Source organism: Bufo bufo, chromosome 5 (genome assembly GCF_905171765.1).
Source record: "Bufo bufo chromosome 5, aBufBuf1.1, whole genome shotgun sequence".
Lineage (NCBI taxonomy): Eukaryota > Metazoa > Chordata > Amphibia > Anura > Bufonidae > Bufo > Bufo bufo.
This window is the reverse complement of record NC_053393.1, coordinates 373,498,197-374,074,912: the sequence shown is the minus strand read 5'-3', so window position 1 is coordinate 374,074,912 and position 576,716 is coordinate 373,498,197. Positions and strand designations below refer to the sequence as shown.

Here is a 576,716-nt window from a genome sequence, read left to right as displayed (position 1 = left end):
CAGGTGAAGTCTTTTTGCACTGTGAACTTTGTGTGGTGTGAACAGGCACCAAAACTGAACACTTACTTTTGGCTTGTTTTCTTGCTATGTGTGAATAAACACTGAACTTTGATTTACAACCTTTTCACCTTGCCCAATGATGTCTAATAATGAATGCGCAAAAATTATATCTCCCCAAAAAAGGTAGCAAAAAAAACTCTACTCTTTCAGCAAAGAGACCCTGCAAAAACCAATTGGGGGTAAAACAAAAAAAGGTGTATAGAAAATTTAGACAAAAACAGTAATTTTTTTTATTTTTATTACAGCACTGTTGATAATCTGGAGGAACAAACTGGGTCGGTAGATTCGGATGAGACCCAAATAGAGAAATCACCAGATGACGCCACAACAAACCCACCAGAGATGTCACAGCAAATTCAGACATCAAGTGGTCCAGAGGATACACCAGCAGAGATCCGTCCAGCACCAAGACGTTGGGCCGGAATCCTCCTGTGCAAGCACCAACAGACAATCGTGCTGTCATAGATAGTCGAGTACTAGACTATCTAAATCAAAATCAATCAGAGAGCCCTGAGGAATTAATGCTCCGATCTCTGGCCCCATTCCTCTCTCGTGTGCCAGAAGTGGGTCGGCCCGTGTTCATGTCTACCCTGAACACGATCCTTGATATCTTCTCATGGCCCCAAGACCCTGCAGAATTGGTTCATATAATAGAGCAATACAAATGGAGAGTAATTGGAACACCATGGGTTCCAGTAAGCACCCCTGGGCCTCGTCCATCTCTGTCCAGATGCCCTGTTACTTCCCCACCACTGTACAGCCATGATTGGCCAGCAGCCAGCAGCTCTTATACTGGCCAGATACACCGACGTGAACATGAAGAGGGACGGGCCACCTCCACAAGGCCTGCAGGCCACTTTACTAGGGAATTATTTGACTTGTAAAATTTTATTTTTGTTTTATATATGCCTATCTTCAGACATAAAGTTTATTTTGGTTCTAACGTATTTGTGCAATGTATTTTTTTAAAAGGGATGTGAAACCTCTCATTTTTTTAGTACAGTTAGGAGCCTCTATTAAGGCTCTTTCGCACAAGTGGATGCCATGCGAGTAATCCGCTGTGTGAAAAAGTGCGATACCCCGTTCCCTGTGGTAAGCACGGTGATGTAACCGCAGGTCCTGCAGAATGAATATAGAGAAATCTATCTCTGTACATCCAAATGGTATATTTTAGCTTCCTAATACATCAACCTCATAGGTGACATAGTACCCGGATATGGTCCCAGTGTATGATAGGTATGTATCGACCGGGTGACACCAATACCTATCACATACTGGGACCATATCATGATGATATGCCCCCATCTCATACATGAGCTGAAGTACTGATTTTTATTATAATCATTTCATGGCAATGGTTGATAGTAATGAGGTATTAGAGGGTATCTAATGGCAAAATCAAATTTTAGAATTTAATATGCAGACAAAATAGTTTTTAAAATTTAGATTAGAAAAAAATAATTTCAGTAGAGAATTAAATTTGAATTTGGCATTGAAAGATACCCCAGCCCACAAGCCCACGTCAAGGGTCCTCATTCTCTTGCAAGTCCCTACTCTAACAATAACAACTTGGAAACGAACTAAACTAAACTAACTGATCAATATTGTTCTGAGTCAATATTCATTTAGTGCCTGCCATGAATTGCTTCTAACTGCCATGACAATGCGCCCTCTGGGCTGATAAAAGTCAGCATATAAATCACGAATATGCAGGCCAGATCATCCTGGTCTTCCATGCAGCGTCTGGTCCAGGCTAAACGATGAAGAGGTCATGTATTGATCCAGGTCTGCATTGAAGGAAGCATCGTACATCCTGATGAAATTGTGAAGAAGAACACATGCTTGAATCACCAGGGTAGCATTCTCAGGATCCATTTGTATAGCTGACATAAAGACCCTCCACTTATTGGAAAGTAGTCCAAAAGCGCACTCAACATAACGGCGTGCACGAGTCAGCCTGTAGTTGAAGACAGACCTCCTTTCATGTAAATCACGTCTTGGGAAGGGCCGCATCACATGTGGTGTCAGTGCAAAACCTTCGTCAGCCACAATGACAAAAGGAGCCGGACATCCAGCTGATCCAGACAGTCTTCTTGGCTGTGGCAGGTCGAGTTGGTTGGACTGAAGCCGTTCACCCATTCTGGAAGCACGAAATATTCGTGCATTAGAAGTGCTCCCATAGGCCCCGATGTCGACAATTATAAACTTGTAGTCACTGTCAACCAAGGCCAACAGGACCACAGAAAAATATTGCTTATAATTGAAGAATCGGGACCCTGAGTGCGCCGGCTTCTTCACACGTATGTGCTTGCCATCCAGCGCCCCAATACAGTTTGGAAACTGGGCACATTGTTCAAATCTCTGAGCAATACGTAGCCAATCTTGCACTCTGGGCTCCGGCATCACCATCTCTCGAAGTCGCTCCCAGATTACTTTACAAGTGTGTGGAACGATCGTAGAAATGGTAGAAATCCCCAGCAAGAACTCAAAGTGCAGTGAGGCAAAAGAGTTGCCTGTTGCCAGGAATCTGGTAAAAAAAAAAAGGTTTAAATTAACTCATACATATATGAGGAGGTGGAAAAAAATAAAAGTGTACATACTTTAGAATATTGGTATTTACCTCAAGGTGACGATTAGCCTTTCTTCAGGTGATATGCTGCGCCTCATATTAGTGTTCTGGAAGATGAGACCAGGGCGAAGAGACTCCAGCAGACGGTCAAAGGTGGACACCGACATCCGGCAAAATAGATGAAATTTCTCCGGGTGTTGCCTCAAGTCGGCGTACAAAGTATGAAAGTGGCCCTTCCTGCACCATTGTGAGACAATGGGGTGAACCCAAGGGCGCTTCCTACTCGGTTCCTCGTCCAACATTGGTGACTGCTGTCCGTATCGCCGAGAGAGAAGCCAGTACAGGAGAACTGTATCCACACGTGTTTTGGGCATGCTGAAGCAACAAAAATCATCAGAAAGCTATGCAATCAAAACTGAGTATTCTAACAAAGCACACTACGCTCTAAAAGCAGTAGAAAATGGTGCCTGAGCGATCATGTGACCTTGTTATGTCAGTTTGAAAGGGGTTGGACATTTAAATTTGTCAATTTTAACCCTTCTGTTTTTTTTTGCGGACCGTGAAAAACGGATGACACACGGAAGCACCACATCCGTATTATACGGACTTACGGAACGGAAACGGAAAGATAACTGAAGACATACGGAACAAACGGATTCGTGATTTGCGGACCGCAAAACCAACACGGTCGTGTGAATGCTCCCTTAGTAGTAGATTTTCTGTGGACTCTGGTATACTAGGTGGTTTATAGTAAACTCCTATTAGTAATTAATTATTGTTTTTAGCTCCATGTATTTCTACCCACAGTGACTCCACATGTTCATGTCCCTCACTTATATCTTCGCGGAGTATGGGCTTTAGACAAGACTGTACATAAAGGCAAACCCCTCCCCCTCTCCGGTTTTGACGATCCTTTCTAAACAGACTGTAACCTTGTACATTAACTGCCCAGTCATAGCTATCATCCAGCCATGTCTCAGTTATTCCCACTATGTCATAGTTCTCCTCACACATCACTAATTACAGTTCCCCAGTTTTATTAGTCAGGCTTCTGGCATTAGTATACATACATTTGAGAGATATGTTTGAGAAGGTCATTTTGTTAATGTGTGGCCTTTTATTAAACCTCGAAGTGGTAATGAAAAACAAATAGGGGATCCCTTCAAAGGAAAAAAAAACTCCCTTACTCTTGGTAGTGTGAATGGGGAGTCAAAGCAGGCATATTTGTGTCCTACCTGCAGTACCCGATTCCTCCTGCCAGCCAGGGTGGTGCTAGACTCTGAAAATTTTGAGTTAAAGGTATTTGTTAACAGTGGCGCAGGGGTTAATCTTATTGATTTTCAGTTTGTTCAGAGTCATGGCTTTAAAACTACCGCATTAAGCAAAGAGATACCTGTGTTTGCTATAGATTCCAACCTACTCTCGCAAAGATGTCTAGCTCATATTGTTCAGGATATTCATTTGAGGGTGGGTGATTCTTATGTTGAGTTCATTTCTTGTTTTGTTATAAAAGGTTTGCCTGCTCCGATGGTTCTGGGTTTACCATAATTGATAAAACATAACCCTACCATTGACTGGCAAACAAGACAAATCAGGAATCGGAGTGAATTTTGTATGGACAACTGTCTTAGTGCCTCTATTTCGGGGGTGGTCACTAATGTGTTGCCTCAGTTTGCTTCCGATTTTTCGGACGTATTCTCGGAGGGTGGAGTTCAGGAGTTTCCCCCTCACCGGGAGTGTGATTGTCCGGTCAATCTTATCCCCGGAGCAAAATTGCCAAAATCTCGGTTATATAATCTTTCTCAACCCGAAAGAGTACCTATGCGGGAGTACATTGCCGAGAGTTTGGCAAAGGGACATATTAGACCATCTAAGTCTCATATGGCTGCTGGCTTCTTTTTCGTAAAGAAGAAGGACGGATCTCTTAGACCGTGCCTAGATTTCCGGGAACTGAATCTCATTACAGTCCATGATCCTTATCCCCTTCCCTTGATTCCAGATCTTTTTGATCAGATTATTGGTGCTAAGGTGTTTTCTAAGTTGAATTTAAGAGGAGCTTATAATCTGATCAGAATCAGGGAAGGAGATGAGTGGAAAACGGCCTTCAATACCCCCGAGGGTCACTTCGAGAACTTAGTCATGCCCTTTAGTTTAACTAATGCTTCAGCAGTCTTTCAGCGCTTTATCAATTACATTTTTCATCATTTGGTGTGGAGGTTCATGGTTATTTACCTCGATGACATACTAATTTACTCTCCCGATATGAAGACTCATCAGGATCATTTGAGACAAGTGTTATTGATCCTTCGGGAGAATAAATTGTATGCTAAGTTGGAAAAATGTGTGTTTGCTGTTCAGGAGCTGCCGTTTTTGGGGTGTTTGCTTTCTGCCTCCGGTTTTCGTAAGGATCCCGAAAAGGTCCGTGCGGTACTTTAGGATCGGCCGGAGAATCAAAAAGCCCTGATGCGGTTTTTAGAATTTACTAATTACTACAGAAAATTCATCCTGAATTATTCCACCATTGTCAAACCTTTGACAGATATGACTAGGAAGGGCGCTGACTTCTCTATCTGGTCAGATGAGGCATTACAGGCTTTTTCTGCTATTAAGAAATGTATTGCTTCTGCGCATATTCTGATGCAACCTGATGTGTCTAAACCCTTCATTGTGGATGTTGACGCGTCAGAAGTGGGAGTCGGAGCAGTCATGTCGCAGGGTCCCTCTCCTAGCAAATGGCTTTTTTCTCCTAGAAACTCTCGGCCGCCGAGATAAATTATGATGTTGGGAATAGAGAGTTGTTGGCCATCAAATTGGCCTTTTAAGAGTGGCGCTATTGGTTGGAAGGGGCTACCCATCCGATTACGGTATTTACTGACCATAAGAATCTGGCATACCTGCAATCTGGGGAAAATCACAGAAATAAGATAATAATGCACTTAGTAAAGTAGATGCAAGCATTATATATGGACAAAGTCCTCACTCTGATATGATAATATCTGAGACACTTAGCCAATCAAAACACATCTGAGCCCACCTACCAAGCGCCAAGGTGGTCTCAGGTCAGACGGTCCTACGCAAACCTACCTAAGCCATTGGGCTTCTATGTTCAGGAGCGCAGACGCCGCACATATGGTGTGCTGCTCCTAGTCACCTCCATGTGCATCAAGCAACCAATGGGAGGAGGAGCAAGCACACCTATATGTACCACCTAATCAAGGCGCTCTATTGGATAGGAAAGGCAAAAGTGCAGAGGAATGCTACTCCCAAGATAAAATAGGTGCGCATTCACACTTGAAGGTGCCACTCCCTCAAATACTACATAGACAAAAAAATCACAGAAAAAAACTAAGATAAAAACATCCTGCACGGTATGATATATAAATGTGCGGATGTCCCTGGCCATATTATTGACGAAAATCACAGAAATAAGATAATAATGCACTTAGTAAAGTAGATGCAAGCATTATATATGGACAAAGTCCTCACTCTGATATGATAATATCTGAAACACTTAGCCAATATATTTTGATCAAAACACATCTGAGCCCGCCTACCAAGCGCCAAGGTGGTCTCAGGTCAGGTGGGTCCTACGCTAAACCTACCTAAGCCATTGGGCTTCTATGTTCAGGAGCGCAGACGTCGCACATATGGTGTGCTGCTCCTAGTCACCTCCATGTGCATCAAGCAACCAATGGGAGGATGAGCAAGCACACCTATATTTTGGAAAACCAAAATAGCTAGTTCTGCCAGGAGTACAGATATTCTAAATTCCCTACTGGGATTGGATTATCTCTACAGCAAGTAGTTGAGGAGCCAACCTGGAAGGAGGCCATTTTAGATTTAGTATTCACAAATGAGAATTTGGTATATGATATTACTGTAGGGGAAAGCTTGGGATCTAGTGATCACCAGTCAGTGTGGTTTGCTATAAGTACAGTGACTGAGTCACACCACAGAAAAACAAAAGTTTTAGATAAACTGACTATTCTAAAATTAGATTAGTGGTATACGAGTCCCTATCAGATTGGAACAGTTTCATTGGAGTCCAGGAGAAATGGGACTACTTAAAAGTGGCACTATTGAAGGCAACAGAAAATTGCATTAAGCTTGTCAGTAAAAGCAAAAAAAAGAAGAGACCACTGTGGTACTCAGCAGAAGTGGCCAAAATCATTAAAAACAAAAAGATAGCATTTAGGAATTATAAAAAAAAAAAAAAAAGAGGATGACAGGCAAATTTATAAGATTAGGCAGAGAGTGGCCAAACAAGTTATAAGAGCTTCTAAAGCACAGGCAGAAGAGAAATTAGCACAGTCAGGGAAAAAAGGTGATAAGGCATTCTTCAGATACATAAATGAAAAAAGGAAACTAAAACAAGGAATAACCAAGGAATAACTAGCTGACTGCCTCAATGAATACTTCTGTTCAGTTTATACAAAGGAAAATGAAGGAAAATGACCTCAGTTAGGAAAGAAGACTAATGAATCTTTTGATGCATGTGTCTTTACATAGGAAGAGGTTCTAAGTCAGCTGTCTAAAATTAATACAAATAAGTCACAGGGGCCTGATGGGATACACCCAAAGCTATTAAAAGAGCTCAGCGGTGAACTAGCAAAACCATTAACAGACTTATTTAACCAATCACTGGCAACAGGAGTCGTCCCAGAAGATTGGAAATTAGCAAATGTTGTGCCCATTCACAAGAAAGGTAGTAGGGAGGAATCGAGCAACTATAGGCCAGTAAGCCTGACATCAATAGTGGGGAAATTAATGGAAACCATACTTAAGGAGAGGATTGTGGAACATCTAAAATCCCATGGATTGAAAGATGAAAAACAGCATGGGTTTACTTGAGGGAGATCATGTCAAACTAATCTTATAGATTTTTTTGATTGGGTGACTAAAATAATAGATGGAGGAGGTGCAGTAGACATCGCTTATCTAGACTTTAGTAAGGCTTTTGATACTGTCCCACATAGAAGGCTTATCAATAAATTGCAGTCTTTGGGCTTGGACTCCCATATTGTTGAATGGATTAGGCAGTGGCTGAGGGATAGGCAACAGAGGGTTGTAGTCAAGGGAGTATATTCAGACCAAGGTCTTGTTACCAGTGGGGTACCTCAGGGATCTGTTCTAGGACCCATATTGTTTAATATCTTTATCAGCGAAATTGCAGAAGGCCTCGATGGTAAGGTGTGTCTTTTTGCTGATGACACAAAGATTTGTAACAGGGTTGATGTTCCTGGAGGGATACACCAAATGGAAAAGGACTTAGGAAAAGTAGAGGAATGGTCAAAAATCTGGCAACTAAAATTTAATGTTGATAAGTGCAAGATAATGCACCTGGGGCGTAAAAACCCAAGAGCAGAATATAAAATCAGTGATACAGTCCTAACCTCAGTATCTGAGGAAAGGGATTTAAGGGTCATTATTTCAGAAGACTTAAAGGTAGGCAGACAATGTCATAGAGCAACAGGAAATGCTAGCAGAATGCTTGGGTGTATAGGGAGAGGAATTACCAGTAGAAAGAGGGAGGTGCTCATGCCGCTCTACAGAGCACTAGTGAGACCTCATTTGGAGTATTGTGCGCAGTACTGGAGACCATATCTCCATAAGGATATTGATACTTTGGAGAGAGTTCAGAGAAGAGCTACTAAACTAGTTGTCACGGATGGTGTACAGGAAACAAGACAATAATATAAACAATGACTCACTGGATCCACAACTAAGGAACAAAAGGGGAGACCCCTGCAAGAGACCTGCCGCTCTCCCTTATTGCTCAGCCTATGCGACCACCCCAAAGGTGGATGGGCGCATATCCACGTACCTCGACTATCTTACACCTGAAGACCCTACAATAGTGAGGGGACACGACCACCGGCTCCCTACACAGACACGGAGGGAGTCAGGGTCACCTGGATCCAGAAAACAGAAAATCATAAATACATAAACAGAACTTATCTTGCAGACGACTGGGGACTGTGGACTGGGAACAAGGAACAGCATGCACACACACTCCAGGAAGTTGTATAAGCCGCACACTACTGCATTCTGGGGAGGAACTTAAAGGGCAGCAATCAGTCCAACAGCATGACAGCTGAGATAGACTAACGAGATGAGAAACTAAACCAAAACAAAGAAATTCAAGGAGGAGGATCTGAAAGGCTCCTGTCAGAGCTTCTCAACTGTCTGGCTGTGACAGTACCCCTCCCCCTACGAGTGGACTCCGGACACTCAGAGCCCACCTTCTCAGGATGGGACCTATGGAAAGCCCTGATGAGACGAGAGGCCTTAATGTCCGTCACTGGGACCCACATCCTCTCCTCAGGACCATAACCCTCCCAATGAACGAGGTACTGGAGGGAACCGTGGACAAGACGAGAATCCACAATCCTACAGACCTGAAATTCAAGATTTCCATCAACCACAATCGGAGGAGGAGGCAAAGGCGAGGGCACAATAGGTTGAACATAAGGTTTCAATAAGGACTTATGAAAAACATTATGGATCTTCCAAGACTGCGGGTGGAAAGCAGAAGAGAATGACAACCGAACCCCCAAGCGAGAACAGAAAGCCTTCCAGAATCTGGAAACAAACTGCGTGCCCCTATCAGAGACTATGTCTGAAGGAATACCATGCAATTTGACAATGTGGTCAATAAATGCCTGCGCCAGCGTCTTAGCATTGGGCAAACCAGGAAAAGGGATGAAATGCACCATTTTGCTAAAACGGTCCACCACCACCAGAATCACAGTCTTCCCCGAGGAACGAGGCAAGTCCGTTATGAAGTCCATGGACAGATGTGTCCAAGGATGGGAAGGAATGGGTAAGGGAAGGAGAGGACCTGATGGCCGTGAATGAGGGACTTTGGCACGAGCGCAAATCTTGCATGCTGCCACAAAACCCTCAACCGACTTACGAAGCGCAGGCCACCAGAATCTCCGAGCGATGAGATCCAGTGTGGCTCTTGCCCCCGGGTGCCCAGCAAGGACCGTATCGTGGTGTTCCTTAAAAATCTTGTGTCTCAAAGCGAGAGGCACAAACAACCTCCCAGGAGGACAAAGATCAGGAGCCTCTGACTGGGCTGCCTGCACCTCTGCCTCCAATTCAGGAAAAAGAGCAGAGACCACCACACCTTCAGCCAAAATGGGACCCGGGTCTTCAAAATTCCCACCTCCTGGAAAACAACGTGACAGGGCATCTGCCTTCACATTCTTAACCCCAGGGCGGAACGTGACAACAAAATTAAACCTTGAAAAGAACAAAGACCATCTGGCCTGTCTCGGGTTCAGACGCTTGGCTGACTCCAAGTAGGCCAGATTTTTATGGTCAGTAAACACAGTAATAGGGTGTCTGGCTCCCTCTAGCCAATGGCGCCATTCTTCAAAAGCCAACTTGATGGCCAACAATTCCCTATCTCCCACATCAGAATTTCTCTCTGCGGAGGAGAGTTTCTTTGAGAAAAAGGCACACGGTTGCCATTTGGCAGGAGAGGAACCCTGAGACAAGACCGCACCCACCCCTACCTCAGAAGCATCGACCTCAACTATGAAGGGTAACGAAATATCAGGTTGTACCAGGATGGGAGCGGAAGCAAAACTCTCCTTGATATTAGAAAAGGCCTTACGCGCCTCTACCCACCAGGAAGAAAAATCTACCCCCTTTCTGGTCATATCAGTGAGTGGTTTAACAACAGAGGAATAATTCAAAATAAATTTCCTGTAATAATTGGCAAAGCCCAAAAAACGCATCAGCGCCTTCTGATTCTCAGGAAGCTCCCACTCAAGCACAGCGCGGACCTTCTCGGGGTCCATGCGAAAACCAGAAGCGGAGAGAAGAAACCCCAGAAATTGAATTTCTGGAACCGCAAACACACATTTTTCCAGTTTCGCGTATAATTTATTCTCCCGCAGGATGAGCAAGACCTGACGTAAATGTTCCTTATGAGTCTTGAAATCAGGAGAAAAAATCAAAATGTCATCCAAATACACTAATACAAATTTTCACATTAAATGATAAAAAATGCTGTTCACGAAATGCTGAAAAACGGCTGGGGCATTCATCAAACCAAAAGGCATAACCAAATTCTCAAAATGGCCCTCAGGGGTATTGAAAGCCATCTTCCATTCGTCTCCTTCTCTGACCCTGACCAGGTTGTATGCCCCTCTTAGGTCTAATTTGGAAAAGACTTTAGCCCCAACAACCTGGTTAAACAGGTCCGGGATCAGAGGAAGCGGATAAGGGTCACGAATAGTGATACTGTTCAGCTCCCTGAAATCCAGACAAGGTCTTAAAGAACCATCTTTTTTCTTAACAAAGAAAAAAACAGCGGCAACAGGTGACTTCGAGGGTCGTATGTGTCCTTTTCTCAGACTCTCAGAGATATAAGCACGCATAGCAACCCTCTCAGGTTGGGAAAGATTGTATAAACGAGATTTAGGCAGCTTGGCGCCTGGGATGAGATTAATAGGGCAATCGTACTCCCTGTGCGGGGGCAAATCCTGAACTCCACTCTCAGAGAAGACATCCGAAAATTCAGAGAGGAAAGGTGGTACAGTCTTAGTAGAAACCTCAGAAACAGATGTCATGAGGCAATTCTCGCTGCAAAAGTCACTCCAACCATTTATTTGCCTCGCTTGCCAATCAATGGTGGGGTCATGTTTAGTGAGCCAGGGTAGCCCCAACACTAGAGGAGTAGGCAAACCGCTAAGGACGAAACATGACACATCCTCAACATGAGCATCACTGACAATTAAACGGATATTGTGAACTATGCCCTTTAATGATTTCTGAGAAAGTGGAGCGGAATCAATAGCAAAAACAGGAATATCCTTTCCCAAAGTGCATACCTGGAAACCATGAGTTATTGCAAATTGATTATCAATGAGATTGACAGCTGCTCCACTCTCCACAAAAATCTCACAAAAAATGCTTTTGCTCTCTAGCGCCACCCTAGCAGGCAGGACAAAACGGGAACTACAAGCAAACGGAAAACCTTCAATTTCCGCCTCAACCCTGCCAATAGTAACAGACGGAACATTTTTAAAAGATTTTTTCCTTTTAGTTTCTTTATTACTCCCAGAAAACTGCCTGAATCTCCTAGAGGGACAAACATTTGCCAAATGATTTATACCTCCACAACAAAAACAAACCCTCCCATGCGGGCTTAATCTTCTATTGTCAGAGGCAATCAACCCCAGCTGCATGGGCTCCTGCTCAGAAGGGGCTGACAGCGACTGAGACCCCTGCGCACAGAAAGAGACTGCTGCACTGTCCCGGGACTGAGTATGACAGGAAGGAGAGATCTCTCCTCTCTCTCTAAGACGCCTGTCAATACGAACGGCCTGAGACATAGCAGAATCCAAGGAGGTAGGTCTCTCATGAAAGGCAAATGCATCTTTCAATCTCTCTGAAAGACCATGGCAAAATTGACTTCGGAGTGCAGCATCATTCCAACCAGTATCAGCTGCCCATCTCCGAAATTCTGAGCAGTATATCTCTGCGGATTGTTTACCCTGGCATAACAGACGTAGTCTAGACTCAGCCAGAGCAATACGATCCGGATCATCATATATCTGACCCAGGGCTAAAAAGAATTCATCCACTGAACGGAGGGGCCATGCCCCCTCCGGCAGCGAAAAGGCCCAGGATTGAGCGTTACCCCTGAGCAGCGATATAATGATCCCCACCCTCCGTTTTTCATCACCAGAGGAATGGGGAAGAAGGCGAAAATGGAGTTTGCAAGCCTCTCTAAAACGCACAAAATACTCACTACCCCCGGAGAACGTATCCGGGAGCGAGATCTTAGGCTCAGAACAAACTCCATGAACGCAAGCTGAACCGGTCACTTGAAACTGAGAAAAAGTCTTACGGAGATCAGCTACCTCCAATGAAAGACCCTGGAAGCGCTCAGCCAAAAGTGAAACCGGATCCATGCTTGAGACGGTTTTGGCGGCTTATAATGTCACGGATGGTGTACAGGAAACAAGACAATAATATAAACAATGACTCACTGGATCCACAACTAAGGAACAAAAGGGGAGACCCCTGCAAGAGACCTGCCGCTCTCCCTTATTGCTCAGCCTATGCGACCACCCCAAAGGTGGATGGGCGCATATCCACGTACCTCGACTATCTTACACCTGAAGACCCTACAATAGTGAGGGGACACGACCACCGGCTCCCTACACAGACACGGAGGGAGTCAGGGTCACCTGGATCCAGAAAACAGAAAATCATAAATACATAAACAGAACTTATCTTGCAGACGACTGGGGACTGTGGACTGGGAACAAGGAACAGCATGCACACACACTCCAGGAAGTTGTATAAGCCGCACACTACTGGGGAGGAACTTAAAGGGCAGCAATCAGTCCAACAGCATGACAGCTGAGATAGACTAACGAGATGAGAAACTAAACCAAAACAAAGAAATTCAAGGAGGAGGATCTGAAAGGCTCCTGTCAGAGCTTCTCAACTGTCTGGCTGTGACACTAGTACATGGATTGCAGGATAAAACTTACCAGGAAGTATTAAAGGACCTTAACATGTATAGCTTGGAAAAAAGACGAGAGAGAGGGGATTTGATAGAAACTTTTAAATACATAAAGGGAATCAACACGGTAAAAGAGGAGAGAATATTTAATAGAAGAAAAACTGCTACAAGAGGACATAGTTTAAAATTAGAGGGGCAAAGGTTTAAAAGTAATATCAGGAAGTATTACTTTACTGAGAGAGTAGTGGCTGCATGGAATAGCCTTTCTGCAGAAGTGGTAGCTGCAAATACAGTGAAGAAGTTTAAGCATGCATGGGATAGGCATAAGGCCATCCTTCATATAAGATAGGGCCGGGGGCTATCCATAGTATTCAGTATATTGGGCAGACTAGATGGGCCAAATGGTTCTTATCTGCCGACACATTCTATGTTTCTATGTTTCTATATGTATCACCTAATCAAGGCGCTCTATTGGATAGGAAGGGCAAAAGTGCAGAGGAATGCTACTCCCAAGATAAAATAGGTGCACATTCACACTTGAAGGTGCCACTCCCTCAAGCAAATACTACATAGACAAAAAAATCACAGAAAAAACTAAGATAAAAACATCCTGCACAGTATGATATATAAATGTGCGGATGTCCTTGGCCATATTATTGAAGAAAATCACAGAATAAGATAATAATGCACTTCGTAAAGTAGATACACCTTCAAGTGTGAATGCGCACCTATTTTATCTTGGGAGTAGCATTCCTCTGCACTTTTGCCCTTCCTATCCAATAGAGCGCCTTGATTAGGTGGTACATATAGGTGTGCTTGCTCCTCCTCCCATTGGTTGCTTGATGCACATGGAGGTGACTAGGAGCTGCACACCATATGTGCGGCGTCTGTGCTCCTGAACATAGAAGCCCAATGGCTTAGGTAGGTTTAGCGTAGTACCCGCCTGACCTGAGACCACCTTGGCGCTTGGTAGGCGGGCTCAGATGTGTTTTGATCAAAATATATTGGCTAAGTGTCTCAGATATTATCATATCAGAGTGAGGACTTTGTCCATATATAATGTTTGCATCTACTTTACTAAGTGCATTATTATCTTATTTCTGTGATTTTCTTCAATAATATGGCCAGGGACATCCGCACATTTATATATCATACCTTGCAAGATGTTTTTATCTTAGTTTTTTCTGTGATTTTTTTTACCTGCAATCTGCAAAGCTTTTAAATCCTAAGCAGGTTAGATGGTCATTGTTTTTTACCAGGTTCAATTTTGTGGTCACCTATCGCCCTGGGATTAAAAACATCAAAGCGGATGCGTTGTCACGTAGCTTTCCGGGGGGGGAGGAGATTCGGAGGATCCCGCTCCGATTTTGGCTGATGGGGTGGTGGTTTCCGCTCTTTACCCTGAGCTGGAGACAAAAGTGTTGGGGGATCAAGAAGAGGCACCTGATTCTTGTCATCCAGGCAAGTTGTTTGTTCCTTCTGAACTGCGATACAAAGTGTTCAAGGAACATCATGATACTGTCCTTGTGGGACATCCTGGAAGTAGATCCACTGTAGATATTATTTCCCAGAGATTCTGGTGGCCTGGGTTGCGTAAAAGTGTTGAGAGTTATGTAGCAGCTTGTGAGACCTGTGCACACGCGAAGGTGGCGCACACTCGGCCATCAGGATCTCTTCTTCTTTTGTCCATCCCATCTCGTCCTTGGACGCATTTGTCCATGGACTTCATTACTGATTTGCCGAGTTCCTCTGGGAAAACTGTGATTTCGGTGGTAGTGGACGCTTCAGCAAGATGGCTCACTTTGTACCATTATCAGGTTTGCCCAATGCGAAAACTCTTGCTCAGGTTTTTATTGACAACATTGTGAAATTACATGGCATTCCCTCTGATGTGGTGTCTGACAGGGGGACGCAATTTGTTTCCAGGTTTTGGAGGGCGTTTTATTCTCGTCTGGGTATTCAGTTGTCTTTCTCTTCGGCTTTCAATCCTCAGTCGAATGGTCAAACTGAGCGCACTAACCAAAACCTGGAGACCTATTTGAGGTGTTTTGTCGCTAAGAATCAGGATGAGTGGTTCTTGTTCTTGTCTTTAGCTGAGTTTGCCTGGAATAACCGTAGGCAGGAGTCAACTGATAAGTCACCATTTTTTGGCGCATATGGTTTTCACCCTCAGTTTGGTACTTTTTCTGAAACCGAATCTTCTGGGATACCAGAAGAGGAGAGATTCTCTTCCTCTTTGTCATCTATCTGGTGGAAGATTCAAGTTAATTAGAAAAAAATGGGTGAAAGATATAAACGGATGGCTGACAAGAGACGTATGACTGGTCCGGACCTGTGTGTGGGTGATTTTGTGTGGCTGTCCACTAAAAACATTAAGCTGAAGGTACCCTCTTGGAAATTGGGTTCAAGATTTATTGGCCCTTACAAAACCTCGGCCATTGTCAATCCGGTGGCCTTTCATATGGAACTTCCGCAGGCCTGGAAGATCCATAATGTGTTTCACAGGTCCTTGTTGAAGAAATATGTGGAACCTGCGGAACCATCTCCTATGCCTCCTCCTCCTGTTTTGGTTGATGGTAATCTGGAGTTTCAGATCTCTACTCGTAGAGGGGGGGGGGGGGGAAGTACTGTCACACCCTGCCCTGTGGATGTTCTGAGATGATCTGTCAGAGTTGCTGCACGTGACTCGATCTGACAGTTTGTTTTGTTTTGGGTTTGAACAGAATCCCACCTCCTCTCAGGTGTGGTTCGTTTGGTCATTGGGGAGGCAATTTATTCCTCCCTCTCCCTATAGCCTTTGTGGGTTAGAGTTCTTCCTTGTTTGAGCGCTGGAAGTTTTGTTGGATCCTCTGCTCCAACTCATCTATAGATAAGTCATTTTCCCTTTTTCTTTTTGTGTCTGTTTTTACTAGGCCCCTAGAGTGACGCTAGCTCCTTCAGTGGTTGAAGGAGCTGGTAGTCTCTTTCCCTTTTCCCTACTGCTGGGGGTTTGGTCCAGTGTGTTTCAGCTTTAGGTACGTGGGCATGTGCACATCTACCATTGAGGAATGCACATGGGCATAGCAGCGTAGGGAAAGTATTTTAGGGATTGCTAGGAGGTGACCCCTTTGTTCCCTAGCTTTTGGGGCCTAGTCAATTGTTTTGTTTGCTTTGCCGTATCCTGTTTCCTTCCCTTATATTATTTACCGTGACAGCAGTGTTTCCTGTAGTTTTACAGTAGTTGTCTTAAAAACTTTTTTTTTCGCAGATCACAATGGCAGTAGTAGTGCGGCAAGTCCTCCATGGCTGTAATGTGGGAATGGTGTGCTTCTCCACCATGCCATTGCTAATTTGTGTGAGCATACCCTATGTGAAATATGTGAAGTACTGCAGATTTGTTGGTATAATAAATAGGGAATAAAAGATAAATGTCCAGCTTTAGTCTATATGACATTGTACATTTAAGGGAACCTATTTCTTTTGATTGTGTGAGAGGTACCTGAAGCTTGCTGTACTAAGTGGCTGCTGAATAAGTGGAGTTAAAGAACCAGAGTTCTGGTGCTGAGTGTGATTTCATGGGAATGATTGCAGGTGGCTGAGTGAGGTTTGAATCGGCGGTCCCTGAGAGTTAAGTGCTTGCATTTTGGGACTGCCATTTAAACCCTTTTTTTCTTCTTCTCTGCTGTTTACTGCCATTTAAACCCATTTTCTTTTTCTGCTTGGTTAATGGGAGTGGCTTGTGCTTCCAGGTGCTATTAGTTACACCACTGAACTCTTCCAGAGCTTGCTGTACTAAGTGGCTGCTGAGTAAGTGGAGTTAAAGAACCAGAGTTTAAGACAAGGAGAAAGATGCTAAGGTTTGATATATTTTCCTTGTGTGTTGTTGGCTTGATTCTAGCAAGTCCTCCAACTACAGCAGACAGGGCCTAAATCTTAACTCATATTTACTGTTTTCCTTCTTTACTGTTCATCCCCATTTAAATATGTGCTCCATGGACAATGCAACTAAGTGAGTGTCCTGTGCAATGTATGCGTGCCTTGAAGAGCCTTTCGAGGGTGAATACATTTGCACTAGATGAAATCATGTTGCATATTTGGAAGCCCAGATCTTGGATCCAAATAAGCAGCTTGAAACACTTAGGGGCATTGCAAAACTGGAGAGAGGCTTAGACCTCACTGTGCAGGCACTGACTAGGGTCAGTGAAATGGAGGTGAGAGGAGGAGGGCAAGATCAGGACTATCAGGTCAGCAGTTGGGTTAATGTAGGAAGAAGGAGTAGAGTGAAAAGTGCCAGGGATTCTAGTCTTGACCTGGAACACCCTAGTAAATATGCATGTTTGGCTGATATTAGGGATGAAAGCCCAGGGCCAGCAACACTGCAGCAGGGCGTTTCTCCTAGCAACCAGGAGGATGACCGCTGTAGGAAGGATGGGTGGCAAAGTTTAGACAGATGCTGGTGGTAGGGAACTCTATTATAAGGAGGACAAACAGGGTCATCTGTCGCCGAGACCGTGAATGCCGAACAGTGTGTTGTCTTCCGGATGCTCGGGTTCCGCATATTGTGGATCGGATTTACAGATTGCTGGGTGGGGCTGGGGAAGACCCAGTGGTCATGGTACACATTGGCACCAATTACAAAATCAAGGGGAGATGGAAGGTCCTTAAAAAAGATTTTAGGGAACTAGGAGAGAAGCTCAAGTCCAGGACCTCCAAGGTAGTGTTTACAGAAATACTACCAGTGTCAGGAGCATCACCAGAGAGACAACGGGAGCTTAGGGAGTTAAAAAAGTGGCTCAGAAGCTGGTGCAGGAAGGAAGGGTTTGGGTTAATGGAGAACTGGGCCAACTTGTCTGTCGGTTACAGGCTCTACAGTAGGGATGGGCTGCACCTTAATGGGGAGAGTGCAACTGCTCTGGGGGAAAAAATGGTTAGACGACTGGAGGAGCTTTTAAACTAGGATCTGGGGGAGGGTGGGGGGCTCATACTAATAATGGGGTAGATAGTGTAGATAGAGAGTGGGATATAGGAGGGGGCAGTGGGGATTTAGTGGGGGCTGGAGTTAGCGAGGAAAGTAGGGAGAAGACTGGGCATAACAATACACTTATGAAAAATAGAACTGCTGGTAACAAGAACCTGTTACATACAAACCAAACATCAACCAAGGTAACCCAAAAATCCCGGATATTCACTTTACAGGTAATAGTAATTTAAAATGTATTTTCACAAATGCCAGAAGTCTAGCTAGCAAAATTGGGGCGCTGGAGGCTATGGTACTAGAAGAACACATAGATGTAGTTGGTGTAGCTGAGACATGGTTGGATTCTTCGCATGGCTGGGTGTAAATATTAAGGGTTTTACATTATTTAGGAAAGATAGGGTCAATAGAAAATTAGGTGGTCTGTGCCTGTATGTGAGGAGGGATCTGAAGACAAGTGTGAAAGAGGCAATTGTGGGTGAGGATGGTGAGGATGTGGAATTATGGGTGGAAGTTTAAAGGGATAAAAACACTGACAAAATAATACTTGGTGTAATCTATAGATCCCCTAACATCACAGAGGAGATAGAAACGCAACTGTATAACCAAATAGAGTGGGCTGCACAGGCTGGTACAGTGGTCATAATGGGAGATTTTAACTTCCCAGACATTGGCTGGGGTCATGATTCTGCCTCAACCGCAAAGGGGAGAACATTCCTCAACTTGCTGCAGGACAACTTTATGGGCCAGTTTGTAGAAGCTCCCACTAGAGGCAATGCTCTGTTGGATCTGGTAATTTCTAATGATGCAGAGCTTGTTGGAAATGTTACTGTTTGAGAAACACTAGGAATTAGTGACCACAATATAATTATATTCCTCCTAAACTATAAGAAGCAAACTCTGTCAGGCAGAGCAAAGACACTGAATTTTAAAAAGGCCAATTTCCCTGGGTTGAGGGCAGCATTTCAGGGCATAGACTGGGTGCAGCTACTGTCACATAATAATACTGAGGATAAATGGGAGAGCTATAAATCCACATTGAGTAATTGCACAAAAATAATTATTCCTTTAGGTAACAAGTAAAAACTGCTAAAATTAAACCCCCCATGGCTTATAACTACTGTAAAAAGGGCAATAGACAAAAAAGGGCATTTAAAAAATACAAATCTGAGGTGTCAGCTGTATTATTTGAAGATTACAAAGGGCTTAATAAAATCTGTATAAAGGAGATAAAATTAGCAAAAATGCAAAACGAATAGCATGTAGCAAAAGAGAGCAAAACAAATCCCAAAAATTATTTAAATATATAAATGCTAAAAAAACCTAGGTCTGAGCAGGTAGGTCTACTAAATAATGGTAAAGGGGGGGGGGGGGCACTGAAGATAAGGAAAAGGCAGAGTTACTGAATGTTTTTTTTAGCTCTGTATATACAAAAGAAGAGAAAGGAGCTGATATCTGTGGTGCTGGGGCTCTTAGTACATCCAGTAATATACTCACTTGGCTAACTGTAGATATTGTCCAAGACAAGTTAAATAGGGTAAATGTGAACAAGGCTCCGGGTCCAGATGGATTAGACCAAGAGTGCTTAAAGAGCTCAGTTCAGTGATTGCTGTGCCCCTGTTTATAATTTTTTAAGATTCTCAAGGTACTGGTACAGTGCAAAGTGATTGGCGCAAGGCAAACGTGGTGCCCATATTCAAAAAAGTATCAAGGTCCTTCACAGGTAATTATAGACCAGTTAGTTTAACTTCTGTTGTGGGAAAAATGTTTGAATGTACTATATACAGGAGTATGTGACTGTAAATAATATTATAAGTGATAACCAACATGGGTTTACTGAGGACAGAAGTTGTCAGACTAACCTAATTTGTTTTTATGAGGAGGTGAGTAGTAGCCTGGACAGAGGGGCGGCTGTGGATGTAGTGTTTCTGGATTTTGCAAAGGCTTTTGATAATGTCCCTCATAGACGTTTAATAGGTAAAGTAAGGTCTATAGGCTTGGAAAGTATAGTCTGTAATTTGATTGAAAAATGGCTGAAGGACCATGTCCAGAGAGTTGTGGTCAATGATTCCTGTTCAGAATGGTCCCGGGTTATAAGTGGTGTACCCCATGGTTCAGTGCTGGGCCCCTTATTATTTAACCACTTCCTCACCGCCCATAGGATATAAACGTCCTATGGGCGGTTGTTTATCTCTAAATGGACGTTTGTTTTAAAGCGTCCATTCAGAGATGGCAGCTGCACACTAATCGTGCAGCTGCCAGGCGGGCGGCCCGCTGTCAGTGACAGCAGGGCAACCCAGAGAGAAGGCATTTTTATCACATGATCCACCCCGTCCGATAAACACCATAAAAAATAAAATAAAAACAGTGTAAAAAAAAGCCATTTTTTGTCACCTTACATCACAAAAAGTGCAACACCAAGTGATAAAAAAAGGCGTATGTCCCACAAAATGGTACTAATAAAACTGTCACCTAATCCTGCAAAATATGAGCCCCTACATAAGAAAATCACTCAAAAAATAAAAAAAAATATAGCTCTCAGAACATGGAGAACATAATTTTTTGTTTCAAAAATGCTATTATTGTCTTGAAGTGAAATAAATTTTAAAAAAATATACATGTTAGGTATTGCCGCATCCGTAACAATCAGCTCTATAAAAATATCACATGACATAACCACTCACATGAACACCATAATAAAAATAAAAACTTCATTTTTGTCACCTAACAACACATAAAGTGCAACACCAAGTGATAAAAAAGGCATTTACCCCCAAAATAATACCAATCAAACCATCACCTAATCCCACAAAAAATGAGATCCTAACTAAGACAATCGGTCAAAAAATAAAAAGCTATGGCTCTCAGACTATGGAGACACTAAGGGCTGTTTCACACGAGCGGATGCCGTGCGTGACATCCGCTCCGTGAATGACAGCCAAGACCCGATGCAGACTGCAGAAGCACGGAGCATTAACATCATTGATAATGCTCCGTGCCTCTCTGTGATCTCTTTACTACGAAATCACAGTGACAACTTTATCTCACTGTGATTTCGTAGTAAAGAGATCACAGAGAGGCACGGAGCATTATCAATGATGTTAATGCTCCGTGCTTCTGCAGTCTGCATCGGGTCTTGGCTGTCATTCACGGAGCGGATGTCACGCACGGCATCCGCTCGTGTGAAACAGCCCTAAAACTTCATTTTTTGGTTTCAAAAATGCTATTATTGTGTAAAACTTAACTAAATGAAAAAAAGTATACATATTAGGTATTGCTGTGTCCGTAACAACCTGCTCTATAAAAATATCACATGACTTAACTCCTCAGGTGAACACTGTAAAAATAAAAATAAATAAATAAAAATTGTTCTAAAACAACCAAGTTTTTGGTCACCTTGCCTCATAAAGTGTAATAATGAATGATAAAAAAAATCATATATACCCAAAAATGGTACCAATAAAAACATCAACTCTTCCTGCAAAAAACGAGCCCCTGCACAAAACGATTGGCAGAAAAATAAAAAAATATGTCGTTCAAAAATGCTTTATTATGTAAAACCGAAACAACCAAACAAAGAAGGTAGACATATTTGATATCATTGCGTCCGTAACAACCTGCTCTATAAAAATAGCACATGATCTAACCTGTCAGATGAATGTTGTAAAAAAAAAAAAACAGTGCCAAAACAGCCATTTTTTGGTTACCTTGCCTCACAAAAAAACTTAATATAGAGCAATTCAAAATCGTATGTACCCCAAAATAGTACCAATAAACTGGCACCTCATCCCCTAGTTTCCAAAATGGGGTAAACTTTTGGGAGTTTCTACTGTAAGGGTGCATTAGGGGGGCTTCAAATGGGACATGGTAACTAAAAACCATTTCAGCAAGATCTGCCTTCCAAAAACCATCCTTTTCTTCTGCGCCCTGCCGTGTGCCCTTACATCAGTTTACGACCGCATGTAGGGTGTTTATGTAAACCGCAGAATCTGGGTAATAAATAAAAAGTTTTGTTTGGCTGTTAACCCTTGATGTGTTAAAGAAAAAAATTAATTAAAATGGAAAATCTGCCAAAATAGTGAAATTTAGAAATTTCATCTCTATTTTCCTTTAATTCTTGTGGAACACCTAAAGGGTTAACAAAGTTTGAAAAATCAGTTTTGAGTAACTTGAGGGGTGCAGTTTCTACAATGGGATCAATTATGGGGGATATCCACTATGTAAGCCCCACAAAGTGACTTCAGACCTGAACTGGTCCTTAAAAAGTGGGTTTTGGAAATTTTCTTTGCTTCTAAAATTCTAAGCCTTCTAATGTCTTAAAAAAATTAAATGACATTTACAAAATGATGCCAACATAAAGTAGGCATATGGGGAATATTTTATGAGGTATCACTTTCTGTTTTAAAAGCAATGAAATAGAAATTTTGAAAATTGCAAATTTTTCAAAATTTTTGGTAAATTTGGGATTTTTTCATAAATAAAAGTGAAATACAGTACAGACCAAAAGTTTGGACACACCTTCCCATTCAAAGAGTTTTCTTTATTTTCATGACTATGAAGGCATCAAAACTCTGAATTAACACATGTGGAATTATATACATAACAAACAAGTGTGAAACAACTGAAAATATGTCATATTCTAGGTTCTTCAAAGTAGCCACCTTTTGCTTTGATTACTGCTTTGCACACTCTTGGCATTCTCTTGATGAGCTTCAAGAGGTAGTCACCTGAAATGGTCTTCCAACAGTCTTGAAGGAGTTCCCAGAGATGCTTAGCACTTGTTGGCCCTTTTGCCTTCACTTTGCGGTCCAGCTCACCCCAAACCATCTCGATTGGGTTCAGGTGCGGTGAATGTGGAGGCCAGGTCATCTGGCGCAGCACCCCATCACTCTCCTTCATGGTCAAATAGCCCTTACTTTCAAAGTTTTCCCAATTTTTCGGCTGACTGAGTGACCTTCATTTCTTAAAGTAATGATGGCCACTCGTTTTTCTTTACTTAGCTGCTTTTTTCTTGCCATAATACAAATTCTAACAGTCTATTCAGTAGGACTATCAGCTGTGTATCCACCTGACTTCTCCTCAACGCAACTGATGGTCCCAACCCCATTTATAAGGCAAGAAATCCCACTTATTAAACCTGACAGGGCACACCTGTGAAGTGAAAACCATTTCAGGGGACTACCTCTTGAAGCTCATCAAGAGAATGCCAAGAGTGTGCAAAACAGTAATCAAAGCAAAAGGTGGCTACTTTGAAGAACCTAGAATATGACATATTTTCAGTTGTTTCACACTTGTTTGTTATGTATATAATGCCACATGTGTTAATTCATAGTTTTGATGCCTTCAGTGTGAATCTACAATTTTCATATTCATGAAAATAAAGAAAACTCTTTGAATGAGAAGGTGTGTCCAAACTTTTGGTCTGTACTGTATATTGACTCAAATTTATGACTATCATGAAGTACAATGTGTCACGAGAAAACAATCTCAGAATGGCTTGGATAAATAAAAGTGTTCCAAAGCTATTAGTAAGGGGGCGTCTGGAAGTGGTTAATTTATTTATTAATGATATCGAGGACGGGATTAATAGCACCATTTCTATTTTTGCAGGTGACACCAAGCTATGTTGAACTGTACAGTCTATGGAAGATCTCTATGTACTACAAGCTGACTTGAACACTCTGAGTAATTGGGCATCAACTTGGCAAATGAGGATCAATATGGACAAATGTAAAGTTATGCATCTTGGTAGTAATCATCTCTGTGCTTCATATGTCCTAGGTAACACTGGGAGAGTCACTTATAGAGAAAGATTTGGGTGTCCTTGTGGATGGTAGATTAAATTACAGCATACAATGTCAATCAGCTGCTTCTAAGGCCATCAGGATATTGTTATGCATTAAACGAGGCATGGACTCGAGAGGCAGGGATGTAATATTACCACTTTACAAAGCGTTGGTGCGGCCTCATCTGGAATATGCAATTCACTTCTGGGCACCAGTCCATAGAAAGGACGCACTACAGCTGGAAAAAGTACAAAGGAGAGTGACTAAACTCATAAGGGGCATGGAGGGTCTTAGTTATAAAGAAAGATTAAAAGAATTGAATTTATTTAGTCTTGAGAAGAGACGTCTAAGGGGGGACATGATTAACCTATACAAATATATAAAACTGTTCCATGTAAAATGCGCTCAAAAGACAAGGGGGCACTGCCTCCGTTTGGAGAGGAAAAACTTCAGTCTCCGGAAGCGTCAAAGCTTCTTTACTGTAAGAACGGTGAAGCTGTGGAATAGACTTCCTCAGGACGTGGTCACAGCAGGAACAGTGGACAATTTTAAAAAGGGTTTAGATGAGTTCTTAAAAGTAAAAAAACATTAATGCTTATGAAAACGTGTAGAAATCTGAGTCTCAATTCCTTCTGGTATTCGCGTCACCACCTATCCCTTGGTTGAACTTGATGGACTTATGTCTTTTTTCAACCGTATTAACTATGTAACTATGTAACAATGGAATACACTTTAGTAAATACTGTACATACCTGCAATTAAACACCTATAAATTTCCAACCATTACGTAACAGTAGGAATATTATTTGGAACTGTACTTACAAAAAGCACATTGCAAAAAAAATAAACTGTAGATAAAGATTATAAATTGCATAGCTTGTAGTCACACAATTTATAGTTATTTACGGCTGTTTTACTAAAGCTGGCTCCATAAACTCTGGAGCTGCCAGGCAGCTTTATTAGTCAATGGGGACTTTCGACAAGTGCTCTGTAATATACCTATTCAGAAAATGGTTTCTACTGCAAAGAAAAGTTTCCTATATTGTGGGCAAAAAGAACTGGCAAAACATGTAAATTTTATTTTATTTCTACCACTCCTTCTACAAGCTCCAAAAGCGGTGGCAATAGAAATGATCCTTTCATTCTTGTCAAATACTACAAGCTCAAAGGCTATACAGAGGTTGGTTGAATATCTCAGTGTGTATACTGCACAAAATGTGAACCCAGCCTCATATGAATATTTAATTTTTTACCATTGCTTCTATAGCACTAACATATTCCTAAGTATTTTATAATGATAGTCACCATTCACATCTATCCCTGTTCTCAATGGGCCCCCAGATCTAATTTTCCTATCTCAGACTCTCTCACTAGGGTTAATTTCATATAAAACCATTCTATCCTATGTTTTTGGAGAGTGGGTGAAAACCCAGCGAATACCCAAGCAGATATGGGGAGAACATAAAAATTTCATGCAGATGTCTGTGGAGGTTCTCATTCTGCCAGGTCATGGTGATCAGTAGTAATAAGTCTGGGCAACTGGATTTCTTGTATTACCTCTTTCGCTAGTTGTATTTCGCTAGTCATTCAACTGCTAAACAATAAGCCACCATGCACAGTACAATATACATACAGTATCTGGAACAAAAAGTATTTGAACACTCACACAGGTGCATATATGACATCCCATTGTAAATACATGATTATGAAATTACCATAGTGCCCAATTAGCAAATATAACAACCTGAGAGTACTGAGGGATCTGAGGGACGTTTTTTTACTCATTCCTCCAGAAGAGCATTTGTGTGATTGCATACCGATTTTGGATGGAGAACCTGGCTATCAATCCCTGTTCTAGTTCATCCCAAAGATATTCAGTGGTGTTGAGGTCAGGGATCTGTGTAACCCATTCAAGTTTTTCCAAACTCGCCCAAACATGCCTTTATGGACCTTGCTTTATGTACTGGAGCACAGTCGTGCTGGAACAGAAAATGGCCTTTTTGAGACTTGTCCATCAGACTGCCAAATAGAGAGCCATAGTTGGTCACTCCAAAGAACACATTTTCACTGCTCCAGAGTCCAGTGGTGGTGTGTTTTATACCACTCCATCCAATGCTTAGCATTGTGCTTAGTGATGTAAGGCTTGCATGTGGCTGCTTGGCCATGGGAACCCATACCATGAAGTACCTGAAGTGCAGTTTTTGTGCTGATGTTAATGATGGAGGAGGTTTGGAACTTTGCAATTATTGAGCCAGCAGAGCTTTGGTGACTGTTATGCACAAGGTGTCCTTGCTCTGTAACTTTACAAGGTTTGCCAATTCATGGCTATGTTGTTGTGGTTCCTAAACACTTCCACTTTGCAATAATATCACTCACAGATGACGGTGGAATATCTAGGAGGAAAGAAACTTCACAATGTTGGTATCCTATAACAGTACCACACTGGAATTTAATGGGCTAGAATGACCCATTCTTTCACAAATGTTTGCAAAGGCAGGTGCTGGATTTTATACACCTGTGGCAATAGGTCTGAATGAGACACTTAAATTCAATGATTAAGTGCTGTGTCGCAATGCCTTTGTCTAATAGTGTCGATATATGACTTGGTTATAATAAATATCATCTTGTATAATCAGTCCAGCTTCCAATCTGCCTTCATTTACCTTGTTAGCAAGATGCAGACTTTTGATTTCTGAATCTAAATTGAATACAGTTTAAATAATTAACACGGAGACAGTAGTGGAAGCAGTGATTGCTTATTGGATACATGGAAGCCAATAATGAGAACTTAATCAGGTTCGGTCAGATTATGTTGGAGGTTTGACACCTTGGGAATATTAGGCTGCATTACTTCAACAAGGCTGCTGCAATTGCAATTGATTTATCCTGAAAATTCAAGCAGTATTAATTACTTGTGGCTTCCAGACATTGCTGGATAACTGTAACTCTTTTTGCGTTTGTAATTTTATCATTGGTATATTACTTATAACTGTACATTTTTGTATTAATTAGAAAAAAAATATTACTTGAAAAACTGCAAGCAAAAAACTGTTACTTTGATGGTTTAATGTTGAATCTGAGCTCCCTGGGGATGATTATTCACACTCCTGTTACAGCTGACACACCAGATCTGGACACCAGATATTGACAGAAGTGAAAAGTGATGCTGACATAAAATAATCCAGCACTTTTTTTCATTTTTCTATTAAAGCTTCTAACCTATGCTTCTATATACCGTATTTACCGTATTTTTTTAACACATTGTGGTGCATGTATCAATGTATTTTTTTATGTCACTTTTCTGGTATAAATACTTTTCAGGGCAAACACAATATGTATAAGTCTCCTGACACATGCATATTATGAATATAGGTTTAATCTGTGGAGGCATGCATACTATATTTTCTTATGGAGTATATAGCTTATGTCCACATGTCAGGCACAATTGGTGCTATGTATTGTGATATCAGTACTTATAGGTCGCCACCAAAAAAATCAAAAGATTCTCAATGGGGTTAAGGTCTAGACTCTGTGGTGGCCAATCCATGTGTGGAAATGATGTCTCATGCTCCCTGAACCCCTCTTTCACAATTTGAGCACGTTGAATCCTGGCATTGTCAAATTGGAATATGCCCGTGCCATCAGGAAAGAACAAATCTATTGATGGAATAACCTGGTCATTCAGTATGTTCAGGTAGTCAGCTGACCTCATTCTTGGAGAACATACTGTTGCTGAACCTAGACCTGACCAACTGCAGCAAGCCCAGATCATAGCACTGCCCCCACAGGCTTGTACAGTAGGCACTAGGCATGATGGGTGCATCATATCATCTGCCTCTCTTCTTACCCTGATGCGCCCATCACTCCGGAACAGGGTAAATATAGACTCATCAGACCACATGACCTTCTTCCATTGCTCCAGAGTCCAATCTTTATGCTCCCTAGCAAATTGAAGCCTTTTCTTCTGGTTTGCCTCACTTATTAGTGGTTTTCTTACGGCTACACAGCTGCTCAGTCCCAATCCCTTGAGTTGCCTTCCCATTGTGCGTGTGGAAATACTTTCACTATTAAACATAGCCCTGAGTTCTACTGTTGTTTTTCTTTGATTTGATTTCACCAAGCGTTTAAGTAATCACCGATCATGATCATTCAGGATTTTTTTCCCGCCACATTTCTTCCTCGAATACGATGGGTCCCCATTATCCTTCCAGTTTTTAATAATGCGTTGGACAGTTCTTAACCCAATTTTAGTAGTTTCTGCAATCTCCTTAGATGTTTTCTCTGCTTGATGCATGCCAATAATTTGACCCTTCTCAAACTGACTAACATCTTTTCCACGACCATGAGATGTGTCTTTCGACATGGTTGTTTAAGAAATGAGAAGCAACTATCCAATAGGAGGCTCATATCTATTTGCTTAGTTAAATCCAGGTGGCGACTTTTTCTTTGGCCAGGCAGTGTATTACAATATATAACACACAATACTCAACTATATTGACCGAAATATGGTGTGCAATATGGCTGAGCACATCACCCCAGTTTATAGTCTGTAATTAACATGCTTGTGTGAGGTTTTCATAAACTCTATATCCAACACATGGTTCCTGCTGTTTGTTTTGGATCATGGTGGGGTGGTTTACACATCTACTAATCTATGTGTGAATGGTATGGTGCCACATGGAGTCCCATCTTGTGGACTCATATGTTGCTTCATGCTTTGCAGTATAATGCTTCATGACTAAACTGAAAAAGTCCTCATGCACACAACCGTATTTTGGTCCACATCCGATCTGCATCTAGGGAATCATGTTACAGATGTACACAGTCAATGTAAGTATGTAAGTTATGTAGTGAAGCTGGTGGGATACAAGCCAACTTAATCTTAGTGCATTCCATCAGTTAGTTGTGGCAGGGTTGGTGCTCCAGAGCACTAAAAGAGGGGGTAAAGAAGGTCGCTGTGGTTCTGTGGGGGCAGGAGACAAAATGTGATGGTGGGGGCTCTGTAGGTGCAGTACGACAGAAAGTGGCAGAGGATCTTTGAGGAAGCGGGGGCAAAGAAGGTGAGGATTGATTGGATTGTGTAGCCAATCACACACACCACAGATTAATAGTGAGGGTTGAATTGTATATTGAATGTGGTTTCAAGTTAAAATGGCCCAGGAATTAAAATATTGTAACCTGAGTCCTCTCTACAGTACATTGTGGTATTACATGTTCTGCAGAGCTCTTTACCTGTGTCAGGATGAGCTGCTCCTTTGGACACCAGTTGAGGATGGCTCCATTCTATTGTTTAATTTACTGTTTGTATTAAACAGGACCCTGAACAGGACCCTCCTGTGATTTAATGCTTCAACCAGTTATTTCTGACTTTTATATTACTCAATTATATAGAGCTAAAATATTTCGCAGACATTATCATCTTCCCGCTGTCCCCAATGGGACTCACAATCTAAGGCTGCATTTACACAAACATGTGACGACCATGCCCGCGTTGCAGACTGCAAACCACGGATCCGCGAAACGTGGGCACCAGCTGTGTGCAGTCCGCATCGCTGACTCATTGACTTCAATGGGTCCACAAGATGCGACGAGAGATAGGACATGTCCTATCTTTTGTGGCATGGAGGCACTGACCTGGAAAAACAGGGAAGCCTTTCCATCTGTTTCCGGGTCTGTTTCTCTGCACTGCAAAAGATAGGAAATGTCCCATCTTTTCCACATCTTGCAGATTGCGGACCCATTAAAGTCAATGAGTCTGCACCACGGAGTGCACACAGCCGGTGTCTGTGTTTTGCGGTCCACAACATGAGCATGGCTGCCACACGTTTGTGTGAATGTAGCCTAAGTCTATCAGTATGTCTTTGGAGTGTGGGAGGAAACCCATGCAAGCAGGGAGAGAACATGCAAACTCCATGCAGACGTTGTCCTTGGTTGGATTTAAACCCAGGACCCCAGAGCTGCAAGGCACCAGTGCTAACCACTCACTGTACTGCTTTTATGCTATATATAAAGGATCTGCATTCATTTTTTGCGTATTTGTCTTTAATCCAAATTTTTGGTGACATTTTGTTGCTTCCAAATCAATTCCCAGTTTTCCATAGAGTTATGGACTCAACTGGATGTCCCTAAGCTAAGTAATCTGGTAACTTGAAGGACCACTGTGTATACAGTATATAGTTAAATGATTGTACCTATATTGAGCATGCTTTGTTTTTGTGTTTATTTTCTTGTGAGTAGTCCATATGGCATATTGCAATGCCCTGTGGCTCTACCAAGGCAAGCTGCGGCGGGTGATAGGCAGCCGAATACACAGTCTTCCGAGCTGTTAACAAGGTGGGAGGTACAGATAGTAAGTAGGCCCAGGAACATGCTAGTACAACAGAGGGAAGGAAGTGCAGTACACATAGATGCTGTAATACACCCTCATTGCGAGGGGAGGAGCAAAAAGGAATTGATTTAAAAGCAGAGGTTTGGAACCACTAGAGACCAGCAGAACCTATTGGAGCTGACTTTGCCTGCAATGCAGTTATACTGTTCAGTAGTGTAGCGTTCTGGAGCCTGAAAAGGACCAGGAGCCTGGAGTACTGACACAGAACGCTGAAAGAGAGCAGTAACATTTCTTTACTTAGCGAGACTGAGACACCACAAGAGCAGAGGGTGAGCTGATCTTGAAACTACTATTTCAGACTGGGGGCTAGGTAAGCTAACTGTGGAGGAGATAGGTTTCCTGCCTATTGTACAAACTGCCAATGAAATGGTGAAGTTGACAATCATTGCTGGCCTGGGTGGGGTTACTTTTGGTGAGAGAGTCTGCTGAGGCTGTTGGGGTTTATAACTGCCTGGCGGGACATGAGATGATTGACTTTTGGGCCTAGATTCAAACTAGGGCAGACTGCTAGTGGGCTGCAGGTGGGTTATGACAAGTTGCCAACTCTGTAATGTTGAGGTAGACCTGCAGTATTGGACTGGTTTCCTGTAGAACTGTGAGGAGACTGCCTAAGGCCTCCTGCACACGACCGTTTTTTTTTTCCTGTTTACGGGCCATTTTTTTGCGTTCTGTATACGGTCCGTATACGGAACCATTCATTTCAATGGTTCCACAAAAAAAAACGGAATGTACTCCGTATGCATTCAGTTTCCATATTTCCGTTTTTCCGTTGCATTGAAAGATAGAACATGTCCTATTATTGCACGCGAATCACGATCTGTGGCTCGATTCAAGTCAATGGGTCCGCAAAAAAATGCAACACATATGGAATGTACTCCGTATGTCTTCCGTATCCGTTCCGTTTTTGCGGAACCATCTATTGAAAATGTTATGCCCAGCCCAATTTTTTCTATGTAATTACTGTATACTGTATATGGAAAAGAAGACGGGTTACTGGTGGCTCACCTGACTAATACAATTTGTAGGTGCTCTAGGTTTGACTGATTCACCCAATCAGGAAAGGAGAGTAATAAAAATGTGGAAAACCGGCACTCTTCACCTGGTAGAACATTTAGAGAGCAATATAGATGAATTGTCTCCACTGAAGGTAGAGACAACTGCTAAATTTATTTTTATTTTTATTCTTATTTTTATTTTTCATTCTTTTACCCACTCATTTACAGAATACTATCAAGAAGTCCCTCTCTTCTGGACAAACTCAGTGCACAATCCCAATAGCACTGTACCATGTACTAACTCCATGTACTAGTTCTATACATTGTACAAACCGGATTCCAAAAAAGTTGGGCCACTAAACAAATTATGAATAAAAACTGAATGCAATGATGTGGAGATGGCAAATGTCAATATTTTATTTGTAATAGAACGTAGATGACAGATCAAACGTTTAATCCGAGTAAATGTATAATTTTAAAGGAAAAATACGTTGATTCAAAATTTCACGGCTTCAACAAATCCCAGAAAAGTTGGGACAAGTAGCAATAAGAGGCTGGAAAAAGTAAATTTGAGCATAACGAAGAGCTGGAAGACCAATTAACACTAATTAGGTCAATTGGCAACATGATTGGGTATAAAAAGAGCTTCTCAGAGTGGCAGTGTCTCTCAGAAGCCAAGATGGGTAGAGGATCACCAATTCCCACAATGTTGCACAGAAAGATAGTGGAGCAATATCAGAAAGGTATTACCCAGCGAAAAATTGCAAAGACTTTGCATCTATCATCATCAACTGTGCATAACATCATCCGAAGATTCTGAGAATCTGGAACAATCTCTGTGCGTAAGGGTCAAGGCCGTAAAACCATACTGGATGCCCGTGATCTCCGGGCCCTTAAACAACACTGCACCACAAACAGGAATGCTGCTGTAAAGGAAATCACAGAATGGGCTCAGGAATACTTCCAGAAACCATTGTCAGTGAACACAATCCACCATGCCATCCGCCGTTGCCAGCTGAAACTCTACAGTGCAAAGAAGAAGCCATTTCTAAGCAAGATCCACAAGCTCAGGCATTTTCACTGGGCCAGGGATCATTTAAAATGGAGTGTGGCAAAATGGAAGACTGTTCTGTGGTCAGACGAGTCACGATTCGAAGTTCTTTTTGGAAATCTGGGACGCCATGTCATCCAGACCAAAGAGGACAAGGACAACCCAAGTTGTTATCAACGCTCAGTTCAGAAGCCTGCATCTCTGATGGTATGGGGTTGCATGAGTGCGTGTGGCATGGGCATCTTGCATGTCTGGAAAGGCACCATCAATGCAGAAAAATATATTCAGGTTCTAGAACAACATATGCTCCCATCCAGACGTCATCTCTTTCAGGGAAGACCCTGCATTTTTCAACAAGTTAATGCCAGACCACATTCTGCATCAATCACAACATCATGGCTGCGTAGGAGAAGGATCCGGGTACTGAAATGGCCAGTCTGCAGTCCAGATCTTTCACCTATAGAGAACATTTGGTGCATCATAAAGAGGAAGGTGCAACGAAGAAGGCCCAAGACGATTGAACAGTTAGAGGCCTGTATTAGACAAGAATGGGAGAGCATTCCTATTTCTAAACTTGAGAAACTGGTCTCCTCGGTCCCCAGACGTCTGTTGAGTGTTGTAAGAAGAAGGGGAGATGCCACACAGTGGTGAAAATGGCCTTGTCCCAACTTTTTGTGGATTTGTTGACACCATGAAATTCTGATTCAACATATTTTTCCCTTAAAATTGTACATTTACTCAGTTTAAACTTTTGTTCCGTGATTTATGTTCTATTCTGAATAAAATATTAGAAGTTGGCACCTCCACATCATTGCATTCAGTTTTTATTCACGATTTGTATAGTGTCCCAACTTTTTTGGAATCCGGTTTGTATTTTACGATCCTCCCTCACCCCCTTCTTTTTATAGTATACTTTTTATGATCGATATTTATATGAAATAAATGCACATTTTACCTACCAATTCGTCTATATTGCTCTCTAAGTGTTCTACCAGGTGAAGAGTGCCGGTTTTCCACATTTTTATTGTATACTGTATATGCCATATGGAAAAACGGAACAGAAAAACAGAACGGAAACGGAAACAGAACAGAAAAAAAAAATGGAACAACGGATCTGTGAAAAACGGACCTCAAAACACTGAAAAAGCCATACGGTTGTGTGAAAGAGGCCTAATCGAGTTGCATGGAGTCATCAGTGAGCACACTTATTAAGTCAGGGTGTGGTGTATACAGCTTTTGGATTTGGTGGGAGAACTGAAGAAGTGGAGACTGGGCCTAGGTTAGGGGTGAGGTTGCTATTATAAAGTGATCTATTCCGCTATAATAAGATAGATAAACTGTAGATAGATAGATAGATAGATAGATAGATAGATAGATAGATAGATAGATAGTGATAAAAGTAGAGCAGATTTAGAAGTAGAGAGAAGGCAATTACAGTAGGATGCATTAATAATTTTTCCATTGTAAAAAGATTTGAACTATGGGCATATTGTATATCATTTGAGGTAACATAAATTTAGACCTATGTGTTACAGATAATGGCTTTAACTTTTCTCCCGAGAAGTTGATTTAGTATTTTGCTAGACGTACTGTAAAAATTAACTATAATAAAATGCCCAATATTTTACACGCTAGAAGGCTACTGAATAATAAGATGCTCTTAGGAAAAGTGAGAAGTTAGAGAATACCATGCACCAACATTAACATGTTTCTCAGCTAAAAAAGTTAGTGAGACTTCATGCACATTATATATATGGGACTGGAAGCATACAGAGAACACACAGTCAGAAAAATAGCCAGCCCTGATACTTCCTCAATCCTATCGAAATTTAGGCCTGTAAAAGAGGCTACAATTAGCAGCACTCTAGAAACTAACGTGGAAATAAATCTGTACTAGCACAACACTGATGTAAGCAGGGCAATATTTGTCACTAGGCACTGGAGGACGAGTGCCTAGGGCAGTTCCTTGCAGGGGGTGGTGCCAGCAAGCATTTTTTTTTTCAAACACGATCCCCTCAACCTACTGCAGTAATTGTTAAAAAATACTGTGTGTTATTGGATTCTAGTGGTGAGAGGATACACCTCAAGCTCCACACTAGTAGGGAGCAGTGAGCAGGCCTAAAACATCACTAATTGGAGGGGGGGGGGGAGTCAGCAGGGGCCACTCCACCAATCAGATAGTTGGCTATGCCCAGTCACAGAGTCACACAGAGAATGCACAGGCAGCACCACTGAGGAAGGAGGGATGGAGGAAGCAATGTCCACCCCAAATGATCCCCACTGCCTTCTTGTGCTAGAAACAGTAAGTGTAAGCAGTACTCTTACATCTAATGTTTTCTTCTGTGCCTATTTTTATTTTTTTTTATTTTGGGGGGGAAGGCAGGGGGAACAGGATTTACACTGCCAGTTTAGGTATTGGAGCTTAAACAACTATTCATTGGCTGCAAACGAGCAAGTGAAAATGCCTGTACTGCCAGATGTAAGCACTGTGGGGATCGGAACATGGGTACAGCGGAGGCTGTGGGGAAAACTGGAGCAGCGGGGAGCAGGGAAGTATGAATATTCTATTTAGAGAGGCAGGCTGCCTTAACTCGCTAAAAACTCATTATTCTCGGAGAATGGCATTAAGGGCTCGTGCACACGACCAATGGATGTTTTGCATTCCACAAATTGCGGATCTGGCAATACACAGATACCGGCAATGTGCATTATGTATTTTGCGGAACGGCCGGCCCCTAATAGAACACTCCTATCCTTATCCGACAATAATAGGACATGTTCTATTTTTTTTGCAGAACGGCCATGCGGACATACAGACATGGAATGCACACAGAGTCATTTCCGTTTTTTTAAGGCCCCATTGAAGTGAATGGTTCCACATACGGGCCGCAAAAAAAAAAAAACAGAATGGAGACCGGAAAATAAATACTTTTGTGTAATGAGCCCTAAGGTCCAGAAAATACAATAACACAATAACGGGAGGTATCTGCTGTTGTAGAAATTTGCTTGCGTCAGACGCACATATCCAAGCTGCGTTAAAAGTGCGCCGAAGTACGTCAACCACAATGAATTTCTCCCGTGCTTAAAAGCATCGGTATCAAGCTCTTTTGTGTAAGGAAAGGTAACACTCTCTTCAAGACTCAGACACAGTGCTTCATTGTAGACTTCTGAGAACTGCCTCCTCCTCCTGCCCAGTCTCTTCACTTTTATTTCTTAGCCACAAAAGGGTGTAACAATAGAAAGGGGCAGGCCCATCACCCGACCACTTCCTTCATGTAACAAACATACAGGAAGTGATGATATACAGGAAGTGATGACACAGGAAGATGAGAAACCACCATCATTTAGAATAACATAGCCAACTAACAAAACACTTGTATACAATAATCTCCCATTACCACTGGAGTGGACCTTATCTAGCCTTGATCAGTGATCAATGCTAGATAAAGTTCCTATGATCCTCATGCATGTTTATTTACAAGACAACGTCATTATCTCCAGCGGCTGATCAGGCGCACTAGAGACAACAAACGCACGTTCCTTTCAAATATTGTTCTCTTAACAAATGCATCCATGCCAAACCAATAAATCTGCATCTTGCGCGGGGGCCCTAGCCGGGGTCCAAACATTCGCTAAGAAAACACTGCTCCGCTGAACACATCAGCCTCCCCCGGCCCACAGTCCAGCGCATAGCACATGGACCATTCGCCAACGGAGACCTCTGCGGCCGGCAGCTGTGTCTCCACATAGACAGGAAGATATCCACTCCAATGGTTTACCCTGACACTGAGAGACATGATGACAATACACAATATATTAAAAACACATCCTAATAAAATTTCCACAACACAACACTCTACCATATATCCTGCCTCTGCTAAAATGACAGCAATTGTAGTGCATAACAGCATTTATCTGGTTGGAAGAATGGGTGATTGCAAGAGCCAAAATCATATACCTGGACAACACCACTTAACCCATTAGTGACCACCAATAAGCCTTCAGCTAGGTCGCCGCCTTTTTACTGTTTATGTGCTGTATGGCTGTAGCATTAGAGCACCAATCTAGACTGTTTAACCCCTTACATGCGGGCAATTGCGCCCATGGCATGTAAGTGGTTACAGAGGGATTGGACACGCTCTGTCTCCCATCGGCACCCTGCAAATGAGATTGAGGAGTGCCGATGTTGCTTTTCAATGGAAAAAATTGCAAAAATGAAATCTCCTCCACATATTTGGTATCACTCCATAGAAAGATAAATAAAAAAGTTATGGGTCTTGGGATGCAGTGATGCAAAAACATTTTCTTCTAAAAAAAAAAAGTAAAACATATCAGCTATCTAAAACGGCATCTGAAGGGTACAATGAAAGGGAGTGGCGCAATCACCGTTTCCTTTCATTGCACCCTCTACTTACAAAGAAATGATCTTAGTGACAAAGTAATTTGTCACAAAGCGATTTTTTTCGTAAAATTCGGTGAAGCAGCTGAATTTCTATTTCTATTTTTCTTGCAAATTTCTGTTAAGTACTAAGTCTTAGAACAGTATATTAATTTTAGCTAGAGTGCTACTTACACAAAGCAAGTTTTGAAATACTTACCGTAAAAAGTTTTAAGTGATCAAAGAAATTGTGAATATATGAATAACCCTATAGGTCTTCACTTATATCATCCTGCAGCACTGTCTGCTACCCTGCAGTTATATTCATGAGTTAGCAATGTTCCTTAATAATACAAGCAGGACAAAATTAGGAATGGCCTTAATAGTACTGTGAACACTGAACTTAGATTGCTTAAGGAACCTCCCTTTACAAATATATTGTTGTCTTATATTTTTTGCGATGCTTATAAAGGACTAAAACAAAGTAAAGAAAAAATTTTTTTTTACCCCATAGAACTGTTACTAGGGTGTTTAACGACCTTTGAGTTCACCAGCGCTATTCATGTTACATAACTATATCTGAAATCAATTTATTTTAACAAGAGCATGATTCATCCAAAATGCAGTTTAATGGATTCCTTCTGGACCACTTCAAGAACTTCAGATCTGCTGAGAAATTATGGGTACACACTAGGATCATTTCGTGTTTGTAAGACTTGCGCTCATGGTGACACAGAACGAAGACGCTCATCATGATGCTCAATCCAGATGCCTCTAGCGTGAAACAGTGAGCAGCATGGCACAGAAACAGAATGGCACACTGGAGGCGTAAGCATTTGTTAATACATTAATATGTAATGTTCCTCGCTACCTAAAATATCCTCTTCTATTGTCTCCCAGGAAAGTTTACCACATCCAAGAAAAAGGATTTGCATACATTACTGTAGCCTTTTTCTACTGACAAACCAGCCTCTCAGTTATCCCGTATTTCTCATATTTACAAGCAGGAAATTGAACAAACTACAACTAAATTGAGGATATCAATTACAGAAAAAGTCTGGTCATCCAGTGCTAGGGACAAGGCTGATGGCTAAATCAGCCAGATTGTAAAAAGGAAAGAGTAAATGCTAAAAAATATGAATAAAACATGAAGGTTGTGTTCACATTACAGTTAAGTTCGATTCTATCAAGATGCAATTGCACTAAATGAGTCTGCTGTTGTTTAAGGGCTTGTTCACTTCTGGGTTGGAGGCTCCATTCCAGGCCCTCGTCGCAGGTTCCATCAAAAAGACCGGATAAAAAAGTCCTGCATGCAGGACTTTGTTATCCATTAAGAAAACAGGTTTCCAAATGGAAATTGAACGGATATGAACTCACTCTAAGGGGTAATGCACACAAATGTATTTTCTTTCCGTGTCTGTTCCGTGCTTTTTTCGGACCGTATGCAGAACCATTTATTTCAATGGGTCAGCAAAAAAAACTGAAGTTACCTCATGTGTATTCCGTTTCCGTATGTCCATTCGGCAAAACAATAGAACATGTCATATTATTGTCCGCATTATGGACAAGGATAGTACTATTCTATTAGGGGCCATGTGTTCTGTTCCGCAAAATAGGAAATGCACACGGATGTCATCCGTATTTTCTGCGCATCGTTTTTTGCGGACCGCAAAGTACATACAGTTGCAAGAAAAAGTATGTGAACAGAAGAGAAATGTGACTCCATCTTGTCATCTCACCCACGCACTGTTTCAAGTCCTCCCGCTGTGAGTTAGGTTCGCTTATCTGTCCTAGGACAGATTCTGGGAATCTCCCAGAACTAGTACAAACGTTCTTGCCTTATTCAGGGTCATTCGGCACAACTGCGTACATTCTTATATGTGACTGATTAAAGCCTATTCTTTCTGCTTACTGCACGTACACATACCATATAAGGATGTTCCGGTAGTACGTGTATGAGCACCAATGTTTATCTCCTGCCTATATAAGGCCAAGCAATAGCATAATAAAGTTAGAGTATTTCTCAGTGATACCGGTGTGCGTGTTATGTTATTGCTAGCTGAGAAATATCTCTCCTGACGTCAGTGACATCAAACCAAGGTGGTCGTAGAGGTCCAGAAATGTCCAAATCCCTATGGATTTCTGCACAAATTGGTCATAAAATGTGATCTGATCTTCATCAATAGACAATAGTCAACAATAATAGACAATCACAGTCTGCTTAAACTAATAACACACAAAGAATTAAATGTTACCATGTTTTTATTGAACACACCATGTAAACATTCACAGTGCAGGTGGAAAAAGTATGTGAACCCTTGGATTTAATAACTGGTTGAACCTCCTTTAGCAGCAATAACTTCAACCAAACGTTTCCTGTAGTTGCATATCAGACGTGCACAACGGTCAGGAGTAATTCTTGACTATTCCTCTTTACAGAACTGTTTCAGTTCAGCAATATTCTTGGGATGTCTGGTGTGAATCGCTTTCTTGAGGTCATGCCACAGCATCTCAATCAGGTTGAGGTCAGGACTCTGACTGGGCAACTCCAGAAGGCGTATTTTCTTCTGTTTAGCCATTCTGACTAAACAAATCCGGAATCAAAGGAAGGGGGTAAGGATCATAGATGGTAATAAGATTGAGCTCACGGAAGTCCAGACATGGTCTCAGGCAGGCTCAGACTGGCCCACAGGGGTACAGGGGAATCCCCCGGTGGGCCCCTGAGCAAGGTGGGCCCCTAGTCTCCCACCCCCTGCACAAGTGGCACATAACACAGTGGATTTACTGCACTGCATACATATATTCAATGTACAGCACCTCAACCAGCCTATGTTCATATAAGAAACGTGTTAGATTATTTATTATATTTGAATGTATCTGTACGGTGGGCCCCCAAAATAAATTTTACTGGTGGGCCCTAGGTACCCCAGTCCAACACTGGTCTCAGGGTACCATCCTTTTTCTTTACAAAGAAAAATCTAGCAGCCACTGGGGACTTGGATGATCTAATATGTCCCTCTGCCAAACTCTCAGTGATATACTCTCGCATAGCCTTTCTTTCGGGTTCCGAAAGATTATACAACCAAGATTTGGGCAATTTAGCTCCGGGAATAAGATTGACGGGACAGTCAACTCCTGATTACCACTCTCAGAAAACACATCAGAAAATTCAGAAATGAACGAGGGTACAGTTTTAGTGGTAACCATAGAGAACGATGCATTAAGACAGTTGTCCATGCAAAAATCACTCCAATCGAGAATTTGTCTCGCTTGCCAATCGATGTTAGGGTTATGTTTGCTTAACCATGGTAAGCCCACCACCAACGGAGCAGGCAGACCCTCTAACACATAACAGGAGATAGATTCCTGATGCAAATCCCCCACTCTTAAATGAATGTCATTCACTACCTGCGACAGGCATTTTTGGGCGAGAGGTGCTGAGTCAATTGCAAAGACAGAAATACTATTCTCTAAAGCATTAGTAGTCAACCCGTGAATGCGTACAAACTGTCCATCAATCAAGTTAACTCCTGCCCCACTGTCAATAAATGCTTTGATTTTCACAGTTCTGGACTCTAGCCCCACCTCGGCAGACAGGAGAAAATGGGTACTACCAGTAAAAGACAAAAGTAGGTTTTCTTGCTCCTCACCCACACTACCAATAGTAATTTGGGGATTAAACTTTTTATTTCTTTTTGTTTACACCTTGATGCTGCAAGTACGGACAAATATTCACAAAATGTCCCTTCTTGCCACAACAAAAGCAGACTCGTTTCACATGACCCAAGCTTTTGCCAGTAGTTCCAGGAGTAGCTCCTTCTAACTGCATAGATCTTCACAAGGCACAACCACCCGTGTCTCTCCACCATAAGTGTCAAAGGAAGCAGTACCCTTATTGGACAGTACATCCTGAAGGTGAGGACCTCTAGATCTCTCCCTCAGGCGTCTATCAAGACGTACAGCAAGGGACATAGCTGCTTCCAATGACTCAGGATTTTCATGAAAAGCCAATGCGTCCTGCAGTCTCTCAGAGAGACCCTGGAAGAATTGGCTACGGAGAGCAAAATCATTCCACTCTGTATCCGTAGCCCATCTCCTAAATTCAGAGCAATAGGTCTCCGCAGAACGTTCTCCCTGCCGCAAACCCCGTAACTTGGTCTCGGCCTGAGAGATCCGATCCGGGTCATCATAGATAAGACCCAAGGCTCTAAAGAATTCATCTACCGACCAGAGGGACGGTGATCCGGTGGGCAGAGAAAAAGCCCAAGATTGGGCGTCCTCTTTAAGCAATGAAAAAATTATACCCACACGTTGACACTCATCACCAGAAGAGTATGGACGCAGCCTAAAGTATAATTTACATGACTCCCTGAACCTGATGAAATTGTCACTACCTTCGGAAAACCTGTCCGGGAGAGCTGCCTTCAGTTCAGGGCAGGCCTGGAACCCACCACTGGAACCAGCAGCCTGTGGACTCTGAATCGGCAAAACCATCGCACGGAGGTATGCTACCTCCAAAGTCAGATTCTGCAGCTGTTCGACCAGTGCAGTCATAGCATCCATAGCTGCACAGATCAGAACAAAAAATGGCGGTATTGGCTCTGGATAATGTCAAGGATGTAGTAGGGGAGAACACCAAAAGACAACAAGAAGGAAGGGAAAAGACACTAGGCCTCACCGCTAGGGAAGGAAAAGGGTCACCACCTATAAAATCCTGCTCCTGGCCCTAACTCCTATCCGTATGGGCACCTCTCGATGGTAGAGACTTCAACTAGAACCACACTCCAGCTCTTCCAAAAACCAAATGAAGCTATCCAGAGCAAGGAGTGATGGGTAAAGTCAGACCAAATAGGGGAGGTAAAGGTTACATGATCCACACCTGAACAGGAGGTGTGGACATACAAGCAACACACAGACAAAGTAAAACCAAAACCAAAAGAGGCTGTCAGATCACTAATGTGCAGATAATCTTTTAGACCTTCTAAAACCTGTCACCGGTGTGACACTCTAGGATTCTTCTTCACCTCATTGAGCAGTCTGCGCTGTGCTCTTGCAGTCATCTTTACAGGACGGCTACTCCTAGGAAGAGTAGCAGCAGTGCTGAATTTTCTCCATTTATAAACAATTTGTCTTATTGTGGACCGATGAACATCAAGGCTTTTGGAGATACTTTTATAACCCTTTCCAGCTTTATGCAAGTCAACAATTCTTAATCGTATGTCTTCTGAGAGCTCTTTTGTGCGAGGCATCATTCACATCAGGTAATGCTTCTTGTGAAAAGCAAACCCAGAACTGGTGTGTGTTTTTAATAGGGCAGGGCAGCTGTAACCAACACCTCCAATCTCATCTCATTGATTGGACTCCAGTTGGCTGACACCTCACTCCAATTAGCTCTTGGAGATGTCATTAGTCTAGAGGTTCACATACTTTTTCCACCTGCACTGTGAATGTTTACATGGTGTGTTCAATAAAAAACATGGTAACATTTAATTATTTGTGTTATTAGTTTAGGCAGACTATGATTGTCTATTGTTGTGACTTAGATGAAGATCAGATCACATTTTATGACCAATTTGTGCAGAAATCCATATCATTCCAATGGGTTCACATACTTTTTATTGCAACTGTTTGGTCGTGTGCATGATCCCTAACTGGTAAAAATGATTATAAATCTGATTAACTCATTATAAGTGATTGGGATTTGTTACAAAATAGATCCATCACGTGCATCATGATCTCTGGACACTGACAGCACTGATTGGATATTATCAAACTGTGCATGTCTGTTTTAGCAACTACTTGTATTCTCCATGTAATAGAGAATATTGAGCATCTATTCTTATGACTCTATGTTGTGCCATTCCTTTATTATTCCTGCTAGAAGATATGAGTGAATTGCAAGCAGTATGCAATGAAGGTCCAGATGAGTGTTACCAGTTTAGGGTGTGTCCCTGCACAATCTGATAGCATCCCATCAGTACTGCCAGTGCACCGATCTGGACCATCATTGCAAACTGCCAGCAATTCATTCATAATTTGTAGCAGGAATAATAGAGAAATGACACAATTTAGACTCATAAGAATAGATATTCCAGAATTGTTATTACTGGAGGAATGCAAGTAGTTGTTAAAACTGACATGTCAGGAAATCCTCTTTAACAGAAGCCATGATGCCATTGTGAACAGTATCTTAAAGTGTAACTGCCATTCTATTTTTATTTTTGTAATGTGTAGGGGCAGTGATACTGATCGTTTTTGTAATATACTTTAGTTACTGAAATCATACATTTCTATTAGAAAAATAGTTCTAAAGTGGCCCATTTTGAGTCTTAGCAACTCTCCTCTGTATTCTGTTCACATAACTGTGGAGACTTGCTAACACTAACCATGTTATGTAAACAGAAGACAGAGGAACGTTACTAAGGCTCAAAATGGGCCACTTTAGAGCAATTTTTTCTAATAGAAATGTATGATTTCAGTAATTAAAGTATATTACAAAAACGGTCATTATCACTGCCCCTACACATTACAAAAATAAAAATAGAATGGTAGTTACACTTTAAGGTATATTGAAATGTTAAGGAAAACATAGTGAAAGGATTCTACATAGAAATGTTGGCAGCTAATTAATCAGGTCTTCATCAGGCTTAGCACGAGGATCAACAGTTTTTTTTTGTAAAACAGCAAAATGTATGATTATAACTTTCACTGAGATCAGAATCTAAAAACAGCAAAATGTATGATTATAACTTTCACTGAGATCAGAATCTCAGCACATCTGCTTCTGGCTTTCTTCTCTCTCAGCTCTCTCTCTGTACATGTGCAGCAAGTCTCCGCCCCTTCCTGCTTTTTTTTTTTTTTAGCAGTACTTTATTAACAACATAATACTGTCTCTGGAAATAAGCAATCACACAATGTAGTTACAATACACAGAATAATAAGCATTATTCCAACAAGAAATAATTGAAATAAAAAAAAATCCCAGTCTTAAACAATGCAGGTTATTTGAGCTGCAGGATTCCAATACTCTGGCATTTTTGAAGCATTCTTCCCCATGACTTTAATGTAGCATACCATACACATATAGAAAACCACAATTTTCCATGTATGGTTAGGTTTAGGGACAATTCCCACAGGGCAATGCTCCACTGCCACGTAAGGCACCAACTGAATAAAGTGGGTATAGTACTTGGGGATTGGTTATAGATTTTGCACTGCAGCTTCAAGTCACATTTTTGCACAGCTACAAAATGCATAAATACAACCTAAAGCTGCCATTTGCTCAGGGGTGCACCTAGCCTTTCTGCTGCCTGAGGTGAAAACTGAAAGGACGCCCCCACTCTCCAACGCCAATTTCTTAACTTATCCCCTTCCCTTCAGCCCATGGCCCTTCGGCTGCCCCCCTCTTGCCCAGGGCCGGATTAAGAGCATCATGGGCCTGGTGCTGAGGATTTTGCTGGGCCTTTTTATGGAACTGCACTCAGTGTCTTAATTACATATATATTTTATCGATACCATTAAAGTATTTTGTTCCTGCAACTACCCCTTCATTTGGCGTCTATCTTGGCAACATGGAGGGGGACCCTGAGGGTGGGGCACCCTCAGGGCACTATAGTGTCAGGAAAACCGCTTTGTTTTCCTGACACTATAGTGATCATTTAACATGACTATGAAGATTACTGTTTTCTAGCTGCTGTGGACTGTGGACAACAGCAGCTAGAAACAGTAATTTTCATAGAGCTGTGTTATGATTTATGGACACAGCACTCAGCATGCTTAGCCAGTCAGATAGAAGGCTGGCTAAGTATGCTGAGAGCTGTGTCTAAATAACATAACACATTAAAGGGATTCTGTCACCAGGTTTCACCCCTGTCAGCTAACAATATGCTGATGTTCAGGGCGTCTTCACGATTCCTAATGTGGGCTTATAAATGTCATCTGTGGGCTTATTTAGCTAAAAAACAGCTTTTACTAACCTGTCAGTCAAACAAATAAGGTGCCCAAGGGGATGTTAATGAATGCAAGGTGTCGGCCTCACCCGCCGCCGTTTGTGCCCAGCGCCGCCTTTCCGGACTTCTGCGCCGCCTCCTAATCCTCTGTGCCGCCTCTCGCTCTCCCTCCCTCCCCCCTCCTCCTGCTGTAAGATCTCACGCATAAAGGGGTTGAGCGAAGTGCCGGCGCATGCGCACTTCGCTGTAAGAAGCCAAATGGAAAAGTCTGCACGGGCGCATCAGGCAGAGCCCTGTGCGCAAGCGCGAGATCTTACAGCAGAAGGAGGAGGGAGGGAGGGAGAGCGAGAGGCGGCACAGAGGATTAGGAGGCGGTGCAGAAGTCCGGAAAGGCGGCGCTGGGCACGAACGGCGGTGGGTGCGGCGGGCATCTTGCACCCATTAACATCCCCTTGGGCACCTTATTTGTTTGACTGACAGGTTAGTAATAGCTGTTTTTTAGCTAAATAAGCCCACAGATGACATTTATAAGCCCACATTAGGAATCGTGAAGACGCCCTGAACATCAGCATATTTTTAGCTGACAGGGGTCAAACCTGGTGACAGAATCCCTGTGGACTAGCAGCTAGAAACAGTAATTTCTTTAATGTGTTATGTTATTTAGACTGAGCTCTCAGCATGCTTAGCCAGTCAGTAATTTTCATAGTGCTGTTATGATTTATGGACACAGCTCTCAGCATGCTTAGCCAGCCTTCTATCTGGCTGTGCTTCTTGAGAGTCACGGTCCACAGGCTCAGAAACAGCCTGTGGACTGTGACTCTCAAGATGCAAAGCCAGATAGAAGGCTGCCTAAGCATGCTGAGAGCTGTGTCCATAAATCATAACAGCACTATGATTGCCCTCCCTTCCAGCTGGATGAGTTTATCTGATACCTGCCCTGCTCCAGAAGCTCCTGCTGTCTCACGGGCTGGTGTGGCTTAGCGCTGTGGGCCGTGTGCTGGTCGAAACTGCTGAGTAGGTTGTACACAGCGCAGCGTGCAGGAGGGATAACCGCGGGCGCACTGAGGTCATATCCGGCGGGCCGGCATTACAGGAACCGCACCAGCTGCTCTGACGTCCTGCCGCCGGATATCCTGTGACGTACACTGCGTGCAGAATTATTAGGCAAATGAGTATTTTGACCACATCATCCTCTTTATGCATGTTGTCTTACTCCAAGCTGTATAGGCTCGAAAGCCTACTACCAATTAAGCATATTAGGTGATGTGCATCTCTGTAATGAGAAGAGGTGTGGTCTAATGACATCAACACCCTATATTAGGTGTGCATAATTATTAGGCAACTTCCTTTCCTTTGGCAAAATGGGTCAAAAGAAGGACTTGACAGGCTCAGAAAAGTCAAAAATAGTGAGATATCTTGCAGAGGGATGCAGCACTCTTAAAATTGCAAAGCTTCTGAAGCGTGATCATCGAACAATCAAGCGTTTCATTCAAAATAGTCAACAGGGTCGCAAGAAGCGTGTGGAAAAACCAAGGCGCAAAATAACTGCCCATGAACTGAGAAAAGTCAAGCGTGCAGCTGCCAAGATGCCACTTGCCACCAGTTTGGCCATATTTCAGAGCTGCAACATCACTGGAGTGCCCAAAAGCACAAGGTGTGCAATACTCAGAGACATGGCCAAGGTAAGAAAGACTGAAAGACGACCACCACTGAACAAGACACACAAGCTGAAACGTCAAGACTGGGCCAAGAAATATCTCAAGACTGATTTTTCTAAGGTTTTATGGACTGATGAAATGAGAGTGAGTCTTGATGGGCCAGATGGATGGGCCCGTGGCTGGATTAGTAAAGAGCAGAGAGCTCCAGTCCGACTCAGACGCCAGCAAGGTGGAGGTGGAGTACTGGTTTGGGCTGGTATCAACAAAGATGAGCTTGTGGGGCCTTTTCGGGTTGAGGATGGAGTCAAGCTCAACTCCCAGTCCTACTGCCAGTTTCTGGAAGACACCTTCTTCAAGCAGTGGTACAGGAAGAAGTCTGCATCCTTCAAGAAAAACATGATTTTCATGCAGGACAATGCTCCATCACACGCGTCCAAGTACTCCACAGCGTGGCTGGCAAGAAAGGGTATAAAAGAAGAAAATCTAATGACATGGCCTCCTTGTTCACCTGATCTGAACTCCATTGAGAACCTGTGGTCCATCATCAAATGTGAGATTTACAAGGAGGGAAAACAGTACACCTCTCTGAACAGTGTCTGGGAGGCTGTGGTTGCTGCTGCACGCAATGTTGATGGTGAACAGATCAAAACACTGACAGAATCCATGGATGGCAGGCTTTTGAGTGTCCTTGCAAAGAAAGGTGGCTATATTGGTCACTGATTTGTATTTGTTTTGTTTTTGAATGTCAGAAATGTATATTTGTGAATGTTGAGATGTTATATTGGTTTCACTGGTAAAAATAAATAATTGAAATGGGTATATATTTGTTTTTTGTTAAGTTGCCTAATAATTATGCACAGTAATAGTCACCTGCACACACAGATATCCCCCTAAAATAGCTAAAACTAAAAACAAACTAAAAACTACTTCCAAAAATATTCAGCTTTGATATTAATGAGTTTTTTGGGTTCATTGAGAACATGGTTGTTGTTCAATAATAAAATTAATCCTCAAAAATACAACTTGCCTAATAATTCTGCACTCCCTGTATATCCGGCGGCAGGACGTCAGAGCAGCTAGTGCTGTTCTTGTAATGCCGCGGCCCGCCGGATATGACCTCAGTAGTGATAGGAAGTTCGGATCTTTCAGATGAATCGGTTCCTTTGAATCAGCTCATTTAAATGAACCGATTTCCTGAATCGGATCTTCGGTTCACTTGCTGAGTCACTGACTGCTGAGCTGACTCGCAAGTGAACCGAAGACTCTAGGTGCCGGTGCGCATGCGCAGATGCTATCCATTCGATTCACTTGCTGCTGCTGACTCAGTCGGCTCTTCAGCTCTCTAATGAGTGAGTCCGGATCAGGAAGAGTGATTGATTATAGTGATAGTGAAGGGAAGCTGAGGCTGACGCCGGACAGGAGGACTCAGGAGCTGTCACTGTGGTGTGCATTGTTGTCTGTTGTGCATTGTTACCCACAGTGACAACAGTCTGACACTGACAGTAGTACAACGAACCAAGTGAAGTGAAATGTGAATGCACGCACAGGGAAAACTATGTGCTGAACTGATAACAGTATTACAGTAACACTGTCACTGGCTGGTAATAAAATAGTCCCCACAGTCCCCACTTAACGGAATCCATAAAGGAGATGTGAACCCACCCTTAGTTATATAGCTACTGAATGAGATGCCTTTAACATATATATCTCCTGAGAAGCCAATTTGATCCTAAAGGGTTAATTCAACCTGTAATCTAAACTCTGTGTCATCTGTCACTTCTCTTATCTCTCTGCTCCTGTCAAAGGCGTACATAGAAATCACTGGGCCCCATAGCAAGAATCTAAATTGGGCCCCCATTCCCCTTTTATAGCCCCTCCCACTACCCATTCCAGGCCTCTCTCTTTGTTCCATGAACTATGTTCGCTGCTGTTTTATAATTTATGCCATCAGGGCTGGATTGGGATTACAAAACAGGCCTGGCACACAAAGAGGCATAATAGATACAGTGTGTACAGATATATAGTATATACAGCAGTGTACTGATATGTGAGGAATGTGGTATAATATATGCAGTGTGTTCAGGTATATAGTATATACAGCAGTGTACTGATATATGAGGTATAAATTACAGCTCGTACCTCACATATCAATCCAATACTGTATAAACAATATACCTGTACACACCATCTATTATACCTCGTACCTAACATATCAGTACACTGCTGTATATACAATATATCTATACACACTGCATATATTATACCTTGTACCTCACATATCAGTACACTGCAATATATATTATATATCTGTACATATTGCATCTATAATACTGTTTAATATATGCAGTGTGTGTGTATATATATATATATATATATATATATATATATATATAGATGTGAGGCATACAAGGTATAATACTGTAGATGCAGTGTTTATAGAAATATGTGGTCAGTTATACAATATAGTCACTGTGTGTGTTAAGTACATGAGGTTGTGGTCACTGTACCTGTCTGAAGTATTACACATGAGTGAGCAATGAGTAAAAACAGGGCATGGAGGGGGGGTAAATGATAAAAAGTGGAGGACCTCCTCTTACCACTCCATTCCAGTCTGTATGGATCAATGCAGAGCTGATTGTGAACTTCTAATACTTGCTGTTGGGGGTTGAAGGACCTGTGATGATGTCATCACAGGTCCTGACAGATATACCTTTGAAACCTAGGAACTACACCATTTTTGGTGCAGTTCCTTTGCTAGATTCTGCAGGACCTGTGATGCTGAAGATGATGTCATCACAGGTCCTGGCAGATGCACTGTTCTAACCTGGGAACTACACTTTACACTGTGCAGTTCCCTTACAGGACCTGTGAAGACTCCCTGTACTACTCAGACGACTCAGAGCTGCTAGTGCTTGCCTCAGCTCTGATTGGTTGGTGGGCGGGGAGGGGAGGGGCTGGCAGAAGCAGCTTCCACTCTAGGATCATATTACGCTCCTCCCGAGTCCCTCCCTCAGGCTCCCTGCTGCCAGCGTGAGGTGAGTGTCTCTGCATTGTCTGTGTGCTATGTGACGCTGCGCTGTGTACAACAGAGGACTTTTAACCCTCCCGACGGCCTTTTGGCTGGCAGATGGGCCTATTTTATGGTAGGGGCCTGGAGCTGCAGCTCCATCAGCCCCTACGTTAATCCGGCCCTGCTCTTGCCCCTACCTGGTGCTGCCTGAGGCGATTGCCTCACCGAGCCTCATTGGTGGTGCACCCCTGCATTTCCTTTAGGCCAAATGACAGAATAGCTCCCTAAAAACCATATCATAGCATAAGGTCTTTTCGTTGTTCTACATAAGACTACAGGGAGTGCAGAATTATTAGGCAAGTTGTATTTTTGAAGATTAATTTTATTATTGAACAACAACCATGTTCTCAATGAACCCAAAAAACTCATTAATATCAAAGCTGAATATTTTTGGAAGTAGTTTTTATTTTGTTTTTAGTTTTAGCTATTTTAGGGGGATATCTGTGTGTGCAGGTGACTATTACTGTGCATAATTATTAGGCAACTTAACAAAAAACAAATATATACCCATTTCAATTATTTATTTTTACCAGTGAAACCAATATAACATCTCAACATTCACAAATCTACATTTCTGACATTCAAAAACAAAACAAAAACAAATCAGTGACCAATATAGCCACCTTTCTTTGCAAGGACACTCAAAAGCCTGCCATCCATGGATTCTGTCAGTGTTTTGATCTGTTCACCATCAACATTGCGTGCAGCAGCAACCACAGCCTCCCAGACACTGTTCAGAGAGGTGTACTGTTTTCCCTCCTTGTAAATCTCACATTTGATGATGGACCACAGGTTCTCAATGGGGTTCAGATCAGGTGAACAAGGAGGCCATGTCATTAGATTTTCTTCTTTTATACCCTTTCTTGCCAGCCACGCTGTGGAGTACTTGGACGCGTTTGATGGAGCATTGTCCTGCATGAAAATCATGTTTTTCTTGAAGGATGCAGACTTCTTCCTGTACCACTGCTTGAAGAAGGTGTCTTCCAGAAACTGGCAGTAGGACTGGGAGTTGAGCTTGGTTCCATCCTCAACCCGAAAAGGCCCCACAAGCTCATCTTTGATGATACCAGCCCAAACCAGTACTCCACCTCCACCTTGCTGGCGTCTGAGTCGGACTGGAGCTCTCTGCCCTTTACCAATCCAGCCACGGGCCCATCCATCTGGCCCATCAAGACTCACTCTCATTTCATCAGTCCATAAAACCTTAGAAAAATCAGTCTTGAGATATTTCTTGGCCCAGTCTTGACGTTTCAGCTTGTGTGTCTTGTTCAGTGGTGGTCGTCTTTCAGCCTTTCTTACCTTGGCCATGTCTCTGAGTATTGCACACCTTGTGTTTTTGGGCACTCCAGTGATGTTGCAGCTCTGAAATATGGCCAAACTAATGGCAAGTGGCATCTTGGCAGCTGCACGCTTGACTTTTCTCAGTTCATGGGCAGTTATTTTGCGCCTTGGTTTTTCCACACGCTTCTTGCGACCCTGTTGACTATTTTGAATGAAACGCTTGATTGTTCGATGATCACGCTTCAGAAGCTTTGCAATTTTAAGAGTGCTGCATCCCTCTGCAAGATATCTCACTATTTTTGACTTTTCTGAGCCTGTCAAGTCCTTCTTTTGACCCATTTTGCCAAAGGAAAGGAAGTTGCCTAATAATTATGCACACCTGATATAGGGTGTTGATGTCATTAGACCACACCCCTTCTCATTACAGAGATGCACATCACCTAATATGCTTAATTGGTAGTAGGCTTTCGAGCCTATACAGCTTGGAGTAAGACAACATGCATAAAGAGGATGATGTGGTCAAAATACTCATTTGCCTAATAATTCTGCACGCAGTGTATATATGTGTTTTATTGATATTGAGGGAATCAATTGTAGAGCAATTGCTTTGTTCTAAAGTTGTAATTACTCTAAGAGCTATATAACATGAGTTACTTTAGCTGTCTAACAGGTACGTATATACCCTTTTTAGTAAGATGCTGTAACATCACAAGAGCCACCCCACTGTTAACTGCTCTACATAAGCACATTAGGTGTCAGTTGTGAAAATTTACAAAGAGAGATAAAAGACAAATGGGCATGGAAGAACATTGGGAGGGGGAAGCAAATTAAAAGATTGAAAAAAAGGAAATACTCTGGGAGCATGTCTTGGTTTAAACATTTTGTATGTGCTCTAGTATTTTATTTTCCCCATGGTCCCTATAATTTCATATTCAGGGGAGGACCAGGAGTGGTCCTGAAAAGAAACTAAAAGTGTCCGAATGTAGTAGGTGGGGCCAAATTGACAGAAAGAGGGTCAACAGACATAGGCAGGGCCAACACATGCAATACCATGATGCAGAACAAAATACCACCCCAGCAGAACCAAATACCATAGTGCAGCACAAAATACTGCCGCCCGTGCCACAGTATGAAACTGTACCATCATCCTGAGGACAGCAATACAGTTAAATTCAGGAGGGCACCTGTGGCTGCTGGCCAGGTGCATACAGTACAGTGCATGATGGTCCTGCATTAATCAATACTGAGAGCATCAGATATTTATGTACATAGCTGGTGGCCATGAGGAGGGCTTAGGCATCGGCCCACTGGGAAATTTCCCTGTAGGGTCTATGGCCAGTCCACCCCTGTTCATATGTATCACCATATTTTTCAGACTATAGGATGCACGTTTTTCCCCCTAAAGTGAGTAAAAAGTGGCAGTGCATTTTTATAGTCCGAATGCTTATGACCGCTTCCCTTATGTATGCGGTTATCAGTATGCGGGAGGCAAGCTGAGAGGTGAGGGAAGCGGTGCGCTGACTCTACTCACCATCTCTGGTCTATTTCTGGGCCCCACTCTGCATTGTATCCTGAAGGCATACAGTACGTAGTGCACATAGGCACGCACTATGACCTGACGCATTGTGATATCAGGACACGGTGCCGCGCTGGCCAGAAAAAGACCAGGGAGCAGTGATTGAGATACAGCTCCGTCTGGAGCAAGTGAGGTAAGTTTATTTGCTCTGAGTCTGATGGGGGTCTGATCTGAGGCTCATGGAGCTTGAAGGTATACATTTAAATGCTGTGGCATTCCATGGAAGAGATGTCTCCCTGCTCTGCCGTTCACTCTGATAGGCTTCAGGCCTACTGCCTGTAGCCTATCAGAGACGAGTGCAGGCGGCACAATGATGTCATCATAATTGCGGCACCTGAGCCAGGCAGCATACAGCTTAGGACACAGACCAGAAGAGCCCTTTGTCCTGCATTGTATCCAGACAGTGCCATGGGGGTAAGTATTTGAGTTTGCTATTTTTCATTGGCAGCACGCCATTGGGCAACAATGGGTGGGGGGGTCATTGTTTTAACTGGGGAGGGGGCAATGGGGGGGACATTGGTTCTACTGAGGGCACTAAAAGGAGGCATTTATGTACTGTCACACATTATTAGGGGCATTTTTTCTCCTGGGGGCACTATAAGTGAGCATTTGTACAGGCACACTTTATAAAAAGTATTTTTTGTACTGGCACACAATATATGGGGGCATTTTTGTCTACAGGCACAAATTATAAGGGGGAATTTTTTCTACTGACACACATTATACAGAGGCATTCTTTTCTACTGGCACTCACTATAAGGGGGCATTTTTTTTCTACTGGCACACATTATAAGGAAACATTTTTTGTGCTGGCATGCATTATAAAGGGGCATTTTTTCTACTGGCACACATCATAAAGGGGCATTCTTTTGTACTGGCACACATTATAAGGGAACATTTTTTGTACTGGCACAAACTATAAGGGGGCATTTTTGTAATGGCAAACATTATAAGGGGGTATTTTGTTTAATGGCACATATTATAAGGGCACATTTTTTGTACTAGCACACATTCTGAGAGGGCATTTTTTTTGTACTGTCACATATTATAAGGGACCATTTTTTTGTTCTGGCATGCATTACAAGGGAGTTTTTTTTTTGTACTGCATGCATTATAAGGGGACATTTTTTTCTGCTGGTATAAATTATAAGGGGACATTTTTTGTACTGGCACACATTATAAGGGGGCATTATTACTACTGGGTCATTATGGTGGGCTTTATTACTACAAGGAGACCATGAGGAACATTATTACTAATGGTAACACCGTAGGGACACTATTATCACTAAGTGCACTCTGCAGAATTATTACTATTGGTGGGACATTGGGAACTCTGTTACTGTGGGGGGCATACTGGCATAATATTAGTTTAGCACATTTATTTTTGGGGACACTAAGTTTACAGCATTATTCATGTCAGGGGCACTATATGCGAAGCATGATTATTTTTGAGAGCATTGTGTCAAAAAATAATTAAAGGAGGCACTATCTATGGGGTACTATTATTTTCAAAGTGACTGTCTGTTTCTGCAGTATAGTATTGGTGAGCACAATGGGCATAGTATTGGGGGTTCATAAGGTGGGAAGGATTATAGAATAATTGGAACCTAAGATGTCTGTGTGTCAAACACTACAGAGAAGAAACGTGGCTGAAAGAAGTCATCATGGTGGTCTGATCCAAATGGAGAAGACGAGGAAAGAGAACATCTATATAAGAGGAGCCATCACTGGATGTAAGTGGTATGTAGTGCTGTTTTCTCCTGTATGTCTGCTAGCGCAGAATGTAATTTAAATAGTAATAGTCGTCCATCATGAGTTCTAATATGGTATCTGTCTTTTTTAATAGGAAGAATGGTGCTACACGCTGCACTAATTTTACTGATAAATCTGAAGGAACTGGCAACAGAGGCTTAGAATAGAGCCTATGACAGAGACATGAGAATAGCCTTATTTGGTTAACATTTATCACTGTTCACTTCCTTGGGGGAAGTTGGTTTGAACAGCTTGTCATTACAGGGTACTTGGAGTGAAAAAGTTGAGAACCATTGGTTTATACTTGGGGGCTCATTTATTAAGACTGGCATTTTCTACGCCGGTCTTAAGTCTGTCTGTGCTGCTGAAGGAAGCGCCAAAGTTATTTGGAGGCGCAGGACTCTACATAACTTTGGCGCTTCCTCCAGCAGGCCACGCAACAGACTTAAATCTACACCAGCTCCCTTGCTGGCATAGATTTAAGTTATTTTCTACGCCAAAAACTAACTTAGAAAATGATGAATGAGATGGGTCTGCCGGCCCTCCCTCTATGACTTGGCCTGACAAACCCTGCCTGAAGGCAGCAGACAGCTCTCCTCCTCAGAGGCTCAAGAAGATGTTTTCCTGCTAGCAGGGCCGTATTTAATAATGATTGGACCCTGGGCAAGAATTTACTTGGGCCCCCTGGATCCCGCCTTCCCACATCCTAGCAACACCCCATAACAGTGTCCTGAAGCCTCCTCTGACCTGTAGATTGTTACATTGTATACTGCAGCCCGACCCACCCCCCCAGTCCTCTGTTACATTGCTGCTCCCCCCTCTGTATGGCAGATTTGGGCTCTGTGTGTTCCCCTCGTCCACGTTGGCCGACCTACCTGCCCCCTCCCTCTCCTCCTCCTCTGCCTGGGATGTCATATTTGGCAGGGCCTGTCTCTCCTGATTCCCCGACAGCCCCCCAGCATGCAGGCCCTTTTGCTGCTCCTCAGCCTGGTGCTGGTCCAATCCCTCACCCTGCAGCCCCCCGATGAGTGTTCTGGGATGGGGTCTCTCTCTTTTCCCAGGGACAGTGGTCGGAGGCCCGGGATAAACTTTGGAGGGCGCTGCAGAGCCTCCAGGAGGTGCGGGGAGTCCGGCTGAGATGCGGGGATCAATGTGGGCTCCAAAGGGCCCAACTGGAGGAGGCGGTGATGGAAAGGGCCGAGTGACTGCTGACCTGCGAGCATCTGCAGATGGGGGAGCCCTACCAGTATCGGGTCTGTACTAGTACTCACTATCAAAGTAGCGTAGAAGGCAGGCCGGCCAGACGCCAGCGTAATGTCACTCACTGTGTCACGCGCCTGCTCCTCCCACTTTATTAATGAAGCAGGCGGAGCAGGCGCGTGACAAAGTGAGTGACGTTACACTGCTGGCCGGCCGGCCGGCCTGCTGCGTTACTTTGATAGTGAGTAGTGTACAAGTACAGTCATTAAATTTGCAGGCAGTGGCCAGCGGGGCACAAGAGGCAGCTGCCTTGGGCCCCCCAGGAGCAACTGAGCCCGGGGCGGCTGCCCCTTTTGCCCTACGTTAAAGACGGCCCTGCCTGCCAGAGCCACCAAATCAAGGCTCCTCTCCTGTATCTGCACCGCGGCCGCCGCCATTACAGCAGTTTCCATCAGGCAGAAATGGCTCCATCTGAAGTGCATAAGGCCCTTAGGACCTGTCATTATTATTTCTTAGGCTACTTTCCCACTAGCGTTAATATTTTCGGGTATTGAGATCCGTCATTGGGTCTCAATACCGGAAAAAAACGCTTCTGTTTTGTCCCCATTCATTGTCAATGGGAACAAAACGTAACTGAACAGAACGGAATGCTCCAAAATGCATTCCATTCTCATACCGGAGAGCTACAGCGGTTTGCTTTCTGTCCTGGGATACGGAGCAAAACTGATCCGTCATGACCCACAATGCAAGTCAATGGGAATGGATCCATTTTCTCTGACACAATAGAAAATAGATCCGTCCCCCATTGACTTTCAATGGTGTTCATGACGGATCCATCTTGGCTATGTTAAAGATTGTACAACCGGATGCGTTCATAACGGATGCAGATGTTTTATATTATCAGTAACAGAATCGCATAGGCCACTCGGGACAGCAATACAGATGGCTTTGCTGCGGCGGGGCAGGGGAGGGAGAAGCGTGTCCCTTCCCTGTGTCTCTGATTGGCTGCCGGCACTAGGCCGGCAGCCTATCAAAGGCCGGTGCAGGCGGCGCTATGACGTCATCGCACCGCCTGAGCCGTACAGTGCGGGACACAGGCCAGAAGAGGCCTGCATAGCATCGCTGACATGGAGGTAAGTATAAGTGTTTTTTTTTTTTTTATATGTACAATTACAATACTTTTACTGGCACATGATGGGGGGCTCTTGTTACTGGCACATGATGTGGGGGGCTCTTGTTACTGGCACATGATGGGGATCCTCTTGTTACTGGCACATGATTGGGGGGCCTCTTGTTACTGGCACATGATGGGGGGCATCTTGTTACTGGCACATGATGGGGGGCCTCTTGTTACTGGCACATGATGGGGGGGCCTCTTGTTACTGGCACATGATGGGGGGCTCTTGTTACTGGCACATGATGGGGGGCTCTTGTTACTGGCACATGATGGGGGGCTCTTGTTACTGGCACATGATGGGGTGCCTCTTGTTACTGGGGGGGGCATCTATGGGGGCACATTTTACTGGCACATTATTGGGGGGCATCTATGGGGGAACTTATAATTTGCACATTATTGGGGGCACTTTTTACTGGCACATTATTGGGGGTACTTTTTACTGGCACATTATTGGTGGGCACTATAGGGGCATTGTAACGGACCGTTTCAGCAGACAAGGGGTTAAAATCCGTTCAGGCGATAAGCCCCTTTCTGAGAGACAGGCACAGCTACTGCAGGATACACCAAACTCCCGAACTGGATACAAAATAGCACTCCAAACTGGAACCTCACGAATAGCTGCTAGCAGACGAACAGGGATCTTACACTTCTGGCAATCGGTCCTCTAACAGCATACAGTGAATCCCCCCAATAACGAGACAAGGCTCCGTGTTGAGGGTCAAGCAGTGGTCTGACTGTACTTCACGTACAGCCTCTTTTATTCATAAACCTCAAACATAGTACTGCCCACAGGGGTTTGAAATACAACCAATCAGTAATTTACAACACATACAATGTAACTACAGCAACCAATCGTTCACACCCCCAGAGGACCAGAATGAAGACTATGACATAGGCCAGATACAACATATCCCCACAATGCATCATGGTCTCCTCCTCTCTGTCCCGGAGACAACCTGAGGAGCAATCCAATTATCTCTGAGGACAAAGGGAGATCGCCAATACACATGTGAGGACAACAGAACAGACATCACCATTTAAACACACAATGGGACAATGGCACAATAGAAACACACCCAGCATTTTCCTCCCAAGCTGACAAGTTACACTTATTATAAATTGTTACAACTTTGTGAGTTTACATTGGCCATACATATATCTAACATCAATTTAAACAGTATAACTTTGAGACAAACCTATCCAAAATTCACTTGAATAGGTTCAGGGGTTTAAAAGTTAGTATATGGCCCATAATCCAGGGGCAAGAGGCCAGCAGCCAGTCCTCTCCAAAACCCAGTGGCGAGGTTGGTTTTGCCACACATCTCCCCCCCCCCAGGGAAGACTAACCAGATACCTGACCTCACGCCGGTCGGTACCTGAGTTAGTCTGGCAGCCCACCCACAACCCAATACTGGACCTGTTGAATTTAGTAGCCTGTCTCTGTCCAGTGAGTCCACCAAGGTTATGTTGGAAGCTGGTACTCCCGGTCTCTGTGTTGCTCCCTGGCTTGGAGTGGAGGTTGCTTTGTGGGCAGGGATCAGCGGTACTCTGCCCTGGTGCCAGCGCTACCACGGAAGAAGCCTGGTTGGAGCCTGGTTGTTGGAGGGGGAGACCGACTGTCTCTACCCCCTGTGCTGTAGGTGCAGAGACCACGGTCCCATCTGCACTGTTGTGGGGGTTACTGTCTCCCCCTGGTGCGTTAAGCTGCCGCTGGGGAGAGGGGGTAACGAGCTCCTCTCCCATACATACTTCCAGCCGCTGGGGAGGGCGACCGACCGCCTCCGCTCCCAATACAGTGTCCTGCTGCTGGGGAAAGGAGACTGGGCTCTCTATTCCCTGCTGGACACTCTGCCGCTGGGGGACAGGACCGACTGTCTCTGCCCCCTGTAACTCCGCCTGCCGCTGGGGAATGGAGACTGGGATCCCAATTCCCGGCACATCACTCGACCGCTGGGGAATGGAGACTGGGCTCCCAATTCCCCAAAAATCATGCTGCTGCTGGGGGACAGGAACAACTACCTCTGCCCCCTGTAACTCAGCCTGCCGCTGGGGAGGGAGGACGCTGCTCTCCTCTCCCTGCATTTCACACTGCCTTCCCGGCATATCACTCTGCTGCTGGGGGGCAGGAACAACTACCTCTGCCCCCTGTAACTCAGCCTGCCGCTGGGGAGGGAGGACGCTGCTCTCCTCTCCCTGCACTTCTCACTGCCGCTGGGGAATGGAGACTAGACTCCCAATTCCCTGCAGGACCGGTGGAGAGACCTCGATCCCATCTCTACCGGCCACCTGGGGTCCTTCCCAGTAACACTCTACAATATCTGCCCAGCTGAATGGGTCTGGATCTGGGTCTGTCACCTTACCGTCCTGCTGAGCCTTCTTAATGGAGTGGAATAGATCTCGGTAGTCCTGCTCCAGTTCCCACTCCAGGGTTGCTAGGTGAGCCAGGTCTTGCTCTACCTCATGGGGGTCATCCCACTCATGCCTAGCCTCCCTCTCATAGAAAATGTCCTGAAGTCTGGACTGTGCAGCGCTCCCGAAGTCAGGCTCTGCAAAGGACTCCCATAACAAGCCAGGACCATCAAACGCCTCTCCCTCTGGCTTGTCATGTTCGGCTGTCCAGGGTATATACTGTGCCATATACCACCAAAGCGCCTGGTAGGCATCCTCCAGCCATAGCTCCTGCCATACCCGGTGCTCTAGATCCTTCACCCATTCCTCCAGGGGCTGCTCTCCCAGGAAGGGCATCCGCAGGGCCACTTGCTTCTGCAACCGCTGCTCTTCACTGGGGAGACTCTCACCCCGCTGGTATTGTACATTACCCAGGGCCTGGTACCAGATGCCTTTCCTTAATGCATCCCGGCCATCCAGGTCCTCCTCCTCGTATAACACTGCTGGTTCCATCCTGGTGCTTTTAGGGTCGCTGTACTGGGACATGCGTTGCCTTTAAATTGTAGAATCCACAGAAATGGTGTCTCCTGTAGCTGTCCTTCTGGCTGTAGGAACGATCCCACTGCTGCCACCAATGTAACGGACCGTTTCAGCAGACAAGGGGTTAAAATCCGTTCAGGCGATAAGCCCCTTTCTGAGAGACAGGCACAGCTACTGCAGGATACACCAAACTCCCGAACTGGATACAAAATAGCACTCCAAACTGGAACCTCACGAATAGCTGCTAGCAGACGAACAGGGATCTTACACTTCTGGCAATCGGTCCTCTAACAGCATACAGTGAATCCCCCCAATAACGAGACAAGGCTCCGTGTTGAGGGTCAAGCAGTGGTCTGACTGTACTTCACGTACAGCCTCTTTTATTCATAAACCTCAAACATAGTACTGCCCACAGGGGTTTGAAATACAACCAATCAGTAATTTACAACACATACAATGTAACTACAGCAACCAATCGTTCACACCCCCAGAGGACCAGAATGAAGACTATGACATAGGCCAGATACAACATATCCCCACAATGCATCATGGTCTCCTCCTCTCTGTCCCGGAGACAACCTGAGGAGCAATCCAATTATCTCTGAGGACAAAGGGAGATCGCCAATACACATGTGAGGACAACAGAACAGACATCACCATTTAAACACACAATGGGACAATGGCACAATAGAAACACACCCAGCATTTTCCTCCCAAGCTGACAAGTTACACTTATTATAAATTGTTACAACTTTGTGAGTTTACATTGGCCATACATATATCTAACATCAATTTAAACAGTATAACTTTGAGACAAACCTATCCAAAATTCACTTGAATAGGTTCAGGGGTTTAAAAGTTAGTATATGGCCCATAATCCAGGGGCAAGAGGCCAGCAGCCAGTCCTCTCCAAAACCCAGTGGCGAGGTTGGTTTTGCCACACATCTCCCCCCCCCAGGGAAGACTAACCAGATACCAGGGAAGACTAACCAGATACCAGGGAAGACTAACCAGACAAGGCTCCGTGTTGAGGGTCAAGCAGTGGTCTGACTGTACTTCACGTACAGCCTCTTTTATTCATAAACCACAAACATAGTACTGCCCACAGGGGTTTGAAATACAACCAATCAGTAATTTACAACACATACAATGTAACTACAGCAACCAATCGTTCACACCCCCAGAGGACCAGAATGAAGACTATGACATAGGCCAGATACAACATATCCCCACAATGCATAATGGTCTCCTCCTCTCTGTCCCGGAGACAACCTGAGGAGCAATCCAATTATCTCTGAGGACAAAGGGAGATCGCCAATACACATGTGAGGACAACAGAACAGACATCACCATTTAAACACACAATGGGACAATGGCACAATAGAAACACACCCAGCATTTTCCTCCCAAGCTGACAAGTTACACTTATTATAAATTGTTACAACTTTGTGAGTTTACATTGGCCATACATATATCTAACATCAATTTAAACAGTATAACTTTGGGACAAACCTATCCAAAATTCACTTGAATAGGTTCAGGGGTTTAAAAGTTAGTATATGGCCCATAATCCAGGGGCAAGAGGCCAGCAGCCAGTCCTCTCCAAAACCCAGTGGCGAGGTTGGTTTCGCCACAGGCATCTACTGGGGCTACAAAGAAGGGGTATTTTATATGGGGGGCTCTGTACAGTAGCATTTTATACTGGTGGATACTGTGGGGGAGAGGAGTACTATGGGGCCATCTACGGTGAGCACTAAGAAGGGGTATTTTATACTTTAAAATTATGGGGGGCACTAGGAGGAAGGGGGGAGAGGAGCACTATGGGGGCATTTACTAGGGGCACTACATAGGGGTATTTTATACTGGCACATTATGGGGGCACTATGGGGACATTAGCTCAACTGGGGGCATTACAAGGGGGTATTTTTTGCACTGTCACATTATAAGAAGAATTATTTCTACTGGGGGGGCATTATGGTGGGCTTTATTACTCCCCTATGGTATGAGCCCCCTAGTAGCAGCACCAGCCTCTCCCTGCTCTGAGACCCCACTGCCCCTTCTCCAAATCCTTATTATGAAATCTTTCTCATTAGGATAAAACACAACATCAGCTCCACCAAACCCCCAGCCAAAGTGTGGAAGTGGCGTCCGAGATCCCCAAGGGCCAAGCCAAATAATTGTAAGTTTTCATGTGAAATATGTTTGTTATACACATATAGCATACACTGTGCCACACAATATACAGTATACCTCTACACTGTGTAGTCTGTTTTATAAGCACCATTGTTTTTGGCCTGTGAGTTAATGCCTGCACCTTCTTTGGCACTCACACATCCTGTATACGCTGTGAATGGGGATTGCGGTGCATGCACAGTCTCAGGTTCCTACAGACTCCACATTTGTCAATCCCCATTCACCCATTCATGGCACATGCGCAGGATCTCAACACGTCGCTGTCAAGTGAGCCATTGGTGTCAACCAAAGGAGCGGGCGTGACTTCACATGGGGAAGGTGTTACGGTCTGGAGGGCACAGAGGACCCCCTACCACACCTCTTTTGACACTCTGGGCCCCCATAAGTGTTTTACTTCATTTTTTTTTTAAGCTAAGTAAAGGCTAAAGAACAGATTCTATAAAGGTATGCAAGGTATCGATACATCAGCATCTATTCAGCTATGCTGGTGATTTCATATGCATAAAACATATGACAGATGCATATGACAGATGCCCCTCAGAATCAGCCTCCTGTAGTGTACAATTGAAGACTATGCAGCTGTTCGTGCGGCCACAGTGCCCACAAATCTCGCCAAGAAAGGATGTATCCTATCTTTGCACGGTTGCGTCAGTAAAAAAAAATGGGACTGGGTATTCCCCATGTGGCCACTGGTGGAACTGCTGTGAGGTCTGGAGCCAGTGAAATGTTAAAATAACTTACCTTAATTTCTTCAGGGTTGCTGCCACTCCTTTCTCTTCCATGGATTACAGAGACGGTGATGTATATTTTTGCTGTTGAACCGGCAGGTGACTTACAGTAAGTTATTTCCCCAACAGCAGATTACTATAGTAAAATATTGCTATACAGTATAACTATTGCGTGGGGGCAAAAAGGGGACTCGGCAGTGTCGGTCGTGTATAAATATGTATTGAGCGAATTTAGAGGCATAACTTAGTGTTAAAATTTTTTGCCGCTGATGGTGTCTGTCCTTAGCCTCTTTAAAAGTTGGGAGGTATATTACTGCACATAACATAATAGCAGAACATATAGAGCACCTGACACTCTGCTAAGGATATCAGAATATTTAGGAAGGTGGGAGCCCACTCATGGAATATATGCACTGAGCCCACCTATGTGTTACAGAGATGCATGTAATGTATATCAAGTCGGAGAAACAATATTTACACACATAGTTATGTACATAGAATTGCTATGAAAATGTGTTCGCATTTTCATCCAAAAATATTGGACCCACAGTCTAAGGCCTCATGCACACGCCCGTTTCGTTTTTTGCGGTCCGCAAACCGCGGATCCGCAAAAAAACGGAAGCCACCCGTGTTGCCTTTCGCAATTTGCGGAACAAAACGGGCGCCGGCAATATAAATGCCTATTCTTGTCCGCAAAACGCGGACAAGTATAGGACATGTTATATTTTTTTAACGGAGCCACGGATGCGGACAGCACACGGAGTGCTGTCCGTATCTTTTGCGGCCCCATTAAAGTGAATGGGTCCGCATCCGAGCCGCCAAAACGGCGGCTCCGATGCGGACCCAAACAACGGCCGTGTGCATGAGGCCTTAGTATGGGCAACAGACTGTAAGACAGTTTTGATGAAAGAGGCTCGATGAGCCTTATCCTGTACAAACCATACAAGGGAAGCAGGGTTCTGTTTTTTTCGTGGCCCACCCGGTGTTATCTTGGGTGCTAATCAAATATAACAATATAACAAAACAATAACAACGACAGGTGCACTCTGCAGTCTCACTAAACCCTCAAACTGATTTTAAAATTGAGAGATTAGTCAACATGTCCTACGGTGTAGAACATGTCTAAGCCCGGGCACCACGCCAAGGTTTCTCAAGTAGCCCGGGACCTAACACTCCCCTACCTGAGCCGTATGGGCAATACCAGGAGCCAGTGGGCAAATTACAGGAGGATAAGGCCGACTCACAAACAGCTCACCAGTTACCTCCAGCATGTAGCCATGCTAGCAATGGGAGGAGGGAGGAGTCTGCGAGTCCCACTCAAGACTGGCTGATATGTCCCAGGCCTCACAGGTGCACCTAAATGTGGCCTGTAGATGGAAAACAGGCACATTTAAATTGGAGTTGAGAAACCTTGGCGTGGTGCCCGGGCTTAGACATGTTCTACACCGTAGGACATGTTGACTAATCTCTCAATTTTAAAATCAGTTTGAGGGTTTAGTGAGACTGCAGAGTGCACCTGTCGTTGTTATTGTTTTGTTATATTGTTATATTAATTATTACATCCGCACTTGTTACCTTGTGTAGGATGTCTATTGTGGTACTTGTGGTTCGCCGCGGGCATCCTCCACCGTATGCATTTTGCTGGGGATTGCCATTAGCAACGAGCCACAAGTGCAGGATTTGCTCCCCTATATATATGCACAACTACATGTGGGTTTGAGCACCTCCTGCTAATGCCAACCTGTCTTCTTAGTTTGCTAATCAAATATTTCAAGTATAATGTGCTTTTTTTCTCCACCATGTCTGAAGATGTGTTTGTGTGTCTTAGAATATAACTGTACTAAAGGGATAGGACATCTATTACCCAATTCACACTTCAGTGGCTTTAATGTAGAAAATAAAGAAGTAAAAGAAACTATGCTTTTTAGAGAAATACTTTTCCATACGTTTTTCTTAAATTGAAGTTCATGAAGTAGGCAACTGGTACAAAACACTGTTATACAGAAAATGTACAGGTTGACACAGAAAAACTACTGTATGTTGTAGACTGGTCCCTAAGTTAAAAAAAATTAATTAAAATGTGGAATTTGGAAAGACTTGGTAATATGTGTTTTAAGAAAGCCTTGTATTGTGCATAATTCTTCTTCCTTGCAGAGGCTGAGTGCCTAGTAAATAACTGCCTGAAATGATATACCTCATTGCGGATGTAATGGTGCCTGGTAATGAGCTGCAAACACGTAATATCATAATGTAGTCTTCTAAACAGGAGCTTGATTGTACCAATTACAAGGCAGTCATAGTGTAGTAGCAGTAATAGAAAAATATGAAGCATGAGCTTCAAATATAAATTTTGGGGGCGACTGTTACTTATGCGCTTGGTCATAGTGCTTCTATCCACACCTGACCTTTGGCTAAATGTAAGTACCCAAAAAAAGAATATTTGAGCTTTGGATGAAAACCTTTGTAAGGAATCATGAACTTGCCGTTATTACCATGCAGGATCCGTATATACGCTGTCAATGACAGAATAATATCTCTTCCTTTGAGATCAGAAAAATAATTCCTAACACTTTGCAAACCTATATTTAGTAAAAGTTTTCTGACCTAAAAATATTTGACTACTGCTCCCAATTGTCCAGTCTATCAATGACCTACTGTTCCCATCTCTCATTCCATATAAAAGTTACTCTTCACCCATTTTATGTATAAATGACCTTGTTTCCACACTTTCAACTTTATATATAATCAACTGTTTCCCCATTTCCCACTCTACATATAACCGATTGTTCCTCCATTTTCAATCTATTTATCACTGTTATGGCAGTGGGTGTGGAAGCACTGTGTCAACAAACAGATTTGACTGTGGGCTAATCCTAAAGGTGTTATCCTGCAGTCCTTGGTATTCACCCTTTTACCCTTATACAGGGATCTTGGCTTCACTGCAGGGGAGCCACCAGGAAACTACTGCTTGGAGTAGTCTCTGTGCGGTTGACAGCTGACCCACAGGGGCCGGAGACACCGGTGCGGTGCACCAAGGGGTCAGGCAAAACCGTAGTCAGGTACAGGCTGAGTTCAGAGGTGGCAGAGTATGTGCAATACAGTAAACAGTCCAATAGAAGGATCAATATGAAGGTCTGACACAGGTCAAGCAATGGAGGGTCAGAATCCAGTAAACGTGCAGAAGTCAGTACATGGGCAAACAAATACCGCATACCTTTGAAGGAACTGGTAAACTAGACAACCTATTCATCTGTCACTCTCCCACAGGGGAAGGTGCCTTAAGTACTCAAAGATGGCTAGCCATAGCCTGGTGGGAATTAGGGTGTGTATGCTTGCTGGCCCTCTGGAGAGAAGTGTGTCATATAGGGAGGAGAGGAAAGGCCTAACAAGCAAGAAGCAGGTTGTGGCTTACTGGGAAGAACATACAGACAACTCCGGTGGATGGGCCAGCTGCAAGGACGCAGAGGAAGGCTGAGTTATCCGGGCAGCTGGAGCACAGAGAGGAAGGTGAGCGGAGTGGTACCTGTGACCACCCAGAGGGGCAGGAGGGCAGTGGGCACTAGTCACTGATATAACAATTACCTATATTTTATATATTTAATTAATGGTTTAACTTCCTAATGCCACTTATGACCCCCAACTTGACCATTCATTTCTGAGTATAATGTACATATTAACACATGGCAATGACCTTCATATAAAATCTGACAATTTAAAACCATAAAAATTTACAGAAGGTTATTATAATGATAATATAATGATATTTAGAAGTTGATTTTTTATTTAGTTAACAAACCTATGAAGAATGAGTAAGGCTCTGTTTAGATTTGCATCGTAAGATCCTTCTCCATTGGCAATCCTACAAAGGAGAAAGAGTCTGGCACCTTGTGTAATACATACTTATTGGGGCACAATAACTGAGCTGCTCACCTTCTGTGGGTGATAATTAGTGTTGAGCGCAAATATTCGAATAGCGAATATTTATCGAGAATATCGCAACTTCGCTAATTTGCAAATAGTTTGAATATAGTGCTATATATTCGCTATATCGAATATTCGTCATTTTTTAGCATCTTAAAACATGATTCCACCCTGCTTCTTTCTTGTGGGTCAATGAGTTATTGACTAAATAAAAAAAACATACAGCCTACAGCTGTTCTACTTTACGGATCAATACAATCCAAGCAGACTACCGCAAAGTGCAAAACAAATTTATAAAAGGGCAGTAGTAAAATATAACCTTTAATATGATACCTTAAAAATAAGGGCCCACAATCCTGTTCATAGACACCACTACTAAATGGACCAGTACCACCAGCAATCCCTACCATAAAGGTGTGTTAATGCCTAAAAAGGGAATATATTAACATAGAGAGGTGTACACTTCTTACCAGATAGTCTACGCAGGTAGGGGCATGCTTGAAAGTCGCACCCATTCAGGTTGTTCTCATCCCCAAAGATGGGTAGCTGCTGTATTCCACCAACCAGAACCGCACTGATGTGTCGCAGTCTGGTCCGTGTATATATGTATACAATATAGCAGAAAAAAACAACCAACACCAGACACAGGGTAGATTCTACCACTAATGATGAAGGGTGCAATGAAACCTATATATAAAAGGTGCTCAAGTAGATAGATATGTAAAGATATATGTGTCCCTACTCGTTTCATCTATTTTATAGCCCTAGAATCATCAGGGGACACGGGGCTAACACTACCTAAAGAACACTAAACAAAAGAAATAATGCTTGATTACCTACAGTACAGACCAAAAGTTTGGACACACCTTCTCATTCAAAGAGTTTTCTTTATTTTCATGACTATGAAAATTGTAGATTCACACTGAAGGCATCAAAACTATGAATTAACACATGTGGAATTATATACATAACAAACAAGTGTGAAACAACTGAAAATATGTCATATTCTAGGTTCTTCAAAGTAGCCACCTTTTGCTTTGATTACTGCTTTGCACACTCTTGGCATTCTCTTGATGAGCTTTAAGAGGTAGTCCCCTGAAATGGTTTTCACTTCACAGGTGTGCCCTGTCAGGTTTAATAAGTGGGATTTCTTGCCTTATAAATGGGGTTGGGACCATCAGTTGCGTTGAGGAGAAGTCAGGTGGATACACAGCTGATAGTCCTACTGAATAGACTGTTAGAATTTGTTTTATGGCAAGAAAAAAGCAGCTAAGTAAAGAAAAACGAGTGGCCATCATTACTTTAAGAAATGAAGGTCAGTCAGTCAGCCGAAAAATTGGGAAAACTTTGAAAGTAAGGGCTATTTGACCATGAAGGAGAGTGATGGGGTGCTGCGCCAGTTGACCTGGCCTCCACAGTCACCGGACCTGAACCCAATCGAGATGGTTTGGGGTGAGCTGGACCGCAGAGTGAAGGCAAAAGGGCCAACAAGTGCTAAGCATCTCTGGGAACTCCTTCAAGACTGTTGGAAGACCATTTCAGGGGACTACCTGTTAAAGCTCATCAAGAGAATGCCAAGAGTGTGCAAAGCAGTAATCAAAGCAAAAGGTGGCTACTTTGAAGAACCTAGAATATGACATATTTTCAGTTGTTTCACACTTGTTTGTTATGTATATAATTCCACATGTGTTAATTCATAGTTGTGATGCCTTCATAGTCATGAAAATAAAGAAAACTCTTTGAATGAGAAGGTGTGTCCAAACTTTTGGTCTGTACTGTATATGTGTAATTAAAATTAGGGGTAATTGAATAGCCCATTATCACCATTCAGGGCATCCAATACACCACTCACTCACATCAATATGGACTGGTTTGTCCCCAATATGGCCGTCCAGGATGATGTATGGTCGCACCTCCGGATCTATTACCCCTTGTAGGATGGGGGTTACTGTGGCAAAGGTTCACACCAGAAAACGATGTCTGGCGTCCCCTATTGCATGTGGCGTCTTAGCAATTGTGTGCTTCAGCGGAAGTAATCATGTTTTCATATGGAAAAAAAATGACGAATATTTTAAAAAACTAAGTTATAGCAATATAGCGAATATATTCGTTATTTAGAATATTCGTGTTTTTTTTTTTTTTACAATGTGTACTGTTATTCCACAAGCGGCCCTGTCACCATGGGAACGCCTGTGGGTTAGAAAATACTATTGGATCTGAGTTTTCCCTGAGATCGTAAAAACTCAGATCCGATGGTATATTCTAAACCACAGGCGTTCCCATGGTGACGGGGACGCTTGATGGGGAGGAGTATGCCAAAGTGGATTAACAGTACACGTTAAAAAAAAAGACAAATATTCTAAATAATGAATATATTCGCTATATTGCTATGACTTAGTTTTTTAGAATATTCGTCATATTCTAAAACAAGAATATATAGCAATATAGCGAATATTTGTAATATACACATATAAACTTTTTTTCATAGTCGTAATTTTTTTCTCTCTTAGGAACTTCAGATTTGAAAAAAAAAAGGTTATAGCATTATATTAGCTAAATTGCAATCTATATGTGTATTTTACGAATATTCGCTATATTACTATATATTCGTTTTTTAGAATATAAAAAATATAGAGCAATTTAGCTAATATAGTGCTGTAATCTTTTTTTTTATAGTCCTATTTTTTTTTCCTCTTCTGAACTTCAGATTTAGAAAAAATTTACACTATTAAAAAAAAATATTATAGCACTATATTAGCTTAGCTAAATTGCTCTGTTTGTATTTTCTCGAATATTCGCTATATATTCTTGTTTTAGAATATGACAAAATATTCTTAAAACGAATATATAGCACTATATTTACTGCTATATATTCTTTTTTGATCAACTTCGCATTAAGCGATTTTTACAATTTAGATTAATCGCGAAAATTAATCTCAAAAACGAATATTGTAGCGAATATTCGCGAAATATTGCGAATTCGAATATGGGACCTGCCGCTCATCACTAGTGATAATAGCATTTAATATAGCACAAATCACCCAATTAGGGAATCTATGTGGAGACTACTGCTTAATCAGATGACTTTGCAGCGTTATTCATTACTGGTCAGAAGTCGGTGCAGAATCCACAAAGACAGAAATAATGGATATTTATAATACCGCTGTTTACTCTCTATAATAACAAACTTTTTGGCATACTCTGGATACATCATAAAAGAACACCAACAGACCCATACAGTATTGATATCCATACTGGGATGGATATCACAGGGTGACAGAGGACATAAAGCAGATGCGAACAAAGGGGGTCATTTATCATTCTGAAATACACATACAGTATATTAGGTGTAATTCAGGTGCAGATTGTGGCGCAACAGCGATTTGCACCGCAATCTGCGACTTCGCCCCACTCATGCCAGGTCTAAAATTGTGGGTGTGGCATGGGCTGTTTCAGGTGTAGAAAATGGTCTAAATGTAAGACAGCTCGGAAGCTGTCTTACATTTAGAACTGACGCTGGATGCGGCGAAGTTATGGAGAGGCCTGCGCCGGCCTAGGACTTTATTAAGACTGGCGTCTAAAACGTCGGTCTTAATAATGTTCCCCAAAGTCTAAGAAATGCTGTAACTTATTTTGTAATCATGGGTTCCTCATTCTTGGATTGCAACTGGTTGTTGGCCATATCCTTGAAAAAATTGTCGGACCAATTTGCTGAATATGATAAAACTTCACAGTCAGCATGTTTCAATACCCATAAGCCACAGACAAAGTTATTTTTGCAAGTGAATGCTAAAAAGGAATATGTGTTTTATAATGTAAGGAATATGCAACAGTGGTTGAGATCCAGTGAGAATTTAAAGGATTATGTGATAAATAAAGTATGCCCTTAGGCACTAACAAATAGCACAAAGACTTTCTGAAAATTGCCTGCTATCCAGGGATCACTTATTCTTTTATACAGGTACAAGCAATCATTTGTATTTATCTCAGAATAAATGTTCTGGAATGCACAATAATAAATGATTTCAAACTTACTACATTTGTCCATCTTAAACACATGACGTGAGTTGCAGAAGAGAGAAGAGATGATAGGAGTAGTTATAGCAATAACAGAGGTAGTGGTTACTGATGGCAGCAGTGATCTCACTGTGTTGCTCCCCTTGGGCCACGCAGTGATGGGAAGGACACACCTTTTCTTACCTTTGGGGAAAATTCTGGTTCCGGGGTTTCAACTTACAATGGTGGTCCTAGAAGCAATTAATATTGTAACTTGGGGGACCAATGTATACAGTAGAAATCACATTCAAGATGGCACATAAACTGCTGCATAGTAACTTCACAATGACCATGGTTAGAAATAGTGATGAGCGACATAGGCAATATATTCGAATTTGCGATATTTCGCACATTTTTGGCCGAGTATTCGCCATAAATTAGCAAATTCGAGAATTCGTGATCTCCAGTCATTATTTACTTGATTGTGAAAATCGGCAATGTAATATTTTCGCGATAAAAATTCGCAATTAGAAAATTCGCGATCAACACTAAGGGGTAGGCAACTTTCCTATTGTTTGCTAGGGATGTTGCTAAGTGCCGATATTCGCAATAAATTCGCAATAAATTTGCAATTCGAATTTTCGCGATCAACACTATTAGCGAATACGAATACAGTATATAGCACTATATTTTAAATATTCGCGAATTCTCAAAGTGGCGATATTCGCAATTAAAATTCGCGATTTGAATATTCGTGCTCAACACTAGTTTGAAAATAAATCTGTAGTAAATAAAAGAGGGTGGGTAATCGGGGATGAAATCTCAGGCAGTTGTAGTAACTATTATGGTTTTAGAGTACGTTGTCATCTGTAGATGTGTGTCAGTTTATCAGAACGATGTATACAAGCATGCAGACCTGTGCTTCGGTGCATAGTGGTGTAGATATATAGGGGCTACAGCAGCAACCAAGTTCCGAAGTCAAAGGTGTCAGGCAGAGAAGTAGATAGCTGGTGACTGCATAATCCACAGTCTGTGTTGGTAGACTACAGGAGGTTTTATTACTTTTGCAGAGGCATTACTTTTACTTGGTAGGAGCAAAAAGGTGAATTATTACTTTGTGGGCACAAAAGTGCTATCTACTTTTTTGGGTCATTATTGCCTTGTGGGGGAGGAAGTCACAAAAGGTACTATGGAGCATTATTATTTTAGGGGGTTGCAACTATTTGCGAAGTGCACAAATTGCGCAATGTTACTGTGCAGGGACACAAAGGAGGGCACTATTACAGTGGTGCACAAAGTAGGCATTATTACTTTATAGGGGCACAATGAAGGAATTTGTAACGTGTAGGTGTGCAAAGGGGACAACTATCAACTTGCAGGGACACAAAGGGGTAGTATTTCTGTGTGCGGCACAAAGGATGGCATGATTACTGTGGAGCACTGGGATTTTTTAAATGGTGTTCGCTATGCAGGATAAGTAACTTCATATATTAGTAGTTTGGGCATTTTCAGATGCAGCGCTACCAATTATGTTTATGTTTTGATTTTGAAAATGATAAATCGGCAAAGGGTGTTTTTACATTTTTCATTTTTGTGGTTTTTTATTTAAGCAAAGCTAAATCACTGAATAAAGTGGCCTAAAAGGGAGGAAGTGCTCAGAACCCCAAATACTGTAGCATATTTATAACCGGGAGAGCAAATCCTCCTCATTTGGTCCGTTGCTAACGGCAATCCCCAGCAAAGATGCATACAATGGAGGATGGCGGCAACGGACCACATGTGCCACAACATCCTACACAAAAATGGATACATGTGTGGATAAGACTATAAAAATAGATAAATCACTGCAAAATGTGCACTACAAAGAGATGCAAATTATAATATATAGCTAAACCCTCACGCTGATGTTAAAAATGAGATTTTAGCCAATATATTCCGATCAAAAACATATCGGAGCCCGTGCACACCGTCAAGGTATCTCAGTGTAGCACAGGACAGAAGGGTAACCTACCTGTCGTGTGTGAACTTTTGCAGTGATTTATCTATTATAGTCTCACCCACACATGTATCCATTTTTGTGTAGGATGTTGTTGTGGCATATGTGGTCCGTTGCTGGCATCCTCCATTGTATGCATTTTTGCTGGGGATTGCCATTAGTAACAGACCACATGAGGAGGATTTGCTCCCCCGGTTATAAATAGGCTACAGTTGGGGTTCTGAGCACTTCCTCCCATTTAGGCCACTTTATTCAGAAAATTGGTTTTGTTACATGTATGGAATGTGCCGGTTTTTATCTTTGGTAACATTCTGGTGCACCTGGCAGCCTGAGTCACATGAGCCTGTTATAGGTGGGGCTCACAGTCTCCTCCCTCCTCCCTAGAAATGGCCTTGCGGTTCGCCCGGTGTTCTTTTCACGGCAAACTATGCTCATTCGCTGTTCGCAAACAGGCGAACATATGGCGATGTCCGCCGGCGCCATATTCTTTGCATTGTGCAGAACTTTGACAAATGACACATCCATCAGGTGGGACAGGACAGCCAATTGAGACATTTCAGCACATGGACATACCCCCTACCCTATAAATAAACCTGATCTGGCAGCCATTTTACATTCAGTCTTTTGCCAGTGTAGGGAGAGGTTGCTGTGTGGAGCAGGGACAGACTGTTAGAGACACCAAACGCTAGCTAATAAGGCCACAAAAGTCCTTTTAGGACTGGTATAGGTGTGCTATTGATAGGTGTGACATACTGAGGGGTGTAATATACTTATAATATACTTTCTAACATAAAAAGTATATTATAGTGCATTTGTATTGTGCAGCAGTTGTGTGCGGTTCTGCTGCGATACTGCAGCTATATAGAGAGACAAACGCTATTGGAACAACTATGTGAAACTGGTGTGATATACCAGTTTCCCCCCAAAAAATCTGATTGAGGCAGGGGTGCGATATACCTATAATATCATTTCTATATAGTGCATTTGTATTGTGCAGCATTTGTGTGCGGTTCTGCTGAAATACCGCAGCTATACAGAGGGACAAACATCATTAGAACAACTAATTGCAACTGGTGTGATATAACAATTGCCCCCCCAAAAATCTGATTGAGGCAGGAGTGTGATATACCTATAATATAAAGGTGATGACGATGATGGCGTGTTGATGGACACGATGTGGGTGACCACAAGAGAAGAAGAGGAGGGGAGTTCAGAGGGAGAGGCGGAGCAGCAGATAGGGAGGAGAAGGAGAAGAAGCAGGCAGAACTCGCAGTGCACAGGAGGCAAAAAGAAGACTGCAAATGTATCTGGAGCGAGTGATCCATCATGCACGGTCACATCTTGCGCTCCCCGGCACATGGTTCCGCAGTGTGGGCTTTTTTTTTTTACTTGTCAGCTGCTAATAATAGTGTTGCCATCTGCAGCCTGTGCTTTCAATGCATAAGTCGCGGTAAGCCCAACACTGACCTATGGACGACCGCCTTAAGAAGGCACCTGGCCTCTCATCACTGAGCCCAGTGGGAGCAACGCCATCAGAACCAAGAAAGCCACACTCCTGGTGCTCCACGTCCTCCCTCCTCCTTCTCCTGTCTCCTCCAATTTGTCCTCCACTCCACCTTCCACCGTGCCGTCGTTGCGTTCATCTGGCACAAGGCAGGCTTCCGTGGCCCAAATGTTCGAGCATAAAAAAAAATGATGACTCAGGATAATCCTCTTGCCCAACGGCTGACCAATGGCTTTTTGGAATGCTAGCCCGCCAACTACTGCCATATAAATTGGTGGACTCTGAGGCCTTTAGAAAACTTGCGGTCATTGGTACATCACAATGGAAGGTCCCCGGAAGGAAATATTTCTCCCAGAAGGGCATCCCAGCGCTATATGGCCATGTTTAGCGGCAAGTGAATGTATCTCTGGCACACAGTGTCGGTGCCAAGATACATTTGACCACAGACACGTGGTCTAGCAAACACAGGCAGGGAAGGTGCATAACTTTTACTGCCCACTGGGTGAACCTTCTGACAGCCGTCAAGCATGTAACCCGTGGCACCCATGTGGATTTGGTAATAACGCCACGGATTGCCTGCAGGCCTGCCTCCTCCTCCTACTCCGTCCTCCGTCTCCTCCTCGGCTGACTCCTCATTTTCCACTGGTACCGCCTCATCTGCTGCACCACCCAAGCTCCCCAGAACCTATTTGATGTGCCAGGTGAGACGTTGCCATGCTGTGCTGCGGCTGTTGTGCCTTGAAGCCAAGAGCTACACCAGTCCTGCACTGCTTTCAGCTTTGCGGTCACAGGCCGATCAGTGGCTAACCCCGCTCAATTTGACAGTTGGTAAAGTGGTGTATGACAACGGTGCCAATCTGATGAGCGTGCTGAAAGAGGGCAAAATGATACACGTTCTGTGCATGGCACACATCCTGAACTTAGTCGTGCAGCGATTCGTTGCCAAATACCCCAGGGTCCAGGACATCTTGCGGCAGGCCAGAAAAATCTCAGCCCATTTTAGATCTTACACGGCCATGGCTCGCCTTGCTGACGTTCAGCAGCGACACCACTTGCCCGTCACACGTCTTATTTGTGACTGCCCAACGCGCTGGAACTCCACCTTGTATATGCTTGATAGGCTTCTCCAGCAGAAACGTGCCGTTAACGACTACCTGTACGAACTCTGCAGCAGGACAGGTTCTGGGGAGCTTGGTTTTTTTCACCGCGCCAGTGTCTGCTCATGCGCGGCGCATGCAGACTTCAGCAGCCATTTGATGAGATCACCAAACTGGTCAGTCTCAGCCAGGGCGCCATCAGTGAAATTGTACCTTACGCCTTCTTTCTGGAGCGTGCATTGCATCGTGTCATTGATCAAGCCGTCGAGGAGCAAGAGAAGGATCAGGAAGATGAGGAAGTTGCAATGCTGAATGAATTCCCAGGGGGGGGGCTACTCCATCTGAGACAAGTCAGAAGGAGTCTGAAGAGGAGTCAGAGGAGGATGGTGCCTAGGGGAGGAGAAGGAGGAGAAAGAAGAGCAGGCTTTAAACTTTTCTGGGATCCCTGGTGTTGTCCGTGGATGGGGGGAGGAGACCGAGGATGACATTCTCCTGGGCGATGAGCAGGAGCCAGGCCGCTCCACTGCTTCCAAATTAGTGCAAAGGAGGGCCTTCATGCTCCAGTGTTTGAAGAGGGACCCCTGTATAAAAAGCATAAAGGGCAAGGACCAGTACTGGGTGGCAATGTACTTAGACCCCCGGTACAAACCCAAAATGGCGGATACGTTACCAGCATCACAGAGGGCTGTCAGAATGCAGCATTTCCAGGCCTTGCTATGAGAGATGCTGCATTCTGCTGTTGCAGCCGCTGGCAGAGTAATTTCCACACACAGAGAAACAGTTGCGAGTACCAATCCTACAGCGCATGCAAGAAGAGGGCGATATGAAGATGTGTTGGTCACTTCAGGTATGAGATCATTCTTGCAAACAACCCATCGACAGCCACCCTCCGGATCCAGCCTCAGGGAATGCCTAGACTGACAGGTGTCCGACTACATCGGGTTAACGGCCGATGTGGATGTTCTGAGAAGCAAGGAACCCCTGGACTACTGCGTGTGCAGGCTTGACCTGTGGCCAGAGCTGGCACAAGTTGCCATGGAACTGTTGGCTTGCCCCTCGTCCAGTGTACTGCCCGAAAGGACTTTCAGCGCAGCAGGGGGATCGTGACCGATAAGCGAACTCGCCTAGCTCACGACAGTGTGGACTACCTCACATTTCTAAAAATGAATGAGGCATGGATCTCTGAGGAATTCAACACCTGTGACGACCACGTTTAATTGAATTTCCTCATGACAGCCAACAAATATCCGCCACCACCCAGAACAAATAATGGTCCCTGTCTTAGGTAAATACAGCGGCATAAAAGGCAATTTCTGTCCGGTGAATGCCTAATATTTGGGACCTCGGAGGAATTCAACACCTGTGACAACCATGTGTTATCGAATTTCAACTATTATCATTTGGGGGTTTTTCAAGAGGGGGGATTAGCCATGTTTTCAATCCAATTTTATATTTTTTGTTCTTTTAAACATATGTATTTGACATCTATTTGTACTGACCTGCAGTAAAATTTATATCTAATGACCGTCTAAAATACCTCCAGCCACATAATTACTTGTTCTTTTCAGTCCGGTGAATGCCTAATGTTTGGGGCCTGTACTACACTGGCCTGCAGTAAAATTTATATTGAATGGCCATCTAATATACCTCCAGCCACATAATCACTTGATCATTTATGTACGTTGAATGCATAATTTTTGGGGCCTGTAATCTAACTGGCCAACAGTAAAATTGTTATACGGTACCCGCCTAATGTACCTCCAGCCACATTATCAATTGTTCTTTTCTGTCCAGTGAATGCCTAATGTTTGGGGCTTGTACTACACTGGCCTGCACAAAATTTTATATTAAATGACCTTCTAATATACCTCCAGCCACATAATTACTTGTTCTTTTCTGTGCGGTGAATGCCTAATGTTTGGGACCTCAGAGGAATTCAACACCTGTTGATGACGACCACTAGAGTTGAGCGGACACCTTGATGTTTTGAGGTTCGAACCTGAACCCCATTGAAGTCAATTAGGACCCAAACTTTTGAGCACTAAAATGGCGGTAAAAATGCCATGGAAAGGGCTAGAGGGCTGCAAATGGCATCAAAATGTGGTTAAGAGCATGGCAAGTGCTCTGCAAACAAATGTGGATAGGGAAATGACTTTAAATAACATAAAACACGTAAAAATAATAATCTTGATCTAGGAGGACGAGGTCCATATGGAGTAGGAGGTTGAGGAGGCTGTGGATGTGGCCGGTGTAGGTGGAAGCGGCGGTGGAGGAAGAGGTAGCCTACACTGCTTTTTGGTTTTAAATTATTATTATTTTTTTTAATTAGGTACACCCCAAAACATTGGGAAATATAACCTGTGATAACCCCCTCCAGTCGTGCTAAACACACGTTCAGACAATACACTGGCTGCAGGGCAGGCCCGCACCTCCAATGCGTAAAGGGAAAGCTCAGGCCATGTGCCCAATTTGGAGACCCAGAAGTTGAAGGGGGCAGACCCATCATTCAGTACGTGTAGGCGTGTGCACACATACTGCTCCACCATGTTGTTTAAATGCTGCCTCCTGCTAAGACGTTCCATATCAGCTGGTGGTGCTGGTTGTTGTGGTGTGCTGACAAAGCTTTTCCACATTTTGACCATGCTAACCCTGCCTTCTGAGGTGCTGGTGGTGCCCCAGCTGCGTTGGTGACCTCTTCCTCCTCCTCTGCCTTCGCCTTGTGCTTCCACTGTGCCTTCGCTGTCAGGTGGGAATGCCACCAGCAGCGCGTCTACCAGCGTGCGCTTGTACTTGCGCATCTTACGATCACGCTCCAGTGAGGGAATTAAGGACGGTACGTTGTCCTTGTAACGGGGATCAAGCAGCGTGGCCACCCAGTAATCAGCACAAGTTAGAATGTGGGCAACTCGGCGGTCGTTGCGGAGACACTGCAGCATGTAATCGCTCATGTGTGCCAGGCTGCCCAGAGGCAATGAAAAGCTGTCCTCTGTGGGAGGTGTATCGTCTGTGTCCTCTGTATCCTCCCATCCACGCACCAGTGATGTCCATGAGCTGGTCTGGGTGCCACCCTGCTGTGAACATGGTTTCTCCTCCTCCATCTCCTCATCCTCCACCTCGTCATCCTCCAGAACTGTGCCCTGGCTGGACAATTGTGTACCTGGCGTTTGTGGGTGCAGGAACCTGGCCTAGCCGGAAACCCTATGAAATGATCCCTCTTCCTCCTCCTCCTCTTGTGCCACATCCTCTTCCATCATCGCCAGCAGCGTTTTTTCAAGGAGGCATAGAAGTGGGATAGTAATGCTGAGAACGGCACTGGCCATGTTGGTGGAGTACTTGAAACAGCACAACAAGGAACACAGGTCTCGCATGGAGGCCCAGTCATTGGTGGTGAAGTGGTGCTGTTCCGCAGAGCGACTCACCCGTGCGTGCTGCAGCTGAAACTCCACTATCGCAAGTGCAAGGTGGAGTTCCACCTTGTGGGCACGTCGCATATGAGCCGGTGAGCGGGAAGGCCGAAGTTATACTGCAGCGCTGACAGGCGAGCAGCAGCAGGGTGAGAACGCTGAAAGCGCGCAGATGGCCCACACTTTATGCAGCAGCTCTGACATATCAGGATAATTTTTAAGGAATCTCTGCACCACCAAATTCAGCACATGCGCCAGGCAAGGGATGTGCGTCAAACCGGCTAGTCCCAGAGCTGCTACAAGATTTTGCCCATTATCACACACCACCAGGCCAGGCTTGAGGCTCACTGGCACCAACCACTCATCGGTGTGTTGTTCAAGGCCCGTCCACAGCTCCTGCGCGGTGTGGGGTTTGTCCCCCAAACAGATAAGTTTTAAAACTGCCTGCTGTCGTTTACCCCTGACTGTGCTGAAGTTGGTGATGAAGGTGTTACTTTGACCAGATGAAGAGCTGGTAGAGGATGAGAAAGCAGAGTAGGAGGAGGAAGCAACGGGAGGCAAAAGAACATGCAGAAAACTGCTATCCGCCTCAGGCCCAGCCACCACTGCATTTACCCAGTGTGCTGTTATGGAGATATAACATCCCTGACCATGCTCACTGGTCCAAATATCCGTAGTGAGGTGCACCTTGCCACAGATGGCGTTGCGCAGTGCACACCTGATTTTATCCCCCACTTGGTTGTGCAGGGAAGGGATGGCACGCCTGGAAAAGTAGTGGCAGCTGGGCACAACGTACTGTGGGATCTTGCTTTTTTAATAGCTGAATAGAACAACAGTATCTAAATGGTGTATCTCCCACGTACAGATGTACACTAGGCCGCAATTTATGATTTTTGTCCAAAATGGGTGTTTTTTTAATAGCAGAATAGAACAACACTATCTAAAGGGTGTATCTCACAATGACATATGCAGCAAAGGGTGCAAAATTACGATTTTTGCCCTAAATGGGTGTTTTTTAATAACAGAATAGAACAACACTATCTAAAGGGTGTATCTCACACGTACAGATGCAGACTAGGCCTCAATTTAAAAAAAATCTCAAAATGGGTGTTTTTCTAATAGTAGAATAGAACAATAGTGTCTAAAGGGTGTATCTCACAATGACATATGCAGCAAAGGCTGCAAAATATATATTTTTGCCCTAAATAGGTGTTTTTTTAATAGCAGAATAGAACAACAGTATCTAAAGGGTGTATCTCACACGTACTGATGCAGTCTAGGCCGCAAATTAAGATTTTTGCCTAAAATGGGTGTTTTTTTAATAGCAGAATAGAACAACAGTATGTAAAGGGTGTATCTCACAATGACAGATGCAGCAAAGGCTGCAATATTTTTGCCCAAAAATTTTGTTTTTTTACTAACAGAATATGACAGCTGTATATAACGCTTGAATTTCACACGTGCAGATGCAGCAAGGGCTGTAAAATTGTGTATTTTGCCCAAAAAGGGTGTTTTTTAAAACCCAGAAAATTATAGCTGTAATTGTAGCTTAAAATGCACACTGACTAATGCTGCAAAGGCACCAGATGTAGGATATTGCCAAAAAGGGTGTTTTTTTAAAACCAGATTATTATTGCAGTATTTCAAGCTTGGATTTGAATGTCACAAAAGCACTGAGCTTGCATAAAATGGCCGCCGCCGCCCACCTAACTAACAGACGGATGAAAGTTATTTTTCTCTGTCACTGGGCTCAGGGCAGGGTAAAAAGATTGTGCACTGCACCCACACAATAAAATCTATGTAGATCACTGAGTTCAATTGGAGGTCTGATAACAGATTCTGTCCTATTGTCTTCCTCACAGCAGCAGCATCCTATCCCTAAACTAAGCACAGCAGAGTGACGTGCAGCTCTATGTGACTCCAGCTTATATAGAGGCTGGGTCACATGCTGCACTGGCCAATCACAGCCATGCCATTAGTATGCATGGCTGTGATGGCTTCTAAGGGCACACAGTTAAACGCTTGCTAATTGGCTGCTCTGCAGCCTTTCAAATTGCGCCAAGAAATCACCGAACCCGAACTTTTAAAGAAATGTTCGGGTTCGGGTACTAGGTTAAAAAATCCTAAAGTTCGGTACGAACCCGAACTTTACAGTTCGGGTTCGCTCAACCCTAACGAGCACGTGTTATCGAATTTCAACTATTATCATTTGTTTTTTTTTCAAGAGGGGGGATTTAGTTAGCCATGTTTTTAATCCAATTTTATATTTTTTGTTCTTTTAAACATATGTATTTGACATCTATTTGCAGCGTCCCACTACATGTGTGTTCACACTGCTTAAAAGCACTTTTTACCCTAAAAATTGTATTATGCTGTATTATGTGACTTTGTACTAACTTATCTGCAAAATCCCTGTTACCAGGCAGATTAGGTGTAATTTACCACTAGATGGGGATAAAACTTAGGTTCTATATATACCCAGGTCAGGCCTAGTGGGAAGAGAGAAGAGCAGATCAGAGTGGATCAGATTAGATTAGTGGGAGAGAATGCAGAGTGAAGACTCCACACCACAGATTAGTGAGTGGAGCCAACTTCTCTATGAGGTAGTACCAAGGTGTGAGGCGCAGAAGAGCGTTTTCCTTCTGTGCCCGGACTATACACTTGCATCCCTGACCAGTAGGAGAGAGTTTGCCTCCCTGGAATAGAAACAAGCATCAGAAAGATTCATCGGTGATAATAGCCATTATTTAGGGCCACAGACACCTTTGCGCATGGTGGAGGACTTATAGCTTCTGGCAGCCACACCATATTTCTGGGAAACAGAGTAGCTACCTGTCCCAATATTCAGCTTGGATAGAAAAGACAAGGTATAGGACTGAGCACATCAACAGGAATAAGGTACTCCCTAACCACAGCTCAAATCAAGCCTAAGAAAGCCTAGGAACAGTGGACTTGCAGATTAACTCTAATACCAACAAGAGACTGTATTCTGTACTGCTGCAACCAAAGTCAACATCAGTAAAAGTTGTGAGTTGTACCTTGTGGCGAAACCAACCTCGCCACTGGGTTTTGGAGGGGCCTGTTTGCCAGCCTCTTGCCCTAGGATTATGGGCCCTCTCATCTGCCCATGCTAAACTTTTGAACCCCTGATCTAATTCGTGCCATTTTGGGATATGTTAAATGTCTATGTGTACTGTAAAAGGGTGGGACATTGTATAACTGGGTAACTGATCGACACTGGGGATTGCTATATGCTGAAGATTTGCTATACTCCCCTGGCTATACTATTAGCTCTTGTAAGAGCTGTTTCTGCTCTCTGGATTTAGGAGAGGTTCACCCACTGGAGCCTGGAGCCTTGTCGTAGGTCCAGGGTGGGTAGGAGACGGTGAGACCTCAACCAAGCTTCTGCGGTTCGTGGGGTCTGTGGCAGTTAGGGTGTCGAGTGGAGTGCTTGGAGTCATCGGGAAGCACTAGGAGCATCTATCGACGAAGGTATCCGGTCGGGGTGCTAGGAGATCCGTTACATTGGTGGCAGCAGCGTCCTAGTGTGAGGAGAAGCAGCTCGGAGACACCGTTCATGGAGTATATTGAGGGCAACGCTAGTATCCATACAACGCCCCTGGCTACAGCAGCATGGAAAGAGAAGACGCAGAGAACAGTGAGTTGGAGAGGAAACTAAGATTATTCATCAGCCTGTTGGGGCCAAATCCTGCAGTGATTCAAATCATAAATGATACCAACAGGGCTCACTTGGCGCAGAGATCCAGAACAGGATCTTTACAAGGAGATGTTTTACATTCCCCTGGAGGTACAGAGAGCCGCTCACGGAAGGTAAATTATGCAGCCTGCAAATCCTTTGGGGATACAGATGAGGAAGACCTGGATGGCCGGGATGCATTAAGGAAAGGCATCTGGTACCAGGCCCTGGATAATGTACAATACCAGCAAGGCGAGAGTCTCCCCAGTGGAGAGCAGAGATTGAAGATGCAAGTGGCCCTGCGGATGCCCTTCCTGGGAGAGCAGCCCCTGGAGGAATGGGTGAAGGAACTAGAGCACTGGGTATGGCAGGAGCTATGGCTGGAGGATGCCTACCAGGCGCTCTGGTGGTATATGGCATAGTATATACCCTGGACAGCTGAGCATAACAAGCCAGAGGGAGCGGAGTTTGATGGTCCTGGCTTGTTATGGGAGTCCTTTGCAGAGCCTGACTTTGGGAGCCCTGCACAGTCCAGACTTCAGGACATTTTCTATGAGAGGGAGGCTAGGCAGGATTGGGATGACCTCCATGAGGTAGAGAAAGACCTGGCTCACCTAGCAACCCTGGAGTGGGAACTGGAGCAGGACTACCCAGATCTCTTCCACTCCATTGGGAAGGCTCAGCAGGACAGCAAGAAGTCAGACCCAGGTCCAGAGCCCTTCAGCCGGGAGGATATTGTGGATGTTTACTGGGAAGAACCCCAGGTGGCCGGTGGAGATGGGACCGAGGTCTCTCCACTGCTCCTGCAGGGAATTGGGAGCCCAGTCTCCATTCCCCAGCGGCAGGCTGAGTTACAGGGGGCAGAGACAGTCGGTCCTGTCCCCCAGCGGCAGAGTGTCCTACAGGGAATAGAGAGCCCAGTCTCCTTTCCCCAGCAACAGGACACTGTATTGGGAGCGGAGACAGTCGGTCTCCCTCCCCAGAGGCTGGAGGTATGTATGGGAGAGGAGCTTGTTACCCCCTCTCCCTATTGGCAGTGTGAATTGCAGGGAATTGGGAGCCCAGTCTCCATTCCCCAGCGGCCATGTGATTTACAGGGAATTGGGAGCACAGTCTCCATTCTCCAGTGGCTGTGTGATTTACAGGGAATTGGGAGCCCAGTCTCCATTCCCCAGCGGCAGCTTAACGTACCAGGGGGAGACAGTAAGCCCCACAACCGTGCAGATGGGACCATGGTCTCTGCACTCACAGCACAGTCGGTCCTGTCCCCCATCAACAGGGCTGTTTAGCCAAAGGGGAGACAGTAGGTCTCCTCCCACAGCAGCATGGTGGTTTATCTAATGGGGAGACAGTCGGTCTCTCCCTCCAACAACCAGGCTCCAACCAGGCTTCTTCCGTGGTAGTGCTGGCACCAGGGCAGAGTACGCTGATCCATGCCCACAAAGCAACCTCCACTCCAAGCCAGGGAGCAACACAGAGACCGGGAGTACCAGTTACCAACATAACCTTGGTGGACTCACTGGACAGAGACAGGCTACCAAATTCAACAGGTCCAGTATTTGGTTGTGGGTGGATGGCCAGATTAACTCAGATACCGACCGGCGTGAGGTCAGGTATTTGGTTAGTCTTCCCTGGGAGGGGGAGATGTGTGGCGAAACCAACCTCGCCACTGGGTTTTGGAGGGGCCTGTTTGCTAGCCTCTTGCCCCAGGATTATGGGCCCTCTCATCAGCCCATGCTAAACTTTTGAACCCCTGGTCTAATTCGTGCCATTTTGGGATATGTTAAATGTCTATGTGTACTGTAAAAGGATGGGACATTGTATATTTGAGTAGTGATGTCTGTCCTATTGTCTCCACGTGTGTATTGGCGATTTCCCTTTGTCCTGAGAGATAATTGAATTACTCCTCGGTTGTCTCCAGGACAGAAGACATTGTGTATTCTCCTGCCTGTGATGATTACATTAACCCATTGTGTAAGGTAATTGTATCACAGGCAGAGGGGAGGATTTTGTGTGGGAGTGTTTTACTGTATTGTACGTGTTTATTGGTTGTTTTCACAAAACCCTGTGGGTGGTAACCTTGTTGGAAAATGTGTATAAGTCAATGCTTGTGTGTTCAATAAAGAGTTCCTGTTTTACCCTTCATAATGTTGAGGCTGGTGTTTGGGTAACTGATCGACACTGGGGATTGCTATATGCTGAAGATTTGCTATACTCCCTTGGCTATACTGTTAGCTCTTGTAAGAGCTGTTCCTGCTCTCCGGATTTAGGAGAGGTTCACCCACTGGAGCCTGGAGCCTTGTCGTAGGTCCAGGGTGGGTAGGAGACGGCGAGACCTCAACCAAGCTTCGGCGGTTCGTGGGGTCTGTGGCTGTTAGGGTGTTGAGTGGAGTGCTTAGAGTCCTCGGGAAGCACTAGGAGCATCTATCGACGGAGGTACCCGGTCGGGGTGCTAGGAGATCTGTTACATACCTTACCACTGCCTACTTCATTACTACTACTATTGGTTGCACCACCATTAACGGTACTGGCATCACGACAAAATCCATCAAGGGACTCAGCCGCAACAAGCACCCTAAGCACCCCTAACATCAAGGGCACCTCAACCACCATCTTGGCTGATGCTTCCCTACCACAGAGCGTGCCCCGGAGGATTTCATGCTGTCCACCTCAACATTGTGCTGCCAGCCCAGGGAGGCTTTCTGCTAACCGTGAGTAAACTGATGAACTGTATTTTATTACTTGACCCCTCATCGGTCCACCGTGCACCTCACGTGTTGCCCCTGCGCTACTGGCTGGCTACATATTTGTACTGGCCTGCAGTGAAATTGATATCCAATGACCGTCTAATATACCTCCAGCCACATAATCACTTGATGTTTTCTGTCAGGTGAATGTCTAATTTTTGGGGTCTGTTCTCCCGTGGCCTAAAATAAAAATTTTCTAGGCTCCAGCGGGACACATTTTTGACAGTTTCCCTTTAAGACGCATGAAAATGGCCCCTGATTAAAATACATATTTTTTGTGGGAATTTTTGTCATTGACCCCCCTCTGGTATGTCACTGTCAATGTTGTGGGACGATTTGTGCATTTCTTGTAAGTATTTGGTGGCTGCAATAATGACCTGAAGGTTTTTTAGGTTCGCCTGCCATTAAAGTGAATGGGGCGCACCGCGAACTTGCGGTTCGCAAGCTTTTGATCGCGTTCGCGAATCATCCCGGCCGATGTTCGTCCATCCCTACTACTCCCATTGTATTTGTGATCCTACTTTGGCGGTTTTTGGGCGCTTTGGTTGTGAGTGGTACTTTTTCACCTATCAGACAGTGTTCACACACTACAGGTAGGTTAGCATTAGTTCCCGCGCTATACTGAGATACCTTGACTGGGTGTGCGGGCTCCGATATGTTCTTGACTGGAATATATTGGCTAAAATCTCATTTTTGACACCAGCGTGAGGGTTTAGCTATATGTTATCATTTGCATATTGTTGTAGTGCACCTTTTGCAGTGATTTATCTATGTGTTTAAGCAAAGTAAACTTTTGTTTATATTCTTTTGGCCCTTAGGGGAATTGTAGTCACTCGATCATTTGTACTATATACCACAGAAAGATACACTCACCTAAAGAATTATTAGGAACACCTGTTCTATTTCTCATTAATGCAATTATCTAGTCAACCAATCACATGGCAGTTGCTTCAATGCATTTAGGGGTGTGGTCCTGGTCAAGACAATCTCCTGAACTCCAAACTGAATGTCAGAAAGGGAAAGAAAGGAGATTTAAGCTATTTTGAGCGTGGCATGGTTGTTGGTGCCAGACGGGCCGGTCTGAGTATTTCACAATCTGCTCAGTTACTGGGATTTTCACACACAATCATTTCTAGGGTTTACAAAGAATGGTGTGAAAAGGGAAAAACATCCAGTATGCGGCAGTCCTGTGGGCAAAAATGCCTTGTGGATGCTAGAGGTCAGAGGAGAATGGGCCGACTGATTCAAGCTGATAGAAGAGCAACGTTGACTGAAATAACCACTCGTTACAACCGAGGTATGCAGCAAAGCATTTGTGAAGCCACAACACGCACAACCTTGAGGCGGATGGGCTACAACAGCAGAAGACCCCACCGGGTACCACTCATCTCCACTACAAATAGGAAAAAGAGGCTACAATTTTCACGAGCTCACCAAAATTGGACTGTTGAAGACTGGAAAAATGTTGCCTGGTCTGATGAGTCTCGATTTCTGTTGAGACAGTCCAAATTTGGCGTAAACAGAATGAGAACATGTATCCATCATGCCTTGTTACCACTGTGCAGGCTGGTGGTGGTGGTGTAATGGTGTGGGGGATGTTTTCTGGGCACACTTTAGGCCCCTTAGTGCCAATTGGGCATCGTTTAAATGCCACGGGCTACCTGAGCATTGTTTCTGACCATGTCCATCCCTTCATGACCACCATGTACCCATCCTCTGATGGCTACTTCCAGCAGGATAATGCACCATGTCACAAAGCTCAAATCATTTCAAATTGGTTTCTTGAACATGACAATGAGTTCACTGTACTTAAAATGGCCCCCACATGTGGTGGAACGGGAGCTTCGTGCCCTGGATGTGCATCCCTCAAATCTCCATCAACTGCAAGATGCTATCCTATCAATATGGGCCAACATTTCTAAAGAATGCTATCAGCACCTTGTGGAATCAATGCCACGTAGAATTAAGGCAGTTCTGAAGGCAAAAGGGGGTCCAACACCGTGTTCCTAATAATTCTTTAGGTGAGTGTATATTGCAGTGTATGATGATTTTACTTGAATTCTATTATGTAAAAGTCTTAATATAGCAGACCTTACTGGTATTCTATTACATTGGAGTCTTAACATTTTAAGGCCCCTGGCTGCCATGACAACCACACAGAACCGATGACCATTCAGATGCCATGGGCACTATTGAACACAGCATCTGAGGGAATAAACGGTCGGAATCAGAGTGATTTTAAAGCCTGGCCATAGCAGGCAGGTGTCAGCTCTATATACAAAGCAGGCAGCTGCCATACAGGGAGTGGATTCAGCTCCTGAGCCTACTTCATACACTGCTTGTGAACCTGTAACATAGAGTTACATCAATATCCTGGAAGGGGGTTAAAAGTACTGTCACAAATTAAAGAAGAACTAGTGATCATCTGACCCCTACAGGACTAGGTTCCTCAGCTGTTCCATATGCAGTACCCCAGACACCAGACCTGGGTTATCTGCAATTGTTTAATGTTTTATATGCAATGTAATGTAGTGGATGTAATGTTTGTCAATGGTTGGCTGGAACAGGTTCTGGGGTCTGGGGAGCTTGGTTTTTTTCACCGTGCCAGTGGCTGCTCATGCGCGACGCATGCAGACTTCTGCAGCCATTTGATGAGATCACCAAACTGGTCAGTCGCAGCCAGGGCACCATAAGTGACATCGTACCATACGCCTTCTTTCTGGAGCGTGCATTGCGTCATGTCATTGATCAAGCTGTCGAGGAGCAAGAGAAGGATCAGGAAGATGAGGAAGCAGGAGCCAGGCCGCTCCACCGCTTCCAAATTAGTACAAATGGGGGCCTTCATGCTCCAGTGTTTGAAGAGGGACCCCCGTATAAAAAGCATAAAGGGCAAGGACCAGTACTGGGTGGCAACGTACTTAGACCCCTTGTACAAACACAAAATGGCGGATACGTTACCAGCATCACAGAGGGCTGTCAGAATGCAGCATTTCCAGACCTTGCTGTGAGAAATGCTGCATTCTGCTGTTGCAGGCGCTGGCAGAGGAATTTCCACACACAGAGAAACAGTTGCGAGTACCAATCCTACAGCGCATGCAAGAAGAGGGCGGTTTGAAGATGTGTTAGTCACTTCAGATATGAGATCATTCTTGCAGCCAACCCATCGACAGCCTCCCTCCGGATCCAGCCTCAGGGAATGCCTAGACCGACAGGTGTCCGACTACATCGGGTTAACGGCCGATGTGGATGTTCTGAGAAGCGAGGAACCCCTGGACTACTGGGTGTGCAGGCTTGACCTGTGGCCAGAGCTGGCACAAGTTGCCATGGAACTTTTGGCTTGCCCCTCGTCCAGTGTCCTGCCCGAAAGGACGTTCAGCGCAGCAGGGGAAATTGTGACCGATAAGCGCACTTGCCTAGCTCAAGACAGTGTGGACTACCTCACATTTCTAAAAATGAATGAGGCATGGATCACGGAGGAATTCAACACCTGTGACGACCATGTTTAATTGAATTTCCTCATGACAGCCCTCAAATATCCGCCACCACCCAGAACAAATAATGGTCCCTGTCTTAGGTAAATATAGCGGCATAAAAGGCCTTTTCTGTCCGGTGAATGCCTAATGTTTGGGACCTCAGAGGAATTTAGCACCTGTGACAACCACAAGTTATCAAGTTTCAACTATTATCATTTGGGGGGTTTTCAAGAGGGGGGATTTCGTTAGCCATGTTTTTAATCCAATTTTATATTTTTTTATTCTTTTAAACATATGTATTTGACATCTATTTGTACTGGCCTGCAGTAAAATTTATATCTAATGACCGTCTAATATACCTCCAGCCACATAATTACTTGTTCTTTTCTGTCCGGTGAATGCCTAATGTGTGGGGCCTGCAGTAAAATTGATATTGAATGGCCGTCTAATATACCTCCAGCCACATAATCACTTGATCATTTATGTACGTTGAATGCCTAATTTTTTGGGCCTGTAATCTAACTGGCCAACAGTAATATTGTTATATGGTGCTCGCCTAATGTACCTCCAGCCACATTATCAATTGTTGTTTTCTGTCCGGTGAATGCCTAATGTTTGGGGCCTGTACTACACTGGCCTCCACTAAAATTGATATTGAATGACCTAATATACCTCCAGCCACATAATTACTTGTTCTTTTCTGTCCGGTGAATGCCTAATGTTTAGGACCTCGGAGGAATTCAACACCTGTTGATGACGACCACGTGTTATCGAATTTCAACTATTATCATTTTTTTTCCCCTAACCTATGTTATTTAACCCAACATGAAGATGTGAAAAGAAGATAGATATTTCTAGATAACGTTACTTAGTTGTGAGAAGTTGGCATCATATGGTGATATCCTTAGTGATAAAATTCCACACATTCTTCTAAATGGGTACATTATGAAATACATCTATATTACAAGGTAATTTAAAACTACAGTACAGGAGTTGTCCAGGATTTTGATACTGATGTCCTATCCTCAGCATAGGTCATCACTATCAGATTGACTTGAGTCTTACTCCCGACATCCCCGCCAATCTGCTGTTTGAAAAGGCTGCATCGCTCTCGTTCATTTGTCAAATTACCTAGATGCAGCTCAGTATCATTCACGTAAATGGGGCTGAGCTGCAATGCCAAGCACAGCTGCTATCCAATGGACAGCACTGTTCTTGGTAAGCTGAGAGCACCGTGGCCTCCTCAAACAGCTGATCGGGGGAGGCATTCCCAATAAAACATACATACTTACAGAATAAACTGAGGCAGCAATCTCATTGCATTTTAGCCTTCTACAGGACATTGCACCAGGGGTATAACTGAAAACGATATTCAGGGATATATACCCCAACTGGTAATGGGTTAAATGGAGTTCAAATGATTCATCTTTGGACTCTATTTGACCTGTTTTCTATTCCTTTCCAGCATTTTTGTCAAACAGAATAGCATGGTAGACTGTTCTATTCTGCATGGCAAAAAAGCTAGAAAGGAATGGAAAATAGGTCAAACAAAGTACAACGATGAATCCTTTGAACTTCGTCTAACCCATTAAAGTCAATGTACCTATTGTGGTATAATTCTGGAGACTGTTTTCAGATATTTAGATGCATACACTTGATGGAAAACCATGTGGAGGGCTAAAATGCAATGTGAATGCAGCCTAAGCCAGAGTTAAACACTCATTGTTCACGCCCCTATGCTACTGGGTTATTGTACTTTTAAGTATGACACACTGCAGTCAGAAGATGCATAAAATAATAAGGAAATATTGAGATGTTTAGTTAGAATAGATACAGAGAAAATACACACAATTAACCATACTGTAGATTGTTGCACAGTAGCGATATGGATAAATAACTCAGACACTAAGCGGACGCCTGTACAATTAACACCTTATATACAGTCACATGCTTTCTAAGCCATAGACTATATAGAGTTCAAGTTAAAAGGAATGTGTCATCAGAAAAGATCTGTTGTTAAAATGAAGTTTTTTTTTAATAGAATTTCGCTGATTTTTGTTTTGATATTTCTTGTTACTATCTATATTAAAAAATATCCAAAAACATGCAGTTTTTACACTGGCCACTAGGCCTAATAATATCTTGAGACTTTCTGTTCTGTACATGTAATTTTTCAGTAGCCATCGCATTATCACTGTAGGCAGAATTACATTGACAGCATGTATAGAAAAAACTGCCATACTGCAGAAGTCAATGAGGTCCCCTCTGTCCATTGTGTCTATAGCCCATTTGGCTGCTTTAAAAGAACAGGAAGTCTTAACATATTTTAGGTCTAGTGGCCAGTGTGAAAATTGCATGATTTTAGGTTTTCTTTTTGAAATTTTTTTTTACTAAAAATGAATTAAAAAAATAACTTAAAAAAATGTTGAACTCGAAAACTTGATTCAAACCAGTAAGTAATTTTCTGATGACACATTTCCATTTTAATGTCATTGTCACTGATCAAGCCCGCTAAAAATAAAGTTCTTATAAGTTTATTCATATCAGGGTTTTATATTGCTTTTGTAGGATTTTATGTCTGCAAACATTCTTTGTTATCTCTCTTTATAAAATGCACTTTTAACAAGATATGGTGCTTCTAAAAGACAGGGGATAGTAGAGTCATTCTCATTTTTCCAGTGATTTGGTGTAGATAATTGGATTCATGTTTCTGTCTTTTTCCCCTCATACAAAGTAATATAGCACGTGTTATTTTACCTATTTTTTGGTTCATTACTGCACTTCTAACTTAAAACTAAGAGCGGCATTTCATGTTCTCTACAATGTTCCAAACTACTAGAGGGCACAACCTTCCCGTTAAGTCTAGTTCCTTTTTACAGTTGTTGCTGACAGGTCTTCTGGATGCACTGTGTTTCTCTCAAAGCACTAAATGGTAAAGGTAGGTACCATGGGGGTCATTCACTATGCTGAAATACGCCTAAGTAAGGCCTCTTTCACACTTGCGTTGTCCGGATCCGGCGTGTACTCCACTTGCCGGAATTACACTCCGGATCCGGAAAAACGCAAGTGTACTGAAAGCATTTGAAGACGGAACCGTCTTCCAAATGCGTTCAGTGTTACTATGGCACCCAGGACGCTATTAAAGTCCTGGTTGCCATAGTAGTAGTGGGGAGCGGGGGAGCGGTATACTTACAGTCCGTGCGGCTCCCCGGGCGCTCCAGAATGACGTCAGAGCGCCCCATGCGCATGGATGACGTGATCCATGTGATCACATGATCCATGCGCTTGGGGCGCCCTGACGTCACTCTGGAGCGCCCGGGGAGCCGCACGGACGGTAAGTACACTGCTCCCCGCTCCCCACTACACTTTACCATGGCTGCCAGGACTTTAGCGTCCCGGCAGCCATGGTAACCACTCTGAAAAAGCTAAATGTCGGATGCGGCAATGCGCCGAAACGACGTTTAGCTTAAGGCCGGATCCGGATCAATGCCTTTCAATGGGCATTAATTCCGGATCCGGCCTTGCGGCAAGTGTTCCGGATTTTTGGCCGGAGCAAAAAGCGCAGCATGCTGCGGTATTTTCTCCGGCCAAAAAACGTTCCGTTCCGGAACTGAAGACATCCTGATGCATCCTGAACGGATTTCTCTCCATTCAGAATGCATTAGGATAATCCTGATCAGGATTCTTCCGGCATAGAGCCCCGACGACGGAACTCTATGCCGGAACACAACAACGCAGGTGTGAAAGAGCCCTTAGGCGTATTTCAGTCGCAGATAACGGCGCACTGGTTAGTTGCGCTGCTATCTGCGACTTTGCCCCTCTCATGCCAGGTCTAAAATTGTGGATGTGGCGTGGGCAGGGAAGGGGACGGCCCATTTTCTACACCTGTTTTAGGAGTCTAAAAAGGTCTAAATGTAAGACTGCTCAGAAGCTGTCTTACATTTAGAACCGGCATTGGATGTGCCGAAGTTAGAGAGGCCTGTGCCTCTTTATAACTTTGGCTGATCCACCGCCAGTTTACGGGTTTATTAAGACCGGTGTTATAGAATGTGCCCCCATATGCTCATCCACAAGTCCAGGTTTGCACCTCTTCATCTAGTTGCCTGGGTATCAGACCAGATCTTTCTCTAGTGTTCTTATAACTGCCTGTGATATTAGAAAAATCAGACTACATTCCTGTTCTCTAATGTTTAATCAAATTAAAGATGAGCAAATCAATTCTACTGAGTTGGAGTTCATCCCAAAGTTCTTGTGATTGGTTTTGACAGAGAGACACATGTGATAGTTCTCTGTGTGAGATGTGGAAGCCAGTTCTCCTTCCAAAAGCAGAAGAGTACTCTGAATGACTCCAGAGAAAAATTCCCTGGGGGTTCTCTTTTTTATTAGGAAACCACCATCATTAGGCATCAGATAGGCTTAGTGTTCTTTTCAAGGTATGCAAATTAGCTAAGGATTCGTTCACACTTCAGTGGTTGGTCCGTGATTTCCATCAGTGATTTGAGAGCCAAAACCAGAAGTGTAGCCTACACAGAGATAAGGTATGATGGAAAGATCTGCACCTGTTCTGTAGTTTGTGCTCACAAATCACTGATTGAAATCATTGACCAAACACTAAAGTGTGAACGAAGCCTAAAGGCCAATGAGCTAACCAGGGCAGTTTTCTCTTGAGTTTTCCCTTGGAAGTAGAACTTGCTCGCATGTCTCAGAGAAGCATTATACTGGGACAATTAGTACTCTTGTCCTTTTGGAAAGAAAACTTGCTTACATGCCTCACTCAGAGAAGTTTTACATGTGGGTTTCTCTCTTCTCTTCCAGAGATTTTTTTTGTTTGTTTCAGAAAAAATCTCCTACGAGACTGACGTTTAGAGCAAATTTGATTTGGGTAGAATTGATTCGGGTCTGAATTGAATTTGTAAAAAAAGTTTCCGAATCAGACAGGAAACAAATTTGAAGAAATTCCCTCATCTCTTCACAAACACGATGCCCACTTTGAATCGCACCATCTTAGATTCAACTTCAGTTTTTCAAATAGGAAAGTAGATGTGTTACACATCAAACTGAACATTTCAACAGAGAAACAATGGTTTGCTTCATGTTAATTTAACTTTATTTGTGCTCAATGACTTTAATTCTGTACAGGCAATATGAAGGATGGCGTTATCCCAAGCAGAACGTGTCATCACAGAAGATTTCTATCAATAGTACCCAAACAGACCTCCCATTATCCACAATGTAGTTGTCAAACTGATGCCAGATTCCAAGACACCTTGTATATCACAAGATAAACATACATCTGGGAAACTTTGTCATAAGTCATATATACAGCCAGAGGCGGCCTGGCCATATATCCTACCAGTGGGCTGATGCCCAGGGGGTCATCGGTGCCCTTCTCATGGCTGCTGGCCAGGTACATAATGATCGAATGTTCTCAGCCTTAATTAATGCTAGGAGCATCAGGTTCAACTATATCACCATGCTTAGTATGGTCACTTTCTGCTACATTGTGTTATTTGTTTTTTCTGGGGTGGTATTTTGTGGTACATACACTAAAGTATTGCTGCCCCCACCTACTTTTGTTGTCCCTGCCTACTTGTGTTTCTCCACCTTCTATCAATTTGGACTCACCTACAACTTGGGCGCAATTTTAGTTTTTTTTTTCCAGGGCCACTTTAAGTTCCCAATCTGCCCCTATATACAGATTATATTGTTATGTTGAAAATCTTCTAAAACCTGCTTATAGCTTGTCTTTAGTAACAGAATAACTGAATAACTCGCTACCTCAGCCTATATGGGGTATTCAAATTACGGAGGAAGAGAGAACCATGAGTTGCTGACTGGGTAACTGTTCTCAAGCTTTAGACCAGGAGGTTCTCACCCACTCAGCACAGTTTTAAGCTGGCCAGACACATTCAGCTCCAGACTCCCCCATACACATAAACATTCAATCTGGTGAGTGTATATGTGTTGTCACTAGGGAGATAGAGGTGTTGCCAGACACCTCTGGCAGCTTATCTTCTGACATCACCTGTCTGGGAGAAAGTTGGGAGCTCTCTAGTAGGTATGGCCACAAGGGCACAAGTCTTGATGTGGACATGATGCAGTTAGGAACCATAGCATCTGATTTTCTAAGAGAAGTCAGTGGGAAAATAGGTTTCTGAGATAGACCTGGCATCAAGTTGTGATGACTGCACCTGATTGACTGCACATAGACATGTCCTGTTGCTTGTGGCTGCTGACTGCATAAGATATACAGTTGAGTAGCTGCTTGCGGAATATTATAATGGGGAGAATAAAATAGCAGGCTATATCATTCTACAAAAGCAGAATAGAACCTATCCAACCAATGGTACCAATATCCCTTAGAAATCCAAATAAATATTAACAGAAATATTTCTCTATAATTTTCTGGAACAATGGTGTAACTTGATTTGTTATATAGATTTTACATCATAAAAACCACCAAAGAATTATAATATTCAAAGAAAAAATGTGGGGGATTCAGTCAGCACAACCCTGTATGCAGGTGCACATCGCTATGGCGAAATACACATACAAACGCTAAAACACAAATGCAATAGCACTCTGCAACCAGCACTCTGCCCTGCCTCTATGCTGGATGCTGAATGAGGCATTGGTGTACATTTTGGCCAAAGCGTAATTAGCCACTCACCACGTGAAGGTCGCCTCTATAAGTGGTCCCTAACACTAGTTCCTACCTGTTTATGGGCCATGATTGCCACACAAAGTCCAGGGAGCGCAGGTACAACATGCACGCCAGGCACACTCTGCTTTTAACCCCGTCCGGTGCCGTGACAGCTTTCATCGGATCCAGGGATGCAAGTACCAACATGCATGCTGAGCCCACTATATACTTCTCCTGGAGCCAAATGGCTACTGGTAGGCGCTGTAAAAGTAGACCCAGTTTTATACTGACTTTAAAACCAGCCTCCAGGGCAGATTGACTGGTCAGGTGTGCATGACTGCATGGAGATCGCCACGCCTCCAAAAATGTTGGGGATTCAGTCAGCACAACCCTGTATGTAGGTGCACATCGCTATGGCGAAATACACATACAAACGTGGTGACGTGGTGAGTGGCTTATTACGCTTTGGCCAAAATGTACACCAATGCCTCATTCAACATCCAGCATAGAGGCAGGGCAGAATGCTGGTTGCAGAGTGCTATTGCATTTGTGTTTTTGCATTATAATATTCAGTCTGTATAATTTATTATTAATGATGCACAACCCACTAGATTGTATTATAATAGATAGATGATATTAGCAGAGCTGTCCATCACCAGAAATAGTAATATACCAGCACACTTATAATTATTAGTGTGTTGGAATATTACTATTGCTGGTGATGGACAGCCCTGCTAATATCATCTAAATTGCATTTTCTGTACTTATACAGTGCAGAACGTTGGCCTTTGTCCAAACAATTATGCTAAATGTCTGCAATCTAAGCAGGCTAAAGGTAAGTATGCAAATTGACAGGAAAATAAGAATGAAACTTTATTATGTGTATGTTTAGCTTTTTGCACATAAAACAAGATATTCACTGTTTTCCTTTGGTTCTATTTGTATGAATTGTAATTCTTTCATGAATATTTCAAGACTTTTGCTTTTCTATATCAGTTTGTTAAAAGAAATTTACTTGACACAATAGCAATTATTTTTGTTTGGAAATGACTCTTTTTACATCTTTGCGTCTTTAGATAATGCATTATTGAAAAAGATGAAATCAAGATTAGTATCTCTGTATGCTTGTAAAAAGATAACAATAACCTTTTTGTGTGACTTCTTCTTTGTTACCCCCTTGTGGTTACTTAATTTCCCTTTTACTTAGGTGTTTTGTTCGATGGGCCACTGAGACTGAGGCTGGTGTTGGGCATTTACAGAATGGAGAAGGCTATTGTCAGCGTAGGCTCTATAGATAGGCCATACATTTTTTGCCCTTAAAGAAAATTTCTGTCAAAAATAAAATATTAGCTGTCAGATGGTGTTGAATGCGTTCCCCACTTTTACACTTTAAAGGCTCGTGCTTCTGGAACGGTCATTTGTCGTTACTAGAAATACTCAACTTTTTTGGGGGGCAAGTAATTGAAAGGCTGTATGTGAATGGGGTATTCCAGTTTCATGATACTGATGACCTATCCTCAGGATATGTCGTCAATGTTAGATTGGTGCGGGTCTGACTCTCAGCACCTTCATGATCATATGTTTGAAGGGGCCACAGTGCTTGTGCACTGCGTCCTCTTCAATGCCATCTACATTGTGGTGGTGGTGCAGTGTAATTACAGCTTTCTCTCCCATTCAATTGAATGTAGACGACATGCAGGTAAACAATGAAGTGGACCAGCGCTTACACAAGGGCCGTGGACTATTCAAGCATCTGACAGGCGAGGGTGCTGATGATCTGAAATTGATGTCCGATTCTGAGGATAGGCCACCATTAGTGTTGAGCAAATCAAAGTTAACTAAGTGGAATTCAATCCAAATGTCAGGAAAAACTTGATTTGTAGGGGCACTACAGGAGGGCAATTATAAATACTGGGGGCATTAAACATACTAGGGGCATTACTGGGGCATTACAAATACTGGGGGCACTACAGTGGACCATTATAAATACTGGGGGTAATACAGTGGGCAATTATAAATACTGTTATGGGGGAGGGGGCCAAATAATTTGGCAGGCGGGGTGGGGGACCATTTCAGTTTACACCTCCGGTGGCAGAAAAATGTGCTCTGGCCACAACTTTCAACTGTATCTTTATCCTAACTGCAGACATAACTTTGCTTGGGGCCTCAGAAATGCCAAGTCTGCCTATGCTCAGCTCCCATTCATTTGAATAGGAGTTTAAGCTACAATACCAAAGAATGGCCACTACTAGGTGTATGAAGCTGTGATGTTCCAGCTCCATACACTTCTTACTTTATGAAATTGCAACTGCAGTCTGCAGGTAACAGTTAATTGAAATTGCAACTGCAGGTAACAGTCAAGCATGAAAAAGGCTACCATGTAGCTGAAACATTGCATTCTTGGACCTTTTGTACTGTCTCATGCACCACTTGTGAATAAACCTCGTTGGATTGGAAATGCTACCATCGCCCTTTTTTTGGACTTTATCATACTTACCCCTATGGATCTGGGGCCTTAGGTTGGCTGATACATTCCTAGAGTTCCATACAAAGGTACTGTTGTGCTGCTCTACATATATCATTTTTCTACCCTATGGAGAAGTCATCAATATCTAAGTCCTGAAAAACACCCTGAATTGTTTTCCCCCTGCTCCTCATACTCACCTACCTTGCTACCATGACAATATAATGCTGGGTGGTGATATTATCTCTATCAAACCCCTTAAATGTCACATTTGCTATTGACTGTGGCATCTAGGAATTAAATAATCAGGATCTGGGTTATCTCTGATGTCAGCAAGGTGTCAGTCCACAATGTAAATTTACGACATGAATAAAAAACTTACATAACCCCAATAGGCAGGCCACAGATATAGGATAGAATAGCTGTTGGACAAACAGTTGAGATTTCAATAGGGACACACACCTTTGTGTAATGAATGGATTGTAACTAGTGATGAGCGAGCATGCTCGGCCGAATACCTGTTCGGCTCAAGGATCGCTATGCTCGGCGCACATGGCGATACTCGGCCGAGTACCACATGTGCTCGAGCTCCATGCTCGAGTCTTCTTCCTGCACGTTTCGCGGCTGCTAAGCAGCCAATAAACATGCAGGTAAGTACTGCCATCACTGTAATGCCAGTAGCCATGTTGGTTACTGGCATTACAGTGATTGGCTGGCCGGAACGCGTCATCGCAACCGATCATGAGGGTTCGGCTCATTGCGAGTCAGGGAGAGCTGCGTTTAGAAAGGGACAGATAGAGTTGGGAGATTGTGATCGCAATATATTCCAGTGAATAATGTTTCAAAGACCCTTTTAAGGACTATTGTGTGTAGTGGCAGCAATTTAATTGTGTGAAATAGCGATTCTTTTGCTATATAGAAGGTGTCTGCTAGACTTGTGACATCTGTGCAGCAATACCTTCTGTGTGTCAGGGGCAGAGATGGGTGGTTGTCAGGCCCAGATATAGGGAAAAAATTACAGTACAGAATTTTTTTCCCCCCATAATCTATCCCCATTTTTGCTGTCAATGGTGTAATCCGTAAATTGTGTTATCTGCACTTCAAGACCTTGTGTGGTTGTCAGGCCCAGATATAGGGAAAAAATGTAAAATACAGAAGAAAAAATTCTCCCATAATCTATCCACATTTTTGCTGTCAACGGTGTAATCCGTGAATTGTGTGATCTGCGCTTCAATACCTTGTGTGGTTGTCAGGCCCAGATATAGGGAAAAAATTTAAATACAGAAAACTATTTTTCTCCCATAATCTGTCCGCATTTTTGCTGTCAATGGTGTAATCCGTGAATTGTGTGATCTGCACTTCAACACCTTGTGTGGTTGTCAGGCCCAGATATAGGGAAAAAATTATAATACAGAAAACACTATTTTTTTTCCCATAATCTATCCACATTTTTGCTGTCAACGGTGTAAATCAAGAATTGTGTGATCTGCGCTTCAATACCTTGTGTTGTTGTCAGGCCAAGATATAGGGAAAAAAATTTAAATACAGAAAACACAATTTTTTTCCCATAATCTATCCACATTTTTGCTGTCAACAGTGTAATCTGTGAATTTTGTGATCTGCGCTTCAATACCTTGTGTGGTAGTCAGGCCCAGATATAGTGAAAAATATAAATATAAACTACATCAGAAAACAGTGTCTGTACCGCAGATTTTAAAAAATCTGGGCCTAAAATAGTGTCCATATTCTGTGGTGTTCTGTGACATATACAGTACGCCAATCCGAAAACTGTTTCTTTAGAGTAAATTTAAATAATCAGGGGCCAGTCCTCATCTACTGTATCTGTAGTATGTGCGTGTAATACACATCCATAACATATACAGTACTCCATTCGAAAACTGTTTCTTTAGCGTAAATTTTAATACTCTGGGCCTAATCTAGTGTCCATAGTGTGTGGCTTTCTGTGACATATACAGTACGCCATCCGAAAACTGTTTCTTTAGGGCAAATTTAACTAATCTGGGCCTAATATAGTGTCCATATTCTGAGTGTTTCTGTGACATATACTATCCTGCATCCGAAAACTGAGTTTGTATTGCAAATTCAAAAAATATGGGCCTAATCTACAGTCCATAGTGTGTGGCTTTCTGTTACATGTAGAGTACTCCATCCGAAAACTGTTTCTTTAGGGCAAATTCCAATAATCTGGGCCTAATATAGTGTCCATATTATGTGTGTTTCTGTGACATATACTGTCCTGCATCCGAAAACTGAGTTTGTATTGCAAATTCCAAAAATCTGGGCCTAATCTAGTGTCCATAGTGTGTGGCTTTCTGGGACATATACAGTACGCCATCCAAAAACTGTTTCTTTAGGGCAAATTCCAATAATCTGGGCCTAATATAGTGTCCATATTCTGTGTGCTTCTGTGACATTTACTGTCCTGCATCCGAAAACTAAGTTTGTATTGCAAATTCCAAAAATCTGGGCCTAATCTAGTGTTCATATTCTGTGTGTTTCTGTGACATATACTATCCTGCATCTGACAACTGTTTCTTTAGGGCGAATTCCAATAATCTGGGCCTAATCTAGTGTCCATATTCTGTGTGTTTCTGTGACATTTACTGTCCTGCATCAGAAAACGGTGTCTTTAGCGGACTGTAAAACAATCTGCACCACATCTAGTGACAAAACCATTAATATGAAGAAGGGACGGGGAAGTGGGCGTCATCCTGATGGTGCACGCAGAGGCCGTGGCCCTGGGCGCAATGAAACTGTGCCTGCTGCCAGTGCACCAGAAAAAAAAAAAACATCCACCGTACCACCCAGCTTCATGTCCAACTTAACTGGGCGCCGCATGACAACACTGTCCAAGTCGGACCAGTGCGAACAGTTGGTCGGTTGGATTGCTGAAGATAATGCTTCCATTCGGTTAAGTACCACCCTCTCTTCCACCAGGTCCAGTCTCTGTAGCCAAGAGTCTGCTCAACCGAATCCTCACTCTGATCATCCTTCCTCCCACCATGGAGAGGCTTGCCAAACGAGTGATCCCACACTTGGATAATCCGAGGAGCTTTTTCCAGCACGACTATTAGATTTGGCCCTCCTGCCCAGCACTCTTGAAGAGGGACCTGAGATATTGTGCCCTTATTCCCAACCTCTTGAGCCTTCACAGTCTCAAGTAGATGACGGTGGTGAACGGCAATCATTCGTTCACGAGGTGGATGATTATGAGAAACAGTTGTCAATCAATGAGGTTGTGGTTAGGTCAAGTCAGGAGGATGAGCAGAGTGAGGAAGTGGAAGAGGAGTGTTTGACGATAAGGTCACTGACCCAACATGGGAAGGTGAAAAGCCAAGCGAGGACAGCAGTACAGAGGGGGAGGGATCCGCAGCACCGCAACAGGCTGGAAGAGGCAGTGGTGTTGCAAAAGGGACACGTCGGGCCAACACCAAACAGGCTGGCAACCATTACACTGAGCACCCCTATGCGTAAATCTACCTTGCCAATGGGTAGGTGTTCCCCAGTATGGCGCTTTTTTAAGGAATGCGCAGACGACAAAAGAGTAGTAGTTTGCAACCTGTGCCTTACCAAAATGAGCCGGGGAGTGAACACTAGCAACCTCACCACCACCAGCATGATCCGCCACATGGCATCCAAGCACCCTACTAAGTGGGCCGAACGCCTGGGTCCACAATCTGGGTCTGCGGGTCACACTACTGCCTCCTCTTCCCCTGTGGTATGCACTGCTGGCCAATCCCCTGTCGAAGGAGCAGGCCCGGATGCCCCTCGCCCTGCACCTGGACCTTCGCATGAACTATCAGCAACAACATCCACTTCCCTATCCCAGCGCAGCGTCCAAATGTCCATAACACAGTCATTTGAACGCAAGCGCAAATACCCACCCACCCACAGGCCATAGCACTAAATGCGCAACTTTTAAAATGACTGGCCCTTGAAATGTTGCCATTTAGGCTTGTGGACACTGAGGCCTTCCGCAGCCTGATGTCGACTGCCGTCCCTCGGTACGCAGTCCCCAGCTGCCACTATTTTTCATGGTGTGCTGTGCCCGCCTTACACCAGCATGTGTCCCAGAACATCACCCGTGCCTTGACCAACGCAGTTACTGGGAAGGTCCACTTAAATATGGACACATGGACAAGTGCTGGTGGCCAGGGATGTTACATTTCCCTGACCACACACTGGATGAATGTTGTGGAGGCCGGGAGTGAGTCGTACCCTGGGATGGCATAGGTTCTTCCCACGCCCAGGATTGCGGGCCCTATGTCCATCAAGGTCTCCACCAGCAGCTATGCTACTGGCTCCAACCCTCACTTCTTCTCCTCCTCCGCCTCCTCCTCCACTTCCACCTCCAGCAGCAGTCAGCCATCAGTCGCTAGCTGGAAGCAGTGTAGCACTGCTGTGGGTAAGCCTCAACAGGCCGTGCTGAAGTTGATATGCTTAGGGGACAAACAGCACACCGCCGCAGAGCTGTGGAAGGCTATAAGGGACCAGGCCGAGCTGTGGCTCTCGCCACTCAACCTACAACCAGGCATGGTTATGTCTGACAATGGCCGTAACTTGGTTGCGGCTTTGGAGATCGGCAACCTGACACACATCCCATGCCTAGCCCACGTCTTAAACTTAGTAGTTCAGCGGTATATCAAAGCCTACCCCAATTTGCCAGAGCTACTAGTGAAGGCGCGCAGCATGTGAGCCCATTTCCGCAAGTCGTCCACAGCTTCAGCCGGTCTGTAAACGCTGTAGCAGCGCTTGCGGCTTCCAGCTCACGACTGATGTGCAACGTGAGCACGCACTGGAACTCTACGTTGCACATGTTGGCCAGGCTTTGTGAGCAGCAGAGGGCAGTTGTGGAATACCAGCTGCAACATGGTTGTCGCCTTTTGAGTCAACTGCCACTATTCACAAGCAAGGAGTGGGCATTGATGTCAGACCTCTGTGAGGTTTTAAAAAACTTTGATGAATCCACACAGATGGTTAGTGGTGATAATGCTATTATCAGCATAACCATCCCACTGCTGTGTCTACTCAAACGATCGCTGCTCACAATTAAGGACGACGCTCTGAATGTGGCAGACGAGGAAATGGGGGAGGACATTACACAGGGTGATAGCCAGCCCACCCTCAGTTTTTCTTCTCAGCGCAAATTGGACCATGAAGAGGAGGAGGAGGAGGAGCTGGAGACAGCTGTCTCTGCTACAGAGGATAGTACCCATGGAAGTTTAATTCCATCTGTTCAGCATGGATGGGCAGAAGAGGAGGAGGAGGATGAGGAGATGGAGAGTCATCCTGATGTCGACATCGATGTCTTGCCTGTTGGTACTCTGGCACACATGGCTGACTTCATGTTAGGCTGCCTTTCCAGCGACCCTCGCGTTATACGCATTTTAGATAACACGGATTACTAGGTGTTCACCCTTCTCGAACCCCGCTACAAAGAGAACTTCTCATCTCTCATTCCTCATGTGGAGAGGACGAGCAAAATTATGCAATATCAGAAGTTCCTTGTTGGAAAATTGCTCCAAAATTTTCCATCTGACAATGCTGGCGGCAGAATCCGTACTTCCTTGGCCAACCGTGGAGGGGAGAAAAGGGGAACACACAGCAGTTCCAACAGAGGCAGGGCAACACTCGCCAAGGCATGGGACACTTTCATGACACCCCGCCTGCAACCTCACCCTGAAGCGCGGCCTAGTGGTAAGAGGAGGGAAAAGTTTTGGAAGGTGGTAAAGGAATACATAGCAGACCGTGTCAGCGTCCTAAATGATCCCTCAGTGCCTTACAACTACTGGGTGTCCAAGCTTGACACGTGGCACAAACTTGCACTCTATGCCTTGAAGGTGCTGGCCTGCCCTGCCGCCAGCATTTTATCTGAGTGTGTATTTAGTACTGCTGGTGGCATTACAACAGATAAGCGTATCCACTTGTCCTCTGGCAATGCTGACAGGTTGACTCAGATAAAAACGAACAAGGCCTGGATTGCCTGGATTGCCCCTGACTTCTCAACTCCAACAGAGGAGAGCTGAGCTGAGGATGAACATAAAGGCAATTTCAATCTATCATTTATAATGTACTCAATCTCCTTTAGTGTATTCCCATGCACCTTTTCCACAACAAAAAAAGAGTATATGGTTGAATCTTGTTTTCTCCTCCTCCTCATCCAGATTGTATATATTTCCTCTACTCAAATTTTTTTATAAGGTCAGCTGAACAGCATGCACTCGCATATAATGTTTTAGAGTGTCAGCTCACCTGCAGGCACTCACAAAAATATTTGATTCGATCCAAATTTATTTGCGACGAATCGTGTTAAAAAACAGCTATTTTCTGGCTACTGAGAGTCTGCATAGTAATGTAGAACACTGTGCAGGGCCGTCTTTACCGCAGGGCAAAAGGGGCAGCTGCCCCGGGCCCAGTTGCTCCTGGGGGGCCCAAGCAGCATTTTACTTGGATTTTACTTGGGCCCCCTATATTTTGTTGCCGCCGCCGCCCGCCGGCCCTGTAACATAACAAAGTCATGGTCCGGACTATAGAAAGAGAGAGTAAGGAGGGGGCGGGGCCCGGGGCCGCTCTGCGCTCCGCTCTGCTGCCTGGCCTGCCTGTCTCTTTAACAGAGCAGACCAGTGGCTGCTGGAGCATGACGCAGCTGCCGCACAGGCAGAGAGAGGAAGGAGGCGGAGCCCCAGCCGGCAGCCACAACAGACACAGCCTGAGCCAGCCAAGCAACAACAGAACTTACAGGTATGTGGTAGCCAGGGGGGGGCTCATATAGGACAGGGGGGGGGGGGGGCTCATATAGGATGGGGGGGGGGCTCATATAGGACAGGGGGGGGCTCATATAGGACGGGGGGGGCTCATATAGGACAGGGGGGGCTCATATAGGACAGGGGGGGGCTCATATAGGACAGGGGGGGGCTCATATAGGACAGGGGGGGCTCATATAGGACAGGGGGGGGCTCATATAGGACAGGGGGGGCTCATATAGGATGGGGGGCTCATATAGGACAGGGGGGGCTCATATAGGACAGGGGGGGCTCATATAGGACAGGGGGGGGGCTCATATAGGACAGGGGGGGGCTCATATAGGACAGGGGGGGGCTCATATAGGACAGGGGGGGGCTCATATAGGACAGGGGGACAGTGTGTGCTTTCCTGCTACTACATCAACCCCCCCCCCCCCAGGGATCTTGGGGGCATTAAGGGTTGGACTTTAACTCCTTGCTGCTGATGTTGATTGTGCCAGTGTGTGTGTCCGTCCCTGTGTGTGTGTGTCCGGCCATGTGTGTGTGTGTGTGTCCATCCCTGTGTGTGTGTCCGTCCCTGTGTGTGTGTGTGTGTGTCTGTCCCTTTGTGTGTGTGTGTGTGTGTGTGTCTGTCCCTGTGTGTGTGTGTCCGTCCCTGTGTGTGTGTCTCTCCCTGTGTGTATCACCATGCCCACAGTGTTCCTATGTCTTGACGCAGCTGCATCAGAACGTTCTGTGTGGGACAAGAGGAAGAATATGGAAGAGGAGGCAGCGCCAGCATGGAGTCCGTGTGATAGACACAGGGAGGCACACTAAGGACGAAGGTAACACTTCCACATGATCTACACTAGTGTTATCTGTGGTTTTACATAGGACTGCAGGTAACACTACCACATAATCTGCACTAGTGTTATCTGTGGTTTTACATAGGACTGCAGGTAACACTACTACATTATTTAGCACTAGTGTTATCTGTGGTTTTACATAGGACTGCAGGTAACACTACCACATGATCTGCACTAGTGTTATCTGTGGTTTTACATAGGACTGCAGGTAACACTACTACATTATTTAGCACTAGTGTTATCTGTGGTTTTACATAGGACTGCAGGTAACACTACCACAAGGTTAGCTCACACAGGGCGCCTGAACACCTAAGGCCGGCCCTGGCTGCGCACCCCAGCGCCAAGGGATGACGTCACTGATGTAATATGCCTCTTATATGTGGAGAGCGGTGATGTCACAGATGTAATATATTACTTATAAGTGATATATTACATCAGTGACATCACCACTCTCCACACATAAGTAATATATTACATCAGTGACATCACTGCTGTCCACATATACCGGTAAGTAATATATTACATCAGTGACATCACCGCTCATCACATATATGTGGAGAGCGGTGATGTCACTGATGTAATATATCGCCTATATGTGGACAGCGGTAATGTCACTGATGTAATATATCACTTATATGTGGAGAGCGGTGATGTCACTGATGTAATATAACATTATATGTGGAGAGTGTTCATGTCACTGATGCAATACAACGCTCCAGATGGCGAGCAAAATGGTCGCCAATGTGCCTTAAAATTTGCAGATGGCGACAAGACTTGTCATAGACTACAGGCCTGAGGTCTATTTGGTAGTGAAATCATCACGCCCGCCTGTGCCAGGACGCGGTGAGGTGTGCGCGTCTGCGTTGCACCATCCCTCGCCGTACCAGCAGCTAGTGAGCGCCAGTGAAAGGAAACAGGTGAGTATAAGATTTTCGCTTTTTTTTAAGGTGTGGGAAGGCGGGATCCAGGGGGCCCAAGTAAATTCTTGCCCAGGGTCCAATCAATATTAAAGACGGCCCTGACACTGTGCATTGCATAAACATGCATAGGGAGCCCGCTGTGCTAGTGAAACAGTACTGTGAGTCAGTATGACACGTAGATGATAAGCGTTATTATTAGAATCACTTCACACTTCAATTATTTGGTCAGTTACGGGGCCAAAACTGACCAAATAACTCAAGTGTGAACTCAGCCTTACAGGTCAGTGTTATCGTCAAGAAGAAGTGCATTCCTTTTACACCGTCGTCAGCTGATTCCACATAGATTTTCACAGAAACTGTTCTGTTACATGCTGAAAAAAGTAGTGCCATCATGACTGAGTGGTGAGGTGGCAACACCATGAAGAGTCAACACAATTGGTCAGTCACAAAGTGGTGAGGTTGGGAATCGCATAAGGAATCGCATGAATTGTCAACAAAGTCACAGAGTGGTGAGGGTGGGAATCGCATGAGGAATTTCATGAGTTGTCAACAAAGTCACAGAGTGGTGAGGGTCGGAATTGCATGAGGATTCACATGTATCGTCAACACAGTGGCCCAGTCACAGAGTGGTAAGGGTGGGAATCGCATGAGTAATCACATGGGGAATCGCCTGAGGAATTGTGGCCCAGTCACAAAGTGGTGAGGGTGGGAATCACCTGAGGAATCGCATGTGTCATCAATACAGTGGCCCAGTCACAAAGTGGAGAGGGTGGGAATCGCATGGGGAATCGCCTGAGGAATCGCATAAGTCGTCAACACAGTGTCCCAGTCAGAGTGGTGAGGGTGAGAATCGCATGAGCAATCGCATGAGAAATTGCATGAGTCGTCAACACAGTGACCCAGTCACAGAATGGTGAGGGTGGGAATCGCATGAGGAATCGCATGAGGAATCGTATTACTCGTCAATAGAGTGGCCCAGTCAGAGAGTGGACCATTCTGATCGTCGTCTGGTGGCTTGATGAAAAATTCCCACACCGCCAAGTATGGAAACACAGTGGCCCAGTCACAGAGTGATGAGGGTGGGAATCGTATGAGGAATCGCATGAGAAATTGCATGTGTCGTCAACACAGTGGTCCAGTCACAAAGTGGTGAGGGTGGGAATCGCATGAGGAATGCATGAGAAATCGCATGAGTCGTCAACACACTAGCCCAGTGACAGAGTGGTGAGGGTGAGAATCGCATTAGTAATCACATGAGATATCGCATGAGTCGTCAACACAGTGGACCAGTGACAGAGTGGTGAGGTGGCATGAGGAGACCACAGAGTGGCCTAATTTCTGTTCAACATATGTGTGCAGGGCTGGTACTGCCTTTTTCGCAAAGAAATGATGGCTTGGGACTCTCCTCCTCGGCTCGGCACAAGCCATCAGTTCTCTGAAATGTGCAGTCCACCACTTGGAAAAGGAGGGACTACAGCACCAGCAACTTGGCCAGGAGCATGTTTAGCTTCTGCTCCGTTGGATGAGTGCACGCGTACTGCTGTGCTTTTGCAATCGCTTCGGTGATCGATTGCTGGCGAAATGACTGACGGGGAGTAGGAGGAGCAGGAGCATCAGGACCAGTAGATACTGTGAAGGAAAGACAGCTCCCTTCGGCTGAGGTGGTGGAGCCTTGACTGCAGGAAAAGGGGTGCTGCACCACTACATTGGAGCCACGGTTCTCCCAGGCCACTCTATGGTGACGCTGCTGTCCCAATGTAGGGGAGGAACACCAGAATGACAACAGAAGGAAAATGACCCGAAATTGGGCTTCACGGCTAGGGAAAGAAAAAGGTCACCACCTAGGAAAACAGGTGACACCTGTCAGTATGAAAAGACCATGAAGGTGGGAATATTCATACACCGTATACCTAGGCCCTAGATACCCTGAAAATCCCTAGGTGTAGTGACAGGGTCTGAGACCACTGGTTCCTTCCCAGATGAACGAACCAGCATCTCCCTGAGGCCTAGGAAACAATGAGCAAAAAGGGAAAACAAAATACAAAGGGGAGAACACTTATCTTCAATAGAAAATGGATGACCAGGAACTCAGAAGAGGACAACACACCAGTTCTTCCAACTCCAGGCAGATAATATCAACCGCATGGTAGGAAGTGTGAGTCCATACTAAATAGAGGAATAGTAAGGACCACAAGCTACACCTGAAACAAGAGGTGTGGTCATACCAACAACAACACTGCAAAGTGAAACTGAGAGGCTGTCAGATAACCTCAGGTGATGCAAGTCTCTCAGATCTTCTAATTTCTGTCATGGGAGGGATCGTGACAGCTGCATGTGTTGACGTAGGGTGGTGGTGCCAACATTGGCACCCTCCCCACTCTTCACCTTCTGCCCACAAATTCGGCAAATGGCCATGTCCACCTCCTCCAGCGGCTTAACAAAAAATTGCCACACCACTGAGTATGCCATTTTTTCCCCAACTGTACGCGCTGACTGCCTGCTATCGCTTCCTCCGTGAACCCCTGCACAGCTACTTTCAGGGCAGGTAGGCTAACGTGAAGTGTGTGGTCTTCCCCAGGCACGTTTGGGTCCCGATATCCCACTGCTGACAGAGGAACTGAAAATGACAGAGGAAGTTTCAGGACAATGTCAGAGGACAGAGGAAAATGACAGAGGAAGGGCCATGCCAACTAAGCATCATGTCAGAGGTACCCACCAACTCTTGGCTGGGTGTGTCTGATGTCACTTGCAACGAAGTCGAAGACTGAGTCAAATATTCAAGCACCACTGGGTTGCTGGTCAAAACACGACCGCTAGATGACACTGGGAGCTCAGGGTTCTTGCTGTGACTTCTGCTGCTACCCCCTCTTCTTCTTCTGCTTCTTCTGTCTGCACCACAAACACTTTGCCCACTGCTCATTCCTTTTGAAGGGCCTGCCACTTGTCTGTCTGACATACTATAAAATAAATGAATTAAATTAAATTAAAAGTATATTAATACACCCCAAAAATGGCTGTATAACAATGTAAGTTCGCCGCAGAACGGCTAATAGATGTACTTAGATTTCATATAAATACACCCCAAAACAGGCTGTATCCCAAAAAATTTCACCACAGAACGGCTAATAAACGATTCAGCAGTCCCTATGGAAGAAACTCAGCATTTACTGGGCAATTTGTGCAAAACAGGCTATATCCCAAAAAAATGGCGAATGGACATACTTATATTTCCTATAAATACACCCCAAAAATTGCTGTATAACAATGTAAGTTTACCGCAGAATGGCTAATAAGACGTGCTTATATTTCCTATAGATAACCTAACAAAATTGCTGTATAACAATGTAAATTCACTGCAGAACGGCTAATAAGACATACTTGTTTTTACTATAAATAAACCTATAAAATGGCTTTATAAAAATGTAAGTTCACCGCAGAACAGCTAATAAGACGTACCCGTATTTTTCGCCCCATAAGACGCACTTTTTCTCCCCCCAAAATGGGGGGAAAATGCCCCTGCGTCTTATGGGGCGAATGCTTGCAGTTTTACATCGCAAACTGCGATGTACGAGCGAGCGGGGACTCGGGGAGGGACTGGGAGGAGGAGCTGGTGGTCGGCAATAGCGGTGGGGCGGTGCAGTCAGTGTAGTATAGCCCCGCCCCGCCTCTCTGGTATACTAATATAAGATGTCTTATTCAATTAATAGTTATTAAACATGCCCCTCACTTCTAATAGTACCTTACATCCTAACAGCTTCTGTAGAATGCAGTCAGGCCGGGCGGGCGGCTGGCGTAACTCTCTGATGTCACGTGCCTGCGCCGCCTACTTTATGAATGAAGCAGGCAGCGCAGGCAAGTGACGTCAGAAGCTGTTAGGATGTAAGGTACTATTAGGAGTTGGGGGGCATGTTTAATAACTATTAATTTAATAAGACATCTTATATTAGTATACCGGAGCGGCGGGGGGGGGGGGGGATCTATGGATGACATTTTTATGGGGGGATCTGTGGATGACATTTTTATGGGGGACAGATCCCCCCTGTAACAGTGCCACCCACAGATCCCCCCTGTAACAGTGCCACCCACAGATCCCCCCTGTAACAGTGCCATCCACAGATCCCCCCTGTAACAGTGCCATACACAGATCCCCCCTGTAACAGTGCCATACACAGATCCCCCCTGTAACAGCACCATCCACAGATCCCCCTGTAACAGCGCCATCCACAGATCCCCCCTGTAACAGTGCCATCCACAGATCCCCCCTGTAACAGTGCCATCCACAGATCCCCCTGTAACAGTGCCATCCACAGATCCCCCCTGTAACAGTGCCATCCACAGATCCCCCTGTAACAATGCCATCCACAGATCCCCCCTGTAACAGTGCCATCCACAGATCCCCCTGTAACAATGCCATCCACAGATCCCCCCTGTAACAGTGCCATCCACAGATCCCCCCAATAACAGTGTCCGTCATCCACAGATCCCCCCATAATAGTGTCCGTCATCCACAGATCCCCCCCATAATAGTGTCCGTGATCCACAGATCCCCCCATAACAGTGTCCGTCATCCACAGATCCCCCCATAACAGTGTCCGTCATCCACAGATCCCCCCATAACAGTGTCAATCTTTAACAGATCCCCCCATAACAGTGTCCGTCATCCACAGATCCCCTCATAACAGTGTCCGTCATCCACAGATCCCCCCATAACAGTATAGGTAACAGCACTCTGCTAGTCAATTGCACAAAGATATAAGCAAACACTGAAAGAATAAATGCTTGGTGGTCATACTTACTGCAAATGCAGCTAGAAGCTCTTTGCGAATATAATTGATCAAAAATATTTCGGGCCCATCTACCAGTCGACAAGGTAGCTTCTAATCAGATGGGTCCTACTCTAACATGCCTCTCCTGGGCTTACAGCCTACAATCTGGGCAAAGTAGTACCAAGCTGTATCCTACACATGCCTCTCCCAGGCTGTGAGCATGCAGTATGGGCTGAGTAGAATACAGCTGTACAAGCTATCTAATTAAAAGCACATGGTAAATGGGCTGGTGGTGCACGGTTCAATCTCACCACCAGGGGGAGCCACCCCCCTAGTGGCAGTGACAATGGGGAAGAAAAATAAACGAACCAGCACCTCCATAATAAGTGAATATGAGAACGCAGGTGCACGCTACCTTGGCTGAAACACAATTGGATTAGTAGAACTACAGGTAACAGCACTCTGCTAGTCAATTGCACAAAGATATAAGCAAACACTGAAAGAATAAATGCTTGGTGGTCATACTTACTGCAAATGCAGCTAGAAGCTCTTTGCGAATATAATTGATCAAAAATATTTCGGGCCCATCTACCAGTCGACAAGGTAGCATCTAATCAGATGGGTCCTACTCTAACATGCCTCTCCTGGGCTTACAGCCTACAATCTGGGCAAAGTAGTACCAAGCTGTATCCTAGCTGTACCAAGCTGTATGGAGGTGCTGGTTCGTTTATTTTTCTTCCCCATTGTCACTGCCACTAGGGGGGTGGCTCCCCCTGGTGGTGAGATTGAACCGCATGGCCGCTCTGTGTGGCAATTCGTGATGAATTCATTCGTAACAAATCAAATTTCTTGGTCAACTTCGGCAAAGTTGCCAAATCAAATTTTTCAAAACTTCGCTCATCTCTAACAGCAATGCTTCCTAATGTCTACAGTTATCCTATTAACCCCTTAAGAACTTAGGGCATACCAGTACGCCCTATTTCCCGAGTCCTTAAGGACTCAGGGTGTATCGGTATGTCCTAACTTTAAATCGCAATTGCGGCGCGGCGGGGGTTAATCGCAACAGGATGTCCGCTGAAATCATTCAGCGGGCATCCTGTCACAACGCCGGGGGAGGGTCCCGTGACCCCCCGGTGTCGGCGATCGCCGCAAACCACAGGTCAATTCAGACCTGCGATTTGCGGCTTTTACCTTATCTGGCGGGCGGCGGTGCCATCGGGTCCCCATGTGGCTGTAGGGGGGACAAGATGTCATGGAAGGCAGCGCGATGTCTAAGGAAGGCATCGCGCTGCCTTCCGGTGACGAACCTGTGAGATCCAGCCCCCTGAATCTCACAGGCCGGAAGCTGTATGAGTAATACACACAGTATTACTCAAACAGCCAATGCATTCCAATACAGAAGTATTGGAATACATTGTAAAAGGGATTAGACCCCCAAAAGTTGAAGTCCCAAAGTGGGACAAAAAATAAAATAAAAAAAAGTTAAAAAAATAAAGTCCCCCCCAAAATTAAAAGTTTCAAGTAAAAATAAACAAAAACGTCATTTTCCCCAAATAAAGTAAAAAAAAAATAGGGAAAAAATAGGGGGAAAAAAAGTATACATATTAGGTATCGCCGCGTCTGTATCGGCCGGCTCTATAAACATATCACATGACCTAACCCCTTAGATGAACACCGTAAAAAAATAAAAAATAAAACTGTGCTAAATAAACCATTTTTTTGTCACCTTACATCACAAAAAGTACAACAGCAAGCGATCAAAAAGGTGTTTGCCCACCAAAATAGTACCAATCTAACCATCACCTCATCCCGCAAAAAATGAGCCCCTACCTGAGACAATCGCTCAAAAAATAAAAGAACTATGGCTTAGAATATGGAGACACTAAAACATAATTTTTTTTATTTCAAAAATGATATTATTGTGTAAAACTTACATAAATTTAAAAAAAGTATACATATTAGGTATCGCCGAGTCCGTATCGACCGTCTCTATAAAAATATCACATGGCCTAACCCCTCAGATAAACACCGTAAAAAAAAGAAACTGTGCTAAAGAAAACATTTTTTGTCAGAAAGACATATGCACCCCAAAACAGTGCCAATCAACCCGTCATCTCATCCCGCAAAAAATGAGACCCTACCTAAGATAATCGCCCAAAAACTGAAAAAAATATGGCTCTCAGAATATGGAGACACTAAAACATGATTTTTTTTGTTTCAAAAATTATATTATTGTGTAAAACTTACATAAATAAAAAAAGTATACATATTAGGTATCTCCGCGTCCGTATCGACCGTCTCTATAAAAATATCACATGACCTAACCCCTCAGATGAACACCGTAAAAAATAAAAACTGTGCTAAATAAACCATTTTTTGTCACCTTACATCACAAAAAGTGTAATACCAAGCGATCAAAAAGTCATATGCACCCCAAAATAGTGCCAATAAAACCGTCATCTCATCCCGCAAAAATCATACCCTACCCAAAGTAATCGCCCAAAAACTGAAAAAATTATGACTCCCAGACTATGGAAACACTAAAACATGATTTTTTTTGCTTCAAAAATGAAATCATTGTGTAAAACTTACATAAATAAATAAAAAGTATACATATTAGGTATCGCAGCGTCCGTAATAACTTTCTCTATTAAAATATCACATGACCTAACCCTTCAGATGAATACCGTAAAAAAAAAAAAGAAATTGGTGTAAAAAAAGCCATTTATTGTCACCTTACATCACAAAAAGTGTAATAGCAAGCGATCAAAAGGTCACACGCACCCTAAAATAGTGCCAATAAAACCATCATCTCATCCCACAAAAATCATACCCTACCCAAGGTAATCGCCCAAAAACTGAAAAAATTATGGCTCTCAGACTCTGGAAACACTGAAACATGATTTATTTTTGTTTCAAAAAAGAAATCATTGTGTAAAACTTACATAAATAAAATAAAAGTATACATATTAGGTATCACCGCATCCGTGACAACCTGGTCTATAAAAATATCACATGATCTAACCTGTCAGATAAATGTTGTAAATAACAAAAAATAAAAACGGTGCCAAAACAGCTATTTCTTGTTACCTTGCCTCACAAAAAGTATAATATAAAGCAACCAAAAATCATATGTACCCTAAACTAGTACCAACAAAACTGCCACCCTATCCCGTAGTTTCTAAAATGGGGTCACTTTTTTGGAGTTTCTACTCTAGTGGTGCATCAGGGGGGCTTCAAATGGGACATGGTGTCAAAAAAACCAGTACAGCAAAATCTGCCTTCCAAAAACCGTATGGCATTCCTTTCCTTCTGCGCCCTGCCGTGTGCCCGTACAGCGGTTTACGACCACATATGGGGTGTTTCTGTAAACTACAGAATCAGGGCCATAAATAATGAGTTTTGTTTGGCTGTTAACCCTTGCTTTGAAACTGGAAAAAAATTATTAAAATGGAAAATCTGCCAAAAAAGTGAAATTTTGAAATGATATCTTTATTTTCCATTAATTCTTGTGGAACACCTAAAGGGTTAACGACTAGTGTTGAGCGAACAGTTCGAGCATAGTTCGGGTCCGTACCGAATTTTGGGGTGTTCGTGACACGGACCCGAACCCGAACTTTTTCGTAAAAGTTCGGGTTCGGGTTCGTCGTTCGGCATGTATTTTGGCGCATTTTGAAAGGCTGCAAAGCAGCCAATCAACATGCATCATACTACTTGCCCTAAGATGCCATCGCAGCCATGCCTACTATTGGCAAGGCTGTGATTGGCCAAGTGCAGCATGTGACTCAGCCTCTTTATAAGCTTGTGCGCACGTCGGGACGTGCTCACTCCCGATGTGAATAGAACAGGGATAGACGCAGCTGATGCTAGGGCGAGAATAGGCAGGGATAATTGAATAACTGGAAGCAAATTTCTCTCCTCCACCTGTGATTCATCTGAACAACTGCAGCTGAGCTGCTTTTTTGATAGGGATTGGCTATTTTTAGAGTGGCCAGAGTGATTTTTCCATCCACATGTACCTGGGCTGACCGCCGGCCGCCATTTTGCGACTTGTAGTGCTGCAGCAGAAGCTGCCACAGTGTGCATTCCAAAGCTCCAAACAAGTCAGACATCTACACCTGGGATTCAGACCAATAGCGATTTAGCAGCACAGTCCAAGGCTATTTTTTTTAAAGGTTGTGCAGACCATTTTGTGGCACATGTTACTGGGCTGATAGGCGGCGGCCATCTTGGGACTAGTGCTGCAGCACAATCTCTCCCAACGTCCATTAATCACTTGTAATAGTGGTCTGTGCCATAGAAATCCTACATCAGGGACTTGGGTGTGCTTGTGTCACCCCTACTAATACCAGTCCACCTGTAATCCATACAGTGAAAAGCCATAAAGTATTCCAGTGAGGGAATTTTTTTTTTATTTAAAAAAGGCCAAGTTAGTTTATCTGGCGTTCAATATACTAGATACAGTTAGGCCTGCGTTTCATACATCTGGAATTAGCAAACTAATGTGCTGGGGTTGGGAAAACATATATGTACCCATACTAGAATCTGTCAAAGAAAGCGGTACTCACATATAACAGTCATTCCATCTGTAATCCATACAGTCAAAAGACTGAAAGTATTCCAGTGAGGGAATTTTTTTTATTTAAAAAAGGCCAAGTTAGTTTATCTGGCGTTCAATATACTAGATACAGTTAGGCCTGCGTTTCATACATCTGGAATTAGCAAACTAATGTGCTGGGGTTGGGAAAACATATATGTACCCATACTAGAATCTGTCAAAGAAAGCGGTACTCACATATAACAGTCATTCCATCTGTAATCCATACAGTCAAAAGACTGAAAGTATTCCAGTGAGGGAATTTTTTTTATTTAAAAAAGGCCAAGTTAGTTTATCTGGCGTTCAATATACTAGATACAGTTAGGCCTGCGTTTCATACATCTGGAATTAGCAAACTAATGTGCTGGGGTTGGGAAAACATATATGTACCCATACTAGAATCTGTCAAAGAAAGCGGTACTCACATATAACAGTCATTCCATCTGTAATCCATACAGTCAAAAGACTGAAAGTATTCCAGAGAGGGAATTTTTTTTATTTAAAAAAGGCCAAGTTAGTTTATCTGGCGTTCAATATACTAGATACAGTTAGGCCTGCGTTTCATACATCTGGAATTAGCAAACTAATGTGCTGGGGTTGGGAAAACATATATGTACCCATACTAGAATCTGTCAAAGAAAGCGGTACTCACATATAACAGTCATTCCATCTGTAATCCATACAGTCAAAAGACTGAAAGTATTCCAGTGAGGGAATTTTTTTTTTATTTAAAAAAGGCTAAGTTAGTTTATCTGGCGTTCAATATACTAGATACAGTTAGGCCTGCGTTTCATACATCTGGAATTAGCAAACTAATGTGCTGGGGTTGGGAAAACATATATGTACCCATACTAGAATCTGTCAAAGAAAGCGGTACTCACATATAACAGTCATTCCATCTGTAATCCATACAGTCAAAAGACTGAAAGTATTCCAGTGAGGGAATTTTTTTTATTTAAAAAAGGCCAAGTTAGTTTATCTGGCGTTCAATATACTAGATACAGTTAGGCCTGCGTTTCATACATCTGGAATTAGCAAACTAATGTGCTGGGGTTGGGAAAACATATATGTACCCATACTAGAATCTGTCAAAGAAAGCGGTACTCACATATAACAGTCATTCCATCTGTAATCCATACAGTCAAAAGACTGAAAGTATTCCAGTGAGGGAATTTTTTATTTATTTAAAAAAGGCCAAGTTAGTTTATCTGGCGTTCAATATACTAGATACAGTTAGGCCTGCGTTTCATACATCTGGAATTAGCAAACTAATGTGCTGGGGTTGGGAAAACATATATGTACCCATACTAGAATCTGTCAAAGAAAGCGGTACTCACATATAACAGTCATTCCATCTGTAATCCATACAGTCAAAAGACTGAAAGTATTCCAGTGAGGGAATTTTTTTTATTTAAAAAAGGCCAAGTTAGTTTATCTGGCGTTCAATATACTAGATACAGTTAGGCCTGCGTTTCATACATCTGGAATTAGCAAACTAATGTGCTGGGGTTGGGAAAACATATATGTACCCATACTAGAATCTGTCAAAGAAAGCGGTACTCACATATAACAGTCATTCCATCTGTAATCCATACAGTCAAAAGACTGAAAGTATTCCAGTGAGGGAATTTTTTTTATTTAAAAAAGGCCAAGTTAGTTTATCTGGCGTTCAATATACTAGATACAGTTAGGCCTGCGTTTCATACATCTGGAATTAGCAAACTAATGTGCTGGGGTTGGGAAAACATATATGTACCCATACTAGAATCTGTCAAAGAAAGCGGTACTCACATATAACAGTCATTCCATCTGTAATCCATACAGTCAAAAGACTGAAAGTATTCCAGTGAGGGAATTTTTTTTTTATTTAAAAAAGGCCAAGTTAGTTTATCTGGCGTTCAATATACTAGATACAGTTAGGCCTGCGTTTCATACATCTGGAATTAGCAAACTAATGTGCTGGGGTTGGGAAAACATATATGTACCCATACTAGAATCTGTCAAAGAAAGCGGTACTCACATATAACAGTCATTCCATCTGTAATCCATACAGTCAAAAGACTGAAAGTATTCCAGTGAGGGAATTTTTTTTATTTAAAAAAGGCCAAGTTAGTTTATCTGGCGTTCAATATACTAGATACAGTTAGGCCTGCGTTTCATACATCTGGAATTAGCAAACTAATGTGCTGGGGTTGGGAAAACATATATGTACCCATACTAGAATCTGTCAAAGAAAGCGGTACTCACATATAACAGTCATTCCATCTGTAATCCATACAGTCAAAAGACTGAAAGTATTCCAGTGAGGGGATTTTGCTTATAAAAAATAATATATTTCATTGTGGTGCGAGTTGAATCGCAACAATGAAGAAAAATACTATTAAGGGACGAGGACGCGGTCGTGGTGGTGTCCGTGGAGCCTCTGTTGCTGGTAGAGGACGTGGCCGTTCGGCCCCAGGCGCACACAGTAGGGAACGAACTCCCTCAACTAGCCGGCAGAATGTACCGCAATATCTCGTGGGGCCCAATGACGCTCTTAGGATGGTAAGGCCTGAGCAGGTACAGGCATTAATCGATTGGGTGGCCGACAGTGCTTCCAGCACGTTCACCACATGGTCTTCCACCCAGTCTTCTGCGGAAAGCGCACAGGTGGCACCTGAAAACCAAGCCCATCAGTCTGTCACATCACCCCCAAGCATATCAGGGAAACGGTCTGAGCCACAAGTTATGCAGCAGTCTCTTCTTCTGTTTGAAGACTCTGCTTCCAGGGTTTCCCAGGGGCGTCCACCTAGCCCTTCCCCAGTGGAGGAAGACATACCATGCACTGACGCACAACCACTTATGTCTCCAGATGAAGAGGACATGGGAATACCACCACAGCAGAGTCACCGACTCTCTGATGATGACGAAACACAGGTGCCCACTGCAGCGTCTTTTTGCAGTGTGCAGACTGAACAGGAGGAGGTCAGGGAGGGAGACTGGGTGGAAGACGATGCAGAGGACGATGAGGTCTTAGACCCCACATGGACTGAAGGTCGTGGCGATGACTTTCACAGTTCAGAGGAAGAGGTAGTGGTGAGACCGAGACAACAGCGAAGCCAAAGAGGGAGCAGGGGGCCAAAGCAGACGAGCCGCCGCCCCCAGAGTTCGCCTGCTACTGGACATCGCCAACAGGGACCCAGCCCCACAAAGGCAGCTTCAAAGAGTTCCCTGGCATGGCACTTCTTTAAACAATGTCCTACCGACAAGACCCGAGTGACTTGCACGCTCTGCCATCAGAGCCTGAGGCGAGGCATTAACGTTCTGAACCTCAGCACAACCTGCATGACCAGGCATCTACATGCAAAGCATGAACTGCAGTGGGGTACACACCTTAAAAACCAGGCACTCGCTGAGGCTCCCCCTGCTCCCTCTACCGCTGCTGCCTCGGCTTCCGCCTCGAGAGGAATGTTGCCACCTGCCGAGCAGCAAACAGAGGATGTGCCACCGACACCACCACCACCGCCACCGTCAACTAGCGTCTCCACTATATCACACAGCAGCGTTCAGCTCTCAATATCTCAAACCTTAGAGAGGAAGCGCAAATTCCCCCCGAGTCACCCTCGAGCCCTTGGCCTGAACGCCAGCATTTCTAAACTGCTGGCCTTTGAAATGCTGTCATTCCGGCTGGTGGACACAGGCAGCTTCAAACAGCTGATGGCCATGGCTGTCCCGCAGTATGTGGTTCCCAGCCGCCACTACTTCTCCAAGACAGCCGTGCCTTCCCTGCACATGCAAGTGTCCGATAAAATCAAGTGTGCACTGCGCAACGCCATTTGTGGCAAGGTCCACCTAACCACAGATACGTGGACCAGTAAGCACGGCCAGGGACGCTATATCTCACTAACTGCACACTGGATGAATGTAGTGGCGGCTGGGCCCCCGGCGGACAGTTCCTTGGCGCACGTCCTTCCGCCCCCTAGGATCGCAGGGCATCATTCTCTGCCTCCTGTAGCCTCCTCCTCCTACTCGGCTTCCTCCTCCACTGCTTCCACCAGCTCATCCGGTCAGCCACACACCTTCACCACCAACTTCAGCACAGCCCGGGGTAAACGTCAGCAGGCCATTCTGAAACTCATATGTTTGGGGGACAGGCCCCACACCGCACAGGAGTTGTGGCGGGGTATTGAACAACAGACCGACGAGTGGTTTCTGCCGGTGGGCCTCAAGCCAGGCCTGGTGGTATGCGATAATGGGCGAAATCTCGTGGCAGCTCTGGGACTAGCCGGTTTGACGCACATCCCTTGCCTGGCGCATGTGCTGAACTTGGTGGTGCAGAGGTTCATTCACCACTACCCCAACATGTCAGAGCTGCTGCATAAAGTGCGGGCCGTCTGTGCGCGCTTCCGCCGTTCACATCCTGCCGCTGCTCGCCTGTCTGCGCTACAGCGGAACTTCGGCCTTCCCGCTCACCGCCTCATATGCGACGTGCCCACCCGGTGGAACTCCACCTTGCACATGCTGGAGAGACTGTGCGAGCAGCAGCAGGCCATAGTGGAGTTTCAGCTGCAGCACGCTCGCGTCAGTCGTACTGCCGAACAGCACCACTTCACCACCAATGATTGGGCCTCCATGCGAGACCTGTGTGCCCTGCTGCGCTGTTTCGAGTACTCCACCAACATGGCCAGTGGCGATGACACTGTTATCAGCGGTACAATACCACTTCTATGTCTCCTTGAGAAAACACTTAGGGCAATGATGTTAGAGGAGGTGGCCCAGGTGGAGGAGGAGGAGGAGGATGAGGGCTCGTTTCTAATACTTTCGGGCCAGTCTGTTCGAAGTGGCTCAGAGGGAGGTTTGTTTAAGCAGCAGAGGACAGGTTCACAAGTCGCCAGCCAAGGCACTGTACTGGAGGACGAGGAGGAGGAGGAGGTGGAGGGGGACGAGGATGACGCAAGTTCACAGCGGGGTGGCAGCCCAGGCCCATCACTGGTGCGTGGCTGGGGGGATACGGTGGACGATGACGATACGCCTCCCACAGAGGACAGCTTGTCCTTACCCATGGGTAGCCTGGCCCACATGAGCGAATATATGCTCCAATGCCTGCGCAACGACAGCAGAGTTGCCCACGTTTTAACGTGTGCAGACTACTGGGTGGCCACCCTGCTGGATCCCCGGTATAAAGACAATGTGCCCACTTTAATTCCTGAACTGGAGCGCGACCGTAAGATGCGCGAGTACAAGCGCACGCTGATAGAGGCGCTCTTGAGAGCATTCCCACATGTCACAGGGGAACAGGTGGAAGGTGAAGGCAGAGGAGTGGCAAGAGGTCGCCAACGCAGCTGTGTCACGGCCAGCTCATCTGAGGGCAGGGTTAGCATGGCAGAAATGTGGAAAAGTTTTGTCTCCACGCCACAGCTATCTGCACCGACACCTGATACGGAACGTGTTAGCAGGAGGCAGCATTTCACTAACATGGTTGAACAGTATGTCTGCACACCCCTCCACATCCTGACGGATGGTTCGGCCCCATTCAACTACTGGGTTTCGAAATTGTCCACGTGGCCAGAGTTAGCATGTTATGCCTTGGAGGTGCTTTCCTGCCCGGCGGCCAGCGTTTTATCTGAACGCGTATTCAGCACGGCAGGGGGCGTCATTACTGACAAGCGCAGCCGCCTGTCCACAGCCAACGTGGACAAGCTGACCTTCATAAAGATGAACCAGGCATGGATCCCACAGGACCTGTCCCTCCCTTGTGCAGAGTAGTCCTTATTAACTGCCTAAAACATGTCTTGTTGTGCTACGGGCCACTTCTTTATTTGATACAAATTTTATGAAACCCACAGTTGAATGAAACTCTTCTCTGTCTGGGCGCCGGGGCCTAACCAGATGAAAGTGGCCGGTTAAACTAACGGGTGACATGAAGCCATAACCTCTGCCATGCTACCTCTGTCTTCTGTCTGGGTGCTGAGGCCTAAGTCAAATAAAGCGGTCTTCTGCTGTGCTGGGGGATATGAAGTTAATCTCTGACCTCTCTCCTCTGTCTGGGTCCAAAGGCCTAAATCACTGAAAGAGGCCTTCTCCTGTGGTGTGTGATATGATGCCAGAATATGTGCTGTGGGGCCTCTCTCCTCTTCCTGGGTGCAGGGGTCAAATAAACTAAATTGTGGCCTACTCCTGTGGTGGTTGATATGATGCCTGATTCTCTGATGTGGAACCTCTCTCCTCTGTTTGGGTGAAGGGGTCAAAGTAACTAAATGGTGGCTTCTCCTGTGGTGGCTGATATGATGCCAGAATATGTGCTGTGGTGCCTCTCTCCTCTTCCTGGGTGCAGGGGTCAAAGTAACTAAATGGTGGCTTCTCCTGTGGTGGCTGATATGATGCCAGAATATGTGCTGTGGGGCCTCTCTCCTCTTCCTGGGTGCAGGGGTCAAAGTAACTCAATGGTGGCTTCTCCTGTGGTGGCTGATATGATGCCAGAATATGTGCTGTGGTGCCTCTCTCCTCTGTCTGGGTCCAAAGGCCTAAATCACTGAAAGAGGCCTTCTCCTGTGGTGTGTGATATGATGCCTGAATATGTGCTGTGGTGCCTCTCTCCTCTTCCTGGGTGCGGGGGTCAAAGTAACTCAATGGTGGCTTCTCCTGTGGTGGCTGATATGATGCCAGAATATGTGCTGTGGTGCCTCTCTCCTCTTCCTGGGTGCGGGGGTCAAAGTAACTCAATGGTGGCTTCTCCTGTGGTGGCTGATATGATGCCAGAATATGTGCTGTGGGGCCTCTCTCCTCTTCCTGGGTGCAGGGGTCAAAGTAACTTAATGGTGGCTTCTCCTGTGGTGGTTAGTATGATGCCAGAATATGTGCTGTGGGGCCTCTCTCCTCTTCCTGGGTGCAGGGGTCAAAGTAACTCAATGGTGGCTTCTCCTGTGGTGGCTGATATGATGCCAGAATATGTGCTGTGGTGCCTCTCTCCTCTTCCTGGGTGCGGGGGTCAAAGTAACTCAATGGTGGCTTCTCCTGTGGTGGCTGATATGATGCCAGAATATGTGCTGTGGTGCCTCTCTCCTATTCCTGGGTGCAGGGGTCAAAGTAACTAAATGGTGGCTTCTCCTGTGGTGGTTGATATGATGCCTGATTCTCTGGTGTGAAACCTCTCTCCTCCATCTGGGTGTAGGGGTCAAAGTCTTTCAAAGTCGCCTTCTCCTGTGCTGATTGATATAAAGCTGATGGTTGTGCCATCTGACATGGTTGCCAGGGTCTGATTTAATGGGGGCCTACTCCTGTGGTGGGTGATCTAAATGCCTGATTCTCTGCTGTGAAACCTCTCTCCTCCGTCTGGGTGTAGGGGTCAAAGTCTTTTAAAGTCGCCTTCTCCTGTGCTGATTGATATGAAGCTGATGGTTGTGCCATCTGACATGGTTGCCGGGGTCCCATTAAATTGTGGCCTACTCCTGTGGTGGTTGATATGATGCCTGATTCTCTGATGTGGAACCTCTCTCCTCTGTTTGGGTGAAGGGGTCAAAGTAACTAAATGGTGGCTTCTCCTGTGGTGGCTGATATGATGCCAGAATATGTGCTGTGGGGCCTCTCTCCTCTTCCTGGGTGCAGGGGTCAAAGTAACTCAATGGTGGCTTCTCCTGTGGTGGCTGATATGATGCCAGAATATGTGCTGTGGTGCCTCTCTCCTCTTCCTGGGTGCGGGGGTCAAAGTAACTCAATGGTGGCTTCTCCTGTGGTGGCTGATATGATGCCAGAATATGTGCTGTGGTGCCTCTCTCCTCTTCCTGGGTGCGGGGGTCAAAGTAACTCAATGGTGGCTTCTCCTGTGGTGGCTGATATGATGCCAGAATATGTGCTGTGGTGCCTCTCTCCTCTTCCTGGGTGCAGGGGTCAAAGTAACTAAATGGTGGCTTCTCCTGTGGTGGTTGATATGATGCCTGATTCTCTGCTGTGAAACCTCTCTCCTCCATCTGGGTGTAGGGGTCAAAGTCTTTCAAAGTCGCCTTCTCCTGTGCTGATTGATATAAAGCTGATGGTTGTGCCATCTGACATGGTTGCCAGGGTCTGATTCAATGGGGGCCTACTCCTGTGGTGGGTGATCTAAATGCCTGATTCTCTGCTGTGAAACCTCTCTCCTCCGTCTGGGTGTAGGGGTCAAAGTCTTTCAAAGTCGCCTTCTCCTGTGCTGATTGATATGAAGCTGATGGTTGTGCCATCTGACATGGTTGCCGGGGTCCCATTAAATTGGGGCCTACTCCTGTGGTGGGTGATCTAAATGCCTGATTCTCTGCTTTGAAACCTCTCTCCTCCGTCCGGGTGTAGGGGTCAAAGTCTGTCAAAGTCGCCTTCTCCTGTGCTGATTGATATAAAGCTTATGCTTGTGCCATCTGACATGGTTGCCGGGGTCTGATTCAATGGTGGCCTACTCCTGTGGTGGGTGATCTAAATGCCTGATTCTCTGCTGTGTAACCTCTCTCCTCCGTCTGGGTGTAGGGGTCAAAGTAACTAAATGGTGGCCTACTCCTGTGGTGGGTGATATGATGCCTGGTTCTCTGCTGTGGGACCTCTCTCCTTTGTCTGGGTGCTGTGGTCAAAATAATAGTAAGTGACCTTCTCCATTGGTGGGTGACTTGAAGCCTGATTCTGTGCTATGGGACCTCACTCCAATTAATATTGTTTAATTTTTATTTATTTTATGTTAACTCATCATTTCCCTATCTACATTTGTTTGCAGGGGATTTAACTACATTTTGCTGCCTTTTGCAGCCCTCTAGCCCTTTCCGGGTGTGTTTTACAGCCTTTTTAGTGCCCAAAAGTTCGGGTCCCCATTGACTTCTATGGGGTTCGGGTTCGGGATGAAGTTCGGGTCGAGTTCGGATCCCGAACCCGAACATTTTTCGAAAGTTCGGCCGAACTCGTCGAACCCGAACATCCAGGTGTTCGCTCAACTCTATTAACGACGTTTGTAAAATCAGTTTTGAATACCTTGAGGGGTGTAGTTTCTTAGATGGGGTCACTTTTATGGAGTTTCTACTCTAGGGGTGCATCAGGGGGGCTTCAAATGGGACATGGTGTCAAAAAAAACAGTACAGCAAAACCTGCCTTCCAAAAACCGTATGGCATTCCTTTCCTTCTGCACTCTGCCTTTATGACCGTACAGCGGTTTACGACCACATATGGGGTGTTTCTGTAAACTAAAGAATCAGGGCCATAAATATTGAGTTCGGTTTGGCTGTTAACCCTTGCTCTGTAACTGGAAAAAAATTATTAAAATGGAAAATCTGCCAAAAAAGTGAAATTTTGAAATTGTATCTCTATTTTCCATTAATTCTTGTGGAACACCTAAAGGGTTAACGACGTTTGTAAAATCAGTTTTGAATACCTTGAGGGGTGTAGTTTCTAGAATGGGGTCATTTTTGGGTGGTTTCTATTATGTAAGCCTCGCAAAGTGACTTCAGACCTGAACTGGTCCCTAAAAATTGGGTTTTTGAAAATTTCTGAAAAATTTCAAGATTTGCTTCTAAACTTCTAAGCCTTGTAACATCCCCAAAAAATAAAGTATCATTCCCAAAATGATCCAAACATGAAGTAGACATATGGGGAATGTAAAGTAATAACTATTTTGGAGGTATTGCTATGTATTATAAAAGTAGAGAAATTGAAACTTGGAAATTTGCTATTTTTTACATATTTTTGGTAAATTTGGTATCTTTTTATAAATAAAAATTAATTTTTTTTACTTCATTTTACCAGTGTCATCAAGTACAATATGTGACGAAGAAACAATCTCAGAATGGCCTGTATAAGTCAAAGCGTTTTAAAGTTATCAGCACTTAAAGTGACACTGGTCAGATTTGCAAAAAATGGCCAAGTCCTTAAGGTGAAATAGGGCTGAGTCCTTAAGGGGTTAAACCTGCTATGTCCTGCATATGCAATGATAACAATTAGTTAAAAGTAGACTTGCTCATGTCTTGTATACACAGATCAAGGGCCTTCAGAATCATTTCCTCTTGTGCTCCAACACTGACAGCAGCTATGTATATAAGTTTCAGTAATTGTATTTGAAGCCAGAAGGAGACATAGTACAGTATTTAGGCCATTATGCTACGTCAGATAGACCTGCTCTGTTCACCAAGCTATCTTTCATGTGGACACGCAAATGAAGAATTAGACAACAGACTTCTTCAGAGTCAGACAGCCCTGCAGATAAGAGACTCTCATGGAGCTGTGTATTACGCTATCTGTTCTGCACACTGCAAATCACCGGCTAATAAACTACTCGAGGAGAGAAAGGCCTCTCAATTATGTAACTTCTTCTGCTGCTGATGCATATATCTCCACGACTGAATTAATTTCACATGGTTAAGTCTCTGTGGAACTAAGAAGATGAGAAATGATTCTACATTATAGCTATAACCACGGAATGATTATAAATTATAAAGAAACAATTAGAAGCATATTTTGTGATTCACCACCTAAGAATGCTTCCTGACAAATTGATGTAGATGGCCACATTAAAAATATTTTCATACTAAATGCCATAATAAGTCATTGGAAGAAATATATTTTTCAAAATATACTGTATATTAAGGTCTGCCTTAAAATTATACTTTGATGCCTCTGGCACATTTTCCGTAGCTTCTAATGCCTCTACACACTTCCTCCTTTCACTAGTTTTTTAAGTCAGGATTGAGTCACACTTGTTACATGGGATTGTTTTAAGCATTCATCAGGCAGCTCCTTGCAGGTTCTTATAAGAACTAAAGGTGTTGTCCTATGAACACAATTTATCCTTTATCCACATCCATGGGATGGTGAATAAGTGACCGGCAGTCTGATTGCTGGGGCCCCCTGCTGATCATGAGAATGGAGCCTGTGTTCCCCGTTTGAAAGGAGCAGCAGGCACAAGTGTGTCCACTGCAACATTAAACTTTATGGGACTGTCAGAGATAGCCGAGCACAAGTGCTTGGCTATCTCCAGCAGACCCATAGAGCCGAATTGAGGCGCAGGGTTCATGTGCTACTGCCACTCCATTCAAATGGGAGAGCATGGGCCTCTTTTTTCGTCATCAGTAGGGATTAGACTGCTGGGGTCCCTGATCCTGTGGACAAGGGAGAAATCGTCTTCAAGGGATAAGCCATTTAAGAAGATTAATTCCTAGCTGTTGGCTACTGACACACTCATATACTCATGCACTCATATGCTATCAGACTTGATTATCTTACTGCAATAAAAAAAGATAAAATGAGTCACTGGGTTTCAATGGTACTTGCGCTGCTGGTCTCCCGAAATGAAGTGGGTTCTTCACAAATACAGAATGTTAATATAATGGGACCGCGCTGCTCCTCATTCACACACAGAGCGTTTTTCCATGAATGCAGGTATTTACTTTATCTGGCCCAAGACAGACACCCTTCAGTTGGATCGCAATATGCTTCTACGCAGATTGAAACTCAGCATATCTATGCTGGATTGTCGTAGGCTCCTAGAAATAAAATTATTTTTCGGCATATCAATATAGCAATTTTCTTTCCGCACAGCCCGACCTGGGTTTCACATGTAGCTTCGTCAGGGGCGAGAATCCTGATGATTCAGGTTTCCTGAAAGGTCAGGTTTCCTGATGCGGTTTTAGAAGCCAAATTCAGGAGTGGATCTAAAAGGAAAGAAAGTATAAAGGACAGATGCAACTTCTCCTCTTATTTGAATTCATTCCTGTCTTTGGTTTCAGAAAACTTGAAAAAGTTACCAAATTATTGGAATGGATGGTTAAACCAAGCAGGAAATTATGGCTTGAACTAGAGAAGGAATCTCTTCCTCCTAATCCACAGATACTTTTGTGGAAGACCAGGGAAACTGCCAGGCCTCCTCTATCCAAAACTAAAGATCTTTTAACCACACAATCCCTGAAAGTTTGGCATAGGTTGAACAAACAAATTCGCTTTCTACCAACATACTGCGCAACCACCCCAATAGGCACACTAATCCCGGCTAAACTGAAATTAGTAAAAGAAAAAGTCCTAGACACTTCAGAACTGTATAATTCCCCAATTAGGAACTTATTTAGTGGAAATACATTTATTTCGAAAGACGATTTAAACTTATACTTTCAAGACCTAAATTTCACAAGTAAAGAATATACACAGTTTAAAAGATGCATTTTGGCTTCTGAGGCCTATAACTCCCTCTCTTTTCCTATGACCACTATCCAGAGGAGTATAGATATCGGCTCTCCAATCAAGAGACCGATCTCTACCATATACAATATAATAAATAATTCTGATTTACCTCCTTCCTACCTCTCCAAATGGGCTTCTGAGTTAGGGATCACTTTCAACTAAACCGAAACGAGAGATATCATCCTGAATGCCAGATCAAAGTCAGTATCACTCAAAATACAGGAGATAAATTTTAAACTGGTGTCACGATGGTACAGAACCCCGGTATTATTACACAGTATGTTCCCAAATGTGTCCCCCTTGTGTTGGAGATGTGAGGAGGAACGTGGTACACTATCACACATATGGTTGACCTGCAAATGCATGAAGGTGTTTTGGAGGAATATTTCTGCTATTCTGGGGCATATTTTCGATACCCGCGCTGAAATTCCACCAAGACTATTCTTCTTTAGTGAATTCGTTCCTCAAACGTCAAACATCCCCTCACACTACATATCCTTAATGCTGCCAAACTTCTAATTCCTAGGCTATGGGAAGAGAAATCACCTCCCTCAATTTCAGAATGGCTGAAAGAAATGCACACACTACACAATCTTGAGAAATCAAGACTACTGAGAGAGGACAAGTTACACCACTATCATACAACATGGGATCTTTGGAACTCATTTGTTAAAAGTGACTTTATCTTAAATCTTCTCTGATCAACTCTAGACATTAAAGCATAGATACTGATGAGTTAAGCTCACATTCTGAGCCCTGATACTCCCCCTAGCCCTAAGTTTTCTCCTACCCTCCCCCAGTTATCTTTGTTATATATATTATTGGGCACACGGCATACACATGTTTACAATATTTATATAGAATTTTATATTTCATATACCATGCATGAATATTAATGCTATGTATACTGTGACTTAATTTTTAGACGCTGAGTTTGTTAATAAAGACTACGGTCCTTGTTAGGTTGTTAATAAAGTGAATCTCAAGGTTTAATATTTTCCCAATTAAATCTTATAAGTGAGTGAATATTTAAGTATAATTATTACTGATACGTCTATTATAAGTCTAACTTTGAATCTCGAGATTGTTAATAAAGACTACGGTCCTTACTTATAAAGAGTCTTTCAAGATATAATATCATTGTAATATGCGTACACAATAGCATGTAAATATACTTACTGTATACTGTGCATGATTATTAATGATATGTACTTTATATTATGTCTATCGATTTATGTATGCATCTGTCACGGAACCATGAACCAGACGTACAACAAGAGATAAGTGAAAATAAGAAGGCTTTATTGAAAATAAAGCTGTAAAGCAAAAGTCCAAACGGATGGTGAAACCGAGCAGAGTCTTTGCGAAGCCAGAGGTCAGGAACCAGAAGGGTAGTCAGACGAAGCCAGGATCAGGAACCAGCAGGGTAGTCAGACGAAGCCAGGATCAGGAACCAGCAGGGTAGTCAGACGAAGCCAGGATCAGGAACCAGCAGGGTAGTCAGACGAAGCCAGGATCAGGAACCAGAAGCAGCAGCAGTCTTAGAAGCATGTGAACACAAGAGGACCAAGCAATGAACTGAAGCCACAGACCTCCTATATATATGAGCTAGGCATCCAGCTCCTCCCAGGGGAAGGAGGAGCCGCAGGGTGGAAGGCTACAAGAAACCCAGAAACCAAGATGGCCGCCAGCACATGTCAAACGAAGGAGAGCAGCAAGCAGGTAAGACCATGACAGTACCTCCCCCTCAAGGGCCCCTCCTCCGCGGAGCACAAAACGGTTTCTGAGGGAAGCGTGCGTGGAAGGCTCGGAGCAAGGCAGGAGCATGGACATCTGCGGAGGGAACCCAGGAACGCTCCTCTGGACCATAACCACGCCAATGGACCAAAAACTGCAACCGACCGCGGACCAGGCGTGAGTCCAGGATATTGCTCACCTCATATTCCTCACGATTGCCCACTTGGACCGGACGAGGCCGAGGAACCGAGGAAGTGAAACGATTACACACCAGTGGCTTCAACAGGGAGACATGAAACACGTTGGAGATCCGCATGCCAGGAGGAAGCGCAAGGGCATAGGCTACCGGGTTTACCCTGCGAAGCACTCGGAAGGGACCAACAAAGCGAGGCGCCAGCTTGGGAGTGGGCACTCGAAGGTTGAGGTTGCGGGTGGACAACCATACACGGTCTCCGACCTGGTAGGAAGGAGCAGGCGCTCGTCTGCGATCAGCCTGGAGTCTCTGGCGCTGCGCAGAGACCTCAAGGGACTTCTGGATCTGTACCCAAGAAGCACGTAGGACGGAAAGGTGATCCTCCACAGCCGGAATATCCTGGGGAGAGAATACCTCCGGTAACACGGCAGGTTGGAACCCATAATTGGCCATGAAGGGAGACGTCCCAGAGGAAGAGTTCACCGCCGTGTTCCTGGCAAACCAGCCCAAGGCAGGAGGTCAACCCAATTGTCTTGGTGATCGGAGACATAGCAACGAAGGAATTGCTCCAAGGCCTGATTGGATCGTTCTGCGGCCCCATTGGACTGAGGGTGGTAGGCCGAGGAGAAGGAGAGATGAATCCCCAACTGGGAGCAAAAGGCGCGCCTGGACACAAACTGACTCCCCCGATCCGACACAATCTCCTTAGGCAAACCGTGCAACCGGAAGACCTCCCTGGCAAAAATCGTGGCCAACTCTTGTGCAGAGGGTAACTTCTTGAGGGGAACACAGTGGCACATTTTGGAAAACCGATCCACAATCATGAGAATGACCGTATGGCCTCGGGATGCAGGGAGGTCCACAATGAAATCCATCCCCAGGTGTGACCATGGGCGCTCCCCGGTGGCTATGGGTTGCAGAAGGCCCAACGGAAGGTGCCGAGGGGACTTACTCTGGGCACAAACGGAGCATGCCGCTACATATGCGGCGATGTCGGAACGTAGGGAAGGCCACCAGAACAGACGTGAAACAGCCCGGGACAGCTGATTCTTTCCAGGATGCCCCGCGGTCTTGGAGTTATGGTAGGTTCGCAACAACCGAGTGCGCAACTCCTCAGGCACAAAACATCTGCCGTTGGGTCTCCCAGAGGGAGCACCAGATTGAGCCGCCAAAATCTGCTCACCCAGGGGAGAGGTCAGGCTGGTGCGAATGGCGGCCAGGATCTGATTCGGAGGAATGACCGAAGTCGGAATCGACTCCTACCTGGACAGCTCGGAGTACTGCCGTGATAAGGCATCCGCCCTGATGTTCTTGGAACCGGGTAGGTAGGAGACCACGTAATTAAAACGAGACAAGAACAGAGCCCATCTGGCCTGACGTGGTGTCAATCTCTTGGCCTCAGAAAGGTAGGTCAGATTCTTGTGGTCCGTCAGGATGAGAACCGGAACCACCGAACCCTCGAGCAAGTGCCTCCATTCTTTAAGGGCCTGCACGATGGCCAATAACTCCCTGTCACCAATCTGATAGTTGCACTCCGCGGAAGACAGTTTCCGGGAGTAAAACCCACAAGGAAGCAGAGGACCCTCTGGTGTTCTACGCTGAGACAGAAGGGCGCCTACTCCCGTCTCAGACGCGTCCACCTCGAGGACAAAGGGCAACCCAGGGTTGGGATGCGACAGAATCGGAGCCGACACAAAGGCGGACTTTAGGGCCTCAAAAGCTCGGATGGCCTCGAGCGGCCAGACCTGGGAATTACTGCCCCTCCTGGTCAGATCCGTGAGAGGCTTGGCCAGCATGGAAAAGTCCCTGATGAACTTCCGATAATAATTGGCGAAGCCCAAAAAGCGCTGCAGGGAACGAAGACCACTGGGCTGGGGCCACTGTAAGACAGCCGAAACCTTCTCAGGATCCATGGAGAACCCCTCAGCGGAAATGATGTAACCTAAGAAGGTTACCTGGGATCGGTGAAATTCGCATTTCTCAAGCTTACCGAACAGCTTGTTCTCTCGTAACCGTTGCAACACTCGTCTGACATCCAGAATGTGGGCCTCCATGGATTCAGAATATACCAAGATGTCATCCAAATAGACTACCACACACTGCTGCAACAGGTCACGGAAAACATCGTTGATGAATTCCTGAAAGACTGCGGGCGCATTGCACAACCCAAAGGGCATAACCAAGGATTCGTAATGACCGGTCCTGGTGTTAAACGCGGTCTTCCACTCATCGCCCGCCTTGATCCTTACCAGGTTATATGCCGCCCTCAGGTCGAGTTTGGTAAAGACCGTGGCCCCTTTAAGGCGATCGAACAGCTCGGAAATCAAGGGTATCGGGTAAGCGTTCTTGATCGTGATGCGATTGAGACCCCTGTAATCGATGCAAGGCCTCAACTCACCGCCCTTCTTTTTCACAAAGAAAAATCCAGCCCCTGCCGGGGACGAAGATTTGCGAATGTGTCCGCGTGAAAGCGCCTCCCTCATGTACTCCTCCATGGCCTCATTCTCCGCTACCGACAGTGGATAGACTTTGCCACGAGGAGGAACGGCACCAGATTGTAACTCTATGGCACAATCGTATGGGCGGTGCGGAGGTAGGGCAACCGCGCGCACCTTATCGAATACATCACGGTACTCCTCGTATTCAGGAGGCAACAGAGAGTCCGAGGAAGTACACAGCAACTTGACAGACCCATGGATGCAACTAGCCCCACACTGCGGTGACCACGAGAGGATCTCGACCGATCTCCAATCGAAAGTCGGATTATGCTTCTGGAGCCAGGGGTACCCCAAGACCACCGAGTAGTGTGGAGACGAAATAACCTGGAGGCAGACCGACTCTCTGTGAACGGCACCAATGGCTATCCCCACTGGAAGGGTCTCATGAGTCACGTGTGGCGGCAGAAGGGGTCTGCCGTCTATCGCCTCAAGAGCCAGTGGGGAACCTCGAGCCTGCAGAGGAATGGAATTGGCGGCAGCGAACACACTATCAATGAACAAACCACCAGCACCAGAGTCCACCAACGCCTGGGTCGTCACCGAGCCCCCGACCCAGGAGAGGACAACAGTGATCAGTGGTTTGTCAACACGGGAAACCGGGGACGAGGAGACTCCACCCAAGATCTGCCCCCGACAGGATCTCAGGGTACGAGCGTTTCCCGGACGGTTCGGACATGCCAACCGAAAATGCCCACCGAGACCACAGTACATGCATCGGCCCTCGCGTCTCCGGAGTGCCCTCTCCCCCTCGGACAGGCGAGCAAACCCCAGCTGCATGGGTTCACCCCCAGACAAGTCATCCCCAGGAGGCGTGGGAGGAGAGGGAGGCACGGGTGGGACAGCAAACGTAGGCACCAATCTGTTAGAAGGTCTCTCCCTGAGTCTGGTGTCAATCAAAATCAGGAAAGAAATAAGAGACTCGAGCTCAACTGGTAGGTCCTTAGCTGCAACCTCATCCTTCAAGGCATCCGAGAGACCATGAGAGAAAGCAGCGACCAGAGCCTCATTATTCCAGCCCACCTCTGCTGCCAGGGTACGAAACTCAATGGCGTATTCAGCTACGGATCGTGAACCCTGTCTGATGGACATAAGGAGCTTCGCAGCAGAGGCAGCACGAGCCGGCACATCGAATACCTTCCGAAGAGAAGCAACAAAACCGGAAAACTCGGCAACCACCGGATTGTTGTTCTCCCATAAAGGGCTGGCCCAGGCCAAGGCCTTGTCCGAGAGCAGCGAGATCAAGAAGCCCACCTTTGATCTCTCAGTAGGAAAGGCATGTGGCAGCAACTCAAAATAAATGCCCACCTGGTTAAGGAAACCTCGGCACTGAGTTGGCTCTCCCCCAAAGCGCTGTGGAAGAGGGGCAGAACCGGTCATACCCCGAAACACCGCAGGCGCAACAACAGGTGTCGGGGTAGACTCTGGCGCAACAACCGGAGCGGCAGTAGGAGCGAGCCCAGGAGCGACAACCGACCCATCGGCAACGGGAGCGAAATGAGCCGTGCGTTCAAGCAGGGTTTGCAACGCCACAGCGAACCGACCCAACAGGTGATCCTGCTGATCAAGTCTGGCAACCAGCGTGGGTAGCGAGGATGGCCCTGTACCGTCAGAATTCATGGCTTGGTCCTAATGTCACGGAACCATGAACCAGACGTACAACAAGAGATAAGTGAAAATAAGAAGGCTTTATTGAAAATAAAGCTGTAAAGCAAAAGTCCAAACGGATGGTGAAACCGAGCAGAGTCTTTGCGAAGCCAGAGGTCAGGAACCAGAAGGGTAGTCAGACGAAGCCAGGATCAGGAACCAGCAGGGTAGTCAGACGAAGCCAGGATCAGGAACCAGCAGGGTAGTCAGACGAAGCCAGGATCAGGAACCAGCAGGGTAGTCAGACGAAGCCAGGATCAGGAACCAGAAGCAGCAGCAGTCTTAGAAGCATGTGAACACAAGAGGACCAAGCAAGGAACTGAAGCCACAGACCTCCTATATATATGAGCTAGGCATCCAGCTCCTCCCAGGGGAAGGAGGAGCCGCAGGGTGGAAGGCTACAAGAAACCCAGAAACCAAGATGGCCGCCAGCACATGTCAAACGAAGGAGAGCAGCAAGCAGGTAAGACCATGACAGCATCGAAAAAGAAATGTATACTGACATAAATGATTTGTATGCCTGTTATATGTGAAAAATTTTCAATAAAAACAAAATGTTACAAGAAAACTTGAACCTGTCACTGTACCCTTATTGTGGCACTGATGAAAACAGTGAAATACATTTTTAAGTAAGCCGATATGCTGTAAAATCTGTTCTGAGACAGCAGTGTCATTGCTGTGTCATTACATTAGTTAGTTAGTTAGCTTATATATATATAATACAGATAGTTAGTGGGAGATAGTCAGTGTAGGTTAGATATTGATATAGTGTAGCTGATAGGTTCTGCTGTCCATACATACATGCTACAGATATAGTGCTCCGATGTCACAAGTTCACAACAATACTTAGTGCACCAATCAGTAATATGTAGTAATACCTGCTAAAATGTGAAGTTGCACGTATTGCGCCAAAATATGCGCATTATTGATTGCCGATTTGCGCAATCGCGAATATATTGGAGCACTCATTCTGCATAAAAAGCTATTGTAATGTTCTGCTGTGCCAACCATTTTCTCCAGTCACAGGAAACTTCAAGCAGCTTGAAAAATGTAGCAAAAGTGACCCACACCTGTATTGCGTGCACAATACGCGCATATTACATTGCCGAGAATTCTCGAATTTATGACGAATATCCGCCCAAATATTCGTGAAATATCGCGATTTCAAATATTGTCCCTGCCACTCATCACTACCTGGCAGCAGGTGTGTTGCATCAGGCGGGTGGCAGCATCCGAATAGTAGCTGAATAACCTACAAAGAGACACTGAGAACTATTAAGCTAAAAGATATAGTTTTATTGGACATATAGTTAAAAACATATACAAAGAGATGACGAACAAGTGCAGAATGGTGCAGTACAATCCTGGGAGAGTTGATCCAGTATAACAGAGTAATAGGGTAAGTGACCAAAGATATAAATGCCTGTATATAGAAGAAACTCCTATACAAAAAATACACTTGAGAAGAGTCCACAATGCAAATGAATGCATTCAATATGAAAGTGCAAGTGCGTATAATCAATTGTAAGTAGGGGGCAAAAGGTATAAATCCTCAGGTGTGGCTCTTTCCAAATGTATAGTTGTATCTATACAGCTACATGTAACGAACAGTAAAGTGCATGTACAAGCTGTAGGAGATAAAAGATAAATGACATGACCAAAAACGGTTCAAAAGAAGCAAAGAACCGCAACAATGATGGTAAAACATGCGGTCCAAACAAAACAAAGTCACATACCGTATATAGAAGTAACAGGTCCACAGGAAGACTGCACACTGAATAGTAGCTGAGGCTGGTAGCCAGAAGAAACAGGTCTCTTTTGACAAAGTTTAGATGCGGCACCCTGGATGATCTAGTCTAATGTATTAGGCACTGGTGTTTGGAAATCCTGGCTGATCCACGCCTGATTCATCTTCACAAAGGTCAGTTTCTCCACATTTTGAGTGGACAGAAGAGTTCTCCTTGGGGTAACTGTGGCCCCCGCCGCACTAAACACCCACTCTGATGCCACACTCCTGGCCGGGCAGAAAAGCTTGCCCAGGTCAAACTCAGCTAGTTGCGTCCACAAATCGAGTTTAGCTTCCCAGCAGTCCAGGGGATCTTTGATGTGGGGTGGCAGGATGCATTCCAAGTATGCCACAACCTGCTGGTTCAGGTTCTGATCTATGTCTACCTGCTGCTGCTGGTGAGTAGTTTCTTCAGTAGGGGGGTGAAGAAAGCTGCTCATCAGCGACTCTAGACTTAAGTTGCTGATGATGGAGCTGGTACTGCTCTTGCCACACCCCCCCAGCAGCCATGGCAGTAGAACATGAGCGCAGAGGGCCCCCACCAGTCAGACCAGCATGAGGATGGGCGATGGCGCACATAGGCAGCGGCCAACTGACTACATAGGATGTCTCGATAATAGTTCAGTTTGTCCTCCCTCTCATCGGGTGTAAAAAAAAGCCCCCATTTTGGACCAGTAGCGAGGGTCTAACATGGTGGAGAGCCAGTAGTCATCTCTCTGCCGAATGGTGGAAATTCAGCTGTCACTACGCAAGCAACTGAGCATGCATCAGGTCATTTGTGTAAGTGACTCGGAGGAACTCCCTGCCTTCACTGCATACTGCCACGGTGTGTCTGGGTCCTCTGACTCTTCCATCTTCCTTATCGCCCTGTAGCTCCTCTGGCTGCTCCTGCTCCTTCTCTCCTGTCACCTGTGGAGAAAACCACCCATTTCTCTATGCATTGCTTGTGCTCGAATGTCCTCCTCCTCCTCTAGTTCAGCCCTCACAGGGCTTATGTGGCCGTGAGATGTAGGTGCCACGTCTCCTGTCCCCTGGCCAGCCAGATTTACCAGCACCTGTTCCAGGACATGAATCAGTGGAATTACAATTGTTCATCCTGTAGTCCTGGTGACTGACAAATAAAGTGACCTCGTCAAAGGGCCCGAGCAACCGGCAGGTGTCACGCATGAGCTACCACTGGCTAGCATTGAAGTTACACAGGGGAGTACCTCTGTCTGCCTGTATCATCAAGAATGATTTATGGCCTATCTCTGTTCATATAATTGGTACAACATATGGAGGGTGGAATTCAAATGGGTGGAAACGTTGCATATCATCATATGTTGGAGGACGCCATTCTGCCTTTGCAGCTCAAGGAGGGTGTACTGCGGAGTACGAGTGGCTGAAGTGCATGCAAAGTTTCCTGGCCATTTTCAGGATGTATTGCAGATGGGTGGAAGACTTTACAACCAGCATAAACACATGTGCTATGCAGGGCACCTGGCTCAGCCCTCCTTGATGCAGCGCCGACACCATGTTCTTTTTGTAGTCGGTCACCATGGTTCCGATTTTGAGATGTTGAGGAGAAAGACAGGATTCAATTTCTTGATGAAGGACACGGAGCAGTTCCTCCCCTGTTTTACTCCGTTCTCCCAGGCAAACTAAGTGCAGAACAGCGTGACACCGCCATGCCCTGCACATGTGGTATGCTGGAGGAGCACTGTGAATTGTCCCTGCATTGGAGGCTGAGGTCACGATGGAGGATGAGGAGGCAGAGGCGGACATTCTTGCACTACCAACGCCATAAAAGCGTGGAGGCGAAAGCGGCATCACGTGGCCAAGTTGCTGGTGTGGCTGGGCAGGAACCACATTTACCCAGTGGGCCGTAAAGGACATATATTGTCCTTGACCGTAGCTACAGCTTAGAACTTTAGTGGTTACTGACAGGCTCAAGGACTGGCCCACTTTCTGTTCAACATATGTGTGCAGGGCTAGTACTGCCTTTTTCACAAAGAAATGATGGCTTGGGACTCAGCTCGGCACAAGCCATCAGTTCTCTGAAATGTGCAGTCCACCACTTGGAAAGGGAGGGACTGCAGCACCAGCAACTTGGCTAGGAGCATGTTCAGCTTCTGCGCCGTTGGATGAGTGCACGCGTAGTGCTGTCTTTTTGCAATTGCTTCGGTGATCGATTGCTGATAAAATGAGGAGGAGGAACAGGAGCATCAGGACCAGTAGATGATGGAAAGGAAAGACAGATCCCTTTGGCTGAGGTGGTGGAGCCTTGACTGCAGGAAAAGGGGCGCGGGCCACTTGGTGATGCAGCGGTTGCTTCGGCAGGCTGCGCCACTACATCAGAGCCACGGTTCTCCCAGGCCACTCTATGGTGATGCTGCATGTGTTGACACAGGGTGGTGGTGCCAACATTGACACCCTGGCCACGCTTCACCTTCTGCCCACAAATTCGGCAAATGGCCATGTTCACCTCCTTCGGCGGCACAACAAACAATTGCCACACCACTGAGTATGCCATTTTTCCCCAACACTATGTGCTGACTGCCTGCTACCGCTTTCTCCGTGAACCCTTGCACTGCTACTTTCCGGGCAGGAAGGCTCCTGTTAAGAGGGTAGTCTTCACTGGGCACGTTTGGCTCCCGACCACCCACTACTGCCACCCTGCTGACTCACAGCCACGCTACCACCTTGCTGGCTAAGCCACTGCCTCACACACAAGCTGCCACCCTATTTTTCTGATGATGATGATGATGATGAAGTCCCTTCTTCACCTAGCTCCCAAGTGTGATCGGCTACATCATCATCATCCGCTACTGTCTGCACATCACTGATATCCCCCTCAAAGGTATAAGGGTCAGGAGCATGATCGTTCGCAACACCGGCTACCATGAGACTCTCATCATCACTATTTTTCCTATTAATACACCCCAAAAAAGGCTGTAGTACAATGGAACTTCACCGCAGAACGGCAAATAAAACATACTTCCCCCACCCCCTATTAATACACCCAAAAATAGGCTGTAGTACAATGTAACTATACCGAAGAACGTCAAATAACACGTAGTTTTATTTCTCCTATTAATACACTCCCAAAAAAACTGTAGAACAACGTAAATTCACCGCAGAACGGCTAATAAGAAGTACCTATATTTCCTATTAAAACACCACGTAAATGTCTGTATAGCAATGCAACTTTACCGCAGAAGGGCAGATAGAACATACTTTTTTTCCCTTATTAATACACCCCAAAAAAGGTTGTAGTACAATGTAACTTCATCCTAGAAAGGCAAATAAAACGCCCCCCAAAAAATGCAGAACAATGTAAATTCACCGCAGAACGACTTATATGACGTACATATATTTCCAATTAATACACCCCATAAATGCCTGTATTGAAATGTAACTTCACCGCAGAACAGCAAATAAGACGTATTTTTTTCCTATTAATGCACCCAAAAAAAAGTAGAACAATGTAAATTGACTGCAGAACGGCTTATAGGACGTACGTATATTTCCTATTAATGCACCCCGTAAATGGCTGTATAGCAATGTAACTTCACAGCAGAATGACAAATAAGACGTATTTTTTTTCCTATTAATGCACCAAAAAATAACAACGTTAGAACAATGTAAATTCACGACAGAATGGCTAATAAGACATACGTATATTTCCTATTAATACACCCCATAAATGTCTGCATAGCAATATAACTCCACTGAAGAATTGCAAATAGGACTTACTTTTTTTTCCCTATTAACACACCTCAAAAAAGGCTGTAGTATAAATAAAACTTCACAGCAGAATGGCAAATAAGACATTTTTTTCCTATTAATACACCTCTAAAAAACTGTAGAACAATGTAAATTCACAGCAGAATGCTAATAGGATGTACGTATATTTCCTATTAATACACGCCGTAAATGGTTGTATAGCAATGTAACTTCACCGCAGAACGGCAAATAAGACGTATTTTTTCCCCCTATTAATACACCCCAAAAAAAGCTGTAGTATAATGTAAATTCACAGCAAAACGGCAAATAAGACATCTTTTTTTTCCTATTAATACACCCCCAAAAAACTGTAGAACAATGTAAATTTACCGCAGAACGACTAATAGGACGTACGTATATTTCCTATTAATCTACGTAAATGGCTGTATAGCAATGTAACTTCACCGCAGAACGGCAAATAAGATGTATTTTTTCCTATCAATGCACCCAAAAAAACCTGTAGAACAATGTAAATTCACCGCAGAATGGCTAATAGGATGTACGTATATTTCCTATTAATACACCCTGTAAATGGCTGTATAGCAATGTAACTTCACTGCAGAACAGCAAATAAGACATATTTTTCCCCCCTATTAATACACCCAAAAAAGGCTGTAGTACAATGTATCTACACCGCAGAACAACAAGTAAGATGTAGTTTTAGTTTCTCTATTAATACATACGAAAAAAAGCTGTAGAACAATGTAAATTCACCGCAGAACGGTTAATAGGACCTATGTATATTTCCTATTAATACACCGGGTAAATGGCTAAATAGTAATGTAAATTCAATGCAGAATGGTTAATAAGACATACGTATATTTCCTATTAATACATTAATACACACCGTAAATGGCTGTATAGCAATGTAAATTTACCGCAGAACGGTTAATAGGAAGTACGTATATATTTCCTATTAAGGAAAATGCCTAAAATAAAATAAAAACTATTGAAAAGTAAAAATGTCTACCCTTTTACACGATATCAATATGCACTGAAATGTGTGGTCCTGATAGGATAACTCTATTAAATATGGATACAAGTCAGTTTTATAAATACTGTAGATTACTGCTAATTTTGTTCAAAATCTTCTCAAGTAATTCTCATTAGAGATGGCCTTGCGGTTCGCCCGGCGGTCGTTTCGCGGTGAAATTTGCTCGTTCGCGATTCGCCGAACATGTGAACATATGGCGATATCCACTGGTGCCATATTCTTTTACATTGTGAAGAACTTTGACCCATGACACATCCATCAGGTGGTACAGGACAGCCAATTGAGACGTTTCAGCACATGGACATACCCCCTACCTTATAAATAAACCTGATCTGGGCGCCATTTTATATTCAGTCTTTTGCCAGTGTAGGGAGAGGTTGCTGTGTGGAGCAGGGACAGACTGTTAGGGACACAAAACACTAGATAATAGGGCCACAAAAGTCCTTTTAAGGACTGGCATAGGTGTGCTATCAATAGGGGTGACATACTGAGGGGTGTAATATACTTTTAATATACTTTCTAACATAAAAAGTACGGTATATTATAGTGCATTTGTATTGTTCAGCAGTGCCAAACACTATTGGAACAAATCATTTCTACTGGTGTGATTTACCAGTTGTCCCCCAAAAAAACTGATTGAAGCAGGGGTGTTATATACCAATAATATACTTTCTATATAGTGCATTTGGGTAGTGCAGCATTTGTGGTTTTGCTGCGTTACCTCAGCTACAGATAGTGACAAACGCTATTGGAACAAATAATTTCTACTGGTGTGAAATACCAGTTGCCCCCTAAAAAAACTGATTTAAGCAGGGGTGTGATATACCAATAATATACTTTCTATATAGTGCAGTTGGGTAGTCCGGCATTTGTTTGCGGTTTTGCTGCGTTACCTCAGCTACACAGAGTGACAAACGCCATTGGAACAAATAATTTCTACTGGTGTGATATACCAGTTGCCCCCCAAAAAAACTGATTGACCTTGGGGTGTTATATACCAATAATATACTTTCTATATAGTGCATTTGGGTAGTGCAGCATTTGTTTGCGGTTTAGCAGAGTTAGCTCAGCTACAGACAGTGACAAACGACATTGGAACAAATAATTTCTACTGGTGTGATATACCAGTTGCCCCCCCAAAAAAGTTTTAAAAAAGTGAGCTACAGTAAAATTGTTATTCAGTGAACGCATAATGTACCCCGAGCCACATAATCACAATTTCTTTTATGTCAGGCCTGTACTCCTGTGCCCTAAAATAAAAATTTTCTAGGCTCCAACAGGGCACATTTCAGAGAATTTAAGACGCATAACAACATCCCCTGATTAAGATACATATTTTTTGTTGGAATTTTTGTCATTGATCCCCCTCTAGTATGTTACTGTCCATGTCGTGGGACTATGTGTACACTTCTACTAAGTATTTGGTGGCTGCAAATATGACCTGAAGGTTTTTCAAGTTCGTCTGCCATTAAAGTGAATGGGGCCCGCCGTGAAATTGCGGTTCGCGAACATTTGATTGCGTTCGCGAATCGTCCCGGCCGATGTTCGTCCATCACTGATTCTCATGATATAGAATGTAGTCTTTCTAGAAGACATGCCTCCATAATTATAACTAGAGTTAGCTAAAATTGATTGTGGTTTATAATTAACAATTTAAATACTGAACCCTGAAAGATTATATTTCATATTACTATATACGTTCCTTTAAAATAAGTCCTACACCTGTATTTATTTTCTCTAGGGAAGTCACAGTTAGTTTTCCTTTCTCTTTTGTGTGGTTTATGCTCAATATTAGAGTTGAGCGGACACCTGGATGAACTTGACCCGAACTTGACCCCGAACCCGAACTTTTGGGCACTAAAATGGCTCTAAAATAGTCCTGGAAAGGGCTGGAAAGCTGCAAAAGGCATCAAAATGTGCTTAAGAGCATGGCAACTGTTCTGCAAAAAAATGTGGATAGGGAAATGACTTAAAATAACATAAAATACAGAAAAATAAAAAATAAGAATCTGGATCTAGGAGTAGAAGGTTGAGGAGGCGGTGGATGGGTGGATGTGGCGGTGTAGGTTGACGTGGCGGTGTAGGTGGAAGCGGCGGTGAAGGAGGAATGGGTAGCCAACACTGATTTGTGTTATTTTTTATTTTTAAATTGGGGTATCCCACAAAATATTGGGACATATAACAAAATAAAACAAAGAATAAGTGCACTTGAGTACAAGAATGGATAATTGAGGCTGGTATAAATGTCTATTCTGCACAACGTACGGACAAGTCCTGTGGGATCCATGCCTGGTTCATTTTAATAAACGTAAGCTTGTCCACATTAGCTGCGGCCTGTGATAATGCTCTCTGCCGTGCTAAACACCCGTTCACACTATACACTGGCTGCAGGGCAGGTCAGCACCTCCAAGGCTGACAAAGCTTTTCCACATTTTGGCATGCTAACCCTGCCTTCTCAGGTGCTGGCGGTGCCCCAACTGCGTTGGCGACCTCTTCCTCCTCCTCTGCCTTCGCCTTGTGCTTCCACTGTGCCCCCGCTGTCAGGTAGGAATGCTATCATCAGCGTGCGCTTGTAGTTGCGCATCTTCCGATCAGTAACAGATGTTTTCAATAAATTTAGTTCCCTGTCAGCAATGCAGAGCAGGGGTTCATTCACGGCAAAAGGGGGTTCATGTCACCCAGCAATAGAACAGAGGATTTTGAGAGATTTAGGCCCCTGTCACCCAGGCACAGCAGGGGTTCATTCACGGCAAAAGGGGGTTCATGTCACCCAGCAATACAACAGAGGATTTTGAGAGATTTAGGCCCCTGTCACCCAGGCACAGCAGGGGTTCATTCACGGCAAAAGGGGGTTCATATAACCCAGCAATACAACAGAGCATTTTGAGAGATTTAGGCCCCTGTCACCCAGGCACAGCAGGGGTTCATTCACGGCAAAAGGGGGTTCTTGTCACGCAGGAATACAACAGAGGATTTTGAGAGATTTAGGCCCCTGTCACCCAGGCACAGCAGGGGTTCATTCACGGCAAAACAGGGTTCTTGTCACCCAGCAATAGAACAGACGATTTTGAGAGATTTAGGCCCCTGTCACCCAGTCACAGCAGGGGTTCATTCACGGCAAAAGGGGCTTCTTGTCACCCAGCAATACAACAGAGGATTTTGAGAGATTTAGGCCCCTGTCACCCAGGCACAGCAGGGGTTCATTCACGGCAAAAGGGGGTTCATGTCACTCAGCAATAGAACAGAGGATTTTAAGAGATTTAGGCCCCTGTCACCCAGGCACATCAGGGGTTCATTCACGGCAAAAGGGGGTTCTTGTCACCCAGCAATACAACAGAGGATTTTGAGAGATTTAGGCCCCTGTCACCCAGGCACAGCAGGGGTTCATTCACTGCAAAAGGGGGTTCATGTCACCCAGCAATACAACAGAGGATTTTGAGAGATTTAGGCCCCTGTCACCCAGGCACAGCAGGGGTTCATTCACGGCAAAAGGGGGTTCATGTCACCCAGCAATACAATAGAGCATTTTGAGAGATTTAGGCCCCTGTCACCCAGGCACAGCAGGGGTTCATTCACGGCAAAAGGGGGATCATGTCACCCAGCAATACAACAGAGGATTTTGAGAGATTTAGGCCCCTGTCACCCAGGCACAGCAGGGGTTCATTCACGGCAAAAGGGGGTTCATGTGACTCAGCAATAGAACAGAGGATTTTGAGAGATTTAGGCCCCTGTCATCCAGGCACAGCAGGGGTTCATTCACGGCAAAAGGGGGTTCTTGTCACCCAGCAATACAACAGAGGATTTTGAGAGATTTAGTCCCCTGTCACCCAGGCACAGCAGGGGTTTGTATACGCCAAAAATGGTAAAATGTCACCAGACAATTGAAAATAAGATTTTTTTCAATTTAGGGCATTAAAATTGGCACTTTTTTGAATAAAAATGGCTCTAAAATAGTCTTTGAAAAGGCTAGAGGGATGTAAAAGGCAGTAAAATGTGCTTAAGAGCATGGCAACTGCTCTGCAAACAAATGTGCATAGGGAAATAACTTAAAATAAAATAAAATAACAAAAATTACAAATTATTAACCTGCAACTCAGAGAAGGAGGTGGATATGGAGTCGGAGGTTGAGGAGGCGGTGAATGTGGTGTTGTAGGTGGAGGCAGCAATGGAGGAGGAGGAGGTAGCCAACAATGTTTTTTTTTTTTTTTTTATTGGGGTAGGTAGCCCCCAAAATAGTGGGACAAATAAAAAACAAAGAATCATTGCACTTGACTTGAGTACAAGAATGTATGTTTGATGGTGGTATAAATGTCTATTCTGCACAAGGTCAGACAAGTCTTGTGGGATCCAAGCCTGGTTCATTTTAATGAACGTGAGCTTGTCCATGTTGGCTGTGGACAGGCGGCTGCGTCTGGCTGTAGTGACGCCTCCTGCCATGCTAAATACTTCAGAGAGTACACTGTCTGCAGGGCAGGCCAGCACCTCCAAGGCATACAGGGCAAGCTCTGGCCATGTGGACAATTTGGAGACCCAGAAGTTGAATGGGGCAGAACCATCAGTCAGTATGTGTAGGCGTGTGCACAGTTACTGTTCCACCATGTTGTTCAAATGCTGCCTCCTGCTAACACGCTCCATATCAGCAGTTGGGGCCGGTTGTTGCAGCGAGGTGACCAAAGCTTTTCCACGTCGGCCATGCTAACCCTGCCTTCTGAGGTGCTGGCGCTGACACAGCTGCGTTGGCGACCTCTTCCTCCTCCCCTGCCTTCGCCTTGTGCTTCCAGTTGTCCCTCGGCGTCAGTCGGGAATGCTCTCAGGAGCGCGTCTACCAGCGTGCGCCTGTAGTCGTGCATCTTCCGATCACGCTCCAGTGAGGGAATTAAGGACGGCACATTGTCTTTGTAACGGGGATCCAGCAGGGTGGCCACCCAGTAGTCAGCACACGTTAAAATGTGGGCAACTCTGCAGTCATTGCGCAGGCAATGCAGCATGTAGTCGCTCATGTGTGCCAGGCTGCCCAGAGGTACAGACAAGCTGTCCTCTGTGGGAGGCGTATCGTCTGCGTACTCCATATCCCCCCAGCCACGCACCAGTGATGGGCCCAAGGTGCGTTGGATGCCACCCCGCTGTGAACATGCTTCATTCCCATCCTCCTCCTCCTCTTCCTCCAGTAGTGGGCCCTGGCTGGCCAAATTTGTACCTGACCTCTGCTGTTGCAAAAATCCTCTTTCTGAGCCACTTCTAAAAGACTGGCCTGAAAGTGTTAGAGATGACCCCTCTTCCTCCTCCTCGTCCTGGGCCACATCCTCTTCCATCATCGCCCTAAGTGTTATCTCAAGGAGACATAGAAGTGGTATTGTAACGCTGATAAGGGCGTCATCACCTCTGGCCATGTTGGTGGAGTACTCGAAACAGCGCAACAGGGCACACAGGTCTTGCATGGAGGCCCAGTCATTGGTGGTGAAGTGGTGCTGTTCCGCAGTGCGACCCACCCGTGCGTGCTGCAGCTGAAACTCCACTATGGCTTGCTGCTGCTCGCACAGTCTCTCCAGCATGTTCAAGGTGGAGTTCCACCTGGTGGGCACGTCGCATATGAGGCGGCAGCAGGATGACAACGCCGGAAGCGAGCACAGACGGCCCACACTTTATGCAGCAGCTCTGACATGTTGGGGTAGTTGTGAATGAATTTCAGCACCACCAAATTCAGCACATGCGCCAGGCAAGGGATGTGCGTCAAATCGGCTAGTCCCAGAGCTGCAACAAGATTTGGCCCATTATCGCACACCACCAGGCCGGGCTTGAGGCTCACTGGCAGCAACCACTCGGTCGGTCTGTTGTTCTATACCCCGCCACAACTCCTGCGCGGTGTGGGGCTTGTCCCCCAAACACATCAGTTTCAGAACGGCCTGCTGACGTTTACCCTAGGCTGTGCTGAAGTTGGTGGTGAAGGTCTGTCGCTGACCGGATGAGGAGGTGGTAGAAGAGGAGGAGGAAGCCGAGTAGGAAGAGGAGGCAACAGGAGGCAACAGGAGGCAACAGGAGGCAAAGAATGATGCCCTGTGATCCTTGGCGGCGGAAGGACGTGCGCCAAACAGCTCTCCGCCAGGGGGCCCAGCCGCCACTACATTTACCCAGTGTGCAGTTAGGGAGATATAGCATCCCTGGCCGTGCTTACTGGTCCATGTATCTGTGGTTAGGTGGACCTTGCCACAGATGGCGTTGCGCAGTGCACACTTGATTTTATCCGATACTTGGTTGTGCAGGGAGGGCTGTTGTTCTATACCCCGCCACAACTCCTGCGCGGTGTGGGGCCTGTCCCCCAAACACATCAGTTTCAGAACGGCCTGCTGACGTTTACCCCTGGCTGTGCTGAAGTTGGTGGTGAAGGTCTGTCGCTGACCGGATGAGGAGGTGGTAGAAGAGGAGGAGGAAGTCGAGTAGGAAGAGGAGGCAACAGGAGGCAACAGGAGGCAAAGAATGATGCCCTGCGATCCTTGGCGGCGGAAGGACGCCAAGGATCAATACTTGCTTGTGCAGGGAGGGCACGGCTCTCCTGGAGAAGTAGTGGCGGCTGGGAACGACGTACTGTGGGACAGCAAGCGACATGAGCTGTTTGAAGCTGTCCATGTCCACCAGCCGAATGACAGCATTTCAAAGGCCAGCAGTTTAGAAATGTTGGCATTCAGGGCCAGGGATCGAGGGTGGCTAGGTGGGAATTTACGCTTTCTCTCAAAGGTTTGTGAGATGGAGAGCTGAACGCTTCTGTGTGACATGGTGGAGATGCTTGGTGACGGAGCTGGTGTTGTTGGTCTCACATCCTCTGTTTGCTGGGCGGCAGGTGCCAGCGTTCCTCCAGAGGCGAAGGAAGAGGCCGAGGCAGCAGCAGAAGGGAGCAGGAGGGGCCTGAGCCCTTTCTTGGTTTTGAAGGTGCTTACTCCACTGCAGCCCGTGTCTTGCATGTAGATGCCTGGTCATGCAGGTTGTGCTAAGGTTCAGAACGTTAATGCCTCGCTTCAGGCTCTGATGGCACAGCGTGCAAACCACTCGGGTCTTGTCGTCAGCACATTGTGTGAAGAAGTGCCATGCCAGGGAACTCCTTGAAGCTGCCTTTGGTGTGCTCGGTCCCTGGTGACGGTGGCCAGTAGCAGGCAAACTGTTTTGGCGACAGCTGCTCTGCTTTTGCACCCTGCTCCCACTTTTGCTACGCTGTTGGCTCGGTCTCACCACTGCCTCTTCCTCCGAACTCTGAAAGTCAGTGGCACGACCTTCATTCCATGTGGGGTCTAGGACCTCATCGTCCCCTGCATCGTCTTCCACCTAGTCTTCCTCCCTGACCTCCTTTTCGGTCTGCACACTGCAGAAAGACGCAGCAGTTGGCACCTGTGTTTCGTCATCATCAGAGACGTGCTTAGGTGGTATTCCCATGTCCTCATCAGGAAACATAAGTGGTTGTGCGTCAGTGCATTCTATGTCTTTCACCCCTGGGGAAGGGCTATGTGGATGCCCTTGGGAACCCTGCCAGCAGAGTCTTCAAACAGCATAAGAGACTGCTGCATGACTTGAGGCTCAGACAGGTTCCCCGATATGCACTGGGGTGATGTGACAGACTGATGGGCATGAGTTTCAGGGGCCACCTGTGCGCTTTCTGCAGAAGACGGGGTGGGAGATAATGTGAACGTGCTGGATCCACTGTCGGCCACCCAATTGACTAGCGCCTGTACTTGCTCAGGTCTTACCATCCTTAGAACGGCATTAGGCCGGACCAAATATCGCTGTAGATTCTGGAGGCTACTGGGACCTGAGGTAGTAGGTTAAGTAGGACGTGTAGCTGTGGCAGAACGGCCACGTCCTCTCCCTGCACCAGAAGCTCCACCAACACCAACACCACGACCATGACCGCGTCCCTTATTAGATGTTTGCCTCATAGTTAGCGTTCACAAAGCAAAGTAAAAAGTGGTTAAGTATGTTAACAATAATTAACCGCCAATATAAACCCTGATGTAGGGTATTGAACTCTATTTCTTTTTTTATTTTATATGACAGCGGTATTTGTGGCCTAAATGTGACACTCACTTATGCATCTCTTATCCTAGATGTGCAGTATATCAGAGGGTTTTTTCACACCAGTAACCAAAAAGCCGTATTTCTGGCCTAAATGTGACAGTCACTGATGCTTGTCTAATCCCAGATGTGCAGTATATTAGAGGCTTTTTTCACCCCAGTAACCAAAAAGCCGTATTTGTGGCCTAAATGTGACACTCACTTATGCACGTCTAATCCTAGATGTGCAGTATATCAGAAGCTTTTTTCACCCCAGTATGCCAAAGCCGTATTTATGGCCTAAATGGGACAGTTACTTATGCATGTGTAATCCCAGATGTGCAATATATTGGAGGCTTTTTCACCCCAGTAACCAAAAAGCCGTATTTATGGCCTAAATGTGACAGTCACTTATGCTTGTCTAATCCCAGATATGCAGTATATTAGAGGTTTTTTTTCACCCTAACCAAAAAGCTGTATTTCTGTCCTAAATGTGACAGTCACTTATGCTTGTTTAATCCCAGATGTGCAGCATATTAGAGGGTTTTTTCACCCTAACCAAAAAGCTGTATTTCTGTCCTAAATGTGACAGTCACTTATGCACGTGTAATCCCAGATGTGCAGTATATCAGAGGCTTTTTTTTTACCCCAGTATGCCAAAGCCGTATTTATGGCCTAAATGTGACAATCACTTATGCTTGTCTAATCCCAGATGTGCAGTATATTAGAGGTTTTTTTTCACCCTAACCAAAAAGCTGTATTTCTGTCCTAAATGTGACAGTCACTTATGCTTGTCTAATCCCAGATGTGCAGCATATTAGAGGGTTTTTTCACCCTAACCAAAAAGCTGTATTTCTGTCCTAAATGTGACAGTCACTTATGCTTGTCTAATTCCAGAGGTGCAGTATATTAGAGGCTTTTTTCACCCTAACCAAAAAGCTGTATTTCTGTCCTAAATGTGACAGTCACTTATGCTTGTCTAATCCCAGATGTGCAGTATATCAGAGGCTTTTTTCACCCCAGTATGCCAAAACCGTATTTATGGCCTAAATGTGACAGTCATATATGCACGTGTAATCCCAGATGTGCGATATATTAGAGGCTTTTTCACCCCAGTAACCAAAAAGCCATATTTATGGCCTAAATGTGACAGTCACTTATGCTTGTCTAATCCCAGATGTGCAGTATATTAGAGGGTTTTTTCACCCTAACCAAAAAGCTGTATTTCTGTCCTAAATGTGACAGTCACTTATGCTTGTCTAATCCCAGATGTGCAGTATATCAGAGGCTTTTTTCACCCCAGTATGCCAAAGCTGTATTTCTGGACTTGCAGATAGCCTGTGCTGGTGCACTATCGTTGCATAAAATGGCTGCCGATCATGTATTGATATTGACTAACTGAAGAAAAAAAAGTTCCTTTTCATCAGTAGTTGGCTCAGGGCAGGGTTAAAAAAATTGTGCACTGCACCCACAAAACACTTTTTCTGTAGATCGCTGAGTACATAAACCAGTTCTTGATAAGATTGCTCCCTGATCTCTCCCTCACAGCAGCTGCAGCCTCTCCCTACACTAATCCGAGCAGAGTGACGGGCGGCGCTACGTGACTCCAGCTTAAATAGAGGCTGGGTCACATGCTGCAGTTGGCCAATCACAGCCATGCCAATAGTAGGCATGGCTGTGATGGCTTTTTGGGGCAAGTAGTATGACGCTTGTTGATTGGCTGCTGTGCAGCCTTTCAAAAAGCGCCAAGAAAGCGCCGAACACCGAACCCGAACTTTTACGTAAATGTTCGGGTTCGGGTCCGGGTGCCCGAAAAACCTAAAGTTCGGTACGAACCCGAACTTTACAGTTCGGGTTCGCTCAACTCTACTCAATATCTGTGTTTGCACACAGCTTTCTTTTTGGTGAGGTGGCTGTTTGCTCTAGATTGGGAAACATTTGCTATCATTTCTTATCAACTTTCACTTGTCACTTCCTTTCTTCCTTCCTTTTTTTGCAGACCAATCCTCACAAATAAGAGAGCTCATATACATAGGATATAATAGAATTAAAAATACATCACATAATATCTGATGTAGATCATAATTCTATATGCCCCCCTTGTACTGCCAAACAGCTGTGGCCTGTAGAGGCATGGACTCCTTAAGACCATAAGATCCCTCCTGCTGTCCTGTTGTCTGGCACCAATATGTTAAGGCAAATATTTAACGTCTGTAAATTCTTCAGGGATCAGATTTGTTTTTCCAACAGATCTGTCAAATACTCAATCACATTGACTGGAATTTCAAGACCAAGTCAACATCTTGGGCTCTTTGTTATGTTCCTCAAACCATTCCTGAACATTTCAACAGTGTGGAAGGACACATTATACTGCTAGAAGAAGTCACTGCCATTAGGAATTACTGTTACCACAATGAGGTGTACTTGGTGTGCAGCAATGCTTAATTGTGTATAACATGACAGCCACGTGAATGGCAGGACCCAAGATTTCCCAGTAGAACATTGCTCAGGGTATTCATACTGCTTCCATTTCCCATAGTGCATCTGGCACCATCTCTTCCGAAAGTAAGCGATGCACAAGCACGCAGCCATCCATATGATTAGAGATGAGTGAAGTATTCAAAAATTTGATTTGGCTGCTTCGCCAAATTTTACAAAAAAAATTACTTTGTGACAAATTACATTGTCACGAAGTGCATTTCTTTGTAAGTAGTGGAACAGGGAACGGCGATTGCGCTGATCTCCGTCATTGTAGCCCTCAGATTCCGCAATCATACATCATATATGATATGATCACGGAATCTGATGATCAGTAATAATACAATTTAAAATTAAAAGAAAAAATAAATTAAATTATACTTACCTCATCCATTTTCTCGAGATGGGTCGGCTGCCGTTATCTTGCTTGAAGATCTGGTGCAAAATCTTGCGCAGCCATTGATGACGTCATCACACCAGCTACATGGGATTTCCTTCAAGATCTTCAATCAAGATGGCGGCGGCCGGCCTGTCGCCAGCAAATGGAGATGGTAAGTATGATGTTTTTTTTACACTGTTTCAAGTAAAATTGTAACAGCAACTTCTGTGCGACGCTGTTCCCCTGCTTACCGCCGCGGTCCCGGGTGCAGTGCTCTTCGGTGATCGGTGGCCAGTGCTTCCCAGTTACCACTGCAGTCTGGGACACTCTGTTTGTGTGAGTAATGTTGCTTCTGAGGATTACGCTCCACAGCTTCCATTCAGCCCTGGACACAGCATGAGTTTGGCTGCTTTCATGTGTCACTGCTCTAATGGCGGTACGCATCACTCCCTGGGCTTAGCTAGGTCAGGTGACCTCATTGACCAACTCTGGTTCTCCTACACATACTTAAGGGGCTCAGCCCTTTTCCCAGATGCCTGAGTGTCAAGGTCCTAGTCTGTTGCTAAAGAGCTTGATAACCACTTGTGTTCCTGACCTATACTTTGTCTCTGGACTCCGCTTATCGTTTGATCCCTGCTTGCTTGCTTTGTCTCTCACGTTTCTGAACCGGATTGCCTGACCTGTCCCTGTGCCGCCTGCCCTGACTGTCGGCCTGTCTGACTACGCCTCTGCCTCATCCTTCAGTTCCTGCTTTGTTTCTCCTGGTAACGACCCTGACTGCTACCATGCCTGTACTGCTGGTACCTATCTCAGGTATCTTCTGGTCTGCCTGGATTAGCTGCTACTGACTCTGGGACTGCTCTGGAGTGGCACCTGGCAACTACCCTAATGGCTCAAGTCTATCCTCACCATCAGGTGCTCTAGCGAAGACCAGGTAGTTGCTTAGTCACGTCCCTCCATGGTACAGCCAGTCAGTAGCACAGTGGGTTTACATCCGCTGATCCGTGACAAAAATGTATTTGCTACCACAAAGCACAAGGAAATTTGACTTTGCTGGGGATTGAATTTATCCTGAAATTCGGATCGAATTCCACTTCGTCGGGTTCGATTCGCTCAACACTACATATGATGTAAAAAACTAAAGAACAAACAGAACAGGACACCTTCTTCCATTTCTCCATAATCCAGTTCTGATGCTCATATACTCATTGTAGGTCCTTTCAGTGGTGGGCAGGGGTCAGTTTGGCACTGCCACTACACATCCCATATGCAGCAAGCTGTGATGCACTGTGTTTACTGACATAGCCAATATTAAAGGGGTTGACCACTTTTTGACAAGTTGAGACTGACATATATGTAAGATTTGAATGTATGACATTATATGGCTATCGCCTTCGATGGTATTCTGTGCCATTTGCTATATTTTATAAGCTATTCCATGCTTGTTAGGCAAATCTTCTGTGCTGTCTACACAGAGGTCCTGTCCACAAGATGGCTGATGATCAAGGATCTTGTGACCAGACAAACTACTTATATGTGATGTCTCCTCTATTCAAACGCACTGCACCTGCACAATACTCCCTACAGAACAAGTATTGATGGTAGGTGCAGTGTATTTGACTGGAGAAGGTTGAGTAAGATGTCTGGAGTTATTTTTGACCAGTCACATGATCCTCCATCAGCAGCCATTTTATGGACAACAGGATCTCTGTGTGGACAGCACAAAAGACTTGGTAAATAAGTAAGCATACTTTATGAAATATAGAAAATAGCGCAGAATAGCAACAACAACTATATTAGTAAGTGCCATATCATCTCATTACAAACATGATGATCAACACTAACTAGAAAGTGGCCAACACCTTTAACATTTTCAGCAATCTGTGCTACAGTAGCTCTAAGGGATCAAACCTGACAGGCTAGCTTTTATTCCCCATATATATCTATGAGTCTTGGGCACCCATAACCCTGTCACCAGTTCACCACTTTTGGTAACTACCACTGTATACTGGTAAACACTGCACAAGACCTACCATTTTGTAGATTTTCTGGCCAAGTCACAATTTGACCCCTGGTTTTAATTGTATGGCTGATTCTGTATCAATTGACATTGTCAATACAGTTTTAACTCAGAGTTGCGACATGTAGTTGCATTGGAAGTAAAAATATGTTTTAATAACCACAAGACTTATTGCTCAATGTTTCCTTCTTACATCATCCCTTAAATTGAAAAGCAACATTGAGAAAGGAGGAAATCGTGAGACATTTCTGGTTGCTTTTGAAAACCAGAAATTTGTCATTAATCTTTCACATTCAGGAAACAATTGTCACATTTTGTTGTTGACTTTTTTCCCATATTCCTCCGTAATATAAAACATAATTCCAAATGTAATTGTATTATGGTTTTACTTTCTTACCTACAATGAATACATTGGTGTGCACCGGCTAGCTAGAAATTCCGCAGGAGCAGACAGTAAGCTAATATTATTGCAAAAAGTAGCAGCCATGTGTTAAATTGTCCTGCCGCAGAATTTACGATTCCTCATTCCAGTTGTGAAAATGCCAAAACAGCTCTATCATTTATTCTGTAGAAAAAAGATTAGCAACACTAAAAATGTTCTCACTTTGGTTGTGAAACAGACCTGGGAAGGCGGTCGGCAATTTGGAATCTTAATTAAGGAGTGCCTAATTCAAGAAAAATGTTCAGTATGTAGAATTATGTTACAGTGTGTGTACCTTTTGACTAGAGCTGAGCGAATTTTTTAAAAATTTGATTCGCCGAATTTTCCTTTTTTTAAATTCGGTTTGATCCGAATATATTCGCGGTGAATTACGTTAAAAAATGGCTATTTCCTGGCTGCAGAGAGCCTTTATAGTGGTGTAGAACACTGTGCCTTGCAGTAACACGCATAGGGAGTCTGCTTTGGTGGTGAAATAATACTGTGAGTCCGTATGACATGCAGATGACGAATCACTGCACACTTCACTTATTTGGGCAGTCACGGGCAGTCATAACTGACCAAATAACTCAATTATGAACTCAGCCTTACAGGTCAATCTTAGCGCCAAGAAGAAGCGCACTCCTTTTACACCGTCGTCAGCTGATCCCACATAGATATCTACAGAACCTGTTCTATTAAACGCGTATACAAGTAGAGCCCCCCTGACAGAGTGCAGAGGGTGTCAGCAGTAAGTTTGTGTTGATTAATTTGCCCTTCCTCTGATCCATACGAAGAGAAATAAATATAAAATTGGCAAAAAAGGGAAACTGGACGAATATATTGGGGTAAGGAAATTTTGGAAAGAAAGGAGGGAGGGAAAGTAGATTAGGAGGCGCCAGGGGATGCACTAGATGGTGGTAGTTGGTGATGGAAGTAATAAAAGAGGTAGATACAAAAGCAAGCACTGATGCTGATAGTGAGGCAGCTCCCCAAGCCCCAAAAAAAGGAGAATCAGTACACAATTGTGGACTGTTAGGCAAGTATGAGTGAGAGAATCGTCTGCAGTGCTCTTTCAGGGGGATCCTGAGAGTACCGAGGGGGCTCCACAAGGACAGTTTAGGATGGAGATTAGAAAATTATAGTTGTCAACGATTATTGACAATAGAGGGTAAGGCGAGAATCTATAAACCAATCAGGATATTTGGGTATAAGTAAAAGGAGGTATATATGAAAAAAATTATAAAATATATATAAAAACATGCACGTAGTTCCTTCCGTATACACCACTATAAAGCGATCGATGATCGTTGGTGTGTAGAAGGATTTTCATAAAATGGTAAAGGACTTACTTTACTGGGGAGGCCACTGAGCATTACAGTACGTATCCTTGATGTGCCGTCATGGTGATACTTTTTTTTTTTGTGTTGTTTTTGTTTGTGGGAGTTTGTTATTTTATATGTGATCTATATTAAAGGCTACGTTTTATAACAGGTGCATCCTGTGACTATAACAATTATACATATACCACCTGTAGCTATTACTCCCTCTGACGGGATATTGTCTTAGCTGTGATTATTTTTTTACTGGGGAGGGAGGTATAAGATAAACTCAAGACACCTATACCTCAGCATCCCCCACCCAGGTCGCTTGTAGATGGTAGGTCAGGCTTCTTGGTCCCCAAAAGGATGGTACCGAGGCTCAAAAGGTAAATTAGAAGTCTTTTTAATGACAAATAAAAGCTCAACGCGTTTCGGGGTGAAATCCCTTTTTCAAGAGCAAAGCGACATAACAGAGATAGGTACAATAACATTTATATAGGTATGGAAAAAGCACATGGTCAGCAGTTATCTGATGAGGGGTGGGGGAGGAATTGACATAACTTCCTAGTCATCTTTTCTCCACTTGATGATGACTGTCTTTACTGTGTGCCATGGTATATCTAATGCCTTGGAAATTCTTTTGTACCCTTCTCCTGACTGATACCTTTTAACAATGAGATCCCTCTGATGCTTTGGAAGCTCTCTGTGGACCATAGCTTTTGCTGTGGGATGCGACTAACAAAATTTCAGGAAAGACCAACTAGAGCAGCAGAACTTTAGTTGGGGTTAATCAGAGGCACTTTAAATGATCGCAGGTGTATGCTGACTCCTATTTAAAGGGGTTGTCCGGGTTCAGAGATGAACCCGGACATCCCTCCATTTTCACCCCAGCAGCCCCCCTGACATGAGCATCGGAGCAGTTCATGCTCCGATGCTCTCCTTTGCCCTGCGCTAAATTGCGCAGAGCAAAGACATTTTTAGGAGTTCCGGTGATGTACCGGGGCTCTCCATGGGGCTGACAGGAACTCCGGTGACGTCACCGGAACTGATGGGCGCGATTTAGCTCTGCCCTAGCCAGTAAAACGGCTAGGGCAGAGCTAAAGCCCGCCCCTCAGAGCCGGTGACGTCACCGAACACACTGCCGGGCAGAAGTTACCGCCCGGCAGTGTGTTATTGAAAACAAAAGAGCCCGTGCCCTGCGCGATTTAGCGCAGGGCACGGGAGCGCATCGGAGCATGAGATGCTCCAACGCTAGCCTCAGGGGGGCTGTCTGGGTGAAAATAAGGGTATGTCCGGGTTCTGCTCTGAACCCGGACAAAACCTTTAACATGATTTTGAATGTGATTGCCTAATTCTGAACACAGCTACATCCCTAGTTATAAGAGGGTGTGCACACTTATGCAACCACATTATTTTAGTTTTTTTGTTTTCTTCCCTTCACCTAAAAGACTTCAGGTGGAAAAAGTTCTGAAATTATTTATCTTTGTCTCATGTTTTTACATCGAAGAAACCTGACATTTTAACAGGGGTGGGTAGACTTTTTATTTCCACTGTAAATATTGTTGTACCTATCTTTGTTATGTCACTTTGCTCTTGAAAAAGGGATTTCACCCCGAAACACGTTGAGCTTTTATTTGTCATTAAAAAGACTTCTAATTTACCTTGGAGCCTCGGTACCATCCTTTTGGGGACCAAGAAGCCTGACCTACCATCTACAAGCGACCTGGGTGGGGGAGGCTGAGGTATAGGTGTCTTGAGTTTATCTTATACCTCCCTTCCCGGTAAAGTAAGTCCTTTACCATTTTATGAAACTCCTTCTACACACCAACGATCATCGATCGCTTTATAGTGGTGTATACGGAAGGAACTACGTGCATATTTTTATATATATTTTATATATATTTTTTATATATACCTCCTTTTATTTATACCCAAATATCCTGATTGGTTTATAGATTCTCGCCTTACCCTCAATTGTAAATAATCGTTGACAACTATAATTTTCTAATCTCCATCCTAAACTGTTCTTGTGGCACCCCCTCGGTACTCTCAGGATCCCCCTGAAAGAGCACCGCAGACCATTCTCTCACTCATACTTCCTCTGATCCGTCAGAACAATAACCCACAGAAAACGTATCCAGTCTGTGGAGCATACGCCTTCACTCGATCAGCATTTGCTCAATAATCTATCAGTATTGCTAATGCCAAAAAAAACAGGAGTGGATGCAAAATAGAGATGACACGTGAATGGAATATTTGCATGTCTTCTGTGTTTTGTACCCACTCTTGCTTTTGGCTACCAAATCATAAGCCAATTTTGATGCGACCATAAGGCCTTACAGCTGCTACACAGACAGGATCCGTTGTGTGTCTCATTATTCCTTCCTTCTGACAGATCAGAAGAAAGGTGAAATAAATGATGATGTCAGCCAGGCCAAAATAGTGGCCCAGTCATGAAGTGGGGAGATGCGTTTTGTAGGACCGCACGTTCCCCATCCGATCAGGAGAAAAACTCTTTAAGCTGAAACCATCCACTTCAATGTATATAGGCAAAACATCAGGTCCCACAAGTATCCTTTTTCACCTGTATTATCACCTGCACTCGTGAGTATAATAATACGAGTGTTTGTGAGCATTGGTCGGATAGTGAACGCGTGGTCCTACAAAACGCATTGACTGAACTGTGAATTGTGCCCACTTCACCTTTGGTACCTGCAGCGGCAAATGTTTGAGGCAAAGTACTGGAGTTTTAAAGTTTTATTTTAGGCCTCATGCACACAACCGTTGTTTTTGTCCGCATCCGAGCCGCCGTTTTAGTGGCTCGGATGCGGACCCATTCACTTCAATGGGGCCGCAAAAGTTGTCCGCTCCTTGGCCCCGCTAAAAAAATATAACATGTCCTATTCTTGTCTGCGCTTTGCGGACAAGAATAGGCATTTATATTGAAGGCTGTCCATGCCGTTCCGCAAATTGCGGAACGCGCATTGACGCCATCCGCGTTTTGCGGATCCACGATTTGCGGACCTTATTTTGAGGCCTTATTTAATCAAGTCCACAGAGTGGCCCTATGATATAGTGGTGGAAGCAGCATGAGGAGACCACAGAGTGGCACAATGACAGGGTCTGGAGGTGGAAGCAGTATGAGGAGGCCACCGAGTGGCACAATGACAGAGTCTTGAGGTGCAGCAGTATGAGGAGGCCACCGAGTGGCACAATGACAGAGTCTGGAGTTGGCAGCAGTATGAGGAGGCCACTGAGTGGCACAATGACAGAGTCTTAAGGTGGCAGCAGTATTTGGAGGCCACCGAGTGGCACAATGACAGAGTCTGGAGGTGGCAGCAGTATGAGGAGGCCACCGAGTGGCACAATGACAGAGTCTGGAGGTGGCATCAGTATGAGTAGGCCACCAAGTGGCACAATGACAGAGTCTGGAGTTGGCAGCATCAGGAAAAGGCCACCAAGTGGCACAATGACAGAGTCTGGAGTTGGCAGCATCAGGAGAAGGCCAGTGAGTGGCACAATGACAGAGTCTTGAGGTGGCATCAGTATGAGGAGGCCACCGAGTGGCACAATGACAGAGTCTGGAAGTGGCAGCAGTATGAGAAGGCCACCGAGTGGCACAATGACAGAGTCTGGAGGTGGCGGCAGCAGCAGCAGCATCAGGGGAAGGCTACCGATTGGCACAATGACAGAGTCTGGAGGTGGCAGCAGTATGAGAAGGCCAATGAGTGGCAAGGTTACATAGTGCAGAGATGGCAGCAGTAGTAGGATACCACTGAGTGGGAAGGTGACATAGTGTGGATATGGCAGCAGCATCAGGATACCACAGAGTGGCAAGGTGACATAGTGTGGAGATGGCAGCAGCAGCTGCATCAGGAGACCACAAAGTGACCCGGTGACAGAGTGGGCGGTGGGTGGCAATACCAGTATCCGCTGACAAAGGTGGGTGAAAGAAGGAGCACTTGGCATCAGATGTGTGGCATCAGGCGGGTGGCATCATCAGAGTAGTAGCTGAGGCAGGTAGCCAGAAGAAACCGTTCTCTTTTTTTAAGGTTTGGGTGAGGCAGCATGGGTGATCTAATCAGATGCATCAGGCATAAGTGGGTGGAAATCCTGGCTGATCCACGCCTGATTCATCTTGACAAAAGGTCAGTCTCTCCACATTTTGGGTGGACAGGCGAGTTCTCCTTGGGGTAACTATGGCCCCCGCCGCACTAAACACCCACTCTGATGCTACACTACTGGCCGTGCAGGACAGCTTTTCCAAGGCAAACTCTTCTAGTTGCGGCCACAAATCCAGTTTGGCTGCCCAGTAGTCCAGCAGGTCTTTAATGTGGGTAGGCAGGGTGCTGTCCAAGTATGCCACCACCTGCTGGTTCAGGTCCTGCTCCAGGTCTACCTGCTGCTGCTGGTGAGTAGTTTCTTCACAATGCGGGTGAAGAAAGCTATTCATCAGCGACTGTAGACTCAGGCTGCTGCTGATGGAGCTGGTACTGCTCCTGCCACCCCACCCCTCCCCAGCAGCCATGACAGTGGAACAAGAGCGCAGAGGGCCCTCCAGGTCAGCGGCCAACTGACTACATAGTGGCAAGGTGTCTCTGTAGTAGTTCAGTTTGTCCTCCCTCTCAGTGGGTGTAAAATAGGCCCCCATTCTGGACCGGTAGAGAGGGTCCAACAAGGTGGAGAGCCAGAAGTCATCCCTCTGCCGAATGGTGACAATTCGGCTGTCGCTATGCAAACAAGTGAGCATGCATCAGGCCATTTGTGCAATTGACTCAGAGGGATTCTGTGCCTCCATCTCCACTGCATACTGCCACGGTGTGTCTGGGTCCTTTGTCTCGTCTTCCTCATAGCCCTGTAGCTCCTCTGGCTTCTCCTGTCACCTGAGTAGAAAAACCACCCATTTCGCTACACATTGCCTGTGCTCCAATGTCCTCCTCTTCCTCCTTCTCCTCTTCCAGTTCAGCCCCCATGTGGCTCATGTGGCCGTGAGATCTAGGCGCCACGTCTCCAGTCCCCTGACCAGCCATTGTTACCACCATCTGTTCCAGGACATGAAGCAGTGGAATGACGTCGTTCATCTCGTAGTCCTGGCGACTGACAAATAACGTGGCGACCTCAAAGGACCTGAACAAATGGCAGGGGTCACGCATGAGCTGCCACTGGCTGACATTGAAGTTACACAGGGAAGTACTCCTATCCACTTGCATCATCAATAAATCATTCATGGCCTTTCTCTGTTTGTATATTGTTGGTCCAACATATGGAGGGTGGAATTCCAACGGGTGGAAACGTCGCATATCAGCCTATGTTGGGGGATGCCGTTCTGCCGCTGCAGTTCAAGGAGGGTGTGCTTTGCGGTGTACGAGTGGCTGAAGTGCATGCAAAGTTTGGCTCAGCCCTCCTTGACACAGTGCCGACACAATGTTCTTCCCGTTGTCGGTCACCATGGTTCTGATTTTGAGTTGTCGGGGAGCAAGCCAGGATCCACTTTCTTGACGAAGGACACAGAGCAGTTCCTCCCCTGTGTGACTCCGTTCGCCCAGGGAAACGAGGTGCAGAACAGCGTGACACCGCCGTGGCCTTCACATGTGGTATGCTGGAGTGGCACTGTGACTTGTCCCTGCTGTGGAGGCTGAGGACTTGGTGGAGGATAAGAAGGCTGAGGTGGACATTGTCGCAGGACCAATGGCCTGAGAACGTGGAGGCGGAAGCGGCGTCACCTGGCCAAGTTGCTGGTGTGGCTGTGCAGGAACCACATTCACCCAGTGGGCCGTAAAGGATATATTTTGTCCCTGACCGTAGTTACAGCTCCACACATCGTCGCTCCCGTGCACAGGATCAAGGACTGGTGGAGGATGAGGAAGCAGAGGCGGACATTGTCGCAGGACCAACGGCGTGACAAAGTAGCGGCAAAAGCAGCATGACCTTGCCAAGTTGCAGGTGTGGCTGTACAGGAGCCACATTCACCCAGTGGGCCACCGTTGGTACAGCTTCACACGTTGGCGCTGCCGTGCACTTTGGCAAACACCGACAGGCTCAAAGACTGGCCCACCTTCTGTTCTACATGTGTGTGCAGGGCTGGTACTGCCTTTTTGGCAAAGAAATGATGGCTTGGGACTCTCCACCTCGGCTCGGCACAAGCCATCAGTTCTCTGAAAGGTGCAGAGTCCACCACTTGGAAAGGGAATTACTGCAGCACCAGCAACTTGGTCAGGAGCACATTCAGCTTCTGCGCCGTTGGATGAGTGCACGCATACTGCTGTCTTTTGGCAATCGCTTCAGTGATCGATTGCTGATGGAATGACTGATGAGGAGTAGGAGGAGGAGGAGCAGGAGCACCGGGACCAGCAGATGATGGGAATGACAGACAGCTCCCTTCGGCTGAGGTGGTGGAGCCTTGACTGCCTGAAACCGAGTGCATGCCACTGGGTGACGTAGCGGTTGCTGCGGCAGGCTGGACCACCACATCGGAGCCACGGTTCTCCCAGGCCACTTTATAGAGATGCTGCATATGTTGAAGCAGGGCCGTAGTGCCAACTTTGCACCCAGGCTACACTTCACCTTCTACCCACAGATTTTCATATGGCCACGTTCACCTCCTCCGGCGGCTTAACAAAAAACTACCGCCAAGTAGGTGATTTTCCCCCCAACAGTCCGCACTGACTGACTGCTACCGCTGCTGCCTCTGTGAACCCCTGCAGCACTACTTCCCGGACAGGTAGGCTGCTGTGAAGCAGGTGGTCTTCCCCGGGCACGTTTGGCTCCTGACCTCCCACTGCTGCCACCCTGGTGACTCCCAGCCATGCTACCACCTTGCTGGCTCCGCCACTGCCTCACCTGCAAGCTGCCACCCTCTTCTCCTGATAATGATGAAGCCCCTTCTGCACCTGGCTCCCAAGTGTGATCGGCTACATCATCATCACCCGCTACTGTCTGCACGTCACTGATGTCCCGCTCAAAGATATCAGGGTCAGGAGCATGATCGCTCGCAACACCAGCTACCACGAGACTCTCATCATCACTATGTGCCCGTCTACCATAGGAAGCGGTGGATGTCTCCTCCAGATCTTGGCTGGGCAGTAGCTGCTGACTGTCCTCTAGTAGTTCGTCCCCGCTGAATAGTGGAGCTGAGCCCACAGCATACAATACTTCTGTGGCTGAGGGAACAGCAAAGGACAGAGGCAGGTTGAGGACAGGTGAGAGCACAGAGCCTGCTCCCGGGCCATGCCAACTAAGGGTTGTGTCTGACAAACCCACCGACTGTTGGCTGGGGGTGTCTGATGTCACTTGGGATGAAGTGGATGACCGAGTTAACCAATCAAGAACTGCTGGGTTGCTGGTCAAGACACGACCGCTAGATGACACCGTATGTGAACCCCTCTTGCTGCGACTCATGCTGCCACACCCCCTTACTCTGCTGCAACCTCTGCCTGCGCCAGAAACATTTAGGCCTCTGCCACTCCACTGTGCATAGCCTGGAACTTCTCTGTCTGACATACTTTTAGTTGAACTAAATAAATAATAGCAAATTAAAACACCCCTAAAAGAAGTGATCTGAGAATATATTTATATTTTTGTACTGAAATAGACCACTAAATTCTTTAACCACATATAAGTACAGAAGTGAAATGCGTATATATATATTTTTTTTGTACTGAAATAGGCCTCCCTATCCTTTCCCTGCACATATAAATCGTTTTTCAGGCTTTTTTTCACAATGAGGTTTTTTCCAATTGCTGTCCCCAGCGCCTTCTCACATCTGTCCCTGCACTCAGAGCGCTGGAAAATGTCTGAATCAAAGATGGCCGGCGTATTTATAGGGCTGTGACATCACAGGGCTGGCTGGCTGCTGATTGGCTGCATGCTGTCAGTCTGGGTGATCCCGCCTTCCCAGACTTCCTTTCTTGATGTCCTCACACGTGCAGCAGCCATTTTAGGAAAAATGCGTTTCGTTACCACGAAGAGCAAGGAAATTCACATTCGTTGCGAATCAAATTTTTCCTGAAATTCAGATTGAATTCAACTTCGTCAGCTTCGATTCGCTCATCTCTACTTATGACAGAAGGCAAATTTAGGACAATAATCAGTAGAAGATCTAAAGACTTTGCTGTTATGGTGATGATGATTATTGTTAACATATGCAGAGGCAAAACTTGAAGCTCCTTGGCCCTTAATCTAAATCTGTAACAAAGCTACTCCACTTACATGTGCCATTTCTAACACTGGTTTCTTGTTATGTAGCATTCTGCACCTTTGTGCTCCCTTAGGCACCAGAGTCCAGACATGATTGGAACTTCTGCACCACCTGTAGCTATTACCCCCACCATTGATTCTTCAATGATCCCTTATGGAGCAATACATTGAGGACTTTTATAATATACGTGTATATATATATATATATATATATATATAGGTCAAATCACTTCAATTAATAAGCATTTGAAAAAAAAGAAATCTGTATCAAATTCAATTTCCCTAATATCACTGACGTCACCGCGCTCGCCCAACGTGATGATGTCAGCTCTCGTGAGAATTTCTGCGTTTTCTTTCATGAAGATGGCCCCGATGGCCTCTCTGCGTACAAATAGATGAGGTGAGCACCTTTTTTTTTTTTTTACCGCCATTTCATAAAAAATTGATTTGTTACCACGAAACACCAAGAAATTTCGGATTCGTGGCGAATCAAATTTTTCATGAAATTCGGATCGAATTCCACTTCGTTAACTTCGATTTGCTCAACACTAGTATACACAACTGCAAGTGCATTATGGATTAATCATGTATGTAGAAGGATGGTCACATACACAGTCTTTGGACACTATGTGCTGTATGATTATAAGGTATTTTGTACAATCATGTTAATTAACCAATTAATAATTGGTTCACTAGTATCTATACCTCACTTTGGCACATTGCACGAGAAAGGCCTCATTGAGCTGGACTGAAAAAATGTCTGTCTATCTATCTATCTATCTACCGTATAGTTCTACAGACCTGTGGGTACAAAAATATTGTATGTACACTACTGTACACTATATTGTATGTACAAAACAAGCAAAAAAAGATATAATAATGTACATTCCGTAGTAATTCATATAGTCTCAGCCTGATAGAAAGTTGAAACAAAAAATAATAAAGTTTATTCAAATTACGTATTAAAAAAAGATTCAGGTATATCAAACAGATTAAAAACGAGGCAAACAGGAGACCTCAATGTATAGAGGGGTTTGGAATGATTACCATCTACATATATAGGATGTCCTGACAAACAGCCTAGAGTTTTCTTGCACAGAGTGTGCTTATTGGGATATCCGCAAACTCAGGCTGTCAATCACACCCACTGGGGGCAGCGACTAACAGTCACAGGCTAGTTCCTCTCATGTATCCATACCCTATACTTGTGTACTTAACGATAGGTGGAAGAAAACACTAGTCTGATTAGTCAAGTCAGTACATAGCAATGGAGCGATACCACTGAATACTAAATCCTGCCCTGCCTAGTGAGCTAAATAGCTGAATGCCTAAATGGCACATACACTCAACGTGTTTCTACATGGATTACACACACCCCACGTTTCATCAGGAGCGGTCAAAGTTAGACATAAGTGCCAATTGAAACAATATTGCCGCACTGTTGCGTGCAAGCATCGGCTCTGTGATGGCATCCCAATAAGCACACTCCGTGCAAGCAAACTCTAGGCTGTTTGTCAGGACATCCTATATGTAGATGGTAATCATTCCAAACCGCTCTCTACATTGAGGTCTCCTGTTTGACTGGTTTTTAATCTGTTTGATATACCTGAACACTTTTTTAATAATTAATTTGAATAAACTTTATTATTTATTGTTTCAACGTTCTATCAGGCTAAGACTATATACTATATTGTATGTATACTATATTGTATATATAGTGTATGGCTGTTATTTCCAGAAAGATATGGATGGCAAGTAATTGGCAATTAACAGAGCTAACCACCCTGTTCCTCGCCTCTTGGTAGGAGTGGTCCTGTTTCCTATGCTATGGAGGGGTGAGGAAGGTCAAGTCACGCCTCTTGTTCCTGTTACAGATTCTCCAGAGAGATCAACTTACTCCAATCCAAAATGAACTACTGTAACCAACCTGTACAGTGAACTGCTGCAAGCCGAGGGACTACAGCAAAGACACCCATCACTCAGAGCTTTACTTTGCCAGTATGACCTAAGTGCTACAATTGCCGCCATCCAACCTACCTTCATTATCCTTACTAGTTCCAGAGAAGTGTAATCTGCTGCTATTAGACGTATTTTAAAATTCTGTTTCAAATTGCATTTAGTAAAAAGACTTTGTTACATTTATTTCTGGGGTCATTCTTCAATACTACATTTCCATTTTACCAATGACCCAGGGAGCAACAGCCTGAGGGAGTACACCGTGACAAAATACTGTATTAGGGCCACTACCACTCCCATCTCTGCACCGGCTCCTCCAGGGTTCACTGTATATTCTTTCTGTCTTTCTATCGGCTTTTATTAAATAAATGTAAATTAAACAGACAGAATGTAATGTATTGTTAGAATGGATTCCATGTCAGAGCACTGGATGTGTCCTATTAAACGCAAAGTCTTTAGGAATTTACTTGTGAAACATCAGTTCCTCTGTTTTTGGCTTAATGATTGTCATCTGTTTCCTCTTTGCAGGCAAGGACCACTTTTGCACAGATAACTTTTTTGAAAGTCCTGCAATGTGATAATAATTAGTCAGCTGGAATGGGTGGAGATGACAGAAAGGAGAAACCAATGAGGGCATTGTTGGAGTTGGGGGTGGAAAGGCATTTTTCACTGAAAAGAGAATTTTACAAGACGGTGCAAATTCTTGTGGGAGAAAAAAACTAAATCAACCAGTGGAACACAAGGTATGTTTACTCTTTTACTACTTTAAACACTGCAGGTATGAATACCCTTTATGTCCCTTTATTACTAACACTTTTACTTATATAAATTGTATAATGTCCTTCTTACAGTAAATTAGAAAAACATGAAGGCACCAGGAAGCTTGGTGACCATAGAAAAGCAGAAGGGCACAGACTAAGTGTATTTATAAAGCTGACTGAACTTAGAGATAACATCTAAACATTCTTCAATTTATAGTAAGGGTTGCAATGTTCCTTAAAAAACACTTCAAGTGCTGCAGATCTTCTTTTATAAAGAGCAAGATGCCTGTCGACCATTGAATGATTGGTATGAAATATCCTGTAGTCTGTAGCATCTGGTGAAATCATATGTTGTTTTGCAACAGCAGAGACATAGAACTGCAGCATATACAATGTAGCTGCAGAGGAATCTCTTTTTTTAAAAGATGTCCCGGCTGTCTAGCTCACAGAGCATTGTCTGCTGAATCAACTTCTCAAGTGAGGGCAGTAGAGATGAGCAAATTGATTGTAAATTAACTGGATTTGACCCAAATTTTGTAAAATTGCCAGTTGCATCTCCTGAAAAGCTTAGTGACCATTTTTAGCTTGAATGTTTGATTTATAGGAACATGTTACTGCTGTTTATTACAGGAGTAGATTTTTTCACACCATCTCACATGTTCAGGATAAAAAGGGCAAGAAGCAATTATAAGAAAAGGATAGGAGCAGATGTGTACAGACAGCCTGTTTCAAACTAATGCATTCTGCAACACGTACAGGAAATGTAATGTCAAAATATTCAAAAATATTTGCATTACTTTATGAGTAGTAAACAGACAGTTAGTTGCAGAAAATGTCCGTGGGTTTTGTTAAAGACCCCATGTTCAGAATTTAGTAGCCACACAAAAAAATAGTTGGTGACTGGATGGACAGTTGTCCTCCACATGCTTATCTTGACAGGCAGACCCACTGTGGAGGCAGCATTTCTGCATGCTAATTGTATATCCATACGTTCAAGTTACTTGATGCAGTTCTGGAAGCCAAAATCAGGAGTGCATCATAAAAGAAGGGAAAGTATAGAGTAGCAATGAGCGAACCACTCGAGATTTGGTTTGGTTCAAGTACGCCAAATTTTTGAAAAAGTTCAGTTCAGACCCAAATCAATGCAGACCAAAACAAAGTGGTTCCAATTGCCCTGAAAATTGGTATACAACACCCTCTGCTGCAGGTTGCCCACCCCTGCCCTATAGCCTCCTAAGACTCAGAATTTTAAGGAAAACTTGTTATCTTTTTTCATTTATTTTTTTATGATTTTTTTTTCTTTTTCCCTCCCCCCATTACCCTCCCCAAGCTCTCGAATGCAATTACAACAATAGTAAATGATGTCTGAGTGACACTGACATACATAGCTACGGGCAAACACATGTTTTACTACCTTTTTTGTCACCCCCAACATCCTCATAGATTGTAAGCTCTTGCAAGCAGGGCCCTTACTCCTAGTGTTTTAGTTGTGTATTAGCCAGTAACTTTGTGGTAACTTGTTTTGTACATGAATCCTCTGAATTGCAAAGCGCTGCGGAATATGGTGGTGCTATATAAATAAATATTATTATTATTGACTGCGTTAACATACAGCACACCTGCCCATGTGTTATGCTTTTTCATATTCCAAGGCTTCCAAATATTGTCCCTTATGCGGGCAAATGATGTTTAAACACACATGGTGTAATAGCATAAAAAAATAAAAATAGTTGCTTGGGGGACCAAGCGACCAAAAATGATGCCTTGACAGGGTCAGAATTACTGCCGTATGACATGCAGAAGTGTTGATTGTCAGAAGAAAAAGTGTCTGGTTGTAAACGAGCCTAGAAAAATTCTCCAGTTTTTTATTGAGTTTTTTTTTTATAAATCTTGATTAGTTATGACCAAATACATACAGTACAGACCAAAAGTTTGGACACACCTTCTCATTCAAAGAGTTTTCTTTATTTTCATGACTATGAAGGCATCAAAACTATGAATTAACACATGTGGAATTATATACATAACAAACAAGTGTGAAACAACTGAAAATATGTCATATTCTAGGTTCTTCAAAGTAGCCACCTTTTGCTTTGATTACTGCTTTGCACACTCTTGGCATTCTTTTGATGAGCTTCAAGAGGTAGTCCCCTGAAATGGTCTTCCAACAGTCTTGAAGGAGTTCCCAGAGATGCTTAGCACTTGTTGGCCCTTTTGCCTTCACTCTGCGGTCCAGCTCACCCCAAACCATCTCGATTGGGTTCAGGTCCGGTGACTGTGGAGGCCAGGTCATCTGGCGCAGCACCCCATCACTCTCCTTCATGATCAAATAGCCCTTACTTTCAAAGTTTTCCCAATTTTTCGGCTGACTGACTGACCTTCATTTCTTAAAGTAATGATGGCCACTCGTTTTTCTTTACTTAGCTGCTTTTTTCTTGCCATAATACCAATTCTAACAGTCTATTCAGTAGGACTATCAGCTGTGTATCCACCTGACTTCTCCTCAACGCAACTGATGGTCCCAACCCCATTTATAAGGCAAGGAACCCCACTTATTAAACCTGACAAGGCACACCTGTGAAGTGAAAACCATTTCAGGGGACCACCTCTTGAAGCTCATCAAGAGAATGCCAAGAGTGTGCAAAGCAGTAATCAAAGCAAAAGGTGGCTACTTTGAAGAACATAGAATATGACATATTTTCAGTTGTTTCACACTTGTTTGTTATGTATATAATTCCACATGTGTTAATTCATAGTTTTGATGCCTTCAGTGTGAATCTACAATTTTCATAGTCATGAAAATAAAGAAAACTCTTTGAATGAGAAGGTGTGTCCAAACTTTTGGTCTGTACTGTATATAACATATAAGCATATTAAAACATATAATAAAAAGGGGCATAACATGTTCTAGCAATATATTTATCAATTCCTATAAGCTTCCTATCTGGATGGTTCTTCAGATAGAACTTGTGATGCATTCTGTCATCCCGATAATAGTATTACATTTACATCCCCCCTAACCCATTCCCACCCTTGTCCCCCTTGTCGTCGCTGGAGCCACAGGAGTCAATCATAACACAGCCTTAAAACTAGTTGTTGCAGACCTGATACCAGGTCTGCATTTGCGCCCTTCCCTGATACCATATTCGCTCGTATTCTCTAGTTTTGTCCATGAACTCCTTCCATTCTTACAATTTGGGGTATTTAACTGAGCCCCAATTCTTTACAATGATAGCCTTGGCCGAAGACAACCCCCTTAACCACAATAATTTATACTTTTGACCTTTCTTTATATTTGGAAAAATACCTAAGATTGCAATTTCTATTTTTGGAGCCAATTTTAAGGAGGAACTACTACCTAATTTATCACATATCTTTAACCAATACTCTGCAATAATTGGGCATTCCCATATTAAATGGATAAGTCCAGCATCTTCACTGTGACATTTAAAGGGAACCTGTCACTGGGATTTTGTGTATAGATTTGAGGACATGGGTTGCTAGATGGCCGCTAGCACATCAACAATACCTAGTCCTCATAGCTCTGTGTGCTTTTATTGCGTAAAAAAAACAATTTGATACATATGCAAATTAACCTGAGATGAGTCCTGTCCCTGAGATGAGTCAGTTCATTTGCATATGTATCAAATAGTTTTTTTGACACAATAAAAGCACACAGAGCTATGGGGACTGGATATTGCGGATGTGCTAGCGGCCATCTAGCAACCCATGTCCTCAGGTCTATACACAACATCCCGGTGACAGGTTCCCTTTAACCACCTCCGGACCGCCTAACGCAGGATCGCGTTCCGGAGGTGGCAGCCCTGCGCACAGTCACGCATATACGCGTCATCTCGCGAGACGCGAGACTTCCTGTGAACGCGCGCACACAGGCGCGCGCGCTCACAGGAACGGAAGGTAAGAGAGTTGATCTCCAGCCTGCCAGCGGCGATCGTTCGCTGGCAGGCTGGAGATGTGTTTTTTTTAACCCCTAACAGGTATATTAGACGCTGTTTTGATAACAGCGTCTAATATACCTGCTACCTGGTCCTCTGGTGGTCCCCTTTGTTTGGATCGACCACCAGAGGACACAGGTAGCTCAGTAAAGTAGCACCAAGCACCACTACACTACACTACACCCCCCCCCCCCCGTCACTTATTAACCCCTTATTAGCCCCTGATCACCCCTAATCACCCCTGATCACCCCATATAGACTCCCTGATCACCCCCCTGTCATTGATTACCCCCCTGTCATTGATCAACCCCCTGTAAAGCTCCATTCAGACGTCCGCATGATTTTTACGGATCCACTGATAGATGGATCGGATCCGCAAAACGCATCCGGACGTCTGAATGAAGCCTTACAGGGGCGTGATCAATGACTGTGGTGATCACCCCATATAGACTCCCTGATCACCCCCCTGTCATTGATTACCCCCTGTAAAGCTCCATTCAGACGTCCGCATGATTTTTACGGATCCACTGATAGATGGATCGGATCCGCAAAACGCATCCGGTCGTCTGAATGAAGCCTTACAGGGGCATGATCAATGACTGTGGTGATCACCCCCCTGTCATTGATTACCCCCCTGTAAAGCTCCATTCAGATGTCCGCATGATTTTTACGGATGCACTGATAGATGGATCGGATCCGCAAAACGCATCCGGACGTCTGAATGAAGCCTTACAGGGGCATGATCAATGACTGTGGTGATCACCCCATATAGACTCCCTGATCACCCCCCTGTCATTGATTACCCCCCTGTCATTGATTACCCCCCTGTAAAGCTCCATTCAGACGTCCGCATGATTTTTACGGATGCACTGATAGATGGATCGGATCCGCAAAACGCATCCGGACGTCTGAATGAAGCCTTACAGGGGCGTGATCAATGACTGTGGTGATCACCCCATATAGACTCCCTGATCACCCCCCTGTCATTGATTACCCCCCTGTAAAGCTCCATTCAGACGTCCGCATGATTTTTACAGATGCACTGATAGATGGATCGGATCCGCAAAACGCATCCGGACGTCTGAATGAAGCCTTACAGGGGCATGATCAATGACTGTGGTGATCACCCCATATAGACTCCCTGATCACCCCCCTGTCATTGATTACCCCCCTGTCATTGATTACCCCCCTGTAAAGCTCCATTCAGATGTCCGCATGATTTTTACGGATGCACTGATAGATGGATCGGATCCGCAAAACGCATCCGGACGTCTGAATGAAGCCTTACACGGGCGTGATCAATGACTGTGGTTATCACCCCATATAGACTCCCTGATCACCCCCCTGTCATTGATCACCCCCCTGTCATTGATCAACCCCCTGTCATTGATCAACCCCCCTGTCATTGATCAACCCCCCTGTCATTGATCACCCCCCTGTCATTGATCACCCCCCTGTCATTGATCACCCCTCTGTAAGGCTCCATTCAGATATTTTTTTGGCCCAAGTTAGCGGAATTATTTTTTTTTTTCTTACAAAGTCTCATATTCCACTAACTTGTGTCAAAAAATAAAATCTCACATGAACTCACCATACCCCTCACGGAATCCAAATGCGTAAAATTTTTTAGACATTTATATTCCAGACTTCTTCTCACGCTTTAGGGCCCCTAGAATGCCAGGGCAGTATAAATACCCCACATGTGACCCCATTTCGGAAAGAAGACACCCCCAGGTATTCCGTGAGGGGCATATTGAGTCCATGAAAGATTAAAATTTTTGTCCCAAGTTAGCGGAACGGGAGACTTTGTGAGAAAAAAATTAAAAATATCAATTTCCGCTAACTTGTGCCAAAAAAAAAAAATTTCTATGAACTCGCCATGCCCCTCATTGAATACCTTGGGGTGTCTTCTTTCCAAAATGGGGTCACATGTGGGGTATTTATACTGCCCTGGCATTCTAGGGGCCCCAAAGCGTGAGAAGAAGTCTGGTATCCAAATGTCTAAATATGCCCTCCTAAAAGGAATTTGGGCACCTTTGCGCATCTAGGCTGCAAAAAAGTGTCACACATCTGGTATCGCCGTACTCAGGAGAAGTTGGGGAATGTGTTTTGGGGTGTCATTTTACATATACCCATGCTGGGTGAGAGAAATATCTTGGTCAAATGCCAACTTTGTATAAAAAAATGGGAAAAGTTGTCTTTTGCCAAGATATTTCTCTCACCCAGCATGGGTATATGTAAAATGACACCCCAAAACACATTCCCCAACTTCTCCTGAATACGGCGATACCACATGTGTGACACTTTTTTGCAGCCTAGGTGGGCAAAGGGGCCCATATTCCAAAGAGCACCTTTAGGATTTCACAGGTCATTTACCTACTTACCACACATTAGGGCCCCTGGAAAATGCCAGGGCAGTATAACTACCCCACAAGTGACCCCATTTTGGAAAGAAGACACCCCAAGGTATTCCGTGAGGGGCATGGCGAGTTCCTAGAATTTTTTATTTTTTGTCACAAGTTAGTGGAAAATGCTTATTTTTTTTTTTTTTTTTCATACAAAGTCTCATATTCCACTAACTTGTGACAAAAAATAAAAAGTTCCATGAACTCACTATGCCCATCAGCGAATACCTTGGGGTCTCTTCTTTCCAAAATGGGGTCACTTGTGGGGTAGTTATACTGCCCTGGAATTCTAGGGGCCCAAATGTGTGGTAAGGAGTTTGAAATCAAATTCTGTAAAAAATGACCTGTGAAATCCGAAAGGTGCTCTTTTGAATATGGGCCCCTTTGCCCACCTAGGCTGCAAAAAAGTGTCACACATCTGGTATCTCCGTAATCGGGAGAAGTTGGGGAATGTGTTTTGGGGTGTCATTTTACATATACCCATGCTGGGTGAGAGAAATATCTTGGCAAAAGACAACTTTTCCCATTTTTTTATACAAAGTTGGCATTTGACCAAGATATTTATCTCACCCAGCATGGGTATATGTAAAAAGACACCCCAAAACACATTCCTCAACTTCTCCTGAATACAGAGATACCAGATGTGTGACACTTTTTTGCAGCCTAGGTGGGCAAAGGGGCCCACATTCCAAAGAGCACCTTTCGGATTTCACAGGTCATTTACCTACTTACCACACATTTGGGCCCCTAGAATGCCAGGGCAGTATAACTACCCCACAAGTGACCCCATTTTGGAAAGAAGAGACCCCAAGGTATTCGCTGATGGGCATAGTGAGTTCATGGAAGTTTTTATTTTTTGTCACAAGTTTGTGGAATATGAGACTTTGTATGAAAAAAAAAAAAAAAAAATCATAATTTTCCACTAACTTGTGACAAAAAATAAAAAATTCTAGGAACTCGCCATGCCCCTCACGGAATACCTTGGGGTGTCTTCTTCCCAAAATATCTTGGTCAAATGACAACTTTGTATAAAAAAATGGGAAAAGTTGTCTTTTGCCAAGATATTTCTCTCACCCAGCATGGGTATATATAAAATGACACCCAAAAACACATTCCCCACCTTCTCCTGAGTACGGAGATACCAGATGTGTGACACTTTTTTGCAGCCTAGGTGGGCAAAGGGGCCCATATTCCAAAGAGCACCTTTCGGATTTCACAGGTCATTTTTTACAGAATTTGATTTCAAACTCCTTACCACACATTTGGGCCCCTAGAATGCCAGGGCAGTATAACTACCCCACAAGTGACCCCATTTTGGAAAGAAGAGACCCCAAGGTATTCGCTGATGGGCATAGTGAGTTCATAGAACTTTTTATTTTTTGTCACAAGTTAGTGGAATATGAGACTTTGTAAGAAAAAAAAAAAAAAATCATCATTTTCCGCTAACTTGTGACAAAAAATAAAAAGTTCTATGAACTCACTATGCCCATCAGCGAATACCTTAGGGTGTGTAATTTCAGAAATGGGGTCATTTGTGGGGTGTTTGTACTGTCTGGGCATTGTAGAACCTCAGGAAACATGACAGGTGCTCAGAAAGTCAGAGCTGCTTCAAAAAGCGGAAATTCACATTTTTGTACCATAGTTTGTAAACGCTATAACTTTTACCCAAACCATTTTTTTTTTACCCAAACATTTTTTTTTTATCAAAGACATGTAGAACTATAAATTTAGAGCAAAATTTCTATATGGATGTCGTTTTTTTTGCAAAATTTTACAACTGAAAGTGAAAAATGTCATTTTTTTGCAAAAAAATCGTTAAATTTCGATTAATAACAAAAAAAGTAAAAATGTCAGCAGCAATGAAATACCACCAAATGAAAGCTCTATTAGTGAGAAGAAAAGGAGGTAAAATTCATTTGGGTGGTAAGTTGCATGACCGAGCAATAAACGGTGAAAGTAGTGTAGGTCAGAAGTGTAAAAAGTGGCCTGGTCTTTCAGGGTGTTTAAGCACTGGGGGCTGAGGTGGTTAAGACACTTATATTATTTAACCTGATAGATCTTATATAGGAGTCGGGGAGTATAATATAGACGGTGTATTATCTTAAACTGAATTAATCTGTGTGTGTTTTAAATGGAAGATTTTTTCATATTTTTGTAAATTTCTTGCCATGATAGTGCGCTATTACATCCCAGTTCTTCTTCCCCATTTGGACTCGCTCTTAAATTTGATCTTTTTTGATAATTCTTTTATCAATCTGTGATATACTGTATTAGTGAAATTGTAAGTCTAGTCTGTGACGCCTTATAACAATAATCCAAAAAAGTGCTATCTCTAATCATCAAGTAATTTTTATTCTCCGTGTATTTAAAAAAACGTGCCATAATTGTGCGTATCTAAACCTGTCTATATAAGTAATTATAGTGTCAGGAAAAATTTCCTCTAAAGGTTTTAAATTTCCTAAAGTAATTACAAGTGGAATTAGTGTAATACCCATCTTTTCCCAATACCCAGCATCAGGAAAGGTGAGTAACTGATTGAAATTTGTGTTTTGCCCATAGTGGGGTGAATTGTACAGCCTGCGAGATTCCAACTATCTGTCTTATTTTCTTCCATGTCTTTTGCAACATCTCACTAAAAGGATTTTCTCCATCCCTCACACCCAGCAAACCTGTTTCTAGGATGTGGAAAATGTCCTTTTGTGTACCGTTATAATCCCTAAATAAATGTCTAATATAGTCACTTTTCCTGTTATTTATACACCATTGTAATTGTGCAGCTATATAGTATCCTCTAAAGAAGGGTAGGGAAAGTCCTCCCTCCCCCTCAGATAGCCAAACATATTTCTGTTTAATCCTAAAGCGTTTCCGTCCCCATATTAGCTCATTAATTAGTCTTTCCAAAAAAATTGAAAAAAGAGTCCTCAATTCATATTGGGCTGGCAATCAATTCATATAATATAATCGGTAAAAGGATCATCTTAATCAAGGCAATTCTGTTTACCTGTGATAATGGAAGTTTCTGCCATACTTTAATTTTTTCCCTTACTTTATCTATCATCAGGGTTATGTTTAGTCTACTGTATCTTCTTATTTTTGATCCAACCTTTATACCCAAATAGCTGAATGATTCTGTGGGGGCTAATATATGAACCTTATTATTTTAGTACACAGTACTACTCGTTTTAATGGTAATAACATAGATTTTTCCCAATTTACTTCATACCCGGATAAGGATCCAAATTCATCAATCAATTTCATGAGTCTTGGTAAAACATGGTGACGGCTCTCACGGGGGTGCCAGACCCAGAAGCAAAGAGCACTTCCATCAATACAGATGGAAGCGCTCATTGCTGGAGCACTGACGCCCACATACTGCGGCGGGGCACGGGAGTGCATAGTTCCCTGCCTGCCCCACCACCGATCACCGCCATAGGCTTCAGGCCTAGTAGGCCTGAGGCCTATGCGGTAGTAAAATCCCGGCGTAGGCTTGCGCGATGACATCATCGCCTGTGCTGGGACGCAGCAGCACAGTGAAGTCTGCATGCCTTCCTCTGCGAGCAATCGCCTGGACATAGGCGAGTATTTTTTATTTATTCATTTTTTATTTTTTTTATTTTATGTGCCAACTTTGGGGAACACTGAAGGACATGTGGGGGAAAAATAATATGGCGGGATACTGTGTTAGTGTGGGGGCAAATTATTATGCGAGGGATTATTATGTGGGGGCAATAATTATGTGAGGGAATAGGGATTACTATGTGGGGGGCAAATTGCTATATGAGGGTAGTGGGGGCAGTGCGTGGAAAATTACTGTGTGGGGGCAGTGTGGGGAACACTACTGTGTGGGGGCAGTGTGGGGAACACTACTGTATGAGGGCAGTGTGGGGGACACTACTGTATGGGGGCAGTGTGGGGGAAATTACTGTGTGGGGGAAGTGTGGGAGAAATTACTGTGTGGGAGCAGTGTGGAGGAAATTACTATATGGGGGCAGTATGGGGGAAATTACTGTGTGGGGGCAGTGTGGGGGAAAGTACTGTATGGGGCAGTGTGAGGGAAACTACTGTATGGGGCAGTGTGAGGGAAACTACTGTATGGGATCAGTGTGGGGAAATTGCTGTGGGGGCAGTGTGAGGGAAACTACTGTATGGGGGCAGTGTGGGGGAAATTATTGTATGGGGAAGTGTGGGGGAAATTACTGTATGAGGCAGTGTGGTGCAAATTACTATATGGGGCAGTGTGGGGGAAATTACTATATGGGGCAGTGTGGGAGAAATTACTATATAGGGCAGTGTGGGGGAAATTACTGTATGGGGAGGGTGGGGCAAATTACTGTATGGGGAAGTGTGGGGGAAATTACTGTGGGGGCAGTGTGGGGGAAATTACTGTATGGGGGCAGTGTGGGGCAAATTACTATATGGGGCAGAGTGGGGGAAATTACTGTGTTGGGGTAGTGTGGGGCAAATTACTATATGGGGCAGTGTGGGGGAATTAATGTATCGGGCAGCGTGGGGGGGCGTTGCTATTGGGGAGGCACTGTAGCGGCAATTCTATTATTTCTGGGGACATTATACAGGGATTATTGCCTGGAGCACAATATAGGGTGTTATTATTACTGGGGGCACTCTAGGGGACATTATAGCTGCTGTGGACACTATAGGGACATTTGGGGTAATTTATCAAACTGGTGTAAAGTAGAACTGGCTTAGTTGCCCATAGCAGCCAATCATATTCCACCTTTTATTTTTGACAGCTCTTTTGGAAATCCAGTTCTACTTTACACCAGTTTGATAAATGACCCCAATTATGTCTACTGGGGTCACTATTTTTTCAGCAGTATAGTACCTGGGGCATTGAGGGGCACAACGGGCACAGTATTGGGGGTGGCAGCAGGATGACACTGTGGGGACACCAGGATGGGGAGGTTGATGGAAAATTTTTGAAATCTAATGTGTCTGTGTCAGGAGATGTCCCTGGATGTAAGAGGTATGTGGTCAAGTATTGGGGGGGGGGGGGGGAAGGGGCCAGAGAAAGGACCCGCCCTGGGTGCCAAACACCCTAGGCACACCACTGCACTCTATCCATTCCAAGTTCCATTACCGAATTGAAGTCGCCCATCACCATTACTAGACATTCATTCTTCATAGAGATGAATTGCGCCAATTTGCCCATCACATATGACGAGAAGGGGGGCAGAATATAAACAAATGCCAATATGCACCATTCCAACGGCAGTATAGGAAAACATATCTACCTCTCTTATCAATAAGTTGTTCTATTGGGTCGTAATCAATCTGTTTGTGAATATAAACACTAATACCACGGGAGTATGTAGAGAAGTAGGAATGATATTCATATTGAGCCCAATTCTTTTGCATGATTTCAATTTTCTCAGTTGAGATATGGGTTTCCAACAAAGCAACTATTGTGGGTGGGTGCTTAATAATCAAATCAAATACTGCTCTTCTTTTTACATTATCAGCAAGTCCACGGACGCTCCAAGTTAGAATCCTGTATGTCATACAAGTTGTAATGAAGAAAACAAAAAGGGGAAAAAAAGAGAAGGAAAGAAAAAGAGAGAATAAAAAAAAGGAGAAAAAGAACTAATCGCCTCACCCGTCCCCGTCTACCACCAACTCCTCAACCCCCCCCCCCTTTAGATCACAACATTGGCATTAACCTATACTTCTTATACACGCAGACCCCTATCCTTCTCATTATAATCCATTGGAGTCTAACCAGTCCGATGCACCAGCAGGGTTAGTAAAGAAATGTACAGTATCTTTGTGAACAATCCTTAGTTTTGCCGGATAAATCATTGAATATTTTATATTAGCCTTGCATAAGCCTAATATTGATATTGATATTCTCTCCTTTTATACTGGGATTCTTTAGAAAAGTCTCTATATCTCTATTTTTTGCCCATTATATTCTATATTTTGTATTTCTCTTTTGCGTCTTAATATATAGTCCCGATCTTTGGAGCACAACATTTTAATTAGAAATGATCTGGGGGAGCTTTCGGGGAAGGGGGGGAGGGGGGGTTCCTATTAGGGATCCGATGAGCCCATTCTACCAGGAATGTTGAAGTCAATAGTTCTGATCCCAAGCTTTTTTTCTACCCCCTTAGGAAAACCCACAAGTCTTAAGTTATATCTTCGCGATCTGTCCTCTAGATCGACTAATTTATCTTTCAATAGTTTACGATCTGAATCTATGTCTTCAGTTCTTTTATTCATTTTGGTTACCTGTTTTTTAAGCTCCACAATGGATAATTCTGTATCCTTAACACGTAGTCGCATTTTGTTTAAGTCATCCCGGATTAATGAAATATCCGTTTGCACTGTGGCTACTGTAGCTGATAATGTCCCCAGGGATTGATTAGTCATTTTAACAGCTTCTAGGATACTTGCGAGCTTCTGCTCAATGTTGCTCATGTGATTATTGACATCCACATAGCCTCCCACTCCTGTTATCTCTACTTGTGAATCATTTTCCTCACGCCCTTCTGTTGAGTGTTGTTGTTTCTGGTCCCCCCTAATTTTTGCAGGAGGTGGAGATTTGAGGATACTCTCCATTCTGGTTAAGGGGCTTCGGGCACTACTCCCTCTTGGAGATGTGGCCCCTATAGATTTCCTGTTATGTGTTTTTGGGGGAATTATATAGTCTGGGATATCACACTATACTTCACAGAACCCCTGATCCCCCTATCCAGGCAAACCCTTAAAATGTCAATATAGGGTAACCCAAGGGGTAAGAGTAATCAGAGTCTTTTAACATTCACAGCTAAAGATTCACCGGCTGAAATAACTCAAATATGGGCTAACTATACTCGTATATCCTCTCAGTTCCTATACTGTTTAGGTAGGGAGATTGCTACAGTCGAACGGATCTCATCAAATATATGGTAATGTATTAGAGGACAATGATTCAAACAATAGCTATGATCTTCTTTAAAGTAATAATCCAATTGTGAGATATAACATATAGTTAGATAGTTCAGTTAATGAAACTTAGTTAATGGATTCTGATAGTAACAGTTAATATCAATAAAGAAATTGGGTTAGTTAGCGGTTATATCCAGCTTCTTCACCTCATGGATACCCATACATTCAGCTACTATTACTCCCAAATAATTCCAGAGGTTAATTCCGCCTTCAACCAGCACGATTTTTCCCAGTACAGGTATATACCCAGGACAGGTATATGCCCAGGACCTCCCGTTAACGGCAGTTTCACAAACACCTTGTTACGCTGAGCGCTCCGGGTCCCCTGCTGGTCTCGGAGCGCTCACAGCGTATGTCCCCAGGCAGCACTCCAGTGTCTCAGCGTGTGCGTCCTCGCTCTCTAGGGCGCGCGCGCTCCGGGACTCTTAGATTCAAAGGACCAGTGCACCAGTGATTGGTGCCTGGTCCAAAGGGGTTATTAAGGGTTAAGGTTGTGAGAGGCAGTGCTGACTTAATTAGGCTGCACCTGTGCACTGCCCATTTATACCTTCTCCTCCCACAGCCTTCTGCCGGATCTTTGTGCCTTGTGCCTCAGAGAAAGCGTTCCCTATGATGTTAGTTTGCCTTACCTGTTGCCGTACCCGTTGCTACCGTCCACTCGCCTTTGAACCTTTGCCGCCTGCCCTGACCGCTGCTTCGTCCGACTCTTGCCTTCTCCCTGTGTACCACGCCTTATCAGTTTCCAGAGAGGTCGAGTTGTTACTAGGGGACACGACCTGGTAGTTACCGCCGCGGCAAATCCATCCAGCTTTGCGGCGGGCTCTGGTGAAGACCAGTAACTGCTTAGAACCGGTCCTCTAGTACAACCCGCGCCATCGCTTCTCTGGTGCAGAGGATTCACTACCTGTCCTGCCGGTTCGTGACAGTAAGATCCGGCCATGAATCCCACTGATGTTCCCCTGCCAAGCCTGGAGGACCTCACCACCATTGTGGCCCAGCAGGGTCAACAGGTGGCCCAGTTGACCGCTATGTTGCAGCAGCTCCTGCCTTGTCTGCAACAGCCAGCTCCTCCGTCTGCTCCTGCTGCATCACCTCCGCCTGCAGTTACCACCGGTTCCAGAATCTGTTTGTCCCTACCAGACAAATATGACGGAGATCCTAAGCAGTGCCGTGGGTTCTTGTCGCAGTGCTCTCTCCACCTCGAGCTTCTGTCCGACCAGTTTCCTTCTGAGCGAGCCAAGGTAGCCTTTATTCTCAGTTTACTGTCCGGGAAGGCCCTGGCCTGGGCTACACCACTATGGGACCGCGCAGATCCTGCCACCGCATCCGTCCAGAGCTTCTGCCTAGAGTTCCGGAATGTTTTTGAGGAGCCTGCCCGGGTTACCTCCGCAGAGACTGCCTTACTAAATTTGACCCAAGGAGGTTCTTCCGTGGGTGACTATGCCATTCAGTTCCGCACTCTGGCCTCTGAGCTGAACTGGAACAATGAAGCCCTTTGTGCCACCTTCAAGAAAGGACTTAACAGTGAAGTAAAGGACGTTCTGGCTGCACGTGAGCTTCCTTCCACTCTTTGTGACCTCATCTTGCTGGCCACTAGGATAGACAAACGTTTCGCCGAAAGACAGGAGGAACTCCTCCTTGAAAAGGAAAAAGCTCGTCCTAGACGCTTTCCTCGTCTGGCTCCCGTTTTTCCGCATCCACCTCAACCCGCTACTGGGTTTTCCGCCGTGGAAGCCATGCAGGTGGATCGGTTACGCTTGACTCCGCAAGAACGAAGCTGCCGCAGAAACGAGAACCTGTGTCTGTACTGTGCCAGTACCGAGCACTTCCTTAGAGATTGTCCTCTCCGTCCACCGCGTTCGGGAAACGCTCGCACCTAGTAAGCGTGGGAGAGGCGTTGCTAGGTGTGGATTCTTCCTCTCCACGTCTCATCATACCCGTGCAGTTGATCATCACTTCCAAGTCCTATTTCTCCGCAGCCGCCTTCTTGGATTCCGGTTCAGCTGGCAACTTCATTCACGCCACCTTGGTTGACAAGTACCGTATTCCAGTAATCCGTCTACCCAAGCCGTTTTTCATCTCTACTGTTAACGGTGAGAGACTCTCAGCCACCGTGCAGTTCCGTACCCAGCCTCTACAGATGGACATCGGAATATTTCATACCGAGACTTTAGAGTTTTTTGTCCTTCCCTTCTGTTCTTCCGAACTCCTCCTGGGTCTGCCGTGGCTTCAACGTCATAGTCCTGTCCTGAATTGGTCCACCGGTGAGATCCTGCGTTGGGGCTCCTCCTGTTCGGACCGCTGTCTCAAGCCTGCTCTGATCAAACAGAACCCGCAAGTTTCTCCGCCTTCTGGGCTGCCCAAGCCATACCATTCCTTCACGGATGTCTTCTGCAAGAAACAACCTGAGGTTCTTCCTCCTCACCGATCCTATGATTGCCCGATCGACCTGATACTCGGTTCTACTCCACCTCGGGGCAGAATTTATCCTCTCTCACCTCCTGAGACTCTTGCCATGTCCGACTATATACGTGAGAACCTACAGAGAGGATTCATAAGAAAATCTTCTTCTCCTGCTGGGGCCGGTTTTTTCTTTGTGACAAAAAAAGACGGCTCCCTCCGCCCCTGCATTGACTACAGAAGTCTTAATAAAATTACCATCAAGAACCGTTACCCTCTGCCTCTAATCTCTGAGCTATTTGATTGTCTCCGAGGGGCTAAGATCTTCACTAAATTCGACCTCCGAGGGGCCTATAATCTGATCCGTATCCGTGAGGGAGACGAATGGAAGACCGCCTTTAACACAAGGGATGGCCATTTTGAGTATTTGGTGATGCCCTTCGGCCTCTGCAACGCACCTGCTGTCTTCCAGGAATTCGTCAATGACATTTTCAGGGACTTACTTTACACCTGCGTGGTCGTATACCTGGATGATATCCTCATCTTTTCCTCCAATTTGGATCAACACCGGGTCCATGTGCAACAAGTTCTTACTCGTCTCAGGAGAAATCGCCTATACGCTAAACTTGAAAAATGTCTATTTGAACAGACCTCCCTGCCTTTCCTGGGATACATTATCTCAGCCCAAGGACTTCAAATGGACCCAGCCAAACTCTCGGCGGTTCTGGATTGGCCACGTCCCTCTGGTCTCCGAGCCATACAAAGATTTCTGGGCTTTGCGAATTACTGCAGGCAATTCATCCCTCACTATTCCACTCTGGTAGCTCCTATCGTGGCCCTCACTAGAAAAGGAGCTAACCCCAAATCCTGGCCTTCCCAAGCCGAGGAAGCCTTCCAGTCCCTGAAATCCGCCTTTGCCTCTGCACCCGTTCTCTCTAGACCAGATTCCACCAAGCCCTTCTCTCTTGAAGTAGATGCCTCCTCGGTGGGAGCCGGAGCCGTCCTCACCCAGAAGTCTTCCCGGGGCAAGACTTCAACTTGTGGCTTCTTTTCAAAAACATTCTCTTCCGCAGAGAGAAATTACTCCATTGGGGACAGGGAACTGCTGGCTATTAAATTGGCACTAGAGGAATGGAGACATTTACTCGAGGGCGCCACACATCCTGTGTACATCTTCACGGACCACAAGAACCTGGCTTATCTCCAGTCTGCTCAGAGATTAAATCCCCGTCAGGCTCGTTGGTCTTTGTTCTTCGCCCGCTTTAACTTTGAGATCCATTTTCGTCCGGCTTGCAAGAACATTAGGGCAGATGCTCTGTCTCGCTCCTCTAATGTGGTGGGCGACGAGTTAACACCTCGATATATTATCCCTCCAGAACGCCTTATTACAGTCGCTCCCGTGGACCTGCGCCTTCTTCCTCCTGGCAAATCCTACGTACCTCCACGTCAGCGGCTGCGAATTCTCAAGTGGGGCCACGCCTCCCCTTTTGCCGGTCATCCAGGGGTGCTAAAGTCTCTCCAACTTATCTCCCAAAGGTACTGGTGGCCTTCTCTGGAGAAAGATGTCTCGGACTTCGTCCAGGCCTGTATGATTTGCGCCCGGGATAAATCGCCTTGCCAGAGACCAGCGGGTCTCCTCTTGTCTCTACCTGTTCCTGAAGTTCCCTGGTCTCACATCGCCATGGACTTTATTACTGATCTTCCCTCCTCCCATGGCAAGTCCGTTATTTGGGTCGTGGTGGATCGCTTCTCCAAGATGGCTCACTTTGTACCCCTGCCCGGTCTACCCCCTGCACCCATGTTGGCCAAACAATTTTTCCAACACATCTTCCGTCTCCATGGCCTTCCCAAACATATTGTCTCGGATCGTGGTGTACAATTTGTCTCCAAATTCTGGAGGGCTCTATGTGCCCAGCTCGGGATCAAATTGGACTTTTCTTCTTCGTACCACCCTCAATCTAACGGCCAAGTAGAACGGGTGAACCAGATTTTGGGTGACTATCTGCGTCACTTTGTATCCTCTCGCCATGACGACTGGGCTGATCTACTTCCCTGGGCGGAGTTCTCCTACAACTACAAACAATCCTCTGCCTCTAACAAGTCTCCTTTCTTTGAAGTTTTTGGCCGTCATCCTCTTCCACCGCTGCCGCAGTCTCCCACTCCTTCTTCTGTACCTGCCGTTGACAGTCTTGTACAGGATTTTTCCTCCATCTGGCGAGAAACCCACGCTGCTCTCCTCAGGGCTTCCACCCGTATGAAGGTTCAAGCTGACAAGAGACGCAGATCTCCACCGGAATTTCGCCCGGGTGACAAGGTGTGGCTCTCCTCTAGGTACATCCGATTTAGGGTCCCAAGTTACAAGTTGGGCCCTCGTTTCTTGGGACCCTATAAAATCAAGAGTCGTATCAATCAAGTTTCTTATCAGCTCCATCTTCCTCCCTCCCTCCGAATCCATAACTCCTTCCATGTCTCCCTTCTTAAACCTGCTATCTTTAACCGTTTTTCTCCCAAGCTTGTTTCTCCCACCCCTGTCGCCGGTACCTCCGATATATTCTCTGTCAAGGAGATCTTGGCGACCAAGATCTCCCGGGGGAAAAGATTTTTTTTGGTCGACTGGGAGGGCTGCGGTCCTGAGGAGAGGTCATGGGAGCCGGAGGAGAACATCCTGGACCGCAGTCTCATCCGCAAGTTCTTCGGTACCAAAAAGGGAGGGAGACCAAAGGGGGGGGGTACTGTTACGCTGAGCGCTCCGGGTCCCCTGCTGGTCTCGGAGCGCTCACAGCGTATGTCCCCAGGCAGCACTCCAGTGTCTCGGCGTGTGCGTCCTCACTCTCTAGGGCGCGCGCGCTCCGGGACTCTTAGATTTAAAGGACCAGTGCACCAGTGATTGGTGCCTTGTCCAAAGGGGTTATTAAGGGTTAAGGTTGTGAGAGGCAGTGCTGACTTAATTAGGCTGCACCTGTGCACTGCCCATTTATAACTTCTTCTCCCACAGCCTTCTGCCGGATCTTTGTGCCTTGTGCCTCAGAGAAAGCGTTCCCTATGATGTTAGTTTGCCTTACTTGTTGCCGTACCCGTTGCTACCGTCCACTCGCCTTTGAACCTTTGCCGCCTGCCCTGACCGCTGCTTCGTCCGACTACGCTCTTGCCTTCTCCCTGTGTACCACGCCTTATCAGTTGCCAGAGAGGTCGAGTTCTTACTAGGGGACACGACCTGGTAGTTACCGCCGCGGCAAATCCATCCCGCTTTGCGGCGGGCTCTGGTGAAGACCACTAACTGCTTAGAACCGGTCCTCTAGTACAATCCGCGCCATCGCCTCTCTGGTGCAGAGGATTCACTACCTGTCCTGCCGGTTCGTGACACACCTTTCCAGATACCAGCCTCAATAACCCGAACCGAAAATTTTATTATCTCAGATGTCCTGCAGCTTCTAAATGAAGGTCGGGTGTATGCCAGACAGCAGGGAGGGGGTGAAGGTTAGTAATTCAATGTGTAGATGCGACACCGAGAGTGCTCGATCCAGGGGCGTTGCTAGGTCAAAACATTCAGGGCCTGGGCCCCTGATGTTTTGTCCCAGGCTCCGAATGTCCTGCCTGCCTGTTAGATATAACTGTATTGCCGTCCTCAGGACAGCAATACAATTGAATCTAATACACTGCAAGAGCTGAAGGATATGTGATAACTTCACAGATCATGCGATCAATTCTAAATGCAGTAGCTAAAAGGACCTGGGATGATGTCATCATCATGTGACCAGAGCAGGAGAGGACAGCTCAGCAGTGAAGAGAAGCCCTGGGAAGAGGCTGAGGTGATATCTGCTACATCAGGAGAGGTAAGTGAAGATTACTCAGTGTGAGAGGCAGAGCAATGTTGGGAGTTGTAGTTATTTAACTGGGAATGTATGTTAGGGCTGAAGGGAGGGAAATAATTTACATGGGACAGTGAGGTGGAGTCATGTTAAGTACATGGGGCTGAAATTTGGAAGTGGCTGGGGTAGGGTGATGTTATTTATATGGGACTTTAACTGTTGAAGGCAGCTGTGGGAGGGAGTGATATCATTTACATGGGATTAAATGTTAAGGGGTAATGTTATTTACATGGGACTGCATGTTGGAGGTGGCTGGGGAGGGGGTGATTTTATTTACATGGGACTGTATGTTGAAGGTGTCTGGGGGAGGGAGTGATGTTATTTATATGGGACTGAATATTGAGGAGGTAAAATTATTAACATGGGACTGTATTGCGGAGGTGCTGAGGAATTATAATTTCTGAGGACACTAAAGGGAGGAATATAGCTACAGGGGCACTGCAGGGGGCATCATAAATACTTGGGGAGCTTCAGGGCGAGCATTATAACAGTAGGGGGCGATATAAATACTGGGGGCAATGTGGGGGCATTTTAACCACCTCAGCTCCCCTAGCTTAAACCCCCTTAATGACCAGACCACTATTTACAATTCTGCACTACACTACACTATTTTCACGGTTTATTGCTCGGTCCTACAACTTACCACCCAAATAAATTTTACCTCCTTTTCTTCTCACTAATAGAGCTTTCATTTGGTGGTATTTCATTGCTGCTGACATTTTAGCTTTTTTTGTTATTAATCGAAATTGACCGAAATTTTTGCAAAAAAATGACATTTTTCACTTTCTGTTGTAAAATTTTTCAAACAAAACTACATTTCTATATGAATATTTTTCTCTAAATTTCTTGTTCTACATATCTTTGATAAAAAAATGCAATAAGTGTAATTTATTGGTTTGCGCAAAAGTTATAGCGTTTACAAACTATGGTACAAAAATGTGAATTTCCGCATTTTGAAGCAGCTCTGACTTTCTGAGCACCTGTCATGTTTCCTGAGGTTCTACAATGCCCAGACAGTAGAAACACCCCACAAATGACCCCATTTCGGAAAGTAGACACCCTAAGGTATTCGCTGATAGGCATAGTGAGTTCATGGAAGTTTTTTTTTTGTCACAAGTTAGCGGAAAATTCTTACAAGGTCTCATATTCCACTAACTTGTGACAAAAAATAAAATTTTACATGAACTCACCATACCCCTCACGGAATACCTTGGGGTGTCTTCTTTCCAAAATGGGGTCACTTGTGGGGTATTTATACTGCCCTGGCATTTTATGGGACCTAAAGCGTGAGAAGTAGTTTGGAATCCAAATGCGTAAAAAATGCCCTGTGAAATCGTAAAGACACTCTTTGGAATTTGGGCCCCTTTGCGCACCTAGCCTGCAAAAAAGTGTCACACATGTGGTATTGCCGTACTCAGAAGAAGTAGGGCAATGTGTTTTGGGGTGTCTTTTTACATATACCCATGCTGGGTGAGATAAATATCTCTGTAAAAGACAACTTTTCCCATTTTTTTATACAAAGTTGTCATTTTACAGAGATATTTCTCTCACCCAGCATGGGTATATGTAAAAAGACACCCCAAAACACATTGCCCTACTTCTTCTGAGTACGTCGATACCACATGTGTGACACTTTTTTGCAGCCTAGGTGCGCAAAGGGGCCCAAATTCCAAAGAGTATCTTTACGATTTCACAGGGCATTTTCTACGCATTTGGATTCCAAATTACTTCTCACGCTTTAGGTCCCCTAAAATGCCAGGGCAGTATAAATACCCCACAAGTGACCCCATTTTGGAAAGAAGACACCCCAAGGTATTCCGTGAGAGGCATGGCGAGTTCCTAGAATATTTTTTTTTGGCACAAGTTAGCGGAAAATGATTTATTTATTTATTTATTTTTTCTCTTACAAAGTCTCATATTCCACTAACTTGTGACAAAAAATAAAATTTTACATGAACTCGACATGCACCGCACAAAATACCTTGGGGTGTCTTCTTTCCAAAATGGGGTCACATGTGGGGTATTTATACTGCCCTGGCATTTTTGGGGCCCTAAAGCGTGAGAAGAAGTCTGGAATATAAATGTCTAAAAATGTTTACGCATTTGGATTCCGTGAGGGGTATGGTGAGTAAATGTGAGATTTTATTTTTTGTCACAAGTTAGTGGAATATGAGACTTTGTAAGAAAAAACAAAAAAACTAAACAAAAAAGAAATTTCCGCTAACTTGTGGCAAAATTTTTTTTTTTCTATGAACTCGATTTTACGGTGTTTTTGCAGTGATCAGAAAAGAAAAAATTTCGGTCACTGCGGTGGGGTGGACTGAACGCAAGTGTGCGCACAAGATCAGGCCTGATCGGGTGAACACTGCGTTTTTTGTAGAGCCTATAGAACATGTCCTATTCTTGTCCGCAATTGCAGACAAGAAAAGGCATTTTCTATATAGTTCTGGCAATGTGCAGATCCGCAAAATGCGGAAAGCACATTGCCGGTGTCCGTGTTTTGCGCATCCGCGGATCCGTGGATCCGCAAAACACATACGGACGTCTGAATGGAGCCTTACAGGGGGGTGATCAATGACAGGGGGGTGATCAGGGAGTCTATATGGGGTGATCACCCCCCTGTAAGGCTCCATTCAGATGACCGTATGTGTTTTGCGGACCCGTGGATCCGCGTATCCGCAAAACACATACGGACGTTTGAATGCAGCCTTACAGGGGGGTGATCAATGACAGGGGGGTGATCAGGGAGTCTATATGGGGTGATCACGTCCCGTAAGGCTCCATTTAGACGTCCGTATGTGTCTTGCGGATCCGCGGATCCATGTATCCGCAAAACACATACGGACGTCTGAATGGAGCCTTACAGGGGGGTGATCAATGACAGGGGGGTGATCAGGGAGTCTATATGGGGTGATCACCCCCCTGTAAGGCTCCATTCAGACGTCCGTATGTGTTTTACGGATCCGCAAAACACATACGGACGTCTGAATGGAGTCTTACAGGGGAGTGATCAATGACAGGTGGGTGATCAGGGAGTCTATATGGGGTGATCACCCCCCTGTTATTGATCACCCCCCTGTAAGGTTCCATTCAGACGTCCGTATGTGTTTTGCAGATCCGTGGATCCATGGATCCGCAAAACACATACGGACGTTTGAATGGAGCCTTACAGGGGGGTGATCAATGACAGGGGGGTGATCAGGGAGTCTATATGGGGTGATCACCCCCCTGTAAGGCTCCATTCAGACGTCCGTATATGTCTTGCGGATCCGCGGATCCATGGATCCGCAAAACACATACGGACGTCTGAATGGAGCCTTACAGGGGGGTGACCAATGACAGGGGGGTGATCAGGGAGTCTATATGGGGTGATCACCCCCTGTAAGGCTCCATTCAGACGTGAATGGAGCCTTACAGGGGGGTGATCAATGACAGGGGGGTGATCAGGGAGTCTAATATGGGGTGATCAGGGGTTAATAAGGGGTTAATAAGTGACGGGGGGGTGTAGTTTAGTGGTGTTTGGTTCTACTTACAGAGCTGCCTGTGTCCTCTGGTGGTCGATACAAGCAAAAGGGACCACCAGAGGACCAGGTAGCAGGTATATTAGACGCTGTTAACAAAACAGCGTCTAATATATCTTTTTGGGGTTAAAAAAATCGCATCTACAGCCTGCCAGCGAATGATCGCCGCTGGCAGGCTGTAGATGTCCTCGTTTACCTCCCGATCCTGTGAACGCGCGTTCACAGGAAATCTCACGTCTCGCGAGAGGACGCGCCGATGCGTCCAGGAGGAACAGATCGACCGCCCGTAGGACACAATCCTGCGTTAGGCGGTCCTGAGGCGGTTAAATCCAGGGGACATTAGGCATTCTTATTACTACTGGAGGCTCTATAAGAGGGATCCGCATTATTTGTACTAAGAGCACTATGGGGGCCTTATTACTACTGAAGGGTCTGTAGAGAGCTTTATTACCACTGGGGGGACAATAGGGGGCCTTATTTCTACTGGGGGCTCTGTAAGGGCATTATTAATACTGGAGGGCTCTTCTACTAATGGAGGCACTCTTGTGGAGCATTATCACTGTTGGGTCCAGTAGGGGGCAGTATTACTAATGAGAGCATTATAGAAGGGAATTACTTTTGGTGGGATTATGAAGAGTACTGGGGGTATTCAGGATAGTATTTGGGGGTACAGAAAAGTAAGGAAGCTAAGATGTCTGTGCGTCACACTCTGCAGAAACGAGGCGCGTCTGAGAGAAGTGTCCGGATCGAATGGAGAAGATGATGACAGAGAACCTGGGAGGCCCTAGATGTGAGAGGTACAGTACAGACCAAAAGTTTGGACACACCTTCTCATTCAAAGAGTTTTCTTTATTTTAATGACTATGAAAATTGTAGATTCACACTGAAGGCATCAAAACTATGAATTAACACATGTGGAATTATATACATAACAAACAAGTGTGAAACAACAGAAAATATGTCATATTCTAGGTTCTTCAAAGTAGCCACCTTTTGCTTGATTACTGCTTTGCACACTCTTGGCATTCTCTTGATGAGCTTCAAGAGGTAGTCCCCTGAAATGGTTTTCACTTCACAGGGATGCCCTGTCAGGTTTAATAAGTGGGATTTCTTGCCTTATAAATGGGGTTGGGACCATCAGTTGCGTTGAGGAGAAGTCAGGTGGATACACAGTCCTACTGAATAGACTGTTAGAATTGGTATTATGGCAAGAAAAAAGCAGCTAAGTAAAGAAAAACGAGTGGCCATCATTACTTTAAGAAATGAAGGTCAGTCAGTCAGCCGAAAAATTGGGAAAACTTTGAAAGTAAGGGCTATTTGACCATGAAGGAGAGTGATGGGGTGCTGCGCCAGATGACCTGGCCTCCACAGTCACCGGACCGGAACCCAATCGAGATGGTTTGGGGTGAGCTGGACCGCAGAGTGAAGGCAAAAGGGCCAACAAGTGCTAAGCATATCTGGGAACTCCTTCAAGACTGTTGGAAGACCATTTCAGGGGACTACCTCTTGAAGCTCATCAAGAGAATGCCAAGAGTGTGCAAAGCAGTAATCAAAGCAAAAGGTAGCTACTTTGAAGAACCTAGAATATGACATATTTTCAGTTGTTTCACACTTGTTTGTTATGTATATAATTCCACATGTGTTAATTCATAGTTTTGATGCCTTCATAGTCATGAAAATAAAGAAAACTCTTTGAATGAGAAGGTGTGTCCAAACTTTTGGTCTGTACTGTATGTGCTGCTGTATAGCAAGTACAGCAAAATGTCTTCAGTGCTAGTGCGGTTGTTCAACTTACAGGATTGGGCCATATGCATTGGTGCTTGGGCCCCGGATCTTTTGAGACACTAGCAACGCCCCTGGCTCGATCAATCACTTCGTCTCCTGGCGTTACCGGGTATTTCTGGAACTTCTTCTTATCTTGCGTGGTAAACGGTCTACCCAGTGTTTTACAATACTCCACGGCGACGTAGGCATTAGCATTAGCAGCATTAGCGGAGTACAGACCTGCAAACACGGGTGACCACCGTTCACCTCCCATCCCGCCAACTGCCACGTTGCGACAAGTGGAAAAAATCTGTGGAAAATCAAAAGAAACGGTGAGGGCAGGCAGGTCAGTGCTTGTAGCCCAGCGTGCGTTCCCGCATCTCACACGAGGACGTGTCTGGGGATCCAGAGGAGGTAGCCAGAGTGGGCAAATCGAGGCGGGCCGAGGCATGTCAACGTAACTATGTCATGCCGCTACGCCATCTCCATCTCCATCTCCAAAATTCTCCTGTTTAATGGGGAGCAGCAGCAGTGCGGTGTGGGTGTCGAAAGCGTACTGTACGGCTGTAGTGGCATGCGGCTTAAATAGTAGCGGCAGCAGAAGCAGCATAGCCTGGAGCATGCAAGGCAGTAGGTTGTCTGTCTATGGGTAGTAGTAGTAGTAGTAATAGTAGTAGTGGTAGTAGTGGCAATGCTTTGCATTAATAGCAGTGGCAGTAGGAAATTAGCAGCAAGGAGTAGCAGCAGTCTTATGGTACATGCTCAGAGGCAGGCAATAGGAAGATGGAGGCAGCAGCAGCCTTACGGAAGGTGGTCGTTGCCGACCGCAGCAGTGGCATGATGGAGGCAGCAGCAACAGCTGTACAGAGCATGATGGTCAGCAGGCCACAGCAGTGGCATGATGGCCATGGTGGTATGTTAGAGGAATCAGCTGTAGCCGTACAGAACATAATGGTCTGCAGCAGGGGCGTAGCTAGCAATGCATGGGCCCCATAGCAAAAAAAAATTATGGGCCCCCCCCCCTTGCCATCCACAGATCCCCCTCCCCTAAATAGTGCCATCCACAGATCCCTCTCCCCTAAATAGTGCCATCAACAGATCCCCCTCCCCTAAATAGTGCCATCCACAGATCCCCCTCCCCTAAATAGTGCCATCCACAGATCCCCCTCCCCTAAATAGTGCCATCCACAGATCCCCCTCCCCTAAATAGTGCCATCCACAGATCCCCCTCCCCTAAATAGTGCCATCCACAGATCCCCCTCCCCTAAATAGTGCCATCCACAGATCCCCCTCCCCTAAATAGTGCCATCCACAGATCCCCCTCCCCTAAATAGTGCCATCCACAGATCCCCCTCCCCTAAATAGTGCCATCCACAGATCCCCCTCCCCTAAATAGTGTCATCCACAGATCCCCCTCCCCTAAACAGTGCCATCAACAGATCCCCCTCCCCTAAATAGTGCCATCCACAGATCCCCCTCCCATGACAGTGCCATCCACAGATCCCCCTCCCCTAAACCCTAAACAGTGCCATCCACAGATCCCCCTCCCCTAAATAGTGCCATCAACAGATCCCCCCTTCCCTAAATAGTGCCATACACAGATCCCCCTCCCCTAAATAGTGGCATCCACAGATCCCCCTCCCCTAAATAGTGCCATCCACAGATCCCTCTCCCCTAAACAGTTCCATCCACAGATCCCCCTCCCCTAAATAGTGCCATCAACAGATCCCCCTCCCCTAAATAGTGCCATCAACAGATCCCCCCTCCCCTAAATAGTGCCATACACAGATCCCTCTCCCCTAAACAGTGCCATCCACAGATCCCCCTCCCCTAAATAGTGCCATCAACAGATTCCCCCCTCCCCTAAATAGTGCCATCAACAGATCCCCCCTCCCCTAAATAGTGCCATACACAGATCCCCCTCCCCTAAACAGTGCCATCCACAGTATCAGGTGCCTCCCCCCCCCCATGTGCCAGTCAGTATCAGGTGTCAACCCCCCCCAGGTGCCAGTATCAGGTCAGGTACCAACCCCCCTCCCCCCATGTGCCAGTATCAAGTGCCCCCCGCTCCCCCCGCTCCCCCCATGGCAGTAACAGTCGGGTATTAAAAACAAAATAATAAACACTTCTACATACCTCCATGTCAGCGATGCGATGCAGCCTCTTCCTGTGTCCCTCCCTGTATTGTGTCCCGCCCTGTATGTCCATATATGGAGTCACTGCTTGTATTTCAGAAAAGGTTTCTGCTGGGATTCGAACCCACGACCTTCTGTATCAGAGGCAGAGCACCTAACCACAAGACCAAAAGAGCTGCCTTGCTGCTGACTGAAAAATTATGAGACTTCTACTGTTATAGCTGGCTAAGTGTACATCTATACACATGACAGCTGCTCATATATTGAGATATAGCAGAGCTGAGTGTGCTGGGACAGCTGTCATATAGAGATATAGCAGTGCTGGGTGTGTTGGGGCAGCTGTCATATGTATAGATGTACACTTAGCCAGCTATAACAGTAGAAGTGTCAAATTTTTTCAATCAGTTGCAATGCCTCCTTTATGGTTGTGAGGGTAAATGCTTTGCCTCTGATACACTGATACATTGGAGACACATCAGGAGACTTTAGAATACAGTAAGATTAGATCACATTAGCGAGGGAGCATGAACATTAAGACCGCTGCTGTGAAGGGGGCCCTGAACATTAAGACATCGATATTTAACTAACTTGAAAATAAACTGTCGGGCCCCGAAGCAGCTGCTTCCCCGGTAGTTACGCCACCTCCTGGCTGCCTGTGTGTAGTGTCTGTGTGTGTTAATAAAAAATTAAAAAAACTGAATGCGGTCGGACGGGCCCCCCAGTGGCGTAGGGCCCCATAGCCACTGCTATTGTTGCTATGGCGATCCCTACGCCACTGGTCTGCAGGCTGCAGCAGTGGCATGATAACGGCGGTGGGATGATGAGGCAGTAGCAGCAGCTGTAGCTGTACAGAACATGATAGTTGACAGGCCGCAGCAGTGGCATGATGCAGCAGCTGCCATACAGAATATGATGGTCAGCAGGTTGTAACAGTGGCATGATAGCGGTGGTAGCATGGTGAAGGCAGTAGCAGCAGCTGTAGTTGTGAAAAACATGGTGGTTGGCAGGCCGCAACAGTGGCATAATGGTGGCGGTGACATGATTAAGTAGGCAGATATGAATACAGTAGTAATTTGGGCGAGATAAAGTTTGGCTCCACAGAGCCAATACATTTTAATGCTGTACGGAAACAGCATTAACATCAAAGTTTTTGAACAAATCAACTTTGGATCTATGATCCGAAGGTCGATTCTCTGAAGCTTAGTCAGCGGCATCACCAAATCCCAAAGCAGATGTGGCCCTGGGTATTTTATGGGAGGTACGTCGCCTCTTCTCTTTATTACTGCCACTGCCACCAACACCATCCATTGATGTTGTCTCCTCCTCAGGACCCCAATCCAGCTCCTAGGTCTTGTTCATCACATCATCATTGGAGTCCTCAGTCTATCAGACTGTGAGATATCATGGTGTGCTCCTGGGCCCCCTCCCCTGCTCTGCGTTTTCCCTGACTGCCACTGTCACTGCCCCCACCTTCAATGCTGTGGATACAGGTGGCACGATTACAACCACCATCAACACAGATATGCATGGGGTCTCCAGCCTCCTCCCCAACCTCCTCCTCAGGGCAGCCCAAATGGTGACAGCTCTCACACAAGTTATCAACAGGGAGACTATCTGCCGTAAGGCATTGTAGGGTTTTTGCAACTTCTTAGGAAAGAGGAAGGCACCCCACTAGGAACGCTGTGACCCCTGGTTCCACAGAACAGTGTCACCTCCACGTCATCCTGGTGCTACTGAGAGGAGGACTGAGCCATCTATTCAACAATCTCATCCTCTTTATTCTCAACGATAATGTTGTGCCTTTCCGAAGCCAGCAGGGACAACTACGGCCTACTGCTACTACTATTACTTCTGGACAGATAGCTGGTGCTGCTACTACCCACTTGGTTACCACATGGCTCTGGGTCAATTGTTGGATACCCTTCAGTAGCCCTAGCATATTTGGGCCTAACAGATAATGTTATGTGTTACCATGTGTATTTGTATAGTAATCACGTATATGCAGGTTTTAATAATTTCCAACAACCCACAAATAAAAATTGATTGGAAATGTGTGGAGACAGAAATAAATGGGAATGGATTTAGGCCTAAATTCTCTTTCACTCACAGATACTTTTGTGTGCTACCCTGTGTATTGGTGTAGTAATCACGTATATACTGGTAATTAAATTAAATAACCCCCCCCCCCCCCTGTATTGAGAAGGAAATAAAAGGAAATGGATGTTTGAGGTCTGATGCTTAATATCATGTTATCACTCACAGATAATTTGGTGAAATACCCTGTGTATTGGTGTAGTGAACACCTATTTGCTGGTTTAATTTAATTGTACAACTCTTAATAAAATTGTGAAACCATGTTGAGAAGGAAATAAAAGGAAATTGATGATTGATGCCTGACTCTTAAAATCAAGTTATCACTCACAGATTATTTTGTGCGCTGTTCTGCGTATTGGTGTAGTGAACACTTATATGCTGGTTTAATTCAATTGAACAACCCCCAAAAAAATTAGAACCATGTTGAGAAGGAAATAACCGGAAAAGGATGATTGAGGACTGACGCTTAATATCACATTATCATTCACAGATAATGTGGTACACTACCATGTGTGTTGGTGTAGTGAACACGTATATGCTGGTTTAATTCAATTGAACAAACCCCCGAACAAAACAAAAAATTGGAACTCTGTGAAGATAGAGAAATAAATGGATTTAGCCCTGATATGTTATCAATCACTGATTTATATGGTTTTTCAAACTATTATTATTTTTTTATTAACTATGTGAGATGCTCTGACATGGAGTTTGCACTAGTATTCTATATGCTATGCAAGATTGATTGATGGTAGAACATATGTTGTACAGTTTTACGCTTATTCCATCCCCACCAGCCCAAAAATAGATTTCTGTTAAAATGGGAAAAATGAAAGTATTGTCCTTGCAGGTAGGTGCTTTTCAGGTTTTCCGCAGCTGCAGTTGTGCTAGGAGACAAAGCCAGATTCAGCTCCTCACTTCTCTGGCTGACAGCTTTACCTGCTTGTCCCTATTCTAAACACACAATTCTTCTTCTTTCTAATTCTAGCCTTTCCTTCAATGTCCCTGGCAGTAGAATATGACAAGCTTGATTTATTTTTCACTGTCCCTGACTCTCTAAGATTGTTTTCCTGGCAGACACTGTGAGACCCATTCACCCTCATTCACAGCCCAGCATTGAATGATGTTATGCTCATTCTGCTAGGGCACTTACTTGCCCGCTGCAGCACTGATTGGCTCATGTCAGACTGGGAGCCAATCAGGGTAATCCCTCCTACACACACACACTTCTTCTCAGGGTCATGTAAGCATTCTTCTTCCTCCCTAGGAATGAACGGGTTCACTCATCTTTAGTATAGAAAACAGATACGACTTTTCTTTTTTGAATTCACTCCTGATTTTGGCTTCTAAAACTGGATCATAAAAAATGAGTCTGGATCAGACTGTGTGGCCGTACAATCTTTGTTATGTTATTTAAAGGGAATCTGTCACCACTTACCTCCATAATAATATAAATGAATAGTTGGAGGTACGCTTGTCTACTGATTAAAACGCCTTCAACCCATCCCAAACGGTGCTTGTATTCCAGAGAAATTCATGCTTTTATTATATACAAATGATCTTGGTGCAAAGAGAGTGTCATCGTTGCACCTTGTTGCAACAAAAGTTCTGCTCCTTGATGGGACCATGCAGTGGTGATGTAATGGTGCCTGGTCCTGAACTCTTGCGCATGAGTGTTTACCTCAGGGGTCGACGCATGTATAGTACAGGTGTAATGCTTGTGTAACGCCTAGGGGGCATTACCACCTTTGTGTGCCCCCCACTATCTCTTTTTTGGGTGATTTTGTGTCATCCTTTACACCAACTTCCATGTCCTGCAATAATGTGTATTTCCTATGTTTTCAAATGTAATGTTCATGTAAGGTGCCTGGTTTACCAGCAGATGGCGGCAACATTGGCAGAGCTAGTTTACATAGAGTGGAACTTGTCTTTCTATTCTAGCCCTCTCTAGAGCGGGAGGAGTTCAATGTTAGTTAAGTCAGTTCAGAGGAGCCCCTGTATGGGGAAGCAGCAGGCCCTCGTCCCTGCTGGACGAGCCTGCAGAAGTTAGTCTTAAAGCATCCCCTCCTTGGGGAAGGCTGTGTGCCAGCCAGCAGAGACTGTATGCTCTGTTGGGCCCAGAGGCCTAAACTGAGTGCCTCCAAAGTCAGGAAGAAAGAGAAAGACAAAGAGAAAGAGAAAGATACATATCAAGATAAAGACAGAGTCAGACTACAGAAAGCTAAGTTGCAGCCTACAGCAGAAAGCAGAAAGGAAAAAGTTTCTATTTAATCCAGCCAACATAGCAGAGCTGAAAGAGTACAGATATAGCAGATTGTGTTTGCCTGCCAGAATTAATGCAGAAATCTGCTGATAGCCAAGATAAAGTTGGATGATTGTTCCCTGATTAAAGTTTATGCCAAGTAAAGCTGTTAACTACTTCAATAAAAGTCTGGACTCCAATCATTTCTACAAATCCCTCAACTGTTAACCCTATTATCACTGCTGCGGATGACCATGCTTGGGGTTCCCGTATATCCAGGTAGGAGCACCATGACAAGTGCACAGCCACACCTAAAGGGACACTATAGGCAGCCCTTACACCACTCTGGTATTCCTACACCTGGGTTCCACTATCACCTTCTACTTAGGGGGATTTCGTCCCTCGTTGCTGAAATGCAACTGGCGTCACGACAAAAAATCTTATAACACCATAGAAGAGACCCCTGGCGCGGGACTAGCCCGCTGCACTTGCCAGGCAGAAGGAGTCTGTACTGCTCTTACGCTGATCCCCAAGGTGAATGCGTAACCACAAGAGTGTCACTCAAAGATGGGGGGATGCAGCCACCTATGAAAGAGAGTGGAGTTTTTGTGGGAACATCTGATAATTCAAGACAAAACAAGCACACATCTGAAAATTCATTTGGTGCTTGGACACCAAATGAATTTGGTGCTTGGACACCCGCTCATTACTAGCATTACTTTGTGCCAATAGTGGCTAATCATTGGGGGATCGTTGTCTGAGGCCTTATGGATTTGTAGAATGCAGTGGTACTAGAAAAATCCCTTTCTCACTGCTCCTCTTTTTTGGTGGCCCGTTCTAGTAAATAGCTGATCTTATGGCCTTTAAAAAGGAGATGACAAGAACCTTGTGACTGGAGCCAGACTGCATGTGATGCTTAGAAAATGGAAAGAAGCACCAGAATGGCCATCATGTGGGATACTACTGTTCTTTTCTGTATTTTTTTATAAGTGATCCCCTTCTTCAAGGTCTATGGCTACTTACTAGAGATAAGCAAAACTATTCTAAAATTCAGGAATTTGACATGAATTTTCCAACAAAGTTTGGGTTCAACAGTGGGGAAGCGAGATAGTGTTCCAGGCAATCTGGGAACTTGTGACTCAGGATAAATGTATTTGGACTTGGATCAAATTGGACAACCAATTTTAAGAAATGCGCTAATTTCTTCTACTTACTGTATGGATAGCATGACCTTACTCTTTTGATTTATCCCTTTAATGAACAAAGAGCAATTTGAGGGAAATGGGGCACACGGGGCAGTTTTTTCATATCATTTTTTTGTATTTTTTTCATTTATTAGGGTTAATATGTATGAAAAAAAGTATCTTTTTTACATTTACAGTTCCTTTTTCTAAATTTTCAAAATTACACTGAAATATATTATCTTTTTTATAGCTTTAATATGTAATATGAACAGTCTTGGATTACGTGGGGGCTATGGTGACATTTGCTTTACTTATTTTTGTATATAAATTTTGACATAACATGTCCCCCACAAAGTCATAAAAGACCTCCGGGAGACATTCACTGCTGTAATGCCGTGGGGTCCTATGATCAGTTTTGAAGAAAGGCAGGGACACAACAAAGTCTCTTCAACACTGTTTATTGCTTGTTCCAGCCAACTTACAGTTCAGTTACAGCCAGATCGCAGCCGGGTCAGGAAATCAGTCCACAGGCCAGTGTTTGCCTCACACGTGCCTTGCAGGGTGGGATCTGCAGCCTCTCACTCAACAGACACACCCTGCTTCCTGCTGCTGACTTTTAAAACACAATTGTGGACATGAGCCACATATAAACCCCGTTCTAATATATTGTGTATTGTCATCATGTCTCTCAGTGTCAGGGTAAACCATTGGAGTGGATATCTTCCTGTGTATGTGGAGACACAGCTGCTGGGCGCAGAGGTCTCCGTCGGCGAATGGTCCATGTGCTAAGCACTGGGCTGTGGGTCGGGGGAGACTGATGTGTTCAGCAGAGCAGTGTTTTTTGGGGTGATGTATGGACACTGGCTAGGGCCCCCGCGCAAGACGCAGATTTATTGGCTTGGCATGGATGCATTTGTTAAGAGAACAATAAATGAAAGGAACGTGCGTTTGTTGTCTCTAGTGCACCTGATCAGCCGCTGGAGATAGTGACGTTGTCCTGTAAATAAACATGCATGAGGATCATAGTAACTTTATCTAGCATTGATCACTGAGCAAAGCTAGATAAGGTTCGCTCCAGTAGTTATAGGATACATGTGTTTGTGAGCTGGCTATGTTCTCATCTTCCTATGTCATCACTTCCTGTATGTCATCACTTCCTGTATCCTTGTTTTGGGCCAACCCCTTTTACACCTTTTGTTAGTAAATAAAAGAAACAGACTGGGCAGGAGGAGGAGGAGTTGCTCAGCAGAACTTAAGATGAAAACACCTTTGGCTGACTGTGGTTGAGATTTTTACCTTTCCTTACACAAAGACATTGGAGAGCGGATTACAACTATTAATATTTCTACAACAATCTTTGTCTCATTTTGTACAGCACATAAACCTGACATTTTAACAGGGGTGTGTAGACTTTTTATATCCACTGTATATATATATATATATATATATATATATATTTAGTAAAAAATAAGGGTTCTGTTTACATCTTGTTTAAATTCCTCTGTAATGTATCCCTAAATTTTAGTTTTCAGTTACATTCCAGAACAATTTATATTAATGAGAGCATTCGTTCATTGTATGATTGTTTGTGCTTTTTTTCATCAGTGTCTGCAATAATGTCAGGGTCAACAGGGACTAATGTGGAGAAATCAAAAGCTCCAGGATATACAGGGAGATTTTCAGTCCCAAGAAATGCATCAAATGCAGAAGAAGATGAAATCCCCCTCATGGAAACTTTTGGGATTGTCCCAAGAACTTTCAACAAGAAAGGTATGAACTTTTTTTTTTTAAATGATTTTCTTTTTCAAAGAAGACAAGAAAGACAAGTAAATACAGGACACGACAAAGCAAGAGATAGGAATTAAAAAAAATGGTGATTTGGATATTGCAGTACTTAAAGGGGTTGGCTCACTTCAGTAAGTGGCATTTTTCATGTAGAGAAAGTTAATACAAGCCACTTCCTAATATATTGTTATTATCCATATGGTCTAGATTAATTTTTCCATCACATTATACACTGCTCGTTTCCATGGTTACAAACCACCCTGCAATCCATCAGTGGTGGTCGTGCTTGCACACTATAGGAAAAAGCATCAGCCCCTCTGGTGGCCGGGACCATGGGAACACACACAGGGTGGTGCTTTTTCCTATATTGTAGCCTAAGTGGCTTGTATTAACTTTCTCTATATGATAAATGCCACTTACTGAAGTGAGACAATCCCTTTAATTAAAAAGAAAATTGTGTTACACAGTACGTAGCTGCAATAAAACTGAAAATTACAAAAAACACAATCGTCACCCACAGATGTAGCAGGGTTAACACTCAAACGCTTAACTCAAATTTCTTAACTCATCGTGTTATCTTGAAACAAAAGCCATTGAAAAGCAATTGAAGGTGTTTGCTTAACGCATTTAGTTTAGATAACACATCTCATAAAGCATGAGTGTTAACTCTACTACATCTGTAGGTTAAAGTTATCAGTGGTAACAAAAATCCAATTAAAACTATGAAAATAGATCATGGGTGAATATGATAGAAATGGATAAAGCTGTAGACTAGATAGCAACCTCTTCAGCAAAAGACATCCGTCATATAGGTCAGACCTTTCATACTGTTGACTTCATCATCTAAGAAAGCTATGGTATGTTCAAAATGTCTAATATCATTTTGTTTTACTAGAGTTTTTTCGCAACTGAATTAACCAGAACTTTCTCAGCTACTTGCAATAATCTACCTTGTGCTGGAGAGGATATGAACCTACACGGGTCCCATAATCACCTCGAAGCATTACATTCAGACCGGTGGTATCTGTGGTGGTGCTCAGCAAACAGGCATCCAGCAGTATATATCCACATTAGAATATTGAAAGATGCTGGATCTTTCAATAACCTATTGTGAATATATATTGTATTAAGTAATGCTGACCATGGGGATAGGCTGATATACAGGTCTGGCTTGAGAATGTTCTGTAACCTTAACTTGGGAGCAGAGAGAGAGGCAGGAGGAGATTAAGCAAAATTAGTCTAATTTAGCTTATCTTGTTTTTCCCCATAAAAATATACTTGTAATAGTTACCCTACAAAACATTTATACAGCTGGCAACCACCATAAGAACCAAACACCTAAAATTACTAGATCACTCTTTCCATTCATCATGAAAGTACAACATATGACATAGTGATACTAATGGCTGTTACTATATGACATATGTATTCAGAACATTTCTTTGCAGCTAACACACGCTACAGATGTAATGAGTGATTCATTTAAACTTATTATTGAAGATAATTTGCCTGTAAAATATATATTTTTATGGGGTTCTAATGTCATCATTCATACTGTATGTGAATATTTGATGAGCTGAATTTTTGGCTTAATATATTACAATAGGTGTCAAGTCTAAATGCAGTTTGGGTCTGTAAGTTTTTGATTTGTGATACTGAGCCTCTAAAACTCATCACAAGGACTTGGCAGCTGCAAGCTGAGGGGTGCATTGTAGGATGGCTCCAAAAATAAAGATATTTGCAGAAATTCATATATTTACATGATCAATTACTACAATCCATTGCACTCTATTTTGCATAGATTACCTGGAAGTTCAGAACGTAGAGCTGTTCAAGCAGCAACATGAAAAAAATAAGAAAGAACATCACACTGATAGATACTTTAACAACAAACTCATCATACGGCGTGGCCAGACCTTCAATGTTAGAATTGACTTTAATCGTCCATATAATCCAGAGCAAGATCAGTTTTGGTTGGAATATCTTATTGGTAAGTAACCAGTATAAAGATATTTGCTGATATTCATATTTGCTTGCAATTTCTCACTACAGTTGGTTTTGCACTATTCGTGTCATCGTGCTAAGAGTTCTGCCCTGGAAAAGAATTTATGAAGACAGAGCTATTTTATGTCTTCAACAGGGCCACATTAATGATACCACAATCCATATGTTGTGCAGTCATTAAGGGGCCCACCTAAACTTTCGAATTTAAAAGGAAGTTATAAAACCATAAACATGTCCAGGATTAGCAACACATGGCTACGTGTGACATTGCAGCTCAGCCCAATTCACTTCAATGGAGCTCAGCTGCAATACCAGGCACAACCTATGTTCAAGTTGCAGGGGTAAATTTATCATACAGGGAATTCATAGTTATTTTGAGTCTGCGTCGGCATAATCTTCATGCATGCTTAAACATAACACTTGTGTCTAGAGGTGTTACTCCAGTTGTTGTATAACTCTCCTCTACAAGAGTGAGATTACCCCTTTTTTGAGACTTTTAAAACCTCGCAGGTAATAAATCTGGCATATACCTCTTTAACATAGCTAACCATTGCCGCTTTTCCACCCACGTTTTCAAAGTTTCAAGAGTAACGTCAAAACTCAAAAAATCACAACATTTTTGAACAAACATGGCATGCACCAAAAATTGCAACTGTTTGATGCCAGTTTTCTGGCATCAGTGGAAAGATGTATTCCACCAAGGGTATTCAACTAATTAGTCTCATTGAGGACCAACCTAGAAGACCTCAATAATGAGAGCTGAGCTCTTCAGGCTTGGTTCCTGCAAGTGACAGCCATAATAATGGTATAAATAATGTTTTGAGGTCCTTGACAGTGAGAGATACTTAAAGAGGATCTATCTCCTCTCCTTCCTAACATGTCTCTTTTAGCAACTACTTGCATATTACGGTGTTCACTTGTGGAGTAGTGATGGAAGAACATCTGCCGGGACGGTTTGCGAACGCGATCAAATGTTCGCGAACCCATTTATTTTAATGGCAGGCGAACCTGAAAAACCTTAAGCTCATATTTGCAGCCAATAAATAATTACTAGAAGTGCACAAATAGTCCCACAACATGGACAGTGACATACCAGATGTATTATTCGAATTTGCGATCTCAATTCATTATTTTTTTAATGCGAAATATCGGCAATATCATTTTCGCGTACGCGCACACCAGTTATAATTATTTTTTCCAATACCGTTTGTCACTGTGTGTAGCAGAGGGAATACAGCAAAACCGCAAACAAATGCTGCAGTACCCAAATGCACTATAAAGAAAGTATATTATTGGTATATAACACCCCTCTTCTATCAGTTTTTTTGGGGGGCGACTGGTATATCACACCAGTTATAATTATTTTTTCCAATACCGTTTGTCACTGTGTGTAGCTGCGGTATCGCAGCAAAACCGCAAACAAATGCTGCACAATACAAATCCACTATAATATGCTTTCTATGTTAGAAAGTATATTATAAGTGTATTACACCCCTCTGTACTGCACACCTATCAATAGCACACCTATACTAGTCCTTAAGCGGACTTTTGTGGACCTATTTGATAGCGTTTTTGTCCCTAACAGTCTGTCCCCGCTCCACACAGAAACCTTTCCCTACACTGACAAAAGACTGAATTTAAAATGGCGGCCAGATCGGGGCTTTATAAGGTAGAGGGTATGTCCATGTGCTGAAACTTTTCAATTGGCTGTCCTATACCACCTGATGGATTTGTCATGGGTCAAAGTTCTTCACAATGTAAAAGAATATGGCGGGCGCGAATATCGCCACATGTTTTTAACGAGCAAAGTTCGCCGCGAACCGACCGCCGGCCGTACAGCAAAGCCATCACTATTGTGGAGTGTGATGAATACCACACCTCGTGCCCGCTTGGCGTCAACTACGTTGAGCTCACGAGACGCGGTATGGTCACGGGTTTACCAAAAACGCGAAGTTACGCCCTCCAGAGGGGCATGTAAGGTCAGCTTGGTACAGTTTACACACACATCTCCTGTCCACGCGGGTAACAAGCTGAGAGAGCCTTTTCACTGCCGCAGTGAAAACAGCACTGTCTCAGCCTGGGAAATCTGCCACCAGCTCTCGTTTGATATAAGCCCGGTCCGCTAACGGGATTATATAGGGTCAGAAACCAACCCGCGGTAGCTTATAACTAGGCCAAAACACGGACGTGGGTATTCGTGATCGAGATACAAGAGAGCACAAGATTAAATTATAGATTTAATCGCCGTAAGGGCACACTAGATTTAACACAATATACACAGAGAATTTATACAGTGGTCTGAGGTTACAGATTACAGGTTATATGGGTACAACAGGGTTAAGCAGTGTAAAAGTCAGTTACCGGGTAAGATGAAAGTTCCTTTTGGTTGGTTCTTTGCTGGAGTCCACATGAAGGGCCGTGATCTCATCAAGTTCCTGGTTCCCTCTAAACACATTTGTAAGATGTGACCCTTCTTTAGAGAAAGACCCGGCTGCTTGCTGGCACCAGCCTTTTAACCTGTAGCCGGCCCCTCCCCTCCCGGCCTCAGAAGGGGTCCACTCCCCCTCTTCTGGGCTGGCAGCAAATGACCCACAAAACCCTTTGGGGTTCATAGCTCCAGACCAGAGGGTCACAGGGAGATGGTTCTGGGACCAATGGACCTGCCTGGGTTCCGGCTACAAGTAGAGTCCAAACCTGGTACCCTTATGTGGTTTTTATGGGGAGATATGGATATCTCCCTCCCCTGACCTCGTCCCATTAAACAAAGACCATTGGCACGTACATCGTGGCCACCGGGACACAAATATGTATCCGGTTTGCGTCTGCGATGGCCAGGCGATTCATAATTCCTTATGAAAGGTAGGTGCCAACATGTTTGGGAGGTCTCATTGATCCTGGGCAATGGCGGATACCCCATGCTGGGGGTTTTCCTGCAGGATTTAGCTGTCACGCCAGTGACAGGTTTGGGAAGGTCTGAAAGAATTTCTGCACATTAGTTATCTGACAGCCTCTTTTGGTTTCACTTTGTCTGTGTGTTGCTGGTATGTCCACACCCCCTGTTCAGGTGTGGATCATGTGACCTTCACCTCTCCCTATTTAGTCTGACTTTACCCATCACTCCTTGCTCTGGATAGCTTAATTTGGTATTTGGAAGAGCTGGAGTGTGGTTAGTGGGGAAGTCCTGTTCGTCCATCATCCATCAACCTCAGAAGTTAAGTGTTCCGCTTGTTGTGCTTTGTATTCCCCCCCACCTTTGTTGTTTACTAGGCCTCAGCGAGACGCTAGTTCCTTCACCAGGGAAGGAGTGGGTTGTCTCTGCCCGGTCATTACTATTAGGGCAACTGAGGGCCACCAGGGTTTTCTAGGTTCCTGTGTATGGGCATCTCTACCATCGAGAGGTGCCCATACGGATAGGAGTTAGGGCCAGGAGCAGGGTTTTATAGGTGGTGACCCTTTTCCTTCCCTAGCGGTGAGGCCTAGTGTCTTTTCCCTCCCTTCTTGTTGTCCTTTGGTGTTTTCCTCTACAACATCCGTGACATTAGCTTGGCTCCAAACTGGTGGACTGAGGTGTGACCTTCTCCACCTGGGGCCTCCTTGAAGCCTGGACGCCCTGGGGCTTTCTTCCTTGCCAACTGACACTCAGATGGCTGGGGGGGTGGAAACTTATTTTGCATGTACACTGAACATGACAAGAGGTGAATCAAGTGACAATCAGGGCTGGGGCTTTGAAGCAGTGCCCTCCTGTGGAGTTCACTACCTCCGCTATCTGTCAGCAAATGGGGGTGTGAGGACATGGCTGACAGTAAATATTAATAATAATATTAATCCATATTCCTCACATGGAGCATCAATTATTATGACTCTGTTTTGTGCCATTCCTTTATTACTCCTTCTAGCAGTTATGACTCAATTACTAGCAGTTTGCAATGAAGGTCCAGCTGGGTGTTACCAGTTGGGAGGGGTATTTCTGCACAGTCTGCCATTATCCTATCAGTGCTGCCAGTGGCAGACTGTGCACGGACATACCCCCAACTGGTAACACCCAGCTGGTTCTTCATTGCAAACTGCAGCAATTCATTCATAAAGTTTAGAAAGAATAATAAAGAAATAGCACAGTCACAAGAATATATGCTCCAGAATTACTATTAGATGGGTCATCTTTAATGCTATTACTAAGAGCTTTTCAGAGGGATATGTTGGTTGTGCTCTTGGCATTACTGACAAAATACATCAATTTGTATAAAAACATAATCCTTCACCCAAAAAAAACAGACTAGAGGATTTAAAGGGAACCTGTCACCAGGATTTTGTGCATAGAGCTGGGGACATGGGCTGCTAGATGGCCGCTAGCACATCTGCAATACCCAGTCCCCATAGCTCTCTGTGCTTTTATTGTGTTAAAAAACCGTTTTGATCCATATGCAAATGAACCTGATATGAGTCCTGTGTCTGGAGATGAGTCAAGCGGAAAGGAGCCCAGCACCGCCCCGCGTCCTCCGAATCTCCTCCTTGCTGGCTGACGTCACAGAGCTGGAGCGCCGAAATCTCGCGATGCGCGAGCTAGCGCATGCGCAGTGTCGGCATCATGTTCATTCCCTGTGCTGGCATCAGCACAGGGAACGAACTACGCATGCGCTAGCTCGCGCATCGCGAGATTTCGGCGCTCCAGCTCTGTGACGTCTGGTGACAGGTTCCCTTTAAGGAAAGGCTGACCATCATAACAGTGTATATATAGTGAAATTGAGGCACACAGATTTTCAGTGTTGCAATTAAATTATTTATTCAGTTTCGCAGTAGTTGCATCCAATTGCCCAATATTTATCTTCAAGGTACAAACAGAATATCTAGACCGGATGTTTCAGTCACATCAGACCTTCATCAGCGGTCAAATTTTTTATCTGTTCTGAAGGGAAGAATGGGTCATCAGGGCTGTTCCCTTCAGAACAGATAACAAATTCAGTTTGTACCTTGAAGATAAATATTGGGCAATTGGATGCAACTACTGCGAAACTGAATAAATAATTTAATTGCAACACTAAAAATCTGTGTGCCTCAACTTCACTATATGTACATTGGCTGGTTTCAGCTGATGATTGGCACCAGAGTCCATTGAACAGAATGCGGTTCTCCACTTCATCATATACATCATAACAGTGTAAACTTCCATCTAGAAGAGCAATCGAAGAGCAAACCTAAATCATATGGCAGAAATAGGCACACTACTCGTAGCATCTGGGGCAATTAGAAGTGCAGTACTGAGAGTTCCCACTTTATGGACCATGTAGGGAGTTACAGTTTGCCTGATTAGTGAAATGAAGTTGTGTAAGCCTATTATTAGTATACAGTCCTTCCATCTACCTTGGGGCTTGAGTGTTTTTGCTTCACATACAGTACTTTACATGTGGTGGACACCATGCCTGATTTATTGGAGCTTGTAGTCAGTTCCAATAGCTGTGGTGACTACAGCGAGTTGACAGAATAATCTAAAAATTGGTCTCTAAAGGTTTGTTTAATTTGGAGGAAATGATAAAAAGAAACTCCATGGTATGTCATATGTATGTTGAATCTGTTCAAAATTAAGCCATGTCTTTTGCCCCAGTAAGTGTTTCATCTGTGTGATACCTATAGAAATCCAATATTTGTAGCCCTGATGCAGTTCACCTACAACAGTTTTTTTTTTAGCATGTCAAGGCTTTCTTAATATTGAAGATTTCATTAATGGTTGCCCAAACTTACTTAATTAACAAGGGCAAGTGGTAAGCAATCCCACTAATGCTTATAAAGTGATGTGAAAAAGTATTTGTCCCTTGTAGATTTCTTTTTGTTTTTGCACATTTGTCCCCATGAATTAACTGTGATTAACCGCAGCTTTTGGAAAGCTGAGTTCAATTTCACTAGCCACTAGGCCTGTTTACTGTGATTATGGGGGACTTCAACTACCCAGATATAGACTGGGAAACTGAAAGCTGTACATCCCATAAAGAAAACAGGTTCTTGGCAATAACCAAAGACAATTACCTCTCCCAACTGGTTCAGGACCCAACTAGAGGGACGGCCATACTGGACTTATTATTAACCAATAGTCCTGACAGAACAACATACGTGCAGATTGGGGGACACATGGGAAATAGTGACCATAAAATAATAACCTTACAATTATCATTCAAAAGAGCGTTTCTACAGGGAGAAACAAAAATACCAAACTTTAAAAAAAGCAAAATTTAGCCAACTAAGAGAGGCCATAGGCCTAACATCCTAAAATCTCATTGTGAGAGGTACATACCATATGGGAATAAAAGGTTAAGGAACAAAAAGAAACCAATGTGGATAAATAGAACTGTAAAGAAAGCAATAAATGACAAAAAGAAAGCATATAAATCACTAAAACAGGAGGGTAGCATGGAAGCACTGGAAAACTATAAGGAAAAAAAATATAACATGTAGAAAACAAATAAAAGCAGCCAAACTAGAGACCGAGAGATTAATTGCCAAAGAGAGTAAAACTAACCCTAAAATGTTCTTCAATTATATAAATGTTAAAAAGTATAAATCTGAAGGTGTCAGCGCTTTAAAGAGTAATGAGGGGGGAGTCGCAGAGAGCGACGAGGAGAAAGCAAAGATGTTAAATATTTTTTTCTCCAATGTATTCAATGAGGAAAATAAACTGTCAGATGAAATGCTGAATGTAAAAATAAATTCCCCATAAAAAGTGGCCTGTCTGAACCCAGGAAGAAGTACAACAGCGACTTAAAAAGATTAAAATAGACAAATTGCCAGGACCGGATGGCATACACCCCTGTATCCTAAGGGAATTAAGTAATGTTATAGCCAGACCCTTATTTCTGATATTTGCGGACTCTATACTGACAGGGAATGTTCCACAGGATTGGCACATAGCAAATGTGGTGCCAATATTCAAAAAGGGTCCAAAAACAGAGCCTGGAGACTATAGGCCGGTAAGTTTAACATCTGTTGTGGCTAAACTGTTTGAAGGTTTTCTAAGAGATCCTATCTTAGAGCATCTCAACGGAAATAAGAAAATTACACCATATCAGCATGGCTTCATGAGGGATCGGTCATGCCAAACTAATTTAATCAGTTTCTATAAGGAGGTAAGTTCTAGATTGGACAGCGGCGTATCAATGGATGTCGTATATCTGGACTTCTCCAAATCATTTGACACTGTACCACATAAAAGGTTAGTGTATAAAATGAGAATGTTCGGACTGGGAGATAATGTCTGTATATGGGTAAGTAACTGGCTGAGTGATAGAAAACAGAGGGTGGTTATTGACGGTACACACTCAGATTGGGTCACTGTCACTAGTGGGGTACCTCAGGGGTCAGTATTGGGCCCTATTCTCTTCAATATATTTATTAATGATCTTGTAGAAGGCTTGCATAGTAAAATATCAATTTTCGCAGATGACACTAAACTGTGTAAAGTAATTAACACTGAAGAGGACAGTATACCACTACAGAGGGATCTGGATAGATTGGAGGCTTGGGCAGATAAGTGGCAGATGAGGTTTAACACAGACAAATGTAAAGTTATGCACATAGGAAGGAATAATGCAAGTCACCCGTACATACTAAATGGTAAAACACTCGGTAACACTGACATGGAAAAGGATCTAGAAATTTTAGTAAACAGCAAACTAAGCTGCAAAAAACAGTGTCAGGCAGCTGCTGCCAAGGCCAATAAGATAATGGGTTGTATCAAAAGGGGCATAGATGCCCGTGATAAGAACATAGTCCTACCACTTTACAAATCGCTAGTCAGACCACACATGGAGTACTGTGTACAGTTCTGGGCTCCTGTGAACAAGGCAGACATAGCAGAGCTGGAGAGGGTCCAGAGGAGGGCAACTAAAGTAATAACTGGAATGGGGAAAATACAGTACCCTGAAAGATTATCAAAATTAGGGTTATTCACGTTAGAAAAAAGACAACTGAGGGGAGATCTAATTACTATGTATAAATATATCAGGGGTCAGTACAGAGATCTATCCCATCATCTATTTATCCCCAGGACTGTGACTGTGACGAGGGGACATCCTCTGCATCTGGAGGAAAGAAGGTTTGTACACAAACATAGAAGAGGATTCTTTACGGTAAGATCAGTGAGACTATGGAACTCTCTGCCTGAGGAGGTGGTGATGGTGAGTACAATAAATGAATTCAAGAGGGGCCTGGATGTATTTCTGGAGTGTAATAATATTACAGGCTATAGCTACTAAAGAGGTGTCATTGATCCAGGGAGTTATTCTGATTGCCTGATTGGAGTCAGGAAGGAATTTTTTATTCCCCTAAAGTGGGGAAAATTGGCTTCTACCTCACATTTTTTTCTTTTTTGCTTTCCTCTGGATCAACTTGCAGGATGACAGGCCGAACTGGATGGACAAATGTCTTTTTTCGACCTTATGTACTATGTTACTATGTTACTACAGCTTCTACCACTGTAGAATCAAAAAACCCTGCCTGAGAACATAAAGTAGGCCTAAAGATCTCAAAAAGCAACACATCATGCCCTGATCTGAAGATATTCCAGAAGAGAAAGAAAGTCATTGACATCTATCAGGCTGGAAAAAGTTACAAAGCCATTTATTTTGGAGTCCAGTAAACCACAGTGAGAGCTATTATCCACAAATGGTGAACCTTCCCAGGAGTGGCCTGCCTACAAAAATTACTCCAAGAGTGCATTGATGACTCATCCAGGAGGTCACAAAAGATCCCAGAACAACATCTAAAGCACTGCAAGCCTCACTTGCCTCAGTTATGGTCAGTGTTCATGATTTAACAACAAGAAAGAGACTAGGCAAAAACGGTATCCATGGGAAAATTCCAAGGTGAAAACCACTGTTGATCAAAAAGAACACAAAGACCCGCCAAACCTTTTAGGAAAATATTCTGTGGACTGACTAGACAAAAGTCGAAATTTTTGGAAGCTGTGTGTCCCATTACATCTGGCGTAAAACTAACACAGTATTCCAGAAAATGAACATCATACCGACATCAGTGTGATGTCAGCTTTGCTGCATCAAGACCTGCACGACTTGCTGTAATTAATGGAACCATGATTTCTGCTCTGTACCAGAAAATCCTGAAGGAGAATGTCCAGCCAGCAGTTTGTGACCTTAAGCTCAAGAGTACTTGGGTGCAGATAATGATCTGAAGCACACCAGCAAGTCCACCTCTGAATGGCTGAAAAAAAAACAAATGAAGGTTTTGGAGTGGCCTAGGCAAAGTCCGCACTTAAATCTGATTGAGATCAGACCTTAAACAGGCTGTTCATGCTCGAAAACCCTCCAATGTGGCAGAATTAGAACAATTCTGCAAAGAAGAGTGGGCCAAAGTTTCTCCACAGAGATGTGAAAGTTTTTGCAAATGCTTGATTGCAGTTGTTGCCGCCAAGAGTGGCACAACCAGTCATTAGGTTTAGGGGGCAATTACTTTTTCACATAGGACCAGATTGGTTTGGATAGCTTTTTAATTTAAATCATCATTTAAAAACTGCATTTCCTCAGCTTACCTTTGTCTGATATTCAAATTTGTTTAATAATCTGAAATATTTAAGTGTGACAAATGTGCAAAAACAAAAATAATCTGTAAAGGGGCAAATACTTTTTCACAGCACTGTACCTGGAGACAAAAAAAAACCTTCTGGGCCCTTGATCATACAGAGGACCATAGGTCCAAGTATTTAATTTGTGATGCTAGATAGTGGTTAAAGAAGTTGAGGAGTGTTAGGCCTTCCAGACTTTTGGAGCATCTCAAAGTGTTCAAGTTTAATTCTTATACCAGACCACAGGAACAAAACCAGAAGGCTATCCAGTCTATGGAAGAAGGTATACACAAGTGTGTTGGGAAACATATAGCAATTTCCCCATCTTACTATTAAATAAATGCACATATAATTGAGATATCTAATGCATATGGCGGGGACTGGCTGAACAATGGCTCTTAGAGATGAATCAAAGCTGAAGAAGTGGAATTCGATCCGAATTTCAGGAAAAATGCGATTCTCAACTAATGCGAATTTCCTCGTGCTTTGTGGTAACGAATAGCATTTTTCCTAAAATAGTGGCTACATGTGTGATGACTGAGGACATGGGGCAAGGAACTCTGGGAAGGCGGGATCACCCAGATTGACATGCCTGCATGCAGCCAATCAGCAGCCAGCCAGCCCTGTGATGTCACAGCCCTATAAATACAGCGGCCATTTTACAGTCAGACATTTTACAGCGTTCAGAGTGCAGGGACAGACATGTGAAGGCGCTAGTGATAGCAATGGGAAAAACCTGATTCTGGTAAAAAAAGACAGAAAAAACGACTTATAAGTGCAGGGAAAGAATAAGGAGGAATCATTTCACAGCATCTTAGTGCAGGAAGAGATGTCAGAAGGCGCTAAGGACATTGATAGGAAAGCGATTTACAAGTACAGGGAAAGATTATTTGGGGATCCAAATAGCCATTAGACAGCTCTGTCATTCCAGCTATTTGTTATTGGGCTGCAAACGCTATGTTGAAAAGCCTTTAGTGGCTTATATCTTTGTATCTTTAGTATCTTATATCAATACTACAACAAAAATATATACGCATTTCACTTCTGCAGTTATTTCTGGTGAAAGCGTATAGGGGTGTATTTCAGTAAAAAAAGAAATAAATATACGCACTGCACTGTTGCCGTTATTTCTGTTGAAAGTGTATAGGCGCATATTTCAGTACTACAAGAAAAATATATACGCACTGCACTGTCGTAGTTATTTATGGTGAAAGCGTATAGGGGTGTATTTCAGTACTACAAGAAAAATATATACGCACTTCACTCAAATTTTTTCACAAGAAAAATAGATTCTCAGTTCACTTCTGCAGTTATTTCTGTTAAAAGCGTATAGTGGTGTATTTCAGTAAAAAAAGGAAAAGATATACGCACAGCACTGTTGTAGCTATTACTTTTGAAAGCGTATAGGGGAGTATTTCAGTAAAAAAAGAAAAATATATACGCACCGTTTCAGTTATTTCTGGTGAAAGCGGATAGGGGCGAATTTCAGTACTACAAGAAAAATATATATGCACTGCACTGTTGCAGTTATTTCTGTTTAAAGCGTATAGGGGCACATTTCAGTAAAAAAATAAATATATACTCACTACACTGTTGCAGTTATTTCTGGTGAAAGCGGCTAGGGGCGAATTTCAGTACTACAAGAAAAATGTATACGCCCTGCACTGTTGCAGTTATTTCTGGTGAAAGCGTATAGCGGCGAATTTCAGTAAAAAAAAAAGAAAAATATATACACACTGCTCTTTTGCAGTTATTTCTGGTGAAAACGTATAGGGCCGTATTTTAGTAAAAAAAGATAACTATATACCGTACGCACTGCACTGTTGCAGTAATTTCTGGTGAAAGCTGATAGTGGTGTATTTCAGTAAACAAAGATAAATATATACGCACTGCACTGTTGCAGTTCTTTCTGGTGAAAGGGGATAGGGGCGTATTTCAGTACTACAAGAAAAGTATATACGCACCCCACTCTAAGTATTTCTGGTCAACGCGTATAGTGGCCTATTTCAGTCCAACAAGAAAAATATATTCTCCGTTCATTTTTTTTGTTATTTCTGTTGAAAGCGTATAGTGGTGTATTTCAGTAAAAAATGAAAAATATATACGCACTGCACTGTTACATTTATTTCTGGTGAAAGCGTATAGGGGCGTATTACAGTAAAAAATATATATATACGCACTGCACTGTTGCAGTTATTTCTGGTGAAAGAGTATAGGGGTGTATTTCAGTAAAAAAAGAAAAATATATTCTCAGTTCACTTCTGCAGTTATTTCTGTTGAAAGCGTATAGCGGCGTACTTCAGTAAAAACAGAAAAATATATACGCACTGCACTGTTGCAGTTCTTTCTGGTGAAAGCGTATAGTGGCCTATTTCAGTCCAACAAGAAAAATATATTCTCAGTTCATTTCTGCAGATATTTCTGTTGAAAGCGTATAGTGGTGTATTTCAGTAACAAAAAGAAAATATAAACACACTGCACCGTTGCAGTTATTTCTGGTGAAAGCATAGAGGGGCGTATTTCAGTAAAAAAAGAAATAAATATATGCACTGTTGCCGTTATTTCTGTTAAAAGTGTATAGGCGCGTATTTCAGTACTACAAGAAAAATATATACGCACTGCACTGTCGCAGTTATTTATGGTGAAAGCGTATAGGGGCGTATTTCAGCACTACAAGAAAAATATATACGCACTTCACTCAAATTTTTTCCTGGTCAAAGCGTATAGTGGCCTATTTCAGTCCAACAAGAAAAATAGATTCTCATTTCACTTCTGCAGTTATTTCTGTTAAAAGCGTATAGTGATGAATTTCAGTAAAAAAAAGGAAAAGATATACGCACTGCACTGTTGTAGCTATTACTTTTGAAAGCGTATAGGGGCGCATTTCATTAAAAATATAAAAATATATACGCACTGCACTATTTCCTGGTCAAAGCGTATAGGGTCATATTTCAGTACAACAAGAAAAATATATTCTCAGTGCATTTCTGCAGTTAATTCCGGTGAAAGCATATAGTAGCCTCTTTAAGTCTAACAAGAAAAATATATTCAATTCACTTCTGCAGTTATTTCTGTTGAAAGCGTATAGGGGCGTATTTCAGTAAAAATATATAAATATGTATGCACTGCGCTGTTGCAGTTATTTCGGGTGAAAGCGTATAGGGTCATATTTCAGTACTACAAGAAAAATATATACGCACTTCACTCTTGAATTTTTTTCTGGTCAAAGCTTATAGTGGCCTATTTCTGTCCAAACAGAAAAATATATTCTCAGTTCACTTCTGCAGTTAATTGTGGTGAAAGAGTTTAGTGGCCTATTTAATCATAAAAAGAAAAATATATTTGTCGCTTTTAGAGGTGTTTTAATTTCTGTTTAATTTGTTTAGTTCAGCTACAAGTATGTCAGGCAAAGAAGTGCCAGGCCATGCACAGAAGAGTGGCAGAGGCCTAAATGTTTCTGACGCAAGCAGAGGTCGCAGCAGAGTAAGGGGGCGTGGCAGCAGGAGTCGCAGCGAGAGGCCTGAGCTCCCAGTGTCATCTAGCAGTCTTGTCTAGCAACCCAGTGGTTCTTGATTGGTTAACTCGGTCATCCACGTCATCACAAGGGACATCAGACACCACCAGCCAACAGTTGGTGGGTTCGTCAGACACAACCCTTAGTTGGCATGGCCCGGGAGCAGGCCCTGTACCCTCACAAGTTCTCAACCTGCCTCTGTCCTATTCTGTTCCCTCACCGCAATAATTACTATAGGATGTTGGCTCAGCTCCACTTTTCAGCGAGGAAGAGCTACTAGAGGACAGTCAGCAGCTACTGACCAGCCAAGATCTGTAGAAGACATCCACCGCTTCCTCAGCTAGGCGGGCAAGTAGTGATGAGGAGAGTGGCGCAGGAGCTTGTGTTGTGAGCGGTGAGGCTCTTGACCCAGAGACCGTTGAGAAGGACATCAGTGACGTGCAGACACTACTTGATGATGATGAAGCCGATCGCACTTGGGAGCCGGGTGCAGAAGGGGCTTTATCATCATCATCAGGAGAAGAGCTTGCCTGTGAGGCAGCGGCTGAGCCAGCAAGGTGGTAGCATGGCTGTGAGTCAGCAGGGTGGCAGCAGTTGCAGGTAGGGAGCCAAACATGCCTGGGGTAGACCACCTGCTTCACAGCCTACCTGCCCAGGAAGTAGTGCTGCAGGGGTTCATGGAGGCAGTGGCGGTAGCAGTCAGTCAGTGTGGACTGTTGGAGTGAAAATCACCTACTCGGCAGTGTGGCAGTTTTTTATTAAACTGCCAGAGGAGGTTAACGTGGCCACATGTAGAATATGTGGGCAGAAGGTGAAGCGTGGCCAGGGTTCCAATGTTGGCACTACGCCCTCCGTCAACATATGCAGCGTCGCCATGCAGTGGCCTGGGAGAACCGTGGCTCCGAAGTGGCGGTCCAGCCTGCCACAGCTACCGCCAGCCGAAGGGAGCTGTCTGTCATTCCCATCTTCTGCTGGTCCAGATGCTCCTGCTCCTACTACTTGTCAGTCATTTCATCAGCAATCGATCACCAAAGCGATTGCCAAGAGACAGTAGTATGCGTGCACGCATCCAACAGCCCAGAAGCTGAATGTGCTACTGTTCAAGTTGCTGGTGCTGCAGTCCCTCACTTTCCAAGTGGTGGACTCTGCACCTTTCAGAGAACTGATGGCTTGAGCGGATCTGAGGTGAAGAGTCCCAAGCCGTCATTTCTTTGCGAAAAAGACAGTACCAGCCCTGCACAAATATGTCAAACAGAAAGTGGGCCAGTCCTTGAGCCTGTCGGTGTCTGCCAAGGTGCATGGCAATGCTGACGTGTGGAGCTGTAACTATGGTCAGGGACAGTACATGTTCTTTACGGCCCACTGGGTAATTGTGGTTCCTGCACAGCCACACCAGCAACTTTGCCAGGTGCCGCCGCTTCCGCCTCCACATTGTCACGCTGTTGCTTCTGCAACAATGTCCGCCTCTGCCTCCTCATCCTCCACCATGTCCTCAGCCTCCACTGCAGGGACAAGTCACAGTGCCACTCCAGCATACCACATGTGCAGAGCACAGCGGTATCACACTGTTCTGCACCTCGTTTCCCTGGGCAAACGGAGTCACACAGGGGAGGAACTGCTCCGTGTCCTTCATCAAGAAATCGAATCTTGGCTTTCTCTCCGACAACTGAAAATCGGAACCATGGTGACGGCATCCCCCAACATAGGCTGATATGCAACAATTCCACCCCTTGGAATTCCACCCTCCATATGTTGGACCCACTATACAAACAGATAAAGGCCATAAGCGATTTCTTGATGATGTAAGCGGATAAGCGTACTCCCCTGTGTAACTTCGATGTCAGCCAGTGGCAGCTCATGCGTGACACCTGTCGTTTGCTCAGGCCCTTTGAGGAAGCCACGTTATTTGTCAGTTGCCAGGACTACGGGATGAACAACGTCATTCCACTGCTTCATGTCCTGGAACAGATGCTGGTAACAATGGCTGGTCAGGGGATGGGAAGATGTGACGCCTAGATCTCACGGCCACATGAGCCCTGTGGGGGTTGAACTGGAAGAGGAGGAGAAGGACAATGGAGCACAGGCAATGTGTAGCCAAATGGGTGGCTTTTCTACTCAGGTGACAGGAGAGGAGGAGCAGGAGCAGCCAGAAGAGGTCCAGGGCGATGAGGAAGATGAGACAGAGGACCCAGACACACTGTAGCAGTATGCAGTAGAGATGGAGGCAGGGAGTCTCTCAGAGTCACTTGCGCAAATGGCTCAATCCATGCTTACTTGCTTGCGTAGTGACAGTTGAATTGTCACCATTCGGCAGAGGGATGACCCTCGCTACCGGTCCAAAATTGGGGCCTTTTTTACACCCACTGAGAGGGAGGACAAACTGAACTACTACAGAGACATTCTGTGTAGTCAGTTGGCCGCTGCCTATCTGCACTATCATCCATCCTCTCGCAGATCTGACCGGGGGGCCCTGTGCGCTTACGTTACACTGCCATGGCTGCTGGGGAGGGGTGCGGTGGCAGGAGCAGTTCCAGCTCTATCAGCAGCATCCTTAGTCTACAGCCGCTAATGAGTAGCTTTCTTTACACGCATAGTGAAGAAACTACTCACCAGCAGCAGGTAGACCTGGAGCAGGACCTTAACCAGTAGGTGGTGGCATACTTGGACAGAACCCTGCCAACCCACATTGAAGATCCGCTGGACTACTAAAAGAGTCTGCCCTAGAAAAGCTGTCCTGCCTGGCCAGTAGTGTGGCATCCCAGTGGGTGTTTAGTGCGGCGGGGGCCATAGTTACCCCAAGGAGAACTCGCCTGTCCACCCAAAATGTGGACAGACTGGCCTTTGCCAAGATCAATCAGGCGTGGATCAGCTAGTATTTCCAACCACCAATTGCTGATGCATCAGACTAGATCATCCATGGTGCCACACCAACACTTTGATAAAAGAGACTGGTTTCTTCTGACTATCTGCCTCAGCTACTACTCTGATGCTGCCACCCGCCTGATACCACACATCTGGTGCCAAGTGCTCCTTCCTTCAGCCACTGTAACGTGGTGCCGAAGGCACACTCGGTCTCCCATCAGCCACAGACCTGCTGCTTAGCTTCGGGAGCGAGGATCTGTGTTTGACCTCGTTCCCAGGGCGGCTTTGGTAGCTGGAAGGCTCCCTGCTCCTAGGTCTGCCTTGAGCGCCGAGCTGATTACTCGGTTCTCGACTGGTTGGTCTGTCGGTCATGTGACGCTGGCCACGTCACATGACCCTCACTCCCCACTATAAATACAGGCAGCCTGCTGCCCACAGGTTGCCTGTTAATTTAGGTTCCTGGCAGTTGTTGGATACCTGTGTACTTACCTGATCCTGACGATCCTTTGCCTGCTCCTCCTGTACTGCGCATCCTTCCTGGTATATTGACCTCGGCTTCCACCTGACTATTCTTTGCGGACTCCTTTGGTACTTCTCGACTCTCCTGGTATTTATTACCCCAGCTTCTCCTGACCTTTCTTTGCTTATACCTATGTACTGCGGTGTCCTCTTGGTTTTGACCCGGTCCGTTCACTATCCGTTATTTGTCTTGTCTGTCCTTCCCGCTCGTATACTAAGTTAGGGACTGCCGTCCAGTTGTCCCCTGTCATCAGGACTCATGAGGCAAGTAGGCAGGGACAGGGGTGAGGGTGGAGGCAGTGGTCACTATCCTCCCCCCTGTGTGTGTGTGAACGTGACCATTACAGGCACCTTCATCAGTGGGTACTGGTATTGCCACCCACCGCCCCACCCTGTCACCGGGTCACTTTGTGGTCTATTGATGCAGCTGATGCTGCCACCCCCACACTATGTCACCGTGCCACACTGTGGTATCCTCCTGCTGCTGCTGCCATCTCGACACTATGTCACCTTGCCACTCTGTGGTCTCCTGATGCTGCTGCCATATCCACACTATGTCACCTTGCCACTCTGTGGTATCCTGATGCTTCCACCTCATCAATATGTCATGGGGCCACTCTGTGGACTTCTCATGCTGTTCCCACCTTCCCCACTTCATGACTGGGCCACTATTTGGCCTTTTGTCCTGGCTGACATCATGATTTGATCTATCAGAAGGAAGGAAAAATGAGAGGCACAACGGATCCTGTCTGTGTAGCAGCTGTCAGGCCTGTATAGTCCCATCAGACTTGGCTTATGATTTGGTAGCCAAAAGCAGGAGTGGGTCCAAAACACAGAAGACATGAAAATATTCCATTCTCTGTTTTGGATCCACTCCTGTTTTTTTTGGCATTAGCAATACTGATGGATTATTGGGCAAATGCTGACCGAGTGAAGGCTTATGCTCCACAGACAGGATACGTTTTTTGTGGGTTATTTTTCTGATGGATCAGAGAAAGGGCAAAATAATCAGTGACGTCAACACAAACTTACTGCTGAAACCCTCTCAGCTCTGTCTGGGGAGCCCTACTTGTATACGCGTTTAATAGAAAAGGTTCTGTAAACATCTATGTGGAATTAGCTGGCGATGGTGTAAAAGGAGTGCGCTTCTTCTTGACGCTGACATCGACCTGTAAGGCTGAGTTCATACTTGAGTTATTTGGTCAGTTTTGGCCCCGTGATTCTAAGAGCGACGCCTGAAATTTGCATGTCATACCATCTCACAGGCACAGTGTTCTACACCACTATAAAGGCTCTCTGCAGCCAGGAAATAGCATTTTTTTTTACGTAATTCGCCGCAAATATATTCAGATCAAAACAAATTTTTCCCCAAAAATTCGGTGAACCAGCAAATTTTTTTTTTTTAAATTTGCTCATCTCTAATGGCTGTATTTAAAGCAACCCTAGTAACATAGAAACATAGAAACATAGAATGTGTCGGTAGATAAGAACCATTTGTCCTATCTAGTCTGCCCAATATACTGAGTACTATGAATAGCCCTTGGCCCTATCTTATATAAAGGATGGCCTTCTGCCTATCCCATACTTAAACTCCTTCACTGTATTTGCAGCTACCACTTCTGCAGGAAGGCTATTCCATGCATCCACAACTCTCTCAGTAAAGTAATACTTCCTAATATTACTTTTAAACCTTTGCCCCTCTAATTTAAAACGATGTCCTCTTGTAGCAGTTTTTCTTCTTTTAAATATTATCTCTCTTTTACCTTGTTGATTCCCTTTATGTATTTAACCACTTCGCGCAACTGTAACGCCGAAAGGCGTCATTGCGGCGGCTCCCCCAGGCTACGCTAACGCGAATAGGCGTCATCTCGCGTGAGCCGAGATTTCCTGTGAACGCGCGCACACAGGCGCGCGCGCTCACAGGAACGGAAGGTAAGAGAGTTGATCTCCAGCCTGCCAGCGGCGATCGTTCGCTGGCAGGCTGGAGATGTTTTTTTTTTAACCCCTAACAGGTATATTAGATGCTGTTTTGATAACAGCGTCTAATATACCTGCTACCTGGTCCTCTGGTGGTCCCCTTTGTTTGGATCGACCACCAGAGGACACAGGTAGCTCAGTAAAGTAGCACCAAGCACCACTACACTACACTACACCCCCCCCGTCACTTATTAACCCCTTATTAGCCCCTGATCACCCCTGATCACCCCATATAGACTCCCTGATCACCCCCCTGTCATTGATTACCCCCCTGTCATTGATCACCCCCCTGTAAAGCTCCATTCAGACGTCCGCATGATTTTTACGGATCCACTGATAGATGGATCGGATCCGCAAAACGCATCCGGACGTCTGAATGAAGCCTTACAGGGGCATGATCAATGACTGTGGTGATCACCCCATATAGACTCCCTGATCACCCCCCTGTCATTGATTACCCCCCTGTCATTGATTACCCCCCTGTAAAGCTCCATTCAGACGTCCGCATGATTTTTACGGATCCACTGATAGATGGATCGGATCCGCAAAACGCATCCGGACGTCTGAATGAAGCCTTACAGGGGCGTGATCAATGACTGTGGTGATCACCCCATATAGACTCCCTGATCACCCCCCTGTCATTGATTACCCCCCTGTCATTGATTACCCCCCTGTAAAGCTCCATTCAGACGTCCGCATGATTTTTACGGATGCACTGATAGATGGATCGGATCCGCAAAACGCATCCGGACGTCTGAATGAAGCCTTACAGGGGCATGATCAATGAATGTGGTGATCACCCCATATAGACTCCCTGATCACCCCCCTGTAAAGCTCCATTCAGATGTCCGCATGATTTTTACGGATGCACTGATAGATGGATCGGATCCGCAAAACGCATCCGGACGTCTGAATGAAGCCTTACAGGGGCGTGATCAATGACTGTGGTGATCACCCCATATAGACTCCCTGATCACCCCCCTGTCATTGATTACCCCCCTGTCATTGATTACCCCCCTGTAAAGCTCCATTCAGACGTCCGCATGATTTTTACGGATGCACTGATAGATGGATCGGATCCGCAAAACGCATCCGGACGTCTGAATGAAGCCTTACAGGGGCATGATCAATGACTGTGGTGATCACCCCATATAGACTCCCTGATCACCCCCCTGTAAAGCTCCATTCAGATGTCCGCATGATTTTTACGGATGCACTGATAGATGGATCGGATCCGCAAAACGCATCCGGACGTCTGAATGAAGCCTTACAGGGGCGTGATCAATGACTGTGGTGATCACCCCATATAGACTCCCTGATCACCCCCCTGTCATTGATTACCCCCCTGTCATTGATTACCCCCCTGTAAAGCTCCATTCAGACGTCCGCATGATTTTTACGGATGCACTGATAGATGGATCGGATCCGCAAAACGCATCCGGACGTCTGAATGAAGCCTTACAGGGGCATGATCAATGACTGTGGTGATCACCCCATATAGACTCCCTGATCACCCCCTTGTAAAGCTCCATTCAGATGTCCGCATGATTTTTACGGATGCACTGATAGATGGATCGGATCCGCAAAACGCATCCGGACGTCTGAATGAAGCCTTACAGGGACGTGATCAATGACTGTGGTGATCACCCCATATAGACTCCCTGATCACCCCCCTGTCATTGATTACCCCCCTGTTATTGATTACCCCCCTGTAAAGCTCCATTCAGACGTCCGCATGATTTTTACGGATCCACTGATAGATGGATCGGATCCGCAAAACGCATCCGGACGTCTGAATGAAGCCTTACAGGGGCATGATCAATGACTGTGGTGATCACCCCATATAGACTCCCTGATCACCCCCCTGTCATTGATCACCCCCCTGTCATTGATCACCCCCCTGTCATTGATCACCCCTCTGTAAGGCTCCATTCAGACATTTTTTTGGCCCAAGTTAGCGGAATTATTATTATTTTTTTCTTACAAAGTCTCATATTCCACTAACTTGTGTCAAAAAATAAAATCTCACATGAACTCACCATACCCCTCACGGAATCCAAATGCGTAAAATTTTTTAGACATTTATATTCCAGACTTCTTCTCACGCTTTAGGGCCCCTAGAATGCCAGGGCAGTATAAATACCCCACATGTGACCCCATTTCGGAAAGAAGACACCCCCAGGTATTCCGTGAGGGGCATATTGAGTCCATGAAAGATTAAAATTTTTGTCCCAAGTTAGCGGAACGGGAGACTTTGTGAGAAAAAAATTAAAAATATCAATTTCCGCTAACTTGTGCCAAAAAAAAAAAATTTCTATGAACTCGCCATGCCCCTCATTGAATACCTTGGGGTGTCTTCTTTCCAAAATGGGGTCACATGTGGGGTATTTATACTGCCCTGGCATTCTAGGGGCCCCAAAGCGTGAGAAGAAGTCTGGTATCCAAATGTCTAAAAATGCCCTCCTAAAAGGAATTTGGGCACCTTTGCGCATCTAGGCTGCAAAAAAGTGTCACACATCTGGTATCGCCGTACTCAGGAGAAGTTGGGGAATGTGTTTTGGGGTGTCATTTTACATATACCCATGCTGGGTGAGAGAAATATCTTGGTCAAATGCCAACTTTGTATAAAAAAATGGGAAAAGTTGTCTTTTGCCAAGATATTTCTCTCACCCAGCAAGGGTATATGTAAAATGACACCCCAAAACACATTCCCCAACTTCTCCAGAATACGGCGATACCACATGTGTGACACTTTTTTGCAGCCTAGGTGGGCAAAGGGGCCCATATTCCAAAGAGCACCTTTAGGATTTCACAGGTCATTTACCTACTTACCACACATTAGGGCCCCTGGAAAATGCCAGGGCAGTATAACTACCCCACAAGTGACCCTATTTTGGAAAGAAGACACCCCAAGGTATTCCGTGAGGGGCATGGCGAGTTCCTAGAATTTTTTATTTTTTGTCACAAGTTAGTAGAAAATGCAGATTTTTTATTTTTTATTTTTTTCATACAAAGTCTCATATTCCACTAACTTGTGACAAAAAATAAAAAAATTCTAGGAACTTGCCATGCCCCTCAGCGAATACCTTGGGGTGTCTTCTTTCCAAAATGGGGTCACTTGTGGGGTAGTTATACTGCCCTGGCATTCTAGGGGCCCGAATGTGTGGTAAGGAGTTTGAAATCAAATTCTGTAAAAAATGACCTGTGAAATCCGAAAGGTGCTCTTTGGAATATGGGCCCCTTTGCCCACCTAGGCTGCAAAAAAGTGTCACACATCTGGTATTGCCGTACTCAGGAGAAGGTGGGGAATGTGTTTTGGGGTGTCATTTTACATATACCCATGCTGGGTGAGAGAAATATCTTGGCAAAAGACAACTTTTCCCATTTTTTTATACAAAGTTGGCATTTGACCAAGATATTTATCTCACCCAGCATGGGTATATGTAAAATGACACCCCAAAACACATTCCTCAACTTCTCCTGAATACAGAGATACCAGATGTGTGACACTTTTTTGCAGCCTAGGTGGGCAAAGGGGCCCATATTCCAAAGAGCACCTTTCGGATTTCACAGGTCATTTTTTACAGAATTTGATTTCAAACTCCTTACCACACATTTGGGCCCCTAGAATGCCAGGGCAGTATAACTACCCCACAAGTGACCCCATTTTGGAAAGAAGAGACCCTAAGGTATTTCGTGATGGGCATAGTGAGTTCATAGAAGTTTTTATTTTTTGTCACAAGTTAGTGGAATATGAGACTTTGTAAGAAAAAAAAAAAAAAAAATCATCATTTTCCGCTAACTTGTGACAAAAAATAAAAAGTTCTATGAACTCACTATGCCCATCAGCGAATACCTTAGGGTGTGTACTTTCCGAAATGGGGTCATTTGTGGGGTGTTTGTACTGTCTGGCCATTGTAGAACCTCAGGAAACATGACAGATGCTCAGAAAGTCAGAGCTGCTTCAAAAAGCGGAAATTCACATTTTTGTACCATAGTTTGTAAATGCTATAACTTTTACCCAAACCATTTTTTTTTACCCAAACATTTTTTTTTTATCAAAGACATGTAGAACTATAAATTTAGAGCAAAATTTCTATATGGATCTCGTTTTTTTTTGCAAAATTTTACAACTGAAAGTGAAAAATGTCATTTTTTTGCAAAAAAATCTTTAAATTTCGATTAATAACAAAAAAAGTAAAAATGTCAGCAGCAATGAAATACCACCAAATGAAAGCTCTATTAGTGAGAAGAAAAGGAGGTAAAATTCATTTGGGTGGTAAGTTGCATGACCGAGCAATAAACGGTGAAAGTAGTGTAGTGCCGATTTGTAAAAAAGGGCCTTGTCTTTAGGGGGGTATAAACCTGTGGTCCTTAAGTGGTTAAAGTTTCTATCATATCCGCTCTGTCTCGTCTTTCTTCCAAGCTATACATGTTAAGGTCCTTTAACCCCTTAGGGACACAGCCTTATTTTACCTTAAGGACCAGGCCATTTTTTGCAAATCTGACCAGTGTCACTTTAAGTGGTGATAACGTTAAAACGCTTTGACTTATCCAGGCCGTTCTGAGATTGTTTTTTCGTCACATATTGTACTTCATGACACTTGAAAAATAAAGTGAATTTTTTTTTCTACGTTTCAGTTTCTCTACTTCTGTATTACATAGTAATACCCCCAAAAATTGTGATGACTTTACATTCCCCATATGTCTACTTCATGTTTGAATTATTTTGGGAATGATATTTTATTTTTTGGGGATGTTACAAGGCTTAGAAGTTTAGAAGCAAATCTTGAAATTTTTCAGAAATCCAATTTTTAGGGACCACTACAAGTCTGAAGTCACTTTACAAGGCTTACATAACAGAAACCACCCAAAAATGACCCCATTCTATAAACTACACCCCTCAAGGTATTCAAAACTGATTTTACTAACTTTGTTAACCCTTTAGGTGTTGCACAAGATTTAATGGAAAACAGAGATACAATTTCAAAATTTTTAATATTTTTTTTCCAGTTACAAAGCAATGGTTAACAGCCAAACAAAACTCATTATTTATGGCCCTGATTCTGTAGTTTACAGAAACACCCCATATGTGGTCGTAAACTGCTGTACGGGCACACGGCAGGGCGCAGAAGGAAAAGAATGCCATACGGTTTTTGAAAGGCAGATTTTGCTGGACTGTTTTTTTTGACACAATGTCCCATTTGAAGCCCCCTGATGAACCCCTAGAGTAGAAACTCCAAAAAAGTGACCCCATTTTAGAAACTACGGGATAGGGTGGCAGTTTTGTTGGTACTAGTTTAGGGTACATATGATTTTTGGTTGCTCTATATTACACTTTTTGCGAGGCAAGGTAACAAAAAATAGCTTTTTTGGCACCGTTTTTTTTTTTTGTTATTTACAGGTTAGATCATGTGGTAATTTTATAGAGCAGGTTGTCACGGATGCAGCGATACCTAATATGTATGCTTTTTTTTTTATTTATGTACGTTTTACACAATGATTTAATTTTGTAAACAAAAAAAATGTTTTAGTGTCTCCATAGTCTAAGAGCCATAGTTTTTTCAGTTTTTGGGTGATTATCTTAAGTAGGGTCTCATTTTTTGCGGGATGAGATGATGGTTTGATTGGCACTATTTTGGGGTGCATATGACTTTTTGATCGCTTGCTATTACACTTTTTGTGACGTAATCTGACAAAAAATTGCTTTTTTTACAGCGTTTTTATTTTTTATTTTTTTACGGTGGTCACCTGAGGGGTTAGATCATGTGATATTTTTATAGAGCTGGTCGATATGGACGCGGCGATACCTAATATGTATACTTTTTTTAATTTATGTAAGTTTTACACAATGATTTCATTTTTGAAACAAAAAAAATCATGTTTTAGTGTTTCCACAGTCTAAGAGCCATAGTTTTTTCAGTATTGGGGCGATTATCTTGGGTAGGGTATGATTTTTGCGGGATGAGATGACGGTTTGATTGTTACAATTTTGGCGTACATGCGACTTTTTTGATCACTTTTATTACCTTTATTTGGGAAGTAAGGTGGGCAAAATTTCAATTTCATCATAGTTTTTTATTTTTTATTTTTATGGCGTTCACCGTTCGGGTAAAGTAACATGACCGTTTTATAGATCAGGTCGCGGACGCGTCGATACCAAACATGTGTAGGGAATTTTATTTTTTTCATTTTTAATCGGTGATAAATGTGTTTTTTGATTTTTACTTTTTTTTCACTTTTTTTCACTTTTTTTTTTACCCAGACACACTTGGTTCTTGAAGATCCAGTGGGTCTGATGTCTGTATAATACAGTACAATACACTATATAGGGTATTGTACTGTATTTTACTTACACTTTGTCTGAACAGATCTATGCCTTCAGCACAGATCTGTTCAGCACCATGGACAGCAGGATGCCTGAGAAGGCGTCCTGTTGCCATGGGAACCTTCCCCGTCTGCTCAGTTGTGGCCACAACTGCGCAGACGGAGAAGGGTAAGGACGGGGCTGTCGGGGGGCTGTCTGGGAGCTCTCTCCCTCTCCCATTGGGGGCCTGCAAAGGCACAGCAGCCCCCCGATCAGAGAGGGAGGGGGCTCCCTGGGCTGTTAACCTTTTTCATACAGAGGTCCGTACAGACCGCGGTATGGAAAGGGTTAAACGGATGACATCGCATCACCGATGTCAGCCGTTTATACCAGGGTGTCAGCAATGTGCTGACACCCTGGTATACCCACTAACCACCAACGATTATTCAAGGGGAGGCGGGCGGGGGATCGCGATCCCGCCTGCCGCACCGCCCGCCTCCCGCACCTCCCGCACCGCCCGCAACCCTCCCCCTGCACCTCCTGCCACCATAAAATTATTCAGGGGTGCAGGGGGGGGGGGGGTGAAACATATATTTTGGGCATTATAAAGTTTCTGATCCCCGCGGTCAGGGACTGCGGGGATCAGAAACTGCAAAAAGCGCATCAAACCGCAGGTCTGAATTGACCTGCGGTTTGATGCGATCTCCGACATAGGGGGGTCACGGACCCCCCCGCGCATTTAGCCTAGGTGCCTGCTCAATGATTTGAGCAGGCACCTTGTTCCGATCACTGCCGGCCGGGCGGCAGTGATCGGAACAACACATGACGTACCGGTACGTCATGTGTCCTTAAGTACCAGGACATCATGACGTACCGGTACATCATGTGTCCTTAAGAGGTTAATCTTTCCTGGTAAGTTTTATCCTGCAATCCATGTACTAGTTTAGTAGCTCTTCTCTGAACTCTCTCCAAAGTATCAATATCCTTCTGGAGATATGGTCTCCAGTAACTGAGCACAATACTCCAAATGAGGTCTCACTAGTGCTCTGTAGAGCGGCATGAGCACCTCCCTCTTTCTACTGGTAATTCCTCTCCCTAGACACCCAAGCATTCTGCTAGCATTTCCTGCTGCTCTATGACATTGTCTGCCTACCTTTAAGTCTTCAGAAATAATGACCCCTAAATCCCTTTCCTCAGATACTGAGGTTAGGACTGTATCACTGATTTTATATTCTGCTCTTGGGTTTTTATGCCCCAGGTGCATTATCTTGCACTTATCAACATTACATTTTAGTTGCCAGATTTTTGACCATTCCTCTAGTTTTCCTAAATCCTTTTCCATTTGGTGTATCCCTCCTTGAACATCAACCCTGTAACAAATCTTTGTGTCATCAGCAAAAAGACACACCTTACCATCGAGGCCTTCTGCAATTTCGCTGATAAAGATATTAAACAATATGGGTCCCAGAACAGATCCCTGAGGTACCCCACTTGTAACAAGACCATGGTCTGAATATACTCCATTGACTACAACCCTCTGTTGTCTGACCCTCAGCCACTGCCTAATCCATTCAACAATATGGGAGTCCAAGCCCAAAGACTGCAATTTAATGATAAGCCTTCTATGTGGGACAGTATCAAAAGCCTTACTAAAGTCTAGATAAGCGATGTCTACTGCACCTCCGCCATCTATTATTTTAGTCACCCAATCAAAAAAATCAATAAGATTAGTTTGACATGATCTCCCTGAAGTAAACCCATGCGGTTTTTCATCTTTCAATCCATGGGATTTTAGATGTTCCACAATCCTCTCCTTAAGTATGGTTTCCATTAATTTCCCCACTATTGATGTCAGGCTTACTGGCCTATAGTTGCCCGATTTCTCCCTTCTACCTTTCTTGTGAATGGGAAAAACATTTGCTAATTTTGAATCTTCTGGGACGACTCCTGTTACCAGCGATTGGTTAAATAAATCTGTTAATGGTTTTGTTAGTTCACCGCTAAGCTCTTTTAATAGCTTTGTGTGTATCCCATCAGGCCCCTGTGACTTATTTGTATTAATTTTAGACAGCTGACTTAGAACCTCTATAGTTTTTATATATGGCTTTACAAACTATAAATAAGTCTTAGTCTATTTCTCATTTCTATCCATTTACTTTATAATGCATGGCCAAATGTTCATTTGCCTCTAAATAGGCTTGAGACAGCCTGACCGCTTGTATTTCTTATTCTAGTCCCCATAATGTGCGATATCATAAATCAGAATATGAGATGCTGCTTTTCTACAAGTTCATTTTTGTTTAATCACTAGTGATCACTGTCTTAAGTGCAGAGCTGTCATGTACTGAATTACAAAATCTATATAAAAAATTATGTTTCGTACCGGGCAGTAAAATTGAAGACATTTAATGAAGTTACATAAGTGACTAATGGAGCCCAACAACCTATTCCTACTGAACTAAAGATTAGTAATAATATCCCTGCTGAATATAATAGTCCTAATAATGACAACAAGGAAATTGTGTGATAAGATCTGATAATGTACCCATTAATCTCTGTTCTAATGGTGGGATGCTACAAACATCCATAAATAATAGCTAGTGTTCTTCTGTCTTGAGTTAATCGTATACACAGTATCTGCATAAATCTTAAAAACAGCAGAACACAACTCAGCTGATTTATAAAGAATGTATGTAGTAGCTTAGCCAGAAAAAAAAAATCATTACAAACCACTTAGTCACTGGTAAATGCAATTGGCTTTTCCAAAATAAGAAAATTCTGTATTTGTATTTTAATTTTCTTTTGACTGAAGCAATACTTTTTAATATTATCCATGTGGCCAGAGGAAATTCAATACAATTTGAGATCAGTAGGTGAGTACGGCAAATATTTTTCGAGCTGTCCAATCTCCAACATTACTGACCGGCCTGCCATATTCTAGGGAGACCTTGCATTGTCTAAAAATAAATTAACCTGTTGAAGCTGGAGGACACTGTGTAAAATGAACAGAACTTTTCTAGTAGCATTGTTTGTGCTGTAAGGAAGACCAGACTACAGCCAAATTGAAATGAAGCTGGCTCTTTGGTTAAGAAACCTAAATTTCAAACACACTGTGTTTTCAATGCGATTTCAATGTGCAGAGAGAGATTTGGCATTTTTGGGACCCGAAGCAAACTTACAGTGCATTTGAAAAGTTTTTAGACCCTTTAATTTTTTTTACATTTTGAAATGTTGCAGCCTGGTGCGAAATTTAAAAACGAAATCATGTTTTTCCCCATCAATTTGTATTCAATACCCCATAGTGAGAAAATAAAAACCGAATTTTTGAAATGTTGTCAAATTTATTAAAAAGGAAAAATATAAATTTTACTTTGACACAAGTATTCAGACCTTTTTGTGTGACCAGTGGCGTACTGCCAGAATAGGCAAACCACACAGTTGCTACGGGGCCCGCGGCACAGGGGGGCCCAGAGTGCATGGAGGGCCCCACCCCCTACATCTACTCTGCACAGACAGTTTATTAAGCTTAGTTAATATGGGCCGGCATTAAGGCCCACGCACTTCTATTCCTTCCCACAGCTGGCTGCGCGTGTTCCTGCCCTGCGATCAGACACCCACTCACTTTTAAGTTGCTGTCTGCTGTGACCAAGACATCTAAGGCAGAATTGGGATGCTGCTTCCTTGCAGCCAGGATGCGCTGCCCGCCCGCCCTGTTATCTCCGCTGGACTGGCGGGTCACATGACAAGCACACTTACCTGCTCACCGAGAGTGCCACCATTAGGGAGACTTCGTGGGAGAGTGCAGAGAGCCAGAGAGCATCTGAGCAGTTAGCAAACCGCATTGACTGCCATCAGTACTACTAGTGCCAGTAAGTTTTGGGGGTAAATAATGATGGGCTGCTGCTTGGACATAACATAAGATGTACTAAATGGTGTCATTTCTGAAGAAACCGCAGGATGTTGGCTTGAAATCTGATTGGCTGTTTGTGGCTCCACCCACTTTTTAAAATTTGAAGTTAAGTCACCCAATGACTGACTGTGCCAAATTTGAGAACCCTGCCATTAACAGTCAAAGAGCGGCAGTAATTAAAATTTTCCCATATAAAATGAATGGCTGAAATGTGATTGGCTGTTAAAGGCTCCACCCACTTTTCCTAAATTCTAACCACACTCAGCCAGTGATGCATGGTGCCAGTTTGGGGAATCTGGCTTTCATATTGTAAGAATAACAGCTTTTTACATTTTCTCATTGAAGTCAATAGGGAAAATCTGATTGGCTGTTTGTGGATCCACCCACTTTCTAAATTTGAATTCCCATCACCCAGTAACCGAATGTACCAAGTTAGAAGACCCTGCCATTAACAGTGTAAGAATGGCAGCAATTTAAATATTCCCATTGATAGCACTAGGTAATATTTGATTGGCTGTTTTAAAGAGCTTAAAACAGCCAATCAAATACTGGCAGAGCGCCCAGTTTTCTGAATTTTAAGCCCAGTCACCCAGTCATGGTCTGTGCCAAGATTGGGGCCTCTGGCTTTAAAACTGTGAGAATTGCAGTAAAGTTTTACAGTAAAGTCAATAGGTGAAATCTGATTGGATGTTTTAGGCTTCACCCACTTTTCCTAAATTTTGACTGCAGTCACCCAGTGAGTAATTGTGCTAAGTTTGGGACACTTAAACTGTGATAATAGCAGCAGTTTATCTGCTTTTCATTAAGGTCGAAGGCGGAAATCTGATTGGCTGTTGTTGCCGTACCCCTTTTTTTCCTAATTGTGAACCACAGTCACCCAATGACTAACACTTTAAGGTTTGGGAATTATGGCATTTAACGTGTAAAAATGGCAGCAGTTTTATTGTTTTCTATTGAAAATCAATTAGTGAAATTTGATTGGTTGTTGGCGGCTCCGCCCACTTTTTCTCATTTTGAAGTGGAAACCACATTTGGGATATTTGAGGTCCATGAGATCAATAATGTGAGAATGGCAGCATTTTTTGTTTTTCCCATTTAAATCAATCAAATAAATCTGATTGGTTGTTTTTGGCCCCGCCCACTTTTCATAATTTTAATCCCAGTCCTCGAGTGACCAACTGTGCATAGTTCAAGGACCCTGCCATTAACTGTCTAAGTGCAGCTGCAGTTTTAAATTTTCCCATTTTAACAAATGGCTAAAATTTGATTGGCTGTTGTAGACTCTGCCCACTTTTTATAAATTTTAACCCCAGTCACCCAGTGACCCACGGTGCCAAGTTTTGGTATTCTGGCTTAAATACTGTGAGAATAACAACAAGTGGGGTCTTCGGGGGGCCGCCCCAGGGGCCCGGAGGGTGGGATCGGTTAACAAAGCACAAGCAACATATTCCAGTATGTGCCGAACAAGTGTGCAAAGTTTGGTAATTGTACTCCTAAAACTGTGGGAGGAGTAGTGAATAGCTAAATTTTCATTGGCTGTTGCTAGCCACACCCACTTTGGGGTGTCCCCTCAAAATTTATTTTATTCGGGTTGACACCAACAATATGTGGTCCGAGTTTGGGGAGTGTAGCTTCAAAACTGTGCGAGTGGGAACGATTTGAAAATTTTCCCTGTCAAAGTCAATGGCAAAAAAGGGGTCTTCGGTGGTCCGCCGCAGGGGCCCGGAGGGAGGGATCGCTTATTAAAGCACAAGCAACTTACCTCACTATAGGTTGAAGAAGTGTGGATAGTTTGGCGTTTGTAACCCTAAAACTGTAGGAGGAGGAGCGCATAGAAAAAGGGGGGGGGGCGGATAAGAATAATAAAGCGGAATAATAAGCTGAAACAATCGAATAAAAGTATGTTGGCTTTGTCAAGCCAACATAATACTAAGTGATTCGGTGGAGTGGGCATTATAAATAAAAAATAAATAAAAATACAGTGCCATATAATTAAAGGGAAAATGCAAATGTGATCGCACACTACATCCAGCACTCTGCCCTCCATGCTGGATGAGACATTGGTTTATATTTTGGCCAAAGCATAGTAAGCCACTCACCGCGTCAAGGTCGTCTCAATTAAGTGGTCCCTAACTCTTGTTCCTACCTGTTTATGGGCCATGACAGCCACATAAAATCCAGGGAATGCAGGTCAGCATGCAAGCCAAGTACACTTTGCTTGTAACCCCGTCCGGTGCCATTACAGCTTTCATCGGATCCAGGGATGCAAGTACCAACATGCATGCTGAACCCACCATATACTTCTCCTGGAGCCAGATGGCTAATGGTAGGTTCTATATAAGCAGACTCAGTTTTATACTGACTTTAAAACCAGCCTCCAGGACAGATTAACTGGTCAGGTGTGCAATGACTCCAAGGAGATCGCCACGCCTCCAATATATACTACAAAGAAAAAAAATAGGGGGTTGGGTCAGCACAACCTGCCTGTAGGTGCAGATCACTATGGCGAAATACATATACAAACGGAAAATGCAAATGTGATCGCACACTACATCCAGCACTCTGCCCTCCATGCTGGATAAAACATTGGTTTATATTTTGGCCAAAGCATAGTAAGCCACTCACCGCGTCAAGGTCGTCTCAATTGAGTGGTCCCTAACTCTTGTTCCTACCTGTTTATGGGCCATGACAGCCACATAAAATCCAGGGAATGCAGGTCAGCATGCAAGCCAAGTACACTTTGCTTGTAACCCCGTCCGGTGCCATTACAGCTTTCATCGGATCCAGGGATGCAAGTACCAACATGCATGCTGAACCCACCATATACTTCTCCTGGAGCCAGATGGCTAATGGTAGGTTCTATATAAGCAGACTCAGTTTTATACTGACTTTAAAACCAGCCTCCAGGACAGATTAACTGGTCAGGTGTGCAATGACTCCAAGGAGATCGCCACGCCTCCAATATATACTACAAAGAAAAAAATAGGGGGTTGGGTCAGCACAACCTGCCTGTAGGTGCAGATCACTATGGCGAAATACATATACAAACGGAAAATGCAAATGTGATCGCACACTACATCCAGCACTCTGCCCTCCATGCTGGATGAGACATTGGTTTATATTTTGGCCAAAGCATAGTAAGCCACTCACCGCGTCAAGGTCGTCTCAATTGAGTGGTCCCTAACTCTTGTTCCTACCTGTTTATGGGCCATGACAGCCACATAAAATCCAGGGAATGCAGGTCAGCATGCAAGCCAAGTACACTTTGCTTGTAACCCCGTCTGGTGCCATTACAGCTTTCATCGGATCCAGGGATGCAAGTACCAACATGCATGCTGAACCCACCATATACTTCTCCTGGAGCCAGATGGCTAATGGTAGGTTCTATATAAGCAGACTCAGTTTTATACTGACTTTAAAACCAGCCTCCAGGACAGATTAACTGGTCAGGTGTGCAATGACTCCAAGGAGATCGCCACGCCTCCAATATATACTACAAAGAAAAAAATAGGGGGTTGGGTCAGCACAACCTGCCTGTAGGTGCAGATCACAATGGTGAAATACATATACAAACGGAAAATGCAAATGTGATCGCACACTACATCCAGCACTCTGCCCTCCATGCTGGATGAGACATTGGTTTATATTTTGGCCAAAGCATAGTAAGCCACTCACCGCGTCAAGGTCGTCTCAATTGAGTGGTCCCTAACTCTTGTTCCTACCTGTTTATGGGCCATGACAGCCACATAAAATCCAGGGAATGCAGGTCAGCATGCAAGCCAAGTACACTTTGCTTGTAACCCCGTCCGGTGCCATTACAGCTTTCATCGGATCCAGGGATGCAAGTACCAACATACATGCTGAACCCACCATATACTCCTCCTGGAGCCAGATGGCTAATGGTAGGTTCTATATAAGCAGACTCAGTTTTATACTGACTTTAAAACCAGCCTCCAGGACAGATTAACTGGTCAGGTGTGCAATGACTCCAAGGAGATCGCCACGCCTCCAATATATACTACAAAGAAAAAAATAGGGGGTTGGGTCAGCACAACCTGCCTGTAGGTGCAGATCACTATGGCGAAATACATATACAAACGGAAAATGCAAATGTGATCGCACACTACATCCAGCACTCTGCCCTCCATGCTGGATGAGACATTGGTTTATATTTTGGCCAAAGCATAGTAAGCCACTCACCGCGTCAAGGTCGTCTCAATTGAGTGGTCCCTAACTCTTGTTCCTACCTGTTTATGGGCCATGACAGCCACATAAAATCCAGGGAATGCAGGTCAGCATGCAAGCCAAGTACACTTTGCTTGTAACCCCGTCCGGTGCCATTACAGCTTTCATCGGATCCAGGGATGCAAGTACCAACATGCATGCTGAACCCACCATATACTAATATATAGAACCTACCATTAGCCATCTGGCTCCAGGAGAAGTATATGGTGGGTTCAGCATGCATGTTGGTACTTGCATCCCTGGATCCGATGAAAGCTGTAATGGCACCGGACGGGGTTACAAGCAAAGTGTACTTGGCTTGCAAGCTGACCTGCATTCCCTGGATTTTATGTGGCTGTCATGGCCCATAAACAGGTAGCAACAAGAGTTAGGGACCACTCAATTGAGACGACCTTGACGCGGTGAGTGGCTTACTATGCTTTGGCCAAAATATAAACCAATGTCTCATCCAGCATGGAGGGCAGAGTGCTGGATGTAGTGTGCGATCACATTTGCATTTTCCGTTTGTATATGTATTTCGCCATAGTGATCTGCACCTACAGGCAGGTTGTGCTGACCCAACCCCCTATTTTTTTCTTTGTAGTATATATTGGAGGCGTGGCGATCTCCTTGGAGTCATTGCACACCTGACCAGTTAATCTGTCCTGGAGGCTGGTTTTAAAGTCAGTATAAAACTGAGTCTGCTTATATAGAACCTACCATTAGCCATCTGGCTCCAGGAGAAGTATATGGTGGGTTCAGCATGCATGTTGGTACTTGCATCCCTGGATCCGATGAAAGCTGTAATGGCACGGGACGGGGTTACAAGCAAAGTGTACTTGGCTTGCATGCTGACCTGCATTCCCTGGATTTTATGTGGCTGTCATGGCCCATAAACAGGTAGGAACAAGAGTTAGGGACCACTCAATTGAGACGACCTTGACGCGGTGAGTGGCTTACTATGCTTTGGCCAAAATATAAACCAATGTCTCATCCAGCATGGAGGGCAGAGTGCTGGATGTAGTGTGCGATCACATTTGCATTTTCCGTTTGTATATGTATTTCGCCATAGTGATCTGCACCTACAGGCAGGTTGTGCTGACCCAACCCCCTATTTTTTTCTTTGTAGTATATATTGGAGGCGTGGCGATCTCCTTGGAGTCATTGCACACCTGACCAGTTAATCTGTCCTGGAGGCTGGTTTTAAAGTCAGTATAAAACTGAGTCTGTTTATATAGAACCTACCATTAGCCATCTGGCTCCAGGAGAAGTATATGGTGGGTTCAGCATGCATGTTGGTACTTGCATCCCTGGATCCGATGAAAGCTGTAATGGCACCGGACGGGGTTACAAGCAAAGTGTACTTGGCTTGCATGCTGACCTGCATTCCCTGGATTTTATGTGGCTGTCATGGCCCATAAACAGGTAGGAACAAGAGTTAGGGACCACTCAATTGAGACGACCTTGACGCGGTGAGTGGCTTACTATGCTTTGGCCAAAATATAAACCAATGTCTCATCCAGCATGGAGGGCAGAGTGCTGGATGTAGTGTGCGATCACATTTGCATTTTCCGTTTGTATATGTATTTCGCCATAGTGATCTGCACCTACAGGCAGGTTGTGCTGACCCAACCCCCTATTTTTTTCTTTGTAGTATATATTGGAGGCGTGGCGATCTCCTTGGAGTCATTGCACACCTGACCAGTTAATCTGTCCTGGAGGCTGGTTTTAAAGTCAGTATAAAACTGAGTCTGCTTATATAGAACCTACCATTAGCCATCTGGCTCCAGGAGAAGTATATGGTGGGTTCAGCATGCATGTTGGTACTTGCATCCCTGGATCCGATGAAAGCTGTAATGGCACCGGACGGGGTTACAAGCAAAGTGTACTTGGCTTGCATGCTGACCTGCATTCCCTGGATTTTATGTGGCTGTCATGGCCCATAAACAGGTAGGAACAAGAGTTAGGGACCACTCAATTGAGACGACCTTGACGCGGTGAGTGGCTTACTATGCTTTGGCCAAAATATAAACCAATGTCTCATCCAGCATGGAGGGCAGAGTGCTGGATGTAGTGTGCGATCACATTTGCATTTTCCGTTTGTATATGTATTTCGCCATAGTGATCTGCACCTACAGGCAGGTTGTGCTGACCCAACCCCCTATTTTTTTCTTTGTAGTATATATTGGAGGCGTGGCGATCTCCTTGGAGTCATTGCACACCTGACCAGTTAATCTGTCCTGGAGGCTGGTTTTAAAGTCAGTATAAAACTGAGTCTGCTTATATAGAACCTACCATTAGCCATCTGGCTCCAGGAGTAGTATATGGTGGGTTCAGCATGCATGTTGGTACTTGCATCCCTGGATCCGATGAAAGCTGTAATGGCACCGGACGGGGTTACAAGCAAAGTGTACTTGGCTTGCATGCTGACCTGCATTCCCTGGATTTTATGTGGCTGTCATGGCCCATAAACAGGTAGGAACAAGAGTTAGGGACCACTCAATTGAGACGACCTTGACGCGGTGAGTGGCTTACTATGCTTTGGCCAAAATATAAACCAATGTCTCATCCAGCATGGAGGGCAGAGTGCTGGATGTAGTGTGCGATCACATTTGCATTTTCCGTTTGTATATGTATTTCGCCATAGTGATCTGCACCTACAGGCAGGTTGTGCTGACCCAACCCCCTATTTTTTTCTTTGTAGTATATATTGGAGGCGTGGCGATCTCCTTGGAGTCATTGCACACCTGACCAGTTAATCTGTCCTGGAGGCTGGTTTTAAAGTCAGTATAAAACTGAGTCTGCTTATATAGAACCTACCATTAGCCATCTGGCTCCAGGAGAAGTATATGGTGGGTTCAGCATGCATGTTGGTACTTGCATCCCTGGATCCGATGAAAGCTGTAATGGCACCGGACGGGGTTACAAGCAAAGTGTACTTGGCTTGCATGCTGACCTGCATTCCCTGGATTTTATGTGGCTGTCATGGCCCATAAACAGGTAGGAACAAGAGTTAGGGACCACTCAATTGAGACGACCTTGACGCGGTGAGTGGCTTACTATGCTTTGGCCAAAATATAAACCAATGTCTCATCCAGCATGGAGGGCAGAGTGCTGGATGTAGTGTGCGATCACATTTGCATTTTCCGTTTGTATATGTATTTCGCCATAGTGATCTGCACCTACAGGCAGGTTGTGCTGACCCAACCCCCTATTTTTTTCTTTGTAGTATATATTGGAGGCGTGGCGATCTCCTTGGAGTCATTGCACACCTGACCAGTTAATCTGTCCTGGAGGCTGGTTTTAAAGTCAGTATAAAACTGAGTCTGTTTATATAGAACCTACCATTAGCCATCTGGCTCCAGGAGAAGTATATGGTGGGTTCAGCATGCATGTTGGTACTTGCATCCCTGGATCCGATGAAAGCTGTAATGGCACCGGACGGGGTTACAAGCAAAGTGTACTTGGCTTGCATGCTGACCTGCATTCCCTGGATTTTATGTGGCTGTCATGGCCCATAAACAGGTAGGAACAAGAGTTAGGGACCACTCAATTGAGACGACCTTGACGCGGTGAGTGGCTTACTATGCTTTGGCCAAAATATAAACCAATGTCTCATCCAGCATGGAGGGCAGAGTGCTGGATGTAGTGTGCGATCACATTTGCATTTTCCGTTTGTATATGTATTTCGCCATAGTGATCTGCACCTACAGGCAGGTTGTGCTGACCCAACCCCCTATATAATTAAAGGGGTTGTATCATCTCAGACAATGAGTGCATATTGCTAGGATATTCTCCCATTGTCTGATTGGTGCAGGTCCCACCGAAGGGACCTTTACCTACAGCCAGAATAGCGGTTTGAAAGTCACGGAGGGCACAGGGCGCTTACCAGCGCTCAGCTATTTTCAGCAGCCCCATAGAAATTAATGGAGGACAAAAAAAATCCAAATGGGGTTGAATTTGAAAAAAAAAACAACTCAATTTTTCCACCGTTTTACATGTTTTGTTCCTACGGCATTCCCTTTACGGCAAAATTGACCTGTGCCCTTCATTCTCTGGGTCAGTACGATTACAATGATATCACGTATGTATAGGGTTTTTATGTCTAAATAGTGTAAAAATAAATGAAAACTTTGGAAAAAAAAAGTATTTACTTTTTGACATCACCAGTAGGTCATGTATACATTTCTTTATTGGCAAAAGGGGGTGTGGCAGGGGAGTAGCCAGGAAATGAGGTGGGATGGGCCAGGGGTGGGTAGTGGGCGGGGTTAGGGGGCCCAATTCTGAAATTTAGAAATTTAACTCTGGGCACCTCCCATTTCTCTTGATCATATTTGAGATGTTCATTGGGGTCCATCTGTGATAAATTCAGTTGATAGGACGTGATTTGTCTATATAAAGTCTCAGAGCTTACAATGCATGTCAAAACTTTGCCATGAGAAGGAAAGAAATGCCTGTAGAGCTCATAGACAGACCAGAAAATGGCTGTCCACTGACAGAGCTTAAAGGGAACCTGTCACCGGGATTTTATGTATAGAGCTGAGGACATGGGTTGCTAGATGGCCGCTAGCACATCCGCAATACCCAGTCCCCATAGCTCCGTGTGCTTTTATTGTGTAAAAAAACCGATTTGATACATATGCAAATTAACCTGAGGTGAGTCCTGTCCCTGACTCATCTCACGTACAGGATTCATCTCAGGTTAATTTGCATATGTATCAAATCGGTTTTTTTACACAATAAAAGCACACAGAGCTATGGGGACTGGGTATTGCGGATGTGCTAGCGGCCATCTAGCAGCCCATATCCTTAGCTCTATACACAAAATCCCAGCGACAGGTTCCCTTTAAGAGGATCTGCAGAGAAAAATGGCAGAAAATCTTCAAATCCAGGTGCAAACCTTGTGGCATCATACCCAAGAAGACTGGAGGCTGCAATCACTGCCAAAGGTGCTTCAAGTACTGAGTAAAGGGTGTGAATGCTTATGTCAGTGCAAGATTTTAGTTTTTCATTTTTAATAAATTACCAAAGATTTTGAACTTTGTCATTATGGGATATTGAGAGCAGAATGATGGAAAAAATGGATTATTTTTACATTTTAGCACAAAGGGTCTACTCTGGACTTTCCAAATGCATTGTATGTCTGGGGTCCTCTTGAACAAATAAGCCTCACCCATCCCACTGCTCAGTTCTGCCACATCACATCACTAAGCTATGCCTCTCACACAATAAAGCTTCAGCACTCTGAACCTACTCTCAGCTTAGCAGTGCTACTGCTCTATAGCCGGGAAAGGTTCCCCTCACCCACTGGGCCTATGTGCAACTCAGCCAGTATATTGGTCCCTGATTTACGTCCCCCCCAGAAACTGCTTATGGCCAGCAGGGGGCCCCTGATCTACGCCAGACCCTATTATAGTCAATGGGGCCGGTGGGCATTCCAGTAACTTTGGGCAATGTCGGATCCAGAGAACTTAAGCAAACTGTTCTCAGCCAGAACAGCCTGCTGGAGAGCTGTGCCACAAATGTGAAACTAGCGTAACAAAGGGCCATCAATGCTATATGCCAATGTTATGTCTTATGTCCCATGCAACATTATAATACATTACAGGGAGTGCAGAATTATTAGGCAAGTTGTATTTTTGAGCATTAATTTTATTATTGAACAACAACCATGTTCTCAATGAACCCAAAAAACTCATTAATATCAAAGCTGAATATTTTTGGAAGTAGTTTTTAGTTTGTTTTTAGTTTTAGCTATTTTAGGGGGATATCTGTGTGTGCAGGTGACTATTACTGTGCATAATTATTAGGCAACTTAACAAAAAACAAATATATACCCATTTCAATTATTTATTTTTACCAGTGAAACCAATATAACATCTCAACATTCACAAATATACATTTCTGACATTCTAAAACAAAACAAAAACAAATCAGTGACCAATATAGCCACCTTTCTTTGCAAGGACACTCAAAAGCCTGCCATCCATGGATTCTGTCAGTGTTTTGATCTGTTCACCATCAACATTGCGTGCAGCAGCAACCACAGCCTCCCAGACACTGTTCAGAGAGGTGTACTGTTTTCCCTCCTTGTAAATCTCACATTTGATGATGGACCACAGGTTCTCAATGGGGTTCAGATCAGGTGAACAAGGAGGCCATGTCATTAGATTTTCTTCTTTTATACCCTTTCTTGCCAGCCACGCTGTGGAGTACTTGGACGCCTGTGATGGAGCATTGTCCTGCATGAAAATCATGTTTTTCTTGAAGGATGCAGACTTCTTCCTGTACCACTGCTTGAAGAAGGTGTCTTCCAGAAACTGGCAGTAGGACTGGGAGTTGAGCTTGACTCCATCCTCAACCCGAAAAGGCCCCACAAGCTCATCTTTGATGATACCAGCCCAAACCAGTACTCCACCTCCACCTTGCTGGCGTCTGAGTCGGACTGGAGCTCTCTGCCCTTTACCAATCCAGCCACGGGCCCATCCATCTGGCCCATCAAGACTCACTCTCATTTCATCAGTCCATAAAACCTTAGAAAAATCAGTCTTGAGATATTTCTTGGCCCAGTCTTGACGTTTCAGCTTGTGTGTCTTGTTCAGTGGTGGTCGTCTTTCAGCCTTTCTTACCTTGGCCATGTCTCTGAGTATTGCACACCTTGTGCTTTTGGGCACTCCAGTGATGTTGCAGCTCTGAAATATGGCCAAACTGGTGGCAAGTGGCACCTTGGCAGCTGCACGCTTGACTTTTCTCAGTTCATGGGCAGTTATTTTGCGCCTTGGTTTTTCCACACGCTTCTTGCGACCCTGTTGACTATTTTGAATGAAACGCTTGATTGTTCGATGATTACGCTTCAGAAGCTTTGCAATTTTAAGAGTGCTGCATCCCTCTGCAAGATATCTCACTATTTTTGACTTTTCTGAGCCTGTCAAGTCCTTCTTTTGACCCATTTTGCCAAAGGAAAGGAAGTTGCCTAATAATTATGCACACATAATATAGGGTGTTGATGTCATTAGACCACACCCCTTCTCATTACAGAGATGCACATCACCTAATATGCTTAATTGGTAGTAGGCTTTCGAGCCTATACAGCTTGGAGTAAGACAACATGCATAAAGAGGATGATGTGGTCAAAATACTCATTTGCCTAATAATTCTGCACGCAGTGTATATGCATTCTGGGTACCAGATGACACAACATCTGATAGTGTCTTACAAGTAATACAACAAGTCACCTTGAAGTTTAACCCCCAACAGTCACATTAACATTGGAAATAACTTACCAAAAATGACACTTTTTTATTTTCTTCTTTTTGTAAATTTAGAACTAATACCTAATAACTAATACCGAAAGTAACTATAGTTGGAGCACAACAGGGTGGTGCCACATGTCGTAGCTGTGCGTCCAAAAAAATTACAAAATAGACTTAAATAATGGTAATTTAAGTTTGCTTTTTGTTTTTCCTTTGCTGGAAGAAAACGCAACATAAACACAGGTGTGTTGTTGCAAAAAACTGCATGTGTTTATTGGTGCATTTTTGCCACACCAAAAACACAGCACAGCTGTGACCTTTGCCAACACCCTTAGGTGACTTAGGCCTCTTTCACACTGCCGTTGTGCTCCCGTGGCCGTATTTCATGGCTGTATTCACTTGAATGGGTCCACAAATCCGGAGATGTGGTGTGGAACGGAAGCACGGAATGGAACCCCACGGAAGCACTACGGAGTGCTTCCTTGGGGTTCCTATCCATGCTTCCGTTCCGCAAAAAAATTGAACTTGTTTTGCGGAACGGACGGATCACGGACCCATTCAAGTTGAATGGGTCTGGATCCGTCCCGGCCGCTGGACGGACATTGCCTGTGCATTGGGGACCACAAATTGCAGACCCATTGTACGGAACGGAACCACAACAGCTGTGTGCAAGAGGTCTTAAGGCGGATTTACACAAGGTCAATTTTTGGGAGCAAACGTTAGTGCGAACGCTCGTCCACAATTATTGGCCCCCGTTAGGCACATGATGAATGAGTAAAGTGCTTGATCATCTACCGAAATCATCGCCTATGCACATCTCAATCATCATTTCTGGCCGGTACATTGTGCTGTGTAATAGTGATCTTCTGCCCAGAGTCAGTGGCCCTAATATATCAAGCCTTCACTCAGAAATTCTGGCTTCATAAAGTCACACAATGGGGATTTTGTCACTTTTTGGTTCATTTGCACAAACATTTTGCTAGTTTTTGCATTTTTACACCACTCACTCCAGTTTTAAAATATGAATGGGTGTGGTTAGCAATGTTAATAAGTTTCACTCCAGATTTATCACCTAGACCTTTTTTTTAAAGTCGTAATCTCACTCCAGTATAAGGGTAGAGTAGGAAAACTAGACAAAAGTGTTAGGTTTAAGGATACAAATCTATCAAACATGTGACATTTGATAAATGTGGCATTAGGAACGCCAACACAGACTCAAGCAAAACTGACTTCAAATATTCCTCTCATGATAAATTCCCCTCAACGAATTTGTATACGTACAAGTGATAGCCGTAGCCATCATTTGACCCTATACAGTGGAAGCGATTACTGAAAGTAAAGCAGCTCTTTACCTCCACTGATGAGCAGTCGTTATCGTGAAGGAACCGTCTGTAATTGCCTACTGAGTCATTGCATGTAAATGCACCTTTAAGTGCATTTGATTTTAACTGCTTTGTAATATAACTAATATAAATAATTTTAGAAGTAACATCCCCCCCACTCTCGTGTTCCAGCGTTTAAAAGTTTTGTATTCTTTCTACAATTTAGCAGTATGAGACCTTGAATTTTTCAGGGCAAGCTGCAGCTTTTATAGGAACCATTTTTAGGTAACATATAATTATTAAATAACGTTTTTTTTATTTTCTTGGTAGGGGACGATAAAAGCAATATCAAGATTGTTTTGGGGATTTCATTTTACAGCTTTCACTGCGTGGTAAAAATTGCATGATCATTTTATGCTGTGGGTCAATACAATTATGAGGATACCAAATGTACAGTATCTCACAAAAGTGAGTACACGCCTCACATTTTTGTAAATATATTATTATATCTTTTCATGGGACAACACTGAGGATATGACACTTTGATACAATGTAAAGTAGTCTGTGTACAGTTTGTATATCCATGTAAATTTGGTGTGCCCTCAAAATAACTTAACACACAGCCATTCATGTCTAAACTGCTGGCAGAAAAAGTGAGTACACCCCCTAAGTGAAAATGGCAAAATTGTGCCCAAAGTGTCAATATTTTGTGTGGTCACCATTATTTTCCAGCACTGCCTTAACTCTCTTGGGCATGGAGTTCACTAGATCTTCACAGGTTGCCACTGGAATCCTCTTCCACTCCTCCATGTTGACATCACGGAGCTGGTGGATGTTAGAGACCTTGCGCTCCTCCACCTTCCATTTGTGGATGTCCCACAGATGCTCAAAAGGATTTAGGTCGGGAGACATGCTTGGCCAGTTTTAGAGTTGTGTATGGGGTCTTCATGTTGGAATACTGCCCTGCGGCCCAGTTTTCAAAGTGAGGGAATCATGCTCTTTTTCAGTATGTCACAGTACATGTTGGCATTCATGGTTCCCTCAATAAACTGGAGCTCCCCACAGTCGGCAGCACTCATGGAGCCCCAAACCATGACACTCCCACTACCATGCTTGACTGTAGGCAGGACACATTTGTCTTTGTACTCCTCGCTGGGTTGCCGCCACACACGCTTGACACCATCTGAACCAATTAAGTTTATCTTGGTCCCATCAGACCACAGGACATGGTTCCACTAATCCATGCCCTTAGTCTGCTTGTCTTCAGCAAACTGTTTGCAGGCTTTCTTGTGCATCATCTTTAGAAAAGGCTTCCTTCTGGGATGACAGCCATGCAGACCAATTTGATAGAGTGTGCAGTTTATGGTCTAGCACTGACAGGTTGACCCTCAACCCCTTTAACCTCTGCAGTAATGCTGGCAGCATTTATATATCTATTTTGAAAAGACAACCTCTTGATATGACGCTGAGCACGTGCACTCACATACTTTGGTCGACCATGGCAAAGCCTGTTCTGAGTGGGACGTGTCTTGTTAAACTGAAATATGGTCTTGGCCACCATGCTAAAGCTCAGTTTTAGGGTAATGGCAATCTTCTTATAGCCTAGGCCATCTATATGTAGAGCAACAATTCTTTTTTTCAGATCCTCCGAGTGTTCTTTTTCAAGAGTGCCATGTTGAGCTTCCAGTGACCAGTGTTAGAGCGATAACACCAAATTTAACACACCTGCTCCCTATTCACACATGATATCTTGTAACGCTAACGAGTCACATGACACCAGAGAGGGAAAATGGCTATTTGGACACAATTTGGCCATTTTCACTTAGGGGTGTACTCACTTTTGTTACCAGCGGTTTAGACATTATTGATTGTGTGTTGAGTTATTTTGAGGGCAGACCAAATTTACACTGTTGTACAAGCTGTACACTGACTACTTTACATTGTATCAAAGTGTCATCTTCAGTGTTATTCCGTGAAACGATATAATAAAATATTTACAAAAATGTGAGGGGTGTATTCACTTTTGTGAGATGCTTTATATACTTTTTATTGCTATAATACTTGCACAATAAAATACCTATTTTTAAAAGATAATTTTTTTTTTATCACCACATTCTAAGATCCAGAACATACTGTGTGAGAGCTTGTTTTTTAAGGGATGATTTGTAGCTTTCACTGGTTATTTTTAGTGGGTGATATGAATAGAAAGTGGCAATTCTGGTATTGTTTAGCTTTTTTTTTACTGTGTTTTCTGTGATCCAGAAATAATGTATTAAGATTGTAATTAGAGATAAACAATTTTTTTTAAATTTGATTCCCCGGTTCGCCAAATTTTTTGGGAAAAATTTGGTTTGATCCGAATATATTCGCTGGCTATATTCATTTTTCTATCACATTATACACTGCTAGAGATGAGTAAATTTTTCAAAAACTCGATTTGTCCGATTCGCCGAATTTATTAGTGGCGAATCGCGTTAAAAAACTGCTACTTCCTGGCTGCAGTGAGCCTTTATAGTGGTGTAGAACACTGTGCCTTGCAGTAACACGCTTAGGGAGTCTGCTTTGGTAGTGAAATAATACTGTGAGTCCGTATGACATGCAGATGACACGCGTTGCTCTTAGAATCACTGCACACTTCACTGATTTGGGCAGTTACAGGGCCAAAACTGATCAAATAACTCAAGTCTTCTGTATTTTGTACCCACTCCTGCTTTTGGCTACCAAATCATAAGCCAATTCTGATGGGACCATACAGGTCTTACAGCTGCTACACAGAGATGATTCGTTGTGCGTCTCATTTTTCCTTCCTTCTGACAGATCAGAAGAAGGGTCAAATAAATAATGATGTCAGCCAAGCCAAAAAGGCTAAATAGTAGCCCAGTCATGAAGTGGGGAGGGTGGGAACAGCACAAGAAGTCCACAGAGTGACCCTATGACATAGTGGGGAGGTGGAAGCAGCATAAGAAGACCGCAGAGTGGCCCAATGACAGAAAAGCAACTAGGCCAGAAGCTGGGATAAGGGAGCAGGTCACCTCCTATTTCTTCCCTAACCCTCGCCCTAACTTCAACCCATATGAGCGGACCTGGATGGTAGGACGTCTCATACCCAGGAACCTAGGACTCTGAGTCGCCCGGATAATCCCTCAAAAAAACAGGAAAGGGCTGAGACGACCTGTTCTTCCAATACACGGAAGCACAGGAGTCTCAACAGGCCTAGAAGCCAGGAAAAGATAGAGACCGCATGCAGCTACTGGATCGGCAGGTAAGCACACAAAACAACACACTTACCTGCCGCAGCCAAAGCAACTGGAACCCGAGCATGAGTACTGGTGCCCACACAGGACACAGTGCAAACTACCACACCCAGGTATTCAGCACGCCAGTTACTGCCTGGACCCGCAATGCAAACAGGACGCATGGCGGCCCTAGGCAGAGCTGCATACAGACTTGTAGTTCTTTCTCCGGGGAACCCTGTTACGCCCATCCAGTGGACACACCGATAAACAGGACGATGTCTAGCAAACATGCTGGACAACAAACACCACCAGACATGTAACACGAACCAGACATAACACCTACCCATAAACACAACAAATAAAGTAGGGTAGTGAAGGGAAGGAGACACCAGGAAACATCGGAATGACATTCATGTCCCACTAGGTGGCCCTCACACTGTAAGATGGCAAATACAGACCAGGAGCATAACTCCAGCACACACCAAGGCTGGAGTACAACTGACTCCTTGCCTCCAGCCACAAGCATAAGAAGCACCTAGTGACCACACCCAGCCAGGTGGTTAACCCCTCACACACCATCCAGGGAAGGAACAGGGGAAACAGGAGCAGATCACTCACATGCAAATAACCACATGTTGCCCCTGGCAACGGCATGCATAGCAACGTGCCACGGCGCACCAAACCGAGACCGTGACACAGCCGTGACAGGAGGCCACAGAGTGGCAAGGTGACATAGTGTGGTTGTGGCAGAAGCATGAGTAGACCACAGAGTGGCAAGGTGCCATATTGTGGAGTTGGCAGCAGCATCAGGAGGCCACAGATTGGCAAAATGACATAGTGTGGAGGTGGGTGGCAATACCAGTACCCGCTGAAGATGGCGAGTGAAAGAAGGAGCACTTGGCATCAGATGTTTGGCAATAGGCAGGTGGCAGCATTAGAATAGTAGCTGAGGCAGGTAACCAGAAGAAACCAGTCTCTTTTGTCAAAGTGTTGGTGTGGCACCATGGATGATCTAGTCTGATGCATCAGGAATTGGTGGGTCGAAATCCTGGCTGATCCATGCCTGATTTATCTTGACAAAGGTCAGACTCCCCATATTTTGGGTGGACAGGCGAGTTCTTCTTGGGGTAACTTGTCACCACCAGTTCTGTGAGAAGGTCTGGCAGACGTTCTTCTCTACCTCTTGTATGATGTTCTTTGTTTTGGTTTCACTTTCTCATCTCCTTTCCTTCTGCCAGGTGTCACTTATTTTGACTAATCGTCTTCCTTTATATTCCCTCCCATACTGCCTCACTTTGCGGTTTATACTACTTCCTAGATGAAGTGTTCACTGCTGGAGGCTGCTTCTGCTGTTTGTTCAGATAAGTCTTTTACTTTATTGTGTTTCCTTGCTGGCTTGATTCTAGGTGACCCTGACTCCGTCCGTATTAAGTGCAGGGAGCCGGTGGTCGTGTCCCCTCACTATTATAGGCTTTTCAGGTGTCACACAGTCTTAGGTACGAGGGCATGCAATCGTCTACCATACAGACCCTTGCATGTGCATAGCAGTCAGGGAGAGCTCTTAGGGTTTTATAGGGCTCACCTATAAGCTCCTTAGTTTGGGATCAAGCCAGTCGCTCGTTTATTTATATGTTCCAGCTATCTGCTAACTTCATCCGTGACATAACTATGGCCCCCGCAGCACTAAAAACCCGCTCCGCTGGCCAGGCAGGACAGATTTTCCAGGGCAAACTCGGCCAGTTGCGGCCACAAATCCAGTTTGTATGCCCAGTAGTCCAGCGGATCTTCAATGGCGGCTGACAGGGTGCATTCCAAGTATGCCACCACCTGCTGGTTCAGGTTATGCTCCAGGTCTAGATGCTGCTGCTGGTGAGTAGTTTCTTCACTGTGCAGGTGGAGAAAGCTGCTCATCAGCAACTCTAGACTTAGGCTGCTGCTGATGGAGCTGGTACTGCACCTGCCACCCAACCCCTCCCCAGCAGCCATGGCAGTGGAACGTGAGAGCAAAAGGCCCCCCCGGTCAGACCTGCGAGAGGATGTACGATGGTGCAGATAGGCAGCGGCCAACTGACTACATAGGATGTCTCTATAGTAGTTCAGTTTGTCCTCCCTCTCAGCGGGTGTAAAAAAGGCCCCCATTTTGGATCAGTAGCAAGGGTCCAACAAGGTGGAGAGCCAGAAGTCATCCCTCTGCCGAATGGTGACAATTCGGCTGTCACTACGCAAGCAAGTGAGCATGAAGCGGGCCATTTGTGCAAATTACTCGGAGGGACTCCCTTTCTCCATCTCTCCTGCATACTGCCATGGTGTGTCTGGGTCCTCTGCCTCATCTTCCTCATCGCCCTGTAGCTCCTCTGGCTGCTCCTGCTGCTCCTCTCCTGTCACCTGTGTAGAAAAGCCACCTATTTCGCTACACATTGCTTGTGCTCCAGTGTTCTCCTCCTCCAGTTCAGCCCCCACAGGGATCATGTGGCCATGAGATCTAGGCGCCAAGTCTCCAGTCCCCTGACCAGCCAGATTTACCAGAATCTGTTCCAGGACATGAAGCAGTGGAATGACATTGTTCATCTCGCAGTCCTGGTAACTGACAAATAATGTGGCCTCCTCAAAGGGCCTGAGCAAACGGCAGGTGTCACGCATGAGCTGCCACTGGCTGACATCACAGTTACACAGGGGAGTACACAGGGATCCGCTTGGATCATCAGGAAATCGTTTATGGCCTCTGTTTGTACAGTTGGTCCAACATATGGAGGGTAGAATTCCAATGGGTGGAAACGTCGCATTCGCATATCAGCCTATGTTGGGGAATGTCGTTCTGCTGCTGCAGCTCCAGGAGGGTGTGCTTCGCTGTGTACGAGTGGCTGAAGTGCATGTAAAGTTTCCTGGCCATTTTTAGGATGTCTTGCAGATGGGTGGAAGACCAGATTGAACACGTGTGCCATGCAGGGCGCATGGCTCAGCCCTCCTTGACGCAGCGCCAACACAATGTTCTTACTGCTGTCGGTTACCATGGTTACGATTGTCAGTTGTCACGGAGAAAGCCAGGATTCTATTTCTTGCTGAAGGACACGGAGCAGTTCCTCCCCTGTGTGACTCAGTTCACCCAGGCAAACGAGGTGCACAACGTTGTGATACCACCGTGCTCTGCACATGTGGTATGCTGGAGGGGCACTGTGAATTGTCCCTGCAGTGGAGGCTGAGGACATGTTGGATGATGAGGAGGCAGAGTCGGACATTGTTGCAGGACCAATGGCGTGAGAACGTGGAGACGGAAGCGGCGTCACCTGGCCAAGTTGCTGGTGTGGCTGTGCAGGAACGACATTCACCCAGTGGGCCCTAAAAACATGTATAGTCCCTGACTGTAGTTACAGTTCCACACATCCGCGCTGCCGTGCACTTTGGCAGACACCAACACCCTCAAGGACTGGCCCACCTTCTGTTCTACATGTGTGTGCAGGGCTGGTACTGCCTTTTTGGCAAATAAATGATGGCTTGGGACTCTCCACCTCGGCTCGGCACAAGCCATCAGTTCTTTGAAAGGTGCAGAGTCCATCACTTGGAAAGGGAGGGACTGCAGCACCAGCAACTTGGACAGGAGCACGTTCAGCTTCTGCACACAGTTGGATGCGTACACGCATACTGTTGTCTCTTGGCAATCGCTTCGGTGATCGATTGCTGACAGAATGTCTGACGAGGAGTAGGAGGAGGAGGAGCAGGTGCATTAGGACCAACAGATGATAAGAATGACAGACCGCTTCCTTCGACTGAGGTGGTGGAGCCTTGACCGCCTGAAACCGGGTGCGTGCCACTGGGTAATGCAGGGGTTGCTGTGGCAGGCTGGACCACCACATCGGAGCCACGGTTCTTCCAGGCCACTTTATGGTGACGCTGCATATGTTGACGCAGGGCTGTAGTAACAACATTGGCACCCTGGCCACGCTTCACCTCCTGCCCACAGATTCTACATATGGCGACGTTCACCTCCTCCGGCGGCTTAACAAAAAACTGGCACACAGCCGAGTAGGTGATTTGTCGCAAACACTACGCACTGACTGACTGCTACTGCTGCTTCACCGCTACTTCCCGGGCAGGTAGGCTCCCTCGAAGTGGGTGGTCTACCCCAGGCATGTTTGGCTACCAACCTCCCACTGCTGCCACCCTGATGACTCCCGGCCATGCTAGCAACTTGCTGGCTCTGCTGCTGGCTCATGGGCAAGCTGCCACCCTCTTCTACCGATGATGATGAAGCCCCTTCGTCACCCAGCTCCCAAGTACGATCAGCTACATCATCATCATTGAGTACTGTCTGCACGTCCTCCTCAACCGTCTCTGGGTCAGGAGCCTGACCGCTCGCAACACCAGCTCCCACTCCACTCTCCTCATCACTACTTGCCCGCCTAGCGGAGGAAGCGGCGGATGTCTCCGACAGATCTTGGCTGGGCAGTAGCTGCTGACTACCCTCTAGTAGCTCGTCCTTGTTGAAAAGTGAAGCCGAGCCTACGGCATATAATACTTCTCGTGGTGAGGGAACTGAAAATGACAGAGGAAGGTCCAAGAAAGGTGGGGGCATAGGGCCTGCTCCCGGGCCATGCCAACTAAGCGTTGTGTCAGAGGAAACCACCCACTGACTGATGTCACTTGGAATGAAGTGGATGACCGAGTCAACCATTCAAGAACTGCTGGGTTTCTGGTCAAGACACGACCGCTAGATGACACTGGGAGCTCAGGCCTCTTGCTGCGACTCCTGCTGCCACGCCCCCTTACTCCGCTGCGACCTGTGCCTGCGCCAGAAACATTTAGGCCTCTGCCACTCCCTGGTGCAGGGCCTGGCACTTCTCTGTGTGACATACTGTTAGATCAAATAAATAAATAAAAAGGAAATTTAAACACCCCAAAAAACTCTGTAATTTTCTCATTTCAGCACACAACGGCTAATAAGCCCTTTTTTTTAACCACTAAAACACGCTAAAAAGGGCTGTAATTTTCTCACTTCACTACACAACGGCAAATACTTTTTTGTGTCACAAATACACGCCAAAAAGAACTTTAGAACATATAACCGCACAGCTGAATGGCAAATAGGCCCTTATTGTTATCCACTCATAAACGCCACAAAAGGCTTTAGAACAGATAACTGCACCGCTGAACGGCAATATATTTTTGGTTTTTCCACTAATACATGCCACAAAAGGCTTTAAAACAGATGACTGCACCGCTGAGCGGCAAATATATTTTTTGTTTTTCCACTAATACACGCCACAAAAGTCTTTAAAACAGATAATTGCACCTCTGAGCGGCAAATTTATTTTTGTTTTTTCCACTAATACATGCCACAAAAGGTTTTAAAACAGATAACTGCACCATTGATCAGCAAATATATTTTTTCATTTTCCACTAATACACACCACAAAAGGGTTTAGAACAAATAACTGCACCGCTGAGTGACAAATGTATTTTTTATTTTTTCACTAATACACGCCACAAAAGGCTTTAAAACAGATAACTGCACCGCTGAGCGGCAAATATATTTTTGTTTTTCCACTAATACACACCACAAAAGGTTTTAAAACAGATAACTGCACTGCTGAGCGGCAAATATATTTTTCTATTTTCACTAATACACGCCACAAAAGGCTTTAGAATAGATAACTGCACCGCTGAGTGGCAAACATATATTTTCCTTTTCAGCTAATACATGCCACAAAAGGCTTTAGAACAGATAATTGCACCACAGAGTTGCAAATATATTTTTTGTTTTTCCACTAATACACGCCACAAAAGGCTTTAAAACAGATAATTGCACCTCTGAGCGGCAAATTTATTTTTGTTTTTTCCACTAATTCATGCCACAAAAGGTTTTAAAACAGATAACTGCACCGTTGATCAGCAAATATATGTTTTCTTTTTCCACTAATACACCCCACAAAAGGGTTTAAAACAGATAACTGCACTGCTGAGCGGCAAATATATTTTTGGTTTTTCCACTAATACACGCCACAAAAGGCTTTAGAACAAATAACTGCCCCGCTGAGCGACAAATGTATTTTTTCTTTTTTCAGCTAATACACGCCACAAAAGGTTTTAAAACAGATAACTGCACCGCTGAGCGGCAAATATAATTTTTTCTTTTTCCACTAATACATGCCACAAAAGGGTTTAAAACAGATAACTGCACAGCTGAGCGGCAAATTTATTTTGGTTTTTTCCACTAATACATGCCACAAAAGGTTTTAAAACAGATTACTGCAACGCTGAGCGTCAAATATAATTTTTTATTTTTCCACTAATACATGCCACAAAAGGGTTTAAAACAGATAACTGCACAGCTGAGCGGCAAATATATTTTTGGTTTTCCACTAATACACGCCACAAAAGGCTTTAGAACAAATAACTGCACCGCTGAGCGACAAATGTATTTTGTCTTTTTTCACTAATACACGCCACAAAAGGCTTTAAAACAGATAACTGCACCGCTGAGCGACAAATTTATTTTTGTTTTTCCACTTATACATGCCACAAAAGGGTTTAAAACAGATAACTGCACAGCTGAGCGGCAAATATATTTTAGTTTTTTCACTAATACACGCCACAAAAGGCTTTAAAACAGATAACTGCACCGCTGAGCGGCAAATATATTTTTTCTTTTTTCACTAATACACGCCACAAAAGGCTTTAGAACAGATAACTGCACCGCTGAGTGGCAAACATATATTTTCTTTTTCAGCTAATACATGCCACAAAAGGCTTTAGAACAGATAACTGCACCACAGAGTTGCAAATATATTTTTTGTTTTTCCACTAATACACACCACAAAAAGCTTTAAAACAGATAACTGCACCGTTAAGCGGCAAATATATTTTTTGTTTTTCCACAAATACATGCCACAAAAGTCTTTAGAACAAATAACTGCACCGCTGAGTGACAAATGTATTTTTTCTTTTTTCACTAATACACGCCACAAAAGGGTTTAAAACAGATAACTGCACTGCTGAGCGGCAAATATATTTTTGGTTTTTCCACTAATACACGCCACAAAAGGCTTTAGAACAAATAACTGCCCCGCTGAGCGACAAATGTATTTTTTCTTTTTTCAGCTAATACACGCCACAAAAGGCTTTAAAACAGATAACTGCACCGCTGAGCAGCAAATATAATTTTTTCTTTTTTCACTAATACATGCCACAAAAGGGTTTAAAACAGATAACTGCACCTCTGAGCGGCAAATTTATTTTTGTTTTTTCCACTAATACATGCCACAAAAGGTTTTAAAACAGATAACTGCACCGATGAGCGGCAAATATAATTTTTTCTTTTTCCACTAATACATGCCACAAAAGGGTTTAAAACAGATAACTGCACCGCTGAGCGGCAAATATATTTTTTCTTTTTTCACTAATACATGCCACAAAAAGCTTTAGAACAGATAACTGCACCGCTGAGTTGCAAACATATATTTTCCTTTTCAGCTAATACACGCCACAAAAGGCTTTAGAAAAGATAACTGCACCACAGAGTTGCAAATATATTTTTTGTTTTTCCACTAATACACACCACAAAAGGCTTTAAAACAGATAACTGCACCGTTGAGCGGCAAATATATTTTTGGTTTTTCCACTAATACATGCCACAAAAGGCTTTAGAACAAATAACTGCACTGCTGAGCGACAAATGTATTTTTTCTTTTTTCACTAATACACGCCACAAAAGGCTTTAAAACAGATAACTGCACCGCTGAGCGGCAAATATAATTTTTTCTTTTTCCACTAATACATGCCACAAAAGGGTTTAAAACAGATAACTGCACAGCTGAGCGGCAAATTTATTTTGGTTTTTTCCACTAATACATGCCACAAAGGGTTTTAAAACAGATTACTGCAACGCTGAGCGTCAAATATAATTTTTTCTTTTTCCACTAATACATGCCACAAAAGGGTTTAAAACAGATAACTGCACAGCTGAGCGGCAAATATATTTTTGGTTTTCCACTAATACACGCCACAAAAGGCTTTAGAACAAATAACTGCACCCCTGAGCGACAAATGTATTTTTTCTTTTTTCACTAATACACGCCACAAAAGGCTTTAAAACAGATAACTGCACCGCTGAGCGACAAATTTATTTTTGTTTTTCCACTAATACACGCCACAAAAGGCTTTAAAACAGATAACTGCACCGTTGAGCGGCAAATATATTTTTTCTTTTTTCACTAATACACGCCACAAAAGGCTTTAGAACAGATAACTGCACCGCTGAGTGGCAAACATATATTTTCTTTTTCAGCTAATACATGCCACAAAAGGCTTTAGAACAGATAACTGCACCACAGAGTTGCAAATATATTTTTTGTTTTTCCACTAATACACACCACAAAAAGCTTTAAAACTGATAACTGCACCGTTAAGCGGCAAATATATTTTTTGTTTTTCCACAAATACATGCCACAAAAGTCTTTAGAACAAATAACTGCACCGCTGAGTGACAAATGTATTTTTTCTTTTTTCACTAATACACGCCACAAAAGGGTTTAAAACAGATAACTGCACTGCTGAGCGGCAAATATATTTTTGTTTTTTCCACTAATATACGCCACAAAAGGCTTTAGAACAAATAACTGCACCACTGAGCGACAAATGTATTTTTTATTTTTTCACTAATACACGCCACAAAAGGCTTTAAAACATAACTGCACCGCTGAGCAGCAAATATAATTTTTTTTTCCCCACTAATACACGCCACAAAAGGCTTTAGAACAGATAACTGCACCGCTGAGTGGCAAGCATATATTTTTGTTTTCAGCTAATACACGCCACAAAAGGGTTTAGAACAGATAACTGCACCACAGAGTTGCAAATATATTTTTTGTTTTTCCACTAATACACACCACAAAAGGCTTTAAAACAGATAACTGCACTGTTGAGCGGCAAATAAAAATTTTTCTTTTTCCACTAATACATGCCACAAAAGGGTTTAAAACAGATGACTGCACAGCTGAGCGGCAAATATATTTTTGTTTTTCCACTAATACACGCCACAAGACGCTTTAAAACAGATAACTGCACCACAGAGTTGCAAATATATTTTTTGTTTTTCCACTAATACACGCCACAAAAGGCTTTAAAACAGATAACTGCACCGCTGAGCAGCAAATATATTTTTGGTCTTTCCACTAATACAGTCCACGAAAGGCTTTAAAACAGATAACTGTGCTGCTGAGGGGCAAATATATTTTTTGTTTTTCCACTAATACATGCCACAAAAGGCTTTAAAACAGATAACTGCACCACTGAACGCAAATATATTTTTTCTTTTTCCACTAATACACGCCACAAAAAGGTTTAAAACGGATAACTGCATCGCTGAGCGGCGAATATATTTTTGGTTTTTCCACTAATACACGCCACAAAAGGATTTAAAACATGACTGCACGGCTGAGCGGCAAATATATTTTACTTTTGCCACTAATACATGACAAAAAGGGCTGTCATTTTAGCACTCTACCACACAACGGCTAATAAGCCCTGTTTTTCCCACTAATACAAGCCAAAAAATGCTTTAGAACATATAACTGCACCGCACAAGGGCAAATAAGACGTAGAAATATTTCCTTGTAATAAACCCTGTTAATGCCTGTATCAATCAGCACTTGCACCCTAATAAGAACGGTTTGCTGGAATTACAGAGCTGTATAATGGCAATTTGGATCCCAGTCAGTGCTGCAAGGTGTAATAGGAATGTTCCTATTACACAGGCTGTAACCTCCCCTACTGAACCCTTTTCAACATAAAAGCTGTGGAATGATTCCTCCCTAATCTTTCCCTACACCTTGAATAATCTTTCCCTGCACTTGTAAATCGTATTTTTAGCACAATCAAGTTTTTTCTAACACTGTCCCTAGCGCCTGCAGACGTCTCTCCCTGCACTAAGTACACTGGTAAATGGCACAATCTAAGATGGCTGCCGCTATGTATAAGGCTGTGACATCACAGGGCTGGCTGGCTGCTGATTGGCTGCATGCACGGCATTATGGGTGATCCTGCCTTCCCAGAGTTCCTTTCTCCATGTCCTCACACTTGCAGCAGCCATTTTAGGAAAAAATGCTATTCGTTACCATGAAGCGCGAGGAAATTCGGCTTCGGTGCGAATCAAATTTCTTTGTAAAATTCGGATCGAATTCCACTTTGTCAGCTTCGATTCACTCATCTCTACTTAGAGATGAGCGAATTTATGAAAAGCTTGATTCAGCTGATTCGCCGAATTTTACGAAAAAAAAATTCTTCGTGACGAATAACTTCGTCACAAAGTGCATTTTATTGTAAGTTGCAGGTGCAATGACAGGGAGCTGCGATAGTGCTGCTTCCTGTCATTGTACCTCTCAGATGCTGTGTGAAATTAACATAAAAACATTTTTTTTTATCAAACTTACCGCCTCTATTTGCTCGCGACGGGTCGGCCGCAGCCATCTTGCTTGAAGATCTGGAGCGAAATCTTGCTCGGCGCGAGATTACGTCATCACGTCGGCCGGCGTGGTGACTTCATAGGTCACCACACACGAGATTTCGGCCGAGATCTTCTATCAAAATGGATGCTAGCGGCCCATCACGAGCAAATGGAGGAGGTAAGTATTAATTTTTTGTTTTTCTATACTATTTCAGGTTAAATTGATTCGTTAAGGGCTCGTTCACACGACCATACCGTTTTTTTTGCGGTCCGCAAATTGCAGATCTACAAAATACAGATGCTGCCCGTGTGCCTTCCGCAATTTGCGGAACGGAACAGGAGGCCCATTATAGAAATGCCTATTCTTGTCACCAAAACTTTTGCGGGGCCACGGAACGGAGCAACGGATGCGGACAGCACGCATAGTGCTGTCCACATCTTTTGCGGACCCATTGAAAAGAATGGTTCCATATGCGGACCGTATGCGGAACGCAGAAAACGTCCCGTTTACGGAACGCAAAATACGTTCATGTGAACGAGCCCTAACACAAAGCACGAGGAAATTCGGCTTCGAGTCGAACCAAATTTATCCTGAAGTTCATATCGAATTCCACTCAATGGTATTCGATTCGCTCATCTCTACTTAAAATACTGTTTGTTATGGATGCAGCGTATATAGGGTTGCCATCTTTCCCAACAAAAAAATGCTGGCCAAGTTTACGTTGTTAAAAATAGCATGTGGCTTCAGGGCACAGCTTTATTCTGGATTTTGTTTGACACCAGTGCTTTAATAATTTGTAACATTCTAATTTTTTTATTTTGTTCCATTTTTTAAATAATATACAGTCAAAAATGATGCAAAGGTATGAAATGTGAACAGATGTTATAGACTGAGCTCTTATTGAGAAGCAAATAACCACAAAGGCAGGAAATATATCCTATACCTATTTCAGTACTGCCTTCCAGTGCCATGCAGATCCCAGCTCACACTGGTTTGCCATATGGCTTGTTTTGAAAAACTGAATGGATACTAGTTGTTTACGGAGACAGTGATTGAAAATATTTTTTCTGTCAGTTAAAAGTTCACAGATGTATAAAAAAGAAACATATTAGACATTCTCCCTAGTGATAATCTTTATCACTATTAGGCCTTTTGCACACGACCGTATGTATTTTGCGGTCCGCAAAAAAACGGATCCGCAAAAAATATGGATGACATCTGTGTGCATTCCGTATTTTGGAACAGCTGGCCCTTCATAGAACAGTACTATCTTTGTCTGTAATGCGTACAATAATAGGACATGTTCTATTTTTTTGCGGAACGGAAATACAGACATATGGAAACGGAATGCACATGGAGTAACTTCATTTTTTTTTGCGGACCCATTGAAGTGAATGGTTCCGCATATGGTCCGCAAAAAAAATGGAACGGACGAGGAAAGAAAATACTTTCGTGTGCAAGAGGCCTTACTGTAGCGTGTTACGAGTATTACTAGAGAGGAAGTATAGCTAGGATAGCTAGGATAGGATCAGCATATAATGCAAACATTATTGATGTTTGTGTGTGGGGAAGAATTGTTTGGTGTAACTTATTTGACGCTGTGATTCAGACGCTGGTAAACATCTGAGTCTTGGAATCAATGAATGGCCTAATCAGATGCATTGGGGTGATTAGATGAGCAAGAGCTCATCTTCTTACTCCTTTTCTGTTAAAAAGATCCCTCATATGGGACAATCAGAGAGCAAGTTTTCTCTCTGATTAATAGGGGTAGCGGGATTGATAACATGCACAGACATCCATGTTACCCTTCCCCTTGCAGTCATACATTTATACAGGGAGACAGGATATGTGTCTTTTATCTTCTACTTACAGCCTATCAGCATGTCCCCACTGTCTCCTTCCACTTTCTCCTCCAGGCTGTCTGAGATCATCACCAGCTAAAGGGAGATGGCTGCTTTATCTTTTACTATCTCAGGATCCAATTGAGCTAGGGCACCATGATGGAGATACAGTATTTAGAAATTAGGTCAGCAGTGAGAGCTGCGGGATTATGCAGCTCTCACCATTTCTAAAGGCCATAAATCTAGTGGCATGGCATCCAAGTCTTCTTTTAAAGCTGAAATTCTCAGCTTTCATTACAGATCTAGCTCAATAGTAGTCCAATAAAAAGCCCTCAGAAGTAGCTCACACTCTGCTGTCACACAGCCTGAACGTAGTTCATTCAAAACAGTATTATCATTTCCTGCCTGAGTGAACTGTTTTTGTAGATTAAAGCTGGCCATGCATATTAGATTTATTTTAGCCACACCTTCATATTTCAACTGGACCATCTAATGTGTACGGGGATGTCCTGACTTTCCCTCAACGGTAGAAATCAGGGAAATATGGATCGGGCTGTTCATTGTATTCTTATGTCAATGTTATTTTAGCAGGAGCAGTTTCCCAGAAATGCCAATTGGCACAGATCAATTGTGTCTACAGGTAAATTAGGCTCTAATTGCTGGCATCATAATAAAGGTTTAACGTGAATTTAAATAATAAATAATAACAGAACAAAGGTCATACAGTAATGAATCAAAATTAAAAATATCCCATCAATATTTCAGTGTTATTTCTGTTAGCATATTAAATTAACTCTGATGAGAGTCTAGAATGCTTCATTTATTTTACCAGTTTGTACAGTTTTGCTTTGTGCTTAATAATAAATGAGAAGGTTCCCAGGCTCACGGCTTGACACAGTACTTATCTCAGTTTAATTCTCCAATATTCCTAGATTTACACATTGGTGCTTGGCTTATGATGTAGTAGGCTCTGTAAACAATTCATAAAAAGTGCTTTAGGATGTCAGCTCAAGTCAGAATATGAATTCAGAACTTCTCGAAATGTTTTTCATGTCAACATTTCTTTCCTTCAAGAATTGCTGATGCTTTATTGAACAGATGCAATAGACCAGTGAGAGAAAAAAATAAAAATCATTATTGCCAACAGTGAAAAATATATTTCAGGCAAACTGGCAGCTAAGATCTTTGTCCATAAACCTGTAGCCATCATTTCATTGTAGTTGTTGTCAATAGTGTTCAGCGAAGCATTCAAATCGGAATTCGGTCCGAAGTTTAGGAAAACTTTGATTTGCAATGAATCCAAATTTTCTCGCACTTCGTGGTAACGAATCAGGTTTTCCTGAAATGGCAGTTGTAAGTGTTACAAAGCGAAAGTAAGTGTAGAGGACACAAGTCTATAAAACCCTTATCCTGCACGGTATCCACTATTGTTCTGTGAGCTGAGCATAGTGAGAGAGGTGGAAGCGCCCATGCGCTAGGAACTGTGCGGCTGAAAACGATTAATAGAATAATATTGGATAGGGAGAGTGCAGGTAGATTTATTCTGCATCAGTTTTATTTATTCCTACATTTACTTATTCCTACATCAGCCGTGAACTAAGATATATAATTCAATAATACCAATAATCGAAGACTTTATTATACCACTGCCAGCGTGCCAACCAATACCATCCAGTCTGCACCCCTTAGGGGGGCCAGGTCTTAATGATGACCATCCTCATCTTTTGCTGGCTTTACTTCTTCCAAAATCATCCTTCAAAGTCTCCACATCCTGGAAAACTCAGCAAGATGCAGAGAAAGGAGATGCTGGATGTTCCTGATGACATATTCTCATAAATATTAGATGATGTGGAAAAGGAGGAAAAGCAGATGGCAGAAGAAGGGCTCTCAACTGTAGGACAGGAGAGTGCTGGGGTTGAAGAAGTGATAGATAATATTTGCTAGGACATGATGACCCAGGGCTGAGAGCTCATTAATCAGATTTAGCTGTCCTTCATTCTGCAAGATAAGAGGTGTTTTTCCAGGTGTTTAATACTGATGAGCTATCCTCAGGATAGGTAATCAATATCAGATAGGTAGCCACCCATCACCCCTGACAATCAGTTGTTTGAGGAGACCACAACGCTCCGGTGACCTACTGGCTGCTTACTAAGTACAGTGCCATCCTTTACATAGCGGCTATGCTTGGTATTTCAGCTTAACCCCATTCATTTGAATGTGACTGAGCAGCACTTAGGCAACATGACTGAGGAACATGACATCAGTGGCCTCTTCAAACAGCTGAGGGGAGAGGAGGGATGCCAGGAGTTGGACCCCCTCTGATCTGATACAGATGACCTATCCTGAGGATAGGCCATTGGTATCAAAATCTCACACAATCCCTTTAAGCCAACATTCTTTATATATGTGAGTGCTCATTCCTGATCCTTTAGTGGAGAAGACTATATCCCAACAAATGCCTTTTCTTGAGGCTAATAGTACCTGCCTTACTTCACATATCCAAGCACTCTTTCTAGGTACAACATCTGGATAAAGAGATGAGTTTTCACCACCTATGTACCAGAAAAGTAATATTGTACTAATCTCTGTACAATACTACTGACAGCCATAAGTAAATCTATTCAGTTTGCATTAAAACTATTGTGTTGTTGGTGGTACTAAGTTGTACTCCATAAATATACTGCTTTAGTTATTCTGGTAATAAATCCAACCCTTACAGTGTTTGAGGCTACTCCCAATAGAGATACTTATTCCTACTGTGCTTTTATGTTTGTTTGACTGTTTTGCAATCTTTCATGACAAAACACACTTTTCAATGATGAATGTCTTTTAATTTAATTTTATACGCAATGCTTTGCATTATTTCCAAACCAGCGTTATATCCATATGTTATTAGGGTCAGTTGACATGACTGTTTTTAAAAAACACACTTAAAACATACACACATTTCTTTCACCATGAAAATGTGCATTTTTCATGCATTTTTTTATGCTTTTTTGACGTGTCTTTTCTTAAACCAATGGGTGTTCACTTCATTACAAAGCTGAATTTTCTGCTTGAGGTTTTTGAAGCAGATCTGTGCCAAAAAAGCATGGAAAAATGAACAAAAAAACGCATGGACTTATTTCAAGCTGTTTTTTTCAGCTTCCTATTAATTTAAATAGGAAAGTCAGCACTTATTCTTCCCCAAGATATGGCATGCTTCTTCTTTTTTCCATGCTTCTATTTTACACGTGTAAAAAAAAAAAAAAGAAGTGCTGCTTCCCATTGAAATGACTGGGAGACAGTTTTGGGGCATTTTTGGAGCTGATTTTGAGGCAGAAACAGTCAAAATCAGTGCGAAAAAATTATGTGAACTGGCCATTACAGAACTAATATACCACAACTTTGTGAATATTATATTTATTTCGCACAATGATGCTGTATTAATCATTTCCATTTTCTGCTTTCTCTCTCTGTGTACTTTCCATTCTCAAATTATTCTCTTTACATGACACAACTCTTGAATGCTAAGATAGTAAAGCCAAGAAGATGCTGATTTTCCGGGAGAAGCAGCAAAATGAAATCATTCTTGATAAAATAATCCCTCTAGTATACATTTTGTAAATGAGTTCTAATACTTTCTTTGTCTAATCTGTTTCAAGAAATAAATAATGTAGAATAGCTCTCAATAGACATTCATATTGTGAACATATAGTAAAAAATAAGAAAAAAATGACATGAACATCCTGGCTGGTGAAGGATTAGGAAGCGTGGGCACTGGCCTCATAAGACTCTGTAAGAGCCTGCATGTGCCGTAAGGGGATAAAGCCTGGAGCACTAGGCAGAAGCATGGATGCAGCAGTATGGTGAGTAGCTCAGCGTCCATGCCCACAGGGGAGAGCAGGGCAGAGGTGGCCATGGGCAGCTGTCCTAACAGTACCCCCCTTACACCTCCTTTTCTTCATAAGAAGAGAAGCACCAATGTTCTCCACTAGTTCCCAGGACCCTTCTTTCTTCATATCCAGAATGTTCTTCATAGGCATTCCTAGAACTGAAGCAACAGTCACCATTTTGGCAAGATCGATGGTATAAACGATTACTTGAATCAATCGAGTAACTCGACACAAAAAAATCCTTGATGCAAATTTTTTGCATCGAGGATTTGTTTGTACCATGTGACAACAGAGCGTGAGTTAAGCGCTTGGTATTACTCACCGCTCCGTGGTCTCCCCCCGGCCGGCACTGTGCTGCACTGTGTCCTGATGTACACACATTGTCAGAATGTAGTGCATGTAAGAGGCTGGAAGAGCTGTGGACTGTGGACGGCACCCCTAGCAGGAAAGGTAAGTATTTGATTTCATTGGCACTGGGGACCTATAGCTAGGAGGGGGAGATGGGGGAACTGGGGGAGAAACTGATGGCACTGGTGGAGTAACTGATGGCACTCGGTGGAGCTGAGGGTACTTGGGGGACCTGATGGCATGGAGGACTGATGGCATATGGGAGCTGATAGCACTGGGGGGAGCTGATGGCATGGGGGATCTGATGGCACTGGGGGGAGCTGATGGCACCTAGGGGAGCTGATGGCATGGGGGAACTAATGGCACTGGGGGGAGCTGATGGCATGGGGAAGTTGATGGCACTGGGGGGAGCTGATGCCATGGGGGAGCTAATGGCACTAGGGGGAAATGATGGCATGGGGAAATGATGTCATTGGGGAAGCTGATGACACTGGGGGGAGCTGATGGCGCTGGGGGGGAGCTGATTGTGCTGGGGGGAGCTGATGCCACTGGGGGAAGCTGATGGCGTGGGGGAGCTGATGCCATTGGGGGAACTGACAGCACTGGATGGAACCTGATGGCATGGGAGAGACTGATGGCATGGGGGAGCTGATGGCACTGGGGTAAATGATTGCAAGGGAGGAACTAACAGCACTGGGGGAGCTGATTGATGGTACTGGGGGAGCTGATGGTGCTGGGAGGAGATGATGCCATTGGCGTAGCTGATGCCACTATGGGAGCTGATGGCATGGGGGAGCTGGTGCCACTGGGGGAGCTGATGGCATGGGGGAGCTGGTGCCACTGGGGGAGCTGATGGCATGGGGGAGCTGATGGCATGGGGAACTGATTGATGGCACTGGGGGAGCTGATGGCATGGGGGAGCTGGGAGGAGATGATGCCACTGGGGGAGCTGATAGCATGGGGGAGCTGGTGCCACTGGGGGAGTTAATGGCATGGAGATCATGGCACTGGGGGGAGCTGATGACACTGGGGGAGCTGATGGCACTGGGGGTAGCTGATGGTGCTGGGGGAGCTGATGGCATGGCGGAACTCATGGCACTGGGGGGCTGATGGCAATTATTTTTTTTCTTATTAAAGTACTCGATTAATTGGTAGAATACTTGATTACTAAAATAATCTATAGCTGCAGCCCTAGTTTCTTCTTTTGTGCAGTGAGATCAGGGACCAGAGGCTGGAGTACTATATAGAAGCATGGAGACAGCAGCATGATGAGTAGAGCAGTGTCCGTGCCTGCAATGAAGAGCAGGGCATCAGCAGCCATGGGCAGCTGTCCTAAGACGTTCCCCTCTTCCTATTAACAATAATTTTATGTTGTCTCCTTGGCCTATAGGCTTTTAGAGGAAAAGATGACAAATACCCTAACTCTATTAATTGAGGGGAAAGGCTCTATTAATTGAGGGGCGTGCTGTCCAGCCAGTTGTTTTATGCCAGAGTTGGTCACAAGGGATGTATATTAATGCCAGAAGCCTGACTAATAAAACTGGGGAACAGGAATTAGTGATGTGTGAGGAGAACTATGACATAGTGGGAATAACTGAGACATGGCTGGATGATAGCTATGACTGGGCTGTTAATGTACAGGGTTACAGTCTGTTTAGAAAGGATCGCCTAAACCAGAAAGGGGAAGGGGTCTGCCTTTATGTAAAGTCCTGTCTAAAGCCCACACTCCGGGAAGATATAAGTGAGGGACATGAACATGTGGAGTCACTGTGGGTAGAAATACATGGAGGCAAAAACAATAATAAATTACTAATAGGAGTTTATTATAAACCACCTAATATACCAGAGTCCATAGAAAATCTGCTACTAAACGAGATAGACGAGGCGGCAAATCATAATGAGGTGGTTATTATGGGGGACTTCAACTACCCCAGGTAGGAAACAGGTTCTTGGCAATAACTAAAGACAATTACCTTTCCCAACTGGTTCAGGACCTGACTAAAGGGACGGCCATACTGGACTTAGTATTAACCAATAGATCTGACAGAACAACAGATGTGCAGGTCGGGGGACACTTGGGGAAATAGTGACCATAAACCTTCCAATTATCATTCAAAAGAGTGTTTCTTCAGGGAGGAACAAAAATACCAAACTTCAAAAAAGCTAAATTTAGCCAACTAAGAGAGGCCACTGATAACAACACCGCAGGAGAAATGCTAGCACAGCCTTCCAATATCCGTAGTTTCAGGTGCTGCACATCTCGTATCATCTGAAGGCAATCATCTATGCTGTGAAGATACGAGATGTGCAGCACCTGAAACTACGGATACTGGAAGCCTGTGCTAGCATTTCTCCTGCGGTGTTGCTATCAGTGTGTGAAGAGTGGGAGAAGAGGGTTGCATTGACAATCCAACACAATGGGCAGCACATTGAACACATTTTATAAGTGGTCAGAAACTTGTAAATAACTCATAAAAGAATAAAGTTATGTTAAAACCAAGCACACCATTGTTTTTCGTGTGAAATTCCCAATAAGTTTGATGTGTCATATGACCCTCTTCCTATTGAAAAAACAAAAGTTGGATTCAAAATGGCCGACTTCAAAATGGCCGCCATGGTCACCACCCATCTTGAAAAGTTCCCCCCCTCACATATACTAATGTGCCACAAACAGGAAGTTAATATCACCAACCATTCCCATTTTATTAAGGTGTATCCATATAAATGGCCCACCCTGTAGAACTGTAAAGAAAGCAATAAATGACAAAAAGAAAGCATTTAAATCACTAAAACAGGAGGGTAGTGAGGAAGCACTGAAAAACTATAAGGAAAAAAATAGAATATGTAAAAAACAAATAAAAGCAGCCAAACTAGAGACCGAGAGATTAATTGCCAAACAGAGCAAAACTAACCCTTTCAATGATATAAATGGTAAAAAGAATAAATCTGAAGGTGTCAGCCCTCTACAGAGTAATGAGGCGGGAGTTGTCAGATAAACTGTCAGATGAAATGCAGAATGTAAAAGTTAATTCCCCATTAAAAGTGCCCTGTCTGACCCAGGAAGAAGTACAACAGCGACTTAAAAAGATTAAAATAGACAAATCGCCAGGACTAGATGGCATACACCCCCGTATCCTAAGAGAATTAAGTAATGTCATAGCCAGACTCTTATTTCTAATATTTAAGGACTCTATACTGACAGGGAATGTCCCACAACACAGGATTGGCGCATAGCAAATGTAGTGCCAATATTCAAAAAGGGTCCAAAAACAGAGCCCGGAAACTATAGGCCGGTAAGTTTAACATCTGTTGTGGGTAAACTGTTTGAAGGTTTTCTAAGAGATGCTATCTTGGAGGATCTCAATGAAAATAAGCAAATAATGCCATATCAGCATGGCTTCATGAGGGATCGGTCATGTCAAACTAATTTAATCAGTTTCTATGAGGAGGTAAGTTCTAGACTTGACAATCAATGGATTTCGTATATCTGGACTTCTCCAAAGCATTTGACACTGTACCACATAAAAGGTTAGTATATAAAATGAGAATGCCTGGACTGGGAGAAAATGTCTGTATGTGGGTAAGTAACTGGCTCATTGATAGAAAACAGAGGGCGGTTATTAACTTCCCGACCTATGACGAGTATACTTGTCATAGAGCACTGCTACTTAGCGCTCCATGACGAGTATACACGTCATGGCATTAAACTGTCACCATGTCTGCAGCCAGGCACCTTGGGTCAATGCCGAGGGGGGGTCCTGTGACCCCCCCCATCGGCGATCGCTGCAAACCTCAGGTCAATTCAGACCTGCGGTTTGTAGCGCTTTCTGCAGTTTCTGATTAGAAACTTTAAAATTACCAAAATAACGATTTTTCACCCCCCTGCACCCCTGAATGAAGTTATGCCGGCGGGTGGTGCAGGGGGGTGTTACAGGCGGTGCGGGAGGCGGGCGGTGCGGCAGGCGAGATCGCGATCCCCCGCCCGCCTCCTCTTGAATAATCATTGGTGGCCAGTGGGTATACCAGAGTGTCAGCACATTGCTGACACTCTGGTATAAATGGCTGACATCTGTGCTGCGATGTCAGCCGTTTAACCCTTTCCATACCGCGGTCCGTACGGACCGCTGTATGGAAAAGGTTAACAGTCAGGGAGCTCCCTCCCTCTCCCATCGGAGGGCTGCTGTACCTTTGCAGCCCCCCGATGGGAGAGGGAGCCCCCAGACAGCCCCCCTCCTTACCCTTCCCCGTCTGCGCAGTTGTGGCAGACGCGGAAGGTTCCCATGGCAACAGGATGCCTTCTCAGGCATCCTGCTGTCCATGGTGCTGAACAGATCTGTAAAGATAAAAAAAAAACATTTATCACTGAATAAAAATGTAAAAAATAAAATACACTACACATATTAGGTATCGCCGCGTCCGTAACGTTCTGATCTATAAAACAGTCATGTTACTTTCCCCGCACGGTGAACGCCATAAAAATAAAAAAATAAAAACTATGAGGAAATATAAATTTTGCCCACCTTACTTCCCCAAAAAGGTAATAAAAGTGATCAAAAAAGTTGCATATACGCCAAAATATTACCAATCAAACCGTCACCTTATCCCGCAAAAAATGAGCCCCTACATGATACAATTGCCTAAAAACTGAAAAAACTATGGCTCTCAGACTATGGAGACACTAAAACATGATTTTTTTTGGTATCAAAAATGATATTGTTGTGTAAAACCTAGATAAATTTAAAAAAGGTAGACATATTAGGTATTGCCGCGTCCGTAAGAACCTGCTCTATAAAAATACCACATGACCTAACCCCTCAGATGAACACTGTAAAAAAATTCAATAAAAACGGTGTCAAAAAAGCTATTTTTTGTTACCTTACATCACAAAAAGTGTAATAGCAAGCGATCAAAAAGTCATATGCACCCCAAAATAGTGCCAATCTAACCGTAATCTCATCCCGCAAAAATGATACCCAACCTGAGACAATCGCCTAAAAACTGAAAAAACTATTGCTCTCAGACTATGGAGACACTAAAACATGATTTTTTTTTGTTTCAAAAATGATATTATTGTGTAAAACCTAAATAAATAAAAAAAAGTACACATATTAGGTATTGCCGCGTCCATAAGAACCTGCTCTATAAAAATAGCACATGATCTAACCTGTCAGATGAACGTTGTAAATAATAAAAAATAAAAACTGTGCCAAAACAGCAATTTTTGGGCAAATTTTCCATTTTAATCCATTTTTTCCCGTAACAAAGCAAGGGTTAACAGCCAAACAAAACTAAATATTTATTGCCCTGATTCTGTAGTTTATAGAAAAACCCCATATGTGGTTGTAAACTGCTGTATGGCCACACGGCAGGGCGCAGAAGGAAAGGAATGCCATATGGTTTTTGGAAGGCAGTTTTTGCTGGACTGTTTTTTTTACACCATGTCCCATTTGAAGCCCCCCCCCTGATGCACCCCATGAGTAGAAACTCTTGATGACGTCATCGGCGCAGGCGCATTGAGATTGGAGCGGCCGAGCGAGCATCCTCCTCTCAGTGCGCCTGCGCCGACTGAATACCGTGACGGCGCAGACGCGAGATCTTGATAGCAGACAGGACCAGCCAGAGGACGATCCTGTCAGTTGGCCCTGTCAATCAACATGCGGAGGGGGCGTCTTTCTGATAGGAGGATGCGGCTGCTACCAGCAAGTAGCCGCCCTAGAATCAGGGCCATAAATAATGAGGTTTTTTTTTGCTGTTAACCCTTGCTTTGTAACTGGAAAAAAAATATTAAAATGGAAAATCTGCCAAAAAAGTGAAATTTTGAAATTGTATCTCTATTTTTCATAAATTCTTGTGGAACACCTAAAGGGTTAACAACATTTGTAAAAATCAGTTTTGAATACCTTGAGGGGTGTAGTTTCTTATATGGGGTCACTTTTTTGGAGTTTCTACTCTAGGGGTGCATCAGGGGGGCTTCAAATGGGACATGGTGTCATAAAAACCAGTCCTGCAAAATCTGCCTTCCAAAAACTATATGGTATTCCTTTCCTTCTGCGCCCTGCCGTGTGCCCGTACAGCAGTTTATGACCACATATGGGGTGTTTCTGTAAACTACAGAATCAGGGCCATAAATAATGAGTTTTGTTTGGCTGTTAACCCTTGCTTTGTTACTGGAAAAAATGGATTAAAATTTTAAATTTGCAAAAAAATTTAAATTCTGAAATTTCATCTCTATTTGCCAATAACTCTTGTGGAACACCTAAAGGGTTAACAAAGTTTGTAAAATCAGTTTTGAATACCTTGAGGGGTTTAGTTTCCAAAATAGGGTCATTTTTGGGTGGTTTCAATTATGTAAGCCTCACAAAGTGACTTCAGACCTGAACTGGTCCTTAAAAAATGGGTTTTGGAAATTTTCAGAAAAATGCTTCTAAACTTCTAAGCCTTGTAACGTCCCCAAAAAATAAAATGTCATTCCCAAAATGATCCGAACATGAAGTAGACATATGGGGAATGTAAAGTAATAACTATTTTTGGAGGTATTACTATGTATTATAGAAGTAGAGAAATTGAAACTTTGAAATTTTCAAATTTTTCCCAATTTTTGGTAAATTTGGTATTTTTTTATAAATAAAAATGAATTTTTTGGACTCCATTTTACCAGTGTCATGAAGTACAATATGTGACGAAAAAACAATCTCAGAACGGCCTGGATAAGTAAAAGCGTTTTAAAGTTATTCACACATAAACTGACACTGGTCAGATTTGCAAAAAATAGCCTGGTCCTTAAGGTGAAAAATGGCTTGGTCCTGAAAGGGTTAACGGTACATACTCAGATTGGGTCACTGTCACTAGTGGAGTACCTCAGGGGTCATTATTGGGCCCTATTCTCTTCAATATATTTATTAATGATCTTGTAGAAGGCTTGCACAGTAAAATATCAATTTTTGCAGATGACACTAAACTGTGTAAAGTAATTGACACGGAAGAGGACAGTATACTGCTACAGTCTATAAATGGCAAAAACAAAAAACAAATCTTCTGATACGTTGCCTGGATAAATAGCCGCGGCAGGTCAAAAAGTGATTTGGGTACAATTCACACTCAGTTCAATGCGTTTTAGTAGACCGCGCGTATTTCAAGTAACCACTCCAAATCAGAGTATCCACTTCTGCACGTATTGGTAAAACATTAGTCTCCACAGGAATCTTTCTTCCTCCACTGATTCCTATGGAATACCAAAATCACACTGATAGTGAAGTACTGCTACTATCGATTGCAAGCACACCTGATATTATACTCACAGGCGCACAGTAGTATGCAGGCATTTCAAACAAGAGCTATATAAGCAAGTACATCAAGGTCAACCTTCCCGATGGTAATCCTATAAGTCCCCCTGACGAAGCTTGAGGCGAAACCCGGGTCGGGTGTGCAAAAGGCTGCTGCTTTTTATCTTTGAATTGCTTATACCTTTTATGGAATTTGTGAGTATAATAAATACTTGTTTTATACACATTGGAGACAGTGCTTCACTATTGTAGCAAACTCCTTATAGGATTACCATCGGGAAGGAGGACCTTGATGTACCGTACTCTCAGGTGTGCTTGCAATCGATAGTAGCAGTACTTCACTATCAGTGTGATTTTGGTATTCCATAGGAATCAGTGGAGGAAGAAAGATTTCTGTGGAGACTAATGTTTTACCCATACGTACAGAAGTGGATACTCTGATTTGGAGTGGTTACTTGAAATATGCGCGGTCTACTAAAACGCAGTATACTGCTACAGATGGATCTGGATAGATTGGAGGCTTGGGCAGATAAGTGGCAGATGAGGTTTAACACAGACAAATGTAAGGTTATGCACATGGGAAGGAATAATGCAAGTCACCCGTACATACTAAATGGTAAAACATTGGGTAACACTGACATGGAAAAAGACTAGGAATTTTAGTGAGCAGCAAACTAAGCTGTAAACAGTGTCAGGCAGCTGCTGCCAAGGCCAATAAGATAATGGCTTGCATCAAAAGGGGCATAGATGCCCGTGATGAGAACATAGTCCTACCACTTTACAAATCACTAGTCAGACCACACATGGAGTACTGTGTACAGTTCTGGGCTCCTGTGAACAAGACAGACATAGCAGAGATGGAGAAGGTTCAGAGGAGGGTAACTAAAGTAATAACTGGAATGGGGCAACTACAGTACCTTGAAAGATTCTCAACATTAGGGTTATTCACTTTAGAAAAAAGACGACTGAGGGGAGATCTAATTACTATGTATAAATATATCAGGGGTCAGTACAGAGATCTCTCCCATCATCTATTTATCCCCAGGACTGTGACTGTGACAAGGGGACGTCTGGAGGACAGAAGGTTTGTACACAAACATAGAATAGGATTCTTTACGGTAAGAGCAGTGAGACTATGGAACTCTCTGCCTGAGGAGGTGGTGATGGTGAGTACAATAAAGGAATTCAAGAGGGGCCTGGATGTATTTCTGGAGCGTAATAATATTACAGGGTATAGCTACTAGAAAGAATTGGCTTCTACCTCACAGTTTTTTTTTTGCCTTCCTCTGGATCAACTTGCAGGATAACAGGCCGAACTGGATGGACAAATGTATTTTTTCAGCCTTATATACTATGTTACTATGTTACTATGTGTTTGTGCATTTTTCAGCATCAAAACTAAAGCCTAATGCTCTAAACACTTCAATGGAAAACTATGGGATCAGTTCTAACATGTTTCTCTCAGGTTTATTTGTACTATGCTAGAAGTAAACTATAAGAGATGGCTGGATATATTTGAATTCAAGAGGACAAGCCAACAATATCTTACCCATACAGTAAGATGTCTGCCAGTACAGTTATAAGCTCTTATTAAGGCCGAGTTCACACGAACGTGTGTGACCCGTGCCTGTGCTGCGGCCCCCAAATTGCAGGCCGCAATGCACGATCGCCGGCCATGGGTCAGCCGCATCAGATCGTGGACCCATTCACTTTAATGGGTCTGTGATCCGCCCGTTCCGCAAAAAGATAGGACCTGTTCTATGTTTTTGCGGAACGGAAGTACAGGACGCAACCCCACGGAATCACTCCGTAGTGCTTCCAAGTGGTCCCGTTCCGTGCGGCCGTTCTGCAATTCCGGATTTGCGGACCCATTGAAGTGAATGGGTCCGCATCCATGATGCAGAATGCACACGGATCTGTGGCCGTGTATTGCGGGCCACAATACGGCCACGGATCACACACGTTCGTGTGAACTAGGCCTAAGAAGGAAGGGGCAGTATAGACCTTTTTCTTATGTTGTAAAACCCATTATAGTTATTGTATTTTCACACAGCTTTGCATGTATCAATAATACAGATGAATATAAGAAACTTTGTGATATATCAGAGAAAAATGTCCTGTTCTAGATTTACCAGCTGTTTTCTACCTCCCACCACACACACATACACACCTTTCTAAACTAACTTTCTCTTGGAAATTTGTGAGAATCCATGTTGTGAGGCCAAGATGGGCACCCTGCTCACTGAAGGATCAGATAACATCATCAAAGAATTCTATGGAGAGGGAATGGTGTGGAGGAGGGATGAAAGTTATAGGCAAGGATAAATGTATTCCACAATGGTGCCATTGACAAATACAACTTGTATTTCAAAAGACAAGTTCTCCTATGGTTACGTTGATAGAAAAAAAGGATATGACTGTCAGAAAACAGTGACTTACAAGTGAAAGAATGTGGTATGCCCATAACACTATTCAGTTGTAACTGGCTGCATTCTTAATCGGTTAACTATTAAAAACTTCAGTTATTCATGATTGACTTTGTAGTATTGAAGTGTTAGACCCCCTACACATATGTCCGGCTATCCGTCTCTGTTCCCCTCTGGCATGAAGCAGAAACCTTTTGAGGGGAATTGAGCCAGAACTGATCCCATGGTTTTCTATGGCATCGTGCACATACTGTACATCGTAAGCATCAGTTGTAATGCTGGATGCTAAATAGTGCCGGAAACAAAAATTCTGTATATTCAGTTTTTTGTCTGGTGCTATCACTTTACAGATGTTGGATCTGTGTGCTGAAGTACAGTACACTTATATCAGCTCCAGCATAAAACAACCGGCCAGGCACAGTTGATGTGAACCTAGCCTTGGTCTCTAGTGCACTATTATTACAATCTCTATAGTATGCATTGCAATCTCATTTTTGTTTTTGATTTTTGTTTTGTTTTTAATGTATATAATTTATGAAAAATATCAGCAATAAAAACATTCAGATATAGCTAAACAAGCAGGAAAAGTGTAGTTAAATTCTCAAGACTAGCTAACTAAACAGAAATGATGTAAGAAAAAGGCACACAGCCACAAGCTACAGTATGTGTATCATGGTCATGCATCCTATTTTTCATGATTTGCGCATTTTATTGCATTTTACACTATTTGTTTCCTCACTGCTTTCCAATGCTTTGATGACAAGTTATATTTTTGTAAGCATCTATCTTCTGAAGTCAGTTTATGTTCATCTTTTGACAAGGCATCTTCCATACAATGGCTGTTATTTCATCCTACAATATCATATTTCTTTGTCATCCATGGAAGATGATTTATTTCCCTTTTATCCACAATTGTTTCTTTAATCTAATTCATATTAATGCTGCTGGGAGGAAGTGATATATAAAATGGTGTTATCTATTTTTAGGCTACATTGTGCAACAGGAATTTAAAAAATCCATCATTATTGATCAGGGTCATGTGCATTTCCTAAGACACCAAATCTAATCATGAATGAAACAACCACAAACTATGCATAAATACTGTAAATGTGTTTCTAAATATACTGTAACTCAGTACCAGTATGATAGATGCTCTTCAGTGCTATATGCAAGCATCTGGTGTCTAGAAATGACGCATCAGTCTTCAAAAACTTAGATTATACTCAAACTATAGATGGAAGCTCAGTTTGGAGACTCCATTATTTATTTATTGCCTTATGTGATGGCATGGCCAACCTGTGGCTCTCCAGCTGTTGTAAAACTACAACTCCCACCATGCCCTGCTGTAGCCTGCTAGCTGTAGGCAGTCTGGGCATGCTGGGAGTTGTAGTTTTGCAACAGCTGGAGAGCCTCAGGTTGGCCATCCCTGCCTTATGTGATTTCAAGAATAACCCAGCAAGAAGCTCCATTATGACAGACACCATAGCAAAGTCACAGAGAATAATGCACTAGAACAACAGATGCAAACATAATACATAGACTCTAATGATAAAATATTAGACTCTTGGCCAATATATTTGGATCAAAACACATCTGTGCCCATCTACCCAGTGCCACGGTGGTCTAAGGTCAGGCAGGTCCTACTCTAAACCTACCTATGCCGTTGTGCATCTATATTCAGGAGAGCAGACCCTGCACATATAGTGTGTGGCTCCTAGTTACCGCTATTTGCTTCAGCAACCAATGAGAAGTGAAGCACACACAGCTATATGTACCACCTTAATCAAGGTCGCCTATTAGAAAGTGCACATGAATGCTACTCCTAGGATAGAAGCGCATTGACACCTGAAGGTGCCACTCCTTCAAGACAAATTGGAAAAAAAAAAAAAAAACACCATATCAAACCATAATGGAACCCTGATAGACCCCCTTATTTGATTAATTAGACACAGTGTGGATAATTACATTATGAACTCAACATTAGTTGGACGCTATTGGGGTGGTCAGATTTTAGTCATTCATCCTTGAACTAGAGAAAATAATAACATTATTCAATGTTCTTTAATAGTTTTATGACTGTAAATCATAGACATTATATTATATCTGATCTTTGATCGTGGACGGGCATTTTGTGTTGTTCTTAGTGGTAGGAAACGAGCGAGCCCATTCAATGCTTTGACTCAATGGATGATTGTTTTAAATAATGGGGATATGCAAGCAATTGGGTAAGTAGAGAAAATAGGAAATGCATAAATCAACTCTCCTTTTATGATGGAGTTTACCTCCAAAAAGTATTTCTAAAAGAGTAAAGTGTAGAAAAACAGAATTTTAGAAGGAGCCACCAAGTTGGTCATACATGCCCATGCTTGGAGGCCTACTATTCCCTTATCTGGGGTGTATTATCTGTAAGTGGGAGATATTCTGTTGTTACTCATTAGAGAGAATTTTCTATATTTTTAAAACCTCATTTTCTTTTGTCAGTGAAAGGATGGCATAGTATTGCCTTTGTATATGACACCAGTGGAATGTATGAAATCTTGTAACATCATTTCTTAGATATCAGAGTTCCTAAGAGGCAATATGAAAAATGTACACCAATGCCTCATCCAGCATAGAGGCAGGGCAGAATGCTGGTTGCAGAGTGCCATTGCATTTGTGTCTTTTTCTTTGTATATGTATTTCGCCATAGTGATGTGCACCTGCATATAGGGTTGTGCTGATTGAATCCCCCACATTTTTTCTTTGTAGTATATATTGGAGGCGTGGCGATCTCCTTTGAGTCATGCACACCTGACCAGTCAATCTGTCCTGGAGGCTGGTTTTAAAATCAGTATAAAACTGAGTCTGCTTATATAGCACCTACCAGGAGCCATTTGGCTCCAGGAGAAGTATATAGTGGGCTCAGCATGCATGTTGGTACTTGCATCCCTGGATCCGATGAAAGCTGTAATGGCACCGGACGGGGTTAAAAGCAGAGTGTGCTTGGCGTGCTTGCTGTACCTGCGCTCCCTGGACTTTGTGTGGCTGTCATGGCCCATAAACAGGTAGGAACTAGTGTTAGGGACCACTCCATAGAGGCGACCTTGACGTGGTGAGTGGCTTATTACGCTTTGGCCAAAATGTACACCAATGCCTCATTCAACATCCAGCATAGAGGCAGGGCAGAATGCTGGTTGCAGAGTGCTATTGCATTTGTGTCTTTTTCTTTGTATATGAAAAAAAAATAAACTGGAAAAAAGGGCCAGCACTGATAGGAATGTGTAATAAAAATACATACAAATTGTTTATTGAAAGTGGCAGCATGTTTAGTTGTGGGCATCACATCTTCATCAGGCCACGTGATACTCACATTGAAATGTGTTGCTTTTTACTTTCTACTGTATATCCAATTTGTTTCTATTTTTATTACACATTCCTATTGGTGCTGGCTCTTTTTTCCTGTTTGTTTATATTGCATCCAAGCCAGCGGTGATCTTTGGATCTCCTACTTCATGTCAAGCTGTAGCTGAGGAAACATTAGATGCCATTATCAGTGTTGGCCCTGGTTTGTACAACACTATAAGGTGGGCGGATTTCCTTTAGTCTCCCTCGCCTCTTGTTCAGTTTAGTGGTCATGCTCTATGTGGTACAGAGTTCATAAGATCACTCAGCTGCCACATCATTTCTCTCTGATGTTGTGTGGACCCTCTGCTAACATTCTTCACATCACGTTTTTCCTACCCTTTTAATGGATACATTGTAATAAAAAAAAAATACAAAAGTGCAGCACACCACAATTTTGTATCCTGCAGAGTCCGGTTAAAAAATGTATATGTTATTATTACTGCATTAGAACTGAGAAGGGACCCAGGAACTAGGGATCACAAGTGATGGCAACCCTTCACCACCAATATCTGCACCACCGTCAGCACCTGACAACAACTAATGTAGAATTTAACTAATTTAATATAGAAATGCTTGTTAATGATCTCTTATTTTGGAAAATGTATTTTCATGACAATTTTTTCTATTTTCATTAAATCTTAAGGCCGTACCCCGCAACAAAGCAAAGGCACGTATATACCGATACCTATCACGGAAGAACTGGAAGTAGGAAAGTGGGGAGCCAAAATTATACTCAATGATTACTACTCTGTCACTTTATCGATATCATCTGCTCCAAATTGCATCATAGGCAAATTCCGTATGTATATTGCTGTGTTAACACCTCATGGAATACTGAGGACACCCCGAATGTCTAACACAGATACCTACATTCTCTTCAACCCATGGTGCAAAGGTAAGGCTATTGCCTTCTGGAACATTTCTATACACATGTGCCGGCTTCTCTATGCAACACTTCTTGTATGTTTATAGATAGAGGGGGCAAGGCTTCAGCAAGTGTGAAAACGGCACAAAAGTTTGATCATTTAGATCTTCTAGTAAGCTGACGATTTATGTAGGTTTCTAACACATTTGCTAACATTTTATGTAGAGCAGCCAACCCATTTAAGGAGAACAAATAGAAGAAAAAATTGGGTAAAAATTTTGGAAAAATGCCCCTTTAACAGAGGTCGCATAATTTTGTTCAGTAAAGAAAAGGAATAGGTTGTCATTTACAACCAACCACCTTTCAAGTACAGTATAATGCAGACTAGTGAATTGAAAGAGTTTCCTTTTAAACCTCGTTATAAATAAAACCCTATGGGGTAATTTATCAAACTGGTGGAAAGTAGAACTGCCTTGGTTGCCCATAGCAAAAAATCTGATTCCTCCTTTCATTTTGGACAGCATCTTTGGAAAATGAAATTAGAAATCTGATTGGTTGCTATGGGCAACTAAGTCAGTTCTACTTTACACCAGTTTGATAAATGAGCCCCTTTATTTTTTTCATCAGCTACACATACATATCTTTCAGTCGTATAATTTTATTTGCATTTAGTCCCATATTCACTATTACATTTTGATTGTACCATCCTCTGGAAACAGCCTACCACAGCAGACAAACTGAATTTACACTCATACAAGGGGCACAATAAAAAATAAAAAATAAACTGTTTTATCTGTTTTGATATATGTGTAATTGTGGGTGAATAATGTGGTTATGGCGACAATTTGGTTTGTCGGCTGCAGTGCACATTGTCATTTTATTTGTATATCTTTACACAATATTTAGCTGCAGAGGTAAAAAAAGATCTTTGTGGGACATATACATTTTATATATCTATTTTTTTAATTGTGTACTATTCCCCGGTAACTGAAGCATCCATGGGAGCTCCATTTGGGTGTTCACTGTGCGCTGTGTAAGCTGCAGTAGAGAAGACAGAAGCATTTACAAACTGCTTGTGTCTCCTCATCAGGTTGTCCATTATTAATTATTAATCTAATGCCTGCAGGCTGCTTCTGAAACAGAAAATGTATACTTACCTACTCTCTGCCGCTCCGTTCATTCTTACTGCCTGTCTTCACTGAGTCCCTGTTCCTGCCCCTTGAGTGTTCACATTTGACGCTGCATGGTCACATGCTCTGCTGCAGCCAGTTACTGGCTTCAGTGGTGATGTGCTGTTTATGGCCACATCACTGCTGAAACCAATCATTGGTTGCACAGGAACATGTGACCATGCCCATGGAGTGCCAGATGAAAACTCTTCGGGGACCAGAACATGGACATAGCAGAGGCAGTGAAGACCGGTGGTGAATAGTTAAGTATGAATTTTTTGTTTCAGGAGGCAGGATGCAGGCATTATATAAAAAGATAAACCCCTTTATGAGTAAGCTGCAACCAGGAAATCCACTGATAAACCAGATGCAATGTCTTGTAGGGCTAGCTCAGCTGAATGTAATCATAGTTTTCACTTAGCCATCTGTTGCTTTTTTCAGAAAAAAAAATTACTTTTAATCCATAGGAAAATGAAGAGTTACTGTAAGTTCACCGAAGACGGGCCCAAGACACCCTATGCACCCTTGCTCCTCCTACTTCCTCTGTTGCCCCTCTCTCACCAGCAGAACCAGGAGGGGACTGTGCCGGAACCTGGCTATGTCAAGGAGGAGGAGGGGGGCTGGTAAAGGAAGCAGGAGGGGCAAGGGGCACAGAATGACTTGGGTCCACCCTTAGTGCATGTAACAGCTCATTGGCATATTGATTAAAAGTACTTTTTCTCCAGAAGGAAGCAAGAGATAACCCTACAAGGCATTATGCCTGGTTTAACAGTGAATTTCCTGGTGATTGACTCCCTAGGTCATACATTAACAATTGCACAGGTTTAGGCTCAGGACAGTGCACCATTTATGTACCGTATGGTGCATGGAAATAAACTTTTTATTGGAAACTGTAGCCTTGCTTGCCATAGCCACCACTGAACTTTAATTTTCTAAAGAACACAATAAAAAATAAAAAGTGAACCCTGGTGCCATAGACAAGGCCACTTTTTGATATATTAGGTCCTCTTTAACAACTGGTTCATTACACTAGTCCTATGTCATTCGTTTATGAGAGGCCAAAAATCCTAAGATTTTCAAGCAAAATGGACGCTTTCAGATAGTCCTGTTTAATTTTCCAGCTTTTCCTAAGGTGTTGCCCATTATCCATTTTTATCTCTATTAGTTTTTTATATTATGAATTTTTTCTTTTCAGCAGCAAAGAAGTATATAGGCTTGTCAATGGAAATGATCCTTCAGTTTAACTTGTATTTGCATTTTTATTCTTATTATACCTTTAGTTTATATATATCTTGTTTCCATAGATTATACCACTGATCATTTAACCTCAGTATTTATAAAAAATGTTTTAATGATATTCATATTTCTGCTATTATAATAGATGATGCAGTTTACATGGATGACGAAAAAGAGATAGAAGAATATGTCATGAATGATATTGGTGTGATTTTTCATGGAGAAGTAAACAATATAAAGAAAAGAAGCTGGGAGTATGGGCAGGTGAGATCTTCTTTGCAACGTAGTTTTCCTAATGACTTATTATATATAGTGTTGGGAGTGCTCCACTTAAAGCCCCTTTATGAGCAGGTAATTGGTCAGATTCAAGTATGCATTTTAATTGATGACCCATCCTTTGTATAGGTCACCAGTATCTGATTAGTGGGGGTCTGACACCCGGGACCCCAACCAATCAGCTGTTTGTGAAGGGCGCTCATAGTAGCTTTGCTTAGGCGATGTTATGTCATGTTTATCGGTCACATGGCATAGGCGCAGCTGCGATAGCAAGCACAGCCACTATACAATGTACGGCGCTGTGCTTGGTGAACAGGAAGAAGGCCACTGCGCTACTGCAAGCACCAGTGGCTTCTCAAATAGCTGATCAGAGGGGGTCCGAGTGTTGGATCCCCACCCATCAGATACTGATGACCCAGACAGAGGATAGGTCATCAGTAAAAAAAAAAAAGTCTTATTAAACCCCTTTAATAGGTCAAATATTAGTAATAAAATGACCTTTTATTGTAGAGAGAAAGGTTTATGCGACTATGAAATTGATGAAAGATTTCTGTCACATTGTGATATGCAAGCCCGAATCTTTTGATTGATCACATTATAAAACAGGTGATCAAAAATGAATTTAAAATGATTTTTATTAAACAATAGCAATGTTTGTAAATGCTTGTCGGTAATCATTATAAGATCACTTACCGTAATCGTATCCGTAATCACTAATAGTGATGAGCGGCAGGGGCAATATTCGAATTCGCGATATTTCGCGAATATTTGGGCGAATATTTGGGCGAATAGGGATCATTTTCTTGATTGCGAAAATTCTCATAAAAATTTGCATGAACTAGTATTTTTTTAAAAATTGAATATTCGCGATTACGAATATATTTTGCGATATTCTAAATAATCGCGAATTCTCGAAGTGCTGATATTCGCGATTAAAATTCGCAATTCGAATATTCGTGATCAACACTAATCACTAATAGAAATTTCTGCATGTGTAAATAGGCCTTCATGGAGCATTAGCTTGCATAGTAAGTGGAGATGAGCAAAGTATTCAAAAATTCGATTAGGCTTCTTCGCCAAATTTTACAAAAAAAATTGCATTTCTTTGTAAGTAGTCGGTGCCATGACATGTAGCAGAGTTTGCACTGCTCCCCAGCATTGTACCCCTCAGATGCCGCGATCATGTATGTACACAATAATCGGGTGTAACATAAAAAATAAAAAAAATTAAATCATACACTGCTCAAAAAAATAAAGGGAACACTTAAACAACACAATGTAACTCCAAGTCAATCACACTTCTGTGAAATCAAACTGTCCACTTAGGAAGCAACACTGAGTGACAATCAATTTCACATGCTGTTGTGCAAATGGGATAGACAACAGGTGGAAATTATAGTCAATTAGCAAGACACCCCCAATAAAGGAGTGGTTCTGCAGGTAGTGACACAGACCACTTCTCAGTTCCTATGCTTCCTGGGTGATGTTTTGGTCACTTTTGAATGCTGCCGGTGCTTTCACTCTAGTGGTAGCATGAGACGGAGTCTACAAGCCACACAAGTGGCTCAGGTAGTGCAGCTTATCCAGGATGGCACATCAATGCGAGCTGTGGCAAGAAGGTTTGCTGTGTCTGTCAGCGTAGTGTCCAGAGCATGGAGGCGCTACCATGGGACAGGCCAGTACATCAGGAGACGTGGAGGAGGCCAACAACCCAGCAGCAGGACCGCTACCTCCGCCTTTGTGCAAGGAGGAACAAGAGGAACACTGCCAGAGCCCTGCAAAATGACCTCCAGCAGGCCACAAATGTGCATGTGTCTGCTCAAACGGTCAGAAACAGACTCCATGAGGGTGATATGAGGGCCTGACGTCCACAGGTAGGTGTTGTGCTTACAGCCCAACACCGTGCAGGACGTTTGGCATTTGCCAGAAAACACCAAGATTGGCAAATTCGCCACTGGCGCTCTGCGCTATTCACAGATGAAAGCAGGTTCACACTGAGCACATGTGACAGACGTGACAGAGTCTGGAGACGCCGTGGAGAACGTTCTGCTGCCTGCAACATCCCCCAGCATGACCGGTTTGGCATTGGGTCAGTAATGGTGTGGGGTGGCATTTCTTTGGAGGGCCGCACAGCCCTCCATGTGCTCGCCAGAGGTAGCCTGACTGCCATTAGGTACTGAGATGAGATCCTCAGACCCCTTGTGAGACCATATGCTGGTGCGGTTGGCCCTGGGTTCCTCCTAATGCAAGGCAATGCTAGACCTCATGTGGCTGGAGTGTGTCAGCAGTTCCTGCAAGACAAAGGCATTGATGCTATGGACTGGCCCGCCCGTTCCCCAGACCTGAATCCAATTGAGCACATCTGGGACATCATGTCTCGCTCTATCCACCAACGTCACGTTGCACCACAGACTGTCCAGGAGTTGGCAGATGCTTTAGTCCAGGTCTGGGAGGAGATCCCTCAGGATACCGTCCGCCACCTCATCAGGAGCATGCACAGGCGTTGTAGGGAGGTCATACAGGCACGTGGAGGCCACACACACTACTGAGCCTCATTTTGACTTGTTTTAAGAACATTACATCAAAGTTGGATCAGCCTGTAGTTTGTTTTTCCACTTTAATTTTGAGTGTGACTCCAAATCCAGACCTCCATGGGTAAAAAATTTGAATTCCATTTTTATATTTTTGGGTGATTTTGTTGTCAGCACATTCAACTATGTAAAGAACAAAGTATTTCAGAAGAATATTTAATTAATTCAGATCTAGGATGTGTTATTTTTGTGTTCCCTTTATTTTTTTGAGCAGTGTATTTACCTGAGCCAATTGCTTGTGACAGGCCAGCTGTCGCCATCTTGATTGAAGATCTAGCGCAAAATCAAACGCAAAATCTTGAGTGTCCCATGATGACGGTATGGTAACATCATAAGTCATTGCACATGGGATTTTGTGTGAGATCTTCTTTCTTTCAAAATTCTTTTTATTATTTCAAGAAAATAAACATCCACATAATATAAAATGTTTAAAATGACACTTAGTAGAAAGTTATACATCAACCATGTTGCATAGCGGGTTAATAGCATTTGGACATTGTAAGGGCTCTTTCACACTTGCGTTCTTGTCTTCCGGCATAGAGTTCCGTCGTCGGGGCTCTATGCCGGAAGAATCCTGATCAGGATTATCCTAATGCATTCTGAATGGAGAGAAATCCGTTCAGGATGCATCAGGATGTCTTCAGTTCCGGAACGGAACGTTTTTTGGCCGGAGAAAATACCGCAGCATGCTGCGCTTTTTGCTCCGGCCAAAAATCTGGAACACTTGCCGCAAGGCCGGATCCGGAATTAATGCCCATTGAAAGGCATTGATCCGGATCCGGCCTTAAGCTAAACGTCGTTTTAGCGCATTGCCGGACCCGACATTTAGCTTTTTCTGAATGGTTACCATGGCTGCCGGAACGCTAAAGTCCTGGCAGCCATGGTAAAGTGTAGCGGGGAGCGGGGGAGCAGCATACTTACCGTCCGTGCGGCTCCCCGGGCGCTCCAGAGTGACATCAGGGCGCCCCAAGCGCATGGATCATGTGATCGCATGGATCACGTCATCCATGCGCATGGGGCGCTCTGACGTCATTCTGGAGCGCCCCGGGAGCCGCACGGACTGTAAGTATACCGCTCCCCCGATCCCCGCTCCTACTATGGCAACCAGGACTTTAATAGCGTCCTGGGTGCCATAGTAACACTGAACGCATTTGGAAGACGGTTCCGATTTACCTTCGAAATCCACCCAAGTTAAATCTGTTTTCTGGATCTACTGATCCAGAAGGGAGAGGACAGTCAGATATTAACGGAGATTTATCGTAAGCCAACCTCGACGAACAGTTGTGTGAGATCTTCAATCAAGATGGCGGTGGCAAGCCAGTCGCAAGCAAATGGATGAGGTAAGTATGATTTTTTTTTTTTTCAGGAAAAATCGATTTGATACCACGAAGCATGAGGAAATTCGGCTTCCCAGCGAATCAAATTTTCCCTGAAATTCGGATTGAAGTCCAAGCGCCAATAGTAAGGCTAGGTTCACATTTGTGGTGGAAATGCTGGCAGGAGATTCCAGCAAAAAAAAAAATAATGAAATATTGCTGCATGTGGCGGTATTTTGTCTGGCAAAATGTGGATATTCATACTGGAAATCCAACTTACCCCATTGTAGTGAATGGGATCAGTTGGGTGCTGGCAGTGTTTGGCATACAGTATGCCGGATCTTGTGGTTCCAGTATTATGTTTCTGTGCCAGAACAGAATACCGGAATCTAAGCGCAGATGTGGACTCAGCTTTACACAGTTATAGGATAAAAAAAGACTCAGGTCCATCAAGTCTAACATATAATCCTAATGTGTAGATCCAAAGGAAGGCAAAATTCCTTCTTGTTTCTTACTAGAATAAATAGCGGGACCAACTTCAGCTTGCTTACTCTATACAAATATATAGGATTTGTCTGGTTTAGAAAAGGACACCCATTTTAAAATTCCCAGTTAGGGTATTATGAGTTCATAGAGGGTAGTCTTCTATTTAGGAACATTATCTATTAGGTAGAATGGAGAGGGGCTTCAAATCAAGTGTGTAATGATCTGCCCTGCGGTGGTAATATAGGAAATTTGTCCACTTGCCATTTATCCTTACAGATTGTACAATGTCTAATTTCCAGAGGTCTACGTAATGAATAAGTCATGGGGTGGTCACCCAGGGATACTTCAAGCAAAATTAAATTGTCCAATGCAAATCACACCTTTAGAGCAGGTTCAGACATAGCAGAACTGCTGCTTCCAGACTTAGGCTACTTTCACACTTGCGGCAGAGAGATCCGGCAAGCAGTTCCGTCGCCGGAACTGCCTGCCGGATCAGGCAAAATGTATGCTAACTGATGGCATTAGTAAGACTGATCAGGATCCTGATCAGTCTTAAAAATGCCTGATCAGTCGAAAAAATGCATTGAAATGCCGGATCCGTCTTTCCGGTGTCATCCGGCAAAAACGGATCCGGCATTTATTTTTTCACCTTTTTTTCAGTCTGCGCATGCGCATACCGGAAGGACGGATCCGGCATTCCGGTATTCTGAATGCCGGATCCGGCACTAATACATTCCTATGGGAAAAAATGCCTGATCCGGCATTCAGGCAAGTCTTCAGTTTTTTTAGCCGGAGATAAAACCGTAGCATGCTACGGTTTTCTCTTTTGCCTGATCAGTCAAAACGACTGAACTGAAGACATACTGATGCAAACTGAACGGATTAATCTCCATTCAGAATGCATGGGGACATACCTGATCAGTTCTTTTCCGGTATAGAGCCCCTGTGACGGAACTCTATGCCGGAAAAGAACAACGCAAGTGTGAAAGTAGCCTTACGGATGGAAAATTCATACAGTTGCAGCAAAGTGGATGGAATTTTAACAAATTGCTGAAAATTTCTGTGCATAAATTGACACGGAAATTCCTAACATGCCGATTCTTTCTGCATACTGTGCCCTCATATTTCATTCTTTGTGATCCATAGGGGGGGCACCCACTGCAAATCCATGACAAAATTTTTTGATGTAGACATGGCACAGACTTCTTTGGTCCTGTATGGACAGACCCTTAGACTGGAAAATCACAGGTTTTGATGCAGTTTGATGGGAGGTTTTTATGAGTATTTTTGAGTCAAAGCTAGGAGTGGCCCCAGCAGAAAGGAAAAGTAGTCCTTCTGTTATATTTCCCATTCATATCCATTCCTGGCTTTGGCTCAAAAGCTGCATTATAAACTGCATATGTGATTCTATCGTTTATGCAGTGGTGTAGCATGGAGAGGGCCAGAGCCAAGCTAAAAGGGGGCACCCGGCCACTAGAGCACTGTCAAACATTGGGGTTCAAACAGTGAATGCATGCAATGCACTAAGTGCTGGGCGAGCATGCACTGACCAATCAGTTATCAGGCCCTGCAGATCAGGCCTAAAACATGCTGGCTGTGCGCCCCTCAAGTGGGCAGCAAGATCAAAAAAGCAACCAGGAAGGGCAGAGAGAACGAGGTATTTTTTATTTTTTAAGTTTAAGGGGATGCATTGGGTAATGCGATGCAGAAAAGGACTTTTAGTAAGAGGAGGAGGGAAGGGGGTGCCAGTGCCCAGCCATGGCCCATGGGAATTTTGTATGATAAGTCTCAGTGGGGATGGCTGGGCTGGGGGCCCCACAGTGGAACACGGCCCCCATGTGACCTCCAGCCTAGCCATCCCCATGAGGGGGCCTAAGATGGCTTATAGGTGGTGTCCAGCTTTTTTTAAGTGATGGCCATAGTGATAGGCCATGACTAGCTGATCGGCAGAGGTAAGACACTCTGCATCCCTGCTGATTCTTTGTTGCTGGAAGTCGCTGCTAGAGCTACAGAGCATTGTCAACATCATAGTGGACAGCGCTCATCACTGCAGTGCTGTTCCCATTGATTTCAATGGAAGCAGTGCTGTAGTGACAAGCGCTGTCCACTACAATGTTGATGTTGCAGTGTAGTTCTGCCACGACTTCTCATGAAGGAGCTACACAGAACAGCTGATCGGCGGGGTTGCGAGGTGGACAAAATATTTAACATAGAGGATTATTACTTACTTCTAATTGCTGTGCAGATTCCACTTAGGCTTCCAGAGTAATAGTCCTCCTTATTATGCACACAACCGTACTGCCTCATTGCCAATGCTGCGGACCACAAATAGTGCATTCCGTATTGTGGTGTGGACCCATTGACTTGAATAAGTCAGCAATCTGCAAGCTACGGGCAAAGACAGAATACATTCTATATTTTTTGCGGTGTGGAGGCACGGACCCGAAAACCCACGGAAGCGCTTCCAATCCGTGCCTATGTTGCGCAAAAAATAGGTCATGTCGGTAATATCTTGTGAATGGCGGACCCATTTAAGTCAATGGGTCTGCACTGCAATAAGGAGTGCACACAGCCAGTGCCCGTATATATTGCGGACTCACTGTTTACGGTCCACAATACGGGCACTGAGCCAGTACAGTATGACCCCCTAGACCATTCCCAATTCCCATTTAGGCCCCCGCCCAGCCTCATTGAGAGTCAGAGTAGCAGGTGAAGGGGTGCAATACTTGGCTTGGGCCGGGCGCTGGCCACCCACACTACGTCACTGCCTTTATGTTCATACGGTTTAATACTTCAATTCTGCCACTGAATCTGCCACAAGATCAGCTTGTTTTCCAACCTGATTTTAGAGACAAATCTTTATATCACAAACTATTTTTGGAGCTAATTTTGAAACGGATTAAAACGTTAATTTTCCACAATAAATCTTGCAAGGCATTACATTTTTTTTGCAATATGTTATTTGTTACTGGAAGTCACAACTCTATTCAACTATTAAAGACGACTTTCTTGTAATTCTAGTTTGAAGAGCAGATACTTGATGCTTGTCTTTTTTTAATGGACAAAGCTCAACTGGATCTTTCTGGAAGAGGAAATCCTGTAAAGATCAGCCGGATTGGATCCGCAGTGGTATGTGCATTCATTTATTTATTACATTATTCTTTATTATTTCTATTATTATTTCTACCCAATATTTATTCAGCTGATAATTGCATAGATATTTTTGTGATCCAATTAATATAGCATTCTGAATATTACTAGCAATAGTTTTTTTAAATAAAGGGGTTGTGAAGTTTTAGTCTTTTGCTTTGTCATGTCCATATGTTTAAATCCATCTGCTAAAAGCATTTCCCAGGATACCATTTTTGACAAAACCGTATAGCCACTTTGTTCAACACTACAAAACAAACAGTATCCAGTTGTTTAAATGTCAAACTGTTTGGCGCATGGATTCCTATTTTCTAGGTGTACAGTCATGCTGTCAGTGCTGATTACTGCAGCGCTGTTCTCCTCTGTCTTTGCTGTTCTCCTTGAACCTGGTGCTCACTAACTGAATAGGGAAATGCTGGGATGATAAAGGAGAATAGCATTGCAGCATGACAGATAACTTGCTAAAATAATTATTTAATAATATATCCAATATACAGTACATATGAGGAAGTAGCGCAGGGCAGAGAGTCCAGAGGCAGGCTGAGAAGCTTGCCTCTGTGTGTTGCACATAGCTGTCTTCCGCACTCAGTAGTAGAGCAATGCTAAGTTAGGGTAGCTAAAGAGACACTTTACTGTCAATTTTTAAATACAAGTACAACTATTTCCCTAATATTTCCCTACACCTTTAAAAAGTGAAAAGTTACACTTTAATTTATTCAGCAATTTGAGAAACAGTAGATCTCCTGTGGGATTAGACCACACTTGTTTTGGACATAATTTGACCAAGTCATTTAGCCATCACTACTTAACTCTTTTCAAAGTCACTCAGATCCTTACGATTGCCCATCCTTCCTGATTTCAACACATCAAGGTCAAAACTGACTTGTTCAATTGCTTCCAACATATCGCACCCACTGACAGTTGCTGTTATTTCGATAATCAATGCTATTCACATCTACTGACAGTGGTTTCAATGTTATGGCTGATCAGTGTACTTTCTGTTATGAGATATTATTCTCCCATATTGCAAACTTCCAAGTAAAAAAGTGGCAAGGAATGAAACTTGTTCTTACACTTCTATTTCTGAAAAGATGAATCACGATTTCTTTCTTTATGAGAAGTGTATTATTATACTTTTAGTCTGGTGTGATGAAAAGTGGCAGGCCAATATCTGATGTTCAGCAATAAGTCATTTATAGTCGTTGACTGAATAATAACAGAATATAATTGCCCATGGCATCAAAGATATAGTGAAGCTCTTGGGAAGCCATACAACTTGACTTCAGACCTAATTGAGGGTAGCATCGTAACACTATTTCAAACGTATGCAAAATGAGAAAATGTAATAGTAGCTGAGAATGTCAAATTGTGTAACTAATGGGGGAGACTGACACTCATAAAGAAATGTAAAGAGATACGTGTTAGCTTGAATGACCTTATATTTTAATATTACATGTATGCATTTATAACAAATTATTTGTAAAGTTTAACCATGGACAGCATCAATTCAGTATAAGTCCAACCTAAACAGATAACAAATGAGACCTACCAAGAAACAGGAAGGATCACATAAATGTCAAACAAGGTAAAATAGGAGAGAATATTTTAAAGAAAAAAAACTGCTACAAGAGGACATCGTTTTAAATTAGAGGGGCAAAGGTTTAAAAGTAATATCAGGAAGTATTACTTTACTGAGAGAGTAGTGGATACATGGAATAGCCTTCCTGCAGAAGTGGTAGCTGCAAATACAGTGAAGGAGTTTAAGCATGCATGGGATAGGCATAAGGCCATCCTTCATATAAGATAGGGCCAAGGGCTATTCATAGTATTCAGTATATTGGGCAGACTAGATGGGCCAAATGGTTCTTATCTGCCGACACATTCTATGTTTCTATCACAATAAAGCTGTCACGGATGAGAATGGGGGAAACCTCAACCGTGCGATGTTAAAGGATAATGGAAGCTGCTAGGCCAGGACCACAGGATCAGGGAGCAGGTCACCTCCTATTGCGCCCCTAATACTGACCCTGACTATCCGTATGAGCCAACCCAGATGGTAGGAGGGCTCATACTCCGGAACCTAGGGTCCCTATTATCCCTAAGGAAATCCCTGGACTTAGGAGCAGGGTAAGACAACCTGTTCCTCCTAGACACGGACAAACAGGTGTCTAACTGGCCAAGCTGCAAGGAAGGGAGTACATATACAGCCTATGGATATGGCAGGTGAGTGAAACCACTTCCACACCTACCTGCCACAGAAACACTGACTGGAACCCGTGCTCAAATGCTGATGTCCACACCAAACATAAAAAAGGCACAGCACACACACATAAACACACAGGAAACCAGATCCATAGCTGCAATGAGGATAGACACCACACAAACATAAACATAACATCACAACATGTCTTTTATGACCACAAGGGTGGCCCTCACTGGAAGATGGTATAAGGATACCAGGAGGATGACTCCAGCATAACATGCCTGGAGTACCCCTCAGCTACAGGCTTCCAGCAGAGGCTAAATAGCCCAAGTAGCCACACCCACACAGACACACACTGGGAAGGGAGTTAACCCTTCCAACACCAGACAAGGTAAGGTAACCACTTAAAGGGGAAGTGAACATACAACTAAATCCCGTGCACACCAAACAAACAAAGTGCACACATAAAACTAGACATTGCCAGAGGCAAGCGCATGCATAGACGGCAAGCCGCCTAGCCACCAGCTCAGGCTGCTCCACTGCCAAGAACCTGATGTTGCCACACGTGAGGCAACATACTAGCAGCTCTCACCTGGTTGAGAACAATACCAGACCGCGGGCAACTGCATGCGTCACAGGGAGTCACGGCCATGACCATGGTCGTGACAAAAGCATGGTGACAGTAACAGAGCCAACAGATCAAGGGCAAATTCAAATGGGATTGTAAGATTGCACTAAAAGGAGTTGCCTGACATTTTGATATTGATGGCCTATCCTTAGGATAGATTATCAATATCTGATCAGTGGGTGTCCGACTCCCGGGACCCCCACCAATTAGCTGATTGAAGAGACCACAATGCTGAGCAATGCTACCTCTTCCTACGCCAGTGACATCATGTTCATCGGTCACATGGCCTAGGCACCACTCAGATCTATTTAAGTGAATAGGCCTGAGCTGCAATACTAAGCACAGCCACTGGCACTGTGCTTGGTAAGCTGTGAGGAGGGTGCAACAACCACCTGAGCAGCGCGGCCTCTTAAAACAGTTGATCGCGGGAGTGTCGGGAGTCGGACCTTCACAGATTAGATATTGATGACCTGTCCTGAGGAATAGACCATCAATATCAAAATCTTGGACAACCCCTTTAAGGTAAGTAACCTTATATATGTAAAAGGCAACATGGGAAAAGTGGAGTAAAAAGGAGAATTAGTACAGTATAGTAGAAAGGATCAAGCTATCATAAGATGAAAATGATATTAAAAGAGTTTTCTGGGATTTTTTAAATGATGACCTATCCTCCGTTGCCTGATCAAACAGTTAATCGGCAGAGGTCCCGGATGTCAGACCCCCAGCAATTAGATACTGATGACCTATGCAGAGGATAGGTCATCAGCTAAAAAAATCCTGGAGAACCCTTTAAAATTTCTTTGACTACACAACACATAGGGCTGTCTCGCTGATAGGATATGTGTGTTCAGTTGTGAAAGTATAGGTTCAGTATATTCTTCATTAGAGGGGTCATTTTATATATCCAGTTAGTCTATGGTTCATAAATTAGCAGAGAGCCGGTAAAAGGAGCATCTCTGTCTCTAGAGGACCAACCATTTACTTGCATCACAATAATTTCAATGAGCACTGTGTAATACTTCATTTTCCCTGTGGAGGTGCTGCTGGGGAATTAAACACTTGCTGCTGTGTTCCTTTGAAAATTACAGCTGACTGCTTGGGGTCCAAGCACTAATATCAGCTTATTTCAAGGGACATGTGTAACAAAAAATAAATAATCTCAGTATCAGTCAACAATTTTACTGTCAAAATAAAAACAAGGAACTGCCATGATTATTTTTTTTTGTCTCACATTACAGCTGAATATGTAAATTGCTTATTTTTATATTTGATGAATAAAAAAGTAATTGTCTTTTTTTCGCTATTGTATAGATAAATGGCAAAGATGATGATGGTGTGCTTGCAGGAAACTGGACTAATGATTATAGTTATGGAGTATCGCCATCTGCTTGGACTGGAAGTATAGAGATCTTGCTAGAATTCTATAGTTCTAAGATACCAGTAAAATATGGCCAGTGCTGGGTCTTCGCTGGTGTATTTACAACATGTAAGTATTAAATGCTATAATCTGACTCAAAATGAAAATCTTCAGGAAGATTCACATTTCTGTGTTTGCTAGGATACTGCCAACTAATAATTAGCAATGAGTGGGATGAGCAGACTTTTTGGTGCGTTCTAGCACGATCCAACCAATTTATCTCTAAATGCAAGGTCCAACTGAAATGAGTCTAGAAGATACTTCTGGAAGTACAGCAATGGTAAAGGGATAAGTACATAGTGGAAATACTGACTCTAAATGCTGCTATAGTAGTTTATTATGTTAACTGCTTTAGAGGGGCTATGTCTGGTTATCTGGGTTCCAGACCTGGTTTATCTATTCTGAGTATGGAGTTATCCTCTCACAGGGGCGTAACTACCATAGTGGCAGACTATGCCACTGCTATGGGGCCCAGGGCAAGAGGGGGCCCAGTCTTAGTTGGGATTATCTCCTCTTCTACTGGAGGTGAAAACTTGGTCAGAACTCTACCCTCTAAACGAATAACTTTTAGCAAATGAGGCAGTGGAAAAATGGCCCAAGGGGGTTAGGTTTTGGGAGAGGGTTTAGGCAGAAACTTCTCTATGTACGGCACTTATTCTCCCCTTAGGACTTATCCACATCTTAGCATCATTTTCAAGTCCGTGAAAAAAGCATCCTTGTTTCATCCTTGAAGATGTCTATGAAGGATCTGTGTTTGGTCCATGTCAATTTTTACCATCCATGTGTCATCCATAATCCACAGATGTTTCTCAGCTGAAAATTTATTACCAAAGCATCTTCTATCAGTTTTTAATAAAAATAGACTCATCACGGAAGCCACACAGAGGCCATCAGTGTTGTGTCTGTGATTTTCACGGACCCATAGACTTCAATGGCCGTGCTTGACCGCATCACGGATAAAAGTGGTGCATGTCTCCGTGTGTTTTTTTTACTGATCCATGGTAGGTAAAAAAAAAAGACTGAAGTGTGAACGGACACATTTAAATCAATGGGTACGTGTGCTGTTCGTAGAAAATGCGGACAGCACACATCAATGAAAAACAGAAATAAGGACGAGGCCTTAGTTCACAACTTGTGGATTCAGTTTATGGGCTCATGCACACGACCGTATGTATTTTGAGGTCCGCAAAAAATACAGATGACGTCCGTGTGCATTCCGTATTTTGTGGAACGGAACTGCTGGCCCCTAATAGAACAGTACTATCCTTGTCCGTGATGCAGACAATAATAGGACATGTTCTATTTTTTTTGCAGAACGGAAATACAGACATACGGAAACAGAAAGCACACAGAGTAACTTCCGTATTTTTTTTGCTCACCTATTGAAATAAATGGTTCCGTATACAGTCTGCAAAAAAAACAGAACGGACACAGAAAGAAAATACGTTTGTGTATATGAGCCCTACAGCAGATTTGTTTCAGCTGGCCACTGTAGGGGCAGGGGTGCGGAACATGTTTGTGATGGGAAATATTTAACCTTCTCAGATTTTGCGTGCATTCAAATTGAGGTACGTAAGTGCTCTGCCAAGGATTCCTCACAACATGCCCAATTTTTTATTTCCCTGGTATAAAAACACAATGTTGACTTAGCATTTCTGCTGAAGCAATGCAGTTAGCCTTAGGTGTATAATTCCTGGCTGAGCAGATGAAATGAATCTAGTTGCCTGATGCTATGAAGTTAGACTCCGACTTATCTGTCAATATCCTTTTATAAAATCAGCAGTGCTTAAATTCCATTTCTTCACCTATAATTTTTTTCTTATATTTTTTTCTGAGCAAGATCACGATGGCAGCCATCTTGCCTGAGCTGTTCATAACGTGTGTGTAATATATACAGTACAGACCAAAAGTTTGGACACACCTTCTCATTCAAAGAGTTTTCTTTATTTTCATGACTATGAAGGCATCAAAACTATGAATTAACACATGTGGAATTATATACATAACAAACAAGTGTGAAACAACTGAAAATATGTCATATTCTAGGTTCTTCAAAGTAGCCACCTTTTGCTTTGATTACTGCTTTGCACACTCTTGGCATTCTCTTGATGAGCTTCAAGAGGTAGTCACCTGAAATGGTCTTCCAACAGTCTTGAAGGAGTTCCCAGAGATGCTTAGCACTTGTTGGCCCTTTTGCCTTCACTCTGCGGTCCAGCTCACCTCAAACCATCTCAATTGGGTTCAGTTCCGGTGATTGTGGAGGCCAGGTCATCTGGCGCAGCACCCCATCACTCTCCTTTATGGTCAAATAGCCCTTACTTTCAATTTTTCGGCTGACTGACTGACCTTCATTTCTTAAAGTAATGATGGCCACTCGTTTTTCTTTACTTAGCTGCTTTTTTCTTTCCATAATACAAATTCTAACAGTCTATTCAGTAGGACTATCAGTTGTGTATCCACCTGACTTCTCCTCAACGCCACTGATGGTCCCAACCCCATTTATAAGGCAAGAAATCCCACTTATTAAACCTGACAGGGCACACCTGTGAAGTGAAAACCATTTCAGGGGACTACCTCTTGAAGCTCATCAAGAGAATGCAAAGAGTGTGCAAAGCAGTAATCAAAGCAAAAGGTGGCTACTTTGAAGAACCTAGAATATTACATATTTTCAGTTGTTTCACACTTGTTTGTTATGTATATAATTCCACATTTGTTAATTCATAGTTTTGTTGCCTTCAGTGTAAATCTACAATTTTCATAGTCATGAAAATAAAGAAAACTCTTTGAATGAGAAGGTGTGTCCAAACTTTTGGTCTGTACTGTATATGTATATATATATATATATATATATATATATATATATATACACACTCACCTAAAGAATTATTAGGAACACCATACTAATACGGTGTTGGACCCCCTTTTGCCTTCAGAACTGCCTTAATTCTACGTGGCATTGATTCAACAAGGTGCTGATTCTTTAGAAATGTTGGCCCATATTGATAGGATAGCATCTTGCAGTTGATGGAGATTTGAGGGATGCACATCCAGGGCACGAAGCTCCCGTTCCACCACATCCCAAAGATGCTCTATTGGGTTGAGATCTGGTGACTGTGGGGGCCATTTTAGTACAGTGAACTCATTGTCATGTTCAAGAAGCCAATTTGAAATGATTCGAGCTTTGTGACATGGTGCATTATCCTGATGGAAGTAGCCATCAGAGGATGGATACATGTTCTCATTCTGTTTACGCCAAATTCAGACTCTACCATTTGAATGTCTCAACAGAAATTGAGACTCATCAGACCAGGCAACATTTTTCCAGTCTTCAACAGTCCAATTTTGGTGAGCTCGTGCAAATTATAGCCTCTTTTTCCTATTTGTAGTGGAGATGAGTGGTACCCGGTGGGGTCTTCTGCTGTTGTAGCCCATCCGCCTCAAGGTTGTGCGTGTTGTGGCTTCACAAATGCTTTGCTGCATACCTCGGTTGTAACGAGTGGTTATTTCAGTCAACGTTGCTCTTCTATCAGCTTGAATCAGTCGGCCCATTCTCCACTGACCTCTAGCATCCACAAGGCATTTTTGCCCACAGGACTGCCGCATACTGGATGTTTTTCCCTTTTCACACCATTCTTTGTAAACCCTATAAATGGTTGTGCGTGAAAATCCCAGTAACTGAGCAGATTGTGAAATACTCAGACCGGCCCGTCTGGCACCAACAACCATGCCATGCTCAAAATTGCTTAAATCACCTTTCTTTCCCATTCTGACATTCAGTTTGGAGTTCAGGAGATTGTCTTGACCAGGACCACACCCCTAAATGCATTGAAGCAACTGCCATGTGATTGGTTGACTAGATAATTGCATTAATGAGAAATAGAGCAGGTGTTCCTAATAATTCTTTAGGTGAGTGTATATATATATATATATATATATATATATATATATATATATATATACTGTATATCTGTCATTCCAATCCTGCTTATGATAATAATGGAAGAAATGATGTCCATTATTAGGCATAGTGGCCAGTGCAAAAACTGCAGAAGTTTAAGGATACTTTTTTTATATTTTTTATTATAGATAGTAACAGGGAAAATTAAAATAACATCACCAAATGATTTCAAAATATATGTAACCCTTTCAGCCCCAAGTGATTTTCCATCTTTTACATTTTCATTTTTCACTCCCTGCCCTCTTGGCGTCAAAACTTTATTTATTTTTTTCCCATTCATACAGACATATAGGGCTTGTTTTTTGCAGTATAAACCATACTTTCTAATGGCACCATTTACTATTGCATAAAATGTTGTGGGAAGCTGGGAAAATTTTCTGAATAGAATTGAAAAAAACCACAGTTTTATGGGTTTTGTTTTTACAGAATCCCCTATGCGGTAAAACTGACATATCAGCTTCATTTCGTGGGTTTTAATACTGAAAAAAAAACTTTGGAAATAGTTTCGCCTTTGCATCGCCATATTCTGAAACGCCTAACTTTTTTTATAGTTACGTCTATGGAGCTGTGTGAAGGCTCATTTATTTGTGGAGCAGTCTTTATGTTTTATTGATAGCATTTTGGAGTGTGTTTGAATGTTTGATCACTTTTTATAAAATTTTCTGGTGGGGGGAAGTGAAGCAACAAAAAGCTGTAAATTGGCCATTTTACCTGCACTAACTGTTTGTGATAAATACATTTATATTTTAATAGTATGGGTATTTAGGGAAGCGGCAGAGCAAATGATTGTATTTATTTTTAGTAAGGGGAAATGGGGGTGATTTGAGATTTGGTGATTTGAGATTTAATCTTTTTCTTACTTTTTAAAAACTTTATTAAACTCCTTTTTTTTTTTTTTAAAAGTCCCCCTTGGGAACTTTAACATGCAATTATTAGGTATGTACTCCCATAGACTGCACTTATTTCAGAATGCAGGTTATGGGAGATTCAACATATTCCTGTGGAGCACTGCCACCTGCAGGCCTCTATAGGAATATACCTATGAGCCATATTCAAAGACCCGACTTCTGCCGTACATGTATGGTGGCAGGTGGGAAGGAGTTAACATAAAACTTGATTTATACAATAGGTCATTGTCTCACACATTCCCTTTAAATGGCCATGACATACAGTATGTGCACCTCAGATAAAGAGAGTAATTTTAGAAACTTTTTATTTTCAATCTGTTCCCTCGCTCCTAAGGTCAAGTAGGAAAGGGATAAGAAATTGTGTTCCTCGTATAAGCTGGGGGGGGGGGGGATAGCTCTTCTCCAGGGCAGTGGCGTACATAGAAATCATTGGGCCCCATAGCAAAAATCTGAATTGGGCCCCTAACCCCACCTACTACCCACCCGTGGCCCATTCTACTACTAATTAAACCGTTAGGGATAAATAACTAAAAAAACTAACAAAAAAATAATATTTTCCCATAAGGTTTTGCTCTGGAAATTATTAACGTATATTTAAGTAGACATGGTTCCATACGTATGTAGCCGACTACTGACAATATAAAGCCTTAAAAGGGTATTCTCGTTTCAAACTATTCCCTATCCACAAGATGTGTACACTGCTCAAATATCTCCGGAATTTCCATAGAAATTAATAGAACGGCCATGCACATGTGCGACTGGCCCCTCTGATCATTTCAGGCTTCAGGGGATACAGGGCCTCCATTCTCGTGGATAGGGCATAACTTGAAAAAACCTGAATAACCCTTTAAAGTAGGGATGTCCAACCTGCAGCCGTCCAGCTACTGCAAAACTGCAACTTCCATCATGCAACAGCTGTAGGAACGCATCCCTAACTTAAAGTACATGTAAACTAAATGACGTTTATTAGAAACTATTTTAAGTGACTTAGGGTACTTTCACACTTGCGGCAGGACGGATCCGACAGACTGTTCACCATGTCGGATCCATGTCCATGTCGGATCCGTCCTGCGGCCACCGGACCGCCGCTCCGTCCCCATTGACTATAATGGGGACGGGGGCGGAGCTCCGGCGCAGCACGGCAGTGCACGGCGAAAGCCGCTGGACTAAAAAGCCTGACATGCAGTCAATGGGGACGGAGCGGCGGTCCGGCGGCACTGCGAAATAGCCGCAGGACGGATCCGACAGGGTGAACAGCCTGTCGGATCCGTCCTGCCGCAAGTGTGAAAGTAGCCTAAATGACTTTTTCTACGATTTTTTATTTTTTTTGTATGAGAAACAGGCACCTGAAATTCAAGTGCCTATAGTGCTTAATAATCCATACTTTCGTACACCGCTGATATGACAGTGGTGTACAGAAGTACAGATTTCACTAGGGCTGCAGCGAGCGATGTACAGCACACATCACTCTTCCTGCCTGTCTGCTAAAGCCTGGCACAGTGGGCACAGTCAGGAAGAGCGATTTATATGCGAGTAGAGCTGAAGGAGGGCAAGGCAGGAGCTTGCATAGCATCGTTCCTCCTGCTTGTGCCCACTCTGCACAACACCCCCCCCCCCTCCATGAACTCTTCTTAATGCTAATGTGATAGAGTTCACTGTAATGGGGGGGAGCTGCTAGGGCATCGTTGTCTATATAAGCATCAACAGCAAGCAGTGTTAATGGGGGGGGGGGGGGGGGGGCTGCTTGAGGCACATTGTTCTGTATATGATAAGATTATGTAGAGGGCAGTGTGCCCCCCCTCCCCTCGAACTCTGCTTGCTGCTGCCCCCTCACACTAACCATTCCCCCCTCCCCCACACTTCCCCATTAACTTTTTTTTTACTTTTGATGGTGCACAGCTGCACACTACTTACTTCTTCCGTAGCTGTGCAGGGCACGCTCTCTGGACACATTACCAGTCTCTGGGGATTGGAATTATAAATCACTGAGCCGGGCAGGCAGCGCAGTGAAAGACAAGTCTAGCATCCCGCCCGCTCAGTCCTGTCTCTGTCTACTGAGCTAGGCTAGCCAATCAGCAGCAGGCTATTAACGCTGCTAAATGCTGATTGGCCGGTTCAACACCCAGCAGACAGACAGAGGAAAGCGCACTGGCATAGGCTGGCTGGGGACTGTCTGTCACTGCAGGAGCCGGCAGGAAGATTGATAAAATATGTAAGGGGAGGGGGGCCCTGAGCACAGGGGAAGCAGGGCCCGTCTGAGCCCCAGATAGGGAGAAGTGATAGTGGAGCCACAGCAGCTATGTCAGTGTAATTAGGGGCGGGGCCTTCCATCCACTCCAGGCCCCCCCCCCTTCACGGGCCCCATAGCAGCCGTGTGGTCTGCCGCTATTGTAGGTACGCCACTGCTCCAGGGGTCATTCACACAAGTATCTTCGCCAGACACAAAGTTTAAGATCCAAACATCGCTTTTATTTGGCACCTAAAGCATCATTCACACACTGTTATAACATGCGGCTTTCCCAGCCCAATGTCCATCAGCCTCCTCGCTGTACAGAATACCATTCACACACAGTCTCAAGTCCAGTACCTTTACGGGGGAGTTTGGCCCAGTAGTCCTCCCGACTCCGGCCTCGTGACCCTTGCGCCCAGGCGTCACGGCGTCCCCCAATGTTCCGGATAGCAACTAGCCCCGTGGCCCCTCAGCCAGCCCAGCTGAGACCACTCGTACAGAGCCTCCAGCAGGACTCTGTTTCAAAAAGACTCTGTCTCCTTCCCCAGACTGGGAGCCACACCCAAGTCCAGCAACAGGATTAAATAGCATCCCTGGACATGGGCATATTCCCAAATCCCGGACTGGAGCATGGTGAACAGGCCCCCACCCTGCACATTGCCTGTTCCCAGTAAAAGCCCGCTTTTTTATGCTTCCCCGGGACTTTACTGCACCCATCACTATTTACATTGCCACAGCTGATATTTTCTCACAATAATTTGGAAAATTAGAGAAATAGGCTTACAAATATAAAACTGACGGCTTGATAGAGAGGGGGAAAAGTCTTGTTTTCCAAAATCATTAAATTACCTAACTCCAATAAAAGTACATTAAATGAGCTCCTACTAGCTTCTTATGTAACCTGAACCTGTTTCCCAAGAGATCCTATTATTAGCTGTATGAACGTATTCATTCTCATTGGTAACCTGCTGGGAGGTTGGTGGAGATGACTTGGAACTGTCAACAGTCTAGGCATATTGTAATGTGATGGCCACGGAGTGACCTTACTGCGCATTTCATTCTTTAAGTGCAATATGGGTAAACAATACTGTGTTTATTGAGCAGCATATCCGCCTACTCGCTCTCCAAGTCATCTCACTTTCTTTCCCTATAAATTTACAGCTATGTCTGAGCCTGAGAAGGAGTCATTAGCGTCATGTGTGTTTATGCTATTGCATGACATAGTTATGTTTCATTTGTCACATAAGAAGCACAAAGTGCTCTGAGAATAGCTCTCCTGCAACATATTTAATTCTTATTACATCAGAAAAAATGTGCAGCCAAGTTTATTTTAACAGCGCACATATGTTTTCACATGTTGAAAAAGGATTTGGGGTCCCTGATATGAAATCACTGTATAGCTTGAGTTTAACGGGATTTAAAAGCCAGAACAGCGTCACTCTTGTTCAAAGGTTGTCCCTGGTATTGCAGGTTGATCCCAATCAATTGATCTACAATGAAATTTATAATTTCCCCTTCGCAGTTTTCTAGAGTAAAAAAAGTTGCAAACCCTGTGTTTGCGAGTTTTTAAATGCCATTGCATCTAAATCTAGTTGCAAGTAGCATTCCTATACCACCATCGCAATTTTTTTATGAAAGGGGGAGTGGCAATAATGAGAAAGGGGCAGTGGCCCCAGCACATTTATGTTCTTTTGCGCCAGTTTTCGGGTGTAAAATATGAAATCTATGGCAGCCTTGATCCAAAAATTAGGTGCATCCTCCAGCAGTGCAGGGGATATCATAGACCAGCGTAAAACGCTGATCTATAATGAACCCCCCTCCCACAGTGCATGGACAACAGTGGCACTGTCCCAACATAATGAAGGTTTTCTTCTTTTGTTTTTTTCTTGGTAAGGGAGGGTGAGAATAAATGTTATGACTGGACTGGTCCTTATTTTTTGCTATTTATGCCAACAGTATCTGATGAGCGCCGACCACACTAGAAGTTTAAAAAAAATTCTATGAAAATAAAAAATAAAATGCCACTGTGGGCAGAGTAAAGGCTTCATTCAGCATCACAAAACTACATTGTCTTGAGTTTTATTATATTTTTTTTTATCTGCGTTCAACAATGGCTGATTTTTTTAAATACATTTTTGATTAATAATATTATGATACAACTAGAACTGCTACCAGCGGGCACTGCGGTTTGGAACTATATATGGTCTTTTTAATGATAGCAAAATACTGTGAGCTCAAAATGAATCAGTGCCCTAACTTCTTAACACCATTGCCAGCATCTCTAGTTAATGGATATTTAAAGTTATTTTCCCACTTGTCTACCCAAAAAGTTCTATCTGTGTCTTCTGTATGTATACTTCTCTCACTTGGACATTAGCCTCCCCTTTTTAAATGATCCATGGTAATATTTTCTGACTCACAAAATGTATAATTATTTGTATAAAAATGTATTCAAGTGATTAAACACTCTTTGTAAAGTTCATGATCGTTTGCATGCAAATATATCCAGAGAACAATGATTATGCTGTTGTATTTATGGTTAAAAAGGGCAAATTTGTATTATCTTTTTTTAAGTTCTGTTTGTACATGTAAAGCTGGGCACTCTATAATATAGAGAAGAAAACGTCTGATTGCACCATAATTTGACATTCATATGCTTCATAAGACAAAAACACTATGGTTGTCTTTATGAGAAAATCCCTTTAACTGTGAAGGGAAGTAAAAATAGCTTTAAAATATATAGAGAAATCTAGAAATAAGCAAACTGCATGCACAAAAGGATAAGTTGACGCTCCTGGGCCTCAATGCAAAATCTGTAAGCCCCTTTCCTTTCATATGCATAATATTGGCGTCTTGTTATGTGGCAAAGGGGCCTTTGGGCTCCCAGATGCAGATGCTACAATTGCACCCCCTCCTCCACTGTCATAACATAGTAGTTGGATCTTTCATTTTTTACATTATGCAACCTGAAACAATGTCCATGAGATTGACCTCCTGTTGCAGCAGCAGATTTCCCATGTTGTACTGGACTTCTAAGTAGGTCCTACACAATCATTCCACAACATTTATGTTGAACAGGGTTTAGTAGGGGAGGTTACAGCCTGGGTAATAGGAAGAATCCTATTACACCTTGCTGCATTGACTGGGCACCCAAATTGCCATTATACAGCTCTGTAATTCCAGCAAACCGTTATTGTTATTGGTGTTACAGCCATTAACAGAGTTTACTACAAGGAAATATTTCTACGTCTTATTTGCCCTTGTGCAGTGCAGTTATATGTTCTAAAGCATTTTTTGGCTTGTATTAGTGGGAAAGAAAGGGCTTATTAGCTGTTGTGTGGTGAAGTGCTAAAATTACAGCCCTTTTTGTCGTGTATTAGTGGCAAAAGAAAAATATATTTGCCGTTCAGCGGTGCAGTTATATGTTCTACAGCCTTGTATGGCGTGTATTAGTGGAAACAATATATATATATATATATATATATATATATATATATATATATTTGCTGGTCAGTGGTGCAGTTATATGTTCTTAAGCCTTTTTTCTCGAGTATTAGTGGAAAAAGAAAAAATATATTTGCTGATCATCTGTGCAGTTATATTTTCTAAAGCCCTTTTTCTTGTGTATCAGTGGCAAAATAAAAATATTTTTGCCGGTCAGCGGTGAAGTTATATGTTCTAAAGCCTTTTGTGGCGTGTACTAGTAGCAAAAGAAAAATATATTTGCCGTTCAGCGGTGCAGTTATATGTTCTAAAGCCTTTTGTGGCATGTATTAGTGGCAAAAGAAAAATATTATTGTCGTTCAGCGGTGCAGCTATATGTTCTAAAGCCTTTTTTGGCGTGTATTAGTGGTAAAAAATATATATATTTGCCGTTCAGCGGTGCAGTTATATGTTCTAAAGCCTTTTGTAGTGTGTAAAAGTGGCAAAAGAAAAATATATTTGCCGTTCAGCGGTGCAGTTATATGTTCTAAAGCCTTTTGTGGCGTGTATTAGTGGAAAATAAAAATATATTTGCTGTTCAGCAGTGCAGTTATGTTCTAAAGCCCTTTTTATCATGTAATAGTGGCAAAATAAATATATATTTGTTGTTTAGCAGTGCAGTTATATTTTCTAAAGCCTTTTGTGGCATGTATTAGTGGCAAAAGAAAAAAATATTTGCCATTCAGCTGTGCAGTTATATGTTCTAAAGCCTTTTTTGTCATGTGATACTGGCAAAATAAAAATATATTTGCCGTTCAGCGGTGCAGTTATATGTTCTAAAGCCTTTTGTGGTGTGTATTAGTGGCAAAAGTAAAATATATTTGCCGTTCAGTGGTACAGTTATATGCTCTAAAGCCCTTTTTTGTGTGTATTAGTGTGAAAAAAAGGGCTTATTAGCCGTTGTGTGGTGAAGTGAGAAAATTACAGACTTGTTTGGGGTGTTTTAATTTCCTTTTTATTTATTTATTTGATCTAACAGTATGTCAGACAGAGAAGTGCCAGGTCCTGCACAGGGGGGTGGCAGAGGCCTAAATGTTTCTGGCGCAGGCAGAGGTCGCAGCAGAGTGAGGGGCCGTGGCAGCAGGGGTCACATCGAGAGGCCTGAGCTCCCAGTGTCAGCTAGCAGTCGTGTCTTGACCAGCAACCCAGCGGTTCTTGAATGGTTAACTCGATCTTCAACTTCGTCGCAAGTGACATCAGACATCCCCATCCAAGAGTTGGTGGGTTCGTCAGACACAACCTTTAGTTGGCATGGCCCGGGAGCAGGCCTTGTGCCCTCACCTGTCCGCAACCTGCCTCTGTCCTTTTCTGTTCCCTCAGCCAGAGAAGTATTGTATGCTGTGGGCTCAGCTCCACTATAAAATGAGGATGAGCTACTAGAAGACAGTCAGCAGCTACTGGCAAGACAAGATGTGGAGGAGACAGCCGCTTCCTCCACTAGGCGGGCAAGTAGTGATAAGGAGAGTGGTGTGGGAGCTGGTGTTGCAAGCGGTCAGGCTCCACCACCTCAGCCGAAGGGAGCTGTCTGTCCTTCCCATCATCTGCTGTTCCTGATGCTCCTGCTCCTCTCCCTCCTACTCCTCATCAGTCATTCCGTCAGCAATCGCTCAACAAAGTTATTGCCAAGAGACAACAGTATACGTGTACTCATCCAATGGTGCAGAAGCTGAACATGCTCCTGTCCAAGTTGCTGGTGCTGCAGTCCCTCCCTTTCCAAGTAGTGGACCTTGGAAAGGGAGGGACCTTTCAGAGAACTGATGGCTTGTGCCGAGCAGAAGTGGAGAGTCCCAAGCCGTCATTTCTTTGCCAAAGTATCAGCCCTGCATACACATGTAGAACAGAAGGTGGGCCAGTCCTTGAGGGTGTTGGTGTCTGCCAAAGTGCAATACATGTCCTTTACGGCCCACTGGGTGAATGTGGTTCCTGCACAGTCACACTAGCAACTTGGCCAGGTGATGTCACTTCCTCCTACACGTTCTCACACCGTTGGTCCTACGACAATGTCCGCCTCTGCCTCCTCATCCTCCACCGTGTCCTCAGCCTCCACTGCAGGGACAATTCACAGGGCCCCTCCAGCATACCACATGTGCAGGGCACGGCGGTGTGACGCTGTTCTGCACCTCGTTTGTCTGGGCGAACGGAGTCACACAGGGGAGGAACTGCTCCGTGTCCTTCATCAAGAAATCGAATCCTGGCTTTCTCCGCGACAACTCAAAATTGGAACTATTGTGACCAACAACGGGAAGAACATGGTGTCAGCGCTGCGTCAAGAAGGGCTGGGCCATGCGACCTGCATGGCACACGTGTTCAATCTGGTTGTCAAGCGGTTCCTGACGTTTTCCACCCATCTGCAAGACATCCTAAAAATGGCCAGGAAACTTTGCATGCACTTCAGCCACTTGTACACCACAAAGCACACCCTCCTTGAGCTGCAGCGGCAGAACGGCATCCCCCAACCCGTTGGAATTCCTTTATATGTTGGACCAACTATACGAACAGAGAAAGGCCATAAACTATTTCTTGATGATCCAAGCGTACAAGAGTACTCCCCTGTGTAACTTCGATGTCAGCCAGTGGCAGCTCATGCGTGACACCTGCCATTTGCTGAGGCCCTTTGAGGAGGCCACGTTATTTGTCAGTCGCCAGGACTATGGGATGAACAATGTCATTCCACTGCTTCATGTCCTGGAACAGATGCTGGTAAATCTGGCTGGTCAGGGGACTGGAGACGTGGCACCTAGATCTCATGACCACATGAGCCCTGTGGGGGCTGAACTGGAGGAGGAGGAGGACATTGGAGCACAAACAATGTCTAGCGAATTGGGTGATTTTTATACACAGGTGACAGGAGAGGTGGAGCAGGAGCAGCGAGAGGAGCTACAGGGCCATGAGGAAGAGGAGGCAGAGACCCAGACACACAGTGGCAGTATGCAATGGAGATGGAGGCAGGGAGTCCCTCCAAGTGACTTGCACAAATGGCCCGCTGCATGCTCAGTTGCTTGGGTAGTGACAGCCGAATTGTCACCATTCGGCAGAGGGATAACTTCTGGCTCTCCACCTTGTTACTGGTCCAAAATGGGGGCTTTTTTTACACCCACTGAGAGCGAGGACAAACTGAAGAGACATCCTCTGTAGTCAGTTGGCTGCTGCCTATCTGCGTCATCGTCCATTCTCTCGCAGGTCTGACCAGGGGGGCCCTCTGCGCTCACATTCCACTGCCATGGCTGCTGAGCAGTGGTGGGGTGGCAGGAGCAGTACCAGATCCATCAGCAGCAGCCTGAGTCTACAGTCGCTGATGAGCAACTTTCTTCACCCGCATAGTGAAGAAGCTACTCACCAACAGCTAGACATAGAGCATGACCTGAACCAGCAGGTGGTGTCATACTTGGACAGCACCCTGCCACCCCACATTGAAGATCCGCTGGACTACTGGGCAGCCAAACTGGATTTGTGGCCACAACTGACCGAGTTTGCCCTGGAAAAGCTGTCCTGCCCGGCCAGTATTGTGGCATCAGAGAGGGTGTTTAGTGCAGCGGGGGCCATAGTTACCCCAAGACAAACTCGCCTGATCACCCAAAATGTGGAGAGACTGACCTTTGTCAAGATGAATCAGGCGTGGATCAGCCAGGATTTCCACCCACCATTGCCTGATGCATCAGACTAGATCATCAATGGTGCCACACCAACACTTTGACAAAAGAGACAGTTTTTTTCTGGCTACTTGCCTCAGCTACTATTCTGATGCTGCCACCTGCCTGATGCCACACATCTGATGCTAAGTGCTCCTTCTTTCACCCACCATCATCAGCGGGCACTGTTATTGCCACCCAACTCCCTACTCTGTCACCGGATCACTCTGTTGTCTCCTCAAGCTGCTGCCACCTCCACACTTTGTCACCTTGCCACTCTGTGGTCTCCTCATGCTGCTTCCACACTATGTTACCTTGCCACTTTGTGGTCTCCTCATGCTGCTTCCACCTTCACACTATGTTACCTTGCCACTCTGTGGTCTCCTCATGCTGCTGCCACCTCTACACTATGTTACCTTGCCACTCTGTGGCCTCCTGATGCTGCTGCCACCTCCACATTCTGTCACCGGGTCACTCTGTGGTCTCCTCATGCTGTTGCCACCTCCACCCTATATCCCCTCGCGACTCTGTGGCCTCCTGATGCTGCTGCCACCTCCACACTATGTCACCGGGTCACTCTGTGGTCTCCTCATTTTGCTGCCATCTCCACACTATGTCATGAAGACATGCAAATATTCCATTTTTACGCGTTTTGCCGTGAATAAATTCGAATCAAACTGAATTTTTTTCAGAAAATTTAGTAAACCGGCCGAATCGAATTTTTTAAAAATTTGCTCATCTCTAGTCATCAACAGGCCACTCCAATGGAGAACCAATGTGTTTTCACTAGTGTGGGCAGAATTAACATTGTTCTGCGCATTCTGCAAATCCGGATGTTCTCTGAAGCTACATTGTGTTGCAAATGAAAAAAGAAATTATATTGGGTCCAATACAGAACAAAGTTTATTCTTCTGCATGCAAAGGGGAAAACATACTGCTCATGCAATGTACTGGAGAAGACTGTTGATGATGGTAGAGGCATTATTTATGTAAAGCAACAGAATAGGGGCTGGCTTAGAGCTGATTCACAAGGACACTAGTGGACACTTGAGACTTAATTAACCATCTGCCTCCTGAGTTTTTTAAACTGTGGTGATTTATAAGTAAGGCTACTTTCACATCTGCGCTTTCCCTTTCCACTATTGAGATCAGTCATAGGATCTTAAGAGCAGTGAAAACGCTTCCATTTTGTCCCCATTCATTGTCAATGGGGACAAAACTGAACTGAACAAAAACAGAGTGCACCAGAATGCATTCCCTTCCAATTGGTTGTGTCCCCATCGCGGACAGAATAAAGCTGCAAGCAGCGTTTTTCTGTCCGCGATGTGGTGCGGAGCAAGAAGGATCTGTCATGACTCACAATGTAAATCAATTGGGACGGATCCGTTTTCTCAGACTTTTAGTGGTGTTCATGACGGATCCGTCTTGGCTATTTTAAAGATAATACAACAGGATCTGTTCATAACCGATGCAGATGGTTGTATTGTCATGACGGAAGCGTTTTGGCTGATCCATGACGGATCTAGCAAAAATGCTGGTATGAAAGTAGCCTAAATCTGTTGACTAGTTTCATATTTCCCATAGACCTTTAGCTAACATCTGGAGCTGGCCTTTATACTACAAAAGTGATGCAAAAAATGCAGAAATAAGTGCAAAATAATGCCACTAAAACTACAAGAATTTAGATGAATGATTTCCAATAAATATTCCCACAGTGGGACTAATAGTGGGACTAATATGGGTGATGTGTGAGAAGAGCAATGTAGCATCTATAAATATCTAGTTTATTAGTCACAAAACTATGCTTTCATCTTGCAGTCCTGCGATGTCTTGGAATTCCTGCACGCCTTGTTACCAATTATTTTTCTGCCCATGACAAGGATGCCAATCTGCAAAGTGATGTCTATCTAGATGAAGATGGTAAAACTAACACCACACTTACAAAGGACAGCATCTGGTAGGTTGGATGGTTTGTATATGTATCCTAGTCTTGAAGGGGTTTTCTAAGATTAAACTGCTGACCCATCCTCTGGAAAAAAAAAAAGTCCTTGTGCATCCATACAAACTATTATCCAGCAGCAATTCCACAAATGGTATCAGCCTCATTATGCTTACAACATACACAAATACAGTACAATACATTTATATCAGAGTGCAGTCCAAAATAAATAGAGCATTTCTCACTGTGCCCAATGTGCCTCACCTGCTTCCATCACATCTTTCCAAGGTAATATAACCCCCCCAGAGTGGTGACACATATCTTTCCCATCATCAACATTCCCCACCAGCAAACAGCTATGTCCAGGGCCTGTGTACATGGGGCATTTCAACCACAATAGTGCAATATATATTTGAAATACCCACACTGTTGTTTCCTCAGTGGTACCAAGCCACCATTAGCATATTATCTTGCTGGCACCTCACATCTGCTTAAAGGTGCAATACACGTAGTGTATCTAACATGCAGACATGGCATGCTTAAATGCGCATGCAATAAACCATAACATTTGTATGGTGTTCTCCTCAGTAATTTTGCATGTTGCAATCACTTAAAGGGGTTTTTATGAGATTTTGATACTGATGACCTATCCGCTGTGCTTGGTAAGCTGTGAGAAGGCTGCAGTGCTCACAGGAGCACCAGTGCCTTCTTAAACAGCTTATCGGCGGGGGTCTCAAGTGTCGGACCTCCACTGATCAGATAATGATCACCTATCCAGAGGATAGGTCATAAGTATCAAAATCTCGGAAAACCCCTTTAACGGTTCAACAGTTGTCACCTAAAAAAGTTGAACAGTAACCTATAGCAGCAGGTTTAACCATAAAGGTAACAGTTTCTTTGTAAAAAGGGGTGCACTTTGTTTCAGCCCTCTTACTTGAGCAGAATGACGATGAAGATACAGATTAGAAGTACTTCAGGAGTTTTTAAAGGGGAGCTGTTACCACAAAATGCAATGCAATATGAAAGCACCATGTTATAGAGCAGGAAAAGCTGAATGGATTGATCTATATTTTTGGTGGGAAAAGATTCAGTAAAATCATTTATACATTTATATATCTTTGGATTTTAGTAGCTTTGTGAACAGCTATTGGTACAGGAGGGAGGGATTATCAGTGATTGATAGTATTGCGTGTATTAGTGTACATACATAGAGAGCTATCAGTTACCGATAACACCTCCTCCCTGTACCAATAGCTTTTAGAAAAAGCAAGGATATAAATAATAGGAAATAAAAATTACAGGTTTTACTAAATCATTTCCCAAAAAAATATATATCAATCTGTTCGGCATCATCTGCTGTATATCTGTCACGTTCGGGTGTGGGAGGGAAACACCACACCGAACATAGGAGGGAAAGGGGTGAGGGAAAAAGGCCTGGAAACTAGGGAAAGGAGATGGACACCTCCTAGTAAAACCCTAATCAAAGTCCTGACTAACTACCAGTATGAACAGACCCCAGAGGAAGGTGAGTTCATATACAGGAACACCTAGTGTCCTAAATCACCCTATAGGACCCTGGTACTAGTGTCAGGACTGAGACAACCTGTTCCTCCAAAAGGAAGAACAAACAGCAGTCTCCCTCAGGCCTTAATACAAATGAAAGGGAAATGCAACACACAAAATAACCCAAACAAAATACAAAAGGGAAAGAAAACACTTAACTTCAAGTGGCTATGGCAGCACCAGGAACTCAGCCAAGATCCACACACCAGCTATCCACAACTCCAACAGAAGCTATAAACCGCATAGCATAGTGGGAGAAACGACAATAAATAGAGAAGGTTAAACGACCATAATAGCCACACCTGGGGAAGAAAGGTGTGGTAAGCACCAGAAACAACACAGACGTCATTTGATCCAAACGGAAAACATGTCAGATCAAACCACGTGTTGCCAGTCTCACCGATCTCCTGCCACCTGTCATGGGAACGTCCGTGACAATATCATAGTGCTGTCAGATTGCATTGCATTTTGTAGTGATGGTTCCTCTTTTAATAGATTAAATAGGTTGTGTTGTAGTTTCCATTTACTGTATAAAGGAAGCCACAAAGCATTGTCGGATACATTGCATGATGTATGTCAACAGTGCCTAATGTACTCTGTTGATTTACAGTGGGGTCCAGAGGGTTCTGTAGGGAATCCACTATATTGCTTTGACAAATAGCGCTGCATGCAGTGGCACACTTCTTGCCAAATGTGACATCACTGCCGGCAAAAGACAGTGTGAACAGAGCTTTAGACCCCTTTTTATGTTGCCTACCACTGTCCTCAGTAAAATGGAACTGTCACAGCCACTATCTCTGGCTGTGACCTTCCATCCTTGCTTGTTCAGCGCTCCTCGCTGAAGTTTCGTTACTGTGTGTTATTTGTGGTTCTGTATGGGTTAACTCCCCTGTGTGCCTATTTGGAGTTAATCCTCTGTCTGCTCCATGGGTGTGGCTTCTCTGCTGCACCCATGGAACCTGTATATAAGGCTGAGGTTTCCTCAGTTCTGTGTCAGCTCTCCTGGTGTGTGTTGTCTTGTCCTGGCCTGCTCCTGGTTTGTACTCTCTCTCCCATGCTGCTGACCCATGGGATCCGTGTCTGTCTGCCTGTGCTCTGTGGGTTTCCCTACTTGTTCATTAACGTCCTCTTTCCTGTCTTTGTTATCTGTTCTGCCTGTTATGTTTTAGTTACTTTGTGTGTATTCATATGTCTGTGTTCAGCAAGCCTTTGCAGCAGAGTGGCATGCGCAAGGCCACGCAGTATACCACTGGTGGAGCAAGTCCTTCTCTGCTCATTGTCACTCCTGTTTCCTTGCTATGTACTCCTGCTTGTGTTATTAGTTGCCCTGTTTGTATTGCCTGTCTGTTATGTTTGCCTATGTGCCGTCGGTACCTTCTGGTACCTATTGTCCATTCATTCCTGCTGTCACTGTCTAGTTCACGCTCCAGAGTGGACCCTGGCAACTTCCTGCGGCAAAGTGTAACCCTACCTTCTGGGGCCCTAGTGAAAACCAGGAGTTGCTTAGTCACGCCCCTCTGGAGTATTACTAGACAGTGGCGTAGTGGGGGTTTTCTCCCACTGTGTTGACGGTACATAGAGCTTATGTTTTGTCTGTGCTGCCTTCCATGTTTTTGTTTGTGCAATAAACTCTTATGTGTCTGTACCTGATTTATGTTTATTGCTTGACGACGCGGTGGTCTCTCTTGGGACCTCCAACTCGTGACAGGAACTTTTCTTTACTCAAAACAAATCTCTACAGCATTTTTGAAGATGCAAGATGCATATCACTTGTATAAATGAAACCTATGTACTTTGCTCATGCGAAATAATTGTTCTTTCCCTCAATGGAGAACATCTTATTATATTCCATCTCATGCATTCTGAAGAGTCATTTTTGAGCAAAGCAGTGTTCTTGGACTGTTTAAAAAATGCAAGATTTGTAGATAGGTTTCCTTGAATAATTCTTTTCGTATGCTTGTGCCTCATTATATTTCTCCATTGACAAGTTTTCCTTGATCCGAGATTTTATTCTTGCTTTGAAATGGCTTGTTAGACAAGCTTTAGATCCTCTCGGCTTCTTACAGTTTCTGTTTCTGCCCATTATTAATGAAATGGTCAGAGTTTAACTATTATGTTCTTTTTTTTTTAACTGACATTTTATTGCTGGTAAAATTTTTCAGATCAGGGATGCAAATCAGTTTCTTCACACTTGGCAGGTAGTAGATTATTTAAAAAAGCAAGATTAAGCAGACCTTGTAATGGAATCTTTCATACATGAAAGCTAAATCTTTCATAACCCTTTCCCTTCCCCCTTTTTGATTTAAGAGAACTGTGATTTGCTTTACGTCTTGCTGTAAAATTATCTAAATTCCTAAATCTAAAGGAGCCCTATGCCAGTAAACACCATAAAATTAAAAAAGACATTCTATACTAACCTTTGCCCTTTGCATGCATAATTGCAGTGGTGATATGCAGGTACATGGTAAGTGAGCCCAGCAGCCAATCACTGTCCTCAGTGGTATACTGTGCAAAACACCTGAAGACAGTGATGGGCTACAGCGGCCATGTGCCCTATTACATGTCACTGGAGCTGCAACTCAGAAAACCCCTTCAACACCATATAATAATCTAAATTTGCAGTTTAATATTATATGGTTTACTATGGTGAAGGGGTTAACAACAGTGAGCAAGAAAGAACATATAATTTAATTTGATGTTTTCTAATTTGGGCCAGAATTCTTTTTAGTGCAGTGTGTTCTGTTTTGCTGGTACAGAGCCCCCACCGCCCAATAAATACCATTTTTTTTTCTTTTACACAGTCATTCAGTGGAATGATAAGATTCTGTCTTCGTGTAGCTGCCACTAGAGGGAGCTCAATGCATAGGGATTTATATAGCTCCCACTGAACTGAATAATAAATCATTTTGCTGTGAAACCCTCCAAGGGGGTTTCTCAGGTTCTAGGAAACTCTTTAAGTTTACAAAAAATTAAGCAACACAGTAAATAGTCATGATTAAAAGGATCCTAAGATCTATGCAGACCTATGTGTCTCCATGGCTGCAGATTACACACAAAACCCTGCTTAGTCTGTTTCTGCAGTGATGCGTTCCTCATTTCAATGTCTCTAATTCTTGCTAATCTACTGTCTACTTATTAACCACCTCCGGACCGCCTAACGCAGATTCGCGTTCCGGAGGTGGCAGCGCTGCGCACAGTCACGCATATACGCGCCATCTCGCGAGACGCGAGATTTCGCTCCAAGCCGGCCCGCGCATGCGCATCGCGGGCCGGCAAAAGTTAAAGAACAAGTTCGTCACCAGCCTGCCAGCAACGATCATTGGCTGGCAGGCTGGCGATTTTTAAAAAATCCAATCACAAGCCATATAACAGATCATATTAGTAAATATGATCTGTTATATGGCTTCTCTGCTCCTGTGCTGGTCCTTTTCGTCGGTTGGATCCAGCACAGGAGCAGACTGAACTGTGAGTAGCACCAACACTACACCTTAGCCCCAGATCACCCCCCTGCACCCCAATTAACCCTTTGATCACCCCTTTGATCGCCCCTGTCAATCACCAGTGAAAGGAAAAAAAGTGATCAGTGTAAACTGTCACTTTTTTTTTTTCACTAGTATTGGCTGTTAGGTTTTAGGGATAGTTTAGGCCCCTTGGTTAGGTAGTTAGCGTCAGTTAGCGCCCACCCCACCGCACCGCAGTCACTTTTATTCGCTGAATAGCGTATCGCTAATCAGCATTTGTACTTTTATAGTATCTGTAAGTGATCAAAACTGATCACGGTCAGATCTATAATAGTATTAGTGTCACTTTAGTTCGCCCTCCACCCAAAACGCAGTGTTTGCCCGATCAGGCCTGATCGGTCGCCCACACGTGCGTTCACCCACGCCCGCCCCACCGCAGTGACAAAAAATATATATTTTTTGATCACTGCACATTCATTTTACACGCACTGCGGCGATAAAAAAATCTGTTTTGATATTTTTTATCAACCGCAGCGGCCTCCGGTACTTCGCTAGCCTCCCCTTTGTAAGACAGGCTTGCTTTTTTTCTTGGGTAGTCTCAGGGAATACCCCTAAATTTAGTAGTTCAAAATGTCAAACAGGGGGTATTCTTCTGAAGAGGCCTACAGGATTCTGACCCAGTCGGATGAGGAGTGGGAACCCTCATCTGACGAATCTAGCGGGTCAGAATATGAAACTGTAGAAAGCAGTGGCTCTCTGACCCAAAGTTCGGACGAGGAGGTGGAGGTCCCTGGCAGCACCAGGCGTACCCGGCCCCATGTCGCTAGACCACAGGTTATGCAGGATCCGCTTCAAGAGCAGCAGAGTGGGGCTGTCGCTGCCGGATCACGTGGTGAGGCATACACCAGCAGCGCAGCCCTCCCTGGACCTAGTACCAGCACTGCCGTACAACATGGTGACGTGGCGAGCACCAGAAGGGCAGTTGAAGCTGGTACGGTGGCACGTGCACTAGTTACCCCGTCGCAGCCACCGCAAAGACAGGCCCGTAGAGCCCCTAGAATCCCTGAGGTGCTGGCAAACCCCGATTGGCAGTCACCAACTTCAGCCGCACCTGTAGTTCCCCCTTTCACCGCCCAGTCTGGAGTTCGGGTTGAGACGGCTCAAATCGGTTCGGCCCTGGGATTTTTTGAGCTGTTCTTGACTGCGGAGCTCTTGGACTTAGTCGTGGCAGAGACCAACCAGTATGCCACACAATTTATATCCGCCAACCCGGGAAGCTTTTATGCCCAGCCTTTCCGGTGGAAACCAGTCCAAGTTTCCGAAATTAAAATTTTTTTGGGCCTTCTCCTCAACATGGGCCTGACAAAAAAGCATGAATTGCGGTCATATTGGTCAACGCACCCGATTCATCACATGCCCATGTTCTCTGCTGCTATGTCCAGGGCACGATTTGAGGCCATCCTCCGTTTCCTGCATTTTAGCGACAACACCACCTCCCGTCCCAGAGGCCACCCAGCTTTTGACCGGCTCCACAAAATTCGGCCCCTCATAGACCATTTCAACCAGAAATTTGCAGATTTGTATACCCCCGAGCAAAACATCTGCGTAGACGAGTCCCTAATACGGTATGGGGTCAAATTGTATAAGCTCTGTGAAAGGGCCACAGGCTATACCCACAAATTTCGTGTCTATGAGGGAAAAGATCAGACCCTGGAGCCGGTCGGTTGCCCTGACTACCTGGGGAGCAGTGGGAAGACAGTCTGGGACTTGGTGTCACCCTTATTCGGCAAGGGGTACCATCTTTATGTGGACAATTTTTACACAAGTGTGGCCCTCTTTAGGCATTTGTTTCTAGAACGGATTTGCGCCTGTGGCACCGCGCGAACTAGTCGCGTGGGCTTCCCCCAACGGCTTGTAACCACCCGTCTTGCAAGGGGGGAGAGGGCTGCCTTGTGTAACGAAGAACTGCTCGCGGTGAAATGGAGAGACAAGCGTGACGTTTACATGCTCTCCTCCATTCACGCAGACACGACAATCCAAATTGAGCGAGCAACCCGTGTCATTGAAAAGCCCCTCTGTGTCCACGACTATAATGCGCTCATGGGAGGGGTGGACTTCAATGACCAGATGTTGTCTCCGTATTTAGTTTCCCGCAGAACCAGACGCTGGTATAAGAAGGTGTCTGTATATTTAATTCAATTGGCGCTGTACAATAGTTTTGTTCTCTACAGTAAGGCTGGGAGAACACGATCTTTCCTCAAATTCCAGGAAGAGATCATCGAGAACCTCCTTTACCCAGGAGGTTCCGTGGCCCCATCCCCCAGTGTAGTTAGCCGTCTACACGAGCGACATTTCCCCAGTGTCGTTCCTGGTACCTCAACCCAACCGTCACCCCGAAAAAGATGTCGTGTCTGTAGCAGGAGTGGAATAAGGCGTGACACCCGCTATTTCTGTCCTGACTGTGCTGACCACCCTGCCCTATGCTATGGAGAGTGTTTCCGGAAGTACCACACACAGGTACACCTAGCATAGGGATTGCATCTCACAGGACAGGCACACAGGGCTATTAGGGCCCTTTTACTCTCAGCTGCTGCAAACCTCTCCTTTCACCTGGGATAAAGTGCATAACGTACTTCGCCACATCTTTGGGCGATTTGCGCTTTGCACATTGTCCCATGGGGAAGGAGAGGTTTGTTCTATAAAGGTAAAAAAAACTAAACAAAAAAAAAATTACCGGTAAGTAAAAAAGTTAAAAAAGTTTAAAAAAGTTAATATGTTCTGTTCTAAAGTTAATAAAGTTATTGCTTTGCGGCCTGGTTTTTTCTTTTTTGTTTTGTTTTTTTTACCTTCCAGGTGGACCAACCGATCGACCAGCTGCAGCACTGATGTGCATTCGGACAGAAGCATTGTGCTGCTGTCAGATTACACGCAAGTCGGTGTATGCGGCGCTGCAAGACGAGATTTCTCCTCTGCAGTAAAAGATATGTTTGCCGAGGCATATGAGCTGAGGAGGTGGCGGTGTTCATATACTTTGGCAAACACTTTGTATATATAAAAAAAAAATCCCGGCAATGATTTATTCATCCACATCGATTGATGTGAATGGAGAAATCTGGTTTGCCAGGGCATACGAGCTGAAGTGGGTATGGATGTTGGGCGGAGCTCCTATGTCCTGGCAGACGCCTTTCCCCTCCTTTTTCTTTTTTTGGCAGAGATTTTTTCATCCACATTGATCGATGCGAATGAAGAAATCTGTGCCGTTCATTTTTTTCTTTCAGCCCAGAGGCTGAACGGAAAAAAAAAATCTCATTACCCGTATGCTCAATATAAGGAGAATAGCAGAAACTCCTAATGCTGGGCATACATGTAATGATTGCGGAGACCCTCAAATGCCAGGGCAGTACAAACACCCCACAAATAACACCATTTTGGAAAGAAGACACCCCAAGGTATTCGCTGAGGGGCATATTGAGTCCATGAAAGATTGAAATTTTTGTCCCAAGTTAGCGGAAAGGGAGACTTTGTGAGAACAAAATCCAAAAAATCAATTTCCGCTAACTTGTGCCAAAAATTTTTTTTTTCAATGAACTCGCCATGCCCCTCATTGAATACCTTGGGGTGTCTTCTTTCCAAAATGGGGTCACATGTGGGGTATTTATACTGCCCTGGCATTTTAGGGGCCCCAAAGCGTGAGAAGAAGTCTGGTATCCAAATGTCTAAAAATGCCCTCCTAAAAGGAATTTGGGCCCCTTTGCCCACCTAGGCTGCAAAAAAGTGTCACACATGTGGTATCTACGTATTCAGCAGAAGTTGGGGAATATGTTTTGGGGTGTCATTTTACATATACCCATGCTGGGTGAGATAAATATCTTGGTCAAATGCCAACTTTGTATAAAAAAAATGGGAAAAGTTGTCTTTTGCCAAGATATTTCTCTCACCCAGCATGGGTATATGTAAAATGACACCCCAAAACACATTCCTTACCTTCTCCTGAGTACGGAGATACCAGATGTGTGACACTTTTTTGCAGCCTAGCTGGGCAAAGGGGCCCACATTCCAAAGAGCACCTTTCAGATTTCACAGGTCATTTACCTACTTACCAGACATTAGGGCCCCTGGAAAATGCCAGGGCAGTATAACTGCCCCACAAGTGACCCCATTTTGGAAAGAAGACACCCCAAGGTATTCCGTGAGGGGCATGGCAAGTTCCTAGAATTTTTTATTTTTTGTCACAAGTTAGTGGAAAATGATGATTTTTTTTTTTTTTTTTTTTTTCATACAAAGTCTCCTATTCCACTAACTTGTGACAAAAAAAAAAAATTTCCATGAACTCACTATGCCCATCAGCGAATACCTTGGGGTCTCTTCTTTCCAAAATGGGGTCACTTGTGGGGTAGTTATACTGCCCTGGCATTCTAGGGGCCCAAATGTGTGGTAAGGAGTTTGAAATCAAATTCAGTAAAAAATGACCTGTGAAATCCGAAAGGTGCTCTTTGGAATATGGGCCCCTTTGCCCACCTAGGCTGCAAAAAAGTGTCACACATCTGGTATCTCCGTACTCAGGAGAAGCTGGGGAATGTGTTTTGGGGTGTCATTTTATATATACCCATGCTGGGTGAGAGAAATATCTTGGCAAAAGACAACTTTTCCCATTTTTTTATACAAAGTTGTCATTTGACCAAGATATTTATCTCACCCAGCATGGGTATATGTAAAAAGACACCCCAAAACACATTCCTCAACTTCTCCTGAGTACGGCAATACCACATGTGTGACACTTTTTTGCAGCCTAGGTGGGCAAAGGGGCCCATATTCCAAAGAGCACCTTTCGGATTTCACTCGTCATTTTTTACAGAATTTGATTTCAAACTCCTTACCACACATTTGGGCCCCTAGAATGCCAGGGCAGTATAACTACCCCACAAGTGACCCCATTTTGGAAAGAAGAGACCCCAAGGTATTCGCTGATGGGCATAGTGAGTTCATGGAAGTTTTTATTTTTTGTCACAAGTTAGTGGAATATGAGACTTTGTATGAAAAAAAAAAAAAAAAAAAAAATCATCATTTTCCACTAACTTGTGACAAAAAATAAAAAATTCTAGGAACTCGCCATGCCCCTCACGGAATAGCTTGGGGTGTCTTCTTTCCAAAATGGGGTCACTTGTGGGGTAGTTATACTGCCCTGGCATTCTAGGGGCCCAAATGTGTGGTAAGGAGTTAGAAATCAAATTCTGTAAAAAATGATGAGTGAAATCCGAAAGGTGCTCTTTGGAATATGGGCCCCTTTGCCCACCTAGGCTGCAAAAAAGTGTCACACATCTGGTATCTCCGTACTCAGGAGAAGGTGGGGAATGTGTTTTGGGGTGTCATTTTATATATACCCATGCTGGGTGAGAGAAATATCTTGGCAAAAGACAACTTTTCCCATTTTTTTATACAAAGTTGTCATTTGACCAAGATATTTATCTCACCCAGCATGGGTATATGTAAAAAGACACCCCAAAACACATTCCTCAACTTCTCCTGAGTACGGCAATACCACATGTGTGACACTTTTTTGCAGCCTAGGTGGGCAAAGGGGCCCATATTCCAAAGAGCACCTTTCGGATTTCACTCGTCATTTTTTACAGAATTTGATTTCAAACTCCTTACCACACATTTGGGCCCCTAGAATGCCAGGGCAGTATAACTACCCCACAAGTGACCCCATTTTGGAAAGAAGAGACCCCAAGGTATTCGCTGATGGGCATAGTGAGTTCATGGAAGTTTTTATTTTTTGTCACAAGTTAGTGGAATATGAGACTTTGTATGAAAAAAAAAAAAAAAAAAAATCATCATTTTCCACTAACTTGTGACAAAAAATAAAAAATTCTAGGAACTCGCCATGCCCCTCACGGAATAGCTTGGGGTGTCTTCTTTCCAAAATGGGGTCACTTGTGGGGTAGTTATACTGCCCTGGCATTCTAGGGGCCCAAATGTGTGGTAAGGAGTTAGAAATCAAATTCTGTAAAAAATGATGAGTGAAATCCGAAAGGTGCTCTTTGGAATATGGGCCCCTTTGCCCACCTAGGCTGCAAAAAAGTGTCACACATCTGGTATCTCCGTACTCAGGAGAAGGTGGGGAATGTGTTTTGGGGTGTCATTTTATATATACCCATGCTGGGTGAGAGAAATATCTTGGCAAAAGACAACTTTTCCCATTTTTTTATACAAAGTTGTCATTTGACCAAGATATTTATCTCACCCAGCATGGGTATATGTAAAAAGACACCCCAAAACACATTCCTCAACTTCTCCTGAGTACGGGGATACCAGATGTGTGACACTTTTTTGCAGCCTAGGTGGGCAAAGGGGCCCATATTCCAAAGAGCACCTTTCGGATTTCACAGGTCATTTTTTACTGAATTTGATTTCAAACTCTTTACCACACATTTGGGCCCCTAGAATGCCAGGGCAGTATAACTACCCCACAAGTGACCCCATTTTGGAAAGAAGAGACCCCAAGGTATTCGCTGATGGGCATAGTGAGTTCATAGAACTTTTTATTTTTTGTCACAAGTTAGTGGAATATGAGACTTTGTAAGAAAAAAAAAAAAAAATCATCATTTTCCGCTAACTTGTGACAAAAAATAAAAAGTTCTATGAACTCACTATGCCCATCAGCGAATACCTTAGGGTGTGTACTTTCAGAAATGGGGTCATTTGTGGGGTGTTTGTACTGTCTGGGCATTGTAGAACCTCAGGAAACATGACAGGTGCTCAGAAAGTCAGAGCTGCTTCAAAAAGCGGAAATTCACATTTTTGTACCATAGTTTGTAAACGCTATAACTTTTACCCAAACCATTTTTTTTTTACCCAAACATTTTTTTTTTATCAAAGACATGTAGAACTATAAATTTAGAGCAAAATTTCTATATGGATGTCGTTTTTTTTTGCTAAATTTTACAACTGAAAGTGAAAAATGTCATTTTTTTGCAAAAAAAATCGTTAAATTTCGATTAATAACAAAAAAAGTAAAAATGTCAGCAGCAATGAAATACCACCAAATGAAAGCTCTATTAGTGAGAAGAAAAGGAGGTAAAATTCATTTGGGTGGTAAGTTGCATGACCGAGCAATAAACGGTGAAAGTAGTGTAGGTCAGAAGTGTAAAAAGTGGCCTGGTCTTTCAGGGTGTTTAAGCACTGGGGGCTGAGGTGGTTAAACAAATGTGTTCTGCATAAGTCAGAAATCATTCTCTAAAACTGATTTACACTTACCACAATGTTCCACATGAAATCTAATATACAGTAATACAAAAGGAGAGCTTATGGCCTTTATATTTCAGAAAGAAATGGTTCAGAACAAAGGTCAACCTAAAGTCATCATCAAAAACACATAGAGGAACATTTCTGAAAGGTTTCACACCACTATTGAGAGGGGGGGGGGGGGGAGTCGCAAATTATGGTGCATACCATAATTGAACAATAATTTATGTCTTTTTAAGTTTATCAGAACTTTTCTGCCATCCGGATTTACTATAGCTTTCACCAGAAAATGGTGTAAGTTATATTTGAAGTCCAGGCCAGTCTGTAGCTGGCATGGACTTCAGTATCTGGTGCATCGCAGGGATGACATGAGCCTAATTTATTAATATTGGTTGGCTTATTTTGAGACAGATTTTTATGCCAGAATTGTGGTACAATTTTGGCACAAAATGGTGTGTATTAGGCCTGCCCATTTCTAGTGAAGCTCCACCCTTTCTGCTAAGTCCCATCCCCTTGTGGAGCATGTAAAAAAAATTGTGCAGAAACTCTAGATGTGCCAAATTGTGCCAATTTGACTCCTTTTTTAGACAGATTTTTGGCTCAGACACATTAGTAAATCCGGACCAGTGTTACTGGGCTCTGAATGTTGTGGTAATAAAATCCTAATAATAACAGTAATTATTATCATCATCACACATTTGTTTGTTTCACCAAGGAATTATCACTGCTGGAATGAGGCCTGGATGACCCGACCAGATCTCCCAGTTGGATTTGGAGGATGGCAGGCTGTAGATTCCACACCTCAGGAGAACAGTGACGGTAAGCATTATCTTTCTGAATAGATGTGGTATTGGCAAATATAGAATGTAGGGGTCATTTATTACCTTTTTTGCTGTCCTTTTTGGCGTATTTATGTCACAGATTTTGTCACAAAGGATTTTTGCGGCGAAATCTGGGACTTTTCCCCGCTCTTGCCACTTTAGCAAAGTGCCAAAAAAGGGGGTGTGGTGTGGGCGGGAAGAGGGCGGACTGGCAGACCCGTCTCATTCATTATTTTCCACTCCAGTTTTTGCCATGGAAAATGATCTTAATCTATGCCAGCAAGGGAGTTGGCGTAGATTAAAGCATGTCTCATGGCCGGCAGCAGCAAGGTCCAAAGTTACGTAGAGGCTACGCCTCAACATAACTTTGCCGCATCCACCGGCAGTACACAAGGATTAAGTATGTTGATTTATCAAGACAGGCCCTACGCTGCTGGAGAATCCATTAAATTTATGACGAAGCACAGTACAGTACTAGTCTGATGGCTGTATTGAGCAGCAAAACAGAGCAGAGAAGGCAGCATTGCTTTCTCTTCAAACAGCTGATCGGTAGGGGTGCCGGTAGTCAGACCCCCACCAATGTGATATTGATGACCTATTCTGAGGATAGAGCCAAACAAGGCTACCATGTTGCCGAAACGTTGGTTGCTATTTGGCTTTTTGTGTACACACTCGTAGCAATACGAGATAAAGGATCTACTGGAGATGCTGCCGTAACCTTCTCTTTGTTCGCTTTCCTGAGGATAGGTCACATCAATAGTAAAAAGCGGATAACCCCTTAGTTCATAGCTGGTATAGATATTTTTTTTTTTAAGTTGCAAAACCAGGCTTTATTACTTTTGTATGGCAAAAATAAGGTGTAGGGGATAGACACAGTACATCTTCCCCTTAAATGTCTATCATGTTATAATGTGACACTGTAATGTGCGCCCAATAAAATTTTAAGTTACTCTGGGAGCAATTTATCCCTTGAGTGTATGTTTTATAATGTTACTTCTCTTCAGTACAGAACAAAATGTTACAAGTTACTAGGAAGTCAATTACTGATATTTTCGGCAAAGACAATGAAAAGTAATTAAAATACACAAAATGTCCTTCAGTCTTGCATATATTCTTGTCAAACAGTATTTTTGTCTAGGTTGAATATGGTTTCATTATGTTATTAATAATTCTGTAGTTAATTGGCACCATTGACATTTTGGTTATTAATTATTCAATTAATGTCTGTCCTGAAGGAAATTTTCATACAACATAAATTTAGGGACTGAAATTATATTGTTGAAGGGATATAATTTTATGGGTTTTTTTGAGTTCTCTCATCAAAACAATTCATATTAAGGGCAGACCTCCGACTTGGCACTCGTCTCTTAGGGCCTTTGCATTCCTGCTTTGGCATCTACTGTACATACAATATGCATTACATGGTCATCCATTCATATGAATGGCCTCCATGTAACACTACATGGCGGATTTAAGGGAAAATGTACAGTATGGCAGTATGGAAATTCTTCCAGTGAAAATTCCTCTGGTGATAACTAGGGTAGCACTGTGCAAAGAAAAGTTTCGCTTAGCCCATTTGTGGATTAGTGTTTTGACTTAAAGAAGTATTCCGATCACAGACAATTGGGGCATATAGCTAGGATATGCCCCCATTGTCTGATAGGTGCGGGTCCCACCCGCACCTATCACAGCTCTCCCCGCGCGTACAACGAGAATGGAGCGGGGAGAGCTGTGGCTGGAGGATTTCACGGGGTCCATCCACCACCAAGCACTGCTCCCGGCTGCTCCCATAGAAGTGAATGGGAGCGCACGGCGCACGTGCGGCCCCTGCTCCTATTCATTTCTATGGGGCAAACGGAAATAGCCGAGGCAGCGCTCGGCTATTTTTGGCAGCCCCATAGAAATGAATGGAGGGTCCACACTCCGTTCCGCGATATGCCCCCATTGTCTGTGATGGGAATACCCCTTTAACCCTTAAGGACTTTTGACGTACCGGTACGGCATGGTTCCCGAATCCTTAAGGACCCATGACGTACCGGTACGTCATGTGTATTCCCGATCACCGCCGCCCGGCGGGCAGTGATCGGAACCCGGTGCCTGCTCAAATAATTGAGCAGGCACCTTGGCTAAATGCGCGGGGGGGTCCCGTGACCCCCCCGTGTGAGCAATCGCCGCAAATCGCAGGTCAATTCAGACCTGCGATTTGTGGCTTTACCTGCGTTTGGCTGCGGTGTGTGGCGGTGCCATCGGGTCCCCATGCAGCTGTAGGGGGGACCCGATGGCATGGAAGGCAGCGCGATGCCTAAGCTTTGAATACCTTAAGGGGTGTAGTTTCTTAGATGAGGTCACTTTTATGGAGTTTCTACTCTAGGTTTGCATCAGGGGGGCTTCAAATGGGACATGGTGTCAAAAAAAACAGTCCAGCAACACCTGCCTTCCAAAAACCGTATGGCATTCCTTTCCTTCTGCGCCCTGCCGTGTGCCCGTACAGCGGTTTACGACCACATATGGGGTGTTTCTGTAAACTACAGAATCAGGGCCATAAATATTGAGTTTGGTTTGGCTGTTAACCCTTGCTTTCTAACTGGAAAAAAAAATAATAAAATGGAAATCTGCCAAAAAAGTGAAATTTTGAAATTGTATCTCTATTTTCCATTAATTCTTGTGGAACACCTAAAGGGTTAACAAAGTTTGTAAAATCAGTTTTGAATACCTTGAGGGGTGTAGTTTCTAGAATGGGGTCATTTTTGGGTGGTTTCTATTATGTAAGCCTCAGAAAGTGACTTCAGACCTTAACTGGTCCCTAAAAATTGGGTTTTTGAAAATTTCGAAAAAATTTCAAGATTTGCTTCTAAACTTCTAGCCTTGTAACATCCCCAAAAAATAAAATATCATTCCCAAAATGATCCAAACATGAAGTAGACATATGGGGAATGTAAAGTAATAACTATTTTTGGAGGTATTACTATGTATTTTAGAAGTAGAGAAATTGAAACTTGGAAATTTGCAATTTTTTGAAAATTTTTGGCAAATTTGGTATTTTTTTTATAAATAAAAATATTTTTTAAATTCATTTTACAAGTGTCATGAAGTACAATAGCGTTTTAAAGCTATCAGCACTTAAAGTGACACTGGTCAGATTTGCAAAAAATGGCCAAGTCTTTAAGGTAAAATAGGGCTGAGTCCTTAAGGTGTTAAAGGGGGTTTCCCATCTCAACTTCTGTGGCATATTGCTAGGATATGCCACAAATGTCAGATATGTGTGGGACCAAACTCCAAAACTTTTTGGCTATTTTTGAATGTCCCACAGCAGTGAATGAAGAGCAAGCATGGCCACCTCTCTATTAAACACTATTGACTCAGAGGCGGACTGAGAACTTAAAATGGCCCTGGAAAAACCCAAAAGTGGCACCAATGTTGTAGGTGGGTCCAAATTGACAGAAGGTGGGGCAACACAAGTAGATGGTGCCAACACAAGTTGGCAGGTTTAGAAATAGTGATGCCAGCGGATTAACCCTTTCACATACCGTGGTAAGCGCTGACCGCGGCACGTGCAGGGTTTACAGAGGGAGGGGGCTCCCTGTGATTCCATCTGCCCCCCGCGCTGCACTGACAGGGGGCTGATGGTTGCCATGACAGCCCCGATGCCTTCCACAAGCATCAGAGCCTGTCAGCTACGGAAGCCCAGGAGATCCAGACTGAGTGCTGGGTCTCCTAGGCAACGGTCAGCGTATTACTGTGTAATGTATTGTACTGAATTAAAATAGGGATCAAAATCTGTCCCACAGTGGGTCAAATATAAAAATAAAAAAAGGGAAAAAATAGTTTTTTATGATAAAAAAAATTAAAGTTTCAAGTAAAGAAAAAGCGTCCTTTTCCCCAAATAAAGTAAACAAAATTGGTAAAAAAAATAGGAAAAATAAGAAATGTAGACATATTAGGTATCGCCGCGTTCATATCGACCAGCTCTATCACATGACCTAACCTCTCAGATGAACACAGTCAAAAAAATTAAATAAAAATTGTCCTAAAAAAACATTTTTTGTCACCTTACATCACTAAAAGTGTAACACCAAGCGATCAAAAAGGCGTATGCCCCCCAGAATTGTAACATCTAACCGTAACCTCATCCCGCAAAAAATTAGCCCCTACCTAAGACAATCACCCAAAAAAAAAAATAATATATGGCTCTCAGACTATGGAGACACTAAAACATGATTATTTTGTTTAAAAAATGCTTCTATTGTGTTAAATGTAAAAAAAATAAAAAAGTAGACATATTAGGTATCCCCATGCTCTATAAAAATACCACATGACCTAACCCCTAAGTTGAACACCGTAAAAAAGATAAAATAAAAATGGTGTAAAAAAAGCCATTTTTTGTCACCTTACATAAAAAAGTGTAATAGCAAGTGATCAAAAAGTCATACGCACCCCAAAATCATACCAATCAAACCGTCATATCCTCCCATAAAAAATGAGACCCTAACTAGGACAATCACCCAAAAAATAAAAGAAATATGGCTCTCAGAATATGGAGACACTAAAACATGATTTTTTTTGTTTCAAAAATGCTGTTATTGTGTAAAACTTAAATAAATAAAAAAAAGTATACATATTAGGTATCGCCACACCCGTAAGAACCTGCTCCATAAAAATATCACATGAACACCGTAAAAATTTGAAAAAAAAAAAGTTGAAAAAAAGCTATTTTTTGTTACCTTATATGGCAAAAAGTGTAATACCAAGCAATCAAAATGTGATACGCATCCCAAAATCATACCAATCAAACCGTCATCTCATCCCACAAAAAATTTGACTATACCTAGGACAATCGCCCAAAAAAAAAAAAAATCTATGGCTCTAAGAATATGGAGACACTTAAACATGATTTTTTAGTTTCAAAAATGCTGTTATTGTGTAAAACTTAAATAAATAAAAAAGTATACATATTAGGTATCACCACATCCATAAGAACCTGCTGTTTAAAAATATTACATGACCTAACCCCTCAGGTGAACACCATACATTTTTTTTAAATAAAATGTGTGTCAAAAAAAGCTATTTTTTGTCACCTGACATTACAAAAAGTGTAATACCAAGCGATCAAAAAGTCATATGCACCCTAAAATAGTACCAAATAATCTGTAATCTTATAAAAAAAAAATTAGCCCCTACATAAGACAGTCGCCCAAAAAAAAAAAAAAAATATGGCTTTCAGAATATGGAGACACAAAAAAAATAATTTTTTTCAAAAATGCTTTATTATGTAAAATTGAAACAAACAACCAAAAATGTCATATTTGGTGTTGCCGCGTCCGTAACAGCCTGCTCTATAAAAATACCACATGATCAAACCTGTCAGATGAACATTGTAAATAACAAAAAATAAACACGGTACCAAAACAGCTATTTTTTGTTACCTTGCCTCACAACAAGTGTAATATAGAGCAACCAAAAATCATATGTACCCTAAAATAGTACCAACAAAACTGCCACCTTATCCTGTAGTTTCCAAAATGGGGTCATTTTTTGGAGTTTTTACTCTAAGGGTACATCAGGGGGCTTCACATGTGACGTGGCAACTTATCCCAGTGAAATCTGCCCTCCAAAAACCATATGGCGTTCCTTTCCTTCTGCTCTTTGCCGTGTGCCCATACAGCAGTTTACGATCACAAATGGGGTGTTTCTGTAAACTACAGAATCAGGCTAATAAATATTGAGTTTTGTTTAGCTTTGTTACTGGAAAAAATGAATTTAAATGGAAATCTGCCAAAAAGTTAAATTCTGAAATTTTATCTACATTTTCCTTTAATTCTTGTGGAACACCTAAAGGGTTACCAAAATTTGTATACCTTGATGGGTGTATTTTCCAAAATAGTGTCACTTTTTTGGAGTTTCTACTCTAGGGGTGCATCAGAGGGTTTTCAAATGTGACATGGCAACTTAAAATTATCCCAGTGAAATCTTCCTTTCAAAAAACCATATGGCGTTCGTTTCCCTCTGCACCCTGCCGTGTGTCCGTACAGCAGTTTATGACCACCTCTGGGGTATTTCCGTAAACTACAGAATCAGGGCAATAAATATTGAGTTTTGTTTGGCTGTTAACCCTTGCTTTGCTAGTGGATTTTTTTTAAATTAAAATGGAAAATCTGCAAAAAAAATCGAAATTTAAAAATTTCATTCCCATATTCCTTTAATTCTTGTGGGGCACCTAAAGGGTTAACAACATTTGTAAAATCAGTTTTGAATTGCTTGAGGGGTTTAGTTTCTAAAATGGGATGATTTATGGGTGGTTTCTAATATGTAAGCCCCAGAAAGTGACTTCATAACTGAACTGGTCCTAAAAAAAAAATTGGGTTTTGGAAATTTTCTTGCAAATTTTAAGATTTGCATCTAAACCTCTAAGCCTTCTAACGTCCCAAAAAAATTAAATGTCATTTTAAAAATGATCCAAACATGAAGTAGACATATGGGGAATGTAACGTAATAACTATTTTTGGAGGTATTACTATCTATTATAAAAGTAGAGAAATAGAAATTTGCAAATGTTTCCAAGTTTTTGGTAAATTTGGTATTGTTTTATAAATAAAAATGAAATATTTTGACTCTATTTTACCACTGTCATGAAGCACAATATGTGACGAGAAAACAATCTCAAAATGGCCTCGATAAGTAAAAGCGTTTTAGAGTTATCACCACTTAAAGTGACATGTCAGATTTGCAAAAAATGGCCTGGTCCTTAAGGTGAAAAATGAATGTGTCCTGAAGGGGTTAATGATATCCCATCTAATGTACATTTTAGCTGGGGGTACAACTGCAAAGATGCCTATGCAATGAAAATACTGACAGCAGTGATAAAAGCACAATTGGGCCATGAATGGTGACTGATATCCATCCTTAGAAATTTGTGTTTATTCCCCAAAAAGTTGCATAACTTTCTTACATTTCAGTGTAATGAATGAGACACTTTCTACTTTATCACATTGATAAATATGAGTAGAGTCCACTAACATATGATATTGGTCATCATTCTAGGAATGTACAGATGTGGCCCTGCCTCCGTCCAGGCTATTAAGCATGGTCATGTTTGTTTCCAGTATGATACACCTTTCCTTTTTGCAGAGGTAAGATTTTATTTTTTCTAAAGTGTCTTGAAACTATGTTCACTTTGAAAATGGCAATGCTTTTTATATCATTATTGTTATCACTTTTTATCATTTGGAACTGGCTTGTGGGACTGACAGTATAGTATTCAAAGCCACCTATTTATTATTGTCCTCCTATATCCTCGCTTCCACACCCAAATAATAAAATTATAATTAAAGAGGTTATGCCATGATTGATGTAACAAATGAAAATCAGACATTATATAGTAAATGACAATCTCTAACAAAGTTAGAACCAGTCCTGTATCTCCCATGGATCCTGAGCTCTCCCCATTTATTACTCCAATTGTCCTGCTAGATTTATTTCAGGCTGGACATCAAGGGAGCATGTTCTTTCTCAGGGGGTGTGCCACTTCTGCTGTAGCTATTTCCCCGTAACTGCCACAGCCTCTAATAAAAGATATGACTTGTTGCAGTTGAAGATTTAAACTGTGTGTGTGTGGCCAGTGAGGTGGACAAGAAATAAGGAAAAGAACAACCAGAAGGTGGCGCTAGATTTAATTGAATAACTCAGTGGCTATGCTAATTTTTTCTTTACATGAAATTACAAAAGTATTCACATCCTGGCGCTGGTTTGAAAACTGTAGAATATTTTTCATGGCACAACCCTTTTTAACCACTTCCCGACCGCCCTAAGATATAAACGTCCTATGGGCGGTTGTTTATCTCTAAATGGACGTTCTAAAACGGCCATTCAGAGATGGAAGCTGCACGCTAATCGTGCAGCGGCCCAGCGGTGGGGCCGCTGTCAGTGACAGCAGGGCAACCCAGAGGGAAGGCAGGGACTATTCCTCGGTGTCCCTGCCTTCTAGATTGCTGAATACAGATCAGAAAGCGCTATGCGCTTCCTGTCCCGGCCCGGTGATCATGTGACCGCCAGGGCCGGGAGAGTGCAGGAGCTGTCGGGTCTTCCACAGACCTCTATCAGCTCTTCACTGAGGCTGTACAGTGTTGTATTTTGCTGTACAGCCTCTCTGGGGAGTGTATTTCCCCTGTAACTAGGGCTACTATGTCAGCCCCAGTTACAGGAGAAATCAATAGCGAAAAAAAAAGTGAAGTTAAATGTCCCCCAGAGGTCTTGTATGACCTTATGGGGGATACAAAGTGTAAAATAAAAAAAATAAAAAAAATAAAGTGTTTTATAAAAAAATAAAAAAAAGGTTTCACATGTAAATAAAAAAATCCTCGATTAAATAGTTAAAAAAAAAAATTGAAATAGAAAAATTTGGTATTGCCGAGTCCGTGACGGCTGGCTCTATCAATTTATCACATGATCCACCCCGTCCGAAAAACACCACAAAAAAATAAAATAAAGACTGTGTAAAAAAAAGCCAATTCGTCACCTTACATCACAAAAAGTCAAAAAAGGCATATGTCCCACAAAATGGTACCAATGAAACAGTCACCTCATCCTGCAAAAAATTAGCCCCTACATAAGAAAATCGCTCAAAAAACTAAAAACTATATCTCAGAACATAGAGACATTAAAACATCATTTTTTGTTTCAAAAATGCTATTATTGTGTTAAAGTGAAATAAATAAAAAAAGTTTACATATTAGATATCGTCGCGTCCGTAACAACCAGCTCTATAAGAATATCACATAACCACCTAACCCATCACGTGAACAACGTAATAAAGATAAAATAAAAACAGTGCCAAAAAAGCAATTTTTGTCACCTAACATCACATAAAGTGCAAGACCAAGCAATCAAAAAAAAGGCGTATACCCCCCAAAATTGTACCAATCAAACCGGCACCTCATCCAGCAAAAAATTAGACCCTAGCTAAGACAATTGGTCAAAAAATAAATAAACTATGGCTCTCAGACGACTATGGAGACACTAAAACATAATTTTTTTTGTTTAAAAAATGCTATTATTGTGTAAAACTTAAATAAATAAGAAAAAGTATACATATTAAGGTATTTCCACGTCTGCCGTAACGATAAGCTCTATAACAATGTCACATGACTTAACCCCTCAGGTGAACGCTGTAAAAATAAAATAAAAAAACCTGTGCTAAAACAACCAAGTTTTTGGTCACCTTGCCCCATAAAGTGTAATAATGAATGTTTTAAAAATGATATGTACCCATAAAGAGTACCATTAAAAACATCAACTCTTCCTGCAAAAAAAGAGCACCCGCACAAGACGATTGGCAGAAAAATTAAAAAATATATGGCGTTCAGAGAATGGAGACACAAAAACATATTTTTTTTTCAAAAAATGCTTTATTATGTAAAACTCAAACAAACAAACAAATAAAGTAGACATATTTAATATAATATAAATAGTATCAATAAAACTGGCACCTTATTCCCTGGTTTCCAAAATGGGGTCAATTTTGGGGAGTTTCTACTTTAAGGGTGCATCGGGGGGCTTCAAATGGGACATGGTGTCTAATAACCAGTCTAGCAAAATCTGCCCTCCAAAAACCATATGGCGCTCCTTTTCTTCTGCTCCCTGCTGTTTGCCCTTACATCAGTTTACAGCCACATGTGGGGTGTTTATGTAAACCGCAGAATCAGGGTAATAAATATTAAGTTTTGTTTGGCTGTTAACCCTTGATGTGTTAAAGAAAAAAAGTATTAAAATGGAAAATCTGCCCAAAAATTTTAATTTTTAAATTTCATCTCCATTTTTCTTTAAATCTTGTGGAACACCTAAAGGGTTAACAAAGTTTGTAAAATCAGTTTTGAGTAACTTGAGGGGTGCAGATTCTATGGAGTCATTTATGGAGGGTTTTCACTGTGTAAGCCCCACAAAGTGACTTCAGACCTGAACTGGTCCTTAGAAATTTTCTTTAAAATGTTAAGAATTGCTTCTAAAATTCTAAGCCTTCTAACGTCTTAAAAAAATAAAATGACATTTACAAAATGATGCCAACATAAAGTAGACATATGGGGAATGCTAAGTAATAAATATTTTATAAGGTATCACTTTCTGTTTTTAAAGCAGAGAGATTCAAATTTAGAAAACAGTAAACTTTTGGATGTTTTTTTTATTAAATAAAAGGTAAAACATATTGACTCAAATTTACCATTAACATGAAGTACAATGTGTCACGAGAAAACAATCTAAGAATGGCTTGGATAAGTAAAAGCGTTCCAAAATTATTACCACATAAAGTGACACGTCAGATTTGCTGAATTAGGCCTGGTCAGGAAGGGAGTAAATGGCCCGGTCTGGAAGTGGTTAAAGAAATGTTCAAGGAAGTGCTGTTATGCCTAGAAGTGGAGCATGACACAGAAATTCTCCCATTGAATACTATATTATCCACTGCTTTACCTCCATACACTGCTTGAGAAAGGTTAGTGTGTGAACCGAAACGTTGCTACTGGTAAATAAACCTACACTTTTTTACTGAAGGAAGTGCCGTGGATATAAATGATGTTGTTTATCTTGGAGGAGAGGATCGCTGGCACTCGTCTCTCTACATCTCTGCTGTGTGGTTCACATATTTGGGACTTTGCTGCATACATTGCACTAGATATAACATGTAACTTCCCAACCACACCATATAAATTTACAGGCTGACCAACTGGTTCCTGTATTGACAGCATAGTATTGTGGTACACTTACTATGAGACTATAAATATTAGTGAGGTCTTAGGTTTGAATCCAACCAAGGGCAATTTACCATTGCCAATATTCAGCCGAATGAAGGTTCATAAGAACAATCATTCCCAATCATTGGCCTATGCAAGTATGGCAGTGATCAGCAAATACTCGTTTTCTCATCAGATCACATCTTTTATGTGGGCATAAAATTATTTTTGTCGGCAACACATCACACCATGTAAATAGGAGGCATGCTTTCGACAACATGAAAACTGTAGGAGGGCCAAACAATCTCATTCATCCCTATACAGTTTGCATTGGTTAGTGAAAAAAGCCCTTAAAATGAGCACTGATATACAGTTATATCTTCAGTTGGTACTCGTTATTGCAAGGGATTGACCAGTATAAAAAGGAACCATAGGCCAGTTTCACACAAGCAGATTCAGTCCAGAAAACATGCTCCATTTCCTAGACTAAACATTGCTCCTCTGACCCAAAATCAAAGCATCAAAATGATCCTACCAGATCTCACTTCTACTGTACTGTACTCACATAATGCCATAAGTACAATACAGTCAGGCAAGAACTCATAGCATCATAATTCATGATGATTCTTTGAGTTCAGGTCAGAAGAGCAGCATTCGATCAGGGAAATGCGGCTAACGGACGGAGGGTGTTTCCCAGACCGAACACGTTTGTGTGAAATAAGCCTTAGTTTTAGAGAGATGGCCTAATACTTATTTTGTATTTGCAGGTGAACAGTGACATTGTATATTCCAAGGTAATGAAAGATGGAACAAGAGAGGTTCAGTATATTGACAAAACTCATGTGGGACAGAAATTATTAACTAAAGAAATAGGAGGAAATGGCCCACTTGATATAACTGATCTATACAAGTTTTCAGAAGGTAATTACAAGTTTTAGAACTTTTCAGAAAATGATATTCGATTGTCATCTTCAAGTACCTCAGAGAGCAGATTATTCCATGAATTAGACTCGGTACTGTGAACATGTCTTGTGCTGTACAATTAATGTATTTATACAAATCTAGAGAAGCTGTTTAATTTGATGTTCAATACGACCTGCTGGAATGTAAGTAGTATATTTGGTCAGTGACCAGAACCTACCTAGACGTTAGTTGTCATAGATATCTTGTTCTGAAGGTGATCTTATGTTTATTTGTATGTAATATTTAATTTATAATTGCTAATTATATGTCCCATTTGTGTCCAGTACACTTGAGATCTTATAGTTTGAATAGTTGTACATTTATATGTATGCTGTATATCCTTCCTTCAATAAAATTAATGATGATGCTGGTAGCCACTAGCATGATTCTAAAGATAAAATGACAAAGCAAGAAATAGTTGATGTGGAATAATGGACTAAAAGCAGCGGTGCCCTTATTGGGGTAGGTTCAAAAACTCCTTAATACAAACTGAAACAAGATACGGGTACCGCGCTATATCTAAAGCAATGTATGAAAGTAATTGTTACTTGGAACAGTAGAAGCAAAAAGCCGAGTTCATATTCTGCTACAAAGGTGGCTGTCACAAGTCCGTGTTACGCATGTACAAAGACAGGTGTCACAAGTCTATACTCCACACGTGAATTTTCAGCAACACTTTGCTTTGCTTTGCATATACAAAGGCAGCTGTCTCACGTCTATATTCCACATGCGATGAACCTGTAATCCGCCTCCAACATGTAGTCAGATCTCGCCTTGAGGCACCTACTGCTCACTCCAAACCGGTCGGGGTTACCTTTATAAAGGACAAAGAAGATGGTGCAATACCCTCAAGACTTAGAGGTAAGAAAGTTTTTTATTCTACTCACAAAATTCACAGTTTTCACATGCCTATAAAACTGTGAATTTTGTGAGTAGAATAAAACTTTCTTACCTCTAAGTCTTGAGGGTATTGCACCATCTTCTTTGTCCTTTATAAAGGTAACCCTGACCGGTTTGGAGTGAGCAGTAGGTGCCTCAAGGCGAGATCTGACTACATGTTGGAGGCGGATTACAGGTTCATCGCATGTGGAATATAGACGTGAGACAGCTGCCTTTGTATATGCAAAGCAAAGCAAAGTGTTGCTGAAAATTCACGTGTGGAGTATAGACTTGTGACACCTGTCTTTGTACATGCGTAACACGGACTTGTGACAGCCACCTTTGTAGCAGAATATGAACTCGGCTTTTTGCTTCTATGGTTCCAAGTAACAATTACTTTCATACATTGCTTTAGATATAGCGTGGTACCCGTATCTTGTTTCAACTAGCATGATTCTGGCAGCAGGCAGCAGATATCATGTCAACTTTTAGACTACATCTTCCTTCCAGTGCCAATATAAGGTAAGTGGTAGTCTGAGACTGAGATGTTCCTCTATAGTGTGATGATTCCTGGATAGTTTGTTAAATACAATGCATAATGGTTTTAATGGGGTTTTCCAGCAGTTCGATATTGATGGCTTATCCTATCCAATATCGTTGAGGGTCCACTGATCAGCTGTTTGAAGGATCTGCAGTGCTCAAGGGAGTGCAGTACCTCTCCTTAGGCAGGTGACATCACCTTCATTGGTCACATGGCCTAATTGCAGCTCTGTCCCATTCAAGTACATGGGCCTTGGCTGCAATACCAAGCCACTGTACAATATATACTACTGTGCTTGATAAGCTATGATGAGACCACATTGCTCACTAGAGCACCACAGCCTCTTGAAACAGCTGATCATCTGAGGTGCCAGAAGTCATACCCCCATCAATCAGGTATTGTTGACATCTTGATGCCCTATCCCCTTTTAAAACTGAGTAACTGCATAGTTATGCATGTTCTTACAAAAGGAGCTTTTTGAAGCTATTTCTCATCAAATTTAAACTTTAAGGCTCATTAGTTGCTTCTCCATTTAATTGGTATATGAAATCTAGTAATGATCTGCTTATATGCATAGCAATCTCTACCCTTGTCAACTTAAGCTTGAGTTTTCCAACATACTAAATAATTATGCAACCCTTGAATGACAAGGAAAAAGATCTGTATATTCAGTGTGCTGTTTGTTATTGAAGAATGTATGATTGCCATTCTAATCCATCTGCTTTCTATATTTTATATTTTATTTTATGTGTTCTGCTTATTGGCATGTTGACATTGAATTTTAAAATGTCTTCTTGCTGTCAGTGCCCAGCTGTTTCCATAATGCCCATAGACTATAATGAAGAGAGATGCACGCTCGTATGATTGGTCCTTCTAAGCTATTGTTGATTTTATTTTTAAAGGATAACTGTCATATTTTCATCAAAAAATCAATTTTTGCATATGTTACTGCTGCAGCAGCATTATACATAAAGCAATCTTTAATTTCTTCACTTACCACTGTTTTCCTTGAGTTTTCCCCTTAGCTACAGCTGTTTTGAATCCTACATTATGAGGATCTTCTCAAGATGGCTCCTCTGCCAGTTCTCTGAGGCCAAAACTGCATTCCCTCAGGTCACATACAAACTTGCTGTAGCCAGCAGATTTCTGCCAGCCAATCAGATTGGACTACTGAGAAACACGCCTCCTCACTCTGGAGCCTAATGCAGGCATGCAGTGTGAAGGACCGCCCCTCTGTCTTCCTAGCCGGAGACAGATGAGCCATAGCAACGGTCTTTTAAGGGAGCAGTGGAAAGGGACAGGAGACATTAATTAAAGCTGTTATTATAAGGTAATTACAGATCATTTGGCAATCATTGACAGACTAACTCAGGTATACATGCCTAGCTCTAATAAAATAGCAAATAAAATAAAAAAAATGACAGTTATCCTTTAAGATTCTATAATAGGGCTATATTCACACAACCGTATGATTCCGCATCCGTTCCGCAATTTTGCGTAATGGGTGCAGACCCATTCATTTATATTGGGCTGCAAAAGAAGTGAACAGCACACCATGTGCTGTCTGCATCCGTTGCTACGTGCTGCTGCCCTGAAGAAAAAAAAAATAGAACATGTCCTATTCTTGTCCGCAATTGCAGACAAGAATAGGCATTTTCTATGATAGCCGCGCCATGTGCGGTCCGCAAATTGCGGAATGCACATGAGCCGGTATCTGTGTTTTGCTGATCCGCAATTTGCGGATCCACAAAATACAACGTTCGTGTGAATGTATCCTAACAGAGTCTGTTCCACTGGACTGGTGCATTTATATTCATAAAGGGATCAAAAAGTAATCCTGGAAACTATAAACTTGATCTCTATTGTGGGTAAATTATTTGAAGGTATTCTAAGAGATAGTATCCTCCAGGAATAAATTATTTTATAACATAATTTTAGCATGGGTTTATGAGGGGTCAGTCACTTTCTATGAGAAGATAACTTCCAGACTGGCGTGGTTGGGTCTGTGGATGTTGTATGTCTATCCAAGGTGTTTGGTACTGTACCGCATAAGAGGTTGGCACATAAAAGAAAGCTGGTACTGGAGGAAATGTGTGTAAATGGGTTAACAACTGGTTAAGTGGGTGACTATTAATGGTACATCCTCAGAATGGGTCAGTCACCAGTAGGGTGCCACAGTGGTCAGTACTGAGCCATCTTCCTTTTAATAGGACTGGACAATTTTCTGATTTAGTGTTTTAATTTTTTTTACTCCCTGCCTTCCTGGAGCCGCAACATTTTTTATTTTTCTATTCAAATAGCCAACTTAGTCGTGCAGCGATTCGTTGCCAAAAACCCCGGGGTCCAGGACGTCTTGCGGCAGGCCAGGAAAATCTCTGGCCATTTTAAAAGATCTTACACAGCTATGGCTTGCCTTGCTGGCGTTCAGCGGTGACACCACTTGCCCGTCAGACGTCTGATTTGTGACTGCCCGACGCGCTGGAACTCCACCTTGTATATGTTTGATAGGCTTCTCCAGCAGAAACGTGCCGTTAACGACTACCTGTATGAACTCTGCGGCAGGACAGGTTCTGGGGAGCTTATTTTTTTTTTCACTGCGCCAGTGGCTGCTAATGCGCGACGCATGCAGACTTCTGCGGCCATTTGATGAGATCACCAAACTGGTCAGTCGCAGCCACGGCGCCATCAGTGACATCGTACCTTACGCCTTCTTTCTGGAGCGTGCATTGCATTGTGTCATTGATCAAGCTGTTGAGGAGCAGGAAGATGAGGAAGTCGCATTGCTTAATGAATTCCCAGGGGGGGCAACTCCATCTGAGACAAGTCCGCAGGAGTCTGAAGAGGAGTCAGAGGTGGATGGTGCCTGGGGGGAGGAGGAGGAGCAAGAAGAGCAGGCTTTAAACTTTTCTGGGATCCCTGGTGTTGTCCGTGGATGGGGGGAGGAGACCGAGGACGACATTCTCCTGGGTGATGAACAGGAGCCAGGCCGCTCCACCGCTTCCAATTTAGTGCAAATGGGGGCCTCCATGCTCCAGTGTTTGAAGAGGGACCCCCGTATAAAAAGCATAAAGGGCAAGGACCAGTACTGGGTGGCAACGTACTTAGACCCCCGGTACAAACACAAAATGGCGGACATGTTACCAGCATCACAGAGGGCTGTCAGAATGCAGCACTTCCAGGGCTTGCTGCGAAAGATGCTGCATTCTGTTGTTGCGGGTGCTGGCAGAGGAATTTCCACCCACAGAGAAACAGTTGCGAGTACCAATCCTACAGCGCATGCAAGAAGAGGGCGGTTTGAAGATGTGTTAGTCACTTCAGATATCCTTATGTATTATTTTCTGATACCATCACTTCACATACTACTGTTTCTTTTAGACTTGATAAAGGAGTATTTTTACTCCGAAACGCATTGTCACCTGAACAAATAAATATTTCTAAAAAGACGACTTTCGCTATTGTGGTTTTGTGCCAAAAGGTATCACAGTGTGTACAAGCTAGTACACAGCCCTTTTACAGCACTTCAGATATGAGATCATTTTTGCAGCCAACCCATCGACAGTCGCCCTCCGGATCCAGCCTCAGGGAACGCCTAGACCGACTACATTGGGTTAACGCCCGATGTGGACGCTGTGAGAAGCTGGGTGACTACTGACTACTGGGTGTAGAGGCTTGACCTGTGGCCAGAGCTGCCACAATTTGCCATGGAACTCTTGGCTTGCCCCTCGTCAAGTGTCGTGACTGATAAGCGCACTCGACTAGCTCACGACAGTGTGGACTACCTCACATTTCTAAAAATGAATGAGGAAGGGATCTCGGAAGAATTCAACACCTGTGACGACCACTTTTAATTGAATTTCCTCATGACAGCCCACAAATATCCGCCACCACCCAGAACAAATAACGGTCCCTGTCTTAGGTAAATACAGCGGCATAAAAGGCCTTTTCTGTCAGGTGAATGCCTAATGTTTGGGACCTCGGAGGAATTCCACACATGTGACGACCACGTGTTATCGAATTTCAACTATTATCATTTGGGTTTTATTCAAGAGAGGGGATTTCGTTAGCCATGTTTTTAATCCAATTTTATATTTTTTGTTCTTTTAAACATATGTAATTGACATCTATTTGTACTGGCCTGCAGTAAAATTATTATCTATTGACCGTCTAATATACCTCCAGCCACAACATAATTACTTGTTCTTTTCCATCCGGTGAATGCCTAATGTTTGGGGCCTTTAGTCCACTGGCCTGCAGTAAAATTGATATCCAATGACCGTCTAATATACCTCCAGCCACATAATTACTTGTTCTTTTCTGTCCGGTGAATGCCTTAAGTTTGGGGCCTGTACTCCAGTGGCCTACATTAAAATGTTTATCCATTGACCGCATAATGTTCCTCGAGCCACATAATCACAATTTATTTTATGTCAGGTGAATGTCTAATTTTTTCCAGTGGCCTAAAATAAAACATTTCTAGGCTCCAGCAGGGCACATTTCTGAGAATTTCCCTTTAAGACGCATGCAAATGGCCCATGATTAAAATACATATTTTTGGGGGGAATTTTTGCCATTGATCCCGCTCTGGTATGTCACTGTCCATGTTGTGGGATGATTTGTTCACTTCTTGTAAGTATTTGGTGGCTGAGAATATGAGCTGAAGGTTTTTCAGGTTCGCCTGCAATTAAAGTGAATGGGGCCCGCCGCGAACTTGCGGTTGGCGAACATTTGATCGCGTTCGCGCATCGTCCCGGCTGATGTTCATCTATCACTAGTGTGAAGGTCAGAGCCCCAAAAAAAAATATTCAGGACAGATATCAGTGGCATGTAGCACTGCAGCATTTTTTTTTTTTACAATAAACCAAACCTCCAATCCAACCTAATCTACTTTCTGCTGACCACACCATAAGGGTCCATTCAAACGTCCGTAGAATGGGTCCGGATCCGTTCCGCAACGTTGCTGAACTGTTCTGTCCCCACATGAAGGCGAATGAAGATGTAACTGATAATGACTTTGTGACTTTCCTACCTTCGTATCCAAGCAGTGGAGCAGACCAGACCGGCAGACGCTCAGGTTAGATGGATCCAGACGTAGACATGAGGATGCAATCAAACGTGGGTTTATTTGATCCAGAGCAGTGACATACGGTGATGCAATACAGGAATGCAGTAGATGCTGTCATGTGGATGTCTTTCCTGAGGCTAACTGCTGAGGCTACTGCTGAGGCTACTGCTGGTCAAAAACTGATGCCTTCACAAGCCAAGGTGTGTGTCTCCAGCCACAAAGCATGCAGCACTGAAAAAGGCTACAGAAAGTGACAAGGCCCAAGGCTGCTAAAACCATGCCCAGAGAAAAAACTTTATAGACAACGAACAAGGCATGCAGCATACGAATTCCGGCCAGCAGATGGCAGCAGAGAACAATATATTGAAACAACATAGTAAAGAAGAGATAATAATGCAGTGCAGGAATTCAATTTGAAAGGAAGAGCACACTCCCCGTCTGAAATTCACTTAGGGGATTTCACTATGACGAATGTCCATAAAATATAAACAACCTGTAAAAAGAACATGTTAGAATGCAAAACATAGATTAGTCCTATTTTCCAACTTGGAATGGAGAAGATCTGCGGAACTAGATACAGTCCTGTTCACCCAGCAGGGACGTTCTCGATGGGTAATATTAAAATTAGTTCATTGATTGGTCTTGAGAACGTTTTAAGCTCGCCTTTCCTGAAGATCTTCAACTTCACCTTTCTGACCTTGCCATCCTTGCTAGGGAAAACCTTTGAAATTAGTCCGATAGGCCAGTCAATCCTTTCGGTTTGTTGCTCTTTCGTCAATACAAGGTCTCCTTCCTTCAAGTTTGGTTTGTTGTGTTGCCAATTTCTTCTTCCTTGAAGAATACTGAGGTACTCCTTTCGCCACCTGTTCCAGAAGTAATCTGCTAGATATTGTACACGCTTCCAGTGTTTTTGGTAGATGTTAGCATGAGTAAATTCTCCACTAGGTATTAGCGTATTCTCAGTTTTTTGGGTAAGTAGTATAGCCGGAGTCAGTATGGCTGGTGTTTCAGGATCCATAGACACTGGCACAAGGGGTCTTGAGTTGATAATGGCTGAAACTTCAGCGAGAAGGGTGACTAGAGTCTCATGTGTGAGTCTAGACGAGTTAACATCCATCAACATAGAATTTAAGATGTTGCGTGAGATGCCGATCATTCTCTCCCAGGAGCCTCCCATGTGGGAACTAGAGGAGGATTGAAAATCCAGGTGCAACCTTTTTCCGCCAACTGATTTTGAATGGACTTGGTGTCGATGTTAAGTTCTCTACAAGCTCCGATGAAGTTGCTTCCCTGGTCAGACCTCAATTGTTTAACTGGTCCTCTGATTGCGAAGAACCGTCTTAAGGCATTGATAAGGCTGGATGCGTCCATAGATTCTATCACCTCTATGTGAACTGCTCGCACACTCATGCAAGTAAATAGTACAGCCCAACGCTTACTGTTTGCGTGACCGCTGCGGGTCCTGCGTGCGGACACCTGTACATAGTCTATCCGCAGGCAAATCGGCCATTTGTTGGTGTAGTTGTTTTCCTCTTGCTTTACGACAGTGCACACTTTCAGGCAGTACTTGGGCCACGCGTTTTTTTATACCTATAATCCAAAGGCCTGCAGACCATAATTTGCCCTCAGTAATTTGCCTGCCTTGGTGTTTAGCCCTTTCGTGGTAGTGTCGGATTAGCAAGACTGTGATATGATGTTTGCTGGGAATGATGAGAGGATTTTGTTCTGCAATTCCCAGGTGGGCTTGATTCAAACGACCACCAACTCTTAGCAAGTCAAAACTGTCGATAACTGGGTTTAAGTTGGCAAGAGGACTTTTTAAAGGAATCTGCTGTTTGTTGTACAAGCACTTCCATTCTATGTTGAAATTTTCCTGCTGGACGTGACGTATTATGAGGTACTCACTATGAGAGATGTTCTCAGCAGAGAAGGGTTTATGACAGGCATGCCAACCATGACAATCTTTATCTTGGTGAGTATTATGATAACATCTTGCAATGTGCACTAACCTTGCAATAGTTCTGACGAGCCTCATCCAGCTGGAGAAACGTTCAAAGCGCTGACAACCGAAGCTGGCGGTTTGCTTTGTCCCAGTGACTAATGCACTAACTTCAGCGCGGATTTCTGGATCATTATCCGGATCCTGGATGCTGAAAACTTCCTGTACACATTCGTCTGCCTCTCCAAGCAGAAACTCTGAACCTGTAAGCCAAGTAGAGTTAGTAAAGCAACCTATAGGCATAGGCCTAGTGGCGTGATCTGCTGGATTAAGTTCGGATGGTACATAGTGCCATTGTTCAGGTTTGGAGGACCTCATGATTCTCTCTATGCGGTTACTAACGTACACATAAAATCGCTTGGTCCGATTGTGGATGTAACCTAAAACGACCTTACTGTCGGTGTAATACTGGACTTCAGTTATGTCGACACCCTGTTCTTGTTGTACGAAATCCGCAATCTCCACTGCCAACACAGTCCCACAGAGTTCCAGTCTGGGAATAGTATGATCGGGCTTGGGGGCTAACTTAGCCTTACCAAAGACGAATCCAACGTGATTTTGGTTGTTGGGTTCTGTCACCTTCAGATAGGCAACCGCTGCGATGGCATCCGTGGAGGCGTCCGAGAACACGTGGAGTTCTTTCTTTATGCTAGAGGAAAGTGAAGTTTTAATATAGCATCTCGGGATGTGGATCTCATCCAAGGCACACAAAGATCGTTTCCAGGCTTCCCATTTTTGCTCTTTCTCGGAGGGAAGTGGGGTATCCCAATCCTTGACTGTTTCAGAAAACTGTCTCAGTAGAGATTTACCTTGTATGGTGATGGGCGCTACAAATCCCAGCGGATCAAATAGGCTGTATACCACTGATAGGACGCCTCGTTTTGTGAATGGCTTGTCTGCACAACTTCTCTGAAAACCGAAGGAGTCAGCCGAGAGATCCCATCTGAGGCCCAAGCTCCTCTGCACAGGTGGACTCTCCAGTCCCAAGTTAATGTCCTTGAATCCTGGTGCATGATCGCTTGATTCGAAGGCCCTCATAACGGCCAGGCTGTTTTAAGCAATTTTGTGTAGTCTAAGTTTAGCTTGGTACAACATACTTTGAGTCCTTTTGAGCAGATCGATAGCCGCTTCTTCAGTCGGTTGTGATTTGAGTCCATCGTCTACGTAGAAGTCCTTTTCTACAAAGTCTCTGGCGTTTTTACCGTACTTGGATTCTCCCTCTAATGCAGTGCGCCGAAGGCCGTAAGTTGCCACGGCAGGTGAGGGCTGTTTCCAAATACGTGTACCCTCATTCGATATTCTGCCATCTCTGCGTTGGTGTCATTATTCTTGTACCACAGAAACCTGAGGAAATTCCGGTGTTCCTCTCTGACTACGAAACAGTGAAACATCTGTTCAATGTCAGCGGTGATGGCAACGAGCTCTTTTCTGAACCTCATCAGCACTCCAACTAGGATATTCGTCAGATTAGGACCTGTGAGAAGGACATCATTAAGAGATACACCTTGATGTTTGGCGCTTGAGTCGAAAACAACCCTAAATTGATTAGGTTTCCGTGGGTGATACACTCCAAATGAAGGCAAGTACCAGCACTCGTCGTTCTTCCCTAAGGATAGAGCTGGTTCTGCATGGATGTTGCGGAATATTTTGTCGATAAAGGCAACGATGTGTTCTCTCATCTCAGGCTTACTGTTCATGGTACGCTGAAGAGAGTTAAATCTAGACAGAGCTTGTTCCCTATTGTTCGGGAGTCTCACCCTGGTAGCTCGGAAGGGTAATGGAGAAACCCAGTGATTGGTTTCGTCTTTAAGGAACTCATTGTCCATTATCTTGATAAATTCTCTGTCCTCTACTGACAAAGCTACTTTATCATCGTCCTTGCTTGTGTGAAAGACTAATCTTCCCAAGTTGTCGGCAAAGTAGGGAGGAATGTCGTCAGGTGGTTGTATGAGGTCTGGAGGCTTCTCTTTCACCTCATAGTGATGAGGGCAAGGCTTAATGCAAGTTGTGCGTCCATCTCCACGCACGTACGTTTTGAATGAGTGGATTTTTGGCTGATCCAAGCAAACATTTCCTATGACTACCCATCCCAAGTCCAGTCTCTGGGCGTATGGTGCATAGTCGAGACCATTACACTGTTGACGCACCTTGTGTACCCTTAGATTGTCTCTGCCAAGCAGGAGTAGAATCTCGGCGTTGTTGTCCATAGGTGGGATAACGTTGGCTAGGTGCCTTAGGTGTGGATGGTGAAATGCAGCTTCCGGGGTAGGAATCTCATCCCTATGGTTGGGTATTTGATCGCATTCGATCAGCGTCGGTAGAGGTATTTCTGTATTTCCACTGACGGAACAAGCGATGAATCCTTGTGCCCTCCTGCCGCTAGTCTCTATGCGACCCGAGCAGGTGTTTAAGATGTAGGGTTCTGACGGTCCCTTTATTCCAAAGGCTTCAAAGAATTTAGGTCCTGCTAGGGAGCGGTTGCTTTGGTCGTCAATGATGGCATACATTTTTACTGCCTTTTCTGGTAGCCCCTCCGGGTAGACCTTGATTAGGCATATGCGGGCACAACATTTCTCACTCTGGCCCTCCCCACATACGTCCAAGCATGAGCAGGAAACAGCAGTGGCTGTGTTAGCGTGGTTCTGGGGCTTCCCGCCATGACTTTGAGCAGGACTGGTGGTGACAGCAGCAGGTGAATACCTTGTGAGTGGAGTTGGGTGCATAGCTGAGGCATGTCTTTCACTATGACACTCCTCACACTTGATAATGGATTTACAGTCCTTAGCCATGTGCTCCAATGAAGCGCAGTACCTGAAGCATACCCCAAGCTCGGTGAGGACTTTCTTGCGCTCATGTATGGTTTTGGATCTAAATCCTCTGCATTTGTTCAGCGAGTGTGGTTTTTTATGAATGGGACATTCACGATTGAAGGCCTTGTCTCCTGTTGAGGTAGTGTACTGTTTACCAGTGGGTACTGCAGATGATGGTAGGTTAGTCTTTCTAACATTCACGCTCCTCTTAAAGTCTCTGTGTTTATGCACAATACTTTCATACCTTGATGGTGTCGCTGAAGTTGTAGTATTGAACTCCAGGAAGTCGAGGCTGGGGTCATTCCTCATCTGGGACTGTTCATCGATGAACCTACAGAAATGAATGAATGGAGGAAAAGTGACATCATGCACTCTTTTGTACCTTGAGACTGACGCCGCCCACTTCTCTTGCAGGCTGTATGGTAGCTTCATGACAATTGGGTTCACCCCATGTGCTGTATCAAGGTAGCACAGCCCGGACAGACGAGGGTCTCTTTTGGCGAGCTCCAGTTCCATGAGCAAATCACTTAAATCCTGAAGCTTATGGACATCCTTGAGACTGATCTTGGGGACGTTCTGCAGTCTCCTAAATAGTGCCTTCTCTATTGCTTCTGCACTGAAAAAGGTGCGTTCGAGTCTCTGCCAGGCTGCAGCGAGACCTGCTTCTGCTTGTCCCACATAGACAGTTCTAAGGCTCTTGATGCGATTTGTGGAGCCTGGGCCCAGCCAGTTGATCAAGAGGTCGAGCTCCTGCTCTGCGGTTAGGTTGAAGTTGGCGATGGCGGCTTTGAAGGTTGCCTTCCAGGCTCTGTAGCTCTCCGCAAGGTCATCAAATTTTGAGAGACTGGTGTTAATTAGCTCTCTGCTCACCATAAACCTGGCAAACTCAGACATATCTGATTTCTCACTGCTTGTTGCCATGACAACTTGTGATGCCCCTAGGGCATATAGGCTGCGTGGCGTGAAAGGGTGAGATGCTTCCGGGTAGAATGATGTTGCTGCAGGGTTGAGCTGTGGTCTAGCCTCTGTAGATTCTGATGACTGCTGCTTGAGCTGTGGAGGTAGGCCAGGAAACACCTGGTAGCCATCTTGCTGTAATAACTGCCCTTGAGAGGGCGCGTCTGGGCGACTGTTATTGGATTGCTCGGGTGCTGTGGGTATCGCTGGCACTGCAGGTAGAGCTGACTTGGAGGTTTCAGTGTTGTTGGCTTGGACAGTACTGCACACTGGGGGTGGTGCAGATAACTGTTTCAGTACATAGTCGCTGGTGCGATCAACTGGATCCTCTATCTCCTCTGGTGGCAAGCAGACTGAATCAAGGCCTTGGCTCAATGCTTGCTCAAGTAGTCTTACTTTTGCTAATGCGATTTCCTCTTCCCTCTCCGATTCAAGGATCTTCATTCGAGCCTCTGCTTCTGCCCTCTTGGCTTCTGCCCTCGCAAGGACTTCTTTTTCGGTGAAGGAACGCCTCACTTTGGATTGCTCTGCATTTATGCGGGCCTCTAGTAATCTGTCGCTCAGGGCGGAGCTTCTAGAGCATGATGATCTGTAGGACCGCAAGGAATGTTTGGATGAATGCGATCTGTGAGATCTGGTTTCTTGCAAATGAGAGATGCGGAGTTCCACTTTATCTTTAGCATCCAGCACCATGGCGTCTCTTTGTCTGTCTATTGATTCTGCCTTGCACAATTCTGACAGGGCTTCTTCTATATTAGAGTCTTTTAAAAAGGTTATATACCTTGTAGACAGTCTCTTGTATCTTTCATGGGCTGCGTTCAGCCGCCCGACGGCAACTTGTAAACTGGTGGCATCGCCTGAGGAGGACTTAAGTCCTGATATGAGGGAGGAAACTCGTCCCCATAGCTCTTCCAGGTTGTCACATAGCTCATCTTTCCAGGTGTGATAATTTTCCGTGATCTTTATAGTTGGTTTGAGAGAGCGCCTTGGTCGCGTGACTTGGTCTGCGGGAAGTGTGGGTTCTACCTCCAGCTCTTCATAATGATCAGTATCAGGTTGCATTTGCTTTGTTTCATCACTGGGGAACTGTACGAGGTCCTTTTCGGCCATTTTGATTTAAGGTGCGCTGTCTCTTTAAGAAAATGAACTTTTGAATTGGGGGCTGAAAATTGCAGTGCAGCTCAGATGAGGCACCCCGATGAGTTTCCCAAGGTGTTTTGAGTGAATTGCAGGGTTTTGGTTTGAGGGAGGCCCCGCGTGCGTGAACAGTTCTTATATCATGCGAGCAAGGGTTAATATAGGATGTAGAAAGTGGCTTGGCGAGTAGTGGAGGACTTCCAGGCGAGAGTATATCTACTGCGGACACGCCGTGCTTCCCCTTAGGCTTATGGGACTTGCACTGTTGCTGGGCAGATTTGCTGTGAGTGAGCCTGTTGCAGGGGAGGTTCCTGAGTGTGGCACTGGGCTCTGAGGGAACCTGTAGGCGGGCATTGGACATTCAGACGGATATTGACTGAGGTATAAGGCTTTAAGGCAGTTTTTGACTGTTCTGTCCCCACATGAAGGCGAATGAAGGTGTAACTGATAATGACTTTGTGACTGTCCTACCTTCGTATCCAAGCAGTGGAGCAGACTGGACCGGCAGATGCTCAGGTTAGATGGATCCAGACGTAGACATGAGGATGCAATCAAACGTGGGTTTATTTGATCCAGAGCAGTGACATACGGTGATGCAATACAGGAATGCAGTAGATGCTGTCATGTGGATGTCTTTTCTGAGGCTAACTGCTGAGGCTACTGCTGGTCAAAAACTGATGCCTTCACAAGCCAAGGTGTGTGTCTCCAGCCACAAAGCATGCAGCACTGAAAAAGGCTACAGGAAGTGACAAGGCCCAAGGCTGCTAAAACCATGCCCAGAGAAAAAACTTTATAGACAACGAACAAGGCGTGCAGCATACGAATTCCGGCCAGCAGATGGCAGCAGAGAACAATATATTGAAACAACATAGTAAAGGAGAGATAATAATGCAGTGCAGGAATTCAATTTGAAAGGAACAGCACATGAACAAATTCAGACCCATTCATTCTCTATTGGGCCGGAAGAGATGCGGACAGCACACAGTGTTCTGTCTGCATCCGCATTTCCGGAGCGCGGCCCCGATCTTCCGGTCTGTGGCTCCCGAAAAAAATAGAACATGTTCTATTCTTGTCCGCAATTGCGGACAAGAATAGGCAGTTCTATGGGGGTGCAGGCAGGGTGTATTGCGGATTTGCAATTTGCGGATCCGCAATACACAACTGACGTGTGAATGGACACTAATAGTGTTCCCTTAGTGACTTCCCACCCAGTCATATTATCCTCTGAGTGACACATAACAATATTGATGCCCCTCAGTGCCCCTTGGACAGTATGATATCCCTTTAGTGCCCCCCAGGTGCGTTGCTAGTGTCTCAAAAGATCCGGGGCCCAAGCCCCATTGTATATGGCCCAATTCTCTAAGGCTACTTTCACACTAGCGTTCAGAGCGGGTCCGTCTGATGTCTGCACAGACGGATCCTCTCCTATAATGCAGACGTTTGGATCAGTTCAGAACGGATCCGTCTGCATTATAGTTTTGAAAAAATTCTAAGTGTGAAAGTAGTTCAGACGGATCCGTCCAGACTTTACATTGAAAGTCAATGGGGACGGATCCGTTTGAAATTTGAGCCATATTGTGTCATCTTCAAACGGATCCGTCCCCATTGACTTACATTGTAAGTCTGGACGGATCCGTTTGCCTCCGCACCACCAGGCGGACACCCGGACGCTGCAAGCGGGTTTCCGCTTGCTGAGCGGAGGCTGAACGCTGCCAGACTGATGCATTCTGAGCAGATCCGCATCCATTCAGAATGCATTAAGGCAGTACGGATGCGTTCGGGGCCGCTTGTGAGCCCCTTCAAACGGAGCTCACAAGCGGAGCCCCGAACGCTAGTGTGAAAGTAGCCTAAGTCGACCAACTGCCCTACTCCAACCCCCCACTCCACAAACACCAGCAGTGAAGACATTTTACTGTACTTGCTATACAGCTACAGTGCCCCCAATAGTGATAGCACTCCCCAAGAGTGCCTCCATTAGTAGAAGAGCCTTCCAGTATTAATAATGTCCTAAAAGAGCCCCCAGTAGAAATAATGTCCCCCTATTGTTCCCCCAGTGGTAATAATGCTCTCTACAGATCCCTCAGTAATAAGGCCCCATAGTAGAAATAATGTGGATCTATAAGTCCCTCCTATACAGCCCCCAGTAGTATTAGGAAAGCCTATAATGTCCCGCGGATTTAAAATTCCCCCAGTATTTATACTGCTCCCTACTGTTATAATACTCTCCCTGAAGCGCCCTTAGTATTTATAGTGCCCCTTGTAGTTATATTCCTCTGATTACTGTCCTCAGAAATTATAATTCCTCAGCCCCTTCACCATACAGTCCCATGTAAATAACATTATTTCCCTCCCTCCGCCATAGAGTCCCATGTAAATACCATCACACCATCTCTCCAGCCCCCCAATATACAGTCCAATGTAAATAACATCCCTCTCTATCTACAGCCCCTCCAAAGTACAGTCCCATGCAAATAACATCACACCATCTCTTCTGCCCCCTCCAATATACAGTCCCACGTAAATAACATCACCCCCTCCCCAGCCGCCTTCAACATACAGTCCCATGTAAAGAACATCACCCCCTCCCCAGCTGCCTTCAACATACAGTCCCATGTAAATAACATTACCCCCTCAATATTCAGTCCCATGTAAATAACATCACTCCCTCCCACAGCCGCCTTCAACATATAGTCTCATGTAAATACCATCACCCTGCCCCAGCCACCTCCAACATGCATTACCATGTAAATAACATCACTCTGCCTTTCACACTTAGTAATCTACCCCTTCACTTACCTCTCCTCATGTAGCAGACCTCACCACAGCTTCTTCGCAGGATTTCTCTTCACTGCTGAGCTGTCCTCATCTGCATTGGTCACATGATGGTGACATATTCCCAGGTCCTTTTCAGCTACTGCATTTAGAACTGATCACATGGACTGTGATGTCACCACAGCTCCTTCAGCTCTTGCACAGCATTAGATTCAATTGTATTGCTGTCCTGAGGATAGCAATGCAGTTGTATCTATCTGGCAGGTAAGACATTTGGAGCCTGGGACAAAACATCAGGGGCCCAGGCCCCAAATGTTCTAATCTAGAAACGCCCCTGGTGCCCCCACAGAAGATGATGCCACCTTATTGCCCACCTCACAGTCGAAGGTCCCCTAAGTTTCCCTCACAGTAGGATATCCAAAAAGTGCCCTCTCACACAGTATTATGCCTCCTTAGTGCCTCCCCTCACAGTGGGATGATCCCTTAAGTTTCCCTCAAGTGCCCCCAGCACAAAGTGATGTCCTCTACGATCCCCCTGACACAGTATGATGCTCCATTAAGTGAACCCCACACAGTTATCCTCCCTCAAGTTCACCCACAAAGAGTGATTTACCCTTAAGTGGACCCCCTACACAGTGATGCCCCTTATAGGGTTATACCCCCATTAGATGGTCCTCCCCCTAGGTGCCCCTTCACAGGCTTATGCCCCCTTAATTGCCTCTAGCGCAATAATATCTTGCCTGCTTGCGCTGTACTACAGACAATAATAGTTGGATTCAACTATATCTGCATCCTGAGGTGAGCTTAATACAATGTTCAAATATATGAATGTGCAGTGACCCAGCGAATCACTGCTAAAAAGTTAATTCACTGCTAAAAGGGTTAATATTTACTATTTTGGGTTAGTGTACTTTATTAGTTATTGTGCCCTACTCAGCAGAAAGAAGACTGTCTCTGCCCCCTCTAAGTCAGGAATTCTGACTAGTCTGGCCTTGGCACCAAAGTGTAATGAGCTGCATGTGCCTGTGCATTGTGAGGCCTACTACAAGGATCCTCCATCTCTGCATGCTCAAGACAAGTGCCAAACCTCAAAGAAAGAAGGAGGCAAATAGTCTAAAACTGTTTAGGACCATAAGGCCTGGTAATTGCCCGTTTATAGCAACAGACCTTACTGCTTGTGGATTGCTTAGACAGCCACCACACTTCTTTAATGGACTGCCTTTCTGGATTTAAGTTTGCAGTGTGATATTCTGAGAGGTTTGCATGCCTTTGGTCAATGTGAGAAATTGTCTGAATTTAATAGGAAGAGACTCAGAGCCAGCCATCTTACAGACTGCTATCCCATATTCAGCTTTGGAACAACTGTGTGTGTACTTTGGAGAAAAACTGAACTCATTACAACCAGTGACTTTGTTTATGAAGTGCCAAAACTACCTTAGTAAACTGCCTTGGATTTGTTTTCCCCAAATATGGCCTGTTTATTGTCTATCACCACCATCAGCCACTATCTGGTATAGCCTCCTGCCTTGCACCCCATCACCACCACCATCAGGCAAGAGCCCCAAATACCAGGGTGTGCCCTGAGGTAAAAAAATGGTGCAACTTCCATTTAATGTATGGCCCCAGGGAGAGTTAGAATGAGGACAGCCACTGTGAATCACCACCACTTTTATCAGTACCACGACTACCATTTCCTTTCTCCCCGCTGAGAGACTGACTTTTTGGTTTTCATTAGCTGTAAGCCATAATCATCTACATTATTATAATGAAATAGATCACTCTGTGCGTAATGGATCTATTCTATACAATATATAAGTTTCACTTTTTGAACTGAATAAGGGCTCTTTCACACTTGCGTTGTTGGGTTCCGGCATAGAGTTCAGTCATCGGGGCTCTATGCCGGAAGAATCCTGATCAGGATTATCCCAATGCATTCTGAATGGAGAGAAATCCGTTCAGGATGCATCAGGATTAGGGATGAGCGAACCCGAACTGTATAGTTCGGGTTCGTACCGAATTTTGGGGTGTCCGTGACACGGACCCGAACCCGAACATTTTCGTAAAAGTCCGGGTTCGAGTTCGGTCTTCGGCGCTTTCTTGGCGCTTTTTGAAAGGCTGCAAAGCAGCCAATCAACAAGCGTCATACTACTTGCCCCAAGAGGCCATCACAGCCTTGCCTACTATTGGCATGGCTGTGATTGGCCAGTGCAGCATGTGACCCAGCCTCTATATAAGCTTGGGTCACGTAGCGCTGCACGTCACTCTGCTGATTCAAGCATAGGGAGAGGTTGCAGCTGCGACGTTAGGGCGAGATTAGGCAGATTAACTCCTCCAAAAGACTTCATTCTGTGATCGATCTGCAGCTGTGGATCATTGAAGTGCTAATATCGACTTGCTCACTTTTTTGAGGCTGCCCAGAGCGTTTTTAGATCACTTTTTTCTGGGTTGATCGGCGGCCATTTTGTGGCTTGTGGTGCGCCAGCACAAGCTATCACCAAGTGTATTTAACGATCAATAGTGTGGTTATTTTGTGCTATATCCTACATCAGCTGCAGGCTGAGCCTGTGTCACCGAAGTGCATTTAACCATCAACAGTCTGGTTATTTTTTGGCCATATACTACATCAGCTGCAGGCTGAGCCTGTGTCACCGAAGTGCATTTAACCATCAACAGTCTGGTTATTTCTTGGCCATATACTACATCTGGTGCAGGCTGAGCCTGTCACCCAGCGCCTGAAAAATAGACCTGACATTTCTATTCAACTAAATCTGTACTGTTTTAGCTGGTCAAGTTATTTGTAGTGACCGTAAAAGCAGACTTTTTGTTCTGGGTTGAAAAACTATTCCCAAATTTGCCTTTCTCAAAATAACTAGTTTCTGGTATATGAGGCCTACTTGAAATCTATGCCAAAAAGGATATCTTACATTGAAGGTGCTGATAGTGTCATTCAGAAAAACCTAAGACACACGCTACCGTGCAGATAGAAGTCTGATTCTGTGATTAAACCTATACCTGTCACACAGCGCAAAAAAAAAAAAAGGCCTGACATTTCTATTCAACCAAATCTGTACTGTTTTAGCTGGTCAAGTTATTTGTAGTGACCGTAAAAGCACACTTTTTGTTCTGGGTTGAAAAACTATTCCCAAATTTGCCATTCTCAAAATAACTAGTTTCTGGTATATGAGGCCTACTTGAAATCTATCCCAAAAAGGATATCTTACATTGAAGGTACTGATAGTGTCATTCAGAAAAACCTAAGACACACGCTACCGTGCAGATAGAAGTCTGATTCTGTGATTAAACCTATACCTGTCACACAGCGCAAAAAAAAAACAGGCCTGACATTTCTATTCAACCAAATCTGTACTGTTTTAGCTGGTCAAGTTATTTGTAGTCACCGTAAAAGCAGACTTTTTGTTCTGGGTTGAAAAACTATTCCCAAATTTGCCATTCTCAAAATAACTAGTTTCTGGTATACTGTATGAGGCCTACTTGAAATCTATCCCAAAAAGGATATCTTACATTGAAGGTGCTGATAGTGTCATTCAGAAAAACCTAAGACACACGCTACCGTGCAGATAGAAGTCTGATTCTGTGATTAAACCTATACCTGTCACACAGCGCAAAAAAAAAACCAGGCCTGACATTTCTATTCAACCAAATCTGTACTGTTTTAGCTGGTCAAGTTATTTGTAGTCACCGTAAAAGCACACTTTTTGTTCTGGGTTGAAAAACTATTCCCAAATTTGCCTTTCTCAAAATTGTGGTGAACGGGAACAATGAGGAAAACATCTAATAAGGGACGCGGACGTGGACATGGTCGTGGTGGTGTTAGTGGACCCTCTGGTGCTGGGAGAGTACGTGGCCGTTCTGCCACAGCCACACGTCCTAGTGAACCAACTACCTAAGGTGCCAGTAGCCAGCAGAATTTACAGCGATATTTGGTGGGGCCCAATGCCGTTCTAAGGATGGTAAGGCCTGAGCAGGTACAGGCATTAGTCAATTGGGTGGCCGACAGTGCATCCAGCACGTTCACATTATCTCCCACCCAGTCTTCTGCAGAAAGCGCACAGATGGCGCATGAAAACCAAGCCCATCGGTCTGTCACATCACCCCCATGCATATCAGGGAAACTGTCTGAGCCTCAAGTTATGCAGCAGTCTCTTATGCTGTTTGAAGACTCTGCTGCCAGGGTTTCCCAAGGGCATCCACCTAGCCCTTCCCCAGGGGTGGAAGAGATAGAATGTACTAACGCAAAACCACTTATGTTTCCTGATGATGAGGACATGGGAATACCACCTCAGCACGTCTCTGATGATGACGAAACACAGGTGCCAACTGCTGCGTCTTTCTGCAGTGTGCAGACTGAACAGGAGGTCAGGGATCAAGACTGGGTGGAAGACGATGCAGGGGACGATGAGGTCCTAGACCCCACATGGAATGAAGGTCGTGCCACTGACTTTCACAGTTCGGAGGAAGAGGCAGTGGTGAGACCGAGCCAACAGTGTAGCAAAAGAGGGAGCAGTGGGCAAAATCAGAACACCCGCCGCCAAGAGACTCCGCCTGCTACTGACCGCCGCCATCTGGGACCGAGCACCCCAAAGGCAGCTTCAAGGAGTTCCCTGGCATGGCACTTCTTTAAACAATGTGCTGACGACAAGACCCGAGTGGTTTGCACGCTGTGCCATCAGAGCCTGAAGCGAGGCATTAACGTTCTGAACCTTAGCACTACCTGCATGACCAGGCATCTGCATGCAAAGCATGAACTGCAGTGGAGTAAACACCTTAAAAACAAAGAAGTCACTCAGGCTCCCCCTGCTACCTCTTCTGCTGCTGCCGCCTCGGCCTCTTCTGCTGCTGCCGCCGCCTCGGCCTCTTCCTCCGCCTCTGGAGGAACGTTGGCACCTGCCGCCCAGCAAACATGGAATGTACCACCAACACCACCATCTGCGTCACCAAGCATCTCAACCATGTCACACGGCAGCGTTCAGCTCTCCATCTCACAAACATTTGAGAGAAAGCGTAAATTCCCACCTAGCCACCCTCGATCCCTGGCCCTGAATGCCAGCATTTCTAAACTACTGGCCTATGAAATGCTGTCATTTAGGCTGGTGGACACAGACAGCTTCAAACAGCTCATGTCGCTTGCTGTCCCACAGTATGTTGTTCCCAGCCGCCACTACTTCTCCAAGAGAGCCGTGCCTTCCCTGCACAACCAAGTGTCTGATAAAATCAAGTGTGCACTGCGCAACGCCATCTGTGGCAAGGTCCACCTAACCACAGATACGTGGACCAGTAAGCACGGCCAGGGACGCTATATCTCCCTAACTGCACACTGGGTAAATGTAGTGGCGGCTGGGCCCCAGGCGGAGAGCTGTTTGGCGCACGTCCTTCCGCCGCCAAGGATCGCAGGGCAAAATTCTTTGCCTCCTGTCTCCTCCTCCTCCTACTCAGCTTCCTCCTCCTCTTCTTCCACCTGCTCATCCAGTCAGCCACACACCTTCACCACCAACTTCAGCACAGCCCGGGGTAAACGTCAGCAGGCCATTCTGAAACTCATATGTTTGGGGGACAGGCCCCACACCGCACAGGAGTTGTGGGGGGGTATAGAACAACAGACCGACGAGTGGTTGCTGCCGGTGAGCCTCAAGCCCAGCCTGGTGGTGTGCGATAATGGGCGAAATCTCGTTGCAGCTCTGGGACTAGCCGGTTTGACGCACATCCCTTGCCTGGCGCATGTGCTGAATTTGGTGGTGCAGAAGTTCATTCGCAACTACCCCGACATGTCAGAGCTGCTGCATAAAGTGCGGGCCGTCTGTTCGCGCTTCCGGCGTTCACACCCTGCCGCTGCTCGCCTGTCTGCGCTACAGCGTAACTTCGGCCTTCCCGCTCACCGCCTCATATGCGACGTACCCACCAGGTGGAACTCCACCTTGCATATGCTGGACAGACTGTGCGAGCAGCAGCAGGCCATAGTGGAGTTTCAGCTGCAGCACGCACGGATCAGTCGCACTGCGGATCAGACACACTTCACCACCAATGACTGGGCCTCCATGCGAGACCTGTGTGCCCTGTTGCGTTGTTTCGAGTACTCCACCAACATGGCCAGTGGCGATGACGCCGTTATCAGCGTTACAATACCACTTCTATGTCTCCTTGAGAAAACACTTAAGGCGATGATGGAAGAGGAGGTGGCCCAGGAGGAAGAGGAGGAAGAGGGGTCATTTTTAGCACTTTCAGGCCAGTCTCTTCGAAGTGACTCAGAGGGAGGTTTTTTGCAACACCAGAGGCCAGGTACAAATGTGGCCAGACAGGGCCCACTACTGGAGGACGAGGATGAGGAGGAGGTGGAGGAGGAGGTGGAGGAGGATGTGGATGAAGCATGTTCACAGCGGGGTGGCACCCAAAGCAGCTCGGGCCCATCACTGGTGCGTGGCTGGGGGAAACACAGGACGATGACGATACGCCTCCCACAGGGGACAGCTTGTCCTTACCTCTGGGCAGCCTGGCACACATGAGCGACTACATGCTGCAGTGCCTGCGCAACGACAGCAGAGTTGCCCACATTTTAACGTGTGCGGACTACTGGGTTGCCACCATGCTGGATCCCCGGTACAAAGACAATGTGCCCACCTTACTTCCTACACTGGAGCGTGATAGGAAGATGCGCGAGTACAAGCACACGTTGGTAGACGCGCTACTGAGAGCATTCCCAAATGTCACAGGGGAACCAGTGGAAGCCCAAGGCGAAGGCAGAGGAGGAGCAAGAGGTCGCCAACGCAGCTGTGTCACGGCCAGCTCCTCTGAGGGCAGGGTTAGCATGGCAGAGATGTGGAAAGGTTTTGTCAACACGCCACAGCTAACTGCACCACCACCTGATACGGAACGTGTTAGCAGGAGGCAACATTTCACTAACATGGTGGAACAGTACCTGTGCACACCCCTCCACGTACTGACTGATGGTTCGGCCCCATTCAACTTCTGGGTCTCCAAATTGTCCACGTGGCCAGAGCTAGCCTTTTATGCCTTGGAGGTGCTGGCCTGCCCGGCGGCCAGCGTTTTGTCTGAACGTGTATTCAGCACGGCAGGGGGCGTCATTACAGACAAACGCAGCCGCCTGTCTACAGCCAATGTGGACAAGCTGACGTTCATAAAAATGAACCAGGCATGGATCCCACAGGACCTGTCCATCCCTTGTGCAGATTAGATATTAACTACCTCCCCTTAACAATATATTATTCTACTCCAGGGCACTTCCTCATTCAATACTATTTTTTATTTCATTTTACCATTATATTGCGGGGCAACCCAAAGTTGAATGAACCTCTCCTCTGTCTGGGTGCCGGGGCCTAAATGTGTGACAGTGGCCTGTTCCAGTGGTGGGTGACGTGAAGCCTGATTCTCTGCTATGACATGAAGACTTATTCTGTGCTGACATGAAGCCAGATTCTCTGTTACGCAACCTCTCTCCTCTGCCTGGGTGCCTGAGCCTAAATATGTGATAGTGGCCTGTTCCAGTGGTGGGTGACGTGAACCCTGATTCTCTGCTATGACATGAAGACAGATTCTGTGCTGACATAAGGCCAGATTCTCTGTTACGGGACCTCTCTCCTCTGCCTGGGTGCCTGGGCCTAAATGTGTGACAGTGGCCTGTTCCAGTGGTGGGTGACGTGAAGCCTGATTCTCTGCTATGACATGAAGACAGATTCTGCGCTGACATAAGGCCAGATTCTCTGTTACCGGACCTCTCTCCTCTGCCTGGGTGCCTGGGCCTAAATGTGTGACAGTGGCCTGTTCCAGTGGTGGGTGACGTGAAGCCTGATTCTCTGCTATGACATGAAGACAGATTCTGCGCTGACATAAGGCCAGATTCTCTGTTACGGGACCTCTCTCCTCTGCCTGGGTGCCTGGGCCTAAATATGTGACAGTGGCCTGTTCCAGTGGTGGGTGACGTGAAGCCTGATTCTCTGCTATGACATGAAGACAGATTGTGCGCTGACATAAGGCCAGATTCTCTGTTACGGGACCTCTCTCCTCTGCCTGGGTGCCTGGGCCTAAATGTGTGACAGTGGCCTGTTCCAGTGGTGGGTGACGTGAAGCCTGATTCTCTGCTATGACATGAAGACAGATTCTGCGCTGACATAAGGCCAGATTCTCTGTTACAGGACCTCTCTCCTCTGCCTGGGTGCCTGGGCCTAAATGTGTGACAGTGGCCTGTTCCAGTGGTGGGTGACGTGAAGCCTGATTCTCTGCTATGACATGAAGACAGATTCTGCGCTGACATAAGGCCAGATTCTCTGTTACGGGACCTCTCTCCTCTGCCTGGTTGTCTGGGCCTAAATGTGTGACAGTGGCCTGTTCCAGTGGTGGGTGACGTGAAGCCTGATTCTCTGCTATGACATGAAGACAGATTCTGCGCTGACATAAGGCCAGATTCTCTGTTACGGGACCTCTCTCCTCTGCCTGGGTGCCTGGGCCTAAATGTGTGACAGTGGCCTGTTCCAGTGGTGGGTGACGTGAAGCCTGATTCTCTGCTATGACATGAAGACAGATTTTGCGCTGACATAAGGCCAGATTCTCTATTACGGGACCTCTCTCCTCTGCCTGGGTGCCTGGGCCTAAATGTGTGACAGTGGCCTGTTCCAGTGGTGGGTGACGTGAAGCCTGATTCTCTGCTATGACATGAAGACAGATTCTGCGCTGACATAAGGCCAGATTCTCTGTTACGGGACCTCTCTCCTCTGCCTGGGTGCCTGGGCCTAAATGTGTGACAGTGGCCTGTTCCAGTGGTGGGTGACGTGAAGCCTGATTCTCTGCTATGACATGAAGACAGATTCTGCGCTGACATAAGGCCAGATTCTCTGTTACAGGACCTCTCTCCTCTGCCAGGGTGCCTGGGCCTAAATATGTGACAGTGGCCTGTTCCAGTGGTGGGTGACGTGAAGCCTGATTCTCTGCTATGACATGAAGACAGATTCTGCGCTGACATAAGGCCAGATTCTCTGTTACGGGACCTCTCTCCTCTGCCTGGGTGCCTGGGCCTAAATGTGTGACAGTGGCCTGTTCCAGTGGTGGGTGACGTGAAGCCTGATTCTCTGCTATGACATGAAGACAGATTTTGCGCTGACATAAGGCCAGATTCTCTATTACGGGACCTCTCTCCTCTGCCTGGGTGCCTGGGCCTAAATGTGTGACAGTGGCCTGTTCCAGTGGTGGGTGACGTGAAGCCTGATTCTCTGCTATGACATGAAGACAGATTCTGCGCTGACATAAGGCCAGATTCTCTGTTACGGGACCTCTCTCCTCTGCCTGGGTGCCTGGGCCTAAATGTGTGACAGTGGCCTGTTCCAGTGGTGGGTGACGTGAAGCCTGATTCTCTGCTATGACATGAAGACAGATTCTGCGCTGACATAAGGCCAGATTCTCTGTTACGGGACCTCTCTCCTCTGCTTGGGTGCCTGGGCCTAAATGTGTGACAGTGGCCTGTTCCAGTGGTGGGTGACGTGAAGCCTGATTCTCTGCTATGACATGAAGACAGATTCTGCGCTGACATAAGGCCAGATTCTCTGTTACGGGACCTCTCTCCTCTGCCTGGGTGCCTGGGCCTAAATATGTGACAGTGGCCTGTTCCAGTGGTGGGTGACGTGAAGCCTGATTCTCTGCTATGACATGAAGACAGATTCTGCGCTGACATAAGGCCAGATTCTCTGTTACGGGACCTCTCTCCTCTGCCTGGGTGCCTGGGCCTAAATGTGTGACAGTGGCCTGTTCCAGTGGTGGGTGACGTGAAGCCTGATTCTCTGCTATGACATGAAGACAGATTCTGCGCTGACATAAGGCCAGATTCTCTGTTACGGGACCTCTCTCCTCTGCCTGGGTGCCTGGGCCTAAATGTGTGACAGTGGCCTGTTCCAGTGGTGGGTGACGTGAAGCCTGATTCTCTGCTATGACATGAAGACAGATTCTGCGCTGACATAAGGCCAGATTCTCTGTTACGGGACCTCTCTCCTCTGCCTGGTTGTCTGGGCCTAAATGTGTGACAGTGGCCTGTTCCAGTGGTGGGTGACGTGAAGCCTGATTCTCTGCTATGACATGAAGACAGATTCTGCGCTGACATAAGGCCAGATTCTCTGTTACGGGACCTCTCTCCTCTGCCTGGGTGCCTGGGCCTTAATGTGTGACAGTGGCCTGTTCCAGTGGTGGGTGACGTGAAGCCTGATTCTCTGCTATGACATGAAGACAGATTTTGCGCTGACATAAGGCCAGATTCTCTATTACGGGACCTCTCTCCTCTGCCTGGGTGCCTGGGCCTAAATGTGTGACAGTGGCCTGTTCCAGTGGTGGGTGACGTGAAGCCTGATTCTCTGCTATGACATGAAGACAGATTCTGCGCTGACATAAGGCCAGATTCTCTGTTACGGGACCTCTCTCCTCTGCCTGGGTGCCTGGGCCTAAATGTGTGACAGTGGCCTGTTCCAGTGGTGGGTGACGTGAAGCCTGATTCTCTGCTATGACATGAAGACAGATTCTGCGCTGACATAAGGCCAGATTCTCTGTTACCGGACCTCTCTCCTCTGCCTGGGTGCCTGGGCCTAAATGTGTGACAGTGGCCTGTTCCAGTGGTGGGTGACGTGAAGCCTGATTCTCTGCTATGACATGAAGACAGATTCTGCGCTGACATAAGGCCAGATTCTCTGTTACGGGACCTCTCTCCTCTGCTTGGGTGCCTGGGCCTAAATGTGTGACAGTGGCCTGTTCCAGTGGTGGGTGACGTGAAGCCTGATTCTCTGCTATGACATGAAGACAGATTCTGCGCTGACATAAGGCCAGATTCTCTGTTACGGGACCTCTCTCCTCTGCCTGGGTGCCTGGGCCTAAATATGTGACAGTGGCCTGTTCCAGTGGTGGGTGACGTGAAGCCTGATTCTCTGCTATGACATGAAGACAGATTCTGCGCTGACATAAGGCCAGATTCTCTGTTACGGGACCTCTCTCCTCTGCCTGGGTGCCTGGGCCTAAATGTGTGACAGTGGCCTGTTCCAGTGGTGGGTGACGTGAAGCCTGATTCTCTGCTATGACATGAAGACAGATTCTGCGCTGACATAAGGCCAGATTCTCTGTTACGGGACCTCTCTCCTCTGCTTGGGTGCCTGGGCCTAAATGTGTGACAGTGGCCTGTTCCAGTGGTGGGTGACGTGAAGCCTGATTCTCTGCTATGACATGAAGACTGATTCTGCGCTGACATAAGGCCAGATTCTCTGTTACGGGACCTCTCTCCTCTGCCTGGGTGCCTGGGCCTAAATGTGTGACAGTGGCCTGTTCCAGTGGTGGGTGACGTGAAGCCTGATTCTCTGCTATGACATGAAGACTGATTCTGCGCTGACATAAGGCCAGATTCTCTGTTACGGGACCTCTCTCCTCTGCCTGGGTGCCTGGGCCTAAATGTGTGACAGTGGCCTGTTCCAGTGGTGGCTGACGTGAAGCCAGATTCTCTGCTATGGCATGAAGAGACTGATTCTCTGCTGACATGAAGCCAGATTCTTTGCTATGGCATGAAGAGACTGATTCTCTGCTATGGGACCTCTGTCCAATTGATATTGGGTCATTTGTATTTTTTTTATTTTTATTTTAATTCATTTCCCTATCAACATTTGTTTGCAGGGGATTTACCTACATGTTGCTGCCTTTTGCAGCCCTCTAGCTCTTTCCTGGGCTGTTTTACAGCCTTTTTAGTGCCCAAAAGTTCGGGTCCCCATTGACTTCAATGGGGTTCGGGTTCGGGACGAAGTTCGGTTCGGGTTCGGATCCCGAACCCGAACATTTCCGGGAAGTTCGGCCGAACTTCTCAAACCCGAACGTCCAGGTGTTCGCTCAACTCTAATCAGGATGTCTTCGGTTCCGAAACGGAACGTTTTTTCGCCGGAGAAAATACCGCAGCATGCTGCGCTTTTTGCTCCAGCCAAAAATCCTGAACACTTGCCGCAAGGCCGAATCCGGAATTAATGCCCATTGAAACGCTAAAGTCCTGGTTGCCATGGTAAAGTGTAGTGGGGAGCGGGGGAGCAGTATACTTACCGTCCGTGCGGCTCCCGGGGCGCTTCAGAGTGACGTCAGGGTGCCCCACGCGCATGGATGACGTGTCGCATGGATAACTTCATCCATGCGCATGGGGCGCTCTGACGTCATTCTGGAGCGCCCCGGGAGCCACACGGACTGTAAGTATACTGCTCCCCCGCTCCCCATTACTACTATGGCAGCCAGGACTTTAATAGCGTCCTGGCTGCCATAGTAACACTGAACGCATTTTGATGCGTCTTCAAATGCTTTCAGTTCACTTGCGTTGTTACGGATCCGGCGGGCACCTCCGGCAAATGGAGTGCACGACGGATCCGGACAACGCAAGTGTGAAAGAGCCCTTACTGGAATAAATTAATGTTTTGATGATATTCAAATTTATTGAGATGCACCTGTATGTTAGGTGTCTTTATATTAAAAATAAGTCCAACAATAAAGTACTGATGTTTATTAACGTCTTTTTAAAACAAATTGTGGAATTACTTTATTTATGCATTTCACTATTCATAAATTCATAGAAATTAAATGCTCTTGTGCACCCCCAATTTAAAGGGAACCTGTCCCATTGAACACAATTTTATGGGAAAAGATCTAGTAAGATCTATCATTTATACATTTAGATTCCTGATCATTCTGGACTTTAAAGTCAAGATGGAGGTCCTCTCAGTGATTGACAGTTATCTCTGTATACACAGTCATAGAGGGAGGTCTGTCAATCACTGATAGGACCACCTCCTTGACTTCAAAGCCCAGAATAATCAGGAATTTAAATGTATAAATGATAGATTTTACTAGATTTTTTCCCCATAAAATTATGTGCCAATCAGTTCACTTCCTCTTGGTCTATAACATGCTGCCTGTATCTTACATTGCATTTTCATGGTGACAGGTTTCCTTCAACCCTAATAAATCTGACTAAAAACAAGGTCTAAGACATAGATTTAAAAAAATGTAATCGCTTATGTATAGTCCATAGATGAATAGTAACCATTATTTAAACGGTTTTTCCAGGATTTTGATACTAATGACTAATCCTCAGAATGGCTCATCAGTATCTGATCAGTGGGTGTGCGACACCCGAGAACCCCGCCGATCAGGGCCGGTGCCTTCTCAAACAGCTGATCGGCTGGGTTCTCGGGTGTCGGACACTCACTGGTCAGATACTGATAACCTATCCTGAGGATAGGTCATCAGTATCACAATAACGGAAAACCCCTTTAATAATTCAGTTGCAGACCACTACTGGTCTCTGTGGGCTCCCTGCATTGATCCTTCAGTAGGCTGGATACACATAAATAATGCATAGTTTCCTCAATCCATCAGAGTAATATATTGCAAAGCAAACATTAACTCATAATCAATGTCATTATTTATGCTAATATTTTAAGAATTACATTAATTACAAAGAAAAGTTTATTCATCATTATCAGAGGACATAGAGCCACTTACTGCTGAGCATGCATTTTCTTTGTGTGGAATTCTGTTGTCTATTTACAGCGGCTATTGTTACTCTTCCAGCCTTTTAGTCGAAAAAAACTGCATCTCTCGAAAGCCCGAAACGCAAGTCTGTGACAAAACATATGCAGTTTTCTTTACTAAAATGAATTCAGAGCAAACGCTCTTTGAATCATTGAGATGTCGCCAATGTATGTCTGCAAAAACATGTTAATGAATGGTATAGTAAATATTTTAGCATTTATTGCAGTTTTGGATTGAAAGTAAAAAGAAAAGAAAATTGGGGGAAAAAAAGTCTAGTAAAAGAAAGCATGTCAGTGATCACCATTAAGGTTTTTCAATATTTAATGGGAGGGCTATTTGCCATGCAATCCCTGGGAGATTTGTAGTGTGAGTACTATGTGGTTGCTTAGTTACTGGATCCCAAGAGGATGGATGTGAGGAAAGGTTGTAGAAAGAAAACCAAGCAGTAACAAGAGAGTGCAGCAATGACATCCAACAAGAAAGCAGAAAGTGTCACATACAATCCCACATCCTAATAAAACCTAAGCCATAGAGTGTGTAATATTACTAGGGCGTCTGGTTAGAAGAAGAAAGGAAATACATTTAAAAAACAGTCATTACAACTAGATGCAATCCACATTCATTGCTTGATGGCACCATGGATACAACAAAAATGTGGGCTATTAGTCTGATAAATTATTTTACTGGCATTGTTCCTAATATTCGCAGGTTGGGAAGGTTTTTGTGGTTTAGGAAGTGCAATGTATCTATACAGCTTCCCTTCACACAAATATTAGATGATAATTTCTGACTGTCTGCATCCACCACAGGCCGTGCTGCTTGACATGTTGGTGGGCCACCAGTATTGGCCCCTTTAATCTGTATAGTTTACTTTACTTCTTTTGGTTATGCGGCGACTGCCGCTGTTCTCTCATAATTCTAACTTCAGAACTCCTCCCCCTTTACAGCCCTGGTGTTGGCCAGTTCTTTGTGGGAGGAGCTAATGCTGCATACTTTGCTTCCTAGTCAGCTCCACCTCCCGTGTCACCCATGTTAACCACTCCAGCACTTCATTTCAGCAACCTCCAACTCCTGTGACGGTCTCTCCCGTAACAGGGGTCAGAAGATCTTAGAGACTGGCTGTACGTGATGTGATCTGACAGCCTCTTTGGTTTCACTTGTTTCTGTGTTGTTGCTGGTTATGACTACACCCCTTGTCTCAGGTGTAGCTTAAGTGGTCATTCCAACTCCTCTATTTGGTCTGGTCTCATCCATCATGCTATGTGGTTGATAGCTCCTTTCTGGTTTTGGAAGTGCTGGTGTTTGTTTCTCCACTTGTTCCTGCTCATCCGCATACTTCGGAGTTAAGAGTCTTTTCCTATTTTCTAGTTTATTGTATTCCCCTATCTTTTGGTATTAGGCCTGAGGAAGTCTCCTGTTCCTTCAGCTGGGAAGGAACAGGTCATCTTTTGTCCTGACATTATCTCCAGGTCAGATAGGGCTCTAGGTTCTGGTGTATGAACATTCCTACCATTGAGGGCTGTTCATACTGATAGTAGTGAGGGCTCGGTCTAGGGATTCACTAGGTGGTGACCTTTCCCCTTTCCATAGTTTCCAGGCCTAGTACCTTTTCCCTTCTCTCCTGTGTTCGGTGTGGAGTTTACTACCCACAACGCGCCGTGACAACTCCTAGCAGCTTGGCCTGCTCACTCCCTCTGGCAGGTGTGCTCAGTAAGTAGCACCACATTGATGGTGAGATGAGTCCAATGCTGCAGCAGCTGTTTACTAGTTGAATATTTTGGGGGAGGCAGTGTGAGGCTGCCATCTGCTAGAATGAGACTGTGACCATCAGTAACTGGGGGGGTTATTTAGGGCCTACTGAAATAAGACAGGTACCATCAGTAATTAGAGGTGGAAGCATGGGCCTACTGGAATGAGACTATGACCCTTAGTAACTAGGGGGCATTTAGGGCCTACTGAAATGAGACGGGTACCATCAGTAATTGGGGGGTAGTGACAGACTGCTGCAATAAGAGTGTAACTATCAGTAATTGAGGGGACAGTGAGGGACTGCTGGAATGTGAGTGAGTATCAATATTAAAGGGACTTCTCTAGTTAGGGATCATTGCTGGTCCTTTAACCAGGGCTGACTACAAACTCTGACTCTATACAGGTATTTTGTGCGGCAAGGTGGTATTCATTTGGCATTGCTGGGGCGGTATTTTGTGCTGCACTGTGGTATCTGTTGCTATTGTAGGCATTTTTTGGTTTGGTGCTGCAGGGGAGCTATTTTGTGTCGTGCTTCTATGTGTATTTTGTGCCACTATTTTTCTAAACTGAGGGGTAGGCAGTAATAATGTGTGTATGGGCTGGTGGAGTCTGTGGGCCAGCACTGCTTTTTATTGCCAGTCCAGCCCCGATCCACCTCTAACCAAAGTTTATTATATATGATGTATACAGGATACCCAACTAATAGTAGTTGCTGACAACCAGATTTTTGGGTATTAGAAGCCAAGAATTAAGACATGATGTGTTTTAGCTTTGGGTCTCCCTACTGCTCTAGACCATCGTAGTTGGACAATCCCATATGGCTTGAACAGTCAGTCTAACCCAGATGTAAATTAGACATAAGATGCCTTATTTAATTACTAAAGGATCCCAGGAATGCTGCCAACATTTCTAGTTTATTTTCCTAGATTAGAGAAATTAAGTTACTAGGAAAATATGTGCCATGAAGACACTGGTGATTCTGTGATTTCTGTGTTCTGCATAACCCTGTATGGTGGTACACAGAATGCCTAGGGGTCCAGATAACAGTCATGTGATCAATCCATGTGCCATTGTATGATGTCTACATAAGGTATTGGATATAGGAAAGAATGATTCCATAATACCACAAATACTGCTTGCCACTATTTTTATTACAATGGTTTTGCAGCAAATCTGTGAGATGAAAAGCATGATGTGCTTCCATAGAAAATCAGAGGTAATAATATGCAAAAATGATACAAAAATTAAATATTTTTTGTATACTGAAATAAACTTTTTATTCTTACATTATGATTTATTCCGATTTATTTTACACCGGATCAGTTTACCAATTCATGTGAGACTGTTGCAGTATTATTATATTATTATTATATTACTATATCAGGGTTATTATTCCAAATGCTTGGCACCTGGCATTGGAGGTGTTCAATATTTTGATATTGATGGCTAATCCTCAGAATAGGTCATCAATATGAGATTGGCAGGGTTTCAACCCCTGGCAGTCTTGCCGATCAGCTGTTTGAAGAGACCGCAGTGTTCTGGTGAATACTGAGGCTTCTTCCTAGGCCAGTGACTTCACATCCATCTGTCACATGGCCTAGATGCAGCTCAGTCCCATTCAAGTCAATGGATCTAAGGGCTTGTTCACATCACCGTTATGTATTCCGTTATGGCTTTCCGTTATAACATGGTTATAACGGAAAATAACGGAATCCATAAGATGGAAATCAAAACGGAAACCTTTAGAGGCATTCTGTTTTGATCCGTAATAATAGAAGTATATGGGCAAGCATAACTAATCCGTTTGGTTTCCGTTATGCTGGATGGAAAACAAACAAAGCTATAGTAGTGCTATATAAGTGCATAAAAAAAAAAAAATATATATATTTGTGGTCCTGGCTACGGCGCGAAGCCTGATGAGTGTGACTGAACCTAACTAGCTAAAGTGGCTGGTGGTGTGCCTGTTGCCACGTGATGAGGGTAGGCCAAATAAAGGGGGCATACCCTGGGAGATGTAAGGAGAAGGGCCGGGAGGGAGGGGCGAGAGAGGACGTGCACCCGGAGAGCTGGGCGGCGGAGCTTAAGAAGCCCCCTACGCCCCTCCCACAAAAGCAGGCTGGATTCAGCCTGCTGAATTTGTGGTCCTGGCTACGGCGCGAAGCCTGATGAGTGTGACTGAACCTAACTAGCTAAAGTGGCTGGTGGTGTGCCTGTTGCCACGTGATGAGGGTAGGCCAAATAAAGGGGGCAAAAATACGAGTAGGAAAGGTTTAGGAAACGACTCTTTATTGTGGAAGATGGAATTACAGAACCAAGTCAGAGAAAGCTGCGGCGATTTCGGCTTTTGGCTGCGGGATGTATTGTGAGAAACAAGAGGACTTCCAGCGACCCATTTTGCGTATGATGTGGGCCGGTACCCCATGTTTGGAGGCGGCGGAGGCGGCTCCGATCCTGAACGAATGGCCCGTGATGGCCTGGGGGTTGAACCCTAGCCCTGACGCGAGGCTGCGAATGTGTTTGACAAACTGCGAGGAGGTGAGTGGCTGTGACGGGAAAGGAAGGAGAGGGCTGGCGGGAGCCCGGTTGCCCAGGGTGATTAGCAACCTGTTGAGGACGGCCACGGGACACCAGGAGTTGGAGGTAGGGAAGTATTCTATGCGCACTGGGGGCCCGATTTGTGAAGTTTTGGAGACTGGCAAGGTGAAAGTGAAATGTTCGTGACTACGGATGAGTTGGTTTAGAGTGGGGCCTATGTTGTGAGGAGAGGTGCCGGTGAATTCCCCGGGCCGGAGAAAGCCGTAAAAGCTTAGGTAGAGGGCGGCCTTGAGAATGCAGCTTCTGAAAGGGCCAAAAGGACTGCCGTCTAGGGAGGAGGAGAGTTTCCTGAACAGGTCCCCTGACACAGGTTGCCTGGAGGGAATGGGTTTGTGAGAGCTTTTTTGAATACCCCGCAGTGTGGCTTTGATGGCGTGGGAAGAAAAGACTGAGTTGCTGTCTGGATGACTGATCATGAGGTGATGTTGGACCCCTGACAGATATGATCTGATGGTGCTGAAAGAGAGGTGTAGGTCCTTGTGGCAGTATGCCAGGAAGGCCATGATGAAAGTGGTTTCGCTTACGTTGCCCCTGGGGTGAAGGCGACGAAAAACCTGGAAAGTTTTCCAACCTGACTGGTAATTCCTGGTGGAGTTTTCGGACAAGGACTTGCGGATGAGATTTTGAGCCATGGATAGGTGTCTGTCTAGTCCAGGATCAGGGAGCCGAAGTCCGGGGGGGGAATCCCGATTCTCTCGGCTTGCGGCATGACCTGGAAGAAGAGAGTTAGATTTAGATTTAGGCGAGACAAGGCATCCGCTGCGACGTTTCTGATGCCCTGGATGTGGGTGCAAGAAACATGAAAATTGTGTTTGAGGGCAAGCCAGGTGAGTTTGCGTAGGAAGCGCATGACTTTGGGTGAGCTGGATCTGCCTTTAGTGATGATGTCGACGACCGTGTGGTTGTCGGTGATGAACCGAACTGGCATGTTACTCCATTCTTCGCCCCAGACTTGTGCGGCTGCCACGATGGGGTACAACTCAAGGAGCTGAATGGCTTGAGGGTCTGAGTGGATTTGAGAGGGCCAGGAACCGGCGAACCACTGGTGGCCGAATAAGGCGCCGAACCCGACGGACGCGGCCGCATCGGAGTACACGGTCGGACAGGTGGGACTCCAGCGAGGGACAAACATGGAGATGCCATTCCATGCTGCCAGAAAGATCCTCCACATGTCTAGGTCGGCCAGGGCTTCACGGTCCAGTTGAATCAGCGAGTCCTGGGTAGTGGCTGTTGGTAATAATTGGAGGAGTCTTGCTGTGAAGGATCGTCCTTGTGGCATGATGCGGGTTGCGAAGTTGAGATAACCCAGAAGTGACTGCAGGTCGCCCTTGGTCATGGTTCTGGATCCTATGTGAGCGGAAATGGATGATTGGAGTCTCACTAGTTTGTCCTCTGGGAGTCTGGCTTCCATTCTGCAGGTATCTAGCGTGATACCCAAGAAGGTGAGGGCCGTATTAGGGCCATCGACCTTTGATGGCGCCACTGGGACCTGTAAGGCGGAGAAAATGCTAAGGAGACTTTCCAATCGGTCGGGCACGTGGTTGGGGTGCTCGATCAGCAAGAAATCGTCCAGGTAGTGTATGACTCTGGGACAATTCCCGTGGTTTACCAGGATCCAATGGAGGGCCTGGGCGAACTGATCAAAGAGCCAGGGGCTGCTCTTTGACCCGAACGTGAGGCGGGTGGCGAAGAAGTACTGGTCCCTCCATTTGATCCCGTGAAACCCCCAGAGGTGTGGTTGGATTGGCAGGAGCTTGAAAGCGTCCGAAATGTCCGCTTTTGAGAGCCAAGCGCCCACCCCAACCTGTAGGATGAGTTGGATGGCTTCATCCAGGGAAGAGTAGTGCATGGAGTATTCTTCCGATGGTATCAGAGAGTTGAGACTCGGGACGTCAGATGCATGAGGCGCAGACAAGTCGTAGATTAAGCGTTTTTTATTGGTATTCTTCTTGCAGACCAGCCCGATAGGGCTCACCCTGTAGACCTGGAAGGGAGGGGTGGGAAAAGGGCCTATGATGAAACCCTTCTGCAGCTCGACCTGCAAAAGAGAATCCACCGAGGCCGGGTCCTCTATGGCCGACATGAGATTGGGGGTCTCCCAGGAATCACGGGGCAGAGTGACAAGACCGGTGTGGAAACCTGTTGAAAAACCGGAACGCAGGAAATCGACGAAGGCGGGATCGTGATGGGTATTGAGGAGGGAGACGAGAAGGGGGACATTAATGTCGGCTAGTCAGCTTTTTGCCGAGCGCTGGGAGCAGGAGGACTGGGGATGGGCCCGGAAGCAGGTGGAACAAATGTGGAGCGCCTTACATTTGCTGTAATTGCAGAAACTGGAATTAAAGTTGTTGCACAACTGGTTTTTACCCAGGAACACAATTGGGCGACCTAATTTGTCCAGGAGCGGACCCGGTTTCTGGGGGGCAGAAGTGTTGGGCAACTGTTTGGGCTGGGATGGGGCGTGGGCGTTTGGGCACCAGTCGGATGCATGCAGAACTGACTGGCAGTTGGAGCAAAAAGGTGACCTGAGACCTGCAAAGTGTCTGCAGAATAGCTCCATGTCCAGAGAGGCCCAATTGGTGATATGCCGGAACTGGGCGAGGGCTGCGGCTGCCTTCGCCGAAAACGACCGGTGATAGTCGTAGAAAGAGCAACCTCCGTATTTGTGTCCGAGCTCCGTGACCCGGTATAAGTAAGCGTCCAGCTCCTCTCTTCTAGCGGGATGTGCCGAGCAGATGATGTCGCGGTAGAGGCTGAACGCGAGCACGAACTCCGGGATGGAGAGTTTTTTATTCAGGCGGGAGTCCTTGGCCTTCAGAACTACGGACACGTCCCCGCATGCGATGGTCCGATTTTCCACCGTGTCGTGCGTGGAGATGAGGACCGCTGCCAGGTTCACGTCCTTGCCTGCGAGTATGTCTCTGCGCAGGTTTTCGGGGACGAAAAAGGAAGGAGCTATTTCGGGAGCCCCGGACGACCTACCTGGGGACGACGGCTGAGAAGTGGAAGGACCAGGGGCGGGACTGGAGGGAGCAGCAGGCGAAGCGTCCCTGCTTTCGACTGCCTGGAGTCTGGTGTTGAAGTCGCCCATGGCGCTGGACATGTTATTGATCGCGGCGTGAAGTTGTGTCAGTGACAACTGTATGGTTGACATGGACACCTGCTCCGTGGACTCTGTGGATGGCTCAGGAAACAATAGACGATATAATTCGGCCTTTCGGGCCGTGGCCGAGTGGCGGATTCCTCGCTTGTTGAGCTCGGCGATCATCTTGGGAATGGTCCATATCCGATAAGAAGAGCGACTTGCTCGCTCCGATACCGCGGACTCCACGGTTGATAGAGCGTCCTCGAGATCGGAAACGTGGGACATGTTTAGAGCTGAAAAACGAAGAGGGAGAAGACGAAAAGCTGGAGGGGGAGCGAGAGCGTCTGGAGGCGGCCGTAGGACGCGTGATCCCCTTGGCGGGCGTGAATTGTCAACTTACCTTAAGTCACAGGAGCCGTCTATGCCGCGAAAAAACGGGGACGGGAAAACAGGGGAAGCCGAGAATGTCACTGCTTTGCCTACAAAGAACGGTGTATGATGCAACGATTGGCTATGCCGGGCGGCCAGAATAGCGAATCGTGTCTGCTACTTACCTGGAAGATCGAAATAGTTTTTTAAGGGAGCACTTCGCGGAGTAGCTTAGCCACCTGAAAGAACAAAACCGGACGTGTTGATTTTTGGGAAACCATGGCTGGTGCGCGACCAGCGGTTTCCCTGGGATATGACCGGGCCGGTGCCGGGAATGCCGCGTGTGACTGCTGCAGCGGCAAGCGAAGGGGTGGGAAGCGCGCCATGGGTGGGAATGCATCCCGGCGAAACTGATGGAGAATGCAACAAGGGGTCAGAGGGTGAAATGTGTGCCAGGGCGATCCTGGGTGGACGAGGTTAAGGAGCGGTTCAGGGCGTACCTTTGGAGAAGAGGGACAAGGTAGGGCCTGGGCGTACCAGGCCCAGGGGAGGTGTGTGAAAGCGAGGTGGGCGCACCACCTTGAAGACACATGGGTTGCGTGACCCGAGCGAAAAAACAAAGAGAGAGATGGACACAGACAGGTGATGCCGGATGGAAACAGGTGTGGACAAGTGACCAGAGAGAGAGGAAAGAAAAGAGAAGAGAGCAGGGCGTTCCTGCGGACAGAAAGTAGTGGGTGTGCGAACCGGATTTTTTTTGGGGGGGGGGGGGGGGGGGCCAAAAGCGGGAGGGACGGATGCCGGGCGAAGACCGTACTGTCCCTCCCCTGATGCAGGGGGTGTTTTTTTTTTTTTTTTTTTTCTTTTTCACTAAGCAAAAAGAGACCAGGAGGCGCACGGTCCCTGTGCTCAGAAGAAGAAGGTCAGCTGGAGATACATTCTCTGCATTGGAGTCAGTGGGGGATGCGTATGTGCCTAATCAGCTGCTTGAGTATCCCCTGATCCCTGTGAGACTAGAGACCCCATGCACATCTAAGGACATGTTGGCGACAGGAGGAAGAGGGGGGGGGGCAGCATGGCGGGGGAAAGATAGTTTACTATGCCCGGAAGGGAGAAGTGGCGCCACGGATTTCCGGTGGAAAGTAAACTGGGATACCCTGGTTGGAATGTGAGATTACCGTGCAATGGGAATATAGTGAACAGATATATGCACATACATTGCCGGGAGCTGGGCAGGGGCACAAGCACTGAAGGTACATCAGCATGCATCGAGACTGGCACGATTGAGGCCGGTCCCTCAGAACCTAGCCATGCATGCTGATGTGTGACTGAGATGGTCAGGACTGGAAACAGTCTGAGCTGCTGCGTGGGAAATCAAATACAAGAGGTTTGGAAATTTATTGGTGGGGAATCAAGTGCGTTTATGAGGGGGCGCTGCACAGATAAGCCCCCTGCATCCAACTCTGTCCCTGCGTGCGGCCGCGGTCGGACAGATAGCAGGAGTGACAGCTGGAGTGACCCCGCCGACCCCTGTGATAGCAGGAGTGACCCCGCCGACCCCTGACCCGCGGCGGCCGTGCGATGCGTTCCACGCTGGGACGCACGGCAGGCGGAAGGGGCGGGAGTGGGGAACCAGACGCCGGCCGCAGCGATGGACCCGGTGGAAGGAGCTGGCCGAGCGGTGCGTGGTCCTGCGGGGAGAGGTGGCACGGTAAGAGGGGGATCTGTGGGGACCCTGGGGACTGAATGAGCCGGTTTCTGAGTGCGGGGGGCAGGATGGATCGTGCCGGCGGCCCCCACCGACTTCCGCCCTGCGGTCACGTGATGCGCTCCAAGCTGGAGCGCATGGAGGCAGGGCGGGAGCGGCAGGTGAAGGAGCGGACCGGCGGGGGTTGAGGTGGTGGCTGCGGGGTGGTTGGTGTGGACGCGGGAGGGGGATGGAAGGAAGCTGGAGGGGAGCAACTTACCAGGGAAGCGGCGGATTCTGGCGCGCAGAAACGCCGCACGTGGGAGCAGCTTGGCCGGAAGCAAAGGACTGACGGGTGCAACTCCTCCTACCAAACGTAAAGGCGAGAGAGGACGTGCACCCGGAGAGCTGGGCGGCGGAGCTTAAGAAGCCCCCTACGCCCCTCCCACAAAAGCAGGCTGGATTCAGCCTGCTGAATATATATATATATATATATACATATACATGAATCTAGGAGTACCTTTCACATAATTGCTATTGTGGAGATATCTCATTATAGTTTGTCTTTACTTCCAGTGTGGTAGCCGTGATTCAGTCCATCTATCTCTCCCTTAGAATAATAAAACATAAATTCGTGAGACACCAGTAACCCTAAAAACACATTAAAAACATCTCTACATTTATAAATCTTTACAGATGAGGTATATACTGTGACACAGTGAGGGGTTGTGTCTGGCAAGGCAGGTATTTTCCTTCCAGCATGTGAGATCAAATACCGGACCAGAGTTTAAATGCCGGTCCAGGTTTTGTCAGCAACTGGCTGTCCTTAAATAGGCAGCTGGGATCAGCAGTGATGTCTCTGTTTTTGGGATCTGAGGCTTTGTGCCATGCTGGAGGGCTGAGAGCCGCATGCTGGGAAAACAGGCCCCCTAAAGCCTGCTGTAGACTACTGGAGGCAGAACTGCCAGCAAGGTGACTTGTGTTATATGAACTTTTCATTGTGTGTGCAAAGTTACATGCTGTTTTGTGCAATTGCCTCAAGTGTGAATAAATACTGACATTTCGAGTTAAGAACTTGTATTTTGCCTCTGTACTGCGCCCGCTTACCCTGTCTACCAGAGCGAAACCCCAAAATACGTACCAATACATTACTGAATACCACTTACATTGAATTCATTGTTTAATCCCTGCGGTTGTAAGGATTTCAGAGTGAATATCTACTTTAACTCTATTTTTTTGTAGAATTTCCTCCTCTCCTCAAATTACCACAAGTCTCAATTGATTAATCGATTGTCCTGCCTCAATTAAATGTTTTGCCACCGGTAATTCCATTATAGCCTTTTTTATAGTACTCCTATGTTTACAGTATTTATTCTTTCCCTTATTTCCATTGCTCTTTCCCCTACATATATTAAGCTGCAGAGGCATTGAATCATGTACACCTCATCTCTTGATCGGCATGTATATCGTTCCCTGATGTGGTAAATTTCCACAATTACAACATCCCAAACAACGGAAATTGATCATCTTGGGAGGGGCTAAACACCATGGTCCCTCTTTCTTCCCACTACAAAAGTATGATTTTACTCATTTATCCCTCAAGTTTGTATTCCTCCTATAGGACATCAATGGAGGTACCTGAAAATCCACAACAGATGGTAGTCCCTTTTGAAGGATTGTCCACTGTCCAATGTCAACATCATTGCTATTTGTTTAAAGGTCCCATATGTTGATATAAAAGGGATTCTCTGTTGTCTCACATCTTTCTGCACTGCTTGTAATATAGTTTCCCTATTCATTTGTCTTATTTTTGTACTGCCCCTTTGTACTATATATATGTGAAACATTCACTCTATATATATATATATATATATATATGCTTGAGAAAGACTATGTATTAGTCGAAACATTGCACTTTTCATACATTTTATGAATCTATTTAATTAAAGAAACCATTGGAGGATATTCAATGTTATTTTTTGGAATCTTGCTGAACACTTGATGTGGATCTTATTGGTGAGACAGACTGTTGTATTCTTGGTGGATAAGTTAGAAGGACGTTGGAGCTGCTGTCACATTTATATTGAATATCCAGAGGATAGGTCATCAATATTAAACACCTGGAAACCTTTTTATGCTCCTTCCTCCATTATTTAAATTATTTTATTTTGCTTATGACAGTAGATTTTTAGGTGGATATACAGGTGAAACTCGAAAAATTAGAATATCGTGCAAAGTTCATTTATTTCGGTAATTCAACTTAAAAGGTGAAACTAATATATGAGAGAGACTCATTACATGCAAAGCGAGATATTTCAAGCCTTTATTTGTTATAATTTGGATGATTATGGCTTACAGCTTATGAAAACCCCAAAGTCACAATCTCAGGTACCCTTTGCTCAGGGGGTATGGGTTAATTAGCTGACTAGAGTGTGACACTTTGAGCCTAGAATATTGAACCTTTTCACAATATTCTAATTTTAAGTTGCATTGCTGAAATAAATTAACTTTTGCACAATATTCTAATTTTTCGAGTTTCACCTGTATGTAATAGAGTTAATTTTGTATCCATTTTAATTATGTCTTCTGGGCCTAATGCAAAATCTATACCAAACCACCCCAACCATCATATGTCAGTTATAGCAGTGTGGTCCTCTTATGTGCTAGCGGTGCCTTTAAAGGGGTTGTAATGTATCCCGCCCAACAGATATCGCTGTTATATCACTTTCCCTAGATACCAGCATTTTTCAAAATTGCCTTATTCTAAAGTTATGAGCCTACCAATGCACCCTGCGGCAAATCTGTTTTGATATTCAGTTCCTGTAGGTTACATCCTGCATTGAAGCCTTGTACTGTAGGACAGACAAACACCATTAGAAAGAACAAGGTGTGTGATTAATGTCACATGTCCTGCTTATGTCAGGACTCGTCTCCCTGCCCTAAGGCATGATGGGACAGTGGACACATGACAAACCAGGAAGTATGATTCAATATGGGAGATAAGAGAAAACTGCTAATGTGGCAAATTTGAAAACTAAAAAAACAAACATTCCAAGTAGGAATACGAGCTAGAGTAATTGATGAAAAATTTTGAAACTTTAGAGTGAAAAATAGTTTATGGCACAACCCCTTTAAAGAGGACCTTTCATTACAATAAAAAATCTAAACTAAGTATACAGACATGGAGAGCGGCGCCCAGGGATCTCCCTGCACTTACTATTATCCCTGGGCCCCGCTCCGTTCTCCCGGTATAGGCTCCGGTATCTTCCAATTTTCGGCTCAACCGGGAGGAGCCTGCTCTTGTTCTCCTGGGCGTCTCCTTCTCCCAGGCTGGAGTGCTGGTCAATCGCAGCACTCAGCTCATAGCCTGGAAGAAAAAAACCTCTCAGGCTATGAGCTGAGCGCTGTGATTGGCCAGCGCTACAGCCTGGGAGAAGGAGACACCCAGGAGAACAAGAGCAGGCTCCTCCCAGTTGAGCCAAAAATCTGAAGATACCGGAGCCTATACCGGGAGAACGGAGCGGCGCCCAGGGATAATAGTAAGTGCAGGGAGATCCCTGGGTGCCGCTCTCCATGTCTGTATACTTTGTTTAGCTTTTTTATCGTAATGAAAGGTCCTCTAAGTCCACCAGGGCAATGTGTAGCAGTAGGGAGTTTAGAAGTAGTAGTTGCACCTGAGTCCCAGTGCCTGAGGACCCTCAAAGCACCCTCTGTCACACAAGAAGGCACAAGTATAATATAGGACAAAGTGGAGAAGGGAATCCTGTTATGGGTTTTCCATTTAGGCCTAGGAGCTTTAAGATATGCTATTAACTTTATTTTGTTGAAAGCATTTGGAAACGAATGGCTTATTCACACAGTCAGTGTTCGGTCAGTGATTTCCATCAGTGATTCTGAGCCAAAACAAGGTGTATGTTTAAAAACAGAACAGCAGATCTTTCCCTTAGACATTATGTCTGTGGAGGCTCCAATTATGGTTTTGGCTCACAATCAGTGATGGAAATAACTGACCAAAACTCTGACGTGTGACTGAGGCTTAACTGGAAACAATTTCATTTGCCAAAAGAAGCCTTTGTGGTACCACTAGTTCTATATTATATTGGGGAGTTTATGATAATGCTGAGTTGAAAATTTTTACATTTTAACCAGAAGTGTAGCCTTCAGAAGTTTTTTGTGAAAAAAAATGTAATATCAAAGCTATACTTTAAAAAGTTGTACATATATGAGGTGCTAATCAAATAATTTGCAAGCACAATAAGTAGATTTCGCCTTTGGCATAGACAACAAGAAGCACACATCAAACTGATTTCTTAATTTTGTTCTAGCAGAAGTCCCCTGAGATACGGAAGAGCTTTTGCTGGGATTTTTGCTAAGTAGCCAGTAGTCCCCCTTTAGGTTAAATATGTTTCAAATATACAAATGTAGCAGAGCTGAATTTGTCTAATTTGACAGCAGTGAGTTTCAGCTTTATTTTTTTTTTAAAACCTTTGTTCTTGATTGTCTTTTTCTTCTGTAACAGGTACTGAAGAAGAAAGATTGGCTCTTGAGGCTGCACTCATGTATGGTGTCAAAAAAGAATTTCGAGATGAGGAACAGTTTTTATCTAGTTGTGACACTACAATGGAATTTCAAGAAGATAACGCTGTATTTGGCAGTGACTTCAAAGTCACTTTAACATTCAAGAACCAAAGTTCTAATCGTTATACAGCATCCGCCTTCCTAACAGGACATGTTGTGTTTTATACTGGAGTCTTCAAATCAGAATTCAAGAATAAGACCATCCAAGTGACTATGGACCCATTATCCAGTAAGATATGTCGACATCTAAAAATAAATACTTTTCTTATTGTGCTGTCTTTCATTTGGCATTAATTATAGATATGTTTTCATTGAGAACTGTAGCTGATTGTTAAGTATATGGTCAATTCTCACTGCCTTCCTGCTGTTTCCTGTGGGTGAGGAGAGACTTGTGGGTATTGATCCTGGTCGCCGATCTCCTCTCCATTCTGCTGCTTCCATGATCCTGCCTGATGGCTGAGAGTCCCTGAGTATTTAAGGTACCCTCTCCAGTAGAAGGGTGTCTGAGCTTTAGGTTCCATTGGTGACCAGAACAGGTGTTTGATAGTCTAGTGCTATTGCAATTTGCTTGTATTTATACTACATTTTCTCCTGCCTCTATTCCTGCCATGTTTCAAGTGTGTGCCTTCCTGCCTGCCTGTGTGCCCCTGCACTTTCAAGTCCAAGTTCAGTTCGTGTTTAAGTTAACCCAGTCTGTCTACCCTGTCTGTGCCCAAGTCAAGTCCCTAGCCTGCATGCCTCGTGTTTGCTTCATCAATAGTCTGCCCACAAGGCTTTCCTGTGTCTTCATTAACTGTGTGCTGCATGGATCTAAAAAACAAAAACAAACCAGTAATCTAGTCTTAGTGACTGTTCAGACTATACTTGTGACTTTCCTGTGTTTTTAGTGCGTTTTCTGTACTTTGAGCTTCTGGTACTTGCAGCGTTCCCATCCTTAGTGGTTCAACTGCCAACAACACCGGGATTAGCCCAGGAGATAGCAGACCGGTTGCTACCCTGCAATGAAGTCTAGATGCTTGTATAGGGGTTAAAGAGTGAATACCAATATTTTCACAGTTGTACAAACCATCAGGCCCCTTACTGCAAAAGGGTTCTTGTGCTTTTTAGTCATTCTATATAACTTTGCAGGCATCTTATATGAATGACAATTTTGGATTAAAATAACATTCCTACACATTAAAATGAACCGACAACATAAATGGAAAGGTTTTATTGTAGGACAGCATAATCAATGTTTATAGCTCACTATGCAATACATTTCTATGAAAAAGCATGTTACTTTCTTCTCACATGGATAAAATAGCGTTCACTTCCTTGTGACCCTCAATCTCTGTCACAGAAAATCCCTTTCCTGATTACCTCAGGGAGACAGGGTTACTGGCAGGTCTTGTTGGATTTATGGAAAATCCTAGCATGTTTCAATCATTTAGCTTTTTCCTTGATACTATAAAATGTGGTAAATTATCAATGACATGCCAAGGAAGTGTAAGAACTCAATGTAACATAAAAAGATGGAAAATAGCAAATAACCAAAGTGTAATAATTCTATACAGCATTCCATGGCTTTAATATTATCACATCAGAGCTAACAGTGGTTGGACCCCTACCGATTGGACACTGATGGCTCGGCTTGCTCGGCTCTTTATAAAACCCTTAAACGTCAATATAGAGACAAACACACATGCACAGACACCTCTCTATTCACCCCCCACAGCCAGAGGCTCCCTCACCGGGAAGGATAGGGGGTGGGGAACCAGTGTTCTAGATATAGGTATGGGTCCTAGAGGTAGGCTCTCAGACATTGAAAGTAGAAGATAACCCTAGTGCACACCTCACATAATTTGTAATATTACATTGCATAAATCTGTACGATATATATAGAAAAAATGAAGTTTCCTTTGTACATGGTTAAAATACCCTTTAGAAATTTCTATAAAAAAATTACTTGATGTAAAATCACTAAAGAAAAAAGTAACAACAAAATATTTCATTTTAAACCCTTAGTGACCACTAATATGCCTTAGGCTAGGCCGTTACCTTTTTATAGTGGCCTATTAGACGAACTGTACAGACCTCATGTGCAGAGCACAGCTGGAGCTCGGCTGCCTTATGAAAGCCGAGCTTCTGCTCTAATGGTCAAGACTGGCAGATTCAGTCATCTCAGCTGCTTAACTCCTTAGATGAAACTGGCAATAGCAACCATGGCATCTGAGTGGTTTCAGAGGGAGGCGGGGATCCCTCTGTCAACTATCAGCACCCCCAGAATGAGATGGTGGGGTGCTGATGTCAGTATATCGCAGCTGGAGGTCCAATGTAGGTCCCCAGACCTGCCCTCTGTGTATGCCTATTAGGCCGTGCCGGAGGCACAGCCTAACACATTGTCTGTCAGTTTGTTACTGACCGCATATTACATTGCCCCACCTAAGTAGTAAAGTGTAATAAAGTGATCGGAGGAACACTTGTGGAAATCCGATTATAGGCTGAGTTCACACTTCAGTTATTTGATCAGTTATTTCCATCAGTTATTGTGAGCCAAAAACAATAGTGAAGCCTACACAGAGATAAGGTGTAATAGAAAGATCTGTGTTTTGGACCCGCACTTTGTTTTGGTTCAGAATAACTGATGGAAATAACTGATCAAAAAACTGAAGTGTGAACTCAAGAATTTTGTAAAGTTTTCTTTAGAAAAAAAACTCTTTAAAATACACCTGTTTCCTTTTTAAAAATACTTTTCAAAGGAAAAAATAATAAACCTTCCACATATTTGGTATGGCAGCATCCTTAACCCCTTCAGGACCCTGCCATTTTTCACCATAAGGACCAGGCCATTTTTTGCAAATCTGACATGTCACTTTAAGTGGTGATAACTTTAAAACGTTTTTACTTATCCAAGCTATTCTGAGAATGTTTTTTTGTCACATGTTGTACTTTGACAGTAGTAAATTTGAGTCAAAATATTTCATTTTTATTTATAAAAATAATACAAAATTTACTGAAAAATTCACAATTTAAAAAATTTACATTTCTCTGCTTTTAAAACAGATAGTGATACCTCCTAAAATAGTTATTACTTTACATTTCCCATATATCTACTTCATGTTTTGATTGTTTTGTAAATGACATTATCTTTTTCTGGGACATTAGAAGGCTTAGAAGTTTAGAAGCAAATCTTGAAATTTTTCAGCAAATTTCCAAAACCCACTTTTTAAGGACCGGTTCAGGTCTGAAGTCACTTTGTGAGGCTTACATAATAGAAACCACCCATAAATAGCCCCATTTTAGAAACTACACCCCTCAAGGTATTCAAAACATATTTTACAAACTCTCTTAACCCTTTAGGTGTTCCACAAGAATTAAAGAAAAATGGAGATGAAATTTCAGAATTTCACTTTTTTGGCAGATTTTCAATTTTAATCCATTTTTTCCAGTAACAAAGCAAGGGTTAACAGCCAAACAAAACTCAATATTTATTGCCCTTATTCTGTAGTTTACAGAAACACCCCATATGTGGTCGTAAATAGGGATGAGCGAATCGACTTCAGATGAAACATTCGAAGTCAATTCGCATAAAACTTCGTTCTCATAAAGTATTAGAATGTATTGGCTCAGATAAGCCGAAGTTATTACTTCGCAAAGTCTCGCGTGACTTCACGTAATAACTTCATAGATTAATTTTTTTACTGTAAAAAAAACAACATTTCCCAAACTCGGGTTCGGTTCCAAGTGGTACCTTCCCTGCTACCGGGTCCCAGTCACAGCAGCGAGGAGACCCGATGGCCACCCTGCATCCGACATGATCCCTCACGTGCCGCGGTCAGCACTGACCGCGGCAGTGTGATGTTTAATCAGTGTTTTCACCGATGCCGGCGCATACAGCAGGGCTTCGGCTATCAGTGACTGCCGGACCACTGCCGCTGATCGGCGCTGGTCCTTAAGTCACGTCCACCAGGGGTTAATGACCTGAACTACACAATTATCATGTAATTTATCAAAAACAAACAATGCCAGAATCAAATTTTTTGCCTATCCACCAAAAAAATGGAATAAAAAGCTATTAAAAGGTATAATGTATCCCAAAGTCATACCAATGAAAACCAAGTCATCCAGGAAAAATCAAGCCCTCACACAGCTCCGTAGAGAAAACAAAAAAATAAAAATGTTATGGGTCTTGGGATGCAGCGATGCAAAAGCAACTTTTTTTTTTTAAAGGGTTTTCATTGTGCAAAATTAGTAAAACTTAAAAAAAACTATATATATTTTGCATCACTGTAATTGTACTGACCAAGAGAATAAAGTTATCACATTATTTATGCCGCAAAATGAAGGTTGTAAAATTTACAAAGTAAAAGGCAGTGACAGTATTGCTATCTTTATCCATCCCCACCAGAAACAGTTAATCAATGAGTAATGTGTATCACCAAATGGTACATTAAAACCTACAACCCACAAAAAACAAGCCCTCATATGGCTACAGAATGCGATGTTAAAAAAAATAATAATAGTTGCCTGGTCACAAGGTGTTGCCATCAAAATCGCAACGGCGAGCGGGTGTAATTACATGTACTCCATCCCATTCACTTGAATGGGACAATGGAGCTGTAAATACACTGCTCGCTGCTGCAATGTCGACAGCAAGCAGGTAAACAGTGAAGAGAAGGCAGCGCTCACAGGAGCGCTGCCTTCCCTTCAAACAGCTGATCGGAAGGGGTGCCAGGAGTTGGATCCTCACCGATCTGATAATGATGACCCATCCCGAGGATAGGTCATCATTATAGGAAACCGGACAACCTCTTTAACTTTGTCTACACGATAAATGCCATTTGCTGACGTCAGATAACCCCTTTAACAACGTGTTTGCACTATTATAAACACACAAATTGGAAACTGGATTCCCATTTTGGAAAAATCATTTCTCTATGTATTATGTTCCTCTTCTTTGTAATGTCGCCAACTCTGCTTTCAAGTGCTTTATTGTACATCAAAGTCTATTTATTACCTGTAGATTATATCATTGACGGCTGGGAAGAGCTACAGCTAGATACTCTAGTCAAGCACATATATTCCCTGCTGGTGTATTGAGTGTGAAGAGGTGGAATTTATGAAAATTACCATTTAGTTACTTGCAACAAACAAGATGCGTGTGCGCATATTAGACAATACTTGTAAATTCAATTCAAATGACCACTTCAGAATGTAAATGGCATTTTCTCTCCTCCATTTCACTTTTCCATTAGCTAAAACTGTGGATGTTCAAATAAAGGCCGGGGAGTACATGACCAATATCGTGGAGCAGGCATCTCTACATTTTTTCGTCACGGCTCGCATTAATGAAACCAAGAAGATAATGGCCAAACAGAATATTGTAGTATTGCAGGTTCCAGAACTCCGCATTAAGGTAAGAGGCAGAAACCTTCCCATTCTGGCATCTACTTCAACCATGATTTTTCGATGCGTTTTTGTAATGAGAATTCACAGTTATTAATACAATGTATATGATGGGGTACCCGTCCTGAAGTTCAATGAGATACTTCAGCTCTAGATGTGTTATACAAGACTCTAGTTGGCACAGAAAAGGAAGCTTAATTACAAAGAATAAATCGGATGTGGCACTCCAGAGAAGACATATTATTCTACGTCTCTGATCAGTCATGTGCAAGACAGGATCTATTGCAAATTAGTAACTTTTCACATTGGATGAAGGTTAGACATGGTGCATGGGAGCACTCACTGCGCATTTCAATACTGTTGACTCACCAGTGGGGCATCTTATCAGCTATCCGATAAAATGTGGAGGTATTATTCTCGAATGGAGCTCAAAGCAAGAACTAAACACAAGCAAATGCATGATCTCACCCTGCTGGAAAAAAAACTTGCGTAGACTCCTGGAGGGGGAACATCGAAGCAATGGAAATCTTCTAAAACTTTAAATTATTATCATTTGTTAAAATTTACAGCTCCATGAATGACACCGTTAAACAGTCAACATATTTCAAACCAACGGGTTCTTAATCATAATTACGAATCGGTTGGTTTGAAATGCATGTCATTCATGGAGCTGTAAATTTTAATGGATGCTAAAGGTGGGTTCACATCACGTAGATCAAAAGGGATACAAAAACGCAGCACGCCACGTTCTTGTATCCTGCACGGTCCGGTAAAAAAAAAAATCTATAATTTTTTTTTGCAATGGTAAAAAATCTGTATATTTTTTTTTTACAATGGAACTCTATGGTGAACGGATGCCACTGTGTGGCATCAGTCTGGGGCATCCTATTAACGTATACTTTTTTGTATACAGGATGTTAACGTATGTAACGGATCCCGTTCCGTATATGGACGCTTCCTAGATTGCGCCGAGGACCACAAGCACCGCACTGGACACCACAACCACCGCAGACTCCACAACCGCCGTAGCTTAACTGGAGCCGCGCCGTCTTCCTTCCACCCTGAATGAACCTCCAGCATTCAGGACCGTGTGGGAAAGATCTCTCCTCCAGGGAATATGCAGAGCATAGCAATCCCCAGTGTGACACAGCAATTCCCTCCAATAACGAGACAAGGCTGCGTTTTGAAGGGTTAGAAAAAAAATGAACTGAACTGAACTGAACTCTTTATTGAGGGCTACCCGCCCGTATTTATGCAGGTCCCCACAATGCATCATGGTTTCCTCCTCTCTGCCCTGTAGACACCCGAAGGCAATTCAATTATCTCCCAGGACAAAGGGAGATCACCAATACACATGTGAGAACAACAGGAGAGGAGTCACCACCCAAATACACAAAATCCTCCCTTCTGTCTGGGATATAATTATGGATTAACATAACTATCACAGACAGTAAAAATACAGTTTTTAAACATACACTGTAACTTTAAAACCATACATTCCATCTCCATAAAAATTACATATTTAAACTCAGCATACATCAAACATAAACACTTCCAAAAATCACACAAATCCCTCCAGCGGATCAAAAGTTTAGTGGAAGTCCTTTATGACCGACCGCAAGCACAATTTCCTGCCCAAAACAGTTCCATAGATTTGGGCTGTGTGGTCGGTCAATTTCATGCAGAAAAACGACTAAGTCCCATCTTTGAACGGGACTTAGTCTCTGGAGCTGAAAGTTCAGTATGGAAGAAGGTAATATGTCCCGGGGCCATAGTCATAGGGCAGGAGGCTAGCCATAAGTCCTCTACAATGCCCAGTGGCAAATGGCAGTTTGTCACACATCTCCCCTTTGGGGGGAAGACTGACCAGGCACCTGACCTTCTGTCGGTCAGTGCCTCCGTTAGTCGATCCACCAACCCACAGTAACCAGATGCCCGAGTAGCCCACCCACAACAAACAGGTACAAGGGTGACCCACCCACAAGAAACAGTTACTGCACCTGGGTATTTTGCTGTGGTGATGGGGCAACATGCTGTGGGGACTTGAGGGAGGGCAGAGGCCGACTGCCAGCTCTTCTGCTGGGGTGCTCCGACTGCCAGCTCTTCTGCTGGGGTGCTGAGACCATAGTCCGGCTCAGTAGCCAGAGGAACATGGGAGTCAGCAGGGGTTAACATTGCCTCTGTTAACCCTGAGGCCACGTTAGGAGTTAACTGGGGAGGGGAATTTGGACTTACCCCCTCCTCCTGTTGTCCTGGTGAGGGTAGTGGGGGATCTGGACAGGCTGTCCAGCATCCCGGTAGGTCAGGCACAGAGGCCACGGTCCCATCTGCGCCGTCTGGGCGATTGGTGTCTCCCCTTGTTAGGGTAAGCTGCCGCTGGGGAGAGAGGGTGCTGCGCTCCTCTCCATGAAACACAGGCTGCCGCTGGGGAGGAAGGATGACACCTTCAGCTCCCTGGGGTACACACTGCCGCTGGGGGGAAGGACGACACCTTCGGCCCCCTGGGGTACACACTGCCGCTGGGGGGGAAATACGACACCTTCGGCTCCCTGGGGTTCACACTGCCGCTGGGGGGGAAGGATGACACCTTCGGCCCCCTGGGGTACACACTGCCGCTGGGGGGGAAGGACGACACCTTCGGCCCCCTGGGGTACACACTTCTGCTGGGGGGGTGGGACGACACCTTCGGCCCCCTGGGGTACACTCTGCCGCTGGGGAGGAAGGACGACACCTTCAGCTCCCTGGGGTACACACTGCCGCTGGGGGGGGAAGGACGACACCTTCGGCCCCCTGTGGTACACACTGCCGCTGGGGAGGAAGGACGACACCTTCGGCCCCCTGGGGTACACACTGCCGCTGGGGAGGAAGGACGACACCTTCGGCCCCCTGGGGTACACACTGCCGCTGGGGGGGGGAAGGACGAATCCTTCGGCCCCCTGGGGTACACACTGCCGCTGGGGAGGAAGGACGACACCTTCGGCCCCCTGGGGTACACACTGCCGCTGGGGGGGGAAATACGACAACTTCGGCTCCCTGGGGTTCACACTGCCGCTGGGGGGGGAAGGACGACACCTTCGGCCTCCTGGGGTACACACTGCCGCTGGGGGGGAAGGACGACACCTTCGGCCCCCTGGGGTACACTCTGCCGCTGGGGAGGAAGGACGACACCTTCAGCTCCCTGGGATACACACTTCCGCTGGGGGGGAAGGAGGACACCTTCAGCTCCCTGGAGTTCACACTGCCGCTGGGGGGGGAAGGACGACACCTTCGGCCCCCTGGGGTACACACTGCCGCTGGGGAGGAAGGAGGGCACCTTCAGCTCCCTGTAACACACTGCCGCTGGGGAGGGAGGATGCCACCTTCAGCTCCCTGGGGTTCACACTGCCGCTGGGGGGGAAGGATGACACCTTCGGCCCCCTGGGGTACACACTGCCGCTGGGGGGGAAGTACGACACCTTCAGCCCCCTGAGGTTCACACTGCCGCTGGGGGGGAAGGACGACACCTTCGGCCCCCTGGGGTTCACACTGCCGCTGGGGGGGGGAAGGACGACACCTTCGGCCCCCTGGGGTACACACTGCCGCTGGGGGGGAAGGACGACACCTTCGGCCCCCTGGGGTACACACTGCCGCTGGGGGGGGAAGGACGACACCTTCGGCCCCCTGGGGTACACACTGCCGCTGGGGAGGAAGGACGACACCTTCAGCTCCCTGGGGTACACACTGCCGCTGGGGGGGAAATACGACAACTTCGGCTCCCTGGGGTTCACACTGCCGCTGGGGGGAAGGACGACACCTTCGGCCCCCTGGGGTTCACACTGCCGCTGGGGGGGAAGGACGACACCTTCGGCCCCCTGGGGTACACACTGCCGCTGGGGGGGGGGAAGGACGACACCTTCGGCCCCCTGGGGTACACTCTGCCGCTGGGGAGGAGGGACGACACCTTCAGCTCCCTGGGGTACACACTGCCGCTTGGGGGGAAGGACGACACCTTCGGCCCCCTGGGGTACACACTGCCGCTGGGGGGGAAGGACGACACCTTCGGCCCCCTGGGGTACACACTTCTGCTGGGGGGGTGGGACGACACCTTCGGCCCCCTGGGGTACACTCTGCCGCTGGGGGGGTGGGACGACACCTTCGGCCCCCTGGGGTACACTCTGCCGCTGGGGAGGAGGGACGACACCTTCAACTCCCTGGGGTACACACTGCCGCTGGGGGGGAAGGACGACACCTTCGGCCCCCTGTGGTACACACTGCCGCTGGGGAGGAAGGACGACACCTTCGGCCCCCTGGGGTACACACTGCCGCTGGGGGGGAAATATGACAACTTCGGCTCCCTGGGGTTCACACTGCCGCTGGGGGGGGAAGGACGACACCTTCGTCCTCCTGGGGTACACACTGCCGCTGGGGGGGAAGGACGACACCTTCGGCCCCCTGGGGTACACTCTGCCGCTGGGGAGGAGGGACGACACCTTCAGCTCCCTGGGGTACACACTGCCGCTGGGGGGGAAGGACGACACCTTCGGCCCCCTGTGGTACACACTGCCGCTGGGGAGGAAGGACGACACCTTCGGCCCCCTGGGGTACACACTGCCGCTGGGGGGGGGAAGGACGACACCTTCGGCCCCCTGGGGTACACACTGCCGCTGGGGAGGAAGGACGACACCTTCGGCCCCCTGGGGTACACACTGCCGCTGGGGGGGAAATACGACAACTTCGGCTCCCTGGGGTTCACACTGCCGCTGGGGGGGGAAGGACGACACCTTCGGCCTCCTGGGGTACACACTGCCGCTGGGGGGGAAGGACGACACCTTCGGCCCCCTGGGGTACACTCTGCCGCTGGGGAGGAAGGACGACACCTTCAGCTCCCTGGGATACACACTTCCGCTGGGGGGGAAGGAGGACACCTTCAGCTCCCTGGAGTTCACACTGCCGCTGGGGGGGGAAGGACGACACCTTCGGCCCCCTGGGGTACACACTGCCGCTGGGGAGGAAGGAGGGCACCTTCAGCTCCCTGTAACACACACTGCCGCTGGGGAGGGAGGATGCCACCTTCAGCTCCCTGGGGTTCACACTGCCGCTGGGGGGGAAGGATGACACCTTCGGCCCCCTGGGGTACACACTGCCGCTGGGGGGGAAGTACGACACCTTCAGCTCCCTGAGGTTCACACTGCCGCTGGGGGGGAAGGACGACACCTTCGGCCCCCTGGGGTTCACACTGCCGCTGGGGGGGGGAGGACGACACCTTCGGCCCCCTGTGGTACACACTGCCGCTGGGGAGGAAGGACGACACCTTCGGCCCCCTGGGGTACACACTGCCGCTGGGGGGGGGAAGGACGACACCTTCGGCCCCCTGGGGTACACACTGCCGCTGGGGAGGAAGGACGACACCTTCGGCCCCCTGGGGTACACACTGCCGCTGGGGGGGAAATACGACAACTTCGGCTCCCTGGGGTTCACACTGCCGCTGGGGGGGGAAGGACGACACCTTCGGCCTCCTGGGGTACACACTGCCGCTGGGGGGGAAGGACGACACCTTCGGCCCCCTGGGGTACACTCTGCCGCTGGGGAGGAAGGACGACACCTTCAGCTCCCTGGGATACACACTTCCGCTGGGGGGGAAGGAGGACACCTTCAGCTCCCTGGAGTTCACACTGCCGCTGGGGGGGGAAGGACGACACCTTCGGCCCCCTGGGGTACACACTGCCGCTGGGGAGGAAGGAGGGCACCTTCAGCTCCCTGTAACACACACTGCCGCTGGGGAGGGAGGATGCCACCTTCAGCTCCCTGGGGTTCACACTGCCGCTGGGGGGGAAGGATGACACCTTCGGCCCCCTGGGGTACACACTGCCGCTGGGGGGGAAGTACGACACCTTCAGCTCCCTGAGGTTCACACTGCCGCTGGGGGGGAAGGACGACACCTTCGGCCCCCTGGGGTTCACACTGCCGCTGGGGGGGGGAGGACGACACCTTCGGCCCCCTGGGGTACACACTGCCGCTGGGGGGGAAGGACGACACCTTCAGCCCCCTGGGGTACACACTGCCGCTGGGGGGGGAAGGACGACACCTTCGGCCCCCTGGGGTACACTCTGCCGCTGGGGAGGAAGGACGACACCTTCAGCTCCCTGGGGTACACACTGCCGCTGGGGGGGAAATACGACAACTTCGGCTCCCTGGGGTTCACACTGCCGCTGGGGGGAAGGACGACACCTTCGGCCCCCTGGGGTTCACACTGCCGCTGGGAGGGAAGGACGACACCTTCGGCCCCCTGGGGTACACACTGCCGCTGGGGGGGGAAGGACGACACCTTCGGCCCCCTGGGGTACACACTGCCGCTGGGGGGGAAGGACGACACCTTCGGCCCCCTGGGGTACACACTGCCGCTGGGGGGGAAGGACGACACCTTCGGCCCCCTGGGGTACACTCTGCCGCTGGGGAGGGAGGACGACACCTTCGGCTCCCTGGGGTACACACTGCCGCTGGGGGGGAAGGAGGACACCTCCAGCTCCCTGGGGTTCACACTGCCGCTGGGGGGGAAGGACGACACCTTCGGCCCCTTGGGGTTCACACTGCCGCTGGGGGGGGAAGGACGAGACCTTCGGCCCCCTGGGGTACACACTGCCGATGGGGGGTAGGACGACACCTTCGGCCCCCTGGGGTACACACTGCCGCTGGGGGGGAAGGACGACACCTTCGGCCCCCTGGGGTACACACTGCCGCTGGGGGGGAAGGACGACACCTTCGGCCCCCTGTAACTCACGTTTTGCTGGGGCGCAGGGACGGAATACTTCGCTATCTCTGCCCGATATTCTGCTTCCTGCTGCAGATACTCCGCCAGTTCTCTCCTTACTTCCAGTACCAGTTCCTCTGTTAGGTGGGGCCCGTAGATAGCCAACCGCCTCTTCAGCATAGCGTCAAACCGTACGTGGCTATACCAATACTCCAGCTCTGCTTGGTGTTCCCAGGATGCTGCTCCTTGCACTAGGGAAGCCATCCCACCGCTTGCCACCAATGTAACGGATCCCCTTCCGTTTATGGACGCTTCCTTGCTTGCGCCGAGGACCACAAGCACCGCACTGGACACCACAACCACCGCAGGCTCCACAACCGCCGTAGCTTAACTGGAGCCGCGCTGTCTTCCTTCCACCCTGAATGAACCTCCAGCATTCAGGACCGTGTGGGAAAGATCTCTCCTCCAGGGAATATGCAGAGCATAGCAATCCCCAGCGTGACACAGCAATTCCCTCCAATAACGAGACAAGGCTGCGTTTTGAAGGGTTAGAAAAAAATGAACTGAACTGAACTGAACTCTTTATTGAGGGCTACCCGCCCGTATTTATGCAGGTCCCCACAATGCATCATGGTTTCCTCCTCTCTGCCCTGGAGACACCCGAAGGCAATTCAATTATCTCCCAGGACAAAGGGAGATCACCAATACACATGTGAGAACAACAGGAGAGGAGTCACCACCCAAATACACAAAATCCTCCCTTCTGTCTGGGATATAATTATGGATTAACATAACTATCACAGACAGTAAAAATACAGTTTTTAAACATACACTGTAACTTTAAAACCATACATTCCATCTCCATAAAAATTACATATTTAAACTCAGCATACATCAAACAAACATTTCCAAAAATCACACAAATCCCTCCAGCGGATCAAAAGTTTAGTGGAAGACCTTTATGACCGACCGCAAGCACAATTTCCTGCCCAAAACAGTTCCATAGATTTGGGCTGTGTGGTCGGTCAATTTCATGCAGAAAAATGACTAAGTCCCATCTTTGAACGGGACTTAGTCTCTGGAGGTGAAAGTTCAGTATGGAAGAAGGTAATATGTCCCGGGGCCATAGTCATAGGGCAGGAGGCTAGCCATAAGTCCTCTACAATGCCCAGTGGCAAATGGCAGTTTGTCACAACGTATACTTATTTGTATACAGGATGTTAATGTATACTTTTTTGTTAAATGGATGGGAAAAACATGATATAAACCCAGCCTAATAAATTCAAGTTTTAGAAGATTTCCATTGCTGGACATTTTTTCTTCACTCAATGCAAGAACTGCTCCAAGGTAACTTATTCAACCTGAAATGACTGAATAACCAATCCTTAAAGGGGTTGCCTCCCTTCAGCAAATGACATTTATCATGTAGAGAAAGTTAATACAAGGCTATACAACAAATGTATTGTGATTGTCCATATTGCCTCCTTTGCTGGCTTTATTAATTTTTCCATGGCATTATACACTGCTCGTTTCCAAGGATTAGGACCACCACTGCAGCCCATATACAAGATGGCCGGGACAGGAGCTGCTGCGCACACCCATGGCCCCATGCACCAAATTTGGCACATAGGTACATCAAGTGTCCGGGAAGGTTTTCGTAAGGGTCTCAGTTCTCTAGGACATACTTTTCCTAGGATATTCCCAAAAAATTTATTAGCCAATAGGAGCTTGCAGCTTCACTCATATCCTAACTGCCATTCACACAGTCACATGACCCTTATTGGCCACTAGAAGCTCACAGGTCCTTCAGTCTTGACATGCACACAGTTTTACATCAGGTTTCCGTAACAAACTCAGCCATTTTTCTTCACTGTTATAAGGGTGTTGCACTGTAGAGGTCACTGTTAAGGGGACAGGCCACTCTAGAGGTCAATGATAAGGGGGCTGGGCACTGTGGAGGTCACTGTTAAGGGGCGGGCTGCTGTGGAGGTCAATGTTAAAGAGGTGGGCTGCTATGGAGGGTCACTGCTAAGGGACAGGCCGCTGTGGAGATAACTGTTAAGAAGGCAGGGTGCTGTGGAGGTCACATTTCAAGGGAGCTATTTCACTCATATACTAACTGACATACACACGATCACATGACCCTTATTGGCCAATAGTCTTTGCCTCACTGACATACACAGTTTTACACCAGTTTTCCATAACAACTCTATTTTTCTTGATTGCTATAAGGCCCATAAGGAGGCCACTGTTACGAGGGCTGGAGGCGCTGTGGAGGTCACTGCTAAGAGGGCATGGTGCTATGGAGATCACTGATACAGGGGCCAGGGTGCTGTGGAGGTTGTTATGCAAGCGGATGTGGACCCACTGCACCAATGACTGGGTATACTCTGGAGGGGCACAACTAAGCCACTACCTGGTCTTCACTAGAGCCTCTGATGGTGAGGATAGGCTTGGGCCATTAGGGTAGTTGCCAGGGGCTACTCCAGAGCAGTCTCCGAGTCAGTGGCAGCTGACCAGGGGGTCAGAGTACTTGGTGCAAGCACAGAGTGGACTTGCGTGGCCAGGAGGTTCCGGATCTGGACAGGCAGCAATCAATCAAAGTCAGTAAGTGAAGTCCGAGGTCAGAGGCAGGTGATAAATAAACAAAGTCCATAAACAATATCCGAGGTCAGGGGCAGGCGGCAAACAGGCAAAGTTTATAAATGAAGTCCAAGGTCAGAGGCAGGCGGCAAACAGGCAAAGTCCAGGAGTTCAATAAGCAAGGTCCAGTACACAGCGAAGCAGACAAAGGGGCAGGGTGCTGTGTAGTTCAATGGTATTAGGACCACTGTGGATATCACTGTTATGGAGGGCACTGTGGATATCTTTAAACCACTGTCGGGGATTCACTATGGTAGGCAAGGCTTGTCACCGAGCCTCAGGCACCCAGTACAACTTTAACCGGACTATCGCCTGGGGCTCTGTGACAATATCATGGTGGATTACGGAAGTACGTCCAGGGAGGTGTGAAAACACATCCGTGTTCCGACTAACAAACTCCCTGGCCTCCTGAGCCTGCTTAGAGGAAAGGCTGTCAGCAAGACGTACTGTGGAAGCCGCTTCACCTGCAACAGACAAAGGTGCCGGAATCTCTTCCCCAAGACAAACCGGCCGTGGCGTGTTCTCAGTACAGGTCTCCCTATCCTTCCAAGGTTTCAGTAAATTGACATAGCAGACCTGCTCAGGCTTCCGCCGACCTGGCTGGCGTACCTTGTAATTTACGTTGCCTACTTTCTCTAGTATCTCGTAGGGCCCCTGCTACCTAGCGAAGAACTTACTGTCCACGGTCGGTACAAGAACCAAGACCCGATCTCCCGGGTCAAAGTTACGGACCCGAGCCGTTCGATTATAGACCTGCCTCTGGGCTCGCTGACCTGCCTACATATGCTCCCTAACAAGTGGAAACACTGTGTCTATCTATTCTTGCATTTTGGTGACATATTCAATGACACTTTTATGCTGAGTGGGCTGTTGTTCCCAAGCCTCTTTGGCTACTTTCAACAGCCCCTTGGGATGTCTGCCATATAGCAGTTTGATGGACGAGAACCCAGTAGAAGTCTAGGGCACCTCTCGCACTGCGAACATTATATAGGGCAGGAGGAGGTCCCAGTCCCTCCCATCTTTCGACATCACTCTTTTTAGAATTTTTTTAACGTTTAGTTAAATCTCTCCACCAGACCTGTTAGCGGATGGTAAACGGACGTCCGTAACTGTTTTATGCGCAGCAATTTACATAGTTCCTTCATGACTTTCAACATGAAGGGTGTCCCCTGGCCTGTCAGAACCTACTCAGGAAAACATCTCCATTAACTCCTTAGCTATGAGTTTGGCAGATGCATGATGCAGTGGAACCGCCTCCGTGTACCGTAGTCAAGGATGACTAAGATGTGTTGGTGACCCCTAGCGGACTTAGCTACTGATCCTACGAGGTCCATGACGATCCTCTCGAAGGGTACCTCGATAATCGGGAAAGGTACTAGGGGACTACAGATGTGTGGCTGGGGGCTAGTTATCTGGCAGGTCGGGCAAAATTCTTCCACCTCTCTAAACACACTGGGCCAGTAAAACCGCTGCAGTATACGGTCCTGGGTTTTCTGTAGCCCCAGGTGTCCACTGAGAACATGTTGGTGGGCCAGATCTAATACCAGCTTACGATATGCCTAGGGCACCAGCAACTGTTCAACATTCTCACCCACATAGTTGGGTGACCCGATGCAACAAATCATGGTGAACCACAAAATGTGGAAAAACAGACTCGGTTCCGGGTTGTTGTGGTTCCTCATAAACACAATCTCCCAGGCTTGGGACAGAGTCTGATCCCTGTGTTGTGCCGTGCCAAAATTGTCACCTGAGGCATTCAGGTCTACCACTGTCCCTTCTGCCTCAGGATCCCAGGGTTATGGCACCCCGTCTGAGCAAGGCCAATCTGACGGAACTATCCCTGACTCTTGGGGATCAGGAAGTATAACTGCTGGCCACAGAGCAAGGAACAATGGAAAGTCTCTTCCTAGTATTAACTCATAGTGCAGGTTCGTGGCCACTGCCGCCTCATGGATGCACCTGCTGGCAACTGTGTTTAGAGACACCAGAGAGGTGGGGTAGTCCATGTATACATAACACTCGTGGGTCTCACCAGGGTCACTAGTCTCCCCGAGTCTAGCAGAGCCACCGTGACTCCTACTTCCACCTGACACAAATGTTTGTTATAGAGAGTCTCTGGAGTGCCTGACGCACAGACCCTTCTGGCATACAGCAACTATCGGTACCCAAAGTTTGTGTCCATGGACTCAGCAAGGTGGGGACAATCGACCCTTACATGGCCTGGCTCATGACACTGCCAGAAGATTATCGGGGCCGGATCCCCAGAGGGTACGTCCCGCGTGGTCTTTCTTGACCCTCACTGCCGGATCTGGGATGGGGATTTCCAAGGTTTTATTGCCCCCTTCCCTAGAGACCCACCCTGAAGTTCCTCGGTAGCCCCATACCGCTCTACCAGGTCCACCATTTCAAGGGCAATAGCAGGGGACACCTGGTCGATCCAACGCTGGAGGGGGGTGGCAAAGCTCATCTCTAGCCATCACGTGTTGCAGCAGCTGCTGGTTTGTTTCTTGTGGTCACTGATTAGCCTCTAGCAGTTGCCGATTAGCCTTTACCAGTTGCCGGTTAGTCTCCTGCTGTTGCTGGTTAGCCTCCATGAGGGCTTTCACTACAGCCTCCATCTTGTCCAGTGACACTGGTTGCAATTAAGCTTGCTTAATCCAGGACATTCAACAGTGCCCGGAAAAAAATAAAAATAAAAAATAATAAAAAATAATTCTGGTTTTGCGTTGGCCTCGCTGCGTATGCCCGCTTAAAGCCACCAATTGGTGGGGATTCGCTCTGGTAGGCAAGGTAAGCGGACGCAGTACAAAACAGTTCTAAAACACACTGTAAAATATAAGAATGAAACCTCAGCGCAATATATAGTACACCTGCCCCTATGTTGCATGCTGTACATGAGGCATTGGTATACGACTTGATCAAAAAGCATTGGCCCACTCACCACGACAAGGTTGCCTCTTTGAATGGGACCCTACTGTAAATTTGGCGCAGCGCTGTGTGGCAACCACCGGCGCCGCAGGACCGCACCAGCAGGCAGCAGGACCCAGCAGTCAAACAGCGCCCCCGCTGTCTGGCAAAGCCACCCTGGCACTGGGCCCCACTAACCCACCAGCATAGCACCAAAGCAACAATGGCCGCCACGCAGCACTGCACCATGTGAACAGGTGTGAAACTCACCTTATCACATACTCTCAGAATTTCCAACTGAGAGGAGGTAGGAATTTATATACCCTTATGCAGACTCCTGCTAATTAAAAGCACCTGGGCCGAATGGGGAGGAGTGCTGATACCAGAGGGGGAAAAAGCATAGATTCTACAGGAACTGTAAAATATAAGAATGAAACTGTATCGCACATCCTCAATACTATGCTTTAATCTAATAACTGCTTCTCAGCATAATTAGCATCGCTTCTCAGTGCAATATATAGTACACCTACCCCTATGTTGCAAGTTGTACATGAGGCATTGGTATACGATTTAATCAAAAAGCATAGGCCCACTCACCACGACAAGGTTGCCTCTTTAAGTGGGAAACTCTAAGGCTGGGTTCACACTTGAGCGTTTTACAGCGCGTTCAAACGCGCTGTAAAACGCTCAACACAAGAAAACCAATGCTTCCCTATGGCCCTGGTTCTCACTTGAGCGTTTTACAGCGCTGAAAAACGCACTGTAGAACGCCCTACGCTCAAACAAGTACTTGAGCTTCTTTGGGGCGTTTTACAGCGCGTTTGTGGCCATAGGACATTGCAGTCAATCACACAAACGCGCGTCAAACGCGCGTTTACTATTGCAAAAAACGCGCGTCAAAAACGCGCGTCAAAAACGCGCGTTAAACGCGCATATCAAAGACGCTCAGGTCTGAACCCAGCCTAAAACACAAGTTCAGTGTTTATTCACACAAGCAGGTTAACAAAAACAAAAGTCACCTTAGATTTTAAATCCTGGTGCTTAAGGCTACTTTCACACTAGCGTTCGGAGCGGATCCGTCTGATGTTTCATCAGACGGATCCGCTCCGATAATGCAGACGTTCGCATCCGTTCAGAACGGATGCGTCTGCATTAAAACTTAGAAAATTTTCTAAGTGTGAAAGTTGTCTGAGCGGATCCGTTCAGACTTTACATTGTAAGTCAATGGGGAACGGATCCGCTTGAAGATTGAGCCATATGGTGTCATCTTCAAGCGGATCCGCCCCCATTGACTTACATTGTAAGTCTGGACGGATCCGCTCGCCTCCGCACGGCCAGGCGGACACCCGAACGCTGCAAGCAGCGTTCAGGTGTCCGCTCACTGAGCGGAGCGGAGGCTGAGCGCTGGCAGGCGGATGCATTCTCAGTGGATCCGCCTCCACTGAGAATGCATTAGAGCTGAACGGCTGCGTTCAGGACCTCTCGTGAGCCCCTTCAAACGGAGCGCACAAGCGGACACCCGAACACTAGTGTGAAAGTAGCCTAATTCACACCGTGCCGCGGGGACCACTTAAGAAGGTCCAGTCCTGGTGTTTAACTCACACCATGCTGCGGCTACCTTGGAAGAGGGACAAGTCCAGGTGTTCGCAGACCTCTCCTCCGAGACAGGCCACAAGCCAACATCCAGCCACAGGCCTCACAACCCTACTGCTGTCCAGCTGGCCTTTTAAGATAGTCAGCTGTCAGCAAAGCCCGGACCGGCATATGAGATCTGGTCCGGTGCTTGACCTCGTCTGAGTGTCAATCAGTCCAACAGCACATGCTGGGAGGAAAATACCTTCCTCTCCACACCAGACCTTTCACTGTGTCACACCACATATACAAACAACAAAAGAAATACACCCATGCAAAGCCAGTCATTCTGCTAGTACTATATATATTCATAGTACAGTATACAGCATTTTCATAATTTTACATTTAGTCTGTGAAATCCCCATAGGCACAATAATGGATCTTTAAATGCTAGTCTGATGGACGGATCTGTCACTCAGTAATTTAATAAAGGAGGACATCAACTCCTGCTAATACAGATGTAATGCATCTCAGGGCAGTAGGATGCAAACAGTGAAGCAGATGAATATTCTAATGGCAGTAATTATGATTGAAGTGATGATGGCATTCTTCGCTCTGCACAGGAGATATTTAATATACATATCACAAACACAATAGAGCACATTAGTGAACCAGCTGTTAATGTAATTTAGTTTTTCTATAAACAATATGTATATCTATAAGTAATTAAGAGCCCGTATACAAGTATCATCATACTTACCACTTATACCATTAACCGCTTGCTGACTAATTGATTTTCCGTTTTTGCTCCCTGCCTTCTTGGAGCCATAGCTTTTGTTTATTTTTCCATTCACATAGCTGTATGAGAAATAGTTTTTTGTGGAACAAGTTGTACTTTCTAATGGCACCATTTAATGTTGCATAAGATGTAGGATTGCGGGGCGATGTGTAGTTTTTATTGATACCATTTTGGGGTGTGCATGACATTTTGATAACTTTTTATAAAAAAATTTGCGGAGGTGAAATGATGAAAAAACTGCAAATTGGCTATATAGATTTTTTTCCATTATCACATTTACCATATGGGATAACATTTTTATATTTTAATAGTACTAGTACGGGCGTTTTCAGACAAGTCGATGCCTAGGTTGTTCATTTTTTTATTGTTTATTTATTTTTTGTGAAAGGGAGGTGATTTAAATTTTTATATTTTTTTTAACTTTTTTAAACTTCTTTTACTTTTTTTCTTTTTTTTACTTTTTTTAGGCCCCCAAGTGGACCCCAACGTGTAATCATTAGATTGCAATTCGTATAAAGCAGGGGTGCACAACCTTTTTTGGTCTGGGGGCCGCATTGTCACATCGGTCTATTTCAAGGGGCCGCAAATAAAAAAATGTTGATCGGCACTCATCTGCATATTACACAAGCCAGTGCAAAGTGACTGGGGAGGAGTGATCACTGCCACAGTCGTGCTGCAGATAATCGGACATCTTTCATCCTGATAAAATATGCAAATCAGCCGACAAATGAGCAATTCCTTGTTTATCGACTGATCAGCTGCACGATTATACCGGCCAGATATAAGATATGAGCGCTCCTATGAACACTTGTTCCCAGTAATTGTCCCAAATATCGTGCTGCAGCATAGCCCCTGAAACCGAGGAGTTATACTTACCTGCTCCCGCCGCTCCGGTCCTTCGAACTGCCCCCGCTGTTTACACCTGGCAGTGCATGGACATGGTCATACACCACTCCAGCCAATGACTGGCTGAGGCCTAGTTCACAAGAACGTATGGCTTTTATAGTTTTTTGCGGTCAGTTTTTCACGGATCCGTTGTTCCGTTTTTGAGTTCCGTTTTGTTTCCGTTTCTGTTCTGTTTTTCCGTTCCGTTTTTCCGTATGGCATATACAGTATACAGTAATTGCATAGCAAAAATTGGGGTGGGCATAACATTTTCAATAGATGGTTCAGCAAAAAACGGAACAGATATGGAAGACATACGGATGCATTTCCGTATGTGTTCCGTTTTTTTTTTGCGGACCCATTGACTTTAATGGAGCCACGGAACGTGATTTGCGGCCAAATATAGGACATGTTCTATCTTTCAACGGAACAGAAAAACGGAAATACGGAAAACGGAATGCATACGGAACACATTCCGTTTTTTTGCGGAACCATTGAAATGAATGGTTCCGTATACGGACCGTATACGGAACACAAAAAAACGACCCGTACACCCGCAAAAAAAAAGTTCGTGTGAACTAGGCCTTAGGCGGTGATGTGGCCACAAGCAGCAAGTCACTGCTGAAGCCAGTCATTGACTGGAGCCGTACAAGTGACCATGGCCATGCACTGTCAGGTGTAAACAGAGCAGGAACCGGAAGAAGGAGGCAGCGGGGGCAGGGCAGAGGACAGGAGCGTTGTGGAGCAGGTAAGTATGAATCTTCTATTTCCGAGGCCATGCTGCAGGAACTTGTTAAAAATAATTTGTACCAGAAAAGGCGACATTTCCTTCCATCCTGCCTCCTATTTATAAATCAGCGTTTTCCTTCACTGCAGAGGACGGAGCTCACTGGTTATTACCATCTCCTGCCAATCCAGTTATAGGCGCCCTGCAGTAACCAGTAAGCGCTTTACCTTGCTAGTGGGAAAGGCGCCTATTGGTTAACTCTTGAATGACCAGGCCCAAAAAGGCCTTAATGACCAGACACTTTTTTGTGATTTAGCGCGCGTGGTGGTTCAAATGGTTGTAACTATCTTATTTGTTGGACTACCAAAATAATTTTTGCAACAATTTTTATTTGGGGGAATCTGTACAAAATGTTTTTAAAAAGTATATATTTATTAAAACTATAGCTCCTTATTCTTTAACAATGCAAACTGACACCAAAATAAATTATTAGAATTAGTTCCCTATTTTGTGTAGGCCGTTTTGCTATATAATATGAAAAGTTTCACGTGAATGGGGCAGTAATGGTGACGGTTTTGATTAGTGTGGGTGTTTTTTCTTTTATGTATAATTTTTTTATTTTTAACTTAATATATTTCTGCTACATAATATGTTCCCCAAGAGGTCATAAAAAGACCTTGGGGGACACTGTCACTTTTTAAAAATTTTAACTTTTTCCTTTTTATTTTTTACTTCTATTTGAATTTTATTAATATTTTATTGTATAATTTTTTATAATTTTTTTTTATAATTTTCTATAATTTTTTTAAATATATTTTTGCAACATAATATGTCCCCCAAGGGGTCATAAAAAGACTGTTGTGGGACAGTGAACACTCTTTTATTAAGCACTTTTTATTTTATGTTATTTGTTAATTTTTTTAAAAAAATTTATTTTCTTTTGTGCCACATAATATTTTATTTCTCTTTTCTTTTATTTATATTTTATTTTATTATTATTTTGTTTACAAATTTTTTAAAATCATTTTTTAACTTTTTTTTATATATATATATATATATATATATATATATATTTACCACATAATTTGTCCCCAAGAGGTCACTGAAAGACCTTTGGGAGACAATAAGTGACTGTTTTTTGTACTATTTACACTGTAACTGGAGCATCCAAAAGAGCCCCAGTTACAGGGAAACCAGCCTGCTGCGGAGGCTTTGTACCAGGGCAGCGCTTCTCTGTTCCCGAGACACCCAGCGATCACGTGATCGCCGGGTCCACACTGGAGAGCGCTCATAGAGGAGAAGGCAGAAGCGCTAATAAAGTGCTTCTGTCTTCTCCTCGGCTTCCCCGATCTCACTAATAGCTGGGGACCCTTTCCGCTCCTGCTACAGTGCAGGGGCAAAACCTGTGATCCATCTGCTCTGAGCAGAAACACAGCTGATTGCAGGATCAGCTGTGTTTCTGCCCAGCAGGGCGGGGGCCGCAAACCACGGCTCTGGGGGCCGCATGCGGCCCACGCGCCGCAGGTTGTGCACCCCTGGTATAAAGTAATGGAATTATATTCATTACATATACAAAGATTGGTATATTACAATTCAGTGCTGCCATCTGCTGTCCTGAATTATAATATACAAGTAATAAGCCTAGAAGCCTACTACAGGCTCTGGCTTATTACTTTAATAGAACACATTCCATGATCTCCACCCGGGGGACGAATTTCTCCCCAGAAAGTGCACGCTTCCAGGTTTTCGGTTTTCGGCTTTTTAGACGCAATGGTCACAGCATCTGAAAGGTTAAATGTCCACGATCTGCATTACCGCTGATTGTGAATATTAGGCCGAGGTGTCAGACATGTGGCGTACTATAACATCACGTGAAGGGGTTAAAACTGCCTTCCTAATATTGTGCCTACAAAACAGTTTGATCCTTTGAGGCATGAATCCATGGAAACCATGGTATCTGGCACTAAGACATGGAATCTCGTAGTGATCACAGAACTCTATCTATTCTGACCGGTTTGGGTGCACGTTGTGGTATGTTCCTAGCTCCACCTCTTGGAACTATAATATTCAGCAATTTAGACAGCACTCCAAATTTTGCTTAGATGATTTTTATTTGCTTAGCCGGACATAGTGGTCCTTTTGATAACAACGTTTCGGGCAGAGAGAATGCCCTTCATCAGGCTAGTCGTTTACACATAGAAATGTGAATGGCCGGCCATTCACATTTCTATGTGTAAACGACTAGCCTGATGAAGGGCATTCTCTCTGCCCGAAACGTTGTTATCAAAAGGACCACTATGTCCGGCTAAGCAAATAAAAATCATCTAAGCAAAATCTGGAGTGCTGTCTAAATTGCTGAATATCTGGCACTAAGACGTTAGCAACAGATTCTTTATCCTTGAAATTTACAAGGGGGGCTTTCATGGAGTTGTTTTGCCAGTATATATCACACAGACACTTCATTTGCTAGAGATCAGGGGAATATGGAGACCAAGTCAACACCTTGAACTCGATTTCAGTTCCTATTAGAAAAGCCACTGTCACTAGAAGATTGCATTGCCACAAAGGGGTGTACTTGGTCTGTAACAATGTTTAGGTGCGTGGTACACATCAAAATAAGCACCACATGAATTCCAGAACCCAAGGTTTCCAAGAGAACATTGCTCTGATATCCTCTGATATATTGCCACCTTCCCATAGTACATCTTGGTGTGGCACATGCACTCAGCCATCAACATGATGTTAACCACTTGCTTACCGCCGCACCACTTTATAGGTAAGGGTGGTAAGATGTTAACTATAACCTGCTGTATAAAAGCGACGGATTACATAACAATGTGTCAGTGCCCTGTGGATCGCAGTGAACACGCTATCATTAGACAGCTGGGGTCACATTGAAGATCCTGGAGACCAGCCAAAGTGGTCTCCGGGCACGAGAACACAGTTCCCGGCTCAACTAAGATATTTGATGTGAGCATGACCCCTGCTGGTTATATGTTGTGGTCCTGCTGTCTGTGAATTAACCTCTTCCCACACTGACTTTGGCAGGAAGGGGTTAATTCACTTTTTTTTTTCTTTAAAATAAATAAATATTAAAAATAAAAAGTCAAATATAACAATAAAAAAGTTAAATTTCTATTATTAGTTATAGCAATAGTATAGCAGTCTATGTACATACATGCACAGATATTTTTTTCCCCTTTTTCTTTAATAAAAAAATAAAAATATATATATTTATTAGTTTTAACAATAATATAGCAGACTTTGTGTGTGTAAAATATACAAATGTACACACTTTTTTCTTTTTCCATAATAAAAAATTTAAAAATATAGATATGCATTTTACCTATATTTAGTATAACTTTTTTGTGCATAAAATATAGAAATGTATGCATATTATTTTCATTTATAAAAAAAAAAAGCCAAAAGCTTAAAATGTCCAAATTTCCCCAAGATGAATATCTTAGGGGGCCAGCATTTTAAAAATTAATTACTTTGTTGTTGTTTCTAAGGTTTTGGCACTGTACAACATTGTGATTATGGCATCTGAAATGTTTAAAACCGGGAAGCGTGCACTTACGGGGCAAGCGTGCTTTCCCTCGGTAGAGATCGGGGAAAGCAACCTGCGGTACTAATGAGCCGGAGCCTGTACTAGGCTTCCAGGCTCATTATTAGTATACCCCATTTCAGGGCAGCAGGTGTAGTAATTTCTGTACAGAATAATGGCCCATTTTACATTATTCTGTACAAGTTGCAGTCTGAGGATTGCAAGTTGTGGTCCACTTGGGGACCTAACAATAAGTTTTTTTTAAAAGTCAACAAATGTTTCAAAAATAAAAATAAATTAAAAAATTTAAATCGCCCCCTTTCTCCAAAATCTAAATAATAATAAATAAACAATTAAAATAAATAACATCATGGGCATTGCCCCTTGCGAAATTGTCCGTACAATTAAAATATAGAAAAAATGTAGCCCATACAACAAATGGTGTAACAAAAAAAATTTAAATGGCAGATTTGCAGTTTTTTTTTATTGCTTTATCTCTCCAAAAAATTTAATAAAAAGTGATCAAGAAGTCATACACATCCTAATGGTATTATCAAAAACTACAGATCGTCCCGCAAAAAATTAGCCCCCACACATCTCCATAGACATAACTATAAAAAAATGTATTGGGGTCCGGTGTTTTTTTTTTTTTTCAGTATTAAAATGCAAGAAAAACTATACATATGTGGTATCGCTGGATTCGTACAGACCTGGAAAAAAAAGAGCACATAGTGCATAGTGAACACCATAAAAAAAAAACTAATGTAAAACTGTGGCGTAATTGCATTTTTTTCCAATTCTACCCCATTTGGAATTTTTTTACACTTCCCACTACATCCTATGTTATATTAAATGGAGGCATTAAATAGTACAGCTTGTCCTGCAAAAAACAAGCACTGATACAGCTATGTGAATGGAAAAATAAAAAAGTTATGGTTCTGGGAAGTCAGGGAGCAAAAAAAGAAAATGCAAAAATGGAAAATCACCATGTCAGGAAAGGGTTAATATTATATCTATCTACTAATGGCACAAAAGAAAGGTATAATGTGTCCTGTTAATAGTAATATCAAATACATGTAGGTAGGCTCAGAACTTAAATAGTTATTTGCAATTAGATATGCCCAATAGACCTAATATAGGTGTATATCTGGATAATAAATGACCCCCTATGTTCTTTGGGGGTTAGAAGACAAGTTCTCCAGATCTGAATGACTCCATCATACTGCTCCATGACTAGTAAGAATCAAAAATGAAAGGCCCACCTTTTTCCATAAGAACAACAAATGGGAATGGGTGCAAACAGTCATACTACAAAAGGATGAAACAACACTCTTGAGCACAGAATAACAAAACTGAATTGCACATTTCACCTTTTCACCTGTATGGTCCTCTTTTTTCCTGTGATTTTGAATCAAAAAACAGAATCATAGTTGGAAAATCAACAACAATTACAGCCAGTTCAGACCTGAGCGTACTGACCTGAGCGCTCTGTATGCGCGATTCTCCGGGGGTCTCACATACGCGGCTCCGGAAGTATGCAAACGCCCATTGTCGCGCAATCCCGGAAGTCTATGTACGGGAACGCGCGACACTACGCCCCAATGAAGCTCCTGTACTTCTTGGGGCATAGGGCGTTTTGCAGCGCGTTCGTACACGCTGTAAAACGCTCAGGTGAGAACCCAGCCTTAGACAACACAGTACCATAGCAATCCATTTCTCAATGACTGTTTGGTAATCTCTAGCCCCAGAACTTCAGCACATGGAGGTTCTTTGAGGTTAACAGGGTTTTCTGGGATCAGGCTACTGATGGCCTATCCTTAGGATAAACCATCAATATCACATTAGTGAGAGCCTGATTTTCAGCATTCCAGATTAGCTGTATGGGACGAAGCTGCCATAACCTGCACCTCCACTAGATAGTCCGTTTCGGACTGAGGATCCTTGGGCCCACCATGGGAAATTATTCGCAGAGCCCAACCACCATAACATCAATTAAATCTAATAGGTTTTGATTCAAAGAAACAAACCATAGTGGCAAGTGATTGGCTCCAAAGATTGATCTATATTAGCAGCAAGGCCAATTATTCCTCTTGTATGTTCATTATGTTCATTAGAAGTCTTGCTTTTTACATGTACAGTATTATGTACTTAAATGTGGCCTCAAATGCCCTAAGGATGATGTCTAGAAAAATAAAGTAAATAAAGTGGGAACCCACTTTAACACCGCTTGCTAATTCATAAATTGTTAGCTTAGAATCAGAAAAGATAATTCAGGCCAAATAAAAAAAACACACAAAATTAGGTCAGGATAGATTTCATGCTACCTAAGGCACAAATTAAAAAGCATAAATTCTGCACTTGTACATTTTTCATTACCTTGTTTAGTTTAATATTGGAAAGAATTAAGTTAGGGGCGATTTTCCAAGGATAGCAAACATGTTTTTAAATTGACTGTTTATTCCATTCTCCTGCAGTTTTGCAGAAAAGACTGATGTAAACTACAAGATGATTATGCAACACATTTGAGGTTACAAGACAGAAGAAACTATTAGATTAAATGTACCTGCTGACATGCTGAGTTCCAGACATCACTGACAGTGTTTCAATATTTCCATCAACAGAGTTTAGTTGTAATATCCATATTTTTACATGATGGATAGAATGAAAAAAACAAGAACAGAATTATCCTGTAAAAAAAAAAAAGTAAAACGATTTGCATAAAGATGGGAAAGTACTAAAATGCCATTCCTTGCTGTCACATAGGGGGCTACTGCCAAAATATTTCACCTCAAATCATGAATGGTGCCTGGTAGTGTTTAGCCTTCATCATACTGTTTGGAGATTAAATCCCTACTAACCAAAATTTATCAGCAGTCTGAGCAGTGGTGAATTATAGGAAGGCACATGAATCAGTGGCCCAGGGGCCTCTACCACCTTGGGGACCTAGGAACCTTCAACACCACCTTTCCTCAATCTACTCTCCCTAATGGGCTGTTTGGTGTTTAGCTGAAATCAGTGGGAGGTGGCCAAAAATGTGTGTGGCTCTCCATTTTGAACACCAATGGAGGTGCTGGCTAAATGGTCTCCAGAAGCACAATTAACTTCAGTCATACATATGCATGGCCACCTCCGTTATATACTGTATGGCTGTGATAACAGCTCAGGTATGGTCCCAGATGTGATAAGGGAACTCCCACCAACCTAAAAGGGGTTTTATGAGTGTTTGATACTGATGACCTATCTTCAGGACAGATTATCGGTTTGTGATCATTGGGGGTCCAAAAGCCTGCATCACCAATCAGTTGTTTGAATTGGCTGCGGCACTCCAGTGAGCACCGCAGCCTCCTCACAGCTTACCAAGCATAGCGCTATCCCTTGGATAGCACCAGTGCTTGGTATTGCAGCTTAGCCCCATTTACTTAAATGGGACTGAGCTGCTCCTTGACCATCAGACTGATGAACTCAAGATCACAGGCCCAGGAAGAGCCCTTAGAGCTCAATAGAGCGCCTCAGTCTCTTTAAATAGCTGATCAGCGGGAATGCCAGGTGTCAGACCCCCACAGATCACATACTAATGACCTATCCTGAGGATAAGTCATCAGTATTAAAAACTCAGACAACCCCTTTAATCTAGCGCAGAATCTCAATTTGTTCTCTACTTCAGATTACACCATAACCAAAATAGAGAAAGATATTAATGTTTTTTTACATGTGGGTTGATTCTAAATAAAATTAAAACAATATAAAAGAATACAAAGAGGAGAAACTTAAGACTGGTGTTACAAGAAGCACACACTTCTTAATAAATTTTCACATCATCTGACTGTCCACAAGCTAGTAAATGAAGTCTCATAGCTGATAACAACTGGTGTAGACTTAAGTTATAATATACAACAGGTTCTAACATAAGTGGGCAAATGTTACACATTTTTGAGCAAATGAAGAGTGCACCAAAATGTCTGACTTTTGTAGGACATTAAATTGCACCCTATAGTATTTTAAAAATCACACTGTTCTGTTATTTTATACAATTAGACAATTGGAGAGAAGATGGTCGAGAAAGAAATGACAGTGGTTTTAGAGTTCACTAATCCACTGAAGAAAAAACTCCAGAACGTCATTTTACGTATTGGAGGTCCAAGTCTTATGAAAACAAAAACTCAGATTTATAGGTAAGTGTTATTTTTTCCATGGCATAGCACACAATTTTGTAAGAGTAAACTGTTAGGTTGTGTTCACATCACCATTATTTTGCCATTCTTCTGATCTGTCAGAAGAACAGAAAAATAAAGAAAAAAAAACATATTCTGTGAAAAAAACAAAAAACAAAAAGGGATTGTCTGCATCAGTTATGCACATTTGGAATCCGTTTGAGCCATTTCTGTCTGAAATCCATTTTTTTAGAAGGAAAAAAAAGTATTGCATGCAGGACTTTTTTTTACATCTTAGGGTACTTTCACACTTGCGTTTTTCTTTTCCGGCATAGAGTTCCGTCACAGGGGCTCTATACCGGAAAAGAACTGATCAAGTATGTCCCCATGCATTCTGAATGGAGAGTAATCCGTTCAGTTTGCATCAGGATGTCTTCAGTTCAGTCATTTTGACTGATCAGGCAAAAGATAAAATCGTAGCATGCTACGGTTTTATCCCCGGCGAAAAAAACTGAAGACTTGCCGGAATGCCGGATCCAGCATTTTTCCCCATAGGAATGTATTCAAAATACCGGAATGCTGGATCCGTCCTTCCGGTCTGCGCATGTGCAGACTGTTAAAAATGTGAAAAAAGATACAAGACGGATCCGTCTGTCCGCATGACAAGTGAAGAGAGACGGATCCGTTCTTGCAATGCATTTGTGAGATGGATCCGCATCCGGATGCGTCTCACAAATGCTTTCAGTCACATCCAGACCGGCGGATCCGGCGGGCAGTTCCGACGATAGAACTGCTTGCCGGATCACACTGCCGCAAGTGTGAAAATAGCCTTAAAAAAACAATCTCAGATGGAAATGGCTCAAATGGATGCCAAATGTGCATAACTGATGCACGGGATCTTTTTTTTTTTTTTTTTTACAGAATCATTTTTTTTCTTTATTTTTCTGTTTTTCTGACGAATCAGAAGAAAAGAAAAATAACGGTGGTGTGAACTCTCCGTAATATGAAGACCTATGGGCAGAATCTTAGACAGAAGTAAAATTCCATGCACTGCATATGGCTGTTTAAATAAAGCATTACTGAAGAACTGGTCAAGAAAACATAAAAAATTGGTTGCAGATTGATGTCCCAATGTAAAGGATGAAGACATCTGCGCCCATGAGTTCCTCAACACCTTACCATTTTACTGTGACTAACTAATGGTAGATACCAGTCCTACCCAGGACACCATGATGATAAGGACTCATCTCTGCAGAATTCGCTGCCCAAATATCTTCACCTTTTCCCTTTACCAGTACATACTTGGCTTCTACATAAACTTCCCATTTTGCTGAACCATTTAACATTGCCCTCCTGCAGAAAGAATTGTGGCACAAAAATACAGCCCCAAAAAAATAATAGTGGCAAACATACAGTAACCCAGATGGTAATAGTGCCCTACTTAGTGCTCCCTTAAGTGCCGTACACTGTATTAGTTCCCACACACATATGCAATAATAGTATATTCTTTTGTGCCGCAGTATTTATGCCTCCAAACTGTAGTGATAACCCTAATACTATAATAGTTTCCCCTTAGTGCTCCCACACTGCAACAGGGTCTGCGAATGGGCCCTACACAGTAATACTGCCCCCTTACTACCGCACACACAGCAGGATTGCCCCTATGAACCCCACAGTAATATTGGCCCATTAGTGCCCCACACTCTTTAGTGACCCTACAGAGCAACAGCACCCCCTTTGTGGCTTATGCAGTAATCTGCCCCTTTAGTGCCCCCATACAGTTATGATGTGCCCTTATTGCTCTCACACCATATTGGTACCTCCTTAGTTTTGGTATACTCACTTAGTGCCTCCCACAGTCTTGGTGCTCCCACAACATACTGAAGTTGATTTAATGTCTGCCACAAACTAGTGGTGTCCCCTTAGTGCCCTCCCACAGTAATAAAGTCACTTTAGTGTTCCCCACAAAGTAAAGGTGTCCCATTAGTGTAACCGTCCCCCACCCCCAGAATACTGGTGTCCCAAATAACATAATGAAGACACTTTAATGTCTCCCACAAAGTAGCATTTTACATACCTCTTCAGTATTCATCAAAATGCAATCCCAATTCACTCTGGTGCAATAAAGTGAGATAATCACACCTGCCTGTTAGTGATGGACGATAATCGGCCGGGACGGTTCGCGCGTTCGCAATCAAATGTTCGCAAACCGCGCGTTCGTGGCGGGCCCTATTGACTTTAATGGCAGGCGAACCTGAAAAACCTTCAGGTCATATTTGCAGCCACCAAATACTAGAAGTGCACAAATAGTCCCACAACATGCACAGTGACATACCAGAGGGAGATCATTGGCAAAAATTCCCACAAAAAATATGTATTTTAATCAGGGGCCATTTTTATGCGTCATAAAGGGAAGCATTCAAAAATGTGGCCTGCTGAAGCCTTAGGTATTCACCTGAAAGAAAAAAACTTATGATTATGTGGCTGGAGGTACATTAGTCGGTCACTGGATAAAAATTTTACTGTAGGCCACTGGAGTACAGGCCCCAAAAATTAGGCATTCACCTGACAGAAAAGAACTTGTGATTATGTGGCTGGAGGTACATTAGGCGGTCACTGGATTAAAATGTAACTGTAGGCCAGTACAGGCCCCAAAAATTAGGCATTAACCTGACAGAAAAGAACTTGTGATTATGTGGCTGGAGGTATATTAGGCAGTCACCGGATAAAAATGTTACTGTAGGCCAGTACAGGCCCCAAAAATTAGGCATTAACCTGACAGAAAAGAACTTGTGATTATGTGGCTGGAGGTATATTAGGCAGTCACCGGATAAAAATGTTACTGTAGGCCAGTACAGGCCCCAAAAATTTGGCATTCACCTGACAGAAAAGAACTTGTGATGATGTGGCTGGAAGTACATTAGGCGGTCACTGGCTAAAAATTTTACTGTAGGTCAGTAAGGCCCCAAATATTAGGCATTCACCTAACATAAAAGAACTTGTGATTATGTGGCTAAAGGTTCATTAGGTGGTCACCGGATACAAATTTTATTATAGGCCAGTACAGGTCCCAAAAATTAGGCATTCACCTGACAGAAAATAACTTATGATTATGTGGCTGGAGGTACATTAGGCGGTCACTAGCTAAAAATTTTACTGTAGGCCAGTACAGGCCCCAAAAATTAGGCATTCACCTGACAGAAAAAAACTTGTGATGATGTGGCTGGTTGTACCATAGGCGGTCACCTGCTAAAAATTTTACTGTAGGCAAGTAGAAGCCCCAGAAATTAGGCATTCACCTGACAGAAAAGGCCTTTTATGCCACTGTATAAGACAAGGACCATTCTTTGTTCTGGGTGGTGGCAGATATACATGAAGGAGAGTGATGGGGTGCTGCGCCAGATGACCTGGCCTCCACAGTCACCGGACCTGAACCCAATCGAGATGGTTTGGGGTGAGCTGGACCGCAGAGTGAAGGCAAAAGGGCCAACAAGTGCTAAGCATCTCTGGGAACTCCTTCAAGACTGTTGGAAGACCATTTCAGGGGACTACCTCTTGAAGCTCATCAAGAGAATGCCAAGAGTGTGCAAAGCAGTAATCAAAGCAAAAGGTGGCTACTTTGAAGAACCTAGAATATGACATATTTTCAGTTGTTTCACACTTGTTTGTTATGTATATAATTCCACATGTTTTAATTCATAGTTTTGATGCCTTCATAGTCATGAAAATAAAGAAAACTCTTTGAATGAGAAGGTGTGTCCAAACTTTTGGCCTGTACTGTATGTGGGCTGGCATGAGGAAATTCAATTACACGTGGTCGTCACAGGTATTGAATTCCTCCGAGATCCATGCCTCATTCATTTTTAGAAATGAAACCGGTGAAAAGAAACCAAGCTCCCAGAACCTGTCCTGCTGCAGAGTTCGTACAGGTAGTCATTAATGTCAAGTTACTGCTGGAGCAGACTATCAAGCAAATACAAGGTGGAGTTCCAGCGCGTTGCGCTGTCACAAATGAGATGTCTGGCAGGCAGGTGGTGTCGCTGCTGAACATCAGCAAGGCGAGCCATGGCCGTGTAAGATATTCTAAAATGGCCAGAGATTTTCCTGGCCTGCCGCAAGACGTCCTGGACCCTGGGGTATTTGCCAACGAATCGCTGCACGACTAAGTTCAGGACGTGTGCCATGCACGGCACGTGTGTCATTTTGCCCTGTTTAGGCGCGCTCAGCAGATTGCCACTAGTCATGGACGAACATCGGCCGGGACGATTCGCTTTAATGGTAGGCGAACCTGCAAAAACCTTCAGGTCATATTTGCAGCCAGCAAACACTTACTAGAAGTACACAAATAGTCCCACAACATGGACAGTGATATACCAGAGGGGGATCATTGGCAAAAATTCCCACAAAAAATATGTATTTTAATCAGGGCCATTTTTATGCGTCTTAAAGGAAAATTCTCAAAAATGTGCCTTGCTGGAGCCTAGAGATTTTTTATTTCCTATCTGTTTGATGTATACAAATGTGCAACACTCCATGTTTTTGGATCCTGCAGGGTCCATTAAAAAAAATGCACACGTTAACGTTCATTTTTTTTCTACCATGGAACTGTATGGTGAACGGACGCCACTGTTCAGCATCAGTCTGAGGCATCTGTTAACGCATACATTTTTGGTATGCATTAAATGGATGGCAAAAATAGGATGTGAACCCAGCCCTAGTGTCAGAATAAGCACCAGTACACAGCGGAGCAGCGTGGCGGAGAGGGGAGGCCGCCATGTACTGACAGAGCGCTACCTGATTCTGGTGGTCAGGGATGAGGACTGTGTTTCCTAAGGATCATTTTCTACTGGAAAATACAGGGCAGAGTATAATACACTAGAATCTATATAATATAAAGATATTAGCCCTACCCCCAAATAATAACACAATTAGGTGGTCATTTATTATATAGAAATACGTCTATGTCAGGCGTATTTCTGACACAGATTGTGGCGCAAAGGTACTTAGCACCACAATCTGCATATTTTTCCAGCTCATGCCAGGTCTAAAAAAGGATGGCATAGGCAGGAAAAGGGATACAGTTATGGCCATTCAGTTATTGGATACCACCGCCATACATTGACCGGATAATACCTCTGTACAGTGACAGGATAACGCCGCCATACCGTGACCAGATAAAAGGGTATAAGAGAATACAGTACAGGGCATGACTAGGGGCACTGCACAGGGTGTGGTAAGAGGGCACAATGTAGGGTATAAGGGGGCACAGTACGGGGTGAGGGGCACAGTACGGGGTGGGGGGCACAGTCACGTGACCCTGTGACATTTAAAGGTCCTTATGGTGAATGCAGTTCATACACCACCATAAAGAGAGGCAGAGGAGTGAGACAGGGGTGTGATTATGTGGCTACAGATAAAAAATTTAACTGTCGGCCAAAATTAGGCAATAGGCATTCACCTGACAGCAAAGAACTTTGGATTCTGTGACTGGAGGTACATTAGGCGGTCACAGGATAAATATGTAACTGTCGGCTAGTACTGGCCCCAAAAATTAGGCATTCATCTGACATAAATGGCCTTTTATGCTGTTCTATATACATAAGCCAAGGACCATTCTTTGTTCTGGTGGCGGATATGTGTGGGCTGGCATGAGGAAATTCAATTACACATGGTCATCACAGGTGTTGAATTCCTCCAAGATCCATGCCTCATTATTTTTTTTAAATGTGAGGTAGTCCACACTGTTGTGAGCTAGGCGAGTGGAATTTTTCCTGGCCTGCCGCAAGATGTCCTGGACCCCGAGGTATTTGCCAACGAATCGTTGCACGACTAAGTTCAGGACGTGTGCCATGCACGGCGCGAGTGTCATTTTGCCCTGTTTCAGCGCGCTCAGCAGATTGGCACCATTGTCGCACACCACTTTACCAACTGTCAAATTGAGCAGGGTTAGCCACTGATCAGCCTGTGACCGCAGAGCTGAAAGCAGTGCAGGACCGGTGTGGCTCTTGGCTTCCAGGCACAACAGCCACAGCACAGCATGGCAAGGTCTCACCTGGCACGTAGAATAGGTTCTGGGGAGCTTGGGAGGTGCAGCGGAAGAGGCGATAGCAGTAGAAAATGAGGAGTCAGCAGAGGAGGAGACTGAGGATGGAGTAAAAGAGGCAGGCCTACATACAATCCGTGGCGGTAACACCAATCCACATGGGTGCCACGGGTTACATGCTTGATGGCCGTCAGAAGGTTGACCCAGTGGGGAGTAAAAGTTATGTACCTTCCCTGTCCATGTTTACATCTGACCACAGACACGTGGTCTAGCAGAGTATCTTGGCACCGACACTGTGTGCCAGAGATATATTAACTTTCCGCTGAACGTGGCCATATAGTTCAGGGATGCCTTTCTGGGATAAAATTTTCATTTCCGGGGACCTTCCATTGCGGTGTGCCAATGGCCACAAATATTCTAAAGGCCTCCGAGTCCACCAATTTATATGGCAGTTTTTGGCGGGCCAGCAGTTCTGACAAGCCAGCGGTCAGCCATTCGGCAGGATGATTATCTGGCGTCATCATTTTTTTGCGCTCAAACATTTGGGCCACGGAAGCCTGCCTTGTGCCAGATGAACGCAACGACGGCACAGTGAAAGGTGGAGTGGAGGACAAATGGGAGGAGAGGGCGAAAAGGCAGGACGTGCAGCGCCGGGAGTGTGGCTTTGTGGGTTCTGACAGCGTTGCTCCCACTGGGCTCTGTGATGGGAGGCCAGATCGTCCCTAGGTGAGTGTTGGGCTTACTGCGACTTATGCGTTGACAGCACAGGCTGCATATGGCAACACTATTGTCAGTAGCTGACACGTTAAAAAAAGCCCACACTGCGGAGCTATGTGCCGACTTCCTAGGAGCGCAAGATGTGACCATGCATGGTGGATGGCTCGTTCCAGAAACATTTGCACTCTGCTTTTTGCCTCCTTTGCACTGCGAGTTCTGCCTGCTTCTCCTCCTTCTACCCCCTATCTGCTGCTCCGTCTCTCTTTCTGAACTCCCCTCCTCTTCCTCTCTTGTGGACACCCACATGACGTCCATCGACATGTCATCATCGTCACCTTCACCACCACTGACATTAGAGATCTCGGAGTAGGCAACAACAGCGGAGACCACCCTCCTTGGGCTGATCTGAGTACTGTTGTCAGACCGCTGGGTGGCAGCCGTTGCTACCTCCTCTTCCTCATCCGATGCCAAGAATGGCTGCACATCGATAAGGTCTGGGAATGGATGGGAAAATAATTCCTCTGACTCGAGTGGAGGGGCTATGGTGGTGGTGGTGGTGTCTTTGGGGGTGCACACAGCAGAGAGTGAGGAGTGTGCAGATACAGAGGATGAGGAGGGTGCAAAAGCGGAAGGCTGAGTGAGCCTCTCGACCAACTCTGGTGCGTCCTTTGACATAATCGCACACACCTTCTCCAATTTCCCACTTAGGCTTTGGCCTGGTGCAGCTGCCGACCCCTACCACCCCTGCAGAACGGATTGCCTCTTACTCTGCCTGTCATTTTCAAAATGACCCTGTGCCAAAGTCCCTTGAGAAGAGCAGTATTTGTGGAAGCTGATATATGGCAGACCTCAATCAGTTGTTAGTTGAAGCTGGTATATCACCCTCAAGCAGTAATTTTGTGGTTGCAGGTATATAGAAAACCTCTATCACTCTTTTGTGGAAGCTGATATATGGCACGCCTCAATCAGTTGTTAGTTGAAGCAGGTATATCAAAACCCGCAATCTGTATTTTCTGGACGCAGGTATATAGAAAACCTCTATCACTATTTTGTAGAAGCTGATATATGGCATGCCTCAATCAGTTGTTAATTGAAGATGTTATATCACCCTCAAGCAGTAATATTGTGGACGCAGGTATATGGAAAACCTCAATCACAATTTTGTGGAAGCTGATAGATCGCAGCCCTCAATCAGTATTTTCTGGAAGCATACAATTGCAATATAATATACTTTCTATGTTAGAAAGTATATCATAAGTATATCACACCCCTTAGTATATCACACCTATCCATAGCACACCTATACCAGTCCTTAAAAGGACTTTTGTGGCCCTATTAGCTAGTGTTTGGTGTCCCTAATAGCCCGTCCCTGCTCCACAAAGCAACCTCTCCCTACACTGGCAAAACACAGAATATAAAATGGCTGCAAGATAGGGTTCTGTTATAGGGTGGGGGTGTGCCATGTGCTGAAACGTCTCAATTGGCTGTCCTGTCCCACCTGATGGATGTGTCATGGGTCAAAGTTCGGCGCAATGCAAAAGAATATGGCGCCGGTGGACATCGCCATATGTTCGGAAAACACGCAAAGTTCGCTGTGAAACGACCGCCAGGCAAACCGCAAGGCTATCTCTACTGCCTGTGCTGAGCTACTGACACCAGAAGCTGACAATTCCTTATCATCATAGTATTTAATATTCGGTGGATGCAGATGTGGTTGACAGAGATGCTGTTGAGGGAATTGGGTCCAAAATCATGGGCTTATATCATGGATACTCAGTGCATGCTACACCCCTGGATATGATATTGATGGCCTATCTTGAGGATAGATCATCAATATCCTCATCACATAAAACTCATTTAAGCATCCAAGTTCACTTTTTTACATAAAGCTTTAGACACTTTCAATGCAAGTGAAGAATCACAGGATAGCAGCAGTTTATTTTAATAATAATCTCATTTGTGTCTAGGTATTCAAGATGATAAATAACATCTGCCTTATGATGGCTCAGCACATTATTTGGAAGTATTCATCACTATGTTTTCTTCCAGGCAGAACATTTTTTTTCATATATAAACCTTTTTATGAAACAGATTAAATATTTTATGATATCTTTCTTTTTCTCTATCTTCACTTGACGTTTTGTTACTATTTTCCCCTTTGTGTTTCCCCTCCTGTGTTATGGCTACATTTCCATGATATTAATACCTTAGCAAGTAAAGCTTTAAAGTAGTGTGCAATAACAATACCTTCTACTGGTGATGAAGTACAAGTCATGGCCCCTTTTTACTCATTTGGAAATGTAGTTTGAGTTGGAAAAGGGAGCCTGATAGATATGCCACACATAACAACATCCGTTTTTAATGTAGTTCTGGCATCAAACTGGTAAAACATGTAAATATCCCCTCATTTTGTCCTAATTTGCAGCTCACTTGAACATTGTGGCTTCTTAAAGGGGTTTTCCCATCTCAGACAATGGGGCCATATCGCTAGGATATGCCCCCATTGTCTCATAGGTGCGCGTCCCACCACTGGGACCCGCACCTGCAATGAGAACGGAGCGGGGAAATAAACGCAGGGCACACTGCACATACGCAGCTGCCCTCCATTCATTTCTATGAGGACGCCGAAAGTAGCCGAGCGCAATGCGACAACTCACTGCAATATAGAGTACAAAATTGCATAATAATTACAAGTGCTACACTATAAGTGAGAGATACTTGGCAAATCGTTTTGTACAAAATTATTTGAGCCCGTCTGCTGCACGTCAAGGCGATCTCTGTTAGACGGGTTCCTACACTAAATTCTACCTGTTAGGTGCCATGACGGCTACCATACACTTCAGGGAGTGTAGGTTCCACAGCAGGCCCACTCCACAACACCACCGGCGCCAAATGGCTACCAAGGAACCTATACTCCCTGAAGTGTATGGTAGCCGTCATGGCACCTAACAGGTAGAATTTAGTGTAGGAACCCGTCTAACAGATATCGCCTTGACGTGCGGCAGACGGGCTCAAATAATTTTGTACAAAACGATTTGCCAAGTATCCCTCACTTATAGTGTAGCACTTGTAATTATTATGCAATTTTGTACTCTATATTGCAGTGAGTTGTCGCATTGCATGTTTTCGTCTTTTAAGTGTAGAGGAGACAAGCCCGGGAACACAAGACCACCCATAATGCCGTGCAGCCAGCCATTCTGCAGATAGCCATCCCCTGTGATGTCAAAACTTTGCTCCTCTCCAATTGTAATAAATACTTTGATCAACAACAAAAAAACAAAGGAATTCTCCACCAAGAATGTTTGTTTATTTCTTTCTTTCAGTTTACCCCCAATTCATCTGAAACCTATGCCACCAGTTAATGAAACCTCATGGTCACGGTGCTTCATTTCTGTTTGATCACACTGCAGGGACTTCTATTATAGGTCACTTGAAATGTTGTATTAATGGAATAGATGATCGATAGATAGTGTTTTATCTCAAATTCTGAGATCCGGAAATAAGATAGGCTTGACAAGGCTTAGGTGCATAAGAAGTTTACAAAACAAAATATATATACAAAATATACATATAAAACATACAGAGTAAAGTAAGTAACCTTTACCTAAGCCATAAACAAATGAGCAAACTCCCCATCAACCAGTTCTCAACATGAGTTCTTGCCGATGACCATATGATACAACAAGACATCTAACCTGATCAAAATCATTAGAGGAACTGAGCTCTTTGCTACCTGCAAAGAGTTGAGTTCTTGGCCCCTCCTAGCCCCTCCTAAAGGTCCTCAGTGTGCAGAATGTATGTACAGTTACCTCAGCCCTTATGAACACAGCCTGGTACCAGCTAACAGTCATGATAATTGTAGAACAACAGGAGGCTATATATACTCACTAACTACATTACAAGGAATATCACTTCATTTAAAGATCCTCTGTCAGCATGATCAACCCTATAAAACCAGGTATACTGCATGGTAGGATTGATTATTAAATTAAAACTATACCTTTCTTTCACCAGCTGCAGAGATATGTACATTTTTATTTATATTCAAATGAGCACATTGGAGCACCAGGGGAAGGGCTGAATTCTTGGAGAACTGCAATTGTAACACTCCTGTGCTCTGCACACTCCTACCCTCTCCTTGATTAAAAGCATGCTGAAGGCACAGAGCTGTGTCCTAGCATGTGCATATATACACTACTTACTATAGCCTTACCAGGTTGAGAATAGAGGTTTTCTATGCTTATAAAGCTAATACATATTACTGGTTTATTCATAGGCACAATATGTGAATATAAAGACACTAGTGATATGCATTAGCTTTCTAATTATAGAAAACCTCTATTCTCAATATAGTAAGGCTATAGCCTTTTATTATGGGTTAAATAAGGGAGAGAGAAAATAACCAATGAAGAAAATCTAGATGTTCTTTCTCAGATTTGAACCTGGGACATCTACATTCAAGGCTGACCATTTACCTCCAGACTACAGCCTTATCATAAGAGGAATAAGTAAAGGTGAAAACAAGTTAAAGATAAACCTTGCAAGATTAGATAGATAGATAGTATAAACATAGAAACAAAATAGATATTAAGTGGAGACATGTATAGATAAATATTAGATGGATGGATAAATAGGTAGATTATAGATTATTGTGCAACGTGTTATCTAAATTTTTTAGACAGAGGTTTCTTATTTATGCAGTCTTCAAGGACTCAAGTCAAATACAGTTAAGGCTTCTTTCACACCTGCGTTCGGGTGTCCGCTCGTGAGCTCCGTTTGAAGGGGCTCACAAGCGGCCCCGAACGCATCCGTCCAGCCCTAATGCATTCTGAGTGGACGCGGATCCGCTCAGAATGCATCAGTCTGGCGGCGTTCAGCCTCCGATCAGCAAGCGGCAAGTGTCCGCCTGGCCGTGCGGAGGCAAGCAGATCCGTCCAGACTTACAATTGAAGTCAATGGGGACGGATCCGCTTGAAGATGACACCATATGGCTCAATCTTCAAACGGATCCGTCCCCCATTGACTTTCAATGTAAAGTCTGGACGGATCCGTTCAGGCTACTTTCAGACTTAGTTTTTTTTTTCAAACTATAATGCAGACGGATCCGTTCTGAACGGATACAAACGTCTGCATTATAGGAGCGGATCAGTCTGAGCAGACATCAGACGGACCCGCTCTGAACGCTAGTGTGAAAGTAGCCTAAATTATATCTACTCTCTGCTAACGTATTTCACAATGTAGTTATAATATATATATATATATATATATATATACACTCACCTAAAGAATTATTAGGAATACCATACTAATACGGTGTTGGACCCCCTTTTGCCTTCAGAACTGCCTTAATTCTACGTGGCATTGATTCAACAAGGTGCTGATAGCATTCTTTAGAAATGTTGGCCCATATTGATAGGATAGCATCTTGCAGTTGATGGTGATTTGAGGGATGCACATCCAGGGCACGAAACTCCCGTTCCACCACATCCCAAAGATGCTCTATTGGGTTGAGATCTGCTGACTGTGGGGGCCATTTTAGTACAGTGAACTCATTGTCATGTTCAAGAAACCAATTTGAAATTATTCAAGCTTTGTGACATGGTGCATTATCCTGCTGGAAGTAGCCATCAGAGGATGGATACATGTTCTCATTCTGTTTACGCCAAATTCGGACTCTACCATTTGAATGTCTCAACAGAAATCGAGACTCATCAGACCAGGCAACATTTTTCCAGTCCAATTTTGGTGAGCTCGTGCAAATTCTAGCCTCTTTTTCCTATTTGTAGTGGAGATGAGTGGTACCCGGTGGGGTCTTCTGCTGTTGTAGCCCATCCGCCTCAAGGTTGTGTGTGTTGTGGCTTCACAAATGCTTTGCTGCATACCTCGGTTGTAACGAGTGGTTATTTCAGTCAACGTTGCTCTTCTATCAGCTTGAATCAGTCGGCCCATTCTCCTCTGACCTCTAGCATCCACAAGGCATTTTTGCCCACAGGACTGCCGCATACTGGATGTTTTTCCCTTTTCACACCATTCTTTGTAAACCCTAGAAATGGTTGTGCGTGAAAATCCCAGTAACTGAGCAGATTGTGAAATACTCAGACCGGCCCGTCTGGCACCAACAACCATGCCACGCTCAAAATTGATTAAATCACCTTTCTTTCCCATTCTGACATTCAGTTTGGAGTTCAGGAGATTGTCTTGACCAGGACCACACCCCTAAATGCATTGAAGCAACTGCCATGTGATTGGTTGACTAGATAATTGCATTAATGAGAAATAGAACAGGTGTTCCTAATAATTCTTTAGGTGAGTGTATATCAGTCACCTTGGTTCTATTCTCTGGGAACCACATAACGTGTCATTTGTTATGGCTATTGTCTATTGACTATCACATTGTGCCATTGATTAAAAGAGTCTGAGTGTTGGTTCTTGCTTGGGCACTTAGATTAATCATTACAGGGCAAGGGTAGGACTTACCGTATTTTTCGCCCCATAAGACGCACTTTTTCCCCCCAAAAAATGGGGGGGAAATTCCCCTGCGTCTTATGGGGCGAATGCTCACAGTTTAACATCGCTGGATGCGATGTACGAGTGAGCGGGGGCCGGGGGATGGACTGGAAGGAGGAGCTGGGGGCCGGGAATAGCGGCGGGGCGGTGCAGTCAGTGTACAATGCCGGCAGGCAGGCCGGGCGGGCGGCAGCGTAACTCCCTGATGTCATGTGCCTGCAGGCAAGTGACGTCAGTGAGTGACGCGCCGACCGCCCGGCCTGCCTGCCGGCATTGTACAGAACCTATTAGGAATAGGATGTAAGGTACTATTAGGAATTTAGGAGTGAGGGGACATATGTAATACATTTTAATTGAATAAGACATTTTATATTTGTATACTGAGGGGGGGGGGCGGCGGCGGGGGGGGCTGATCCGTGGATGGCACAGTTAAGGGGTAGGGGGGGTCTGTGGATGGCACTGTTATGGGCTGGGGGGTCTGTGGATGGCACTGTTATGGGGTGGGGGGGTCTGTGGATGGTACATATATAACAGTGCCAGCCACAGATCCCCCCTGTAACAGTGCCATCCACAGATCCCCCTGTAACAGTGCCATCCACAGATCCCCCCTGTAACAGTGCCAGCCACAGATCCCCCTGTAACAGTGCCAGCCACAGATCCCCCTGTAACAGTGCCAGCCACAGATCCCCCGTGTAACAGTGCCAGCCACAGATCCCCCCTGTAACAGTGCCAGCCACAGATCCCCCTGTAACAGTGCCAGCCACAGATCCCCCCTGTAACAGTGTCTGTCATCCACAGATCCCCCCTGTAACAGTGTCTGTCATCCACAGATCCCCCCTGTAACAGTGTCCGTCATCCACAGATCCCCCCTGTAACAGTGTCCGTCATCCACAGATCCCCCCATAACAGTGTCCATCATCCACAGATCCCCCATAACAGTGTCCGTCATCCACAGATCCCCCCATAACAGTGTCCGTCATCCACAGATCTCCCCCATAACAGTGTCCGTCATCCACATATCCCCCCATAACAGTGTCCGTCATCCACAGATCCCCCCATAACAGTGTCCGTCATCCACAGATCCCCCATAACAGTGTCCGTCATCCACAGATCCCCCCATAACAGTGTCCTTAACAGATCCCCAGTAATAGTGCCATCCACAGACCACCATTAGTTCCAAACCCACCAAAAGCACACCTGTCACGGCAGACGTGCACAGTATAAAAGATAACACACCAACCAGCCTCTGGACGAGAGACAGGGGAAGGGTCACCTCCTAGTTTATCCCTGACCTCTTTCCCTGCACTGCTCAGCCCACAGGCAGACATTGAAGGTAGGTGTGCTGTGTCCTCCAGCCTGAACTGACAAAACCCTGAACTCCCTGAGATGGGGAAGTGGGGAGATAGGAGCAGCCTGCTCGCACAGAACCTGGATGGGATAGATGACACCAACAACCAAACAAGGAATGACACTTATCTTCTGAGAGCAGGAACTGACAGCCATCCTTCCCTCCAAACTTCCCAGACCAAAATGATCAGTATAATCCGCTCAGAGCACTTAGCTGGAGACCATTTAAACTAATGACTCCACCCAGTGCACCTGATGAGAGGCGGATCCAGCACGGCACCAAAACAAATACTAAACTCGTGCTGCTATCCTGGCCGACCTCCGCACATCGTCAGTGTGGGGCATGACAACACCTTTTGGTTAAAAATATTTTTTTTCTTATTTTCCTCCCCAAAAACCTAGGTGCGTCTTATGGGCCTGTGCGTCTTATAGGGTGAAAAATACAGTAATTTTTTAACAGCAGATTCCATTTTAAGATAAAATTATTCATGCATTTTACATTCATGAATATTTAGAATATTAGAATATTTAATACTCATCCCCACTGTCTGCTGCCATATGGTGCCATTTTACAGCATCTGATAGAGCATGGATGGAGCCATAATTGAGTTAAAAAGACACACAAGTCCGTTGAGTTAAATACTATATACCCACCAAGTTGACCTAAAAGAAGAAAGAAAACACCAGTAAATGGGCAAAATTCTGCCTGGCCTTTCAACTGGAAAGTAGATCAGTAGTCCAAACATGGTGTACTTTCTTACTATCCTCTTTAAAGAAAAGTGTTTATGGTAGAGAACCTCTATATGATCTGTTTAATGTCTACCATTATCATTTAATGAAACACATACTAACAAATATCATATGTATCATTTATTCTTTCAGAGAAGTCCCTGCAAATACAACTGTGACTTGGGAGGAGACTTGTACTCCAAAGCTAGCAGGCAAGAGGAAACTTATTGCAACTCTTGACTCAGAGACTCTTCGACATGTGTATGGAGAGCTGGACTTGGAGATCTTAGCTAGAGACAATTAGTAAAGGCTTTCTGTATTTTCAGGTATTATTCATATCTATATACTAAAATATTATTAGTAAGTAAATAGGTATATACATAAGTCATATATACAGTCACGTATTCCAACAGGTGTCAGAAATTACATAGAATTTTTGCATACCGCCATTGTTTTGTGCCAGTATAGAGTAAACTCATATTTTTTATTGGTTAATTGTTGTTCAACCTTTTTTTTAACTTTTACATTATAACTACAACAATTATTGTAGTGCCTATGACAAATATGCAATGAATGCTACTATTTTGCACGCACAAACCTTAGACCTGATCTATAGAAGAAACTTTTTTTTTTTTTTTAGCTTCCTCTCCGATATAGACAAGTACCATTTTTTAAGTCTTTTGGCAATGTTTAGGATTATGAGAAATCAGAAACATTTAATTTTCTATATGTAAAATGTTTATCTTTTTTTCTAATGCGCACAAAAAAAAGAAAGGTGACAGGTCCGCTCTAAATCATTTCTCTAAACTGGCTTTTGTATGGAATAAATGGAACATGGAATTTTTCAATATTCAAGATTTTGAGAAAAAACAAAACATGAAAGTCAAAAGGAGTCCAGATATACCAGAGATATTCAGAGTGGGATTTATATGCCAGGGGGACATAAATGCTGATAAGTAAATATAAAGGTGATAAACCTCTTGCTCTGAGGCCCACTATGTTTGTACTTTCCTCCATGTTTTAATACAAATGACAAATACTATAATTGTTTACATGCTATAGCATCATTTTGTCAGTGTATATGCATCTAACAGTCTAATTTGTGATAGATTTGTTATTCTTCACTCTATAACCTTAAAGTGGTTTTCCAGGCTCCTCCAGATATTGAGATAACCTTTCCTCAGGATAGATCAATATCAGATTGGTGGGGCTCTGATACCCCCATGATCAGCTGTTTCCTGGAGCTGGAAGCATAGCTCCATTCAAAGTGTAGTGGCCGTGCCAGGGTACTGCAGCTCAACTCTCATACAAATAATAGGTCATCTATATCTAGAACTTGGAGAACCACTTTACTCATTCTCTTGACTATGCATACTTTATGATGAAAACCTTTTTATTTGCTTTTAACTTTTTGTAATCTTTTCAATATTGGTAATAAAGCACATTTCAATAAAAAAAATTAAAAAAAACTTTTGTGTCCATTACTTGCACAGAAATATTTATTCTAAGGTATGTGTCTAAAGAATTGGACAAGACTCTATATCAATCAGCTTAGATCCTCCTGCTCTATAACTTGCTGCCTTGCCTGCATATTGCAATGCATTTCGTTGTGACAGGTCCTCTTTAGGAGGAGACAATTAGAAAAGGCTTTCTGAATTTTCAGGGGTTATAATGATTAAACATTAGCATGCTTACTAAGGGCTCTTTCACACTTACGTTGTTCTGTTCCGGCATAGAGTTCCGTCGTCGGGGCTCTATGCCGGAAGAATCCTGATCAGGATTATTCCCATGCATTCTGAATGGAGAGAAATCCGTTCAGGATGCATCAGGATGTCTTCAGTTCCGGACCGGAACGTTTTTTGGCCGGAGAAAATACCGCAGCATGCTGCGCTTTTTGCTCCGGCCAAAAATCCTGAACACTTGCCGCAAGGCCGGATCCGGAATTAATGCCCATTGAAAGGCATTAATTCCGGATCCGGCCTTAAGCTAAACGTCGTTTTGGCGCATTACCGGATCCTACGTTTAGCTTTTTCTGAATGGTTACCATGGCTGCCAAGACGCTAAAGTCCTGTTTGCCATGGTAAAGTGTAGTGGGGAGCGGGGGAGCAGTATACTTACCGTCCGCGCGGCTCCTGGGGCGCTTCAGAGTGACGTCAGGGCTCCCCACGCGCATGGATGACGTGATCGCATGGATCACGTCATCTATGCGCATGGGGCGCTCTGACATCATTCTGGAGCGCCCCGGGAGCTGCACGGACGGTAAGTATACTGCTCCCCCGCTCCCCACTACTACTATGGCAACCAGGACTTTAATAGCGTCCTGGCTGCCATAGTAACACTGAACGCATTTTGAAGACGGATCCGTCTTCAAATGCTTTCAGTTCACTTGCGGTGTTACGGATCCGGCGGGCACCTCCGGCAAATGGAGTGCACAACGGATCCGGACAACGCAAGTGTGAAAGAGGCCTAAGCTGGTTCTATATTCCCTAAGACTTAAAGGATTTATGCCATGATTGATATAAAAATGAAAATCAGACATCATACAGTACATGACAATCTCTTTTTAACAAAGCAAGACCCAGCTTTGTATCGCACATGGGTCCAGAGATCTCCACATTCATTGCTTCAATTTCTCTGCTAGATTATGTTCAGCCTGGCAACTCAGGGGGTATTTCCTTTCTCAGGGGACGTGTCCTTCCTGTTGCAGCTCCCTACCGGTAACTGCCACAGCTTCTAACAGAATATATGGCTGGTTGCAGTTGAAGATTTAAACTGAGCACTTTCGACCAGCTCAGTGAGACGGACAAAAAATAAGGAAAAGAACAAACACCAGGTGGCGCTATACAGATACATTTAATTGAATAGCTTACTGGCTATACTAAATTTACATGCAATTACAAAACTATTCAGATTCAGGTGCTGGTTTGAAAAATCTAGAATATGTTTCATGACACAACATCTTTAAATGGAGAGGGACTGTGCCACTAATGCCCCAGAAAATATTACCAACCACGCTGTTATCAGGAGTGCAAGAGCACCAAGCTGTTAAATATGCACCAATCAGCTTCTTATAGCATATCCAGTGGATAGGCCATAAAATATTGTCATTGGAAGACCTCAGGGTCAGAGTTCTATATCTATTCATATCTGGTTATCTTTATTGGATCCATGGGTTGAGCTTGTGCATGCATAAAATGGTTACCTTTTTTCTATAATAATCTCACTTAAAGGGGTTCTCTGGGTGTTTAATATTGATGACCTATCCTCAGGAGAGGTCATCAATATCAGATCAGCAGGGGTACGACACCCGACAACCCCGCCGATCAGCTGTAGGAAGGGATGGCGTGCGCAGTGTGCACATGCCGCTTCCGTTCTCTCTTCCTGTTCACTGCTGCTTTGTCATAGACATAGCAGCAGCGGACAGAAAGAGAAAAAGGGAGACGGCACATGCACACTGTGTGCGCCTTCCCTTTTTTACAGCTGATTGGTGGAGGTGCCGGGTTGTCAATCGGCAACCCGCCGATCTGATATTGATGAACTATCCTGAGGATAGTTCATCAATATTAAAAGCCCGGAAACCCCCTTTAAGAGAGGCATCATATATATGTATAATAGGTGTTTAGGTAGGATAGAACGGTATGCAGAATATTTCTTATACATTATCAATGAAATAATTTTTAGATATTTGCATTATACCTTATTGCTGCAGTTATTACCCCCTGCAAAAATAGTAATATAGTCTGAGTGATCAGTGATGCACAGTCATGTCAGCCATAAGGGTGAAAGAGAGTCAAAATGATGCTCTTATTGTCAAATTTTGTCAGTTCTTGGCATTCATCATGAACTTGTGCCACCTTCTACCAGCTGAGGAAAAGGTTAGAAAAAAGGTTGTTACCATTAGCTTTCTTTTAGATTAAGGAGAAACATTGCATGGCGAAGTCTACGATGAGAAAAAGAAATGACTAAAACAAGAAATATTACCCCAAAATGAATAGTGTGAAACTAATTTACCTTATGTCTTCTGCAGTATAATGTACATTTGCATTCTTAGCAGCTGTCAAATGACAGTACATAGTCCAGCCTTCACGCCAATCTGTGCTGCAGCAGATGCATGTCCTACATGGATTATACCAAAATTTAAATATGCAGTATAAGCATACAATACTAGAATAGTATTTAATTCCTCTGTTATAAATAATAGCATTTACCAAAATTTCATTGATAGGTGTTTGACTTGCTGCTTTTCAATGATAAATGGTGTGTCTGGACTATACATTCAGCATGCAAAGGCATCAGCAATTGGCCAGTGCAAGAGATGTCATTGCCCTAACAGACTATAATAAACTGGAATGTGATACAGCTTCTGTGTTTAATGGCCCTGTGGACAGAGCCTGTATGGGACGCACTGAGTTTCTGCTGCCATGTACTATGGAACCATAAGCGCAGTGTCCCACTGCAAAAGGGTTAACGAAGTGCTTTGCTGTACCCGCATGTATTTTCTTGTGTAAAAGGTCAGTATGGAGTTACTAGGCTGTAACAACTAAGACAATATACTCAACCAAAGTAAGTGGTAGTTATCACAGAACACATGTTCAGTACTACACAACACAAATGACCATAGCTGACCACTCCGAATACATAACAAATAAAGAATAAAAGTAAGCTTTTAATAAATCCGGCTAAAACAGACTATCCCCAGGCTGGGCAGATAAAAGGTGAGGTGAGGTGAGGTCGAGTAAGGACTACTAGGGATAGCCATCTGAACCCGTGGTGTGTGTAGAAGTTCTGTGGAGAAAAGCTGTTCTGAAAGGACTTCATAGGTTGTATGGCAGAGACTGTTCAGAAGATTTAAAGAGGACCTTTCATGGGTCCAGACTTTATAAACTAAGTATCAGGGTATGTAGGGCATACAGCGGGGATCTAATAGTGCTTACTATTTTTTTCTGGGCGCCCGCTGTGGCCCCCGTTAAATTCTCCTGCCCTGTATGCTATTTTTTACATCGGTACAGGGAGGAGGAGACTGCCCGGTTTCTCAATGGGCGTCTCCTTCTCTCTGGCTGTGAGCTGTCCAATCGCAGCGGAGATCATCACAGTCAGGGAGAAAAAAAAACTCACCTTCTCCTTGGCTGTGATGCTCTTCGCTGCGATTGGACAGCTCACAGCCAAAGAGAAGGAGACGCCCATTGAGAAACAGGGCAGTCTCCTCCTCCCTGTACCGATGCAAAAATTTGCATACAGGGCGGGAGAATTTAACGGGGGCCACTGCGGGTGAACGGAGCGGCGCCAGGAAAAAATAGTAAGCGCTAATTAGATCCCCGCTGTATTCCCTACATACCCTGATACTTAGCTTATAAAGTCTGGATCCATGAAAGGTCCTCTTTAAGTCTTATGGTGCCCGGACATACTTTACAAGCACACTATGGAAGTTGCTAATAGATCCAAATCTCTCTGAGGACAGTGTGAAAACTTTAATTGTGAGTACAACAACCTATAAAAAAAGGTGCAGAGCATAGACTGATGTTGGGGTCTGCCCCATGATTGCAACAGGTTGCCCCCCTAATTCTGGATACATGCATGTAGGAAAGAAAAGTGCAGAGTAAAGAAAATTGCTCCAGATAAAGACTTTGGTCTATTAACTACTACTGCAGCAGTATAATGTGTAAAAATTGTGAAAATTTGCACATGTGAAAGAACTGCCAGTCCATGCATGATGAGAACTGGTTAGCTTAAACTTGATCTACTAAAACTGCTCTACTGCAAAATTGCCTTCACTGCCCCCACTTCAGGGGACCCTGCCTTGTGACCACAGAACCAGGGTGTGCCCTGAAGGGAAGAAAGGTGCATCCTTCTACATCACTTCATGGCTTAGGAGAGTGTCAGAATGATGATCAACTACGATAACCATTCTTGCATTCTTGCTACTATCACTTCTATCCTCTCCTCTGCTCTCCTGGGTTCACTGCATAAGCACCCATATGCTGCTGTATGATGCCACCATGCAGAGACTATTCTATAATATTTTATTGTTTTTTTTCTTGTTGGATTCATGTTTAATCAGGCAAAAAAAGTAAGTTTGTAAGGGTTATGTTGAGCTGCGCTCCCTGCAACCCTGCCTGAACTTTATTTATTGTACATTGGACTGTTAATGTATAGTGAGGTCAATTAGACCACATTGTGTTTGCTGAGTTGCAGGTACTGTAAATTTATCAGTGACTGTTGGTTCTGTTACATATTATATTGCACATAGGTATCTGTGCTGCAGTGGTTCTGATGATAGGTGTAGATGCTAGTGTGTGACACCACAAGGCTCTGTTGAGGGCACAGTCCCATGTATATGTGAAGAGTTGTGTATGTGGGCAGGTTGCACAGTACTGATGGACAGTTACTGCAACAGACTCGCATGTTCTATAGAGTGCAGTTGGGTCAAGCCAGCTAGCCTCACTAGCACTATTTATCCTGTGATCCCTGTTAGGTGGTGAACCACCACCATTAGCCATGACACTTTGACCAGCACCTGCAATGGCTTTGCTTGGGACTGCCATGTCTAAGGAGACACCTAAAGCGGAGGTGTCCCTGGAAGCATTGTAAGATGTTGGACCACTTCCTGTAGAGTGCCTGTACTGTGGGCTGAGGAAGGCCCTGAAGAATATTTTTGTGCCCAGAGACTGGAGAGTGCCAATCCCAAGGTGCCCTGCAAAGTTCACCGTGAATTGCTCTATGAGCCTATTTAGACCACAACCAATACACTGTGTGTTATTACTGAGAGACGGCAACTAATATGATGTGTACCATCAAAGAAAGAGTGTAACAAATATGCTGTGTGACCTTTATGAGCAGCGTCAGACCGGGGTGCCTAGAGCCCACCATTAAGATTAATTGTAAGGGCCCATTATAAAGCTACTTGCAAATATCACTTCCTATCACAGCAGCAAGATGTTACAAGATGATTGATAATTTTGCAAAGATTTCAGGAAGTTAGGTCCCTGATGAAAGAAGATACTGGCTGGCTTCTGCACCAAAAAATCTGGTAATTTGTTAAAAAATCAACCCAGTTTTTTATATGAACCTAGGCTGGTTGTATATGTAGTAGAGTCTACTACTGCAACTTTTGTGCAACTTTTGCAGGGGGTGGGGGCTGGGGTTCCACCTTGCTCAGGGGCCCACTAGGGGATTCACCTGTTCCCCTGTGGGCCAGTCTAAGCCTGTTTATGAGAGACTGTCCAGCTGCCAATAGTAACCGCCAAGCTCTGTGGACCTAAGAGGGGTGCCTTTAGTAGACTATAACCACCAAGCCTTGTATCTATTGTGTCTATAACCACCAAGCGGTTTGCCCCAGTTGGAGTAGTTTACTCAAGTTCACTGTCATGGGTCTGCCTCTTACTGTGTCATAATCAAGTGGAGTCCTGTGATAGGGTTAAGGACCCAGAGGTATGCTGAGATGCCAAAGGGCACCATAGACTGCTATGAGTTTGTATTACAGGTCCATGAACCTGAATATATAAGAAACCATGAGATTGAACCATCAGGATTAGGAGTATGTCTTGCATACATTTTTTGTATAATGTCTTCATACTGTCTCTGTGAGGTAAATTCTATGCAAAACTATACACGCCCACTCAATTAATCCAGTTATTAGCACAATTATTTCATTGCATGGATGATTAACAGCTAAATAACGTCCTTTAATTTGGAAATTGAGAAATGGAAACACTTTTTATGGGCAGAAATGAAGATGAAAATATTGATTATCATTATGCTATAAAACTATGATAAATGAGTGAAGTCAGCCTGACATTTACACTTTTATAAAAACTAATTACAGAATCCCGTACTTATTCATCTTTAGGGTATTATATAAGTATCTCACGCTGTGATGATGAAAATGGGATTCATAGGCATGTCTGTTGTTCAAGCCCAAGTGGTCCCGACTCCTTAGATAATAGTTGGCTTTCTACTACAAGTGCTAAAACAGATCAGTGTGTGTATGTATGTATGAACACTAAATATAGTATACATAATTCCAGTTTATATACATTTCAATGTCAATCTCCCCCGCCACTAGGGGGAACATAGTGCAAAGAGATTACTTACTTACAGCTTTCATGTTCAATGGTAACAGTGTAAATTCTTATGCACTTGACTCCCCCTAGTGGTGACTATAGGCAATCAGTTTATAATATACTGCCTGAAGAGGAAGCAGGAAATTTATGATACATTCCTCGCATTTACGTTTAACAACCTGCAACAACGAGTTTTCTTGTTGTCACTGGTTCGTAATTATATCAATCCATAAGATTCAGAAGAGGCAAGAACTTGATAAAGAAACTTGTTTCTGATACTAATTAAGAACACTCAAATAAAATAAAAAAATTGATTATATGTGCTACACAATCAGAAGCAGCGGCATACCAACCATAGAGGCAGACCAAGCTATGGGACCTGGGGGAGGATGGCCTGGCGCTGAAGTGCTTCTCCTGTACCCACAATAGATTTTTCTGCATTTTCCATCACTAGGAGGAGCACAGTGCAAAGAGTTAATTTACGCAGCTTTAATTCAAGTCAATGGGAACAATATAAATTCCTATGCAATAGCCTCCCCCTAGTGGTGACTGCAGGCAACCAGTTTATAATATACAGTGTGAGGGGGAAGCAGGAGATTTATCAAACTATTTATGGCAGTTGTCTGAAATAAATACAGTGAGAATGAGAACCATATTTTCAAAGTACCTGTTCCACTTTTTGGGACACAGAAGTGGATGAGATGGAGGGTGACTGTTTTGTATTACAATTTTTTTAAATAAATATTTCTTCAAATTAATAAAAAAAAAAAGCATAAGTTCATCAGAATTCTGGGAAATCGCATTCTGTGTTGCCTGGGAGTTATTGATGCACTAGGAAACTGGATGGGGTGGGGGTACCGATTCTAATTTTTGCTATGAGGCCTTATGAGAACTGTGTACCCCCCTGATAAAAATAATCTATTCTTCAAAATTCTGTTTTTCAGAAAAAAATCTAATGCTAATATACAGTTCCTACACTGTTCTTTTCTTTCTCTTCTGAGTAGTTGTTAAAATTAGACTTGTCCAGCAGTTTATATCTGAACACATGAATTAATCCAAAGAGCAATCCTGTATGAACAGTATCTGCAATATGTTGTTATTTGATCATAAAAAGCGTTGTTCTAAGAAATCTTTATTGTATTTCATCAAAGTTCTGTGTGGCAGAAGTTTATTAAAACTGCAGCTCTTTTCAGCGGTAGAATTTCACCGAGTGAAAGGTATTCCATACAAATGACTTACTAAATCACATTCCCATTTAATGCTATTGTCTACATACATTGGCACAGATTTTCTATTAGGGTACATGCACAACCATGTGTTTAAGGGTACATGCACACAACCCGCAGCTCAGTATGTACTATATTATACGTAGTGTTAATCATCAGATCTAAACTAAATAATAATGATGCGCTCCTCCTGCTCCCCCTGTGTACCGTACTTACCGGTACACATGTCACGCTCCTGTAGTAAGCACTAGCAGCTAGCAGGCAGGCCGGGCGGCCGTATCTCACGGAGGTCACGTGCCTGCTCCGCCTACTTCATTCATAAAGTAGGCGGAGCAAGCACGTGACCTCCGTGAGTTACGGCCTCCCGGCCTGCCTGCTAGTGCTTACTACAGGAGCGTGATGTGTGTACCGGTAAGTACGGTACACATGGGGAGCAGGGGGAGCGCATCATTATTCAGTTTAGATCTGATGATTAACACTAGGTATAATACAGTACATACTGAGCTGCGGGGCCAGAGTACAGTGCCTGCATGGCCCCGCCGCTCTCCCCGCCTACTACAGACCCTCCTCCCTCTTCACTAATACATCGCAGTCTGCGATGTAAATTGCCAGCATTCGCCCCATAAGACGCAGGGGCACTTTTCCCCCACTTTAGGGGGGGAAAGTGCGTCATATAGGGCAAAAAATATGGATTATTTCCAAAAATTCGGATGAATTGAGCCATTTTTCAGCTCTGCAGGCAGGAAGAATCACATAACCCCAGAGGGTGTTTGCATATACACATCAGCAGGCATTTGCTGCCAAAAATCTAACAGTTTTGGGGCCATTTTTTTAAAATGTAAACAAGTGGTTTGTTTTTGAAGAGGCTCTTTGTTACCACCAGCCGCCATGCGTTTACCCATAGTCATGTATGTCCCTGTCACTTTAAAATTACTAATGAGCTTGAAATGAGTTGTATACTAGTGATGAGCGACATAGGCAATATTCAAATTTGCGATATTTCGTGAATTTTTGGCCGAGTATTCGCCATAAATTCGCGAATTTAAGAATTCGTGATCTCCAGTCATTGTTTACTTGATTGCGAAAATCGGCAATGGAATATATTCGCGATAAATTCGCGATTAGAATATTCAACACTATTCGCGAATACGAATATATAGCACTATATTCTAAATATTCTTGAATTCTCGAAGTGGCGATATTCGCAATTAAAATTCGCAATTAAAATATTCGCGCTCAACACTAGTTATTACGTGGGTGCCAAGGGGCATAAACCCACCAGCCAGGCGTCCACTTACAAATAGTAAAAACATTGAAAAAGTGAATCCAGGGGCTCCAATTCAGATAGAAGGAATATAAAGTATTTTCATACGTGTGACTCTTAATAATTGTGGAGCATCTGACACCAGAGGAAATAGATTAAGACTGGCGTGTAAAATGCCTGTCTTAATGAATGTCCACCTATATTAGATTGACAGCAGAGGAAGTCTCCAGCCTCCTCACAACTGACATAAGCATTTACAGCCGCCTGGCCAGCAAGGATTAGGTGAAGTTCTGATACACACAGGTTAAAACGGTTACATTTGTTTTCCACTTTATCTGTCTGCTCATCAGCGAGGATGAAGAGTTCGCCCGCACAAGTCTTGTAGGCTCGAGAGAAAGCTGAATAGGAAATCAATGACATTTCTCTGTTCAATTAGGTTCATTGTGATGCAGAACCACCTTTGCACCTTACAAGACCTGCTAAAGATCAGTGCACAAATTACTATCTCATATTAGCACTAGAACCTTCTGGAGTCACACGAGAGTCTGAGATGTGTAACACATCCAAATGGATGAGCGCACTGATCATCAGCAACATAGTCTACGTGTGAGGGGATGTAGCATGACAATGAGATCCCAATCATTTTTATGTTATTGACAGGTAATTCTTCACAATTATGTGGTCGAGATATGCATCAGGGTTCACTGTTAGGGCTTGTTCACACAAACGTGCCGTGTTTTGCGGTCAGCAAAACACGGATGCCGCCCGTGTGCCTTCCACAATTTGCGGAACGGAACAGACAGCCCTTTATAGAAATGCCTATTCTTGTCCGCAAAACGGACAAGAATAGGACATGACTTATCATTTTTGCGGGGGCCCCGGAACGGAGCAACGGATGCGGACAGCACACAGAGTGCTGTCCACATCTTTTGCGGCCCTATTGAAGTGAATGGGTCCGCACCCGGCTCGGATGCGGAACCAAACCCCGGTCGTGTGAATGAGCCCTTAGCACTTTCTATGCCAGGTCAATTTCACTTTTTGACAAATGCAAAGCCTGAATTATATTATATATATATACCCTTGTACCCATACATTTTCTGAAAGCATACACTTGGTATATTATGAAAATGGCATCCAGCACTTATATAATAATGGGTACCTTCATGAATTTAGCATCAAAATGGAACATTCTGTTTAAAAAATGCATAAATGTTTGAGACATAATAAAAGTACAAGGCGGGCAGAGTTCATAAATGTCACGTCTATATCCACAAGTACAGATTATTAAATATTCACCAGAACTATAGATGCAACAATCTTTATCTAATAAATAGACCATTGCAGCAACGGGGTTGTGCAATGATGACCCAATCAGTGGCGTGCCTAGGGTGTTTTGCTCCTGGGGCGGCTCCTTTCTCTGTACCTCCCTCACAGTAGTATTGCTCTCATTGTACAACCTTCACAGTAGTTTTGCCAAGATATGTGCCCCCTCACGGTAGTTATGCCCATATTGTGCCCCCTCACGGTAGTTATGCCCATATTGTGCCCTCTCACGGTAGTTATGCCCACACTGTACAACCTTTACAGTAGTTATGGCCACATTGTGCCCCCTTCACAGTAGTTATGCCCTCATTGTGCCCCAATCACAGTAGTTATGCCCTCTCTGTGCCCCTTTCACAGTAGTAATGCCCTATCTGTGCCTCTTCACAGTTGAAATGTCCTCTCTGTGCTCCTTCAGAGTAGTTATGCTCTCACTGTGCCCCCATAACAGTAGTAATGCCCTCTGTACCCATTTGTAGTAGTAATGCCTGTGTGCTCTGTGTTAAATAAAACAACAACACAGTAACTACTCACCTTGTCCTGTTCCTGAAGCTCACATCCAGCTCTCCCCTGCAGACACAGATCGCTCTGCAGCAATGTGTGGGTGGCGCATATGCAGATTCCCGGGCTCCTCCCACACAGGCTGGCAGCGCGATCTGTGCCTGCAAGCTGAATGGTGGAGCAGGGAGAAGTCTTCCTGCTTCATCATGCAGTCCAGGAGAGACGGAGCGCGAGGAGCTGAGTGACAGGACAGCAGCTCCTGGCACTCCAGCAATGAGCGCTTCCATCTGTATCGATGGAAGCACTCATCACTTCTGGCACCCCCCTAAAAGTGGGTCCCCCCCCTCTTAGCACGACACTGGACCCAACCTCAGGATAGGTCAGCAATATCATATCCGCAGGAGTCCAACCATTAGCCCCCCGACCGATCAACTGATTGGTAAGGAAGGGTGGTGATAACATGAAGTAAAGCTCCTGGGTCCCTTCTGTGGTCAGGCTGGATATGGTGAAAGATGACATTATCGTGCTGTGATTTTCCTTTCTAATGTCACTTGGACACAAAAAAACTGAAAGTAAAACTTTTCATGCTACCCCCTGACTTCAAACAAGTGCTGTGCTCCAAATATTGTGCCTGATATCATTTAAAATCTAAGAATATATGTTTAAAGAGGTAATGTAACCCAATTCACAAGGCTTGCAGTGGGTACAACTGGTGTAAAAAAATAAAAATAAACAAGCTTATACTCACTGATCCCATTCTGTTCCATTGCTGCTCAGGTTCCTAATGTGCTCCACTTCCTGCTGATGTCCCAACATGACAGGTATTGCTTAGGAATGCTACTCAACCAATCACTGGCTGAGGTGTGGCGATTTGTTGAGTAGCATTGACAGCCATTTCCTTCTTTGTCAGGACATCAGCACGAAGTGGAACACAGCAGGGACCCAGGCACCATGGGGACAGCAGTGGCGAGGGGTCATGAGATGAGTAAAACATTGTTTTTTGTTGTTTTTTTTACATCATTTGTATCACATTGCAACCCTTTATTATTTTGCTGGAATACCCCTTTAAATATGATACCAAGCGATGGGCTAGTCATTTATATTTGTGATGTATAGTTAAATGTTATATAGTTGAATAAAAAAAATATTTAAAATGATTTATTGATTGGTTTATTGTTCTTCTCTTCATTATGTCCTTATCCATATAACTAGTCTATCCTGTTAAAGAACAATGCAGACAATGCCCTTGTGAGAACAGTAGTGTTCGCTCAACAGTATTGATTATTGACATTAAATAGCTGTACTTGAAGGTAACTTCGTTTTTATCTCTGCCAAGGATATGCAAATGTATATTTTAGATGGGTTTATATGCTGCAATAAGATGTATAAAGCTAATTTCACGCCTCCAGTTTGAATTCCGGCAGTCTGTTCCGGCAGAGAACATACTGCCGGAATTCTCCGGATCCGGTGCTGCCGGATGTGGATGGAATGTCCGCCGGCCACATTAAACATGCGGTGGTGATTCTCCGCCTGTGTGCCGGAACAGCCATGCCAGAGTATCACACTGGAGGTGTGAAACTAGCCTAAATCTGTAACATGGTTACTCTACCTATAATTCAGCAAAAGAGATTGGGAGACAAAATATAGCACACTGTGCTCTGCCTGACTCTGGATTGTAACTGTATTTTCCTTCTTACCATGGATGAAGCCACAAAAAGGCAAAACCCAGGAAAAGCTCAGTGTGCCATGTGTTAATTAGGTGCCATGCTTTTTAATAGATTGTGAGCATACCGAACACAAATTCCCTTTATCTGAACAGTTGAGGTGCTCAGCATGAGATTTAACAATGCTTTTATGTCACAAAAGTGGAATTGAAAAATCACTAATTATGGCATATGTCATATCTGTGTCATACTTGTACCATAATTTGCGACTTTTAGCACTTCTCGCCACTATTTCAAAGTGGCAAGGAAAGGGATGGGGCTTAGAGGGAAGGGGCAACACCTCCCGCAACCTACCATATTTACTATAAGTTATGCCAGAAACTACACTAGATGGATTGGATTTGATATTCTGGTACTCGGACTGTTAGAGATATGTCCAAGAGACATCTGCTTCTTAATAAATTAGGCTAATTTCACTCCAGCACAAGGAGATCTAGATCGGCGTTGGGGCAGCAAGTCTTGATAAGTCTCCATGGTCTAAGAGCTATGGTGGAGATGAATCATAACTTTTACATAATTTTTGTGGTGTAAAAAGGTTGGAAATGATGCTGCACCATGATTTTGTGACTCAACAGCTATCTGCTTTTACTGTGTCTGATCAAGGTAGGAATCCTTGTACTGAATACTGACTTCTTCTTTGGTTCTGTGTCTAACTTACCCATCAGTTCTGTCATTTGGTGCAGCTTTCATATTTTGGTTACTACTCGTTTTTCTGAATCTGGTAATGCTTCTAGTTCTAACTCCAGGCTACATCTTCTGGTTCTGTTCCTGGCTACTGATCATGGTTTAGGTCTAACTAATACAGTCAACATAAAGTACATTATCGAAAGATTAAACAAAATCATTGGAAAAAGTAAGCCCACTAGCTAAAATAATACTTTTAATGAAGTGCATTTAAAATATGTAATTAGCAAAACAGCAAATGTAGAAAAGGTAAACCAAGGGGAAAGTGCCCTTTTAAATACTAAACCAAATTAAAAAAGGAGCTACAAAATACTATTAAAGATTTACAAAAATATTGTAAAAATATAATTGATACAACGTATTTGGGAGATAATCCATCTCCTTCCTCAGATGGTAGGAATACCCCCAAAGAGGTGAAATAAGAGAGATGACTTCTCTGCAATGAACTTAATCAGAAGGTCAAGAATCCCACACAACCAAGCATATCAAATTAGTCTCATACAAAACCAATAAAACACCAACTGAAACATACTGTAGGTAATAGATGTTTTAGACTAAACAAATTATATCGACCATTGAAAATACCGAACCGAACTTTAGGATTTTTGGACCCCGAACCCGAACATTTTAGTAAAAGTTCAGGTTCGTTGTTCGGCGCTTTCCTGGCGCTTTTTGAAAGGCTGCAGAGCAGCCAATCAACAAGCGTTTAACTCTGTGCCCTTAGAAGCCATCACAGCCATGCCTACTAATGGCATGGCTGTGATTGGCCAGTGCAGCATGTGACCCAGCCTCTATATAAGCTTGAGTCTTTTTAGCGCTGCACATCACTCTGCTGTTACTAGTGTAGGGAGAGGATGCTGCTGGTGATTTCAGGGAGAGAATAGGAGAGAATCTTTGTTCAGAACTGGAATCTAACTCAGCGATCTACATACATTTAGTTGTGTGGGTGCAGGGCACCATCTTTTTACCCTGCTCTGAGCCCAGTGACAGAAAAAATAACTTTTATCCATCTGTTAGTTAGGTGGGTGGCGGCGGCCATTTTAAGCAAGCTCAGTGCACCAGCACTGCATCTGAGCTTTTGTGACATTGAAATCCAAGCTTAAAAAACTGCACTAATAATCTGGTTTTAAAAAAAATCACCCTTTTTTGGCAATATACAACATCTGGTGCATTTGCAGGATAAGTCAGTGTCCAATTTAAGCTAGAAATACAGCCATAATTTTCTGAGTTTTCAAAAACACACTTTTTTGCCAAAATACACAATTGTACAGCCCTTGCAGCATCAGCACGTGTGAAATTCAAGGGTTATATACAGCTTTCATATTCAGTTACAAAAAAGAAAACACTTTTTTGGCAATATCCAACATCTGGATTAGTCATTGTGCAATTTAAGATAGAAATACAGCCATAATTTTCGGGGTTTTTAAAAACACCCTTTTTTTGGCAAAATCCACTATTTTATGTGAAATTCAAGTTTAATATATACAGCTTTCATATTCTGTTACTAAAAAAAACACACTTTTTTTGGCAGTATCCAACATCTGTATTAGTCAGTGTGCAATTTAAGCTAGAAATACAGCCATAATTTTCTGGGTTTTTAAAAACACACTTTTTTGCCAAAATACCCAATTTTACAGCCCTTGCAGCATCTGCACGTGTGAAATTCAAGGGTTATATACTGCTGTCATATTCTGTTATTAAACAAACACCCATTTTGTTCAAAAAACTTAAATTGCGGCCTAGTCTAGATCAGTACGTGTGAGAAACAGCCTTTACATACTGTGGTTCTATTCAGTTATCTGAAATACAGCCATTTTGGGCACAAATCTTTAATTGCGGCCTAGTCTGGATCAGGGCGTGTGAGATACACCCTTTATATACTGTGGTTATATTCTTCTAATAAAAAAACACCCTTTTTTGGGCAAAATACAAAATTTTTCTGGCCTTGCACCATCAGCAAGTGTGAAATTCAAGGGTTATATATTGCTGTCATATTCGGTTATTAAACAAACACCCGTTTTGGGCAAAAAAGTTTATTTTGCAGCCTTTGCTGCATATGTCATTGGGAAATACAGCCTTTACATACTGTGGTTCTATTCAGTTATTAAACAAACACCCACTTTCGGCACAAATCTTTAATTGCGGCCTAGTCTAAATAAGGGCGTGTGAGATACAGCCTTTATATACTGCGTTTCTATTCAGTTATTTGAAATACAGCCATTTTAGAGAAACAAATTTAATTGCGGCCTAGTCTGGATCAGTCGTGTGAGATACACCCTTTATATACTGTGGTTATATTCTTCTATTAATAAAACACCCTTTTTTGGGCAAAATACAAAATTTTTCTGGCCTTGCACCATCAGCACGTGTGAAATTCACATTCAGTTATTAAACAAACACCCGTTTTGGGCAAAAAAGTTTATTTTGCAGCCTTTGCTGCATATGTCATTGTGAGATACAGCCTTTACATACTGTGGTTCTATTCAGTTATTAAACAAACACCCACTTTGGGCACAAATCTTTAATTGCGGCCTAGTCTGGATAAGGGCGTGTGAGATACAGCCTTTACATACTGTGTTTCTATTCAGTTATTTGAAATACAGCCATTTTTGGCACAAATCTTTAATTGCGGCCTAGTGTGGATCAGGGCGTGTGAGATGCACCCTTTATAAACTGTGGTTATATTCTTCTATTAATAAAACACCCTTTTTTGGGAAAAATACACAATTGTTCTGGCTTTGCACCATCAGCACGTGTGAAATTCAAGGGTTATATACTGCTGTCATATTCAGTTATTAAACAAACACCCATTTTGGGCAAAAAAGTTTATTTTGCAGCCTTTGCTGCATATGTCATTGTGAGATACAGCCATTACATACTGTGGTTCTATTCAGTTATTTGAAATACAGCCATTTTGGGCACAAATCTTTAATTGCGGCCTAGTCTGGATCAGGGCGTGTGAGATACAGCCTTTACATACTGTGGTTCTATTCAGTCGTTAAACAAACACCCATTTAGGGAAAGATCCTAAATTTGAGAAATATGAGGAGAGCGTCAAATAAGGGACGTGGCCCAGGTCGTGGTTCTGCTGGTGGAGCTCCTGTTGCAGGGAGAGGACGTGGTCGATCTGTGCCAGCTACACGCACAGGTGAAACCCCTTCCTCAGGTGCGAGTAGGCAACAGAACCTGCAGCGGTATTTGGTCGGGCCTAATGCGGCTCTATGAATGGTGAGGCCTGAACAAGTACAGGTGATAGTAGATTGGGTTGCTGACAGTGCCTCCAGTTCCTTCACATGGTCTCCCACCCAGTCTCCTGCTGAAAGATCAGAGTTGGCACCTGCAGTCGATGTCCATCAGTCTTTCACCTCACCCCCTTGCAAATCAGCCAAGCAGTCTGAGCCCCAAGTCATGCAGCAGTCTCTTCTGCTTTTTGATGACTCAGTTAGCAGGGTTTCCCAGGGCCATCCACCTATCCCTGCCCCAGAAGTGGAAGAGATTGAGTACACCGATGCCCAACCACTTATGTTTCAAAATGAGTACATGGGAGGACCATCGCAGCACATCTCGGATGATGACAAAACACAGGTGCCAACTGCTAGGGCTTTCAAAAGTGTGCAGACCGACAAGGAGGGCAGGGGTTAAGACTGGGTGGAAGATGATGTGGAGGATGATGAGGTCCTCGACCCCACATGGAATCAAGGTCATGCGAGTGAACTATGTAGTTCGGAGGAAGAGGCGGTGGTCGCACAGAGCCACCAGCACAGCAGAAAAGGGAGCAGGGTGCAAAAGCGGAGCGGCCATCCTCTAGACAGTACGCCTGCTACTGCCCACCGCAGCAAGGGACCAAGGCAGACACCAAAGCCAGCTCCAATGAGTTCCCTGGCGTGGCAGTTCTTCAGACAATGTGCTGATGACAAGACACGAGTGGTTTGCACGCTGTGCAATCAGAGCCTAAAGCGAGGCATAAACGTTCTCAACCTGAGCACAACCTGCATGACCAGGCATTTAAGTGCTAAGCACGAGCTGCAGTGGAGTAGACACCTCAAAAACCAAGAAAGGTCTCTGCCTCCTCCTGCTTCCTCTTCTGCTGCAGTCTCGGCCTCTTCAGCCACCTCTGAAATGACAGTGCCACCTGCCACCGCGTAAACAGAGGATCTGCCAGCAACACCACCACCTTGGTCACCAAGCATCTCCACAATGTCCCACGGAAGCGTTCAGCTCTCCATCTCCCAAACACTGGAGAGGAAGAGGAAGTACCCCCCTACCCACCCGCGATCCCTAGCCTTGAATGCCAGCATTTCTAAATTACTGGCCTTTGAAATGCTGTCATTCCGTCTGGTGGAGATGGATAGTTTTAAAGGCCTTTTAGCTATGGCTGTACCACAGTAAGTCGTGCCCAGCCGCCACTACTTTTCCATGCGAGCCATCCCTTCCCTGCACAACCAAGTAGGGGACAAAATCAGGTGTGCACTGCTCAACGCCATCTGTGGCAAGGTGCACCTCACTACAGATACGTGGACCAGTAAGCACAGTCAGGGACGTTATATCTCCATAACAGCACACTGGGTAAAGGCAGTGGCGGATGGGCCTGAGGCGGATAGCAGTTTGGCGCATGTCCTTCCACCACCGAGGTTTGCAGGGCGCTTCAGTTTGCCTCCTGTTGCTTTTTCCTCCTACTCCGCTTCCTCATCCTCTACTGGCTCCTCATCCGGTCAGCGTAACACCTTCACCACCAACTTCAGCACAGCCAGGGGTAAACGACAGCAGGCAGTTTTAAAACTTATCTGTTTAAGGGACAAACCCCACACCGTGCAGGAGCTGTGAACGGGCCTTGAACAACAGACCGATGAGTGGTTGGTGCCAGTGAGCCTCAAGCCCAGCCTGGTGGTGTGCGATAAAGGGCGAAATCTCGTAGCAGCTGTGATGCACATCCCTTGCCTGGCGCATGTGCTGAATTTGGTGGTGCAGAGATTCCTTAAAAATTACCCCGATATGTCAGAGCTGCTGCATAAAATGCGGGCCGTCTGTGCGCGCTTTCGGCATTCTCACCCTGCTGCTGCTCGCCTGTCAGTGCTGCAGCGTAAATTCGGCCTTCCCACTCACCGCCTCATATGCGATGTGCCTACAAGGTGGAACACCACCTTGCACATGCTGGCCAGCCTGTGCGATCAGCAGCAGGCGATAATGGAATTTCAGCTGCAAGACGCACGGGTGAGTCGCTCGGCGGAACAGCACCACTTCACCACCAATGACTGGGCCTCCATGCGAGACCTGTGTTCCTTGTTGCTGCTGTTTCGAGTACTCCACCAACATGGCCAGTGCCGATAACACCGTTCTCAGCGTAACTATCCCACTTCTATGCCTCCTTGAAAAAACGCTGCTGGCAATGATGGAAGAGGATGTGGCACAGGAGGAGGGGGAGGAGGAGGAAGAGGGATCATTTCGTAGGGTTTCCGGCCAGTCATTCACAAGTGGCTCCGAGGGTGGGTTCCTGCACAAACGCCAGGTACACTATTGTCCAGCCAGGGCACAGTTCTAGAGGATGACGAGGTGGAGGATGAGGAGGAGGAGATGGAGGAGGACGAACCATGTTCACAGCAGGGTGGCACCAAGACCAGCTCATGGCCATCACTGGTGCATGCCTGGCACACATGAGCGATTACATGCTGCAGTGTCTCCGCAACGACCACCGAGTTGCCCACATTCTAACTTGTGCTGATTACTGGGTGGCCACGCTGCTGGATCCCCATTACAAGGACAATGTACCATCCTTAATTCCGTCACTGGAGCGTGATCGTAAGATGCGCGAGTACAAGCGCACGCTGGTAGACAGTTAAAGCACAAAGCGAAGGCAGAGGAAGAGGTCGCCAATGCAGCTGGGGCACCGCCAGCACCTCAGAAGGCAGGGTTAGCATGGCCGAAATGTGGAAAAGCTTTGCCAGCATGTCACAACAACCAGCACAACCAGCTGATATGGAACGTCTTAGCAGGAGGCAGCATTTCACCAACATGGTGGAGCAGTATGTGTGCACATGCCTACATGTACTGAATGATGGTCTGCCCCCTTCAACTTCTGGGTCTCCAAATTGGGCGCATGGCCTGACCTTGCCCTTTATGCCTTGGAGGTGCTGCCCTGCCCGGCAGCCAGTGTATTATCTGAACGTGTGTGATATTCACCAATTTTTGGGTGTGATTTACCACTGCTATACCTAGTAGACAGGTTAAGAAAAAAGAAAAAAATTGTCTGTAACATTATCGGGTGAAATTCACAAATTTTGGGGTATGATGTACCACTGTTATACCTAGTAGACAGTAAAAAAATAAAATAATTGTCTGTTACATTTTCGGGTGAAATTCACCAATTGTGGGGTATGATGTACCACTGCTATACCTAGTAGACAGGTTAAGAAAAAAGAAAAAATTGTCTGTAACATTATCGGGTGAAATTCACAAATTTTTGGGTATTATGTACCACTGTTATACCTAGTAGACAGTAAAAAAAAAAAATTATTGTCTGTTACATTTTCGGGTGAAATTCACAAATTTTTGGGTGTGATGTACCACTGCTATACCTATTAGACCGGTAAAAAAATTTAATAAAAAATGTCTGTTACATTTTCGGGTAAAATTCTCAAATTTTTGGGTGTAATATACCCCTCCTCTACCTAGTTGATAGCTTAATAAATTTCAATAATTTTTCTTTTACATTTTCGGGTGACAATAAACAATTTAGTTTCTGTCATAGACCCCTGCTCTACCAAGTAGACAGGTTAATAAATTTCTGTAATTTTTCTGTTACATTCTTGGGTTGATATTTTACAATTTTGGACATGAATAAACCCCTGCTCTGCATAGGTGACAGGGAATACAATTTCAGAAATTCTTCTTTAATTGATGCGTGCCACCTTTCATTCAATGATTAAACTTTAACAAGTTGTCCCACATTTGCGCTTCAATAATTTGTCCCACATTTGCACTTTACAAATTTTTCCCACATTTGCGCCTCAGAAATTTGTCCCACATTTGCGCCTCAATAACTTTTCCCACATTTGCGCTTCAGTAATTTGTCCCATATTTGCGCCACAATAACTTTTCCCATATTTCTGCTCGATCCCCAAAAAAATTAATACATTTATCTCCCTTGGATGTGGTCTCTCTTTGTCACGCTCCCTCTCCAGCGTGGAACCCTGATTCGCCGATAACCGTGATCAACATGGTAGGCTCAGAAAAGAACATCAAAAGTTGATAGAGAAGATATTCAAATGGATGGTGGATGTCACTGGGGCACCTCTGCATAGGTGACAGGGACATAACTTTAAAAAAATAGTCTGTTACATTGTCAGGTGACATTTTTCAAATTTTGCCGGATAGAAATCCCTGCTCTGCATAGTTGACAGGGAATAAAATGTAAGAAATTCTTCATTATTTGATGCGCGACACATCCTTTCATTCAATGCTTAAACTTTAAAAAGAACATCGAAAGTTGATAGAGAAGATATCCAAATGGATGGTGGACGTCACAGGGACGTGCGATCAGGCAGAAGTTAGCTAGAGTCAACAAAGCGGCAGCAGGGCCTCTCCTGGCTAATGTTTACAAATCCAAAATACCCCAGTGACATTACCTATAATTTTTTATTAATCATTCCAATAACAGTGCATCAAGAGTCCTGTATTGGTATTTATCGTCACTAACTCCCAGAGTCGGGAGTGGGCAATTGTAGCGCGCCCCCTCCTTAACTTGGAGGCTTATGCTTCAATACTTTGTCCCATATTTCCGCTCGATTACATTTAATTTCATCCATTGACCTCCCTTGCATGTGGTATCCTTTTCTCAGACTCCCTCTCCGGCCTGGAACCCTGATTCCCCGCCACCCGTGATCACCATGGTAGGCGCATAAAAGAACATCGAAAGTTGATAGAGCAGATATCAAATTAAATCGTGAACATCACGGGGACGTGCGACATGGTGGTGCAGTAAGTGTGCACACGCCTACACGAACTGACTGACAGGGGTCAGCCCATGCAACTTCTGGGTCTCCAAATTGGGCACATGGCCTGAGCTTGCCCTTTACGCCTTGGAGGTGCTGGCCTGCTCTGCAGCCAGTGTATTGTCTGAACGTGTGTTTAGCATGACTGGAGGGGGTTATCACAGGTTATATTTCCCAGTGTTTTGAGGTGTACCCTAATTTAAAAAAATAAAAATAAATTTAAAACCAAAAAGCAGTGTAGGCTACCTCCTCCTCCTTCACCGCCGCTTCCACATCCACCGCCACAACCACCGCCTTCTACTCCATATGGACCTCGTCCTCCTAGATCAAGATTATTATTTTTTATTTTTACATATTTTGTTATTTAAAGTCATTTCCCTATCCACATTTTTTTGAAGAGCACTTGCCATGCTTTTAACCACATTTTGATGCCATTTGCAGCCCTCTAGCCCTTTCAATTACATTTTTACAGCCATTTTAGTGCTCAAAAGTTCGGGTCCCCATTGACTTCAATGGGGTTCGGGTTCAGGGTCAAGTTCGGGTCAAGTTTGGGTCCCAAACTCGAACTTTTTTGTGAAGTTCGGCCGAACCTGTCGAACCTGAACATCCAGGTGTCCGCTCAACTCTAATTATCATCAATAATAAATGGACTCAAATCAGTAAAATGCAAAAACAGTACGCCAAAAGAGATCCTATGTTCTCAATGCATTTTCCCTGTCTCATAACAGGATTGTCAGGGAACGTCAATGTAGAATAACCAAAATGAGAAGTAGTGATAATAGATAGTCTTACTGTTAGAACACAGTGATAATTCCTCCTGATACAGATGAGTCATTCTGCTACTTGACGGCCAACGTTGTCTCAGTACATACCCATTAGAGATTCACAAAGAGATACATTTTGAGAGCCATTTTGCAGTGAACTCTCCTAATTGTTTTAGGGTATGGCTAGGTCAAAGATCAAAAAATCCTGTTTAAGGGCTCATGCACATGATCGTTGGCTGTTTTGCGGTGCGCAAATTGCGGATCCGCAAAACACGAATACCAATTGTGTGCATTCTGCATTTTGCTGAATAGAACGGCAGGCCCCTAATAGAACAGTCCTATTCTTGTCCATAATGCAGACAAGAATAGGACATACTATATAATTTTGAGGACGGTACTGAGTGGACGTATGGATGCAGACAGCACACAGAGTGAATACGTTTGTGTGTTTGAGCCCTAAGTGTCCATACACCTTCAATAGCCGACTGAATGACTATCTGGTCAACAACTATCTCTCCCTATTCTCTCATGTGGCCGACTATGTACAGTATGTGTTTTTAGTGGGGTGAGAGGAGAAAGGGCTGCCAGACACCTCAGGCGGCAACTTTTCTCCCAGGAGAACATAAGAATTGGGCATTAAATTCAAAGCACCTGATCCTTCTCATTATTAACATTATCTGTTCGGAGCGACATGGAAGAGCCCCAAAGAAATTACACTATAGACCCATCCTACCAAAAATGTTGGGTTCTGCCAACAATAGAATAATGGGTTTAGGGGTCTGGATGTATTTATTTAGAATATGTTCTGAAATTCAGAACCAACATACCAATACAATGTAGGGGAATGGAATTTTATTAAACCCTATTCACTTACTGTATGTTCATACATTTGGAATTGCCATAGATTTTACACTTACAATTTCCAGTTCAGTGGATGGGTTTAAAAAAAGAAAAGGAGAAGGAATAAGATCATATCATGTATTTTCAATTCCACGGCATGCTCATCTTTGTGCAGAAATCTTATAGATCTTCACAGTGGATTTCACCCTTTTGAATGCAAATGGATAAATACATGGCTAAACCAATAACACAATGCGTGGCAGAGTCCACACACGACAGATCAAATTGTAGACATGTCCAAAATGTTGTACAAACACCACAGATCTTCAATGCAGATTCTATCCACTGGAATGCGACTGGTGAAATTTGCTAAATCCATAAGGGCATCTACATGTATTGAGGCATTTGGTGCGGATTTCTAAGTTGGTTCAACAGTTTATCCAGGTTAGTTAAGCAGTACTGGAAGCTACGTTACTAATTTTCTAACTTATAGGGTACAGCCACTGATGCAGTTTTGGAAGCCAAAATCAGATTGGCAGATATGACTTCTCCTCTTTCTTGAATTCACTACTGGTCTTGGTTTCTAAAATTACATCAGGAAACCTGACCACGTAGCCGTTCCCTTAGGTTGGGGCTACACAGAGATATTGGCCCCATTACCTGTTGCACGACCAAAGATCACTGTGTATCAGTGCATTAAACTGAATTAGGTCGCAGTGTGACTCACAAGTTGGCGCAGAGGTGAGCCCAGATTTTTTGCAATTCTGGGGTCACAGTTGTGGCAACTAGTAAGTTGCGCTGATCACCATTCAGTTCAATGCCTGCACTGATACACAGTGATCTGAGTAAAGTTCCTGAGTAGACTCAATTTGGAGTAGAGGCACATTGCCTGAGCTCCAGCTCCTAGAAAGGTTCTTCAGAAGTAACTATTTCAAATTGTCCTCAAGTAAAGCCTTGAGATTCCAGACAGCAGAGTAAACTGCTACATCTGTATCTACAAACAATGCTGTAAGGTGAGGGACAACAGCCAAGCCACCCATCACCAAACAACAATCATGCTAGTTTCATCTTAGTGCAGAATTGCCACCAACCAACTTGCCTCCATATCATTGCTGGTGCCAGAGGAGAATTGCACTTAAGGCTTGCTGCTACCCAGTGTCACAAGCCAGCAGGTGCCACGTGTCCTACCTCCTCTAAGGGCGTTGTCTAAGGGCTCTTTCACACCTGCGTTATTGTCTTCCGGCATAGAGTTCCGTCGTCGGGGCTCTATGCCGGAAGAATACTGATCAGGATTATCCTAATGCATTCTGAATGGAGAGTAATCCGTTCAGGATGCATCAGGATGTCTTCAGTTCCGGTACGGAACGTTTTTTGGCCGGAGAAAATACCGCAGCATGCTGCGCTTTTTGCTCCGGCCAAAAATCCTGAAGACTTGCCGCAAGGCCGGATCCGGGATCAATGCCCATTGAAAGGCATTGATCCGGATCCGGCCTTAAGCTAAACGTCGTTTCGGCGCATTGCCGGAGCCGACATTTAGCTTTTTCAGAGTGGTTACCATGGCTGCCGGGACGCTAAAGTCCTGGCAGCCATGGTAAAGTGTAGCGGGGAGCGGGGGAGCAGCATACTTACCGTCCGTGCGGCTCCCCGGGCGCTCCAGAGTGACGTCAGGGCGCCCCAAGCGCATGGATCATGTGATCACATGGATCACGTCATCCATGCGCATGGGGCGCTCTGACGTCACTCTGGAGCGCCCCGGGAGCCGCACGGACTGTAAGTATACTGCTCCCCCGCTCCCCACTACTACTATGGCAACCAGGACTTTAATAGCGTCCTGGGTGCCATAGTAACACTGAACGCATTTGGAAGACGGTTCCGTCTTCAAATGCTTTCAGTACACTTGCGTTTTTCCGGATCCGGCGTGTAATTCCGGCAAGTGGAGTACACGCCGGATCCGGACAACGCAAGTGTGAAAGAGGCCTAAGTGAACACCTCGATCTTTACAAAATATTTTTAAAATCCCCAAAAAATATTGTTTTACTCTAATCACTGAAACAGACTGCTGAGAAATCCTAATAAAGGGGTTATTCCATGAACAAAAAAAACATTTAATACCTATCAACTACATGGGGGGAACCTTTTTATAGGAGATTTTTTGGGATAGCCCTTTTAAAGGGATTGTCTCACTTCAGCTAATAGCATTTATTATGTAGAGAAAGTTAATACAAGCAACTTTCTAATGTATTTTTATTATTCATATTGCTTCCTTTGCTGGCTAGATTCATTTTTCCATCACATTATGCACTGCTCGTTTCCATGGTTATGACCACCCTGCAATCCATCAGTGGTGGTCGTGCTTGCACATTATAGGAAAAAACACTAGCCTATTTTGTTACTGGGTTCATGTGTTTGTGAATATACAACATGGCTAACCTCTTACTCTGTACATATCCACTGCACACAGTCCAACATGTTAGTAATGCACTAAAAGGTAGTATGGCTTAAAGGGGTTGTCCAGGATTAGAAAACTATGGCTGTCCACAGGTTGTGTGCAGTATGGCAGTTCTGCCTTATTGTTTCCAAAGGAGCTGACCTGCAATACCACACACAACCTATGGGCAGAACAACCCCTTTAATGTACCTCACTGACAAGGAGAAGCTATTCTCAGGCTGCACAGTAAAGCCCCTCAGCCAATGATTGGGTAAGAAGGCATCTCCAGGCAATTCCTAATTCCTACATGTCAAGAAAGGACCACGAAGCAGAGTACAGAGGGGACCCGGCAAGCATCAGAACAGGAGCAGGTGGAATTGGAGAAGGTAAGTAGGGCTTCTTTAAATTTTTGTCCCACTTTACAGTCTGCCACTAATTTTTAACCCCTTGGGAAACTCCTTTAATAGGACACTACCATGATTTTTTTCTCTCACTATATGAATATTCTATGTAATCGTTCTTTTATAAAATAAAAATAAAAAATGGGCGGATGGATGGTTTTTCTGGTTATAATTTTGTTGAAGTCACTCCATGTATTCTACTTCCTGTCCTGTTTTTTAAATTTCCTCCTGTGTTTGTCCTTTTAGCACAGAAAACAGCCTCACCTAACTTTCTCAGTCAAACCATTCACTGTGGAAAGAGAGGGAAGGGCGGTGAATTGGCATGTGCATTTCTCTTCTGTGAACATCTTTATCTAGGCCTATTAACAGAACAATAGAGCTGTCATCCTAAATCTGTTAATGTACTATTTCACTAATAGATAACATCTTTCCCTCATAGCAGCAGGAAGCTAAACAATGGGTTACCAATCTATATAGTTTTATCTCTCTTTGCTGCCTGCCACAAAAGACAATGCTTTGTATTTAATTTCTAATAACATAGTATTGCAGAAATGTAAAAAAAATAAATAAATGGGTGGATGGTTTTCTGGTTATAATTTTTTTGAAGTCGCTCCATGTATTCTACTTCCTGTCCTGGTTTTTTAACTTCCTCCTGTGTTTGGACTTTTAGCACAGCATACATCCTCACTTAGCTTTCTCAGTCAGACCATTCACCTGCCCATTTCCATGTGTATTGCTAGAATTAGTAGGAAATAATGAGCTTAACCTGTTGTGTAATTCTCTATTCATTTTGCACATAGTGACGGAATAAGAATTCTCCCAGGAAAGAATGGACTCTATATGTTAAACTGCATGTTCATGATCATAAGACAGGAATCAAGTCTCTAAAGAGAAACCTATAACCACACATATCCCTGAAGGTCTGAAGAAGACAGCCACAAGGAAACAGCTGCTATATGGAGCTCTGCCCTGGGACCTAATTAGTGAGAAGCAAGTAGACGGCAGGAGATGGGAGACCTTATACAGTGCAATACAGCTGGCAGGGTAGGGGGCACAAGTCAAGCAAATGAATACAGAGGAAAACATAGATAGATAGATAATAGATATGAGATAAATAGATATATAGATTTTTAAATCAATAATGATTGATAGATAAATAGATAATAGATAGATTTTTAAATCAATAATGATACATATATAAAGATAGATTTTAAAATAAATAATGTGCGGCTTTGAGAAAAAGCAAAAAAAGTCCAATGGCACTCACTAATGGTGAGTACCACTGGACTTTTTTGCTTTTTCTCAAAGCCGCACTTTCGTTTTCTCTATAGTTTTATCAGTGGAGCACCGCCAGGTTGTGAATACATGCACTCTTGCTGCCAATCAAGTGACTACCAATCCACCCACATGGGAGTTATATAGAGGAAATCAGTGTGTAGTGCCACTTAAACTATTCCTTTTGTTACACTTAAAATAAATAATGATTGATAGATAGATAGATAGATAGATAGATAGATAGATAATAGATAGAGAGATAGATAATAGATAGAGAGATAGATAGATAATAGATTGTTTTTTGTTTTTTTTACGTTCTTTTTATTTAATCCAGTAAAGTACAAAAAGAGCAGTAATAATACATTTAACAATTACAAAATAAACATCAGGCATCAACCAAGAGGAAGTAAGTGTGCTTAATACAATTGCACCGATAAGAGTAGTAGGGTATTCGTTCCCCTGCCACTAAAACATCCCCTACATGGAGATACTTGACCTATCCAGTGCATTACAGTAAATAGCACATTACTTATATTACCTTTAAACCTTTATTCCTTATTTCCCCCCCTCCCCCCCATCCCACCCTTCCCAAACCCGTATCCCCCCACCCTATCTCCACCGGGAAGGGGGGGGGGGAGAGACGACAAAAAACAAACAGGTAAATAAAAAATAGATTGATTTTTAAAAGAATAATGATACATATATAAAGATAGATTTTAAAATAAATAATGATAGATAGATAGATAGATAGATAGATAATACATATGAGATGATAGATAGCTAGATAGATGGATAGATATGAGATAAATAGATAGATAGATTGATTATTAAATCAATAATGATAGATAATAGATTGTTTTTTAAATCAATAATGATACATTTATAAAGATACATTTTAAAATAAATAATGATTGATAGATAGATAGATATGAGATAGATAGATTTTAAAATCAATAATGATAGATAGATAGATAATAGATTGATTTTTAAATGAATAATGATACATATAAAAATATAGATTTTAAAATAAATAATGATTGATAGATAGATAAATAATATATATGAGATGATAGCTAGCTAGCTAGATAGATAGATAGATAGATAGATAGGATTTTTAAATCAATGATGATACATACACTCACCTAAAGAATTATTAGGAACACCTGTTCTATTTCTCATTAATGCAATTATCTAGTCAACCAATCACATAGCAGTTGCTTCAATGCATTTAGGGTTGTGGTCCTGGTCAAGACAATCTCCTGAACTCCAAACTAAATGTCAGAATGGGAAAGAAAGGTGATTTAAGCAATTTTGAGCGTGGCATGGTTGTTGGTGCCAGACGGGCCGGTCTGAGTATTTCACAATCTGCTCAGTTACTGGGATTTTCACGCACAACCATTTCTAGGGTTTACAAAGAATGGTGTGAAAAGGTAAAAACATCCCGTATGCGGCAGTCCTGTGGGCAAAAATGCCTTGTGGATGCTACAGGTCAGAGGAGAATGGGCCGACTGATTCAAGCTGATAGAAGAGCAACGTTGACTGAAATAACCACTCGTTACAACCGAGGTATGCAGCAAAGCATTTGTGAAGCCACAACACGCAAAACCTTGAGGCGGATGGGCTACAACAGCAGAAGACCCCACCGGGTACCACTCATCTCCACTACAAATAGGAAAAAGAGGCTACAATTTGCACGAGCTCACCAAAATTGGACTGTTGAAGACTGGAAAAATGTTGCCTGGTCTGATGAGTCTCGATTTCTGTTGAGACATTCAAACGGTAGAGTCCGAATTTGGCGTAAACAGAATGAGAACATGTATCCATCATGCCTTGTTACCACTGTGCAGGCTGATGGTGGTGGTGTAATGGTGTGGGGGATGTTTTCTGGGCACACTTTAGGCCCCTTAGTGCTAATTGGGCTTCGTCTAAATGCCACGGGCTACCTGAGCATTGTTTCTGACCATGTCCTTCCCTTCATGACCACCATGTACCCATCCTCTGATGGCTACTTCCAGCAGGATAATGCACCATGTCACAAAGCTCAAATAATTTCAAATTGGTTTCTTGAACATGACAATGAGTTCACTGTACTAAAATGGCTAGATAGATAGATAATAGATATGAGATAGATAGATTGATTTTTAAATCAATAATGATAGATAGATAGATAGATAGATAGATAGATAGATAGATAATACATATGAGATGATAGATAGATAGATAGATAGATAGATAGATACATATGAGATGATAGATAGATAGATAGATAGATAGATAGATAGATATGAGATAGATAGATTTAAAAATAAATAATGACTGAGAGTCAGTAAGCCTCAAAGTTGCTTCACATCTGTTGGATGGCTTGGGTGGACCTGCGCACCTAGATCAATATCATTAGTGTGACAAAAAGTTTTTGGATTGTCCTAACATAATATTCAATAACCTTTCTATATAGTTTTGTCATGTAAAAACTCATTTGCATAAAAATGGGCATATAGGAAAGAAATGCAAATGAGCAGAATCTGCCTTTTTTTCTCGCTGAAAAACCATTTGCATGGAAAATTTGCGATCTACACTACTCATGAACAGCACCATCTATTGGTTTCATAGTCTTATGACAAGATTATTAGTCTTGTCAAGTAGTAAGTAGGGAACCCTGCTCAATTGTCACGGCTGAGGATGGGGGAAATCCTCAGCCGTGTGGAGCCCGGTGATGTTACGGCTGCTTGGCCATGAAGACAGGATTAGGGAGCAGGTCACCTCCTAAACGCATCCCTAACCTGACCCTGGCTCCTAGCTACATGAGCCAACCTTGATGGTAGGAGGGCCCATGCTCCGGAACCTAAAAGTCCCTGCTAGCCCTCAAGATGACCCTCACCTAGGAGCTGAGTAAGACAAGCCCACTCCTCCTAGACACGGAGGAGCAGGAGTCTCAACGGCCAAGCTGCAGGAAAAGGGGAGACATAAACAGCTCTATGGATATGGCAGGTGAACAAAGAGTTCCACCTACCTGCCACAGCCTTGCTGACTGGATCCCTGTGTTAGCAGGGTGCAGATCACAAACGCATCCCCACACAGGGACCCAGATCCATAGCTGCACAAAATCACATATAAAACATCACACGGACATCACACATAACTAGAAATAACTTAAAACGACATTATGGTTATGACCACAGGGGTGGCTCTTACTGGCAGGTAATAAAGACATGAGGCTGCTCTCAGCTAAGCATGGCTGAAGCAACCTGCAGGCCTGCAAAAGCAGTGAGGCTTTATAGGCCAAGAAGCCACACCCCACAGTCAGACACACCCAGTGCGCACACACACACTAGGAAGGAGATTAACCCTTCCAACACCAGGGAAGGGAAAACACCACTTAAAGGAGACGTGCACACAATAACATAAAAAGGAAGTGCACACATACACACATAACTAAAAACCGCATGCACAACGTAGCGAGCTGCAATGGCACAGCTCAGCCTGCTACGCTGCCACATACAGACTGTTGCCAGCGGCAACCACAGGTGAGGCAAATACCACAGCACTCACCTGTGATTGAACACCAAAGAAAACCGCTGACAACCGCATGCGGTTCAGGAGTCACGGTCATAGCCATGGCCGTGACATCAATAGAGTCCACACACTTTGTAGCACTTAGCCTATAATAGCCTGCGCTAACACTGAGGTGTATATTGGATTGCTGCTATCATTCACACATCTTCTAGTACTTTATCTGTGGTAATATAAGCTTGCTAGGGTGTATCTGAGGACTATTGCCCTGCTTGTAATGACTCATGAACAGCGCCATCTATTGGTTACATAGTCTTATGATAAGACTATGAATCCAATAGATGGCACTGTTCATGAGTAATGCAGATCGCGAATATTCTAATAGCAAATTTTTATCGTGAATTTTCCATGCAAAAGGCTGAGTGCTACATGGTGTGTAGACTCTGTTGAGCAGGGTGCCCCACTTATTAGCGCCCCAACAAGACTAACAGTCTTGTCATAAGACTCATAGTCTAATAGTGTTGTCATAAGACTATGAAACCAATAGATGGCGCTGTTTTACATGCAAATGGTTTGTCAGCTGAAAAAAAGGAAGATTCTGATTATTTGCATTTCTTTCCCATATGCCCATGTTTATTCAAATGAGTTTTTACATGACAAAACTGTATAGAAAGGTTATTGAATATTATGTTGGGACAATCCGAGAACTTTTTGTCACACTAATGATATCGATCTAGGTGCGCAGGTCCGGCCAAGCCATCCAACAGATCTGGAGTAACTTTGAGGCTTACTGGCTCTCAATCAGATGAGAGCTGGTTTGGAATGTCTCATAGTGCACAAGGCTGCCATTGTAAGATATGCTGACTGTTATCTGTCTCATGGATAGATTGTTGACTTCCACATACCTGGCTTTTGTCATATAGCCTTTGTGTGGTTGTCTCTTGTATATTATAGATAATAGGAGTCCAAGACGCATCCAGCCACCATCCTCTTAATTTTGTTTCCAAACCATTTTGATGGGGTTTCCATCAATTTCTAACCTTTTTTTTGTGAACCAGACACCCTCTCTTCTTCAGAGCAGGGGGTGCCTGGTGTGATGCTTGGGTCTCCCATTGACTTTCATTGTATTAAATTATACTCGAGCACCCGTAGTATTTGGCCGAGCACTGCAATGTGCCGAGGATAGCGATGCTCTGTCACGGTAGGTGAGGTATTTGACCGAGCACTCCAAACTCCAAAAGCAAATATAAACTGCAAGGGCTATAGTGAGAGGCGGGTATAAGTGTAACATCCCAGAGTTATGTTACTAAACTCTTTTTCCCCGCTACTATTTGTTGGTAACATGTGCCTTGTCATCTAATGTGATTTTATTTGATATTCCTCACAAATGTGCATTTTCTAAGCCTGCTATATATATTTGCTGTGATTTCCATGTACACCAGCAGGTGGCAGCAATGTGTTACCAGGGCTTTAGTAACAGTTTAGCATATCTAGACTGGAATAGTACATTCCAGTTTAGCTCCCCCTCTTTGAGGAGGTGTGGGGAGGAAAGGAAGTTCAGTCAGTGTGCCAGCCACCCCAGCTAGGGGAAGGCTGTGCTGGTAGGAGCTCCCAGAAATAGGGATCCCAAACCAGGATCTTGTCTCGGTTGAGACCAAAGATCTTCATTCCCAGTCGGAGCCCTTCAGCCTCAACTGGTGACAAGCAAGCAGCACCTCCAGATCTCCAGGACGAACCATTCCCTGTGAGCATAACTGTGAGTAACATCCAGAGACCAGGAGAAGCCAAATTCCTCCTCAGCTAGTCAGTCCCATACCAAGCAGAAGATAGAGAGAGCAGAAGACAGATTCCTGCCATATTCTCCAGGCATATTATAGATGCAGAAGAGATATTGATCCCTGCCATACATTGCCAATACCTGCTGGGACCCAAGACTATTGCTGTAACTCATATGGATTAAAGCTGCAACCAGTAAAGACAAGTTGAACTTTATTACAAGTCTGGATCTCATTCATTACTACCAAAATCCCTCAACTACTCCTACTAGCAACACACTCATTTATTGCAAGTGAGCCAGGATCCAGGAATCCAGCCGTACCAAGGTAGGAGACACCGTTGACACTATACCTACTACTACACAGAGACATTACACCACTCTGGCATTCCTAACCTGGTACGTGAGTTACAACACCTTAAAGGGCCCTGAGACTGTACCCTGCCCACGCTGCAATTGGCGTCACGAACAAAAAACATAGACTATTATACCCATATCCGGACCCACTGCATATGTTGACGTCCGCCTAACCGTACCACGGTCCTGCTCATTGCATAAGTAGCACCACTAAATAGCTAATGAGCAGAACCTGTGGGGAGGTGGGATCCTGCCAAAAACCACAACAAAGAGAAACAGAACAATCTGTCAGATAGACTCACGTGTAGCAAGTCTGTCAGATCTTCTCAGGCCTCTCACAGGGCAGGGCATGCTCGCTCAACACAGAAAGATAGATAGATAGATAGATAGATAGATAGATATATACCTGTAGATCAATAGATGCAGATAGATAGAACCAGGGATAGTGCAAACCATAAAGGTATATTCACAAGTGGCAGATTTATTACAGAAATATTTGGAATTGAACACATACTGTATATACTCGGGTTGTTTCTGCAGAATGTGCATGGATGTGTGCAAACCCTATTCCGATGTTTGGGACAGTTGCAGGAATTCCATGTAAATACACCATTACACTATCTGGAATATTAACTTTTCTATTTGAGATGTCAGTGAGGATATGCAGATACAGCATACACTCTACCCCCTGAGGAAACACAATGCAAAACACATGTTGGGGTTGTTTTGAGGCGCCGTACTGGGTTTGTATTACTTGTATGTGTGGTTTTCTATATCAATTTGGATGTATGTCCTGCTTTATTTGATTATATCTTGCTGCCATCATTGTGTCATTTACGACCACGTATTTGGTGTCTAATCTGTGGTCAGTGATGAGCGGCAGGGGTCATATTCGAATTTGTAATATTTCACAAATATTTTGTAGAATATTCTTCATATATTCGCAAATTCGTACATTCGTTATATTCTACATTCTTTTTTTTTATGCGAAAATCGGCAAGGTAACGATAACGTAATATGCGAATATTGCGCGCTAAATACAGGCGTGGGATAGAATATAGTGCTATATATTTGTTTTTAGAATATTCGTCATTATTTCCATCTGAACACATGATTCCTCCCTGCTTCTTGCTTGTGGGCCAATGAGTCATTGGCCCACAAGCAACTTAAGCAGGGAGGAATCATGACTTCAGATGGAAAAAAATGCAGAATATTCAAAAAATTTACATATAGCACTATATTCTATAGTGCTATATATTCGTTTTTGACCCACGCCTGTATTGAGCGCGCAATATTTGCATATTCATACGAATGCTCATTAGCAATCATCTGCCGAAAAATCGGGCAGTGTAATACAGGCTTAAGTTTGGTACAACTTATTATGACCTCTCTATGTCTTAGGACTTTATTACACTAACAGATTCTGACCAATCATTGGTCAGATGGCTTATTACACACATAGATCTTTTGTTATACACACCAACTATAGATCTGATTGGACAGAAACTGGTCAGATAATCTGTTGGTGTAATACAGCCCTTAGCTATAGATTTACATGGGACTGCACCAGGCATGCAGCAGAAGGTGAGGCAGAGATAGAAGACCTGCGAAAGGAGGGAGCAGAGCTGTGGAGGGGAGGAGGCAGCTCAAGGGCATTTGTTTCTCCTATTACCTGTGCTGCATCCTTACGTCAAGCTGGTAGGACAAAGTGCTTCATCATTTTGATCAGGAAGGATTCCCTCCTCCTCCGCCTCCCTCCAGGATCCCCCTCCACCCACTGTAGCTTTCCCATCTAGAGAAGTCTAGCGCATCCGTCGCCTTGGTTTGGAGAAGCCAGATTAGGATGCTGGGCAGGTGCAGGGGAACGCTGCTCACCTCCCCGCTGACGTCACAGCAGAGGATCAGCCGGAGCCGAGGATGAGTGTGGTCAGTGAGGCTGCAGAAGGACCAGGATGCTGTGAGGGCAAGCTAGATGGCTGCAGGAATATGCCAAGAGAACACAGACAGACAGAGGGATGGACGGACAGAGACTAGATAGATAGATAGATAGATAGATAGATAGACAGATAGATAGATAGACGGATAGAAAGATAGATAGATTATAGATAGATAGACGGATAGAAAGACAGATAGATAGATAGATAGATAGATAGATTATAGATAGATAGATAGATAGATGATAGATAGATAGATAGATAGATAGATAGATAGATAGATAGATAGATAGGAAAATTGGATATAATGAAAGGAATAAAGGATATAATTAAAGGGGGAAAAGGTATAATAAATGCAAAATACAGCAGAGAATAAAATATGACCTAGATGATCGATAGACTGTATGTTAGATAGCTACATGACTAAATTAACTATGACAACCAAGATACAGATACAACAGACAAGTATAGACATAAGATGGATATTATATTAGGAGGTAAACAAATATGTAGGTAAACTAAACATAAGATAGATACAAAATTAAAGATAAATTATACAATAAAAGAAATAAGTTTTATAGGTAGGATAACTAGTTTGGTTACTAAATTAGAAGATAAACCACTCTGAATAGAAATAGATAGATAGATAGATAGATAGATAGATAGATAGATAGATAGATAGATAGATATGATATAAATAGATGGATAGATGGATAGATGGATAGATGGATAGATGGATAGATGGATAGATGGATAGATGGATAGATGGATAGATGGATAGATGGATAGATGGATAGATGGATAGATGGATAGATGGATAGATGGATAGATGACACCTATATCCTATAGCACAGGTAGCTTGCTCAACACTGCTACATCACTTATAGTCACATATTACTCCCACTGATTCATCTAATCTCCCAGTATCAATCTTCAGCAGAACTAGATTGTCCATTTCACAAATGATGACAATATCTTATAGAACATGTATATATGTATAAATAGATCTAGACATCAAATATATAGATATAATAAATAGATAGATAGATAGATAGATAGATAGATAGATAGATAGATAATAGATAGATAGATAGATAGATAGATAGATAGATAGATAGATAGATAGAAATATAGATAATAGATAGATAGATAGAAAGATATATAGACAGAGAAAAAGATAGATAGATATAATAGAGAGATAGATAATAGATAAATAGAGAGATAATAGATGATAGATAGATAGATAGATAGATAGATAGATAGATAGATAGATAGATAGACAGATACTAGACAGACATGGGCTGTCAGTGAGGTGGTGACAGCTTCCTCTGACACTGAGGGCAGTAGCAGCAGGACTAGATGTGAGGAATAAGTGAGATGATGGGAGTCAGATATGGATGACATCATCCTGTCAGCGGCTCCTCCTCCCTCCTGGCTGTGAGGACTGTGGCAGGTGCCCGGTGGGCAGAGCGGACAGTAGTGGTACAGACCAGGGGCATGTGTCACTTTATGTGGTCATCCTCCATAGGTTGCCTGTGTGTGACTGATCCCAGCCTCTGATGCCTATAAATGGGGATCCTCTCTAGAGAAGCAACTGGTGCATGGCCAGCCTCCTCACGTCAGCTCCAGGCAGGGGGTGGGCGGGGCCAAGCTCCATCCCCCCCCCCATCTCCAAATGGTGCGACCCATCCCAAGCTCTTCCCTTCTTCTCTTCCCTTCCCTTCTCTCTCCGGCTCTGCTAAGTGTCAGCGGCTGGAACTTATTGGCAATGCCTAGTTCTCATCACTCCCCACCCAGGATTTCCCAAATATCCCATTAATCTACAGTCTCCAATGGTTTTATTCAATGTAGGATGGGAGTTCATCTGAACGGAAGATATATTCTACTGGCGCTCGCTGTGCACATAGGTGAGTGCTCTCAGCCCCACTGTCTGCCATCGCCATCATATCCCTTATTACTCGGATCCTCCATCCTTAACCCGTGTAGGAATGAACGATCGTCTCTGCCTTTGTCCAGCGTTATTGGTATTTTCTCTATATTTATGATCATTCACACTGTGCGGCATGTATAGATGACATGGTGGGAACTGGGGAGGACATGGAGGGGGCCAAATGCGAAAGAACCAGATCGAACTAAATTCGGGCTGTTTTCCTAATATAATGGCATGTTTCTATGATTCTGTTGTGTGTGTATATATATATATAACTATATGGTTAACATCAGTCTATTTTTCGATTATCTGTATCTGCACATGTGTCTATTTAATATCTATCTATGCAGTTATCTATTTCATATGTTTTTATCTTCTATCGTTTGGTTTAATTTTTATCTATACATGTATCCATCTAATGTCTATCAATGCATGTATCTATTTCATGTTTCTATGTATCTCCTATTTACTCTATATCTATCTATTATTTATCTATCTCATATTTATTTATGCATCTAATATTTATATCTCAATTTATCCATATCATTTCTATGTGATATGTCTATCTGTTTCTGTGTTTCTACCTCATTTACATCTATTTCTCTACCAAATATTTATCTATACATGTCTCCATGTAATATCCATTTCATGTTTCTATATGTTTCTGCCTCATATCTACCTATCTATCCATCTAATATTTATCTATACATGTCTCTCCATTTAATATCTATTTTGTTTCTATGTTTTTATGTTTATACCTTCTATCTCTATCTATCCATCCATCCAATATTCCTCTATACGTCTATTCATTTAATCCTAATTCCTCTTCTAACCATTGACATAAATGGTGTCAGTGAGGAGCCTATGTTACTGGAATCTTTTAGGAAGGGGCTTGTGCCTCCAGCAGGGCAGGCTGTAGACCTCCTAGATGTGTGTGTATGGTGACCAGGGAGAGCAGTGCATTTCCCATAGAGCCACTATGGCACACACACCATTGGCCAGCTCACTGCGACAAGTGCTGCACTTGGCATCTCTTCGGTGACAAATAGGCCCCAGTGGCAGCAGCTCTTCCCTAGCACAACAATGCCCCCCTGAGATAGGGAACCTGGGTGATCAGAGGATGAAAAGAAAAGCGTCAATTAGCACCTCCAGTAAGGAGAGAAACCTATACAGACAATTAAAACTCCAAGCCCCGACTAATGAAGCTCGGGACAAAGAGCAGGAGCCATCCTGATGTGCCCAGCCCTGCACCCTGGTGACTGCCAGGCGTCAGCATTGACTTTACACCAGTAATGACATTAGCAGACATCAACACTTCTCCCACTGCCTGCTAATTGCAGGAAGACCAGGCTGCTGCAACCTGAGAACAGCATTATTAGCAGCTTCCCTCTGCCAGGAGCAGGCTCCTCGTGCTGCTGGGAAATGGCCAAACGAAAAAGAATAGATTTATTATCTCCATATACAGTATATATATATATAAAATGTGTATATACAGTATATATATATATATATGAAATGTGTATATACAGTATATATATATATAAAATGTGTATATACAGTATATATAAAATGTGTATATACAGTATATATATAAAATGTGTATATACAGTATATATATATATATAAAATGTGTATATACAGTATATATATATATATATATATATATAAAATGTGTATATACAGTATATATATAAAATGTGTATATACAGTATATATATATATATAAAATGTGTATATACAGTATATATATATATATATATATATATATAAAATGTGTATATACAGTATATATAAAATGTGTATATACAGTATATATATATATATATTATATATATTGTACATATAGTAAATATATGTGGGTGTGTATATATAAAGAAAAGACCGCGGCAATTGGTGAAAAAATGTGTAGTCCTTTATTAACCTACATATAATGTGTATAAAAATATATGGTAAATATATATATATATATTGTATATACAGTATATATATATATATATATATATATTTAAATGTGTATATACAGTATATATATAAAATGTGTATAAATATATATATATATATATATATATATATATATATATATATATATACATTTTCACAATTATAAATTCGACAATGTGATATTACATTGGTTTGAGCAGTTTTATATGTTTGTACTGGTGCCATTCATAATGTTGGGTTCTTGAATTGCCTGGGGTGTTCGTTTTTTCCATGTTTGGCACATTCTGGGTCACAATGAATATTTTAGGCTGTATGATATATTTTGCCTTTTATAGACTGGTTATCTGCTGTGTGCAAGGGATAAGGTGCACCAGGGAAAGGCCATGGTTTGTAATGTCTATACCCAACACCATTGCTCTTACATCTTTTTTGTAGAAGGTAGAATTGTTTTTTGCTATAGGGGCATTTCCTTGCCCGCAGTGATTTTTCCTAGAGGATCTCCTAGGTTGGCACAGGTCTGTGGTGCCAGGATGGCTGCATAGTGTGTGCGTGCAGCTAGGATCAATCTATATTAACGGTAGTTATATCTGCTAGACTCCAGAAAGGGCCATTGACTGAAAAACCGTCTGATCCAAGAGGAATCTTTATTGGTTTCAGCCTGGTATGAAATAAAGATGTCATGCCATATAGTAGGACGCATGCGCAGCAATGAGCAGTTGGGGTTCCTTTAGCTTGTTTGTTAGGGTGGCATTCATATTCATGGAGTGTCGATCTGTCGGATTCATAGATGCAGTGTATTGTCACCCCCTTCCATTAGAGGGAGGAGGGGCTGAAGCATCCCAAATCTATTCCAGGCACAGAAGAGGGTGCCACCTTCATACCCAGCACTATATGTCCCTTTCACAAGTCACCTATATGATATTTCAACATCCCAAACCAGTCATATAATACCGGATTGCCTTGGCAATTAAACTAGTTGACTTTGATTGACCGATGAGATCGGTGCAATTTGAAGCATGAGCTGTAAACATTGATACACTGAACATGTAGTCCATTTAAGATCGTTCAATGGATCGCCAGAGCCTCCACTCCTGGCTTGGGTGCAGTGAGTAGATCCTGTAGGGCAGAGCTGTAGTCTGCTGGAGCAGACCATGAAAGAGACCTGGTAATGTCTGCATGGATTATTAATGACAAGCTGCCTGGATGCCTCTGTAAGGGGAAATGGAAGGCATACACCAAGCGGGCTGCCACTGTATGTGGTGGATGCAGATAGTGTGTGACCTACACATCCCCAGAAATACCACAGACCCCCCCCCTCCCCCTTCCCCCACACTGACTGCAGCATCTAACCTCGTATCCAAGGGAATGTTAATGTGGAATAGCGGTTCTCCGCCGTAGAGTGCGGCATGGGGAATATTACAGGATCCATCTCTGAGAAACCTTCTGATTGTCCCCAGATCCAGCAGTTATTTCATGTTCTGGAGAATGCTTTATCCTTGCCTGGCGTCGCCTGTAAAATGATCCTTCATTTCAGAGTCGGAAATCATTTTGTGACAATGTATTTATTCTCTGGAATCACAAGGAGGAGCAGATATTATTACACTAAAGCCAGTGTCAGGGAGTGGGGGTCATCTGCCTCCAAGCCTGGAAATAAAAAATCAGGACATTGGCTAATATTCACCTGTAAAAATAATATTCATCGTGATCATCGCTAAATATATATATATATCGTATGCCTGTATGTTTATCTATTTATCCATTCATCTATCCATTATCTATAATATCTTATATAAATATATGTATAGACATAAGATATAGAAATATATGTGTGTGTATATATATATATATATATATATATATATATACACACACACGAATATATCTAATGTCTATATTTATCTGTTAAGGATAGATAAATGGATAACTTTTTTATTATTGATCTACCTATCTCTTACATCTATATATTTGATGTCTATGCATGTCTATGTGTATACAGTATATACATGTTCTATAAGATATCTATCAGATATCCTCATCATTTGTGAAATGGACAATCTAGTTCTGCTGAAGATGGACAGTGAGAAATGTGATGAATCAGGGGAGTAATATGTGACTATAAGTGATGCAGCAGTGTTGATGAAGTGACCTGTGCTGGGGGAATAGTGGTAAGGTGTGTGTGATGGGAGCTGTCCCGCTGACCTGGTGCTGATCTCTCTTCCAGCATACTTGGTGCAGGCAGTGAGGGCAGCAGGAAAGTGCGATGCGGTCTTTAAGGGCTTCTCCAACTGTATGCTTACCATGGGAGATAAAATGGAAACCTATTCGCAAAGCATGGACGAAGAGAAAAATCTCAACACCATTTGCTCGTAAGTCTTCAAAGCTAGTTTTCTTCTGTAAGAGATTGATGAATGACTGGCTGCACACTGACGTCTACTGTCTACCACAGGCGCCACCCCCACAGCCACCATGTCAATGCAAGCCTCAACTTACACACACTCCTCTGCATGGGGAATTTACAGAACATATATATGTATATATCTTACAATTAATCCATACACAATAACCATAGAAATGCAGTAGTATAGCTAATTATATATATATTATTTTTTTTAATACTATATATATATATATATATATATATATATATATTTATACTATATATATATATATATATACACACACACACACACACACACACACACTACTGTCCATGCAATTAATACATGGAATGAATTAATCATATTTCATAAAGCCAGAAAATACAAAACAATAAAAGTCATTATGTAATCTTTAACAATACTCAAATCTGCCAATCTTCCAACATCCTTAATAAAATAATTAATAAAACTATAAACCGCTAAATTACTCACACACATACAGACACTATACACACACACCTACACATACACACACTAATTTTATATATATATATATATATATATATATATATATATATAGACAGAGATGTAATTAGATATATGGTAGGCATATCGATATAACATGATAGACAGATGATAGATGGAATGTAGAGTTTGGTCATCTGATGTTAGGATGCTGAGAGCTATGGGGAGGGGGGGGGGGGGAGCAGACTACTTGTACTAGAGACAGTTTCCCAGCCCCTGAATATTCTCATTATTAGAAATCCAGGAAGACTGGAGCTCCTCAATGCCAGAGCATGCAGCTCCTCTGCCCAGCTAGGACGTGGTCACACCGGGCAGATGGGGAGGGGGTGACAGGGGACAGGACAAGGCTGCAGACTGCTCAGGGTCACACGTCTATGCTCCAGCTCCCCCGGGAATACACTCCTGTACATCACTGACTGCTGGAGACTTATTGGCTTTACAACCATGTTAAGCTGATAAATCTCAATTGATAGGAACCCCACGTGTCTTGAAGACCTGCTGACAATGGCACATGCTAGGACACTTCTGGCATCTCCAAGGGGCAGCAGTCAAATTGACAAATAATTGATAAATAACTCAATTTGCAATTTTACTCCTGGAAAATCATTTGCAAACTCATCTCTTTGTTCTCCTGCATGATACATAGGAAAATAGTAACTTTATTATCACATAAACATATGGCAAAGGGCAATTCGAAATTCCACCGTTGTACTATATATCTATATCTATAGTATAGTATAGTACAAGATAAGAGAATTAGAGATTTTTTTTTATTATTCTTTATTTTACATACAAAATATTTTAGAAGATCATATAATAAGGAAAGGCTTACCATGACCATTCTCACTAACACACAAGAAATGATCCCCACACTTATTTGTAGCAGACAGCTCCTACATGACCACAAGGTGTGCAGTACGGTGAGAAATGGGCCAGCAATCCACTGACCATGTCCCTTTGTCCTGTCTCATTTAGGTACTGGAACGAATTCCATGTGTGTGCTGTCACAGTGCTCGCAGATTGTCATGAAGGGGCAGCAGACATGTGGGAGAAACTGAAAAAGGATTCCCAAAAACTCAACATTGAAGGCAGCTTGTTCCAAATGTGCGGAAGATCTAGCGGTTCCGCGGGGCCCAGAGCCACCCTGCCTTTACTCCTGCTGTCTCTATCTGCTCTACTTACCTGGATCTTCTAGTAGACCCAAAGCATCAGGAATCCGCCCTCACTCGCGCCACCTGCTGGATTCTAGAGGAAATACCTTATCCGTTCTCCGGGGACGTTGTGTTCTCTGTGACGTTTCCCATCTAGGATTGTGGAAAATTAAAAAAAATATATATATTCTTTAATTTGTGTTTCGTTTGCCAAATGTTAACAAACAGTGAGCAACAACAGCCAAAACCGGACCTCAGCTTTACATCTTCAAACCAGAAACAGTGAGCCCTTTATCCTTTGCAAAGAAACTCAGGAAAGGCCCTGGGCCAACCAATAATAATAATAATAATTACAATAATAATATTAATAACAATAACAGGAGAAGAAGAGATGGAAGTGGGCTCCTCATTATTAAATAAACCATCACATGCAAAATAAGCCAAGGGACCAGTCACATGTGGAAGATGTGCTGTAGATGTTCACATGGTCTATCACTATCCAATGTTCACCATATCCCCTCTCCACAAAAACCATGTTTTCCTCATTGCAATGCAACTATGTAACCAAGGAAAGAACAGCACTGGCAAAAAGAGCACCAAGTAACTGGATGAATGGCCAAAGGATGAATGTGCAAATGATTGGGCAAGTATGATCCATGGACTGCTGAGGGAGTGAAGCTTTATCTGCTGTTGCCAAGATATATTTCAAAGTTCACTGCCTTCCTTTCTTTCTTTTCCTCGGTTTAGGTGTTACACATATTACTTTAGTATCCGACAGTGTAAACCACAAATGGGGGAGTAAATGTATAATCGTACAAAATAGTTATTATAAAAAAATATAAGAGATTTTGACAGAGAATTAAAGAGAGAGCCTTGATTTTAAAAATAAATAAATGTAATTTAACAGAAAGTTTATTATAAACTCAAATCAGCAAAAAAGAGATATTTGCTACAAAGTATATAGTACAAGATAATTAATAAAATTATTGTTTCAAAGCCGCTGTGTTTTATTAGAAGTTTCTATTTGCTACCAAATGTTTGTAGAAAAGTATTGCCACAAGGTAGAGATTAGAAATGTGGAAATGTGAAGGGGGGAGATGAAGGCACTGTGAAAAAGGAAGGGAAGTGAGAGTCTGCGAAAATGGCTAAAGGTAGAAACAAATACAATTATAAAGAGGTCAGAGAGGAAAAGGAGAAAGAGAAGAAAAAGAGATATAGAAAAGGAGGAAGAGAGAGAGAGAACAGGAAAAGAGAACGGAAAATAGGAGAACGGGAGATGTGAGTCTGAGAAAGGGAAGGAAAAGAGATAGAGAAAAGGAGGAAGAGATAGAGAAAAGGAGGAAGAGATGGACAGGAAAACAGAGAGGAAAAGGAGAAAGTGAGAAAAGAAGATATGAGAAAGGGAAGGGAGTAAAAGAAATAAAGAAAAGGGGGAAGAGGCAAGGAGAGAAAAAGAAAATAAAGTGAAGAGGTGAGAGTGATAAATGGAGATGTAAGACAAAGAGAGTGTGAGAAAGGGAAGGGAGGGAAAGAGATAGACAAAAGGAGGAAGAGACAGAGGGAACAGGAAATAGAGAGAAAAGGAGTAAGTGAGAAAAGGAGAGTGTGGAAAAGGGAAAGGGGGGAGAAAGAAAAGAGGGAGCGACGTGATAGAACAGGAAGAGATAGAGGAAAGAGAGAGTGAGAAATGGAGTTGTGGAGAAACGGAAAGGAAAAGAAACGAACAGGAAAAGAGAGAGGAAAGGGAGAGAGTGAGAAAAAAAGTAAAGAGAATCAGAAAGGGAGGAGAAAGGAGGAACAAAGAGAGATTGTGAAGATTAAAAAAAGAAGTGATAGCACTGGAGGAGAAGGGAAGAGAAGGAAAAAAGGAGGAGAAATAAAGATACACCAGAGAAAATAGAGGGGTGTAAGAGACAGAGAGATAAAGAGACAGAGAGAGGAGTGTGAAGAAAAGAAGGTCCCCACTATTAGGCAGGACTGGAGAGGGGCAGCAGAAAACTGCCTGTTCTGAGATCAGAGGAGTCGTTTCATAATTAATAAGACACCTCGGCTGAATTTGCAGGAGAGCAGCTCTATTGATTTAGCAGAGGGAAATGCTGTAACCTTTTCTATTTATAGGCTCTTGATGTCTGGGAGAAGTATACTTGTGTGTACACATGAAAGCAGCACCAAACCCTTTGTGAGCCCAGCCAGTAAAAGCCATACAGTACAATGTAATGTCCATTAACTGTATCCTCCATCTACTCCTTAAGAAATAAGGTATGCTGGCCATTCTCCTGTCCTTTACTAATGTAATGTGTAACAATCAAATGTTATACACCTAGAGAAGAGGCTGAGTGCACTGTGGGTCTAGAAGTGCACTGTAACAAAGGATAGAGAGGCTAGATGGAGATCAGACACAGATACCTGGATTACTGAGAAGATGCTCTCTCTACAATATGTGACCTTTCCATAGACTGGTGCATAGCTACTTTACAGGGATATTTTCTATTGTCGGATAAAGTGCCTGTCACATCAGTAAGGAGCCTGTGTGAAGATGCTGCTGTGGTTTCCCATCCCCTGAGCATGGGCATTAATTAACGCTATCCTTGCCTTTATACATTGCCCATGCATGCAGCATCCCAGGCACCTACAGCAGGAGAGCTGCATGAAATGTTACACCTTGCATTGAAATTGGAAGGAAGAAGGGGAAGGGGGGGGGGGGGGGGGGGGGGGTATTCTGCACAGTTGGGTGAAGCATGTTTCGATTTTAATATCAATCTTGTTAGCAGAGAGAAAAAAAAATATGTTCAATGAAAAATAAATTCTCCAGGGAAATCTTGTCTCACTGTTATTCCAATGCAGATGTGACTCTCATTACCAGAGCAAGCCACAGGCAGAATGCACAGTCACAGATTTGTAATGGGATTACAAAGTGGGGCTGTAAGGGGCAGAGGGTTTAATCCTATCTATATCATTAATCACATTTAATGAGAACTAGATGCCTATTTTATTACATTATAAAAATAAAGTTAAATATAAATTGTAGGAATGTCAAGGAAAATTGCATTATATCATTTTACAATACTAGATGGAAGGGTCAGTAGACAAGGCTGCATATGATGGTATCACTAGTACTGGATTTAACTAACATGAGTTGCAGGAATAGAATATTCTATATATCAGTGTATATGTGAGTCTTTTTGTATATTTTGCTATCTTACTGATTATATATATATATATATATATATATATATGTATAAAGAGAGCTGCCAATATCATATTACCAGGTATGTACTGGTGCAGCAGGGCTGAGTTTGTCATTCGAATGGTTTCACACTGTATTTCAGCTAATGTAGTAGTAGTAGGTTTACCTGCAGTCCACCCACATAGGAGACACTGAGTTGAGCAATTGCAGAAACGCACATTGGATCATTCATTATTTTTTTTATGCCACTGGGGTATTTTTGTCGCAGATTTTGTCGCAAAGGGGTTTTGCGGCAAAATCTGTGACTTTTCTCTGCTCAAGCCACTTTTTCGAGGGGGCAGAAAAGGGGACGTGGCGTGGGAGGGGAATTGGCCGGCCCATATCACTCATCATTTTCCACGCCAGTTTATGGCATAGACAATAGTGATGAGCGGAAGGGGCAATATTCGAATTCTCGGTATTTCGCGAATATTTAGTAGAATATTCATATATTCGTGAATTTGCGAATTCGAGATTAGATTCTTGGTTGCGAAAACTGGCAATGTAATATTCGCGTAATGCGCGCGAAATTCAGGCGTGGGTCACTTATGCTCCATTTTTCAAGCTGGTAGAAGTTTGCTGAGACTGGAGAAAATGGTTGACACGGCAGAACATTGGAATAGCTTTATATGCAGATAGAGTGCTCCAATATATTTGTGCTTGCGAATTTTCGGCAATTAATGATGCGCATATTTTTTTGCAATACGTGCAACTTGTATAGTAAGGGGCAGGCAACTTAGTTACTAGGGATGTTGCTAAGCTGTGACAAAGCCTTTTCATTGGCCCACAAGATAAAAGAAGGGAGGGATGATCACCTGATGTCTACTGTGTAAAAAAACAACAAAAACAAACAAACTAATATTCGTCATTACGAATATATAGCACTATATTCTAAATATTCAAATTCTCAAAGTGCTCTCAAAGTGCTCTCAAAGTGCTCTCTTGCTGACGTAGTTTAAAACCATTGTCCATTAGTGTTGAGAGCGAATATTCAAAAAGCGAATTTTTATTGCGAATATCGATTCGCGATAAAAATTTGCTTTTTGAATATTCGCTCTCAACACTAATGGACAATGGTTTTAAACTACATCAGCAAGAGAGCTGGCGTAGTTTAAACCATGTCGCATGGCTGACGGCACCAAGCGCCAAAGTTATGTAGGGGCACGTGCCTCTACAAAATTTTGGCCTATCCGCCGCCAGCGTGGGGGGGATTAAGACCGGTGTATAAATTACCGGTCTTAATAAATAACCCCCACGGTATTACGGAATGCAAAGCTAAAGACTAAAAGCACTGCCGGATTGAGCAGGCAATTATTATTATTGTTCCTTCCTGATAACTGACTGCTCGTCAGTGGAGGTGAAGAGCTGCATTTACATGCAGCAATCACCTCCATGGTATGGGGATGAGCTACGGCCACTGGCCCACTGCAATCCTCATACAGATTCATTGTTTCTGGGCGTCAGATCACTCTTTCTGCGGCACCTTTACAAGGCTTGATTATCTGTTCATTCTCGATAATCGGACCGACAATTGGGGCGTGTAAATCCGCCATGTAAATGTGATTAGATTGAGAGTTGGGGTCAACAGCAAAAGCAAATTCCTTCTGATGTAATGTATAGGTTTTACTTGTGCACGGGTTATTACTTGGCAGATTTATGCCATTCTGACATAGCATTAGGCTTAGTTCACATCGCAGCTACTTCTCCGCTAATTGTTTCCAGTGTTCAGCTCCATCATAGGAACATAGGATGTGTCAGATGACAGGCAGCCCCAGTGTGCTACAGACCCCATGGGCTATAAGGGGGGACAATAGGGTTTCCATCATGGTAGTAATCATTTTACTGGAGAAAATCGTGCAGCATGCTGTGCTACTTTGTTCTGCCATGGAATCTGTGATGCGGCTGCCAAAGCAAAAAGTGAACACGCCTGTAGCCATTATATGTTGATATACCTTTGCCTCACCCAAATGCAACGTGTATACCAGGAATCCTCAAACTGCGGCCCTTCAGCTGTTGCCAAACTATAACTCCCAGCATGCCCGAACAGCCTACAGCTATCAACCTACAGCAGGGCATTGTGGGAGTTGTAGTTTTACAAGAGCTGGAGGTCCGCAGGTTGAGCATGCCTGGTGTATACAGTAGGTCAGTCGAGGATGTATGTGTCTGGTGTGAACCTAGCCTTGGCCGTACTACATCTGTAAGTATTTATGGGGGTCCAAGATGTAAGTAATGACCAAGGGACAGATATTATTCTGGACTTCTTGGGACACCACAAAAATAGTCTACATTCAACTGTAGATGATATAAGGTCTAGTGTCCCTTCAAGGCTTTTGATGTAAGAACAATGTATTTAGCACATTTCATTTTATTGGCACATGTCTCTAAGGCATCATGCACACGACCGATGTGTGTTTTGTGGCCCGCAAATTGCGGATCCACAAAACACGGATGGCGTCCGTGTGCGTTCTGCAATTTGCGGAACGACATGGACAGCCATTGATATAACTGCCTATTCTTGTCCACAAAAAGGACAACATTTTTTTTTGCGGACCACAGAATGAAGTAACGGATGCGGACAGCACGCGGAGTGCTGTCGGCATCTTTTGCGGCCCCGTGAATGGGTCAGCATCCAAGCCGCAAAAACTGCGGCTCGGATGCGGACCAAAACAACGGTCGTGTACATGAGGCTTAATAAGGGAGCTCAGGAAAGGCAATGCCGCTGAAGCATGGCTACATTGTGTGCTGTCCTTCGGGAACTTCCTACAGAAGAACCAATAAGCATATTTCTCTTTTCTAAAGAGGCATTTGACTGGTATTACGGATTCTTTTCCACAGTCTGCAGCCTGAGGCAGACTGGGAGCTTCAGCTGAATCATGAAACCTTTCTGAGCTGACAAGTCCCCAGCTCAATCCTCTCACCCTCATCTCCACCGCCCCGGGAATCTCATTACATGCAGCACCAAGATCGCACTTCCAGGACCACATGCCACATGCTTAGACAGTGATAATTGTGCTGCTGAAAATGAAGAATATTTATGGAATCTCTTTTGCATATTCAGTCTTTTTTTTTTTTTTAAACTTTATTTAGCAGAAAATGGCTTTACATTTTGTCTTACAAATAATTTGTTTTACTTCATCACATTTTATTGTAAGCAGTGGATGCAATGACAGGAAGCCGGTGAATGCGCTGGTCTCCGTCATTATAGCCCTCAGATACCGCGATCATACATGATTGCGACAACTGATAGTAATAATACAGTCTGAAATGTAAAAATAGAAATGAAATCATACTTACCTCCTACATTTGCTTGCGACGGGCCAGGCGCCGCTATATTGATTGAAGATCTAGTGCGAAATCTTGTCTGGCCTGTGATGACGTCATCACCGTGCACGGGATTTCGTGCGAGATCTTCAATCAAGAGGGTGGCAGCTGGTCTATTGTGAGCAAATGGTGGAGGTAAGTATGATTTTTTTTTTTTTTTACTTTATTTCAGGTAAAATCAATTTGCTACCACGAAGCACGAGGAAATTCGGCTTCACGGTGAATCGAATTTATCCAGAAATTTGGACTGAATTCCATTTTCGTCCGGGTTCAATTTGTTCAACACTAATGAAAACTATTAAAGGGGTTGTCCAGGATTGGGAAGATTGGTGTGTGTGGACAACAGTGCCCTAAATTTTACACTCATGCCTCTTCTACCTTTACCTCACAATTCTTATGCTACTTCTGCCAATGAGAAAATCCCAGCCAGAAGTGCCGTTTTTCTTACAGTCAGTGACGTATCGGGTCCCTTTCTGCCGAGCGAAGCCTCTTCTTCCGCCCAGCAGTGAGCCCGGTGACGTCACCGGCACTGATGGGCGGGCTTTAGCGCTGCCTTAGCCTGTAAAATGGCGATGGCAGAGCTAAAGCCCGCCCATCATAGTCGGTGACGTCACCGAACACACTGCTGGGCAGAAGTCTCCGCCCGACAGTTTGTTATGGTAAACAAAAGAGCCCTTGCCCTGCGCGATCCTGCTCAGGGGAAGGGAGAGCATCGGAGCATGAACTGCTCCGATGCTAACCTCAGGGGGGGCTGCCTGGATAAAATTATGGGTATGTCCGGGTTCAGCTCTGAACCCGGACAATCCCTTTAACTTAAAGGGAATTTGTCACATCCTTTTTACCAATATAACTAAGAGCATTGCCCCACAGAAGATTGCGCTCCCTTTAAAGTGAAGGCCTCTGTTGGGGTTCCACTGTTTTGATGTCAAGAATATAGTAGCTATAGAGAGACTGTGCTAATTTTGACCCAGAACCCCAACAGAAATGGTAAAAATGCCAATGTGAATAGAACCTAACTGTAAAAGATTTGCAGTATGGTTTCTACATGGTAGCAGCGGAGCCCAGGGAACAATTTTTTTCTTTAGGAAATGCGCCAGTCATGTATTAATTTCCTTTGCCTACACATGATTCACTTGGCAGGAGCAGACAATAATGTTCCAGCTACATTCAATTTATAAAGCACTCTGAATAGAAATACAGTAGATAGATAGATAATGATTGATCGATAGATTTGATAAAAGATAGATACATAGATAGATAATGATAGATAGATAGATAGATAGATAAATAACCTATAGGAACACCAGTCTTGATAAATGTCCATCAGTATTTGCTTATACAGTTTATTTTTTGAATTGTGTTATTTTTTAGACACATTTGCATCTGAGTCCCATTGTATCTCAGGATATTATATTTTATCTTTCCTGTTATCATAGCTGGTCCATGAAGCAGGCCACCAGTCATGAAACATGAATAAAAATCAGCCTCCAACAGCTTCCTCCATCAATGCACTAGATGAGGTCACATGGGTGTTTGCTGGCAATACTCTACACACTCAGTATGTTGACAGCTGAGTCACTAGTTGCATCTGTCAGACCAATTCAGCTCATTTTTATTGTAATATTATAATGCCAGATAGGATATGATGGATAGCTTTTCTGAAAGGCAGTATTAAATACTGTTACACAATCTATTCAATATTTATTTTGTAAAGGAATGAGAATTGAGTATTATTTAATACAATAAAACAAAACACACACAAACGCACACTCTCTCTTTCTCTCCCTTTATATACTGTACATAGAGAAAAGTATTGGGACACATCTCTTAATCATTGAATTCAAATGTTTCATTGCCACAGGAGTATAAAATCCAGCACCTAGCCATGCACTTTGCCTTTACAAACATGAGTGAAAGAATGGTCGTTCTTAAGAACTTACTGAATTCCAGAGAGGTACTGTAATAGAATGTCACCATTAGGCCTATTGCACACGACCGTATGGCTTTTTCAGTGTTTTGCGATCCGTTTTTCACGGATCCGTTGTTCCGTTTTTTGTTTCCGTTGTGTTTCCGTTTCTGTTCCGTTTTTTCCGTTCCGTTTTTCCGTATGGCATATACAGTATACAGTAATTACATAGATAAAATTGGGCTGGGCATAACATTTTCAATAGATGGTTCAGCAAAAAACGGAACGGAAACGGAAGACATACGGATGCATTTCCGTATGTGTTCCGTTTTTTTGCGGACCCATTGACTTGAATGGAGCCACGGACTGTGATTTGCGGGCAATAATAGGACATGTTCTATGTTAAAACGGAACGGAAAAACGGAAATACGGAAACGGAATGCATACGGAGTACATTCCGTTTTTTTTTGCGGACCAATTGAAATGAATGGTTCCGTATACGGACCGTATACGGAACGCAAAAAACGTCCAGTAAACGGGAAAAAAAAACGTCCGTGTGCAATAGGCCTTATACTGTATGTCAGTTTGTAAAATTTCTTTCCTCCTAGATATTCCACCATCAACTGTGAGTAGTATTCTTGCAAAGTGGAAGTGTTTATGAACCACAGTAACTCAAGTTTGACAGACCATGTAATGTTATGGAAATTTATCAATCTCTTTACGCCAGATTATATTGCAGGCCATATGAGCACTATCGTTTGCAACTTTTTGAGCTTCTCAGCACTTTTCTGAAGTGCCGTGAAAAGGATGCGGCTTAGCGGGAGGGTTAGGCTACTTTCACACTAGCGTTCAGAGCGGGTCCGTCTGATGTCTGCTCAGACGGATCCGCTCCTATAATGCAGACGTTTGGATCCGTTCAGAACGGATCCGTCTGCATTATAGTTTAAAAAAATTTCTAAGTGTGAAAGTAGCCTGAACCGATCCGTCCAGACTTTACATTGAAAGTCAATGGGGGACGGATCCGTTTGAAAATTGAGCCATATTGTGTCATCTTCAAACGGATCCGTCCCCATTGAGCGAAACAAGTCAAATTTATTTTTTCTGGGCAGCAGATCATGCTGTTTAAACAGCAATCTGCCGCACAGAAACAATGCAGCTGTATGGGGACAAGCGATGGAAATAGCAATGCCTCATCCTCATATTGGGAAGGAGATCATTGCATGTAAATATGGTGGTCTACTTCACTGAAGGAGCACTTCCTTCCCTACAATCAACTTTAAGCTCGGTGTAAATCCACCTTTAGATTTAGTGAAGGCAATTCTTAATGCATTGGCATACAAAGACATTTTGGACAATGGTATGTGTTCATCATTGTGAAAGCAGTGTGGGGGAAACCCTTTTCTGTTCCAGTATGACTGTGCCCCAGTGCACAAATAAAGGTCTATACAGGCATGGCTGTGTGAAGAATTTTAACTGGCCCAAACAGAGTCCCAACGTCAACCACATTGAAAACCATTGGGATGAATTAGAATAGAGATTGTGAGCCAGGCCCTCTCCTCCAACATCATTGCCTGCCCTCATAAGTGCACTTCTGGATGAATGGGCAAAATCCACACAGATACACTCCAAATTTTCTAAAAAGCCTTCCAAGAAGAGTGGAGGGTGTTTTGGCTGCAAAGGGGTGAGAAAGGCTCACATACTGAGCCGAAACGTCTCTTGTCCCATATGGGTAAATAAAGATTTTTTCATTTTTACTTTTTGGAGTGCTGCCCTCTTTTGCTATTTATATATATATACATATATATATATATATATATATATATATATATACAGTCCTGATCAAAAGTTTAAGACCACTTGAAAAATGGCAAAAAATCATATTTTACATTGTTGGATCTTAACAAGGTTCCAAGTACAGTTTCAACATGCAACAAGAAGAAATGAGAGTGAGACAAAACATTTTTTGAGCATTCAATTAATTGAAAATAACGATTAAACTGAAACAGGCTGTTTTTCAGCTGATCAAAATTTTAGGACCACATGCCTTTAAAAAGGTCAAATCTGTGCAAAGATGTGGATTCATTGTCTTTTTCTGTCAGGTAGTCACACGTTGTGATGGCAAAGGCAAAAAAACTCTCCCTTTTTGAACGTGGTCGGGTTGCTGAACTGGATAAGCAGGGTCTCTCACAGCGCGCCATCGCTGCTGAGGTCGCACAAATTTCTTAAATGATCCTGAGGGTTATGGAACTAAAAAGTCAAGTGAAAGACCCAAAAAAATTTCATCAGCACTGAGCCGGAGGATCCAATTGGCTGTCCGTCAAGACACTGGATGATCCTCGACCCAAATTAAGGCCCTTACTGGTGCTGACTGCAGCCCCATAACCATCAGACGGCATCTGAGACTGAAGGGTTTCAAAAACAAAAAAAGTCTTCAAAGACCTCGTCTCCTTGAACGCCACAGAACTGCTCGTTTGGACTTTGCAACAGAGCATCAAACATGGGACATTCAAAGGTGGAAGAAAGTTTTATTCTCTGATGAGAAAAAATTTAACCTTGATGGTCCTGATGGTTTCCAACGTTACTGGCATGACAAACAGATCCCACCTGAGATGTTTTCTACGTGCCACAGTGGAGGGGGCGCCATAATGGTCTGGGGTGCTTTTTCCTTCAGTGGAACAATAGAGCTTCAGGAAGTGCAGGGGCGTCAAATGGCCGCTGGCTATGTCCAGATGTTGCAGAGAGCATTCCTCATGACTGAGGGCCCTCGTCTGTGTGGTAACGACTGGGTTTTTCAACAGGACAATGCTACAGTACACAATGCCCGCAGGACAAGGGACTTCTTCCAGGAGAATAACATCACTCTTTTGGCCCATCCTGCGTGTTCCCCTAATCTAAATCCAATTGAGAACCTTTGGGGATGGATGGCAAGGAAAGTTTACAAAAATGGACAACAGTTCCAGACAGTAGATGGCCTTCGTGCGGCAGTCTTCACCACTTGGAGAAATGTTCCCACTCACCTCATGGAAACGCTTGCATCAAGCATGCCGAAACAAATTTTTGAAGTGAGAAACAATAACGGCGGAGCTACTCATTACTGAGTTCATGTTTGGAAGTTGGATTTCTGTTTTAGGGGGGTTAGGGGATTTTTTGGAGGTGTGGTCCTAAACTTTTGATCAGCTAAAAAACAGCCTGTTTCAGTTTATTCGTTGTGTTCATTAAATTGAATGCTCAAAAAATGTTTTGTCTCACTCCCATTTCTTCTTGTTGCATGTTGAAGCTCTACTTGGAACCTTGTTAAGATCCAGCCATGCTAAATATGATTTTTTGCCATTTTTCAAGTGGTCTTAAACTTTTGATCAGGACTGTATATACAGTCGAATCACATTATTACGACCACCTTTCACAGGTATCTGGAACCATGCTGACAGCTGTGGAATCCCACAGCTGCTGGAGGGGGCGTGTGGAGGATCCATAGAGTGAGCACGAAGATTGAGATGGTCCCAAAGATGCTCAATCGGGTTCAAGCCTGGGGAATTAGAGGTCCAGGGTAGTGAAGGGTTAAATAGAATAAGCTATATGATCTGTATGAATGACAGGATGTTGGGTGACATCATACTAGAGGGTGAATGTATTTACATTAGCCTTATTTCCATATAATGAATTGTTTCTACTCAACACCATTGTATATGTGAACCACATCTGTTTCCTGTATGGATGTATGTATAAGAAGCCGTATTCTCAAGATAAAATCAGAGCCGTTTCTAGGACCATACTGTGTGTGTGTGTCATTGACATAGCTCTCCAGGCGCCTGTCAATGGGGATGAAGGAGGAATCAGGGTGCATACAGAAGCAGAACCCTTTCAGGTAGTAATTAGAAGTCTCGGTCATGCTCTTCCAACCAATGTTGGACATGTCTCATTTTTTTTCTGGAAGATCCCATTCACCCCAGGTAAGACAATCAGCATGTATGGGTGTGCGTGATCTGCAAGGATGGATTTATATCCAAAATCTGTTGAGGGTGTCTTCTTCAAGGATCAGTGGGTCCAGACAGTGTCAAGAAAACCTTTCTCAGACCATAATGCTGCCACCGCCAGCTTGTGCTCTTCCAGCAATGGTTGCAGAGTGTTTCTTCTCTGATGTTTCCCACCTGACAAACCAATGTCCATCCGTTTGATGAAGTAGAAAATGTGACTCATTGGAGAAGCCAATCTTTTGCCAATCAGCGGAGGTTCAATTCTAATACTGCCGCAAAAATGTAAGCTTTTTCTGCCAATGCAACTTAATTAGCAGAGGTGCAGTGACCACTCATCTGCTTTGGAGCCCCAAACACAGTAAGGCTTTCTGAACTGTTGGTCTGGTAGCCCCCGATTTATTTTGGTGAGCTGATCAACTGTAGCTTGTCGGTCCTCCCTCATGCAGCCATTCACCTCTCACATCAATGGCACATGGTGCTCCGTAGTTTGAACATTGGTTATTTACAATGGTGCCATTTGTCCATTCACAATACACTTTCACCACGGCAGCATACAAACAGTTCACAAACTGAGCAGTTTCAGAAATACTATCACCTTTGGCCAAAAGCTAATAATCATCCCTTTTTTGCTAAAAGTTTAAAGAGCATCTATCAGCATAATCAACCCTATTACACCAGCCATATTTCATGGTTGGGTTGATCATGTTGATTAAAATCATACCTTAAATTTCTAGGTAGTAGCTTTCCTGAGATGTGAGAATTTTTATTAGTATACTAATTATCTCTTTCGAGCACCAAGGGGCCAGCTAGAAGGCTTGGAACAATGGTATCCTAATGCCTATCTCCTTTGTGCATTCCCCCCTCCCCTCTGATTGACAGGGCTAGATATCTTGTCTAGCCCTGTATCCTCACGCCTGCGCCAAGTCAGCCAAGGATAGTTTAACTAAACTGTCCTTTCGGTAGAGGATAGTGTTGAGCGCGAATATTCGAATATCGATTTTTTTTGGCGAATATCGGCACTTCGCTAATTTGCGAATATTTCGCATATAGTGCTATAAATTCGATATTTCGAATATTCGTTTTTTTTTTAATTGTTATATTTTTTTCTTTCCCACTTCCCAAAAGTAGTTCTTACCTGTCCTTAGGATTCCTGGCTTCCTGGCTGCTCCAGTCAGTGCCCGTTGCCGCTTCTGACGACTTCCGTGCTCATGAAGCGTCCCTATCACCATGGGAACATCTCCATACTAGAATGTACTGTCGGATTTGAGAATTACGTTGAAATCGCAATTCGATTAATTCAAGTTATAATAATCGAATTGCATATTCGTTAATTCTAGCCTAATATGGAATATAGCAGTGCTAAGTTGTAATCGCAATGCGATTAATATAACTTGAAATAATCGATTAATATAACTTAGGAAAGTTGACTATAGAGACAGCTAAGTTTTATTCGCTATGCGATTATATTACTTTGCTTTTTTAAAAAAAAATAGAATAGTTATAAATAATACTTGATTATTATAATGATTCCATTTGTAAAAAAAAAAAAAAGCTAAGTAATATAATCGCATAGCGAATTAAACACAGCTGTCTCTATAGTCAACTTTCCTATTTGATTGCTAGAATTAGCAAAGTTGACGAATAGGTAGCTAAAACGAAGATGGAGAATACTTCGTTATCTTCGTTTTGAGGAATATGACGAATACATTCGTCATATTCGCTAATTCTACTAAGCCAAACATAGTAAACCAGGTACAAGTTGAAATCGCAATGCGATTAATTCAAGTTATATTAATCGCATTGCGATTACAACTTAGCACTGCTATATTGCATATTAGGCTAGAATTAACGAATATGGAATATAGCAGTGCTAAGTTGAAATCGCAATGCGATTAATATAACTTGAATTAATCGCATTGCGATTTCAACTTAGACCTGGTTTACTATGGTTGGCTTTGTAGAATTAGCGAATATGACGAATGTATTCGTCATATTCCTCAAAACGAAGATAACAAAGTGCTCTCCATCTTCGTTTTAGCTCCATATTCGTCAACTTCGCTAATTCTAGCAATCAAATAGGAAGGTTGACTATAGAGACAGCTGTGTTTAATTCGCTATGCGATTATATTACTTTGCTTTTTTTTTTTTATTGAATAGTTAAATACTTGATTATTATAATTATATTCTATTTATAAAAAAAAAAAAGCAAAGTAATATAATCGCATAGCGAATTAAACTTAGCTGTATCTATAGTCAACTTTCCTATTTGATTGCTAGAATTAGCGAAGTTGACGAATATGGAACTAAAACGAAGATGGAGAATACTTTGTTATCTTCGTTTTGAGCAATATGACGAATACATTCGTCTTCTTCGCTAATTCTAGATATCAAACCAATAGGAAAGTAGCCTTAAGTTACAATAGCAATACGCGATTATTTAAATCGCATATTAATCGCGATAACTAGAAAAATGGCGAATATTCGATTTCGACGAATATGAAACAAATATTCTAGCGAATATTCGCGAATTTCGTCGAAATCGAATATGGCACCTCCCGCTCATCACTAGTAGAGGAACAGCCTGCCATAGTTCATCACATGCAGTATTGCAAATACTGCTGTAAGCAGCATTTTTTGTCCGGCCGAATCCTGGCACTAATGCCAGAAACATGCCAGATTCCCTCCGGTCCCATTATAGTCAATGGGCTCCACCGGGGAAATGTAGCATCTATCTGTGCTGGATACAATAAACTCTGGCAGGCTGTTCCACTACTGGAACAGCCTATTGAAACAGGTTGTCGCTAGAGTGAAACTAGCCCATGACTAGGTGGTTGAGTATGGTATCTGATGCTGCTTCCTGAGGTCATCAGATCAATTATGCAAGCGTTGACTTGGCTGAGTGACTCAGTGCTTGCGCAGTGGACATGATACTTTGTCCTGAGCAGGGTCACTTGTACATTCACTATTCCCTCCTCGCTGATGATGGTTGAAGTGCCCTTGGAGATAAAGGTTTAGAGGTGCAAGGCAGGGTCATGGTTCGTGAGTCGTGACGCCAACACTTTGCAGATCAGTATTACTGCAATGATGAGGCAGTTGTGCAGTAGAACAGTTATTTATAGAAGAATTCAAATAGATCAGGCAGGGGCGTTGCTAATTTAAAACATTTGGGGCTTGGGCCCCTGATGTTTTGTCCCAGGCCCTGAATGTACTGCCTGCCTGCTAGATACAACTGCATCCTCAGGACGGCAATACAATTGAATCTAATGCACTGCAAGAGCTGAAGGACCTGTGATGACCTCACAGGTCATGTGATCAGTTCTAAATGCAGTAGCTGAAAAGGACCTGCGATGATGTCACCATCATGTGACCAGTGCAGGAGAGGACGGCTCAGCAGTGAAGAGAAGTCCTGGGAAGAAGCTATAATGAGGTCTGCTACATGAGGAGAGGTAAGTGAAGGGGTAGATTACTCAGTGTGAGAGGCGGAGCAATGTTGGGAGTTGTAGTTATTTAACTGGGACTGTATGTTAGGACTGAAGTTATTTACGTGGGACAGTGGGGTGGAGTGATGCTATTTACATGGGACTGAATATTTACGGGGGATGTTATTTACATGGACTGTATGTTGAAGGTGGCTGAGGAGGGGGTGAAGTTATTTACGTGGGACTGTATTTTGGAGGGGGCTGTAGATAGAGAGGGATGTTATTTACATGGGACTGTATATTGGAGGGGGCTGGATAGATGGTGTGATAGTATTTACATTGGACTCTATGGTGGAGGAGGGAAATAGTGTTATTTACATGGGATTGTATGGTGGAGGGGCTAAAGGAATTATAATTTCTGAGGACAGTATCTGGAGGAATATAACTACAGGGGCCACTGCAGAGGGCATTATAAATACTGGGGGAGCTTCAAGGCGAGCATTATAACATTAGGGGGCAATATAAATACTGGAGGCAATGTGTGGGCATTATAACAGTAGGGGGGTGATATAAATACTGGGGAACTTCATGGTGAGCATTATAACTATAGGGGGTATTATAAATACTGGGGGCACTGTAGGGACATTTTAAATCCAGGGGACATTAAGCGTTCTTATTACTACTGGGGGGCTCTATAGGAGGGACTTATAGATCAACATTGTTTCTATTAAGAGCATTATGGGGTACCTTATTAAAACTGATGGGTCTGTAGAGAGCTTTATTACCACTGGGCTAACAATAGGGTGGCCTTATTTCTACTGGGGGCTCTGTAAGGACATTATTAATACCGGAGGGCTCTTCTACTAATGGAGGCACTCTTGGGGAGCACTGTTACTGTTGGGGGCACTGTAGGGGGCACTATTACTAATGAGGGCATTCTAGAAGGGAATTACTATTGGTGGGACTATGAGGAGTACTATTACTATGGGGGGCATTCATTTTTCTTCAGGATAGTATTTTGGGGTAAAGAAAAATGAAGAAGCCAAGATGTCTGTATTTCACACTCTGCAGACGAGGCGCGGCTGAGAGAAGTTGTCCCGACCGAATGGAGAAGATGATGACAGAGAAGATCTACATCAGAGGAGACGTCACCTGGAGGCCCTGATTGTGAGAGGTATGTGTTGCTGTATATCTGTATAGCAAGTACCGTAAAATGTCTTCAGTGCTAGTGTTTGCAGGGGGAGGGGGCGATTGATTGACTTCGAGAATTGGGCAATATTCATTGGGGCTTGGGCCCCGGATCTTTTGAGACCCTAGCAATTCCCCTGAGATCAGGACAGTTCTTGGCATGTATGGAATCACAGTTGTTAACAAAATGCACTTTCACAGATGTTACAAGTTTCAAGGCTGCACAGGTAGTTAATAGGCCAATGTATCGGTTTAAAGTGGTCTTCCTTACTCTGAACTTCACTAGGTGACTCTCACATAAGCATCCAGACATAGGGTGTATATTTTAGACAATACAGTGCCACCAGAGGGTGTTACCCTCACAGCAGGCAAACTGTTCTGCACCTTTTTTGAACAGGTTGCTGTACTTACAGTACATGTCCACAAAATCTACCTTGGGATGTTGGGATTCCTAAGCAGGTGATCAGTCTGCTTAAACACATATCCAAGCATAGGAGGCTAAGGGCTGTATTAGACCTGCAAATAGTTGACCAAACCAGCTGCTGGAAAACAATGATTCTGTATAGGGACGAGCAATGGTATTATCGATTGCTCCTCCCCATACTGTCGGAGATAGCTGCATGTAAAAGCAGCGGTCTCCTTCAATGGCAAACAGGAGAATGTCGGGAAGGAGCAATCGAAATGCTGATCTGCAGGTCTAATACAGCCATAACTCCTGGACACATGTACTGTAGAGCCTGTAAATCCTTTTCAGGCATGTTATCTCTACTGGACTTCCTCTACACCTCTTCTTTCATCTGGCTTGCTTAGCCGCTCAAGGACAGAATAAACCTCCTGTTCTTTCAGTGACAGTCCAAATACCGCAATAACACAAACAAACAATTACAGTGACACCTATAGTTCTTTCATAATGATGACAATCACAAATCCCTCAGAGTACCAACTGCCACAGTCCTTCCTTATCAGGCAGTCAAAGTGCCACCAAAACATACAAGCAAACAATACCCCCATAAGAGACTGCCACAGTGCGCAATTTTTTTTCTGAATCTCTGATCTTCATCTCATTTTGTCCAAGAAGATCTAAACAGGTTCATAGTGGATTTGGGACCTTCTTCTTTGATCCCAAGCAACAAACCGTGTGTCTCCCTACATTGTGTAAATTACACAATTCTGGTTGGCTGCAGCCACCACTAAGGGGCACTCAACAGCTTACTGTAGACAAGTTTCTTATTGAGTTTACTAGAAGTTTCTAAACCAATTTTCAGTTAGCTTATAAGATAATTTAAATTATTTTGAACTAAAAATAGATCCACACACTTTATAATAGTAAAATTAACATGATCAAGAATATGGTGATTTGTTTAAAGTAAGAGAGATGCACCCAAACACAGACACATACTTAACCTCTTGGGGACACAAGGCATACCTGTACGCCCTAATGTCCCGGTACTTAAGGACACAGGGCGTTCAGGTACGTCCTGTGTATTTCTGATCACCACCGCGCGGCGGTGATTGGAACAGAGTGCATGCTGAAATCATTCAGCAGGCACTCTCTGACAATGCCGAGGGGGGTCCTGTGACCCCCCCGTATCGGCGATCGCTGCAAACCGCAGGTCAATTCAGACCTGCGGTTTGCAGCACTTTCGGAAGTTTCTGATCCCAACGGTCCATGACCGCAGGGATCAGAAACTTCAAAATGCCTTTGTTTTTATGTTTAACCTCTTTGTGATGTGCTGGCGGGCGCAGCAAGGGGGTTTGGGGGCGGTGCAGCAGTGTGGGCGACAGGGCGGGCGCGCGATCATCCGCCCGACCTCCCTCTCGTTTTCAGGATGGCCGAGCTTGTAAAGCAGAGTATAAGCACATTGCTGACACTCTGCTTGAAACGGCTGACATCATCACATAGATGTCAGCCGTTTAACCCCTTCCATGCCACGGTCCGTAGGGACCGCTGTATGGAAGGGGTTAACAGGGAGGGAGCTCCCTCCCTCTCCCATCGGGGGCTGCTGTGCCTTTTCAGCCCCCGATTCTTGATGGGATCACAGAGGGAGGGGCCCCCCTCCCTCCCCATCACCCGCTGCTACTATATAGTGTACTTTATTGTATTATACAGACATCCGACCCACTGGATCTTCAAGAACCAAGTTGGTGTGGGTCAAAAAAAAAAAAAAAAAGTAAAAATAAAAAAACACATTTATCACTGATTAAAAAAATAAATAAAAAAATTCCCTACACATGTTTGATATCACCGCGTCTGTAACGACCTGATCTATAAAACGGTTTTGTACTAAAAACTATGATGAAATTGAAATTTTGCCCACCTTACTTCCCAAAAAAGGTAATAAAAGTGACCAAAAAAGTTGTATGTACGCCAAAATAGAACCAAACAAACCGTCACCTCATCCCGCAAAAAATGAGCCCCTACATGAGACAATGGCCCAAAAAATAAAAAAACTATGGCTCTCAGACTAAAACATGATTTTTTTGTTTCAAAAATGCTTTTTTATGTTAAACGTAAAAAATAAATAAAAAAAAAGTGTACACATATTAGGTATTGCTGTGTCCGTAAGAACCTGCTCTATAAAAATACCACATGACCTATACCCTGAGATGAACACCGTAAAAATAAAAAAATAAAAACAGTGTCAAAAAAGCAATTTTTTGTCACCTTACATCACAAAAGTTGTAATAGCAAGCGATCAAAAAGTCGCATGCCCCCCAAAATAGTGCCAATCTAACCGTCATCTCATCCCAAAAAAATGATACCCTACCTAAGACAATCGCCAAAAAAATGAAAAAACTATGACTCTCAGACTATGGAGACACTAAAACATGATTTCTTTTTGTTTCAAAAATGATATTATTGTGTAAAACTTAAAAAAAATTAAAGAAAGTGTACATATTAGGTATCGCCACGTCCGTAACAACTGGCTCTATAAAAATATCATATGACATAACCCCTAAGGTGAACACTGTCAAAAAAAATAAATAAAAACTGTGCTAAAAAAACATTTGTTTTGTCACCTTACGTCACTAAAAGTGCAACACCAAGCGATCAATGGTGCCAATCCCCATGCCCCCAAAAATAGTGCCAATCTAACCGTCACCTCATCCCGCAAAAAATTATACCCTACATAAGACAATCACCCAAAAAATAAAAAACATATGGCTCTCAGACTATAGACACTAAAACATGTTTTTTTGTTACAAAAATGCTTTTATTGTGTTAAATGTTAAAAAAATTATATTATTGTGTAAAACCTAAATAAATTAATAAATACTATACATATTAGGTATTGCCACGTCCGTAAGAACCGGCTCTACAAAAATACCTAACCCCTCAGGTGAACACTGTAATTTTTTTTTTATAAAAACGGTGTCAAAAAAGCAATTTTTTTGATACTTTACATCACAAAAAGTGTAATAGCAAGTGATCAAAAAGTCATATGCACCCCAAAATAGTGCCAATCTAACCGTCATCTCATCCTGCAAAAATTATACCCAAACTGAGACAATCTCCTAAAAACTGAAAAAACTATGGCTCTCAGACTATGGAGACACTAAAACATGATTTTTTTTGTTTCAAAATTGATATTATTGTGTAAAACCTAAATAAATAAAAAAAGGTATACATGTTAGGTAATTTTTTTGTCACCTTACATCACAAAAAGTGTAATAGCAAGCAATTAAAAAAATATACGCACCCCAAAATCATGCCAATCAAACCGTCATTTTATCCTGAAAGAAATGAGACCCTAACTAAGACAGTCACCCAAAAAATAAAAAACTATGGCTCTCAGACTATGGAGATACTAAAATGATTTTTTTTTGTTTCAAAAATGATATTATTGTGTAAAACCTAAATAAATAAAAAAAGTAAACATATTAGGTATCCCTGCGTCCATAACAACCTGCTCTATAATAATAGCACATGATCTAACCTGTCAGATGAATGTTGTAAATAATAAAAAATAAAAACGGTGCCAAAAAAAGCAATTTTTTGGCAAATTTTCCATTTGAATCCATTTTTCCCCGTAACAAAATAAAGGTTAACAGCCAAACAAAACTCAATATTTATTGCCCTGATTCTGTAGTTTACAGAAATGCCCCATATGTGGTCGTAAACTGCTGTATGGCCAAACGGCAGGGCACAGAAGGAAAGGAACGCCATATGGTTTTTGGAAGGCAGTTTTAGCTGGACTGGTTTTTTGACACCATGTCCCCCCATTTGAAGACCCCTGATATACCCCTAGAGTAGAAACTCCAAAAAGTGACCCATTTAAGAAACTATACCCCTCAAGGTATTCAAAACTGATTTTACAAACTTTGCTAACCCTTTAAGTGTTTCACAAGAGTTAATGGCAAATGTAGATAAAATTTCAGAATTTCAATTTTTTGTTACTTTGCCTCACAAAAAGTGTACAAAAAGTGTAATATAGAACAACTAGGGGTGCACCAGGGGGCTTCAAGTGGGACTTGGTGTCTAAAAACCAATCCAGCTAAATCTGTCTTCCAAAAACAAAATGGCGTTCCTTTCCTTCTGCGCCCTGCTGTGTGCCCGTACAGCAGTTTATGACCACATATGGGGTGTTACTGTAAACTGCAGAATCATAGTAATAAATCTTGAGTTTTGTTTGGCTGTTAACCCTTGCTTTGTTACAGGAAAAAAAATTATTAAAATGGCAAATCTTCCAAAAAAGTGAAATTCAGAAATTTTATCTCCATTTTCCATTAAATCTTATGGAACGCCTAAAGGGTTAATAAAGCTTGTAAAATCAGTTTTGAATACCTTGAGGGGTTTAGTTTCTTAGATGTGGTCACTTTTATGGAATTTCTACTCTAGGGGTGCATCAGGGGTTCTTTAAATGGGACATGGTGTAAAAAAAAAAAAGGTTATCAAAATCTGCCTTCCAGAAACCATATGGCGTTCCTTTCCTTGTGCGCCCTGCCATTTGGTCATACAGCAGTTTACGACCACATATGGGGTGTTTCTATAAACTACAGAATCAGGGCAATAAATATTGAGTTTTGTTTGACTGTTAACCCTTGCTTTGTTACTGGAACAAATTGATTAAAATGGAAAATTTGCCCACAAAATGAAATTCTGAAATTTCATCTCCATTTGCCAATAACTCCTGTGGAAAACCTAAAGGGTTAACAAAGTTTGTAAAATCAGTTTTGAATACCTTGAGGGGTGTAGTTTCCAAAATGGGGTCATTTTTTGGTGGTTCCTATTATGTAAGCCTCCCAAAGTGACTTAAGACCTGAACTGGTCCTTTAAAAAGTGGGTTTTGGAAAATTTCAAAATAATTTCAAGATTTGCTTCTAAACTTCTAAGCCTTGTAACGTCCACAAAAAAATCAAATGCCAGTCGCAAAATGATCCAAACATGAAGTAGACATATGGGGAATGTAAAGTAATAACTATTTTTGGAGGTATTACTATGTATTATAGAAGTAGAGAAATTGAAACTTGGAAATTTGCAAATTTTTCCACATTTTTGGTAAATTTGGTATTTTTTTAAAAATAAAAAAGATTTTTTTTTTAATCCATTTTACCAGTGTCATGAAGTACAATATGTGAAGAAAAAATAATCTCAGAATGGCCTGGATAAGTAAAAGCGTTTTAAAGTTATTTACACATAAAGTGACACTGGTCAGATTTGCAAAAAAATGGCCTGGTCCTTAAAGGGCTTCTGTCACCCCACTAAAGTGTTTTTTTTTTTTTGGGGCTAGTTAAATTTCAAAAATCGCGCGCCTGTGTTGATTCGGCGCAGGCGCTCTGAGATGAGGAGGCTCGTCTCCTCAGAACTCCCTCAGTGCGCCTGCGCCGATGACATCACCGAAATAGAAGACGTCATCGGCGCAGGCGCACTGAGGGAGTTCTGAGGAGACGAGCCTCCTCATCTCAGAGCGCCTGCGCCGAATCAACACAGGCGCGTGATTTTTGAAATGCCGACAGGGCTGGCCGGAGGAGGAGATCCCGGCTGGCCCTGTCAATCAACAAGAGGAGGGGGCGGATTTCTGCAGCAGCTACCAGCAAGTAGCCGCCCTACTTGCTGGTAGAGACCGAATTTGCATATGATAAAACTTCGTTTTTTGAATAAACTGCTGGATCAATGTAAGTAACACAATTATATTTTCATATATCGCTATATAACTAATTTAACTAGCCCCCAAAAAAAAAATCACTTTAGTGGGGTGACAGAAGCCCTTTAAGGTGAAAACGAGCCCGGTCCATAAGGGGTTGAAAAGCTTGTCTACGAGGAAACAGGACCACCCTGAGGATTAGCCAGGAATAAAGAACTGATAATTGCTTACACATCAGATTCAGCACTGCTCTACTGACCCAGCTGCGAGGTGACGTCATGTCAAGAGCACAAGAAGAGTGGTGCACGGAGAGGCCAGTGATTAGATGCAGCAGTTACATTTTATTGACGTGATGTCACCGCTGCAACTGGGTAAACAGAGTCCAAAAGAGAGAACTGGATCTGCCAGGTAAGTACTTATCAGTTCTTTATACCAGGCTGATCATGAGGATTGCCCAGCATCTTCAGGAAACTTAAATGAAAGCAAATGCAATTTATCTGAAACTATACACAAATACAGATACTTTTCCTTAGTTTTGAAAGAAACAACAAATATGTATTTGACAGAAAACATGTTTTTAAAGCCATCTGTATGTTTGCACGTTTAACGTGCTGTTACAATTTTTGTTTAGGAGAGAGACTTAAATAGGACCTGTCACCATTCCTGACGTGTCTGTTTTAGTAACTACTTGCATTCCCCATGTAATAAAAATTATGGAGCATCTATTCTTATGACTCTACGAGGTGCCATTATTCTATTGTTACTTCCAGAAGTTTATGAATTAATTGCCAGCAGTCTGAAATAAATGTCCAGCTGGGTGTTACCAGTTAGGGGTGTGTCCCTGCATACTGGTAACACCCATCTAGATATTCATTGCAAACTGCTACCAATTCATTTAGAACTTCATGGAGTCATAAGAATCGATGATCCAGCATTACATGGGGAATGCAAGTCGTTACTAAAGCAGACATGGGATTTAACTGTTAATGCTAAGGCCAGTAGGTTTTTGTCTGAAACATGTAGGTGTTAATATGTACTGTTTGCAAAAGTATTTTTACAATGACCAAATTACGGATAACCCTGGGCAAACTAGTTCTCTGGATTGCCTTTACCAGTTGCCAAGGCAGAACAGACCACACACCAGTCTCACCCTGGGGATTTGGATCTATCAAGCATAAGAAAGTTCAAGAGCTGAACTGTTTCCATTTTCATTTATGTTTGCTTAAAAAGTATCTCCACTCTAGAAGATCATTTTAATTTTCTTGACTCTGGTCCAAAATTTGTGGTCCAAAATTCAGAGTTAATGAATTGAATAATTTATCTTTACAGGAGTTATTGCTCCAATTTTCTGATACAGAGCTTCATTTCCCATGCATAGGTAGAGTTAAATGATGCAATTCCTGCTGCCGCAATTCATGAATGTGAGATTTACTGCATACTGTTTATGCCAGATGCAAGTATCTGGCAGGCAGAGTTTCATGCAGCTGGGTCAGGTTGTTTTCCCTGTGTATACAACAAATGTGCACTGCAAAAGCATTGTGAAAAGAGCCAAGTCAAAAATACCAACCTGAAAAAGTTGATCTGATCAATAAAAAACAAAACCTCCTAAATACAAGCTTATGCTTCCTGATCCTGTTTATGTCTCCACAGATAAGGAAAGGACAGATTTACAGGTGTGAGCGTTCATCTATTCTTAGACTAGGTTTTAAAATAGAATGTCTCATTAAATCTCTGCTACCAAAATCTGGAAGAGTGAAAGTGTTTATCAAATTGTGAGGAATGATGTTCATTAGTGTTGGGCGCGAATATTCGAATAACGAATATTAATCACGAATATCGCAACTTTGAGAATTCGCAAATATTTAAAATATAGAGATATATTTTCGTATTTTCGAATATTCTAGATTTCTTTTCATCGGAGCCCATGATCCCTCAACTGCTTCTTGCTTGTGGGCCAATGAGAAGGCTGCAATGTCTTTGTCTGAGCTTAGCAACATCCCTAGCAACCAATAGGAAAGTTGCCTACCCCTTACTATATAAGAACCTCCCCAGCAGCCATTTTCTACAGTTTTTTAAAGTTCTGAGAGAGAGAGCAGTGTCATTGCTGTGCTCTGTGCTTTCCACACTACATTAGATAGTTAGATAGCTTATATATATAATACAGATAGTTATTGGGAGATAGTCAGTGTAGGTTATATCCTGATATAGTGGAGCTGATTCATACATCTGCTGTCCATACATACATACAGACATAATGCTGTGATGTCACAACAATACTTAGAGCACCAATCAGTAATATGTAGTCAGACCTGCTAAAATGTAAAGTTTCACGTATTGTGTCAAAATATGCGCATCATTAATTGCCGATTAGCGCAATCGCAAATATATTGGAGCACTCTATCTGCATATAAAGCTATTGTAATGTTCTGTCGTGGCAACCATTTTCTCCCGTCTCAGGAAACTTCTAGAAGCTCGAAAACATTTAGCAAAAGTGGTATATAGAAGGATTGCGCTGCAGGAGAGAAATCTTATTTGTGTGAATAAATGTTCCTTTTATCAGTCTTCAACCAGTGTGAACACAGGCCAACCTCACAATCCTGACACTGGTATGGAGACCTGTGGTGTAATAAAAAGCGCACTATGGTGTAGCAAATTCCAAGCACTTAACGCACCATGTGAATAGATTATACTCACAGGATTTCCAGTGGGTAAATGCGTGTAGAAAACTGGATGGTATCTTCAATTGGATTCTGCTGAAAGAAGAGAACTATAGCGTAGTATGTAGTGACACTTAATGCGCCTGCAACAAAATTCTACTCACAGAACTTCACTGGTAAAGTGCATGGAAAAATTCTCTGCGGAGTCTTCACAGACAGCTGGGCAAATGGAACAGGCACGAATCAGGACACTTAGGCATGAGAAATCCTAAAAACAGTCCAGCAGATGAAACGCTTCTACACCTAGATGGCAATGAACCACAGCTTCCAAAAAGGACTAGCAGGTAGGATGGATACGCACCAAAGGGTCAGATAAAAAATTATTTAATAAAAGCCAAAAATTACAGCTTTAAAACATATATTAAAATATATATTAAAAATCTCTGTAATGCCCATTACAGAGATTTTTAATATATGTTTTAAAGCTGTAATTTTTTGCTTTTATTAAATAATTTTTTATCTGACCCTTTGGTGCGTATCCATCCTACCTGCTAGTCCTTTTTGGAAGCTGTGGTTCATTGCCATCTAGGTGTAGAAGCGTTTCATCTGCTGGACTGTTTTTAGGATTTCTCATGCCTAAGTGTCCTGATTCGTGCCTGTTCCATTTGCCCAGCTGTCTGTGAAGACTCCGCAGAGAATTTTTCCATGCACTTTACCAGTGAAGTTCTGTGAGTAGAATTTTGTTGCAGGCGCATTAAGTGTCACTACATACTATGCTATAGTTCTCTTCTTTCAGCAGAATCCAATTGAAGATACCATCCAGTTTTCTACACACATTTACCCACTGGAAATCCTGTGAGTATAATCTATTCACATGGTGCGTTAAGTGCTTGGAATTTGCTACACCATAGTGCGCTTTTTATTACACCACAGGTCTCCATACCAGTGTCGGATTGTGAGGTTGGCCTGTGTTCACACTGGTTGAAGACTGATAAAAGGAACATTTATTCACACAAATAAGATTTCTCTCCTGCAGCGCAATCCTTCTATATACTCCTATACAACGGACTTTTCCCACATTGTCTTTGGATTTGCAGCGCTAGAGAGGACGAGTATTTTCTACAGAGACTTCATTTTATTTTATTTAGCAAAAGTGACCCACGCCTGTATTGCGCGCGGTTTACGCAAATATTACATTGACGATTTTTTAAATCAAGAAAATAATAGCAAATTTGAATATTGCCCCTGCGGCTCATCACTAACGTTCATTACTATATTTCACCGGTCTGTGGGATTTAATCCTGCACTATTGTAAATGTACACAGCATGGCAGAGCTGCTGGGTCTTAGCAGACTCAGGTCAGCTCTCTTACCTTCCTCCATTGCTCCAGTTTTGATTGCAGAAAGCCATAATGCACCGTGTGTGTACTGCTGTGTGTATACAATGCATTCAGAAAGTCTTCAGTCCCTCTCCCTGTTTTTGCATCTTGTTATTTGTCGCTTTGTGTTAAAATAAAACTACATTTTCCATTTGCCTCAATATCCCATTGTGACAAAGTAAAAAAAAAATGTTTGAAATTTATTGAAAAGGAAAAACTAAAATCTTGCATTGATATAAGTATTCAGACCCTTTGCTCAGCATCTTTGGCAGTGATTGCAGCCTCCAGGCTTCTTGGGTAGGATGCCACAAGGTTTCCACACCTGAATTTGGGGATTTTCTGCCATTTAGCTCTGCAGATCCTTTCAATCTCCATCAGGTTAGATGGGGACCGTCAGTGGGCACCCATTTTCAGGTCTCTCCAGAGATGTTTGATTATGCTCAAGTCAGGGTTTGTGCTGGGCCACTCAAGGACAATCACAATGTTATCCCTAAGCAACTTCTGTGTTGTCTTGCGTTTGCTGTATACTTAGGGTCATTATCTTGTTGGAAGGTGAACCTTCAATGCAGTCTGAGGTCCAGAGCACCCTGGATCAGGTTTTCATGAAAAATATCTCTGTACTTTGCTTCAGTCAGCTTTCCCTTAAACCTGACCAGTATCCTTGTCCAAGACGCTGAAAAACACCCAACCAGCAGATGCTGCCACCACCATGCATCACTGTAGGGATGGTACTGGGCAGGGGATGAGCAGTTTTGCCCCATTCCTTGTCGCAGAAAAGTTGAGCAACATGTTTTGTAATGATAGTGAATGGTGCCGCCTTGTTATACGCGACATGCTGTGACTATGATGTGACAGTTACAAAAAATGCATCTAAGCTGCAGCTTATCACATTGCAACACTATTGACTATAATTACAAAAAGTCTTGCGACTTTTCTGCAACAAATGTCGCACTGTAGCTGTACACTTTTCTGTCGCACAACAGAACATGTTGCTGTGTAGCCGGACCGTTACTGAGGAGAGGCTTCTTTTTGGCTACTCTGCCATATAGCCCAGACTGGTGGAGTACTGCAGTACTGTTTGCCCTTCTGGAAGTTTCTCCCATCTGCACACAGGATCTTTGGAGCACCAGCCAGAGTCACCATTGGGTTCTTGGTCACCTCACTTACCAAAGCCCTTCTCCCCCTATTCCCTAGTTTGGTTTTGGTTTATCTCTAGGAAGAGTCCTGGTTGTTCCAAACTTTTTTCCATTTAAGAATTATGGAGGCCACTATGCTATTGGAAACTTTCACTGCAGCAGAATTTTTTTTGTACTCTTCTCCAGATCTGTGTCTACACACAATACTGTATCTTTGCTCTATGGGAAGTTCTTTCCTCTTCATGGTTTGTTTTTTACTCTGGCATTATCAGCTCTGAGATCTTATATTAACAGGGTTGAGTCTTTCCAAATCATGTCCAATAATCTGAGTTTACCACAGGTGGACTCCAATGGAAGGTCCTGACTAAATTTCAAGTGTCATATCAAAAGGTCAGAATACTTATGCTCATGCAAAATTTTAGTTTTTCCTTTTCTATAAAGTTGCAAAAATGTCTATATGAAACATGAACATAAAATAATAAAAATAATGTTTAAAACAATAATTGAATACATCATGCTTCATTAGCTAATAGAGTTGAGCGGACACCTGGATGTTCGGGGACCCAAACTTTTGGACACTAAAATGGCTCTAAAATAGTCCTGGAAAGGGCTAGAGGGCTGCAAAAGGCATCAAAATGTGCTTAAGAGCATGACAACTGTTCTGCAAACAAATGTGGATAGGGAAATGACTTAAAATTACATAAAATACAGAAAAATTAAAAATAACAATCTGGATCTAGGAGTAGGAGGTTGAGGAGGCGGTGGATGGGTGCATGTGGCGGTGTAGGTTGACGTGGCGGTGTAGGTGGAAGCAGCGGTGAAGGAGGAATTGGTAGAAAACACTGATTTGTGTTATTTTTTATTTTTAAATTGGGGTATCCCACAAAATATTGGGACATATAACAAAATAAAACAAAGAATAAGTGCACTTGAGTACAAGAATGGATGGTTGAGGCTGGTATAAATGTCTATTCTGCACAAGGTACGGACAAGTCCTGTGGGATCCATGCCTGGTTCATTTTAATAAACGTAAGCTTGTCCACCCTGTCTTCTCAGTTTCTGGTGGTGCCCCAGCTGCGTTGGCGACCTCTTCCTCCTCCTCTGCATTCGACTTATACTATCACTGTGCCCCCGCTGTCAGGTGGGAATGCTATCATCAGCGTGCGCTTGTAGTCGCGCATCTTCCAATCAGTAACAGATATTTTCACTAAATTTAGTTCCCTGTCAGCAATGCAGAGCAGGGGTTCATTCATGGCAAAAGGGGGTTCTTGTCACTCAGCAATAGAACAGAGGATTTTGAGAGATTTAGGCCCCTGTCACCCAGGCACAGCAGGGGTTCATTCACGGCAAAAGGGGGTTCATGTCACCCAGCAATAGAACAGAGGATTTTGAGAGATTTAGGTCCTGTCAGCAATGCAGAGCAGGGGTTCATTCACGGAAAAAGGGGGTTCATGTCACCCAGCAATAGAACAGAGGATTTTGAGAGATTTAGGCCCCTAACCAAAAAGCTGTATTTCTGCCCTAAATGTGACAGTCACTTATGCACGTGTAATCCCAGATGTGCAGTATATTAGAGGGTTTTTTCACCCTAACCAAAAATCAGTATTTCGGTCCTAAATGTGACAGTCACTTATGCTTGTCTAATCCCAGATGTGCAGTATATTTTTTCACCCCAGTATGCCAAAGCTGTATTTCTGGACTTGCAGATAGCCTGTGCTGGTGCACTATCGTTGCATAAAATGGCTGCCGATCATGTATTGATATTGACTAACTGAAGAAAAAAAAGTTTGTTTTCAGCAGTAGTTGGCTCAGGGCAGGCTTAAAAAAAATTGTGCACTGCACCCACAAAACACTTTTTCTGTAGATCGCTGAGTACATAAACCAGTTCTTGATAATATTTCTCCCTGATCTCTCCCTCACAGCAGTTGCAGCCTCTCCCTACACTAATCCGAGCAGAGTGACGGGCGGCGCTACGTGACTCCAGCTTAAATGGAGGCTGGGTCACATGCTGCAGTTGGCCAATCACAGCCATGCCAATAGTAGGCATGGCTTTGATGGCCTTTTGGGGCAAGTAGTATGACGCTTGTTGATTGGCTGCTTTGCAGCCTTTCAAAAAGCGCCGTAAAAATCGTCGAACACCGAACCCGAACTTTTACGTAAATGTTCGGGTTCGGGTCCGGGTGCCGAAATCCCTAAAGTTCAGTACGAACCCGAACTTTACAGTTCGGGTTCGCTCAACTCTATTAGCTAATAATGGTATGTTGACAACTTCTGGTCATTTTTTGTAGCCAAAAGCAGAATCGTATTAAAAATAGAGGAAATGTATCTGTCCTTCAGACTTTCTGTCTTCTTATTATCCACTCCTGATTTTGGCTTTTCAAAACTGCATGGAAAAAACTGAATGTGTGTCAGCACCCTAATAAACAGACTATACATTCATACAATGCAATCTGAATTATTGGCTAGAATTCTTGATTTTTGGCCCGTACAACCATGCCGCCGAGCAGACAATAAATGAGCAAACCTTCATTCGTAGGCTGATTAGCTTTTTTCGTGAGGATGTAAGATGCTTGATAATCGGCAGCACATCTCTATGTGTAATCAAGGATGTGCTACCAATAATTAATAGACGGATGCCAATGGACGTGTTTATCATCCATGCATATGGTCCAGGCTAGGGCCCTAACTCTAGTGAAATTAACACATTTGACAAATGACATATGGCAAATAAATATGATGCAGACCATTATGAACTGATCACAATAGAATACAAACCTAGAATAAAAGGAATCACTGTTGTGATATATTCACAATAGAACACAGTCTATAATGACGTTGCTGAATAGATTATAGCTTTCGAAAATGAGCCAAACTCTATTGTGAAATGATCCAAACAGAACACAGCCTAGGAACGAAAGCAAGCACTGCCGTCACATCAAAGCACAGCCTTGGAACCTAGACACTGAATGGAAAATCTGGTGGCAACGGGATGACGTTGATAATGATGTAACATCAAAGGGCAGCTGACCTATTGTATGTGCCCCCGTTGCTCCTAGAAGCTCATTTGCATTTATTAAAGCATAATTTTTCTCAGCAATGCGGGCACATATGAACATGGGACCTAAACAGATGCCTTCAGCTGCGAAGAGCACATGTAACAGGTCAGCCAGTTTCATAGGTACAAATCTTCTGACAGATGGGCTTTAAGTAACTATGGGAAGGTGGGAGGGAACAGATAGACATCTGTTGTTTGATTTGCACTCTGCACATCATGATGGGATGGGGGAGCTAGGAGGGCACCCAACTGGATGGGGATATAGATTTGGCTTAGTTTTTTCTTCTTCTTTCTCTGTCCCTTAGGCCTCCTGCACACGACCGTATGGCTTTTTCAGTATTTTGCGGTCCGTTTTTCACAGATCCATTTTTCCATTTTTTGTTTCAGTAGTGTTTCCGCTTCCATTCTGTTTTGCCGTTCGATTTTACCATTTGGTTTTTGTTTGTGATCCCTTTTTTGCGGATCGCAAATGGAAACGGAAGCATACAATAATGTTTAAACAGTAAGTACATAAACAAATTGGGCTGGGCATTTCAATAGATGGTTCCACAAAAACAGAACGGATATGGAAGACATATGGATGCATTTTGTATGCATTCCGTTTTTTTTGCTGACCCATTGACTTGAATGGAGCCACGGATCGTTATTTGCGGGCAATAATAGGACATCTTCTATGTTTGACTGAGAACGGAAATACGGAAATGGAAAGCATACGGAGTACCTTCCTTTTTTTTTGAGGATCGATTGAAATAAATGGTTCCATATACGGAATGCAAAAAACGGAACGTAAATGGAAAAAAAAAGTTTGTGTGCAGGAGGCCTTATGGTAAAGTCATATGGGGTCATTTATCAAACTGGTGTAAAGTAGAACTGGCTTAGCTGCCCATAGCAACCAATAAGATTCCTCCTTTCATTTTCCAAAGGAGCTATCCAAAATGAAAGGTCGAATCTGATTGGTTGCTATGGGCAACTAAGTCAGTTCTACTTTCACCAGTTTGAAAAATTACCCCAATAGTTTCCAATGTAGAATTATTCACTAAAGGTCTCACCCTGTCCACTTGGCTGTTCATCACACAGTTATCTGTTTATTAAAAGGAACCTGTCACCCTCCCAAGCCGCCAGCAGTACCTGAAAGTAGCCCGCAGTTCAGATGTGGTAAAAGCTCTGAAAATGTTCTTTTATTCCCTTCCCACGCTATTTTCTAGTCATGCTTCAAGTCAAGGTAACTGCGCCCCCTTCTCTGCCCCTTTGCTGTGACTTACAGCTGGCAGTTCGGCTGTCTTTGAACTCTCTGCATAAGCGCTGTCAGTCACAGCGAAGGGGTACTTGAAGACGAACTTTGTATTAATAAATGCCTAAACAGGCAAAAAGACCTATCTTGACCCTTGGTCAAGATAGGTCTTTTTGCCTGTTTAGGCATTTATTAATACATTTGTTAAAATACCTTACCCAGGTTAGGTCCAAACTATGACCATTCGAAGACGAACTTTGTCGCTTCCCGTCTAGTGTGCTGTGTATAGGGTTCCCACCCCTTTCTTTCACTAGTAAATATAAATCACAGCAGAATTCTGTTTCTTTGAGTTTGTCTTTTAGTACTCAGTTTGCTCGGTACATATAGTTGAACGGCAGTGTGTGAACGTTTTCGGCTCGCAGGCCTTCATCAGACACTGTGCCGCAGTTGGGATGTGGGAGTCACAACTTCCTATGTAGGGATGTAATACCTAAATGTCAGGGCACTATCCAGTGCTAGACAGGAGAGGTGTTGGGCAGTCACAGCGAAGGTAATATAGCAGGCTAGTTTTTTAAAATCTGTAACAAAACAGATGGGCGCACCATAGGGTAATTCTGTGAGTGTATAGTAATATACGGAGAAAGATGGTAAGGCTCACCTTGTGTGGTTGTGCAAATGTAGGCACAACACTATTGCAGGTATTTTCAAACAAGCCTGGACGTCTGGATATGGCGGTCTGCAGCCACGGGACCACAAGAGATCTTCAAAAAGAGAAGCCTGGAGCCCCCAAGAAGATGATGATGCAAAAGAACAAACTACGTCCCACGGCGCAAATTACCGTCAGCCAGTCACCAGGATCAAGAAGGAATCTTTTATTGCAGCGTTGTATCGCTGCAATAAAAGATTCCTTCTTGATCCTGGTGACTGGCTGACGGTAATTTGCGCGTGGGACGTAGTTTGTTCTTTTGAGTCACAGCGAAGGGGCAGGGAAGGGGGCGCGGTTACCTGGACTTGAAGCAAGGAGGCCGCTGTCCCCTTGACTTCAAGCATTACTAGAAAATAGCACGAGCAGGGAATAAAATAAAGTTTTCAGAGCTTTTACCACATCTGACTCCTGAACGAAAATTATCATTAGAAACACACTACGGGCTACTCTCAGGTACTGCTGGCGGCTTGGGATGGTTATTGGAGGTGGCAGGTTCCCTGTAAAGTTAATGATTTCTTTGGTCTATAAATAAAACTAATTAATTCAATACAAGGACAATTTGGTGGTGATATACATTCCTGATAACTGCCTACAGTTGGTCCATGTAAAGGGGTCATAAGGTTTTGGCTGTATGACTGAGGAAAGTCATTCTATTAGTAATACACCCTTATCAAAAAACAGGTTTATGCCAAATAGAAACACAAACATGAACCTCTGAAGCAGGAATAGCCAACCTGCGGCTCTCGAGCTGTTGAAATACTATAACCCCCAGCATGCCTAGACTGCTTACAGCAGGGCATGGTGGGAATTGTAGTTTTACAACAGCTGGAGAGCCGCAGGTTGGCCAGCCCTGCTCTAGAGATTGCTTGCTAATAGGCAGATTGCCCAGAGAGGGGCCGCTCCATCCTGCTATTCAATACTACTAAAGAGTTTGACAGGGTGGCGTGTGTTATGCAAGCGGGTGTGGACGCACTGCACCACTGACTGGGTATACTCTGGAGGGGCATAACTAAGCCACTACCTGGTCTTCACTAGAGCCTCTGATGGTGAGGATAGGCTTGGGCCGCTAGGGGAGTTGCCAGGGGCTACTCTAGAGCAGTCCTCGAGTCAGTGGCCGCTGACCAGGGGGTCAGAGTACTCGGTACAAGCGCCGAGGGGACTTGTGTGGCCAGAAGGTTTCTGGCTCTGGACACGCTGCAATCAATCGAAGGCACTAACCGGAGTCCAAGGTCAGAGGCAGGCGGTGAACAAAGTCCATAAACGAGATCCAAGGTCAGGGTCAGGCAGCAAACAGGCAAAGTTCATAAACGAAGTCTGAGGACAGAGGCAGGCGGCAAACAGGCAAAGTCCAGGAGTTCAAACAGCAAAGCAGACAAGAGAGACACCTTAGCACTTGCAGATACACAAGCTAAAACCATGAGGTTGCTCAGGCATCATTGATTTTCTCTCTAGGTTCCCAAGATCTTTCCTCGGGTCCAAACCCCTTCCAATCCACCAGAAACAGGGTTTTCCCTCTACTCTTCTTCATACCCAGAATAACTTTTACCTCATAGACATTCTTATCACTGACCGCAACAGGAGCTGAGACAGGTTTCTTGAAAAAACTATTCAGGGTGACAGGTTTCAGCAGGGAGATGCGGAAGGAATTCGGTACCCGGAGAGAGGCCGGCAGCTTAAGTTTGTAGGAAACATCATTGATTTGCTCAAGAATTTTAAATGGACTGATGAAGTGTGGGCTTCATGAGGTGGCATCTGCAGCAGGGATACCGGAAGAAGAAGACACTGGGAGTGGGATATTCGGTTGTTGGCCATAAACCCCAAAAAATTGTGATTTATTAGAAGACTCGCTGAAATGATTGTTGTACGAAAATTCAGCCCAACGCAATAGTTCGACCCAGTTGTCGTGATGACTGTAATGAAGTGACGCAAAAAGTTAGCAAGAATTTGGTTGACACGTTCCACCTGACCATTGGACTGAGGATAATACGCTGATGAGAAGTCCAGAGATACATTTAATAGCTTACACAGAGCACTCCAGAATTTAGACGCAAACTGTACTCCTCTATCGGACACAATACAGAGTGGGAAGCCATGGAGACGAAAAATGTGCTCGATAAATTTCTTTGCCAGTTGGGGAGCAGAAGGAAGTCCAGACAGAGGAACGAAATGTGCCATTTTATAGAAGCGGTCAACCACTACCCAAATTACAGAACAACCGGAGGAAATAGGTAGATCCGTGATAAAGTCCATGGCTATTTGTTACCAGGGAACCTCAGGAACAGGAAGAGGAAGTAGAAGGCCAGCTGGACGTTGTTTGGGAGTCTTATTTTGCGCACAGGATGGACAAGCAGCTACAAATTCTTGGATGTCTTGTCGCATGGATGGCCACCAGTACTGCTGAGCAATGAACCTGAAGGTTTTTTGCTGACCAGCATGATAATTTATTTGCATGTAAATCCAACAGATGTTAAAGGGGTTCTTTCATCTGGGACTTTGATGGCTTATTGCTAGGATATGTTATCAAAGTAACATAGGTGCGGATCCCCCCACCTAAGAGACCTGCACCTATCTATAAAATGGGCCCCGAAAGTAGGAGAGCACACTGCTCATGCTCTGCATGCTCTTCATTAATTTCTATTGGAGTTCTAAAAAAAAGCTGAGCGAGCACACTTATTTTTGGAACCCCCATTGAAATGAATAGGGGACAGACACACATGGGAGGCTGCTCTCCGCTCACTTCGGGAGTCCCATTCAGGATATAGGTCCCAGAAGTGGGTACTGCATCTATCTGATATTGGTGGCATTTCATAGCGATATGCCACTAATGTCTCACATGAGACAACCACTTTAACACAGTGTACAGTGCAGGCATTATATATGTTACTACTTAAAACTATTATGCAAGATTAGAAAAACATGGCCACTTTCTTTCAAATACTCCCTCAAATACTCTGTCTATAAATATGTAAGGAGTTAGGCTGATTCTCCTCTTCTTCCAACTCAAGACTAGACTGCACTCAGACTGAAAACTTCCTGCAGCCCCTCCCTTAGTAGGAAATGGGACTAGCCCACTTCTGCCCAACAGGGGGGATAATGTAATGGTAAGTTCCATTCTATCTAAAGATCTCTCTACCATATACACTGCCACCTGCTGGTGAGCCATGCATATAACATGTAATATAACAAATACCAGTTACATAGCAGAACAATTGTGGCGGGCCCATCACCGGTAATATACTTACCCCGCTCCCAGCACTGGTCCTGGTCCACGCATTGCCGCTGCTGCTTATCACTGCACACAAAGGAAAACATCCGGTGTCGGGGGGGGAGCAGCCAATGGTAGGCGGAGACGAGCCTACCTAGCGTCACCCGCGATGCTAGGGAGGCTCATCACTGTCGTCCCCCAGTGAGGGGCCTGGCACGTGTGGTGGTGGTGGGACATTGAAATTGAATAACCCCTTTAATGCACAGTGTAAGAGGACCTGGAATAAATACAAAGATAACATTATGGTTAGCCCATTAGAGACGGTAGTAGGGTGTAGGAATGGTAATACTACTCTGGGATATTACACATGCTTGTCCATAGGTTGTGTGTTGCATATAATTTCAGTTTACTTCAATGGAGCTGAGCTGCAATACCAGACACAACCCATAGACAAGCATGGCAATGTCTTTGGAAGAAATGTATGTTTTTCTAATTCTATACAACCGCTTTAAGAAAGTAAAATTCTGGCTATGGTTCAAGATGTGAAATCAATAAAAGGTGTTTGTCAATAAACTCCTTCTTTTAGCAAGATGCTAATGGATGTCTATAATGCTTGCTGTCAGCATCTACATGTGTCTTGATCAATTACTGTAGATGTGTTTCAGAATACATCTCAGTCTGGCCCAATCCTGTTTTCAACTTTGTATAGTTTGTTCAACACTGTCATGTTGGTATCCCCACAAATTTTAATGTCTCACTAGATGTGTGACCTGGGGGTTGAGTTCTCATTAGACAATTGCTTGAAAATTTGGTTCTATGCATTTAAAAAGTCCACTTGTATCCTGCAACTGGAAGCCCTCAGAGGTGTCACTCAGAAATTGAGAGAGAAATGCAGGGGTTGCTGAGTCTGAGAGACTGTTGCAAGGGATCAAGTGGACTCATATTGTCCTGGAGCATTGTTTAAGCCCAAGTTCAGCATAGTATTAAGACTCATTGCCCCATCAGCCATCACCTGTTCCAGTGATAAGTAGAAATTCACACGGTCTAGTCTGTCTAATGGAGAGTACGCTATGAGTTTAGGAAGCTAGGGAGTGTGTCTACAGGTGACCACATCATTGAGACTGATATGGAATCAGTGCTTGTATCTGTAAATAACCTCCTCCTTAAGGTTACACAGTACAAGAGGCACCAAGAGTCAAGTGGTGCAAATGGCAAAAGTTACTGTTAAGTTGAACTGTCAGCTGGGTTCCTGGTTAAACTTAGGATATTACTCTGTAATAGGCTGTAACCCTGATAGGGAATGAGTTTGAAATATGCTAAAAGATTCTTCACAAGGGAATCACTGTTGGCAGGCATGCAATTTGCACTTGGTCAAGATGATTCTGGGAACAAGCAGTGACTAATAACACAGACCCAGGGCATCGCCGACAAGAGGATGGGGCAATTTAACAAGCAAAGCCAAGGCTGGAAATGCTGTTTAAGGGGGGAGCCCTTTGTGGTCTGAAAGGCTTACTGGAGAGCTGTCGGCTATCTTGGGCATGACCTGACATCTAGACCCTAAAAGAAAATATATAAGTTTACTGCTGTTCTACTATTCTAGTATTCATGTGCCAGTGATCACTAGTAGTGTTTTGATTAGATTCATGATGCGCAGATAAACTTTGAAGAGGAAGCAGCCATTGTACGAGTACTGCGACCCCTCCAAACAGCTGATCAGCAGGATCTTATATTTATGACCTGACCTGAAGATAGGTCATCGATATTGCTCCACTGCACAATCTCTTTAACAATAAAATATCTGGTTTCACTAGTCTGGATATTTGGTATAGATCTAATTTGACCTTTCATGGATATTCCAACAACTTCCTTGTTTTGTTGATGCACATCATTTGTAGAAACTTCCAGCAAAGTTTATTTCTGTACCAAGAAACTTTTGCCCCTCCTCAGGACATTTGTCTTTGGAACAATAAGCAAAATCCGAAGTACCAGGGGTCAGAGCAGTAATGGGAGCACTGCGTCCACATCACTCTTTAAACTTTAAAGCTTTCTCCCCATTCACTTGAATGAGATGAACACCTGTAATTAACTGCACTACCGCTACAATGGAGACAGCATGCAGGTAAACACTGAAGAGGGCACAACACTTGCATGAGTGCCGCAGCTCCTTCAAATAGCTGATTGGCAGGGAGTCAGATCCTTGATGATCTGATATTGAAAACCTATCCTGAGGTTATCATTGTCATTACAGTGCACAACCCCTTTAATGTCAACAACAATAGATGACCATCTAATAAGAATAGGGACCTCACAGCTATCCCCAGATGACAGGTCCTGGGAGAAAGATGAATTAGGCAGTTGCTTTTTCCCTTTGTTTATGAGTAGGGTTGAGCGAACCCGAACTGTAAAGTTCGGGTTCGTACCGAACTTTAGGATTTTTGGACCCCGGACCCGAACATTTTCGTAAAAGTTCGGGTTCGGGTTCAGTGTTCGGCGCTTTCTTGGCGCTTTTTGAAAGGCTGCACAGCAGCCAATCAACAAGCGTCATACTACTTGCCCCAAGAGGCCATCACAGCCATGCCTACTAATGACATGGCTGTGATTGGCCAGAGCAGCATGTGACCCAGGCTCTATATAAGCTTAGGTCACGTAGCGATGCACGTCACTTTGCTGTTACAAGTGTAGGGAGAGGATGCTGCTGGACTTGTGATTTCAGGGAGAGCATAGGAGAGAATCTAACTCGGCGATCTACAGACAAATAGTTGTGTGGGTGCAGGGCACTATCGTTTTACCCTGCCCTGAGCTCATTGACCAAAAATACTAACTTTTAGAATTCTGTTAGTTAGGTGGGTGGCGGCGGAGGCCATTTTATGCATGCTCAGTGCACCAGCACTGCATCTGAGCTTTTGGGACATTGCAAATCAACATTTTTTGGTGGCAAACTACAACATCTGGATTAGTCAGTGTGCAATTTAAGCTAAAAATACATCCATAATTTTCTGGGGTTTGAAAAACACACTTTTTTTTTTTCAAAGAACAGTATTTGCCAGATCTGCAAGTGTTAAATTCAAGTTTAATATATACAGCATTCATATTCTGTTAGCAAAAAAACAAACACTTTTTGGGCAATCTACAACATCTGTATTAGTCAGTGTGCAATTTAAGCTAGAAATACACCCATCATTTTCTGGGGTTTGAAAAAAACACTTTTTTAAAAAAAAAAAACAGTATTTGCCAGATCTGCAAGTGTTAAATTCAAGTTTAATATATACAGCATTCATATTCTGTTAGCAGAAAAAGACTTTTTGGGCAATCTACAACATCTGTATTAGTCAGTGTGCAATTTAAGCTAGAAATACACCCATCATTTTCTGGAGTTTGAAAAACACACAGTTTTTTTTCTCCAAAAAACAGTATTTTCCAGATCTGCAAGTGTTAAATAGAAGTTTAATATATACAGAATTCATATTCTGTTAGTAGAAAAAGACTTTTTGGGCAATCTACAACATCTGTATTAGTCAGTGTGCAATTTAAGCTAGAAATACACCCATCATTTTCTGGGGTTTGAAAAAACACACATTTTTTTTCTTCAAAAAACAGTATTTGCCAGATCTGCAAGTGTTAAATTCAAGTTAAATATATACAGCATTCATATTCTGTTAGCAAAAAAAGACTTTTTGGGCAATCTACAACATCTGTATTAGTCAGTGTGCAATTTAAGCTAGAAATACACCCATCATTTTCTGGGGTTTGAAAAACACACTTTTTTTTTCTTCAAAAAACAGTATTTGCCAGATCTGCAAGTGTTAAATTCAAGTTTAATATATACAGCATTCATATTCTGTTAGCAAAAAAAGACTTTTTGGGCAATCTACAACATCTGTATTAGTCAGTGTGCAATTTAAGCTAGAAATACATCATTTTCTGGGGTTTGAAAAACACATTATTTTTTTCAAAAGACAGTATTTGCCAGATCTGCAAGTGATAAATTCAAGTTAAATATATACAGCATTCATATTCTGTTAGCAAAAAAAGACTTTTTGGGCAATCTACAACATCTGTATTAGTCAGTGTGCAATTTAAGCTAGAAATACACCCATCATTTTCTGGGGTTTGAAAAACACACAGTTTTTTTAAAAAAAAAACAGTATTTGCCAGATCTGCAAGTGTTAATTCAAGTTAAATATATACAGCATTCATATTCTGTTAGCAAAAAAAGACTTTTTGGGCAATCTACAACATCTGTATTAGTCAGTGTGCAATTTAAGCTAGAAATACACCCATCATTTTCTGGGGTTTGAAAAACACACTTTTTTTTTCTTCAAAAAACAGTATTTGCCAGATCTGCAAGTGTTAAATTCAAGTTTAATATATACAGCATTCATATTCTGTTAGCAAAAAAAGACTTTTTGGGCAATCTACAACATCTGTATTAGTCAGTGTGCAATTTAAGCTAGAAATACATCATTTTCTGGGGTTTGAAAAACACATTATTTTTTTCAAAAAACAGTATTTGCCAGATCTGCAAGTGATAAATTCAAGTTAAATATATACAGCATTCATATTCTGTTAGCAAAAAAAGACTTTTTGGGCAATCTACAACATCTGTATTAGTCAGTGTGCAATTTAAGCTAGAAATACACCCATCATTTTCTGGGGTTTGAAAAACACACAGTTTAAAAAAAAAAAAAAACAGTATTTGCCAGATCTGCAAGTGTTAAATTCAAGTTTAATATATACAGCATTCATATTCTGTTAGCAGAAAAATACTTTTTGGGCAATCTACAACATCTGTATTAGTCAGTGTGCAATTTAAGCTAGAAATACACCCATCATTTTCTGCGGTTTGAAAAACACACTTTTTTTCTCAAAAAACTGTATTTGCCAGATCTGCAAGTGTTAAATTCAAGTTAAATATATACAGCATTCATATTCTGTTAGCAAAAAAAGACTTTTTGTGCAATCTACAACATCTGTATTAGTCAGTGTGCAATTTAAGCTAGAAATACACCCATCATTTTCTGGGGTTTGAAAAACACACTTTTTTTTTTCTTCAAAAAACTGTATTTGCCAGATCTGCAAGTGTTAAATTCAAGTTTAATATATACAGCATTCATATTCTGTTAGCAAAAAAAGACTTTTTGGGCAATCTACAACATCTGTATTAGTCAGTGGGCAATTTAAGCTAGAAATACACCCATCATTTTCTGGGGTTTGAAAAACACACTTATTAGACAAAAAACACTATTTTCAGCCCTTGCAGCATCAGCACGTGTGAAATTACAGGCTTATATACTGCTGTCAAATTCAGTTGTTAAACAAACAGTCGTTTGGGCTCCAAAAATTTAGTTGGCAGCCTTTGATGCAGATGTCATTGTGAGATACACCCTTAATACATTTGGGTTACATTCAGAGATTTTAAATACCGCCATTTGGTGCACCAATATTGAATTCAGGCCTAAAGAGGTTCAGGCCCTGTGAGATACCACTTCTACATACAGGGGTTTGAATTAGGCATTTGAAATACAGCCATTTGAAATACAGCCTTTTTGTGAAAAGATATATTTACTTCAGGCATACACTGATTCAGGGCGTGTGAGATCCCCTCTATACATACAGGGGTTTGAATTAGGCATTTGAAATACAGCCATTTGAAATACAGCCATTTTGTGCAAAGATATATTTACTTCAGGCCTACACAGGTTCAGACCATGTGTGATAACCCCCTACATACAGGGGTTTGAATTAGGCATTTGAAATACAGCCATTTCAAATACAGCCTTTTTGTGCAAAGATATATTTATTTCAGGCCTACACAGGTTCAGACCATGTGAGATACCCCCCTACATACAGGGGTTTGAATTAAGCATTTGAAATACAGCCTTTTTGTGCAAAGATATATTTACTTCAGGCCTACACAGGTTCAGACCGTATGAGATACCACCTCTACATACAGGGGTTTGAATTAGGCATTTGAAATACAGCCATTTGAAATACAGCCATTTGAAATACAGCCTTTTTGTGCAAAGATATAATTACTTCAGGCCTACACTGATTCAGGGCGTGTGAGATCCCCTCTATACATACAGGGGTTATGAATTAGGCATTTGAAATACAGCCATTTGAAATACAGCCTTTTTGTGCAAAGATATATTTACTTCAGGCCTACACAGGTTCAGACCGTGTGAGATACCCCCCTACATACAGATGTTTGAATTAGAGATTTGAAATACAGCCATTTGAAATACAGCCTTTTTGTGCAAAGATATATTTACTTCAGGCCTACACAGGTTCAGACCGTGTCAGATACCCCCCTACATTCAGAGGTTTGAATTAGGCATTTGAAATACAGCCATTTGAAATACAGCCTTTTTGTGCAAAGATATATTTACTTCAGGCCTACACTGGTTCAGGGCGTGTGAGATCCCCTCTATACATACAGGGGTTTGAATTAGGCATTTGAAATACAGCCTTTTTGTGCAAAGAAATATTTACTTCAGGCCTACGCAGGTTCAGACCGTGTGAGATACCCCCCTACATACAGGGGTTTGAATTAGGCATTTGAAATACAGCCATTTGAAATACAGCCTTTTTGTGCAAAGAAATATTTACTTCAGGCCTACACTGATTCAGGGCGTGTGAGATCCCCTCTATACATACAGGGGTTTGAATTAGGCATTTGAAATACAGCCATTTGAAATACAGCCATTTTGTGCAAAGAAATCTTTAATTGAGGCCTAGTCTGGTTCAGGCTGTGTGAGATACACCCTTTACATACTGTCGTTCTTTTTTACTATTAAACACCCATTTAGGGCAAGATCCTAAATTCAAAAAATATGAGGAGAGCGTCAAATAAGGGACGTGGCCCAGGTCGTGGTGCTGCTGGTGGAGCTTCTGTAGCAGGGAGAGGACGTGGTCGATCTGTGCCAGCTACAAGCAAAAGTGAAACCCCTTCCTCAGGTGCGAGTAGGCAACAAAACCTGCAGCGGTATTTGGTCGGGCCTAATGCTGCTCTACGAATGGTGAGGCCTGAACAAGTACTGGCGATAGTAGATTGGGTTGCTGACAGTGGATCCAGTTCCTTCCCCCAGTCTCCTGCTGAAAGACCACAGTTGGCACCTGCAGCCGATTTCCATCAGTCTTTCACCTCACCCCCTTGCAAATCAGCCAAGCAGTCTGAGCCCCAAGTCATGCAGCAGTCTCTTCTGCTTTTTCATGACTCTGTTAGCAGGGTTTCCCAGGGCCATCCACCTAGCCCTGCCCCAGAAGTGGAAGTGATTGAGTGCACCGATGCCCAACCACTTATTTTTCAAGATGAGTACATGGGAGGACCATCGCAGCACGTCTCGGATGATGACGAAACACAGGTACTAACTGCTGGGGCTTTCGAAAGCGTGCAGACCGACAAGGAAGTCACGGGTGAAGACTAGGTGGAAGATGATGTGGAGGACGATGAGGTCCTCGACCCCACATGGAATCAAGGTCATGCGAGGGACCGATGTAGTTCGGAGGAAGAGCCGGTGATCGCACAGAGCCACCAGCACAGCAGAAGAGGGAGCAGGGTGCAAAAGCAGAGCGGCCGTCCTCTAGACAGTACGCCTCCTACTGCCCACCGCAGCAAGTGACCGAGCACACCAAAGCCAGCTCCAAGGAGTTCCCTGGCGTGGCAGCTCTTCAGACAATGTGCTGACGACAAGACACGAGTGGTTTGCACGCCGTGCAATCAGAGCCTGAAGCGAGGCATAAACGTTCTCAACCTGAGCACAACCTGCATGACCAGGCATTTAAGTGCAAAGCACGAGCTGCAGTGGAGTAGACACCTCAAAAACCAAGAAAGGTCTCTGGCTCCTCCTGCTTCCTCTTCTGCTGCAGTTGCGGCCTCTTCATCCCGCTCTGGAGTGACAGTGCCACCTGGCACCCCACAAACAAAGGATCTGCCAGCAACACCAACACCTGGGTCACCAAGCATCTCCACAATGTCCCACAGAAGCGTTCAGCTCTCCATATCCCAAATGCTGGAGAGGAAGAGGAAGTACCCCCCTACCCACCCGCGATCCCTAGCCCTGAATGCCAGCATTTCTAAATTACTTGCCTTTGAAATGCTGTCATTCCGTCTGGTGGAGACAGATAGTTTTAAAGGCCTTATGGCGGTGGCTGTCCCACAATACGTCGTGCCCAGCCGCCACTACTTTTCAAGACGAGCCATCCCTTCCCTGCACAACCAAGTAGGGGACAAAATCAGGTGTGCACTGCGCAACGCCATCTGTGGCAAGGTGCACCTGACAACGGATACGTGGACCAGTAAGCACGGTCAGGTTCGTTATATCTCCATAACAGCACACTGGGTTAATGCAGTGGCGGATGGGACTGAGGCGGATAGCAGTTTGGCGCATGTCCTTTCACCACCGAGGATTGCAGGGCGCTTCAGTTTGCCTCCTGTTGCTTCCTCCTCCTACTTTGCTTCCTCATCCTCTACCCGCTCCTCATCCGGTCAGCGTAACACCTTCACCACCAACTTCAGCACAGCCAGGGGTAAACGACAGAAGGCAGTTTTAAAACTTATCTGTTTGGGGGACAAACCCCACACCGCGCAGGAGCTGTGGACGGGCCTTGAACAACAGACCGATGAGTGGTTTATGCCAGTCAGCATCAAGCCCGGCCTGGTGGTGTGCGATAATGTGCGAAATCTCGTAGCAGCTCTGGGACTAGCCGGTTTGACGCACATCCCTTGCCTGGCACATGTGCTGAATTTGGTGGTGCAGAGATTCCTTAAAAATTACCCCACCATGTCAGAGCTGCTGCATAAAGTGCGGGCCGTCTGTGCGCGCTTTCGGTGTTCTCACCCTGCTGCTGCTCGCCTGTCAGCGCTTCAGCGTAACTTCGGCCTTCCCGCTCACCACCTCATATGCGACGTGCCCACAAGGTGGAACTCCACCTTGCACATGCTGGCCAGACTGTGCGAGCAGCAGCAGGCGATAGTGGAGTTTCAGCTGCAGCACGCACGGGTGAGTCGCTTGGCGGAACAGCACCACTTCATCACCAATGACAGGGCCTCCATGCGAGACCTGTGTTCCTTGTTGCACTGTTTCGAGAACTCCACCAACATGGCCAGTGCCGATAACGTCGTTCTCAGCGTTACTATCCCACTTCTATGCCTCCTTGAAAAAACGCTCATGGCGATGATGGAAGAGGATGTGGCACAGGAGGAGGAGGAGGAGGAAGAGGGATCATTTCGTAGGGTTTCCGGCCAGTCATTCCCAAGTGGCTCCAAGGGTGGGTTCCTGCACCCACAAACCCAAGTTACACAATTGTCCAGCCAGGGCACAGTACTGGAGGATGAGGAGGTGGAGGATGAGGAGATGGAGGAGGAGGAACCATGTTCACAGCAGGGTGGCACCCAGACCAGCTCATGGCCATCACTGGTGCGTGGATGGGGGGATACAGAGGACACAGACGATACACCTCCCACAGAGGACAGCTTTTCGTTGCCTCTGGGCAGCCTTGCACACATGAGCGATTACATGCTGCAGTGTCTCGGCAACGACCGCCGAGTTGCCCACATTCTAACTTGTGCTGATTACTGGGTGGCCACGCTGCTGGATCCCCGTTACAAGGACAACGTACCGACCTTAATTCCGTCACTAAAGCGTGATCGTAAGATGCACAAGTACAAGCGCACGCTGGTAGACGCGCTGCTGGTGGCATTCCCACCTGACAGCGGGGGCATAGTGGAAGCACAAGGCGAAGGCAGAGGACGAGGAAGAGGTCGCCAATGCAGCTGGGGCACCGCCAGCACCTCAGAAGGCAGGGTTAGCATGGCCGACATGTGGAAAAGCTTTGTCAGCATGCCAAGTCAACCACCACCACCAGCTGATATGGAACGTCTTAGCAGGAGGCAGCATTTCACCAACATGGTGGAGCAGTATGTGTGCACACGCCTACACGTACTGAATGACGGGTCTGCCCCATTCAACTTCTGGGTCTCCAAATTGGGCACATGGCCTGAGCTTGCCCTTTATGCCTTGGAGGTGCTGGCCTGCCCTGCAGCCAGCGATTTATCTGAACATGTGTTTAGCACGGCAGGGGGCGTCATCACAGACAAGCGCAGCCGCCTGTCCACAGCCAACGTGGACAAGCTCACGTTCATTAAAATGAACCAGGCTTGGATCCCACAAGACTTGTCTGTACCTTGTGCAGAATAGACATTTATACCACCATCAAACATACGTTCTTGTACTCAAGTTAAGTGCAATGATTCTTTGTTTTCTTTTTTTTTTATTTGTCACAATATTTTGGGGGCTACCTACCCCAATAAAAAATTAAATAAAAAACATTGTTGGCTACCTCCTCCTCCTCCATTGCTGCCTCCACCTACAATACCACATTCACCGCCTCCTCAACCTCCGACTCCATATCCACCTCCTTCTCTGAGTTGCAGGTTAATAATTTGTAATTTTTAGTTTCCACATTTAAGTTTCCACATTTGTTTGCAGAGCAGTTGCCATGCTCTTAACCACATTTTACTGCCTTTTACATCCCTCTAGCCTTTTCAAGGACTATTCTATAGCCATTTTAATACAAAAAAGTGCCAATTTTAGTGCCCTAAATTGAAAAAATTCTTATTTTCAATTGTCGGGTGACATTTTACCATTTTTGCCGTATACAAACCCCTGCTGAGCCTGGGTGACAGGGGCCTAAATCTCTCAAAATCCTCTGTTCTATTGCTGGGTGACAAGATCCCCCTTTTGCCGTGAATGAACCCCTGCTGTGCCTGGGTGACAGAGGCCTAAATCTCTCAAAATCCTCTGTTCTATTGCTGGGTGACATGAACCCCCTTTTGCCGTGAATGAACCCCTGCTGTGCCTGGGTGACAGGGGCCTAAATCTCTCAAAATCCTCTGTTCTATTGCTGGGTGACATGAACCCCCTTTTGCCTGAATGAACTTGCTCTGCATTGCTGACAGGGAACAAAATTTATTGAAAACATCTGTAACTGATCGGAAGATGCGCGTGGGCACAGTGGACGCACAAGGCGAAGGCAGAGGAGGAGGAAGAGGTCTCCAACGCAGCTGGGGCACCACCAGCACCTGAGAAGGCTGGGTTAGCATGGTCAAAATGTGGAAAAGCTTTGTCAGCCTTGGAGGTGCTGACCTGCCCTGCAGCCAGTGTATAGTGTGAACGTGTGTTTAGCACGGCAGAGAGCATTATCACAGGCCGCAGCCAATGTGGACAAGCTTACGTTTATTAAAATGAACCAGGCCTGGATCCCGCAGGACTTGTCCGTACCTTGTGCAGAATAGACATTTATACCAGCCTCAACCATCCATTCTTGTACTCAAGTGCACTTATTCTTTGTTTTATTTTGTTATATGTCCCAATATTTTGGGGGATACCCCAATTTAAAAATAAAAAATAACACAAATCCGTGTTGGCTACCTATTCCTCCTTCACCGCTGCTTCCACCTACACCGCCACGTCAACCTACACTGCCACATCCACCCATCCACCGCCTCCTCAACCTCCTACTCCTAGATCCAGAATGTTATTTTAAATTTTTCTGTATTTTATGTTATTTTAAGTCATTTCCCTATCCACATTTGTTTGCAGAACAGTTACCATGCTCTTAAGCACATTTTGATGCCTTTTGCAGCCCTCTAGCCCTTTCCAGGACTATTTTAGAGCCATTTTAGTGCCCAAAAGTTCGGGTCCCCATTGACTTCAATGGGGTTCGGGTTCGGGGTCAAGTTCAGGTCAAGTTCGGGTCCCGAACCCGAACTTTTTTTCAAGTTCGGCCAAACTCGCCAAACCCGAACATCCAGGTGTCCACTCAACTCTATTTATGAGGAAATACACAATTTAGAGATTGCCTAGAGATGCCCGGCGGTCATATTGCGGCAAACTTTGCTCGTTTGCGGTTCGTCGAACAAGCGAACATATGGCGATGCCCGCCGGCGCCATATTCTTTTGCATTGTGCCGAACTTTGACCCATGACACATCCATCAAGTGGGACAGGACAGCCAATTGAGACGTTTCAGCACATGGACACACCCCCTACCCTATAAATAAACCCGATCTGGCAGCCATTTTACATTCAGTTTTTTTGCCAGTGTAGGGAGAGGTTGCTGTGTGGAGCAGGGACAGACTGTTAAGGACACCAAACGCTAGCTAATAGGGCCACAAAAGTCCTTTTAAGGACTGGTATAGGTGTGCTATCGATAGGTGTGACACACTGAGGTGTGTAATATACTTATATACTTTCTAACATAGAAAGTATATTATAGTGCATTTGTATTGTGCAGCAGTTGTGTGCGGTTCTGCTGAGATACCGCAGCTAGATAGAGGGACAAACGCTATTGGTATAACTAATTGCAACTGTTGTGATATACCTGTTGCCCCCAAAAAAACTGATTAAGGGGTGCGATATACCTGCTTCCACAAAATACTGATTAAGGGGTTTGATATGCCTGCTTCCACAAAATACTGATTGAGGGGTGTGATACACCAGCTTAAACAAAATATTGATTGAGGGGTGTGATACACCGGCTTCCACAAAATATTGATAGAGGCCTGCCATACACCAGCTTCCACCAAATATTGATTAAGGGGTTTGATATGCCAGCTTCCAGCAAATACTTTAAGGGGTTCTATATTCCTGTTTCCACAAAATACTGATAGAGGGGATTGATATACCAGCTTCCACCAAATATTGGCTGAGGCCTGCGATTCACCGGCTTCCACCAAATATTGATTAAGGGGTTTGATTTACCGGCTTCCAGTAAATACTTATTAAGGGGTTCTATATACCTGTTTCCACAAAATACTGATAGAGGGGATTGATATACCGGCTTCCACCAAATATTGATTGAGGCCTGCAATATGCCTGCTTCCACAAATACTGCTCTTCTATAGGGACTTTGTCAGAGGGTCATTTTGAAAATGACAGGCAGAGGAAGAGGCAGGCCATTCCGCAGGGATAGGGGTCGGGCAGGTGCACCAGGCATGAGCCTAAGTGGGAAGTTCGATTACATTAAAAGACGCACCAGAGTTGCTTGAGTGACTCACTCAGCCTTCCGCTTCTGCACCCTCCTCATTCTCTGTATCTGCACACTCCTCACTCTCTGCTGTGTGCACCCCCAAAGAAACCACCACCACCACCACCATCACCATAGCCCTTCCACTCGAGTCAGAGGAATTATTTTCCCATCCTTTCCCAGACCTTACCGATGCGCAGCCATGCTTGGCATTGGATCAGGAAGAGGAGGTTGCAATGGCCGGCACCGAACAGTCTGACGACAGTACCCAGTTCAGCCCAAAGATGTAGGTAACCGCTGTTGCTGCCTACTCCGAGATCTCTAATGTTAGTGTTGGTGAAGGTATCTATGATGACGTAGATCTCCTCTATCTCCTCCTCGGCTGACTCCTCTTTTTCCACTGCTACCGCCTCTTCCGCTGCACCCCACAAGCTCCCTAGAACCTATTCTACGTGTCAGGTGTGACGTTGCCATGCTGTGCTGCAGCTGTTGTGCCTGGAAGCCAAGAGCCACAGCAGTCCTGCACTGCTTTCAGCTCTGCGGTCACAGGCCGATCAGTGGCTAACCCCGCTCAATTTGACAGTTGGTTAAGTGGTGTCTGACAACGGTGCCAATCTGCTGAGCACGCTGAAACAGGGCAAAATGACACACGTGCCGTGCATGGCACACATCCTGAACTTAGTTGTGCAGAGATTCGTTGCCAAATACTTCGGGGTCTAGGGCGTCTTGTAGCAGGCCAGGAAAATCTCTGGCCATTTTAGAAGATCTTACACAGCCATGGCTCACCTTGCTGACATTCACGGCGATACCACCTGCCCGTCAGACGTCTGATTTGTGACAGCCCGACGTTCTGGAACTCCACCTCGTATATGCTGGATAGGCTGCTCCAGCAGCAACATGCCGTTAACGACTACCTGTACGAACTCTGAAGCAGGACATGTTCTGGGAGCTTGGTTTCTTTTCACCGCGCCAGTGGCTGCTCATGCGCGACACATGCAGACTTCTGCGGCCATTTGATTAGATCACCAAACTGGTCAGTTGCAGCCAGGTTGTAATCAATGACATCGTACCTTACACCTTCTTTCTGGAGTGTGCTTTGCTTTGTGTCATTGATCCGGGAGCTGGAAGATGAGGAAGTCGCAATGCTGAATGAATTCCCGAGGGGGTCTAATCCATCTGAGACAAGCTCATGACAGTATGGACTACCTCACATTTCTAAAAATGAATGAGGCATGGATCTCGGAAGAATTCAACACCTGTGATGACCGTGTTTATTTGAATTTCCTCATGCCAGCCCACACATATCCGCCGCCACCCAGAACAAAGAATGGTCCCTGTCTTATGTAAATACAGCGGCATAAAAGGCCTTTTCTGTCAGGTGAATGCCTAATGTTTGGGGCCTATACTCCATTGGCCTGCAGTAAAATTGGTATCCAATGACCATCAAATTTAACTCCAGCCACATAATCACTTGATCTTTTCTGTACGGTGAATGCCTAATTGTTGGGGCCTCGGAGGAATTCAACACCTGTGAAGACCACCTGTTATAGAATTTCACCTATTATCATTTGGGGTTTATTCAAGAGGGGGGATTTCGTTAGCCATATTTTTAATCCAATTTAATATTTTTAGTTCTTTTAAACATATGTATTTGACATGTATTTGTACTGGCCTGCAGTAAAATTGATATCCAATGACCGTCTAATATACCTCCAGCCACATAATCACTTGTTCTTTTCTGTCCGGTGAATGCCTAATGTTTGGGGCCTGTACTCCACTGGCCTGCAGTGAAATTGATATCCAATGACTGTCTAATATACCTCCAGCCACATAATCACTTGATCTTTTCTGTACGGTGAATGCCTAATGTTTGGGGCCTGTACTCCAGTGGGCTACAGTAAAATTGTTATTCAGTGACCTAATAATGTACCTCGAGCCACATAATCACAATTTCTTTTATGTCAGGTGAATGCCTAATTTTTAGGGCCCGTACTCCCGTGGCCTAAAATAAACATTTTCTAGGCTCTAGCAGGGCACATTTTTGAGGATTTTCCTTTAAGACGCATAAAAATGGTCCATGATTAGAATACATATTTTTTGTGGGAATTTTTGTCATTGATCCCCCTCTAGTATGTCACTGTCCATGTTGTGGGACTATTTGTGCACTTCTAGTAAGTATTTGGTGGCTGAAAATATGGCCTGAAGGTTTTTCAGGTTCGCCTGCCTTTAAAGTCAATTTGGCCCACCGCAAACTTGCGGTTCGCGGACATTTGATCGTGTTAGCGCTATCGCGAATCGTCCCGGCCGATGTTCGTCCATCACTAACACCATTGTCAGAACCGTCCTGAAGCACATTAGTTCCCTCTCCGCATTTACTGTAGAACATATAATCTGGGCCAAGCCAAACGAGCATGTGCATGGGGGAATTAGGAAAGACAGCTGAGGCACTGTATTTTTTTTCTGGTTTTCTCATATCTCATCTAACACTATTTACTTCAAATATCTAGAACCTGAGCGGAAATATACAAATCTCACATCTCATCTAACCACTCATGTCTCTGTCACATTAGATTCTATTTAGTATGAAGAACATTGAGTTTAGGGTTTCCAACTTTCTATTCCCTATCCCCTTGGTATTGATTATATTTATTTAGCCTAGAAGCTAGCTGTATATTGCTGTTATTTAAAGAAACGCTCAAATTGGCTTAGTCTCTGACAATGTGAACATCCTCTAAACTCTACTGCTACTTTTTAGAAGGTTTACATTGAGCATGTACCAGTGACAGTTGGTAGTATCTAGTGCTTCAAACAAGGTTATAAAACCATTGGCCAAGATGTTGCTCCATTCAACATCTTAACCTGACTGGACTACTAAGGTTTTTCTTGTGTCCTGGCATGTTTCAATAGTGGGGGATTCAGTCAGCACAACCCTGTATGCAGGTGCACATCGCTATGGCGAAATACATATACAAACGCAAAATTCAAATGCAATAGCACTCTGCAACCAGCACTCTGCCCTGCCTCTATGCTGGATGTTGAATGAGGCATTGGTGTACATTTTGGCCAAAGCGTAATAAGCCACTCACCACGTCAAGGTCGCCTCTATGAGTGGTCCCTAACACCAGTTCCTACCTGTTATGAGCCATGACAGCCACACAAAGTCCAGGGAATGCAGGCACAGCATGCCTCATTCAACATCCAGCATAGAGGCAGGGCAGAGTGCTGGTTGCAGAGTGCTATTGCATTTGAATTTTGCATTTGTATATGTTTCAATAGTATTAACAACAGAAGCAAATATAAAGCCATTTGTTTCTTTAACCCCTTAAGGACCCTTGTGGACGCGACTTAAAGGGAACCTGTCACCGGGATTTTGTGTATAGAGCTGAGGACATGGGTTGCTAGATGGCCGCTAGCACATCCGCAATACCCAGTCCCCATGCTGTGTGCTTTTATTGTGTAAGGCCTCATGCACACGACCGTATTTTTTCACGGTCCGCAAAACGGGGTTCCGTTGGTCTGTGATCCGTGCCCGTTTTTTCGTCCGTGGGTCTTCCTTGATTTTTGGAGGATCCACGGACATGAAAAAAAAGTCGTTTTGTTGTCCGCCTGGCCGTGCGGAGCCAAACGGATCCGTCCTGAATTACAATGCAAGTCAATGGGGACGGATCCGTTTGACGTTGACACAATATGGTGCAATTTCAAATGTATTCGTCCCCCATTGACTTTCAATGTAAAGTCAGGAGTTAATATACCATAGGATCTGAGTTTTCTCCAATCCGATGGTATATTTTAACTTGAAGCGTCCCCATCACCATGGGAACGCCTCTATGTTAGAATATACCATCGGATTTGAGTTACATCGTGAAACTCAGATCCGACAGTATATTCTAACACAGAGGCGTTCCTATAGTGATGGGGACGCTTCTAGTTAGAATATACTGAGAACTTGGTACATGACTGCCCCCTGCTGCCTGGCAGCACCCGATCTTTTACAGGGGGCTGTGATCAGCACAATTAACCCTGAAGGGGTTAATTGTGGGTATCATAGCCCCCTGTAAGAGATCAGGGGCTGCCAGGCAGCAGGGGGCAGACCCCCTTCCCTCTCCAGTTTGAATATCATTGGTGGCCAGTGTGCGGACCCCCCCGCCCCCCCTCTATTGTAATATCATTGGTGGCCAGTGTGCGGCCCCCCCGCCCCCCTCCCTCCCTCTATTGTAATATCATAGGTGGCCAGTGTGCGCCCCCCCCTCTATTGTAATATCATTGGTGGCCAGTGTGCGCCCCCCCCCCCGCCACCCCTCTATTGTAATATCATTGGTGGACAGTGTGCGGCCTCCGTCGGCCACCCTCCCCCCTCTATTGTAATTTCATTGGTGGCCAGTGTGCGGCCTCCCCTCCCCCCCCTGCCCGATCATTGGTGGCAGCGGAGAGTTCCGATCGGAGTCCCAGTTTAATCGCTAGGGCTCCGTTCGGTAACCATGGCAACCAGGACGCTACTGCAGGCCTGGTTGCCATGGTTACTTAGCAATATTACAATATTAGAAGCATCATACTTACCTGCTGCGCTGTCTGTGTCCGGCCGGGAGCTCCTCCTACTGGTAAGTGACAGGTCTGTGCGGCGCATTGCTTAATGATCTGTCACTTACCAGTAGAAGAAGCTCCCGGCCGGTCACAGACAGCGCAGCAGGTAAGTATGATGCTTCTAATATTGTAATATTGCTAAGTAACCATGGCAACCAGGCCTGCAGTAGCGTCCTGGTTGCCATGGTTACCGATCGGAGCCCCAGAGCGATTAAACTGGGACTCTGATCGGAACTCTCCGCTGCCACCAATGATCAGGGGGGGATCTTCGGATCCGTCTGTATGAAAGTAACCTACGGCCACGGATCACGGACGTGGATGCCAATTGACTTGAATGGGTCCGTGAACCGTTGTCCGTCAAAAAAGTAGGACAGGTCATATTTTTTTGACGGACAGGAAACACGGATCACAGATGCGGCTGCAAAACGGTGCATTTTCCGATTTTTCCACGGACCTTCTCTGCGAGAAAAAACGGAAAACGGCACAACGGCCACGGATGCACACAACGGTCGTGTGCATGAGGCCTAAAATAAACAATTTGATACCTATGCAAATTAACCTGAGATGAGTCCTGTACGTGAGATGAGTCAGAGACAGGACTCATCTCAGGTTAATTTGCATATGTATCAAATCGGGTTTTTTTACACAATAAAAGCACACAGAGCTATGGGGACTGGGTATTGCGGATGTGCTAGCGGCCATCTAGCAGCCCATGTCCTCAGCTCTATACACAAAATCCCGGCGACAGGTTCCCTTTAAGGACCAGCGCCGTACATGTACGGCGGGCTGATTGGGCGGTTGCAGGAACTGCGTCTACCCGATCAGCGGCAGGGGTCCGGCAGTCACTGATAGCCATACCCCTGCTTTATACGCCGGCATTGGTGAAAACACTGATTCCAGCGCATTAACCCTCGCACTGTCGCAGTCAACGCTGACCGCGGATCTTGCCGGGGTGGCCATCGGATCCCCACGCTGCTGTGACGGGTACCCGATGGCAGAGAAGGCAGCCCGATGCCTTCCTTAGGCATCGTGGCTGAATTCCGTGACAGCCTGTGAGATCCAGCCCCCTGGATCTCACAGGCAGGAAGCTGTAAGTGTATTACAGTGTGTAATACACTTACAGTCAATGCATTACAATACAGAAGGGAATCAGACCCCCAAAAGTTGAAGTGGGACAAAAAATAAAGTGAAAAAAAAAATAATAATAATAAAGTTTTACAAAACAAAATTAAAAGTTTTAAGTAAAAAAAAGCGTCCTTTTCCTAAGGCCGAGTTCACACTAACGTGTGTGACCCGTGCCTGTGCTGCGGCCCGCAAATAGCGGGCCGCAATGCACGATCGCCGGCCGTAGGTCAGCCACATCGTATCGCAGACCCATTCACTTTAATGGGTCCGCGATCCGCCTGTTCGGCTAAAAGATAGGACATGTTCTATCTTTTTGCGGAATGGAAGTATGGGACATAACCCCACGGAAGCACTCTGCAGTGCTTCCGAGGGGTCCCGTCCCGTGCGGCCGTTCCGCGATTCCGGATTTTGCGGACCCATTGAAGTGAATGCGGAATGCACACGGAACTGTGGCCGTGTATTGCGGCCCGCGATTTGCGGGTTGCAATACGGCCACAAATCACACACTAGGCCTAAAATATAGAATAAAAAAAAAAAAGAAAATAGGGAAAAAAAAGAAAAGTAGACATATTAGATATTGCCGTGTCCGTATCGACTGGATCTATAAAAATATCACATGACCTAACCAATCAGGCTAACCGCGTTAAAAAAATTAAATAAAAACTGTGCTAAAAAAAACTTTTTTTTGTCACCTTAGATCACTAAAAGTGCAACACCAAGCAATCAAAAAGATTTATGCCCCCCACAATAGAACCAATCTAACCGTCACCTCATCCCACAAAAAAATTAGCCCCTACCTAAGACAAAAAATATGGCTCTCAGACTATGGAGACAATAAAACATGATTTTTTTTTTGTTTCAAAAATGCTTTTATTGTGTTAAATGTAAAAAAAAAAAAGTAGACATATTAGGTATCGCCGCATCTGTAACAACCTGCTCTAAAAAAATACCACATGACCTAACCCCTCAGGTGAACACTGTAAAAAAATAAAATAAAGACGGTGTCAAAAAAGCCATTTTTTTGTCTCCTTACATCACAAAAACTGTAATAGCAAGCGATCAAAAAGTCATATGCACCCCAAAATAGTGCCAATCAAACCATTATCTCATCCCGCAAAAATGATACCCTACCTAAGACAATCTCCCCCAAAAAAATAAAAATATGGCTCTCAGACTATGGAGACACTAAAACATTATTATTTTTTGTTTCAAAAATGATATTATTGTGAAAAACTTAAATAGATAGAAAAAAGTATACATATTAGGTATTGGCACGTCCGTAACAACCTGCTCTATAAACATATCACATGACCTAACCCCTCAGGTAAACACTGTAAAAAATATAAAAATAAAAACGGTGTCAAAAAAGCAATTTTTTTGTCTCCTTACATCACAAAAAGTGTTATAGCAAGCGATCAAAAAGTCATATGCACCCCAATCAAACCGTTATCTCATCCTGCAAAAATGATACCCTACCTAAGACAATCGGCCAAAAAATAAAATTAAATTCCTCTCAGACTATGGAGACACTAAAACATGATTTTTTGGGTTTCAAAAATTATATTATTGTGTAAAACTTAAATAAATAAATAAAAATATACATATTAGGTATTGGCATGTCCGTAATGGTCTGTGCTATAAAAATATCTAATGACCTAACCCCTCACGTGAACACCGTAAAAAAAATAAAAAATGTGTATAAAAATTTTTTTTTTGTCACCTTACATCACAAAAAGTGTTATAGCAAGCAATCAAGAAGTCATATGCACCCCAAAATAGTGCCAATGAAACCGCCATCTCATACTGAAAAAAATTAGCCCCTACATAAGACAGTCGCCCAAAAAATAAAAAAACTATGCTTTATTATGTAAAACTAAAACAAACAACCCAAAAAAGTAGTCATATTTGGTATTGTCGTGTCCGTAACAACCTGCTCTATAAAAATACCACATGATCTAACCTGTCAGATGAACATTGTAAATAACAAAAAAAAAAAAACTGTGCCAAAACAGCTATTTTCTTATTACCTTGCCTCACAAAAAGTGTAATATAATGCAACCAAAAATCATATGTACCCTAAAATAGTACCAACAAAACTGCTACCTTATCCCATAGTTTCCAAAGTGGGGTAATTTTTTGGGAGTTTCTACTCTAGGGGTGCATCAGGAGGTCTTCAAATGTGACATGGCAACTTTAAATTATCCCAGTGTAATCTGCCCTCCAAAAACCATATGGCATTCCTTTCCTTCTGCCCCCTTGCCATGTGCCCGTACAGCAGTTTACAACCACATATGGGTGTTTCTGTAAACTTCAGAATCAGGGCAATAAATATTGAGTTTTGTTTAGCTGTTAACCCTTGCCTTGTTACTGGAAAAAATTTATTAAAATGGAAAATCTGCCAAAAAAGTGAAACTCTGAAATTTCATCTACATTTTCCTTTAATTTTTGTGAAACACCGAAAGGGTTACTAAAGTTTGTAATATCAGTTTTGAATACCTTCAGAGGTGTATTTTCCAAAATGGGGTCACTTTTTTGGAGTTTCTTCTCTAGGGGTGCATCAGGGGGTCTTCAAATGTGACATGGCAACTTAAAATTATCTAAGTGAAATCTGCCTTCCAAAAACCATATGGAGTTCCTTTCCTTCTGCGCCGTGCCATGTGCCCGTACAGCAGTTTACAACCACATATGGGGTGTTTCTGTAAACTAATCATAAATATTGACTTTTGTTTGGCTGTTAACTAGTGTTGAGCAAGCATGCATACTAAATACCAGTTTGGCTCGAGCATCGCAATCCTCGGCACATAGCGGTACTCGGCTGAGTACCGCATGTGCTCGAGCGCAATGCTCGAGTCTCCTTCCCGCACGTTTCGCGGCTGCTAAGCAGTCAATAAACGTGCAGGTAAGTACTGCCCTCACTGTAATGCCAGCAGCCATGTTGGCTACTGGCATTACAGTGATTGGCTGGCCGGAACGCATCATGTGTTCGGCTCATTCTAAGTCATGGAGAGCTGAGCATAGGAAGGGACAGAGAGTGTAGGGAGTGTAATTGAATAACATTTTTCTACAAAAACGTTTCATAGACCCAAAAGTCCTTGTAAGGACTATTGTGTGTGACAGCAGCAATATATGTTTGTAGCGCAACCTGTGCTAAATTGCTCAGTGTTAGTCAGAGCTGTGCATAGGAAGGGACAGACAGTGTAGGGAGTGTTATTGGAAGATTTTTATACAAAAAACTTTTTAGAGACCCAAAAGACCTTTTAAGGACTATTGTGTGTGACGGCAGCAATATATATTTTTAGCACATCCTATTATATTCTATCATATATTCTTTTATAGAGAAATTCATGGCCCCACCCATTGGAATGTACACCTATACATATATTTATCATTTATTCATTTATTTCAATGAATTCTATCATATATTCTTTTATAGAGAAATTTATTTTACTATATATTCTTTATAAAAATACTTATTTATTTCTCCCCCTTCGTCTTTTTTATGGTTAGACCAGCTGGATGCCCCCACCGCTCCAGATGGCACTACTATGGGGCCCCGGGTGGCTTTGACCCACTGCGTCGGGGTGCCTGTGCATCCGTTGAATGCATCTCCGCTTTGCGATGCGCTCCACGGCCCCCAGCGCACTTCCGGTTGCAATGCGCTCCACAGGTGGAACACACTTTCGGCCCTCGTCCCTGCGGTTCGGAAGCTAGTGATTCCAACCGTCCTGATGCATCCGGAGCCAATCTGGCTCTCGGCTGGATTTTCTGCATCGGCGGCACCATTTGGGAATCGAAGTAACTTCTTTTTGAGGGGCATTGGCCTGTTTTAAGGGGGGCATGGGGTTCTATACCTGGCTGCTGAGGTGCACTCCCGGTTCCGGGGTCAGGAACCGGAGGTAAATACTCTACCACTCAAAATATAATTTCCATATAGATTTTTATATTTGTCAGGTGTATGCAGTACTTTTTATAATTGTCAAATGTATTATATCAGCTTAGCTTTGCAGAGGCTAATTTTAAATGTGTCATACTGAATATGTTCCACTATCTGGAGTCCACTTCCTGTTCCGGGTCTTTTGACAGGAAGTGAACCTCCTTACCATGTGCTTGTGTTTTTTGTCTATAAATATTGCAATTGTTACACCCTTTGATGCTCCTGAAGAAGGGGTTTTTTATTGCCCCGAAACGCGTCAAGCTATTTGAATTAAACAAGCTACTTCGTACCTTGGAAGTCCGTTGTATAATCAATTCACAGGACGACAAAAGAACCACCTACTTACAGGCAATCTCAGCGGGGGAGTGTTATGTGCTTATCTTGCACCACCCTCCCTGGATTGTTTGTACTTCCTTTGTACTACTGATAACTCTGGAAATCGTTCTGGACTGATTTTAAGGTCATAACTTTATGTAATCTTTTTCACATATCTATATACTGCTCCAACTTACCCTACCCTATGGATTTATGGGGGCACGATTCTAGTATTCCCCCATGGTATTTAGGAGTATTCACTAAAGTCATATGGGAGGTGTTCACCATCTGCCCCCCTTTTTTTTCTTGGTGCCACTCCCTTATTGATTCTTGACCAACCATTCCTTACTTTTTCTCATATTGATTGCATCCCTAAAATATCAGTGACATCCAGTGCAGTTTTTCGTAGTTGTCCGCTGTGGACAGTTAAATTAACCGTGCCACATCACCTGTTTAAAGTGTGCGCATCCCTAAAATATCAGTGACATACAGTACACTTTTTCCGTAGACACTGTGAGCTGTGACATTACCTGTGGTACCTGTCCTGTATAATGTTTCCATATCACAAATACCTTTGTAAAAAGATTTTGCACATACACTTCCAAATCCTACGCTACTGTACGTGTGACATACTTTCAAGCATATATCACATTTAAAATGAAGTAGGCGAGCAGTAAGGGATGGGGAAGTGGCCGTGAGGCGGATGGTGCACGTAGAGGCTGTGGCCCTGGGCGCGGAGAAACAGTGCCTGCTGCCAGAGCAGCAGAAAAACAATAATCAAAGATACCTAGTTTCATGTCCCAGTTTGCAGGGCGGCGCAGGACACAACTCTTGAAGTCAGACCAGTGCGACCAGGTGGTCGGTTGGATTGCAGCAGATAATGCTTCCAGTCAGTTAAGCACCACCCTGTCTTCCACCAAGTCCAGTCTCAGTAGCCAGGAGCCTGGTCGACACAATCCTTGCCATGATCCTCCTTCCTCCCACCATTTACAGTCTGGTCAAACAAGTGATCCCACACTTGGATATACCGAGGACTAGAGTTGAGCGAACACCTGGATGTTCGGGTTCGAGAAGTTCGGCCGAACTTCCCGTAAATGTTCGGGTTCAGGATCCGAACCCGAACCGAACTTCGTCCCGAACCCGAACCCCATTGAAGTCAATGGGGACCCGAACTTTTGGGCACTAAAAAGGCTGTAAAACAGCCCAGGAAAGAGCTAGAGGGCTGCAAAAGGCAGCAACATGTAGGTAAATCCCCTGCAAACAAATGTGGATAGGGAAATAAATTAAAATTAAAATTAAAAAAATAAAAATGAACCAATATCAATTGGACAGAGGTCCCATAGCAGAGAATCTGGCTTAACGTCAGCAGAGAATCAGTCTCTTCATGCCATAGCAAAGAATCTGGCTTCATGTCAGCAGAGAATCAGTCTCTTCATGCCATAGCAGAGAATCTGGCTTCATGTCAGCGCAGAATCAGTCTTCATGTCATAGCAGAGAATCAGGCTTCACGTCACCCACCACTGGAACAGGCCACTGTCACACATTTAGGCCCCGGCACCCAGACAGAGGAGAGCGGTCCCGTAACAGAGAATCTGGCCTTATGTCAGCGCAGAATCTGTCTTCATGTCATAGCAGAGAATCAGGCTTCACGTCACCCACCACTGGAACAGGCCACTGTCACACATTTAGGCCCCGGCACCCAGACAGAGGAGAGCGGTCCCGTAACAGAGAATCTGGCCTTATGTCAGCGCAGAATCTGTCTTCATGTCATAGCAGAGAATCAGGCTTCACGTCACCCACCACTGGAACAGGCCACTGTCACACATTTAGGCCCAGGCACCCAGGCAGAGAGAGGTCCCGTAACAGAGAATCTGGCCTTATGTCAGCGCAGAATCTGTCTTCATGTCATAGCAGAGAATCAGGCTTCACGTCACCCACCACTGGAACAGGCCACTGTCACACATTTAGGCCCAGGCACCCAGGCAGAGGAGAGAGGTCCCGTAACAGAGAATCTGGCCTTATGTCAGCGCAGAATCTGTCTTCATGTCATAGCAGAGAATCAGGCTTCACGTCACCCACCACTGGAACAGGCCACTGTCACACATTTAGGCCCAGGCACCCAGGCAGAGGAGAGAGGTCCCGTAACAGAGAATCTGGCCTTATGTCAGCGCAGAATCTGTCTTCATGTCATAGCAGAGAATCAGGCTTCACGTCACCCACCACTGGAACAGGCCACTGTCACACATTTAGGCCCCGGCACCCAGACAGAGGAGAGCGGTCCCGTAACAGAGAATCTGGCCTTATGTCAGCGCAGAATCTGTATTCATGTCATAGCAGAGAATCAGGCTTCACGTCACCCACCACTGGAACAGGCCACTGTCACACATTTAGGCCCAGGCACCCAGGCAGAGGAGAGAGGTCCCGTAACAGAGAATCTGGCCTTATGTCAGCGCAGAATCTGTATTCATGTCATAGCAGAGAATCAGGCTTCACGTCACCCACCACTGGAACAGGCCACTGTCACACATTTAGGCCCCGGCACCCAGACAGAGGAGAGGTTCATTCAACTTTGGGTTGCCCCGCAATATAATGGTAAAATGAAATTAAAAATAGTATTGAATGAGGAAGTGCCCTGGAGTAGAATAATATATTGTTAAGGGGAGGTAGTTAATATCTAATCTGCACAAGGGATGGACAGGTCCTGTGGGATCCATGCCTGGTTCATTTTTATGAACGTCAGCTTGTCCACATTGGCTGTAGACAGGCGGCTGCGTTTGTCTGTAATGACGCCCCCTGCCGTGCTGAATACACGTTCAGACAAAACGCTGGCCGCCGGGCAGGCCAGCACCTCCAAGGCATAAAAGGCTAGCTCTGGCCACGTGGACAATTTAGAGACCCAGAAGTTGAATGGGGCCGAACCATCAGTCAGTACGTGGAGGGGTGTGCACAGGTACTGTTCCAGCATGTTAGTGAAATGTTGCCTCCTGCTAACACGTTCCGTATCAGGTGGTGGTGCACTTAGCTGTGGCGTGTTGACAAAACTTTTCCACATCTCTGCCATGCTAACCCTGCCCTCAGAGGAGCTGGGCGTGACACAGCTGCGTTGGCGACCTCTTGCTCCTCCTCTGCCTTCGCCTTGGGCTTCCACTGGTTCCCCTGTGACATTTGGGAATGCTCTCAGTAGCGCGTCTACCAACGTGCGCTTGTACTCGCGCATCTTCCTATCACGCTCCAGTGTAGGAAGTAAGGTGGGCACATTGTCTTTGTACCGGGGATCCAGCAGGGTGGCAACCCAGTAGTCCGCACACGTTAAAATGTGGGCAACTCTGCTGTCGTTGCGCAGGCACTGCAGCATGTAGTCGCTCATGTGTGCCAGGCTGCCCAGAGGTAAGGACAAGCTGTCCTCTGTGGGAGGCGTATCGTCATCGTCCTGTGTTTCCCCCCAGCCACGCACCAGTGATGGGCCCGAGCTGCTTTGGGTGCCACCCCGCTGTGAACATGCTTCATCCTCATCCTCCTCCACCTCCTCCTCATCCTCATCCTCCTCGTCCTCCAGTAGTGGGCCCTGTCTGGCCACATTTGTACCTGGCCTCTGGTGTTGCAAAAAACCTCCCTCTGAGTCACTTCGAAGAGACTGGCCTGAAAGTGCTAAAAATGACCCCTCTTCCTCCTCTTCCTCCTGGGCCACCTCTTCTTCCATCATCGCCCTAAGTGTTTTCTCAAGGAGACATAGAAGTGGTATTGTAACGCTGATAACGGCGTCATCGCCACTGGCCATGTTGGTGGAGAACTCGAAACAGCGCAACAGGGCACACAAGTCTCGCATGGAGGCCCAGTCATTGGTGGTGAAGTGGGTCTGATCCGCAGTGCGACTGACCCGTGCGTGCTGCAGCTGAAACTCCACTATGGCCTGCTGCTGCTCGCACAGTCTGTCCAGCATATGCAAGGTGGAGTTCCACCTGGTGGGCACGTCGCATATGAGGCGGTGAGCGGGAAGGCCGAAGTTACGCTGTAGCGCAGACAGGCGAGCAGCGGCAGGGTGTGAACGCTGGAAGCGCGAACAGACGGCCCGCACTTTATGCAGCAGCTCTGACATGTCGGGGTAGTTGCGAATGAACTTCTGCACCACCAAATTCAGCACATGCGCCAGGCAAGGGATGTGCGTCAAACCGGCTAGTCCCAGAGCTGCAACGAGATTTCGCCCATTATCGCACACCACCAGGCCGGGCTTGAGGCTCACCGGCAGCAACCACTCGTCGGTCTGTTGTTCTATACCCCGCCACAACTCCTGTGCGGTGTGGGGCCTGTTCCCCAAACATATGAGTTTCAGAATGGCCTGCTGACGTTTACCCCGTGCTGTGCTGAAGTTGGTGGTGAAGATGTGTGGCTGACTGGATGAGCAGGTGGAAGAAGAGGAGGAGGAAGCTGAGTAGGAGGAGGAGGAGACAGGAGGCAAAGAATGTTGCCCTGCGATCCTTGGCGGCGGAAGGACGTGCGCCAAATAGCTCTCCGCCTGGGGCCCAGCCGCCACTACATTTATCCAGTGTGCAGTTAGGGAGATATAGCGTCCCTGGCCGTGCTTACTGGTCCACGTATCTGTGGTTAGGTGGACCTTGCCACAGATGGCGTTGTGCAGTGCACACTTGATTTTATCGGACACTTGTTTGTGCAGGGAAGGCACGGCTCTCTTGGAGAAGTAGTGGCGGCTGGGAACAATATACTGTGGGACAGCAAGTGACATGAGCTGTTTGAAGCTGTGTGTGTCCACCAGCCTAAATTACAGCATTTCATAGGCCAGTAGTTTAGAAATGCTGGCATTCAGGGCCAGGGATCGAGGGTGGCTAGGTGAGAATTTTTCTCTCAAATGTTTGTGAGATGGAGAGCTGAACGCTGCCGTGTGACATGGTTGAGATGCTTGGTGACGCAGGTGGTGGTGTTGGTGGTACATCCCATGTTTGCTGGGCGGCAGGTGCCAACGTTCCTCCAGAGGCGGAGGCGGAGGAAGAGGCGGAGGCGGCAGCAGCAGAAGAGGTAGCAGGGGGAGCCTGAGTGACTTCCTTGTTTTTAAGTTGTTTACTCCACTGCACTTCATGCTTTGCATGCAGGTGCCTGGTCATGCAGGTTGTGCTAAGGTTCAGAACGTTAATGCCTCGCTTCAGGCTCTGATGGCACAGCGTGCAAACCACTCGGGTCTTGTCGTCAGCACATTGTTTGAAGAAGTGCCATGCCAGGGAACTCCTTGAAGCTGCCTTTGGGGTGCTCGGTCTCAGATGGCGGCGGTCAGTAGCAGGCGGAGTCTCTTGGCGGCGGGTGTTCTGATTTTGCCCACTGCTCCCTCTTTTGCTACGCTGTTGGCTCGGTCTCACCACTGCCTCTTCCTCTGAACTGTGAAAGTCAGTGGCATGACCTTCATTCCATGTGGGGTCTAGGACCTCATCGTCCCCTGCATCGTCTTCCACCCAGTCTTGATCCCTGACCTCCTGTTCAGTCTGCACACTGCAGAAAGACGCAGCAGTTGGCACCTGTGTTTCGTCATCATCAGAGACGTGCTGAGGTGGTATTCCCATGTCCTCATCATCAGGAAAAATAAGTGGTTGTGCGTTAGTGCATTCTATCTCTTCCACCCCTGGGGAAGGGCTAGGTGGATGCCCTTGGGAAACCCTGGCAGCAGAGTCTTCAAACAGCATAAGAGACTGCTGCATAACTTGAGGCTCAGACAGTTTCCCTGATATGCATGGGGGTGATGTGACAGACCAATGGGCTTGGTTTTCATGTGCCATCTGTGCGCTTTCTGCAGAAGACTGGGTGGGAGATAATGTGAACGTGCTGGATCCACTGTCGGCCACCCAATTGACTAATGCCTGTACCTGCTCAGGCCTTACCATCCTTAGAACAGCATTGGGCCCCACCAAATATCGCTGTAAATTCTGCTGGCTACTGGGACCTGAGGTAGTTGGTTCACTAGGACGTGTGGCTGTGGCAGAACGGCCACGTCCTCTCCCAGCACCAGAGGGTCCACTAACACCACCACGACCATGTCCACGTCCGCGTCCGCGTCCCTTATTAGATGTTTTCCTCATTGTTCCCGTTCACCACAATTTTGAGAATGGCAAATTTGGGAATGCTTTTTCAACCCAGAACAAAAAGTCTGCTTTTACGGTCACTAAAAATAACTTGACCAGCTAAAACTGTGCAGATTTGGTTGAATAGAGATGTGAGACCTGTTTTTTTTTTGCGCTGTGTGACAGTTATAGGTTTAATCATAGAATGACACTTCTATCAGCACGCTAGCGTGTGTCTTAGGTTTTTCTGAATGACACTATCAATACCTTCAATGTAAGATTTTCTTTTTGGGATAGATTTCAAGTAGGCCTCAAATACCACAAACTAGTTATTTTCAGAATGGCAAATTTGGGAATGCTTTTTCAACCCAGAACAAAAAGTCTGCTTTTACGGTCACTACAAATAACTTGACCAGCTAAAACTGTGCAGATTTGGTTGAATAGAGATGTGAGACCTGTTTTTTTTTGCGCTGTGTGACAGTTATAGGTTTAATCACAGAATGACACTTCTATCAGCACGCTAGCGTGTGTCTTAGGTTTTTCTGAATGACACTATCAATACCTTCAATGTAAGATTTTCTTTTTGGGATAGATTTCAAGTAGGCCTCAAATACCACAAACTAGTTATTTTCAGAATGGCAAATTTGGGAATGCTTTTTCAACCCAGAACAAAAAGTCTGCTTTTACGGTCACTACAAATAACTTGACCAGCTAAAACTGTGCAGATTTGGTTGAATAGAGATGTGAGACCTGTTTTTTTTTGCGCTGTGTGACAGCTATAGGTTTAATCACAGAATGACACTTCTATCAGCACGCTAGCGTGTGTCTTAGGTTTTTCTGAATGACACTATCAATACCTTCAATGTAAGATTTTCTTTTTGGGATAGATTTCAAGTAGGCCTCAAATACCACAAACTAGTTATTTTGAGAATGGCAAATTTGGGAATGCTTTTTCAACCCAGAACAAAAAGTCTTCTTTTACGGTCACTACAAATAACTTGACCAGCTAAAACTGTGCAGATTTGGTTGAATAGAGATGTGAGACCTGTTTTTTTTTTGCGCTGTGTGACAGTTATAGGTTTAATCACAGAATGACACTTCTATCAGCACGCTAGCGTGTGTCTTAGGTTTTTCTGAATGACACTATCAATACCTTCAATGTAAGATTTTCTTTTTGGGATAGATTTCAAGTAGGCCTCAAATACCACAAACTAGTTATTTTGAGAATGGCAAATTTGGGAATGCTTTTTCAACCCAGAACAAAAAGTCTGCTTTTACGGTCACTACAAATAACGACCAGCTAAAACTGTGCAGATTTGGTTGAATAGAGATGTGAGACCTGTTTTTTTTTTGCGCTGTGTGACAGTTATAGGTTTAATCACAGAATGACACTTCTATCAGCACGCTAGCGTGTGTCTTAGGTTTTTCTGAATGACACTATCAATACCTTCAATGTAAGATTTTCTTTTTGGGATAGATTTCAAGTAGGCCTCAAATACCACAAACTAGTTATTTTCAGAATGGCAAATTTGGGAATGCTTTTTCAACCCAGAACAAAAAGTCTGCTTTTACGGTCACTACAAATAACTTGACCAGCTAAAACTGTGCAGATTTGGTTGAATAGAGATGTGAGACCTGTTTTTTTTTGCGCTGTGTGACAGTTATAGGTTTAATCACAGAATGACACTTCTATCAGCACGCTAGCGTGTGTCTTAGGTTTTTCTGAATGACACTATCAATACCTTCAATGTAAGATTTTCTTTTTGGGATAGATTTCAAGTAGGCCTCAAATACCACAAACTAGTTATTTTCAGAATGGCAAATTTGGGAATGCTTTTTCAACCCAGAACAAAAAGTCTGCTTTTACGGTCACTACAAATAACTTGACCAGCTAAAACTGTGCAGATTTGGTTGAATAGAAATGTCAGGTCTATTTTTTAGGCGCTGGGTGACAGGCTCAACTTGCCCCTGATGTAATATATGGCCAAAAAATAACCACACTGTTGATGGTTAAATGCACTTGGGTGACACAGGCTCAGCCTGCAGCTGATGTAGTATATGGCCAAAAAATAATCAGACTGTTGATGGTTAAATGCACTTGGGTGACACAGGCTCAGCCTGCAGCTGATGTAGTATATGGCCAAAAAATAACCAGACTGTTGATGGTTAAATGCACTTCGGTGACACAGGCTCAGCCTGCAGCTGATGTAGGATATAGCACAAAATAACCACACTATCGATGGTTAAATACACTTGGTGATAGCTCGTGCTGGCGCACCACAAGTCACAAAATGGCCGCCGATCACCCCAGAAAAAAAGTGATCTAAAAACGCTCTGGGCAGCCTCAAAAAAGTGAGCAAGTCAATAATAGCACTTCAATGATCCACAGCTGCAGATCGATCACAGAATGAAGTCTTTTGGAGGAGTTAATCTGCCTAATCTCGCCCTAACGTCGCAGCTGCAACCTCTCCCTATACTGATCATAGCAGAGTGACGTGCGGCGCTATGTGACTCCAGCTTAAATAGAGGCTGGGTCACATGGTGCACTGGCCAATCACAGCCATGCCAATAGTAGGCATGGCTGTGATGGCCTCTTGGGCCAAGTAGTATGACGCTTGTTGATTGGCTGCTTTGCAGCCTTTCAAAAAGCGCCAAGAAAGAGCCGAACACCGAACCCGAACCCGGACTTTTACGAAAATGTTCGGGTTCGGGTCCGTGTCATGGACACCCCAAAATTCGGTACGAACCCGAACTATACAGTTCGGGTTCGCTCATCCCTACCGAGGACCTCTTTTCATCACCATTGCTTGATTTGGCCCTCTCGCCAAGCATGCTTGAAGAGGGACATGAGATCTTGTGCCCTGATTCCCAACCTCTTGAACATACACAGTTACAAAAACATGACGGTGGGGAACGACAATTAGTGTTTAATGAGGTGGATGATGATGAGACACAGTTGCCAATGAGTCAACTGCATTTACTGTCTCAAGAGGTTGATGAAGAGGATGAGACACAGCTGTCAATCACTAAGCTTGTAGTTAGGTCAACAAATCAGGAGGATGATCAGAGAGAGGAAGTGGAAGAGGAGGTGGTGGACGATGAAGACACTGACCCAACCTGGGAAGGTGGAAAGCCGAGCGAGGACAGCAGTACAGAGGGGGAGGGATCTGCAACACCGCAACAGGCTGGAAGAGGCAGTGGGGTGGCAAAAAGAAAGGAGAAGGGGGGCCACATTACACAGGCCCGCAACTGTTCCACGGAGAAACCCCTTGCAGAAATCTCCCTTGCACCTGGACCTTCGCAGGCACCATCAGCGACCACATCCACTTTGTTGTCCCAGCGCAGCGTACAAATGTCCTTACCCCAGGCATTTGAACGCAAGCGCAAATACCCAGCCATCCACCCACAGGCCATAGCACTAAATGCACAACGTTCCAAATCACTGGCCCTGGAAATGTTGCCATTTAGGCTTGTGAACACTGAGGCCTTCCGCAGGCTGATGTCGGCGGCCGTCCCTCGCTACGCAGTCCCCAGCCGCCAATATTTTTCACGGTGTGCTGTGCCTGCCTTACACCAACATGTGTCCCGTAACATCACACGTGCCCTGACCAACGCAGTTACTGGGAAGGACCACTTAACCATTGACACATGGACAAGTGCATTCAGCCAGTACATTTCCCTGACAGTACACTGGGTGAACGTTGTGGAGGCCGGGGAGTCGTTGAGTTGTACCTTGGTATGGCACAGGTGCTACCGACGCCAAGGATTGCGGGCCCTACATCGATCAGGGTTTCCGCCAGCACCTAAGTTAGTGGTTCCAACCCCCACTTCTCCTCCTCCTCCTCCACTTTTACCTCTGAACTATCCGCGTGCAGCACCAGTCAGTCATCAGTTGGTAGCTGGAAGCAGTGTAGCACTGCAGTGGGGAAGCGGCAACAGGCCGTGCTGAAGCTGATATGCTTAGGGGACAAACAGCACACCGCCGCAGAGCTATGGCAGGGGATAAGAGACCAGACTGAGCACTCAACCTAGAACCAGGCATGGTTGTGTCTGATAATGGCTGTAACTTGGTGGCGGCTTTGGAGCTCGGCAAGCTCAGACACATCCCATGCCTAGCCCACGTGTTCAACCTTGTGGTTCAGCGGTTTCTCAAAACCTACCCCAATTTGCCTGAGCTACTGGTGAAGGTGCGCCGTGTGTGTGCACATTTCCGAAAGTCACCGCCAGCTTCAGGTATGTCAACGCAGCAGCAGTGCTTGAAATTGCCAGCTCACCAGCTGTTGTGCGACGTGAGCACGCACTGGAACTCGACCTTCCACATGTTGGCCAGACTTTGTGAGCAGCAGAGGGCAGTTGTGGAATACCAGCTGCAACATGGTTGTCGCCTTTCCAGTCAGCTTCTGCTATTTACAAGCGAGGAGGGGGCATGGATGTCTGACCACTGTGAGGTTTTAAGAAACTTTGAGGAATCAACACAGATGGTGAGCGGCGATAACGCTATTATCAGCGTAACCATCCCACTTCTGTGTCTACTCAAACGCTTGCTGCTCACAATTAAGGACGACGCTTTGCATGTGGAAGAGATGGAAATGGGTGAAGATATCACACAGGGTGATAGCCAGACCACCCTCAGTTCGTCTTCTCAGCGCGAATCGGATGATGAAGAAGAGGAGGAGGAGCAGCAGGAGATGGTTGCCTCCGCTACAGAGGGTAGTACCCATGGAAGTTTAATTCCATCTGTTCAGCGTGGGTGGGCAGAAGAGGAGGAAGAGGAGATTGAGAGTGATCCTCCTGATGACGACAGCGAAGTCTTGTCTGTTGGTACTCTGGCACACATGGCTGACTTCATGTTAGGCTGCTTACCCACGACCCACGACAAGCAAGAAGCAGGGAGGAATCATGACTTTAAAAGGGAAAATTGATGAATAGTCTAAAAAACGAATACATAGCACTATATCGAATATATTAGTTTTTTCGAATATTCGTAATATTCTAAAACAAGAATATATAGCAATATAGTGAATATTCAAAAAACAAAAACAAATATAGAGCAATTTAGCTAATATAGTGCTATAATCAATCTTCTTTGTCTAATAGTTGTAATTTTTTTTCTCATCTGAAGTTCAGATTGGAAAAAAAAGATTATAGCACTATATTAGCTAAATTGCTCTATATTCATTTTTTTCTAATATTCGCTATATTGCTATATTTTCTTGTTTTAGAATATTACGAATATTCGAAAAAACTAATATATTCGATATAGCGCTATGACTCATTGGCCTACAAGCAAGAAGCAGGGAGGAATCATGTTTTTGCTCGGCAATTGAAAAATTTGCTATAAAAATTTGCATTACGGAAATTTGCATATTACGCGATCATTACCTTGTCGATTTTTCAAGTAAAAAAATCATAGAATATAACGAATATTCGAATTCGCAAATATTCGCCGAATATTCTACAAAATATTTGCTAAATATCGCGAATTCGAATATGACCCCTGCCGCTCATCACTAAAAAAGACAATAGTCTAGTTAGATGCAACAAATCAACAGGATTTAAAGAAAAACACTTAGATCATTCCGGTCATTCAGACCCAAAGGACCCAGGGCCCTGGCTTTTATAATCCAACTGGCTTCCTTTCGTAGAAGCTGAGTATGTCTATTCCCCCCTGCAGGAAGGAAGGAGACAATTTCTAGGCCTGAAAATGTTAATACCCTGGGGTCACCTCAATGTACTTCTTTCACATGTTTAATTAGACGTGGGCATCCCCTGCCCGATGTCACTGATCCAAAATGTTCCCTTATCCTTTCAAATAATGGTCTAATGGTTTTTCCTATATAGAAGCGACCACAGGGGCACATTATCAGGTACACTAAAAATCTACCCTGACAGGTGATTAAATGGTTAACCTTATGTTGTAACCCTCCAAAGCATACCACCCTATTAAAAGACCTGTACTGTCATATATATATACCTAAATATGCTTTTTGGGCCTGTCAGTGTCCCTTTAAGGACTCAGCCCTATTTCACCTTAAGGACTTGGCCATTTTCTGCAAATCTGACCAGTGTCACTTTAAGTGCTGATAACTTTAAAACGCTTTGACTTATCCAGGCCATTCTGAGACAGCTTTTTCGTCACATATTGTACTTCATGACACTGGTAAAATGAAGTCAAAAAAATAAATTTTTATTTATAAAAAAATACCAAATTTACCAAAAATGTGTAAAAAATTGCAAATTTCCAAGTTTCAATTTCTCTACTCCTATACTACATAGTAATACCTCCAAAAATAGTTATTACTTTACATTCCCCATATGTCTACTTCATGTTTGGATCATTTTGGGAATGATATTTTATTTTTTGGGGATGTTACAAGGCTTAGAAGTTTAGAAGCAAATCTTGAAATTTTCAAAAACACAATTTTTAGGGACCAGTTCAGGTCTGAAGTCACTTTGCGAGGCTTACATAATAGAAACCACCCAAAAATGACCCCATTCTATAAACTACACCCCTCAAGGTATTCAAAACTGATTTTACAAACTTTTTTATAACCCTTTAGGTGTTCCACAAGAATTAATGGAAAATAGAGATAAAATTTCAAAATTTCAAATTTTGGGCACATTTTCCATTTTAATAATTTTTTTCCAGTTACAAAGCAAGGGTTAACAGCCAAACCAAACTCAATATTTATGGCCCTGATTCTGTAGTTTACAGAAACACCCCATATGTGGTCGTAAACCGCTGTACGGGCACACGACAGGGCGCAGAAGGAAAGGAATGCCATACGGTTTTTGGAAGGCAGGTTTTGCTGGATTGTTTTTTTTGACACCATGTCCCATTTGAAGCCCCCTGATGCACCCCTAGAGTAGAAACTCCAAAAAAGTGACCCCATTTTAGAAACTACGGGATAGGGTGGCATTATTGTTGGTACTAGTTTAGGGTACATATGATTTTGGTTGCTCTATATTACACTTTTTGTGAGGCAAGGTAACAAGAAATAGCTGGCACCGTTTTTATTTTTTGTTATTTACAAAATTCGTCTGACAGGCTAGATCATGTGATATTTTTATAGACCAGGTTGTCACGGGCGCTGCGATACCTAATATGTATACTTTTTTTTTTATTTATGTAAGTTTTACACAATGATTTAATTTTTGAAGCAAAAAAAATCATGTTTTAGTGTTTCCATAGTCTGAGAGCCACAGTTTTTTCAGTTTTTGGGCGATTATCTTAGGTAGGGTCTCATTTTTTGCGGGATAAGATGACGGTTTGGCACTATTTTGGGGTGCATATGACTTTTTGATTGCTTGCTATTACACTTTTTGTGATGTAAGGTGACAAAAAATTGTTTATTTAGCACAGTTTATATTTTTTATTTTTTACGGTGTTCATCTCAGGGGTTAGGTCATGTGATATTTTTATAGATCCGGTCCATACGGACGCGGCGAAATCTAATATGTATACTTTTTTTTATTTATGTAAGTTTTACACAATAACAGCTTTTTTAAAACAAAAAAATTATGTTTTAGTGTCTCCATATTGTGAGCCATAGTTTTTTATTTTTTGGGCGATTGTCTCAGGTAGGGACTCATTTTTTGCGGGATGAGGTGACGGTTAGATTGGTACTATTTTGGTGGGCAAGCGCCTTTTTGATCGCTTGCTGTTGTACTTTTTGTGATGTAAGGTGACAAAAAAATGGTTTATTTAGCACAGTTTTTATTTTTGATTTTTTACGGTGTTCATCTGAGGGGTTAGCTCATGTGATATGTTTATAGAGCCGGTCGATATATTGTATCTGGGGTGACAGGGTGCAGTCCAAGTATGATACCACCTGCTGGTTCAGGTTCTGCTCCATTTCCTGCTGCTGGCTGGTTTCTTCAGTAAGCGGGTGAAGAAACGTGATCATCAGAGACTGGAGACTGAAGTTACTGCTGACGGAGCCCCCTCCTCCAGCAGTCAAGGCAGTGGAGCGTTAGTGCAGAGGGTCCCCCCAGTCAGACATTTGTGAGGATGGACAATGGCGCAAATAGGCAGCGACCAACTGACTACTTAGGATGTCTTTATAGTAGATAAGTTTATCATCCCTTTCAGCAAGTGTAAAAAAAGGCCCCTATTTTGGTCCGGTAGCGAGGGTCTAACATTGTGGAGAGCTAGTAGTCATCCCTCGGACTCAGAGGGACTCCCTGCCTCCATCTCCACTGCATACTGCCACGGTCTGTCAGGGTCATCTGCCTGATCTTCCTCATCACCCTCCAGCTCCTCTTCTGTTGCTTGTGCAGATAAACCACCTATTTCTGTATACATTTCCTAGGTGTTAATGTCCTCATCCTCCTGCCCCACCAGTTCTGCCCCCACAGAACTCAGGTGGCAATGAGATGTAGGTGCCACGTCTACTCTCCCCTAGCCAGTTAGATTTATCAGCATCTGCTCCAGGACATAAAGAAGTGGAATTACATAATTCATCCCATAGTCCTGCTGACTGACAAATAAAGTGGCCTCCTCAAAGGGCCTGAGCAAATGGCAGGTGTCACTCATGAGCTGCTACTGACTAACGTCGAAGTTATACAGTACCCCTGTCAGCCTTCATCATCAATAAATCATTCACGGTCTTCCTCTGCTCATATAGTTGGTTCAACCTGTGGAGGGGGAGTTCCAACGTTGCATATGAGGCCATTTTGGGGAACACTATTCTGCCTTTGCAGCTCAAGAAGGGCGTGTTTTGCACGGTAAGAGTGACTGAAGTGCATGCATAGTTTCCTGCCCATTTTTAAGACGTCTTGCTGTTGGGTGGAAGATTTCAGGAACCAGGTTACAACCAGATTAAAAACATGCACCATGGAGGGTACATGGGTCAGCCCTCCTTGACGCAGTGCCGATAGAATGGTCTTCCCACTATCAGATCTTCAGTTGGCGAGGAGACAGCCAGCACTCGATTTCTTGGTTGATGACGTGGAGCAGTTCCTCCCTGGTGTGAGGTAGCCAGGTGCAGAACAGCGTGACACTTCCATGCTCTGCATAGGTGGTATGCTGGAGGGCCACTCAGAACGGTGCCTTCAGTGGAGGCTGAGGACAAGCTTGAGAACGTGGAGGCATTTTTGCCATCACCTGGCCAAGTTGCTGGTGTGCCTGGGCCGGAACCACATTTACCCAGTGGGCCATAAAGAACATATATTGTCATTGACCATAGTTACAGTTCCACACGTCATTGCTGCTGTGAACTGTACCAGACACCATCAGGCTCAAGGACTGGCCCACCTTCTGCTCAACTTAAATGTGCAAAGCTGTACAGCTTTTTTAGAGAAGTAATGACAGCTTGGGACTCACCTTGGCTTGGCACAAGACATCAATACTCTAAAAATGGCAAAGTCAATCACATGGACAGGGAGGGACTGTACTACCATCAAGTTGGCCAGGAGCACTTTTAGCTTCTGCGCCATTGGATTAGTGCACGCATACTGTTGTCTTTTTGCAATAGCCTCGGTGATCAATTGCTGGCGAAATACATGACAAGAAGTAAGAGGAGCATCAGGACCAGTAGACGATGGGAGGGAAACTCAGCTGCCTCCTGCTGAGGTGGTAGAGCTTTGACTGCTGGAGAAGGGGAGCTGGCCACTGGGAGATGCAGGCGTTGCAGTGTCAGGCTGTACCTCTACATTAACACCATGGTTTTCTCAGGCCACATTACGGTGACATTGCATGTGTTGACGCAGGGCTGTGGTGCCAACATTGGCACCCTGGCCGCTCTTCACCTTCTGCCCACTGATCCTAAATACGGCCATGCTGCTGTTCTCCGGCGACTTGATAAAATATTCCTACAGCAGCGAGTATGGCATTTTACCCCCACGACTGTATGCTGACTGCCTGATGCTGCTTCTGTGCACCGCTAGTTGTTCCAGACAGGTAGGCTTCTGAGTAGCAAATGGTCTATCCCAGGCACATTTGGCTCCAGATCATCATCCACTACTGTCTGCTCCTCACTTATGTTACCCTATCCAGTTTCATGGCCACATCCCTTACCGCTCACAATACCTGCTCCCACGCGGCTCATCGTCGCTACTTGCACGCCTACAGGAGGAAGCAACAGACCTCTACTCCTTGCTTATCTAAGAAATAAGGTGGGCACCCTATAGGGCTGTGACATCACTGGGGCTGGCTAGGTACTGATTAGCTAGCTGCACTGCATTATGGGTGATCTCTTCTTCCCGTGCTTCTTACTTTCACTTTGTAACACATGTCGCCGGCATTTTAGGAAAAAAATCGATTTGTTACCACAAAGCGGCAGGAAATTTGGATTAATTGAGAATCAAATTTTTCCTAAACTTCGGATTGAATGCCACTTTAGATGTTTCGATTCGCTCAACACTAGTCCTAGGGGCTATAAAAGCTCACGGATCCAATCTCTGGGGAGGGGGGGGGTGGTCACTTGGAATCCGACATCTGCTTTGTCTGCTACTATCATTGAATAAACTGTATAAAAATAAGACGTTGTTCTTTATTCCAAAATGACACAGGATAAAAAACAATCCAACACGGCAAGCAGGTCTACATGTTTCGGATGCTCTAATACTGATTCTTATTCATGACACATTGGTTGCTGAATGGCTACATACTTAAAAAGCTGAACTTCCTAGCACTCGCAGATGGTTTGGATTAGCAGGAGTGGACACACAAATTGGGTTCCGCCTACTATCCAAATGCCATGTGAGTATAAGGGCAAAGATACATATAGAAATAAAAAGTTGGATATGTCAAAAAACACATAAATAGGGATGAGCAAACCCGAACTGTATAGTGGGATGACACGGACCCGAACCCGAACATTTTCGTAAAAGTCCGGGTTCGGGTTTGGTGTTCGGCGCTTTATTAGCGCTTTTCGAAAGGCTGCAAAGCAGCCAATCAACAAGCGTCATACTACATGCCCCAAGAGGCCATCACAGCCATGCCTACTATTGGCATGGCTGTGATTGGCCAGTGCAGCATGTGACCCAGCCTCTATATAAGCTTGGGTCACGTAGCGCTGCACGTCACTCTGCTGTTACAAGTGTAGGGAGAGGTTGCAGCTGCGACGTTAGGGCGAGATTAGGCAGTGATTAACTCCTCCAAAACACTTAAGACAGTGATCGATCTACAGCTGTGGATCATTGAACTGCTGCTATTCAATTGCTCACTGTTTTTAGGCTGCCCAGAGCGTTTTTCAATCACTTTTTTCTGGGGTGATCGGCGGCCATTTTGTGTCTTGTGGTGCGCCAGCACAAGCTGCCACCAAGTCCATTTAACCATCAATAGTGTGGTTATTTTTTGCTATATCCTACATCAGGGGCAAGCTGTCACCAAGTCCATTTAACCATCAATAGTGTGGTTATTTTTTGGCTATATCCTACATCAAGGGCAAGCTGCCACCAAGTCCATTTAACCATCAATAGTGTGGTTATTTTTTGGCTATATCCTACATCAGGGGCAAGCTGCCACCAAGTCCATTTAACCATCAATAGTGTGGTTATTTAAATCTATCCCTAAAAGGGTATATTAGATTCAAGGTGCTGATAGGGTCATTCTCAATAACTTCACACACACGCTACTGTGCATATCCAAGTCTAATTCTGTCTGTAAACGTATACCTGTCACCCAGCGCCTAAATAATAGGCCTCAAATTTATATTCAGCTAAATCTGTGGCTATTTCTGTAGCTGCTCAAGTTATTTTGTGTCCGTCAAAGCACAGTTTTTGCTCTGGGTTTAAATACAATTCCCTACCTAGCATTTTTCTAAATTAGTGGTTTCTGCTGTATCAGGCCTACTTTTAATCTATCCCTAAAAGGGTAAATTAGATTCAAGGTGCTGATAGGGTCATTCTCAATAACTTCACACACATGCTACTGTGCATATCCAAGTCTAATTCTGTCCGTAAACGTATACCTGTCACCCAGCGCCTAAATAATAGGCCTCAAATTTATATTCAGCTAAATCTGTGGCTATTGCTGTAGCTGCTCAAGTTATTTTGTGTCCGTCAAAGCACAGTTTTTGTTCTGGGTTGAAAAACAATTCCCAACCTAGCAATTTTCTAAATTAGTGGTTTCTGCTGTATCAGGCCTACTTTAAATCTATCCCTAAAAGGGTATATTAGAATCAAGGTGCTGATATGGTCATTCTCAATAACTTCACACACACGCTACTGTGCATATCCAAGTCTAATTCTGTCCGAAAACGTATACCTGTCACCCAGCGCCTAACTAATAGGCCTCAAATTTATATTCAGCTAAATCTGTGGCTATTGCTGTAGCTGCTCAAGTTATTTTGTGTCCGTCAAAGCACAGTTTTTGTTCTGGGTTGAAATACAATTCCCAACCTAGCAATTTTCTAAATTAGTGGTTTCTGCTGTATCAGGCCTACTTTAAATCTATCCCTAAAAGGGTATATTAGATTCAAGGTGCTGATAGGGTCATTCTCAATAACTTCACACACACGCTACTGTGCATATCCAAGTCTAAATCTGTCCGTAAACGTATACCTGTCACCCAGCGCCTAAATAATAGGCCTCAAATTTATATTCAGCTAAATCTGTTATTACTGCTGTGCCTGTATTAGTGTAATACGGTACCTAAATAGATAGCCAGATAGTGTTAGGTGTCTGTAAAAAAAGGCCTGAATTTGAATTCAATACATTGGGCCAAATAATATTTTTCTTATTGTGGTGAACGGTAACAATGAGGAAAACATCTAGTAAGGGACGCAGACGCGGACATGGTCGTGGTGGTGTTAGTGGACCCTCTGGTGCTGGGAGAGGACGTGGCCGTTCTGCCACAGCCACACGTCCTAGTGTGCCAACTACCTCAGGTCCCAGTAGCCGCCAGAATTTACAGGGATATTTGGTGGGGCCCAATGCCGTTCTAAGGATGGTAAGGCCTGAGCAGGTACAGGCATTAGTCAATTGGGTGGCCGACAGTGGATCCAGCACGTTCACATTATCTCCCACCCAGTCTTCTACAGAAAGCGCACAGATGGCGCATGAAAACCAAGCCCATCAGTCTGTCACATCACCCCCATGCATATCAGGGAAACTGTCTGAGCCTCAAGTTATGCAGCAGTCTCTTATGCTGTTTGAAGACTCTGCTGGCAGGGTTTCCCAAGGGCATCCACCTAGCCCTTCCCCAGCGGTGGAAGACATAGAATGCACGAACGCACAACCACTTATGTTTCCTAATGATGAGGACATGGGAATACCACCTCAGCACGTCTCTGATGATGACGAAACACAGGTTCCAACTGCTGCGTCTTTCTGCAGTGTGCAGACTGAACAGGAGGTCAGGGATGAAGACGATGCAGGGGACGATGAGGTCCTAGACCCCACATGGAATGAAGGTCGTGCCACTGACTTTCACAGTTCGGAGGAAGAGGCAGTGGTGAGACCGAGCCAACAGCGTAGCAAAAGACAAAGAGGGAGCAGTGGGCAAAAGCAGAACACCCGCCGCCAAGAGACTCCGCCTGCTACTGACCGCCGCCATCTGGGACCGAGCACCCCAAAGGCAGCTTCAAGGAGTTCCCTGGCATGGTGTAACGGTCACGTCCACACACACACATGGGGAAGGGTAGTGACCACTGCGCTCCCCCCTCACCCCTGGCCCTGCCTACTTGCCTCACGAGTCCTGATGACAGGGGACAACTGGACGGCAGTCCCTAACTTAGGATATGTGCAGGGAAGACAGACAAGACAAAATACGGAACATGAACGGACCGGGTCAGAACCAAGAGAGCTACGCAGTACAACGGATTAAGCAAAGAATGGTCAGGAGAAGCCGGGGTCAAATACCAGGAGAGTAGCGAAGTACAAGAGGAGTCCTAAGAGAGTAGTCAGGTGGGAGCCGAGATCACAAAACCAGGATGTATGCGCAGTACAGGAGGAGCAGGCAGAGGATCGTCAGGGAAAAGGATCAGGTAAATATTCGTAGTCCAACAAATAGCCAGGAACCTAGAAATTAACAGGCAACCTGTAGCCAGCAGGCTGCCTGTATTTATAGTGGGGAGTGAGGGTCATGTGACGTGGCCAGCGTCACATGACCGACAGACCAACCAGTCGAGCACCGAGTGATCAGCTCGGCACTCAAGGCAGACTATGAGCAGGGAGCCACCCAGCTAGTAAAGCCGCCCTGGGAATGAGGTCAAACACAGAACCTCATTCCAAAAGCTAAGCAACAGTTCTGCGGGCAATGGGGGACCGAGTGCACCTTCGGAACCCCGTGACAGTACCCCCCCTTTTACGAGGGGCCACCGGACCCAAGACTTCAGGCGATGGCTTTTCAGGGTGTTCTAAATGAAATTTACGAACCAGTCTAGGAGCATGAACCTCCCTGGCAGGTACCCAAGATCTCTCTTCAGGTCCATACCCCTTCCAGTGAATCAGGTACTGCAAGGAATTACGCACCTTCCTGACATCCACTATTTTAGACACCACATACTCGACAGCATCATTAACAAGAACCGGCGGAGGCGAGGCTTTCGATGGTACTACCGGTTCAAAATATTTTTTAAGTAGAGATTTATGGAACACATTATGAATGTGGAATGACTTGGGCAGCTCCAACCTAAATGATACCGGGTTAATCACCTCCGTGATCTTATATGGACCAATAAAACGAGGAGCAAATTTTCTAGAAGCTACCTTGAGAGATAGATTCTTGCAGGACAACCATACTTTATCCCCAACCTGAAAGTTCACCCCCCTTGAACGTCTCCTATCGGCCTTGAGTTTTTGAGAACTTTGAGCCTTTTCTAGGTTCGATTGAACCCGGGCCCAAACAGTGCACAGTTCGGAGGAGAGTTTATCAGCTTCAGGGTTAGAGGAGGAGACGGACGTCCCAGAATGAAAACGGGGATGAAAACCATGGTTACAAAAGAAAGGGGAGACCCCAGCAGAAAAATTGACACGGTTATTCAGAGCAAATTCAGCCAACGGAAGGAATTTGACCCATAATTGCTGGTCATCAGCAACATACAACCTCAGGAATTGTTCCACAGACTGATTAAGGCGTTCAGTCTGCCCATTACTCTCAGGATGGTAGGCGGAAGAAAAAGACAACGAAATTTTACATCTTTGACAGAAGGCCCTCTAGAATTTGGACACAAACTGCACACCCCTGTCCGAAACAATATTTTCCGGGATGCCATGTAAACGAACAATCTCTCTCACAAAAATAGAAGCCAGGGTTTTAGCATTCGGAAGTTTAGACAGGGGAATGAAATGAACCATCTTGCTAAACCTATCGACCACTACCCAAACCACAGTCTTACCCTCCGCCAGCGGTAGGTCAGTTATAAAGTCCATCGAGATATGGGACCAGGGTCTACTGGGAATGGGTAGGGGTCGTAGGTTAACAGCAGGGCGAGTCCTAGGTGTCTTAGACCTGGCACAAACCTCACAGGCTGACACGTAGGAATTGACATCCCTGGTCAGAGTGGGCCACCAATAAGATCTAGAAACCAGATCCTTAGTGCCCTCAATACCCGGATGTCCACAAAAGGCAGAATCGTGACACTCACCCAACAGCTGGAGACGAAATTGTACGGGAACAAACAACTTATCTGTTGGGGTGGATACCGGTGCCAGATGTTGTTCAGCCTTAATGCGAGCCGAGATATCCTGGGTTAGAGCCGCTAAGAAGATGTTTGCTGGTAGGATGGATTCAGGCGGCGTCTCAGTGGGTTGAAAAGCATGGAAGCTCCGAGATAATGCGTCTGCCTTCACATTTTTACTTCCCGGCCTGAACGTAATGGAGAAATCAAAACGGGTAAAAAACAGAGCCCATCGGGCTTGTCGGGGATTCAACCTCTTAGCAGACTCGAGAAACATTAGGTTTTTATGGTCAGTGACAACAGTTACTCGATGCCTTGCCCCCTCCAAAAAATGTCTCCACTCCTCAAATGCCTATTTAATGGCCAACAGCTCCCTATTCCCTATGTCGTAGTTTCTCTCCGTGGGAGAGAATTTCCTAGAGAAGAAGGCACACGGTCTCAGGTTAGTGAGGCTAGCAGGACCTTGTGAAAGGACTGCTCCTGCGCTGTCCTCGGACGCATCCACCTCCACAATAAAGGGTCTCTCCTGATCAGGCTGGATCAGAATGGGAGCGCTACTAAATGCCTTTTTTAATGTTTCAAATGAAGAAATGGCCTTGGTAGACCAATTCTCCAAATCCGCCCCTTTCTTAGTAAGGTCGGTCAATGGCTTAGCAATTACAGAAAAATTCATGATAAATTTACGGTAGTAATTAGCGAAACCCAAAAACCGTTGTAAAGCCTTTAAGGATGAAGGCCTTACCCATTCCTTAATTGCTAAAACCTTACCAGGATCCATCTTAAAGGCGTGAGGAGTCAAAACATGCCCTAGAAACAGTATCTCCTGTACACCAAAGACACATTTCTCTTGCTTAGCGGATAGCTGGTTCTCCCTCAACACCTCTAATACTTGTTTGACATGGGACACATGAGATTCGAAATCAGGAGAGAATATCAAAATGTCGTCAAGATAGACAATAATAAATTTACCTAAAAACTCCCTAAGAACATCGTTCATTAAGTTTTGGAACACAGCTGGGGCATTGCTGAGTCCAAAAGGCATCACCTGATATTCAAAGTGTCCTATCGGAGTATTGAACGCTGTCTTCCATTCGTCTCCCTCCTTGATTCGGATTAGATTGTATGCCCCTTTCAGGTCAATCTTGGAAAACCAGGTTGCCCCCAAAACCTGGTTAAATAAATCCGGAATCAATGGGAGAGAGTATCTATTTTGGACAGTGATTTTATTTAATCTCCGGTAATCAATACAAGGCCTAAGACCACCATCCTTCTTTTTAACAAAGAAAAACCCTGCTCCCATAGGAGAGACTGAAGGTCTAATATGCCCTTTAGCAAGGCTCTCCTTAATATAATCTTCCATAGCCTTGCGTTCGGGCCCTGAAAGATTATAAATTCGACCTTTAGGAAATTCGGCACCCTCAATTAGCTCTATGGCGCAATAATAAGGTCTATGGGGGGGTAGAACCTCTGGAGTAAGGGACGAGAACACATAAGAATATTCCTTAATAACAGAGGGTAATGTATTAGACCTTACTGAAACCCCAGCCTGGACCACGGACAAGCATGAGTCACACTTAGGTCCCCATTTCACCAACTCTCCTTTGGACCAATCAATTGTGGGGTTATGTAAACGGAGCCAAGGCAACCCTAGTACCACCTCAACCGGTAGGTTCTCAAGGACTAGAAGAGAACATCTCTCAGAGTGGCACACACCCACGGACAGAGAAATTTCAGAGGTACATGACCTCACCGTACCACCAATCAGGGGAGTAGCATCAATAGCCATGACATGGATAGGTGTAGGTAAAGCAAACATTGGAATACCTAATTTACAAGCAAACTCAAAGTCAATAAAGCTGGCCGCTGAAACGGAGTCAATAAAGGCCTTACCCGGCCACTTATTAACCCCCGGAGAAATTGTTATGGGTACCAAAAGCTTACCTTTAGAAAAATCAGGGTGTACCTGGTCTTTAGGTTGTCTTGCCTTAGAAGACTTGTCAGAGAGGTCCCTCTTAGGACACTTGTTGATCCAATGGCCAGGATCTCCACAGTAGAAGCACTCTCCGCGTCTGCGACGAAGATTACCCCGGGTCATGCATGGGTTCCTCGGTGGAGACCTCAGTGTTGTCCCTGGAAAAGGCCTCTGGCTGGACCACCATCTGAGAACAGAACTGTCGTTCTTGTCGTCTCTCTTTAACTCGTCTGTCAAGTCGGACAACTAGGGTCATCATCTCCTCTAAGGTCTCAGGAATTTGGTAATTGACCAATAGATCCTTTAAATTATCAGATAGACCAGACCTAAACTGACTCTTCAGGGCTGGTTCATTCCATCCTGAGGGGACACACCACGGTCTGAATTGGGTGCAATACTCCTCCGCAGGGAGATGGCCCTGAACCAGTGCCCTAAGAGCTGTCTCGGCTACCAGGGCCCTGTCTGGTTCGTCATAGAGGGTACCCAGGGCCTGAAAAAACCCCTCCACAGAAGTTAGATAACTGGCCCCAGGAGGTAACGAAAATGCCCAGTCCTGGGGATCACCCTGTAGTAGAGAAATGATAATCCCCACGCGTTGGCTCTCGGGACCGGAGGACACGGGGCGCAAACGGAAGTAGAGTTTGCAATTCTCCTTAAAGGAGAGAAACCTCTTCCGGTCTCCAGAAAAGGGTTCTGGGAGCTTGATCTGGGGTTTCAAAATATGGACTGGAGGACAGAGGAGTGGAAGTACCTTGCCCTAACTCACAAGAACGGAGTTTCTCTCCTAGCTCCTGCACCCTCTGTGTCAAGTTAGAGACATGGTCAGTCAGGGTAGTAAGAGGATTCATGATACAGTGGTTATTGGGCCTGTTAATCTGTAACGGTCACGTCCACACACACACAGGGGGAAGGGTAGTGACCATTGCGCTCCACCCTCACCCCTGGCCCTGCCTACTTGCCTCACGAGTCCTGATGACAGGGGACAACTGGACGGCAGTCCCTAACTTAGGATATGTGCAGGGAAGACAGACAAGACAAAATACGGAACATGAACGGACCGGGTCAGAACCAAGAGAGCTACTCAGTACAACGGATTAAGCAAAGAATGGTCAGGAGAAGCCGGGGTCAAATACCAGGAGAGTAGCGAAGTACAAGAGGAGTCCTAAGAGAGTAGTCAGGTGGGAGCCGAGATCACAAAACCAGGATGTATGCGCAGTACAGGAGGAGCAGGCAGAGGATCGTCAGGGAACAGGATCAGGTAAATATTTAGTGGTCCAACAAATAGCCAGGAACCTAGAAATTAACAGGCAACCTGTAGCCAGCAGGCTGCCTGTATTTATAGTGGGGAGTGAGGGTCATGTGACGTGGCCAGCGTCACATGACCGACAGACCAACCAGTCGAGCACCGAGTGATCAGCTCGGCGCTCAAGGCAGACTAGGAGCAGGGAGCCACCCAGCTAGTAAAGCCGCCCTGGGAATGAGGTCAAACACAGAACCTCATTCCAAAAGCTAAGCAACAGTTCTGCGGGCAATGGGGGACCGAGTGCACCTTCGGAACCCCGTGACACATGGCACTTCTTCAAACAATGTGCTGACGACAAGACCCGAGTGGTTTGCACGCTGTGCCATCAGAGCCTGAAGCGAGGCATTAACGTTCTGAACCTTAGCACAACCTGCATGACCAGGCACCTGCATGCAAAGCATGAACTGCAGTGGAGTAAACACCTTAAAAACAAGGAAGTCACTCAGGCTCCCCCTGCTACCTCTTCTGCTGCTGCCGCCTCAGCCTCTTCTGCTGCTGCTGCCTCGGCCTCTTCCTCCGCCTCTGGAGGAACGTTGGCACCTGCCTTCAGCAAACATGGGATGTACCACCAACACCACCACCTGCGTCACCAAGCATCTCAACCATGTCACACGGCAGCGTTCAGCTCTCCATCTCACAAACATTTGAGAGAAAGCGTAAATTTCCACCTAGCCACCCTCGATCCCTGGCCCTGAATACCAACATTTCTAAACTACTGGCCTATGAAATGCTGTCATTCAGGCTGGTGGACACAGACAGCTTCAAACAGCTCATGTCGCTTGCTGTCCCACAGTATGTTGTTCCCAGCCGGCACTACTTCTCCAAGAGAGCCGTGCCTTCCCTGCACAACCAAGTATCCGATAAAATCAAGTGTGCACTGCGCAACGCCATCTGTGGCAAGGTCCACCTAACCACAGATATGTGGACCAGTAAGCACGGCCAGGGACGCTATATCTCCCTAACTGCACACTGGGTAAATGTAGTGGCGGCTGGGCCCCAGGCGGAGAGCTGTTTGGCGCGCGTCCTTCCGCCGCCAAGGATCGCAGGGCAACATTCTTTGCCTCCTGTTGCCTCCTCCTCCTACTCAGCTTCCTCCTCCTCTTCTTCCACCTGCTCATCCAGTCAGCCACACACCTTCACCACCACCAGGATTTGTGGCGGGGTATAGAACAACAGACCGACGAGTGGTTGCTGCCGGTGAGCCTCAAGCCCGGCCTGGTGGTGTGCGATAATGGGCGAAATCTCGTTGCAGCTCTGGGACTAGCCGGTTTGACGCACATCCCTTGCCTGGCGCATGTGCTGAATTTGGTGGTGCAGAAGTTCATTCGCAACTACCCCGACATGTCAGAGCTGCTGCATAAAGTGCGGGCCGTCTGTTCGCGCTTCCGGCGTTCACATCCTGCCGCTGCTCGCCTGTCTGCGCTACAGCGTAACTTCGGCCTTCCCGCCCACCTCCTCATATGCGACGTGCCCACCAGGTGGAACTCCACCTTGCACATGCTGGACAGACTGTGCGAGCAGCAGCAGGCCATAGTGGAGTTTCAGCTGCAGCACGCACGGGTGAGTCGCACTGCGGAACAGCACCACTTCACCACCAATGACTGGGCCTCCATGTGAGACCTGTGTGCCCTGTTGCGCTGTTTCGAGTACTCCACCAACATGGCCAGTGGCGATGACGCCATTATCAGCGTTACAATACCACTTCTATGTCTCCTTGAGAAAACACTTAGGGCGATGATGGAAGAGGAGGTGGCCCAGGAGGAGGAGGAGAAGGAAGAGGGGTCATTTTTAGCACTTTTAGGCCAATCTCTTCGAAGTGACTCAGAGGGAGGTTTTTTGCAACAGCAGAGGGCAGGTACAAATGTGGCCAGACAGGGCCCACTACTGGAGGACGAGGAGGACGAGGATGAGGAGGAGGTGGAGGAGGATGAGGATAAAGCATGTTCACAGCGGAATGGCACCCAACGCAGCTCGGGCCCATCACTGGTGAGTGGCTGGGGGGAAACGCAGGACGATGCCGATACGCCTCCCACAGAGGACAGCTTGTCCTTACCTCTGGGCAGCCTGGCACACATGAGCAACTACATGCTGCAGTGCCTGCGCAACGATAGCAGAGTTGCCCACATTTTAACGTGTGCGGACTACTGGGTTGCCACCCTGCTGGATCCCCGGTACAAAGACAATGTGCCCACCTTACTTCCTGCACTGGAGCGTGATAGGAAGATGCGCGAGTACAAGCGCACGTTGGTAGACGCGCTACTGAGAGCATTCCCAAATGTCACAGGGGAACAAGTGGAAGCCCAAGGCGAAGGCAGAGGAGGAGCAAGAGGTCGCCAACGCAGCTGTGTCACGGCCAGCTCCTCTGAGGGCAGGGTTAGCATGGCAGAGATGTGGAAAAGTTTTGTCACCACGCCACAGATAACTGCACCACCACCTGATATGGAACGTGTTAGCAGGAGGCAACATTTCACTAACATGGTGGAACAGTACGTGTGCACACCCCTCCAAGAAACTGACTGATGGTTCGGCCCTATTCAACTTTTGGGTCTCCAAATTGTCCATGTGGCCAGAGCTAGCCTTTTATGCCTTGGAGGTGCTGGCCTGCCCGGCGGCCAGCGTTTTGTCTGAACGTGTATTCAGCACGGCAGGGGGCGTCATTACAGACAAACGCAGCCGCCTGTCTACAGCCAATGTGGACAAGCTGACGTTCATAAAAATGAACCAGGCATGGATCCCACAGGACCTGTCCATCCTTTGTGCAGATTAGACATTAACTACCTCCCCTTAACCATATATTATTGTACTCCAGGGCACTTCCTCATTCAATCCTATTTTTATTTTCATTTTACCATTATATTGCGGGGCAACCCAAAGTTGAATGAACTTCTCCTCTGTCTGTGTACCGGGGCCTAAAAATATCTGACAGTGGCCTGTTCCAGTGGTGGGTGACATGAAGCCTAAATCTCTGCTATGACATGAAGACTGATTCTCTGCTGACATGAAGCCAGATTCTCTGCTAAGGGACCTCTCTCCTCTGCCTGGGTGCCTGGGCCTAAATATCTGACAATGGACTGTTCCAGTGGTGGGTGACGTGAAGCCTGATTCTCTGCTATGGGACCTCTCTCCTCTGCCTGGGTGCCTAGGCCTAAATATCTGACAATGGACTGTTCCAGTGGTGGGTGATGTGAAGCCTGATTCTCTGCTATGACATGAAGACTGATTCTCTGCTGACATGAAGCCAGATTCTATGTTATGGGACCTCTCTCCTCTGTCTGGGTGCCGGGGCCTAAATTATATGACAATGGACTGTTCCAATGTTGGGTGACGTGAAGCATGGTTCTCTGCTATGACATGAAGACTGATTCTCTACTGAGATGAAGCCTGAATCTCTGCTATGGGACCTCTCTCCTCTGCCTGGGTGCCTGGGCCTAAATATCTGACAATGGACTGTTCCAGTGGTGGGTGACGTGAAGCCTGATTCTCTGCTATGACATGAAGACTGATTCTCTGCTGACATAATGCCAGATTCTCTGCTATGGGACCTCTCTCCTCTGCCTGGGTGCCTGGGCCTAAATATCTGACAATGGACTGTTCCAGTGGTGGGTGACGTGAAGCCTGATTCTCTGCTATGACATGAAGCCTGATTCTCTGCTATGACATGAAGACTGATTCTCTGCTGACATGAAGCCAGATTCTATGTTATGGGACCTCTCTCCTCTGCCTGGGTGCCGGGGCCTAAATATCTGACAATGGACTGTTCCAGTTTTGGGTGATGTGAAGCCTGATTCTCTGCTATGACATGAAGACTGATTCTCTGCTGACATGAAGCCTGATTCTCTGCTATGGGACCTCTCTCCAATTGATATTGATTAATTTTTATTTATTTAATTTTAATTTTTATTTATTTCCCTATCCACATTTGTTTGCAGGGAATTTAACTACATTTTGCTGCCTTTTGCAGCCCTCTAGCCCTTTACTGGGCTGTTTTACAGCATTTTTAGTGCCGAAAAGTTCGGGTCCCCATTGACTTCAATGGGGTTCGGGACGAAGTTCGGGTCGGGTTCGGATCCCGAACCCGAATATTTCCGGGAAGTTCGGCCGAACTTCTCGAACCCGAACATCCAGGTGTTCGCTCAACTCTACACATAAACTGTTTTAAAAGTATATCTGAGCAAAGATCAGTAATGCAGGATTAAATTATGTTTGCGATTTAACCCTGCTGGGACCCGGGATCCCATACAAAAAATCCAGTAGGACTCCCTGTTAAGGAGCTTTCGCTTGTAGTCACCACCTCTAGCAGGAGGATGAACCCTTTCTAGGGCCTGAACCTGAAAACCTGCGGTATCTCCCTGATGAGAGACCGCGAAATGTAGACTCGCCGCTGAAACATTTCTTTCTCTGGTATGTGGGATGTCTGAAAGGTGTTTACAGATTCTGACTTTTAAACTATTGGTTGTGCATCCAATATATTGCAGACTGCATATAGTGCAGGTAATGCAATACACCACATAGTTCGTGTTGCAATTTACATATTGTTTGTTATTAAAGGAATTGTGAGTTGCTGTTGAAACAACTGCTGAGCCTGTTTTAACGTAATTGCAGCACGTACAGATGCGGTGGCCGCATTTAAATGTGCCTTTGTGTCTCAACCAAGCACTTTTTCTTTTTTACTGGTGTCACTATCAGTGAAAAGACTTGGGCAAATTTTTTGCGCAATAGTCGGTGCACGACGTGCAATGCATCTTACACCTGCTGAGCTGATGTCAGACCACTGTTCGTCACAATTTATAACAGATAGGTATTTAGTAACTATGGCGCAAATTTGTGAAAATTCCAAACTGTAGTTGGTGACGAAACAGGGAACATTTTTTGCGGCTGCATTGGTTTGTCTATTTATACATGAAAGTAGGTCGGGTTCTGCTTTGTCCGGAAAAACAAGCCTGTCTCAGGGTCTATTTAATGTGTTAGCCCTAGCTCGATCTAAGGTCCAAGGAGGGTACCTGCGCTCCGCAAGTCTCATGGCCACTATCTCCATCTCCATTTTTAATTTGTCATCTTTAGAACAATTTCTTTTGGCCCAAATAAATTCCCCTTTAGGGATATTACGGACCACATGTGGAGGATGGCAAGATGTGGCCATGAGAGTTGTATTACCTGACGTGTCCTTGCGATAGGTACTAGAGTGGACTTGATGAGTCGCAGAGCAGGGGCGTAGCTAGAAATGCATGGGCCCCATAGCAAAAATATTTTTATGGCCCCCCCCCCAGTGCCATCCACAGATCTGTAGTGTACGGGAACTGTAATACCTGTCACTACCAAAGTGTCATTTGGTGTGCTGTCGTCCCTCCTTAATTATGGGGAAGTTGGTATATGTCAGTTTTATAAAATGTCATGTAATGTAATGCATGTATTTCCCTGTTGCTATGAAACTTGCAAGTACAGGCCGGCTAGGGGTGTCATTCCAGCTCTTAGGCATTAGAGGGAGCTAGGGAGCCCTAGTTTATATAAGGGCCAGACAAGGAAGGGAAAGTCAGTGTAACCTGATCTAGTGTGGAGTGCAGAAGTCAGTCTAGACCACAGCTCAGAAGTTTCTAGAGCCTGAGGAAGTGTTCAGAAGCTGAGAGAGACAGAGGCAAAGATCAGGAAAGCCAGAGGTACTCAGAAAGACAGAGGAGGTACTTATAAAAGCTATAGCCAAGGATATAAAGCCAGAACTAGGTTAATGGGCCTTGGTGAAGATATGCTATATTCCAGGATCAGACAGAAATAGAGTGCTAGCTCCTGTGCTGCAAGTCCTGTGTTCAACACTCTGTAATTACCTTGCTGTAACTGAATTGCCTGCATCGACCGAATTGCAAAATCGACTGTATGCTAAGGAACTGCATTTCCTATATTGTCTCTGCTTGCAAAACTACTAAAGTTGGAGTTCTGTTTTAATACTACGTTTCCTCAATTTATTCCTGCATCCGCAAACGGCGTGCCACCGTTTACTTGGCACTGGCGTCACGAACTATTTCTACCTATACCTGCCCTTGCAGAGAGTCAGCTGTACCAGGTTAGTGTATATTGCACTACATCACCCAGAAACACCTACTGCACACAACTTGAGTACACTGCAGATCCCCCTCCCCTAAACAGTGCCATCCACAGATCCCTCTCCCCTAAACAGTGCCATCCACAGATCCCTCTCCCCTAAACAGTGCCATCCACAGACCCCCCTCCCCTAAATAGTGCCATCCACAGATCCCCCTCCCCTAAATAGTGCCATCCACAGATCTCCCTCCCCTTAATAGTGCCATCCACAGATCCCTCTCCCTTAAACAGTGCCATCCACAGATCTCCCTCCCCTAAATAGTGCCATCCACAGATCCCCCTCCCCTAAATAGTGCCATCCACAGATCCCTCTCCCCTAAACAGTGCCATCCACAGATCCCCCTCCCCTAAACAGTGCCATCCACAGATCCCCCGGCCCCCTCCCCTAAATAGTGCCATCCACAGATCCCTCTCCCCTAAACAGTGCCATCCACAGATCCCCCTCCCCTAAATAGTGCCATCCACAGATCCCCCTCCCCTAAATGGTGCCATCCACAGATCCCTCTCCCCTAAACAGTGCCATCCACAGATCCCCCTCCCCTAAACAGTGCCATCCACAGATCCCCCTCCCCTAAACAGTGCCATCCACAGATCCCCCTCCCCTAAACAGTGCCATCCACAGATCCCCCTCCCCTAAATAGTGCCATCCACAGATCCCCCTCCCCGACGCTCACAGGAGCACATTTATAAACTAATTAGTAACTTGAACTTTAATCATTGACATTGCTGAATGCTGATCTCTTTACTTCCATTGGATACCTTACTCTGTCTTAGCTCTGGTAACGGTACAGCAGGCAGTGCGGGCGGCGCTCACTCACTGACGTCACGTACCCTGCTCCTCCCACTAGGCGGCGCAGGCACGTGACGTCAGTGAGTGAGCACCGCCCGCACTGCCTGCTGTACCGTTACCAGAGCTAAGACAGAGTAAGGTATCCAATGCAAGTAAAGAGATCAGCATTCAGCAATGTCAATGATTAAAGTTCAAGTTACTAATTCGTTTATAAATGTGCTCCTGTGAGCGTCGGGGAGGGGGATCTGTGGATGGCACTATTTAGGGGAGGGGGATCTGTGGATGGCACTGTTTAGGGGAGGGGATCTGTGGATGGCACTGTTTAGGGGAGGGGGATCTGTGGATGGCACTGTTTAGGGGAGGGGGATCTGTGGATGGCACTGTTTAGGGGAGAGGGATCTGTGGATGGCACCATTTAGGGGAGGGGGATCTGTGGATGGCACTATTTAGGGGAGGGGGATCTGTGGATGGCACTGTTTAGGGGAGAGGGATCTGTGGATGGCACTATTTAGGGGCGGGGGCCGGGGGATCTGTGGATGGCACTGTTTAGGGGAGGGGGATCTGTGGATGGCACTGTTTAGGGGAGAGGAATCTGTGGATGGCACTGTTTAGGGGAGGGGGCGCCGCCTAGTGGGAGGAGCAGGCGCGTGACGTCAGTGAGTGAGCGCCGCCTAGTGGGAGGAGCAGGCGCGTGACGTCAGTGAGTGAGCGCCGCCCGCACTGCCTGCTGTACCGTTACCAGAGCTAAGACAGAGTAAGGTATCCAATGCAAGTAAAGAGATCAGCATTCAGCAATGTCAATGATTAAAGTTCAAGTTACTAATTAGTTTATAAATGTGCTCCTGTGAGCGGCGTGGCCCTGTATATTCTAACCCCCAGGCAAGCGTCCCTGTCACCATGGGAACGCCTGGGGGTTAGAATATACCATCGGATTTGAGTCTTCACGCTCTCACTGAGAGCGTGAAAACTCAGATCCGATGGTATATTCTAACCCCCAGGAAAGCGTCCCCGTCACCATGGGAACGCCTGGGGGTTAGAATATGATCGGATCTTCCTTAGTCAGTGGCCTGGCTGGAGCCTCCCCAGCATCTGTGTCGGCCCGGCCCTGCGTGCGCCCTGCTCCAGTCCAGTCCTGACTCCTCCCCAGCCAAGCCTGAGCCGCGGACCGCCCGCGCCCCGCCCACTACACTAGTCTAGTGGGCGGGCGGTTCGCGGCTCGGGCCTGGCTGCCTGTTTGTAGTTTGTGTGTGTAAAAATAAAAATAAAAATCAACAGAAGGCGGCCCGGACGGGCCCCCAGTGGCGTAGGGTCCCTACGCCACTGTCGCAGAGTCACCCTCCAAAGAGAGATCAAGAAAGGCAATGGTGGTGATGTCATGTGCAATGGTAAATTTTAGACAGAAATGGTTATTATTGAGAAAGGTCCCAAAAGATGGCACGGCCGCAGAATCGCCTGACCACACGAACAGCAGGTCATCGATATAGCGACCGTACCATCTCAGGGAGCTGCTCCAACGGTTATCTGCTGAAAATAAAAAGTGACATTCCCACCATGCCATATAAATGTTTGCCATGGAGGGCGAAAATTTCGCCCCCATGGAAACTCCTGTCAATTGCAAGAAGTAAAGTTGCGAGAAAATAAAGACATTATGTTTTAGCAGAAAGAGCACAACCCGACAAACAAAATCCTGGAAGGTAGGAGAAAAGTCAGAATAGACATTCAAAAACCAAGCTAAGGAAACCATAGCCAAATTGTGAGGGATGACCGTATATAGGGATGTAACATCCGCTATGATCCAAGAGAAGTGCTGTTCCCATTTAAAATCATAAAATGCTTGCAGCACTGCTCTGGTATCCTGCAGATAGCCAGGTATGGATTGAACCAGCAGCTGGAGGATACTGTCCACCCAGGCGGACAATCTCTCTGTGAAGGAGCCTATGCCAGCGACTATGGGCCTCATGGCTGGAGGAAAACCTCCCTTATGAATTTTTGGTAGGGAATGGAAAATTGGAACCACTGGATGTTGGATAAATATATAGTCCAGTTGTTTTTGGTTAATGAAACCATGTTCCAAGCCATGAGTCCATAGTTGCAGCATCTCCTGTTGATTGGTGGGGGTGGGGTTGTGGTCGAGCTTAAGGTAGGTACTATTATCCTCTAACATAGCGAGGTTTTGCTTTTTATAAATGTAACTATCTAGGACCACCACAGCCCCGCCCTTGTCCGCCTGTTTAATGACAATATCCTTCAGAAGCATCAGCTCTTTAAGAGCCCTATTTTCTTTGTAAGACAAATTGTCACATTTCTGAGCAATATCCTGTGAGGACACTTTATCATTTAAGGTGACCAAGTCCCTTTCTACAAGTTCCTGGAAACGATCTAACACAGGAGACCGTAACTGCACAGGATAGAAGTCACGATTAGATGTAACAAAATTGTGTGCAAAATTATTATTTTCTTTTTCTTCATTCTGTAGGGGACGGCATTGTTGCATATAAGAAAGATTGGAAAGTTCCTCAAAGGAAAGAGCCGAGGTGCTGTGCGTGCCGGTTGAGTCGTTTTCATGCGGTGTGGCCCCCCTTGGATCCTCACATTTGGATGGATCCGATTGATGAAAGTGTTTTTTCAGAGTAAGATTACGAGCCAGTCTATTGATGTCAAGAATGGTGTGGTACAGATTGAAATGGTGAGTTGGAGAGAAGGAGAGACCTCTAGACAGAATATTTATTTGTGATTGACTTAGACATTGCGAAGATATGTTCACCACTTGGGATGTACTCACGGTCTCCTGGTGCGTGAAGGGTAGCGATTGGTTCCTGGCGTGCTTGCGTCCGGCCCTGCGTTTTTTGACTTCCTTGCTTGTGAAAAATCTGGTTCACAGGAAGCGCTGTGTGTGGCCTGCTGTATTTCGCCCACCCGAGCATTCGGGAGATCGGAGGCAGAATCGGATGACTCCGGATCTGTAGAGCTAAAGGCAACTCTGGGAGCTCTCGGTTTTTTGCCGCGATAATTTTTGCGCATAATCGAGCGCGGCGTGTTGGCCCTATTTTCGGACCAATTATACACTGTGTTGCCTTTGTAATCTTGAAGATCGCGGGCAAATTTTCCTTGCTTGACTGTCATGAGGCTCTCTTCTCTCTTGTAGAAAGGGACTTGGCCACCTTAAATGATAAAGTGTCCTCACAGGATATTGCTCAGAAATGTGACAATTTGTCTTACAAAGAAAATAGGGCTCTTAAAGTGCTGATGCTTTTGAAGGATATTGTCATTAAACAGGCGGACAAGGGCGGGGCTGTGGTGGTCCTAGATAGTTACATTTATAAAAAGCAAAACCTCGCTATGTTAGAGGATAATAGTACCTACCTTGAGCTCGACCACAACCCCACCCCCACCTATCAACAGGAGATGCTGCGACTATTGACTCATGGCTTGGAACATGGTTTCATTAACCAAAAACAACTGGACTATATATTTATCCCACATCCAGTGGTTCCAATTTTCCATTCCCTACCAAAAATTTTCCTCCAGCCATGAGGCCCATAGTCGCTGGCATAGGCTCCTTCACAGAAAGATTGTCCGCTTGGGTGGACAGTATCCTCCAGCCGCTGGTTCAATCCATACCTGGCTATCTGCAGGATACCAGAGCAGTGCTGCAAGCATTTTATGATTTTAAATGGGAACAGCACTTTTCTTGGATCATAGCGGATGTTACATCCCTATATACGGTCATCCCTCACAATTTGGCTATGGTTTCCTTAGCTTGGTTTTTGAATGTCTATTCTGACTTTTCTCCTACTTTCCAGGATTTTGTTTGTCGGGTTGTGCTCTTTCTGCTAAAACATAATGTCTTTATGTTCTCGCAACGTTACTTCTTGCAATTGACAGGAGTTTCCATGGGGGCGAAATTTTCGCCCTCCATGGCAAACATTTATATGGCATGGTGGGAATGTCACTTTTTATTTTCAGCAGATAACCCTTGGAGCGGCTCCCTGAGATGGTACGGTCGCTATATCGATGACCTGCTGCTCGTGTGGTCAGGCGATTCTGCGGCCGTGCCATCTTTTGGGACCTTTCTCAATAATAACCATTGCTGTCTAAAATTTACCATTTCACATGACATCACCACCATTGCCTTTCTTGATCTCTCTTTGGAGGGTGACTCTGCGACTCATCAAGTCCACTCTAGTACCTATCGCAAGGACACGTCAGGTAATACAACTCTCATGGCCACATCTTGCCATCCTCCACATGTGGTCCGTAATATCCCTAAAGGGGAATTTATTAGGGCCAAAAGAAATTGTTCTAAAGATGACAAATGGAGATGGAGATAGTGGCCATGAGACTTGCGGAGCGCAGGTACCCTCCTTGGACCTTAGATCGAGCTAGGGCTAACACATTAAATAGACCCAGAGACCAGGCTTGTTTTTCCGGACAAAGCACAACCTGACCTACTTTCATGTATAAATAGACAAACCAATGCAGCCGCAAAAATGTTCCCTGTTTCGCCACCAACTACAGTTTGGAATTTTCACAAATTTGCGCCATAGTTACTAAACACCTATCTGTTCTAAATTGTGACAAACAGTGGTCTGACATCAGCTCAGCAGGTGTAAGATGCATTGCACGTCGTGCACCGACTATTGCGCAAAAAACTAGCCCAAGTCTTTTAACTGATAGTGACACCAGTAAAAAAGAAAAAGTGCTTGGTTGAGACACAAAGGCACATTTAAATGCGGCCACCGCATCTGTACGTGCTGCAATTATATTAAAACAGGCTCAGCATTTGTTTCAACAGCAACTCACAATTCCTTTAATAACAAACAATATGTAAATTGCAACTCGAACTATGTGGTGTATTGCATTACCTGCACTATATGCAGTCTGCAATATATTGGATACACAACCAATAGTTTAAAAGTCAGAATCTGTAAACACCTTTCAGACTTCCCACATACCAGAGAAAGAAATGTTTCAGCGGCCAGTCTACATTTCGCGGTCTCTCACCAGGGAGATACCGCAGGTTTTCAGGTTCAGGCCCTAGAAAGGGTTCATCCTCCTGCTAGAGGTGGTGACTACAAGCGAAAGCTCCTTAACAGGGAGTCCTACTGGATTTTTTGTATGGGATCCCGGGTCCCAGCAGGGTTAAATCGCAAACATGATTTAATCCTGCATTACTGATCTTTGCTCAGATATACTTTTAAAACAGTTTATGTGTTTTTTGACATATCCAACTTTTTATTTCTATATATATCTTTGCCCTTATACTCACATGGCATTTGGATAGTAGGCGGAACCCAATTTGTGTGTCCACTCCTGCTAATCCAAACCATCTGCGAGTGCTAGGAAGTTCAGCTATTTAAGTATGTAGCCATTTAGCAACCAATGTGTCATGAATAAGGATCAGTATTAGAGCATCCGAAACATGTAGACCTGCTTGCCGTGTTGGATTGTTTTTTATCCTGTGTCATTTTGGAATAAAGAACATCTTTTTTGGAAAGCTGGACATCCCGTCTTATTTTTATACAGTTTGCAACTGGTGCCCCTTCCAAGCACCGCCCGTGCTTCCACTGCAAGACTGACCAGGTGAGCGCCGCCTACGGAACTTTTATACTTTTGTGCTTTTATCATTGAATAAAGAACACCATAGAAGGTTCTGAGGCTCGAAGCTAAGTAACTTCCTTATCTCTGTATGCTTCCTCTGGATAGGTGATCAGTATCTGATCACTAGCCCCGCCAATCAGCTGTTTGAGAAGGCACTGGGGCTCCTGTGAGGATAGCAACCTACTCTCAGCTTTTCCTAGGCCAGTGACGACATGTTTATTGGTCACATGGTCTAGGCGCAGCTCAGCCTCATAGAAGTGAATAGGGCTCAGCGCAATACCAAACACAGCCGCTAAACAATGTACAGCGCTGTTGCCTTCTCAAACAGCTGATCACCGGGGTCTCGTGTGTTAGAACCCCACTTATCAGATACTAATGACCTATGCAGAGGATAGGTCATCAGTATGAAAATCTTGGAAAATCATATTATTTATTATGCAACTATCATATTTCATGTCTTTATCTGACCTTATTATACACTGTATGTCCAAAAAAAAAGTTGTCACCTGAATTTAACTAAGCAAATAGTTATGAGCCTCCTGTTGGATAATTACTGCATGGGCGATTATCTTTTAGTTGGCAACAAGTTTTTTAACCCTAACTGGTGCAATGAGTTGCTTCTCATTTCTTAAACAACCATGTCGAAAGAAACATCTCGTGGTTGTGGAAAAAATGTTAGTCTGTTTGAGAAGGGTCAAATCATTGGCATGCATCAAGCAGAGAAAATATCTAAGGAGATTGCAGAAACTACTAAAATTGGGTTAAGAACTGGCCAATGCATTATTAAAAACTAGAAGGATAGTGGGGACCCATCGTATTCGAGGAAGAAATGTGACGGGAAGAAAATCCTGAATGATCGTGCGATCACTTAAACGTTTGTTGAAATCAAATCAAAGAAAAACCACAGTAGAACTCAGGGCTATGTTTAATAGTGAAAGTAAGAGCATTTCCACATGCACAATGCGAAGGGAACTCAAGGGATTGGGACTGAACAGCTGTGTAGCCGTAAGAAAACCACTAATTAGTGAGGCCAGCAAAAAAGGCTTCAATTTGCTAGGAAGCATAAAGATTGGACTCTGGAGCAATGGAAAAAGGTTATGTGGTCTGATGAGTCCAGATTTACCCTGTTCGAGAGTGATGGGTGCATCAGGGTAAGAAGAGAGGCAGATGAAGTGATGCACCCATCATGCCTAGTGCCTAATGTACAAGCCTGTGGGGGCAGTGCTATGATCTGGGGTTGCTGCAGTTGGTCAGGTCTAGGTTCAGCAACAGTATGTGCTCCAAGAATGAGGTCAGCTGACTACCTGAACATATTGAATGACCAGGTTATTCCAGCAATGGATTTTTTCTTCCCTGATGGCACGAGCATATGCAACGTGCCGGTCCGCAGGGGAGAACACGTGAGGTTCACGGTGAGCCGAAGGGTACAACAGTTCATTGGGTACTCACGGTTAGCAGATGCCTCCCTGGGCCAGCAGTGCAGTGAAGGGAAGAACAGCACAGGAATTCTCCAGGGCACACTCTGATATGAGGGACACAGGCCAGATGGTGGATGAGATGCCCTTGGTAGTAACTTGGCTTTGTGTGCTTATGGCTAGGTCCTGTTAGTCATGACGCCAGTACCGTTGTGGTACAACAATGGTGAGAGTAGTAGTTGAATTAAGGAGTAAGGCCCCTTTCACACGGGCGAGATTTCCACGCAGGTGCAATGCGTGAGGTGAACGCATTGCACCCGCACTGAATCTGGACCCATTCATTTTTATGGGGCTGTGCAGATGAGCGGTGATTTTCACGCATCACTTGTGCGTTGCGTAAAAAATCGCAGCATGCTCCTCTTTGTGCGTTTTCCACGCAACACAGGCCCCATAAAAATTAAAGGGACTGCGTGAAAATCGCAAGCATCCGTAAGTAAGTGCGGATGCAGTGCGAATTTCACGCACGGTTGCTAGGAGACGATCGGGATGGAGACCCGATCATTATTATTTTCCCTTATAACATGGTTATAAAGGAAAATAATAGCATTCTTAATACAGAATGCTTAGTACAATAGGGCTGGAGGGGTTAAAAAAAAATTAATTATAATTTAACTTACCTTAATTCGCTTGTTCGCGCAGCCCGGCTTCTCTTCTGTCTTCTTCTTTGAGGAATAGGATTTTTTATGACGTCACTGTGCTCATCACATGGTCCATCACATGATCCATCGCCATGATGAGCGCAGTGACATCATCAAAGGTCCTATTCCACAAAGACAGAAGAGAAGCCGGGCTGCGCGAACAAGTGGATTAAGGTGAGTTAAATTATTATTATTTTTTTTAACCCCTCCAGCCCTATTGTACTATGCATTCTGTATTAAGAATGCTATTATTTTCCCTTATAGCCATGTTATAAGGGAAAATAATACAATCTACAGAACACCTAACCAAAACCCGGGTTCGGGTCTGCGTACCAAACATGCCGATTTTTCTCGCGCGTGTGCAAAACGCATTACAATGTTTTGCACTCGCACGGAAAAATCGTGCATTTTCCCGTGATGAACCCGCATCTTATGTGGGCCAAAAACATGGCGCCCGTGTGAAAGAGGCCTAAGACAGCAGTTGAATCCAACTCACAACTTTTACTGTTTTGCTGGTTCTCAGTAGCAATGACATTCACAGATAACACAGTCTCTCTTGTATGCAGAGGTAATAAATTGTAATCCCAGGTAACAGGCTTTTGTAAATAGGGATGTCATGGATTCAAGATATGAAATTGTCCTTACTGGTAGGTGGTCCTATTTTCCCGTCCCTTTCCTTCCAGTAGAAATTGGTGAAGTTGCCGGAGGCTAATGAATCCTTCACCTGGTCACAAAGGTCCTCAAAGCCTGGTAAAATGGCTGTTGTCCTCTGTGTCTTTATCCACTCTTTCTTACTTGAACTGATTTCCACTAAGCACAGCAAGCAGCTGCACTCTCACTCCTTCAACTCCTACTCCTCCTCTCAACTCACTAACTAGGTCTGAACGTAGGTATATATATCCTAGAGCTATCTAGTGATTTTACACAAAGTGAAATACAGCACAACATAATATGAAATATGGCACGAAATACAATCTGATAACTTTGCAGTGCCCACGTACACGAATGGGACGCTGCACATATTCCAAGATGACAATGCCAGGATTCATCGGGCTCAAATTGTGAAAGAGTGGTTCAGGGAGCATGAGACATCATTTTCACACATGGATTGGCCACCACAGAGTCCAGATCTTAACCCCATTGAGAATCTTTAGGATGTGCTGGAGAAGGCTTTGCGCAGCAGTCAGACTCTACCATCATCAAAGCAAGATCTTGGTGAAAAATTAATGCAACACTGGATTGAAATAAATCTTGTGACATTGCAGAAGCTTATCGAAACAATGCCACAGCGAATGCGTGCCGTAATCAAAGCTAAAGGCGGTCCAACAAAATATTAGAGTGTGTGACCTTTTTTTTTGGTGGTGACTTTTATTTTGGACGGGCAGTGTATATATTTTTTGCTGTTTTCACTGTCTCTGCATAATCTAGTAAAGTCACTTTGTATTTATTAAACCACCAGTATTGTTTTCATCCTTGTTTCTCACTATCTTTTGAACTCATTGCAAAATAACATGTGCGGTTTTCTGGCATTTTTATTGGCTGCATGGCACAAAGGTGATGCCATCTGCAAAACTGAAAGCACCTGCATTCTGCTGTGAACTAATACTGAACCTCAGAAAATCCTTAATCTCACACTGTACAGCCTTTATAAGAAAATGTACTTGCATATTTTCACTTCGACAACACTTCACAGTTTAAATTGTTTAATATCTTCACATATGTCTTTGGGGGTATACTGTTTCCCATTGAAGGGATGCAGCAGTGTATGGAGACTTATTGCTCCATGGGTGAAAGGTATTTAATACCTGTTTCACACTTTTGTGGTCGTGGCAACCAACAGAATGCACTCCATCCCACATAGACTACCCTGCCCCTAAGCGGTTAGAGTTATGCCGCAACCGCGCCGTAGTAGAGACAACTGAAAGAGGGCATCCCTTTTAAGAGTAGTGGATAGTAAGGGTGGGTGGGTGGGGAAACGCTGCAAACGACGTACAAGGTGGGAGGGGCGCTAGCCGTTGAAGTAGGCAGCCAAGCCCCTCCCACAAATACAGGCCAATGAATCGGCCTTACACTTGTGGTCGTGGCAACCAACAGAATGCACCCCATCCCACCTAGACTATCCTGCCCCTAAGCGGTTAGAGTTATGCCGCAACCGCGCAGTAGTAGGCACACCTGAAAGAGGGCAAAAGACATACTGAGTAGCAGGAGTAATTTATTACAGCACAAATCACAAAACCAGACTTTGGAAGGCCATTGACATCTCAGTTTTGGGGTGAGGTATATAGCGGCTAAAGCACGTGGAGCGCCAACGACCTAACTTCTGGATGACATGCGCTGGTACCTGATTCTTGGAGGCCACGATGCTGCACCTATACGGAATGAATGTTCTGAGATCGCAGCTGGGTTGCCGCCTAAACTGGCAACTAAGGAGCGTACATGAGACACAAACTGATGAGTAGTGAGTGGTACCACCCCGAAAGGCAATAGTGGGCTATCTGGCCAGAACCCAGCTAAGGCTGTCTGCAACTGACAGATAACTCTGACAGGGCACCATCGATGAGACGTGGGGAAATAGAACACTGGGACTGGGGGACCCATCTGCGAGGTCTTGGACGTCTTCAGCAGCAGAACGTAACCCTCGGGACTCTGGACCAACTGGCTGACAGTGAGAAACTTGTTACTATCAGGGGAACAAGTAAACTCCCCAGGCCTCAAGAAGCCATAGAAGGCTAAATAAACAGCAGATTTAAGCACCAGGCTGGGCAAAACCCCAAAAGGGTTCCTGTCCAGGATGTCAGACAGGTTACGGAAAAGCAGTCCAGTAACAGCTTGTCTGCGTACTTGGCCTCCTTATCCACATCTGCTCAAACCCCTCAACGTAGCTTTGACAGCATGCATAGAAAACACTGATGCCCGTTCAGGATGACTGATAGAGAGGAAATGCTGCACCCCCGACAAGTATGTCTTCACCGTGTTGTGGGACAGCCTGAGCTCCGAGTGGCAGTAGCCAATGAAAGCAAGGATGTATTCCACAAAACTGGACCCCCCTTGAGGGCATAACCCCTGAAAACTGCAAAACGCCCTCCACCCGGTGCGATATGCCCTAGCTGTATTTGTCGAAAGGGACTTGGCTAGTAAAGCTTGGGCTGTCTCTAGGTGACCAGTCAAACCAGTATTAATGACTCGTGAGGGGGGACGGTAGCGCCCACAACATCTGTCTCTGGCATGACCTGCAAAAAAAGGGAGAAATTAGCCCTCGATAAAGCGTCAGCTGGCACATTTTGAGAACCTGGCACATGCGTACTATTAACACAGAAATAATATTGCAAGGAGAGTTGAACTAGACGTCTCAAGAGGCACATGACATAAGACGACTTAGACAACCCACTAGTTAAGATATCTACCACCGCAGCGTCGTCGGTTACAAACAAAACAGTGCGATTTACCCAGCGACTGCCCCAAACACGGGCGGCTACCACAATGGGGTACAGTTCGAACAGTGCTGAGGTTTGCATAAACCCAGGGATTTGCCTCACGTCAGCAGGCCACTCGCCTGTGACCCAGTGGGTGCCAAAAATAGCAGCGAAACCTGAGCTAGCAGCCGCGTCCGAAAAGACTACAGGGGATTGGCTAGACAACTCGGGGATAAACAAGGACACCCCGTTCCACTTGCAAAGAAAGTGGTCCCACATGTGTAGGTCAGCTAAGGCCTGACTATCCAGATGCACTAGGCTGTCTTGTTCCGGGGCTGTCGCCAGGAGCGCCAGCAAGCGGGAGATGAACGACCTGCCTTGCGGGATGATGCACATGGCGAAATTCAACATACCCAGTAGCGACTGTAAATCAGCCTTAGTGACCACGGTTGTGACAGAAAACCTGTGAATGACTTCCCTGATCCTAACTAGTTTGTCTGACGGCAACCTGGCTAACATGGACTGCGAATCTAGCTCAATGCCCAGGAAAGTGATGACTGTGGATGGGCCCTCTACTTTCTTGGGGGAGACCGGGACACCTAACTGGGAGAAACATCTCAACAACCTCCCCAGCCCTAAGGGGGCTGACCCTGGCCTCTCGATCAGCAGGAAGTCGTCTAAATAATGAATAACAAAATCACAGCGTACCTTATGTTCTAAAACCCAATGGAGGGCCTGAGCCAGCTGATCAAAGAGCCACGGGCTGCTCTTAGAATCAAAAGTGAGTTTGGTGGAAAAGTAGTATCGGTCCTTCCACTTAATGCCGTGCCATTGCCAGAGCGCTGGCATAATGGGAAGTAATTTAAAGGCATCAGAGATATCAGCCTTAGACAACATGGCTCCGGGTCCTAACTGCATGATAATGGCGATGGCCTGGTCAATAGAAGAATACCTCATGCCCACTTCCTCTGAAGGAATGAGGGAGTTAAGACTAGAGACATGGAAACCATGTGGGGTTGACAGGTCGATGATAAGTCTCTCCTTCTTGCTAAACTTACCCGTGACTACGCCAACGGGACTAACTCTCCACCGCTGAAAGGGGGGCACTTTAAAAGGACCGATCAAAAAACCCTTATCCAACTCGGACTCAATTAGTTTGTCTACAGAACTAGGATTCCTCTCGGCAGACTGAAGTTTCCTGCACTCATGCGTGAACTCTGGTGTCGTGATTAGCCCAGTATGAAAGCCCTCGCAAAACCCTGAAATCAGAAACTGCACAAACCCCGGATTATGATGACCCTGCAAATACCCCCGTAAACAATCGGTATTGACCACACTCATGTATGCTTTAAATGATTTTAATGTGCATGCGACTCTGGGATGGGCCCTAAAGCAATTGGAACAGATGTGCAGCAAACGGCAATGACCAAAATTACAAGATGCGTAATTATAATTATTACAAAATCTGGGCCCTACCCAACTGAACAATGGGCCGGCCTAACTTGTCAACTGAGCTAGGAGCCCTGAAGACATCAATGGGCCCGGCCGACGAACCGGAAGGGTAGGGCGGGGTACTGGCGGCTGATTTGTGGCACCACTCGGCTGAGTGAAAGATAGACTGACATGAAGAACAGGAAGGAGCTTTTAGACCAGCAAATTGCCTGCAAAATAACTCGGTGTCTAAGTTGGACCAATCTGTAACAAATTGAAACTGTGTTAACGCTGCCGCTGCTTTGGCTGCAAAAGAACAATGGTAATCGTAAAACGAACACCCTCCGTACTTATATCCCAACTCTGTGACTCGGAAAAGGTACAGATCGAGTTCTTCCCTCCTGTCAGGCCTAACAGAACATATTACATCTCTGAAAAGGCTGAATGCCATGACAAACTCTGGAATGGTCAACTTGTGGTTGAGCCTGTGGTCACGGCCTCTCAGCACCACCGAGACTTCCCCGCAAGCAATAACTTTGCTGTCGGACAAGTCCCTGGAGGCTATCAGCAAAGAAGTGAGGCTAACATCCCTACCCTCTAAGATATCCTTCCTGATGTTGGCCGGAACAAAATGAGAAGGAGAAACGTTAGGAAGAGCCTGGGTGGTACGCTTTTCCCCCGCTGCGGAGGTGGTGGCAACGGGTACATCAGGGGGAGAGACAGGAATGACCGAGCTGCGAGACTCGACGGACTTCAACCTCGCTTGAATAGAAGTAACAGCTGACGTTAGGCTGTTCAGCATGACATGCAACTGAGAGAGAGACGTTTGCACCGTGGTCATGGAGAGATCATCTTGACGTGGTGCCACAGAGTCTTTCCACAGCCGATATAGTTCCGCCTTCCTGGCAGAAGCCAGGAAAGGGATACCCCTCTTCGTCAAATCCAAAGTAAGCCTAGGGATAGTCCATGCTCGCAGGGACGGAATACTGCCCCCTTTGGACATTCCTGCCACGTTCTCGTCCACAGATGCCTCGACGATATCAGATGCATGTGACATCACAACTGTGGAGACAGTAACGTAAATCGATCGGCTGAAACTGCACAACCACAAGCACCAGTGAACCTGCCCAACAGTGCGCGGAAGAGTACCCCACCCACCGTGCAACTCCGCACACGAAAGAAGACAACAGGACCATGGAGGAGTGGCCAGGAACCGACACCCAGAAAGTGACACACAGAGGGTGAGACCATGCACTTACCCGCTCGGAATACCTACGGACTGACAACCGCCGAACGCTAGAAACACAGCACGACCTGGACGTGAGACAGTGTATGAGTTACAAACCCAGCTTGTGACTTTCCTCCTCCCCCCTCCCCGACGTGTGCCCCTACTACCTTGCCGATAAGCCAAAATCCAGGATGTAACCGAGACAAGGTTTGGACCTAGAAGCAAAACAATTAAGGCATCAACACTGAATTGAGCACACGTCGTGAGGAACCATGCAAATGAGTAACACGTGGTTGATGTAATAAGAGCAGCAAAAATTTTATTTTTTTATTTTTTTTACCAATAACCCTTGCAAAACCTGCTTAACCTGGTAACCTATAGGGGAAAATACCGCGGGAAGCCGCACCTACTAGGCCCCCCTACTGGCTTAAGACTGACACGAGTGGACCTAGGCCCCTGACCCGCAGCCTCCGCTAGGATTGCTCGCAATGGACCAGACCTGTGGGCTGTGCGGTACTCTGTAACCCGCCCCTCCCCTGGACCTTGCGATCACCTGCATGGACTAAATAACACCCTGTAGCTAAACACACCCCCTGGGAAACCTTAAGTACGGCCGGCAGAAGGAAGCCAGCCACCGTCTATGATCTGCTCCCCCTGACCTAGCCTAGTTCTACTCCTCTCACGCCAGGTATCGCTCTCCAAACGAAACGCTGCAAACGACGTACAAGGTGGGAGGGGCGCTAGCCGTTGAAGTAGGCAGCCGAGCCCCTCCCACAAATACAGGCCAATGAATCGGCCTTACACGTGTTGTTGTTTTCCGATACTGAGATCCGGCAGAGGATCTCAAAACCAGAAAAAAACTGTTCCGTTTATTCCCAATGCATTTTGAATGGAAAGAAATCAGTTCTGGAGGCATCAGGATGTCTTCCATTCTGTCAGCATTCTGTTTGGTGACTGGACACAAAACCGCTGCGAGCTGCGGTTTTGTGTTCGGTCATAGAAACGGAACAAACCGGATCCGTCACTAAAAACAATGTAAGTCATTGGTGACAGATCCGGTTTGTTCCGTTTTGATTACACACAACCGCCTCCTAACTAAGTGGATGCATTCTGATGTCCAAAATCAAACAGGCCATGTGAAACAGGCCTAAATTAGCTATTACCAACCAAACCAGAACCAGAGTCAGCCATCTATAGACAAAGGTTTAGGGTTCTTGCCCTGGTCAGTACAGAGGAGGATACAGGTTAGCTGGGTGGGATACTGTTGAGGAAGTAGACGAAGGATGCTGGACCTTTACTCAGTGGGTCTATCTGTCCCAAACCAGACCTGTAGGGAAGCTAGTGTTACAGGCTGGAGAAAATGATCAGTGGTACTCGTTCAAAGGAAGGGGGCAGATCTGTGCAACAGTGGTGAGGGTCCCCTACGATACAGAAGATCTCCAATTGGTAAAACCACATTCGGACTCTTGCACCGCCCCTATCCATCAATAATTGGCAGATCCTGTAGCTCCTCAACTGTCATCCTCCTGGAAGATCATCACGGATGCCAAATTCATCCTGTTTACCTGGAGAATTTCCGTAGATGACTTCCAAGTTGACCATTGGGATCACAGGTGTGAGGAGTTTGTTAGGAACCAAATTGACATGGTAAGAGGTTGGATAGAGGCGGGGCAAGAGGTAAGAAAAAACGACTCCCGACATAGGAAGAACAGGGGGAGCAGAGATCTAGTGGCATTCGCACTAGATGCTGGAGATCGGATGCTTAGGTACCAATGTTGGAACACCGAGGGGACCTGTGAGATGAAGGCCAACCCAATACCCTCGTCCTCTTTAAAATACTTGGGACAGGGGTATTGGTGTTGGTACCAAGGGATTAATGGATCGTATACAATTTATGGACTTAATTGTACCGAGCGAGGAGTACTCCTCCCCGGAGCGTACTGTACCCTTAGTCCCGTTCTAGGTCTGGACGTCACAGAGCAGAAAGGAAGAACCCCAATTACCCCGGAAAGAAGACTCGACATTCACCCCGATGTGCCTGTGAGACTCCAGAAGATTCCTCTTGGCTTCGGCAAAGAACTTAAACAGATCCTGTTGGAATTCAGCCAAGAGGAAGAAATTATACAACATCTTCGGGAGACGGAGAAACAGGCCACCATCCGACTTACCCATGACTGGACGAAAATTACCGCGGTTGCCACAGCATTGGACAAGGACTCAAAGATTTCATGGTGGGAGAGTCTTTTTGGATACAGTCCTAAGGCAACCTCATTTTTCAATTTATTGATACACCCGGTGATAGTGCTTCTGGTTCTGGTTGGACTCATGTACCTAGGACTGTGGTGGATGTACCGGAGGGTCAAGAGACTAGCGGACCAACTAAGCCAGAACCAGACAGCACTTCACGAACACAACCGCCGGAGGCTCAGGACTTGATTTCACCAAAGTCCTGAAGCCTAAAAAGATCCAAAGAACAGGACAATTCGTGTGTGTGTGGGGGGGGGGGGGGGTTTTCAGGATGGAAAATCTCCAATTGCCCTGAGACCCCATGGAATGGAAATTGCACTGGTTTATATGAGGTTTTGGGAGGTACACCCTATGCCCTCCTGAGACCTCATAGTATACAGGAGGGCATAAGGTGTCCTTGGGTTTAGGTGGGTTGGGGGAGGGGGAGGGGAACTGTGTAAATAAACATGCATTTTGTGTGAATGGGGATAAGATTAGTGCACGATAGGGACAGGCCCCCTCTGTTTGCCATTTGCCACCTTGAACCCTGGAACGGTGAAGTTCTTAAGGGAAGGGCTAGATGTGTAGTGTGGCGGAGGTGTTCCCCGCAGTTAGAATTTAGGTACCATGACATCACCTCGCTCAATGAAAAATCTGACCTGCCTGGTAAAGACCTATTAATCTGTCCAGGGGAGAACCGCACCCAAGACGGTGTTTTTGGTGGATGGAGGAGTAGGTTACGGTGAGCGGCAGGTCGGAGGAAGTAGGTCTGGAGGGGTGATGTCTAGGTGCCTAAGAATCTGTTGGGCACTACAGTTCTTCCTGAACTATCACTAAGGATGTGGTTGAGGGGGGGCAAATGTATCTCAACCCTTTCCCCCAAGATATATTGTCGTATTCCTGACAACAAGGGGATTGTTGAGGAAGGGTTGAGACGTATGCACATATATATATATGCATACAGTAATAGCCACATTATAGGATGATGAGCGCAGATGTGCCCAGCATCTGCGCACATCTGCCCTTAGTGGTCCAAGGGACTCATTGTGGCACCTGTGGGGAATATGTGCCCCCTAATAGGTATATATATATATATATATATATATATATATATGTCCCCTCATAGATATATACCCCAAAATCATGGCTATTTAGTGTATACATGTGTATGGATGTGCCCCAAGCATCCATATACATGTATATGATATATTATGTCCCCTGGTTCACCTGAAGCCAGATGTATCAGTGTGAATGTGCCCCAAGCATTCACACTGATGCCATCTGGCTAATTGCATCAGAATGAGCGGACAAAAGTCCGGTCATCCTGTATGCTTCAAAGAGTTCCGATTCAATAGAATCGGAGTCCTTTGTAGTAATTATCTCCAGCTCTGCTGGAGATATTTATGCATAATAGGAAGAGGGGAGAAACCTCCCCTCCTTCTATTATGCGCATTCCGGCAGCGTGATTACTATCGCGCTGTCCGGAATGCAAAGTGCTGCAGGCAGGAGATCAAAGGCTTCTCCCGTCTGTCAGCAAGTGGCGCGGCCCTGCTGTGCGCGTGCAGGGACGCGCGGGCTGGCGCGGTGACGTCATATCACCGCGCCGACCAATGTGTCTTTGCCCGTGGCGCGCGCACAGCACAGCGCATGCGCCACGGCCCGGGAGTGCGGGCTGCGGGATATAAATATCCAGTAGCCCTGCACTGGGGGGAGGAAGGGAGCCAGCAGCCTAAGGAGCGAGAATCATCCCCTGTAAGACGAGCCTAAGAAGCGAGAATCATCCCCTGCAAAACGAGCTTAAGAAGCGGGAATCAACCCCTGGACGACGAGCTGTTAACCCTTGGAGGGCTGAGTATCCACTACCCCACCAACGCTTTCCATTAACCCCTGCCTTGCCATCCCTACTCCGATATCCCCTATTCCTGCTGTACCCCACCATTAACCCCTGCCTTGCCATCCCTACTCCGATATCCCCTATTCCTGATGTACCCCACCATTAACCCCTATAACCCCTGGAGGGCTGAGTACCCCACCAACGCTCCATTAACCCCTGCCTTGCCATTCCACCATTCCTATACCCCTTATCCCTGCTGTCCTGCATCATTAACCCCTCTCCCTGACACACCCCTATTACCCCTGCTATTAACCCTTATGAACCCCTATCCCACCAACGATTACCCCTATACCCTATCCCATACAATCCCTACCCACTGCTTTTGTGGTAATCAATCCTTCATTTCCCTGCAGGGATAGTTTTTTGTCCAGGTTGGGTGGGCTGCTAATATATGTGTGTGTGTGTGTGTGTGTGTACTGTATTAGATAGTTTTGTGGGTGGAATTTTTAGTACTGTATTGTTAAGTGCATTGCGTGTACTGTAGGTGTTAATAAATATTGTGTATTATTTGTATTATACTTACTGTGTAACGTGTGTTTATTAGCGGTAGTTAGCTCAGTTAGGCGCTTGCAGCTAGCTTAGTGATTAGCGTAAGGCAAAGTGAAAGTGTTATTAATTTATAAAGGTATAAATAGGCAGAGTCATCACTAGATGGCTCCTCCTATTTATGAATATTAATTATTGATATTTTCATAAATATTGGTGATTAATATTCTCCCTTCACAGATACCTTAAATGCAGCTGAGTGGGGTGGGAGTTTAAGGCATCTCATTTATGAACTGATTTATACCACTTTTGTTGCGTATATCAGTCGCAGATTTTGTTGCACACCACATTTTCTACAATTCTCCGCTCACGCCATTTTTCCGACAGATAGGAATCAGCAAGGTAGCCAGTGTAGACTTAAGTGTAAGCACCTTAAAATAACTTGGGCGCTTCTTCTAGCAGTGCAGACAAACTTAAGAATGGCATAGAAAACACCGGTCTTAATAAATGAACCCCAAAGTGTCATTTGAGTTGCATCACTTTTTCCATCGCTTGCTTTTTAACTCATTCCTCTAAACTCATTAGCTTGTTTAGTATAATAAAGATTAATAAAATGCATTCTTAGGACCAGTTACAGAGGGACTGTGAATCTAGTGGGGGTTATGTCCCTATAGGATTTCATAATAAAAGGCAAAATGCATGTATGGGATGTAGGTAGTCAAGGGAATGGTAAAGTAACTAATCCACATCACAAAAATGTATCAACTAAAGACGTAACTCTAAAATGGCTTATATCCACATTTAACCAGGTATATTTATAGAAGAAACTGTAAAATAATGTACAAAAAGCTACCAAAACTTTAATGTAAATATATACGTGTAGAACATCCCAGGTAGCTTAAAAAGTACTTAATCTTTCAACAAACTTTGCATTAAAGGAGGTTGTCTCAGTTCAGTCAATGGCATTTATCGTGTAGAGAAAGTTAAGACAAGGCACTTACTAATATAGTGTTATTCAAATTGATTCCTTTGCTGGCTAGATTAATTTTTCCAGCTCATTATACGTTCCTCGTTCGCATGGTTACTAGAGATGAGCGATTTTTTTAAAAGTTTGATTTGGCTGATTCGCCGAATTTTACAAAAAGAAAATTTGCTTTGTGACGAATTACTTTGTCACCAAGCAAATTTTTTTCTAAGTAGTGGGTGCAATGACAGGGAGCTGCGATAGCGCAGCCCCCGTGATTGTACCCCTCAGATGCCGCATACATACATGATCGTGGAATCTGAGAGTAAAAACAAAGTAAAATTAACATAAAAAATAATAAAATCAAACTTACCGCCTCCATTTGCCCGTGGTGAGCGTGGTGACATCAGCGCAGGTCCTACTGAATGAAGATAGAAGGATCTTCTATCGTCATTCAGCAGGACCTGCGCTGACGTCACTGCGCTCACCACATGGTGAGCGCAATTACATCATCAAAGGTCCTTTTGCAGGTCCTGAAAGAAGAAGAAAGAAGATGATGTCGGCTGCACGATCAAGAGGATGAGGTGAGGTAATTTTTTTTATTTTTTAACCCCTCAATGTACATTTTGCTTAGCATTCTGTATTAAGAATGCTATTATTTTCCCTTATAACCATGTTATAATGGAAAATAATACAGTGAATTTACTTTAATGGCTTCCCGGGTTGCTCATCCCTATCATCTTCTAGCAACCATACGTGAAAATTGCACCGCATCCGCACTTGCTTGCGGATGCTTGCAATTTTCACGCAGCCCCACGCAGCCCCATTCATTTCTATGGGGCCTGCATTGCGTGAAAACGCTGAATATAGAACATGCTGCGATTTTCACTAACGCACAAGTGATGCGTGAAAATCACCGCTCATCTGCACAGGCCTATTGAAGTGAATGGGTCCGGATTCAGTGCGGGTGCAATGCCTTCAAACTCGCCTGTGTGAAACGGGCCTAACATGTATGTGGAGCTCCTTACTCTCCTCCGATAGATGATGTCAGGGGAGAAAAGGTCCCGGTGAAATGAATATTTTCGCCCAATACTTTTGTTCTCCCTGGAGATAGACTGCCACCAGATGTTTCTGCCAGCATCTTTCCCCTATACCCATTAAAAACACATACTTGTTCAGCTGAACCAAACGTGTATGTGTATGAGAACATATGAGGGAGTTGGGAGAGATAGCTGTCGGCCTAACGACCATTTGGCCAACAGCTATTGACTGTGTAAGGGGGACATGATTAATCTATACAAATATATAAATGGGCCATACAAAAAATACAGTGAAAAACTGTTCCATGTAAAATGCCCTCAAAAGACAAGGGGGCACTGCCTCCGATTGGAGAGGAAAAAGTTCAGTCTCCAGAAGCAACAAAGCTTCTTTACTGTAAGAACTGTGAATCTTTGGAATGGACTTCCTCAGG

General features: G+C 44.2%; 2 protein-coding genes and 1 long non-coding RNA gene across 5 annotated transcripts; 2 read left to right on the top strand and 1 right to left on the bottom strand.

Annotated features, from left to right (window-relative positions):
• Positions 1–165,194: 165,194 nt before the first annotated feature.
• On the top strand, positions 165,195–422,109 carry F13A1 (coagulation factor XIII A chain). 3 transcript variants are annotated; one of them, XM_040432510.1, is made up of 16 exons: positions 165,195–165,338; positions 199,474–199,638; positions 201,455–201,643; positions 276,586–276,837; positions 279,358–279,476; positions 286,903–287,010; positions 291,174–291,348; positions 307,306–307,444; positions 320,411–320,514; positions 327,555–327,643; positions 332,002–332,155; positions 375,913–376,200; positions 381,206–381,366; positions 405,199–405,335; positions 420,811–420,983; positions 421,429–422,109. In XM_040432510.1, exons 2-15 carry the CDS (start codon positions 199,485–199,487, stop codon positions 420,959–420,961), a joined length of 2,220 nt encoding a protein of 739 aa, XP_040288444.1. In that variant the 5' UTR covers positions 165,195–165,338; positions 199,474–199,484; the 3' UTR covers positions 420,962–420,983; positions 421,429–422,109. The 3 variants fall into 3 exon arrangements, with proteins under 3 accessions (XP_040288444.1, XP_040288441.1, XP_040288442.1); XM_040432507.1 differs by lacking the exon at positions 421,429–422,109 and having other exon boundaries at positions 420,811–421,300; XM_040432508.1 differs by lacking the exon at positions 421,429–422,109 and having other exon boundaries at positions 165,231–165,373; positions 420,811–421,300.
• A 36,318-nt stretch (positions 422,110–458,427) lies between these two features.
• Positions 458,428–465,211, top strand: NRN1 (neuritin 1). The gene is made up of 3 exons (XM_040432367.1): positions 458,428–458,614; positions 462,800–462,944; positions 464,457–465,211. Exons 1-3 carry the CDS (start codon positions 458,560–458,562, stop codon positions 464,674–464,676), a joined length of 420 nt encoding a protein of 139 aa, XP_040288301.1. The 5' UTR covers positions 458,428–458,559; the 3' UTR covers positions 464,677–465,211.
• On the bottom strand, positions 462,493–486,267 carry LOC121001336. The gene is made up of 4 exons (XR_005779033.1): positions 486,120–486,267; positions 480,290–480,295; positions 477,417–477,423; positions 462,493–462,522 (listed from the first exon to the last, which is right to left on the bottom strand). It is a non-coding gene; the product is annotated as an uncharacterized LOC121001336 (long non-coding RNA).
• Positions 486,268–576,716: the final 90,449 nt, after the last annotated feature.

Coding starts and splice junctions, on each gene's coding strand:
- F13A1 (XM_040432510.1), top strand. CDS start 199,485: ATGTCAGGGTCAACAGGGACTAATGTGGAGAAATCAAAAGCTCCAGGA. Junction 291,349..307,305: donor CGCTGGTGTATTTACAACAT/GTAAGTATTAAA, acceptor TTCATCTTGCAG/TCCTGCGATGTCTTGGAATT. Junction 376,201..381,205: donor GACTATGGACCCATTATCCA/GTAAGATATGTC, acceptor CTTTTCCATTAG/CTAAAACTGTGGATGTTCAA.
- NRN1 (XM_040432367.1), top strand. CDS start 458,560: ATGGGAGTTCATCTGAACGGAAGATATATTCTACTGGCGCTCGCTGTG. Junction 458,615..462,799: donor GGCGCTCGCTGTGCACATAG/GTGAGTGCTCTC, acceptor TCTCTCTTCCAG/CATACTTGGTGCAGGCAGTG. Junction 462,945..464,456: donor AATCTCAACACCATTTGCTC/GTAAGTCTTCAA, acceptor TGTCTCATTTAG/GTACTGGAACGAATTCCATG.